Raw genomic sequence first — 573961 nt, 5'->3', positions numbered from 1 at the left:
CTAGTCTGCATGTCTTTGGACTATGGGGTGAAATCAGAGCACCCAGAGTAAGCCTGCACAGACATAGGGAAAAGGTGCAAACTCAGCACAGACCTGAAGCTGGAATTGAACTCAGGTCTCTGGAGTTGTGAGGTAGTGGTACTGCCTGTTGAGCCACCATCCTTATCACCCCTTCCATTATCTCTAATTGGTCAGGTTGTTTGTCTAACATCTAATACTGGATGAGGACAAATTTCCTCCAATTGAGTAAAACTGAAGTCTGACATCATTGCTTTTGGTGGCAACTCCCTAACCACTGGCTGAGGCTGATCCAAACTATTACCAACATTGCACTGTATCTGACTTATGAAGAACTTTCTGCCACAGTTAGCATACATAGTTCGATAAGACAAGATAAGAGATCTGATGCCAAGAGTTCAAAACTGCAGAGAAACCTAGACCAGCAAAGAGATATAAGTGGGAAAATGTTTTAAAAATAATTCATAGCAAAGACAGGCCTAAGAAATAACTGGCATATAAATTCAAAGAAAACCTGAACTTTTTTTATGAAGGAAGAACAAGAGGAAATAAGTCAAGAGAAGGAACAAGTTAAGTGAATGGGGAAAGAATTGGCAAACGGAATGTAATGAGGTAAAATGTGAAGTTTTCCACTTTGACAAGAGAACTAGGAAATCAGAATATTAGTTAAATTGAGAGAGACTGCAGAAAGCTGTCGTACGGAGGAAACTGGGTATATGCTATGTGGTGAGGGGAATAACCCAGGCCAGACACTAGAGGTTTCTTTTGCATGTCTCGTTGATCCAAGCATATGTGGAGGCACCAAGGACACAGCTATGGCTCTCCTGTACCTTGCAGAACAACAGTTACAGTGTAGTTTACTTGGATCAAAGTGCAATAGATTGCAGGGTTCACATGATCCATCAATTACATAATAGATTATATCCCAATTTGTACAACATTATTGATACAGCATTCTTTTCTGGTCGGCGTCCATCCACTTATTGATCTTGGCTGCATTCCTAACATCTCCGTCAAGGCTTGCCCCTACTCTATACTTGTCCAAACGTTATTCTGATACATGCATGAATCTCAAAAAAGTCAATACTTAGAGCATTAATAATTAGAAAGGCAAATGGATATTTTCTTTATTGCAAGGAGCTGAAATATAAATGTATGGAAGTATTGGTGCAGCTGTACAGTATATTGTGAGACTAAGTATAAGAGTTCTAGGTGCAGTTTTGGTATGCTTACTTAAGAAGGAGTATATTACCATTGGATAAAATTCTGAGCGGGTTTACTGGGGTTATACCTTGGGTTGTTTTAGAAGAATGAGAGGTGATCCTACTTGAAACAAGTAATATTCCTATTTTGAGGAAATCTAGAACTAGAGATCTCAAGTCACAAAATAAGATGGCTGTGAGGAAGAATTTCTTCCCTCAGAGGCTTGTTAGTGATTGGAATTCCTTTCTCCAATGAACAGTGGTATTAGTTGACAAGAGTATCAAGGGTTCTGGGGAGGAGGCAGGAAATTGGACGTAAGGTCACAGTCAACTCCACTGTCAGCATAGATTATCATTTAGAATGGTAAGGATTGACCAAGACCAGTGGTAAGGGATAGTTAATTGGGGATGATTGGGGCTCTCTGATGAAGGGTCTAGGCCCGAAACGTCAGCTTTTGTGCTCCTGAGATGCTGCTTGGCCTGCTGTGTTCATCCAGCCTCACATTTTATTATCTAGTAAGGGATAGTTATGCCTGATTAAAGTGTTTGAATCTTCAGAGGCGATAACAAGGAGGTTCAATGAGGGATGTACATGTGATGGCCATTTTTGTTGCTTTTAGCATTCCACGTCAGACTGTTTAGAAAATTAAAAGTTCAGGTAATCCAAGGGCAAGAGGCAAGCTGCCCCTAAAGCCTGCTTACTGGCAGGAAACAAAGTGTTCTGGTCTTGGGTAAGGGTGTTTCTGTGACCAGAAACCTATTTTCAATGAGATTCTGTACGTGTCAGCACCTGTTTCATTGCATTTTATATGTTCATGATTTGGGCTTAAATGTAGGAGATAGAATTAAAGAGATTGCTGATTTTATGAAACAGTGAGGAGTTTGTGTGGAGCAATGAGTGGCATCTCCACCTCCAGATCAGAAACTATGGGTTTGAATCCCAGTCAATGGCTTGAAGACCACAGAAGGTATATTCATACCAAGGCCATTCAGGTAGGTTATCAACCTGTAAAATTCTTCAGACGCACCAATGGCAGGTGATACTTGATCTGGAGCAGTGTCCTTAAGGGTGCAGTCAGTGGCAAAGAGAAACCAACCATAGAAACAGATGTAGTCATGTTATTTGTCTGTCTCACTTGCCACTTGTTGTTGGAGACAGAAGGAAGGAAAGTTGGTAGTAAGGGAACTGTAGACCATAGGAGGGTATCAAGGTCCTGTTCAGTTGGGCAGAAAAGTGGCAAATGGAACTTAATTATGAAGCAAGAGCACAAGTAAACTACTGTACACAGTTCCTAACATAATATTACAGGAATGATGTCTTCACATGAACAAAGGTTTAACAGTGATTCATGAGGATCTTGTCAAGAATGAAGAATTCTAGATATAAGCAAAGACTGGATAGACTGTGGTTCTGGCTTCTATACGATGGAGGAAATTTATTTGAGGGGTATAAAATTGTGAGGATAGAGTGGATGGTAGGTCAAAATTCCATTGGCAGTGTGGTCAGTAGCAAGGAAAGCGTATATTTAAAGTAACTGGTAAAAGGTTTAGTAGGGAGTTGATAAGTTATTTTTTATTGAGTTAAGGTGTAGGTTTGGAGCTAGTTGCACAATAGGATGGTAGAAGCAACAACCTTTATCTCATTAGAAAAAAATCTTTGACATGCGTTTGCAAAGCCATAACCTGTGAGGCTAGGAACCAAGAACTAAAAAGCAGAACTGGCTTTCCTGGTCAGCACAGACACAGTGGGATGAATGGCCTCCATCTGTGCTGGAAATATCCTGTTTCTATATTGGAGCCTTCACTAAGACGTCCTATCTAAGCTTCCACAGAACTGACTCACTTTGCATGACTTTAACTGTCTTGCTGCTGCAACCCTCATCCAGGCCCTTATTACCAATGGATTCCTATGTGGACTCCTGTTTAAGCAATCTTTTGAAAATTCTCATCCTTATTTCCGAATCTCTCCACGGCATCTCACTTGTTCCTATCTCTGCAATGTCCTCCAACCCCACAAATAGGCAAGATATTTCTGCCTTGAACTTTGCTACGTTTAGTCGGTCCATCATTGGTAACTATGCTTTTGGCTTCCAAAGCCGTAAGCCCTAGAAGTCAATCCATAAACATTTCTGATCACCACACCCCAGCCCCCCCATCTCTCTTCCCATGAAAAATCAACCTCTTTGGCCTCATCTGCTCTAGTATTTCCTTCCGCATTTTCATGTCAAATTGTGCATTTGTAACAAAAACAAAAGCCCAGCAGGTCTGGCAGCATCTGTGGAGAGAAATCAGAGTTAACATTTTGGTTTGAGTGACCCTAACGCAGCACTGTGTTGTTTTTGTTTCTACTGTGCATTTGTGAAGCTGCCTTGGATGTTTCTCGAGGCTAAAGGCGCTATATAAATGTACAAGTTGTTGTTTTTGTAATCTACTGATTGAAAATCTAACACATATTTACAGTCAGCGATCCTATTCTAAGCTGGCTGGTTGCTGGGCTGGGTTTTTGGATGGGCAGGTTGTGTGGACCAGGAATGGTCCCCAGGGTAGGCCTGGCTTCCTCAGAGTCCAGCACTGGTGGAAAGGATGGAAAACAAGGTCTAACCACACGGAAGTTAGTGACAGGATGTTCTGGATGATGGAGGGAAGGTCAAAACGTCATTCAATCATCTTCAGAGACTGCTCAAAGTTTCAAAATCACTTCTGCTTCCCTCACCCCATCCCACAATTAAATCTTCAGTTTTGAGGAACTAGGAGAGAGGAGGGGTCCACTCTGCAGTTTTGAGGAACTAGGAGACCGGAGGGGTCCACTCTGCACTACCATTGCTCTGGCCATTGAGTGTACAAGAAAATGGGATGGAAAAGCTTCCTACATTCCACTCACAGGTGCGTTCATGTTCCTGCACACCAGGAGAATCCTCAGTCAATATGAAAAGTTAAAGGCCCCCTACACCAGGCCTCTGTCACTTATTCCTGAACTTTTCACTCAGGAGGCAGAGTTCTTTTGCATGTGGGTCACTATGGTTCACCATAACCTAATCAATAGAATTAAACTATCTAAATTGCAAAATATCTAATCCGACAGCTCAAATGAATAACTCAAGTATGTTTTTGGTCTTTGGAATAGCTCAGAGCTTTCTGCAAGTTACAGAGAGTGGTTGACCTTTCAAGCCCTACACGTATAGTTAATAATTGGTACTATTATGTATTCTGTAAGGAACATCATAAATTAAGGTTAACCATTTCCAATGGGCACATCACTCAACAGCCCAATATCCAGCTTTAAGTCTGAAGTGACAAAGAAAATTGATGAGGGAAGCACTGTGGATATAGTTTCTATGGACTTTAGTAACGAATTTGATAAACTCCCACATGACTGATTGGCACAAAAACTGAGATCACATGGGATTCGGGGTGGGCTAGCCAGATGGATAGAAAATTGGCTCGGGCATAGAAGACAAAGGGCAGCAGTGGAAGGGTGTTTTTCAGCATGGAGACTGGTAACTAATGATGTTAGGCCCTCTGTTGTTTGTAGAATGTATAAGTGATTTGGAGGAAAATGAGGGTGGTCTGATTAGTAAGTCTATCGATGACACAAAGATTGGTGGAGTTGCTGATTGTGGTGATGCATTTTGGAGGATCCAATTTAGCTGTGAATTATACTATAAGTAGCAGAAACCTTAGAAACACTAACATTCAGACGGATCTGGGCGTGCAGGCCCACAGTTTCCTAAAAGTAGCAACACATGTGGTCAATGTGATTAAGAAGGCATATGGTATGCTTGCCTTCATTAGCCGGGGTGTCGAGTACAAGAGTTGGCAAAATGTTGCAGCTACATAAAACCATTGTTAGGCTGCATTTGGAGTATTGTGAGCTGTTTTGGCTACCACATTACCAGAAAGAAGTGGAAGGTTTGGAGACAGTGCAGAGAAGGTTCTCCAGGGTGTTGCCCAGTCTCGAGGACATTGACAATGAGGAAAGGTTAAAAAGACTAGGATTGTTTTCACTGGAAAGATGGCGGCTGAGAGGAGACCTGATAGATGTCTACAAAATGATGAGAGGCATAGACAGGGTGGATAGTCAGAGGCTTTTTGCCCAGGGTTGAAGTTTCAGTTACAAGGGGACACAAGTTCAAGTTCAGAGGGGGTAAGTTTAAGGAAAGTTTTTCATGCAGCAAGTGGTAGGAGCCTGGAATGCACTGCAAGAGGAGGTGATGAAAGCAGGCACGTTGGTGACATTTAAGAGGTGTCTGGATGGTTACATGAATAAGGAGAGAATAGAGGGATAAGGACCAAATAAGGGCAGTAGGTTTGTTTTTTTAGTGTAGCCAGGGCATGACGATGGGCACAGGCTTGGAGGGCCGAAGGGCCTGTTCCTGTGCTGTCCTTTTTTGTTCTGTTTGTTTGCTTTAATCTCTCCAACCGTCTCACCTACTCTAACCTTTCCCAAGCTAAATGGGCAGCCCTCCATTCCAACCCCAACCTCACTATTAAACCTGTTGGTAAAGAAGGAGTGCAGTGATAATATGGTGCACTGACCTCTACATCACTGAGGCCAGACACCAACTCTCTAACACCTCCTCCTACTGTCCCCTCAGTCATGACCCCACCTCTGATCACCAAATCATCATCTCCTAGACCATCACTAGTCTCATCATCTCAGAAGACCTCCTGTCCACAGCTTCCAACCTGATCATTCCACTATCCCACACTGCCCATTTCTATCTGCTACCCAAAACCCACAAATCTGACAGCCATTATCGATCCATTGTCTCTGCCTGTTCTTACCCGACTGAACTCGTCTCTGCCTACCTCAACTCTGTTTGTAGCCCTTGGTCAAGGAACTCCTGACCTACATTCAGGACACTACCCACACCCTTCACCTTCTCCAAGACTTTCAACCACCAACACCTCACCTTCACTATGGACATTCAGTCCCTGTACACCTGTATCCCCATGATAAAAACCCTCCATTTCTTCCTCTCCTATAGGCCCAACCAATCCCCCTCCACCGACACCCTCATCCGCTTGGCAGGACTAGTTCTCACCCTCAACAATTTTCCCTTTGACACCTCTCACTTCCTACAAAGTAAGGAGGTAGCTATGGGCACCTGCGTGGGTCTGAGTTACACCTGCCTCCTCATAGAATACTTGGAACAGTCCCTCTTCCACTGTTACACTGGCACCATCCCTCGTTATACCTTCCTCCAATACATTGATGACCGCATCGGCGCTGCCTCATGCTCCCATGAGGAGCTTGAACAGTTCATACTCCTCACCGACACCTTTCGCCCTGTTCTCAAATTCACCTGGACCATCTCTGTCACCTCCCTCCCATTCCTAGACCTATCTGTCTCCATCTCTGGCAACTGACTCAGCTCCGACATCTATTTCAAACACACTGGCTCGAACAGCTACCTCAGCTCCACCTTCTCTCAACCGCCTTCCTGCAAATTGCAATCCCTTACCCCCAATTCCACCTATGTCACATCTGCTTCCACACTGGAGTATTTCATTCCTGGGCATCCCAGATGTCCTCTTACTTCAAGTACCGTAACATTCCCTCTCCCGTGTTCAAAATGTCCTCAACTGCATTTCCTGCACTTCTGCCCTCAAACCACTTCTCCCACAACAACAGCAAGGATAGAGGTCCCCTAGACCTCACATACCACCCCACCAATCTCTGAATCCAACACATCATACTCTGCCACTTGAAATGTGACCCCACCACAAAAGAGATATTCCCCTAATCCCTCATCTGCTTTCCACAGGTACCTTCACAACTCCCTTGTCTGTTCCATATACCCCAACGCCACCACTTCCAGCACCTATCCCTGCAAACGCAAGAGGTGCTACACCTGCCCCTGCACCTCCCCCATCACCTCCATCCAAGACCCCAAACGATCGTTCCAAATCCAACAGGGGTTCACTTGTACGTCCTCCAACCTGGTCAACTGTATCCGTTGCTCCTGATGTGGTCTCCTCCACATCGAAGAGACAAAGCACAGACTCAGTGGCACATTTGCAGAACATCTGCACTTGGTATGCTCCAATCAACAACACATTCCAGTTGCCAGCCATTTCAACTCCCCCTCCCTCTCCCTGGGTGACATGTCCATCCTGGGCCTCCTCCAATGCCACAATGACACCGCACGTAAACTGGAGGAGCCGCACCTCATTTTCTACCTTGGGAGCTCACAGCCCAATGGCCTCAACTTAGAATCCACCAGTTTCAAAGTCTCCCCACCGCCAGCTTTATCACATGTCCAGCCCTCCCTCTCATCCCTGCCTCCTTGCCCTGACACAACCTGGCTATCTTCCTTCTCACCTATCTGCCCCATTCTCTGATCTCCAATCTCCACAATCCTCTACATGCGTCCACCTATCACCACCCCTCCTGCCTTCGCCCAGCACCTTCCTCAGCCCTGATGAAGGGTCCCGACCTGAAACGTCAACTTTCCTGCTCCTCTGATGCTGCCTGACCTGCTGTGTTCCTCCAGTTCCACACTGTCTCGACTTCCAGCATTTGCAGTTCTTACTATCTCCTAAATCACTATGACAATTTGGATCAGCATGGACTGAAGTCTCTGTCAATAGACTGATAAATTCCAACTAGTTCTGGATGAGTAACATGTAAACAACATACTTTACTTAACAAATTGCTCACGTGCAATGGTGCTTAAGGGCCAGTTGTGAGGAATGACAACACAGTCAAATAAATACATTGATAGAATCCCTACAATGTGGTAACAGACCCTTCAGCCCAACAAGTCTACACTGACCCCCAGACAGTCCCACCCAGACCCATGCTCTACAATCCACTTAATCTACCCTTCCTTTTACACTCTGAGCAAGTTATCATGGCCAATCCACTGAACCTGCATATCTTTGGACTGTGGGAGGAAGCCAGAGCACCCAGAAGAAACCCATGCAGACACAGGGAGAATGTGCAAACTCCACACAGTCACCTGAGGTTGGAATCAAGCCCATGTTCATGGTGCTCTGAGGAGGCAGTGCTAACCACTGAACCACTCTGCCACCCCGGTGCAGTAAGCTAAATTAGTGAGCAAGGTCTTTGACAGGCGGACCTTAAAGTGGAGGAGTATGAATTAAAACACTTGAAAGGAAAAGCAGAAATGCAGTGTCTTTTTTAAGTAGCAAAAGAGTGGGAAATATGAATGTAGAGAGGATGTTCTTGTATATGAATCACAAAAATTGAATATGTTAGAAAGCAGTTAGGAAAGTAAATAGAACGGTTCTGACTATTGCAAAGAGACTGAAGTACAAGAATAAAGGAACTTTACTCTAATTAGATGTGGACTTAGTGAGACCACACCCAGCGAAAAGTTTTTGTTTCCTTACCCGTGGTGCAATATGTTTATCCGAGAGGAAAGATATTGAATATTTATTAGATAGATTCTTGGAATATGGGAATTAACCAATGAGGATAGTGGGAATAAATTAGTCCTGTATTCACTAGAATTTAGAATAATGAGTGGTGGTCTCATTGAAACATATGCAATTCTTAAGTGTTTGCCACGGTTCATACTGGAAGAATATTTCCCTCACCCAAACGATTTAGAATAAGCAGTCACAATATCAGGTTGACCATTTAGGACAGAGATAAGGAGAGAATACATTAGACAAAGGATTATGAAGCTTTGGGAATTATCTATCCAGAATATTGTAAATGCTTCATTGCTGCAAACAGGAAACAATTTTTAGAACTCATGAGAAGGTCAGATAGTACAGGAGGGTCCAAATGAGGTGGAAAGTCAACCATCATCTTATTTAATGATGAAGCAAGCTCAAGGAGCTGAACGGCCCACTCCTAATTCTTTTTCTTAAGTTATTATGGAATACTTAGTCCCTGGTTTTCGTTAATGCGTTGTCACTCTGAGTTTTGAAAAAGGGCACCTGCACCTCTCATTTGCAGTTGGGGAGGCAGGGTTGGATTCAGAGTTTGGATTAGAAAAGCTGGGAGATGGCTGAAGTGGCTGATCAGGAAGCTGATGTCGGCTTGTCCCACTATCAGGTCATACCCTGCAGCAGCACAGTGGTCTACAGTCAGGAGAGAGTTCCCCTGGGAGTCCTCAACATTGATTCTGGACCCAGTGAAGTCTCATGACTTCAGGTTAAAGTTGGGCAAGAAAACCTCCTGCTGATTACCACATATTGTCTTCGCCCAGCTGATGAATAGTCCCCCTCCATATTGAACTTAGAGGAAACACTAAGAGTGGCAAGAGCAAAAAATGTATTCTGGGTAGGGGATTTCAATGTCCATCAACAGTGGCTTGGCAGCTAATCGAACTGATCCAGTCCAAAAGGACATAGCTGCAAGAATGAGATAACAAGGTGTAGAGCTGGATGAACACCGCAGGCCAAGCAGCAACATAGGAGCAGGAAAGCTGATGTTTCGGGCCTAGATCCTTTTCTGAAGAAGGGTCTAGGCCCGAAACATCAGTCTTCCTGCTCCTCTGATGCTGCTTGGCCTGCGGTGTTCATCCAGCTCTACACCTTGTTGTCTTGGATTCTCCAGCATCTGCAGTTCCTACTATAGCTGCTAGTCTGGGTCTGTGGCAGGTGGTGACAGAACCAATGACAAGAAAAAACATACCTGACCTCAACCTTATCAACCTGCCAGCTGCAGATGTACCTGTCCGTGACAGTATCAGTAAGAGTGACCACCACATAGTCCATCGCAGATGCCAGTCTTGAGCCAATTCAATTTACTCCATGTGATATCAAGAAACAGTTGGAGGCATTGGATACTATAAAGGCTATGGGCCCTGAAAATGTTCCAGCAATAGCACTGAAGATGTGTGCTCCAGAACAGGCTGCTCCCCTAGAAAAGCTGTTCTAGTGCAGTTACAACACTGGCATCTACCTGGCAATGTGGAAAATTGTCCAGGTATTTTCTGTATTCAAAAAAGCAGGGCAAATCCAATCCGGCCAATTACTGCCCCATCAGTCTACTCTGGATCATCAATAAAGTGATGGGAGGTGTCATCAACAGTGCTATCAAGCACCACCTGCTCAGCAGTAACCTGCTCAGAGACGCCCAATTGGGTTCTGCCAGAGCCGCTCAGTTTCCGACATCGTTACAGCCTTGATTCAAACATGGACAAAACAGCTGAATTCCAGAGGTGAGGTGAGAGGGACAGCCCTTGACATCAAGGCTGCACTTTACTGAGTGTGGCATCAATGAGCTCTAGCAAAACTGGAATCAATGTGTATCAGGAGCAAATTCTCCACTTGTTGGAGTCATATCTGACACATCAAATGATGGTTGTCGTTGCTGGAGATCAGTCACTTCAGTTCCAGGCCACCTCTGCAGGAGTTCCTCAGGGTGGTGTCCTATGCCCCACTATCTTCAGTTGGTTCATTAATAGTCTTTCCTCCATCATAAGGTCAGAAGTGGGCATATTCACCAAATATTGCACAATGTTTGACACCATTCACAGCTCCACAGATATTGTAGCAACCCATAGAACATAGAACATAGAACATAGAACAGTACAGCACAGAACAGGCCCTTCAGCCCACAATGTTGTGCCGACCATTGATCCTCATGTATGCACCCTCAAATTTCTGTGACCATATGCATGTCCAGCAGTCTCTTAAATGACCCCAATGACCTTGCTTCCACAACTGCTGCTGGCAACGCATTCCATGCTCTCACAACTCTCTGCGTAAAGAACCTGCCTCTGACATCCCCTCTATACTTTCCACCAACCAGCTTAAAACTATGACCCCTCGTGCTAGCCATTTCTGCCCTGGGAAATAGTCTCTGGCTATCAACTCTATCTATGCCTCTCATTATCTTGTATACCTCAATTAGGTCACCTCTCCTCCTCCTTTTCTCCAATGAAAAGAGACCGAGCTCAGTCAACCTCTCTTCATAAGATAAGCCCTCCAGTCCAGGCAGCATCCTGGTAAACCTCCTCTGAACCCTCTCTAAAGCATCCACATCTTTCCTATAATAGGGCGCCCAGAACTGGACGCAGTATTCCAAGTGCGGTCTAACCAAAGTTTTATAGAGCTGCAACAAGATCTCACGACTCTTAAACTCAATCCCCCTGTTAATGAAAGCCAAAACACCATATGCTTTCTTAACAACCCTGTCCACTTGGGTGGCCATTTTAAGGGATCTATGTATCTGCACACCAAGATCCCTCTGTTCCTCCACGCTGCCAAGAATCCTATCCTTAATCCTGTACTCAGCTTTCAAATTCGACCTTCCAAAATGCATCACCTCGCATTTATCCAGGTTGAACTCCATCTGCCACCTCTCAGCCCATCTCTGCATCCTGTCAATGTCCCGCTGCAGCCTACAACAGCCCTCTATACTGTCAACGACACCTCCGACCTTTGTGTCGTCTGCAAACTTGCTGACCCATCCTTCAATTCCCTCGTCCAAGTCATTAATAAAAATTACAAACAGTAGAGGCCCAAGGACAGAGCCCTGTGGAACCCCACTCACCACTGACTTCCAGGCAGAATATTTTCCTTCTACTACCACTCGCTGTCTTCTGTTGGCCAGCCAATTCTGTATCCAGGTAGCTAAGTTCCCCTGTATCCCATTCCTCCTGACCTTCTGAATGAGCCTTCCATGGGGAACCTTATCAAATGCCTTACTGAAGTCCATATACACCACATCCACAGCTCGACCCTCATCAACCTTTCTAGTCACATCCTCAAAGAACTCGATAAGGTTTGTAAGGCATGACCTACCCCTCACAAAGCCGTGTTGACTGTATTTGATCAAGCCATGCTCTTCCAGATGGTCATAAATCTTATCCCTCAGAATCCTTTCTAACACCTTGCAGACGACAGACGTGAGACTTACCGGTCTATAATTGCCGGGGATTTCCCTATTTCCTTTCTTGAAGAGAGGAATTACATTTGCCTCTCTCCAGTCCTCAGGTACGACTCCAGTGGAGAGCGAGGATGCAAAGATCTTCGCAAGTGGCGAAGCAATTGCATTTCTCGCTTCCCAAAGCAGCTGAGGACAAATCTGGTCCGGGCCTGGCGACTTGTCAATCTTAATGTTTGACAAAATTTTCAGCACATCAGCTTCCTCTATCTCTATCCATGCCAGCATGCACACCTGCTCTTCAAAGGTTCAAATACAACAAGATCTGGACAGTATCCAGGCTTGGGCTGACAATTGGCAAGTGACATTGGTGCTGCACAGATGTCAGGCTATGACCATCACCAATAAGAGACAATCCAACCACCGCCTATTGACATGCAATGACGTTACCATCACTGAATCCACCATTACTAACATGCTGGAGGTTATCATTGATCAGAAACTCAACTGGAGTTGCCATATAAACACGTTGACTACAAGAGCTGGTCAGAGGCTAGGAATACTACAGCAAGTAACTCACCTCCTAACTCTTCAAAGCCTGTCCACATCTACAAGGCACAAGTCAGGGGAATGGTGAAATATCCTCAATTGTCTGGATGGGTGCAGCTCCAACAACACTCAAGAAGCTTGACACCATCCAGGACAAAGTAGCACTACATCTGCAAAACATCCATTCTTTCCACCTCAGTAGCAGCAGTGTGTAGCTATCTATTAGATGCACTGCAGAAATTCACCAAAGATCCTTAGACAATGACTTCCAAACATGAAAACACTACCACCTGTAAGTTCCCCTCCAAGCCACTCACCATCCTTCTTTGGAAAATTATCACCGTTTCTTCACTGTCACTGTCACAAATCTTAGAATTCCCTCCCTAAGGGCATTGCAGGTAAAACTACAGTGTGGATTGTAGCAATTCAAGAAGGCAGCTCACCATCACCTTCTCTAAGGCAACCAGGTACGGGCAACAAATGCTGGCAAGCCAGCGACGACCCTGTCCAACAAGTGAACAAAGGAAAGGAATAATTTAAATGTCTAAAAAATAAAAATTAAACATAAAACATACATCATTCCTGTGTGCCTTCTCCCTCAGCCCCACACATGTGCTAGAGGCCAAGTCCTGGCAGGAGTGTGGTGGTAATGTCACTGCACTAGCAATCCAGCATCCCAGGTTAATGCCCTGGGGGCATGGCTTAGAATTCCAATGTGACAGGTGGTGGAGTTGGAATGCAATAAAATCTGGAATTAAAAGTTAGCCGAGTGTTAACCACGTATTGATTGTCATAAAAGCCCAAATGATTTGCTGGTGACGTTCGTAGAAGAAAATCTGCCATACTTATCTTGTCTGGTCTATATGTAATTCCAGACCTACAGCATTGTGGTCGACTCTGAGTTGCCTTCTGGTACAGTCTAAACAACCAATCACCTCAAGGGTAGCCAGAGATGGCCAATAAATGCTGACCTTTCAAGCAATGCCCACATCCCAAACAAGAATGTAAAAATTGTGCCATTGTGCCGAGATCCCATGTTCCCTTATACCCCCATGCCAGCCCCCCTCAACTCGTGGCCTCTAATAATCCAATGCCACCTTACTCACCTGCCGCGGTCCCTTAAACCCCATCTTGCTACCATCATCCCATGGCTCTTTATAGCCTCAACGCCAACATGCCCCCAGCCCATTACCCTTTAGCCTTCCTCTCTTTTCAACTCACCCATTATCCAGCATGGGCATAACTCAAGGGGCCTCCTGACAGGAAACAAATTTATCAGTCTACAGATGGCATCACCATTTTAAAAATGTAACATGATGAAATTGCTTCATGTTAACTTACTTCAGCTAACCCTTTATTTAAGTATTTAATGTTTAAATGCTTACTTCTTTATGAAACAAACATTTCAACTTAATAGCAAGTTGGAGTTGTCCATCAATAGGTATCTCATTGTGAAAGTGATATTTTGGAAAACATTCATGCAGTACAGTCTTACAATGCCTTTATATGAACAGGCACTCTAAAACAGCTAGCACTGTCTTCTTCCAGCTTCATATAATTTTTTTTGGACAGTTTCTTGGAGACTTTGTTAAATATGAAATATTCCTCACACCCAAACCACTCACTCCTGTCACTTCCACACACTCCCCATGTTCCACCCATTCAAACCCATACAAGCCAATGCCATTCAGCCATCCCCAAGCTCCTCACAACTTCTCTGCCACCCTATGACTCTCAATGATCCTGCATCTTCTGTCATACCTCAATGCAAACTTAGTGCCCATTTGTACCCATTAATGTTCCCCACCTACTATGCCAGCTCATTGTCTCTCCAGAGGTACCCATACACAGGAGGAAGAGTACATTTCCATTTTTAAAGTTCTATAATAGACAATAGACAATAGGTGCTGGAGTAGGCCATCCGGCCCTTCAAGCCAGCACCACCATTCATTATGATCATGGCTGATCATCCACAATCTGTATCCTGTTCCTGCCTTATCCCCATAACCCTTGATTCCAGTATCTTTAAGAGCTCTATTCATCTCTTTCTTGAAAGTATCCAGAGAGTTGGCCTCCACTGCCTTCTGGGGCAGAGCATTCCATATATCCACCACTCTCTGGGTGAAGAAGTTTTTCCTCAACTCTGTTCTAAATGGCCTACCCCTTATTTTTAAACTGTGTCCTCTGGTTCTGGACTCACCCAACAGAGGAAACATGCTTCCTGCCTCCAGAGTGTCCAATCCCTTAATAATCTTATACGCCTCAATCAGATCCCCTCTCATCCTTCTAAACTTAAGTGTATACAAGCCCAGACACTCCAATCTTTCAACATATGATAGTCCGGCCATTTTGGGAATTGACCTCGTGAACCTACGCTGCATTCCCCCAATAGCAAGAATGTCCTTCCTCAAATTTGGGCACCAAAACTGCACACAATACACTAGGTGTAGTCTCACCAGGGCCCTGTACAGCTGCAGAAGGACCTCTTTGCTCCTATACTCAATTCCTCTTATTATGAAGGCCAGCATGCTATTAGCTTTCTTCACTGCCTGGAGACTACATTCTATTGTAAAAAGCACTACCATTCATAAAGATAAATTTCAACACTTCTTGACATTTCTAGACACTTACCATAGACTAAACGTTATCATAGAATCCCTACAGTGTGAAAACAGGCCATTCAGCCCAACAAGTCCACACCACTTCTGTGAAATGCATCCACCCAAACCCATTCCCCTAATTTCCCGTGTCTAACCCACCTAATCTAAAGATCCCTGGGCACTATGGGTGATTTAGCACTATGGGTCAATCAACCTAGTCTGCACATCTTTGGACTGTGGGAGGAAACTGGAGCACCCAGAGGAAACCCACGCAGACAGAGAATGTGCAAACTCCACACAGACAGCTGCCCAAGGGTGGAATTGAACCCAGGTCCCTGGCGCTGTGAGGCAGCAGTGTTAAGCACTAAGCCACAATGCCAAATTAGACACTGTCCACTCAAGTTGTATTTTAATAACAACTTACATTTATATAGTACATTCATGTAGTAAAACATTCCAAGATACTGGACCACTGAACAAGACTATGAATGAATTACTTGGCCTTTGGGGGTTGTGTTTGGGAGAAACATTTAATTGACAGGTCAAATTTTGACTTAAACATAAATTGCTGGATAAGCTCAGCTGGTCTTGCAGCATCTGAGGTGAGAAATCAAAGTTAACACTTCAGGCTGAGTGACCCTTCCTCAGAAATGGACTTCCTCAGTTTAATTTTACATTGGGTTAGGGTACAAATTTGGGGACATGCTCATTTTACATCCTGCTCAATTTCCTGGTGGTATATAACAAACAGCTGTTTCAATACACAAAACAATTATCTCAGATTTGGCAGTCCACATGACCAATGATGGCTGATTTATTTTTATTTATTTGTCCATGAATACGCGCATTGCTAGCACAACAGCATTTATTGATATATCTATTGTCCTTGACAAAGTGCTGGTGAGCTGCATTCCTGAAGTCCATACACCCACAGCAAGTTCCAAATTTTTGGCCCAATCACAATGAAGAAATAGCGATATTGTTCCAAGCCAAGATTATTCAGAAAAATGGATGATTTTATTTTGAATTTATACTTTGTCTGTTAAGAAGCAAGAGACATAGAGACAAATAAGGACAGAAGCAAAGTAAAACACGGATGTTATAGGCAGAAGGAACACCTGGGAAGACTGTTCAATGGCCCCTGTCCACAGGATTCACTGATATGAGTTCTTTGGCTTGTCAGAATTTGCTGCTCTTTGATCATCCTCTATATTCTTTCACTTGTTTCCAGGGGCCACAGAACAATTGGTTCAGACTTATAAATGTCTCTGATTAATTCATTAATTCACAACTTACAGCAACTGTCAAGGAGAAATAAATCAGTTTTCTTCAGCTTTGAGGTGATTATTTTTACTGCAGAGAAAAGGACAGCTAGTTCCTCATCAGAAGTCCAAGGGCTTTTGACTAATCATGACACACACAAGCTTTTCAACTACCTGGGAACCAAACATATTGCTGTTGACAGGTAGAAGGCATTTGCTGCCAACAATTGTTCATCGCTCCACAGACCAATCAGCCACCTATTGCCAACTGAATCTCAGTCTGTACACTGCCCCGGCTTCAGTTTTATTCATAGCAACTGCTCTATTGCTCGAACACACATTACACATACCATAAGAACAAAGAAACAAAGAACAAAGAAACCTACAGCACAGGAACAGGCCCTTCGGCCCTCCAAGCCTGCGCCGATCAAGATCCTCTGTCTAACCTGTCATCTATTTTCTAACGGTCTGTGTCCATTTGCTCCCTGCCCATCCATGTACCTGTCCAAATATATCTTAAAAGATGCTAACATGTCTGCGTTTACCTTCTCCGCTGGCAACGCATTCTAGGCACCCACCACCCTCTGTGTGAAGAACTTTCCACGCATATCTCCCTTAAACTTTCCTCCTCTCACTTTGAACTCATGACCCCTAGTAATTGAATCCCCCACTCTGGGAAAAAGCTTTTTGCTATCCACCCTGTCTATACCCCTCAAGATTTTGTAGACCTCAATCAGGTGCCCCCTCAATCTCCGTCTTTCTAATGAAAATAATCCTAATCTACTCAACTTCTCTTCATAGCTAGCACCCTTCATACCAGGCAACATCCTGGTCAACCACCTCTGCACCCTCTCCAAAGCATCCACATCCTTTTGGTAATGTGGCGACCAGAACTGCACAAAGTACTCCAAATGTGGCCGAACCAAAGTCCTATACAACTGCAACATGACCTGCCAACTCTTGTACTCAATACCCCACCCAATGAAGGAAAACATGCCATATGCCTTTTTGACCGCCCTATTGACCTGCCTTGTCACCTTCAGGGAACAATGGACCTGAACACCCAGATCTCTCTGTTCATCAATTTTCCCTAGGACTTTTCCATTTACTGTATAGTTCGCCCTTGAATTTGATCTTCCAAAATGCATCACCTCGCATTTGCCCGGATTAAACTCCATCTGCCATTTATCTGCCCAACTCTCCAGTCTATCTATATTCTGCTGTAATCTCTGACAGTCCCCTTCACTATCAGCTACTCCACCAATCTTAGTATCATCAGCAAACTTGCTGATCAGACCACCTACACCTTCCTCCAGATCATTTACATATATCACAAACAACAGTGGTCCCAGCACAGATCCTTATGGAACACCACTGGTTACAGGTCTCCAATTTGATAAACTCCCTTCTACTACTACCTTCTGTCTCCTGTTGCCTAGCCAGTTTTTTATCCAACTAGCTAGCACACCCTGGACCCCATGTGACTTCACTTTCTCCTTCAGCCTGCCATGGGGAACCTTATCAAGGAACCTTATAAAAGTGCGAGATAACCTTGCTTTTTAAAAGTGCAGTAATACTTCAAACAATCCTTGGTTTTTAAGATCATTCTTTTCCCATTTCAGTCCACATTTAAAAATACATGTTATTAATATTATTAAACCTTAGCATTTCTCGACCTTTTAACTTATGCCAACGTTTTACACTCAGGACAATGAATCTAATCCTGACCACTATATTACAGTTTCCAGCAACGTCAATTACATATATTAAATGGTTGAAACAAAAGACTCTATTCAATTTGAAATTGTCATTGAAGGCCAGTGGATTGTGGTCAGTGTAAATAAGTGGTTTCTTGTTACTATGTCAGACATAAGACTTCAAAGTGTTGAAGAGCCAATAACAATCCCAAAATCACATTTTCCCACAGAGATGCCCTAGATTTGAGATGACTGACATCCAACAAACACAATCATCTGCCTTTGTGCTAGAAATGTCTCCAACCAGGAGAGGGTTTTCCCCTGGATTCCTATTGATTCTAGTTTTGCTAGGGCTCTTTGATGTCTCACTTGGTCAACTGCTGCCTTGATGTCAAGAGCTGTCACTCTTACCTCATTCTCTAGAATTCAGCTCTTTTGTCCACATTTGAACCAAGGCTATAATGATGTCAGAAGCTGGGTGACCCTGGCAGAACACAAACTCAACATCAGTGAACAGGTTGTTTCTAAGCAGGTCCTAATTGATAGCCTTAAATCAACTTAAATAGATGATAAACCTAGTAGATATATTTGGGAAATCTTAGGTAGCAAATAGTAAGGACGCAAATGTTTTGTCCCAATCTTGAGTTTATTCATGATAGTATGATTTAATCATGATTTGGAGAGTCCGTCGGTATCTCTCCAAACCTCCCTGTGTTTGTAGATGAAACGCAGTTGACTTCACCTGTGTTTTAGTGAAACGCTGAATGTTTCTTGACAAAGTTAGAACCCCGACAGATTGTGTCTCAATTGGCACTCTATATGAGTAAAAAAATTGATTGAACTTTACTATTACTACTCTAGCTGTGGTTTTCCTCAAAGGAATAGTTTCTGCGAACTGGGTTGCCATATCCATCATTGTAAGGACATATTGGTGAACTACTTTCATTTTCCATATTTGTTCTGTGGAACCTGCTAACATTCAACTGAATGGTTCTTCAAAGACTGGTATGATTATTAAAAGTGCTGGTTTGATTACATGTTAAGGTTTTCATAACATTTAACACATATGACATGGTTTACACAACAGCACTATGACTTTCTGAAGTCTTGACCAAATAGAGTACCTACTTATCAATGCTTGGATTTTCTGAATTCCTCTTCATGAGCTACTCACAATAACTCCTTAAGATATCTGAGCTGTGGCATTATTTGATGAATGGCCATCCATTCTTCATCCACAGGCCAGTGAGGGTATCTCTGCTACCTCATCAGAACTCAGTTTTAAATACAATAATAGTCGGGAACTCCTTCAGCCTCTGCTTCAGTTTATGCAGTGTATGCTAAATTACTTAATTGTGGAACTGGTTCCTGATGCTCAATTAATATTGACTTCTTTTAAACTGTGCTCATTCGTAAATAGAGTTTTAGCTACTCTAACAACTGCTTGAAGTGGTTCCTTGACTACCATTAGTCCCAATCACAAATCACACTCCAATTTGACTTTGTCCAATGGAACTACAATATACCCTCCATCTCTCTAATTCACCAGAATTTTGGCTTTGCAGAAGGTTTGTTTGCAACTGCAGCAGATAATTAAGAAGCAAATTGGGTATTGTCCTTCATTGCTAGAAGGATAGAGGTTAAAAATAGGGAGGTTATGCTGCAGCTGTACAGGGTGCTGTTGAGGTCATACCTCGAGTCCTATGTACAGTTTTAGTCTCCTTACTCAAGAAAGGATGCACTGGCACTGGAAGGAGGGCACAGGAGGTTCACTAGGTTGATTTTAGATTGAGAGGGTTGGCTTATGAAGAGAGATTCTGTAGATTGGGACTCTATTCATTGGAATTTAGAAGAATGAGGATGGATCTTATAGAAACACATAAAATTATGAAGGGAATTGATAAAATAGAAGCAGGGAGGTTGTTTCCACTAGCAGATGAAACCAGAGCAAGAGGGCATAGTCTCAAATTAAGGGGGAGCAGATTTAGGACTGAGTTGAGGAGGAACTTCTTCGCCCAAAGGGTTGCGAATCTATGATTTTGATTGACATTAAGATTGACAAGTCGCCAGGCCCGGACCAGATTTGTCCTCGGCTACTTTGGGAAGCGAGAAATGCAATTGCTTCACCACTTGCGAAGATCTTTGCATCCTCGCTCTCCACTGGAGTCGTACCTGAGGACTGGAGAGAGGCAAATGTAACTCCTCTCTTCAAGAAAGGAAATAGGGAAATCCCCAGCAATTACAGACCAGTAAGTCTCATCTCTGTCGTCTGCAAGGTGTTAGAAAGGATTCTGAGGGATAGGATTTATGACCATCTGGAAGAGCATGGCTTGATCAAATGCAGTCAACACGGCTTTGTGAGGGGCAGGTCATGCCTCACAAACCTTATCGAGTTCTTTGAGGATGTGACTAGAAAAGTTGATGAGGGTCGAGCTGTGGATGTGGTGTATATGAACTTCAGTAAGGCATTTGATAAGGTTCCCCATGGTAGGCTCATTCAGAAGGTCAGGAGGAATGGGATACAGGGGAACTTAGCTACCTGGATACAGAATTGGCTGGCCAACAGAAGACAGCGAGTGGTAGTAGAAGGAAAATATTCTGCCTGGAAGTCAGTGGTGAGTGGGGTTCCACAGGGCTCTGTCCTTGGGCCTCTACTGTTTGTAATTTTTATTAATGACTTGGATGAGGGGATTGAAGGATGGGTCAGCAAGTCTGCAGACGACACAAAGGTCGGAGGTGTCGTTGACAGTATAGAGGGCTGTTGTAGGCTGCAGCGGGACATTGACAGGATGCAGAGATGGGCTGAGAGATGGTAGATGGAGTTCAACCTGGATAAATGCGAGGTGATGCATTTTGGAAGGTCGAATTTGAAAGCTGAGTACGGGATTAAGGATAGGATTCTTGGCAGTGTGGAGGAACAGTGGGATCTTGGTGTGCAGATACATAGATCCTTAAAATGGCCACCCAAGTGGACAGGGTTGTTAAGAAAGCATATGGTGTTTTGGCTTTCATTAACAGGGGGATTGAGTTTAAGAGTCGTGAGATCTTGTTGCAGCTCTATAAAACTTTGGTTAGACCGCACTTGGAATACTGCGTCCAGTTCTGGTCGCCCTATTACAGGAAAGATGTGGATGCTTTGGAGAGGGTTCAGAGGAGGTTTACCAGGATGCTGCCTGGGCTGGAGGGCTTATCTTATGAAGAGAGGTTGACTGAGCTTGGACTTTTTTCATTGGAGAAAAGGAGGAGGAGAGGAGACCTAATTGAGGTATACAAGATAATGAGAGGCATAGATAGAGTTGATAGCCAGAGACTATTTCCCAGGGCAGAAATGGCTAGCACGAGGGGTCATAGTTTTAAGCTGGTTGGTGGAAAGTATAGAGGGGATGTCAGAGGCGGGTTCTTTACACAGAGAGTTGGGAGAGCATGGAATGCGTTGCCAGCAGCAGTTGTGGAAGCAAGGTCATTGGGGTCATTTAAGAGACTGCTGGACATGCATATGGTCACAGAAATTTGAGGGTGCATACATGAGGATCAATGGTCGGCACAACATTGTGGGCTGAAGGGCCTGTTCTGTGCTATACTGTTCTATGTTCTATGATATTCCGTGTCTAGTGAAGCAGCTGAGGCTTCCTTATTGAATTTTCTTTTTAAGGCAAAGATAGATTTTTGAAAAGTAAAGGAATTAAGAGTTATGGTGAGTAGGCAAATAAGTGGAGCTGAGTCCAAAACAAGATCAGCCACCATCTTATTGAATGATGGAGAAGTCTCAATGGTCAGGTGGCCTACTCCTGCTCTAATCTTCTTACATTCTTATGATGAATGAACTCTCTAGAGGGAAAATTACATCCTTCAACTGAGCAGTCGCTTAGTATAATTATGGGCTTGGATTCTTCCTTTGCAGAAAAAGAGGTTATCTTCTTTACAGACAAAAGTTCTTCATATCTCTCATCTACTCAATGTTCCTCTTCTGCAATCGTGTTTATTTCTGGTCTCAGCAATAGTTAATGCTGTAATCCTTATGAACTTCCTTTTTCAACTCATTCTCACAAGTTTCAATAAGTTCCATGGTCTCCCCTCAAAACCACCAGCGTTCGGAAAGAATGCGTCCCACTTTGTTACAATGGTCCATTTTGACTTCTACCCTCAGTACTTTCCCTACTCATCTGAGGAGGAGACCTTTAGACATTCCCAGCTATTCATTCCTAACCTTAACTACCTGCCTTCCTCTCATTCTCATATCTTCTATCCATTTCAAATTTGAGATTGACAGTAATAAAAGATTCAATTTTATGGATCAGCTCATAATCATCAGTGATCGCTGCTTCCTGTCCAGTAATTGCAAACCTTTGGTCCTCAACATGGTTTCTTATTACACACAATGGCCAAGTCCTGCAGCTGAGAAGTGTAATTTTCTTCATATTTCCAGGCCACTGAGATTGGCTGTCAGAAATGACCAATTTTTACAGGGTAAAGGAGAATATTCTTTCTCCACCAATTCGTATGTCAGCAACTTCAAGATGGTCAGGACTGAGATGAGGAGAAATGCCTATCCTCAGAGAGTTGTTAGGATTTGGAATGTGCTGCCTGGGAGAGTGTTGGAAGCAGATTCCATGGAAGGTTTCAAAAGAGAGCTGGATATATGTTTGAAATGGATGAAGTTAGAGGGCTATAGGGCTGAAGAGTGGGACTGGCTGGGTAGCTTTTTTGGAAGTCAGTGTACACAATGGATCAAATGGCCTGCTTCTGTACCGAAAATTCTATGATACTACAATATCTAACTATTGCTATTTAACTGAGTTCAGTCTTGGGCACTGCTCCTCCTGAGGACATATTGGTTTTTGAAGGACCGCAATGCAATATTTCCTCAATGATACCAGGGCTAAAAGGGTTATTTAATGCGGACAGTTTGCATTGGCTGGATTGTGGTCCCTTTAAGATGGGAGATTAAGGGATAATGCAAATGTAACTAATGTAATGCTTAATGTAATTAAAGGATTCAAATAATGACTTTTGGAGCAGAGACAAACCCACAAACTATTTGATCCTGCAAAACACACGAATCATTTACAATTCTCATCAATCTTTAAAATCCTTTCACCAGGTTCCCTGACTCCATTGCAATCTGAGATAGCTACATTTTTGTTTAGCAAAGGACTTGACCAAAGGCAGATGTAAGGTCATTTTCAAGTTCCTTCACTATAGACTCTGACATTGAAAAATAAACACAGACAGCTTTTCAAGTGTAGTAATTCCAGACTTGTTTGAATTGCATTTGTGTCAGGAATTTATTTAAACAGTTAACAACTTACTTTTCTACAGTTAAAAATTTAATTCCCAAAACTAAAAATTATTTTCTAAAACATATCATAAAACAGTTGATCTGTATTCTTCGTGACAAACAGTAACATATCTGTGCAATGAATCACAGTATAATAACAAGCATAGATATTGGAAAATAAGAAATTAAAATTAAGAACAGTCATAGATATACATATTGCTTAATGTGAGACATTAATTAAAGGTGTACTATAGGTCTGCTTGAGAAAGTAGTAAGGTTTCTGCAGTTGGGTCCGAGAGTGACAAAGAGAACTCATTGTCCACCTACTATCTGTTAACAGGACTGCAGTTGTTTTGGAGAAGGTCTCTTTCATCGCGCCAAAAAGCATGCACCACTTTAAAATGGCAAAGGAGGTTCTGAAATGAAAATTTAAAAGAAAAATCACTCCAATTATCATTAGGTTAACAGTCATTTAATTAAAATCAGCAGGACTAGTTGGTACATCAACATTCCACTTCTTACCCCAGGATGGAAATGAATTTATTTTATCTAGCCTGGCAGTGAGTCTGAGTTTCTCCCGCTGCACCAAAGCCAATTGGTCAGAGTATTACAGTATTCACATCATTATGTAGTTGGCATGGATAGACAAGCAAGAGTAAGAAATCTGTGTTTTTAAAAACATCAGGTCAAAAGGAAGGAAGGTGGTACTTCAGTTAAGAAACACCCTGTTTTAATCAGGGTGAGCCCCAAACAGCATACCCTCTTATTCATGCCATCTCATTTGGCATCCAAGCCCTTTTCTCCAGGCTCCCTAATCTCTTCCTGCTTTAACACCCAAGTCTCCCTGTACCTACTCTTACAGTCCCAGCAATGTTCACTACTCAGCACCGGTGCAACAGTGACTCCTTGAGAGTGGGTCTCTGTTGAGGGACAGAGCTCCAATTTCCCTCGTCACCGTCAGCACAGTACATTATTGGCTTTGTTGTAAGGTAGTTGGTTTGAAACTTAGTTCTGTAATTCAGAGTAGGGTGGTGAGCAATATGTCTCCCTAGCACCCCCAAACTCTGTAAGATTGAGCACTTTGCAGGGAGCTGCGCCAGAGCAGGAATTTCTTGGCCTCTTCCTTTGTTTGTCATGAATTGATCCTGAGTACTTTGCCCTTCAAATCAAACTTTTACTCGACGTGATTCTGCTTCTTCTGAAGATATTTGCACAGGGCAGTTAAGTGTTAACGCAGATTGGTGGAGCAGACCAGAAGGATCATCCAGTCATGATATTTGGTATAAGGATGTGCAATCATTTTGTGGGTGTAGTGAAGGTACTTTTTTTTTGCTTCATGTAACAGAGAGACCTGTCTTCTATCTCTCTGTCCATAGATGCTGACAGACCTGCTGCATTTCTACAGCACTTTCTGTTTTTATTTCAAATTTCCAGCCTCCACAGTACTTTGCTTTTACCTTGCATTTATTTATATGCAGCTCTCTTTGCTCCCCCTTTCCCCATGTTTGCTTATGTATTTAGTGTGAGAAGATTAGAGCTTCAGGGCATGGAGAAATTCTTTCCTGCTTCAATTCTTCATCTGGATCAGATGCTCAACCCTTGTTGCCCCTAGTCACCAAGTCCTCAAGGAAGTGTAATGGTCCACCCTCTATACATAAAGAGTTTCTCTTACCTCAGACATTCCTGCAGTATTGACAACAAAACAAGATGTTAATGTTTTGTTTTCTCCTTTCTTGCACTGTGTCCTTCCCAGTTCAGCTTCCAGAGTGTACAACAGTCCACCGATATCCTAGCAAAGGGCAAGTATAAACAACATTGACTCTGTGAAAATCACTCGACTAGAGTCTGTGAGCCAGAACTGTAACCCTCCAAATACTTCAGTATTAAATTACAGATATAGCTGTCAATCATGTGAGGAGTATATTGGCAGTTGGCAAAGCAGTAACTCCAAGTGACCGTAAGTGCTTTCATGCACAATTCTGATCCTGTTCGCATAGATTGAAAATTTCCTTTAGGAACAGGAGCACACTGAACAGGCAAGCTGCTTTTGAAAACTCTCTCAATGCAAAGTCAGCCTCAGCCTGGATCATGACAACTCACCTGTGCCAGGAGATAGCTTTGCAGGGCCGAGATGTTAACTTACTGTGAGAAGGTAAGCAGTGCCCTCTGTCACCTTCATTTACAGATGTCAATATCTGATGACGGCCTTAAATATCTCAGCCTCAAGAGGACACATGCAAACAGGTAACCTCCGCATTTTCCGAGCTTGCAACGGAGAGGCACCATGTGAATGTGGCTAAGAGTGAGTGCCACCACATCAGATGTTTCACTTAATTTCGTGGGTGACTGTGCAGTTTGTGACTTTATTAATAACATTTGAGCTGTTCGTTGGTGTGAGAGCTTCCGTTCATCAACTGGAAGAAGGAGAAAATATCGCGAAGGGAGGCTGTGACCTTTGACTGGGGTAGCTGAGACTGCTGGAGAGATGGGTTCCGTATACTGTGGGTGAGAATGGAACAATTCAGGTTCTACTGCTTCATGGACGTGTTCCCACAATCAGGGCAAAGTGAGGCCCAGAGTGTATCTGGGCGGTGAGTGGTGCTCAGGTGAAAGGTGCTCAGATTAGATGTGGCATGCACACCATTGTAAAAAGAACCTGGGATGTGGAACTGATCCTAGTCTCCTCGCTGTTCTGCTTGGACATTTCTTTCCACCGCATTTCCTTTGTCCTCCTCCAATGTATTCACACAATCCCCACACTGCAGAAAGAGGCCATTCGGCGTATCAAGTCTGTACCGTCCCTCCAAAGAGCACCCCACCCAAACCCACCCCATCCCATCCTCTATCTTATCCCTGCAACCCTGCATTTCCCATGGTCAATCCACCCACCCTGTGCATCTTTAGACTGTGGGAGGAAACCAGAGCACTCAGTAGAAACTCACACAGACACAGGGAGAATGTGTAAATTCCTCACCATCACCCAAGGCTTGAATCAAACCCAGGTCCCTGGCACTGCTGACCAACGTAGCCACCCTAAATTTAAATTTCACCATCTGCCATGGCGGGATTTGAACTACGGCCCCAAAGGATTACTAACCCAGTAATATTACCACAACACTATTGCTTCCCTTATTGCATCAGCCTCCCCTCTTCAAGCCCCTCTCCTCTCTGGGAGGCGATGTGATGGAGCGCAGGAGAGCACCACAATGCATGAGAACCCTGCACAGTGGTGTTACTAATCTGTAAGTAACCAGTTAGGGCACTTGAGCTACATTTTCAAAAGATGGAAGACCTGTACATTGTGGACAGGTGATTTCAATTGTGTTGACACTGCACTTCTTTCTTCAAGGAATATCTCATATCTCCCACTGTCCAAGCCCTTGCTGGGACCTGCCTCGGGATCCAATACATCACCGATACATCATCATCACCGCTCTGGGATCTGCAGCAGACCCAACGGCCTTAGAGACCCGAATTGCCCACCTTTTCAATATCTGCAAGATTTAAGCTCCATGCCCTGGACGATTTCTGTCAGTGTGTGTTGTCATTTGCCAGCACCACTGAGATTAGAACCACCTTGCATCATAAAGTCCACCTTCACTCTCAAGGACATCATTACATCATAGGCCTTGGTGTGTCATGGCAACCAAACTCTATGTGTAAACCACCTTTTTCCCGATCAACAATTTATATATACCACATTTTAGGAAATAAAATGTTCCAAGGTACTTCAGATTGATTAAAAAAAATTACAACACCGAATCACGAGGAGAGATTAGACCAGTTGATCAAAATCTTTGACAAAGGCAAAGATTTGAATGAACACTTTCAAAACCAAAATCAAAGTGTGAAGAGATACCGAGCTTCAGGGCACAAGTTTTAGAGGCTTAAGGCTTGGCAGTTGGAGGCATCAATGGAGCAGACAACTAAAATCAGGAATTAGGAAATGGCACAGATATCTTGAAGGGCTTTTGAGTTGTGGAGACGATTGTATAGAGTTAGGGAGGGGCAAGGAATCAAAGGGATTTGAAAACAGGGATGGGGACACATATGAAATATGTGGTAGAAAACGCTGCAAACATTTTGAACTCCTTCCTTACAAGATTCCCTTTGTGCAACAGAAGCCTACGCAGGCAGTGGGGGAGTGGGAACAATATGAAGCTCATCATCCCCATGCAGAAGGGGTGGCACCTTGTCGACACCATGAGTGATGTGACGGAATCATATGACCTTTTTGAGAAGTGATAAAGCCAGTGGGATTACCTTCATCATCTTCGCTGGCCCGATTGCAAACTGCTTTCAGCTAACTTTTAAAATAATCAGAATCCCTGTTGAATTACCTGCACTTGTGCTGACACAACCCGAGTGACTTTGAAGAGATGATCATCTTTTGAGAATGCATTGAACGATTCCACAGCAAAATCTAAGGCTCTCTGGGCATCCTCACCATTCGGATTAATGGGTTCAGATCCTAATTGTTCTTTTGAGGCAGAGACTAAAATGAGAAAAGTGTTGAAAAAGATGCAGTGACTCTGCCAGCTGAAACCCATGTTTCACGTATCAAAATGGAATGACTCAACAGAAACCAACAACTGCAACAGACCTTTATTTGATTATTTGCTCATTGGGCGGAGTGCATCAGACGACTTTGCATTAGTTTATGGCACACATGTTGTTGCTTGTATGTGATTAAATGACTTATTCTATATGTTGCAAGGGGCTGATAGTTTACCATGAAAAATAGTTAAAGTGCAGGTGTGCCGGAGCAACCATCCCCTTACACAATACAACGTTATCAGTTTCAGCAATCTATTTAATATTCAGCGACTGAATTGTTTCCCAAATGGGACAAATGTTTCATTGTTAAAGGAAAAGTTTAAGCATGGAGAATGTTAAAAGCGCAGATATGTGTTTCATGGCTGCCTCAAAGGCACTTACAGCAAGAGGTAGAGGTCTCGTAACTACAACATGCCAAGAAATGCCTTTGATTTGTTTGTTGAATAGAGTCAAACTCCAAGGTTTGCTTGTTTCTTCATATGCTATTGTGCAGAACCAAATTGCTGCAGTGAGTACATATATTTATAAAGATATTCTTTATGAATAAAAAATACTTTTGAAAAAAACTACAGCAAGCTAGCCAGTACACTAAATACAATTGCATTTCCCTAAACAGAGATTCTCTAAGAGTGGCTGTTTCTATAAATAGGCTGTGATGTTGCAAAATGATTGAATTGACGGAATATCATTGTATACGTTTTATTGGTTGCCTTTTATTTGTCCAGTCATTTTCCCTGCATATAGCATTAAGGCATTACAAACGCATCCATAACTATGTGATCAGAGATAATGGGAACTGCAGATGCTGAAGAATCCAAGATAACAAAGTGTGAAGCTGGATGAACACAGCAGGCCAAGCAGCATCTGCTCCTGAGATGCTGCTTGGCCTGCTGTGTTCATCCAGCTTCACACTTTGTTATCCATAAATACGTAATGTTTTTTGACCAATCTGCTACATCGGCAAAGGGTTGATTTACCACCCGGGGGGTGCCAATGCTGACTGAGTGCCTGAAGGCGTAGTGTACTGGAGGACATAGTGTCTGAGTGTGAGGAGATCAGAGAACACAAGCATCCTGTGCTCAAGGTCTTGTACTGAGAGGTGTAGCAGCTAACATCACAAGTGGAGAACAGCTCAAGCCCCAGTTTGCTTCGGCAGCCCAATAGGAGCAGAGAACAGAGCTCTAGGGACAACATTCACCACTCCACACTCTTTTGTAAAGCTAATGCTTGTTCTTTTTTTAATTTCAGAAATATACTTTATTCATTAAAAAATCTTTGTATATATGCATTGTCACAGATGCAGTTTGGTTCTATACAGTTTCATATCAAGTAAGCAAATAAACTTTTGAGTTTGATTCTATCCCAACAAACCAATGATATTTTTACATGTACAAGATTACATTTACATACATTGAGACACTAGGAGCATCCGATAACAGAACAGACTGCTATTTACCTTCAGCAGGAAGACCCCAGTCAGTAGTCTATCCCCACTGCACCTTGGCAGCTGCCCCAAGCATGACAGCATCTGTCAGCACATGGCCCCGGTCCTTGGAATGTGCCAGTCTGCAATATTCAGTCAGGGTTAAGACCGTATTCTGGAAGACCAACAAGTTTTGGGCAGACTAAAGAGCGTCTCCCACCAAGTTGATGGCCCTCTAGGTGCAGTCGATGTTTGCCTAGATGTGAATTCCAGGGAACAGCGCACAGTGTACAGAATCCTGTATCACAAAGCTGCTCAGGACGAATCTTAATAAAAACCACTGCATCTTTCTCCAGACTTCCTTTGCAATGATTGAATTGACGGAATATCATTGTATACGTTTTATTGGTTGCCTTTTATTTGTCCAGTCATTTTCCCTGCATATAGCATTAAGGCATTACAAACGCATCCATAACTATGTGATCAAAGGCACATTCCTAATGCGGGGCTACGGCAGGTATAGGCCACATGTGAAATCCTGTCATGCAAGGCATGCAGGCCTGAGGAGCAAAGGTCATTTCTCCTGCTTTCAACATGGTAAACCCTAGCGCAACAAAATGGAAAAGGGAACACATTCATGACAGATCACTAACAGAGGCAGGACCTGAATCAAATATTACTGAGTGTATTTATTGTGGTGCATGCATTCAAACCCCAGACTGCACATCCTTGAATGTCTGTGCACATCAGAAAAAAAATACTCTGGGCTGAATTTTCCAAAGATTTAACTGTGTTTATTTTGGGGATTTTCACTTAGTGTTTCCCCCCCGTGAGCCCAGGGGATTTTTTATGAACTTCACCTCATTAAGTGTGCATCACACCTCTATGGTACCACTCTCATGCCATCCTGGACTCAGCAGTGGTGAGATATTCGTGGGTGCTGGCACCTTTCTGCACTCACATTCAAATCTCAGCCACACACTTTGTCAAATTCTGGCAGCCTGGTGTGAAGTAGGCACCCAGGCTCAGTGCTGTGTCCACAGTCCGGAGGAACACACAGAGGTGTTGCAAAAGGGTATTGATCTACACACTGCAAGGGTAAGTGCCACACTCTGATAGCACATAGGCACTCGAACCCTGCCACTGCACCCACCTCGCACTCAAGGGTCATGGTCTACCGCCCTCAATATTACATGCAGAATGGTGGCTCAGCGGTTAACACTGCTGCCTCACAGCGCCATTGACCCATTTTTGATTCCACCCTCGGTGTCTGCGTGCAATATGCTTGTTCTCCCCGTGTCTGCATTGGTTTCCACCAGGTGGCCTGGTTTACTTCTACAGTCCAAAGATGTGCGGGATAGATGGATTGCCCATGCTAAATGGCCCATCGCGTTCAGGGGTGTGCAGGCTTACATGGATTAACAATGGGAAATACAGGGTTACAGGGATAGCATAAGGGAGTGCGTCTGGGTGGGATGTTCTTCCGAGGCTCAATGTGGACCTGATGGGCCAAATAGCCTGCTTCCACACTGTAGGGATTCTATGATGATGATGACTGCTTATTGCCAGCCAGCATGATAAGTGCTGTTCTATCTGCCTGTGAGGAGAAAGGAAGGCAAGGAGAAATACTGTGAGCATTGAAGCAAGCGCAAAGTGAATGAGCTGTAAGAAAGGATGCTAAGAGGCTGGAGATGAGGTGGACCTGGCAGTAGTATTGCAATGAAAGGTGCTAGTGAGCATTGAAATACTGAACCATATTATAATGGAGTCTCAAAAGTCCCATAATGATATGGTGAGGCTGGTGCTTTGCTGATACCAACCTCAATCAATGGAGTGTTGTAGGTGGATCGCTGCCCGTGGATTATTCCCTGAGATGTCAGAGAATGCTGGCCAAGACGGAAGCTGGGGAACACTTTGGAGAGCTGCACCTGCCAGGTACCCACTTGGAATCTCAACTCAAGGATTAGCGCCACCTAAATTTCTCTCATGAGAAAATAGCAAGCTGTGGATAAATGAGGCTAGATTCGGCAACATTGAGATGTTAATGCATGAAACTAAGCCCCCGCACCATTCACTAGCAAGATTCCCACCTAGCCATAAAAGCTTTGGCGGGAAAATTGGATGTCTTTTTCCTCTACGTCAAGAATCTAAGTTTTCTGATCTGGCGATAGCTTCCTGACTACATCATCATTGCCTGTGCTCTGATTTCGCAGCATCTTTCCGAAACTCACACTGTTCAAAGCACTTTACAGCAAATGAAAAAGTGCAGTGTCCCAGGCGTTGGCTGATATCTCAGTAGCCAGATAATGAAATAGTGCTGAATTAAACGAGCAGTTAATTCCTTTTAGGCGCTGTTTGAGGGATAAGCTTTGGCCAGGAGACCTCCTATCCTCCTATAACGTGATGGTGCATTTTACGTCTGCCTGAGAGAGAGAGAGAGAGAGAGAGAGAGAGAGAGAGAGAGAGAGTAAACATCTGGATTTAAGGAATAAACCCCTCCGACAATGCCGCTCTCCCTCAGCTTTGCATGGAGTCTTATTGCCTGGTCCCTATTCATCATGCCATGAATATTATAGATAGCACACCGGACAGGATCACACATGATGGGATCAGACATGAAGGGATCACACATGAGAGCATCGCATAGCTGAATCACATGTGAGAGGCATGAGGCGATCACGTGTGAAAAGATCTGATGTGACAGGTTCACATGTGAGAGGATCAGATGTGAAGATGAACGTTTGTCCTTAACAAAGGGATGGACTTTCAAAGCTATCCAACCTGGGAGCATGCATTGTGATAAGTGTGTGGGTCATTCATTTATTGCTTAGCTCAGTTGCCTAGTTGGCAGAAGTGTGGTATAGAATGATGCCAAGTGGTGTGGGTGCAATCTCAGTAATGGACATGGCAGCTCATGGGGGCATGCCTCTCCACCTTATCCCATGTTTGCAGTGCTAAGCCCCTAATGCCATAGATAAAACTTTCTTTCTATAATACAAAGAGATACCACTGGTCCTCTGTGGGCAATGGCTAACTTCCTTCCCTGTCTTACTGTCAGACGTTATCTGAAGGAAGACAAAACAACAGTCACACTGACAGCAGATGTGAGTCACGGTTAAACAAATCAGAGTCCACTTGGAACAGGAGAGTAGGTGAATATCCAAAAAACCGTGCTCTTAAAGCTGGCCACATAGGATGGATGAAGAGGCCTGGCAAGACAAGTCCAAAACTGTTCCTCACTTTCCAACAGAAGCAGGATTGCTTCCTTTAGTCCTCTTCCCCAAGCTGCATTCTTTCTCTCTCTATAGAGCCTTCCGAATCCCATACCCCATTGGCCCACTGGAGGCTGGTTTAATTGACACATTGGATCTTTGAACTTCTCCTGTCAATTCCAGAAAGCAAACCTGTAATATTTCATTAAGGCCAGAAAGTTAAAGTATAGGCATGAAAGACGGGTGGATGAGTGCGTTTTACACTTACCCCATTCTCTTGTCTGTCTGAAATTGCGGTAAAATCAACCTCAAGGACATGAATCCATCAAGCATTCCAATTGACCAAAACTGAATGAATCCTTAAGCTGTTAGTAAGTCATCGTCAATGGCAATCACTGGCAAATGAATATGATTGCCCACCTGGGAGATTCCATGTCATGAGTTCCACGGGCCCTTGTGAGCTGATACCCCAGTCTTAATGCCGCATCTCTGACAGTACATTTGGCAAGTGTTTTCAGGAAGTGGAAGTGGTCCTGGACGTTGAGGTCTTTCTTTCTCTGGTTGCTTTCTCATACTTCCTCTGGCCAATGGGTGTTCTCATATAATTGCATTCCTTCCCACATATCCTCTGAGCTAGTTCCTTCTGATAGAGGGTCACCCATGTGTTGATGTCTATATTGCATTTCTTGAGGAAAGACTTCAGGGAATCTTTCTAATGCTTCCTTTGTCCTACTCTTGTTTGAGGGCCTTCCTTGAGCTGGGTTTATTGCTTGGAATTGGGGTATCCTGTGGCCAGCTCAAAGTTGCTTTTGAGTGGTCATGGCCTCAATGCTGGTGCTTTTAGGAGCTTCAAGGATGCAAATGTTACTACCTCTGTCCTCCTGGCTGAGAATCCATCTCAAACAGTGTTGATCCTACTTCTCAAGGGTTTTGAGGTGACATCTATTTGTAATTAAAGTTTCAGAGCCATTTGGAGAGTCAGAACTCCTTTTACTGCCTTATCCTCCTTTACAGTGACTGCCTTAAACACAGAGTGTTGGTTCTAAGTAGCAATGCAGAACAAACAAGCAGCTGGAAACTGCAGAAGGCTTATCTATTTTTTGTTTATAAAACAAACTTTCAATCCCAAACTGCTGATCTGTCACCTTAAACTGTACCAAAATGTTTCTGAAGTTGGTTTGCGCTGTTGTCTTTAGCCTTGCCCCAACTGGACATTCACTGGTAAGACAATTGGTGATCATGAAATTGTATCAGTGATAATGGGAACTGCAGATGCTGGAGAATCCAAGATAACAAAGTGTGAAGCTGGATGAACACAGCAGGCCCAGCAGCATCTCAGGAGCACAAAAGCTGACGTTTCGGGCCTAGACCCTTCATCAGAGAGGGGGATGGGGTGAGGGTTCTGGAATAAATAGGGAGAGAGGGGGAGGCGGACCGAAGATGGAGAGAAAAGAAGATAGGTGGAGAGGAGAGTATAGGTGGTGAGGTAGGGAGGGGATAGGTCAGTCCAGGGAAGACGGACAGGTCAAGGAGGTGGGATGAGGTTAGTAGGTAGGAGATGGAGGTGCGGCTTGGGGTGGGAGGAAGGGATGTGTGAGAGGAAGAACAGGTTAGGGAGACAGAGACAGGTTGGACTGGTTTTGGGATGCGGTGGCAGATGGCCTCAAGGCCCTCCGCTTCTTCCTGTCCCGCAGGCCCGACCAGTCCCCCTCCACCGACACCCTCATTCGCCTAGCCGAACTCGTCCTCACCCTCAACAACATCTCTTTCGATTCCCCCCACTTCCTACAGACTAAGGGGGTGGCCATGGGTGCCCGCATGGGCCCCAGCTATGCCTGCCTCTTTGTAGGTTACATGGAACAGTCCCTCTTCCGCATCTACACAGGCCCCAAACCCCATCTCTTCCTCCGTTACATTAATGACTATATCGGCGCCGCCTCTTGCTCCCCAGAGGAGCTCGAACATTTCATCCACTTCACCAACACCTTCCACCCCAACCTTCAGTTCACCTGGGCCATCTCCAGCACATCCCTCATCTTCCTGGACCTCTCAGTCTCCATCTCAGGCAACCAGCTTGTAACCGATGTCCATTTCAAGCCCACCGACTCCCACAGCTACCTAGAATACACCTCCTCCCACCCACCCTCCTGCAAAAATTCCATCCCCTATTCCCAATTCCTCCGCCTCCACCGCATCTGTTCCCACGATGAGGCATTCCACTCCCGCACATCCCAGATGTCCAAGTTCTTCAAGGATCGCAACTTTCCCCCCACAGTGATCGAGAATGCCCTTGACCGCGTCTCCCGCATTTCCCGCAACACATCCCTCACACCCCGCCCCCGCCACAACCGCCCAAAGAGGATCCCCCTCGTTCTCACACACCACCCTACCAACCTCCGGACACAACGCATCATCCTCCGACACTTCCGCCATCTACAATCCAACCACCCAAGACATTTTTCCATCCCCACCCTTGTCTGCTTTCTGGAGAGACCACTCTCTCCGTGACTCCCTTGTTCGCTCCACACTGCCCTCCAACTCCACCACACCCAGCACCTTCCCCTGCAACCGCAGGAAATGCTACACTTGTCCCCACACCTCCTCCCTCACCCCTATCCCAGGCCCCAAGATGACATTCCACATTAAGCAGATGTTCACCTGCACATCTGCCAATGTGGCATACTGCATCCACTGTACCCAGTGTAGCTTCCTCTACATTGGGGAAACCAAGCGGAGGCTTGGGGACCGCTTTGCAGAACACCTCCGCTCGGTTCGCAACAAACAACTGCACCTCCCAGTCGCAAACCATTTCCACTCCCTCTCCCATTCTTTAGATGACATGTCCATCATGGGCTTCCTGCAGTGCCACAATGATGCCACCCGAAGGCTGCAGGAACAGCAACTCATATTCCGCTTGGGAACCCTGCAGCCCAATGGTATCAATGTGGACTTCTCAAGCTTCAAAATCTCCCCTTCCCCCACCGCATCCCTAAACCAGCCCAGTTCGTCCCCTTCCCCCACTGCACCACACAACCAGCCCAGCTCTTCCCCTCCACCCACTGCGTCCCAAAACCAGTCCAACCTGTCTCTGTCTCCCTAACCTGTTCTTCCTCTCACACATCCCTTCCTCCCACCCCAAGCCGCACCTCCATCTCCTACCTACTAACCTCATCCCACCTCCTTGACCTGTCCGTCTTCCCTGGACTGACCTATTCCCTCCCTAACTCACCACCTATACTCTCCTCTCCACCTATCTTCTTTTCTCTCCATCTTCGGTCCGCCTCCCCGTCTCTCCCTATTTATTCCAGAACCCTCACCCCATCCCCCGCTCTGATGAAGGGTCTAGGCCCGAAACATCAGCTTTTGTGCTCCTGAGATGCTGCTGGGCCTGCTGTGTTCATCCAGCCTCACATTTTATTATCTGGTGATCATGAAAGAAAGCCATCAAAACCAGTCATCAACAAAATGGCACTCTGCCTCACAGCGCCAGTGACCTGGGTTCGATTCCACCTTCAGGTGACTGTGTGGAGTTTGCACATTCTGCCCGTGTCTGCATGGATCCCCTCTGTGTGGTCCAGTTTCCTCCCACAGCCCAAAGGCGTGCAGGGTAGGTGGATCGATCAGTCTGTGACTCCAAGTGGCATTACCTTTGTCATTGTGCTGAGTCTGGCCTGGAATTCCATCGGCGCGGGTAGAGGATGTCGGGGTGTGTGGAGGCGTTTGGATCGTTGAGCCCAGAGCCGTGAAATGGACTAAGTGGACTTCGTCTTAAATTCTCTTCCTTTGAAATTTTTTTTTCCTCTATTATATCGTCGTGGAAGGACTGTCATTCCGAAAGTTTTATCTCTTTACTTTTCTAATGTATTACTATGAGTTTGTATTTTGGTAGGTCTGCAATGCTGGACTTTTTACTTCTTTAGTTTCTCATTTTTTTCCAAAGAATTTGTACTCAAGGATCTGTACCTAACCTTTGTACGTAAGATGGCGCCAACGTGTAAACTTTTCACTCACTCCTGTGAGTACAAATGACAATGAAGCTAATTCAATTCAAGCAGATGTGATAATGGGAACTGCAGATGCTGGAGAATCCAAGATAATAAAATGTGAGGCTGGATGAACACAGCAGACCCAGCAGCATCTCAGGAGCACAAAAGCTGACGTTTCGGGCCTAGACCCTTCATCAGAGAGGGGGATGGGGTGAGGGTTCTGGAATAAATAGGGAGAGAGGGGGAGGCGGACCGAAGACGGAGAGAAAAGAAGATAGGTGGAGAGTAGAATGTAGGTGGGGAAGTAGGGAGGGGATAGGTCAGTCCAGGGAAGACGGACAGGTCAAGGAGGTGGGATGAGGTTAGTAGGTAGGAAATGGAGGTGCAGCTTGGGGTGGGAGGAAGGGATGGGTGGGAGGAAGAACAGGTTAGGGAGGCAGAGACAGGTTGAACTGGTTTTGGGATGCAGTGGGTGGAGGGGAAGAGCTGGGCTGGTTGTGTGGTGCAGTGGGGGGAGGGGACGAACTGGGCTGGTTTAGGGATGCGGTGGGGGAAGGGGAGATTTTGAAGCTTGAGAAGTCCACATTGATACCATCAGGCTGCAGGGTTCCCAAGCGGAATATGAGTTGCTGTTCCTGCAACCTTCGGGTGGCATCATTGTGGCACTGCAGGAGGCCCATGATGGACATGTCATCTAAAGAATGGGAGGGGGAGTGGAAATGGTTTGCGACTGGGAGGTGCAGTTGTTTGTTGCGAACCGAGCGGAGGTGTTCTGCAAAGCGGTCCCCAAGCCTCCGCTTGGTTTCCCCAATGTAGAGGATGCCACACCGGGTACAGTGGATGCAGTATACCACATTGGCAGATGTGCAGGTGAACCTCTGCTTAATGTGGAATGTCATCTTGGGGCCTGGGATAGGGGTGAGGGAGGAGGTGTGGGGGCAAGTGTAGCATTTCCTGCAGTTGCAGGGGAAGGTGCCGGGTGTGGTGGGGTTGGAGGGCAGTGTGGAGCGAACAAGGGAGTCACAGAGAGAGTGGTCTCTCCGGAAAGCAGACAGGGGTGGGGATGGAAAAATGTCTTGTGTGGTGGGGTTGGATTGTAGATGGCGGAAGTGTCGGAGGATGATGCGTTGTATCCGGAGGTTGGTGGGGTGGTGTGTGAGAACGAGGGGGATCCTCTTTGGGCGGTTGTGGCGGGGGCGGGGTGTGCGGGATGTGTTGCGGGAAATGCGGAAGACGCGGTCAAGGGCGTTCTCGATCACTGTGGGGGGAAAGTTGCGGTCCTTGAAGAACTTGGACATCTGGGATGTGCGGGAGTGGAATGCCTCATCGTGGGAGCAGATGCGGTGGAGGCGGAGGAATTGGGAATAGGGGATGGAATTTTTGCAGGAGGGTGGGTGGGAGGAGGTGTATTCTAGGTAGCTGTGGGAGTCGGTGGGCTTGAAATGGACATCAGTTACAAGCTGGTTTCCTGAGATGGAGACTGAGAGATGTCCAAGTTCTTCAAGGACCGCAACTTTCCCCCCACAGTGATCGAGAATGCCCTTGACCGCGTCTCCCGCATTTTCCGCAACACATCCCTCACACCCCGCCCCCGCCACAACCGCCCAAAGAGGATCCCCCTCGTTCTCACACACCACCCCACCAACCTCCGGATACAACGCACCATCCTCCGACACTTCCGCCATCTACAATCCGACCCCACCAACCAAGACATTTTTCCATCCCCACCCTTGTCTGCTTTCCGGAGAGACCACTCTCTCCGTGACTCTCTTGTTCGCTCCACACCGCCCTCCAACCCCACCACACCCGGCACCTTCCCCTGCAACCGCAGGAAATGCTACACTTGTCCCCACACCTCCTCCCTCACCCCTATCCCAGGCCCCAAGATGACATTCCACATTAAGCAGAGGTTCACCTGCACATCTGCCAATGTGGTATACTGCATCCACTGTACCCGGTGTGGCATCCTCTACATTGGGGAAACCAAGCGGAGTCTTGGGGGCCGCTTTGCAGAACACCTCCACTCGGTTCGCAACAAACAACTGCACCTCCCAGTCGCAAACCATTTCCACTCCCCCTCCCATTCTTTTGATGACATGTCCATCATGGGCCTCCTGCAGTGCCACAATGATGCCACCCGAAGGTTGCAGGAACAGCAACTCATATTCCGCCTGGGAACCCTGCAGCCTAATGGTATCAATGTGGACTTCACCAGTTTCAAGATCTCCCCTTCCCCTACTGCATCCCTAAACCAGCCCAGTTCGTCCCCTCCCCCCACTGCACCACACAACCAGCCCAGCTCTTCCCCTCCACCCACTGCATCCCATAACCAGTCCAACCTGTCTCTGCCTCCCGAATCTGTTCTTCCTCTCACCCATCCCTTCCTCCCACCCCAAGCTGCACCTCCATCTCCTACCTACTAACCTCATCCCACCTCCTTGACCTGTCCGTCTTCCCTGGACTGACCTATCCCCTCCCTACCTCACCACCTATACTCTCCTCTCCACCTATCTTCTTTTCTCTCCATCTTCGGTCTGCCTCCCCCTCTCTCCCTATTTATTCCAGAACCCTCACCCCATCCCCCTCTCTGATGAAGGGTCTAGGCCCGAAACGTCAGCTTTTGTGCTCCTGAGATGCTGCTGGGCCTGCTGTGTTCATCCAGCCTCACATTTTATTATCTTCAATTCAAGCAGATTTTAGGTTTAATAAACAGAATGACTAACAGAGGTTTACAATGGCAGGCATTAAGTATGGGGCCTTTGCTGTGACACCCACTTGTCATGACAAATGGAAGAATGATGAGGTGAATGCAAATCTGCATTAACTGCTTGCTAATTATAAATTTGCAGTGGAGATTAGTGTCTGACATTGGTAAGGCTTATTTGGAATTAGTCATTTAGATGGCTGACCTGTTAACAGCTTTCAATGGCAAATCTACTATCTGCTGCGTGCAGGAATTTTCCGCCCTTATGACATTGCTGAACTGGTTACCTCACCTTCTTCGGGGTGAAGATATTATTCTGAAACACTAACATGATGAACCCAGTTTAACTGTTGAGTGAAATCCCATTCACGCTGACCGAAGTGTTGAATGAATTCCATTGTTTCCTTTCTGGACTGTTACTTAAGTTTTAGTGTTGTTTAAATTTATTTTGATGTTCTGTCGTTTGTAAGAGGAAAGTCCCCAGGTTTTACTTTAAACTCTCACCCATGAACATTTTTATTTGTGTACTATATAAATTCAACTTAATTACAGAGGGTGTGAGGAACCAGAGAGGGAGCAGGCAAGTTTGAGGTGTTGCCGGATTGGAGTTTATTTTTAAAAATCAGGAAAGTTTAGATAAATCTGGATTAGTGTCTTTGGAACAGAGGAGGTTGAGAGGACATTTTGAGGGGCGTAGATGAAAAAGATATAAAGGACATAATAGAATAGGTAGGAAGGACGTATTCCCATTAGCAAAGAAGGTCAGAAAGTAAAGAGCATACAATTACAGTAATTGGCAGAATTTTCTGGAAAATTCTTTACACCCAGGCTGATAGGAGACTGAAACTCAATGTGTGGAAGGATCTGAGATGGTGGACCAACAGGAGACTCCCCACTGATCGAACAACCTGTGGGCACCCCCTCCATGAGGAGGGTGTGACAGTTTGAACTACCAGTAGGCTGAGGCAGACTGATCAGATGGCCATTCAAAGGCTGGCAGCACCTCATGGACATTGGGAGAGGAGTGTCAACTGCTGGCAATGCACCCAGCAGAGGCCTGGCTTTGGTGAGGGATGCAGGCCACAGGTGAGTGAGGGTGGGAAGGGGGCAGTGAGGTAGAGATCACAGAGCAAGAGAAGAGGGGGGCAGAGGCAAGGGGGCGGCGGCAGATTTCAACAGTTGCCCTTCCTCCCAAGTTCAAGTACTGGTCTCCCCACCCAAGCAGGGCATTAGAAAACCCAACAGTGTTTACCTGGTGACCTTCAGGAAATGCAGAAAATCCATGTGCTTTCCATTTAATACCTGAGCTACCATGTGGACTGCACGTTTAGAGAGATTCTCGCAGTCCAGCTTGAGGGCCTGGAATGAAGGGAATGGGTAACCACCAGGCAGTCCATGAAAAACAGGCAGGTGACACAGGATTCCCCTGGGGTCCCAATCTCAAACTTGTTTTCTGTTGAGCAAGCTAATGAGGGCACTGACTCCTTGGGTGTGTGCAGTCAGAGCGTGGTTTGTGGCACCGTGGGCAGCCTGCCTTCACAGGAGGTGGGGAGGAGGGAGAAGGAAGGACAGAGGGTTCGTCAGTTAGGAGTTTCTCTGGCTGTCAACGTAACTCCAGGATGGCGTTAGGTCCCTGGTGTCAGGGTCCAGGTTGTTAAAATAGCAGTTCCAGGATTTTCTTCTGGAGGGAGGGTGAACAGTCAGAAGTCATGGTCTAAGTTGCTATTAATGATTTGAGTAGAAAAGGGGAATGTGGTTCTACAATCAGAATTTAGGGATCTTGGTAGAAAGTTAGCAAGCAGAGCCTCAAATGTAATAATCTCCAGATTATTGCCATGTGCAAGTCAGTACAGAAATAGGAAGAGAAAGTAGATGTGGCTGGAAACATGGTGCAGGAGGGAGGGTTTTGGATTCCTGGAACACTGGAAATAGCTCTGGAGAAGTTGAACAGAGCTAACACTGATTTCCTTGTGGGGTATTTTGCTTGTGCCATTGGGAGGGCTTTAAATTAACTTGGCAGAGTTGCGAGAACCAAAAGAGGATAGTAGAGAATACCAAAGTTTGCAAAATACTTTGATATATAAACTATTATAACGTAGGGAATCATGGTTTTAAAAAGAGAAGGTAGAGTTAGACAGAAAGAAATGAAGTCTAAAACAGAGTTACCTTGCACGCACGTAAGTGCATGGAGTGTAGCTAATAAAGCTGGGGAGCTACAGATGCATTTTGCCATACGATGCTACAACAATAACTGAGATCTGGGCATTAGTTGTTCAAAAAGATTTTAAAGTCAGGGAGGTCTTGTAGCCATGTGAAAACTATTATCCATTATTCATTAGGCTCAGCTGCCATGGTTCCTGCTGCGACACTATAATGAAGAAAACCAGCTAGTGAAGGATAGAACTGCGGCCATCATTTACATTTTCATATACACTGAGCTTACACCTCCTAACCAAACATACACAGCTTCAGGCTGTGTAAGTGAATCAGCAACTACTGGCTCCCATCAACATGAAACAGAGTAAATATACAATTAACTGTAGAAGTAGAATCCTTCATTGCATTTCAGAAATACTTGGTTATGCACTGAGAGTTAGCAACCTACAAGGCTACAGGCCAAGAGCAGAAAACTGGAATTCGTGTGGATAGTTCTTTCTCATCTGGAACAGTCAAATGGGACAAATAGATTTCTCTGAGTCATAGTGTTATATGTTTCAATTAAACTTTTAAGCTGCTTGTTGTAATGAAGCATACTCTTTTTTGAAATTAATTCATGGAATGTGAGCATTACTGGCTGGCCCAGCACTTATTGCCCTTCCCTAGTTGCCGTTGAGAAGCTGATGGTGAGCTGCGTTCTTGAACTGCTGCAGTCCATTTATGGTAAGTAGGTATTAGGGAGGAAGTTGCAGGATTTTGACCCAGAGACTCTGAAGGAATGGCAATATATTTCCAAGTCAGCTTGGTATCTGGCTTGTGGGGGATCATGGAGGTGGTAGTGTTGCCACATATCTGCTGCATTTGTCCTGGGTGGGAATGGTGTGGGTTTGGAAGGTGCTGTCTAAGGATCGTTGGTGAATTTCTGCAGTGTGTCTTGTAGACAGTACACACTGCTGCTACTGAGTGTCAGTGCTGGAAGGAGTTTGTGGATGTGATGCTAGTGAAATGTTTTGTTCAGGATGATATTGAATTGAGTTGAGTTGAGTTTTATTGACACACATACTCAAATGAGTACAGCGAAAGTTTGTAAGTTGCCATTTACAGCACGATCTAAGGTATAATGGTACCTAGGTACAATCCTTAGTTGCAGAATAGAGAAATGAAGAAAAGAAAGTTACATTACAGCTATACACAGTATAACTGTAGGTCAGAAAAATAAAAAAAAACAAACATCACAGTCTCTCTCTAAAGTCCCTCTGCAACAGGCCAGCACAGGGCATCTCCACGTGGTCTGACTGTTGGCTGCCCCACTCCGGCACAGAGCTGCTACCACCAACCTCTGCATTGGGCCTCTGTTTGCCGGCGTCCCTGCTCCAGCTGTTGGTCGCTGGGGTCCTCACTCTAGACACTGCTTACTGGCATCCTTGGTCCGGGTCACTGGTCGTTGGCATTCCCACTCCAGCTGTCGGTAACTGGCATTTCCACTCCAGCTGCCGGTCATTGGCTTTCCCACTCCAGCTGCCGGTCACTGGCATTCCCACTCCAGCTGCCGGTGACTGGCATTTCCACTCCAGCTGCCGGTCACTGGCATTTCTACTCCAGCTGCCGTTAACTGGCATTCCCACTCCAGCTGCCGGTCACTGGCATTCCCACTCCAGCTGCCGGTCACTGGCATTTCCACTCCAGCTGCCGGTCATTGGCTTTCCCACTCTAGCTGCCGGTCACTGGCATTCCCACTCCAGCTGCCGGTGACTGGCATTTCCACTCCAGCTGCCGGTCACTGGCATTTCCACTCCAGCTGCCGGTAATTGGCATTCCCACTCCAGCTGCCGGTCACTGGCATTTCCACTCCAGCTGCCGGTAACTGGCATTCCCACTCCAGCTGCTGGTCACTGGCATTTCCACTCCAGCTGCCGGTAACTGGCATTCCCACTCCAGCTGCCGGTCACTGGCATTTCCACTCCAGATGCCAGTAACTGGCATTCCCACTCCAGCTGCCAGTCACTGGCGTCCTCGCTCCAGCCACTGGCACCTCCAAAGACCACTGACCCTGTTTCAGAGGCTGAGGCTGAGCTTGTTGAGTGTCGTTGGAGCTGCACCCACCCAGGGAAGTAGAGGGTATATACCACCACACTCCTGAATGCTGCCTTGGTGACTTGCTTTAGGGAATGAAGAGGTGAGTTACTCATCACAGGGTTTAATGACAACTTTAGGTTTGGAAAGGTGAATGTAATTACACTGCCAGTTGGCAGCCATCACTAGCTGTCCTTGACACCCATCTGCTGGGATCTTCTGGCTGTCCCACCTCACAGTCCCTTTCTCTCCAGGGCACCAGCTGTAAATTACACGGCAGCCTTGGAAAAATGGAGACTGGGAAATGCAGACACAGTCAGCAGTTTGAGAGATCTTGAGATGTCACCAGATGATTGCTGGAAGTGAGATGGAAGCAAATGAATTCAGGGCTGTGATGACAGTGTCAGCCATGGGCCATCAGGTCTCCATGGGAATTGGACTGGTTCCAGGAGGCAGAGGATGTCAGAAACAACCAGCTGGAGATCCTGAGGCATTGGTTGCTGTGTCAGGTTCAGAAAGTTCGCACTCTGTGTTGGGTCTGTCAATCTCCTCTAAGCAAGTGGCTGAGGAGAAGCCAGATACTGTTGGTGTGGTTTCTCTTCAGGACTCCAGGCTACTGATGTGTAAGTTACTCCACTCACAGTAAGGAAGTGGAGGTGAAGTTTAATATTATTCTGACTCTCGTGAAAATAACTCCAAAAAGCTGCAATTGACACTCAAGGTAATAATAATAATTCTGCAAATACAAAGATTTCACTGAAAGCTGGTCACCAGCCTAGTGATAGTAATCTTTCAAGTTTTCCTGCTCATTAATTTCGTTGAACTATCATTCCTCACTATACTCTTATCATTTGACCCTGCCAGATGCAGAGAGCTTGAGGGCACAGAATGTTGGCTGTTAAAGCCAGAAAGTAGTGTCTGGTTCTCAATTAATAAATTATTTGAATACATTTAACTACAAGGATTTTCCCCATTTGCCTGCAAACCATCTGGTAGAGCAAATGAGCAGGTGTGATTGTGTCAAATTCCCTTGCTGAATCCCATGTTCAGGAATGTCCCCTTATCCTCAGAACTCATCTCCCTTGATTGTTCAGATTCTTCCAAATGAGTACAACAGGGAACTGCGGAACTGGACACAAAGCAGCGTGGGGTCTGGTGAGAAATTTGGGAGAATGTGGTAAAAATGGGAACTTTGATCTTGAGGAAAGATTGTCTGACCTTCACCTTAAAGTTCCTACAGCTGGACAAGAGTCTAATCATTAAGGAGACGGGACCTTGTTTTTTTCTATTTGTATCTTTTAATTTGCTAGTCTTGCTTCATTTAATTAAAGTGTGTTGTTCTCCCAGGTACCAGTGAGAAACTAGGCAACACCAATTCCCAACTCAAAGGTTTGAGTGCTTACATTTGGGGGTGTCTGGCAATCAACTCTTCAACCCCTACCAGGGTAGGAGCCAGACTGGGATTGCCCCCAGTGGCCAAATGATCATGTCCAAACCCCTGGACTGGTTTTGGAGGCTGTCCCTGAATTATTGTGCGAAGGCCCCCTTGACAACTGAGGACTACTCCCCTTCAGATATAGCCATTTGTTTGAAGTTCATGTCATGTGGTGAGTACATAGTGCAAACGTGAGATTGACAGGGTATTGCTGCAATGCAGTCTCAATACAAAGCTACCTACTACACAGAGTTGATCCTGCACACCTACAAAGCTATTATAAACATCCAGGCACTTTGTTAATCGTTCAATGAAAATATTTTGAGTTCATAGGGCAAGAAAAGCTTTGGTCTCCAAAGAGGAATCCAAATGCCATCCACCATATGTTCAGTGTAATTAATTATTAGGGCAGGGTTCTTGTATTTCACCAGACAATGGGTCAGTTGTGTAGCGGTCCAACAGAAGGATAACCCTGTCCTGGCTGAATAGGGTCAGAAATCACACGATACCAGGTTATGGTCCAATAGGCTCATTTGAAATCACAAGCTTCTGGACCCTCTCTAACACCTGAAGAAGGAGTAAAACTCTGAAAGCTTGTATTTTCAAATGAACCTGTGGGACTACAACCTGGTGCCATGTGATTTCTGGCCCTGTCCACCCCGGTCCAACAGCAGTTCCTCCACATCCTGGCTGAATGAACCAGGGAACAATGTAACACAGGAGGAGGTTATTTGGTACTCTGGATTTATAATGGCTTGCATTCAAAGAATTCCTACATTGCAGATACAGGCCATTCAGCCCATCAAGTCCACACTTTGTTCCAAAGAACATGCAGGCACCAAAAGAATGTGCAATCTCCAGACAGACAATTACCCAAGACTGGTATTGAACCCGGGTCCCTGGTGCTGTGAGGCAGCAGGGATAACCACTGAGCCACCGTAGTACCCTGATAGGTCATTATCTGGTGCAATGATTAGCTATAATGATGAATGTCAGGTTCTTAAACATTCACGACTCACTGTCACTGTCTCCTCTACACACTCACCTTCTGCCCCCTCTATATCTCCCTGATTATTCTTGCACCCATGAACCCTTCACAGCCACTTATTCAGAATCTACAACCCCATCAGATCGCAGGAAATGTCTTTGAAATGGGCATGAGAAAGGTGTCGAACTTCTAACATTCAATCTCAATCGCTGCATACTGCAGAGCACACAAAGATTCCATTCATTGTTTCTTTGTTCCACTGGTGCCAAATATATAAGTCCATTTATGAAAAACTGTATCCTAAAATATCCGAGATAACACGGTGTAGAGCTAGATGAACACAGCAGGCCAAGCAGCATCAGAGGAGCAGGAAAGCTGACGTTTCGGGTCTGGACCCTTCTTCAGAAAGACCCGAAACATCAACTTTCCTGCTCCTCTGATGCTGCTTGGCCTGCTGTGTTCATCCAGCTCTACAGCGTGTCTTCCAAAATGATAGGTCTAGAAGCTTCGGTTAATTGGAAGACAATCCCAGAATGTGGTCTATTCACCATATTCAAAGGGCTACCCAAGGTGATTCCTTTGGTCAAAATCCAAGCCCACGTTTCCTTTTAGCTTTCTCTGCTCTAGGTCTTGGTCCCAAACATTGCCTGGACTCATCAGTTTGAAGCCTGCTGTCCTGGGCAACAAAAGAAGTGAGTTTCAAAAGGCTTAAATTTCTTTAATGATCATTTACAAATCCTTTTCAATTCTTTCTGATGGAAGTAAATAATCTTGAGGTTTGTGATTCTGATCATTTACATACTGCTAATGCAGGCACTGGTATAAATTGAGCAAAAGTCTAATTGTCAGGGAACCTTTGAGCAGACTTTACAAAGCTGCTGTTTCAGACATAAAGGGAAAACAATAAAAAGGCACAAAACCTATTTTGGGACCAGATTAACTCAGCTCTCTTGATATCTTATTCTTTTGTTTATTTTTCCTTTCCTATAATGGGTTGCCAGAACAAATGCTGAAATCAAACATCATATGTCAACATTTAAATTTGGTGGATTTGGGAACAGAGCAACAATTGAGTTTAGCAATACTGCTGTACTGTGGGAATAAGTGCTGATATCTGCTGGGACTAAACAACTTGCTTCCTTACTGTCATTAATGTTATTCTATGAAATTGATGAAATCTCTTGAGGATACATCCACCACTGTGTTGAAATAGAAAGTATTCTGATGGCAGATCAACGCCATTAAGGGGCCTTACTTACAACCTTAGTTCAGTGCTGTCTCGCTCACTGGCTGTGGATGCCTTCTCAACATTGCCCCTTACCTGAGTTAATGTGACCCTCAGGTTAAACCACCACCACTCATCTCTCTCTAAAAACAGAGCAGCTCTATGGTCCTCTGGGATTGTGTTGACTTTATCTTTTACACCTGGCTATGGAGTTTATATCGGTAACACGTGTTTGTCACACCACTGTTCAGTTTTTGAATAAAATTAAAATATTGAATATCTTATTTTGGACTTTTTTATGTTCGTATGCAACCCAGGAGTAATGCTATTAACATTTACCACAAAATTATCGGCAAATAATTACATGTTGGAGCAGAATTTAAACATTGCTAAAGAAAGCTACACTGTTGAAGCTTTATTCTTGAACTCATCAGGAATGAGTTGCAAGAATCTAAACTTAGAAAGGGAACAATAATTTATACAGCATGAGAAGCAGCCGTTGAGTAGTTGGACCATGTTGCATTGGAGATGCAGCATAAACAATGAACTATCAATCTCGATTAGCTGATTAAGCACACACCAGGCAGAGATCATCTGATAAACCTACCGCCTCGAGGAGAAATATTTTCTCACAGACGTTGTGAATTTTGGAACTCCCTTTCTCAAAGAGCCGAAGGGTCTAGTTATGTTCCTAATTCATGCATGTCTTACATGTTTACTCACTTTTCATAGACAGAGAAGATGGTGAAGAAGTGAAGGAAATTGGGCAAGGATTTCTACAGTCGGAGTTCAATGAGGGCTGAAGTCATGGCAACCTATGAAGTAAGGGAGGGAATATTTCCATCTCATAAGCTTGACTCAGAGCAACTGAGGAGATATAAAGGTCACTATTACAGAATCACTGTCTCAGGGAAAAAGATGAAAATATTCTCAAAGAAAGGAAAGCCTTCATGATCTTAACCATTTAGTAATTTTCAGCAAACATTTTGAGATGCTCGATTGCATTGGTGAAGATTAGGCACAGATTTGTACATCCAGCCTCAATGGCATCCCCAATAACCCAATGTTGAACAACATTGTTACATCAGCTTTATTGATGGTCTCTTGGTCTACATTGAGAGGTTGGTGGCCCCCAAACTCTCCATCAGGATATCCTCAGAAAGATTCACCAGGGATTTCTTGGTGGAGTTTCAGGTGTCATGTCAGGGTAAAGCAATCCATCCTATGGTAACAGGTTATCCATCAGGTATCTCACGGTCCTTGAGGAAGTCCAGATACGACCTCCGCAAAGCCATCAGGAATGCCAAGAGGCAGTACCGGATCAAGTTAGAGGCCCAAATCTACCAAACAATTTCCCACAGCCTATGACAAGGCCTAAACAACATAACAGGATACAATATGAAGCAGTGCAAGATAACGGGAAAAGACACATCTGTCTTGACATGCTCAATGTTTTATTTGCTCGGTTTGAGCAGAATGCCAGTGGTCAGGTCACGCCTGCACCAACAGCACTGGACATACCTGTTCCCTCCATCACCACTTCAACCGTCAGATTGGTGTTCCTAGGAAAGTCAACCCAAGGAAAGCGACGGACCAGGACAGCATCTCTGGCTCAGCACTCAGATCCTGTGTAGACCAACTGGCAGAGGCATTCACCGACATCTTCAACCTCTCCCTCTTACATGCAGAAGTCCCCAGCTGCTTCAAGAAGACCACCATCATCTGAGTACCTAACAAAGCATATGCAATGCACCTTAATGGCTCTGGCCTCAATAATCATGAAGTGCTTTGAGAGACTGGTCAGGGCCCACATCAACTCTAGTCTCCCAGCCTGCCTTGATTCCCTACAATTTGCCTATCGATGAAACAGGTTCAAAGCAGCCATCATATCCCTAGCCTTGCATTCATCCCTGGAACATCTGGACCTCAAAGACACAAAATTATGGGCTCCTGCTCATTGTCTATGGCTCAGCCATCAACACCATTATCCCCTCCAGACTGATCTCACTCAATACCGAAGCCCTGCAAGGATGCGTCCTCAGCCCCTACTGTTCTCCTTGGGCACCTATGACTGTGTTGCCAAATTCTGAACAAACACCATCTACAAGTTTGCTGATGACGCCATCACGGTGGGGCGGATACCTAACAATGACAAGTCAAACTACAGAAGGGAGATATAGGGCTTGATAATGTGGTGTAATGATAACACCATCTTTTCAAAGTTGGCTTAACTTAGGAACTGACAATTGACTACAGAAAGAAATGAGGAAAACACATTCCATCTACATCACAGAACTGAGGTTGAGAGGGTGAAGACCATCACGTTTCTCGGAGTGACCATAACTGATGACCTGTCCTGCACGTAGTTGCAACAGTCAAGAAGCCACAACAATGTCACTTCATCCTCAGGTGGCTCAGGAAATTTGGCATGTCCATAAGGTCCGTCATCAACTTCCATAGATGCACCATGGAAAACATAACGGCCTAGTATGGCAACTGCTTTGCCCAAGACCATAAGAAACTACATAAGGTGGTGTGCACAGCTTAGACCATCAAGGAAGCCAACCTTCCATTCATAGACTCCATTTACACAGCCCGCTGCTGCAGAAGAGTGGTCAACACCATCAAAGACCCATCGCACTCCGGTCATGATCTCCTACAACCTCTTCCATCAGGCAGAAGATACAGTAGCCTGAAATGAACACACAAGCAGGTTCAGGAACAGCTTTTTCCCAGCCATTATCGTGCTGATGAATGGACTCTCTAATCTCAAATTATGCAGATCTTGCTAATGTCGATCTCGCCTAGTGCATGCCCTATTCAATGTGTATGCCTCTGTCTAAGTCTTTTTGATTTGTACATCCTTTGTTTACTATGATCTGCCTATACCACTCATAAACAAAGATTTTCATTGTCTTTCAATACACATGATGATAAATAAATAAATGCTAAATTAGGACATGGTGCCACATTTGTCATTCACAATCATGTAAGAACCTTTTCTATGTTCCCTCTTTTCAGCCAAGTTGGAAAAACTTAATATTGGCCTCTTGAAATACAACACAACAGTTTATCTCATACTGGTGGATTATTATTCATATTGGCTGACATCCAGAAATTAAATTGACTTATCTCAGAAACCATAATAACCTATCTGAAATAAATACTTTCCATACTTGCAATCCCAGACAATGTTGTCCCTGAAACTTGACCATAGTTTGCCAGTGGATGTTTCTAATCTTTCGTAGCCACATATCACAGAATCCCTACAGTGTGGAAGCAGGCCATTCAGCCCATTGAGCCCACAACAACCCTCCAAAGAGTGTCCCACCCAGATTCTTGCATTTCCCATGGCTAATCCACCTAGCTTGCACGTCCCTGGATATTTTGGGCAATTTAACACATCCATTCCACCTATCTTGCACATCTTTGCACTGCGGGAAGTAACCGGAGCGTCCGGGGGAAACTCACAGAGAGAACATGCAAAATCCACACAGTCGCCCAGGGCTGGAATCAAACCAAGGCCCCTGGTGCTGTCAGTCAGCAGTGCAAACCACTGCCCACAGTGCCACCCAGTATAGACATGTCAACATGGCATATTCACCAACAAACCCTCAAGCCAATGACAAAGATACACGATAAGTATGTATTGTATAAAAACCTTTTGAGAAAGAATGAAGATTTTTAATTAGCTTTACTCACCAATTTCTTTACACCATTAGAGAATGGCTTGTGCTATGGTCATTTTTGATTGGCCATAACTTGAAAACCCAAATTCCCCTCCTTTCTAAACACCAACACCAAGCATCATTACACAAGATGATGAACAAACACAGTGGAACGAAGAACACAATTGAGCAAGTCCAAGGCTACAACTTCTACCCAGACAAAGCAGGCCTTATGACTCACCCACATTGGGAAAGTGAGAGAAGGTGAGGCTCAGAACATGATTGTAAGGTTGAAACAGATAAGACCGTATTTTATCTGAAAAGAAATTGTCTTCATCCAAAGAAAACAAAATGCTTTGATTTCACTGAAAAAGAATCCATTAGCTGGATGGGCTACATGCCTGATCATCCAGAGGAAACTATGACAGTACAGCCATGACTGAAAGAGACCAAGAGTAAAGACTCTTAGAGAATTGGAAAGAACAAACCAACCCCAACATCGAAAGGAACTCATTTCACTTCATGGGGTTGGTGAAGAACAGAGACTGTGTGGAGATGTGTATGAGGATGACTAAATATTGGAAGTTGGATGTGGGATCAAGACTTGATTGGGAGAAGGAAGATACAGAGTAAATTGCTACCTGGAACAATACTCTAATAATAACTACAGACGATGTAAATAAGCACCTATATCATGATGGTGTCAAATCACAAGGGACAGAGATCTGATGGAAGAATCTAGCAGGCCCTAGCTCTACCATACTTCTCTATATAACTATAAGCAATAAATGTTAGCAGTTTGCACTCGGCTTCTGTTTGTACCTGATTGTTTCAAATACAACAATTGGATTTTCTCCAATGGCCTGTGACAACCCATGCGCTCGAAAACGCATACATGTTCATTTTGTACAATATTCCTTTCAGAAGACCAACGAGGGCCAGGAGTAAAACAACACAGTTTAAATTATGACAAATTGGAGCTCAAAAACTGCTAATGCAACCTGGTTTTACTTTCCGGAACAGTCAGGATAAAGGGTCAAATAGAAAGCTAACTACAGTAAAGTATTTTCTGTTTGACAACTCAGAACAAACTGAGAAATGTGCAAATGTGAAACAAGGCTCCAATTGGAACTGTTATATGTTTGGAATCTTCAAACAGACCCTGGTGTTGAAGAAGGTCCCTGAGAGGAGCATGGAGATTATGTTCTTTTGTGTTTACACATACAGAAGAAGCTAAGAGCTGTAGGCAGGAAATGGAAATGAATACAGATTGCACAATTCCCATCGTCCCTGTTTCAGTTTTTCCAGAGCCCACCAGATTGTCCGAAGTGGTGAAAATGAGGCTCTTTGGGGATCCTGTGCAATTGAGACCATTATGACCCAAGTGAGGGACGATTCAAAAACATACACCTTGTTGTTGATAACCATAGTCAAGGATGTTGGATGGAACACAGTTGCTCTTAGATGTGACACAAAGGTCAAAATGATTGAGTGTCCCAAGTTGTAAAGACTAAGATTGCTAAGGGTCCCACATGTGTGTGGGAAGTGAAGCAAGTGCTCGCAACTACTTGAGGCGTATCTTTATTAAATATTCACAGTTAAATTTACCTTTTTATTTTATCCATCGCCTGATAGTTGATGGTTGAACAATGTCTCTTTTTGTTGATTTGTTACAGGAAACTTATAATAAATGACATCGTGTCTATCACTTTTTGTTTTCTATTCATTTTATGGGGCTTTTATTTTCAGTGTTCACAGGTTGTAGGCAGTGGTGGCTGAAGCAGCTTTTTATTTCCCATCCCTAGCTGCCCTGGAGGGGATGACATTGAGTTGCCTTTTTAGAGTTTAGTGACACACACAGTGCTGTTGGGAAGAGATCTCCAGGACAGTCAAAGAATGGCAATATATTTCCAGGTCAGGATGTTTTGCGGCTTGAAGGGGGTGAGGGTCTTGCAGCCAATGATTTCTCCACATATTTGCCGCCCTTTTCCTTCTCAGTGGAATCATGGGGTGTCTAGTCTAGTAAAGGGAACCACAACATTAAGGCTGTTCAATCGTAAATCAGGAACATTCTTCACACAAAGGGTGCTACCAGCCAGGAAGTCTAATGGAAAACACATGTGCTTGCTGCATATTTAAATAAAAATTACCTCTTGTCTAATGGTATATGCTGTTGCCATGGATTTCCAGCTGATGTCAGAGCTTCCCAGTTGTGGCACAGTTTAGCCCATGGGATCACTAGATTTGGTGATTTCCATACCTGGCCAACTTTCCTTTATGCTCAAAGTCTCTCACGTGACAAAATGATTCCAATATGCTCTTCTCAGATTCAAAATGACGGCCCAATTTCTTCTGCTCATTGGATAAAATCTTGTAGAGGTTTCGGGGTTGCATCTACCAGCAAGAATGCAAAACATGCAGTGCTTCGATTGGTGAATCCTCTGATTCAGGCTACCTCAGGCAGTTGAAAGGCCACTAAAATGTGCTGCTTTCTATGATCAGGACCCCAGATGGCAAATGAACGACTACCGAGAGTCACCAACCAATCGGGGTAGACACTGGCTCTTGGTGTGTGACCTGTTTATAACAGCAGGCCCATAATCAAGGCATGAATGTGATTCAAGATGAAACCAGGCCATCAACATCCCTGCTGACCCCACGGTAAGGAAGGAGACAACAGGTACTCACAATGAGATATCAAAGTGTAGAGCTGTGAACACAGCAGGCCAAGCAGAATCAGAGGAGCAGAAAGGTTGACGTTTCGGGCCTAGACCCTTCTTCAGAAATGGGGGAGGGGAAGAGGGCTCTGAAATAAATAGCGAGAGGAGGGAAGGCGGATAAAAGATAGATAGTGGAGAAGATAGGTGGAGAGGAGACAGACAGGTCAAAGAGGTGGGAAAGGAGCCAGTAAAGGTGAGTGTGTGGTGAGGTAGGTACCCACAATGGTTTATTTTAGTGAATTCTTCATGCAACTACAGGCCCACCCTTAGTCCAGTAAAATTCTCTTGAATCAATCTGTTCAGATATGTTATGACACACTTCAGAGGCACAAGGATCATGAATACTGATCTCGTAGCTCAGATCTAGGGATGCTACCGCAGTATCACCACAATGATCTTTGAAAGCAAACTGCTGTGCTAATGTGGGATTTATACCCCATGTCCTAGGATATTATCCTGCGGGTTTTCATTGACAGATTCAATGACATTAGCCCTGTGCCACTGCCTCATATAGCAGGCATGTTAATACTAGCACTGGCAGGATAATGCCCTTTCTTGGGCATTAATTGTTCACTTAAGGGCTTCAGTTGGTAGTGTCCTGTCCCATATAAACTGTGGGTGAAGGCATGAAGAGGTTGGGGGTATTCATCTGCCACCTTCCTGCCCAAATAAATGCCACTCAAGAGGTTAAAAGATTTCACCTACAAATTTCCAACTTCCACACTTTTGCCAACTCACTAAGTCTGTCCACATCCCATTATAATTCCATGCTCATATCCACAAATTTAATTGTATCAGCTCTTTGACTTAAACTGTGATTGGGAAGCTAAAAGAATTTCATGCAAATATGAGAGATAATGGGAACTGCAGATGCTGGAGAATCCAAGATAATAAAATGTGAGGCTGGATGAACACAGCAGGCCAAGCAGCATCTCAGGAGCACAAAAGCTGACGTTTCGGGCCTAGACCCTTCATCAGAGAGGGGGATGGGGTGAGGGAACTGGAATAAATAGGGAGAGAGGGGGAGGCGGACCGAGATGGAGAGAAAAGAAGATAGGTGGAGAGAGTATAGGTGGGGAGGTAGGGAGGGGATAGGTCAGTCCAGGGAAGACGGACAGGTCAAGGAGGTGAGATGAGGTTAGTAGGTAGGAGATGGGGGTGCGGCTTGGGGTGGGAGGAAGGGATGCGTGAGAGGAAGAACAGGTTAGGGAGGCAGAGACAGGTTGGACTGGTTTTGGGATGCAGTGGGTGGAGGGGAAGAGCTGGGCTGGTTGTGTGGTGCAGTGGGGGGAGGGGACGAACTGGGCTGGTTTAGGGATGCAGTTGGGGAAGGGGAGATCTTGAAACTGGTGAAGTCCACATTGATACCATTAGGCTGCAGGGTTCCCAAGCAGAATATGAGTTGCTGTTCCTGCAACCTTCGGGTGGCATCATTGTGGCAGTGCAGGAGGCTCATGATGGACATGTCATCTAAAGAATGGGAGGGGGAGTGGAAATGGTTTGCAACTGGGAGGTGCAGTTGTTTGTTGCGAACCGAGTGGAGGTGTTCTGCAAAGCGGTCCCCAAGCCTCCGCTTGGTTTCCCCAATGTAGAGGAAGCCACACTGGGTACAGTGGATGCAGTATACCACATTGGCAGATGTGCAGGTGAACCTCTGCTTAATGTGGAATGTCATCTTGGGGCCTTGGGTAGGGTTGAGGGAGGAGGTGTGGGGGCAAGTGTAGCATTTCCTGCGGTTGCAGGGGAAGGTGCCGGGTGTGGTGGGGTTGGAGGGCAGTGTGGAGCGAACAAGGGAGTCACGGAGAGAGTGGTCTCTCCGGAAAGCAGACAAGGATGGGGATGGAAAAATGTCTTGGGTGGTGTGGTCGGATTGTAGATGGCGGAAGTGTCGGAGGATGATGCGTTGTATCCGGAGGTTGGTGGGGTGGTGTGTGAGAACGAGAGGGATCCTCTTGGGGCGGTTGTGGCAGGGGCGGGGTGCGAGGGATGTGTTGCGGGAAATGCGGGAGACGCAGTCAAGGGCATTCTCGATCATTGTGGGGGAAAGTTGCGGTCCTCGAAGAACTTGGACATCTGGGATGTGCCGGAGTGGAATGTCTTATCATGGGTGCAAATGCGGCGGAGGCGGTGGAATTGGGAATAGGGGATGGAATTTTTGCAGGAGGGTGTGTGGGAGGGGGTGTATTCTAAGTAGCTGTGGGAGTCGGTGGGCTTGAAATGGACATCGGTTACAAGCTGGTTACCTGAGATGGAGACTGAGAGATCCAGGAAGGTGAGGGATATGCTGGAGATGGCCCAGGTGTACTGAAGGTTGGGGTGGAAGGTGTTGGTGAAGTGGATGAACTGTTCGAACTCCTCTGGGGAGCAAGAGGCGGCACCGATACAGTCATCAATGTAACGGAGGAAGAGGTGGGGTTTGGGGCCTGTGTAGGTGCGGAAGAGGGACTGTTCCACGTAACCTGCAAAGAACTCATGTTATTATAGGTAAAGGTTCTTACAATTACTTGACAACATCTGTTTCTTTTCAGAATCTGGAGCTTGCCACACGATAAAGCGACACAGGAAGAACTAGAAAGAAAATAAGACATAACACATTTGAACTTCATTTATCTGATGCAGCTTTAAGAGAGCTGGAGAAAATACACTTGATGTCACACTGTGTCTCTGCCTGGCCTTTGGTCCGAATTATTTGGCAGTTTGCCTCTGGCTTCACACTTTTGACAACTGGGCAATCAGTTTTTTCCAAAACAATATCAAAAATGTATACAGTTCCTTGAACTGCCTGGCATAGGAGCAAAATATATTTATTTTGCGCTTTTCTATTTTAAATGCTGTTTCAACCTTTACAAATGGCAGAATATTCATTACAAATAAATACACAGCATGTTAGAAAACCTCAGCAGGTCTGGCAGCTTCTGCGGAGAGAGCAACAGAGAAAACATTTTGAGTCCACTGTGATTCTTTCTCAAATTGGTTTGTCCTGGGTTTTAATCCAGATATCAGACGGAATAAAGAGATATTTTAGGCCATTAGCCACTCTGTCAGCTTAAATTTTAAATAGGTCTTCAATTAAAATTTACATTTTTAAAAAGTAGTTATAATTAATATTGTATTGAGATCATTATGTTTGCATTTGCACTATCATGGTACTTTTCTAAGCCCCAAGCTTATTGAAGTGTCACTCTTTAGCAGCGATCAGTCTCCTTTAATGACTGAACAAACTGTATTTATTTGACATTGTCAATAAAAGTGTTTTATATGTTATCTGTACATCAGCTTTCATATTCTGCACAATTTTATAGATGAATGAAGACTTCTTGCTAAATTCTTCTATAGCGAGGGCTATGATGGATTGCAATTCTGTATTACTTGTATCAACTTTTCTTTCCAAAGACCTTTCTTCCGTGTTGTGAAAAATTTGCTGCTGATAGCGAGGAAACACTGCCAGCCAGCCATTATCTCTCTCTCAATTCTTCTGTCAATGTCAGTGAGCAGCAATTGGCTTGCTCTTATACCAGCAGTTAAAGGTGTGACATTGGGACCACTTCCTACTTTAATCCCCAGTAGTCACCGTCTAATTAAAACTGATAAGATATGAAATTTGTTTTGAAGTTATTACATTGTTACCTCTAAGTGATATGTTTCATGTGAATGAAGATTCAAATAAATCAAAGATTTCTTAAAGCAAATAGGAATGTACATATGTGATTTAATCTTGAATCAAATGTAAAAACAAAGCACTCATGACTCCTTTATCAGAAGCACTTTGCTTCTTATTCACTGCCAGGCTACAGGTGATAACCTATTGGTTACCATAGACAGCTAGCAACTTAGATCAACAGAGTCCCAGAACCTGCTCACTTATGAGATAGAGCAGAAAAACAAGCATGAAAATTTCCAGTTTGTAGTAATACTTGAATCTATTCACTGATATAACAAAGTGTGAAGCTGGATGAACACGGCAGGCCAAGCAGCATCTCAGGAGCACAAAAGCTGACGTTTCGGGCCTAGAGGGTCTATGCCCGAAACGTCAGCTTTTGTGCTCCTGAGGTGCTGCTGGGCCTGCTGTGTTCATCCAGCCTCACACTTTGTTATCTTGGATTCTCCAGCATCTGCAGTTCCCATTATCTCTGATACACTTATTCACTGATGTCAGGTCCCTGCCACTCTTTACCTGCATTTACCTTCAGGTACTTCCAAACCACACAAAATGGCTTTATAGTTATTTATTCTTGAAATACCCCAAGAAGATGCCAGTTGTCAAATCTATAAGGTTCGACATGTCTGTCATCAGCAACCCATACACAGCCGATTCATATTGAATCATACATTGAATGGTATTATGGCAGTATCTCAGTGCGCAAGGTTAGCTTTTAGATTGTTGACTCAAAGGCATGCAAAATGATAAATGGTGTTTTTATTTTGGGCGTTGCATTAGGTTTAAACACAGCATGCCTTGCTGTGGATATGGTGTGTGTGTGTGTGTGTGTGTGTCTGTGTGTCTGTGTGTGTGTCTGTGTGTCTGTCTCTGTCTGTCTGTCTGTGTCTGTGTCTGTGACTGTGTGTGTGCTCTTTCAATCATTAACAGTTTCCTGGGGTTGGAAGAAGTCACTTTGTGAGTTTTACAGAAAGGAAGCAAGACAAAGCTTTTGGAAATAGCAAACCAGCTGGAGTTGGGGTTGCCCCTGTATCTGTGAGCCATGATGTGGAGGAGCCGGTGTTGGATTAGGGTGGGCAAGGTCAGAAAGCACACGACACCAGGTTATGGTCCAACATGTTTCTTTGAAAACACTAGCTTTCAGAGTCTTATTCCTTCTTCAGGTGTTAGTGAGAGAGGTGGTATTGACATAGAATTTAAAAGTAAAAGACAAAAGGGTCACATCACTGATGAGGATGTACTAAACAAACCTCAGGCGCTGTTAAATAGAACGTTCCTGCAAATGTAAATTCATCCCACAGAGTCGTGTGTGTGTGTGTGTGTGTGTGTGTGTGTGTGTGTGTGTGTGTGTGTGTGTCTGTGCGTGTGTGTGTGTGTGTGTGTGTGTGTCTGTGTGTGTGTGTGTGTATGTGTGTGTGTGTGTGTGTGTGTGTGTGTGTGTGTGTCTGTGTGTGCATGTGCATGTGTGTGTGTGTGTGTGTGTGTGTGTGTGCGTGTGTGTGTGTGTGTGTGCGCGTGTACGTGTGCGTGTGTGTTTGTGTTTGTGTAAGTGAATGTGTGTGTGTCTGTGTGTGTGTGTTTGTGTAAGTGAATGTGTGTGTGTGTGTGTGTGTGCATGTGCATGTGTGTGAGTGTGTGTGTTTGTGTAAGTGAATGTGTGTGTGTTTGTGTAAGTGAATGCGTGTGTGTGTTTGTGTAAGTGAATGTGTGTGTGTGTGAGTGTGTGTGTTTGTGAGAGTGAATGTATGTATGTGTGTGTGTTTGTGTGTGTGTGTGTGTGAGAGTGTGTGTGAGTGTGTGTGTGCGCGCGCGCTTCAGAGACAGTGTGTGTATGAGAGAGGATTTGTGTGCGCATGCATGTGTGTGTGAGAGACTGTGTGTATGAGAAAGGGTCAAGTGTTACGCGGAGAAAGCGGGAGATTATGGTTGAGAAACTTATCAGCCATGGTTGAATGGCAGAACAGATTTGGTGGGCTGAATGGGCCAACTCTGCTCCTAAGTTTTGTGGCCATATAGTCTGAGTGGGTGGGCATGAATGTATGCTTCTGTTTGTGAGTGTGTATAATGTAGTGGGGTCTCCTGCAGTGCAACCAGAACCCAAGATCCTAGTTGAGGGCATCCTCATGTGTACTAAAGATGGCTATATATCCGTCACGAAATATCCTTCACCGCTGAAGTGTTCCCGCACTGAGAGGGAACATTCTTGTCTGGTGATTGTTGCACGGTGTCCATTCATCCATTGCCACAGTGTCTGCATGGTTTCGCCAACATACCATGCCTCTCTCACTAACACCTGAAGAAACAATAAGACTCCAAAAGCTTGTGTTTTCAAACAAACCTATTGGATTATAACCTGGTGTCATGTGATTTCTGACCTTGTATCTGTGAGGAAAGGGGAAAAAAATTGAGGCAATCACGCAGCATTTCCAATTGCCAGGAATGCCAGCGGAATCTTTGGAAATGGCAAAAATTAAATGGCAAATGAAGCAGCTTGATTTAGAGGCAAAAGAAAAAGAAGAGAAAAGGAAATGAACAATTTGAATTACAATTGAAAGCAGAAAAAAAAGGAAATGAAGGCCCTTGCAGAACAAAGGGAAAAAGAGGGAGGTTTTGAACTTTGGAGGTTAGAAGTGAAAAGTCAAAATTGACTTAAAATAGCAGAGGTAGAGGTGAAAAGTAAGAAGTAGTGATGAGGACAGTGATGGAGAACAATGTCCATGCTTTGCCTATGTTCAATGACAAAGATGTAGAGTCCTTTTTCATTTCATTTGAGAAAGTGGTTAAACAAATGAAATGGCTGGTGACCATGTGGGTATTGTCAATCCAAAGAAAGTTGGTAGGTCGAGCTAATGAAGTATTTGTATCACTATCAGAAGAGATATCTGAGGAGTATGATGAGATGAAAAATGCCATTGTAAGTGTACATTAGCTAGTGCCAGAAGCCTACAGTCAATGTTTTAGGACCCTACAGAAGATTACCTTGTGAAATGTACATTGATTTTGAAAGGATCAAACAAAGCGGAGGAAGTGACGAGGACCAGAGGGGCAGCCGGGAAGGAAAGCAGTGAGTATAAATACTCACCTTTCGACGCCAACGGCCATTTTGAGTGCGAGCAGCAGCGGAGGTAAGACGAACCCGGAAGACTGCAGCTAAGGTAAAGCAGTTTATTTTTAAAATTACTTACCGGTAGCGGGCAGCGGTGTTTTCTCTTTCACAGAAGGAGCGGGAGCAGCGGAGGAAGTGACAAGGACCAGAGGGGCAGCCGGGAAGGAAAGCAGTGAGTATATATATCAGCAAGGCGGCTAAACCCCAGACTCTACAACTGTAGTGTCTCCCACCCACCCTCCTCCTCTAACCTAGTTAATAAGGTAAGGTTCATTCTAAACTTTCTCTATTGAATATAAGTTTGTTATTAATTTTATAGCAACTTGAACTAAGCTTTTTACTTTAGTACTGAGTGGGGTATGGATGCTAGGGCAGTCGCTTGCTCCTCCTGCAGAATGTGGCAGGTGGGAGACATGGCACACGTCTCCGCTGGCTACATCTGCGGGAGGTGCACCCAACTCCAGCTCCTTGAAAACCGTGTTAGGGAAATGGAGCTGGAGCTGGATGATCTACGGATCATTCGGGAGGCAAAGGGGGTAATTGAGAGGAGTTACCGGGAGTTGGTCACTCCTAAGGCTCAGGACAAGGATAGATGGGTTACAGTTAGGGGGAGGAAACGGGACAGACAGACAGTGCAGAGATCCCCTGTGGGCATTCCCCTCAGCAATAAGTATACTGTTTTGGATACTGCTGGGGGGGGATGATCTACCAGAGGAAAGCCATAGCAGTCAGTTCTCTGGCACTGAGCCTGACACTATGGCAAAGAAGGGAAGGGGGCAGAATAGAAAAGTACTTGTGGTAGGGGACTCAATAGTTAGGGGAATCGACAGGAGATTTTGTGGTCAGGATCGGGATTCCCGGAAGGTATGTTGCCTCCCTGGTGCCAGGGTCCGGGACGTCTCCGATCGGGTGTATAACGTTCTAAAAGGGGAGGGTGAACAGCCAGAAATCGTGTTACATATTGGTACTAATGATATAGCCAGAAAAAGGATTGAGGATCTAAAAAGTGATTTCAGGGAGTTAGGATGGAAGCTGCAGAGCAGGACGAACAGAGTAGTGTTCTCTAGTTTACTACCGGTGCCACGAGATAGCGAGGCGAGGAACAGGGAGCGGGCGCAGCTTAACACGTGGTTGCGCAGCTGGTGTAGGAGGGAAGGCTTCAGATATGTAGATAATTGGGATGCCTTCTGGGGAAGGTGGGACCTGTACAAGGAGGACGGGTTGCATCTGAACTGGAAGGGGACCAATGTCCTGGGTGGAAGGTTTGCTCGAGTAGTTCGAGAGGGTTTAAACTAGTATGGCAGGGGGGTGGGAACCTGAGCTGTATACTGGAGGTGAGAGTTGATGCAGGTGAGGCAGTAGCAAGAGGTAGACCAGCTAGTGGGAAGGATTTTCCTGGGAAGGAACCAAGGGATCGGTTAAAGTGTGTTTGCTTTAATGCAAGGAGTATCAGGAATAAAAGTGAGGAACTTAGAGCATGGATCAGTACCTGGTGCTATGATGTTGTGGCCATAACAGAGACATGGGTTTCTCATGGGCAGGAATGGTTGCTGGATGTTCCAGGGTTTAGAACATTTAAAAAGAATAGGGAGGGGGGAAAAGAGGAGGGGGTGTAGCACTACTAATCAGAGAGGGTATCACAGCTACAGAAGCTTCCATTGTCGAGGAAGATCTGCCTACTGAGTCAGTATGGGTGGAAATTAGGAACAGCAAGGGAGCAGTCACCTCGTTAGGGGTTTACTACAGGCCCCCCAATAGCAGCAGGGAGATTGAAGAAAGCATAGGTCGGCAGATTTTGGAAAAGTGTGGACGCAGTAGGGTTGTTGTAACGGGTGACTTTAACTTTCCTAATATTGATTGGAACCTCCTTCGAGCAGAAGATTTGAATGGAGCTGTTTTTGTAAGGTGTGTTCAGGAGGGTTTCCTAACGCAGTACGTTGACAGGCCGACGAGGGGAGAGGCCATTCTAGGCTTGGTGCTCGGAAACGAGCCAGGGCAGGTATCAGATCTTGTGGTGGGAGAGCATTTTGGTGATAGTGACCATAACTGCCTCACATTCTACATAGCTATGGAGAAGGAGAGGATTAGGCAAAATGGGAGGATATTTAATTGGGGAAGAGGAAACTATGATGCGATTAGACATGAGCTAGGAAGCATGGACTGGGAGCAATTGTTCCATGGCAAGGGCACTATAGACATGTGGAGACTGTTTAAGGAACAATTGTTGCGAGTGATGAATAAATATGTCCCTCTGAGACAGGCAAGAAGGGGTAAGATAAAGGAACCTTGGATGACGAGAGCGATGGAACTTCTCGTCAAAAGGAAGAGGTAGCTTACATAAGGTGGAGGAAGCTAGGGTCAAGCTCAGCTCTAGAGGATTACAGGCAGACGAGGAAGGAGCTCAAAAGTGGTCTGAGGAGAGCCAGGAGGGGGCACGAGAAAGGCTTGGCAGAACGGATTAGGGAGAACACAAAGGCATTTTACACTTATGTGAGGAATAAGAGAATGGTCAAAGAAAGAGTAGGGCCGATCAGGGATAGCATAGGGAACTTGTGTGTGGAGTCTGAGGAGGTAGGGGAAGACCCAAATGAGTTTTTTGCTTCTGTCTTTACGAAAGAAACGAATTTTGTAGTGAATGAAACCTTTGAAGAGCAGGTGTGCATGCTGGAATGGATAGAGATAGAGGAAGCTGATGTGCTGAAAATTTTGTCAAACATTAAGATTGACAAGTCGCCAGGCCCGGACCAGATTTGTCCTCGGCTGCTTTGGGAAACGAGAAGTGCAATTGCTTCGCCACTTGCGAAGATCTTTGCATCCTCACTCTCCACTGGAGTCGTACCTGAGGACTGGAGAGAGACAAATGTAATTCCTCTCTTCAAGAAAGGAAATAGGGTTGTTAAGAAAGCATATGGTGTTTTGGCTTTCATTAGCAGGGGGATTGAGTTTAAGAGTCGTGAGATCTTGTTGCAGCTCTATAAAACTTTGGTTAGACCGCACTTGGAATACTGCGTCCAGTTCTGGTCGCCCTATTATAGGAAAGACGTGGATGCTTTGGAGAGGGTTCAGAGGATGTTTACCAGGATGCTGCCTGGACTGGAGGGCTTATCTTATGAAGAAAGGTTGACTGAGCTCGGACTCTTTTCATTGGAGAAAAGGAGGAGGAGAGGGGACCTAATTGAGGTATACAAGATAATGAGAGGCGTAGATAGAGTTGATAGCCAGAGACTATTTCCCAGGGCAGAAACGGCTAACACGAGGGGTCATAGTTTTAAGCTGATTGGAGGAAAGTATAGAGGGGATGTCAGAGGCGGGTTCTTTACACAGAGAGTTGTGAGAGCATGGAATGCATTGCCAGCAGCAGCTGTGGAAGCAAGGTCACTGGGGACATTTAAGAGACTGCTGAACATGCATATGGTCACAGAAATTTGAGGGTGCATACATGAGGATCAATGGTCGGCACAACGTCGTGGGCTGAAGGGCCTGTTCTGTGCTGTACTGTTCTATGTTCTGTGTTCTATGTTCTATAAAGTAAGTTTCATAGTTCAATAAGGGCATTGAAAATAGATCAAATATATGACACTCTTAGAAAGACAATTATTGTGGAGTTGTTCAAAAATTCATTTCCAGACCTAACGAGAGCTCACGTGGAAGAGCAGAGAGCTAAAACTTCAAGATTAGCAGCAGAAATGGCTGATGATTATGAGCTGATTCATAAATCAAAATGTGGCTCCTGACACCAATTTCAATCTATGAACGATGATTGAAATTGGGGAAAAGAGAAATGCTCAGGTGATAAAGAAAAAGAAGATCACATTGAAGATAGGAAAGATAGTTTCCCACAGGCTGAAAAGAAAACCCATGAAGGGGGAAGAGAAGTAATAAAGCTCAGGTGTTTTCACTGTAATCAAGTAGACCACATAAAGTCACAGAGTTAGTGATTTAGAAAAGCACTGGGAAGATGGATGTGGGAAAACAGCGAGTTTGTTGAAGCGGGAATGGAAAGCACAATGGAAGCTAAAGGCTGCAAAAGAATATACAACCTGATTAGGGATTGGTTGAGAAGAAAGGGCTGGATTGCTTTAAAGAATTTATTTGCATGGGTAAGGCTTGTTCATGTATGCCAGGAGAAGCAGGTAAAGAAATTACGATTTTAAGAGCTATGGGAACAAGTCAATCTTTGCTGGTGAGAGATGAGGAGATGTTCAAAATGAGTATTGCCAGAAAAGGTGATGATATGTGGAATTCATGGTTACAAGAGCAATGTTCCATTGTATAAAGTGAGGTTGAAGAGTCCATGAAAATGTCTGAAGTAGTGGTAGTAATAAAAGAGAAATTCTTGATTCCAGGAATACAATTTGTCCTTGGCAATGATATTTCTGGCTCACAGGTGGGCATGCTGTCTGCTATGGTTGAAATGCCTGTGGAAAATCAAGCAACTGAGGTGTTACAGGAAGCGTACCCTATGGGTTTTCCTTTCTGTGTGATAACAAATTCACAAAGCCACAGGTGGAAACCAGAGGTGATGTCAAGGAGTAAAGATAAGGAGGTTGAAATTCAATTATCAGAGACTATGTTTGATCAAATGGTTGAGAAGAAAAAACAAGAACTGTTGGAGGACAGCCTGCATATTTTTATTTCTGGGAAATTAGCTGAAATACAACAGAAAGATGAAAAACTAAACCAATTTTATCAAAAAGCACATACAGAGCATATCCCAGGATATTACTATCTTAAAAATGCCACCTTGATGAGGAAATGGAGACCATCAGATATTCAGGTGGATGAGAAATTGGCAGAAAGCTCTCCATCCTTCAGAACTTAACGTAAGAAGAATTTTTCACTTTTCTTCTGAGGCACTCTGACCGATGCTTTTGACATGATTCCACTAGAACCTGTACCATTCTGTTAAGTTAATTATTGAGCCACTTCTTAAAAAAATAAACTAGGAGGACAGTTTTCAGGTTTCTTTGAAAACTGTCTGATTCAGTTTAGTCATTCTGCAGCAACTCCAGGTAACATTTAAGCTGGTTGGTGGAAAGTATAGAGGGGATGTCAGAGGTGGGTTCTTTACACAGAGAGTTGTGAAACCATGGAATGCGTTGCCAGCAGCAGTTGTGGAAACAAGGTCATTGGGGTCATTTAAGAGACTGCTGGACATGCATATGGTCACAGAAATTTGAGGGTGCATACATGAGGATCAATGGTCGGCACAACATTGTGGGCTGAAGGGCCTGTTCTGTGCTGTACTGTTCTATGTTCTATGTTCTATGTTCTAAGTTGTATTACCAGTAGGTTATAGAAAGGAGGTGTTGTGGGTAGCACGTGGAATTACCAGTAGAAGGTCAACTTGGAATAAAGAAAACTCAAACCAAAATATAAAAACATTTTTATTGGCCTGGATATTTAAGTTTGTGTTTGAATTTTGCCAGGCATATTATACGTGTCGGGTAACTGGAAAACCTCAGGCAGTGATAAAGCCAGCACCTTTAATTCCCATTGCTGCATTTGAGGAACCCTTTACATGTGTCTGAATTGTTTCCATAGGACCCTTCACTAAAACAGGAAGTGGGAACCATGTTTGTTGACCACAATGGAGGTGTCTACTAAGGAAATAAAAGATTATTGGGGAGTTTTCTATACCATTGAAAAAGAGAGAAATACTAAGATTCCTGGTAATGAATTTTTTTTTATCCAAATTTCATACTGAATTTTAGTAGTGTGGCTGCTCCACTTACAGACTTGTTGCAGATGTGCAGAAAATTTCAGTGAATGGAGGAACGTCAGTTGGTATTTGACACTTGAAAGCTGTGTTAGTAACTGTCCCAAAGCTGGTAAAACCAAATTACTCAAAGTCATTCAAGGTGGCTATCGATACGAGTGATACGGATATCAGTGCTGAACTCTCGAGGAAGACAATGAGAAGCTAGAGAGACATATTGGGTATTCTTCCAGAAAATTGAATCATCAAAAAAAATGTTCCACAATTGAGAGGGTAACCATGAGGTGGGTGTTGGTGTTGTAACATTTCAACATTTTTTTTGTAATGTATCTGAGACAATCGTATAAGCTGATCATAAACTCTTCAACTTTTTGGAAGAATTTAGGGATAAAATTCCAGACTGTTTCAACGGGGTTTATTGTTGCAGCTGTTCAATTTGAAAATAATACACATCCAGGACTAGAGAACATGATTGCTGAGGCATTGTCGTGACTTTCCTGAAGGAAGATGAAGGCATTCAGTGGTGGAAAAACATGGACTGTAGTGTTGTATATTTGCATGCTTAGAGTCAATGGAAGAGATATGTATTGGAGTGGGCCAACAGGTTCAGGCTAAAGGTTTTTAGAAATGGAACTATCACTGTATATTGATAGTGCATTGTTTTTAAAAGGGGGAGGTGTGATGATACTGTGGCTTTAAGAGGTGTATTTTGTCCTGATTTTTTTTGAAGAGATGTTTTATGACAGAGGTAACAGGCTATTTGAATCTAATAAAGGAAACAGCTTGTGAGACCTTGGGATTTTTCAAGCTGGAACAATGGAAGCTGCCTAAAAGATGGTGTCAAGCTCCCGCAGAACCAGAATTTTTAGTTTTAGCCTTCTGTAGCAGTTGCTGGTGTCTTGATCCTGCATTTCAAAGCTACAGTACATGTCTCCCTGCTGGCCTCCCTCGCTCAGAGTTTACTCATCATGTTATTCCTCCTGGATTAGACAATTGCCTGTGAGACAATCTATTTAACTGAAATTGCCTTGACCAAAGTGTGTTTATGGGATGTTACCATATCAGAACAGTTACTGTTTAGTAGTTAAATAATCTATTATTCAATTACTTTTTTCCAATGGAGCCTAATTATTCCAACTTCTTTTTTCTTTTGTTGTATTTTAACTACAGTGTATGAATAAAGTATGTTTTGCTTCAAGAGTGGTAATTTGACCAATTGAATTGCATCCAGAATGCAAAGCCAGAAAATAAGAAAAAGTTAGGGTCAATGCTATCTCCTTCATATATTTTGAGGGGGTTTTGGTCTGGTTCCTAAGAGAGTGCACAGCAAACAAGGAGCCATTGCATTACCTTGGCCAGTGATTAGGGGCCAGCAGGTCCATGTGCTTCTCAGTACAATATTGTTTCTCGATGAAGATCCATACATCTGTGGCTCCTGCACACCTCACCCTTATGCGTAGAGTCACATACCATCTAAATCAAGTGTGCTCATTCTTTCCCATTGTATACATTTAGTTTCAAGTAGGATTGAAGGCAACAGAAATCGGTGTTCAGGTAGTGATTTCCAGCCTCCAACTCAATATGTTTTTGCAGTTCCTGAGATCCAGATCCCTGTTAACTCTTCCCATGAATCCACAGGCTTTGCACTTTTTCAGGTCCCCACCCAACTGGTCTCCATGAAGCTGCAGCTGCCCACCTCCTGCTCCAGCCCTTGGCTTATGAGATGACCATGCCAGATGTGGTTGCACACAGTTCCCTCACTTGAAGCCACAGTGCTCTTGACTCTGATTATCCTCTGTGTCCCCCTGCATGTCCTGATTTCCCACCCATGTTCCACCATACCCTCACTCTTCATGATTCTGTTGCTCTCTTAACAACTATCATCTCCTCACTCGCTCAATATTCAATTCCAAAGAATATGTTCCTGAGTCTCCTTCCTGTCTCAGTGGGCCCTTGTCATACCTTCCCAATCCCCTTTCCCCTTCTAGTTTCTGACAGATCCAATAAGTGACCTAACAGTAGAGCCACGGACAACAAGTGCCCAAACCTCTGACTGGTACATCAGCACATCCATGTTGACCCTGCCCCTAAACAACTGCTATAAAGATGATGTGGAGCAGCAGGACTGACAGGGATCCACTCTTCTGCCTGCAGAGGCACCATCCCTTCACCAAGGACTTCCTAACTGGATACCTGACCATGGTCAAACACCTGGAGTGATATCAGAGGCTGCCCTTGACTTGCTCTGCTGGGATCCCCTGACTGATGGTTGTTGGTGAGGACTATACGCTCCTCAGATGTTGATACATGGTGACCTGCTTGCTGCAAATGCTGTGTGGGTGCAGCTTCAGCTGCTGGGGCATGGTGCAAGTTTCAGTTTGATGTTAAATACTGCCATATAGAAAGATATCCACCTCCAACAGGAGGACTGCTGACCAGCATGACAGCATGCTTGTTTGTGTGTGACTGTGCTAATTGGGACAGCATGATAAGGAAAGATATGTATGCTATAGACATACCAGTATGCGTTAAATGAGTAAGTTCTCTGAAAGCACCGATACCATGATGATGTCAAGTCACATGGGGCAGAGTTCTGATGGAAGAATCTTGCAGACCTCTGCTCTACCATACTTCGCTTTACAATCAGGAACACGTCAGCAATAAGCAGCAAACTGTAAGTTAATTTCATAAGGTTGGGTCAGTTAGTATTTTCTGTTTGGCAATTCAGAACACACAGAGAAATGTGCAAAAAAACAAGGTTCCAAATGGAACTGTTATTTGTTTGGCAGGTTCAAACAGACCTGGTGTTGAAGCAGGTCCTTCAGAGGAGCATGGAGATTATGTTATTTTATATTTATATTTTGGAAAAAGCTGAGAACTGTAGACAGGAAATGGAACAGATTATGGATTGGAAAATACTAACTGTCCCTGTTTCAGTATTTCCAGAGCCCACCGGATTGTTCAAAGTGGTCAGAGCTATCATGACGCAAGTGAGAGAGGATTCAAACACATACGCCTTGCTGGCAATAACCATACCCAGGATTTTGGATGGAACACAGTTGCTGATAAATGATTGTGTGGAAGGTGGAAGATCCTACATGGCCAAGGCCAAGTACTAAACACTGAGAGATTGCACAGGGTCCTTCGTGAGGGTGGGAAGCGATGCAAGTGCTCACAATTACTTGACAAATATCTTCGCCGTATCAAGTATTCAAAGTGAAATCTACCTTTTAATTTTATCCTTCATCTGTTAGTGGATTTTTGATTTGTTTCTTCTAGTTGGTACATTATGGCAAAACTCATAATAAATGAAATTTTGTTTGTCACTTTTCCTTTACTATTCACTTTATGGGGCTTCTTTTTTCCATGCTCACAGGTTGCAAGCAATGGTGGCTAAACGAGCTTATATTTCCCATCCCTAAATGCCCCGGAGGAAACAACATTGAGCTGCCTCCTGGGCGTTTAGTCACACACACATTGCTGTCAGGAAGAGATCTCCTGGATTTTGACCCAGCGACAGTGAAAGAAAGGCAATATATTTCCAGGTCGGGATATTTTGTAGCTTGAATTATGTCTGGCAGGCAATGGTTTCCCCACACATTAGCTGCCCTTTTCGTTCTCAGTGGTATCATGGGCTACCCAGAAAAGGGAACCACAACCTTAACGCTTGGCCATTCAGGAAGGAAATCAGGAACATTCTTCATACAAACGGTACTATAAGCCAGCAGATCCAACTGAAAAGATTTGTACTTGCTGCTTGTTTGAAACACATTTCAACCAGATGAAAAGGTTTTGATTAGATAAGGGTGTCAAATTATAAAAAGCCAAGCAAGGTGAGTGGAGTTCATGTACAGATCAGCCAAGATCTAGTTGAATGGTGTCAAGAAGGTGTGCCAGATTATCTCTGTGAGAAAGTTCAGCATCAGGAATTTTTACAAATAACGGGTGTAAAACTGTTCCGCCTTCCTGCTCTAAAGAGGCAAGAGACGAATGTAAATAGTCAAAAACCATTCTACTCAACTGCAATTTACCAACTCCACACATCTCTCCCCCATTGTGTGGTGCCATTGTTGGTCACCTTCCAGCCATTGCCCTGGTGAGGGGTAGTTTCTTTTCGACAAAGAGGGTTACACAAACACAAAGGTGGTCCCCAGCAATTTCCTTCAGAGGAGGGGCTTTCTCTTTCAACAGCAGTGATTTAAAGAATTTTCAGTCTCCATGCTATAGATCACAGAGACTCTTCCTCTCTCAGTAGTGGCTACTGTTGTTGAAGACACCGCAGTGGCAGGTCTCGGTGGGCAGGTTACCATCCCGATGGGATGGCAACCCCAATGCCAGGTGCTGACCCAAAATGGTGACGGGGAGTTCCTCTTGACTAACTGTATATGCTGTTGCCATGGACTTCCAGCTGATGTCAGAGCTTCCCAGTTGTGGGAAAGTTTAGCCCATAGGATCACTTGTTGTGGTGATTTCCAAAACTTTCCTCTGTGGCTCAAAGTCTCTCACATGACAACAAGATTCTTATGCTCTTCTCAGATTGAAAATGAATGGCCCAATTTCTCGTCCTCAATGGATGAAATCTTGTGGAGGAAACCAGGACAAATTTCCATCTTTCATGCTTTTACCAACTCATTAAGTCTGTCTATATCCCATCAAAATTCCATGCTCACATTCACATATTTTAGCATCAGCAGTTCCCACAATCTCTCAGTCACAGTTTAAAGACAGATTATGTGATGAAAACAGCAAGGAAGTGGTCATATTTATCTGATATCACTGGACACAAACTGTTTTCAGGATGATCAAGACTTTATTACAAAGTACTGCTCTTATTAAAGCAATTATTTGACTTTGCATAGTTCCATATTTTGAGTGACCAGAGAATCAACTTGCTGATCATACACAGGCAACAACACATTAGATATTTTATCAAGTCATCAATGCTTTGATTTTTGAGTAACCAGATCATAGGCTATCTATACTAACTGTTAATTCAGGCACAAAAATCATTAAAGATTGATTCAGGTACATTTTCTTCATTGTAGAAGCCTGAACTACAGGCATTACAGATCAAGTTTCTTGCAATTACTTGACAACATCCGTTTCTCTTCAGAATCAGGAGCTTGCCACATGATAAAGTGACACAGGTTGAACTAGAAAGAAAATACAACAATATACATTTAAACTTCATTTATCTGATGCAGCTTTCAGAGAACTGGAGAAGATACACTTGACGTCACACTGTGTCTCACTTACCTCTGCCTGGCCTTTGGTCCAAATTATTTGGCAGTTTGCCTCTGGCTTCGCACTTTTGACAACTGGACAATCAGTTTTTCCCAAAACGATATCAAGAATGTATATAGTTCCATCAAATACCTGGCATAGGAACAAAATATATTTATTTTGTGTTTTCCTACTTTAAATGCTGCTTTATCCTTCACAAATGACAAAATATTCATTACAAATAAATACACAGCATTGGTCTGGCAGCTTCTGTGGAGAGAGCAACAGAGAAAACATTTTGAGTCCACTGTGACTCTTCCTCATGAATGTTCATCAACACTGGCTCATTCTGGGTTTTAATCCAGATATCAGAGTAATGAAATAATATGTTAGGCTCTGTCAGCTTAAATTGTAAATAAGTTTACAATTAAAATTAACATTTTTAAAAAGTAGTTACAATTAATGTTGTAATGAGATCATTATGTTTGCATTTGCACCATCATGGTACTTTTCTAAGTCAAAACTTTAGCAACAATCACTCTCCTTTAAAGACCGAACTCACTGTATTTATTTGACATTGTCAATATAAGTGTTATTAATGTTACCTTTACATCTGCCTTCAGACTCTGCACAAGTTCAAAGATGAATGAAGACTTCTTGTTAAATTCTTGTATAGCGAAGGCTACGATAGATTGCAATTTTGTATTACTTGAATCAACATTCATTTCCAAAGGTCTTTCTTCCATGTTTTGTGCAATTTGCTGTTGATCCTTCACATTCTGGGAAGGAAAAGCAGAGACTGAAACAATAACACTAAAGAAAATTGCGAGGAAACACTGCCAGCCAGCCATGATCTCTCTTTCAATTCTTCTGCCAATGTGAGTGAGCAGCAACTGGCTTGCTCTTATACCAGCAGTCAAAGGTGTGACATTGGGACCACTACATACTTTAATCTCCTGTAGCCACCGTCTGATTAAAACTGATAAGATATGAAATTTGTTCTGAAGTTATTACATTGTTATCTCTAAATGACATATTTCATGTGAATCAGGATTCAAATAAATCAAAGATTTCTTAAAACAAATAGGAGTGTTGATATGTGTTTAAATCTTGAATCAAAGATAAAAACAAATTATTCATGACTCCTTTATCAGATGCACTTTGCATCTAGTAGGCAGCTAGCAACCTGGGGCAACTGAATTCCAAAACCTGCTCACTATAGGCCGAAAATAAGCACAAAAACTTCCAGATTGTAGTAAAACTTGAACTTATTCACTGACGTCACGTATCTGCCACTCTTACCCGCTTTTACCATCATGAACATCCAGGCCTCACAATACGGCTTTATTGTTAAATATTCTTGAAATGCCCCAAGAAGATGCCAGCTGTCAAAGTGACAAAGTTCAATTGTGAGAAAATCAGACCTGTTTGCCGTCAGCAACCCATACACAGCCGAGTCATATTGAATCGTGTTAGAGCAATATTTCAGTGTGCAAGGTTGGCTTTTGGATTGTTCTCTCAAAGGCATGCAAAGTGGTATGTGTTTTTATTTTGGCTATTGCATTAGGTTTAAACACAGCGTGCCTTGCATAATCATTGCTCTCTGTCGTAAGAGTTTCCTGGGGTTGGAAGAAGTCACTTTGTGAGTTTTACAGAAAGTAAGCAAGACAAAGCTTTTGGAAATAGCAAACCAGCTGGAGTTGGGGTTGCCCCTGTATCTGTGAGCCATGATGTGGAGGAGCCGGTGTTGGATTAGGGTGGGCAAGGTCAAAAAGCACTCGACACCAGGTTATAGTCCAACATGTTTCTTTGAAAACACTAGCTTTCAGAGTCTTATTCCTTCTTCAGGTGTTAGTGAGAGAGGTGGTATTGACATAGAATTTAAAAGTAAAAGACAAAAGGGTCACATCACTGATGAGGATGTACTAAACAAACCTCAGGCGCTGTTAAATAGAACGTTCCTGCAAATGCAAATTCATCCCACAGAGTCGTGTGTGTGTGTGTGTGTGTGTGTGTGTGTGTGTGTGTGTGTGTGTGTGTGTGTGTGTGTGTGAGTCTGTATAGTGTGGTTCATGTTACCTGTAGTGTGACATGAACCCAAAGTCCTGGTTGAGGCCATTGTCATAGGTACCAAATTTTGGCATATATCCTTCATCGCTTAAATATTCCCGCACTGGGAGGGAGCATTCCTGTCTGGCGATTGTTGCATGGTGTCCATTCGTCCATTGCCACAGTGTCTGCATGGTTTTGCCAATACACCACGCCTCAGGGCATCCTTGCTGCAGCATATGAGATTGACAATGTTGGACAAGTCAGCAGAGTCAAAGCTATTCAGCTTCGGAGATTCAGATAAACGTCCTCCAAGGCAGACTTTGGGATACACACCAACACAGAATCTCCGAGCTGAGGCTGTTTGCCAAGTTCGGTCCCCATGAGGACAGCCTCAACCGGGATCGAGGTTCATGTCACTCTACAGGTGACCCCACCACACTATACATTCTCGCACACACACGCGTACATACACACATGCGTACACACACACACACACACACACACACACACACACACACACAGTGAAATTAATTTTGCGAATTCAAAAAACACACAACTTATACACAGTCAGTCTAAGTGGCATTTCAGAAATTCCTACTTTAGAAATTAAACCAGTCTGACTCCAAGTCAAAACGCAAACAGATTCTAAACAAGGACTCACACCTTAAATGCACGGTCTGACCTAAGATATCACCTTTTATTTACACTGATAAAACATTTCCTTCTCTCAGGACAGTGACTTCAAACAAATTCAGGGATTAACATACATATTAATCAATTTAAATCTTCTAACTGATTAAGGATTTAACAGCATCTTAGGTCTGTTTAATACATCCTCATCAGTGGTGTGACCCTTTGTGTGATCTTTTACTTGTAACTTCTGTGTCTGATGCTACCACTCACACTAACACCTGAAGAAGGAGTAAGACGCTGAAAGCTTGTGTTTTCACATAAACCTGTTGGACTATAACCTGGTGCTGCATGATTTCTGAGATAATGGGAACTGCAGATGCTGAAGAATCCAAGATAACAAAGTGTGGAGCTGGATGAACACAGCAGGCCAAGCAGCATCTCAGGATCACAGTGTGGAGGAACAGAGAGATCTTAGGGTCCATGTTCACAGATCCCTCAAAGTTGCTATCCAAGTTGACAGGGTTGTAAAGAAGGCATATGGTGTGTTGGCTTTCATTGGCAGGGATATTGAGTTTAGGAGCCGTGAGGTTATGCTGCCGGTCGATAAACGCTGGTTAGAACTCACTTGGAATATTGTGTTCAGTTCCGGTCACCTCATTATAGGAAGGATGTGGAAGTTTTAGAGAGGGTGCAGAGTAGATTTATCAGGATGCTGCTTGGACTGGAGGGCAGGTCTTATGAGGACAGGTTGAGGCAGCGAGAGCTTTTCTCTTTGGAGCGAAGAGGGATGAGATGTGTCTTGATAGAGGTGTAGAAGATGATGAGAGGCATAAATAGAATGGATAGCCAGAGACTGCTTCCCAGGGTGGGAGTGACTATTACGAGGGGGCATAATTTTAAGGTGATTGGAGGAAAATATAGGGGAGACGTCAGAGGTAGGCCTATGTAGGAAGTTGTGGGTTAAGTGGAATGTGTTGCTGGCAGTGGTAGTGGAGTCAGATATATTAGGGACTGTTTTGATGGAGATTACTATTGCAGCTATTCAATTTGAAAATTATACACATTTCAGAATGAAAGAACATAATAGCCGATGCGTTGCCATGACTTTCATGAAGGAACATAAAGGCATTTGGTGGTGGGAAAACATGGACTGTAGCATTGTATGCTTAGAGTCAATGGAATATATTTGCATTGGAATGTACTAACAAGATAGGACTAAAGGTCTTTAAGAATGAATCTATCATTGTTTATAAACAGTTCATTGTTTTTAAAAGGGGGAGGTGTGATGATACTATGGCTTAAAGAGGTGTATTTTGTTCTGATTTTGTTGAAGATAGGTTTCAAGACAGAGGTAACAAGCTGTCTATTTGAATCTAATAAAGTAAACAGCTTGTGAGCCCTAAGGTTTAATCAAGCTGGAACGATGAAAGCAGCCTAAATATGTGGGGTCAAGCTCACAAAGTAACAGGATTTTTAGTTTTAGCCTTTAGTAGCAGTTGCTGGGGTCTTGCTGCTGAGTTTCAAAGCTGCAGTGCATCTCTTCCTGCTGCTGTCTCTCTCACAGAGTTTAATCATGATGTTTTTCCTCCAGGCCAGGAGAATTGCCTGTGAGACAATCTATTTTACTGAAGATGCTTTTGTCAATGGTGTGTTTATGGGATGTTACTATAGCAGAACAGTTACTGTTTAGTAGTTAAATAATCTATTATTCAATTACTTTTTCCAATGAAGCTTAATTGTTCCAACTTCTCTTTTCTTTTGTTGTATTTTAACTACAGTGTATGAATAAAGTATGTTTTGCTTCAAAACTGGTAATTTGACCAATTGAATTGCATCCCGAATGCAATGCCATAAAATAAGAAAAGGTTAGGGTCAATGAGATCTCCTTAAAATATTTTGAGGGGGTTTTGTTCTGGTTCATAACAGAGTGCACAGCAAACAGGGAGCCATTATTAGCTTGGCCAGGGATTAGGAACCAGCAGGTCTATGTGCTGGTCAGTTTAGTATTGTTTCCCAATGAAGAAGCTGACATCTGTGGCTCCTGTACACCTCTCCCTGACACGTGGAGTCACTTACCCTACTAAATCTGACTATGCTCAGTCTTTCCCATTGTGTACATTTGGTTTCAAGCATGATTGAAGGCAACAGAAATCGGTGTTCAGGTAGTGATTTCCAGGCCCCACTTCCGTACGTTTTTTGCAGTTCCAAACATCCCAATCTATTTGCCTTTACCTCTTCCTGAGATGTTAATGTGATAACATCCCATTGATTTCGATACTTCTATAAATTAAAGTCTTTTATCTGCCTACGCATAGGTATGCAGGCACTGACCTGAAGCTTCCTGCCCAGCTAGGAATTCAGTGTAAAACTTTTGTAACTCCTAATCTTCCCACTCATTGGTATGCAGACACCGTCTGAAGCTGCCTGATTGAATAAAATTAGAATTAAACTTTTTCAAATCGGGTTAGGTGGGGGACATTTGTGAAGGTGTGAGACCTCCAAAGCATGTAACTTCTGTCGCTGACAAAGGGGCCAGGGCACTGACTTTGTTCTAGTCAGACACGCCGGCAACTTGAAATCGCCTCCTGCCATTAGCAGCCGCTTCACTAGCAATCGATACTATATCCTGGTCTTTTATGTTCTTGATGTAACAATTGTTTGGTATCCTGTCTTTGTCTGTTGTAGTAATTGTTTCATGTATCAAGTCATTGTAAATTGTGAAATCGTTTTATGCATCATGCCTTTTGCAAAGTATAAAAAGCAGGGACTGTCCGCTGCTCGGGGAGAATTGCTTGCGAGACTCTGCACTCTGTGCCGGGTTAAGTACAGTGATTCTCCACAGCTTGTACTTGCTTGGTAATAAAGGAATTTGTGTTTTTCTAAACAGGTCAGTGTCTTGTTATTGCATCAAGTCCGTGACGGTCTCTGAAAACGAACCTGACATTCCCATGAATCCACAAGCTTTGCACCTTTTCAGGTCACCACCCAGCCAGTCTCCATGAAGCTGCAGCTGCCCACTTTCCTGCTCCAGCCCTTGGCTTATGAGATGACCATGCCAGATGTGGTTGTACGCAGTTTCCTCACTAGAAGCCACAATTGTCTTGACTGTGGATTATCCTCTGTGTCCCCCTGTATGTTTCCCAACCATGTTTAACCACATCTTTGCCCTTAGTGATACTGTTGCTCTCTTAACAACAATCATAACGTCAATCCCTCAATATTCAATCCCAAAGACCATGTTCCTGATTCTCCTTCCTGTGGCAGTGGTCCCTTGTACCGCCCCTCCAATTCCCTTTCCTCTTCTAGTTTCTGACAGATCCAATAACTGACCTAGCAGGACAGCCCCGGACAAGAAGTGCCCAGACCTGTCACTGTTGCCTATACGTCAGCACCACCATTTTGAACCTGCCCCCTGAACTGCCATAAAGATGCTGTGGAGCAGCAGTACTGACTGTGATCCAATTTTCGGACTGCACAGGCACCACCCCCTGAGTAAGAACGTCCTAACTGGATACTGGACCATGGTCAAACACCTGGAGTGATATCAGAGGCTGCCCTTGACTTACTCTGCTGGGATCGTCTGACTGATGGATGTCAGTGAGGACTATACTCTCCTCAGATATTGATACATGGTGACCTGCTTGCTGCAAATGCTGTGTGGTTGCAGCTTCAGCTGCTGGGGCATGGTGTAAGTTTCAGTTTGGTGTAAAATTCTGCTGTACAGAAAGATGTCCACCTCCAGCAGGACTGCTGACCAGCAAGATAGCATGCTTGGTTGTGTGACCGTGTTAACTGGGACAGCAATGATAAGAAAAGATATGTATGCTACAGACATACCAGCATGCGTTAAATGAGTAAATTCTCAGGAAGTAAATGAATGGCCCTCAGTCCAACATCAACATCATGACATAAGATGATGAGCATACACAATGAAACAAATAACACAACTGAGCAAGCCCAGGACTATATCTTCTACCCAGACAAAACAGGCTTTATGACCCACCTACATTGGTAAAGTGAGAAAGTTCATGAGGCTCAGGGACCAGTAGCATGATTGTGAGGCTGAAACAGATAAGATCATATCTTAGCTTATCTGAACAGAAATGGATTTGAAGTTGGATCACAGTCAGTCCTGCTACTGAACATCCATAAAAACAATTTCACTAATAATGAATCCATTAGCTGATGGGCTACATGCCTGATCATCCAGAGAAAACTGTGACATTACAGTCACGATTGAAAGAGACCTAGAGTAAACAGTCTTTGAGAATTGGAAAGTACAAACTAACCCCAACATCTAAAGGAATTCATTTCACTTCATGGGGTTGATGAAGAGCAAACAGTGGAGAGACGTATGCAAGGATGACTAAATATTGGAAATTGGATGTAGGATCAAGACTTGGAGGGGGCAAATGTGGAGTAAAGTGCTGACTTGAACAATACTCTAATAATAACCACAGATGATCTTAATAATCACCCAAATCATGATGATGTCAAATCACATGGGACAGACATCTGATGGAAGAATCTAGCAGACCTCTGCTCTACCATACTTCTCAAGCAATGAGAAGCAATAAATACTATAAGCAATAAACGTCAGCAGTTTATACTAGACTTCTGTTTGTGCCTGATACATCTCAAGTTTCTGAAAGCTTCTACAACAACAGGGCCTTCTCTTATGGCCTCTGACGATCTATGTGCTAGAAAAAGCACACATTCATTTTGTACAATATTCCTTTAAGAAGACCAACAAGGGCTGGGAGTACGACAAACAGATGGTTAATTAAGTTGTGAACTATGACAAGTGGGAGTTCAAAAACTGCTCACGCAAACTGGCTTTACAATCAGGAACACTTCAGGAACAAGCACCAAACCAAAAGCTAATTTCACTAAGGTTGGGTCAGTTAGTATTTTCTGTTTGGCAATTCAGAACACACAGAGAAATGTGCAAACAAACAAGGTTCCAAATGGAACTGTTATTTGTTTGGCAGGTTCAAACAGACCTGGTGTTGAAGCAGGTCCTTCAGAGGAGCATGGAGATTATGTTATTTTATACTTATATCTTTAGAAAAAGCTGAGAGCAGAGGGTGAACCTCCTGCCATAAAGAGGCAAGACGCAAATGTAAATAGTCGAAAGCCATTCTACTCAACTGCTGCAATTTACCAACTCCACACATCCCTCCCCCACTGTGTGGTGCCATTGTTGATGACGACCTTCCAGCCATTGCCCTGGTGAGTAGGGTTACACAAACGCAAAGGTGGTCCCCAGCAATTTCCTTCGGAGGAGGGGCTTTCTCTTTCAACAGCAGTGATTTAAAGAATTTTCAGTCTCCATGCTATAGACCACAGAGCCTCTTCCTCTCTCAGTAGTGGCTACTGTTGTTGAAGACACTGCAGAGGCAGGTCTCGATGGGCACATTACCATCCTGATAGGATGACAACCCTAATGCCAGGTGCTGACACCCAAAATGGTGACGGGGAGCTCCTCTTGACTAACAGTATATGCTGCTGCCATGGACTTCCAGCTGATGTTGGATCTTCCCAGTTGTGGGAAGTTTAGCTCATAGGATCACTTGTTGTGGTGATTTCCAAACATAGTCACCTTTCCTCTGTGGCTCAAAGTCTTTCACATGACAACAAGATTCTGATGCTCTTCTCAGATTGAAAATGAATGGCCCAATTTCTCGTCCTCAATGGATGAAATCTTGTGGAGGAAACAGGGATCACACTCACCAGCTGGAAAGCACATAATGCTTCAACTGGTAAACCCCTACTCAGCCACAAGCTAATCAGGCAATTGAGAGACCACACAGTGGGCATTTTTCTTGGGTTAGGTCCCCAGGCAGCAGATGACCAATTTATTGAGAGTCACCAACCAATCAGAGGTCACCACTGGCTCATGTCAGGTGGCACCTTCCCTCATGGCAGGTCCCATGATCAAGGCACTGAATGTGATTTGCGAAGAAACCAGGCATTCAACAACAGGTAGCCCACAAATGGTTTATTCTAGTGGGTTCCCCATGTGACTATCAGGCCCACCCTTACTCCAAGAAAATTCTTCCGAATCACTCTTATCAAGCATGTTATAACACACCTCAGAAGCAGGTTGACTTGAACCAAGATTTTCTAGCCCAGATTTGGGAACACTACACTACACCACAAAACCTTCTCATTGAATCAAATGTCACCAACTGCCATGATGGGATTCATACCCATGTCCCAGAATATTAGCCTAGGGTTTTGAATGAAAGGTCCAATGACATTACCAAACCACGACAGATCTATGAAACCATCACACACAAGATTAGGCCCTTGATTGGTCATTAATCATTGACTTAAAGGCATCAGTTCATAGTGAGATAGGGTGGATGACCTTGATTCTTCCTGTCCCATATTTACTGTGAGTGAAGGCATGAAGACATTGGGGGTATTCATCTGCCATCCTCCTGCCCAAATTAATACCATTCAAGATGTTTGAAGATTCCACCTACAAATTTCCATCTTCCGTGCTTTTACCAACTCACTAAGTCTGTCCATATCCCATTATAATTCCATGCTCACGTTCACAAATTTAATTGTATCAGCTCTTTGACTTAAACTGTGATTGGGGAACTGGAAGAAATTTATGCAAAGATGGTCCGATTTATCCAGCCACTGCAGATTAGAAGAAATGTTTAGTGGAACAATATATATATATTATATATACGCTATCTTTCAAATCGAATTTAACCAAAATAAATCAATTAGTCACAGTGTAAGGACAGGTTACGATTTCTGTAAAGAGAATAGCACAGAAGAGATTGTATTTATCAGATACCACTGGACACTTGAACTGTTTTGGGCATGATCAAGACTTTATTATGAAGAGCTGCTCATATTAAAGCAATTAATTGACTTTTCACAGTCCCATTATTTCAGAGACCAGAGAGTCAACTGGCTGGTCTTACACACATTAGATATTTCATCAAGCCATCAATGCTTTGATATTTCAATAACCCGATAAAAGGATCTTAACGTTAACTGTTAATTCAGCACAGAAAATTGTAAAAGATTGACTCAGGTACATTTTCTTCATTGTAGAGTCTGAACTCCTAGCATTACAGATCAAGTTTCTTGCAATTACTTGACAATATCTGTTTCTTGTCAGAATCAGGAGTTTTCCAGCCAATAAAGTGACACAGGTAGAACTAGAAAGAAAATAAAACATAACACATTTAAATAAAAACCAAAAGAGCTGCGGATGCTGTAAATCAAGAACAATACCAAAGTTACTGGAAAAGCTCAGCAGGTCTTTCAGCATCTGTGTAGGAAAAGACAGAGTTAATATTTCGGGTCCAGTGACCCTTCCTCAGAACTGATGGTGGCTGGGAAAATGTCAGTTTATATGCAGAAAATAGGGAGGTGGATGGGGTGAGGATTAAACGATAGGATAGAGCCCAAAGAGAGAGAAAGACAATGGACAGACAAAGGAGTTGCTAATGTTCAGGCTGGGAGGTTGTTAATGGGGACTGTTAGTGACTAACACCCGGGGGTGTGTAATGGCAGGCTATGTGACAACAAGGCCTTGTGTGTGGGGTAGGGGGCTGGGACATGGGAGGGCATAAAATTATTGAACTCAATATTGAGTCCGGAGGGCTGTAGGGTCCAGAAAATGAGGTGTTGTTACTCCAGATTGTATTGGGCTTGGCTGGAACATTGCAGCAGGCCAGGGACAGGGATGCTGGTCAGTGAAGATGGTGGTGCATTAAAGTGGCAGGCAATGGGTGGTTAAGGGTCTTTCTTGCGGGCAGAACATAGATGTTCTGCGAAGTGGTCACCAAGTCACACACACATTTAAACGTCATTTATCTGATGCAGCTTTAAGAGAGCTGGAGAAAATACACTTGATGTCACACTGTGTCTCACTTACCTCTGCCTGGCCATCAGTCTGAATTATTTGGCAGTTTGACTCTGGCTTCGCATTTTTGACGACTGGGCAATCAGTTTTTCCCAAAATGATATCAAAAACGTATACACTTCCTTCAACTGCCTGGCATAGGAGCAAAATATATTTATTTTGTGTTTTCCTATTTTAAATGCTGTTTTATCCTTTACAAATGGCAGAATATTCATTACATGTAAATACATAGTGTGCTGGAAAAACTCAGCAATTTTAGCAGCTTCCATGGAGAGAGCAACAGAGAAAACATTTTGAGTCCACTGTGACTCTTCCATGAATGTTCATCAACACTGGCTCATTCTGGGTTTTAATCCAGATATCAGAAGTTATAAAGTAATATGTTAGGCCATTATCCACTCTGTTAGCTTAAATTTTAAATAGGTCTTCAAATAACATTTACATTTATATAAAGTAGTTATAATTAATGTTGTATTGAAATCAGTATGTTGGCATTTGCACCATCATGGTATTTTTCTAAGTCCAAGCTTACTGAAGTGTCACTCTTTAGAAGCAATCACTCTCCTTTAAAGGCCAAACGCACTATATTTCTATTTAACATTGTCAATGAAAGTGTTTTATATGTTACCTGTACATCAGCTTTCAGATACTGCACAATTTTATAGATGAATGAAGACTTCTTGTTAAATTCTTGTATAGCGAAGGCTATGATGGATTGCAATTCTGTGTTACTTGTATCAACTTTCCTTTCCAAAGGTCTGTCTTCCACATTTTGAGCAATTTGCTGCTGATCCTTCACATTCTGGGAAGGAAAAGCAGACACTGAAACAAGAACACTAAAGAAAATAGCGAGGAAACACTGCCAGCCAGCCATTATCTCTCTTTCAATTCTTCTGCCAATGTGAGTGAGCAGAAAATGGCTCGTTCTTATACCAGCAGTCAAAGGTGTGACATTGGGACCACTTCATACTTTAATTTCCTGTAGTTACCGTCTGATTAAAACTGATAAGATATGAAATTTGTTCTGAAGTTATTACATCGTTACCTCTAAATGACATGTTTCATGTGAATCATGATTCAAATAAATCAAAGATTTCTTAAAACAAATAGGAGTGTTCCTGTGTTTAAATCTTGAATCAAATGTAAAAATAAATTAGTCATGACCACTTTATCAGATGCACTCTGCATCTGGTAGGCAGCTAGCAACTTGGGGCAACTGAATTCCAAAACCTGCTCACTTATGAGATAGACCGAAAATAAGCATAAAAACTTCCAAAACAAACCTAAGGTGCTGTTAAATAGAATGTTTCTGCAAATACAAATTCATTCCCATAGATTCACATGTGAGCGTGTGATTGTGTGTGTGCATTTGTTTAGGAAGGGAAAGATAGAGTGTATGCGTGGAAGAGAGAGTGTGTGTATGTGTGTGGTAGAGAGCGAGAGAATGAGTGCATGTGTGTTAACAAAGTGTGAAGCTGGATGAACACAGCAGGCCAAGCAGCATCTCAAGAGCACAAAAGCTGACGTTTCGGGCCTAGACCCTTCATCAACTCTCTGATGAAGGGTCTAGGCCTGAAACGTCAGCTTTTGTGCTCCTGAGATGCTGCTTTGCCTGCTGTGTTCATCCAGCTTCACACTTTGTTACCTTGGATTCTCCAGCATTTGCAGTTCCCATTATCACCACTGCATGTGTGTGTTTGGGAAGACAAAGACAGGGTGTGGCTGTGGAGAGAGAATATGTGTATGTATGTGTGAGAATGAGAGTGTATGTGTGAGTGTGTTTCTGTCTTCTTCAGAGACAGGGTGTGTATGAGAGAGGATTTGTGTGAGTGTGTGTGTGCGCGCTTGTGTGTGTGAGAGACTGTGCATGTACAAGAGAGCATCAAGGAGAAAGCGGGAGAATGCGGTTGGGAAAGTCATCAGTCATGATTGAATGGTGGAGCAGACTCGCTGGGCTAAATGGTCAAATTTATGCTCCTGTGTCCTATAGTCTTAAGGATCCAGGCATCTGCATGTGTATGTTCACCGAATATCCTTCACTGCTGAAGTGCTCCCCACTGGGAGGAACATCCCTGTCTGCTGACTGTTGCATGGTGTCCATTCATCCATTGTCAGAGCTTCTGCATGGTTTTGCCAATACACCACTCTACGGAGCGTCTTTGCCTGCAACGTATGAGATTGACAACATTGGACAAGTCAGCAGAGTCAAGGACATTTAGCTTTGGAGATTCAGGTAAACGTCCTCCATAGCAGACTTCGGGATACACAACACAGAGTTGCTGAGCTGAGGCTGATTGACAAGTTCAGTACCCCGCGGGATCTAGGGTTTATGTTACACAACAAGTTAACCCCCCCCCCCCCCACACACACACACACACACACACACACACACACACACACACACACACACACACACACACAGACTCAGATGGGTCCTCTCTCATACAAACACTGTTTCTCAAGCACTCCCACACATACTCTCTCCCTCTCTCTCCACATACACATGCACACAGGAATCTGTGGGATGAATCTGTATTTGTAGATTCATTCGATTTTGTTCAAAAAGCACACAATTTATAGACAGTCAGTCTAAATAGCATTTCAGAAATTACTACTTTAGAAATAAAACCAGTCTGACTCCAAATCAAAACACAAACAGATTCTAAACAAGGCAACACACCTGACATGCATTGTCTGACCTAAAATGTCACCTTTTCTTTACACTGATAAAACATTTCATTCTCTCAGAACAGTGGCTTCAAAGAAATTTGGGGATTTACACATACATATTAATCAATTAAAATCTTCTAACTGATTAAAGATTTAACCTTAGGTCTGTTTACTAAATCTCGTCAGTGGTGTGTCCCTTTGATCTGTTACTTATAAATTCTGTGTCTGATGCTACCTCTCTCACTAACACCTGAAGAAAGATAAGATTCAAAAAGCTTGTGTTTTCAAATAAACCTATTGGACTATAACCTGGTGTCACATGATTTCTGACCTAGTATCTGTGAGGAAAGGGGAAAAAAATTGAGGCAATCACGCAGCATTTACAATTGCCAGGAATGCTAGCGGAATCTTTGGAAATGGCAAAAATTAAATGGCAAATGAAGCAGCTTGAGTTAGAGGCAAAAGAAAAAGAAGAGAAAAGGAAATGAACAATTTGAATTACAATTGAAAGCAGAAAAAAAAGGAAATGAAGGCCCTTGCAGAACAAAGGGAAAAAGAGGGAGGTTTTGAACTTTGGAGGTTAGAAGTGAAAAGTCAAAATTGGCTTAAAATAGCAGAGGTAGAGGTGAAAAGTAAGAAGTAGTGATGAGGACAGTGATGGAGAGCAATGTCCATGCTTTGCCTATGTTCAATGACAAAGATGTAGAATATTTTTTCATTTCATTTGAGAAAGTGGCTAAACAAATGAAATGGCTGGTGACCGTGTGAATATTGTTGATCCAAAGAAAGTTGGTAGGTCGAGCTAGTGAAGTATTTGTATCACTATCAGAAGAGGTATCTGAGGAGTATGATGAAGTGAAAAAAAGTTGTCTTAAGAAGCCTACAGCCAACATTTTAAGACCCTAAGAAGATTACCTTGTGTAATGTACATTGAGTTTGAAAGGATCAAACGAAGTAAGTTTGATAGTTCAATAAGGGCATTGAAAATCGATCAAATATATGACACTTTTAGAAAAACAATTATTGTGGGGTTGTTCAAAAATTCATTTCCAGACCTAACGAGAGCTCATGTGGAAGAGCAGAGAGCTAAAACTTCAAGATTAGCTGCAGAAATGGCTGACGATTATGAGCTGATTCATAAATCAAAATGTGGCTCTTGACACCAATTTCAATCTATGAACGATGATTGAAATTGGGGAAAAGAGAAATGCTCAGGTGATAAAGAAAAAGAAGATCACATTGAAGATAGGAAAGATAGTTTCCCACAGGCTGAAAAGAAAACCCATGAAGGGGGAAGAGAAGTAATAAAGCTCAGGTGTTTTCACTGTAATCAAGTAGACCACATAAAGTCACAGAGTTAGTGATTTAGAAAAGCACTGGGAAGATGGATGTGGGAAAACAGCGAGTTTGTTGAAGTGGGAATGGAAAGCACAATGGAAGGGAAAGGCTGCAAAAGAATATACAACCTGATTGGGGGTTGGTTGAGAAGAAAGGGCTGGATTTCATGAATTTACTAGCGTGGGTAAGGTTTATTCATGTATGCCGGGAGAAGCAATAAAGATGTTAAGAGATATGGGATCAAGTCAATCTTTGCTGGTGAGATAAGAAGAGGAGATATTCAAAAGGAGTGTTGCCAGAAAAGGTGAAAACACATGGAATTCACAGTGACAAGAGCAGTGGTCCATTGTATAAAGTGAGATTGTGTCAAGGGACTGGGTGGGCTCTGCTTTGAAGTGTCTGTGTGGACTTGATGGGCTGAATGGCCTGCTTCCATACTGCAGGGATTTTATGTACGGCACGGTGGCTCAGTGGTAAACACTGCTGCCTCACAGTGCCAGGGACCTGGGTTCCATTCACCCTTGGGTGGCTGTCTGAGTGGAATTTGCACATTCACCCCATGTCTGTGTGGATTTCCTCTGGGTCCTCTGGTTTCCTCCCACAGCCCAAAAACCTGCAGGTTAGGTGGATTGGCCATGGCAAATTGCCCATAGTATTGAGGGATGTTTAGATTAGGTGAATTATTGATGGATGGGTCTTGGTGGGATCCTCTGAGTGTCAGTGTGGGCTTGTTGGGCCCAAGAGTTGTTTCCATGCTGTAGGGATTCTATGATCTAAGTCAATCTTTGCTGGTGAGAGATGAGAATATATTCAAAAGGATTATTGCCAGAAAAGGTGACAATATATAGAATTCATGGTGACAATAGCAGTGTTTCATTGTATAAAGTGAGGTTGGAGAGTCTGTGAAAGTGCTGAAATGGTGGTCGGAATAATAAAGAAATTCTCAATTACAGGAATGCAATTTGTCCGTGTTAATGACATAGTTGGATCACAAGTGGGAATACTGTCCACTGTGGTTGAAAAGCCAGTGGAAAATCGGGCAACTGAGGTGCAACAGTAAGCACATCCTAGGAAATCCATCCCCTATTCCCAATTCCTCCGCCTCCGCCGCATCTGCTCCCATGATGAGGCATTCCACTCCCGCACATCCCAGATGTCCACGTTCTTCAAGGACCGCAACTCTCCCCCCACAATGGTCGAGAACGCCCTTGACCGCGTCTCCCGCATTTCCCGCAACACATCCCTCACACCCCGCCCCCGCCACAACCGCCCAAAGACGATCCCCCTCGTTCTCACACACCACCCCACCAACCTCCGGACACAACGCATCATCCTCCGACACTTCCGCCATCTACAATCCGACCCCACCACCCAAGACATTTTTCCATCCCCACTCCTGTCTGCTTTCCGGAGAGACCACTCTCTCCGTGACTCCCTTGTTCGCTCCACGCTGCCCTCCAACCCCACCACACCCGGCACCTTCCCCTGCAACCGCAGGAAATGCTACACTTGCCCCCACACCTCCTACCTCACCCCTGTCCCAGACCCCAAGATGACTTTCCACATTAAGCAGAGGTTCACCTGCACTTCTGCCAATGTGGTATACTGCATCCACTGTACCCGGTGTGGCTTCCTCTACATTGGGGAAACCAAGTGGAGGCTTGGGGACCGCTTTGCAGAACACCTCCGCTCGGTTTGCAATAAACAACTGCACCTCCCAGTTGCAAACCATTTCCACTCCCCCTCCCATTCTTTTGATGACATGTCCATCATGAGCCTCATGCAGTGCCACAATGATGCCACCCAAAGGCTGCAGGAACAGCAACTCATATTCCACTTGGGAACCCTGCAGCCCAATGGTATCAATGTGGACTTCACCAGCTTCAAAATCTCCCCTTCCCCCACTGCATCCCAAAACCAGCCCAGTTTGTCCCCTCCCCCCAATCTGCACCACACAACCAGCCCAGCTCTTCCCCTCCACCCACTGCATCCCAAAACCAGTCCAACCTGTCTCTGCCTCCCTAACATGTTCTTCCTCTCACCCATCCCTTCCTCCCACCCCAAGCCGCACCTCCATCTCCTACCTACCAACCTCATCCCACCTCCTTGACCTGTCCGTCTTCCCTGGACTGACCTATCCCCTCCCTACTTCCCCACCTATACTCTCCTCTCCACCTATCTTCTTTTCTCTCCATCTTCGGTCCGCCTCCCCCTCTCTCCCTATTTATTCCAGAACCCTCACCCATCCCCCTCTCTGATGAAGGGTCTAGGCCTGAAACGTCAGCTTTTATGCTCCTGAGATGCTGCTGGGCCTGCTGTGTTCATCCAGCCTCACATTTTATTATCTAGCACATCCTAGGAGTTTTTCTTACTTTGTGGTAACAAATTCAGAAATCCACAGGTAGAAACAGGAGGAGAAATCAAGGAGTAAAGATAAGGAATTTGACACTCAATTATCAAAGACAATGTTTGATCAAATGGTTGAGCGAAAAACACGAACAGGTGCAAGGCAACCTGGATATTTTAAGTTCAGAGAAATTAGCTAAATTACAAAAGAAAGATGAAAAACTAAATCAATTTTTTCAAAAGCCATAAAAGTGTATCCCAGAGAGTTACTATCTTAAAAATGCCACTTTGATGAGAAAATGGAGAGCATCACTTATTCAGGCAGATGAGAAATGGGCAGACGTTCATCAAGTTGTATTACCGGTAGATCATAGAAAGGAGGTGTTACAGATAGCACATGAATTACCAGTAGGAGGTCATTTTGGAGTAAGGAAAACTCAACCCAAAACATAAAAATATTTTTATTGGCCTGGACTGCATAAGCATGTGTTTGAATATTGCCAGACATATCATATGTGTGTATATCATATGTATCATCATAATTGGAAAACCTCAGGCAGTCATAAAACCAGCACCTTTAATTCCCATTGCTGCATTCAAGAAATCTTTTACAAGATTCTGAATTGATTGCGTAGGACTCCTACCTAAAACAGGAAGTGGGAATCAATATTTGTTGACCATAATGGAGGTGTCTACTTGAATACAAAGATTATTGCAGAGTTCTCTGTACCATTCACAAAGACAGAAGTACTAAGATTCCTAGTAATGAATATGTCTTTTATCCAAACTTCATACTGAATTTTAGCAGTGTGGCTGCTCCACTTACAGACTTGTTGTAAATGCGCAGAAAATTTCAGTGAATGGAGGAACGTCAGTCGGTATTTGACACATGAAAGCTGTGTTAGTCACTGACCCAAAGCTGGTAAAACCAAATTACTCAAAGTCATTCAATGTGGCTATCGAAACGAGTGATACAGGTGTCAGTGCTGAACTCTTGAGGAAGACAATGAGAAGATAGAGAGACATATTGGGTATTCTTCCAGAAAATTGAATCATCAAAAGAAATATTCCATGACTAAGACAGAAACCATGCACTGAGTGTTGGTATTGTAACATTTCAACATTTTTACTGCTAGTAACGTGTCCGAGGCAACTGATCATAACCTCATAAAGTTTTTGGAAGAATTTAAACATAAAAATTCCAGCCTGATTCTAAGGAGTTTATTATTGCAGCTATTCAATTTGAAAATTATATAAACGGCAGAACGAGAGAACATAATTGCCGATGCGTTGTCGCGACTTTGATGAAGGAAGATGAAGGCATTTGGTGGTGGGAAAGCATGACCTGTAGTATTGTATATTTGCATGCATGGAGTCAATGGAATATATACGTATTGGAGTGTACCAACAGGGTAGGACGAAAGATTTTTAAAAATGAAGCTATCATTGTATATTGACAATTCATTCAAGAGAGGGAGGTGTGATGATACAATGGCTTAAAGAGGTGTACTTTATCACGGTTTTGTTGAAAAGAGGTTTTAAGACAGAGGTAATAAGCTGTCTATTTGAAACTAATAAACAGCATGTGAGACCTTGGGATTTTTCATGTTTGAACAATGAAGTAGCCTTAATATGTGGGGTCAAGCTCATATAGTAACAGGAGTTTTAGTTTTAGCCTTTAGTAGCAGTTGCTGGGGTCTTGGTGCTATGTTTCAAAGCTGCATTGCATCTCTCCCTGCTGCTCTCCCTCTCACAGAGTTTAATCATGATTTTCCTCCTGGCCTGGAGAATTGCCTTTGAGGCAATCTATTTTACTGAATGTGCCTTTGTCGGTGGTGTTACAATATCAGAACAGTTACTGTTTAATCAGTAAATAATCTATTATTCTAAAAAGTTTTCCAATAGAGCTCAATTATTCCAACTTCTCTTTTCTTTTGTTGTTGTATTTTAACTACACTGTATAAATAAAGTGTGTTTTACTTCAAGGCTGGTAGTTTGACCAATTGAGTTGCATCCAGAACACAATGCCACAAAATCAGAAGAGTTAGGATCTATGCTATCTGCTTAATATATGTTGATTGGGATTTGGTCTGGTCCATAACAGAATGCACAGCAAAAAGGGTGCTATTGAATTAGCTTGGCCAGGGATTACTGTGTTCGTTAGTATAATGCTGTTTCCCTGCGAAGATCCTCACGTCTGCAGGTCCTGCATACCTCTCCCCTACACATCGACTCACTTACCCTACTAAATCTGAATGTGGTCATTCCTTCCCATTGTGTACATTTGGTTTCAAGCAGGATTGAAGACAATAGCAATCAGTGTTCAGGCAGTGATTTCCAGCCTCCACCTCTATGTTTTTGCAGCTCCAAACATCTAGATCTATTTGTTGTTAGCTCTTCCTATGAATCCACAGGCCTCGCACCTTTTCAGGTCCCCACCCAACCGGTCTCCATGAAGCTGCAGCTGCACATCTTTCTGCTCCAGCCCTTGGCTTATGAGACGACCATGCCAGATGTGGTTGTACACAGTTCCCTCACTAGAAGCCACAGTGCTCTTGACTGTGATTATGCTCTGCATCCCCCTGCATGTCCCAATTCCCAACTATGTTTCACCTTACCTTCGCCCTTAGTGATTCCGTTGCTCTCTTAACAACTATCATCCCCTTACTCCCTCAATATTCAATCCCAAAGAATATGTTCCTGAGTCTCCTTCCTGTGGCAGTGATCCCTGGTTACACCCCTCCAATTCCCTTTCCTCTTCTAGTTTCTGACAGATCCAATGAGTGACCTGACAGGACAGTAGCAGACAAGAATTGCCCAGACCTGTGACTGATTTGTATAGACTGAAACCTCCTAAGTGCAAATAGTTTGGATGGAGCAGATTTTGTCAGGTGTGTCCAGGAAGGATTTCTGACTCAATATGTAGATAGGGTGACAAGAGGGGAGGCCATATCGGGTTGGGTGCTTGGCAATGAACCAGGTCAGGTGTCAGATCTCTCGCTGGGAGATCATTTTGGTAATAGCGATCACAACTCCCTGACTTTTACTACAGTCATGAAGAGGGATAGGAGCAGGTAGTATAGAAAAGTATTTGACTGGAGGAAGGTGAATTACAATGCTATTAGGCAAGAACTACAGAGCACCAACTGGGATGAGATAATCTCAGGCAAATGTACGACAGAAATATGGAGATTGTTTAGGGAGCAGTTGCGACAAGTATTGGATATGTTTGTCCCACTGAGGCAAGGAAAGGATGGTAAGGTGAAGGCATCTTGGATGACAAGACATGTTGAACACCTAGTCAAGAGGAAGTAGGAAACTTAAGGTTGAGGAAGCAAGGATCGAACAGGGCTCTAGAGGTCTACAAGGTAGCCAGGAAGGAAGTGAAGAATGAACTTAGGAGAGCTAGAAGAGGGTATGAGAAAACCTTGGCAGGTAGGATCAAGGAAAACCCCAAGGCATTCTATGTTTATGTGAAGATCAAGCAGAAGGAAAGAGTGAGGGTAGGGCCAATCAGGGATAGTGGAGGAAACTTGAGCGCGGAGTCGGAGGAGGTAGGAGAGGTCTTAATGAAATTTTGTTCCAGTATTCACCAGTGAGATGGACCTTGATGTTTGTGAGGACACCATGGCACAGACAGATACGCTTGAAATGGCTGATGTTTGGAGGGAGGCTGTAATAGAAATTTTGAAAAACATGAGGACAGATAAGTCCCCTGGGCCTGATGGGATATACCCAAGGTTACTGGGGGACATAAGCGAAGAGATTGCTGCCCCTTTGACAAAGATCTTTGCATCCTCACTGACAACTGGAGTCGTACCAGAAGACTGGAGGGTAGCAAATGTCATTCCCTTGTTCAAGAAAGGGAATCGGGTTAATCCTGGTCAGTTTTATTTCTGTGGTGGGCAAATTGTTGGAGAGGATTCTGAGAGATAGTATTTATGATTATTTGGAAAAGCACAGTTTGATTAGAAATAGTCAGCATGGCTTTGTGAGGGGCAGGTCATGCCTCACATGCCTAATTGAAAATTTTGAGGATGTGTCAAACCACAACGATGAAGGTAGAGCAGTGCATGTGGTGGATATGGATTTTAGCAACGCATTTGATAAGGTTCCACATGACAGGCTCATTCAGAATGCAAGGAGGCATGGGATATGGGGAAATTTGGCTGTCTGGATACAAAACTGGCTGTCCAATAGAAAACAGAGGGTGGTAGTAGCTAGAAAGTATTCAGCCTGTAGCTTGGTGACCAGTGGTGTTCTACAGGGATCTGTTCTGGGACCTCTACTCTTTGTGATCTTTCTAAATGGCCTGGATAAGGAAGTGAAAGAGTGGGTTTGTAAGTTTGCTGATGACACAAAGATTGGCGGAGTTCTGTATAGCGTGGAGGTCTGCACTATGTTGCAAAGGGACATTGACAGGATGCTGGGCAAAGAAATGGCAGATGGAATTCAACTCAGAAAAGTGTGAAGTGATTTATTTTGTAAGGTTGAATTTGAATGCAGAATACGGGGTTAAAGGCAAGACTCTCGGCAGTGTGGAGGAACGGAGCGATCTTAGGGTCCATGTCCACAGATCCCGCAAAGTTGCTACCCAAGTTGATAGGATTGTAAAGAAGGCATATGGTGTGTTGGTGATAATGGGGACTGCAGATGCTGGAGAATCCAAGATAATAAAATATGAGGCTGTATGAACACAGCAGGCCCAGCAGCATCTCAGGAGCACAAAAGCTGATGTTTCAGGCCTAGACCCTTCATCAGAGGCTCTGATGAAGGGTCTAGGCCCGAAACGTCAGCTTTTGTGCTCCTGAGATGCTGCTGGGCCTGCTGTGTTCATCCAGCCTCACATTTTATTATATGGTGTGTTGGCTTTTATTAGCAGGGGAATTGAGTTTAAGAGCTGCAAGGTTATGCTGCAGTTTTATAAAACTCCGGTTAGACCACACTTGGAATATTGTGTTCAGTTCTGGTCGCCTTATTATAGGAAAGATGTGGAAGCTTTAGACAGGGTGCAGAGGAGATTTACCAGGATGCTGCCTGGACTGGAGGGCAGGTCTTATGATGAAAGGTTGACGGAACTAGGGCTGTTTTCACTGGAGCGAAGAAGGATGAGAGGTGACATGATAGAGGTGTACAAGATGATGAGAGGCATAGATAGAGTGGTTACCCAGAGATTATTTCCAAGGCCTGAAATGACTATTACGAGGCCATAATTTTAAGGCGATTGGAGGAAGATCTAGGAGAGATGTGAGAGGTAAGTTCTTCAAACAGAGTGTGATGGGTATGGGGAATGTGCTTCCGACAGTGGTGGTGAAGTCAGATATTTTAGAGACTTTTAGCGACTCTTGAATAGGCACATGGAGGACAGTAAAATGTAGGGCATGCAGGGTAGATTGATCTTAGTAGGATAATAGGTTGGCACAACATCATGGGCCAAAGGGCCTGTACTGTGCTGTAATGTTCTATATTCTATGCTCTATGTTCTATGATGCGTATATATCAGGGGGCAGGGTCAACGACCGTGTTGACCCTGAAATGCCATAAAGATGCTATGGCAGGACTGACAGTGATCCACTTTTCCTCTTACCCAGAACATCCTAACTGGATACCTGACCACAGCCAAACACGTGGAGTGATATCAGATGCTGCCATTGACTTACTCTTTGGGGATACCCTGACTGATGGATGTCAGTGAGGACTATACGCTCCTCAGATGTTGATACATGGTGACCTGCTTGCTGCAAATGCTGTGTGGTTGTAGCTTCAGCTGCTGGGGAATGGTGCAAGTTTCAATTTGGTGTAAATTTCTGCCATGCAGAAAGATGTCCACCTCCAGCAGGAGGACTGCTGACCAGAATGACAGCATGCTCGGTTGTGTGTGACTGTGCTAATTGAGACAGCATGATAAGGAAAGATATGTATCCTATAGACATTCCAGTGCTCTCTAAATGAGTAAGTTCTCTAAAAGCAAATGAAAGGCCCTGAGTCCAAAACAAGCATCATGATATAAGATGATGAACAAACACAATGGAACAAATAACACAATTGAGCAAGCCCAGGACTAAATCTTCTACCCAGACAAAACAGGCCTTATGACCCACCCACACTGGCAAAGTGAGAAAGCTCATGAGGCTCAGGGACCAGTAGCATGATTGTGAGGCTGAAACAGATGAGATCATATCTTAGCTTATCTGAACAGAAAAATGTTGTAATCCATAAAAACAATTCCACCGAATATGAATCCATTAGCTGATGGGCAACATGCCTGATCATCCAGAGGAAACTATGACAGTACAGCCATGAATGAAAGAGACCAAGAGGAAAGACTCTTAGAGAATTGGAAAGAACAAACCAACTCCAACATCTAAAGGAACTCATTTCACTTCATGGGGTGGATGAAGAACAGATTGTGGGGACAGGACAACTAAATATTGGAAGTTGAATGTGGGATCAATACTTGTGGGCGTGGGGGGAGATATAGAGTAAAGTGCTATATGGAAAAATACTCTAATAATAACTAAACACGATATAAATAAGCACCTATATTATGACGATGTCAAGTCACATGGGACATACATCTGATGGAAGAATCTAGCAGACCTCTGCTCTAAGATACTTCTCTATGTAACTATAAGCAATAAATGTTAGCAGTTTACACTAGACTTCTATTCGTGCTTGATACGTCTCAAGTTTCTAGAAGGTTCTACAACAACAGGACCTTCTCTTACAGCCTCTGACGACCCATGTGCTGGAAAATGCACACGTTCATTTTGTACAGTATTCCTTTAAGAGGACCAACGAGGGCTGGGAGTACGACAACAGAACGTTAATTAGGCTCCGAATTATGATAAATTGGAGTTCAAAAACTGCTCACGCAACCTGGCGTTACAATCAGGAACACTTCAGGAACAAGCACCAAACTGAAAGCTAATTTCATAAGGTTGGGTCAGTTAGTATTTTCTGTTTGGCAATTCAGAACACACAGAGAAATGTGCAAACAAACAAGGTTCCAAAAGGCTTGGGGACCGCTTTGCAGAACACCTCCGCTCAGTTCGCAACAAACAACTGTACCTCCCAGTTGCAAACCATTTCCACTCCCCCTCCCATTCTCTTGATGACATGTCCATCATGGGCCTCCTGCACTGCCACAATGATGCCACCCGAAGGTTGCAGGAACAGCAACTCATATTCCGCCTGGGAACCCTGCAGCCATATGGTATCAATGTGGACTTCACCAGTTTCAAAATCTCCCCTTCCCCTACTGCATCCCTAAACCAGCCCAGTTCATCCCCTCCCCCCACTGCACCACACAACCAGCCCAGCTCTTCCCCCCCACCCACTGCATCCCAAAACCAGTCCAACCTGTCTCTGCCTCCCTAACCGGTTCTTCCTCTCACCCATCCCTTCCTCCCACCCCAAGCCGCACCCCCAGCTACCTACTAACCTCATCCCACCTCCTTGACCTGTCCGTCTTCCCTGGACTGACCTATCCCCTCCCTACCTCCCCACTTACACCCTCTCCACCTATCTTCTTTACTCTCCATCTTCGGTCCGCCTCCCCCTCTCTCCCTATTTATTCCAGTTCCCTCCCCCCATCCCCCTTTCTGATGAAGGGTCTAGGCCTGAAACGTCAGCTTTTGTGCTCCTGAGATGCTGCTTGGCCTGCTGTGTTCATCCAGCCTCACATTTTATTATCAAGGTTCCAAATGGAACTTTTATTTGTTTGGCAGGTTCAAACAGACCTGGTGTTGAAGCAGGTCCTTCAGAGGAGCATGGAGATTATGTTATTTTATATTTATATTTTGGAAAAAGCTGAGAGCTGTAGACAGGAAATGGAACAGATTATGGATTGGAAAATACTAACTGTCCTGTTTCAGTATTTCCAGAGCCCACCGGATTGTTCAAAGTGGTCAGAACTATCATGACCCAAGTGAGAGAGGATTCAAACACATACGCCTTGCTGGCAATAACCATACCCAGGATTTTGAATGGAACAGTGTTCTGATACAGGGGTCAAAATGATTGAGTGGACGGTGGGAGATCCTACATGGCCAAGGACTGAGAGATTGCACAGGGTCCCACACGTGAGCAGGAAGCGCTGCAAGTGCTCACAATTACTTGACACATATCTTCACATTATCAAGTACTGGAAGTGAAATTTGCCTTTTAATTTTATCCTTCACTTGATAGTTGATTTTTGAATTGTTTCTTTTAGTTGGTTTATTACGGTAAATGTTTGTCATTTTTTCCTTTTCTATTCACTTTATGGGGCTTTTTTTCTATGCTCACAGGTTGCAAGCAATGGTGGCTAAACAAGCTTATATTTCCCATCCCTAAATGCCCCGGAGGAAACAACATTGATCTGCCTCCTTGGAGTTTAGTCGCACACACATTGCTGTCAGGAAGAGATCTTCTGGATTTTGACCCAGTGACGGTGAAAGAATGGCAATATATTTCCAGGTCGGGATATTTTGCGGTTTGAAGGGGCTGGTCTGGCAAGTGCTGGCTTCCCCACACATTGGCTGCCCTTTTCCTTCTCAGTGGTAGACATCATTTCATGGGATATCTAGAAAAGGGAACCACAGCCTTAAGGCCTGGCCATTCAGAAATGAAATCAGGAACATTCTTCATACAAACAGTAGTATAAGCCAGCAGATCCAACTGAAAAGATTTGTACTTGCTGCTTGTTTGAAACACATTTCAACCAGATGAAAAGGTTTTGATTAGATAAGGGTGTCAAATTATAAAAAGCCAAGCAAGGTGAGTGGAGTTCATGTACAGATCAACCAAGATCTAGTTGAATGGTGTCAAGAAGGTGTGCCAGATTATCTCTGTGAGAAAGTTCAGCATCAGGAATTTTTACAAATAACGGGTGTAAAACTGTTCCGCCTTCCTGCTCTAAAGAGGCAAGAGACGAATGTAAATAGTCAAAAACCATTCTACTCAACTGCAATTTACCAACTCCACACATCTCTCCCCCATTGTGTGGTGCCATTGTTGGTGACCTTCCAGCCATTGCCCTGGTGAGGGGTAGTTTCTTTTAGACATCGTTACCTCTAAATGACACGTTTCCTGTGAATCAGGATTCAAATAAATCAAAGATTTCTTAAAGCAAACAGGAGTGTTCCTATGTGTATTTATCTTGAATCAAATGTAAAAACAAATTACTCATGACTTCCTTATCAGATGCACTTTGCATCTCGTTCACTGCCAGGCTACAGGTGATTGCCTACCGGTTACAGCAGGTAGCAACTTGGAGCAACTGAATCCCAAAACCTGCTTGCTTATGGGATAGACCAGAAAAATTAGCATGAAAGCTTCCAGTTTGTGGTAAAACATGAACTTATTTACTGATATCAAGAGCCTGCCATTCTCACACAGCGCTTTCCTCTACGTATAGCCAGACCACACAATACGGCCTTATATTTAATTCTATATTAGATGTCCCAAAAAGATGCCAGCTGTGAAATCCTCCAAAGTTCAACCAGAAGAAAATCAGACTTGTCTATCATCAGCAAGCCATACACAGCCTATTCGTACTGCATTATATTGTGGCAATATCTCAACATGCATCATCAGCATTGTGGTTACATTTGCCCTTGTCTGATGTTGGCCTACCAGTGTTGGGGCTGCAGTGATATACAGTTCACAAAAAGTGTGTGGTAGCCTCAACATTGGCTACGGACTTTGTGAAGTCTCCTGGCTTCAGGTCAAACTAGGTCAAGGCAGCTTACAGCTGATCTGTAGCTTTCCCCTCTCTGGCCTCTCAGTAGTTGCTAAATCAGCATTATTCCATGTTATACAACATTTAGAGGAAGTTCTGAGGGAAACAAGAGCAGAGAACACACTTTGGACGGGAACTTCACTGTCTACCAAGTGATCTGATTGTACCACCACAGGTCAGATCCTCAAAAGTTCTTAAGAATATGGTCTCCAATCGGTGGTGGGCAAAACAACATAAGAAATGAACCAGTTGACCTCATTCTCATCAGCCTGTCTATCACAATTATTTATCCATAATGGGAGTAATGCAAGTGCCACCAGATAGTCCTTTTTCTCTGTACTGAGGACATCCTCCATTGTGTAAAGCAGCACAATCACTGTGTCAGGTGTGACAAAGGCAGAATGTACAGTTCATATCCAGGCACACTTGATTCATGCAATTGTAGCTAAATACTCAAATCAAGAGAAAGACTTATCGTTCTTGGCTTTTGAAATCACCATGTTGCTTAACTATGTATCTGGCTCCTTTTAGATTGTTACTGGAGGTATGAGCAGCATTTGGCAGATGCAATACACTGGAGTATAAAGGAGGTAACTGAATCTTTCTATTCACAGTACTGCAACTTCATCTCATCCCCTCTTGCCAGAGATAGCCAAGAGAATGCGCACAAGGACCAAACACAGAGAATGCTGGAGAAGTTCAGCAGATCTGGTAGGATCTGTGGAGAGAAAGAAAAATAGTGTTAACGTGTTAAGTCCAGTATGACTCCTCTTCAGAACTAGTTCCAAAGAAGAATCATACAGCCCTTGAAATGTTAACACTGTTTCTCTCTCAGATGCTGCTGAGGCCTGCTGAATTTCTCCAGCATTCTCCGTTTGTTCCAGATTTCCAGCATCCTCAGTATTTTGCTTTGATTCAAGGAGCACAAGGAGCTGCACATGAATTTTTTGCCTTTTTACACAGGATGCTATTTGCTGCATACATTTTAATTACATAGGATTCATGTGACTGCTATCATTATACTGAATGGAATTCCACCATTCTCCTGAATGAAATTCCTGTCTGTACAATAACAGTTATCACATTATACGGGTAAATGCCAATTATCCTATCATCAGTTACAATTCATTTTATTCTGTGATAAGCCTCTGTGCCACAATGTACCGGCCTGTTTAAAATTGCAGGTTGTCTTTGCCCTCATGATAACTGCAGTGGTGAGGAACCATTGCATATTTCTTCCTGGAACACACCTTTGCAAAAACATCTGGACAGAAAGAGAGAGAGATAGTGGTTCTTATTCCGTACTGTGGGAATCTATGTTCTACAGATTGCTTGCCAGGACACACAATAAGACAATCAACTCGGTGAAAGATGCCCAAAACTTGGTCTCCCAGTGCAAAGAGTTGACCTTGACTGAACGTTGCAGACTAGCACATTCCAAAGTCCAGGACTACATAATGATAGACACACTAAAGCTTGGGGAAAGGCCACCACCTAACATCTTTCTGCCAAAGTGCAACAAGGTTATATTAAGTGCAAATTTCAAGATTCCCTCATAGCTTCAATAGTAATATACATATATACTTGTTATGTTTAGGAGAGGTTACCTTTTTGGCAAATTGATTGATGCCTAAATGAGGAATATCGTAACTTTACATTATGTTCTGTGATATCTGTGCAGAACGATTTTGTATTGTACTTACAGATAATTTATGAAAAAAGGCAGGCTTTTGCAAAAAAATTTAGGATTGCCTCTAAATTGCTGGATTCTTCTTTATTGGGTTGTCATTGGACTCAAAATGTTGACTCTGTTTCTCTCTCATCGCGGATGTTCTCCAACATTTTAACTTTTTATTTCATTGCTCTAGCTTCAGAACTATCCTTCTCAACCTCTCCCCTCACCTGAGTGTCTCTAATAAGAAAGCAGCCCTATGGTCTGGTAAATCTATGGTGATTTTACCTTTAAACAGGACTAAGCAATTCCACAACCAACATATCAGATCTGAGCTCTGCAGTCCTTCCACATCCAGTAGTGAATGGTGCTGGACAATTAAAACAACATCACTGGAAGAGGAGGCACAACAAATACACCTTTCCTCAATAATGGGAGATTTTAATAAATCTTAGTACATCAGTGAAAAAAACAAGGTTGAAGCATCTAAATCCATCTTCAATCAGAATTCCAATTGGACAATCCAACTCAGCTTTCTCTTGAAGTCCCCAGCATCACAGATGTTAGTCTTTAGCCAATTTTATTCACTCCACAAAAATGAAAAAAAGCTGAAGGCATTGGACACTGACAGGGGCCCTGACAATATTCCGGTATATTTAACAGGCTTTTGACCCTGGCCAACCTGTTCTAGTACAGCTACAAAACTGACAGGGTAATATGGCAATTAACCCAGATATGACCTAACCATAAAAGGTAGGACTAATCCAACTCAATCATTTGCCAGCAATAACCTGCCCACTAATGCTCAAATTGTGTTCCACCACGACTGCTCAGATCCAGACCTCATTTCAGCCACGGTCTAAACACAGAAAGAAAAGTGCTGAACTCCAGAGGTGAGACCAGTTGGACTGCCCTCGACATCAAGAGCAATCACTTTAGTATGGCACCAAGAAGATCAAGTAAACAGACCTAGCCAGACTGAACACAATTAGAAACCCAGATTAGCATGCTGTCCAGCTTTAAAAGGGATCCCCAACAATGTCGTAACGTCAATAATCTCCTGCACCCTGCAAAGGTAAGTGGCACCATCTTCGCTCACCTTCCTCATACTCACCGGGCTAACATTCGTAGTAAATCTTCCAGTGCATAATCATCTCGCCAAGGCCTCCAGACCATTACTGTCATGACTGCACGTATCATGTCCTTTCAACAGTTCTCAACTACCTCATCCGCCCAAACTACAAACCTCTTTCTGGCCTTTGCTCTTCCCAACTACTTCCTGGTGACACCTTCACCTCTCTTGCTCATATACAACCACTAATTGCTTTTGCATCCACTTCCATCATACTCAATCTCCTCGTTTGTCTCATTGCAGGAAAATATTGGCCATAACCAAGCTAAAAGATGCAAAACTGGTTGCGGGTGGTGAGCACTAGGCCTCTCACTTTCTTTAAGAAGGAATTATTTCTTCTGGCCAGAGAACAGGAAGACCATTCATGTGCTGACAGAGTACATTAACTGGAAACCAATATTATAAACTTGAGTGTCCTGTGCTGTACTAATCTCCCATTACTGCCAACGCTAACTTGTTCTTAATCTGCTCAAGCTTCTATGCATCTTTTATTACTGAATCCCTCTCTTCTTATTCGAGCACTAGAGGCATGCAGAAAAGATCACACTAGAAACCTTCAGCTCTGCTTCCAGTGAAGAGACAAATACTCACAGAATACACTGGCAAGCCATTTCCATACTCCTTCCACCAGCTCAGAGACTTTTACCTCGTTGAGTAATTTTTATAGATTATATTCAGGAATACAACAGTGAATGTGTCACTGCCACACTCCTGTAGTTAGTTGAAGAAAAGTCCTAGGTTCTGGCACTGAGAGTACTGTTGGAGACCAAGCTCCTGCTTATCCTCAGGCAAAAGATATAGCTCTGCTTTTGGCCACGAATGGTTTGATCAAACCACAGGGACACGTAGTAGAATATGAAGCAGCTTTGCCAGAGAAATTCAGTAAACTGAAGCAAAGGATTAAAGTGTTGATCAATGTTATTAATATTGGGCCACCTCCAGCATGCCTGTGACTAACTCTCTCCATTCATAGGTTGGTGACTGTCAATGAGACCCACAGTGGCTTGATATGCATAAGGACCTACATGCTGTTATTTTAGCTGTAGTTGCTAAGCATAATTGGCACGGTGAGACTGTGGTGAGGGACTTTGACCTTATTTGAGGTGCCACTTCCTATCAGACAGACAGGTTGCTGCCATCGGGCACCTACATGAAGGAGGAGACAAACACAAGTTCCCTAGATGATTCTTCTCAGGATATTCCAGAGGAGCCTGGCCTCCTAACTTGCCTCCTCTGGCCGTTCTTACAAAACTTGCAGCAGTACGAGCCAAGAAGGACGAGCCTGTATTTGGCAGGAGGGTCACAGGGGCTTGGATCCTCTAGGCTCAAAAGCATCAATGAATGTCCACCCAAGTTTTCCAAGTCAACGGGATGAACCACATGAAGCAGGCTTTATCCACCATAGCTGCACTTAATGTAGAGGGAAGCAGCGGAAAAAGAACGCAAACAGATGTTGCTGGAGAAGCTCAGCAAGTCTGGCAGCATCTGTGAGCAGAAAATCAGAATTAACATTTCAGGTCCTGTGACCCTTCCTCAGAACAGAGAAAGAAAAGGAAAAAGACTCACTGAGAGCACATGGATAGCATGGGTCCAGATTCATGCTGAATAAACTTTCACTTTTGTAAGTATATTTTCACCTGCACTGCTTAATTAGGTGCTATGATATAATTTCACTACAGGACCAGGTGAAGTAACATCCATGTGACAGATGAGCAACCTCTTCAAACATACCAAGAATGGAAGTCACTGTAATGGCCAAGCACTGCTCATTCCCACAAGCAACTGACTCTTTGACTGCAAATAGCCTCACATACTTAAAGTTCAAACTGAAAAGGGTTCATTTGCCTTTGGCAAGAAGGTTCTTGGTATGTCAGGGCAATCCAGACATAAATGTCTCCAGGGCCATGTGACCAAACCTGTGTGGTCATCGAGCTCCACTACTGAGGAGGCTCTCCACACCCCAGCAGGCTGCTTTGGCCAGGATGGTGTCAAGCTTCCTGAGTGTTGTTGAGGCTGCAATCATCCAGGCAACTGGGTAGTACTCCATCACACTCCTGACTTGTGACTTGTAGATGGTGGACAGGCTCGGAGGAGACAGGAGGTGAGTTAGGTGACTAACTCTCTCCATTCATAGGTTGGTGACTGTCAATGAGACCCACAGTGGCTTGATATGCATAAGGACCTACATGCTGTTATTTTAGCTGTAGTTGCTGTAGTATTCCTACCCTCTGACCTGCTCTGGTAGCCAAAACGTTTATGTGGTGAGTCCAGTTGAGTTTCTGGTCAAGGATAACCCCCAGGATGTTGAAAGAGGGGGACTCAGTGATGTTAACACCATTGAATGTCAAGGGGCGGTGGTCATAGCCTGGTATTTGTGTGGCACGAATATCACTTGCCACTTGTCAACCCAAGTCTGGATGTTGTCCAGATCTTGTTGCACTTGAACATAGACTGTTTCAGTATCTCAGGAGTCACGAGTGGTGCTGAACATTCTGCAAATTTTTCCTTCCCTTACTCATATATGAGATGTGGGCATCACTGGCCTGGCCAACATTTTTTGCCCATCCCTAGTTGCCCTTGAGGAGGTGGTGGTGAGCTGCCTTCTTGAACCATTGCAGTCCTCCTGCTGTGGGTGAACATCCCCACTTCTGACTTTATGATGGAGAGAAGCTCATTGATGAAGCAACTGATGGACCTCGGACACTACCCTGTGGAACTCCTGCGGAGATGTCCTGGGGCTGAGATGATTAACCTCTGACAACCACAACCATCTTCCTACATGTCAAATATGACTCCAACAAGCAGAAAGTTTGTCACCTGATAACCTTTGATTTCAGTTTTGCTAGAGCTCCTTGCAGCCTTAATATCAAGGGCTGTCCCTCTCACTTTACCTCTGGAATTCAGCTCTTTTGTCCATGTTTGAATCAAGGCTGTAATGAGATCAGGAGATGGATGGCCCTAATGGAACCCAAACCGGGCGTCACTGAGTAGGTTATTGCTGAGCACATGCTGCTTGATAGCATTGCTGATGACACTTTCCATCACTTTACTCATGACTGAGAGTAGACTGATGGGGCAGTAACTGGCCAGATTGGATTTGTGAGGTTAGGTCTAGGCCCGAAACGTCAGCTTTTGTGCTCGTGAGATGCTGCTTGGCCTGCTGTGTTCATCCAGCTTCACACTTTGTTATCTCGGATTGGATTTGTCCTGCTTTTTGTGTACAGAACAAACTTGAGCAATTTTACACGTTGACAGGTAGATACGAGTGTTGTAACTGTGCTGGAACAGCTTGGATAGGGAAGCAGCAAGTTCTGGAGCACAAGTCTTCAGTACTATTGTCGGAATATTGTCAGAGCCTGCAGCCTTTGCAGTATCCAGTGTCTGCAACCATTTCTTGGTATCACTTTGAGTGAATCAAATTTGCTGTAATGCTGGCGACCATTGGAGGAGGCAGAGATGGATCATCCACTCGGCATTGCTGGCTGAAGATTGCTGCAAATGCCTCAGCCTTCTCTTTTGCATTTATGTGCTGGACTCTTCCATCACTGAGGATGGGGATATTTGTGTAGCCTCCTCCTCCTGTGAGTTGTTTAATTGTCCACCGACATTCACAACTGGGTGTGACAGGACTGCAGAATTTAGATTTGATCTGTTGGTTGTGGGATTGCTTAGCTCTGTCTATCACTTGCTACTTTCGCTATTTGGCGTCCATGTAGTCCTGTTTAGTGGTTTCACCAGGTTGACACCTCATATTCTGGTATGCCTGGTCTCCTGGCATGCCCTCTTGCACTCTCCATTGAATCAGGGTTGATTCTCTGGTTTGAAGGTAATGGCTGAGTGGGGGATACGCCAGGCCATGAGGTTGCAGATTGCGCTGGAGTACAATTCTGCTGCTGATGATGGCCCACAGCACCTCATGGATGGCCAGTCTTGAGTTGCTAGACCTATGTGAAGTCTGTCCTATTTAGCACGGTGATGGTGCCACACAACATGATGGAAGTTATTCTCAATGTGAAGGCTAACTTTGTCTCCACAAGGACTATAGATAGTCACTCTTAACGATACTGTCATGGACAGATGGAACTGCAGCTGGCAGATTGGTAAGGGTGAGGTCAAGTATGATTTTCCCTCTTGTCCGTTCCCTCACGGCCTGCTGCAGACTCCAGCTAGCAGCTATTTAGGAGCCGACCAGACTGATCTGTAGTACTGCTGCTGAGCCACTCTTGGTGGTGGATGTTGAAATCCCCTACCCAGAGTACATTCTGCACTCTTGCCATCCTCAGTGCTTCCTCCCAGTGTTGTTCACCATGGAGGAGTACCGATTCATCAGCTGAGGGAAGACAGTATGTGGTAATTAGCAGGAGGTTACCTTGCCCATGTTTAACCTGAACCCTTAAGATATCATGGGGTCCCGAGTCAATCTTGACGACTCTTACAGCAACACCCTTCCAACTGTATCCTACTGTGCCACCACCTCTACTGGGTGTGTTCCTGACAGTGGGGCAGTAATGGTGCTGTCTGGAACATAGTCACGCTAACAGAATCATACCTCACAATGTCTGGCTGTTGCTTAATTAGTCTGTGAGACAGCTCCCCCAATTTTGACACTAGTCCCCAGATGTTAGTGAGGAGGACTTTGCAGGGTCGACAGGGCTGTTCCTGCGGTTGTCTTTTCCAGTGCCTAGGTCAATGCCAGGTGATCAGTCCAGTTTCATTTCTTTGAGACTTTGTAGTGATTGGTACAACTGAGTGGCTTGCTAGGCCATTTCAGAGGGCAGTTGAGAGTTAACCACATTGCTGTAGGCCAGACCAGGTGTGGGTGTCAAATTTCCTTCTCTGAAGGGCATTACTGAACCAAATGGATTTTTCCAACAATCGGCAATACTTTCATGATGATCAGTAGATTCTCAATACCAGACCTCTTTTTAAAATTATTGAATTCAAATTCCACCATCTGCCATGGTAGGACTCGAACCCAAGTCCCCAGGATATTATCCGGGTTTCTGTATTAATAGTCTAGCAATAATACCACTAGGCCATCACCTACCCCATAGGATCCAGAGACTTCACTAAGATGTAGTGGGAGGGACAGAACAAAGAAAACTTATTGAAGGCACTTTGATGGCAGGGGTGACAATGCACTGTACATTATTAGTCATATTTATATATATTTCATTGGTTTGACCTTTCATTTGTGTGTTTGAGTTTCTCTGCAGCTCCAAATGTAACAGTACTGGTTAACAGAGAGTGGTGGGCTTGTGGAATTCATTGCCGCAGAGTACAGTGGAGGCCGGGACGTTGGATGTCTTCAAGGCAGAGATCGACAAATTCTTGATCTCAAAAGGAATCAAGGGCTATGGGGGGAGTGCAGTGAAGTGGTGTTGAAATGCCCATCAGCCATGATTTAAATGGTGGAGTGGACTTGATGAACCAAATGGCCTTACTTCCACTCCTATGTCTTATGGTCTTATAGTACCAGCATGAAGCCTAACTTCATGACTATAGAGGACATACATTGATTAGTGTCTGTATTGAGAGCATGTTGCAACATGTAAAAACAAGATGAATAAGCTATAAAGGCCAATGAGCCCTGCTGACGCTATTGTCTCTTATCTGACAAATATCCCTATTCTTTCCCTGGACTCTGTGTCCAAACGTGTTGGTGTCAATGAGTAGGTCAGTAATTTTTGGGACAGGGGGTGCTCAGCAAACAGGGGTCAATGCATTAGGATGGCCAAGGATTAGGGACCAGCAGGTCTGTGTGCTGTTCAGTATAGCACAATTAAAAACTGGTTCTTGCAGCTTTGTCCCTCAAAATGAGTGTGGTAACAGACATTTTCTTTCCCATCGGAAATGTTAGGTTTCTAGCAGGATGAAGGCAACCGAGCGTGCTCTTCGAGCAGTGACTTCCAGCCTCCACCTCTATATGTTGGTGTGGCTAGAGCTTCAAACTGTTTTTTGGTGGCCTTACTGACCACAGCACAAACTACAAAAGGCAATCCCATAGCCCTGCTAGATGCGTTCAATGGGTGTGGACAAGAATCAAACATCTACAGCAAAGGGTGGAGATTGCCCACACCTGGTTCACTAAACACTGAACAATACAAGCCCCACAGAGAACACCTGTTTACTGAAACCATTCAAATCTCACCTTTTTGATTCTTATCAGATATCATAACTTCACAAGTCTCATAAACTAGATGCAAATACCAACTTCTGAAATTTATTGTTGCTCATGATAAATATATTTCATTAGTAATGATTTGATTTTATATCTTGAAGTTATTTTGATATGTACTGAGGCACCGTACAATTTGCAGTCTTTTGGTACTTGCATATCAAGAAACAAATGCTTGATTTTCATAGAAATAATTCATAGGGTGGATAGCAAACATTATTTTAACCCAGCCTGACATGTTCCAAATATCATTATTTATCAAATGGCTTGTTCAAGCATTGGCAAATGTGATAGTTCACATTCACATTACCCTCTCTTACGTATCCTTGAGAAGTTGAGTGACAGGTTATGTGATTGTTTTAAAAAGGCAGCAATAATAGTGAAATAACGATAAGAAGGAAGCTGAATTCCAGGCTCCAAGTGAAGTGATAATTTAGTCTTATTATCACATTAGTGGGAAAGAAGAAGAATCCCCATTGCTCCGTAACTGTGATTTCATCCTCAATGTAATCAATTGTGCTGATCTGGCAAATGAAGAAGGAGAAACAGGCAAGTAAGCCTTATGTCTGCTTCTCACTGGAACAGAGAGCTACATATTGTCTTCAGGCACTGCTTTTTGCACAGACAACCTAAACCATTTTATGCAATATCCTCGATAAACCTCCATCTACTTATTTCTGCCATTTCCCTACTTTTAATCCGGCAATTTTCTCAGGTTGTTAAGAATTCTTTTGTGACATGTTTTATAACATGCTATAATTGCTGTGAAAAATGAAATCTTACAGCTGAGAGCTATTACAAATGTCAGACATTTGCTTTGCTTCTGGTTTGAGCTATTTTGTTTTTGTAATTTTGAAGTCCCTTTGCAACTGTGACCAATGGTGGAATGATTAAAATTGCTGATATGCAAGAGGCAGGGTTTAGAGGAGTGCTAGATCCCAGAAGGTATACAACTATAGGTGGTTACAGAGAAAGGAAGGGGAGACACCATGGAATGATATGAAAACAAGGATATGAATGTTAAAGTTAAGGCATTGCTGATTGAGCGTCAATATAGGTCAACAAGCACAGAAGTAAATGGACTAATGGATTTTACCATGAGTTTAGGATCTAGCCATCAGAGCTTGAGATGAGCTCAAGTGGTTGAAAGGCATAAGATGGGAGTCCATCCAGTCTACAGATGACAAAGGTATGAATGAGATTTCAGCAGCAGATGAGCTGGGTCAGAAGCTGGGAAAATTGATGCTATAGAGTTGAAAACAGGTGGTTTTGGTGATTAAAAAAAAAGATGCCAATTCAACAGACTTGGGATCAGAATTTCTAGCAGAGAGCTGAGGCTTGAGTCCTTCTAATACGTAATTGGAAGAAATTTCCAGGCATCCAGGACGGATGCCAGACCAACAGTGTGATCATTTAGAGAGACCGAAGAGGTAGAGAGGTGATAGTAAGGTAAAGCTGAATAGATCCATCTTCAGGTACACCCTGATTGTGTGTTTTTGGATGATGCCACCAAGGGGCATTATGTCAACTTGAAAAGACAGGAGCCAAGTTTAGATCCTTGGAGAACACCAGATAAAATGGTGCTGGAGTAAGAAGAGAAGCCTTTTCTACTGATTCTTTGGCTATGGCTGCATAGATAGATGTGCAACGTGAGTGAAATTCTAGATGATGTGGGGCCTTGGAGATGACGAAGAAAATTGTGGCTCTAAGAGCTGCTCCTTTTTGAGGTATTTTCAGGATTGGAACGGATTTCCTTGACTTCATAATTACTATTTTATAAGCTGTTGTATTGTTTTGTAACTTCGGGCGGGGGTAAAAAATGAACAAAACAGAACTTTAAAATAGGACAAAAGGATAGAAGATACTATGTGAGAGGTGGAAAAAAAATGAGCAGTTAACATGCACAGCTGACTGATCAGGCAGAGGAGAACTTCAACAGTGGACTACCTATGCTGTGTAGTTACAGGTATCTCTGGCCATCATGGTTTGGTCTAAGAAAAATAAACATGTAGTGAATTTCACAGCTGACCTTGGAAAACCTCAGCTGCTCACACCAGGGAACCCGCTACGTGTTTTTTTTTAAGTCTAACCTTACTTTTTTTTTGCAAATCTACGGTAATGACTAGGGTGGGTTTTTTTGTTTATATGTTTTATTGAGATCTGCCTTCATATTAAACCTTTCTAAAATATAAAACATAGGCACCAAGTTAGTGAAACTGTGCTATTTTCTGGGTTTGTAGATTGTTAAGGTGCAAAGATAATCTTTAATAGAGTGATGCACTCTTCCTGTCAGATATGGGAGATTATGAGAATTTCAATGTTACCAATATGATTATGGATGCAGGCAGTGCATTTGATTGCAAATCCTAGTGGATCAATTGAATGGGTTGGAGCAGCAGTTGGAGGCATTGAGGAATTTACAGGAGCGAGGGATGAGATGGATGGCAGCTTCAGGAAGATAGAAAAACCACAGTTATAGTGAGGTAGATGAGTTACCTCCAGGAAAGGTAGGAGAGGTAGGCAGATACTGCAGGAGTCTTTTGTGCCTATCCCCATCTCAAACAAGTATGCTGCTTTGGGAAATGTAGAGGGTGGTGAACTCTCAGGGGAATGTGGCATCAACAGCCAAGTGTCTAGTAATGAGACTGGCTGTAATGTAATGAGGGGTACGTCAGGTTCCAAGTGATTGGTTGTGTTAGGGACACTCTAGTCAGAGGCACAGACAGATGTTTCTGTGGCCAGCAACAAGATATCAGAATGGTTTGTTGCCTTCTGGGTAGAAGGATCGGAGAGGGTGCAGAATATTCTCAAAGATGAGAGTAACCAGCAGGAGTGTGCTGTACTCATTGGAACTACCAACATAGGTTCTTAGGAGAGAATATAGGAAATTTTGCAGCAAGTTAAAAAGTAGATCCTCGAGGGTAGTAATATCTGGATTACTCCCGGTGCCAAGTGCTTGTGAGGGTAGGAATAAGAGGGTAAAGCAGATGAATGTGTGAATGAGGAGCTGGTGCAGGGGAAAAGGATAAACATTTTTGGATCATTGGAATTTCTTCTAGGATTAGGTGACCTGTATAAGAAGGATGGGTTGCACCTGAATTGAAAGGGGACTAAAGTACTGGCGGGGAGATTTGCTACAGCCACTCGGGAGGATTTAAACTAATTTTTTTTGGTGGGGTGGTGCATGAGAAATAGTGATCAGTTTGTGGCCGGTGCAATTGGGAAAAGGAACAAGTCAAACGGTCAAAGCAGGCAGTAGCAAAGCAGAGAATGAGGTAGGACTGATAATTTAAGTTGCATTTATTTCATTGCAAGAGACCTGACAGGTAAGGCAGATGAACTCTGGGAACATGGGCCGGGGATGCCATAGCTATTACAGAGACATGGCTGAGGGATGGACAGGACTGGCAGCTTAATGTTCCAGGTTATGGATGCTATAGGAAGGATAAAAAGGCGAGAGGGGGATTAAAAGAGGAGGGGGAGTGACATTTTTAATTAGGGATAATATTATAGTTGTACTTGGGGAGGATATTCCAGGCAGTTCATACAATGAAGTTAATTGGATGGAAGTGCGAAATAAGAAAGGGCTCATCACCTTATTGGAATTTTACTACAGACGTGCCAATAATCAGCCGAAAATTGAGAAGCAAATTTGTAAGGAGAGCTCAGTTATTTGTAGGAACAATAAAGTGGTTATGGTAGGGGATGTTAATTTTCCAAACATAGACTGGGATTGCCATATTGTTAAAGGCTTAGAAGAGAGAGGATTTTGTTAAGTGTGTACAAGAAAATTTTCTTATTCAGTATGTGGATGTAGCTACTAGAGAAGGAGCAAAACCTGATCTGCTCCTTGAAGAAAAGGCAGGGAAAGTGACTGAGGTGTCAGTGGGAGAGCAATTTGGGGTCAGTGATTATAATTCTATTAATTTTAAAATAGTTATGGAAAACAATAGGCATGATCTAAAAGTTAAGTTCTAACTTGGAAGAAGGCCAATATTTATATATTAGGTAAGAACTTGCAAAAGTTGATTGGGGTCAGAAATTCATGGGGAAAGGGGAGTCTGGAAAATGGGAAGTCTTCAAAATTAACCCTTGTTATTGGGAATCAAGATAGCGCCGATACTGGGCGACTCTTTGCAAGCTCCCCACGGTAGATCTCACTAACTTTTCTTTTAACTGTTCCTCACCTTTAAACCTAAATTCTAAGTCTGTAAAATTTACTAATAATGTTCTTTTAAATCAACTTACAGGTCTGAGGATCCTACGAAAGTCCAGACCTGAAGACTACTAATGCTGGATTCCCAGGCCCAGAGCAAACCTACCAGCTTCCCGCAGGACCCACAAGGACACCCAGAACCAAGGTTCAAATCCTGACCCCACAGCAAACCAATCCCACGGTGACCTCACATGACCCAACAACTCGGACTGCTTGGAATCAGACAACTGGACCATATTCAAGTACTCAGCAGACAACCTCGACAAGTATGCCACCACCAACATGGACTGCATTAGCAAATGTGTGGAGGACTGTTTGCCAAAGAAGTCAATCCAGGTGTTCCCTAACCAGAAACTTTGGAAGAATGAGGAAATCCACTGCCTACTGAAGACCAGGCGTGCAGCATTCAATTCAGAATACCTATACCTATACAGAAAATCCAGATTTGACCTCCACAAAGTCAGAGATGCCAAGAGGTAGTATCAGACCAGGTTAGAGGCTCAAACCAACCATACAGACACACGTCACCTGTGGCAAGGCCTACACAACATAACAGGATACAAAATGAAGCAGAGCAAGATAGCAAACAAAATCACATCCCTTCATGATGCGCATAATGCTTTCTGCTCAGTTCAAGCAGAAAGCCAGTGGAGTGACATTATGTCATGAGCCCTGAGAGTCTCAGATGTACCTGCTTCCTCCGTCACAGCTGCAAACGTCAAATCAGTCTTCCTGAGAGTCATCCAAGGAAAGTGATGGACACGGATGAAGCCCTGGCCATGCACTTAGATCCTGTGCAGACCAGCTGGCTGAAGTATTCACTCGGGCACCTTCAAACTCTCCTCCTACAACCCCACTGTCAAACAGGAATAATCTTATGAATACACTGAGATAACAAGCTGTATAGCTGGATGAACAGAGCAAGCCAAGCAGCATCATAGGAGAAGGAAAACTGACGTTTCTGGCCTAGACCCTTGACGAAGGGCCTAGGCCCGAAATGTCAGCTTTCCTGCTCCTATGATGTTGCTTGGCCTGCTATGTTCATCCGGCTCTACAACTTGTTATCTCAGATTCTCCAGCATCTGCAGTTCCTACTATCTTATGAATACACTAAAATGGACCACAAAATCTTCAGTTAATTGTCAATGCTTATATGCACAAAACGTGAGCCACTGTAGGGCCAAATGTCCTCTTTGTACATCATAACAATTTTTTGATTCTTGAGATTCAGTAACTTGACAATTTTCCTACTTTTATTCCTTACTGAGCAGTGATACCAATGCATTTCTATATGCAAAGCCAGAGATGACTACTGCTGCAATCTGCTAACTACATGCCTAATGACCCTGCTGCACAAATTTTGCACGTCTGCCTAAAATGAAAGCAAACCTAGCACTAAATAATTGAGCTTACCATCAGTGTTTTGAACAGTGCTTCCAGTGTCTGGGCTGCATGAGCAGAACCTTACAATAGCTAGCAACGTTTCACTCAAGGGTTGGACTGGACTGCTGCATTCTGCACAACCATTGGCATTATGAGGAGACAGCCCTTACCACCAAATGTACATTGAGAAGCTGAAGAATGAGAGTATGAAAAGGAGGAAGAGGAGGAGGAGGAGAGAGAGCAAGACAAGGGGTAATCTTGACTCTGGGTTAGTTAGCCAAGCAGAACTCATTTGAGAGCAATTTTTGTAATTACAATCCCAATGCCCTTTCTGTTGACAGTCCCATGCCTCATTTGTCCTCTTTCACTGATACATGCTGAGCCCTAATGGAAAAATAAAAGTCACTGCAAGATAAAAACTCCATACCAAACTTTTATTTTAAGTACTATCATACAATATTGCATATAAAAGTCATTACATGCATTTTTCCTAAGTTCTGCATGCCTTTGCCTATCCTACGATTCCAATGTTGTGCATAGTTGATGAACGTCTGTTGATTTTCAGTGAGAAGTGGCCTTACAGGATGACCCCAGCAGCTCAGGTCTGATAAGGCCTGTTTGCAGCCTTGGGCAGTAGCTGTCTCAATGCTATCTGACAAACAACCACAAGGGCACTGGCAGCGTGGCTATAGTGGAAAGTTGAAACTGTCTTCCTGAGAGAAAACAACATCTTTATGATCCATGGAACCACTGCCACTTGCATCAGAGCAGTGTCTTAGAAATTCTAATAATCTGTTGGAGGATAGGTTACTGCACTGCCATGATCCCTTGCAACCATTTTTGCATACTGTAATCCAGAACCATGATGGCAGCCAGCTGATCTTGCATGAACTCAGTCCAAATTTTTACAGCAGAACTCAGACATTCTCGCACTGCAATGAAGGCTAAGACACAAGCATCAGACCCAGCATTGTGGTTGAGTCCACACGTGTGAACAGAGTTTGCTATCACTTCCAGATTGGAAAGGATAGATTCCAAACTCTGTTCAAAACCTGTGTTATGTAAGAGCCAGACTGTTCCATGCTCCTTGACATTGACAGCAGGCTTCTCAATAAACCAAGCATTTTATCCCTGAGGAAAAATACAAAGATCAGTTTGACAAGGGAATCAGAGGGCTGATGTAGGGAAGTAGGAGGTGTATATGTTCACATCTGCAGCTTAAAAATCGGAAAGGATTCTGAGAGGATGCGGATGGTTCCATCGGGGTTGAGTAGAAAGATACCTGAGGTCATCATTGATGGCTTTCAGCAGCACACTGGCCACAGCCTCAGTAATGGACATCCTAACAATGGCTAATACCATCTACAAAATAGAAGTTCAGACATGTAGGTTCGTCTATCTCCCTCTGGTGGTCTCCTGCTGCCACCAGTCGCCTTATCTTGAGAAAGATAATAAAGTATATCAGTGAGTATTATACAATCTGTTGGATGAATTGACTGTCATCATGGATCCAGGTGTGAGGCCTGCAGCTATGCCAAATGGTAGGTGAAGCATATGAATGGCAAGTGTAAGTGCTGGTTGGTAGAAACTGTTAGTATGCAAGTGATAGCAGTGTGGTCAAATTAATTATATTTGAGCCTCGGAATGCAATTGGTACAATATGGTACAATCTTGACTACCTGGGTATGATCATCTAACTTCATGCAACTTCTTGGATTCTCAGGGTTTCATTCCTGACAGCTGTCTGCTCCCACCACTTTTTGAAGAATAACATCTACCACCGTCCCCATCCCCCGAGCAGGCACAGAACTGCTCTGCTTCTTTTCACTTCCTTGACCAAGGTCTTTAGTACAATCTCAAACACCTTGGAACCCACACTCTGCCATGTGACTCCATTTTTCAATGTTCCCCTGCACTGTTGCCAGCACCTTCTCAAGACACAATGAAACTCCCCTTTAAGAGGTTCAGGTTAGCCGTAAGCATGTTGTGCTGCTGGTGGAGGATGTTTATGTTTAAGGCTATAGATGGAAAGCCAGTCAAGCAGACCATTTTGTCCTGATTGAAGTTGCACTCATCAAGGCAGTGGAGACTATTGCATCACATTATTTATGCTACAGGAGAAAAGGGCACATTAATTGTTGTGACCATTTGAAATTTGGTATTCTTGCATTAGTGCTGAGTACAAGCTTCAGCAACATACCCTCTTCCAGCTGTACTCAAGTACCAAATGGTTGTTGTATAACTGAGACAGAAGTACAATGAAATACATTCAAAAAAAATTTTTTTTCTTGTTTTACTATGTTGGTAAAAACATCATAAATTGTAAGTAAGACAAAGTTGAGATCTTTTTTGCCAGTTACAGAACCAACTTCAGGAAGAATACAGATTTCCCAGAGGGACAAACACACTTTTTTTTAAAAAGTCATACTTGACACTGGTGAGACTGGAGCTCCAGTGTGAGGTATTCAACATAAGATGAACCAGAACAGGTCATTCACTGGTTTTCTGTCTTTCCTGTTGGAGATTGTTCCAAGACTAATTTCTTCTTCTGTATTTTAAACGAACTTCTTACTTCACTGCTAACTTGTATTTGGAATTCAACAGCACTCTTATTTCACACATTGTACCATATTTATTTCTCATTTTACCTTTTAAATATTAAATCCTATTCATTTACCCTGACAAACAGGAAGTCACTAATTCACTAACAACATTGCACATTTGTGGAAGTGCTCTTCCTAGTGTTCTAGAGATAAAGGCTTAGTTTTATGGTTGATTCACAATCATAACTTGCAAAAACTGACTCCCTGTTTCACACAGTTTGATAATATATACCATCTTGATACAAAAGTTCCCTACTCTTTGGTGACTGTAGAATTTCCAAGAAGCGAAGTGAATGATAAAATCTATGCCAATTAAGAGAGAAAAGACCAAAAATTCTCCAATCAATCGGTTTAGGTGATCGGAACTAGGTTTTTATTCAATGGTAGAAACAGGCAAGAAAATGGAGACCCGACTCCGTCACACAGATGGAGACAAACAAATACAAATTCCCCCAACAACACCACCACATCATATAAGCTGTATGGGCCAAATATTGGACAATGAGATTTGAGCAGTTCAGTGGTTATTTTAGACCACACAGATTTGATGGACTGAAGAGCTTTTTTCTGTGCTGCAGACCTCTATGAATCTGGTAGCCCAAGCCATAAGCATAGATTACTACTTTTAAAAGGCAGCATGAATAAAACCAGTTCCGCACACAGAACTATGCAGAGATAACCTCGGTTTAACAGATATAAAATATTCATCAATGACAAACAAGGGTCTGTACTGAGAGGGTGCAAACTCATGAAAAGATTGCATAATGCTGAAAACCAATGGATTGGACATTTCCAAAAGTCTGCCATAAATTCAGTGGAACACTGCACAAGCAATGCAGGAACATAATAATTGGCTGACAGAAGTTTGTAAGAACACTCATTGTTGCTGTTGACCATCTTTTCTGATGTTGGATTGCTTCACTATGTTTGATGCTGAAGCAATCAACAATAGTATCACTCCGTAACCAGGTTCAGTACAGTAAATGTATTTTCTGCTGATTAGGGTCTTGTGGCAAAGTGGCTGCGAGGCAGAAAGTCAAGTTCTCACTGCTGAAATATATGCAACATCCAAAACATGTGACAAGACTGCCAGCTCTTGGAAGAATTAAGAATGTTTTGTAGAATGACAAAAAGTAGGGTTGTGCTGGCTCACAGCATGAGTCCCTTGCAATCACATTGAATTGATAACTGGAGGCTATCCCCTTACTTCACATGATGAGACTGCCGAAAGAACTGCAATTCACCAGTATTAGCATAATTTTGACATTAGCAGAGAAGAGCAGCAACTCACCAATTTGGGAGACACTGCCTTTTGATGTATTTGGTTAAAGGTTTGCAGGAGGTACAAAGGAATAACATATTTCCTTCAATGTTTTAAAATGTCAAAAGAGCACTTCACAGGGCCATTTTAACTAAAATATGATATTAAGATGCATTAGGTATATTAGGTCAAGCTTAGTCAAAGAAATAAGTTTTGGAAGCTATTTAATGGAGGAAAATGAAAGAGAGAATCAGAGATGTGTAAGGAGGAAATTCCAAAGCTTTGGACCTCAGTAGCTGAAGGCATAACTGTTGACAGTGGAGCAAATAAATCAGGGAAGTAGAAGTTGCCAAAATTCAATGAGCTTATAGTATATGTCTTGACTGCCACTGCTGAGACCTTGTGGTCTCTGCCACTTCTGCCAACAGGATGGTTAAGGTAATTCATTGCCACTAATCCTCCTCAGGCTATACAGTGCATTGGGGTCTATCTAATTATCAGTGGTACAGGATAGACCACTGGTGAGTCTAAATAGAAGTGATCTTTGCTTTGGTTAACAAGATAATTTATTAAATGACAGTAATAAGTACAGCTATATTACTAGTCAGACACAATTAATAGGCTTCAGAGATAATGGGAATTGCAGATGCTGGAGAATCCAAGATAACAAAGTGTGGGGCTGGATGAACACAGCAGGCCAAGCAGCATCTTAGGAGCACAAAAGCTGACGTTTCGGGCCTAGACCCTTCATCAGAAAAGGGGGATGGGGAGAGGATTCTGAAATAAATAAGGAGAGAGTGGGAGGCGGACTAAAGATAGATAGAGGAGAAGATAGGTGCAGAGAAGAGTGTGGGTGGGGAGGTAGGGAGGGGATAGGGCAGTCCGGGGAGGACGGACAGGTCAAGGGGCGGGATGAGTTTAGTAGGTGGGAAATGGAGGTGCGACTTGAGGTGGGAGGAGGAGATAGATGAGAGGAAGTACAGGTTAGGCAGGCGGGGACGAGCTGGGCTGGTTTTGGGATGCAGTGGGGGGAGGGGAGATTTGGAAGCTCGTGAAATCCACATTGATACCATTGGGCTGCAGGGTTCCCAAGTGGAATTTGAGTTGCTGTTCCTGCAACCTATGATGCCACCCGTACGTTGCAGGAACAGCAACTCATATTCCACTTGGGAACCCTGCAGCCCAATGGTATCAATGTGGATTTCACCAGCTTCAAAATCTCCCCTCCCCCCACTGCATCCCAAAACCAGCCCAGCTTATCCCCGCCTGCCTAGCCTGTTCTTCCTCTCACCTATCCTCTCCTTCCACCTCAAGCCGCACCTCCATTTCCCACCTACTAAACTTATCCCACCCCCTTGACCTGTCCGTCCTCCCTGGACTGACCTATCCCCTCCCCACCCATAGTCTCCTCGCACCTATCTTCTCCTCTATCTATCTTCAGTCCGCCTCCCCCTCTCTCCCTATTTATTTCAGACTCCTCCCCCCATCCCCCTTTTCTGATGAAGGGTCTAGGCCCGAAAAATGTCAGCTTTTGTGCTCCTAAGACGCTGCTTGGCCTGCTGTGTTCGTCCAGCCCCACACTTTGTTATCTACAATTAATAGGCTTCTCAGGAGCTCGCTGTAAAGGCCAGTCCTGAACTCAATTGCCTCCAATGTGGGTCAAGTTTGCGGAACTCCCTTCCTAATGACAGTGTGAGTCTACCTAACGCAAATGGGCTACAGCTACTCAACAAAGTTCACTACCAACTCCCAAGAGCAATTCAGAATGGGCAATAAATGCTCATCCAGCTAGCAACTCACATCCTGTGAATAAAAAAAAGACTGTGTGCATCATCAGATTATGTAGAGCTAATTTAACCGCCGCTACAACTCTTTCAGAACATTACCAGGAAAACATCTTCCCCAAGCTCTTTTCCCCGTTAATAACCATCATTCATATGTATTTAACCATATTACCTCTACAACTCCTTATCTCCTCCTAAGACTCTGGCTTCACACATGTAATGATCTGGACACCTCAAAATTTTCCAGAAACACATCCTCTTCAGACCAGGACGAATGTTTGATCTTTCATTTCGGCCATAGGATGATTAGATTTAGGAGCAGAATTAGGCTGTTCAGCCCATAAAGTCTGCTCTAGCACTCAATCATGACTCAAATGTTTCTCAACCCCATTCTCCTGCTTTCTCCCCATTACCCTTGATACCCTTACTAATCAAGAACCAATCTCTGTCTTAAGATACTCAATGACTTGGCCTCCACAGCCTTCTGTAGCAATAAGTTCCACATATTCTCCATGCACTGGCAGAAGAAATTCTTCCTCATCTCAGTTCACTTGAAGACTGTTGGCCTTAATTCTGATCTGTGGATAATTTCCCTGTTGGAGGGTTTTTGACTTTTGGATATTTTTTGCAGAGGATTTTGTTTCTGGTAGGCCTTATCATTGGTCCATTGCTTTATCTGGATGATCTTCAATTTCTTTAAGTCCATTTGTACAGCAGCATCTTCCTACTCGCTCAGGTAGTTACGGTGTCCCATAACATCATCTGGAGAACATTTAATCTGATAAATGGCCATCATGGACGACAACCAATCTGTTGAAAGAAGTACCATCTTACTTGTAGTATTCTGGATTTCTGGATCAGGCAATACTTCTCTGATCGGAACAGGTTCTCTCTTTTTTCCAGTATCCTCGATGCTCAGACAGGTAATCATTGCATCTTGACCACATTCTGACAACATCCCACGGACACAGATTTGGATCACATGGAGTCATCAGCAGCTCATCTCCTTTAATTTGTTGTTCAAGTTGGAGTCATTCCCAGAGAAATATCATTCCCATCTCAGATTTTTAAGCATTACATAACCGAATCTTCCAGCTTTATTTTCATGGACTGTGACTGCAATTTTGTGTTTTCTATCCAAGGCCATGAAATTCTAACAATTCTGATGGCTCAAATATTGTTGGTTCTAAGGACTTAAAAGCTTCTATTAAAATTCTCAGTTTGGAAGCTCCACAGTCTAGAAAAATCCTTAGTAAAAGAAAGTAATCCCCCCGAACCAAACCCGGTTTTTCAGTTTTCTTGCTATGGGCCTGAAACTGTTTTTGTCTGAATTGATATACAGATTCTTCTCAACCTTTAGTTCTGAAGTCAAAACTAAGTTAATTTCCTTAATATATTTCCCTATCATAAACTCAACAGTACAAACATTTTGTCTAGTAACACTACGGTCTCTGAAGAAGGGTCAAGGCCCGAAACATCAGCTTTCCTGCTCCTCTGATGCTGCTTGGCCTGTTGTGTTCATCCAGCTCTACACCTTGTTATCTCAGTCTCTGAGGAATAATGTGTTGAATTCTTCCACTTGTGGTTGAAGTGTGGTATTGAATAAGTTTCATGGGCTTTGGCTTGACATTGGATGGGGCAAAATTTTTCATGAAATCTGTTTTTTCAATTCATTAATTTTGAAATCAAGATGTTATAGAGTCATAAAGTCATAGAATCCCTCCAGTGTGGAAGCAGGTTATTTGTCCGATCAGGTCCACACCACTCCTCTAAGGAACCCCCACCTAGACCTACCCTCCCACCCCCCCGCCCACCCTTTCCCTACAACACTGCATTTCCCATGGCCAATCACCTAGCCCACACAATGCTGGACACTGCGGGGCGATTTAGCACAACCTAACTAAAAGGGGTTGGACAGATTTCTTGGGGCATTTTGTGGTAACGTAGGCAAAAATTCTTGCCACTGCCAGGTTTTCTGGCTTGCACATTTCTAGCAATATATTCAAAGGCCAGCTGCACAACACTTCAAATGTTGCAAGCTAAGAACTACCCCCCCATACTGCAAAGCTCAACATAGAAAATGTCACAGAATATCATTATCATCTCCTCTCTGCCAACTTAAACTCAAGCTCTGAACCTTCCACTGCACATGCCTCTCACCAAGGTCTACTAAACTCAGCACTGCATGCTCGGACACGACAGGAGCAGCAAAGGTGGTGGATGAGGTGCCCAGATCCCAGCAGACACAGTGCAGGCCTCAGCTCAGATATAGCTGCAGGAGTTGTGGTGATGGTGGAGCCTCGAACCAGGCCCCTACCAGCACTGCACGGGCCCAGGCCCATTGCTGGCCTCGAGAGCAGAAGCAGTGGTGGCAGAGGAGCTCAGTCCAGGACCTGGCAAATTCCAGCATCAAAAGGGACAGCCAAAGATGTCACAGCTGAGTAGGCAAGCATCTTTGTAGGGGGTGGGGCCTCCAGTGTTGAGTATTATTGTGGAGGAGGTGCAGTTACCTACCCTCACTGATTGTGGCCTGTGGGTCAGAAAGCTGAGGATCCAGTTGCAGAGGGCAAAGCTGGGACCAAGGTCACAGAGTTTTGAGATCAGTCTGGAGGGGATAACAGTGTTGAAGGTCGAGCCGTAGTCAACAAGCAGGAGTCTGGCGTAGGTGTCTTTGATGTCCAGATGTTCAAGGGATGAGTGCAGGGCTAGGGATATGGCATCCTTTGTGGGTCTGCTACGCCAATAGGCAAATTATAGGGGATCAAAGCAGGCTAGGAGACTGGAGTTGATGTGGGCCATGACCAGCCTCTTGAAAAACAGCATTGGGTCAAAATACTGAAACTCCCTCCAGTATGGGAATTTTTGGTCTACCTATGGCACATGGACTGCAGTGAATCATTAAGGCAGTTTGATTCATTTATTCAAGACAACTAGGGATGGGCAGTAAACATTGGCAGAGCCAGTGACACCCACGGCCCATGAGTAATTAAAAAATGCGGGAGAGATTGCCACACCAGAGTCAGGCTCCTGACTCATACGGGCCCAACTCAGAGAGGACCCACCCAAGGTCCAATTCATCATCTTACAAGACAGAAAGGCTGCCAAAATCAAGAAATGGGGTATTCAGTGTAGGGAATATGAAACATATAAATGTAATGGAACATATATGGAATAAGCTACCAGAGGAAGTGGTAGAGGTGGATGCAATTACAACATTAAAAAGACATTTGCGCGGGTACATGGATAGGAAAGGTTTAGAGGGATATGGGCCAAATGCAGGTAAACAGGGCTATTCAGTTTAGGAAACCTGTTTGGCATGGACAAGTTAGGCCAAAGGGCCTGTTTCTGTGATGTATGACTCTATGACGTTATGAAAGACAGCAACCTGAGAAATCTACCAAGACCTGCATCCAGAGTACACTCCTTTTCAGTGGTGAGAACTGGGCTACATTTGTTAGACAGCAAAAAAGCTGTTACCATCAACAATCCAGACATATCCTCAGCATCCCATGGTGGGGCGTGGTCACCATCTCAGATTTATTAGAACTTGTAATTCTATAAACTCCTTTCTAAGGCAACAATGTCTGTGCTAGTTTACTATTTTTACTGAATGAACAACTGCTGCACAAAGACCTCAGTGAATTGGCCACTGGATTCTCAATCTCATGGGCATCCATACCTTCGCTGCAAGGAACCTGCATGTACGGTACAAAGTTAGTGGATATTGACATGGATAATTCACAGTCACTTATGCCTGTGACCTCTGAAGGCTGACTGTTTGGAAGACCATTGGAAGAGGCAAGTGGAAATTAGAAACTCAGCTGGCCAAGCAAAGCGTCCTGAGAATTGTGCACCTTCTCAGCCTATTATCTTCCACTGTAGCGTTGAGTCAAACTACTGAAACTCCCTCCAGTATTGCACTATGAGTCTACCTATGGCACACAGACTACAGTTGTTCAAGAAGGTAGTTCACCATCACTTATTCAAAGATAACGAGGGATGGGCAATAGATGCTGACAGTGCCAGTGACATCTACATCCCATGAGTGAATAAAAACAGTGGAAGGGATTGCTGTACCAGAGTCAAGCGCCTGAGTCATACCAGCTAAACACAGAGTGGACCCACCCAAGGTGCAATTCATCATCTCACAAGACAGGAAGGCTGCCAAAATCAAAAGAAGGGATATTCAAATATAGAGAATATGGAACATGTAAATGTCAACATTCTGGAGTAATTGTGTGATTCAATTAATGGGTGTGTTATGTTATGAATCTAATTGAGTTGATAACATCAAAAGAATCACTTCAAAATGTCAAAAGTTAATTGTAACTTCAGCCTTGTTTATGGAATTACTTTCCTTTAAAGGCTAATTCAATTAGGTCAACAGTTCAATTGTTTAATTTAGCATGAAAATACAAGGCACTTAATATTTCCTTTTACAGCTATCATGTATAACTTCGCAGAAGCAAAATGTTTAATTATGGATATAACCCAATAGATACTGCTGTGTTCACGAAGTTAAGATGGAGATAGCTGAGTCAGTGGTCTGAAACAACATTGCAATTTTCCTATTTGATTTGGTATGAAAAACAACTGTTGGTACTTTGACTCTGGCAGGAATTGACTTTGAGCAATCAACCAATTGGAGGAGAAAACAAAAAATAAATGCAGACTGTTTATTTTTAGGGGGCAGTAAAACACCGTAGGCAGTATTTTGGGGAAGATTGCATTATGTAAATTGGTGATGTCTTATTTTCCAGAATAGAAGCACAAGAACAAATCGTTGCTATTTAATTGATCTAAACACTCATTTTCATGTTGTTTTGTAATACATACGGGCAGCTCAACATTGAACAGCAGGAACGAATCTTGGAAAATATCAGGTCTTGAGAAATAACATAAAACCTAATGATACAACTGACAAGCAAATGAAAGATTCACCATAACAAAAAGAACAGCAGGCGGCCATTCAGCCCAGAGTCTATTTCACCAGTTTAATCTTGACTGATTGGTATTTTAAATTCATCTACTCACTTTTATTCTATAATCTTTAATGCCTTTCTCACAAAATGTATCCATCTCAGCTTTGAATTTTTCAGTCAATCCCTAAATCTCTGCTCCTGCACAGTTATTATTAAATACTGATTTATCTCTTTTAGGTGAAAATAAATTACCTCATCCTTCCTTGCATGAAAAACCTTATGCCCAGTCATTTAAACTATCATGGGCCTTTGTGACATTCAGTTCTCAGCTACATTATTTGCTGTGCCATACAATCAGACACTTTGGCAAACTCAGACACCTTCTATTCCTTCATTTAAGTGGAATGTACTACTGTCATTTTTGGAGAAATGCACTTGTATGTTGTACAATCATCTGAGTTTGGAAATAGTAGCCATGAAACACATTCATTGAAAAACAGTCACAGCCTGACAAATGGAGAACCTATTCAGTACCCCTACATTCTACAGGAACAGGAAACAGAAGTAATGATCATGGACAAGCAGAGGCCCATAAGCACTGGAGGTCACCTGATCCTAATGCTTGTGAAGGTTTTGCTGTAGCCCTTAATGTCTTTGTACTGAACTTTTATGCTCATTATTGGCTAAGTTTGAGTTGTAGTCCAGTTTCTGAAAGCCTTTCTACCATGAGACCAGTAAGTGTTCTCACTGCATCTTATTAAACGCACTATTTACCCTGTCCCTACGGAGTCCATCACGACTAATTCTGACCCCATCTTACCATGTGCCATTCCTGCCACACGATCTGCCACTCAGTAGATAGCCTGGAATTTGCAGGCATGCTTTGCACCTGAATTATCCTTAAAAATCAGTTGGGCACCGGGTACGGTCAGTACGGAACTGCCCTGCACAATTTGTGACATTCACCCTAGACATGGCAGTCAAGGAGAAATTGGCACCTCACCTTGTCGAAAGGGGAACTGGAGATCCTGTGAGATGAGGTGACACTCAGGCAGGACTTTTCCCTCCACAAGACCAGCAGTGGACACCACAACGCCAGAGCATACCAGCCTGGTCCAAGGATGCCATAAGGTTAAAGCAGTCTCAGATGATTGGAGGAATGGCTAAGAAGAAGGTTAACGCTGTTCTCCACTCTGCAACTGTAAATTCCACCAGTCTGTGACTGTATCCATCTCCCACCAAGGCTAATGCTCTACCATTCTATGGCACTGAACTTTTTCCTTCACTTACTCTCATTGCCTCCACGCCCTAGTGTATAGCCTTTGGCTCAACCAAGACATGCCGAGTACCAGCACTACCGTATGCCTCTGATTAATTCCAGGGGCCCACTGGAGAGATATGTAACATTTCTTAATTGATAGCATATCATTGCATCAAATTTGTAACCAATGCCCTCTCCAGGAGAACCAGTCAAATCTCTACATTATCATGCTGAATTGGACAACCTGAGGATTTAGGACCATCACTGGATTCCCCTTGGTGCAAGATGTGATAGACTGCCACATGTGGCCACCAAGGTTTTGCAGTTCAACAAATGCCTTTCATCAATGGGAAAAGATTCCACATGCAACTAGCACTATTGCCAATGTGCCTTGCATATGGCACCTTTTCAGCAACCACTATGCTACATTACAATGCACTCCCAGATGCCTGGGCTATTTACTACCTGCTGTGCGCATGCCCTCATGGTGAGATTGTGGGTGCCAAGTGCTACCCATTAAAGAGGTGAACGTTAATACTGATGAGGAATCTTAGGTCAGGTGTAGAGAAGAAATACTACACCAGCCTCACAGCAACTGCCGAAACCACTGAGCAGACTATCAGTCTTCTGAAAATTACATCTGAGGACCTAGATAGCTTTGCTGGGAACATTCAAAATGCATCAGTGACAATATGCTTAGATTGTGTTGGTTTGCTGTGCTCTGCAAAATATGGCAATGCAGTTGCAGGAGGCTATAGTCTGGAGGAATTAGTGCTGTTATTCTCAGAGGAGAAAGATGATGAGGAAAATAATGGCCAGCCACAGCATCCAGAAAAATATAAGGGGCTACACAGATGGTAAATTATTGGTCTCAACAGAGAAGTGGAATACATCCATACATAATGATATGTTTAGATTATCATTCCAACTAAATAAAACAAACTTTCAACTCTATTGATGTTGTTCATCTCGGTTGCCGGCCCAGGCTGCCTTGACTAGTGTAGGATGGTGGTTCTGGATGATCCAAAAGATGTCCACAGACATTATGGTCCGGCTCAAACAATCCTTGGTGTAATCCGTTGTACTGTGACTCCAACATTAGATGAAAATTTCTAGAGAAGACACTACTTAATCATTAACATATTCAGACACAAGCAGTAATACTAATGCTAAGTAAACTGCCATGGATGCTGGAAATCAGAAATGAAAACAAGATGCTGAAAAAGCTTAGCAGGTCAGGCAATATCTCTGGAGACAGATTGAGTATGTGTTTCAAGTCGAGACAAACTTTCCACAGATGCTGCCCCTTAGGGTCCACAGATGTGCGGGTTAGATGGATTAGCCACGGTTAAATGGCAAGTGCTGGAAGACAGGATGGGCAGAGCTGGACATGGATGGGATGCACGTGAGGGTCAGTGCTGACTTGGTGGGCCAAACAGCCTCTTTCTGTACTGTAGAGATTCTATGAAAATCTAGATACATAGCATGCTCTATTCATTTTTCACAAATACTCCTATGTGGTGTGCCCTCAGCACTAAGTATAAGCTGATGCCCTGTAACTTGGGTTGACCTTGCCACTTATGCCATGCCCTATGAAATCTGGACGGCCTCAGTATGTTGAGTAGACTTGCATGGGTGACAAAGTCTCCTCCATCCTCACTGCAACTTGAATACCTGGTAAGACTGGTTGAGCAACTATCTTACCATTGTCCAAAACAAGCCCCAGAGGTAGAAGTCAGCCACCATGAGCCTTCTTACCAAGACACACTTGAACCTCCCCACTCACCTGAGATGGACAAGGTGTTGGTAGAAACACCAGGTTCTTCATCCCACTCTGGCATTGTCACTGTGGTATACAGCCCATGGACATGCATTTGCGACATGGTCTGCCAAATCAGGATCTCTACGAGAATCACCAGACACAAGGAAGACTGCTGCACATGGCCTAAATAGCCTCTTCCACAATCTGAGCCGGGGCACTTGCCCATTGAAAGTACCATTAGGTCTTCACACTCCTCATGCTCTATAATGGCCTCAACTATCAGAGTCTTTGGGAGTTGGTAAACACACAGCATGTGTGATGCTCATATCATGTTTTGATCTTCCATCTATTCTCAGGCATATACCCAGCAACACACAAGTATTAGCACTGGTGTAGATTGAGAAAGAATATGATACTGAACCCTCTGACTCCTGCTTATCCTCCTGAGCGGTAAACAGCTCCTTACCCTCTTGTAAGGCACTGGTTATGATAGAGCAATTTAGCAACTGCTCCTCCTACGCAGCTGCTCCCCTTCATCAGTATCACATGGCTAGAAATGGGACCACTCCACTGGCCTGGGATATTTTCTTAGTATTGCAATCAGTTTTCTGTTTTGGGAACACGGAAGATTAATGGTAGTTTCCCCAAGAACAGATACAATACCTAGATTGATCAGATCCTAGCAGGTGATTTCAGACCCACTGGCAGTCATGTGGTATTGGTTCTCTGTAACGCAACCTTGCAAGGACCAACACTGCCAAACTCCTGCCCCTTAGCAAAGTTGCATAAGTTTCTTTAAATGAAGTTGCTGCAGCTTTATCCTCTTCCAACTGCAATGATGGACTCTCTCTCTCTCTCTGCTCCTTTGCACATAATTGTTTACTGACCCTAAGGAAAAGGATGTGATTATTTATCTTTACGGATTGGAGGGCATTAATATGCTTCTACAACTGCAGACAGGTTTTCCGGATTACCCCATGGCTGCTGATCACTTCCAAAAACTCCCTTCAGGCTTTCCTGGTTAGAGCTCCTCCTCCTGTCCCCACTATTCACGAGCAGTTGGAAGAGAACATACAATCCTTACAGTGGAAAGCAGGGCATTCGGCCTAGCGAGTTCACACCAACCCTCTGAAGAGCATCCCATCGTGGCCCACCCTCCCATCCTTTCCCTGTAACACTTCATTTATCATGACTAGCTCACCTAGCCTGCACATCCCTGGAAACTATGGGCAATTTAGCATGGCCAATCCACCTAACCTGTACATCTTTGGATTGTGGAAAGAAACAGGAGCACCCAGAGGAAACCCACACAGACACAAGGATAGTCTGTCACCCAAGATTGAAATTGAACCTGGGTCCCTAGCACTGAAGGCAGTAGTGCTAACCAGTGAGCCACCATGCCACCCACATGCAGAGGCATATCACTGAACTATAGGATACTCCATATGGGGTCTTCTTTCTGCCATAATTACAGTGCCTGCCCCGGTTTGTCTTCAAATTGCCTTCCTTCCTGGCATTATGACCTTCATCCATTGGCAAGGTTGCATTGCTGGCTAAAGTTCTTGAATGGATGACTCAAACCAGACTGAAAAGGATGACTACAAGTGGTTTAGAAGGAATGAATGAAGTCTGGAAAGGGTGTTGATCATGAGGGAAGCCTGAAGAAGCATTGCAGTGCTAGCAAACTTTTAAAAAATAATGTCAGGCCACTTGCCAGTGTCAAAAATGTAAAGGCTTCAGCCTCTGCCTCTCACCAGCAAATGGTCAAGCTGATATCCTGCCTTGTCTACTAAGAGGCTGACCAATGCCAGATTTCAGTGAGATCATGGATTAGACTAGAAGCATCAGCACACAGCCTTCTAATCCCACATCTTGTCTTTGCTGGTTCACACAAAATCCTGGCTATAGAATTAAGTCACACATGACAAAATACTCAATTATTTCGTAGCAGTAACCAAAGCAGTGGATAAGTCAAAATCTTTGTAAAGTATTCAATAACAATATAAGAGACAATCTTTTAAAAAAAAAGGACATGGAGAATTGGGGGCAACCTAACATGGGTAGGTAATCCGGTAGGAGATAGCAGGCAGAGCGTACGGATCATCGGTATGTGTTAGAATTAGCAGAATCTTGCTATCGGCATTTTCCAAAGTTTTATTTTAAGGCTTCACCTACACTACATTTGCAAAACTGTAGCATGTGGAATTCAATTGGAATGTGTGTGAGGTCATCCATTTTGAATCTATATAAGACAGAGCATACCAAGGTACCAGTAAGAAGGAAGAATCGAGGAAAATAATGTATCTGTGTGCAGAAATCGCTGAAAGCTGGAAGATCGATAAAACAAGTGAAGCAGGCACTAATTACAGCACATACCTTCACCATGCTGTGTTAGATTACTATAGATTACTATAATGCAATTCTTACAGAGAGCTTCCACCTTGCTAAGCAGATTGAGGCCAATCCATATCCAACAAGCTGCTCTGAAAACCCTCCTCACATTTTGACGAATTCAACCACCAGCAGTTAAGAAAATCCAAAACACGCTAAATAATGTTATTAATGTACTGTCTGAAATATTAATTTAGAATAACATTGATCAAACATATATCCATAATCTTATATATATTTTTGGAAGAGTCTTCGCAAAGCAAAAGAGACTAGCTGCAGCAGATGAACAAATATTTACAAAGAACACAACCTGCTTGGCTGGAGTCACTGAGTGAACATTCAAAGAGAGTCTGCATGACCCAGTTTGTCTCTATAATAAAGATACTGGATTTGAGCATGTCAGAGAAATAGCTTATCTCAAGCAATAGCTTTTGCCCTATTTCTCCTTCTCTGAAACCCCTGTCACCAAAGTTTGAGTTATAAGTCCACTGGGGGCCTCATCAACACAAACAGAAAACGTGAAATCCACATCACTATCTTCAAGAAAGTGAATCCAATCAACCTTAACAGACCCAGGAAGAGACACCAATCTCAATAGCATGCATGCAAGCAAAGTCATTTTAGTTATTGTCCAACATGTGGAAACTTGTGAATAATTTATTTTTAATTCAACAGTTATTTGGCCAAAATAGGCTTAAGATAGGTCTCTGCAAAATGTTATATTTTTTCCTAGGTTTTGAGTTTTATGCGTCTTAGTTTTTGAAAGACTGGATGTATACATCTATACAGTTAAGCCTTTTAATTAATAATCTTTACATTTTTGCTTGAGTAACTTTTGTTAATGTATTTAAGAAGCAACTAGATATAGCACTAGGGGCAAACGGGAACAAGGGTTATGGGGTGAGAGCAGGATTACGCCTTTGAGTTGGACAATCAGCTATGGTTGTGAAGAATAGCGAAGCAGGCTCATAAAGGGCCAAATGGCCTTCTCCTGCTCCTATCTTCTATGTTTCTGCATTTCAGCAATAAGCTTGTTCTTTTTTGGTTACTTAAGGAACCTGGCTGACTACTTCTGATAGTGAGCTATGTACAGTCTGAAAAGTATTGACAATATAACCTCCTTATATAAATACAAATTTTGTTTCGGCCAATGAATGAGTGGAATAAGGAATCAGTTCACCCCCCCAACTCAGTAATTTCAAAACCCACACTTTAAAGTAATTCAATTCACCTTATCTCCCAGCGTTACAAATCATTTTTTAAAATTCCGAATCCAGGTCTGTATCTTAGCTAAAACCTCAACAGTTCTCATTAGAACTTCAGGACATTTTCTGTGTACCAGATTTTGTAGAAACCCTTCTGTTAGGAAACAGGGACAAGCATTTCAGAAGCAAGAGGGAGGGAGATGGATTATAGATATGGTTCAGCATGCTTTATTAATTAAATTGTAGAATAAGCTCAGAAACAAAATATCCTACTTGTGTTCCAATGCTACCATGTTGGAGCTTTCATTTGCTAGTCAGTTACCTTCTTCAGGTTTTATTTTGTTTCACAACATTTTTGATTTCCTATCATTCATAACCACGGTGATGAAGCGCCATGTATTACAAAACATAAAATGAGCCCATAAATTAACTGAACAATACCCAATTCTGTTGGCATAATGTAAATGGAAGTGACCAGGCAAGCCACAAACAAAGTCCTCCATTAAATTAATGTTGATATTTCATTTTCACCAGCAAGTGTCTTGCTGGCCCAAAATTGCAAAACAACACCACACGGTAGTACACATGGACAGAGAGAGCTTGGTTACGTTAGTCAGCTGGACAGCTGGTTTATGCAACACATGGTCTAATGAGAGCAGCCTTTTGATCTGGTAGAATGATGGTGACCTTACCCTTACTTATCTGATACTCATTTATGACTTCCATCTCATTCAAAAATCTTTCCTGGAACCACACCTCACCTAAAGTACAGATTGTTACATAGTCTGAGATTTGGGTTTAATTTTTTTAAATTCTGGTGACTATCTTTGTGATCCAATTATACAAAACACAAGGAAGCTGGATGACCATGTGGGCCATGACACATAAATCATAGGCTGGCCTCTCAGTCTGGTGGGCTTTGTATAGTTAATTAAATAAGGAAAAAATAATGTTTTCAAAACAGAATTGTTGTTTGAATAATTTGCAACTAAGTAAATACAGCAAACTTTTTATTAAAAATCGCTACTTTTGGGACCAGGAATGTGCCGGTTGATCAAATAGTCCAAACAATCAAGAAGTCCACATAATCAATATAAAAACACAAACTAAGGAATAGTAATGTAATGGAGGAAGAATAAAAATTTTTAAAAGTTATACTTTATTTATAATATAAATCACTTAAGTAATAGTAAGGTAATTTATTATTACTTAAATAAAACTTACTCGCAGTGAACCCTCTCACTGGCACTCTACGCTGATTGCTTCGACGTCGTAGAAGATAACAGCATTTGAGGAGAAATTTACTGGAATCAATTTGTGATTTTTCATATGGCTATTTGATTGAACAATTATATTAACACTGAGGAAAATAAGTTTAGAAACTATAATAATTAGACCCATTTAAGACAGGGATGAGAGGTAAATCTTTGAGGGTTATGAGTCTTTGGAATTTTTCCCCAGAAAGCAGTGGAGGCAGCGTTATTGAATATTTTTAAGCTGGATTTAGATAAATAATCAGCTAACAGGGGAGTCAAAGTGTCTAAGCAGGTAGGAATTTGAAGTTGATACAACTGATCAACCATGCTATTACTGAATGTCTTAGCAGGCACAAGAGGCCCATCTCAGTAATGGTGATCATGAGACTATCACCACTGATGTAAAAAAAATCTGCCTTATGAATACTTTCAGGGAGAGATATCCAGCAGCCTTTCCTGGCCCCAAACAAGGGTCCAAGCCAAAAATGACAACTTTCCTACTCCTCTCATGCTGCCTGAGCTGCTGTGTTTCTACTGCTCCACATTGTCTCGACAGACTCCAGTATCTGTAGTTCTTGCTATCTCCGATAGGAAGTCACAAGAGGAAATATCACAGAAGCCTGCTAAAAAAAACTTCATAAAAGATGTCAGATTTAGAGGATCATCTTTCAGCAGGAGAAGATCAGAAAGGAAATTCCAGAGTGCAAGGCTACAAGCTGAAGACATGGCCATCTAAAGTGAGAGGCTTAAAATTGAGAATGCTCAAGACTGGAAGAGCTCAGATATCTCTGATGAATTTGATGGGCTGCAGATGATTACAGACAATTGAAAGAGGTAAGCTATGGAGGACCTCAAAAGCCAGCCTTATTATTTTAAGTGGAGGTGTTTTATCCCCCAAGAGTCAAGCAAGAGCCCCAAACACATGCATGATGGGTATAAGCCAAGATATCAGCAGCAGGATTTTAGATAAACACAAGTTTTTATACAGGATAGGTAACGGAAAGCTGGTAAGGAGACCATTGGAGTAGCCAAATCTAGAAACACTAAAAGGCACCAATCATCTTTTAGAGGTGGAAGTGAGTGCTTTAGTAATAGAGCTAATAGTAACTCTCCAGTTTAAGTTGGTCTGCTTTAATGTTGGCCATGTAATGGGGTCCATACACTAGTTTTAAGTTGTGAGTTTTGCTTTAAGATTTTTTGCACCAAATCTGATGTGGAGTTGTAGGAGTCAGACATAATTCTGAAGCCATTCTTTCTGTCTCCTACTGACCCTCCAGCTTGCAGCGTACGTCCTAAGGTCAAAACAGCTCTTCCTTTTATTACTGCATTTAGAGTTGATTGTGGCAATGAGGCCAGGACCATGACTGGTCCATGTGACCGGCAGTCAAAGAATTCAAGCAGCAACTAGACTAAGAATGTATACTTAAGTTGCCATCCAACCAACTGATTTTTTTAATTTCTAAAATATAGTTTATTCATAAAAATCTTTATATGCACATATAATTACTAAAGCAGGTTGGTTTTGTACAACCTCAGCATATGGAGAACAAAGATTGGAGTTTGATACTACAGACAGTTCCAAAAAGTTCAAGGCATTTTTTATTTGTGCAAGGATCTATTTACATACATTTGTAGGCACTGGGAGGGCTCAATAACTGAACAGACTCCCATTGTACTTTGGACAAAAGACCTTTGACGGTGGTCTTTCCTCACTGAATCCGGGCAGCAACACCACTGATTATGCGAGTCAGGTCTTGAAGGGCATACCTGCTTGACTGGGTCTGCAGCAGTGCTGAGGGTAGCAACGAGAGGGAAAACCATACTTGACCTCACCCTTACTAATCTGCCAGCTGCAGATGCATCTGTCCATGACAGTATCAATAAGAGTGATCATCACACAGTTCTCTTGGAAACGATGTCCCACACTTGCTTTGGAAATACCTTCCATCATGTGTGTGGCACTATCATTGTGCTATCTAGCAGTTTATCCATGAGGCGCTATGGACCATCAACAACAGCACAATCACAACCTAATTACCCAGCATATCTCCCATTCAACCACACGATAAAGCAAAACAGTTAACTCCTGTGTTCAATAAAAAGTGCAGGAGGGCACGCCAGGAGCAGCACCAGACATGCTTAATAATGAGGTGTCATCCTGATGCAGCAACCAAAACAGGATTACTTGCATGCCAAACAGAATAAGCAAGTGACACTCAGAGCTAAGTAACCACTCAACAAATGGATCATATCTAAGCTCTGTGGTCCTGCCATATCCAGTTGTGAACCATGGCAGACAGTTAAGCAACTCACTGGAGGAGGACGCTCCACAAATATCCCCATCCTCAAATGATCAATGAGTTCAACACATCAGTGCAAAAGAATGGGCTGAAGCATTCACAACAATCTTCAGCCAGAAGTGCCAAATGAATTATCCATCTTGGCTTCCTCCAGTCATCCCCAGCATTGTAGATGTTGGTATGAGATAATTTGATTCACTCCACAAGATATCAAGAAATAGTCGTACACACTGGATACTGAAATGGCTGTGGACCTGACAACATTCCAGCAATAGTACTGGAGACCTGTGCTCCAGAACTTGCCACTCCCCTAGCCATGCTTTTCCATTATAGTTACATCATTGGCATCTATCTGACAATGTAGAAAATTGCCCGGGCATGTCCTATGCACAAAAAGCAGGGAAATTCAACACAGAAAATTACCACCCCCTCAGTCTACTTTCGATCATCAGTAAATGATGGAAGGTGTCATCAATGATGCTATCAGGAAGTACCTGCTCAGCAGCGACCTGCTCCATGGCACCCAGTTTGGATTCCACCAGGGTCACTCAGCACCTGACCTCAATGCAACCTTCATTCAAACATGGATAAAAATGTGCTAAATTCCAGAGAGTGAGATGAGAGCCTTTGAAATCAAGACCACATTTGACTGAGTTTAACATCAAGGAGCCCAAACAAAACCTGAATTAATGGGAATGAGGGGGCATAGACTCCACTGGTTGGAGTCATACTTCACACATAGGAACATGGTTATTGAAGATCAGTCATCTCAGCTCCAGGACATCTCAGCAAGAGTTCCTTAGGGTAGTATCCTTTGCCCAACCATCTTCAGCTGCTTCATCAATGACCATCCCCCCGCCATCATGAGGTCAGAAGTAGGGATGTTCATCAATGATTGCATGATATTCAATACCATTCAACTCCTCAAATATTGAAGCAGTCCATATTCAACTCCAACAAGATCTGGACAACAACAATGCTTGAGCTGACGACTGGCAAGTAACATAGGTGCCATACAAATTTCAGGCAATGACCATCTCCAATATCCATCCACCACTCCTTCACATTCAATGGTGTTATCATCACTGAATGCCCCACTATCAATATTCTGGGGGTACATTGACCAGAAACTCAACTGGGCTCATTATGTAAACACAGTAGCTACAAGAGAAGATCACAGGCTTGGAATACTGCAGTGAGTAATTAACCTCCTGACTCCCCAGAGCCTGTCCACCATCTACAAAGCACAAGTCAAAAGTGCATTGAAATACTGCCTACTTGCCTGGATGAGTCCAGCTCCAACAACACTCAAAAAGCTTAACACCACCCAATATAAAAGTAGCCCATTTGATTGGCAGCACATCCACAAGCATCCACCCTCTCCACTATCAACATTCAAGTAGCAACAGTGGGTACTGTCTACAAGATGTATTGTAGAGATTTACCAAATATCCTTAGACAGTAACTTCAAATCTTATGACCACTTTCATCTAGAAAAGACAAGGTCAGCAGATACTTGGGAACACAACCACCTACAATTTCCCTCCAAAACACTCTCATTTGAATTATTTTTATTTATTATTGTTGCATGCATCAACATAGTGAAAATTATTACTTTACATGCTAACAAGACAAATCATACCTTACACAAGTACATCAGAGTAATAGAACATAATGCAGAATAAAGTGTTCCACCTTCAGGGAAGGTGCAGAGAAAGATCAATTCTAAATGCAAGAGATCCAATCACAAGCCTGATGATAGCAGGGAAGAAGCTGTTCTTAAATCTGTTAATAGATGTTGCCAAATTTTCATATCTTCTGCCTAATGGAAGAGGTTGGAACAGAGTATAACCGGGATGGGAGGTGTGTTTGATTACACTGGCTGCTTTCCCAAAGCAGCCAGAAGTGTAGATGAGTAAATGGAAAAAAGGCTGGTTTTCGAGCTGGACTGGGCTATGATCACAACCATCTGTAATTTTTTATGGTCTTTGGCAGAGCAATTTCCATAACAAGTTGTGATGCATCTAGACAGAATACTTTCTACGGTGCATCGATAAAAATTGGTAAGAGTCATTTGCGGGCATGCCAAAAATCCTTCGCCTTCTGAGGAAGTAAAGATATTGGTATGCTTTCTTGACTGTAGCATCAATCTTTGGTGATATTTACTCCTAGGAGCTTGAAACTATCGACCAGTTCTACATCAGTACCATTGATACAGAAAGGGTGTTTACTTCAATCTGCTTCTTGAAGGTGATGACCATCTCCTTCATTTTGCTGACATCGTGGGTGAGATTGCTGTCTTTAAATCACACCTCTAAGCTCTCTCTTTCTTGTACGCTGTCTGATCCTTGCTTGGGATCTGACCCACCACGGTGGGGTCATCTGCAAATTTTTAAATGGAGTTGAGTTGAATTTGGCAGAACAGTCGTGAGTTTGAGTATAGTAAGGGGAATGGAGTATGCAGACTTTTGGGGCACTGGTGTTAAGGATTACTGTGGAGCAGGTGTTGTTACCTATCTTTATTGAAGGCAGTCTGCAAGTCAGGAAGTTGAGGATCCAGTCAGAGGGGGAAGCAGAGTCCTGGATCTCTGAGTTTGGAGATGAGTTTTGTTGGAATTATGCCATCGCAGGTGGGGCTAAAATCAATAAATTGGAGTCTGATGGAGGTTTCCTTGTTATCCAGATGTTCCAGGAATGAGTGTAGGGCCAGGGAGATGATGTCTGCTATGGACCTATTGTGACAATAGGCAAATGGTAGTGGATCAAGGCAATCTTGGAAGCTGGATCTGATGTGTGCCATTACTAACCTCTCAAAGCACTCCATAAGGGTGAATGTTAGAGCCACCAGGCAGTAAAAATTAAGCACATTACTTGACTTTTCTTTGACACTGAGATGATGGTGATCTTATTGAACGGGTGGGAATCTCACATCGTAATAAGGAGAGAGGTTAAAGATATCTGTATAACCCCACCAGCTGGTCCATGCAGGATCTGAGCACACAGCCAGGGACACCAATCTAGGGGCCAGTTGCTTTCCCTGGGTTCAACCTCAAGAAGACCAATCTGATTTTTGCAGCAGTGACTGTGGGTATAGGTGCAGCCAAGGCTGTCAGGGTAGGTGACATTATTTCACTGTCCAAAATGAGTACACAATGCGTTGAGCCCATTGGGGAGGGACACTTTGTTGTCATCAATTCCACGTCACTTTGTAGCCGATTTATTTTGGGTAAGCCTTGCCACAATCAACATTGTATGGACCAGATTAGACCTCCTCACGAATATTTTAAGAAGGCAGACTAGACCCTAATTTTTTCTTATTTTAAAAGGCAATTATAGATTGTCTCAGATGCAACACAACTGGCCAAACTACTCAACATTAAGCAAAACACAATTTATTTAAACACTGTGGTTAAAATACTACCAAAGAAAGAGAAATTTTGAATAACCTGATTGGAAATTTAACAACAATATGCAGTAATTATTACGCATTAACTGCTCCCATATCATGATATCCCATAACATACCCCTTGGCAAAAAGGACAATTCAGACAAATTCTCAAATGCAGGTCTCCAATCCAGGAGGTAAAAAAAAAAAAGAGAAGATACAGACAGAGTAGCAGCCAAGAGACATACACTGAAGCTTCCAACTCTTTCAAGACTCCAATATTTTCTGTTGTTATAAAAAAAACCAAAACCCAGAAATCTGGATTTGTAAGAACTGACCAACGCATTCAGACTGTTATTAGAAAAAACCCAAGGCCACAAAAGCTGTTTACTCAAGTCATCTCCAATAGCCAGTTGAATACCTCTACCTTACAATCTCTCTTCAAAACTAAGGACAAAATAACCTCTTAAAGTGACAGCATAGTCAGACCTCCCGTCCCAAAAAGAAATCAATATACAAAGATGGCTTCACTTTTAAAACCCTTAGTCTTACTCTGTTAGTATGCTACAATGCATATATATTACATTAACTCTAAGCACGCAGACATTCACCACTACAATCTATTTCAGTCCATTTACCGCTGCCATCGAAGGCCTCCATCTTTCTTCATCAAAGTCAAGACAATGCATTGGCAATTATGGTTTCCCATCCTGCCACGTGTATGATTTTCAAAATGAATTGCTGCAAATAGTAAGCTCCATCTAAACAGCCTGGAAGTTTTGTCCTTAAGTTGCACCAAAATCTTTAATGAGTTATGATCAGAATGTACAGTTGTCTCAGGCATATTACTGGCAATATAAATGTTGAAATATTGTAACAGCAACATCAAGCTCAAGGCTTCCTTTTCAATCGTGGACTATTTCTGTCGACAACTATTCATTTTGCTGGAAAAAGACCCATAGGTCTTTCTATCTTCTCGTCATCTTCTTGTAAGAGTACAGCATTCACATCTGCATCAATAACCACCTTGAATAGCTTTGCATAATTAGGTGTGGCTATCATTGGGACACTGCTTAACACAGCTTTCCGGCTGTCAAATGTCTTCTTACGGTCCACTGTCCACTGAAATCTTCTGTATTTCTTCAGTAAGTGGAGCAACCATTCTGCTAAAATTCAGTACCAACTTCCAATAAAACCCACTCAATCACATGAATCATAAATAGTGCTCTCTTCATCGATGGTATAGGGAACTCCCCAATAACCTTTAAATAAAAAATGTAAGAACTGCAGAAGCTGTTAATCAGGAATAAAAACAAAGTTACTGAAAAAGCTCAGCAGGTCTGGCAACATCTGTGAAGGGAAAAAAAAAGTTAATGTTTCGGGTCTGGTGACCCTTCCTCAGAACTGATGGTGGCTGGAAAAACGTCAGTTTACATTTAGAAAAAAAGGGGAGAGAGTAAATGATAGGATAGACCCTAAAGAGAGAGAAGATCAGTTGGACTGTCAAAAATTTGATAATGATCACGCTGGGGGGTGTGAATAGTTGTTAATGGGGACTATTAGTGACTAATAACAGGTAGTGTGTAATGGCAGGCTATGTGGTAACAAGGCCTGGTGTGTGAGGCAGGAAGCTGGACCTTGGGAGAGTTTTGGCCCTAAAATTACTGAACTTGATAGAGTCCAGAGGGCTGTAGAGGCCCCAGGCGGAAAATGAGGAGTTGTTCTTCCAGCTTGCGTTCAGCTTCGCTAGAACACTACAGCAAGCCAGAGAGACATGCTAGTCAGGGAACAGGGTGGGACATTAAAGTAGCAGCCAACAGATAGTTCAGGGTCTCTTTGGCTGAAGCAGTCACTTGGTCTTTGCTTCGTTTCCCCAAGGTAGAGGAGACCACCTTGTGAGCAGCGAATGCAGTAGACTAGATCCTGGGAAGTGCAAGTGAAGTATTGCTTCACCTAGAAGGTATGTTTGGGCCCTTGGATACTGGGGAGGGAGAAAGTAAATGGGCCGGTGTCGCACCTTCACCAGTTACAGGGGAAGGTACCGTAGGGTTGTGGGGGAATGTTGGGGGTGAAGGAAGTATGGATCAGAGTGTCCCGGAGGTAAGGAAACAACAAAGGAACCTTAACTTCTTCCTCAACTGAGGATTCCCCAGCTCTGTAGTTGACAGGGCCCGACTCATCTCTTCTCTTCCCTCCCGCAACAGCGATAGGATACCCCATGTGTTTACCTATCATCCACCAGCATCCACATCCAGAAGATCATCAGGAGCCATTTCTACCTCCTCAAGCAAGATACCACCACACATTCCCCTCCCCTCCCTCGTCCAGCCTTCCGCAGGGACCATTCCCTCTGGGACACCCTGGTCTGCACTTCCTTCAAACCCAACACCCTCCACGGCCCTACAGCACCTACCCCTGTAACTGGCAAAGGTGCAATACCTGCCCATTTACCTCCTCCCTCCCCAGTATCCAAGGACTCAAACATAACTTCCAGGTGAAGCAACACTTCACCTGCACTTCCCAGAATCTAGTCTACTGCATTCGCTGTTCACAACATGGGGTCCTCTACACTGGGGGAAACGAATCGTAGACTAAGTGATCGCTTCGCGGAACATCTATGTTCTGCTCGCAAAAAAGTCCCTTAACTACCCGTTGCCTGCCACCTTAACACTCCACCCTGTTCCCTGACTAACAAATCTGTCTCTGGCTTGGTGTAGTGTTCCAGCAAAGCTCAACGCGAGCTGAAAGAACAACACCTTTTTCCTCTTGGGGACACTGCAGTCCTCCAGACTCAGTATTAAATTCAGTACTTTTAGGGTCAAAACTGTCCCAAGTCCCAGCCCCCTGCATCACACACCAGGCCTTGTTACCACATGCACTGCACACCATCTGTTATTAGTCACTAACAGTACCCATTAACAACTCTTCAGCCTCCCAGCCTGATCATTATCAACTCTGTCAGTCCAACTGCTCTTCTCTCTCTTCAGGGTCTATCCTATCATTTACTCCATCCCATCCCCCTCCTTTTTTCTGCATAGAGGAAGGGTCACTGGACTCAAAACATTAACTATTTTTTTCCTATTACAAATGCTGCCAGACCTGCTGAGCTTTTCCAGCACCTTCGTTCTCACATTCCTTGGGACCATCTGTCCATGTCCATAAAATGGCCCAGGAATGTGACTTGGGCTTTTGTGAAGTCACTCTTAGCCAGGCTTACCACCAAGCCTACCTCCCAAAGTCAACCAAACAATTCCAATAGATGCTGCACATGTTCCTTCCATGTGTGACGTAAAAAAAATCACCAGGTAGTCAACATACACCTGGCAATTGGGTAATCTGGAAATGACTTTATTGGTTCATCTTTGAAATTTTTCAAACCAAATAGCATGACTTTTAATTGGTACAGTCCACTCAGTATTACAAAAGCAGAAATTGCAGTGAATTCTGAGCAAGTCCAATTTAGAAATACAAGGTAGTTGTTCCACATTCTTAATATAGTCTTCAAAATTTTGAATAGGCTATGTATCAGACTTTGTAACTGCACTGACTTTATAATAGTCCACACATAATCATTGGGCACCATTACAATGGGTTAGCTCCAGTCACTGTAATTCACTTCAATTATGTTTTCTTTGAGCATGCGTTCAATTTTTTTTTAAGCTTTTGCCAACTGTACGGGACTAGGTCTATAAGGATGTTGCCTAATTGGAACAGCATTTCCATTATCTATAGCATGTGTAATTAGCATAGACCTTCCCAGCTTATTTTCACAAATCTCCCCATGTGATTGTAATAACTCTTAGATCATTTTGATTTTCCTCGAGAAGTTCAAAATTTTTGAGAATCTCATTGCTCAAACTAAATTGGACAATGTCCAATTCAGAACCCTCCGAACTTGGTTCTTCACTGTGTTGTAACCAGTAACATCCTATTGCTTTCCTTCCAGATCAATACCTTAACAGCATATCCACACAACACATTCAGATTTCCTTCTTTCTGCTGTTCTTATGAAATAATTCACCTGACAATCTCTTTTCACTATGATAAGCTCCACTAAAACTTGCTCTTAAAGGTTCACCTATCACTGGAAGTAACACTAACACTATCTCCACCAATAAAACTTGCAATATTTTGATTTCTTGTCTCCTTTCTATTTCATCACATGTTGTGCTACTTTTGAATGTTGTCTAGCCAACTCAACCAGGCAAATTTGAGGGAAAGATTAAATATAGTCTAAATAAGTGACCTTGGAACTCTGACTCACCAATTTCTCCTTTGTTAATTTCAGTGGCCCTCTCACTTGATCTGATTGTATCTCTATGGATAGCTCGTACCATGTGAGAAATTAGAGTAACTCCTTTACGACTCTTTTAGCTGTAATAGTATAATGGAATAACATCCGGAAATTTAGTGGACACGTCTATTATTGTCAACAAATACCGATTCCCACTTTTTGTTTTATGTAGGGGCCCTACACAAATCAGTCGTAAAAGGTTCCTCAAATGCAGGAATGAGTATTAAAGGTGCTAGTTTTATCACTGCCAGAGGTTTTCCAATTACCTGACATGTACAACATGTCTGGCAAAATTCAAACATGCTTATGCAGTCCAGACCAGTAAAAATGATTTTTATATTAGCTTGAGTTTTCTTTACACTCAAATGATCTCCTACTGGTAATTCATATGCTACCTGCAACACGTCCTTTCTATGATCCACCAGTAAAAGAATTTGCTGAATTTCTGCCCATTTCTCATCCACCTAAACGTGTGATGGTCTCTATTTCCTCAACAAGATGTCATTAGAATATGAAGATTCTGGGATACGCAGGCTGTTCTCCCATCTATGCTTTTTGATACAATTGCTTTAGTTTTTAATTTTTCTATTGCAATTCAGTTAATTTCCCTGAACTAAAAATATCCAGGATGTCCTCCATCTGTTCTTTCAACCTCTCCACTTGGGGAAAAATGGTCTGAGACCTGAACTTCAAGTTCCTTATCTTTATTCTTTGATTTCTCCTCCAACCAGTGATTTAAAACTTTGTTATCTCACAGACAAAAAAAGTCCCAGGATATTCTGAGATAAGAGTTGCCGGATTTTCCACTAGCTTTTCAACAACAGTAGACAGCATTTCCCGCCTCGTAATCCAGCTACATCATTACCAAAGACAAGTTGTATTCCGGGAGCTGAGAGTTCCTCCAGCACTACTACCACTTCTCCATTTAACTCCAACTTTACTTTACAAAATGGAGCACTTCTCATCTTACCATGAATTCCCCATATTGCCACTTCATCTGGCACTAGTCCTTCTGAATTAGGCATCTCCTAATTGCTCAATAATCAAAGCCAGACACACTCATGTCTCAAAACTGTAATTTCTATACCTGTTCCTCCTGGCAAAGGCAAGCAAACTTTACCCTCAAGTAAATATTTGAGATGATCTGGCATTTCTCAACCAACCCCTGACCAGGTATAAAGTCTAGGACAGCTTTTTAGCTTCCACCGTGTATTCCTTTACCACTTCAAAAAGAAATTCACTGGGTTATCCTGTTCTCACATCCCAGCGCTTTTTCTAAACTACCAACACTGCAACTTCATGCGGCCTATACTTTGTGATGAAACACCTGAGCCTTAACTTTTATTTGCACCCTTCCTGGGTTTCCTTTTTACCTTGTAGCAAAGGATCTTTATCATCAAGAAAATCTCCTTTCCCCTCACCACTTGAGGATTTATCTTTCCCAATTTCTATCCCTTAGATAGAAACTGAGGTCAGAAGCCAAACTTTGATTTATGAACCATTTCAGCTGATCTTGCAGTTTTAACTATCTGCTCTTCCATGAGTTCTCACATCAGGAAATGAACGTTTGAACAACTCCACAATAATTGTCAAAGAATGTCATGTTTGATCTATTTTCAGTATCCTTTTAAGTCATCTTTCCATTCTAATTGGCAAGCTCAGTTCAAACTGTCTTTCTTCTGTGAGGGCCTTCCTCTCCTCTTAATTGTAATTCAAACCGTTTCATTTCCTTTTTGTTCTGTCAGGGTTATTTCCTTTTGTCTCTAACTCCAGCTGCTTCATTTGCTAATGAATTTTCGCCATTTCTCATGATTCCAATGGCATTGCCAGCAATTCTAAATGATGTGCATTTGCCACAAGTATCTTCCCTTTACTTGAAGACCCAGGCAACATAGACTGGCTGACCACTTTGCAGAATATCTACACTGTGCTCGCAAAAGACCCTGAACTACCCGTTGCCTGCTACTTTAGTGCACCACACTGTTCCCTATGGCTTGCTCACATGTTCTGTCCAAGCTCAATGCAAGCTGGAAGAACAATTCGCTTTCCTCTTGGGGACTTTGCAGCCCTCCAGACTCCATATCAAGTTCAGTAACTTTAGGGCCTAAACTCAAGTCCCAGACCCCAACCACACACACACACACCAGGGCTTGTTACCACATAGCCTGCCATTATGCACTACCTATTATTAGTCACCAATAGTCCCCATTAACAACTATTCACCCTCCCAGCCTTATCATTATCAAATCTGCCAGTCCAACTGCTCTTCTTTTTAGGCTCTATCCTATCATTTACTCCCTACCCCATCCATCTCCCTTTTCGGCATATAAGCTGGCATTTCCCAGCCACCACCAGTTCTGAGGAAGGGTCAGCTTCTGTTTTTGTTCCAAGTCCAGCTTATTTGCCAATTCTGAAAGCTTTACCTTGCTCATTTTCTGTAAAACTCCAAAAGTGACTTCATCCAACCCCAGAAAAAACCTTAGTGACTGAAACAGCCATTGTGCAATGCAGTGTTTAAACCAAATGCAATACTCAATAAAATCTCCCATTACCACTCACCGCCTTTGGAGCCCAACAATTTTAAACCCAACTTGGAATTATAGATTTTGATCCTGACAAGAGCCCCCCCCCCCCCCCCGTTTGTTATGGACTAGATCAGACCACCCCCCAAAATATTTTAAAAGGTAAACCAGACCCTAACATTTTAGTGTAATTGCCTTTAAAAATAAGAAAGTCTCCAACGCAAAGCCTACTGGTTAGAAGTGAACACAGTTAGTCCAGAAAGAAATACCACTTTTATTTAACCAAGTAATATTCTTCAAATTCAGAGTTTAACAGTTTCATTAGTTTTAATGGAAGCTACAGTGATTTTGCTGTATAGGTGAAGCATTTAACATTTACATTCATGATTTAAATAATGAAGACAAGAGCTGCTACTAGAATACTGGAAGCACAGTAGGCACTGTTAAATAAATGCAATTTAATTTACTGCAATGGAAAAATTCAATTGTTGGATGGTCTGCACGTCTTGCTCAGAGAAGTTTCTTCAGTCCAAGCAACTGAAATAACCTCAAATTTGCAAAGTGTTTTCTGAAAAGTTAGATTAATAGTTGAAAGTTAGATTCATTCCATTGTTAATTATACTAGACCATGCTATATTCTATTCAACAAGGTCGATTTAAGTTTAGAAGATACTCAGTCTGATGTCATAGGGATTAAAATCTCAATATTTATTGCTTTGAGGTAACAAGGTTTAGAGGTGGATGAACACAGCAGACCAAGCAGGATCAGAGGAGCAGGAAAGTTTCAGGTCTCGACCCTTCAGAAAGGTTTCTGAAGATGGGTCTAGGCCCGAAATGTCAGCTTTCTTGCTCCTCTGATGCTGCCTGGCCTGCTGTGTTCATCCAGCTCTAAACCTTGTTATCTCAGATTCTCCAGCACCTGCAGTTCTACTATCTCTGAAATATGGTTTGCTTTATGTGTGTTTTAAGATGACATGGTGCATTTCCAAGACAAAGATCACTACAAATTACCCAACAATCCATGCTTAAATTCAACCCTAGCTTCAGATCACTAACTGCCATCCTGCGTGAATAAATGACCTGAATATTCCCCAGTAATGAAGCAGTAGGTGGGAAGGAAGAGAGAGACTGGCAAGGCCAGGAGCCATGGAACAAGGTGCCTGGGTGGTGTGTAAAGCTCCAAAAAAAGGGAAAAATAGTGGGTAAGGAGACTGCAAAAGGGGTGTGAGCAGTTTAAACATTTCAATGTTATACTCAGCTAATGGAAACCAAGAAAACTTGAAGTCAGAGGGAATGAATTCCTTGCAAATGAATGTAGAGACTCTAGAGCTTCAAGAGCTACAACATGAAGGGGAAGAAACATAGTGGATGCTGCTGTAATGAACAGTCAATTAGATAATTGAAATACTGCAAAGTTTTATTTCAAAAAATTACATTTGTGTTACTACATCAAGTATACCACAGACTGAATTACTTGAAGTGCAACGACTGTAGTTTTGGAGACTAACAGGCAACCACTTAGTTGTGATGTCACCAGTATGCAAAAACAGTGCTTTAGGGCAATGGCATTTTAAAGTTTCTCAATTTTTTTAAAAAAGACCATTTAATGCTAATTTATGCCCATTGTCTTGTACCAATTTAAACAAAGTCGTAAAAAAATTAATCATATTGTGGCTTTAAGGTTAGCAGTTTTTATTTCTGTTCCCAGAAGCAGAATTATGCTACATGTCAACAAATACACAAAATAATGCTACACTGTAAAATTCAGTACAAAAGAGGAGCTCCTGAAAACCGAGAATTATCTGGAGAAGTAACTTTAAGATAAGTCCTTGAAGTTAAGACTGCAACTTATACTGCCTACCTACCATTTAACACTGAATCCTTTGCATCTTACAATCCTGGCTCCATTTTGAATCCAGTGATGAACAGAACCAAGAGACCTATGGCAAGCATAATCCCAGTGAAGCATGCCCCATTTGTCACTGAGATTGGAAGACTCTTAAAGACTGTATTCAATTCAATATGCGCCATTTGTAATTGAATCTGTCAACCTCCAACAATGCATAGCCTCACCTCTTCAATAAATTCATTTCTCACACCCACCCCCAACCCAGAAATGCACACCCCTCTCCACCCTTAAATTCTCATCCCCTTCCTATCATATGACTTTCCCCCTTCAACATCAGCTGGGCAGAACCCAAGGATTATGGAAGGCTAGTTGGTAGGAGCAGGGTTTAAGCACTGCTTAGGTGTAGAGAGGCGTGGATGAACATAATCATGACTGTGGTATGGTGAACGTTGCCAGGATGAGGAATGAACATGATCAGGAGTAGAAAGTGGAATAAGCCGTGGTCCTGAAGCACTTTGACATTGGCTTGTGAGCTGGCTGTAGGTTTGCCAAGAAGATTTAGTAAACTTGTGCAAGGCCAGGTAAGCTTAGGACACTGCATAAATCTATATAGTTGCGCTGTTTTATAGCATTGTGCAGCAATCAAGTGTTAATATCCCACACAAGTGCTGTGTACATGTCAGAACTTCTCTCGGGTCCTAAAGACTAGCAACTTTAGTCATTTGCAACTTTCCACATCAGGAGATTCAGGGTAATGATTTTTCATACACATTAACGCAATGTTTTAATAGAAGAAGGTGGGTCAATAAGTAATTCCTTTATCTCGATGACCACATTACATCTCCAAATTAAATAGAAAGTTTCCACATGAAGAAGGAAACTTTGCAATTGTACCTTCTCGTTAGCTCACATCATTTGAAGAGAGCGAATAAGCTACATTTATAATCTTCTCCTGCCCTACACTTACTAATAATCATCTTCACAAGTCATGAACATACCAGACATGTTTAAGCCAGAGCTGGCTTCTAGAAAAGTTTGAGAATATATTATTTACTTGACCTTGATTTGTCCTCCAGTAATGTTCATGGCTACCTTTTAATTGTTGACGGCACAAGTTTTCCTTTATTTCCTTCCACATCTCTCCCAAGGATAATTTATACCTTTAAAAGGTATAAGTCTTACCTTGTACATGAAAAGGAAAGGAAGGTCAAGGCTGCTTCTGACTGAAGGCTTGAAATATGCAGGATTCTGGTACAAATAGCTATGTTGTTTCTAGCTGTACTCTAAATCAAGCCCACAAGATACTGCTAAGACAGACCAATTTAAAGAATCCAAATAGAATAAGCGTTTGGCTTAAGGCATTGGAAATGGCACAATTGTTGGAAATGGAAGCAATTCATTCTTCCCTAGTTATGTCAGAGACTAAGCTAGATCCAAAATCCACAAGTGTGCTCCGTTATCATACAAACAAAAGTAAAGCCTTACATGTGGTGGTGCACTGAAATCACAAGTTTCCAAATCATGAAACTCTCCTTGTTTGCATTGGGTTCTCCCCAGTTCAACTTCAAGAATGTATTTTACCCCAGAAACAATCTGGAAAGAAAGCAAATGTTTAAGAAAATAATCAAGCCTAGTTTAATAAAATTCATTAGGCATCAACAAAAGTGATTCATTTTATGCAAGTATTAAATTAGTACACTCAACAATTCATTTCTGCTCAAATGAATGATTACCAACAATCAAAAGTGAGCAAGGGACAGATAGAATCATGAAATTAAGTTTCAAAATTTGAATTAAACAACTAACTTTTCAGCTTTCACAAGTTAAAATTTGGGTTGGCATTGCTTCAGTTACCACTTAATTCTGATTTCAGGCAATCTAGTCATTGCAACAGGTGAAACCAAAGGCTGCCTAGTATCATTTGCCAACAATGATCTAAATGAAAATTAGTGGTGCAACTTTCATTGGAAACCAAAAATTCAGTTGTGATTGCAGTGTTATCATTCTACATGAAGTTTAAACCACCATAGCCTCTTGTGTTCCCAGTGCTTCATTGGAAACACTGTTCCATAGTCAGACAGTGGGCTCCATTCTAGAAACTTAACATAAATGAGGCTAACCTTCAGGGCAGCACTGAGGTGCTGCATCTCAAATAAGACATTAAATCCAAATGCTGTCTCAGTTGGCCATAAACTCTTTCTGGAAAAGAATTATCCAAATAGCCCATGCCCTGGCCAGTCATAAAATAGGCAATATACTTTGCATGATCCTTTTGTGTGCTGTATTTCAATAATGCTTAAACCTCAAGAGTGCTTGGGTGGTCATAAAGCTCTTTGGGTCATTAAACACAAGTTAGTTATTTCTTATCACTAAATTGGCACTTGTCTTAGGACAAGCAAGCACACGAGGGTCATGGACGAAAGTATGACAACAGAACAGCCTATATAGAAGTAGGGGCAGCACAGTGGCTAGCACTGCAGCCTCACGGCGCCAGGGACCCAAGTTTGATACCAGCCTCGGGCGACTGTTTATGTGGAGTTTGCACATTCTCCCCCCGTCTGCGTGGGTTTCCTCCGGGTGCTCCGGTTTCCTCCCACAATCCAAAGGTGTGCAGGCTACGTGGATCGGCCATGCTAAAATTGCCCATAGTGTTCAGGGGTGTGTGGGTTATAGGGGGATGGGTCTGAGTGGGATGCTTCAAGGGGGCAGTGTGGAATTGTTGGGCTGAAGGGCCTGTTTCCATACTGTAGGTAATCTAATCTAAAAAGTTACCCATGAGAAGAGGCAAAATTATGACCAGATAATGTGTTTTCATGATTAAAATATTAAATAAATAGGCTAAGACCAGAGAGCATGCTTCTTCAAAATTAATATTAGAGAACCTCTACCCATCAAGCAGCTAAGCCTTGGGTTAAATGCCTCAGCAGCAATTTAGCATCTCCAGAAATGCAGCACCTCAGAACTGAACAAGTGTCAGTACAGAGTTGCATCCAGAGCCTCTGAAGTGACGCTTGAGCTCAACCTCTTGGGGACACAGATTTGAGATAACTGGCAAGAAAGTAGAGGGGTGGGGTTCAAAATGTTGTCAAAAGATAAAGTTATGATGATTTTGAAGGCACAGTCAGACTTTGGCAAGTGGAACTAATTAGAAACAACAGACAGTGGGCTGCAAGGCCTCTTCCAATGCAGGCTACTTTCATGTTCTTCAGAACTGAAAATAGAAGGAACAAGTATTAATATAAACAGAACGGGAGAGGAGAAAAACACAAGCTTGGTAAATGGAACCATTACATTTGGGTGTTGCAACAGATCTCAAGTGATCAGCAAGAGCACCAAGGACATTAAAGAATATTAGAGGCAAAAGACTTGCCAATCACTAATTAAAAGTTCCCATTGACAGGGTATAGGGTATCCAGTTTGAAGTTTAAAAACTAAGTAATAAGTCTATCAGCACAGGAGAAAAAATAGACCAGAGATGTACAATATTATCTCACTGTACTGAAAGTACCACCTCCACACCATTGACCCCTTTAAGTTGCTATTCCATCTGCGTCCTCAGATGGATGGCACACTTCTAGACTACTATTCAAAAAAGGACTACAGTGAACAAAACAGAGCATTCCACTTGATTTATATTAATCTCAGTCTTATAGTCAGCTATCCAAATGAAACTTGAATGTTTTATTCCCATCTAAATCTGACCTTGGAAATGAATTCCACATTTCAACTAGAGTTCCTCAGTTCTCTATATAACTGAGCAGAAGAATGCTTTACTGTATCTATTTCCCCTTATTGCTTATTAAGCAACCAGCAGAAAGGGCTGCTTCCAGTTACCTTATTCCATCTTCTTTAAAGATGGAGCAATTACATCATGTCAGTGGCCAATTTTTAAAATGCCAGAAACAAAAAACAGAAGTTACTATAAAAGTTCAGCAGCTCTGGCAGCAACTGTACTGCCAAATCAGGTAGCATTTCAGGTCCAGTGACCCTTCTTCAGAACTTAAATGCCAACTTTTTTGCATTTGCTTAAATTGGGCAACAAGGAAAATAATTTAATGTGATAGCAACAAAACATGCAAATTTGATAGCACTTTTACAGTTTGGCTTTGCAAACAGCCACTCTTGGCACAAGTATTCCTGTCATAACATCCTCACATCTCCCCTGCTCAAGCTCAACCCATCCCCAAGTCACAAGTCCTACCCTAAACTGTCACTTGTGATCTTTACCCCACCCTGCCCCAATGCAAGTTAATCAGAACCCTTCTCATTGACAGTCACCAGTTTATTGCTGCAGCTTAAAAAGTTCCATCTTCCAATGGTTAATAATTCTATCAAGGTGCTGCAGAGGACTATTCAATAATTAATCTTTCCAATATAGTTATCTTCCTGGATGATCTCAGAATTAAAATTTAAAATCACAGCAACAAGTGACCAGAGAGAATTATAAAGAATCCATAGAGTGTGGAAACAGGCCCTTCGGCCCAATAAGTTCATACCAACACTCCCTTCTAGAACCATCACCCCTACCCTTTCCCTGCAACCCTACATTCGCCATGGCTAATGCATCTAGCCCACACATCCCTGGACAATATGGGCAATTTAGTATAATCTAATCCACCTAACAAGCATATCTTGACAGAGGAAAATTGTGTAAATTCCACAATTATTAGATTTTGCCATGTTCACTATGACTTTGCTACAGAGCACAGACTACTTCAAAAGTATTTTGTTGCCAGTGATTTGGTCCTATCTGTACACAGACCAGCATTTCAAACATGGGTAGCTATCTGAAATTGCCAGATCAAGTCAGCCTTCATTCCACACACAGATGAACTTCAAACAAACTACACAAAACTATCCATTTTGACCTGGCTATCCACAACATACCTGGCTCATTTCTTTCCTCAGCTCGGTCATGCATTTTTGTTATCTTTAAATTCAACTCTTCTCAGTTTATGATACAGGCTCACTTTTCTTGTGCTCATTCAAAATCTTCATTGATATGTATCTTAACTTATAAAGATCTTCCTTGCATTTGTGAATGTTCATTGGCTCCTGGTCCAACAATATCCCAATTTCAAATTCATAGTCCTTGTTCACAAGTTCCTCTACAGCTATCCCTTCCTTTCTGTAATCTAAAACTAGTCCATAATTCTGAGATACCAAAAACCCAAATTGTGTCCTCTGGAGCACTCCCAATTTTATTTGTTTCATTAGTGAAAGCCAAGACTTCAATTCTTTGGTTTATAAGCACTGGAATTCCATCCAAAACCTTTTCTCCCACAGGATCCTCCACAAAATCCTTCAGCTTCAACCAAGGTTTTAGCCATCTGTCCTAACATTTCCTTCTTTGGCACCCTAACGCTTTTTATGGTTAAAAAAAGTTACCCATTTACAGCTCTAATAGGCCTCTACAAAAACTGTGGAAAATATTTTAGGTACGCGTAAGGTGTTGTCAAACTTCTTCACAGTCTGAGCCAAGTTTCAGAGATAATGGGAACTGCAGATGCTGGAGAATCCGAGATAACAAAGCGTGGAGCTGGATGAACAGCAGGCCAAGCAGCATCTTAGGATCACAAAACGCTGATGTTTCCGGCCTAGACCCTTCATCAGAAGGGAGGGAGGGGAAAGAGAGTTCTGAAATAAATAGGGAGAGGCAGATCAAAGTGGATAATGGAGAAGATAGGTGGGGAGGGGAAAGGTCAGTCCAGGGAAGACGGACAGGTCAAGGAGGCGGGATGAGGTTAGAATGTGGGAAATGGAGGTCCCACTTGAGGTGGGAGGAGGGGATAGGTGAGGGGGAAGAACAGGTTGGGGAGGCAGGGACTGGTTTTGGGATGGGGGGGTGGGCAAGAGGACAGGGGAAGAGATTTTGAAGCTTGTGAAATCCACATTGATACCATTGGGCTGCAGGGTTCCCAAGCAGAATATGAGTTGCAGTCCTGTAACCTTCAGGTGGCACCATCGTAGCACTGCAGGAGGCCCAGGATGGACATGTCATCTGAGGAATGGGTGGGTGAGTTGAAATGGATCATGACTGGGAGGTGCAGTTGTTTAGTGCAAACCGAGCATAGGTGTTCAGCAAAGCAGTCCCCAATCCTTTGCTTGGTTTCCCTAATGTAGGAGTAGCCACAACAGGTACAGCGGATACAACTATTCACCTGTACATCTGCTGTACCCATTGTGGCTTCCTCTACATTGGGGAAACCAAGCAGAGGACTGGAGTAACAAAGTGTGAAGCTGGATGAACACAGCAGGCCAAGCAGCATCTTAGGAGCACAAAAGCCAACATTTCAGGCCTAGACCCTGACTGGGGACCGCTTTGCAGAACACCTACACTCAGTTCACAATAAACTGCACCTCCCAGTCACAAACCATTCTAACTCCCCCTTCCCATTCCTTAGACAACATGTCCATCCCAGGCCTCCTGCAGTGCCACAATGATGCCACCTGAAGGGTGCAGGAACAGCAACTCATATTCCACTTGGGAACTCTGCAGCCCAATGGTATTAATGCGGTCATCACAAGCTTCAAAGTCTCCCCTCCCCCCACTGCATCCCAAAACCAACCCAGCTCATCCCCACCTGCCTAACCTGTTCTTCCTCTCACCTACCCCTCCACCCCCCTCAAGCCACACCTCCATTTCCTACCTACCAACCTCATTCCACCCCCTTGACCTGTCCATCCTCCCCAGACTAACCTATCCCCTCTCTACCTACACTCAGCTTTACTGGCTCCATCCCTGCCTCTTTGACCTGTGTGTCTCCTCGCCACCTGTCTTCTCTATCCATCTTCAGTACACCTCTCCTTCTCTCCCTGATAATAGTGTGGAGCTGGATGAACGCAGCAGGCCAAGCAGCATCTCAGGAGCACAAAAGTTGACGTTTCGGGCCTAGACCCGGCTGTCTGATGAAGGATATGGGCCCGAAACGTCAGCTTCTGTGCTCTTAAGATGCTGCTTGGCCTGCTGTGTTTATCCAGCTCCACACTTTGTTATCTCTATGCCAAGTTTCATCTCCCAACGAAGCCTCCTCACCCCCTAACCCCCAAATGTCTTTCTCCATGGAGAAGTCGAACACTCCCCTTCTCCCAGGATTCGGTGAGCAGCATAACGCCGCCCATTACCTGCCGCTCGGCGGACAGGATCCTCATCACTTTACTGGCGAACATGTCGTCGGATGCCTTGTTGTACTCGGTCAGGGCGAAGTGCACGGCTTTCTGCACCTCGGGGTCATCCGAGGAGACGCGTACAGGCGCGCCGAGAAGGTGTTTCGCGCGCGAGCTACACGCCTGCACGCAGGCGGCTAGTAACAGCGCGAGCGCGGCGGCCAAAACTCGCCACGCACCCATGGTCCAACCACCCCCCTTTCGAATCCCAACCGTCCACCGAACAGGTCCTCTCACTGGTTGTGATAAGGAAGAGAGATCCGCCCCGCCTCTCCTTCCAGCAACCAATCTGAATGCTTGAAAAGGGGTGGTGCGTGACAGTTTGGGGTGGGACTTGCGTGCCTTAGGGACGGGTTGAATTTGAGCAGCGGAGACCTCTGAGGGCTTCATCCAGGGAGCGTTTGTGCCAAGAAAAGGGGCTGTTTGCAACTTCAACCACGAAAATAGCGTTGCCACATTCTAGAAAACACAACAGCCAAGGCGGGTCTAAGCCCGAAACGTCTCTGATTGCTGCTTGATAACAAAATGTGAGGCTGGATGAACACAGCAGGCCCAGCAGCATCTCAGGAGCACAAAAGCTGACGTTTCGGGCCTAGACCCTTCATCAGAGAGGGGGATGGGGTGAGGGTTCTGGAATAAATAGGGAGAGAGGGGGAGGCGGACCGAAGATGGAGAGAAAAGAAGATAGGTGGGGAGGTAGGGAGGGGATAGGTCAGTCCAGGGAAGACGGATAGGTCAAGGAGGTGGGATGAGGTTGGTAGGTAGGAAATGGAGGTGTGGCTTGGGGTGGGAGGAAGGGATGCGTGAGAGGAAGAACAGGTTAGGGAGGCAGAGACAGGTTGGACTGGTTTTGGGATGCAGTGGGTGGAGGGGAAGAGCTGGGCTGGTTGTGTGGTGCAGTGGGGGGAAGGGACGAACTGGGCTGGTTTAGGGATGCGGTGGGGGAAGGGGAGATTTTGAAGCTGGTGAAGTCCACATTGATACCATTGGGCTGCAGGGTTCCCAAGCGGAATATGAGTTGCTGTTCCTGCAACCTTCGGGTGGCATCATTGTGGCACTGCAGGAGGCCCATGATGGACATGTCATCTAAAGAATGGGAGGGGGAGTGGAAATGGTTTGCGACTGGGAGGTGCAGTTGTTTGTTGCGAACCGAGCGGAGGTGTTCTGCAAAGCGGTCCCCAAGCCTCCGCTTAGTTTTCCCAATATAGAGGAAGCCACGTCGGGTACAGTGGATGCAGTATACCACATTGGCAGATGTGCAGGTGAACCTCTGCTTAATGTGGAATGTCATCTTGGGGCCTGGGATAGGGGTGAGGGAGGAGGTGTGGGGGTAGGTGTAGCATTTCCTGCGGTTGCAGGGGAAGGTGCCGGGTGTGGTGGGGTTGGAGGGCTGTGTGGAGCGAACAAGGGAGTCACGGAGAGAGTGGTTTCTCCAGAAAGCAGACAGGGGTGGGGATGGAAAAATGTCTTGGGTGGTGGGGTCGGATTGTAGATGGCGGAAGTGTCGGAGGATGATGCGTTGTATCCGGAGGTTGGTGGGGTGGTGTGTGAGAACGAAGGGGATCGTCTTTGGGCGGTTGTGGCGGGGGCGGGATGTGTTGCGGGAGACGCGGTCAAGGGCATTCTCGATCACTGCGGTGGGAAAGTTGCGGTCCTTGAAGAACTTGGACATCTGGGATGTGCGAGAGTGGAATGCCTCATCGTGGGAGCAGATGCGGCGGAGGAATTGGGAATAGGGAATGGAATTTTTGCAGGAGGGTGGGTGGGAGGGGGTGTATTCTAGGTAGCTGTGGGAGCCGGTGGGCTTGAAATGGACATCAGTTACAAGCTGGTTGCCTGAGATTGAGACTGAGAGATCCAGGAAGGTGAGGGATGTGCTGGAGATGGCCCAGGTGAACTGAATGTTGGGGTAGAAGGTGTTGGTGAAGTGGATGAACTGTTCGAGCTCCTCTGGGAGGCAAGAGGCAGTGCCGATATCACTGATTGCTGCTTGGCCTGCTGTGTTCATCCAGCTCTACACCGTGTTATTTCGAATTCTCCAGCATCTGCAGTCAAGAACATCCCCACTTTGCAAAGGGAGTGCAGGAACCAATGGACTTGGCTGTAAGCTTATGTGCACAAATCAATGGAGGTAGTTGGACAAGTTGAGAAAACTATTAACGAAATACTGTTGTTTTGTAAAAGTAAGATATTCTAGGCCCGAAAAGTAAGATATTCTCTCCCTGCTCCTCTGATGCTGCTTGGCCTGCTATGTTCATCCAGCTGTACACCTTGTTAGCTCAGATTCTCCAGCATCCGCAGTTCCTACTATCTCTATACCTTTGGTTTGATAGAGTCAAACTCCAATGTTTACTTGTTTCCTCATATGCTACTATACAGAACCAAACTGCATTTGTGTCTTGTTTGCATACATATGTATAAAAATTTCTGAATAAAGTATACTTTTGCAATTAAAAATAGTTAACAAAATCCTGTCCAGGCAGCAGAGGCTTACAGGTCAAAGCCTTCCTGGACATGGACGACATTGCTGTTGTCTGTCTGGATCTCAACCAGTTCAAACTGATCTCCAGGGGAGATGGTGAATCTTGTTAGGTTGTTCTCTGAGCAGATTGCTGAAGTCATTTGGCTGAATGCCTATCACCAGAACTTTTCAGTAATCACCAAGACATCACTTGGCGGTTGGTGAGAAGAGCACTAACTATAAGATCCTTCTCGTAAACCCTGACTGTCTGCGCCACTGCATGCTGCCCTCAAAGTGGCTACAGGGGGTAGAAACTGTCACACACCTCTGCCTGGCATGAGCCTTTGCAAAGGAAGTCTGGAGAAAGATGCAATCAGAGATAATGGAAACTGCAGATGCTGGAGAATCCAAGATAACAAAGTGTGGAGCTGGACGAACACAACAGGCCAAGCAGCAGTTTTTGTCAAGGTTTGTCCAGAGCAGCTTCATGACTGAGGACTTTGTGCTCTATGGGCTGTTCCCCAGGATGCACACCGAGACAAACATTAACTGACCCAGGAGAACTATCAACTTATTGAAAGACACTCTTTGGTCTGCCTGAAATTTGTTGGTGTTCCAGAGCAAGGAATTGACCCCAGCCAAGTGTTGCAGACTGGCATATTCCAAGGTCCAGGACTGCTTGCTGCAGACATAGTAAAGATTGGAGCAGCTGCTGCCAAGGCGCACTGGGGAAATGCCGTTCAGCCAAAGTTCAATGGGGGTCTGTTCAATTATCAGAACACCCCCAGTGTCTCAAATATATTTATGTATAGTCTTGTACAAGTAAGAAGTGCCTTTTGTTAGATTGTTAGACAGAATTGAACTCCACCGTTTGTTTTCTCATATGATACGACACTGACCTGATTCAGTGACTTTGTATTTCTATAAAGACATTTTTTACGAATAAAGTATATTTTTGAAATAAAAAAAGTTAAAAAAGCATGTAGAATCCCAGGCTCTATAAATAGAGAAATAAAAAAGGAAGTTAAGGTGAACTTGTGTAAATCCCTGGTTCATCCTCAAATCTAATTATGGGCACCACACTTTGTGAAGACATTAGAAAGGGTGCAGAAAAGACTCATGAGAATTATTGTATGGATGACAAACTTCAGCTATGTGTAGTGTTTGGAGACTGTGGGGCTCTTCTCCTTGGTGTAGAAAGTATTCAGAAGATTTGTTCAAAGGTATTCAAAATTATAAGAGGTGTGAACAGAGCAGAAAGGGAGAAATTGTTCCCATGGGTGGAAGAGTCAAGAATCGGATGACACCAATTTAAGGCTATTGGCAAAAGAAGCCATGGTGACATGAGTAAAAACTTGCTTATGCACATTGTGGTTAAGGTCTGGAATGCTCTACCCAAGAGATGGAGATAAATTCAATCAAGGTGTTTGAAAGGCATTTGGATAATCATCTGTAACCATTCCATGACTCCACAAATATCAGTTAGTCATGACACTCTTAAAGATACATTTGGATATATAGTATAACTTTTTAAGTATCAGCACGGTGGCACAGTGGTTAGCACTGCTGCCTCACAGCACCCGGACCCAGGTTTGAATCCAGCCTTGGGCAACTGTCTGTGTGGAGTTTGCACATTCTGCATGGGTTTCCTCCCACAGTCCAAAGATGTGCACGTTAGGTTGATTGGCCGTGCTAAATTGCCCGTGGTGTTCAGGGAGGTGTAGATTAAGTGGGTTATAGATGGATGGGTGTGGGTGGGATGCCCTGAGGTTCGGTGTGGACTTCTTGGGCCAAAGGCCCTGTTTCCACACTCTAGGGATTCTATGTATGAATGCCATTTTGATCCCAAAACATGTACTACAAGTGTGTAGAATAGGCAAATCATGAGACATTTTGCATAATATTAATTTAATACCAAAATGGAGCTCAACATTCCAGTTAATGCCCAGTTTACCTTGACAATTTGAAGAAAAATTTCAACAACAGAGACGATTCCCCATCAGCACCATTAAAAAGAATAATCAACCACTTTCAGATTAGTTGGTGATGGATTGAGATTGACTGCAATTGAGTTTAGTACTGTTAGTTCAAATTGCTAACAGACTTGGTCCTCATTTTAAGGATTTTGTGCAAGTTACCTTCTCCCATACATGGCAGTGGTAGCTGACACCATTTTTGGACTACTGTGTGACAGGGAGAGTAGAGAGATTTAAGTCAGGAGGGACAAACTGGAGGGAGGGATGTGAGAGTGTTGGAAGAGCTCTCAAAAGGAGGCCAAATATGCTGAGTGTTGAAGGAAGAATTTTCCTCACTTAGTCTTGGTGAAGAACAGTACATCAAATATCTCCACATCACTAAGGAGGTTTTTAGTGAAGTCTATCACATGCTACAGCAACATTTGCAGTCCCACAGCAGATTGAGGACGACACTGCCTTTGGCTGTGAATGTGACTGCACCCAGAGCCTTAATGCACCTGGAACCTTCCAAGGTGCAAACAGGTGATTTTTGTAACATTTCAAAATTTGCCGCCCTCTGTCACTGGTCGGGTAGAAGATTTTATGTATGGCTAGAGAGATGGTGCACGAGAAAGAGGTTTAAATGCCTGTGGCACTGGAACCAATTCTGGGAGGTTGAACATAAACAGGTTAGATATGCAGGTTTCTCCTTAGCAAAGCCAGGACCAAAGAAGTTTCTTTGTGCAATTGGGGGGGATTTAAACTAACTTTGCAGGGGATAGCAACCAGGACGTAGTGTCAGAAATAGACATACAAAGAATTGGGAGAGTCAGCACTAAGGTTAAAAATATTAAGGTATTCGGTATGGTCAGACCAAGAAGGTCTACATTAGGTTTATATTGCATGTATGTAAATGTGCTGAGTGTGGTTAATAAGGTTGGTGACCTAGATTCAGATAGGCACATGGAAATACGTTGATGTTGCTCCAAAAAGGACAGGTTTTTTTTTCTTGTTATTTTGTTCCACAATGCAATTTTCATACTGTAGTGTCAATCAACAAAGAAAGCTTCAGTGAACTGATGGACACCATTTTCTCATGTTCTTTGTTCACCTGATTCATGACAAAACTCAAAGCATCGGAAAGCAGTCAGAGAGACTACCCTAGCTTTCCTGCTCATGCAAGACTTGTATGTGGAGCTCATACTCCAGGAGCAGATCACAAAAGAGCTCCTCATACCAGCTCACCCTGCACGTTGGATGAATAGAGATGCCCACATAAGACATAGGAGCAGAAATTAGACTACTCAGCCCATCATGTCTGCTCCACCATTCAATCATGGCTGAAATGTTTCTCAGCTCCATTCTCCTGCCTTCTCCCCACAACCCTTGATCCTATTAACAACGACGAACCTATCTATCCTGATATTAAATATGCTCAATGACGTGGCATCCTCAGCCTTCTGTGGCAATGAATTCCATAGATTCACCACTGTCTAGATGAAGAAGTTTCTCCTCATCTCCATTCTAAAGGGTCTTCCCTTTACTCTAAGTCTGTACCATCAGGGTCAGTCTCTCCTGCTAATGGGAACAGCTTCCAACATCCACTCTATCCAAGCTTTTCAGCATTCAATATTAATTTTCCATTAGATTCCCCTCATCCTTCTAAATTCCATCAAATATAGACCCAGAGTTTTCGAACGTTCCTCATATGTTAAGCCTTTCATTCTGGAATCATTCTTGTGAACCTCCTCCGGACCTGCTGCAGAGTCAGTACATCCGTCCTGTGATATGGGGCCCAAAATTGCTCATAATATTCTAAATGTGATCTGACCAGAGCCTTATAGAACCTCAGTAGTACATCCCTGCTTTTATATTCTAGTCCTCTTGAAATAAATGTCAACATTGCATTTGCCTCCTAACTATTGACTCAAGTTAATCTTAGGAGAATCCTGGACTGGGATTCCCAAGTCTCTTTGAACTTCAGATTTTGGAATTTTCTCCCCATTTAAAAAATAACCTATGCCTCTATTCTTCCTACAAAAGCGTATGACCTGACACTTTCCCATATTGTATTCCATCTGCCATATCTTTGCCCACTCTCCTAACCTATCTAAATCCATCTGCAACATCCCCACCTTCTCAATACCATCAATCCCTCCACCTATCTCTGTATCATCTGCAGACTTAGCCAGAATGCCCTCAGTTCCTTCATCTAAATCACTAATGTATGAAGTGAAAAATTGTGGTCCCAACACTGATACTTGCGGAGCTTCATCAGTCACCAGCTGCCATCCCAAGAAGGACCCTTTTATACCCCCTCTGCTGTCGGCAGAGAGCCAATCTTCTATCCACACTTGTGCCTTGCCTCTAACACTATGGGGTCTTATCCTACTCAGCAGTTTCCTGTGCAGCATTTTGTCATTGACTCTCCTTTGTTTAACCTGCTCATTACCTCCTCAAAGAATTCTAACAGATTTGTCTGGCATCATCTCCCCTTAATGAAACAATGCTTACTTTGCCCTCTTTTAGCATGCACTTCCCAGGTATTCAGAAATCTCATCCATCACAATGGACTCTAAAATCTTACCAACGACCAAGGTCAAGTTAATCGGCCTGTAATTTCCCATCCATTGTCTCACTCCCTTCCTAAACAGGTGAGTTACATTAATGATTTTCCAGTCCTCTGGGACCCTCCCTGATTTCAGTGATTCTGAAGGATCACCACTAACACTTCCACTATATCCTTGATGATGGGACCATACTCACCTCAGTTCCCCCCAACCCCCCAGACCCCACCCCAATCTCTTGAATTTTTAGAATGTTACTTGTGTCTTCCACCGTGAAGACTAACGCAAAGTACTCATTCAGTTCCTCCACCATTTCTTTGTTCCCCATTATTACTTCTCTGGCGTCATTTTCCAGCAGCCTAGTGTCCACTTCTGTCTTTCTCTTACACTCTATATGCCTAAAGAAACTCTTGCAATCTTCTTTTATACTACTGCCGATCTTACCCTCCTATTTAATCATCTCCCTCTTTATTTCTTTTCTAGTTGTCCTCTGTTGGTCCTTGAAGGCTTCCCAATCCCCTGGCTTCCCACTGCCCTTTGCCACATTTTGTACTTTCTTTTTTGCTTTTATGTTGTCCCTGACATCCCTTGTCAGCTATAGTTGCCTCATCCTCCCTTCAGTATGTTTCTTTTTCCTAGGGATGAATTTTTGGTGTGTCTTTGGAATTAATCCCAGAAACTGCTGCCATTGCTGTTCCACTGTCTTTCCTGCTAGGCTCCTGTCCCAGTCACTTCTGGTCAGCTCCTCCCTAGTGCCTATGTAGTTGCCTTTATTCAACTGTAACACTTACGTCTAATTCTGCCTTCTCCACCTCAAATTGCAGGCTAAGTACTATCATATTATAGTCACTGTGTCCCAAGGGTTCCTTCACCGTAAGCCCCTTTAGCAAGTCTGCTTCATCATACATCACTAATTCCAGAATTACCTGTTCCGTAGTGGGCTCCACCACAAGCTGCTCCAAAAACCCATCTTTGTTGACATTCCACAAATTCCTTTTCTAGGGATCCACTTTCAACCTGATTTTCCCAGTCCACCTGCATATTGAAATTCCCAATGATCACTGTAACCTTGCCTTCCTTACACACCTTTTCTGTCTCCTGGTGTATCTTGTGTCCCACATCCTGACTGCAGTTTGGAGGCCTGTACATAATTCCCATTATGGTTTTTTTACCTTTGTGGCTCCTCAACTCTACCCACAGAGGTTCTATATCATCTGACCGTACGTCTCTTCTTACTATTGATTTAATTTCATTTGTTACCAGTAAGGCACCCCCACCCCCTCTGCCCATCTGCCTGGTGTTTCATTAGGATGTATATCCTTGGATATATAGCTTCTAGTTCTGATCTCCTTGCAGCCATCATTCCTGACAATTTCTATCTGCACCACAAGCTCATTTTACCTTATTTCATATACTGCATGCATTCAGATACAACACCTTCATTCCTGTATTTACTGTCCCTCTTCTCATTGTCATCCCTTTATTCAACATGCTTGAAGTTAGATTTCTAACCCTTTCCAAACACTGTCGTATTTTGTGTCCTGTAGACCGTAATAACACCTCCTGAGGTCTCCTTTCTTTTCACTTTTTCATCCTTTTGCATGCAGTTGAATTCATCCCTCCACATGCTAACCTGCTACTTGGTTTCCCACTAACCATTATACTTCTTGGAGTTTAACCCTTCCCCCCAAGCCCCACCCACCACCCCCCCACCCACCCAACCAAACCCCCCTCCCCCAATTTCAAGTTTAAAGCCCTGTTTGACCAATCTTTTAACCCTTTTCACTAGAACATTGGTACCAGCTTGGTTCAAGTGACGACCATCCGAATGGTAAAGATCTCTCCTGTCCCAATACCTTGGAGGAAACTTACAATAAAGCCGGGGTTCAGCCTTTCCAAACATAAAAAAAGAGTTCAACCTGCGATGCAGCATGCAAATGTGGAAGACACGGTGAGACACTCAAAGTTTGATAGCATGATTGTATGTTCAAATCCTTGAGTCGGCCTTTAAGTGACAGTCTTTGGCTCAAGTGTGAGAGCACTCAGCTAAACCAAGCTTATCCAGACTATCTGTGCACGTGTGTAAATTATTCACCAGTGACACTATCCAAAGCAATAACAAGGTATGAATTTAACAAGAAACAATGGTTAAGGTGTGGAACGTTTTGCCTGAGAATGTGGAGGAAGCAGTTTCAATCAACCCTTCAAAACAGAATTGGTAATTATCTGAAGAGGTACAAAATGCAGGAAGACAAAAGGAACAGCACAGCATAAGAAGAGACCCTTCAGACGGCCAACAGATGATGCCTTTCTAAACTGAAAACTTTTGCCTCTAAGCAGTCCTTACACTTCTATGCCTGCCTAGGATTATGGAAAAATGGTAGAGGAGCCAGTCTAGGTGAGTTTCTGTTTCAGAGAAACAATGCACACACATACACACACAACAGGTTGAATTTCTTCTGTGCTGTAATCATGCTAGGATTCTTTAATTCTATGTAAGCATGAGAGAAAAGAAGTGAAGGATATGCTGATAAGATGAGATGAAGTGAATAGAGTGGGAGGGAGCTCATGTCAACATCAGGTACTGTTTCAGTTCTGTAAATTCTGTCTAATATTGTGTGACTTTGGTCATAAAGGACAGATAACCAGGGCATTAGTGAATTGATTTTGATATCACTGTTATGGAATATTCTCTACCTTTCTACCCTAGTGATGTCAGGGAAAGTATTTAAAAAGAGTGTCCTCTTTCCATTGGTCAGTGAGGATGATATCCACATATCAAATGCCACAGAATGTTGTTTTGTTCCATCGCCATTGTTGGAGGATGTCATCAATGAAATAGTTAGCTGCAGCTTTGATGCAATAATAACCATGATAACTCCCTTGCTCTTTTCCAGGAGCCCTGCAAAGCTTCTTCCCTCCTTGAAATGTGTATGTGCAGAAGTTCCTTTTCAAAGTTACTATTAAATTTTCTTTTATTGGAATTTCAAGCAATGTATTTCAGAACATATTATTTACTAAGTAAAATAAATTTTGTTCATTACAGCATCTCTGCATTTTTGCTAATCGCCTTAAATTTTTGTGCTTAGAATGTTGTAGATTCAGGTACTGTTGCAGAAATCTAAGTGCATGAATAGGGCTAACATTTCAGTGCAGTGCTGAGTACTACTCTTGGAAATGCTGTTTTCCCAATGAGACAGTAAAGATCTCAGATAGATATTATGATCCCATGGCACTAATTCTCACAAGTTTACTGGATAACCATTTATCCTACGACCAAAATGATTAAAACAGAACATCTGGTCACCAATCACATTCCTTTTTGTGGGATTTTGCTCTGTGAAAATTAGCAACATCTGTACTTCAAAATCAGGTACTTTTGAGAAGTTCTGAATTTAAGGACAAGTCGTCAAACTTCAATGCATAAATGCAGGTCTGCCATTGTTTTCTACTACACAGCCTATTTAAGCTAACACATTAATTTCAGTAGTACATCAGTTTCCACAAAGTTGTCTGTTTTGCCCTTTTTAGCATGTGGCAGCAGTCACCCAAGGTTTGAAGCAAAGTGTGAAACATTGATAGTTTGCATTTATATATAAATATTGATCAAGACCCACCAGTCTGAGAGACCATCCTGGTGTATTCTGATGAATTGTATTGTATCAATATAACCAAATATAACCAAAAATTGCAGCATGTAACAATCTATATTTTATATAAGCTGTGGTTCCAGAAAAAAAATGCTGAATGAGATGTAAGTCACAAATGGATCCTTCCTTATATCATGAGTATCAGTGTATAGTTCTCCTTCTTTAAGTAGCACCCTTCGCTATTGTGGATTATCCAAATCACAACTTTTGATTTCATTAAGGGGCAGGGTTAAGAGGCAGGCCCTAAGTCTAATCATTCAGTATGGGGATTGAACCCCGTGCCATTAGCAAGTTCTGAACTATTTATTTGCCAAATGAGCTAATAAGTCCCCACCAGGATTTTACAATCCTGGCCTTGTGTGTTTTCAGTTGAGGGCAACTAAAAATGATGACTGACCCACCACCTCCCCACTCAAACCTGACTCGGTACCATAAAATGGTGCCAAAATCAAGAGCCTGCCTACCATTTTGAGAAAATGATTACAGTCAATTGAGTTTGATAACAAGTCAATTGATGCAGATATAATGCTGCCCATGCAATAATATGGTTGGCATGGGTAGGCATTTGGGAATGAAAAGGGTGTTTTTAAAACAAAGTTTGTGGAAAGAGTAGGAAAGATGAGGGGCACATCATTTGGGTGTTGCTCTCTGCCTATCAAAGTCTTTTGTTCCCCTCCACCTGGTCTCCAAAACCTGGCCCACTACCCCTGTTGCTCACGTCCCTGGGCTTCATATTACTGCCAGGATCTGGACACAATGGCTGTCTTTATGCTGGGGCCTTCTTGAAGTCCCACTAGCGCCTAATACTCAGCTCTAGTAGTGCTGGGATTGCCAGAGTGGCAGGCATTGGCTTCCTCCCACTAAAGGACAGATGCCCACTCTCTGCTCACTTTGCCCGTAAACAGTACATTATAGCTGCATTATTGCCTATTTTCAAACCACTTCACTGATGGAGAAATGTACAGTGGGGTCACCCCATCTATTCTTTCAGTCTTGCATCAGCCATCCTTTCAAGACCTCCCGGCAGCAATGCAGCCCTGTCATTGAGTCAATAAGGAAGATATTGTGAAAATCACCCGGAAAAGCACTTGTCTTCACAGAAGGAAGACACCAAGTGGGGTTGCCCAATGATTCAGTAATAATTTGACATATGCTCTCCTTCATACAACTCACACCTCATCCTGGAGCAGGAGAAATAGACCTCCTTAGTTAACCAAGAGAGCCTGGTTGCAGTTTGCAGAGGAAGTCAACATCCAGAAAACTTGCCTGCAGTGCTATAGCACATTAATGGCCTTCTCTACTCTACAAATGTGCATATCACATCTCAGTTCCTTTGGCAAAGAGTAAATGAATAAGTGTAAGGGTATGGTTGCTGGGGAAAGAGAGAACACTATGGTAGTTGTAATTAGACAAAGCTGCAACAAAATTTATAAAAGGAATAGATTAACTTTGCTGAAGGGGAGCTAGCCTAGCAGTGCTGATCCTTGCAAAGTCACTCCAGAATGGCTCAATGCCATATTTCTACCAATGAGCCCAAATTCAGTAGCTAAGGGCTAAAATGACAGCAAGAAGTCCCAAACCAATGATATGGTCTTCTTTCTAGCCATGTAATGCCCATTATGGAAGACTGCTGAGCTGGAAAAGGAGAATGGGTAGCACTGTCAGAAACAATGAGGAAGGAGTGCAGTTGCAAGAGAATGAGGGCCTCATGAGTGGACACAAAAGAGCCTTAGCCAAGCCTGAAAAACAATGTTTCTATATCTTCCATTAATCTGAACACAGGTCATTTCTGGTCGCTCCTGTTTGGAGGGCAAAACCTTTGAATCCTTCTAGTGTCTCCTGCTCAAATAGAGAGCTGTCATTTGTGTGAAAAAGTCATCCATTATGTTTGTAATAAAAGTTGAATTTCTTTTCTCATCTATTCTTTAAAGTGCAGAAGCACCACTGCTTAGGACAGTCCATGGTAATAGAATCTCTAGTGTGGAAGCAGGTCATTTGGCCCAACAAGTCCACACCACCCCTCGGAAGAGCATCTCAATATTACTCATTTCACTACTCCTGCATTTCCCTATGTCTAACCCAAATATCCCTGGACACTATGGGCAATTTAGCATGGCCAATCCTTCTAGCCTACACATCTTTGGACTGTTGGAGGAAACCAGAGCACCAGAGGAAACCCACACAGACACAGGAGAATGTGCAAACCACAAACAGTCACCTGAGGGTGGAATTGAACCAGGCTCCCTGGCACTATGAGGCAGCTGTGCTAACTACTGAGCCACCATTCTGTTCATGCCACCCCATGGTGTGTATGGTCATAATTTGGATCGCCCAGAAACACCAGTTGGCATCAGGAAAAGACAACCTGCGCTGGCGAATGATGTGAATGTCAACAATGGAAGTGGACGAAGACCCTTTTTTGGAAGAATGATGTGGGAAAGGTCATTTGAAATATATATTTTTTGAGTGTGTCTCTTGTCTCCTTTAAATCTATGTCATAGCACTTTCTGTGTGGCCCCATGTGGCTTTCTGAAAGTTGCTGGTGGCCATCAGCTTCCTCATTATCCTTTTTCCCCTGACAATGTCCCATGCTCCATTAATACCACTCAGGCCAGAGCCTCCCCATTCTGTAGCACCAGCTTGTGCAGAACACAACACCACCACAATGCAAGAAGCACTCACTGGAACATATAAATACGTGTCCCACCAGAACAATCTAGGCATCTAACCTCCTCTTTAGTGGACCACTGCTCCATTCAATGATGGCTTAGGTTGCCACAAGCTTGGTGTTGTTACTACATTGTTTCCATCTGAAGATTTCTCACTGTCAGCAGCTACCCTCCATAGTGGGAGGCCTTTGTTGTCACTATTCCAACAATAAAAGCATGGTTTTGAAAAGCCCAGGTAACTGGAAGTGCCTGGATATGTAGGCATTCTGAATGCTTCCAAGCACACATCATCAAGATAGTTTAGCGGTAGTCACAGTTAAATGGATGAATCCTTTCCTTTTAATCCAGGCCAGTGGTTCTGTTATGGAGCCTTGGCAATGTGTGCAATCTATCACTGCCTGCATCTGAGAAACACAGCAATAACTTTGAATCCTCTGACTCCCTGGGAGTGAGTCTCAAGATCCTAAGACCATAAGACATAGGAGCAAAAATAGGCCATTCAGTCCATCAAACTGCACTATTCATTGTGATCATATCTGATGTGATAATTCTCCACTCCACTTTCCTGCTTTTACCCCTTAACCCTTGATTCCTTTACTGGTTAAAAATCAGTCTAACGCAGCCTTGAATATATTTAATTATCAAGCCTCTACATTAAGAAATTGGCAACATCACCTGGAATAGGCATTATCTTTTCAGGAGGTAGATCCTCCAGCAAGGACGAACACCTGAGATAAAGGGAGGTGTGGAAACTCAGAAATCTGGATAGCAGCAACTCCAAGATCATCTGCAGGGACAATTTCAAGACAGCCAATCAGCAGACCATGAGTAGGCTCCCAGCCCACACTACAGGTACACTACCCTTTGAGTTAAAAAAAATCCTCCTCATCTCTGTCTTATGTGGACAACCACTTACTCTGAATTTATGTACTGTCAGTGTGATCAGATTAGTCAGATAATGTAGGCATTGGTCGGTCCTCCTGAAGAGAGCATTGGATCCCACCTTGGTGCACTGATCTGCTACTGATTCGGGGGCGCCACTTATCTCTCCATCAGCCCTCTGGAATGAACTTAGAAAATAAGGGCTTTAGTAATTTTCTCTGGCTCTGGTATCTGATGACCATCAATACCAATGGGACCATCATCATTGCACAAAGATCTGTGACAACATTTTGAAAGAAACAGTGTCTTCTATAATAATCTCAGCTTGACATCTGAAAGTGGCTCGGCCTCTGTCTATCCTTGCTATAGGCTACATTCTTCTCAGCGCTGGAGCCAGCTCACTGCTGCATTCCCATCTTGAGATTGCCCCTGCTGACGATCATGACTATCCATTTCTGAGTTCCCACACATACGTTTATCTCAGGTGTTCCTCCTTGCTGGAGGAACCTCTGAAAAGATAACGCCTATTGCATGCGACACTGCCAATTGACAAGATCATTCTCCCAGATGGTTCTACCAACTACCCCCTCCTGAGGTGCCTACATACCAGCAACCAAGGGGAACTTCCCCAAAGCCTCAGCACCTGACTCCCCTCCTCACTGCAATACACTCTGGCCTCAATATCCAAGACTACTTATAAATGTACACCACTGTATGAACTGCTGCTGAATGCAACTATAACCTAATGCTGACGACTGGAGCATAGTGTAGAGAACCCATAATAGAGGGACATAACCTGTCTCAAGCTTGACTTAGCTGGTGAAGTTTGAAAGCTGTTATTAAGAAGGGAAATCTTAAAGGTACATGAGCTACTTTGTGAGGTATTGAAATATGAGCCACATACACACTCCACAATAGTAGAAAGGATAGAAGAGTCCTAACGAAAAACATTACATTGGTAGCGCAGGTACTTTTGAATGACTCTGGAAAGGAGAGCATGGCTACTTTCGTGCAGCCTTAAGCACGGTTCTCAGATGAGTCTGTATAGGTCATGAAGTCACAAAGGTATACAGCACAGAAAGAGACCCTTTGGTCCAACTCATCCAAGCCAACCAAGATATCCTAAATTAATCTAGTCCCACTTGTCAGCATTTGGCTCATATCCCTCCAAGCCTTTTCTTTTCTTGTAGCCATCCAGGTGCCTTTTAAATGTTGTAATTGTACTAGCCTCCACCACTTCCTTTGCCAGGTCATTCCATACACGTACCACCCTTTACGTGAAAAAGTTGACCCTTATATCCCTCTTAAAAATTTCACCTCTCATCTTAAATCAATGTCCTGCAGTTTCAGACTCCACTAACCTGGTTAAAGACCTTGGCTATTCACCCAATCTATGCCTCTCATGATTTTATAAACTTCTATAATGTCACCCCTCAGCTTCTGACACTTCAAGGAAATTAGCCCTAGCTGATTCAACTCTCACTATAGTTCAAACCCTGCAACCCTGGCAACATGCTTGAAAATCTTTTCTGAACCCTTTCAAGTTTCACAACATCATTCCTGTAGTAGGGAAACCAGAACTGAACATAGTATTCCAAAAGTGGCCTAACTAATGTCTTGTTCAGCTGCAACATGACCTCTCAACTCACATACTCAATGAACTGACAAATGACAGCAAGCATACCAAACATTTCTTCAATATCCTACCTGTGACCCTACTTTCAAAGAACTATGAACCTGCACTCAAAGATCTATTTGTTTGGCAACACTCCCCAGGACCCCTTACTATTACATCAAGAAATCCTGACCTGTTTGCCTTCCCAAAATGCAGCACCTCACATTTATCTAAATTAAACTCTGGTTGGTTGGCTTGCCAAGCTGGTTCGTTGTTCCTCAGTTGTTTCATCATCCTGCTCGGTAACATCATCAGTGCAGCCTCCAATGAAGCACTTGTTGTGTTTTCCCCCTGTTATTTAAATTCTGGTGCCCGTTGAGCTGAATTACCTCACTCTCGATTTTCCTTCACAATGGCGTATATGTGGGGTCTAGCTCAATGTGTTTATTGATGGCTTTCTTAGTGGAGAATCAGGCTTCTTGAAATGACTGTGCTTGTCTCTGCTTTGCCTGCCTCAGGATCCTGGTGTTGTGCTCAATTGAATTGGTGGTTCTCCTTATCCATGTGGACGGAGATGAGTGAGTATTGGTGGTGACTTTTTGCTGCCAATTGATGTTCATGCGCCCTTGTGGTTAATTCCCTTGCAGTTTGTCCAATGCAGTGCTTGTCGCAGTCATACCAGGGAATATTGCATATGACATTGGTCCTGTCCATAGTGGGTAGTGGCCTTTGGTCCGGGTGAGAAGTTGACATAGGGTTGATGTGGGTTTGTGTGCTACTGGGATGCCCAGTGGTCATAGGAGTCTTGTAGTCAGTTCAGATGTGTTCCAAATGTAAGGTAGTGTGCTGAGTGTGTTGGGGCATGTAGTATCTTCCTGTTGTCGTGCATGTGATAGGCATCTTCTGATTCAGCTTCTCTGGTATCCACTGTCTCTGAATACTTGGAAGAGGTGCTCTTCTTCTTCTTGGTGTAGATCTGTGCTGTTGCAGTGTTTTGTTGCCCGTTTAAGTAATGTTCTTATGCAACTTTGTTTGTGTATTAGGGTGGTTGCTGTTGAAATTCAGTGCTTGGTCAGTGTGTGTGGTTGATGTGGGTTTGCATACAACTTGGATGCCCTGTGGTTGTAGGAGTATTGTGGACAGTTCAGATGTGTTCCTGATGTAAGGTAGCGTGGTGAGTGTGTTAGGCAAATAGTATCTTCCTGTTGTCATGCATGTGAGAGGCATCTTCTGACTCAGCACATTCCTGTGTACCTTTGTTAGGAATTCACCATTTGTCCTGCATTCTACCTTGACGTTCGGGAACGGGAGCTGTTTGTTCTTCTCTCTTCTCTGATGAATCTGATCTCAGTGAGGGTATTGTTTATTAGTTTGTGTGTCTCCTCTAGTTTGGTCCGTTTAATAATGGCGAAGGGGTTATCCACATTGCGTATCCATAGTTTTGTTGGATTCGTGGAAGAGCCATACTATGAAGTCACTGCATCACCACTTCAGCTATTAGTCCGGAGATAGGTGATCCCATGGGTGTCCCGTTGATCTGTTCATATATTTGGTTGTTAAAGGTGAAGTGGGTGGTAAGGCATAGGTCCAGTAGCTTCAATGTGTTGTCTGTGGAGATGGTATCACTAAGGTCTTGATCTTGTTTTAATACACTACTAAAACAAGCAGAATCTCTTTGGATTCTCCTTAACCCTATTTGCCAAAACTGTTTCATGTTCCATTTTTGGCCTCCTGATTTCCTTCTTAAGTCTACCCCTCCTGCCTTTATACTTTTTTAGAGATTCACTCAATCTCTGCTGGTTATACCTGACATATGCTTCCTTTTTATTCTTGGCCAAAACCTCAATTTCCCTAGTTAATCCAGCATTCCCTATAACTACCAGCCTTGCCCATCACCCTAACAGAACATACTGTCTCTGGACTCTCGTTATCTCATTTTTGAAGGCTTCCCACTTTCTAGCTGTCCTTTTACCTGGGGTTTACTACCCTTTTGAAAAAACTTTTGAAAGATCTCGCCAAATACCATCAAAATTGGCTTTCCTCCAATTTAGAGCTATAACTTTTAGATCCATTCCATCCTTTCCCATCACGAATTTTGAACCTAATAGAATTATAAATCACTGACCCCAAAGTATTCCCTCACTAACATCTCAATCACCTGCCCTGTGTTATTTCTTAAGACTAGATCAAGTTTTGCTCTTTCTCTAGTAGGTACATCCATGGACTGAGTCAAAAAATTTCCTTGTACACACTCAATAGATTCCTTCTCCATCCAAGCTCTTAATACTATCGCAGTCCTAGTTTACATTTAGAAAATTAAAATCCCCTACCATTGCAATCCTATTATTCTCAGCGATAACTGAGATCTCCTTACAAATTTGCTTCTCAATTTCCTGCTAACCATTGGAGTGTCTTGAGTATGATCCCAATCAGGTGATCAACCCTTTCTTACTTCTCCATTCCACCCAAATAACTTCCCTAGACATATTCCCAGGAATATCCTTCCTAAGTACAGCTGTAATGTTATCACTAGTCAAAAACATCACTCCCATTCCCTCCTGGACTCCTTTCTATCCTTTCTACAGCATCTATGACCTGGAACATTAAACTGGCAGCCCTGTCCATTCCTGAGCAATGTTATACCTGAAGTGTCTGGTGAGGCATAGATCCAGTAGTCTACACAAAGTACACAAACCAGACATCCCCCTCAGACTCATTGCCTCCCTACCAAGCACACATATGCACAAACTGGCCAAGGACCTACTACAGAGACTGAAACACCTCGTCGACAGATCACCCCACTCCATCCACTCAACCCAGGAATTCCTTAACAACCTCAAGAACATTAAAATCAATGACAATGAGATTACAGTATCCTTTGATATCACAGCACTATTCACGTCCATTAACATACCACAGGCCAAAGAAACACTTGCCACATTAATGGATCCAGCAGGAATGCCAATGACAAACAACTCCCATCAGCAAGGACAGCATACTCAGACTACTGGACTAATGCCTCACTGCACATTTCATCTTTAACAGCCAAATATTCAAACAAATCAATGGATTATCAGTGGGGTTACCCATCTGAGGACTTATTGCAGAGGCAGTCATGCAAAGATTGTAATGCATTACCCCCTGCCCACCCAATACAGCCAAAATTGTGCATTTGATACGTGGATGACATGTTTTCCATCATTAAATGTACCAAGTTAGAAGACACACGCCATCTCATCAATAACATTTTCACCAGGATCAAATATATGAGAGAAGTGGGAGACAACAATCAACTTCCGTTTCTAGATGTCAGGATAAAATGCATGACCAATGGGGAGTTCCAAACCACAGAATCTAGGAAGGCAACTCCAATGACCAAATCATCAATTTCCACAGCAATCACCCCACCATCCACAGACAAAGCTGTGTTAACCCGCTATTCAAATGGTCCACAACTCACTGCAACACACCAGAACTATGCAAGATGGAGGAAGAGCACCCATACAAGGTCTTTGCTAACAATGGATATCCCAACAACTTCATCCGCAGGTGACTACTAGATAGACCATGCCAAGAGGACACAGTATGCCACACTACCCCATATCAAGAACATGTCAGAACTGACAATGAGACTCCTACGACCACTAGGAATCATGGTAGCACACAAACACACAGCCACAATACAACAAACACTCACAAGGACCAAAGACCCCATACCCATGACATAAAGTACCAACATAGTTTACAAAGTGCTTTCCATTACTGCAATAAATATTACCAGAAGGAAACTAGCCAGCGGGATACATGAACACCAGCTAGCAGCAAAACAACTTGACGAACTTTCCTTCATCTCAGTGCACTCGGACAATGAAGGCCATCGATTTAACTGGGGCACGTGAATATCCTAGATCATGCCAACCACAGACATGCACAGGTTGCAAGGTTAGATCAAATGAAATAGAGGGAGAACTAGTTATTTGGATAAAGAACTGGCTGGAAGGTACAAGGCAGAGGGTGGTGGTGGAGGGATGTTTTTCAGACTGCAGGCCTGTGACCAGCGGTGTGCCACAAGGATAGGTACTGGGCCCATTGCTCCTTGTCACTTATATAAGTGATTTGGATACGAGCATAGGAGGTATGGTTAGTCAGTTTGCAGATGACACCAGAATTGGAGGTGTAGTAGACAGCAAAGAAGATTACCTCAGAGTATAACAGGATCTTGATCAGATGGGCCAATGAACTGAGGAGTAGCAGATGGAGTTTAATTTAGATAAATATGGGGTGCTGCATTTTGGAAAGGCAAATCAGGACAGGACTTATATACCTAATGGTAAGGTCCAGGAGAATGTTTCTGATCAAAGGGACCTTAGCGTGCAGTTCCATAGTTCCTTGAAAGTGGAGTCGCAGGTAGATACGATAATGAAGAAGGTGTTTAATATGCTTGTCCTTACTAGTCAGTGCATTGAGCATAAGAGTTGGGAGGTCATGTTGCAGCTGTACAGGACAGTGGTCGGACCACTTTTAGAATACTGCCCGCAATTCTGGTCTCCCTGCTATGGGAATGATGTTGTGAAATGCGAAAGAGTTCAGAAAACATGTACAAGCATGTTGCCAGGGTTGGAGGGTTTGAGGTATAGGGAGGGGCTGAAATGGCTGGGGCTATTTTCCCTGGAGCATTGGAGGAGAGGGGTGGCCTTATAAAAATTTATAAAATCTTGAAGGACACGGACAGGGCGAATAGACAAAGTATTTAGCCAGTGTAGTGGAGTTCTAAAACTAGAGGGCGTAGGTTTAAGGTGAGAGGAGAAAGATTTGAAAGGGTCCTAAGTGGCAACATTTTCACACAGAAAGTGGTGCGGGTATGGCGTGAGCTGCCAGAGGGAGTGGTGAAGGCTGGTATAATTACAACATTTAAAAGGCAACTCGATGGTTAAATAAATAGGGATGGTTTAGAGCGACATGGGTCAAATGCTAGCAAATGGGACTAGATTAGTCTGGCCAGCATGGACATGGTGGACCAAAGGGTCTGTTTCTGTTCTGTGTATTTTTATGTCTCTATAACCCTCTCCTGCCCATTGCAGGCTGAGTAAGATCCTCAATTTTCATTCACACATAGACTGGGAGGAACAGAACAAAGTGCATTCAAGACAAATTTCAGGAACAACGTGTCCTTGAACCAACAATATAACTAAACATGCAAGATTTAATGATGAACAATGAGCCCAAATTAATCAATGATCAAACTGTGAGGGAACACCAAGTTAACAGTAGCCATAAATATGATAGAGAATTCAATTATGTCAAAACAGCAGAAGATGAATAACAAACCAAGTTTTTAACTGAGGGAAGGTAGACTTGAGGTAATAAAACCCTGTTATGCTACTGTACAGAACCAAACTATGTTTGTGACTATGTGTAATAATATATATATTATGAATAAAGTATATTTTTGAAATTTAAAAAAAGAGGCAGAAATTGATCATAATTAACTAGCAGAGCAGTCAATGAGCAAAAATATAAATGAACAACAGGAGATGTTCTGAGACATATTTGGTTCAATACATACACAAGAGTTCTAGTTCTGTAATTAAACATTTTTGGTTAAAAAAGATGCCAATGCAAATACCAATTTTAAAACAAAAGGGAGACAAAGAAAGTAGCTGCAAACTGGAACATGAGCTTAGAGATGACTTTTTTTGGACTGTGGAGTAAAACATGCCAAAAGATAGTGCTTCAAACAGGAAACTGTGGAAGATGTAGCCATTTTAAAAACAATTCCAGTAGTGAAAGAAGAGTAAGAGTGCATGTGCTCATAGCAATAGTTCACACTCAGTGTCCTTTGATTGGTTTTCCAATTGACCAATTATGTGGGTACCAGAGAGCTTAGCATAGTAGTAACTTCTGGATTGGTTCCTGGGCAAGTGGCCAATAAAGCAGCAAAATCTAGCCTGTGAAGGACAGAGCACCAAAATATCCCTCCCCCTCCAGAGTGGAGAATTAACAAAAGTTTCCTGGTATCTGTTCTCTCTCACTATTTCCTGTAAATTGCTACCTGTGAATTCGCTTGTTGGAAGCAAGAGCAGAAAACCACCTTCCATGGCACCTCTTGTCTTTATCCAAGAATCAAAGGAAACTGACAGAAAATGACCATCAACATCTATGATCTGAACTGGTGCCAGAACTGTGCTACTCTGATGTTATCCCATTTCCAAAACTGGAATACTTGCAACATGTCTTTCTTTGTATTTATTTGTGTGTGTAGGGGAATTTTGGAAAGGAATAGACTTTAAGTTATAAGCTACCAAATCACGTTCCTTTCTTGCTGTTTGTTAAAAACTGTTTGTTTACAGTATGGAGTTATTTTCTTGTTAAAAAAAACTAGTGTTCACATTCTCTTAATCTGAATTAGACAGGTAGCTAAAGTTGGGCAGATCAATGGTTTAATCAAACTTTCATATTTGTGATGACTCCAGGAATAGTAGAGATTGCTTTCCAGCGTACTGTTCCAGGGATGCACTAGAACCTGGGATTGCAGAGGTACATTGAGGAAAGTTTGCTGTTTGAGGAGTTTCAGCCCCAGTACACAGAGAGGTGGTAAACTGCAGAACCCCTCGGGATGTTTGTTGGAAAATGAGGGTATTAGATTGCTTTAAGGAGCATCAGCATGGTCTATAAAGAAAAATTTACATCATTTGCACTTCCGGTAATTTCCAATTTGAATTGTTCGAACACTTAGACTGTATATCTGACATGGAATGCATTTTGTAAACATTTTGTCAACGTCAATCCAGTGTTTGCTCGGTAGATTAGCCATGGGAAGTGCAGGATTACAGGGAGAGTTTAGGGGGTGGGTCTGGGTGGGAAGCTCTTTGGAGGGTGAGTGGACTCAACGGGCTGAATGACCTGCTTACACACTACAAGGATTCTATGATACTATACTGAGTGGAACAGGCTAAATAGAAACGAGCTGAATATTATCGCAAATTTTGTAAGGTCGAATTTGAAATTTTTTTTTAGATATAGATGTTATAAATGAAGTGTGGAGCTGGATGAACACAGCAGGCCAAGCAGCATCTCAGGAGCACAAAAGCTGACGTTTCGGGCCTAGACCCTTCATCAGAGAGGGGGATGGGGAGAGGGTTCTGGAATAAATAGGCAGAGAGGGGGAGGCGGACCGAAGATGGAGAGAAAAGAAGATAGGTGGAGAGGACTGTATAGGTAGGGAGGTAGGGAGGGGATAGGTCAGTCCAGGGAGGACAGACAGGTCAAGGAGGTGGGATGAGGTTAGTAGGTAGGAAATGGAGAAGCGGCTTGAGGTGGTAGGAAAGGATGGGTGAGAGGAAGAACAGGTTAGGGAGGCAGAGACAGGCTGGCTGGTTTTCGGAAGCAGTGGGTGGAGGGGAAGAGCTGGGCTGGTTTTCGGAAGCAGTGGGTGGAGGGGAAGAGCTGGGCTGGTTTTGGGATGCAGTGGGGGAAGGGGAGATTTTGAAGCTGGTGAAGTCCACATTGATACCATTAGGCTGCAGGGTTCCCAGGCGGAATATGAGTTGCTGTTCCTGCAACCTTCGGGTGGCATCATTGTGGCACTGCAGGAGGCCCATGCTGGACATGTCATCTGAAGAATGGGAGGGGGAGTTAGAATGGTTCACGACTGGGAGATACAGTTGTTTATTGCGAACCGAGCGGAGGTGTTCTGCAAAGCGGTCACCAAGCCTCCGCTTGGTTTCCCCATTGCAGAGGAAGCCACACCGGGTACAATGGATACAGTATACCACATTGGCAGATGTGCAGGTGAACCTCTGCTTGATATGGAAAGTCATCTTGGGGCCTGGGATGGGGGTGAGGGAGGAGGTGTGGGGGCAAGTGTAGTACTTCCTGTGGTTGCAGGGGAAGGTGCCGGGTGTGGTGGGGTTGGAGGGCAGTGTGGAGCGAACAAGGGAGCCACGGAGAGAGTGGTCTCTCCGGAAGGCAGACAAGTGTGGGGATGGAAAAATGTCTTGGGTGGTGGGGTCGGATTGTAGATGGCGGAAGTGTCGGAGGATGATGCGTTGTATCCGGAGGTTGGTGGGGTGGTGTGTGAGAACGAGGGGGATCCTCTTTGGGCGGTTGTGGCGGGGGCGGGGTGTGAGGGATGTGTTGCGGGAAATGCGGGAGACGCGGTCAAGGGCGTTCTTGACCACTGTGGGGGGAAAGTTGCGGTCCTTGAAGAACGTGGACATCTGGGATGTGCGGGAGTGGAATGCCTCATCCTGGGAACAGATGCGGCCGAAGCGGAGAAATTGGGAATAGAGGATGGAATTTTCGCAGGAGGGTGGGTGGGAGGAGGTGTATTCTAGGTAGCTGTGGGAGTCGGTGGGCTTGAAATGGACATCAGTTACAAGCTGGTTACCTGAGATGGAGACTGAGAGGTCCAGGAAGGTGAGGGATGTGTTGGAGATGGCCCAGGTGAACTTGAGGTTGGGGTGGAAGGTGTTGGTGAAGTGGATGAACTGTTCGAGCTCCTCTGGGGCGCAAGAGGCGGCGCTGATACAGTCATCAATGTAACAGAGGAAGACGTGGGGTTTGGGCCTGTGTAGGTGCGGAAGAGGGACTGTTCCACATAGCCTACAAAGAGGCAGGCATAGCTGGGGCCCATGCGGGTGCCCATGGCCACCCCCTTTGTCTGTAGGAAGTGGGAGGAATTGAAAGAGAAGTTGTTGAGGGTGAGGACGAGTTCGGCTAAGCGGATGAGGGTGTCTGTGGAGGGGGACTGGTTGGGCCTGCGGGACAGGAAGAAGCGGGGGGCCTTGAGGCCATCTGCATGCGGAATACAGGTGTATAGGGACTGGACGTCCATGGTGAAAATGAGGTGTTGGGGGCCAGGGAATTGGAAGTTCTGGAGGAGGTGGTGGGCGTGGGTGGTGTCACGGACGTAGGTAGGGAGTCTCTGGACCAAAGGGGAGAAAATGGAGTCCAGATAGGTGGAGATGAGTTCGGTCGGGCAGGAACAGGCTGAGACACTGGGTCGACCAGGGCTGGCAGGTTTGTGGATTTTGGGAAGGAGATAGAAACGGGTCATGCAGGCTTGGGGAATAATAAGGCTGGAGGCTGTGGTTGGGAGGTCCCCTGAGGTGATGAGGTCATGACTGGTATTGGAGATGATGGTTTGGTGCTCGGAGGTAGGGTCATGATCAAGGGGGCGGTAGTAGGAGGTGTCGGAGAGCTGGTGTTTGGCCTCGATGATGTAGAGGTCAGTGCGCCATACTACCACTGCACCACCCTTGTTTGGGGGTTTGATGGTGAGGTTGGGGTTGGAGCAGAGGGAGCGGAGGGCTGCCCATTCTGCGGTGGAGAGGTTGGAGTGGGTGAGCGGGGTGGAGAGGTTGAGACGGTTAATGTCTCGACAGCAGTTGGAGATGAAGAGGTTGAGGGAGGGTAGGAGGCCTGGGGGTGTGTCCAGGAGGAGGACTTGTGTTGGAGGTGGGTGAAGGGGTCAGTGGAGGGAGGGTTAGGCTCCCGGTTAAAGAAGTAAGCGCGGGGGCAAAGGCGGTGGAAAAACTGCTCCACGTCCAAACGTGACTGGTATTTGTTGATGTGTAGTTGTAGGGGGACAAAGGTGAGCCCCTTGCTCAGGACTGACCGTTCGTCCTCAGTCAGTGGGAGGTCTGGGGGGATGGTGAAGATTCGGCAGGTTCAGTGTGGCTGTCTGCTGTGGAGGTTGTGGGTGGGGTTCCGTCAGCGTCGGCCGTGGGTGGGGTTCCGTCAGCATCGGCCGTGGGCGGGGTTCCGTTGGCGGTGGGAGGAGCGGGGTGGGCGGCAGCAGCAGCAGTGAGGGTGGTGTGTGTGGTGGTATAACTGGAAGTGGCGGCGGTGACCGCTGCAGCGGTTGCATCCACGGTCCCGGAAGTGGTTTGCCCGGCAGTGGCCACCCCACCAACCTCCGGATACAACTCATCATCCTCCGACACTTCCGCCTTCTACAATCCGACCCCACCACCCAAGCTATTTTTCCATCCCCACCCTTGTCTGCCTTCCAGAGAGACCACTCTCTCCATTACTCCCTTGTTCGCTCCACACTGCCCTCCAACCCCACCACACCCGGCACCTTCCCCTGCAACCGCAGAAAGTGCTACACTTGCCCCCACACCTCCTCCCTCACCCCTATCCCAGGCCCTAAGATGACTTTCCATATTAAGCAGAGGTTCACCTGCACATCTGCCAATGTGGTATACTCGATCCATTGTACCTGGTGTAGCTTCCTCTACATTGGGGATACCAAGTAGAGGCTTGGGCCCACTTTGCAGAACACCTCCACTCGGTTTGCAATAAACAACTGCACCTCCCAGTCGTGAACCATTTCCACTCCCCCCCCATTCTTTAGATGACATGTCCATCCTGGGCCTCCTGCAGTGCCACAATGATGCCACCTGAAGGTTGCAGGAACAGCAACTCATATTCCGCTTGGGAACCCTGCAGCCCAATGGTATCAATGTGGACTTCACCAGTTTCAAAATCTCCCCTTCCCCCACTGCATCCCAAAACCAGCCCAGCTTGCCCCCTCCCCCCACTGCATCACACAACCAGCCCAGCTCATCCCCTCCCCCCACTGCATCCCAAAATCAGCCCAGCCTGTCTCTGCCTCCCTAACCTGTTCTTCCTCTCACCCATCCCTTCCTCCAACCCCAAGCCACACCCCCATCTACCTACTGACCTCATCCCACCTCCTTGACCTGTCCGCCTTCCCTGGACTGACCTATCCCCTCCCTACCTCCCCACCTATACTCTCTCCACCTATCTTCTTTTCTCTCCATCTTCGGTCTGCCTCCCCCTCTCTCCCTATTTATTCCACTTCCATCTCCCCATCCCCCTCTCTGACGAAGGGTCTAGGCCTGAAATGTCAGCTTTTGTGCTCCTGAGATGCTGCTTGGCCTGCTGTGTTCATCCAGCTCCACACTTTGTTATCTTGGATTCTCCAGCATCTGCAGTTCCCAATATCTCTTATAAATGAAGTATTTGTTTTGGAAAGAAGATAGGGTTTGAGTTACATGGAGACATTAGATAGACATGGACTTTTTTCACTGGAGCCTGAGAGGGTGAGAGGAAACCTTATAGAAACTTATAAAACAATAATAATGGGTATAGTTGGGGTTAGTGGTAATTGTCTTTTCCACAGGATGGGGAATTTCAAGATTAGGGAGCACATTTTTAAGGTGAGAGGAGAGGGATTTAAAAAAGGGATGAGGGGCATTTTTTTTTTACACAGAGGGTGGTTTGCACGCGGAATAAACTTCCTGAGGAAGATATTTGTATAAGAAAGGTTAGGAGGGATATGGGCCAAACACAGGCAGGTGGTACTAGTTTAGTTTGGGATTATGTTCAGCATGGACTAGATGGACTGAAGGGTTTGTTTCCATGCTGAGTGGCTCTATGACTCTATGACAACAACTTCAGTCATGTTTGTTGTCCAAGCCAAGGTAAATTAAGGCAAAAATGAAGCCCTATCTTTTTGGAGTTGGGCTAACACATCCTTTTTCCACTTGACTGTCAGGAAAGATTACCCAAAAGTGCTGGGGATTTAGTTTGCTAGGGCCTTAGCTAAAAACTGAAAAGAGTGAATAGCCATGATCAAGCCAAGCTTGAGCATTTGAGAAAGACTTTACCTCGCCGTTATGAGTAACAGCCTTTCATCAGGTGTGAGGTGCTCACTGTCATTCTACATGGTGTAGGTCTGGCCCAACCATCAGTCCTACACTGCCACAATCATCTGGGCTACCAATAGTTCTACTTGCAGGTCAAAAATGTCCAATGTTCACAGGAACACAGTGTGCAAACCTCTATGTGGGGGGTAGAAAAAGCACCTAACAACATTGTCATTTTGATGGCCACCTTTGTGGGCAGCTCCATTAGCTACATTTACTTATTATACCAACACAAAGTGTCACTATATGCTTCAACTATTTGGAGCATTTTGTAGCAATGTAGCCAGACCTACCTTTTATAACACAAGATACAGGTAGAACCTCAGTTCATACTTCTATGTGTACCTTATGTTTTGAAAGTTGGTTTGGGCTACATTGTCACAAAATGCTCCAAATTGTTGAACCATACCATACTAACTGTTCCTCTTGGAGGAGTTTTTATAGAAAAACCCTTTGATGACCAGCCAATCGGGCCGTGGGCAGCCTGTACCATCCTGGAGGCCCAGTAGAAGAAGGAGATGATAGATCTTGTGAGATCATTCCTTGAGCAAGCTATTAGAGTTGTTTGGCAGAATACCTCATATCACAAGAACGTACAAACAAGCACCAAAATATAGTTAGCTTGAACTCTGAGAGATAGGCTGTACATGCATTTGGAGGGGCAAGGACTGATTAGGGATAGTCAGCATCAGCTTGTGCGTGGGAAATCATGTCTCTCAAATTTGATTAGATTATATTAGATTCCCTACAGTGTGGAAACAGGCCCTTCGGCCCAACAAGTCCACACTGCCCCCTTGAAGCATCCCACCCAGACCCATCCCCATCCCCCTATAACCCACTCACCCCTGAACACTATGGGCAGTTTAGCATGGCCAATCCACCGAGCCTGCACATCTTTGGACTGTGGGAGGAAACCAGAGCACCCAGAGGAAACCCACGCAAACACAGGGAGAATGTGCAAACTCCACACAGACAGTCGCCTGAAGCTGGAATTGAACCCGGGCCCCTGGCGCTGTGAGTCTGCAGTGCTAACCACTGAGCCACCGTGCCACCCCAAAGTTTTTTAGAGGTTACCAAGAAAACAGATGAAGGCAAAGAAGTAGACATTGACTTTGACAAGGCCTTTAACAATGTTCCGCATTGTAGACTGGTTAGTAAATTTAGATCACATGGAATCCAGGCAGAGATAGTCAAATGGATACAAAATTGGCTTGCTGGTAGGAGACAGAGGGTGGTGATGGAGGGTTGTTATTCGGACTGCAGGCCTGTCACCAGCAGTGTGCTGCGAGGATCAGTTCTGGGTCCACTGTTGTTCGCTATCTATACCAACAATTTGGATGAGAATATAGGAGGTATGGTTGGTAATTATACAGATGACACCAAATTAGGTGATATGGTGGACTGTGAAGCAAGTTTTCTAACAGTACAGATGGACCAATGGGCCAAGAGGTGAAAAATGGATTTTTAATTCAGATAAAGGCGAGGTGCTACATTTTGGGAAGGCAAACCAGTTTAGGACTTGTACAGCTAACAGTTGAGCCCTGGAGGGTGTGGCTGAACAGAGGGTGTAGGTTCATTGTTCCTTGAAAATGACATCACAGGTAGACAGGGTGGTGAAGAAGCCATTTGGTACAGTGACCTTCATTGGTCAGAGCATTGAGTAAAGGAATTGAGATGTCATGTTGTAGACATTGATAAGGCCACTTTTAGAATATGCATACAATTCTGGCCACCCTGCTACAGGGAGAATGTTGTTAAACTAGAAAGAGTACAGAAAAAGATGTACAAAGATGCGGCTGGGACTGGAGCATTTGACTTCAAAGTAAAGGCTTTGTATGCTGGAATGTTTTCCCTGGAGCATCGGAAGTTGAGGGGTGACTTTTTAGAGGTTTATAAGATCATGAAGGGCATAGATAAGATGAATAGTAAATGTCTTTTTCTAAGGGTAGGGAAGTCCAAAACTAGAGGGCATATTTTTAAGCTGAGCGAGGAAAAATTTAAAAGGAATCTGCGAGACAACTTTTTCACGCAGAGGTTGGTGCGTATATGGAATGAGCTGCCAGGAGACGTGATAGAGGCAGGTACAATTACAACATTTAAAAGACATTTAGACAGGTACATGAATAGGAAAGGTTTGGAAGGATGTGGGCCAAACGCAGGCAAATGGGACTACAAAGTGTGGAGCTGGATGAACACAGCAGGCCAAGCAGCATCTCAGGAGCACAATGGGACTAGTTCAGTTTAGGATACCCGGTCAGCATGGATAAATTGGAATGGAGAGTATGTTTCCATGCTGTATGACTCATTGGTAGTGGGAAAGTCATCCCTGTCAAATCTTTCCTACACTGATGGAATCTCATCACCTTTGCAGTTTACCTTCAAAATGACTATGATGAGCAAGAGACTGTTGTCCATCTCTTTGTGAAATGCACTTTGCAAAGAAGATGTGGAGTTCATTCCAGGTAACTGCGCCACACAACTGCAGGAATGTGTTTTAGTGACTGTTTTTACAGATCCTATGAATAAATTATTTTGGGGAAAAACATTATCTCCCAGGAAGAGGTTATCTCATGACACTTCAGGTATACTGAAGCCCACCATGTCCTCAATTGCTGGATACTAAACTGCAAAATTTGTGGTAGTGTGAGGCTACTTTCGTACTCACCCTTCACAAAACTAAAAAGCCTTAAATAAAATTCCAACAAAGAGAACTTTTCTCTCAAAGAATATAACTCAGAAAATTACCCAAACTTTGAATTCTGCACTGGCTGATGCTCATGTGCGTATACAGGGGCTAGTGTACGACGGTACTTAAGTTCCCTCACTCAATCCTCATGCCTTGTCCACTGCAGTTCCAAGATTTCCAAAGATGCATCCCAACTCTCCAGTCTGCAACGTACTGAGACACAAACACTCTCATTCAGGAGGAAGGATAATAAGAGTCCTCACAAACACTGGAAGTGAAATTAAAACAGAAAATGCAACAAATACTCAGCTACTCTGGGAATGTCTATGTGAGGGAAGAAACAACAAAGAAGCACAGAGAGTTTTTCTGAAGAAGAGCCCTGACCCGAAACATTAACTCTCCTGCTACTCTGATGCTGCCTGGCCTGCAGGGCTCCTCCTGCTCCACACCGTGTTACGTATAAATTAGCACAGAGAACTCTGTTTCATTGCAGTGAATGTGGGGTTTTGGGAGTGGAGAAAGCCTGTTTTCGGAAAAGTACTATCTCCCCAGTGGGTAATTGAACCCCAGTCTGCTGCATGACAGGCAGGGATACTAACCACTATAGTGCCAAGAATTTCCTATTAACAAAGAAGGGTCTAGGCCCGACACATCAGGTTTCCTGCTCCTATGATGCTGCTTGGCCTGCTGTGTTCATCCAGCTTGTTATCTCTGTTTCATTGCAGCCTTTTCTCTCAAGGATCTACAGCAATTGCTGAAGAAAACTGACTTATTGGAATGGCAGTAGATTTTGAACAGAGCAAACTATAACTTTTAAAACTAAATGTATTTTTTCCTTTTCATTTTTCATTGATTGATATTGCGTAATGTTGCCTCTTCTAGAAAGCCAGGTGAGTTTTCATTCACTTCTGTAGTGGCGTCCATCTGCCGGCAAAGTGGGATGTAACATCTTTTTGATCATAATACAGAGAAACCAGTTTGAGAAGGAGATGCTTTGACTTATTTTCTAACAATGCACCCAGAAACAAATTATCTTTCATAGCAGTAAACAACTGGTCACAAATGACTTTGGGCTTTTCACTCCCAAAGCCAAATCATTTTCTGAAATACTCTTTTCCTTTTGTTCTCTCTGCAATTATCCTTCCCTTTTATGTATCAATCCAATTTCCTCTGTAAAGTTAATATTGACAGCTGTGGTGAGTCCTTACAGTAAGGAGGAGTGAAGGAGACTGTACTTGGACAGGTAAGGCTGACTATGACGCTGCTTGGCTTTACTCAATAGTTCATCAATCTCTGTTACACATTTAACGGAGTTGACCAGACTGTTCCCATAGCCTGTCATGAGAGTAACAATTTGCAACCACCATGGAGATTTATGCAAAGACCTAAGGACAGTAAATGTAAAAAACAAAGCTCTTTAAATTGTTTTGAAATGACTTCCATTAACATGAGTAGTGTTAAATTTACAAATCAATATGTGTGATTACTTGGCCACGTTTAAAACTGATCTGCTGCTTCAGCAGGATAATGCACTTTTTTTCCAACAGGCGTGCTGGAGGCCATTGGCCATTGATCTGGTCTGGAGGAAATGACTCACATACCTCTGCTGCAGGGATGGAACTTCACCATCTCCAACATTAAGGAAGTGTGGACAGATGCCTCCTAGTAGCAGATTTAAAGCACAGAAATGCACTTCTTGGTTAATTGATGGGTACACCCTGGCTCAAAACAGAAAGCAGAGTGCTATAGACTGCACACACGTTGCATTGAGAATGCCCTATAACAATGTGGCTGACTTTATCAACAGGAAAAGATTCTATTCCAATAAGTTGCCTGTGATCAAAAGTACTGCATCTTAGAACTGTGCACCAGGTACCTTAGAAGATGCCATGATACCTATCTCTTTGAGAACTTTCATGTTCCTGCTTCATTTCAAGAGCTGAATGCCTCACAAGGATAGTTACCAGGAGACAAGCTACAGTCTATAACCATGACTGATGACTCTGATACATAGCCCACTGACTGAGGTCAAGTGTAGATACAGTGCAGTCCATTCTTCCACAACAGCCATTGTGAATCAGGTGATAGACGTTTTAAAATTGAGCTTCGAATATTGGTTCAATATGGGGGGGGGGGGGGGCGCGAGGGGGGAGGATCCTTACAGACCAGCCCAGTCTTAGTGTGCCACATAATCCTGGTATGCTGTGCTCTGCACCACTGGAGCCAGCAAAAAAGTGAGGTGGAGGATGTGGTGGACTCTGAAGAGAGTCTAGGAGAGTGGCAGTAGTCTTCCAAGGAGGAAAGTAAGGACATTGAGCAGCAGGAACATCACCTTCTGGACAATAGAGTGATGTAACGTAAGGTGCTTTGAGCCAGATAGGAGTTAATTGAGATCCTGTTCCAGTAGCTTTGAGTTGTGTGTAGTGATCATTCATCGCTGGTAAATTTGTTGTTGCTTGCAAGGTGCCTGTTCCCAGAAGCTATTACACCTTTTTACTTGATTTTCTTCACTTTTCCCATTGTTTCATAAAAATTAATGCTTTTAACTGTTTGATGGCATTCCAACATACAATACTCACACAGTGAACCATCGAATATTATGCTGGACAGGGTTCTAACACAATGTGACAATAAGACAGGCTGTCTATGTAGCTTGATTCTTATAGCAGCAATTACAATGACAGTCGATCAACCAGATGATGATAGAACGTAGCAATACACTTACAAATGTAAATTTCTTTTTTCAGTGAAGAATCACCAATGCCACTTGTGTGGCCTCAGAAGTTTTTCTTTTACATTCCTCCCACACACCACCTACGACTTGTACTGTCGCCTCAACCCTCTCCGTCAACTCTGTTTGCCAACTACTTGTTTACAAGAGTTATACTGAGACTCAGGCCCACCCCCACCCTCGATTTAACATGAAGGACATTCTAAGCCTTGTCTTTTAATTGTAGAACATCAAACCTTCGTAACGTAAATGCCAATTGTCATTATATGCTCAGGTTCTACCCATCCTAGTATTGTGAAGGATGGACCTGGCCACTTTGTCATAGAGCACACCATTCAGTTGGATTGTGCCAACCATATCAAGAGAAAAGCCTTTGACCACAGGACCAGAAGGCAGTGGTCCATCCATAACACCCTAGAGGTAGAGAAAAGGAGATGGTATTTTCTCTCAGATGTTTCCCTAAGTATATTGTCAATTGTGTTTGGCAAAATGCCTTCAAACAAGCATTACCGTGTAATTGAACTAGTCATAAGAAGATCCCTCCACTGCACACCTTTCCTATGCCCCAGTATTTCAACCCATTTGCACTTTGCGGATCCTGCTATGCTTTCCTGTGTGTTTTTCACACAAAGACTAGGTTCTTGTTGTGTTGGATATCTTTAAGTTTATCTACAACACTATTTACTTTGCAATAATTCCATAGACTTACACACATAATCTGGGTTCTGTGCTTATGTAACAATACATTATATATACATAGCTGACTGACTGAAAACATTACACCGGCTCCAGTTCACAGACAGCATGACTGAAGATGAACCAGTACTTTCTACGAGAACTCCATCTATTGTGATGCCACGTAACAGTATTAAAGATACAGGTCTATTTGATCTGGAATCTTTCCAGCAGAGTCTGTCAACCACTTCCTGTGTCTTTGCAAACCAGTTTGAAAAGAAAAAGATGCAATAGCTTCAAGATTCATTCCAATTATCTCCAAAAGGCCATCAAGGTTCATGCTGTATGGACTGTTTGCAGCCATGCACATAGAGATAAACATCAACTGATGCTGGATATCACGTTTTTAGTCTGACTAAAAACTACTGGTCTAACAGTGCAAACAACAGTTGACAGCCATGTATTAGAAACTAGACACTCCAAGGTCCAGTATATGAACAGAGATGTCTTAAAGCTTGGGCAGCTATCACAAAGACTCAGTGTGGAAAGGCCACCGTCTTTAGCTCTCCTACCATATACACCAAATGGCCGAAACACTTGGTAAAGTCTTCAGGTTGTTTACACCAGAAAATGCTTGCCATGAAATGTGAATGCACGTCACAAATGTGTGTTGTAATGGCAAGCAAGAGGAGGCAACTCATATGCAGTGCTGAAAGAATTATATTGGATCATGGAATACTGTATTCGAATTGTGATGGAATGTATTTTTACAAGCTTTATAAATGAAGTTTGGGAGAAGGCATCATCAATAATCGGGGGAGAGGACATTACATAGTGACATATTTGGCTATAAAATTACCCTTTTTAATAAATTTGCTATTGGTTCCCACCAATCCAGCTGAGAATAAATTAAAAAGGAGTTGTCAATTCTTGTTTGATACAGCCTGGGAAATTTCATAACATGAGTTTCCATCCTACTCTTCCACTCCTGCATGAAAGGGAGGTAGAGGCAGAAACTGTTATGATATTGAATAAATATTTAGATGTGCACTTGCATGCCAAGACATACAAGACTATGGGCAATATGTTGGGAAACGCGGGTTTGTTTTTAACTAGCAGAGATTTGATGGGCTGAAGGACCTTTTACTATACTGTAGACCTCTATCACTCTTAGCCAACTGATACATCTACTTGTAAGTGTAATGGAAAGCTAACAGACTCTCCATTACTTAATTAGATTGTTCTTGGCTGTCTTTTATCCAATTTCTAACATTTAAAGAAACTTAATATAACATGGTTTTTAATGATATTCTTCCCATGTTTCTCACACCAGTTTCCTGGTGAGTAATCATTAATTTGTGGACTCTCTAAAACCATCTGGGAAGATTAGGAACTCTAAAAATACAGCACATTAGCTTCTTCCTTAAAGAAAATGATCTCAATTTTCTAGTTCTTTCGATGTGTTTAACCTTGAAGTGTGCCCTCTAGTTGTTAAATTTTGAGCTCAAACAGAAAACATTTTTGAAATCAGAGTTTTCCATGTCCATGAAAATTTGTACATTCATTATTGAATGTCTCTTCATTATTTCACAAGGTCTCAGAGAAAGCATGGTTTTCTCATATCAGCATTTTGGGTTCTTATAGTTGTCTATGGAATCCAAAGAATAATTGTGCATTTTTCTCATAATATGTAAATAATAACTGAACATAAGACAGCATTACTGGACATCAGTGAACATGTGTGCTTCTACCTATAGGATAAGTCATTCATTACAGACTTTGTACAGACTTGCAGTTCTTTATTTCCCAACAGATGGCGCCATTAACAAAATTGCTTCAGTATTCACAGATCTTGTTAATTAATTTTCTTTTGGTAATATTTTGGCATTTGCACTGAGTTATACAAAGATTGAATATTAACTAATTGATCAAAAAAATACTAAAGGGCTGCAGATGCTGGGAATCTGAAACAAAAACAGAAATTTCTGGAGAAACTCAGCAAGTTTGGTTGCATCTGTGGAAAGACAGCAGAGTTAACATTTCCTGTCCTGTGACTCCTCTTCAGACTCCCTAACTGATTCTTTTTTGTCTTCTTCTTCATAGACAGTTCTTCAGGATCGAGGATGACTTGCTGCCTCTCTGGTTTGACAGGTCTGTGCACTCTCTCTGACAACTTGTCTTCACTCACCTCTACATGTTTCCAAGTCAGTCATTCGATGTATTCAGTGCCTTCCCAAATAAATTTCCATTTTGCGTGGTCACAGGTCAGGGACTCTCATTGGTTGATGGGGTGTTTGATCTCTCAGGGATTTTCTGAGGCCATCCCTTCCCACTAAACTCCTGAGTATCCCTTTCCGGAACCAAGTTCCAAGCAGCGCGATTGCTTTGGAGCCTAGTATCAGGTATACAAATGAGGTGTTCTTAGGTTGTAGACTTGCTCGCCAAGCCGGTGGGTTCGGTTACAAACATTTCTTCACCCTGCTAGGTAGCATCATCAGTGTGCCTCTGGTGAAGTGTCGGTTTTCTGTCCTATTTGTTATTTGTATGTTTCAGTTTGTTGGTGTGGTTAGTCTTACTTCCAGTTCTGTTTCTCAGTGGTTGGTACACAGAGTCTAATTCAATGTGTTTGTTGATGGAGTTCCGGTTGGTTGGCTCGCCAAGCTGGCTTGTTGTTCCGCAGATGTTTTGCTACCGTGCTTGGTAACTTCCTCAGTGCAGCCTCTGATGAAGTGTCGGTGTGTTTTCCTGCCTGGTTTGTAAACTCTAGGGTCTGTGGCAATGGATTGCCTCACTTCCGGGTTTCCTCTGCAGCAGAATGTATATGAGGTTGAGTTCAATGTGTTGATTAATAGCATGCTTCGTGGAGTGCCATGCTTCCAGGAATTCTCGCGCTTATCTCTGCCTAGCCTATCCCAGGATCTTGGTGTTATCTCAGTCGAAATCGTGGTTCTCCTTGTCCATGTGGATTGAGATGAGTGAGTATTAGTCGTGTCTTTTGTAACCAGTTTGTGTTCATGTACTCTTGTTGTTAGTTTCCTTCCTGTATGTCCAGTGTAGTGTTTCTCGCAGTCTGTGCTGGGGATCTTGTAGATGACGTTGGTCCTGTCCTTGGCGGAGTGTGGGTCTTTAGTTCAGGTGAGCAGTTGTCATAGGGTTAATATGGGTTTGTGTGCCAGTCTGATGACCAGCGGCCGTAGGAGTCTTGTGGTGAGTTCTGATGTGTTCCTGATGTAGGGCAGTGTGACGCATGTGTCGGGGTGTGTAGAATCTTTCTGATGCTGTTCCTGTAGGCATCTCCTGACCCAGTTCTTTGGATATCCATTATCTTTGAACACTTGGAAGAAGTATTCCTCCTCCTCTTGGCATAGTTCCATGTTGCTGCAGTGTGTTATTGCCCTTTTAAATAGTGTTCGCACGCAGCTTCGTTTGTGTGTGCTGGAATGGTTACTATTGAAGTTCAGTACCTAGTTTGTGTGTGTGGCTTTTCAGTGTACTTTCATTTGCAGTTCCCCATTTGTCTTGCACTGTACCATGACGTCCAGGAATGGAAGTGGTTTGTTCTTCTCCTCCACTCTGGTGAATTATATTCTGGTGAGGGTGTTGTATAGAAGTTTGTGTGTCTCCTATAATTTGGTTCATTTATTGATGACAAAGATGTCGTCTGCGTAGTGTATCCATAGTTTAGGTTGGATTTGCGGAAGTGAACCCACAAGTGAGGCAATCCATTGCAACCGTCCCCAGAGTTTAAAAGCCAGGCGGGAAAACACACCGACGCTTCAATAGAGGCTGCACCGAGGATGTTACCAAGCACGGTAATGAAACATCTGCAGAACAACAAACCAGCTCGGTGAGCCAACCATCCTCAACACCCACAACCCGAACTAGAGATCTACTCCAAAACCTTCGAGTTCTGCTTGGAATACCTGACCTCCAGGAATTCCCTGGCAAGCCTCTCTTTGGTTTGTACGATTATGACTGCTTCACCGGAGGTGCAACTTCAGTGACAACCTGAGTTACAAATCTTCTTGAAAACTTTAAATGAGGTGATCTGCTCAGCAAAGCTGGTGTTCAGAAATTGGCACTTTGATGCTGAGCACATTGGCTTAAGATAGAATGCTACTATTGGCCTACCTTTCTTGCCATTGACTTTGAAGGATCTTGCACCGTTGGTTGGCGTGTGGTTAAGTAGGCATTTAACACACTTGCTTTCATTGCTCAAACCTTTGATCATAGGAGTTGGGATGTTATGTTAAGATTGTCCAAGATGTTGGTGAGGCTTCTTCTGGAGTATTGTGTCGAATTCTGGTCTCCCTGTAATAGGAAGGGTATTATTAAAATGGAACGGGTTGAGAAGAAATTTACTAGAGTGTTGCTGGCAGCGGAGCATTTGAGTTATAAGGAGAGGCTGAATTGGCTGGGACTCTATTCATTGGACTGTAGAAGGTTGAGTTGTGACTTATTGTGGTTTTATAAAACCATGAGGGACATAGATAAGGTGTCTTTTCTCTAGGGTGGGGGATTTCAAGACAAGGGGACATATTTCTAAGATAAGAGGAGAAAAATTTAAAAATTACATGAGGAGCAAACTTTTTCAGTGTGGTTCATGTGTAAAATGAACTGCCAGAGGAAGTGGTTGATGCAGATACAGTTACAATATTTAAAAGACATTTAGATAAGTACATATATCAGAAACATTTGGATGGGCCAAACACAGGCAGGTGGGACTGGTTTAGTTTGGGATTATTGTCAGTATTGACTGGTCGGACTGAAGGGTCTGTTTCTGTACTGTATGACTGTATGTCTCCAGTGCTTTGAACTGCCTGCTGTAAGTTGTGCAAGTTATCAAAGTGCATAGGAACATGTAGATCACTGTTGTGTGGTAGATCTTAGTAGGCGTCAGTTTTGGGTACGAGATGTTGGTCCTCAAATGCTTAAATTGACATTGGAAGTAGTGATGAATTTGTCATCTACGTCTGTCTTTGTCAAGAAGAAAATAATCCACATTTTCCAGGATCATGTCATTGTCTTAATCAATGAAGGGAGCTTATTGTTAAATGTTTGACTATCACCTGGAACTCCATTTCTGTGTGAATGTACAAACAAGCATCATCCCCTTATTATAATTCAATAACTGAAGTTGGATTGGTTTCAGTACTAGATTGAAGATGGAGTACATTGAACAATTTTCTGTCTGCTTTATAGATTACCTCCATATTTTATGGTAATATATAGGAGGTGAGGCGTAGTATTGCAACAAAGATGCAGAAGGGAGCTGGTGCAATGACATAGGATGTTTGACGGCAGGAGGGAGGCGAAGCTTGCTTTCGCAATTATACAAACCTCACTGTTTTCTGCTTGCATCCAACGTTGGGGCATAGACTAGACTAAATGTGACCAATTCAAACTGGCCTCGGGATCCCAGGTAAATTGAGGCAAGAGGAAGGCCACCTCCTCTACAATAACACTCAACACTGGAGCCACCCAAGGATGTGTTCTCAGACCCCTACTGTACTCCCTGTACACCCATGACTGTGTCGCCAAATTCCAAATGAATGCCAAGTTAGCTGATGACACCACTGTGGTAGGACAGATGTCTAACAATGACAAGTCAGAGTACAGAAAGGAGATAGACGATTTGGTGACATAGAGCAATGAGAACAACCTCTCTCCCAACATCAGCAAAACTAGAGAACTGATTATGGATTTCAGAAAGTAAGAAGGACAACATGCCCCCATCCACATCAGCAGAGCTGACATTGAAATGGTGGAGAGTTATGTTGCTAGGAATGACGATAACCGACAACCTGTCCTCATCTTCCCATGCAGATGCAACAGTCAAGAACGCCTCTTCCTCAGGTGGCTCAGGGAATTTTGCATGTCCACAAAGTCCTTCAGCAACTTTTAGAGCTGCACCATTGAAAGCATACTTTCTGGATGCATAATGGCCTGATATGGCAACTGCTCTGCCCAGGACTGTAAGAAACTATAGAAGGTTCTATGTACAGCCCAGACCATCACATAAGCCAACCATCCATTCATGGACTCCATTTATATGGCTCACTGGTACAGGTTGCAAATGTGGACGTGGCATTGACAGAGATTTGGCAAATCGCTGCTATACATCTTGAAGAGAGAAAAGCATATCATTCCAATGGGCACCAGTAGTAGATGAATGAATGCTTAAAGTAGTGAATGGCATGTCAACTGTGCTTTGTGCTGGATGGTGTTGAGCTTCTTGAGTGTTGTTGGAGCTGAACTCCTCCAGGCAAGTGAAGCATATTCCATTATCATTGTAGAATCCTTACAGTGTGGAAACAAGCTCTTTCGCCCAATAAGTCCACACCAGCCCTCACCGCATCCCACCCAGACCCATTTCCCTGTAACCTATCTAATCTATGCATCTCTGAACACTATGGGCAAACTTAGCACGGCCAATCCACCTAGCCTGCACACCTTTGTACTGTGGAAGGAAACCAGAGCACCCAGAGAAAACCTATGCAAAACAGGAAGAATGTACAAACTCAACACAGACAGTCATCCAAAGGTGGAATCGAGCCTGCGTTGCTGGTGCGGTGAGACAGCAGTGCTAACCACTGAATCATTGTATCGCCCAAAAAGCAAAAAACAAATTTTATATGTACCTTGTTCTTGGTGGACTTGTTTTGCTGGAGTTATTAAAATTCTTTTCCTGTAACCTGTTGTTGCAGCCAAGTCACTTTCTGGGTAATGGTAACACCCAGGATATTGATAGTAGCGGATTAACCAATCACATTCTGTTCATTGTCAAAGGAGGGGATTAGACTCTTTCTTGTTGGAGATAATTATTGGCTTGCACTTGTGTGGCATGTATGTTACTTGCAACTTATTCGTTCAAATCTGAAAGTTGTCCAGCTCTTCCTACATGTAAGCAAGGTCTGCTTCACGAACTGAAGAATTACAAATGAGTTGAACATGTGAGATCAGGAGCAAACATCCCCTATCTCTGAGTAATGATGGAAGGGAATGATTAAGTAGTTAAGAAGGCACGTGAATTACTTGCCTTTATTAGCCGAGACCCAGAGTTTAAGAGCAGGGAGGTTTTACTGGATCTGTATAAAATATTGATTAGGCCACAGCCAGAGTATTGTGCGCAGTTCTGGAATCCACAAGAGAGACGTGATTGTTCTAGAATGGATCCAAAGGAGAGTTACCAGGCCTGGGCTGCAGAGTTTCAGCTATGAAGAAAGATTGTAAAGACTGGAGTTGTTTTCTTTAGAGCAGAGGAGACTGAGGGAAGACATGTTTAAAATATATAAAACTGAGGGAAGTAGGTGGGATAGGTAGGAAGAAACATTTCCCCTTGGTAGAGGGATCAATGACTAGGGGCCATAGATTTAAGGTAAGGGTCCAGAGGTTTAAAGGGGATTTTTCACACAGTGGATAGTGGGAATCTGGAACTTACTGACGAACTAAAGACAGAATCCCTCATAGCATTTAAGAAGTTTATGCGATGCTAAGGCATAAAAAGCTGTGAACCAAGTGCTGAAAAATGGAATTAGAAATGTTTTTGACCATAGCAGACTCAATGGGCCAAGGGGCCTTTTTCTGTGCTGTAGACCTCTATAACTCCACAAAAGATCATTATTAAAGCACTCAAAGATTGCTGCTTCTAAGACAGCAGCCTGAGGAACTCCTGCCGCAGTGTCTTATGGCTGAAATGATTGTCCTCCAGCAACCAATTTAATCTTCACTTGTTCTACTGATCACTGCAACCAATTATACCAGGACTCCAAGGGTATCGTTGGATACATTATTGTTCAGGAAGTACAACATGACTGCACTCTTGCCAATGCTTGACGTTACTTTAATGCTGGTTGAAAGCAGGCTGACTGAGTGGTAATTGGCTAAGTCAGACTTTTCCTAATTTTTGTGGATTATATGACTGGGCAACATAAATATGAACATAGGAACAGGAGTAGGCCGTTCATCACCTCCCCATCCCAACCGTGTCCCCCCCCCCACCCCGAAGCCTGCCCTGTCATTCAATGAGATTATGGGTGATCTGTGGCCTAACTCCATATCTGCCTTCAGCACATATCTTTTCTCCCCCGCTGAACATGCAGCCCTCCGCTCCTTCCGCTCCAATCCCAACCTCACGATAAATCCAGCAGAGAAGGGAGGCGCAGTTATAGTATGGCGCACTGACCTCTACGTTGCTGAGGCCAGGCGCCAACTCTCTGACACCTCCTCCTACTGCCCCCCGATCATGACCCCACCCCCGACCACCAAACCGTCATTTCCCAAACCATCCACAACCTCATCACCTCAGGGGACCTCCCACCCACAGCCTCCAACCTCATCGTTCCCCAACCCCGCACTGCCCGCTTCTTTCTCCTTCCCAAAATCCACAAACCTGACTGCCTTTGTCAAACCATTGTCTCCACCTGCTCCTGCCCCACCGAACTCAGCTCCAACTCTCTGGACTCCATTTTCTCCCCCTTGGTCCAGGAATTCCCTACCTATGTCCGTGTCACCCTCCACCTCGTCAGAACTTCCAATTCCCCGGTCCCCAACGTCTCATCTTTACCATGGACATCCAGTCCCTATACACCTGCATTCGCCATGCAGATGGCCTAAAGGCCCTCCGCTTCTTCCTGTCCCGCAGGCCCGAACAGTCCCCCTCCACTGACACCCTCAACCTCTTAGCCAAACTCGTCCTCACACTCAACAACTTCTCTTTCAATTCCTCCCACTTCCTACATACAAAAGGGGTGGCCATGGGCATCCGCATGGGCCCAGGTTATGCCTGCCTCTTTGTAGGATGGATGGAACAATCCCTCTTCCGTACCTACACTAGCCCTAAACCCCACCTCTTCCTCAGTTACATTGATGACTGTATCGTTGCAGCCTTGTGCTCCCACAAGGAGCTTGAACAGCTCATCCACTTCACCAACACCTTCCACCCCAACCTTAAGTTCACCTGGGCTAACTCTAACACCTCCCTCACCTTCCTCGACCTCTCTGTCTCTATCTCGGACAATCACCTCGAAACCAATAGCTATCTCAAGCCCACTGACTCCCACAGCTACCTTAGAATACACTCCTCCCATGCACCTTCCTGCAAAAATGCCATCCCCTATTCCCAATTCCTTCCCCTCCGCCACATCTGCTCCCAGGATGAGGCATTCCGCTCCTGTACATCTCAGATGTCCTCGTTTTTCAAGGACTGCAACTTCCCCACTGTAGTGGTTGAGAACGCCCTCGGCCATGTCTCCCACATTTCCTACAACTCATCCCTCACACCCCGTGCCCACAATAACTACCAAAAGAGAATTCCCCTCGTCCTCACATACCACCCCACCAACCTCCGGATCCAATGCATCATCCTCCGACACTTCCGCCATCTGCAATCCAACCCCACCACCATCGACATTTTCCCCTCCCCACCCTCATCTGCTTTCCGGAGGGACCACTCTCTCCGTGACTCCCTTGTCTGCTCCACACTCCCCTCCAACCCCACCACACCCGGCACTTTTCCCTGCAACCGCAGGAAGTGCTACACCTACCCCCAAACCTCCTCTGTCACCCCCATCCCAGGCCCCAAGATGACTTCCCCATCAAGCAGATGTTCACCTGCACATCTGCCAATGTGGTATACTGCATCTGCTGTTCCTGTTGTGGCCTCCTCTACATCGGGGAAACCAAGCGGATAGTTGGGGACTGCTTTACAGAACACCTATGTTTGGTTTGCAATAAACAACTGCACCTCCCAGTCACAAATCATTTCAACTTCCCCTCCCATTCCTCAGATGACATGCCCATCCTGGGCCTCCTACAGTGCCACAACGATGCCACCAAAGGTTGCAGGAACAGCAACTCATATTCCGCTTGGGAAACCTGCAGCCCAATGGTATCAGAATGGATTTCACCAGCTTCAAAATCTCTCCTTCCCCCATCACATCCCAAAACCAGCCCAGCTCATCCCCATCTTCCTAACCTGTTCTTCCTCTCACAGATACCCTCCTCCCACCTCAAGCCGCACCTCCATTTCCTACTCACTAACCTCTTCCCGCCCCCTTGACCTGTCCGTCCTCCCCAGCCTGATCTATCTCCTCCCTACTGCCCCTCCTACACTCACCTTTACTGGCTCCATCCCCGCCTGTTTGACCTGTCTGTCTCCTCTCTACCTATCTTCTCCTCTATCCATCTTCAATCCTCCTCCCCCTCTCTCCCTATCTGTTTCAGAACCCTCTTCCCCTTCCCCATTTCTGATGAAGGGTCTCGGCCTGAAATTTCAGCTTTCCTGCTCCTAAGATGCTGCTTGGTCTGCTATGTTCATCCAGGTCCACACCTTGTTATTTCAAAATGAACAATTGTCTAGCATTAGCTGCAGTTTGTAGAAGAGAGTTTCAAACCTCTACCACCCTCTGTATGTAGAAATGCTTTTTTACATTGCTCCTGAATGCTCTAGCCCTACCTTTTAGACTTTGACCCCTTGTTCTAGAATCCAAACCTGTGGACATAGTTTATCTTTATCTACTGTGTCTTTTCCTGTTAATATCTTGAAGATTTTGCCAAATGCAAAGCTGCACTGGAACAGGTTGGCTGGGATGCGGCTAATTCTGAAGTATATTTCCCCAGCATTACAGATGAAATACAGCCCATAATCTTTGCATTCAATTCAGTATTCCCATTCTTTAATAATAACTTTTGAAGGACTGTAACATTTTGTATGCAACCTTTAGGACAATAATTTAATTGCAAATGTGACATTGAGCTGCAATTTCACCAGTCATCAACAGACAGAGATTTATCATGTGTGCACGAGTATAATAGTATTTTTCTAAACATCCCGCTATTTGTTGACAGTCATATGCTCAACCCACCACATGCTTTACCATTTCTCTTTTTAGCAACTACATGATTCTGTTTGAGAAAAAAATTCTGAACTCTGGTTTAAAAATAAATTGTGAATCCTATATTCCAATCTTCGTCTTATTGACTCTTCAATTCTCTTTGGGATAATTTTAAATTGATACATGCTTATTATTATTTTGATGAACAGTGGGCATAATCATCCCTCACTGTTTTCTTAATATAAGCCTTAATTATTTTCAATGATTTGATCCTCCTCAGTCCAAAAAAATTGTAACTTGTCAAATTTCTTAAGACATAAGAAACAGAAGGAGGAGTGAGCCATCTGATCTCTTAAATCTACTCTGCCACCCGATAAGACAATGGATGAACTGATTATTGTCTTGATTCTGAGGTCTAGGACTACATGCTGAGGGATGCATAATAGCTTGGGACAGCTGCCACCAAGGTGCATTTGGGAAAGACCACCATCTAAGGTCTTCCAGCCAAAGTACAATGGGGAACTGTTCAGCTATCAGACCCACCCAGGGCCTCAAATATATGTAAATAGTATCTTGCACAGTGATGCTATGGGTTTGTTTATTAGAACTGTCAGAAAAGTAAAACTCCAATGTTTGTTTGTTCTATTTATGCAAAATCTGTATTTTGCTCTCGTGACTATATATGTATGCACAGACCTTATATGAGTAAAGTGTATTTTTGAAATTTAAAAATTGAGATAATCCTCAACTCCCTTGTCAAAGGAATATCTAATTCAACCTGGAATATAGAGTCATAAAACACAAAACAAACCCTTCAGTTCCACTCATCCATACTGACCAGGTTTCCTAAACTGAGCTAGTACCATTTGCCTGCATTTTGGCCCATATCCCTCCAAACCTTCCTATCCATGTACCTGTCCAAATGTCTTTTAATTGTCGTAATTGTATTTGCTTCTACCACTTCCTCTGGCAGCTCATTCCACCTTCGGGGTTACCTTGGCCTGCTGCTTGCTGACCAGATTTTGAAGGGGCCCAGTGCATCGGTGCTGTCTTTTTCAAGGTCTATGTACCTTCTTGGGAGGGTCAGGAGATCAGGGTTGTACATATGGATTGTAACAACCTGACTCCTCTGTATGGGGAGAATGAATAAATGGTGTGGCAGACAGGATGAAGAGCAGACCCTCATCTCCTTTCTCCTTGACTACCTCCAGGAAACACTCACATTTCTTAATGCTCCTGAAGTCATGTTGAAGTAGCCCCCAGAGGAACTCCTACTGACAGAAAACATCTGCTTAGAAATTGCAGCAACCTAGGAAGACTCTCTTCACAAAGAACATCCAATTGACTGGCAATCTTTCCTCTACCTTCTTCACAGTTACCTGACTGAATTGCAAACCCCTTGGCCTGGGGTACAGGCACTATCAGAGGCCATGGCTTTGGTTGGCTGGTCACTGAATTGATGTTAGGCCAAAAACAGCATAAAGATCCATCGATTTCAGCTCAGTTCAGCCGACAATCCTCAAGGATATGCTCACATGACCATCCAATGATCTCAAGATCTTCTGATCTTGAGGGTTCTCAGCCCATGCTTTAGATCAAGGTATCTCCTATGGACTGACTGATTGTTTATCTCCTTCACTGTCAGGACAGATTACCTGACGGTGCTGGGAATATGGCTTGGAAGGGACAGGTCATAGGCAAAATCTTGGGAGGAGCATATCGCTAAGGTGAGGCAGAAACTGAGCATTGGGGAGTACCACTTTCTCTGGATTACAGATAAAAATCTGGTCATCAGGTGCAAGGCACTCTCTCTTGTTGTTGTCCGTGGCATAGGTCTGGCCCATACCATGAACCAGTAGCGTTGCAGTCAGCCAAACCATCTTCCACTTCATCTGGAGGTCTGAGGTGGACCGTGTCCGCAGGAATACCCATGTATAAAACTCTAGATATGGGGGGGTGCGGTAGGAACATACCCAATTCCTCCCTCATCCTGATGGCTACCTTTGTGTGTGGCTGCATCAAGTTTTGCTTAGATCTTTGGTATGCAAAGACCAAGTGGGTCATTATGTACTGAGGTTCTACCTGTCCCTGATGTTGTGAAGGATGGCACTGGCCTCGTTGTAGTGGAATGCTCCAAATAGTTGGATTGTTCCATATCACCAGTCCTTCTTGGGTAAATTTGCAGACAGAAGCACCTTTGACCACAAATCCATTAGTATGTGATCAGTACATAGCATCCTTGAGACCCTACAGGAAAAGGAAAAGGTAGATCCTATCACATGGATCCTTGAGCAGACTGTCAAAGTCATTTGGCAGAGTGCCTCATTCCAGAAGTTTCCAACAAGCACCAAGGCATCACTTGGTTGGTGGTAAGAAGGGCACTACCCTTGAGGTCCTTCATGTACATCCAGTCTGTACCGAAGTATGTTACCCTCAAATCTGCTGCAGGGGTATAGAGACTGTTGCATTTCTTCTGGAATGCCTTTGCAAAGTAAGTCAGGCAAAAAATGCAGTGGTTTTTGTTGAGGTTCATCCTGACTCCCTCTGTGAGAAAGCACTCTGTGCTTTGCGGTCTGTTCCTCAGGATGCACACTGCGACAAACATCGAATGCAACTGGAGGACCATCAACTCGATGGAAAACACTCTTTGGTCTTCCCAAAACGTGTTGGTTTTCCTGAACAAGGAGCTGACCTCAATCAAGTGTTGCAGACTGGCACATTCCAAAGTTCAGGACTACGTGCTGAGGAACTTGACTAAAGCTTGGGACAGCTGCTATCAAGGAACAGTGGGGAAAGAAGACCATCTGAGGCCTTCCTCCTGAAGTAAAATGGGTCTCTGTTATTGGACCCTCCTAGTGCCTCAAATATATGTAAATATAATTCTGCACAAGAAAGAAATGCATTGGGTTTGTTTTATTGGATTGAATCAAACTCCAATGTTTCTTTGTTCCTTCATATGCTACTACACAGAACCAAACTGCGTTTGTGACTGTGTATGTATGTGTGTGATATATAAGAAGATATTTTCATGAATAAAGTATATTTTTTAAATAAAGAAAAGTTGTCCATAAGGCTGACCATCCCTGATCATGCAGTCACACGATTAACCTGATTCTTTGTAATAGACAAAGGCCGGCTGAAAACAAATGTATAAAAGTTTATGTTTTTCCTTTGTTCATTGAAAAACTTCTGACCCCCAGAGGTTCCTTCCCACTCTGTAATCTCAATAAATTCTTTGGTGCTGGAAGTGGACTTCGGATACAGACTGATTTATTTAGTCACTCCACCCCAACAAATCTGAACCCTGGAACATTGAGCTACCAGTCCTATCTTTCCCTCAGCCATATTTCTGTAATATCTATGATATCTCAATCCCATATTCCCATCCATTCTGCATTCATCTGCCTTACCTATAAGGCCTCTTGCATTGAAATAAATGAATCAGTCTTCCCTCATTCCCTCTATGTTCTTGCCTGCCTTGTCTATTTAACTTACTGTCTTTAACTTGTGTACCAGCCTCAGCGTTCACTCTGGTCTCACTACTGCTTAGGGGCCCATCCCCTGCCAGGCTAGTTTAAACCCTCCCAGGTAGATTTAGCAAATCTCCCGCCAGGATACTGGACCCCCTGCAGTTCAGATGCAATTCATCCCTTTGCATGGGTCACTTTTGCCCCAGAAGAGATCCTAATGATCCAAAAATCTGTATCCCTGCCTCCTGCACCACATGCATCTGGCCTATCCTCCCATTCCTACTCTCACTAGCAGGGGATGGTTCTGATCCATTGATCTCTGGGTTAGAGGTCACGCATACTCTTGCTACACCACTGTGCCGGCATATATTGAATATATTCAATGGCTCCGTCTTTATTGTCAAATTTCTCCCAAAGACTAATGATCCTCTGTGAAAAATTTCTTCTCATCTTGCTCATTATATTAAGGAAAAGGCCACAATTGAATAACCTGAGAACACTTATTCTGTGTAGACAATCACACACATTAACCTTTGTCTATTATGCACCTCTACCACAGAATTTAAATTGTATTTTTATGCCCCATTTAACCTCCCAACCTAACTAAGAAAAATGAACATGAAAATTTTTATATGAAATATGGTTTATTGTTTTTAATTATTGTATATATGAATCATATTTACAGAAAGTAAAACAAAGCAAAATAGTATCCATATCACCACTTCAGTCATATATAGAATCTTTCTTGTGTACATAACATCTAGATGTTTCTGTTTCACTTCAGAACCACACTGAGGCTTGATAGAGATTGTCAGATGGTAGGAAGGTGATCAAACCGTTGCTGACGAACCTGCTTTCTGGGATCTGGTGCTGGTGACCCATTATTACCAGGGAGCTGAGGCAAAAGCTGATGTTAAGAATGAAAAAAACTAATAAATATACAACAAAAGTGTGCCCAGACTAGGTTTTTAAACCAATTTCTTCCCACCACCCTTCCACCAGAAGGCAGAAAAAGGTGGTGAAAATGGAAATACCACTGAATTCACATCGAGCATAACATTAATATCTGCAATTCAGGCAACAAGGCCTCAATGAAATCAGACAGGGATTTACCTATAATACAATAGTCAGAGCTCAACAGTATAATTACTATTGTTAAATACAAATACTTAAATAATTATTGTTCAATATTCTTAACGTTCATATTAAATCAAATGGATTGCTTCTTTTCTTTAACCTAATGTGCTGAGTCAAGAGATCTGAGGAAGGTCACTGGATCCGAGACATTAATTCTGATTTCTCTCCACAGATGCTGCCAGGCCTGCTGAGTTTTTCCAGCAATTTCTGTTTTCGTTTGAGGTTGAATATGGCATGGATGTGAACAACATACAGCTGTATCTCACCGCCACCCAATCCTAACCCTTTAATCTATATTGTTAGCCTATTTGTATGACTTCCAGCCCTGTGCATATTAAATTTCTTTCTCTGGAATAACCAAAGTGATGACTTTGGTTTCCACTACAAAATTTGTGCCCCTGTTGTTGACTCTATTCCTGTCTGATAAAATCTGCTAGCAAGCTCAGCATCCTTTTTGGCATTGAACTAAGCTTCTGAGATCACATCACCTCCATCATAACAGTTATTTTGAAACTGTCTGCCTCCATCTTTATCTTGATCTATCTACTAATGAAAGAATGTTATCTGTCACCTCCAGATTCGGATCTCCCATCTGTCAGAGATGGGTCTGAAGGGGTTAATATGAAGGAATGCCACAAGCTCCACTCATTATGAAGATTTCATATGGACTTGTGGGCAGAGCAGCTTATATTTTCAAAGGAGTGAGATCTAACATTCAGTTCTCTCCAAAATCCCTGTTGCAATGTTTATCATATCAATGCAACCTGTGGTTAGATCCTAACAAACAATAAATTATATCTTGCTAACTGCAACAAGCTGGACAAGGAAATAGTTTGCCTTGCCTACTTTAAAGCAAGCAGGCCATGTATTTCCTGTGTTTATATAGAATGGTAGCAGCAACCTTCATTATGAGCAGCAGATCAAACAGTATCTTAAACTGGCATTGACATACAAATGTTAAGCAGCAGAACTGATTTGATTTAACTGACCCACATTACAATACGAGGAGTATCATGAAATCTTCAGACTCAGCCTTAAATTGCCTGCCTATATGGCAGTCAGCAGCAAAGTAGACTGAAGTTTCCAAAACTCCACAGAATAAACCCCATAGCAATCTTCCACAAGGAAGAATACTTGAGTGAACGATAAAAGCATTTCAGAACTGGTGGGGGACTCACATCAATAGTAGAATTAACAAAGCCCTGGAGAAGAACTAGTAACTTCAAAGTAGCTAAGGTTGCTGTGGAAACCGTTCTGAATCAGAGATCAATAGTAAGCAGAAACAATCAGAGGCTCCATGAGCAAAACTTAAAATTTCAGACAGGCCAGGGAAATTATACAAAAGCACAGTAATCTCAGCTAAAAAGCAAAAAAATTTTAAAAATGACTTACAGCTCAAATCAAGAGCTGCCACCTTAGCAAGCAGCCATCGTAACACAGCTATAGAATCTGAAGTATACAGCCACAAAGGAAATATTAATCCAAGTTTGCAGACCCAGAGAAATTATGAAGTAAATTAAAAGCCTAAACTGACCTGGTCTAAGGAAGAAAAGGAATTTGGAGGATTTTATTCAGGTCACAGAAGAGGTTGGAGAACACAAGAGTCATGAAAAAGGAGGGAATCGTTTACTTAAACCACTAGAATTGGGAAACATTCAGTGGGTAAAGTGAGAATTGTTTATAACAGCCAGAGGCAGCAGATTCTCTCAGCAGCAAAGCTGAGAGAAAGGTAGTAATTCTTCATTTCACCTGTAAACAGTAGGGCATACAAATGAAGAACAAGAATAGGCCACTAGGCCGTTTGAACCAGCTCCGCTATTCATGATCACAGCTGATCTGATTTTAATCTCAATTCTACATTCCTGCATGACCCTAATAACTTTTCAATCACTTGGTAATCAAGAATCTATCTACATCTGCCATAAATCTATTTAAAGATTCTGCATCCACTTTCTTTTGAGGGAGGATATTCCAAAGTCTCACAATCCTCAAAGATTTTTCCCCTACAATCCGCAAAGATTTTTTTCCCTAACCTCGGCCTTAAATGGGCCACATTCCAGGCACTCATTCCAGGTACTAGTCTAGTAAACCTTCTCTGCACTGCTTACAACACATTAATATTCTTTTATAAGTATGGTGATCAATACCATACACAGTACACCAGATACAATCTCACCAATGTCATGTATAACTGAAGCATAGTCTTTCTAATCCTGCACTTAATTTCCCTTGCAATAAATGATGACATTCTGTTAGCCTTCTTGATTATTTGCTGCATCTGTATATTAACCTTCTGTGATCCATACATTAAGGCACCCAGATCTCTACTGATCTCGAGAGTTCTGTGACCTCTCACTATTGAGATAAATAAGCCTTTTCTTCTATTCTTTCTTTCAAAACGGACAATCCAATTCCAACAGCAAAATCCATTTGACAGAGCCTTGTCTGCTCACCGAACCCTTTATAGGCTTCTAATGGCCTCTTTACAACTTACTTTCCTCCTACTTTTTGGCCATCAGCAAATTTAGCTACCATACTTTAGGTCCTTTTATCCAAATCATTTACATAAATTGTAAAGAGTTGAGGACCCAGCACTGACTGCTGTGACATATCACTCATGTTGTCAGTCTAGAAAAGACCCATTTATTCCTAATCTCTGCTTCCTGTAAGCCAGCCAATCTTCTATCCATGCCAGAGTTAGCAACATGTAAGTGGGGAGTTCCTGAACTAAGGGAGAAAAGACAGAGTCAAGATAAGCAGAGATGAGTTCAGTGGGGCAGGAACAGGCAGAGACAATGGATTGACCAGAGCAGTCAGGTTTGTTGATTTTGGGAAGGAGATAGAACAAGGCAGTGCAGAGTTGGGCGACAACGAGGCTGGAGGCTGTGGAAGGGAGGTTATGTAGGTTGGGAGTTCCTGGACCGTGGGAGAAAGACAGTCAAGACAAGCGGAGATGAGTTCAGTGGGGTAGGAGCAGGCAGAGACAATGGGCAAACCTTATGTAGGTGGAGTATTCACCATCACCCCAGACCTCCCTCTCACTGAGGACAATGGTCAGTCCTCAGCAATGGGCTGATCTTCATTCCCCGTGCCCACACATCAATGAATTCTGTACAGGTTTGTGTGCTGAACTCTTTTTCTGCCACCTCTGCCTCTGCACCTATTTCTTTGACTGGGAGTCTAACCCACCTTCTGCCAACCCCTTCTCTCACCTCCAACAAACCTCATCCTCCTGGACAGCACCCCACAGCCTCCTACCCTCCCTCGACCTCTTCATCTCCAACTGCCATCGCGACATCAATCGCCTTAATCTTTTTATCCTCTCACTTATTCCAAATTCTCCCCAGTGGAATGTGCAGTCCTCCGCTCCAACCCCAATCTCACTAAGAAACCTGTGGATAACAGGGGCACAGTAGTGGTATGGCATACTGAGCTCTACGTTATGGAGGCCAGGCACCAACTCTCTGACACCTCCTCCTATCACCCCCTCAATTATGACCCCACCCCGATCACCAAACCATCATCTCTCAGACTATTCATAGCCAAATCACCTCAGGTGACCTCCCAACCACAGCCTTCAACCTCATTTGTTTCCCACCCCTGCACTGGTTCTACCTCCTTCCCAAAATCAATGAAACTGACTGCCCCAATGACTCTGCAGATGCTGGAGAATCCAAGATAATAAAATGTGAAGCTGGATGAACACAGCAGGCCAAGCAGCATCTCAGGAGCACAAAAGCTGACATTTCGGGCCTAGACCCTTCATCAGAGAGGGGGATGGGGTGAGGGTTCTGGAATAAATAGGGAGAGAGGGGGAGGCGGACCGAAGATGGAGAGAAAAGAAGATAGGTGGAGAGGAGAGTATAGGTGAGGAGGTAGGGAGGGGATAGGTCAGTCCAGGGAAGACGGACAGGTCAAGGAGGTGGGATGAGGTTAGTAGGTAGGAAATGGAGGTGCGGCTTAGGGTGGGAGGAAGGGATGGGTGAGAGGAAGAACAGGTTAGGGAGGCAGAGATAGGCTGGGCTGGTTTTGGGATGCAGTGGGTGGAGGGGAAGAGCTGGGCTGGTTGTGTGGTGCAGTGGGGGGAGGGGACAAGCTGGGCTGGTTTTGGGATGCGGTGGGGGAAGGGGAGATTTTGAAGCTGGTGAAGTCCACATTGATACCATTGGGCTGCAGGGTTCCCAGGCGGAATATGAGTTGCTGTTCCTGCAATCTTCGGGTGGCATCATTGTGCCCCATTGACGCTGCCTGTTCCTGGCACTCCGAACTCATCACTACTTACCTTGACTTTGACTTTTCCCCCAGATCTAGGAAATCCCCACCTAAGTATCTCTCTATTTATTTCCCAGCTCCCTTCCCCCTCCCCAGTCAATAGACAATAGACAATAGGTGCTGGAGTAGGCCATTCAGCCCTTTGAACCAGCACCACCATTCATTATGATCATGGCTGATCATCCACAATCAGTATCCTGTTCCTGCCTTATCCCCATAACCCTTGATTCCTCTATCTTTAAGAGCTCTATCTATCTCTTTCTTAAAAGCATCCAGAGAGTTGGCCTCCACTGCCTTCTGGGGCAGAGCAAGTTAAAGGGTTTCAACCCAAAACATTGACTCGCCTGCTCCTCTGATGCTGCCTGAGTTCCTGTGCTCCTCTAGCTCCACACTGTATTGATTTCTATCCATGCTAATATATTACCTCCAACATTATGAACTTGTAATTTTTGCAATACATTTTGACATGGCACCTGGAAATATCAATACAACACACCACGGATTCCTCTTTATCTACAACACAAGTTACTTCTTCAAAGAACTCCAATATATTAGTTAAACATGATTACCCTTTAACAAAACTTTGTGACTGTCAGATTATCTTGAACTTATTCAGTGCCCTGTTATAACATCTTTATTAATAGCTTCTAACATTTACCCAATGACAGATGTTAAGTTGTTTGGCTTGTAGTTTTACACTTTCTACCTCCCTTACTTTTTAAATAAATGAGTTAAATTAACTATTTTCCAATCTAAAGGAGCTTTCCCTAAATCTAATGAGTTTTAAGTTACAAAATGCATCAACTATCTCACAAGCTACTTTGTAAAATCCTAGGATGAATCCATTAGAACCCAGGGACTTTTCAACTCACCACCCCAACAGGTCAGTCAGTATTAGTTCCCTGGTACAGGTAGTTCTGCTATAGCGTGCGTTCCATTAACGTAAATTGGCCACAACACAATTGATGAATAGTGGATGCTGTTTGGGTAAAGCAAACCTTCTGCTGAACAGGTATAACAATTTTCTATAGCTATTTCCCTACAATGCAATTTTCTACAACGGTTTTCAATAGTGTGACATCACGAAAGAATGCAACTATCACATTATAGGAGAACTACCTGTAATTGTAATTACCTTGAATTCCTCCATTCCTTTCCATTTCTAATTTACAGCAATTTGCAGGATTTTACTTGTAACCTGTCTAGTGATGGCCAATGCAAAATATCGGTTTAATTCATCTGCCCTCACTTAATCCTCCATTACTAACTCCCCAGTCTCATTTTTTAACCAATACTCACTGTGTTAACTCTTTTCTTTTTTAAACATCTGAAAAAACTTTTCCTAAATGTTTTTACATTTTCAGTTAATTTTTTTTATACTCTCTCCTTATTAATCTTTTTGTAATTTTTTTATGTTCTGTTCAATCTTCTAACCTGTCACCTCTCTTTACTCAATTATATGTCTTTTTGAATTTGATGCTATCTTTGAGTTTTGTAATTTAGCCATGCGTGGAAGCTCCATCCCTTAGAATTTTTCTTGTTTGTTGGAATGTAATCCTGAAATATCCCCTTAAATATGTGCCACTGAAACTCCGGTGACCTATTCTTAACCAAAACACTTTTGTTAGTTCTGCTTTAATGTCTTCATAATTGTCCTTGTTTAAATCTAAGATAATAGTCTTAGACCCACATTGGTCTCCCCTTAATTGTATGCAAAATTCAGTCATATTATGGTTACTGCTACCCAGAGGCACTTTCAAAATGAGGTCAGTAATTAATCCTATCTTGTTGGTCAAAACCAGATCTAGTTTTGTCTGCCCTATGGCTGGAGCCATAGCATGCTGGTCTAAAAAATTATCCCAAAAATACCAACTAAACCACTCATGATTTTGACTATTTCTATCAAATCTCCTCTCAACTTTCCCCTGGAAGGAAAATTATCCTGACTTCTCCAATCTGTCTACTTAACTGAGGTTCCTCATCCCTGAGATTTTTAACATGATCTCTTTCCACTTGTATTCTCTGCACTCTATTAAAAACGCCAAGTATACTGCGATTAATAATCTCTCGATTTTTCCTGCCAACTTCAATGATTTATGCACGGAGATACCCAGGTCCCCCTGTGCCTGCACCTCCTTTAGAATTATACCCTTTATTTCATAATGTCTATATTCTTTCCACCAAAACAAATCACTTCACATTTCCCTTAATGAATTTCATGTGCAAATTGACAGCCCACTTCACCAACTTGTCAACGTGATTTTGAAATTTTACACTATCCTCCTAAGTTCAAAATACTTCCAAATTCTATATCATCTGTAACTGTTGACTTTATGCCCTGACTCCAAGCTCTGGGTCATTATACAGATCAGGAAAAACAAGTGTCCCAACCGTGCGCCTTGGGGAACTCCACTAGAAATCTACCTCCAGTCTGAAACACTGAAAATTACTCTCATGTCTCCCATTTAGCTAATTTCATATTCATGTTGCTTCTATCCCTTTTATTCCACATGCCACATGTGCAGTGCTGTTGTACAGTATCAAATGGTTTTTGGTTGACTATGCATACCATGTCAACAGCATTACTTCTAGCAATCTTCTTTTGTTACTTCTTCAGAAACTACAAGTTGGTTCAAAACTATTTGCTCTTAACAAATGCATGCTGGCTTTCCTTAATCAACACACTTGCTCAAGTGCCTACTAATTTTGTATCCTGAATGATTTTTTTCTTCAAGCTCCCTAACAATTGAAGTTAAAGTGATTAGAATGTAGTTTCTGGATTTATCTTTACACCATTTTTTGAGCAATGGTGCAATATTTGTAGTACTCCAGTTCTCTAGTATCTACCTGCCATCCCCAACCCCAAAATCTTAGGAATACTGAACAATCATATCCAGTGCCTCCACAATTTTCCACACTCATTTCTTACAGTATTAATACATCTCATTTGGTTCTAGTGTCAAATCCAAAATCTTCTACTAATTGATTTTAAACCCTGAATTACCTCCTGTTTCACCACGGCCTTTGCGGTATCTGCTTCCTACATTCAGGACAGATGCAAAACATTTATTTAATACCTTGGCTACAGCCTGCCTCCAGGCTTTTTTGGTCCCAAAACAGCCTCACTCATCCTTTCGCCACCCTTTTACCAATTATGTAGCTAAAGAAAACTTTGGGATTCGCTTTTATGTTACCCTCCAGTCTCTTTTCACACTCTCTCTTATCATCTCTGGTTTGCTTTTTTCAATTCCCCCTAGCCAGACAGGTTCTGCCCTTGATCCCACTAGAACAACCTCACTCCAGCACTGCAAATCTTGATGATCAGTATCACCATCCAACCCCTTTCTTCCTTTAATTCTTTGTTTCCTGAACAACTGGTATGCAGAAATATTTAATCTGTTATAGCTGCAAAGTGCGATAACTTTATGGATGAACCTTATAAGGACATTTTTTTTTAAATCAGGAGAAACTATTCATCCCTGAAGGCTGCCCCACCATTCTATAAGATCATAAATGATCTGCCCAGGTTTCAACTGCTCTTTCATGCAAGCTCGTCATAGCACTCAACTCTTCAATACCACAAAAAAATCTATCTGCTTCTTTTCATTCTTTCAGCAATCAAGCCTCTACAACTACTTGCAGTAGGGAATTCCCATCACTCACTACCCTCTAAGAGAAGAAATTCCTTTGTATCTCAGTTTTAAATGAGTGCATCTTTCTCTATAACTATGTTCCTTATGTCAAAATTCCCCTGCTAGTGGAGAGATTGTCTCACCATCTACCCGGTCAAGATCCCTCAGAATCTTGTATACTTCAATAAGATCACTTTTCATTGCTCTAAACACTAATGAACAAAGATCTAATCTGTTTAGCCAGTCTTAACAAGCCAACCCTTTCTTCCCAGGAAACAGTCTGGTGAATCTCTTTTGAACTTCCTTTGATATCCTTTCCTAAATATGGGATCAAAATTGTACAACACTCCAGACGCAGCCTTACCAACAAGACTTGCAAAAAGACATTCTATTTTTAAACTTCAACCCTCTTACAATAAAGGCTTAAAATACCATTTGCAATTACTTGCTATATTTGAATACTAACTTTTTGTGTTTCATGCATAATAACACCAAGATCCTTCTGGATTGCACATTTTTGGAGTCTCTTTTCATTTAAATAATAGTTTACTTTTTGATTCTTTCTATCAAAGTGCAAGACTTCATATTTTCCTATCTTAAATTCCATTTTCCAAATTTTTGCCCACTCACGCAACCCATCTAAATCCCCTTCGACATTTATTATGTCCTCATCACATAATGCCCTCCCAGCTACTTTTATATCATCAGAAAATTTGGATACATTACACTCTGCTCTTTTCTCTACAATTTAATATAAATAGTAAATAACTGAGGAACTGATCCTTGTGGCATCCATTAGTTACTTCTTTCCAACCACAAAAAGACCTGTAATCCCATCCATCTGTCTTCTGTGTTTAAACTACTCCTGAATCATGCTAATACATTAACCCAACATGCTGAGCTCCTATCTTTGTGCAATAACTTTTTATGTGGCATCTTATCGAATGCTTTCTGGTATCCAAATACATAACATCTGCAAACATAATTCCCCTTTACAAAACCATGTTGACTCTTTTGTATTAAGCTTTTCTAAATGCCATGCTATTTCTTCCTTAATAATAAATTCTAGCATTTTCTAACAACCGATGTTTGTCTGTCAGGCCTTGCTGACTATGTTCCCACATTAATTATAGCCCGTTGGATGAGGAGGTAAAAGGTTACTGATACCATGTGAAATCATGTGCAACATGTCAAGGCATTCAAGGGGTAGAAGAGAAAAAAAAATTTAAAAACCAAACATATGAATTAGCAGCCTTTCCTTTGATAGCCTTTTAACCCTTCAAGCCTGCTCCGTCATTCAGTAAGATCATGGCTAGTCTGTGTTCTGAATTTCCACTCTCAATGTTTATTTTTATTCTTCCTGCCAAAGGGAACAACTTTACAGTTTCCATTACAGTACTCTATTTGCTTGATTTGGCCCACTCACTTAACCTATATGTATGCATCTTTTTAACATCTTCACAACACACTTTCCAAATTGTGTTTGTTTTGTCTGCACATTTGGCTACCATGCCTACAATTCCCACATCTAAGTCATTTATATAAATTGTAAAAAGTTAATGGCCAAGCACAGATGCTGCGGGTACCTACTTGTTACATGTTACCAATGTGAACCAGACCCATTTTGCATAATCCTGTTTTCTGTCAGCGTATCAATCTTCCTCCTTGCTAGTATATTACCCTGTATCATGAGATCCTACTTTGCACAATAATGTTTTATGTGGAATTTTGTTAAATGCCTTCTAGAAGGCCAAATACAATACATCAGCAAGCTATCCACTATTCACAGAGCACGCTACTCCTTCAAAGAACAGGTCCTCTCCTTTACCAAGTCATGCTGACTCATCACAATCAGTTTTTCCCAAGTGGTGACCTCCTTAATGATCGATTCTAAGAGCTTACCCACAACAGATGTAAAGTTTAACTATCCTATTGTTTCCTGCTGACTGTGTTACTCCCTTCCTGAATAGAGTGGTTATATTTTTTTTTCATTCCACTGGAATTCTTCCAGAATCTGATGAATTTTGGAAATGAACACATACCATAACTAAATGAATAATGTTTTAAGATATATGTAGAGCTTCAATGCATTGGTAAAAAGCTTTTAATATGTATATTTGTGGAAACTAAATTGACAAGGCAGGAGTTTGGGGGATTAAATCTCTGAGACAGCAAGATCTCTTTTGCAAGTTTGAAAATGTGCAAGTTTCAAAAGACAGTGAATACACAAAAGTGTTTGTCTGCATCATATATTAATCTGCAGAGATGTTTTGGTTCTTTTTAACTTCAATATTTGATAATAAGGTGCATGCACTCTCAGCCCTCTCTGCAATTGCCTGTTCATGTAATTTCTTCCACCATGGTGGCTGCAAGCCAACTTAATGCCAGCATAGATTAATACTGCAACATTAACCAAATAGCCAATTGTCACTCTTTAAAGTATATTTTTCTTCTTGTCATTTGGAATTTAACATGTGGAAGGCCACAGATCATGAAGCAAGCTTTCTTTACTCCATTGGCATCAGGCCATTGCAAACAGGGAAGCAACTTAGGGATAAACAATAAGCTATTTACAATATGCACATGGAATAAGTCTATGTGTTACACTGGGCTAGGCCTTTGTCTCTCTGCTCCCCCTTTCCATCAGCCTTCCATCCATCAACAACACTCTTTTTCCTAAAGGGAGTCTATTCAACTGCTCCTGTGCCTTTCTCACTGACTCCATTGGCTTGTTGAGGTCCCAGCACACAGCACAGCTCCCTTGACCATCACTTGCTGTTCAAGGTCTAGTTGCAATCTGATTTATTGGGTATTTGTTAGAAAATCAGTTCCTGCTACTTTAACAACATAATTACATGAACATGATATCTCTGAAAGTCTGGGTTCGATAATAAGAATGAATTAATACCTATGTTTTAACCATTCTCCAAGCACTGGGCTTGCATATAAAGATATTTCATGACCAATAGTTAATGTGGCTGATCACGGTGTGATAAGCTTTATAAAATCAGTAACAAGTTGAGAAGGTGATGTGCAGTGATTCATGAAATGCTTAACTTAGTTGATAGATAACAGGGCTCTTACTCTTAACATCATGGTTTTAAGCCCTACATTGCAACACTGATTTTTTTTAAAGATATTTTGTTCAAAATGTTAATATTGACTTTTATTAATTCAATAAAAGATTAAAAGTTGAAAGTCTGAGACAGAGCTGAGATCCAGCAACCATTTGTTATTGATTTTTAAATAAGTTTCTTACTTCTACTGCATTCTTATATTGCCTGATGGTACCAAATCAATAAAAGCCACTTTCTTTTTATTGCAGTTTACCACTGTTGTGATCAGTTTACCTTGAGCATTCTTCCTTTTCATAAATCTGATTATGCATTAACAAATCAAGGTGATGAGTTAGCTTGATCTTCATTGTGTCATCATGGTGTATAAATTTAATGCCATTTCTCCACTTCCTATTTCTTTTCATTCCATATTTGTTTTGCATTTTAAATTGGGTTAAAGCAGCTCATCAGTACCTGCTGTCTTTTTCGATTCCGGCCATCAAGCCATTGTCTGGATTTTTCATTTTCATCTCGATATAAATCAAAGTATGCATTTTCAAGCAAGTCTTCACAGCTGCATCTGTCCTCTGGATCCATTTTCAAACAACTCTGAATTAAAATGGACTCAAAGAATCATTTATTATAAGAATACATACTTTGAGAAAAATAAAACTTTCAAAGGAAGCAAAATATTGATAAGTACTATATATTCTACTGAAGAAAACAGATAATTCTCACCTTCATGAATGTCAAAGCATGAGGGTTTAGGTTTGGAAACTTATCTTCTAGGGGTTCCTAAAAACAGATTTTTTTTGTAATGTGTAAGAATTGATCAGAAATAAGAAAAACATTTTTCAGCAAACTCTTAATATTTATATGTGTACTTTAAAAGTATCCAAATAATGATGATTACCAAAATAAAATGTTGATTAAAATCTGTTGCAATTTCCATTAACTCAATGTCAAATTCTAGATTAAAGCACCTCAGGTGCAATACCTCAAATAAAAGCTAATGTTCTTCCCTTTCTTTCTCAAGAATGCTGAATCAAGCTGCAATGTTGTTCCACATAAATTGAAACTAATTGTAACAACTTAGTGATTGCAACCAGCCAGGTCTGACCCAAAAATGCTGGCACTCATAGTTACCAGCACTCTTGCTTCTCAGTGACAAAACTGAGAGTTTAAATTCCTCTCCAAAATCTTAGCACTAAAGTTAGGCTTCTACTCATGTATAATACCAAAGGAATTTTCATTGTCAGAAAAACAGTCTTTTGGATAGGACTTTGTACGAAATAAAGACCCTTAATAAATAATTTCTTCAATGATAGAATAAAACTGTCACTGAATTAACTGGCACAGAATTAATTATTTCTCTCTTATAAAGCATAAACAATTCTAAGGAGTCAAGAACCAAGTCACAAAAGAGGTCACAAAGATTGTGGCCCCTGTATCGAGGTCACTGGGCTACACTGCATTCTTGAGCTGATATCAGAGTCTTCTGGTGGCCTGGCCACTTTTATGTAGGCAAATGTTTGGAAAGAGCTAGGATGGGACTCTCAACGTGAAGTAAACTAAAAATCTGACCTTGAGGTAGATCATTGACGAGGGGGTGGGATAGTGTTGAGCTTAAAACGGTATCTCCAAATTAGTTAAGGGTTAATTGGACATCATAACAAGCAATTGAAGCAAAGTGGAAAAATACAAAAAAATAGGCTGAGTATAAAAAGTAGCCTGTTTTGGCTGAGAGGTAACTGCATAACCTTGATCGTCTGTGGGAACCATTCTTTTAGTAGTCAAACTGGAATCATACTGAGATGTTTTCAACTTGTTTTCTACACAATGGAATATCTGGAAAGGTACTGAAAGTACTACAAAATGAGGATGCAGCACATTACAGGAATAGTATTAACATCAAGGATTTTGTCCCACTTATGAGACTTCTCCATCGAACCAGGGTCATGAGACCAGGGCCATGGATCTTCACCATTGGACAGGGGTTCATGAGACCAGTGCCATGAAATCTGTGATGGAGCTCTAAATGCCAGCTGTCCAAAGTCCCCAGCATGAAGACAAGGCAGTGAGTCTCACTAATTTTTTCTTGCATAAAATAGTTTAAGCTAATAGATTCACTTATTAGTTTGCATCCATCCATACATATTCAAAGTGGTTTAATCTAACAGATTTGCTCATTAGTTTGTATATATAGAATCATAGAATCCCTATAGGGTGGAAAGAGGCCATTCAGTTCATCAGTTCTACACCAACCTTCTGAAGAGCATTCCACCGAGGCCCAGACCCCACCCCTCTCCCCATAACGATACATCTACCATGGCTGATTCACCAAACCTGAACATTTCTGGACATTATGAGCAATTTAGCATGGCCAATCCACCTAAACAGCATACCTTTGGACTGTGCGAGGAAATCAGAGCACCCAGCAGAAACCCATGCAGACAAGCAAGAATGTGAAACTCCACATTGAGAGTCACCCCAGGCTGGAATCAAGCCTAGTTCACTGGGGCTGTGAGGTACTGTGCCATCGTGTCACCTTCATGCTTCTGAACCAGAGGGAAAAGACCTCTTTGAGGCTCAACACAACCTGAGAGCTAATTCTGTCAGCCATTATTGACCCTGGTTTATCTAATCCACAAGTTTGTAGCTTCCAATCACATTATGGGATACCTCTTGTTTTACAAAAACAAACAAGTTTAAAGTTTGTTTTGTCTGAACCTAGGAGAACTCAAAAAGGTGCACAGGGAGAAACAAAAGACCAGTCAGCTTTAGATGATTACTTCTTCCACATAGTCATTGATTCCAACTCAGCCATTCAAATGCCTTCCACTGAGCATGTACAATTCCACCCCATCATTCCTAATGGCGAATCTGGCTGAAAAGAGAGACCTGCTGCTAAAGCTTTTTATCTTACGCTCATCACAACAAATGCAAGAATGCCAAATTTCAAACATCCACAACAATCTGTACCACAGCAGAAATTGCTTAGCAAGTAAACTTCAACTGGCCAAGACATTGCCATGGAGAAAACAATGGAGGTAACTGTAGGTGCCCTGTGCAATTCAAGAAAAGGACAATGCTTGAACCTATTTGTAGACAAGGGGTTCCTGGGAATGAATGCATGTTGTTGCTAACAATCCTGTTTCAGCCACAATAGGAGAGCACTTGATTTCATAACTTCCCAATATCACAAGCAGCTACTTCACTTTGAAATATACTTTGCTGACAGTGAAATGCTTTGGAGCTTCACAAGGTTGTGCAAGTTGCGATGTAAACCCAAGTTCTTTCTAGCATTGCCCTTATCTCATCCAACTGATGTCTCAATCCCCATGTTCAGCTAATTCTGACTATTTGCGCATCCCTGATTTTAATCACTCCATCAGCAGAAGCTGTCAAACGTCTAAGCTCTTTACCGCAACCCCCACCCAAAATAAAACATCTGTGCCTTTCTCTACTTCTTCATTTCCCTTTAACATACTTCTTAAAAATGTCCATCTTTGGCCAAGCATTTGGTAATCCAACTCTATATCTCATCTGTGTTTCAGTATTAAATTTTCATTTTTAATACTTTTGAAGTGCTTTGGCAAGCTTTGTGGCATTAAAAGCATCAAATAAATCAAGTTGTTGTCAGGACCATGAATGCACTGACAAATGATTACAGATACGTTTACATCACAGATGATATTAAATAGATTACGGTAATATATTAACTATATATTGAAAGACACATGTCTTTTTTAATCATTTTGATCGGACCTTAAAGACTTCAGATACTTTCCCATTAGATATGTTCAGGCTAAAAATACAGGTGGTCATCCTGTTATCTTGGGTACCTGTCTTCTGTTAATTGATTTGAAGGTTTTGAACAAGAGATTTATGTATATAAACTGAAATAGGAATCCATTGTAAAGAATGAGATTTCTAAGTATTTGGAAGTATATGGTAAAACAGGGCAAAGTCAACATGGTTTCATCAAGGGAAGGTCATGCCTGACAAATCTGCTAGAATTCTTTGAGGAAGTAACAAGCAGCATAGCCCAAGGACAGCCAATGGATGTTATCTACATGGACTTCAAGAAGGTCTTTGACAAGGTGCCACACAGGAGGCTGCTGAGTAAGATAAGAGCCCATAGTGTTAGAGGTAAGGTGCTAGCATGGATAGAAGATTGGCTGTCTGGCAGAAAGCAGAGAGTGGGGATAAAAGGGTCTTTCTCATGATGGCAGCCAGTGACAAGTGGTGTTCTGCAAGGGTCAGTGTTGGGACTACAACTTGTCACTCCATATATTAATGATCTAGATGAAGGAACTGTGGGCATTCTGGCTACGTTTGCAGATTATACAAAGATAGGTAGAGGGATAGGTAATATTGAGGAGGTGGGGAGGCTGCAGAAGGATTTGGACAGGTTAGGAGAGTGGGCAAAGAAGTGGCAGATGGAGTACAACATGGGAAAGTGTGAGGTCATGCACTTGGTAAGAAGAATAAAAGCATGGACTATTTTCTAAATGGGGAGAAAATTCAGAAGTCTGAAGTGCAAAGAGACTTGGGAGTTCGAGTCGAGGATTCTCTCAAGGTAAACTTGCAGGTTGAGTCAGTAGTCATAAAGGCATTTATTTTGAGAGGACTTGAATATAAAAGCAGGGATATACTACTGAGGCTTTATAAGGCTCTGATCAGGCCACATTTGAAGTATTGTGTACAGTTTTGGGCCCCATATCTCAGGAAGGATATACTGGCCCTGGAGCGGGATCAGAGGAGATTCACGAGAATGGTCCCAAGAATGGAAAGCTTAACATATGACGAACATTTGAGGATTCTGAGACAATACTCATTGAAGTTAAGAAGGATGAGGAGGGATCTAATTGAAACTTACTGAATACTGAAAGGCCTGGATAGAGTGGATGTGGGGAAGATGCTTCCATTGGTAGGAGCGACTGGCATCTGAGGGTACAGCCCTAAAGTAAAGGGAAGACCTTTTAGAATGGAATTAAGGAGAAAATTCTTCAGCCAGAGAGTAGTGGATCTATGGAATTCACTGCCACAGAAAGCTGTAGAGGTCAGGTCATTAAGTACATTTAAGACTGAGATAGATATGTTCTTGATTATCAAGGGGATCAAGGGTTATGGGGAGAAAGAAGGAGAATGGGGTTGAGGAACTTTTCAGCCATGGTTGAATGATGGAGCAGGCTTGAAGGGCCAAATGACCTAATTTCTGCCCCTATGGTTATGGTCTTAAACTAGATTTTTAAAAAGCACCAAGAGATAGTTTGGCTGGTGGTCAGAAAAACCCTCCATGTCAGATCCTGCTCATATGTGAAGTAGTGGGGTTAGACCACCATTCACCTCCTTGTGGAATGCGCCTTTGCAAAGAAGGTCTTAACAGAGATACAATGGTTTTTACCACAGTTTATCCTGAGCAATTCTGTGACATAGGACTCTATGTTATATGAACTGTTCCAGGGACACACACTGAGGCAGATGTCAATGGCACCTGGAGGACCATTAATTTGGTGAAAGATGGTCTTTTGTCTGTCTGAAACATACTGGCCTTCCAGTGTAAGTAATTGCCTTTGAGTGAGTGTTGCAGGCTGGCAGATTTCAAGGTCCAGCACTAAAGTTTGCAGAAACCTTTGCATTGGCATAATGGGAAAAGGTCACTGCTTAGGACCAATCTACATACTACGCCATGGGGCTAGGAACTGTAATACACCTCATGCTGGGGCCTCACAAAGAATGTATATTGTAAGTTGACAACATTGAAAATGTTTGAGGCACATCATAGTGAAACATGCATATCTATTGTACTTACTGAAAACTGCAATTTGAAAGTTTTGCCCTCAGGCTGCATCCCTGATGTGGTTTACGTTTCTAAATATGAAAATTTGGGAGGAGAATATCGCAAAAGTGAGGCGGAAACAGGGCTTATGAGAGCATCATTCCATCTCCATTGCAGGTAAAAACCTGGTCATCAGGTCTTGCCTATTTCTCCAACCCGTGCCTTTGCAGTCACCCAAGCTATCTTGCATTGCATCTGGAGGTCAAAGATAGGACTTGTTTGCAGTGACACAATCTACAAAGCTTTAGATAAATAGAGTAACATATCCAATATAACGTTCATCCTGATGACATGTGTGTGGCTGCATAAAGCACACATCAAGTGTCTCTACATTCTGAGGTTCTACCAGTCCGCAGTGTTGCGAAGAATGGAACTAGCCTTGGTGCCCCAGAATGCTCCAAGTAGTTGAACCATTCCATATTATCTGTCCTTCGTAGAAAGGTTTGTAAAGGAAACACCTTTGACCACATGTGTGTCAAGAAGTGATCAGTACAAAACATCATTAAGACCCTGCAGAAAAATGAGAGCATGAATCCAAGATAATAAAATGTGAGGCTGGATGAACACAGCAGGCCCAGCAGCATCTCGGGAGCACAAAAGCTGACATTTCGGGCCTAGACCCTTCATCAGAGAGGGGGATGGGGTGAGGGTTCTGGAATAAATAGGGAGAGAGGGGGAGTCGGACCGAAGATGGAGAGAAAAGAAAATAGGTGGAGAGGAGAGTATAGGTGAGGAGGTAGGGAGGGGATAGGTCAGTCCAGGGAAGACGGACAGGTCAAGGAGGTGAGATGAGGTTGGTAGGTAGGAGATGGAGGTGCGGCTTGGGGTGGGAGGAAGGGATGGGTGAGAGGAAGAACAGGTTAGGGAGGCAGAGACAGGCTGGGCTGGTTTTGGGAAGCAGTGGGTGGAGGGGAAGAGCTGGGCTGGTTGTGTGGTGCAGTGGGGGGAGGGGATGCACTGGGCTGGCTTTGGGATGCGGTGGGGGAAGGCGAGATTTTGAAGGTGGTGAAGTCCAAATTGATACCATTGGGCTGCAGGGTTCCCAAGCGGAATATGAGTTGCTGTTCCTGCAACCTTCGGGTGGCATCATTGTAGCACTGCAGGAGGCCCATGGAGGACACGTCATCTAAAGAATGGGAGGGGGAGTGGAAATGGTTTGCGACTGGGAGGTGCAGTTGTTTATTGCGAACCGAGCGGAGGTGTTCTGCAAAGCGGTCCCCAAGCCTCCGCTTGGTTTCCCCAATGTAGAGGAAGCCACACCGGGTACAATGGATACAGTATACCACATTGGCAGATGTGCAGGTGAACCTCTGCTTAATGTGGAAAGTCATCTTGGGGCCTGAGATGGGGTAAGGGAGGAGGTATGGGGGCAAGTGTAGCATTTCCTGCGTTTGCAGGGGAAGGTGCTGGGTGTGGTGGGGTTGGAGGGCAGTGTGGAGCGAACAAGGGAGTCACGGAGAGAGTGGTCTCTCTGGAAAGCAGACAAGGGTGGGGATGGAAAAATGTCTTGGGTGGTGGGGTCGGATTGTAGATGGCAGAAGTGTCGGAGGATGATGCGTTGTATCCGGAGGTTGGTGGGGTGGTGTGTGAGAACGAGGGGGATCGTCTTTGGGCGGTTGTGGTGGGGGGGGGGGGCGGTGTGAGGGGTGTGTTGCGGGAAATGTGGGAGACGCGGTCAAGGGCGTTCTCGACCACTGCGGGGGGAAAGTTGCGGTCCTTGAAGAACTTGGACATCTGGGATGTGCGGGAGTGGAATGCCTCATCCTGGGAGCAGATGCAGCAGAGGCGAAGGAATTGGGAATAGGGGATGGAATTTTTGCAGGAGGGTGGGTGGGAGGAGGTGTATTCTAGGTAGCTGTGGGAGTCGGTGGGCTTGAAATGGACATCAGTTACAAGCTGTTTGCCTGAGATGGAGACTGAGAGGTCCAGGAAGGTGAGGGATATGCTGGAGATGGCCCAGGTGAACTGAAGGTTGGGGTGGAAGGTGTTGGTGAAGTGGATGAACTGTTCGAGCTCCTCTGTGGAGCAAGAGGCGGCGCCGATACAGTCATCAATGTAACGGAGGAAGACGTGGGGTTTGCGTCCTGTGTAGGTGCGGAAGAGGGACTGTTCCACGTAACCTACAAAGAAGCAGGCATAGCTGGGGCCCATGCGGGTGCCCATGGCCACCCCCTTTGTCTGTAGGAAGTGGGAGGAATCGAAAGAGAAGTTGTTGAGGGTGAGGACGAGTTCGGCTAGGCGGATGAGGGTGTCGGTGGAGGGGGACTGGTCGGGCCTGCGGGACAGGAAGAAGCGGAGGGCCTTGAGGCCATCTGCATGCGGAATACAGGTGTGTAGGGACTGGACTTCCATGATGAAAATGAGGTGTTGGGGGCCAGGGAATCGGAAGTCCTGGAGGAGGTGGAGGGCGTGGGTGGTGCCACGGACGTAGGTAGGGAGTTCCTGGACCAAAGGGGAGAAAATGGAGTCCAGATAGGTGGAGATGAGTTCGGTGGGGCAGGAACAGGCTGAGACAATGGGTCGACCAGGGCAGGCAGGTTTGTGGATTTTGGGAAGGAGATAGAAACGGGCCGTGCAGGGTTGGGGAACAATGAGGTTGGATCCTGTTGTGTGGTTCCCTGAGCAGACTGTCAAAATCATTTGGCAGAACACCTCATCACCAGAACTTTCCAACAAGCACCAAAATATAGCTTGGCTAGTGGTGAGAAGGGTACTGCCTGTCCGATTCTTCATGTTAGCCCGGTTTTTGTGCTTCACCGTCACTGTCCTTGAGCAGCTGCACTGGTGAAGAGACTGTCATACATCTCCTTCTGGAAACTGCCAATGCAAGGGAAGTCTGAAGGCAGAGGCAGTGGTTCTTGCTGAGGGGGATCCCAAGCAACTCCATGATGCAGGACTCTGTGATCTACAAGCTGTTCCCTGGGACACACACTGAGACAAACATCAACTACGCCTCCAAAATCATCAACACAATGAAAAATGCTCCTTGGTCTGACCGAAATGTGTTGGTCTTCCAGTGCAAAGAATTGACCTCTGCTGAGTGTTGCAGACTGGCCCATTCCAAGGGTCAGGACTATGTGTTAAGGAGATACATGAATGCCCGGAAGCAGCTGCTGTCAAGGAGCAGTGGGAAAAGCCCACCATCTGCCAAAGTACAAAAGGGCTCTGATAAGTTGCAGTATCAGACTCTTCTGATGCTTCAAATACATGTAAAAAGTATTATGCATAGCTAAGAAATGCCTTTGGGCTTATTGTAACTGTTGAGAAAGTCAAACTCCACTGTTTGTTTGTTCCTCATGTACAAAGGCTATGCAGAACCAAACTGTAGTAACTATGGATGTACACAAAGCTTTTTTTTGTGAGCAAAGCATATTTTTGCAATTAAAAAATTTTGTGGTTTGAGGGTTGCTTTTCAGCCTGTTGAATAAGATCAAGCCTAAGTTCCAAGTTGCATTCATCAAGTGATTTCAAGATTGTCACCAGATCATGATTAGACTTTGGAGAATTGCTAATTGAACTAAACTGCTATTGGTGAATTTTTATCCTGGCTTCAGCCTAATGCCAATCCAATGTACAGCCAACCAGAGCTAAGACCACTACAAGTGCACAAGCCCCAGTCCAGTGTGTCCAGACACAGTCAGGGTGACTGCAAAGAAGGTGGAGGGAGAAGGGCCAGTTGATAGGACATTCTTCATGAAGAGGAACCTCTTGGATTGCAAAAATATATTTTATTCATATAAGAGCACACAGAAGAGGCTAGACTAGCCATTATCTCTGGATAAGTTGACCAAAGCCCTTGAGTCCTTTGAAAAAAAAACTCCTGGACGTGACAGCTTAGCAGCCAATTTGTATTCAACTCTATGGGCCTTGATTGGCCAGGGTCTGTTGGAGGTGAATAACACTGTGCTTCTGGCAAGTAGAATGTGCAAATCAATGAGGAACAGTATCATCACCCTCATCTACAAGCAGAAGAGGGACAGGGAAGAACTTAGAAATTGATGACTGTTGCCAAGTTGGGTAGCGTTCTTGTGGGTTGGAAGGCAGGATGTTAGAATTTGGTGTTTGTAAAATATTTGGTGTCAGTAAAATGCTAGTGGGGGGAAGGCAGTGCTTGGTCCCTTTAAAAAATAATGTGCTTTTCCTATGCTTAGAGATTCAAATAGGATGTCTGTGGACAGCAGCTTGTAGGTTTGCAAATGCACAGAGCACCTGAATTGAAACATTTGTATTTATTGGAACAACATACTATTAGAATCTTTCCTATTTGGGAATAATTAGTAGTTAGAAGGGGTTTATTCAGTTAGTTAATAATTTAGTTAGTGTGTTCACTGTTTAGAGTTAGATGAATAAATGTTACACGTTGATTGTAAAGTGAGTGCCACGGTTTATTTTACTTAATCACTAGAAGTTGTGGAAAAGCAGGTGAAATCACTTTTCAGACTCCTTTTAGCAGATTATAGGGTGAAGCGCTCCTCTCTGGGTGTTTTAGTTTTAGTTATCAGAGAGGGGTCAACCTCTATTTCATAACAGATTGGGGGCTCAGGTTTGGGATTTGGATAGGTTGGGACAGATCAGGTCTGGGATCTGTACAGGTTTGGACGGATTTGAACAGATCTGGGGTACAAAAGGTCCCAGCAGACTTAAAAAGATTTGGGGATTAGTGTTCCAGATCTTTAAATAAAACTTAAGTCAGAAGTGGATAATCTGTTTAATTTAGGTTGCTTCTTGTTAGTTAAATCAAAAGTGAGGAAATGGCTCTTAACATTGCTAAAGAGGCTTTGGAGGGGTCAAAGACACTTCCCAAATTTGCCAAAAAAGACAGAAAAAGGGGACACTTTTAGAATTAGCAGACAGGCTAGAATTGGGTTTAACTAGGGATAAGAAGAAAGCTGAAATTGTAACAAAGTTAGCCTAGCATTTAGGTTCATCAAAGAAACAGTTAAGTGCAGTGGAGTTAGAAGCAATGAAATGAAATCTTACTATGACAGGGAAGAGAACTGGAGAAACGGGTATTAGTTAATGCTGCTCTCAGTGAGGAATCAAATTTGGATTTTGGTGTGCCTCAAATTGAATAGTGAGGAAGCCCTTAAAGAATGAAATAAGGAAGTGAGCTAACAGTCTCAGGAACACAGAACTGAATTGAAAAACTTGTTGCAGTGCTATGAGGACATCTGTAGAAATAGAATGCAGAGGACTAACACAATAGTATATGAGGTTGACATAGGGAATGCTGTTCTGATAAAACAACACTTAATCGTCTCAGAGCAGCATAGATTCAGAAGGAAGTGGAAGCAATTCTCCAAGAAGACATCATAGAGCCAAGTCAAAGCCAATGGAGTTCACCAATCAGAGATAATGGGAACTGCAGATGCTGGAGATTCCAAGATAATAAAATGTGAGGCTGGATGAACACAGCAGGCCAAGCAGCATCTCAGGAGCACAAAAGCTGACGTTTCGGGCCTAGACCCTTCATCAGAGAGGGGGATGGGGGGAGGGAACTCTTGTAATCTTCTTTGCTCTCCATCTTCGGTCCGCCTCCCCCTCTCTCCCTATTTATTCCAGTTCCCTCCCCCCATCCCCCTCTCTGATGAAGGGTCTAGGCCCGAAACGTCAGCTTTTGTGCTCCTGAGATGCTGCTTGGCCTGCTGTGTTCATCCAGCCTCACATTTTATTATCTTGGAATCTCCAGCATCTGCAGTTCCCATTATCTCTGATACTATTTTAACCTCACTGCGAAGCCTCTGCCAGGGATGCCTAACCTGAAGAAGTTACCCTCCTCCCTCCGGACCAACCTCAGGGAATCTCTCTCCCATTGCAACTCTCTTGTAATCTTCTTTGCTCTCCATCTTCGGTCCGCCTCCCCCTCTCTCCCTATTTATTCCAGTTCCCTCCCCCCATCCCCCTCTCTGATGAAGGGTCTAGGCCCGAAACGTCAGCTTTTGTGCTCCTGAGATGCTGCTTGGCCTGCTGTGTTCATCCAGCCTCACATTTTATTATCTTGGAATCTCCAGCATCTGCAGTTCCCATTATCTCTGATACTATTTTAACCTCACTGCGAAGCCTCTGCCAGGGATGCCTAACCTGAAGAAGTTACCCTCCTCCCTCCGGACCAACCTCAGGGAATCTCTCTCCCATTGCAACTCTCTTGTAATCTTCTTTGCTCTCCATCTTCGGTCCGCCTCCCCCTCTCTCCCTATTTATTCCAGTTCCCTCCCCCCATCCCCCTCTCTGATGAAGGGTCTAGGCCCGAAACGTCAGCTTTTGTGCTCCTGAGATGCTGCTTGGCCTGCTGTGTTCATCCAGCCTCACATTTTATTATCTTGGAATCTCCAGCATCTGCAGTTCCCATTATCTCTGATACTATTTTAACCTCACTGCGAAGCCTCTGCCAGGGATGCCTAACCTGAAGAAGTTACCCTCCTCCCTCCGGACCAACCTCAGGGAATCTCTCTCCCATTGCAACTCTCTTGTAATCTTCTTTGCTCTCCATCTTCGGTCCGCCTCCCCCTCTCTCCCTATTTATTCCAGTTCCCTCCCCCCATCCCCCTCTCTGATGAAGGGTCTAGGCCCGAAACGTCAGCTTTTGTGCTCCTGAGATGCTGCTTGGCCTGCTGTGTTCATCCAGCCTCACATTTTATTATCTTGGAATCTCCAGCATCTGCAGTTCCCATTATCTCTGATACTATTTTAACCTCACTGCGAAGCCTCTGCCAGGGATGCCTAACCTGAAGAAGTTACCCTCCTCCCTCCGGACCAACCTCAGGGAATCTCTCTCCCATTGCAACTCTCTTGTAATCTTCTTTGCTCTCCATCTTCGGTCCGCCTCCCCCTCTCTCCCTATTTATTCCAGTTCCCTCCCCCCATCCCCCTCTCTGATGAAGGGTCTAGGCCCGAAACGTCAGCTTTTGTGCTCCTGAGATGCTGCTTGGCCTGCTGTGTTCATCCAGCCTCACATTTTATTATCTTGAGTTCACCAATCATGTTGGTTCTCAAATCTGATCGTACTCAACGATTCTGCATACGTTACGGGAAGATCAAAACTGTGACCAAATCTGACTCATATCCAGTTCCAAGACTGGAGGACTGTGTGTAAAAAGTAGATCAAGCCACTTGCATCACAAAGTTGGACTTACTTCATGATTACTTGTAAGTCCCTTTGTCGGAGAGAGCAAAAGAAGTTTCTGCTTTTGTATTTTTTCAATTTAAAGTCATGCTCTTTGGAATGAAAAAGGCACCAGCCACTTTTCAAAGACTTATGAACAAACTTCTGGCAGGATTGATTAATTGTGCCATCTATATAGATGACTCAGTGATGTTTAGCCATTCATGGAAAGATCACATGGAGCATTTGACAGAGCTGTTCGAGAGCCTATGGTAGGCAAAGCTGGTCATAAACCTGGCAAAAACAGAATTCGCGAAGGCAAAAGTGACGTTCTTAGGGCACAACATTGGACACAGACAGATGGCACTGAGAAACATGAAGACAAAGGCCATCAAGGAATTTCCAAGACCATCCTCAAAGAAGAAAGTGCTAAGATTTTTTAGGATTAAGCGAATTCTACAGGAAATTTGTGCCAATCTTTAGTAGCGTGGTGGCTCTGTTGCCAGACTTGTTAAAAAAGAACATGGAATTTCAGTAGTCAGAACAATGCCAGGAGGCAGTTGACAATTTAAAAGCTGTGCTAATCACCACATCAGGTTTAGCCACACCAAATTTCTTGAAACCCTTCAAAGTGACCATCAACACAAGTGATGAAGGTGTTGGAGGTGTGTTGTTTCAGGAGAATGACTGCAAAATTGAAAGGCCAATCAGTCATTTTTCTAAAAAACTCGACATCCACCAGGAAAAATATACTCAACAATTGAAAAAGTGTTCATAGAATCCCTACAGTGTGGAAACAGGACCCTTGGCCCAACAAGCCCACACCAGCCCTCACAGCATCCCACGCAGACCCATCCCCTTATAACCCACCTAATCTATACATCCCTGAACACAATGGGCAATTTAGCGTGTTCAATCCACCTAACCTGCACATCTTTGGACTGTGGGAGGAAACCCGTGCAGACACAGGTAGAATGTGCAAACTCCACACAGATAGTCACCCAAGGATGGAATTGAACCCAGGTCCCGGCGCTGTGAGGCAGCAGTGTTAGCCATTGAGCCACCATGCACTGAATTTGATAATGGCCTTATGACATTTTAATGTTTACGTTGCAAACAATATGTCAGAGACGATTGTGTATACCAATCACAATCTTTTGACATTTCTGGAAAGATTTAAGGACAAGAACATCAGATTATTTTATTGGAGTATAATATTATAAACATTTAATTCATAGATTATACGTGTTGCAAGTCGTGAAAATGATATCACGGATGCTTTACCACAGGTTTAAAAGAAAAATGTTTGTATAAAATATACAATTAGTATGAGATGTGTAACTCGAGATTAATGAGATATGGATCTAGTAATATAATGGAGTTGAGGTTTTAGTAAAGCAAATGAAGCCATCATTTCATAACAGTGGTTCACTTTTTCTTAAGGGGGAGGGGTTCTGAAGTTGGGTAGACACTTGTGGATTGAAAGGTAAGATATTAGAATTTGGTATTTGTAAAATATTGGTATCTGTAAAATGCTGGGGGGAGAGTAGTGCATGGTCCCTTTAAAAGATTATGTGCTTTTTCTATGCTTAGAGATTCAAAAAGGTTGACTATGGGCAGCAGCTTGTGGGTTTGCAGGTGCATAGAACACCTGAGTTGAAACATTTGTATCAAAAAGCCATACAGTTAGTAGGCCAAGCAGCAGTTGTTTTCCTAAATTTGCTGTAGTTATGAGAGATTGAAACAGATTTTGTAATGATGATAAAACTAGGGAGACAGAGGTTGGTACCATGCCTTCCCTTTAATAGGTTGCTGCATATTTTCATTACACTAAGATAAAGAATACTTTTTACAGGTAGTTAAAAAAGAACTTGGCTTTTAAAGTGATAATATTTGCAATGGCGTACTGTGATTTGCAAGTTTATGTGTACTGTCAAAAATGCAATAGTTGTTACATTATCTTCAGTACTGCACAACTTACCATATCCTCAGGGTCTGGTTCAGGTAAACTAACACCCAGAAAAAATTGGTTATTCCTGAATATATGCTCATGCCTTGGGATGAGTTTACCTAAAAGAAAATAAATGAAATTATGCAATAATTCTTACATATGCATCACAGTCATATCAAAGAGTGTAAATAATTACATGATGATAAATAGTTTACCCAGAGTCCTTATTATCAAGTAGATTTGGTCCACATCTGATTTCCCAGGCCATAATGCTTGTCCAGACACCAGCTCTGCAAAGACAGTACCTACAGCCCAGATATCTACTGTAGCCCCATACTGTGTATCTCCCACAAGGAGCTCTGGTGCTCGGTACCAGCGGGTTGCTACATAGTCAGTGTAATCATCTCCTGGACCTACTGTTCAGGAAAAATAAAATTGATATAATTTCACATGAAATATAGCCTAAAGATGGAGTCTAAAAATTGACTTGCTGCCACAGGAAGGTTCATAGAAGTTGGAAATTAATAACTTGTTGTAAGATCACATAAACCAAAACTAAACAAAGTATATGAACATATTTTAAATCATTTTACCATAGTCATAATATTATAAATCAAAAGCTATTCCAATACAAGGAAATAGTTTACAATTTCAACAAATAGCAGTTGCACTTATTGTAGGTATCTTGCCATTACATTTTTCACTTTAGGGTCCAAAGGTAGCCTTTTATAAAGACTATGGTAACTCCAATTTTCTCTAACATTTTTTTAGTTTACTGCTCATTGAAATTGTACAAGGTTCCTAGTACTATTCAGAAACTGAATGCTCAGAATCTCCAACAATGAGCCAGATTTTATTTGGTTGCTTTTGGTGATGATATGTGCCTTTAAGAGATCTTCTGTCCCTTTTCTCTTTAAGAGGCGTGTTGACCCCATGGTGAAGACATGTCTGCTTCAGCAACAACGAGTAAACTCCCTGAGTAGCTTTTTTCAATTGAACAAAAGAAGCATGAATGGATGGAGTCAGCCTCATATAGTCCCTGGGTTTTAGTTTTGCTTTCTGTTGCTGTTTATGGAATTGAAACTGATAGATACAGCTCCGTCTCTGCTGCAGCAAAAAGCTTGAGTTTTCTGTATCTGCTAGTAGAATGTATCTTTCAGTATTCCGTTCTCCTGGACTGGAGGTAGTACATGAGGAAAATCTGTTTTGCTGAATTTGCCTTTGCCAAGGGTGTGTTTATGAGATGATGCTATATCAGAACTGTTTGTGATAATGAGTTAAATATATATATATGTATATACATATATACATAGTATTTTGTTAAGTATTTTGATAGAATTAAAATTATGCCAATGCTGTTTTTCATTTATATTTTAACTGTGTTGTAAGAATAAAATGTGTTTTTCTTAAAGCCTTGTAGAGGACCAACCAAATCACATCTCGAACACAGCACCTTTACATAAGATAACAGTTAGGGTCTAGGCAATCTCATTGATATATTTTGAGGGGCTTTAGACTAGTCCATAACAAATGATATTTGCTAGAGTCTATGTCAAGAAATTCAGTAAGAATACCATGGAGCTGGGCTGAGACATTGATAATTGTTGTCCAATAGACATTTGAGCTTTGTCTCACAATAAGTGCCATTTTCAGGGGTGTAGGAAGGGTCATGTTTTACATTTAGTTTTCGTTAGCCATGATCAAGTAAACAAAGTATATTAATGAATAAATCTGACATAATAATTATCTCCTTAATTGTAATCAATTTAGGGCATTTATACATTGCTTAACAGACTCTGTATCCTTATTTGCCAAATAAGGCCCACTGCTTTAAAGGCAAAGGTAAAGATGTCCTTTTGGACCATATAGCTACTCTCTCATCAGAGAGAGATGACTGGTGTTGGTTTAACATGAGGGTCATCACACCTCAGGTGAGTTGAGAGGTCGAGAAAGAGAGCCCTTCATGGTAACATCTGCAGTGTGGAAATTGAACCATGCTTTTAGCATCACGTTGCATTGCAAAACCAGCTGTCCAGTCAACTAAGCCAACTGAAACCTCTTCCTCTGCTGTACTTTATGCTTTAATTACAGATTAAATGCTGCAAGCCCTGCCAAATTTGAATTAACAGAGGTACGCCCTTTTGACTTTGAGACAGGGCAATTTGGTTGATGCACATGCGGTGTGTTCGCCAATGTAAACTGCTGGTGCTGTTGTAGGTGTGACTTTGAGATAGGACAGTACCATACAAAAAACTGCTCACTCCTTCAACTGATGACTGCTGACAACCATGACAAGCTTCCTGGCTTTTTGTTTGCACTGGAGAGTAAGGCATGACAGAAATATTGTGAGTATTTAAGATCTGATTGAGGGGGCAAAGCACAAAATAGTAAGGTGGGCAGGGATGCTGTAAGCATCCAAAACTGCACAAAGTGAGTTAGATAGTGAGCAAGGAGTTCTGAGATGCTCCCTGGTCCTGCCCATTAGTTGGGTGCACGTCCCTGCACACAAAGTAGTTTTCTAGCAGCATCACAATAAAAGATTGTAAACAACACTCCAAAGAGCAGCATTAAGGTACAGAAGTGTACTATAAGAGGATCAGAGATGTACCATGATGAGGCAATGAGGTTAGTACATGTCAGATGCCAACATCCATGGGCATAGGGGTGTATATGGCCTCAGCCTATGGAGTTTGTCATGTGATATTGATGTCTGCTGTCCAAGATGGAGATCAGGAGAAGCAAGGGAAGAGCCAGAATTGCTAGGTACATGCTCAGATCTTCATGCTCTCAATTCTCAGCATCTAGTTTCTACCTTATGAGTGGGAGGTTGGAAACCTGCATATTAATGAGGTTAGATTAGGCAATAATGAGGTTGCTAATGAACAATAATCTCTATTAATTGGCTTCTCATTGATCACTAGTGAGAATTTCAAGTCGACAACTGGGGCGTGGTTGAAAAAAATGTGATTTTTTCTGGTCTCAACATTGAGAAAGGCCTTAATCAACTTCTGACCCAATTTTCCAAAATTTCCCATGACAGCCCACATATTTCGTGGCCTGGTATGAGTCCATCTTAGCTTTCAAAGGTCAAAGCTCATGTTGTGCTTGAAACTAAAGACAAGAGATTCATTTTCAGTTGGGAGAAGAAAACCATGAAAGGGACAGGAGGGAAAAGACCCATGTGTTGCCCTGTGCCCTAATTTGGCAGGGCTTGCAGCATTTAATCTGTAATTAAAGCATAAAGTACAGCAGAGGAAGAGGTTTCAATTAGCTTAGTTGACTGGACATGAGAAGTAAGACCTGCATTGAGCCAGTAAAGTTGCTACTAGCTTTAAGTATTATCTCTGTTAATTATTAAACATTATCTGACACATTATCACATCATTAGACCCTCTTGTATTGTCCGAATGATTAAAGTCTCAAATGAAGAAATATATATTCTATGACTGCAAGCTCGTGAGGTGAAATTTTCCCCTTGCTGGTGTGATGTGAGTAATGTCAAGAAAGGTGGGGAAAATATGACGAGAATGAAAAAAATCAGATTTTCAAAATTCAGGAAATTTTTTCTGATCTATCCCACAAGCCATAATTGCTGACTTCTGAATCTCGCTATTAAGCAGCAATGACCTTTTTTTCCATGCATTCACATCTCATTAAAACCAAACTTACTTTATTTAAATGCCACTTCCAGTTCTCTCTGCCACTGAGAAACTAGACAGACTAGCAAATTCCCTCCAGGCACATCAAAGTAGGTAAACAGGCAGCTGCAGTTCAACGAATGTTTGTCCTGATCATCATGAAAATTCTTCCTCACAACAATGTGCCTGCATGCTCCATTAGCCATCATTCTCCTAGACCCTTCTTTCATGCAAGTAAGCTTCTGCAAACCACCAGCCTCTACACATCATCGTGTCTGCTCCCAGACCAACTCTCGTAACATTTCAGTGCTTCAACACTTTAATTTGGAGCTCAAGAGTTACCAACGACTTTAAAGCTCCTAAAGTTTTGATTGTTAAAGTTTATTTTAGTAATGTGTCAAGCAGCTATGCTTTGTACAAAGGGTATGTGGATTTTCTTATATTTTTGCAGCCCTTGATATTTTGGGTTGCTCAACAAATGTGTCATTATCCATCTGATTGTACACTTGATATTATTGGGTGATTCCCACTTTCAAGTACATAAAAATTACATGTCCTACTGACTGTTAGGCAAAAGCAGTAGTCAGTAAGATAGTGCACATGAATTTAGAATTTATTGTCATGTGTACCTGTACAAGAAAAATACAACGAAAAGTATTATAAGTCATTTTACCATGGGACCTGTATTAATGACAAAAGTCATCAGTAAATTCATTAGTAACAATAAAAAGTAAATTTAAGACGAAAGTTCATCACAATCCATTTAGCAGCTCCTGGTTTCAAAGGATGCCAATCAAAAACCAAAACACACAGGAGACAATCACTCCATGATGAGAAAGCCACACTGGGCCGAAACCGACATGCCGGGTCATGGGAAAAACTGGGCCGAAAGCCTCCGCTGAAGAAAACCGCAGCCGGGACACGACTGCCACCCTGAACGAAAGACACTATGTTAGGCCATCCGAACACTGGGCCAAAAGCATCTGCTGAAGAAAATGCGATGGGCAAAGACCGCCAACCTGGACGAAGACGCCATGCCAAAGCATTCACTGGAGTTTAAACCGGACTGCCAACGAGACCTCAACAGCAGGACAAAAACACCACACCAGGAGACCGCTCCACAGGGCCGAGACCACCACACTGGGAAAAGGCCGTCAATCTGGACCACCAGAAGCCACCCCCATCAGTCAAAAGAAGCTAAGGTGAATTTTAAATAGGAACTACACTAATTGGAAACATTAAAAACAGAGAAAGAAAAATTTAAAAATTGTAGAAGCGAACGGAGTAGATTAACTACGGGCTCCTGGGCTGAGGAGCCCACACACTGTGCTACTACTCCGCCAGTGCTATCTCGTGTCCCTAACATGACATTGTGCTAAGGTTAGGTAGCTCTTAAAATTTCCATCAAAATATTGTATCAGAGCAATGAAATTTCTCGTGATAATGACTGGGGACTCTCTCGTCAGAGGAACAGGCAGGAGTTTCTGAGGCTGACAGGGAGATGTCAGAATGGTGCTTTGTCTCCCTGGTGCCAGGGTCAAGGCTGTCTCAGACCAACATAGTGTCTTTCGTTCAGGGTGGCAGTCTTGTCCCGGCTGCGATTTTCTTCAGCGGAGGCTTTCGGCCCAGTTTTTCCCATGACCCGGCATGTCGGTTTCGCCCCAGAGTGGCTTTCTCATCATGGAGTGATTGTCTCCTTACAGCAGGGTGCAGAATATTCCCAAAGGAGAGAATGGCCAGTCGGAGGTCATTATAAATGTTGGTACCAACAACATAGGAAGAGAAAAGGACAAGGTTCTGAGGAAAGAATATAGGAAACTGGCAGGAGGTTAAAAAGTAGATCCTTGAGGATAGTAATATCTGGATTGCTCCTGGTCCCTTGCGCTGGTGACAGTAGAATTGGGAGGATAGAGCAGATGAATGCTTGGCTGAAGAGCTGGTGGAGGGAGAAAAATTCACAACTTTAGACCATTAGAATCTCTTCTGCAGTAGAAGTGAGCTGTATGAGAACGACGGGCTGCACCATCTAAATTGGAAGGGGACTAATGTAATGGCAGGGAAAGTTGCTAGTGCTATGCAGGAGGCTTTAAACCAGTAATTCCTACCGATCACCGTAAGATTTAACCCTTCGTCTGTCCCCATATTTTACTCTCCATCATAATGTGGGGGGGACCTAAAGAGATAGCGAGAAAAGAAAGAAGTCTGAGGCTGCTCCAGTTGAGAAAAGGAGCAAGTCAAACAGTCAAGGCAGGCAGGAACAAGACCAGAAACCAAGGTAGGACTGATAAACTAAACTGTGTTTATTTGAATGCAAGAGGCTTGACAGGTAAGGCAGATGAATTCCATGCATGGTTGGGAACATGGAACTGGGATATCATAGCAGTTACAGAAATGTGGCTTAGGGATGGACAGGACAGGCAGCTTAATGTTCTGGGGTATAAATGCCAAAGGAAGGCTTAAAAGGGGGTGCAGGAGAGGAGGGAGAGTGGCTTTTTTAGTTCAGGATATCATTATGGCTGTATTTAGGGACCATATTCAGCGAACTCATCCAATGAAGTTATTTAGGTGAACTGAGAAATAAGAAAGGGACGATCAATTCATCAGGATTGTACTGTCAATCCCCCATAATCAGTGGGAGAGGCACATTTGTAAAGCAATCTCAGTTATTTGTAAGAATATAGGGTTATAATGGTAGGGGATTTTAATTCTCCAAACATAGACTGGGGACTGCCATAGTGCTAATAGCTTGGATGGAGAGGAATTTGTTCAGCCTGTAGAAGAAACTTTTCTTACCAGTATGTGGATGTTCCTACTAGAGAAGATGAAACACCTGACCTTCTCTTTGGAAATAAGACAGGACAAGTGACAGAGATGTCAGTGAGGGAGCACTTTTGGGTCGGTGATCATAATTCTATCAGTTTTAAAATAGTTATGAGAAAGGATAGACCTGAACAAAAAGTTTAAGTTCTAAATTGGAGGAAGGCTAATTTGGATGGCATTAGGTAAGAACTTTCAAAAGTTGATTTGGGGCAGATATTCACAGGTAAAGGTATGGGTAGAAAGTGGAGGCCTTCAAAAGTGAGATAATGAGAGTCCAGAGACAGTAAGTTCCTGTTAATGCGAAGGGTAAGGTTGGTGGGTGTGGGAATGATGGATGGATAGTGAAATTGAGGATCTGTCAAGGAGAAGAAGGAGGCAGATGTTAAGAATGGACAGCTGGGATTGAGTGAATCCCAATGAGTATAAGGGCAGTAGGAGGATACTCAAGAGGGAAATCAGGAGGACAAAAAAGGCACATAAGTTAGCTTTGGCAAATAGAGTTTGGAGAATCCAAAGAAATTCCACAATACATAAAGGACAAAAGAGTAACTAGGGAGAGAATAGCGCCCTTAAAGATCAACAAAGCTACCCAGGTGTGGAACTGCAGGAGATGGGTGAGATACTAAACAATTATTTCACATCAGTGTTTACTGTGGAGAAGGATGTGGTAGCTATAGAACTTGGAGAAATAAATAGTGGTATCTTGAAAAGTGCCCATTTTACAGAGGCAGGGGTGCTGGATGTCTTAAAACACGTGAAGGTGGATAAATTCTTGGGACCTGATCAGATGTACCCAAGAACTTTATGGGAAGCAATGGTCATTTGCTGAGATATTTGTATCAATGATACCACAGATGAAATTCCGGAAAACTGGAGGTTGGCTAATGTGGTGCCATTATTTAAGAAAGGTAGTAAGGAAAATCCAGGCAACTATTGACCAGTGAGGCCGAGGCTAGTGGTGGGCAAGTTGTTGGAGGTGATTCTGAGGAACAGCAGTTACATGTACTTAGAAAGGTAAGGGTTAACTACAGATATTCAACATGGCTGTGTGTTCAGGGAACCATGCCTCACTAACTTCAGTGAGATTTTTGAAGAAGTGACAAAGAAGATTGATGACAGCAGAGTGGTGGACACTGTCTACATCGACTTCAGCAAGGAGTTCAACAAGGTTCCACATGGTAGACAGGTTAGCAAGGTGGGATTACAGGGATACAGGGAGAACTAACCATTTGGATATAAAATTAGCTCGAAGGTAGGAGACAGACGGTGGTGGTGGAGAGTTGCTTTTCTATCTGGCGGCCTGTGACCAATGGTGTGCCACAAGGATTAATGCTGGGCCCATTGCTTTTTGTCACTTATATAAATGATTTGGACATGAATATAGGAGATATGGTTAGTAAGTTTTCAGGTCACAGCAAAATTGGTAATGTGTTGGACAATGAAGAAGGTAACCTCAGAATAGAACAGGACCTTGAACAGATGGGCAAATAGGCTGGCGAATGGCAGATGGAGTTTAATTTTGATAAATGTGATGTGTTGCATTTTGGTAAGGCAAACCTGGGTTGGACTTATACACTTAACGGTAGGGTCCTGGGGAGTGTTGCCGAACAAAGAAACCTGAGGTGCAGGTTTATAGTTCCTTGAAAGTGGAATCACAGTTAGACAGAGTAATGAAGAAGGCATTTGGTATGCTTGCCATTATTGATCAGTGCACTGAATACAGGAGTTGGGAGGTCATGTTGTGGCTGTACAGGATATTAGTTATGCCAATTTTGGAAACTGTATTCAATTCTAGTCTCTCTGCCAAAGAAACAATGTTTTTATACTTGAAAAGGTTTAGAAAAGATTTACAAGGATGTTGCAAGGGTTGGAGGGTTTGTCCTATTGGGAGAGGATGCATAGTTGGGGCCATTTTCCCTGGACCATCAGAGGCTGAGGGGTAACCTTACAGAGATTTATAAAATCATGAGAGGCTTGGATAGGGTGAATAGTCAAGGTCTTTTTCCAAGGGTAGGGGAGTCTAAAATTAGAGGACCTAGATTTAAGGTGGGAGGGGTAAGATTTAAAAGGGACCTAAAGAGCTACTTTTTCACACAAAGGATGGTGTTTATGGAATGTGCTGGCAGAGAAGATGGTGGAGGCTGGTACAATCATGACATTTAAGAGGCATCTGAATGGGTACATGAATAGGAAGGGTTTAGAGGGATATGGGGCAAATGCTGGCAAATGGGACTAGATTGATTAAGGAAGTCCAGCTGACATGGACAAGTTGGGTCAAAAGGTCTGTTTCCATGCTCTATCCCTCCATGACTTTATGACCAGCATGCTGAGAGAAATCCTGAAGAATCTCCTTTTGACCCTTCCACCACCTTTCTCTGTTTCAGAGTGTATGTCAACGGTTAGGTTGCCCTGAAATTCATGAGCACTTCCAGGACAGCGCTGAACCCATGAGTAATTTTTCTCATCAAATCAAGACACAATAAAGCGGAGTAGACATTTGGATTGTCCATTTTACATCTGCCAAAATGGAATGGTTATTCATTCACTTGCAAATGTGAAATGTGGAATAAACTTTCCCCTGTAGCAATGTGTGAAATCATCAGTGATTCTATGTACTCATTCATAACATAGGGTTAAGCATAAAATTATGTGTGCAGGCCAGAACCTAGTAAACTTCTTGCATATTGTGCTTTGCCTCAGTGTTGTCCACATTAAGGTGCAATGTTCATGATTGCAGGCATCAATGTCATGTTTTCAAGGCTCCCTAATGTTTGAGGCTCTCTGCAATCATGGTGTTAGTTGTTCTTTAAGAGATGAGCAATGCTTGGAGATTGTAACTTCTTTCATTTTTGAGATGTCTGACAAGTTACTCCACTTTCACTTGGATATGGCTTATCCAGGTCCAAGAGTGAAAATCATACAACAGCAAACATCTTAACAATGCAAGTGAACATATATTTACAAAAGTGAAAGGTTATTTACAAATGTTTCATGTCTGCCAACTTTGTTCCCTCATGGGTTTTTGTTCTTCCTAAGACCATAAGACATAGGAGTGGAAGTAAGGCCATTCAGCCCATCAAGTCCACTCCGCCATTTAAATCACGGCTGATGGGCATTTCAACTCCACTTCCCTGCACGGTAGCCCTTGATTCCTTATGAATCAAGAATTTGTCGATCTCTGCCTTGAAGGCATCTAACGTCCCGGCCTCCACTGCACTCAGTGGCAATGAATTCCACAAGCCCACCACTCTCTGGCTGAAGAAATGTTCCTCTACCTGTGTTGGACAGTCTCAACCCAGGGTGGAGGAAGCCTGTTCTGTGGTTAGCCCTATTAGCTTGAAAGACTTGGGAAGTTGTCCCCTAATGTCTTTGGATCTAGAGGATTCAGGCCTACTGAGAGTCTCCTACACAGATGCAGGTTCACCCTCCTCTGCTTCAACTGCAACAGGCCTTGATATCAGAGCCAAGGGGAGGTGTTAGAGCTCGGCACCTCTGGAATATCATGAGAAGAAGCTTCTGGGTCTAGCATGTTGCTCCTCCTCCTTCTGGCTAGATGGTGGAATGTATACCAGGGCTGAGAAAGAAGTCCCTTACACCCCTCTTGCTTTGGCATTGATACTGTAACTAGGATGAATCAGTTCAAGTCCATGTACATATCTGGCAAACATACTGAGTCTGCTGGACCTGGCTGCCCTCCAGACTGATCTTGGAGACACCCAGATATATATATGCCAGAGACCTAGAACAATACTGATAAAATCAGTGGTGGACTCCTTCCTTAGATCCAGCTTACCAAGTGCGTCTGATAAATTTGCTTGATGTTCCTGTGCCTGTCGGCGCATTGACAAAATCATTAATGGATGTGAATGTGGGCTTGTTTTGTCCCTGGGGTTGAACAGGCGCTTAATTTCCGGCAGTCTTCTGAGTGCCACAGACCTGAGGTATTTCTTCTTTGACCAGCTGCAGAGACATATTAGTGAAGTAATCACCAGAATAAGCTCCTTTCTGCACTGCTGACATCCTGCTTCCCCAGAACACAGCAGTAGCCCGGGCTCCTGTGCCAGTCAACTGGGAAAAGGACTGCCTCTTTCCATCACTGCATCCACCAAGATATTCAGCTTCCTATTCACAAAGTGGGGAGCAAACTTTCCTTTTCGCTGGATCACGTACAGAATGTAGACATTCAAGTACAACAGCATTCCTGACTTGCATTACACGACGCCAGGTTATAGTCAAAGTGTGAGTGGAGTGTTGGTTAAAAAGTTTCTGCAGGTGACCGAGAGTGTTAGATGGTGAATAAAGTGTCAACAGCTGAACAACCAGCAAAGTGATGACCTATAATCTGGTTAAATGAAGCAGAGAGCTGAGGGCTCAATTTCTGCCCTGCTACCAAAATGGACCCCATTGGTCTCGTGACAGACACAGAGGAATTCATCGGGCGAATGGGGGTCCGACAATTCTTCCATGAACCCCAAGATGTCAGCAACAAGCCTAATGAGACAACCAACGAGCCGGAACAATCAACAGAGAGATCCGTGATGCAGCAACCAAAGAGGAAGGAGTCAAGTAGTAGCTCTCCAGAAGGCCACTGCCCTAAGCTCGATATGTATGCTCAAGACATCAAGAGATGCATTAATGCCAGATTCATCAGCCGCACTCACAAGATAGCGCAGAACGTCACCAAAGCACAATGCAATGCCATCCATGCTCTCAAGACCAATCACAATGTTGTCATCAAAACAACAGACAAAGGAGGAGCCATTGTCATACAGAATAGAATGGGCTTCTGTAAATAAGCATATTGACAATTGAACAACCAGGAACATGACAGACAAATACCTGCTGATCCGACCAAAGAACACAGTCATCAACTCAACAGACTGATCAAGGTTTTTGATCCAGACCTTCAGAATATCCTATGCACTCTCATCCCACATACTTCTCATGTAGGAGACTTCTACTGCCTTCCGAAGATACACAAAGCCAACACACTTGAGCATTCCATCATATCAGGCAATTGGACCCTCTGTAAGAATCCCTCTGACTATATCAAGGGCATCTTGAAATCCATTGTGCAAGTAACGCCCAGCTTCTGTCATGACATTACACATTTCTTACAGAAACTCAGCACCCACAGACCAGTCGAACCAGGAACATTCCTTGTCACAGTGGACCTTTCAGCACTCTACACCAGCATCTTCCATGACAACAGCATCGTTGCAAGCGCCTCAGTACTCAATACAAACAACTGCCAATTTCCAGATGCCATTCTACAACTCATCAGCTTCATCCTTGACAACAGCATCTTCACCTTCAATGACCAGTTCTTCATCCAGACACATGAGACAAACATGGGGACCAAACCAGATATTCCAACATTTTCACGCACAAGTTCAAGCAAGATTTCCTTGCTGCACAAGACCTCTGACCAACACTATACATCAGATTTTCTTCCTTTGAACTCAAGGCAAGGAGTCGCTAAAACAACTACATCGCAATATCAACAAGCTTCATCCTACCATCAGACTTACCATGGACTACTCTTTAGAAACGGTCTCATTCTCGGGTATACGCATCTCCATCAAAGACGGACATTTCAGTCCCTCACTCTACGCAAGACCATGTATAACCTCACGATGCTGCACTTCTCTAGCTTCCACACTAAACATATTGAAGAAACCATTCCCTACGGATAAGCCTTGCACATGCACAGGATCTGCTTAGATGTGGAAGAATGCAACGGACACCTAAAAATTTTGAAGAACGCCCTCATAAGGATGGTTTAAGATGCTCAACTCATTGATCAGTTCCAACATGCCACTGCAAAATACCACAATAACCTCCTCAAAAAACAGACACAGGATAAAACTAATAGAGTACCCTTCATCACCCTGTACTTCCCCGGAGGAGAGAAACTACGCCATGGTCTTCACAGCCTTCTTCAGCATGTCATCAATGATGATGAGCATCTCGCCTAGATCTTCCCCACGCCTTCACTTCTCACTTTCAAACAACCACCAAACCTTAAACAGATAACTGTTCATAGCATTACCCAACCTTCAGGACAACCCTGTCATAGCAACTCTACAAGACATGGCAGATCATTGACATGAATATTACCATCACACATGGGAACACCACCCACCACATACACGTCAAATATTCATGTGACTCGGCCAGTGTTGTCTATCTTACACGCTACGGGCAAGGATGCCCCGAGGCATGGTATATTGGCAAGACCATGCAGCTACTATGACAGTGGATGAATGGACACCGCATAACAATCGCCAAACAAGAATGGTCCCTCCCAGTCATGAAACACTTCAGCAGTCAAGGGCATTTAGCCTCTGATCTTCAGGTAAGCGACCTCCAAAGTGGACTTCAAGATACACAATAATGCACAATCGCCAAGCAGAGACTGATAGCCAAGTTCTGTACCAATCAAGATGGCCTCAGCCATGATCTTGGGTTCATGTTGTGCTTTACATGTGACTCCACCACACTGTTCTGTATCTGTAAAATCTTCCTTATTGTCCTTTCTTTGATACCATCACCTTGATAAATTGTTATGATCTCTCTACCTTAATTAGTTTGTACAGTTTTGAATTACTTATTATTTTGGACGTGACTCTTATACCTATCATTTTTTTCCAGTCATTTAGTATGTCTCCAGCACCGCCTTATTTTTAATTTTTTTGTGATTATCTCTCTGCCTCATTTAATCGGACTCTGGGTCACGCCTTCACTGGTTATTCAACTGTTGACACTTTACTCACCATCTAACACTCTCGGTCACCTGCAGACACTTTTTGTCTGACACTCCACTCACACTAGTTGCATGGTCTTTTGATCTCTCAGTCCTTAATCTCTCTGCCTATAAACTCTGTGTCGGTGTGCTCTTCCCTCTTACTGCACCTGACAAAGGGGCTGTGCTCCAAAAACTTGTGATTTCAAATAAGCCTGCTGGACTATAATCTGATAATGTGTGACTTCTGACTTTATCCATGCCAGTCTAACACCAGCACCTCCACATCAGTCCTGGCTTACAGCATCTGAAATGGTGCAACTGGGCATTTAATACAGCATCAACAGCAAGTATGCCTGAAGGTCCTGGCAGTGGTGAGTATTTTCAGAATTTCACAGAAGCACAATTCCCTGAGTACTTGCAGAAGAGCATGGTTTAATAATTAATAAGGCAAAGAGCAGGAGATAAGCCATGGCAGACCAGTCACCATGAATCTTACGAGACAAAATACTTTAACAAAAAGGGGAAATTTCACAGAATTCAAATTTACATCATACCAGGTGGGAAAGAAGGTTACATGATTGAAAACTTCAAAAAAATTAAGAATTATGAATAAACCCACAATATTTTAATGTATTTTATACTTTGACAATATAAAAATGTCTTATTGATAGATGACATCCAAAGTAAAAAATGGTATACTTAGTATTCTGGCAAATCCAAAGTCGCAGAGTTTAATGACTCCCTGTCTAGTAATTAGAATGTTTTCAGGCTTGACATCTCTGTGAATACACTGGAAGAGAAATATCAAATTAAAAATAAAAATCTAGTTAGCTTTCATTACACAAAACCTTAGTTCAAGGATGTAAATACCCATGTTATCACACTTCTTACCTTGAGTAGATTCCTCTTGATATTAATGTGATTTTAAAACTAGGCACAATTCCAATCTTTAAAGATAGTGGGAAATGCCAATGCTGGAGAACCTGAGATAACAAGGTGTAGAGCTGGATGAACACAGCAGGCCAAGCAGCACCAGAGGAGCAGGAAAGCTGGCGATTTGGGTCTGGACCCTTCTTCTGAGACCCGAAAACTTTCTTCTGAAGAAGTGTCCAGACCCAAAACATCAGCTTTCCTGATCCTCTGATGCTGGTTGGCCTGCTGTGTTCATCCACCTTGTTATCTCCAATCTTTAAATATGTTATTAATGCTTAATCTGCCACACACAGTATTTGGTACATCACCTTGCATAGTTCTTAGTTTTCGCTTGTTAACTGCTCAGTTGAAAATGTTAATTTTTTAGAAAAAGCGACATATCTCTTCATAAGATTTATGTTGTCAAATCAATCTAATACTGAAAAACAACAATTTGTTCGTCAGAGTAATGGTACCAATATAATAATTACTCACGTTGTGCTTGTGACAAAAATTAATCGCTTGAAGCATCTGCCACATTATGTTTTTAACCATTGCTTCTGGTAACCTAAGCGAGAAAGACATTAATCATCTTCAGGATGAGTGACAATTTTTTTCAAAATTTTAAACATTTTATATTGCTGAGTAAATTGTTTTAGTTTTTGCATACTGCAAATATTCCAGACATTTCAATTTTTGAATTTTATTCTTCAACTCATTAGAAACCCCAATTCGTATAACAGCTTTAAGTGACTCTAAAAGCAAATTCAAAGTCTAAAAAGGAATTCAAGTAACTTGAAACCACAGTTTATATTTAGATCGTGCCTTGAACATAATAGAAGTGTTCAAGGTGCTTCAGAGGAGAATTATAAAATAAAATTCAACACTGAGCCATAGGGAAAATATTTAGTCAGACGACTCAAAGCTTCATCACAGTTTGATTTTAAGGAGATTAATTGGAGGGTAATTGCGACAGATGAGAATGAGATGAGGTGCAGTTGACACTGAATTGAAACAGGTAGTGTTAGTATATCATAGGTATGTAGTCAAAAACTCACAAAATTTCTGTTCAACTAGTACTGAATGTGGTTAAGTAACCGGATAACTTAAAGACAGTAGAGAAATTGGGAGTGTTGGTGATAAGAAAGGTAATGAAGAGAGTGTGGATGGGAAGCCATTGCATTTGATCACTTTCCTACAATTATATAGATAAGAATGGAACAAGATCCAGTTTAAAACTATTGCAAATGTAGATCTATTTCAAATTCTGGAATTATAAGTAATCACAAATGGGGATATCTTCAAAAGTATTGTAAATTTGACAGAGAGAGACAAATGATAAATATGCACAGAATGTCTAAGATTTTGCATGGACTAAGGTTAGTGTGGATGGAAAGACGGAATGGCATACCATATGTTTAAGGTAACGCAATTGGTTTCTAGAAAACCTTTTTCAAATGATTAAAAAGAGATGGATTTGTATTTAGGATTTTGCAGACAATTAATTTCTAAACTCATTACTCCATTAGGGAATAGATCAAGATGGGGTTGGTGAAGGGTGCAGTCGAAGAAGGTACTAACTAAATGTTAGGCTTCAAAAGGAGGAGGGAATATGGCAGGTGGGACAAATGCATGGATTATTCACACCAACTTGCAGTTATGCCGTGCCATTAACAATGCAAGATGTCGTAAAGCACTGGTTACTGATAAAATTTGATGCCAAGCCATATAAAGAGATGTTAGGAAGGGTTTTAAAGAGTCAAAGCAAATTATCATGGAAAATTGGATATCGTGTTTTGCAGTTTGCTCAGCAAAGACAGCTAAATACAAAAGGATCCACAACTTTAGCAAAAGAAGTGAAGAGAAGAAAGGTGTTCTAATTTACCACTATCCTCTTAAACTATATCCCTTCAAAACTGTAAATTATAGCAGACAAAATGCAGTTTAACAGAGACACCTTGGGTGGAAAAAAAATAAACAAGACCAACAAAATTCCACAGGTCAAAAGTCCAGTTCAGAAAGATAGGTTAAATTGTCTCACTTTTTTTGGTGATTTCTCGTACTGACGACACGCTATTGACTCTAGACTTACAGACGTTCTTTGTTTTGAAGGTTGAACAGGTGGACCTGGATTTTCTCACATTAGAATTCCTTTGTTTATACTTTCTTGACTTTTCTGCCATTTTCCCAACACATGGAGAGAAGTAGAGATGAATGTTTTTTTGTTTACAGACTCCGGAAGTTTCTTTCCTCTGCTGCCCTGGCACTTACACATGTTTAACATTTTACAGTTAAACAAATCAGAGAGCTCTTGTCAGGCAAAGTTTCCTTAACTCAAAGACTCTCCGTGCAATTCAATTTCAAATTCTTTCATTTTCAACTTCAAAAAGCAACAGCGTATTGCACAGCTTAAAAAAACATGCAGCACTCGATATTTTTAAGTTGCAAGCCTGTCCTGGTATTTCAGTTTTAGCAGTCCAATCTTTATTTCAGTTCATTGTCTCAAAAACAAATGTGATCCCTTACAAACAATGTACGCATCCTTAACTGCTTATTGCATTTGTATTCTAAACTAAATCCAAGACATGAGATAGAATCTGGCTATTTCTACTGGATGTTGAATATAACTACATGGCCTTTGACTCAAGGAGAAGTGGGAAGAAATTGACTTCTGAATGGGTCAAGTTACTGGGTGTTTTCACAAACCTACATTGTGATTCTGAAATAGCTTGCAGTGGAAAGCAGCTCTCTTTCAGTAAGGGATAAATCTCTAATCAAAGCCAACCACAAGCTCTCATTCTGTCAGTGAAATAGTTTAAAACCTGATACAGAATTCCCAAATGTTTCCCATCTGACACTGAAATTTGGTCTGAAGATTTTTCATCATTCTGCAACTGACAGCAATTTGTTCTTGTCAACAGGGTATCAGAGGGGTTAATAGGTTAATCCATTCTATCTTCTGAATTTGTACTCGTGACACACAAATATGTTGTTCCATTTTTGTCCCTTTTTTTCAAATCCATGATGTCGGTACAGAGCCACGTATGAATGTGTATGTTTGGGATTAGGGGATTATAGTTTAATTTTGAATAGGAACTTACTTTTTAACCATTTTTCCCACTTGTATAAAGAATAAATCTTGTTTATAATAAGTTAATTTTAATTCCTTAAAGAAGCCAATGAACACATTTTACTTTGAATAGCAGTACAAAAGAGAGACAAAGTGAATATAATGATGATTCAATAAAACATTTACAATTTTAGTATGAGCCATGTAATAGTGATGCTTGATTGCCTTTGCTCCCTACAGAATCATAACAATTAAAATATATTTGCCACTTAGCTGTACATTCTGCTAAAACTCAAGGAACTTGCATAATCTGTATTGTTGAAAATATATTGTTTATTTAAGGACTACCTGAAAAACTGGAAGGTATCAAGATGTTTGGAATCTTTCTGGATTAATTAGTTTGTTCTATGAAGGGTTTGAATGGAACCTGTATGGTTTGGAGGAAATTTAGGGATTAGCACATTTAGGGTTAAAACCATTTGGATCACCTAATACTGACAATTAGGCACTTGCTTAGCAAATAACCTGCTTACTGATGATCAGTTTGGGGTCTGCTCAGCTTCTGACTTCATTACAGTTTTGGTTCAACCATGGACAAAACAGCTGAATTCTGGAGGGCACATGAGGGTGACTGCCTTATTTAGCATCAAGACTACACTGGACTGAGCATGGCATTAAGGACCCTGAGCAGAACTGAAGTCAATGGAAAACAGGAGGAAAATGATTCTCTGTTTGGAGCAATACCTGGTACAAAGGAAAATCTTTGTGTTTGTTGGAGGGTTCATCTCAGCTCCAGGACATCTCTACAAGAGTTCCTCAGGGTAGTGTCCTAAATTCAATGATTTTTAGCTGGTTCATCAATGACTTTACCTCTATCAAAAAGTCAGAGTTAGAGATGTTTGCCTATGATTGCACACTGTTCAGTACCATTCATGACTTCTCAGATTCTGAACCAGTCCCGGTACAAATGCAGCAAGACTTGAACAAAATTCAGGTTTGGACTGACAAATAGAAGGTAAAATTTGTGCCTCACACCTGCCAGGCAATGGCCATCCCTAACAAGAGATAATCTAACCATCACCTCTTGACATTCAATGGCATTACCTTCACTGAATTCCCTTTTAGCAACATCCTGGGTGTTACCGTTGATCAGAAACTGAACTGGCACATATACTCTGGCTACAAGAGGAAATCAGAGGCTAGGAATCCTGCAGCAAGTTACGTACCTCCTAACTCCCCAAAGTCTAATGTCAATTTCGGGGAGTTTAATACAGAATATTTCTCCAAGGGGTCTAGTGAGTTATCTCACAGAATCCTCAGCTGTTTACCTCATTTTGTATGTACCATGTTTGTAGGGGACCCTGCTCATGATATTATATGCACTCAGCAATGGCAGAAGTAGATCTTCCAGCAATCCAAATACCAGTGCCATATTTAAAACCAGACCAGGTCATGTGCTGCTAGACAGGAACTGCCCTTTGCAGTATGCATAGTGAGAAGAAAAAATAAAAGAAAAGTTTCTAGATGACACATAGGTGTCATGAATGGCACTTCATTGCAAATACAAACTCATAATTGCAAAATGTATTGCTATTACATATCATTACCTGTATGATTGACAGTCACTGGAAGGTTAGCCACAAGAATCAAGTTACACAACCAACACATTTGAAGAGCCATGCCATCTTAGAACCCTCTCTAAGTGAGTACTTCTCTTTCCCTATACCCAAAGTAGCATAATATCTTCTCATTGCTCAATATGGAAACATCAAATGCTGGAAAGCCTTGAAATGGTTAAAAGATATTAACTTCTGTCGAACAACAGCAAAAGCAAAGGAAATAAAACAAACAAAAAGGGCACATTTGCTTCTGGGAACAAATTTGTGTTTTCAATAACAACAAACTTATGGTCATATGGTCAATGAATGAACACTCCACCAAGCATGCTTCCAACAGAAGCAAGTCACAGTTGAGCCCTGACTAGCTTGTTCCAACCAATGCTACATTACTGTATCATGCTGAAGATGTAATTCCTCCTACTTACTGTCCTCTCCTTCCTTCACAAAAGACTGCTGCTGCTCTCCCAGCTTTTAAGCACCCATCACATCCCATCTTTGCCTGTTCTAGGTGTGCAGAATACAGCATGCAAGAAATACACAGCACAATCTGGTTTCAAGGGTCGGCGCAACATCGAGGGCCGAAGGTCCTGTACTATACTGTAATGTTCTAAGTTCTATGTTCACTCTATCTGGACTAGATTGCAAAACTTCTTCACAAAGCCTCACCCCCTTGCCATCCCTGACCAAACCAATCCTCTAAACAGCACAATTTCAATTTCAGGATGCCTGCCGTGAACTCCATGATAGCCCTGTTGAAAGAATGGGCTGCATTGTACCCATATTTCTTGCCATTACTCAGGGGGTTGTGTAAAAAAGTCATCAGCCCTGATTACAAGCAGTATCTCTTGTCTCCCAGTGACTATCCAAAGAAGGTAACCTCCCCTTGAGGAAAAAAGTAGAAACATGAGAGTTCTCAAGGATATAGGCATCATGGCACCTTCCAGGACATCTGGTGCAGAGTTCTAAGATGTAGTACTTATGATTGCAGATTACTTGCATATTGATGGAATGGAAGTCTTTACCATTAATAATTAAACTAAAATGTGGTGAAACTCTGCAGGTCTGGCAGAATATGTGGGAAGAAAACAGAGGTAATGTTTCAAGTCCAGTGACTCTTCATCAGAACTGATAGCAGCTAGGAATAACTTGTACTTATGCTGAAGTTGAGATGGGTGGACCAGCGGGGCCAAGGGGTTTGGGAAGGTGAGCAGATAGGTTGAGATGGAGCCCAGAGATAGAGAGTTATGAAAGATGTTGGAAAATGATGGAGTTGTGGATGATATGTCAGAACAGAAGAGAAACTGAATAAATGACAATGAGAACTGAGGGTAACACAGAATAGGCAGTCTATGTTAAAAGCAAAACAGGGGGCAGAACGGTGGCTCAGTGGTTAGTACTGCTGCCTCACAGCCCAAGAAACCTGGTTTCAATTTCAACCTCAGGCGACTATCTGTGTAGAGTTTGCATGTTCTCCCTGAGTCTGTGTGGGTTTCCGTCGGGTGCTCTGTTTTCCGCCCATAGTCCAAAGATGTGCAAGTTAGGTGGACTGGCCATGCGAAATTGCCCATAGTGTTCATGGTTAAGTGCATTAGCCACAGGAAATGCAGGGTTAAGGGATAGGGTAGGGTGATGGGTCAGGGTGGGATACTCTTCAAAAGGTCATTGTGGACTTGTTGGGCAGAATGGCCTGTTTTCACACTATAGGGGATTCTAGGGTTCTACATCATGTGATAAAAGCAGGCGACTGCTTTGCTGAACGCCTAAATTCTGCCCATAAAAATTAACCCAGAGCTTCCAGTCACCCACCCATTGAATATACCACCATGTTCCCATGCCAACATTTCTGTCACAGGCCTGCTGAAGTGCTGTTGTTAGCCTCAGTGCAAACTCAAAGGACAGTAGCTCATTTTCCCCTTGAGGATCCTGCAGCCTCTAGTGCTCATCTCTCATGAGTTCAATAACTTGATAGTCTGATTCCATTCTTACATGTTTTTTACAAAACCATACACCCAATTGATTTTAACACAGCAAACCCATTTTCACTCACTCTCAGACCTATTATCAAGTTCTATGGTTTGTTGGTATATAGTTCTCTCAATGCAATACAGTACCATCTACTGCATCTGGGGAAGCTTGCACAGTGCCAAAGCCTACTGGCTGGGCTGCAGTACACAACATCACAGGAAACTGAAATCATGCAATGTGACATGGCAGAAATTGCAAAAGAAACAGATTTGATACATCCAGCTCCACACTTTGTTATCTTGGATTCTCCAGCATCTGCAGTTCCCATTATCTCTGATACAGATTTGGTACATCTTTGAGTTAAGGATGGAAAGCTCCCACACAGATCATCAATGGATCCTTTGAAGCAGCCTATTTTACAAAAATTTAGCAAGTCACCAGAGTTCTGTGACCATATCCTGGGACATGTGCAGATTGCCGCAGCAATGCACCTTAGTTATCAGAGTAAATGGCATTGAACATGAAAAGTTTCTCTCTAGTGCATGGGAGGATAGGAAACTGCATATAAATGGGCCAACATGAGGTGCTAATGACATGTTAATAAACCAAATAGGCCTCTTGCTGCTCACTAATGAGATTCACATTTTGCTGCTCAAAACCTATTTGCAAAATTGGATGTCTTTCTTATAGTTGAGATTCTAGATTGCAGTTTCATTGTTCCCTAAAAGTAGAGTTGCAGGTAGACAGGATAGTGAAGAAGGTGTTTGGTATGCTTGCCTTTATTGGTCAGTCCGTTGAGTTTGGGAGTTGGGAGGTCATGTTGCAGCTGTACAGGACATTGGTTAGGCTACTTTTGGACTACTGTGTTCAATTCTGGACTCCCTGCTAAAGGAAGGATGTTGTGAAACTTGAAAGTGTTCTGAAAAGATTTACAGGATGTTGCCAGGTTTGGAGCGTTTGTGTTATAGGGAGGGGCTGAATATGCTGGGGCTATATTCCCTGGAGCATCAGAGGCTAAGGGAGTAGGGGTTTATGAAATCATGGGGATTATAGACTGGATAAATAGCCAAGGTCTTTTCCCCAGGGTAGTGAAGTCCAAAACTAGAGGGCATGGGTTTAAAGTGAGAGCCAAAGATTGGAAAGGGAATTAAGGAACAAGGTTTTCGCACAGAGAGTGGTGCATGTATGGAATGATCTGCCAGAGGAAGTGGTGGAGGCTGGTACAATTACAACATTTAAAAGGCACCTGGATGGGTATATGAAGAGGAAGTATTTACAAGGATACGGCCCAAATGCTGGCAAATGAGACTAGATTACTTTAGGATATCTGGTCAGCATGGATAAGTTAGATTGACTCTAACCATCTTTCACTGATGAAGAAGTGATTACATTCAAAGAGGTTGAAGATTTAGAGTAATAGGCAAGATTGACTGTAATGGCAAAATTCTATGGGTTTATATTTCTTCAATTTTACATGCAAAATCTGTTTGAAAACTGGATGGATTTCTGATATGAGATAATGGGAACTGCAGACGCTGGAGAATCCAAGGTAACAAAGTGTGAAGCTGGATGAACACAGCAGGCCAAGCAGCATCTCAGGAGAACAAAAACTGACGTTTTGGGCCGAGACCCTTCATCAGAGAGGGGGATGGGGAGAGGGTTCTGGAATAAATAGGGAGAGAGGGGGAGGCGGACTGAAGATGGAGAGAAAAGAAGATAGGTGGAGAGGAGAGTATAGGTGGGGAAGTAGGGAGGGGATAGGTCAGTCCAGGGAGAACGGACAGATCAAGGAGGCGGGATGAGGTTAGTAGGCAGGAAATGGAGGTGGGAGGAGGGGATAGGTAAGAGGAAGAACGGTTAGGGAGGCGGGGACAAGCTGGGCTGGTTTTGGGATGCAGTGGGGGGAGAGGACGAGCTGGACTGGTTTTGGGACACAGTGGGGGAAGGGGAGATTTTGAAGCTTGTGAAGTCCTCCCACTTCCTACAGACAAAGAGGGTGGCCATGGGCACCCACAAAGGCCCAAGCTATGCCTTTGTTGATTAGGTGGAACAGTCCCTCTTCCGCACCTACACAAGCCCCAAACCCCACCTCTTCCTCCATTACATTGATGACTGTATCGGCACCGCCTCTTGCTCCCCAGAGGAGCTCGAACAGTTCATCCACTTCACCAACACCATCCATCCCAACCACAAGTTCACCTGGGCCATCTCCAACACATCCCTCACCTTCCTGGACCTCTCAGTCTCCATCTCAGGTAACCAGCTAGAAACTGATGTCCAGCCCTCCGCTTCCTCCGCTCCAACCCCAACCTCACCATCAAACCCGCAGAACATTAACCGCCTCAACCTCTCCACCCCTCTCACCCACTCCAACCTCTCCCCCGCAGAACGGGCAGCCCTCCGCTCCCTCCGCTCCAACCCCAACCTCACCATCAAACCCTCAGACAAGGGTGGCGCAGTGGTAGTATGGCTCACTGACCTCTACATCGCCGAGGCCAGACGCCAACTCTCCGACGCCACCTCCTACCGCCCCCTCGATCATGACCCCACACCTGAGCACCAAACCATCATCTCCAACACCATTCATGACCTCATCACCTCAGGGGACCTCCCACCTACAGCCTCCAACCTCATTGTTCCCCAACCCCGCACGGCCCGTTTCTATCTCCGTCCCAAAATCCACAAACCTGCCTGCCCTGGTCGACCCATCGTCTCAGCCTGCTCCTGCCCCACCGAACTCATCTCCACCTGTCTGGACTCCATTTTCTCCCCTTTGGTCCAGGAACTCCCCACCTACGTCCGTGACACCACCCACGCCCTCCACCTCCTCCAGGACTTCCGATTCCCTGGCCCCCAACACCTCATATTCACCATGGACATCCAGTCCCTATACACCTCAAGGCCCTCCGCTTCTTCCTGTCCCGCAGGCCCGACCAGTTCCCCTCCACCGACACTCTCATCCGCCTTGCTGAACTCGTCCTCACCCTCAACAATTTCTCTTTTGACTCCTCCCACTTCCTACAGACTAAGGGGGTGGCCATGGGCACCCGCATGGGCCCCAGCTATGCCTGCCTCTTTGTAGTTTACGTGGTACAGTCCCTCTTCCGCACCTACACAGGCCCCAAACCCCACCTCTTCCTCCGGTACATTGATGACTGTATCGGCGCCGCCTCTTGCTCCACAGAGGAGCTCGAACAGTTCATCCACTTCACCAACACCTTCCACCCCAACCTTCAGTTCACCTGGGCCATCTCCAGGACATCCCTCACCTTCCTGGACCTCTCAGTCTCCATCTCAGGCAACCAGCTTGTAACTAATGTCCATTTCAAGCCCACCGACTCCCACAGCGACCTAGAATACACCTCCTCCCACCCACCCTCCTGCAAAAATTCCATCCCCTATTCCCAATTCTTCCGCCTCCGCAGCATCTGCTCCCACGATAAGACATTACACTCCCGCACATCCCAGATGTCCAAGTTCTTTAAGGACCGCAACTTTCCCCCCACAGTGATCGAGAACGCCCTTGACCGCGTCTCCCATATTTCCCGCAACACATCCTTCACACCCCGCCCCCGCCACAACCGCCCTAAGAGGATCCCCCTCGTTCTCACACACCACCCAACCAACCTCCGGATACAACGCATCATCCTCCGACACTTCCGCCATTTACAATCCGACCCCACCACCCAAGACATTTTTCCATCCCCACCCCTGTCTGCTTTCCGGAGAGACCACTCTCTCCGTGACTCCCTTGTTCGCTCCACACTGCCCTCCAACCCCACCACACCCAGCACCTTCCCCTGCAACCGCAGGAAATGCTACACTTATCCCCACACCTCCTCCCTCACCCCTATCCTAGGCCCCACGATGACATTCCACATTAAGCAGAGGTTCACCTACACATCTGCCAATGTGGTATACTGCATCCATTGTACCCGGTGCGGCTTCCTCTACATTGGGGAAACCAAGCGGAGGCTTGGAGACCACTTTGCAGATCACCTCCGCTCAGTTCGCAACAAACAACTGCACCTCCCAGTCGCAAACCATTTCCACTCCCCCTCCCATTCACTGGATGACATGTCCATCATGGGCCTCCTGCACAGCCACAATGATGCCACCCGAAGGTTGCAGGAACAGCAACTCATATTCCGCCTGGGAACCCTGCAGCCATATGGTATCACTGTGGGCTTCACCAGTTTCAAAATCTCCCCTTCCCCAACTGCATCCCTAAACCAGCCCAGTTCGTCCCCTCCCCCCACTGCACCACACAACCAGCCCAGCTCTTCCCCCCACTCACTGCATCCCAAAACCAGTCCAACCTGTCTCTGCCTCCCTAACGGGTTCTTCCTCTCATCCATCCCTTCCTCCCACCCCAAGCCGCACCCCCATCTACCTACTAACCTCATCCCACCTCCTTGACCTGTCCGTCTTCCCTGGACTGACCTATCCCCTCCCTACCTCCCCACCTATACTCTCTCCACCTATCTTCTTTACTCTCCATCTTCGGTCCGCCTCCCCCTCTCTCCCTATTTATTCCAGTTCCCTCTCCCCATCCCCCTCTCTGATGAAGGGTCTAGGCCCGAAACATCAGCTTTTGTGCTCCTGAGATGCTGCTTGGCCTGCTGTGTTCATCCAGCCTCACATTTTATTATCTTGGAATTCTCCAGCATCTGCAGTTCCCATTATCTCTCTCTCTCCATTTCAAGCCCACTGACTCCCACAGCTACCTAAAATACACCTCCTCCCACCCACCCACCCTCCTGCAAAAATTCCATCCCCTATTCCCAATTCCTCCGCCTCCACCGCATCTGCTCCCAGGATGAGGCATTCCACTCCCACACGTCCCAGATGTCCACGTTCTTCAAGGACTGCAACTTTCCCCCCACAGTGGTCAAAAATGCCCTTGACCGCGTCTCCCGCATTTCCCGCAACACATCCCTCACACCCCACCCACCGCCAAAATCGCCCTAAGAGGATCCCCCTCGTTCTCACATACCACCCCACCAACCTCCGGATACAACGTATCATCCTCCGACATTTCCACCATCTACAATCCGGCCCCACCACCCAAGACATTTTTCCATCCCCACCCTTGTCTTCCTTCCGGAGAGACCACTCTCTCCGTGACTCCCTTGTCCGTTCCACACTCCCCTCCAACCCCACCACACCCGGCACCTTCCCCTGCAACCGCAGGAAGTGCTACACTTTCCTCCACACCTCCTCCCTCACCCCCAACCCAGGCCCAAAGATGACTTTCCATATTCAGCAGAGGTTCACCTGCACATCTGCCAATGCGGTATACTGTATTCACTGTACCCAGTGTGGCTTCCTGTACATTGGGGAAACCAAGCGGAGGCTTGGGGACCGCTTTGCAGAACACCTCCGCTCGGTTCGCAATAAACAACTGCACCTCCCAGTCGCGAATCATTTTAACTCCCCCTCCCATTCCTTAGACATGTCCATCATGGGCCTCCTGCAGTGCCACAATGATGCCACCCGAAGGTTGCAGGAACAGCAACTCATATTCCGCTTGGGAACCCTGCAGCCCAATGGTATCAATGTAGATTTCACAAGCTTCAAAATCTCCCCTTCCTCCACTGCATCCCAAAACCAGCCCAGTTCATCCCTCCCCCCGCCGCATCCCAAAACCGGCCCAGCTTGTCCCCGCCTCCCTAACCTGTTCTTCCTCTCACCTATCCCCTCCTCCCACCTCAAGCCGCACCTCCATTTCCTACCTACTGACCTCATCCTGCCTCCTTGACCTGTCCGACCTCCCTGGACTGACCTGTCCCCTCCCTACCTCCCCATCTATACTCTCCTCTCCACCTATCTTCTTTTCTCTCCATCTTCGGTCCGCTTCCCCCTCTTTCCCTATTTATTCCAGAACCCTCACCCCATCCCCCTCTCTAATGAAGGGTCTTGGCCCAAAATGTCAGTTTTTGTGCTCCTGAGATGCTGCTTGGCCTGTTGTGTTCATCCAGCTTCACACTTTGTTATCTTGGATTTCTGATATGACATACTTTCAAAATTTGTATGAAGTGGGACTGTAATTATTCTGCGAATCTGGACTATGCAAAGGTAAACCGGAGTTTCTTTCAGTTCCCAGGAGAGGGAGGGCAAGTGATTGACAGAAATCAAATATATTCGGCAAAATTTCTTTGGAGGAGCAAAGCACAATTACAAATTTGCATCATTATTACATAATAGTTAAAGTCTGTATGCAGTTTTGTCTGGAAGAAGTTAACACCCTGTCATTTGATGCTTAATTTAAATCGTTCAGAGCAAACAATCTATTCTCACTCACAATACAGCAAACACTGAAAAATGTCCTAAAATTACTGAAATTTGGATTAACAGCAGAAAAATGTATTTTAATTTGTATTCTTAGCACTAGCGGAACTTTGCAACTGGATTTCATCTATATCAAAATGACAGCAGACATTAACAAGCCATTACAATTTGTTTTAAACATGAAAAACTGAACAATTTTAAAATTCTTTCTTAATGGTTAGTTTTGCTCATTTTTACATTTTTATTGCATTTTCATTAAGTAGATATCTAAATTTAAGTACTCTCACCCTCTAGGATATCTCTCCAGCTCATTTAGTACAGTGTGATCACAATACTCAAGCACAAGGTGCAATTTACGTTTTCTTCTAAAAACTTCGATAAGGTTCACCAGGTTATTGTGCTTTAATTGCTGTAACAAAGATATATAAAATGTTGTTTCAGTTTCTTACATTCAATATTCTCTTCCAGAAACAACACAAAAAAATTTAACCACTTTGTATATTCCATCCTCTGATTTAGACATGTGAGACCACCAAAAAGAAACAGAACCTAAGGAAAATAATTCCATAATCGCTAAGCTCAAAAAGGGGCACTGTGGCCTAAGTGGTCTGTTCTAGTGTTATGACTTCATGTGTATTTTTTCCCTTCCTTTGTCTGAACTATCAATGTAACCCTTTTTAAAAACAGAAACAGAAACCTGCTGACAAAATTCAGCAGGTCTGGCAGCATCTGTGGGAGAAAGCAGAGTTAATTTTTCAAGTTCAGTGATTCTTCATTAAAACTGATAGTGATAGGAAAAGGTAGTATTATGCTGAAATTGAGGTGGGAGGGTGGGAGAGAAGTGAATGGATTCCTGGAAATGGAAAAGGACATAAATACAAAAAGTGATAAACAAAAGAGAAACTGAATAAGTGATAATTCTGAGGAAGGGTCACCGGACCTGAAACATTAACTCTATTTTTCCCTTCACAGATGCTAAGCTTTTCCAGCAACTTTGTTTTTGTTCCTGATTTACAGCATCTGCAGTACTTTTGGTTTTTGTTAAGTGATAATGAGAGTTGAGAGTAGGAGAGAATGGGTAGACTTTGCTGAAAGCAACCCACATAATGTGATAATAGGCCTAAAAAAGGGTGAAAATGTGTCAGCCGTGCTAAACGCAACCTATGTCATGACAGGGATAGTAATAACTGCCGAATCTGAAGTTAGAGATAACAGTCTGGAGGAACACAGGCTCATTTCTGAAGAAAGGTTCCAACCCAAAATGTCAACTTTCCTGCTCCTCTGATGCTGCCTGACCTGTTGCATTCCTCCAGATCCACACTGTGTTATCTCTATGTCATGACACACCAGGGTGTGCTGTGAGTAAAAACATAGAAGGAAGGAATCAAGTGATCAAGTTATGGAAATTGATGTTAAGTGCCAATCCTTACAGGTCCACTAATTGGAAAATGGAAGATGAGAAACAGAGGGGCTGAAACAGAGAAAATGAGATGTTGTTCTTCAAACTTGTGCTGGATGCACAAAAGCTTGGAAGTCACCACGAAGATTCAATGGGGAGGGGAGACAGTCTAAAGCCTTCCTACCATAGTTTTCCCTGGCGTGCCTAAGTTTGTGTTTACTTTTGTGGGTTTTATTTACTTTGATAGGGTGCTCATCAAAGGCTTTGGCCTTTTGCACTTTGGTGTTGGAAGCCTTTCTGTGGGTGAGTTTTCCTTTGGCAAAACTTCAATGCTTGACATAGGCAACATAAAGAAGTGACGGCTGCAACCAATTCTGAACAAAACCAGGGGCATGTAACATTATTAGGGTGACAGTGGCTTTCAATAAGATAGACTTTTTGGATCTCTGTGGTTCAGAGTTGTAGAGACATTAATATGGCCATAAAGAGTATCATGACATGCAGGAAATTTCTCACCATGTTCATGGAGAAGATAAACTTGCCACAGCTGAGAAACCTTACAGTGAAACCATTGTTTTGTCTGCATTCATAAAGTTAGGAGGTATGGGATACAGGGCGATTTGGCTGTCTGGATTCAGAATTGGTTGGCTGACAGGAGGCAGAGAGTGGTTGTAGATGGTAAGTATTCTGCCTGGATGTCAGTGCTGAGTGGTGTCCCGCAGGGCTCTCTTCTTGGGCCTCTGCTCTTTGTAGTTGTTATAAATGACTTAGATGAGGAGGTTGAGGGGTGGGTTAATATGTTTGCTGATGACACAAAGGTTGGAGGTGCCATTGATAGTATCAAGGGCTATTGCAGGCTTCAGCGAGACATTGACAGAATGCAGAGCTGGGCTGAGAAATGGCAGATGGAGTTCAACCTGGATAAATGCGAAGTGATGAATTTTGGAAGGTCGAACTTAAATGCTGAATATAGGATTAAAGGCAGGATTCTCGGCAGTGTGGAGGAACAGCAGGATCTTGGTGTTCAAGTGCATAGCTCCCTCAAAGTTGCCACCCAAGTGGATAAGGTTGTTAAGAAAGCATATGGTGTTTTGGCTTTCATTAACAGGGGGTTCGAGTTTAAGAGCTGCGAGGTCATGCTGCAGCTCTACAAAACCCTGGTGAGACCACACTTGGAATATTGTGTCCAGTTCTGGTTGGCCTTTTATTAGAAAGATGTGGAGGCTTTGGAGAGGGTGCAAAGGAGGTTTACCAGGATGCTGCCTGGACTGGAGGGCTTGTCTTACGAGGAGAGGTTGACTGAGCTCGGACTTTTCTCTCTGGAGAGAAGGAGGAAGAGAGGTGACCTGATCGAGGTGTACAAGGTAATGAGAGGAATGGATAGAGTCAATAGCCAGAGACTTTTCCCCAGGGCAGGATTGACTGCCATGAGCGGTCATAGTTTTTAAAGTGTTAGGAAGAAGGTATAGAGGAGACGTCAGAGGGAGGTTCTTCACCCAGAGAGTTGTGAGCGCATGGAATAGTTTGCCAGTGGTAGTCGTGGAAGCAGAGTCATTAGTGACATTCAAGCGACTGCTGGACATGCACATGGACAGCAGTGAATTGAGGGGAATGTAGGTTAGGTTATTTTATTTTTGGATTAGGAATATTCCACGGCACATCATCGTGGGCCGAAGGGCCTGTACTGTGCTGCACTTTTCTATGTTCTAAAACTGTTGGTGACCTTGCATCTCTATGACTTCCAATTTCCTATTGTTGCTGTGCTCAACTTCCTCACCAAGTATGTCAACAAGTTTTGGAATGTCACTGAGATCATGGATGCCTTCAGGATTTGAACCAGCAAGCAACATATTAAAGTAACTCTGAAAGTGGATGATAAGACAGGAATGCTTCACCCTTCCTTTAGCTGCAACATGGAGGCAACCCAGAGCTACCTAACCTGTACAGAACAGCATAAGATTTTTCATTCCCATGTGGATAATTCACTTAGAGTCATTCCCAGGTGTTCTCTTTGTAAACCTGCATATTATTCCTATTCAGATAACAAGCTAATTCCCTTCTGAATGTTTTGACTGAAACTGCCTTCACCACATTTTCCAACAGTGTGATTCACTGCATAAACAATTTTTTAAGGTTTTAGCAAAGATTTGTAGCTCGGGTTATGGGTGAAGTTGTTGACTTGCTTGCTGAGTTGGTTTATTTTTGTTCTGATGATCACATACTAGCTAGTATCATCAGTGAGGCCTCCGATAAAGTGATGTTGTTCTACTCCATTTGGATTGTATACTGTCTGATCTGTTATGGTGAGTTGCACCATTTTTGGTTTTGTTCTGTATGGGTTTGTATATGGGGTCCAATTCTATATGTTTGTTGATTGCATTCTCAGTTGGGAACCATGCCTCTCGGAATTCCTGTGTGTGTCTATGCTTGGCTTGGGCTACTATGGTTACATTGTCTCAATTAAACTAATAGCCTTCATTATCGAACGTCCTGATATTAAGGAAAGTTCATCATGTCATTTTGCTGCTAGCTGATGTTCGTGCATTCTAATGGCTAGTTTTCTTCCTGTCTGTCTGATGTAATGTTTGTGGCAGTCGTTTCATGGTATTTTGTAAAGTATGTTGGTTCTGCATGTTGTGGAAATGGGTATTTAATCCTTGTGAGTGTTTGTCATAGAGTGGCTGTGGGTTTGTGTGCTACCATGTTTCCGAAGTGGTCATAGGGATCTCATTGTCATGTTCTGATATGTTCTTGATGTAGGGCAGTGTGGCAGGGCATACTGTGTCCATTTACTATTGTCTATTTAGTAGGCACCTATGGATGAAGTTGTGGGGATATCCGTTCAAAACGAAGATTTTGTATAGGTGCTGTTCCTCTTTCCTGCATAGTTCTGGCTTGTTGCAGTGAACGGTGGACCATTTAAATAGTGTCCTAATACAGCTTTGTTTGTGGACAGCTGTGTAGTTGCTGTGGAAGTTGAGGATTTGATCAGTATGGGTTGCTTTCCTATATACTGAGTTTTGGAACACCCCGTTGGTCATACATTCAACCGTGACATCCTGAAACAGAAGGTGCTTGTTGTTTTCTTCTTCTCTCTTGAATTTAATCCCAGCGAATACATTGTTAATGAGGTGGTGCGCCTCTTCAATTTGTTGCGATTAATAATGAAAAATGTGTCATCCACGTACCAGATCCACAGTTTAGGTTGAATATGGGGGAGTGTGCCCTAGTCTTTGTATGACTGCCTTTCCGATGCATCTTGAGATGGGTGACCCCATGGATCTGTTTGTATCCTTGGCTATTAAAGACAATGTGTGTGATGAGGCACAAGTCTATTGCTGAAGGAGCTGCTGGTCTGCGTTCCTGCTTCCTCCAGTAATGCGGCCAGTGTTTCTTCGGCCATTGGGATGTATACTGATGCGAATAAAGCTGTGACATCAAAGGATACCATAACGTCATTGTCACTGATTATTATGTTCTTGAGGGTAATGAGGAATTCTTAGGTTGAGTGGATTGAATGGGATGATCTGTCAACTAGACGTTTCAGTCCCTGTTGTAGGTCCTTGGCCAGTTTGTGTGAAGGTGTGCCAAATAGAGAAACAGTGGGTCTGAGGGGGATAGCAAGATGTAGAGCTGGATGAACACAGCAGGCCAAGCAGCATCAGAGGAACAGGAAGGCTGACATTTCGGGCCCAGGCCGCAAGAAGGGTCTAGGCCCGAAACATCAGCCTTCCTGCTCCTCTGATGCTGCTTGGCTTGCTCTATTCATCCAGCTCTACACCTTGTTATCTCAGATTCTCCAGCATCTGCAGTTCCTACTAGGTCTGAGGGGGATGTCTGGTTTGTGTACTTTATCCATAGAAGTGGGGGGGTGTTTGCTCCTTCTAGTTTCATTCTCCGAGTCTATTTTGATATCTGTCCTGCATCCTTTCATCTCTTCAGTATCTGGGTAATCCAATTACCTAGCTGCAGTGTTGGGTCTATTGCCACCTGTGGGTAAGTGATTTTATCTGCGAAAAGTGCCTGTGCTTTCTCAACATAGTCCGGTTTGTTCACAATGACAGTTGTGCGTGCTTTGTCAGCTGATAGGATTTCAATGCTCTTGTCTTTCTTGAGTCTCTCTAGTGCTTTCCTCTCTGGTGTGTTCAGAGCGTCCCATTCGTTCCTTCAGCTTAGTGTGGGAATTATAGTTTGTTGGGTGGCTTGTTGTGTTTCATCCACGACTCTGTTGTCTTTTAATGTTGTTTCCAGGGCAACCATGAAGTCTGCTCTGTTTGCATCTTTGTGGTCCGTGTAATAGGACAGCTTTCTAAGTTTCCATGAGTCATCTCCTGAATAGGTTTCTTATCCATGTATCTGAATTGTTGCTGTCCTTGTCTTTGTGGTGGATCAGTTTAGTAAGTTTCTCCTGTAGCTAATGTCTCTTCTTAGTTTCGATAGGTGGTGATGGCCTGTTCTAGGGATGTAGTCCATTGCCGGTCCGTAATGTATAGGTACTGTGATTTTTGGCGCCAAATTTCCTGTTCGTACTTGTAGAGTCAGTTATGGGCATTATTAATCAACACTGAGATAACAAGGTGTGGAGCTGGATGAACACAACAGGCCAAGCAGCATCTTAGGAGCAGGAAGGCTGATGTTTCAGGCCTAGACATTTCTGATGAAGGGCCTAAGCCTGAAACGTCAGCTTTCCTGCTCCTAAAATGCTGCTTGGCCTGCTGTGTTCATCCAGCTCCACACCTTGTTATCTCAGATTCTCCAGCATCTGGAGTTCCTACTATCTCTGATTAATCATCACCTGTAGCATTCTACATATGTTGTGTTCAGCAATTTTGTGTGCCTGGGTTGTTGAGTGGAGGTTTGTACTTCATGCTGCGGGGCAGTACCTGGTTCCTGAGAAAGTGAAGTTGTTCACGTGTAGAGTTCAATTAGTTGGCAAAAGTTTCCCGTTGTCAGGCAACTTTTAGCGTGTTGTGCCCAGAGGTATTTAAGGTTTTAGCAAAGATTTGTAGCTCGGGTTGTGGGTGAGGTTTTTGACTTGTTCGCCATGTTGGTTTGCTTATGTTCAGACATTTCATCACCACACTAGGTAACTTCATCAGTGAGGCTTCCGATGAAGTGATGTTGTTCTACTCTGCTTGGAATTTGTACTGTCTGATCTGTTATGGTGAGTAGTGTCATTTCTGGTTTTGTTCTGTATAGGTTTGTACATGGGCTCCAATTCTATATGTTTGTTGATTGCATTATGAATTGAGAACCATGCCTCTAGGAATTTCCGTGTGTATCTATGTTTGGCTTGGGCTACTATGGTTACATTGTTCCGGTTAAGCTGATGGCTTTCATTGTCCATGTGTACTGATAGTAAGAAAAGTTTGTTGTATTGTTCTGCTGCTAGCTGATGTTCGTGTATTCAGATGGCTCATTTTTTACCTGTCTGTCCAATGTAATGTATATGACAGAATAAATTCCAAGCTGAGTGAAACAACACTGCTTTATTGGAAGCTTCACTGATGATGTTACCTAGCATGGTGATGAAACGTCTGAACAGAAACAAGTCAACTTGGCGAGCAAGTCAACAACCTAACAAGTTTTTATCTCAGGCTGATATGCTATTTGTGTATTCTTATGTTGTCAAGACCCTTCAGGACTTTTATTACCTCTATCAAATTTCCTCTCAGCATTCTATTCTCCTCAGAAAACAGTCCTAACATCACCAATCCATCTTCATAAATGAAGTTCCTCATTCCTGGAATAATCTTCCTATCTTTCTGAAACACCTTTGTTGTGTGTCCAGTGTAAACCCTGACTGTACTTTTGAAGAGCATCTAGAAAACTGTGTTTCCTGAAAGACTATGTGCCAACACGACAGAGACAACAATACAGATCCAGTGGCCTGACTATGCGTGCCAGAATGTCAAGTTAATATCCATCTGAATGTCCAGTACCATATCCTTTTTCCTTTAATAGCTACCAATAATTGCAAGAAATGTTTATTTTTACTTACAAAGTGAATTTGTGAAGAGAAATCTGTTCTTTATTCCTTTACAGTGTTTTTATGTATTTTGGATCATTAAGTGGGGCAAACATTTACATTTTCATTTCATGAATTGTATATGTTAACTAATTTTACTTCTTCATTCAATGTGTTTTGTTTTATATTAAAACAATTGTTTTTGTTTATGAAAGAAACCCAGTTGATTATTTCATTCCAAGTCAGGAACAGAGAAAGCCTATAATAGGCCATATCAGGAACTGAGTAAAGATAATAAAATGTGAGGCTGGATGAACACAGCAGGCCAAGCAGCATCTCAGGAGCACAAAAGCTGACGTTTCGGGCCTAGACCCTTCATCAGAGAGCCCTCTGAAGAAGGGCCTAGGCCCAAAACGTCAGCTTTTGTGCTCCTGAGATGCTGCTTGGCCTGCTGTGTTCATCCAGCCTCACATTTTATTATCTTGGAATTCTCCAGCATCTGCAGTTCCCATTATCCCAGGAACTGAGTAAACCATTTAAAGCAATCTTGTGATCCATGAAGTAGCGGGACTAGAGAGATTCAGTGCGCTGTTCTTATCTAGTTCATAACATGTCATAAATCTAAGATGTGAAAAAAAATTACATATTATAAAGTAGTTCTATTATTCCTGTTAAGTTGAAACAGCATTGAGAAATAAATATCTGACCAATATAGGGAAAGAGTAAATTTTGCAACTATTAAAAAAAGGGCAAATAGGAATCTGCAGTATGTACAACTACACAAGAACATTTTCTTGACTATGTGGATGTTATAGGGTTTTGTAAATACCAAAGCCATACTCAACACTAAAGCATGGATGCTGGCAATCTGAAAGACAAGTGGAAAATTCTGGAAATGCTACACAGGTCAAGCTAAACATTCCCAATAGATCCTGTTCTTTAAACCATACCCTAGTCCACTAAAGTGGTGAAGTCTCAGTAGAGTGGCATCTTCAGGTATTCTAGGCAACTATGAATATAGAAGTGAACATGGACACGCTTAACACTGAAAAATCAATAGGTACTGCTTACATAGCAGTAGACTGGAGATGTTATATTAATAATTTTTTCATAGTTTTAGGTTTTATAGCTATTTGCATGTAGAATTACAAAATATTTAGCAGCAAAAGATGTCATTTGACCCTTCGTGTCTCTTCTAGCTCCATGAAAGATCTACCTAAGTATATCCATTCCCAATCTTTCCCCAAAGTGCTGCGAGATCTTTTTCTTTTTAAAGCATATACATTCAATTCCATTTTGTGAGGTATTTTTGAGCCACAAGTTCCATTCCATACATACAAACAACGTCCCTTCCCTGATAAGTGAGGCCAGAATCTCACCATTTTATGGTTAACTGCAAGTCACATCAGGTTTTGTGGAGTTATTCTCTCCACAAAGCTGAGCAAGTTTTCTTTTTATCTTACATTCATGGATTCAATGCCACAGAACAGCTGCCAACATCATCAAAGATACATCCCACCTGGGTAATGCTCTCCTAAACCTCGTCCATCAGGCAGAAGATACAGAAGCTTGAACACATGCACCAGTAGGTTCAAGAACAGCTTTTTCACTGCTATTATTAGACTGATGAATGGACTCTCTAACTTCAAATAATGCTGATCATGCTAATGTTGATCTTGCCAAGCGCACAACTTGTGTGGTGTAACTTATATGCCTCTGTCCTGGTTTCTTTTTCACATATGATCTGTATGTCCCTGCTTAAAGATCTGCCTATACTGCTCATAAAGAAAGCTTTTCACATTACTTAGGTACATGTGACAATAAATAAATCAAATATCACACTCGTCACTTTTGGTATGCCCTCATGATGATAGTCAGACCCATTTCCACCCCACTTTTCATGCACAATTCCCACAGCAGCTCACCACGCACCGAAGATCGCAGAACTAATGTCCTTTAGGGAAGGAAACTGCCATCCTTACCTGGTCTGACCTACATTGGACTCCAGACCGACAGAATTGTGGTTGACACTTAAACTGCTCCCTGGGCAATTAGGGATGGCCATTAAATGCTGCCTGGCCAGCAACGCCCTCAACCCATGAATGAATAAAAAAAAATCTGGCATCCATGGCACCAGTGCCACAATTAAAGGTACCTGGACAACCATTGTTAATCTTGAGTTGCCCTTTGAATATGGCAGACTAGGGGAGATTTAGGATAAGCATCACATCTCTGCACTGGATTTCTCCTGATGCAGAACTCAATACATGCACAGGAAAACAGCTACCATTGTTGGCTCTCTCACAGACAGGAATTAGACAACATTAAATTTATTTTTAGTTCTGAAGAAATCATGTTAGTTCTATGATTCTGACTTGAAACGTTGGCCGTTTTTTGGTGCACAGATACTACCAAATCTGTGGACCTCGTTCAAAAGTGTGCTTGCTTTGAGCATCTACAACAACAGGCTCAGAACAAAGCGCACTGTCATTTAAAAAGTTAAGACAGGCTGATCAGTTGGTGTAAACTAGTGACACAAATCCTCTCTTTGCAAAACAGACAGCCCTACAAAAGCAGGGCCACAAAAAATTAATCAAAACTCTGGGTGTTCCTCTCCACGGAAATCTTTAGTAAAAGGCGAAAGATTTATACGATCTGAAGAGAAACCAGAGTGCACTGAATAATTTGATTGCCTTAACCTCGACCCACTATGCTCGTAGCACTTCTGCATTATGGTGATTGAACTTACAGACAATTATTATCGATGCTACAGAGCAAATAAAGTCAGTAGGATCCGCAGCAATAGCGGAAAATAGCTACTACCCCGCAGAAAGACCGAAATCTATTTTCATTTTGTACTGTTATATTCTAGTTATGTAGATGAGAGGGCGGGGCCTCACTGCCTTGCCCCGCACGAAATAATATTGCATCAGAGATAATGGTGGGTCTCGGCCCGAAACGTCAGCTTTTGCGCTCGTAAGACGCTGCTTGGCTTGCTGCATTCATCCAGCTCCACATTTAGCTATTTCGAAATAATGTTGCAGGTCGTCGGTCTTGTGCCGCTTAGTGTTTGGACGAGAAGACTGCCTTTCACATTCTTTGTACTCAAGTGTTTTTTTTAAAATGCGTGACCCTGTGAAAACTGAGGGTAAAGAAACTTAAAGGAGAGTGTGGTGATGTCTTTCACGAAGCTCATATTTTCATGGAGTACAGATTACGATTTTTGAAATAAACTCACAGCATGAACAAAGACCGTTTAGATGAAACCAGAAGTGGGTTTTAAACATAAAACATTCAAAGTGCGAGGGAATTGCCTGCTTACCTCTATTGACTCGTATCATGTGAGAAAGAGAGCGATTTCAGGTACTCATAGCCCACCTCACTCAGACTGAGTGGTAAGTCATGCTTTACTTCCAGACTTTGAATGGCCGGTTTGAGACAATTAACGAACTGTAAAAGCGTTAGTGATCGTTTTAAATTGAGTGGAATGAGTCTGAACGAACCCCTTCCTTCAGAGTTGCCTGAAGGCAACAGCTTCTCTCTTGGATGATAAAATGTGAGGCTGGATGAACACAACAGGCCAAGCAGCATCTCAGGAGCACAAAAGCTGACGTTTCGGGCCTAGACCCTTCATAGAGGGTCTGATGAAGGGTCTAGGCCCGAAACGTCAGCTTTTGTGCTCCTGAGATGCTGCTTGGCCTGCTGTGTTCATCCAGCCTCATTTTATTATCTTGGAATTCTCCAGCATCTGCAGTTCCCATTATCTCTTGTCTCTTGGATGGTTGTGATGAACAGTCGCTGGATTCAAACATTAACTCCGTTTCTTCCTGTACATGTACTGTCAGACATGCTGAGTTTCTCCAGCACTCTCTTTTTTCTCATCTGTAAGTCCCTTGTGTCAGCTTTAGCTGAAATGTCTGTGCAATGCAGGTGGTACAGAAGTGTCTGGCAATATAATCACGAGATCAGTTTCATCCATTTTATGCCTCCAGCAATGTTGTGAACCATTTTTCCAGCAGGACTGAAATATGAAAACTAAAGAAGGTAATACATTTATTTACAATTTCTCCTTTTGCTCTCTGGGCAAGGTTCATTTCTTCGAGTGCAACAGCAAAGGGGGTAGAGCGGGTTAATGCTCAGATCAGCCATAAGTTAACTCAATGTTGAAACAAGCTGCAGATACTGCCTGGCCTCCACCTGGCGCAGTACTGCTCTGTGTTGTGCCAGAAGGAAGATCTCTGAGAGCCATTGTCATTGATTTGGTTTGATTTCATTTGATTGATCATTGTCACATGAACCAAAGTACAGTGAAAAGTTTTAGAGATAATGGGAAGTGCAGATGCTGGAGAATCCAAGATTACAAAGTGTGAAGCTGGATGAACACAGCAGGCCAAGCAGCATCTCAGGAGCACAAAGCCAGCCTGTCTCTGCCTCCCTAACCTGTTCTTCCTCTCACCCATGCCTTCCTCCCACCTCAAGCCGCACCTCCATTTCCTACCTACTAACCTCATCCCACCTCCTTGACCTGTCCGTCGTCCCTGGACTGACCTATCCCCTCCCTACCTCCCCACCTATACTCTCCTCTCCACCCATCTTCTTTTCTCTCCATCTTCGGTCCGCCTCCACCTCTCCTTATTTATTCCAGAACCCTCACCCCATCCCCCTTCCTGATGAAGGGTCCAGGCCCAAAACGTCAGCTTTTGTGCTCCTGAGATGCTGCTTGGCCTGCTGTGTTCATCCAGCTTCACACTTTGTTACAGTGAAAAGTTTTGTTTGCCTGCAGTACAGGAAGATCATAACATCCAAAGACATAAAAATCATCTGGTGGTTCAACAGAGCACGGGATACATGGTTATGACTGCAGAGAAGGTGCACAAAAAGCAGCATTTGATTTGAAATTTGGGAGGTCCAGTCTGAATTCGAAGAACAGTGAGGATGAAGTTATTCTTCAACCTGTTGGTACATGTGTTTGAACATTTATATCTTCTGCCTGATGGAGGGGGTTGGAAGTGATTATAACTGGGATGGGAATCAACTTTGATTTTGGCTGCCTTTCCATGGCAATGAGAAGTGTGTGTAGTGTCAATGGACGAACGATTGGCTTGTGTGATGGTCTGGGCTGTGTTCACAACTTTCTGTAGTTTTTAATGGTCTTCGGCAGAATCATTGCTGTGCCAAGGCATCCAGACAGAATGCTTTCTATGGGGCATCTGCAAAGGTTAATGAAAGTTCTTATGGATATGTCAATTTTCCCCAGCCTACTGAGGAAGAAGAGGCATTGTTGGGTCTTTTTGACTGTCACACTAATGTGGGTGGCCCACGATAAAATGTCGATGATCATTACTCCTAGGAACTTGATGTATATAGGGGTGTGTCACCCTCCTTGCTTTGAAGATCCAGTTGCAGAGGGTGGAGCAGAGACCCAGGTTGCAGAGTTTGCAGAGTGGTTTTGTTTGGATGATAGTGTTGAATGCGGAGCTGTATTCAGTAAATAGAAGCCCGATGTAGGTATCCTTATTATACAGATGACCCAGGGGTGAGTGTAGGGGGAGGGAAATTGTGTCTGACCTGGATCTGTTCCGCCCGTACACAAGTGGCAAAGGATCGAGGTGGTGAAGCTACAGCTGATGTGAGACATGACTAACTTCTCAAAGCATTCATAATTATGGAGATCAGAGCCACTGTGCAGTAGCCATTGAGGCATTTTGCATGTGTTTTCGTTGGCACCAAGCAGGTGAGGACTTTGAATTGCAGCAAGGAGAGGTTAAAGATATCAGCAAAAATCCCACTGTTGGTCCACACAGGGTTTGATTGCAGGTCTGGGGACTCCCATCCAGCCAGTTGCTTTCCATGGGTTCACTGTCAAGAAGGCTGATTTGACGTTTGCAGTGGTGACTAAGGGACCAGGTGTATGCAGGTCTTTCATGGACAGTGACACAACCAGCAGCCGAGTGAGCAAGTGGGAATAGCAGCCCAGTGAGGGAGTAGGGATAGCAGTGTGCTGACCTAGAGGGGAAAGCAGCCTGGTGAGGGATTGGGGATGTGGTCCAGTGAGGGAGTGGGGATAGCAGTCTGATGACCGAGAGGGGAAAGCGGCTCGGTGAGAGACTGGGGTTAGTGGCCCTCTGAGTGAGTGGGGCTAGCGGGCTGGTGAGGGAGTGGGGCTAGCGGGCTGGTGAGGGAGTGGTGATAGTGGCCTGGTGAGGGTGTAGGGATAGCAGCCTGGTGAGGGAGTGGGGGAAATGGCCTGGTGAGGGAATAGGGAAAGCAGCCCAGTAAGGGAGTGGAGATAGCGGCCTGGTGAGGGAGTGAGAATACTGGCCTGGTGAGGGAGTGGGGAAAGTGGCCTGGTGAGAGCATGGGGAAAGTGATCTGGTGAGGGAATGGGGATAGCGTCCTGGTGAGGGAGCAGGGATACCAACCTGGTGACAGAGTGCGGATAGCGGCCCAGTGAGGGAGTGGGGATAGTGGTCTGATGACCGAGAGGGGATAGCGTCTCAGTGAGGGAATGGGGATAGCGTCCCAGTGAGGGGGTGGGGATAGTGGCCTGCTGAGGGAATGGGGATAGCGGCCCAGTGTGAGTGTGGAGATAGGGGCCTGGTGAGAGAACAAGGATAGTGACCCAGTGAAGTAATGGGGATAGCGGCCCGCTGAAGGACCCTGTGCAGCGCAGGGATAGCATCCTAGTGCGGAGTGTGGCGGCAGCCAGTGGTCGGACCACATTGACAGTCCCTGTGCTGGTCTGCTGCAGAGAGCTTTTAGAAAGAGACCGTCTTATTGTGTCTTTTTAACTTTGCTTCTTGCTTTTTCTGACCTATTGTTGTGTGCTGTATATAGCTGTACTGTATCTTTTCTTTCTTTGTTTCTCTATTCTGTAACTAAGGATTGTATCTTGGGTACATTTATATCTTAGATAATGCAGCAAGTGGCAACTTATAAACTTTTGACTGTATTGGAGTCTGTGGGATAATAAAGCTCATTCAATTCAATTCAGTGAAGGCAAAGCATTTCAAATTAGAAGTTATGGAAGGTGCAATAGATTTAACGTTCTCCTTTATACATCACGTTCCAACCTGAGTTGCCTCAATGCATTTCCAATACTCCTGATTTACAATGTACATTCTTTACAAAGCACATAGCCAGTTTCAAGCCCCTTAGTGTAAGGTATACTATTCCCCACTGTAACTCTGCAGGAGCTGGCTCAGGAGTATGTACTTTGTAAGTCAGGTAACAAGAATTATAAAAACATTTCAATGTGAATCCTGCAGAAATTACAATAATATCAACGTTTCCCAAACATGTTCAACTCATTATGATTACAAAAGATTTCATGCTGACAAATTGTATTCCATGTTGGGCCTATAGCCCGAAGGCAAAAGCTATTTAAATTGGCAGTTACAGAAAGTATAAAAGACCTACATTATTTTTCTTTTTACCGTGTTCTGCCCAGAAGTTCCTCAACATTTCAAAACTGCTGATTAACAAGGTACACTTTGTAAGTCAACACAACCTGAGGGCTTCTGAAGTTTCCAGCCTCGCAGTACACTTTGACTAAAAGAACTTGATGTGGAGGTGCCCATGTTAGACAGGGGTGGACAAAGTCAGAAATCACAGAACACCAGGTTATGGTCCAACTGGTTGGACTATAACATGGTGTCATGTGATAAAAGGCCTTAGATTGTGGTCTTTCTCCATTCTCCCCCTGTAGGGACTGCCCCAGGCTTTATTGTGTCCCACATTATGTACATTGGAATGTGCAAAATGCCTATCACCAGAACTTTTCAACAAGTACCAAGACATCGCTTGGCTGGTAGTGAGAAGGGCACTAACCATGAGATCCTTTATGTATACCTGGTCAGTCTACACAACTGCGCACCGCCCTTGAAAGCAGCTGTGGGGGGTGGGGGCTAGGGGTGTGGGGTGGGGCTGGTTTGAGACTGTCACACATCTCCTTCTGGACTGTGCCTTTGCAAAGGAAGTATGGAAAAAGATGCAATGGCTTGTATTGAGGTACATCCCTAGCAGCTCCATGATATGGGACTCTGTGTTCTTTGGTCTGTTTCCTGGGACAAACACCAATTCAACCAACAACTGCGTCTGGAGGACCATCAGCTCAGTGAAGGACACTCTTTGGTCTGCCTGAACCTTGTCGGTCTTCTTAACCCAGTTTTTCAGACTGGAACTTTCCAAGGTCCAAGACTATGTGCTGAGGGACGCATTTAAATTTGGGGCAGTTGCTGCGAAGGTGCAGTGGGGGAAGACCACTATCTGAGGTCTATCTGTCAAAGTTAAATGAGGGCCTATTTACTTGTCGGACCCTACTAGTGCCTCAAATGCATGTCAGTGTAGTCTTGTATGGGTAAGAGATGTCTTTGGTTTGTTTGAACAGAGTCAAACTCCACTGTTTCAGAGAGAATAGGAACTGCAGATGCTGGAGAATCTGAGATAACAAGGTGTAGAGCTGGATGAACACAGCAGGCCAAGCAGCATCAGAGGAGCAGGAAAGCTGATGTTTTGGGCGTAGACCCTTCATAGAAAAAAATTGTTTGTTTGTTTTATTGATAAGCTACTGTACATAGAATATAAAATAGTACAGCAGAGTACAGGCCCTTCGGCCCACGATGTTGTGCCAACCTATTATCCTACTAAGATCAATCTACCCTGCATGCCCTACATTATACCATCCTCCATGTGCCTATCCCAAGAGTCACTTAAAAGTCTCTAAAGTATCTGACTCCACTACTACTGCTGGCAGCGCATTCCACAGGCCCATCACCCTCTGTCTAGAGAACCTACCTCTGATATCTTCCCATACCTTCCTCCAATCACCTTAAAATAATGCCCTCTTGTAACTTCCACCCTGGAGAAAAGTCTCTGACTTCTATCAAGTCACCTCACATCCTTCTTCCCCCCCAAAGAGAAAAGCTCTCGCTCCCTCAACCTTTCCTCATAAGACCTGCCCTCCAGTCCAGGCACCATCCTGGTAAATCTCCTCTGCACCCTCTCTAAAGCTCCATGTCTTTCCTACAATTAGGTGACCAGAACCGAACACAACATTCCAAGTGAGGTCTAACCAGAGTTTTATGGAGTTGTGGCATAACTTCACGGCTCTTAAACTCAATATCCCTGCCAATGAAAGTCAAAACACCATATGCCTTCTTTGCAACCCTATCAACTTGGGTAGCAACTTTGAGGGATCTGTGGATGTGGACCCGAAGATCCCTCTGTTCCTCCACACTGCCGAGAATCCTGCCATTAACCTATATTCTGCATTCAAATTCAATCTTCCAAAATGAATCACTTCACACTTTTCTGGGTTGAATTCCAACTGCCACTTCTTTGCCCAGCTCTGCATCCTGTCAACGTCTCGTTGCAACCTACAACAGCCCTCCACACTGTCCACAATTCCACCAACCTTCGTGTCATCGGCAAACTTACTAACCCACCCTTTCACTTCCTCATCCAAGACATTTAGAAAGATCACAAAGAGCAGAGGTCTTTGAACAGATCCATGCGGAACACCACTGGTCACCGAACTACAGGCTGACTACTTTCCATCTACTACAACCCTCTGTCTTCTATTGGACAGCCAGTTTTGTAACCAGACAGCCAGATTTCCCTGAATCCCATGTATCCTTACTTTCTGAATGAGTCTAACATAGGGAACCTGATTAAATGCCTTGCTAAAATCCATATACACCACATCCACTGTTTTGCCTTCTTCAATGTGTTTTTTCACATCCTCAAAGAATTCAGTAAGGCTTGTGAGGCATGACCATGCCGACCTTTTCTAATCAGACTATGCTTTTCCAAATAATCATAAATACTACATCTCAGAATCCTCTCCAATAATGTGCCCACCACAGAAGTAACATAGACCAGTCTGTAATTCCCAGGATTATCTCTATTCCCTTTCTTGAACAAAGGAATGGAATTTGCCACCCTCCAATCATCTGGTACTACTCCAGTGGACAGTGACAATGCAAAGATCATTGCCAAAGGGCCACAATCTCTTCCCTCTCTTCCAAACACAACCAAACCGACAGCTCCACTGCAATATGGCCCGAGCCACCCCACATCTCTCGGGACAGCTCCCACAGCTACCTGGAATACACCTCCTCCCACTCACCTTCCTGCAAAAATTCCATCCCCTATTCCCAATTCCTTTGCCTCTGCTGCATCTGCTCCCAGGATGAGGCATTCCACTCCCACATATCCCAGATGTCCTCGTTGTTCAAGGACCGCAACATGCACCCGCATCGAGAACGCCCTCGACTGTGTCTCCCACATTTCCCGCACCTCATCCCTTACACGCCACCCCCGCAATAACCGCCAAAAGAGAATCACCCGAGTCCTCACATACCACACCACCAACCTCCGGATACAACACATCATCCTCCGACACTTCCACCATCTACAATCCGACCCCACCACCAAAGACATCTTTCTAACCCCACCCTTGTCTGCATTCCGGAGAGACCACTCTCCCCACAACTCCCTTGTCCACTCCACACTCCCCTAAAACCCCACCACACCCAGCGCTTTTCCCTGCAACTGCAGAAAGTGCGACACTTGCCCCCACACCTCCTCTCTCACACCCATCCCAGGCCCCAAGATGACTTTCCACATCAAGCAGATGTTCACCTGCACATCCACCAATGTGGTATACTGCAACTGCTGTATCCGGTGTGGCTTCCTCTACATTGGGAAAACCGAGCGGAGGCTTGGGGACCGCTTTGCAGAACACCTACGCTCGGTTCGCAATAAACAACTGCACCTCCCAGTCGCAAACCATTTCAACTCCCCCTCCCATTCCTTAGACGACATGTCCATCCTGGGCCTCCCGCAGTGCCATAATGACGCCACCCGTAGGTTGCAGGAACAGCAACTCATATTCTGCTCGGGAACCCTGCAGCCCGATGGTATTAGTGTGGATTTCACCAGCTTCAAAATTGCCCCTCCCCCCACTGCATCCCAAAACCAGCCCAGCTCGTTCCCGGATAACAAAGTGTGGAGCTGGATGAACTCAGCAGGCCAAGCAGCATCTCAGGAGCACAAAAGCTGACATTTCGGGCCTAGACCCTTCACCAGAGAGGGGGATGGGGAGAGGGAACTGGAATAAATAGGGAGGGGGGGGAGGCGGACCGAAGATGGAGAGAAAACAAGCTAGGTAGAGAGGAGGGTATAGGTGAGGAGGTAGGGAGGGGATAGGTCAGTCCAGGGAAGATGGACAGGTCAAGGAGGCCGGATGAGGTGGTAGGTAGGAAATGGAGGTGCGGCTTGAGGTAGGAGGAAGGCATGGGTGAGAGGAAGAACTGGTTAGGGAGGCAGAGACAGGCTGGGCTGGTTTTGGGATGCAGTGGGTGGAGGGGAAGAGCTGGGCTGGTTGTGTGATGCAGTGGGGGGAGTGGAAGAACTGGGCTGGTTTTGGGAGGCAGTGGGGGAAGGGGAGATTTTGAAACTTGTGAAGTCCACATTGATACCATTGGGCTGCAGGGTTCCCAAGCGGAATATGAGTTGCTGTTCCTGCAACCTTCGGGTGGCATCATTGTGGCACTGCAGGAGGCCCATGATGGACATGTCGTCGGAGGAATGGGAGGGAGAGTTAAAACGGTTCGTGACTTGGAGTTGCAGTTGTTTGTTGCGAACCGAGCAAAGGTGTTCTGCAAAGCGGTCGCCAAGCCTCCGCTTGGTTTCCACAATGTACAGGAAGTCACACTGGGTATAGTGGATACAGTATACCACATTGGCAGATGTGCAGGTGAACATATGGAAAGTCATCTTGGGGCCTGGGATGGGGGTGAGGGAGGAGGTGTGGGGGCAAGTGTAGCACTTCCTGTGGTTGCAGGGGAAGGTGCCGGGTTTGATGGGGTTGGAGGGGAGTGTGCAGCGGACAAGGGAGTCGTGGAGAGAGTGGTCTCTCCGGAAGGCAGACAAGGGTGGGGATGGAAAAATAGCTTGGGTGGTAGGGTCAGATTGTAGATGGCGGAAGTGTCGGAGGATGATACGTTGTATCCGGAGGTTGGTGGGGTGGTATGTGAAAACAAGGGGGATCCTCTGGGGGCGGTTGTGGCGGGGGTGGGGTGTGAGGGATGTGTTGCGGGAAATGCAGGAGACACGGTCAAAGGCGTTCTTGACCACTGCGGGGGGAAAGTTGCGATCCTTGAAGAATGTGGACATCTGGGATGTGCGGGAGTGGAATGCCTCATCCTGGGAGCAGATGCGGTGGAGGCGGAGGAATTGGGAATAGGGGATGGAATTTTTGCAGGAGGGTGGGTGGGAGGAGGTGTATTCTAGGTAGCTGTGGGAGTCAGTGGGCTTGAAATGGACATCAGTTTCTAGCTGGTTATCTGAGATGGAGACTGAGAGGTCCAGGAAGGTGAGGGATGTGTTGGAGATAGCCCAGGTGAACTTGAGGTTGGGGTGGAAGATATTGGTGAAGTGGATGAACTGTTCGAGCTGCTCTGGGGAGCAAGAGGCGGCGCCGATACAGTCATCAATGTAACGGAGGAAGAGGTGAGGTTTGGGGCCTGTGTAGGTGCGGAAGAGGGACTGTTCCACGTAACCTACAAAGAAGCAGGCATAGCTTGGGCCCATGTGGGCACCCATGGCCAGCCCCTTTGTCTGTAGGAAGTGGGAGGAATCGAAAGAGAAGTTGTTGAGGGTGAGGACAAGTTCAGCTAGGCGGATGAGGGTGTCGGTGGAGGGGGATTGATCGGGCCTGCGGGACAGGAAGAAGCGGAGGGCCTTGAGGCCATCTGCATGAGGAATACGGGTGGAGAGGGACTGGACGTCCATGGTGAAAATGAGGTGTTGCAGGCCAGGGAATTGGAAGTTGCCGCCTGCCTAATCTGTTCTTCCTCTCACCTATCTCCTCCTCCCACCTCAAGCCGCACCTCCATTTCCTACCTACTAATCTCATCCCGCCCCCTTGACCTGTCCGTCCTCCCTGGACTGGCCTATCACCTCCCTATCTCCCCCTCCATACTCTCCACCTATCTTCTCCTCTATCCATCTTGGGTAGGCCTGCCTACCCCTCTCACCCTATTTATTTCAGAATCGTCTCCCCATCCCCCTTTTTTGATGAAGGGTCTAGGCATGAAACGTCAGCTTTTGTGCTCCTGAGATGCTGCTTGGCCTGCTGTGTTCATCCAGTTCCACACTTTGTTATCTCTCATTGTCTGACACTTGGTGTTTATATACTGAGGGTGTACATACAGCTTGATGAAAATACACACAGCGTGAGGGTGATGTTGCACGTTACTTTTTTCTCCTTTACCGATAGCTTCTTACAAAATGCCCCCAAAAGCACAGTTAATTTCCAGCCACAATATAAAGCAGAAAATGGCTTCAGTGATCACTGTAGCACAGGAATGAGGAATGGGCCAGACTTTTACATACAACACACAGCAGTATCAAGACACCGTCACACCAGATGAACAGGTTTTTATCTGCAATTAAGAGGGATGACACTCTCACATGTTTAGCTTTTGTTTAGCAATGGCTATTCAATGCATACAGATTTTAATGCTTTTCCTGGCTCCTTCAAATCACATTGCTAGCAGCATTACATAATCGAACCTAAAAATGAATGGGATAAAAAAAACTGGTCCAGCCAGTCCTCCAACAGTAAAAAAAAACTAATTTGGCTTCTGAAGCCACTTTTATTGTTGCAGATACTAACCAGTCTATGTACTGGGTGTGAGTTTGCTCGCTGAGCTGGAAGGTTTGTTTTCAGACGTTTCATCACCTTTTTTTATTTGAAAAAATATACTTTATTCGTAAGATGTGCAAAAAATAAAACATATTTACACACCTACCCAGTCATGCAAGCCGCTCCGGGTTACCCAGGGGGTACATAAACCAACTAAAGGAAAAAAACAAACAAAGAAGAAAAAAAAAGCAAAGAAAATACCCTGGCAGTCGTCACCCCGCACAGTCCCCGTTGGCCCGCTGACCAGTTGGGGAAGGCGCCAGCTGGGCCCAGTTACCAGATAGGGCCCTTTTTTCTAATCTGGACGTGGGGTTTCATACCGTGGTCTTTCCCCACCGCGCCTTGGCAGCGGCTGCCCCAAGCTTTAGCGCGTCCCTCAGCATGTAGTCCTGGACCTTGGAGTGCGCCAGTCTGCAACACTCGGTCGGGGTCAGTTCTTTCAGCTGGCAGACCAGCAAGTTGCGGCAAACCAAAGAGCGTCTTTCACCGCATTGATGGTCCTCCAGGCGCAGTTGATGTTGGTCTCGGTGTGCGTCCCGGGAAACAGCCCGTAGATCATGAAGTCCCGCGTCACGGAGCTGCTCGGGCGAACCTCGACAAATACCACTGCATCCCCCTCCAGACCTCCTGCGCATATGCACACTCCAGAAGGAGGTGATCGACAGTCTCGTCCCCCCCGCAGCCACCTTGAGGGCAGCGTGCGGTGGCGCAGAGATTCCGGGCATGCATAAAGGATCTCACTGGCAGATCCCCTCTCACCGCCAGCCAAGCAATGTCCTTGTGCTTGTTTGAAAGTTCTGGCGATGAGGCATTCTGCCAAACGACTTTGGCAGTCTGCGTGGGGAACCACACGACGGGATCCACCCTTTCCTTTTCCCGAAGGGTCTCGAGGATACTACGTGCTGACCACTGCCTGACGGTCTTGTGGTCAAAGGTGTTTCCTTTCAAAAATTTCTCCACAAAGGACAGGTGGTACGGAACGGTCCAACTACTCGGAGCGTTCTGCGGCAACGAGGCCAGGCCCATCCTTCGCTACACCGGGGACAGGTAGAACCTCAGTAAGTAGTGAGGCTTGGTGTTTGCGTACTGAGGATCTACGCACAGCTTTTTGCAGCCGCACACAAAGGTAGCCGTCAGGGCGAGGGTGGCGTTCGGTACGCCCTTTCCCCCATTTTCCAGATCTTTGTACATGGTGTCCCTGCGGACCCGGCCCATCCTCGACCCCCAAATGAAGTGGAAGACGGCCCGGGTAACCGCAGCGGCGCAGGTCCAGGGAATAGGCCAGGCCTGCGCCACATACAACAGTACCGAAAGCCCCTCGCACCTGACAACCAGGTTCTTACACACGATGGAGAGGGACCGGAGCGTCCACCTGCCCAGCTTCTGCTTCAATTTGGTGATACGCTCCTCCCAAGTCTTAGTGCACACCCCAGCTCCACCAAACCAAACACTCAGCACCTTCAGGTAGTCTGTCCTGACGGTGAAGGGGATGAAGGAGCGGTCGTCCCAGTTCCCGAAGAACATGACCTCGCTCTTACCCCTATTGACTTTGGCACCGGAGGCCAGTTCAAACTGGCCGCAGATGTCCAATAGTCTACTCACCGACTGACGATCGGTGCAGAAGACGGCGACATCGTCCACGTACAGGGAGGTCTTGACCTGAAGGCCTCCGCTGCCTGGGATAGTCATGCCCTTCAGGCTCACGTCCTTCCTGATGGATGTGGCGAAGGGCTCCATACAGCAGACAAACAAGGCAGGAGAGAGCGGGCAGCCCTGCCTGACTCCAGATCTGACAGGAAAACTGTCTGATTCCCACCCTTTGATCGAGACTGCGCTAACGATGTTGGTGTAGAGCAGCCGGATCCAATTGCAGATGCCCTCCCCGAACCCCAATTTCGAGAGGACGTCCCTCATGTAAGCATGAGAGACCCTGTCGAAGGCCTTCTCCTGGTCCAGGCTGACGAGGCAGGTGTCCACCCGCCTGTCCTGCACGTAGGCGATCGTATCCCTGATGAGCGCGAGGCTCTCAGCGATCTTCCTGCCCGGCACAGCACAGGTTTGGTCAGAGTGAATCACCGACTCCAGGACAGACCTGACCCGGTTGGCTATGACCTTGGCCAGGATTTTGTAGTCCACGTTCAATAGTGAAATGGGACGCCAATTCTTAATTTCTTCCCTCTCCGCCTTCCTCTTGTAAACGAGGGTGATGATGCCCTTCCTCATGGACTTGCACATTTCCCCTGCCCGAAGCGCACTATCGTACACCTCCAGCAGGTCCTGGCCAACCAGGTCCCACAGAGCGGAATACAGTTCGACCGGTAAGCCGTCGCTCCCAGGAGTCCTATTCCTCTCCAAGGACCTGAGGGCTCTGGTCAGCTCGTCCAGGGATATCGGCCGGTCCAGCCAATACCTCGTGCTGTCGTCTAAGACCTCTGTGATAGACGGCAGGAACGACTCGGAGGCCGTGCTGTCCGTGGGTTTGGTGTCGTACAGTCCGGCATAGAAGGATCTGCTGATCCTCAAAATGTCAGGCCGAGACGACGTCACCGAGCCGTCGTCCTCCTTCAGCCGGCTAAGCACAGAGCTCTCTTTGTGCACCTTCTGAAAGAAGAAACGCGAGCACGTCTTGTCCTGCTCCACGGAGCGGACCCTGGACCAGAAGATTATCCTGGAGGCCTCCGCGGCGAAGAGCGAGGCTTGCTGGCCCCTCACCTCGCGGAGATCCTCCGTGACATCGACCCCCATCAACTGCAGAAGGAGCAGGTTCTGCACCCTTTTCTGGAGTCGCGACAGCTTTCCCCGCCTCTCTCTCGACTTCTGAACACCCTGAGGACAAAGAACCTCTTGATGTTCTCCTTCACCGTCTCCCACCAGTCGCCCGGAGACTCAAAGAGGGGTTTCACGGTTCTCCAACCGGCGTACTCTCTCTTAAGCTCCTAGACGTTCTCTGGGGTCAACAGAGTCGTGTTGAGCTTCCACGTCCCCTTGCCGGCCGGCTGGTCGTCCTGTAAGTGACAGTTGGCCAGCAGGAGGCAGTGGTCAGAGAAGACCACCGGCTCGACACCGGTGGACCTGACCGAGAACGCCCGTGACACAAACAGGAAGTCTATCCTTGAGCGAATAGACCCATCTGACCACGACCAGGTGTACCTCTGCTGCGCTCCGTCTGCAGGGGTGCTGAAGACGTCGAGCAGCTTGGCGTCCTTCACCGTGCCCATCAGGAATCTGGACGTGACGTCCAGTTGACTCCCCCCACCCGCTATCCCCACGCCGGATCTTCCATCTGCATTGATGATGCAGTTGAAGTCTCCGCCCAGGATGACCGGCCTGGACATAGCCAGCAGGGGTGGAAGCGGCTGCAGGACGGCCAACCGCTCACTCCGTACCGCTGGGGCGTACACGTTGATCAGCCTCAGGGGAGCGTTCCTGTAGGTGGCGTCAGCCACTAGGAGGTGACCCCCACTACCTCCTGAACTTAAGAGATGGTAAAGTCGCGCCCCTGTAGCAGAATAGCCAGGCCCGAGGAGCGACAGTCGTTACCCCCCGACCAGATCGAAGGCCCACAGGTGCAGGCGCCGGACCATTTCCCGTACCTGCCGAGGTGCAGTATCCCGCACTCCTGCGGAAACAGGAGGTCCACCTTGATGGTGGTCAGGTATGCCAACGTGGATACACATCTTGCGGTGGACTTGACACTGCGCACATTAATCCTCGCAACTCGTACCCCCATTGTGGGCAGTGACCGCAGTACCCCAAGTCCAAGGTCCAGCCCCTCCATCTGTCCCTTCATGCCCATTGCCCGGGCTAACTGCTGGACGCTCTCCGGGCTAAGGAATCCGTCCGTGCTGCCTTCTGGGTGGCATCCCCCCGTCGGGGGTACAGAGGCAGGAGAGTCCGGCTCTGGGTCAGGCTGGGGACGCGCTGTTTCCTCCTTCCCACCTGGAAGTTCCGGGGGGCCCTCCAGTGCCCCAGCGGCACGTGACTGGGTGTCGGAGGGAGCCTCAGGACACCTCCCGTCACCTGGAAGTGTGGTGCTGCTTTCCTTCTCCCTTGAGATCTTTAACTTCTGCTTCGGCGGGCCCTCTCCGAATCCCCCTCGTCAGAGGAGCTCTTATTGCCCCCCTGTAGCTGCCTCTTCCCGCCTGATGGTTGCGGTTCCTGGGCCCGCCGACGCCCCTTCCTCCTCGCTTTCCGGACCATCGTCCACTCCCCTGGGTCACCTGTCGCCGCTTCCATCAACTCCGGGTTGTCGGTGGGGAGCGGAGCCTGCAGGGGCGGTTTGCTGGCCTTGGGTCCATCCTGCGGGGCCTGGCCCTCCTGCACATTAGTGGGGTCCTTGCTGGGCCCTGGTGCCTTCCTCTCCTCCAGGGGGGCTGGCCCTGCATTGCCCCTGCCAACGACCTGGGCGTAGGTGGTCCCCCGCTGCGGGCATGCCCTACAGAGGTGTCCCGCTTCCCCGCAAAGGTTGCAGCTTTTCTCTTGTGGGCAATCCTTTGCAAGGTGTCCCTCCTCCCTGCAGTTCCTGCAGATGGTGGCTTTGCAGTCGGCCACCACGTGACCTGACCTACCACAGGCATGGCAGACTTTAGGTTGCCCTGCATAGGTCAGGTAGCCCTTGCTCCCACCGATCGCGAAGCTGGACGGTGGGTGTACGACGTTCCCGTCCGCGCCCATCCTCTGTGTCACCTTGACCTGCCTCTTACTGGTCCAGATGCCAAAGGGGTCCATGATGTCAGTTAGGTCCCCTTCCACCTTCACATACCTTCCAAGGAAGGTCAGGACATCAACTGCTGGCACATGCGGGTTGTACATGTGTACGGTCACCATACGGCTCCTCTGCGCTGGCATCACAAACAGCGGGACAGCGGCCAATACAGAGAGGGGGCCCTCACCTCCTTTCTCCTTGAAAACCTCCAGGAAGCGCTCGCAAAGCTTGGCACTCCTGAAGGTCACATCGTAAAAACCTCCTCCGGGGAAATCCTGCAGGCAGTAAATGTCCACAGCAGCAAACCCACAACAGTCCAACAGGACCCTCTTCACGAAGAAGGTGCGGTCCACAGTTGCACCTTCATCCACCTTCTTTACGGAAACACGGATGGTGTTCTGGACCCCCTGACCTGGGGCACGAGCACTTGCCGCAGCCATCGTTGCAGGTTGGCTGCTCCCCTTATTGCTGAGGAATCGGCGGACTGTGTTGATAGGGTACCCATTCTTTTTGAATACGCTGTATAGGTGATTTTCCTCTGCTCTGCATAGTTCCTCTGTGCTGCAGTGTGTGGTGGCTCATTGGAATAATGTTCTAATGCAGCTTCGTTTGTGGGTGTTGGGATGGTTGCTCCTGTAGTTCAGTATTTGGTCCGTATGTGTTGTTTTCCTGTAGACGCTGGTTTGAAGTTCCCCATTGACTGTTCGCTCTCCTGTGACATCTAGGAATGGCAGTTTGTTGTTGTTTTCCTCCTCCTTTGTGAATGTTATGCCAGTTAAGGGTATTATTCAAGACCATCAATAATACCCTTACTGCAGCAGCAGCTAATGAACTTAAAAGACCCTATACAGACAACAAATAAAACGAACGTCATCTACAAAATACCTTGTAAGAACTGTGACAAACACTACATTGGACAAACTGGCAGAAAGCTAGCCACCAGGATACATGAACATCAACTAGCCACAAAAAGACATGATCCACTATCACCAGTATCCTTACATACAGATGAGGAAGGACACCACCTTGACTGGGAAAACACATCCATCCTAGGACAAGCCAAACAGAGACACGCACGAGAATTCCTAGAAGCATGGCATTCCAACCAGAACTCCATCAACAAACACATTGATTTGGAGCCCATCTAGCACCCCCTGAGAAAAAGAACAGGAAATGACATCACCGACGCAGGAAATGACATCACCAACCCAAGGAAACCTAATCAGATAAATAGAAAGCGGGACATAACACCAGCGCTGCGTCGGAGGCTCACTGATGATGTTACCTAGTACGGTGACAAAACATCTGGGGACAAACCTTACAGCTCAGTGAACCAGCTCACATCTCGAACACAATAAAGACCCACTCTCTTGTGGACTGAGAGGACGAGAGTGCAGTCTTGGAGGTGAAAGGAGGACGTCGGGTTGGCTGTGCACCCTTGCGACCAGTGGATCTTAATGCTGGCTTCGGCCTAACGCTGGTTCAGGGGAGCAGCCAACCTGCAACGATGGCTGCGGCAAGTGCTCGTGCCCCAGGTCAGGGGGTCCGGAACACCATCCGTGTTTCCGTAAAGAAGGTGGATGAAGGTGCACCTGTGGACCGCACCTTCTTCGTGAAGAGGGTCCTGTTGGACTGTTGTGGGTTTGCTGCTGCGGACATTTACTGCCTGCAGGATTTCCCCGGAGGGGGTTTTTACGATGTGACCTTCCGGAGTGCCAAGCTTTGCGAGCGCTTCCTGGAGGTTTTCAAGGAGAAAGGAGGTGAGGGCCCCCTCTCTGTATTGACCGCTGTCCCACTGTTTGTGATGCCAGCACAGAGGAGCCGTATGGTGACTGTACACATGTACAACCCGCATGTGCCAGCAGTTGATGTCCTGACCTTCCTCGGAAGGTATGTGAAGGTGGAAGGGGACCTAACTGACATGGTGGACCCCTTTGGCATCTGGACGAGTAAGAGGCAGGTCAAGGTGACGCTGAGGATGGGCGCAGACGGGAATGTCGCACACCTACCGTCCAGCTTCGCGATCGGCGGGAGCAGGGGCTACCTGACCTATGCAGGGCAACCTAAAGTCTGCCATGCCTGTGGTAGGTCAGGTCACATGGCGGCCGACTGCAAAGTCACCATCTGCAGGAACTGCAGGGAGGAGGGACACCTTGCAAAGGATTGCCCACGAGAGAGAAGCTGCAACCTTTGCGGGGAAGCGGGCCACTTCTATAGGGCATGCCCGCGGCGGGGTACCACCTACGCCCAGGTCGCCGGCAGGGGAAATGCGGGGCCAGCCCCCCCGGAGGAGAGGAAGGCACCAGGGCCCAGCAAGGACCCCACTAATGTGCAGGAGGGCCAGGCCGTGCAGGAGGGCCCAGCCCTGCAGGATGGGCCCGAGGCCAGCAAAGCACCCCTGCAGGCTCCAATCCCCACCGACAACCTGGAGCCAATGGAGGCGGCGACAGCCGACCCAGGGGAGTGGACTACAGTCCGGAAAGCGAGGAGGAAGGTGCGTCGACGGGCCCAGGAACCGCAACAATCAGGAGGGAAGAGACAGCTACAGGGGGGCTATAAGAGCTCCTCTGACGAGGAGGATTCGGAGAGGGCCCACCCGAAGCAGAAGTTAAAGGTCTCGAGGGGGAAGGAAAGCAGCACCCCGCTTCCAGGTGACGGGAGGCGTCCTGAGGCTCACTCCGACACCCAGTCAAGTGCCGCTGGAGCACTGGAGGGCCCCCCGGAACTTCCAGGCGGGAAGGAGGAAACAGCACGTCCCCAGCCTGATCCGGAGCCGGACCCTCCTGCCTCCGCACCCCTGACGGGGGGATGCCACCCGGAAGGCAGCACAGACGGTTTCCTGAGCCCAGAGAGCGTCCAGCAGTTAGCCCGGGCAATGGGCATGAAGGGACAGATGGAGGGGCTGGACCTTGGACTTGGGGAGGGTACTGCGGTCACTGCCCACAATGGGGGTACGAATTGCGAGCATTAATGTGCGCAGCGTCAAGTCAACCGCGAGATGTGTGTCCACGTTGGCCTACCTGACCACCATCAAGGCGGACCTCCTGTTTCTGCAGGAGTGCGGGATACCGCACCTCGGCAGGTACGGGAAATGGTCCGGCGCCTGGACCTGTGGGCCTTCGATCTGGTCGGGGGGTAACGACTGTCGCTCCTCGGGCCTGGCTATTCTGCTGCGGGGGCACAACTTCACCATCTCTCAAGTTCAGGAGGTGGTGGGGGGGGCGCCTCCTAGTGGCTGACATCACCTACAGGAATGCTCCCCTGAGGCTGATCAACGTGTACGCCCCAGTGGTACGGAGTGAGCGGTTGGACGTCCTGCAGCGGCTTCCACCCCTGCTGGCTACGTCCAGGCCGGTCATCCTAGGCGGAGACTTCAACTGCATCATTGATGCAGATGGAAGATCCGGCGTGGGGACAGCGGGTGGGGGGATTCAACTGGACGTCACGTCCAGATTCCTGATGGGCACGGTGAAGGACGCCAAGCTGCTCGACGTCTTCAGCACCCCTGCAGACGGAGCGCAGCAGAGGTACACCTGGTCGCAGCCAGACGGGTCTATCCGCTCAAGGATAGACTTCCTGTTTGTGTCACGGACGTTCTCGGTCAGATCCACTGGTGTCGAGCCGGTGTTCTTCTCTGACCACTGCCTCCTGTTGGCCGACTGTCACTTACAGGACGACCAGCCGGCCGGCAAGGGGACGTGGAAGCTCAACACGACTCTGTTGACCCCAGAGAACGTCGAGGAGCTTAAGAGGGAGTACACCGGTTGGAGAACCGTGAAACCCCTCTTTGAGTCTCCAGGCGACTGGTGGGAGACGGTGAAGGAGAACATCAAGAGGTTCTTTGTCCTCAAGGGTGTTCAGAAGGCAAGAGAGAGGCGGGGAAAGCTGTCGCGACTCCAGAAAAGGGTGCAGAACCTGCTCCTTCTGCAGTTGATGGGGGTCGATGTCACGGAGGACCTCCGCGAGGTGAGGGGCCAGCAAGCCTCGCTCTTCGCCGCGGAGGCCTCCAGGATAATCTTCCGGTCCAGGGTCCGCTCTGTGGAGCAGGACGAGACGTGCTCGCGTTTCTTCTTTCAGAAGGTGCACAAAGAGAGCTCTGTGCTTAGCCGGCTGAAGGAGGACGACGGCTTGGTGACGTCGTCTCGGCCCGACGTTTTGAGGATCAGCAGATCCTTCTATGCCGGACTGTACGACACGAAGCCCACGGACAGCACGGCCTCCGAGTCGTTCCTGTCGTCTATCACGGAGGTCTTAGACGACGGCACGAGGGAGTGGCTGGACCGGCCGATATCCCTGGACGAGCTGGCCAGAGCCCTCATGTCCTTGCAGAGGAATAGGACTCCCGGAAGCGATGGCTTACCGGTCGAGCTGTATTCTGCTCTGTGGGGCCTGGTCGGCCAGGACCTGCTGGAGGTGTACGATAGTGCGCTTCGGGCAGGGGAAATGTGCAAGTCCATGAGGAAGGGCATCATCACCCTCATTTACAAGAGGAAGGGGGAGAGGGAAGAAATTAAGAATTGGCGTCCCATTTCACTTTTGAACGTGGACTACAAAATCCTGGCCAAGGTCATTGCCAACCGGGTCAGGTCTGTCCTGGAGTCGGTGGTTCACCCTGACCAAATCTGTGCTGTGCCGGGCAGGAAGATCGCTGAGAGCCTCGCGCTCATCAGGGATACGATCGCCTACGTACAGGACAGGCGGGTGGACACCTGCCTCGTCAGCCTGGACCAGGAGAAGGCCTTCGACAGGGTCTCTCATGCTTACATGAGGGACGTCCTCTCCAAATTGAGGTTCGGGGAGGGCATCTGCAATTGGATCCGGCTGCTCTACGCCAACATCGTTAGCGCAGTCTCGATCAACGGGTGGGAATCAGACAGTTTTCCTGTTAGATCTGGAGTCAGGCAGGGCTGCCCGCTCTCTCCTGCCTTGTTCGTGTGCTGTGTGGAGCCCTTCGCCGCCTCCATCAGGAAGGACGTGAGCCTGAAGGGCGTGACTATCCCAGGCAGCGGAGGCCTTCAGGTCAAGACCTCCCTGTACATGGATGATGTCGCCGTCTTCTGCACCGATCGTCGGTCGGTGAGTAGGCTGTTGGACATCTGCGGCCAGTTTGAACTGGCCTCGGGTGCCAAAGTCAATAGGGGTAAGAGCGAGGTCATGTTCTTCGGGAACTGGGATGACCGCTCCTTCATCCCCTTCACCGTCAGGACAGACTACCTGAAGGTGCTGGGTGTTTGGTTTGGTGGAGCTGGGGCATGCACTAAGACTTGGGAGGAGCGTATCTCCAAATTTAAGCAGAAGCTGGGCAGGTGGACGCTCCGGTCCCCCTCCATCGCGGGTAAGAACCTGGTTGTCAGGTGCGAGGGGCTTTCGGTACTGTTGTATGTGGCGCAGGCCTGGCCTATTACCTGGACCTGTGCCACTGCGGTCACCCGGGCCATCTTCCACTTCATTTGGGGGTCGAGGATGGACCGGGTCCGCAGAGATACCATGTACAAAGACCTGGGAAATGGGGGAAAGGGCGTACCGAACGCCACCCTCACCCTGACGGCTACCTTTGTGTGTGGCTGCATCAAGCTGTGCGTAGATCCTCAGTACGCAAACACCAAGTGTCACTACTTACTGAGGTTCTACCTGTCCCCGGTGTTGCGAAGGATGGGCCTGGCCTCGTTGCCGCGGAACGCTCCGAGTAGTTGGACCGTTCCGTACCACCTGTCCTTCATGGAGAAATTTTTGAAAGGAAACACCTTTGACCACAAGGCCGTCAGGCAGTGGTCAGCACGTAGTATCCTCAGGACCCTTCGGGAAAAGGAGAGGGTGGATCCCGTCGTGTGGTTCCCCACGCAGACTGCCAAAGTCGTTTGGCAGAATGCCTCATCGCCAGAACTTTCAAACAAGCACAAGGACATTGCTTGGCTGGCGGTGAGAGGGGCTCTGCCAGTGAGATCCTTTATGCATGCCCGGAATCTCTGCACCACCGCACGCTGCCCTCGAGGTGGCTGCGGGGGGGACGAGACTGTCGATCACCTCCTTCTGGGGTGTGCCTATGCGCAGGAGGTCTGGAGGGGGATGCAGTGGTATTTGTCGAGGTTCGTCCCGAGCAGCTCCGTGACGCGGGACTCCGTGCTCTACGGGCTGTTTCCGGGGACGCACACCGAGACCAACATCAACTGCGCCTGGAGGACCATCAATGCGGTGAAAGACGCTCTTTGGTCTGCCCGCAACTTGCTGGTCTGCCAGCTGAAAGAACTGACCCCGACCGAGTGTTGCAGACTGGCGCACTCCAAGGTCCAAGGCTACGTGCTGAGGGACGCGCTAAAGCTTGGGGCAGCCGCCGCCAAGGCGCGGTGGGGAAAGACCACCGTATGAGCCCCCTCGTCCAGAAAAGGGAAAAGAATCCTATCTGGTAAATGGGCCCAGCTGGCGCCTTCCCCAACTGGTCAGGGGGCAAACTGGGACTGTGCGGGGCGACGACTGCCGGGGCGGTTTCTTTGCTTGGTTTCTTTTTTCTCTGTTTTGTTTTTTTTTCCCTTTAGTTGGTGTACGTTCCCCCAGGTAACCCGGAGTGGCTTGCATGACTGGGTAGGTGTATAAATGTTTTATTTTTTGTACATTCTATGAATAAAGTATATTTTTTCAAATAAAAAAAAAGTGACAAAACATCTGGGAACAAACCGGCGAGCTCAGTGAACTAGCTTACATCTGGAACACAATAAAGGCCCACTCTCTTGTGGACCGAGAGGAGGAGAGTGCTATCTTGGAGGTGAAAGGAGGACGTCGGGTTGGCTGTGCACCCTTGCGACCAGTGGATATTAATGCTGGCTTCGGCCTAACGCTGGTTCAGGGGGAGCAGCCAACCTGCAGCGATGGCTGCGGCAAGTGCTCGTGCCCCAGGTCAGGGGGTCCGGAACACCACCCGTGTTTCTGTAAAGAAGGTGGATGAAGGTGCAACTGTGGACCGCACCTTCTTCGTGAAGAGGGTCCTGTTGGACTGTTGTGGGTTCGCTGCTGCGGACGTTTACTGCCTGCAGGATTTCCCCGGAGGAGGTTTTTACGACGTGACCTTCAGGAGTGCCAAGCTTTGCGAGCGCTTCCTGGAGGTTTTCAAGGAGAAAGGAGGTGAGGGCCCCCTCTCTGTATTGACCGCTGTCCCACTGTTTGTGATGCCAGCACAGAGGAGCCGTATGGTGACTGTACACATGTACAACCCGCATGTGCCAGCAGTTGATGTCCTGACCTTCCTCGGAAGGCATGTGAAGGTGGAAGGGGACCTAACTGACATCATGGACCCCTTTGGCATCTGGACCAGTAAGAGGCAGGTCAAGGTGACGCTGAGGATGGGCGCAGACGGGAATGTCGCACATCCACCGTCCAGCTTCGTGATCGGCGGGAGCGGGGCTACCTGACCTATGCAGGGCAACCTAAAGTCTGCCATGCCAGTGGTAGGTCAGGTCACGTGGCGGCCGACTGCAAAGCCACCATCTGCAGGAACTGCAGGGAGGAGGGACACCTTGCAAAGGATTGCCCACGAGAGAGAAGCTGCAACCTTTGCGGGGAAGCGGGCCACTTCTATAGGGCATGCCCGCGGCGGGGTACCACCTACGCCCAGGTCGCCGGCAGGGGAAATGCGGGGCCAGCCCCCCTGGAGGAGAGGAAGGCACCAGGGCCCAGCAAGGACCCCACTAATGTGCAGGAGGGCCAGGCCGTGCAGGAGGGCCCAGCCCTGCAGGATGGGCCCGAGGCCAGCAAAGCACCCCTGCAGGCTCCGATTCCCCCCCCGACAACCCGGAGCCAATGGAGGCGGCGACAGGCGACCCAGGGGAGTGGACAACAGTCCGGAAAGCGAGGAGGAAGGTGCGTCGACGGGCCCAGGAACCGCAACCATCAGGCGGGAAGAGGCAGCTACAGGGGGGCTATGAGAGCTCCTCTGATGAGGAGGATTCGGAGAGGGCCCACCCAAAGCAGAAGTTAAAGGTCTCGAGGGGGAAGGAAAGCAGCCCCCCGCTTCCAGGTGACGGGAGGCGTCCTGAGGCTCCCTCCAACACCCAGTCAAGTGCCGCTGGAGCACTGGAGGGCTCCCCGGAACTTCCAGGCGGGAAGGAGGAAACAGCGCATCCCCAGCCTGACCCAGAGCCGGACCCTCCTGCCTCCGCACCCCTGATGGGGGGTTGCCACCCGGAAGGCAGCACGGACGGTTTCCTGAGCCCAGAGAGCGTCCAGCAGTTAGCTCGGGCAATGGGCATGAAGGGACAGATGGAGGGGCTGGACCTTGGACTTGGGGATGGTACTGCGGTCACAGCCCACAATGGGGGTACGAGTTGCGAGCATTAATGTGCGCAGCGTCAAGTCAACCGCGAGATGTGTGTCCACGTTGGCCTACCTGACCACCATCAAGGCGGACCTCCTGTTTCTGCAGGAGTGCGGGATACCGCACCTCGGCAGGTACGGGAAATGGTCCGGCGCCTGGACCTGTGGGCCTTCGATCTGGTCGGGGGGTAACGACTGTCGCTCCTCGGGCCTGGCTATTCTGCTGCGGGGGCACAACTTCACCATCTCTCAAGTTCAGGAGGTGGTGGGGGGGGGCGCCTCCTAGTGGCTGACATCACCTACAGGAATGCTCCCCTGAGGCTGATCAACGTGTACGCCCCAGCGGTACGGAGTGAGCGGTTGGCCGTCCTGCAGCCGCTTCCACCCCTGCTGGCTACGTCCAGGCCGGTCATCCTGGGCGGAGACTTCAACTGCATCATTGATGCAGATGGAAGATCCGGCGTGGGGACAGCGGGTGGGGGGAGTCAACTGGACGTCACGTCCAGATTCCTGATGGGCACGGTGAAGGACGCCAAGCTGCTCGACGTCTTCAGCACCCCTGCAGATGGAGCGCAGCAGAGGTACACCTGGTCGCGGCCAGACGGGTCTATCCGCTCAAGGATAGACTTCCTGTTTGTGTCACGGACGTTCTCGGTCAGCTCCACCGGCGTCGAGCCGGTGTTCTTCTCTGACCACTGCCTCCTGCTGGCCAACTGTCACTTACAGGACGACCAGTCGGCCGGCAAGGGGACGTGGAAGCTCAACACGACTCTGTTGACCCCAGAGAACGTCGAGGAGCTTAAGAGAGAGTACGCCGGTTGGAGAACCGTGAAACCCCTCTTCGAGTCTCCAGGCGACTGGTGGGAGACGGTGAAGGAGAACATCAAGAGGTTCTTTGTCCTCAAGGGTGTTCAGAAGGCAAGAGAGAGGCGGGAAAGCTGTCGCGACTCCAGGAAAGGGTGCAGAACCTGCTCCTTCTGCAGTTGATGGAGGTCCATGTCACGGAGGACCTCCGCGAGGTGAGGGGCCAGCAAGCCTCGCTCTTCGCCGCGGAGGCCTCCAGGATAATCTTCCGGTCCAGGGTCCGCTCCGTGGAGCAGGACAAGACGTGCTCGCGTTTCTTCTTTCAGAAGGTGCACAAAGAGAGCTCTGTGCTTAGCCGGCTGAAGGAGGACGACGGCTCAGTGACGTCGTCTCGGCCCAACATTTTGAGGATCAGCAGATCCTTCTATGCCGGACTGTACGACACCAAGCCCACGGACAGCACGGCCTCCGAGTCGTTCCTGTCGTCTATCACGGAGGTCTTAGACGACGGCACGAGGGAGTGGCTGGACCGGCCAATATCCCTGGACGAGCTGGCCAGAGCCCTCAAGTCCTTGCAGAGGAATAGGACTCCCGGAAGCGACGGCTTACCGGTTGAGCTGTATTCCGCTCTGTGGGGCATGGTCGGCCAGGACCTGCTGGAGGTGTACGATAGTGCGTTTCGGGCAGGGGAAATGTGCAAGTCCATGAGGAAGGGCGTCATCAACCTCATTTACAAGAGGAAGGGGGAGAGGGAAGAAATTGAGAATTGGCATCCCATTTCACTTTTGAACGTGGACTACAAAATCCTGGCCAAGGTCATTGCCAACCGGGTCAGGTCTGTCCTGGAGTCAGTGATTCACCCTGACCAAACCTGTGCTGTGCCGGGCAGGAAGATCGCTGAGAGCCTCACGCTCATCAGGGATACGATCGCCTACGTACAGGACAGGCAGGTGGACACCTGCCTCGTCAGCCTGGACCAGGAGAAGGCCTTCGACAGGGTCTCTCGTGCTTACATGAGGGACGTCCTCTCCAAATTGGGGTTCGGGGAGGGCATCCGCAATTGGATCCGGCTGCTCTACACCAACATCGTTAGCGCAGTCTCGATCAACGGGTGGGAATCGGACAGTTTTCCTGTTAGATCTGGAGTCAGGCAGGGCTGCCCATTCTCTCCTGCCTTGTTCGTGTGCTGTGTGGAGCCCTTCGCTGCCTCCATCAGGAAGGACGTGAGCCTGAAGGGCGTGACTATCCCAGGCAGCGGAGGCCTTCAGGTCAAGACCTCCCTGTACGTGGACGATGTCGCCGTCTTCTGCACCGACCGTCGGTCGGTGAGTAGACTATTGGACATCTGCGGCCAGTTTGAACTGGCCTCGGGTGCCAAAGTCAATAGGGGTAAGAGCGAGGTCATGTTCTTCGGGAACTGGGACGACCGCTCCTTCATCCCCTTCACCGTCAGGACAGACTACCTGAAGGTGCTGGGTGTTTGGTTTGGTGGAGCTGGGGCATGCACTAAGACTTGGGAGGAACGTATCACCAAATTGAAGCAGAAGCTGGGCAGGTGGACGCTCCGGTCCCTCTCCATTGCGGGTAAGAACCTGGTTGTCAGGTGCGAGGGGCTTTCGGTACTGTTGTATGTGGCGCAGGCCTGGCCTATTCCCTGGACCTGCGCCGCTGCGGTCACCCGGGCCATCTTCCACTTCATTTGGGGGTCAAGGATGGACCGGGTCCGCAGAGACACCATGTACAAAGACCTGGGAAATGGGGGAAAGGGCGTACCGAACGCCACCCTCGCCCTGACGGCTGCCTTTGTGTGCGGCTGCAAAAAGCTGTGCGTAGATCCTCAGTATGCAAACACCAAGCCACACTACTTACTGAGGTTCTACCTGTCCCCGGTGTTGCGAAGGATGGGCCTGGCCTCGTTGCCGCGGAACTCTCCGAGTAGTTGGACCGTTCCGTACCACCTCTCCTTCGTGGAGAAATTTTTGAAAGGAAACGCCTTTGACCACAAGGCCGTCAGGCAGTGGTCAGCACGTAGTATCCTCGAGACCCTTCAGGAAAAGGAGAGGGTGGATCCCGTCGTGTGGTTCCCCACGCAGACTGCCAAAGTCATTTGGCAGAATGTCTCATCGCCAGAACTTTCAAACAAGCACAAGTACATTGCTTGGCTGGCGGTGAGAGGGGCTCTGCCAGTGAGATCCTTTATGCATGCCCGGAATCTCTGCACCACCGCACGCTGCCCTCGAGGTGGCTACGGGGGGGACGAGACTGTCAATCACCTCCTTCTGGAGTGTGCCTATGCGCAGGAGGTCTGGAGGGGGTGCAGTGGTATTTGTCGAGCTTCGTCCCGAGCAGCTCCGTGACGCGGGACTCCGTGCTCTACGGGCTGTTTCCGGGGACGCACACCGAGACCAACATCAACTGCGCCTGGAGGACCATCAATGCGGTGAAAGACGCTGTTTGGTCTGCCCGCAACTTGCTGGTCTGCCAGCTGAAAGAACTGACCCCGACCGAGTGTTGCAGAGTGGCGCACTCCAAGGTCCAGGACTACGTGCTGAGGGACGCGCTAAAGCTTGGGGCAGCCGCCGCCAAGGCGCGGTGGGGAAAGACCATCGTATGAGTCCCCCTCATCCAGAAAAGAGAAAAGAACCCTATCTGGTAACTGGGCCCAGCTGGCGCCTTCCCCAACTGGTCAGGGGGCCAACTGGGACTGTGCGGGGTGACGACTGCCAGGGTGGTTTCTTTGCTTTTTTTTGTTTTTTTTTCCTTTAGTTGGTGTACGTACCCCCTGAGTAATCCAGAGTGGCTTGCATGACTGGGTAGGTGTATAAATGTTTTATTTTTTGTACATTCTATGAATAAAGTATATTTTTTCAAATAAAAAAAAGTGACGAAACGTCTGAAAACGAACCTTCCAGCTCAGCGAGCAAATTCACACCCAGAACCTTAACCTGAGCTACAAATCTTCTCAAAACTCGCTAGTCTATGTACTGATAGCATGTCCAAGCAGAAAATGGTGCCATTTTCAATGTACAGAGAAGTTTTAACCTAGGTGCTTCCCCTAACTCGGATAGCCATTTCTCCAATGCCACGATGTTTTCTGATGGACTTGGCAGAAGGTCATCCCTTTAATACAATATTATACAGTTCAATACAGCACAGGAGCAGGCCGTTCAGTCCACTAACCCTACACCAATTCCCAGACCTTATTTAGACCCACTACTTATCGCCCATGTCCGGTATCTATCCCTTTGTTCACATCCCGTTCATGTGTCAGTCATAAGATAGATTTTAAACGTTGCCAACATGCCTGTTTCCACCATCATCCACTGGCAATGAATTTCAGGCATCACCACCCTCAATGTGAAAGATTTTCCCCGAGCATCTCCCCTAAATATTGCCCCCTCACCTTGAGCCTGTGCCCTCTTGTAGTTGACCTTTCCACCAGGGAAAAAGCCTCTGGCTATCCATCCTATTTATGCCTCTCAGGATTTTGTAGGCCTCTACCAGGCCGCTCCTCAGCATCTGTCTTTCCAGTGAAAACAAGCAAGTTTATCCAACCTCTCCTCATAACTAAAATCTTCTAGACCAGGTAACATTCTGGTAAGCCTTCTCTGTACCGTCTCTAAAGCATTCAGGTCTTTCTGTTAGAATAGTGACCAGAACTGCACACAATATTCCAAATATGGCCTAACTAAAGTTTTTTACAGCTGTAACATAACTTGTCAACTTTTATATTCGATGCCCTGGCTGATGGAGGCAAGCATCTTGTATTCTTTCCTGACCACCTTATTCACCTGGATGTGCATGCACAGAACTCTTTGTGTGTCATTGCTCCTGAGAGTTCTGCAGTTTGCTGTATAATTTGCACCTGAATTTGATCTTCCAAAATGCATCACCTTATATTTGTCTGGATTAAATTCCATCTGCCATTTCTTACCCCAAATCTGAAATCTATCTATATACCACTGTATCCTTTGACAATCCTCCTGACTATTTGCAACTCCACCAATTTTGGAGTCCTCCACAAACCTATTAATCAGATCACATGCATTTCCCTCCTGATCACTTGTATATATTACAAGCAACAAAGGTTGCAGCATTGATCCCCAGGGAACACCACTAGTGGTTGATCTCCATTCTTCAAAGTACCATTCCACCGCTACTCTCAGTCTTCAATGACCAGGATGTTTTCTGATCAACTTGGCAAATGGTTCCATAAGACACAGGAAACAGGGAATGAAGGTTAGCCCCATCTGACATTTGATACGATAGGAAAGATTTCTGTTTTCCACGCCGTGATTGAAACTGTTTTGAAATGTCTAATTGACCATAGTGCCGTTGCTTTTTAGAGAAGAGTCCCCAGGTTTCATTACCTGTTGTATGAATAAAGGTTTTGGGTGTTGTATAGAGCCTTTTGCCAAATCCATCAGGAAGGATACAAGACTGAGAGGGGTAACTATTCCAGGCAGCAGCGGCCTACAGGTTAAAGCCTCCCTATGCATGGATAACGTTGCTGTTTTCTACTCCGATCTGCTGTCAGTGTGCAGACTCATGAGCATCTGTGACCAGCTTAAACTTGCCTCGGGTGCCAAGTTAAATTGAGGCAAGAGCGAGGCCATGCTCTTTGGGGGCTTAACGAACCAATCCTTTATCTCCTTCACCATCTGGTCAGATTACCTGAAGGTGCAGGGTATTTGGTTCAGAGGGGCTGGGGCATGCACCAAAACTTGGGAGGAATGGGTCTCCAAAGTACAGCAGAAACTAAGCAGGTGGGAGCACCAGTCCATCTCCATTGTGGGTAAAAACCTGGTCATCAGATTTGAGGTATTCTCGGTGTTGTTGTATGTTGCGCAGGTCTGGCCTATTCCCCGAACCCACTGCAGTCACCTGGGCCATCTTTTACTTCAGTTTGAAGTGGATCGAATCCGAAGGGACATTATGCATAAAGAATTGGAAAAGGCTGGGTAAAACATACCCAAATCTACCCTCACCCTGATGGCCACCTTTGTGTGTGGGTGCATCAAGCAGCACATAGACCCTCAGTACGCAAACACCAACTGTCATTACTTACTTGGGTTCTACCTGTTCCCTGTGTTGAGAACGATAGGCTTAGCCTTGTCACTGTAGAACGCTCAAAGTGGTTGGACCGCCCCTATCACATGTCTCTCGTGGAGAAATTTGTGAAAGAAAACAAGTGCATCAGGACGTGGTCAAAACATTCAGGAAAAGGAGAGAGTGGATCTTGTTGACTGGTTCCCTGAGCAAACTGTGAAAGTCATTTGGCAGAATGCCTCATCACCAGAACATTCCAGCAAGCACCTAGACATCACTTGGTTGGTTCTAAGAGTGGCTTTGCCTGTGAGATCCTTCATGTGTGCCCAGACTCTCTGCACCAACACATGCTGCCCTTGAAGCAACTGTGGAGGGGACGGTCACTCATCTCCTCTGGAATGTGCCTTTGCAAAAGAAATCTGGAGTGGGATGCAATGGTTTTTCTCAAGGTTTGTCCAAAGCAACTCTGTGGCACGGGACTCTGTGCTCCATGATTTGTTCCCTGGGACGCACACTGAAACAGACATCAATTGCGCTTGGAGGACCATCGACTCAGTGAAAGACGCTGTTTGTTCTGCCCAAAACTTGCTGGTCTTGCAGTTGAAGAAGTTGACCTTGACTGAGCTTTGAAGACTGGCACATTCCAAATTCCGGAATTATGTGTCAAGGGACACACAAAAACTTGGGGCAGCTGCCACCAAGGCGCACTGGGGAAAGACTGCTGTCTGATGTCTTTCTGCCAAAGCACAGTGGAGGTCCATTCATTAATCAGACCCTTCTGATGACTGAGCTAAATGCCAAAAGTTTAATAGTAAGTGTAAGAGAAAGGCAAACCACAAAGCTTGTTTTCTTCTCAGTAAGTAAAGAGACTGATCTGAATGGCTTCATTAACTGTGTAAGTACAGAAAGATTGCCTTCTGTGAATAAAATATATTTTTTGAATTTAAAATAAAGAATGGAGGTTTTATTGCATATCCATGAAAGAATGAGTTTAATTTTAAGACTTTATCTGTATTTTCCTACCACAGAAAAAAATTTCCCTTAGCCATTCCATCGACTCCTTTTATCAACAACACAGCTTAATGTCATCATCCTTTGACCTTCTATATTCAATGGAGTATATTTTATGAGATTGATTGAAGTTTTTCGGTAACAGATACCAGTGATATAAAACTTAGAAAAGAAGACGGAGTTAAGACATGGATCACATATGAGTTAAATGCGTTACAACTGGTGAAAGAGGCTGAATGTTCTATTCCTGTGCAGATGTTCCCATCGGCACAATTTACTCTGCCACGTAATGTTCTTAAGCAATTTTGGAAAGACAGTCCTTTATAACTTTCCCACAGTTGTTAATAAATATCGTAAAAATATGAGATTCGTGACAGACATCATCACACTCTCCTTTAAGTTTGTTTTCCCTCACATTTCACAGGATCGCGCATTTAAAAAAACGTGTTGAGTATAAAGAATGAGAGGCAGTGCTCATCTCGTCGTCCAAACACTAAGCGGCACAGGACCGACAACCCGCAATATATTTTCGTACGGGGAAAGGCCGCCCTCTCATCTACATATGTGGAATACAACACTGCGAAATGGAAATAGATGTTCGTCTTTCTGTGGGATATTAACTATTTTACGCTATTACAGCGGATCATATTGACATTGGTTGTTCTGTAGTATCGATAGTAATTGCCCATGTAGTCAATCACCATGATGCAGAGGTGCTTAATGGGTAGTGGATGGAGGGCAAATGGCGGATTCTTGCTTGCTGCTCTGGTTTTTTTTTCAAATCGTATAAACCTTTTGCTTTTTGTTAAAGATTTCTGTGGAGGGGAGCGCTCTTAGTTTTCATCAATTTTTTTGTGGCTCTGCGTCAGTGGGACTGTTTATTTTGTGATGACAGAGTAAGTGTGTGGTTTGGTTCTGAAGCGTGAAATCAGCGGGCCGTTTTTACTGTTTGCCATGTTGCCTAGCTCTTAATTTTGTAGGTGTCCCCCGCATTGCTATTTTTTTTTGGGTGCAAACACAGATTTGGTGTATTGATTAATTCTTCTATAAATCCTGTGTAATGCTATCATTCTTGACCAGGAAAGTTTCTCTCAATCTATCCTTCAGTATCAAAATCAAAGTTGCTGGAAAAGCTCAGCAGGTCTGGTAGGATCTGTGAAGGAGAAAACAGAGTTAATGTTTTGGGTCCGTGACCCTTCCTCAGAACTGATGGTGGCTGGGAAAACGTCAGTTTATAATCAGAAAATAGGGAGGTGGGTGGGGTAGGGAGTAAATGATTGGATAGAGCCCAAAGAGAAAGACAGTTGGACAGACAAAGGTGTAGCTAACGATCAGGCTCGGCGGGTGAATAGTTGTTAATGGGGACTGTTAGTGATGAACAATGGAGTGTATGTCATGGCAGGCTATGCGGTAACAAGGCCTGGTGTGTGGGGCGGGGTCTGGGACTTGGGAGAGTTTATTGAACCCAATATCGAGTCTGGAGGGCTGTCGGATCCCCAAGTGGAAAATGAGTTGTTGTTCCTCCAGCTTGTGTTGGGCTTCACTGGAACGCTGCAGCAAGCCAGAGATGGAGCTGTCGGCCACGGAGCAGGGTGGTGCATTGAAGTGGCAGGCAACAGGTAGTTCGGTATCATTTTTGCGAGCAGAACGTAGATCTTCTGCAAAGCAGTTGCCAAGTCTAAGCTTTGTTTCCCCAATATAGAGGAGACCACATTGTGGGCAGCGAATGCAGTAGACTAGATTCTGGGAAGTACAGAAGACATGTTGCTTGACCTAGAAGATATGTTTTGACCCTTGGATACTGGAGATGGAGGAGGTAGGTGTTGCACCTTCGTTGGTTACTGGGAAAGGTGCCGTGGGTCTGTGGGGAGGTGTTGGGGGTGAAGGAAATGTGGACCAGGGTGTCCCGGAGGGAACAGTCCCTGTGGAAGGCAGACAAGAGAACAGAATAATATGTATGTGGTGGTGGCATCTTGCTGTAGGTGGCAGAAATGACATCTGATGATCTTCTAGATGTAGATGCTGGTGGGATGGTAGGTGAGGATAAGGGGAACTCTATCACTGTTGCGGGATGAAGGAGAAGGGGTGAGGGCAGAAGTGCAGAATATAGGTCAGATCTGGTTAAGGGCCCTGTCAACAATAGAGCTGGGGAATCCTTGGAGGAGGAAGAAGGTGGACATTTTGGAGGCTGTCTTGTTGAAGTTGGCCTCATCTGAACATATGCGACAGAGACAGAGGAACTGAGAGCCGGCTGTCTCATCACTGAAACGATGAGTGAAAGAAGGAATATTGCCATTGGAAAAGTGATTGAGGAAGGTGTTTGGTTTTTTTGCTCCCCAATTCCGAGGTTCCTTGAGGGTCACTCTGAGAAACTACTGGCAAACTCAAATTTGTGAGAATGTTGCAAGGGAAAGCCAAGTTGTATTCTGTGGGACCTGATTGCTCAGGATCTGCTGGAGGTACCGCCTGCCAGTCCATGAGGAAAGGTATAATCACCCTCACGTACAAGTCGAAGGGATAGGAGGGAGGAAATTAGAAATTGGCAACCAATTTCACTGCTGAATGCAGATTGCAAGATCCTGTCAAAGGTCATCATCAACCAGGTCAGGTCTGCTCTGGGATTGGTGATTCATGTTGACCAAACATGACCTGTTCTGGGTGGGGCGATCTCTAAGAACCTCATGCTCCACAGGGATATGATCACCCACGTGCAGAACAGGGTGTGGATGCCTGCTACATCAGCTTGGACCAGGCGAAGGTACTTGATAGGATATTGCACATGTACGTGTGGGTCATGCTTTTCAAAATGGACCTTGGGGGGAGAGAGAGAGAGAGAGAGAGAGAATGCACAACTGGAGCCGACTGGTCTTTCATGCAGTTTCCATCAAACGAGAATTGAAAAGTTTCCCAATCAGATCCAGTCTGATGCCGCAAAGTCATTACCCTCTGAGTGAGGAAATTCATCCTCATCTGTTTTAAACATGCAACCACTTATTCTGGGATTAGAAACTGTAGTATTGGTCTCTCCCACAATGGGAAGCAATCCCTTTGTTCAAATTTCCTGAGAATCTTGAATGTTTTAATAAGGTTGCTTCTCATTCTTCGGAATTCCGATGAGTACAGGCTACAGCTACTCAATATCTCCACATTAGGCAGTCCTTCCAAACCAGGTATTAACCTAGTGATCCTTCAGTGGGCTGCTTCAAATATGAATATTCCAAAAGGGAGAATTGCAAATAAATGTATCATCTTCTACAGTTTCCATGTTTCAATTCTGCTTCTTTAAATAAAATTCACAAGTTGCTGGGCACATAAAATCACTGAAATTGATCATGTGATTATTATCTTCAGAAGCATCTGTACAATCTGCATTGCACAGACATTTCAGCTAAAGCTGTGAAAAAAGAGTGCTGGAGAAACTCAGCATGTCTGGCAGTACATATTGAGGAAGAAACAGAGTTAATGTTTCAAATCCAATGACTCTATATCACAACCATCTTAGAGACAAGATAATAAAATGTGAGGCTGGATGAACACAACAGGCCAAGCAGCATCTCAGGAGCACAAAAGCTGACGTTTCGGGCCTAGACCCTTCATCAGAGAGGGGGATGGGGTGAGGGTTCTGGAATAAATAGGGAGAGAGGGGGAGGTGGACCGAAGATGGAGAGAAAAGAAGATAGGTGGAGAGAGTATTGGTGGGGAGGTAGGGAGGGGATAGGTCAGTCCAGGGAAGACGGACAGGTCAAGGGGGTGGGATGAGGTTAGTAGGTAGATGGGGGTGCGGCTTGGTGTGGGAGGAAGGGATGGGTGAAAGGAAGAACAGGTTAGGGAGGCAGAGACAGGTTGGACTGGTTTTGGGGTGCAGTGGGTGGAGGGGAAGAGCTGGGCTGGTTGTGTGGTGCAGTGGGGGGAGGGGACGAACTGGGCTGGTTTAGGGATGCAGTGGGGGAAGGGGAGATTTTGAAACTGGTGAAGTCCACATTGATACCATTAGGCTGCAGGGTTCCCAGGCGGAATATGAGTTGCTGTTCCTGCAACCTTCGGGTGGCATCATTGTGGCACTGCAGGAGGCCCATGATGGACATGTCATCTAAAGAATGGGAGTGGGAGTTAGAATGGTTCGCGACTGGGAGGTGCAGTTGTTTGTTGCGAACTGAGCGGAGGTGTTCTGCAAAGCGGTCCCCAAGACTCCGCTTGGTTTCCCCAATGTAGAAGAAGCCACACCGGGTACAGTGGATGCAGTGCATGTGGTGTACTGCAGGATCGACAACCTGCAATATAATTTCGTGCGGGGAAAGGCAGGGAGACCCCGCCCTCTCATCTACATACCGGGACTATTACAGTGCAAAATGAAAATAGATATCTGTTTTTCTATGGGATATTAACTATTTTACGCTGTTGCAGCAAATCATGTTGACATTTGTTGTTCTGTAGTATCAATAATAATTGCCCGTGTAGTCAACCAGCCTGATGCAAAAGAGCTTCGTGGATAGTTGGTTGAGGGTAAGGGGGTAAGTGTGAGAGTATGTTCTAGTTTCTTTTCAAATTGTATAAATCTTTTGCCTTTTACTAAAGATTTCTGTGGAGAGGAACACTCAGAGTTCTCACTAATTTTTTTGTGGGGCTATGCTCTAAATGACAATGTCAGGTTGACTGTATGGGCTTTCTGTTTGGTATGACAACAACGGGAGTAGTTAAGCTTGACGTTTTGTGTCAGTGTGTTCGGGGGCCTAAGTTTTGAATAATTCTGTTTATGTTGTTTTGGAGGGCATGCTCATTTTTGCTTCTTTGCCTTTTACTGAAGATTTCCATGGAGATGAATACTCTTGTCTATTCATTGTTTTTTTTTGTGGCCCTGCCTTTGTTCATACGATTGTAAAAGCAGTATAATCGCGAAGTTAGGCGAGGGTGTTTGTGTTTATCAGAAAGATCTTTTCCCGCTGATTAAACAGTCTAGGCCCAAAAAGTCAGCATTTGTGCTCCTCTGATGCTGCCAAGCCTTCTGTGTTCCTCCAGCTCCACACCGTGATATAAGTAGCAATCACAAAAAGCTTCCAGCCCCTGTCACCCAAGTAATAGCGTCCCTCTTTAACATTATATTGAACTGCAACAACTGTTATTTCCAGCAAAATAGATTATCATAGATTAACACTGTATGAGGAGAACTAACTGAAATATTAAATCCTGTGCGAGAGCCACTATCAAATATGAAGTTTTATTTCTAATTTTTTGTAAAGTTCTGTGTTGAATATTATGGATATGTAAGTTAGTTGAGTTTTGTGTGGGCTAGGTTCAGTGACGTGGAAAATTCTGATCTAATCGGCGACGTGTTGCTTATTTATCCTCTACATATATTTGAACATTCGATTAAAATTTTGAATTAATACAGTAAGGTACTGCTTCATATGGAACAGAAAATATGGAAATCACTTTCAATTTGGTTGACGCTGCACTGAAAAATATATTTTTTTCCACAGAATTCCTACAGTGTGGGCCTTCAGCCCAAAAAGTACACACCGACCCTCAAAGCACCCCGACAAGGCCCATCCCCCTGATCTACACAACCCAAAACATTACAGGCAATTTAGCATGACCAATTCACCTACCCTGCAAATCTAAGAAGCTTCACAGATTGTGGAGATTTTAAACACACGTGCCTAACGTGTATGGACAGTGGTTGAAACTTTAAGGAATACACCGTCAGGGGTAAAGTGTTTCCTCAGGCCCTGGGTGTTGACGCTTTCATTTACTGAACTGAGTAGGAAAATGCCAAATGTACTAAGGAGGCACAGCACTATCAAAAATATTTTAAATATTTCTAAAGCAGAAGGTATTCACAACATTCCATACATGCATCAGCTTGTTGAAACTCATTAAAGTAGCTTAGCTTTAAATTTGAAATTAATGCCATTTTAATTTTAATGCTCAGATGAAGTGGCTTGGAAATTTTGTAAGGTTAAAAGCACTCTACAACTGTAAGTGAGATTACAAGGTATAGAGCTGGATGAACACAGCAGGCCAAGAAGCATCAGAGGAGCAGGAAGGCTGATGTTTTGGGCCTAGACCCTTCTTTTCTAGACCCAAAACGTCAGCCTTCCTGCTCCTTTGATGTTGCTTGGCTTAGTGTGCTCTTCCAGCTCCACACCTTGTTATCCCAGGTTCTCCAGCATTTGCAGTTTGTACTATCTCTACAACTGTAAGTGGTTGTTTTCATAACTTTTAAAATGATCTAACAGGCAAATCTTTAATGTTATGAAGATTTTTGATAAGTAGAATTAGAAATATGTCCTCATACGGGTGACCAAACCAAGTATACAGTTGCATGAAGCTCTGAACAGACATTCAGTACAAAACTCCCAAGTGCCAAGGACTTAACTGTCCCCACTGTTAGGAAGGATGGGTCTAGCCACATTGCCCTGGAACATTCCCATTAGTTGGAATGCACAACTAGTTACATCTGTCCCTCTTGGAGACATTTATGCGGAAAAACGCTTTGACCACAAATATATCAGACAGTAGTCAGCATGTAAGCTTTGATGAAAAAAAATAGATACTGTTAGATCGTTCCAACAGGAGCAGACTGTCAAAGCTATTTGGTGGAATGCCTCATCACGATGACTTGCAAATAAGCACTAATATGTAGCCTGGTGGTATGAATGGCTCTTTCAATCGGATCCTTCTCATACACCTGATGTCTGGACAGAGATGCAGTGGCTTTTGTCAAGGCTCATCCTCAGCAACTGTGACACAGGACTTGCCCTATGGAATGTTCCCAACGTTACACAGATGTCACGAATTGTCACAAAAACACACACACACACACACAAGATACTGAAGTGTATGCAGTTGTTCTCCCCAACAGAAAGCGCCTGTTCTCTGCAGTAAAAAAAACTCAATTTAAACCTGAAAAATTGCATCATTTCATGACGCATTTCATGCAGCAGTTTCTGTGAGCTGTGACTTTTGAATTGATAAACCAGAGACATTTTCCAAGTGAATCAGTCTTTCTATGCTTCATACAAACCAGTGAAAGCTTCTAGAGATAGACAACTGAACACCAAAGGCCTGGAAAACTGAAAAATGACCATCTCGACATTGGAACTGGGAAGCAATATCAATTGATGCAACCTTCCAGTTCTTTCCTACCACAACCAGTAATCTATTTTCCCTGATATAATAAGATGTACGGCTGGATGAACACAGCAGGCCAAGCAGCATCAGGGGAGCAGGAAGGCTGATGTTTCAGGCCAAGAATTTTCTGAAGAAGGGCTGAGGCCCGAAATGTCAGCCTTCCTGCTCCTCTGATGCTGCTTGGCCTGCTCTACACTTCGTTATCTCAGATTCTCCAGTGTCTGCAGTTCCTACTATCTCTGAATTACTATTTGTTTGTCTCTGTGTGTATTTATATAAGGAGAAGTTTATAAGGGATGAGAGCTTTCATCTTAGCATATGGACGTACTTGGAATAGTGTAGGTTAGATGGGCTTCAGATCGGTATGACAGTTCGGCACAACAACGAGGGCCGAAGGGCCTGTACTGTGCTGTAATGTTCTATCTGTAGTGTTATTTGCCAATGATTTATATCTGTTTATATTTGGCTATGGTCTAATTGCTTGTAATAAATGATAATTCGTATTTGGTACTGAAGCTTAGTCCATGTTTTCCATCAACCTTCATCTGAAAGTCAGGTAAAATGGGGTACTGTGCATAGCTTAACAAACCTTTAATGTTTGGTTTGACTCCGGAACAGTAGGGCTCAATTTACGGTGTGCTACCCAGCAGGCTGAAACAACACCAGCTTAGTGAAAGGTGCTCTTTGGTCTGCCCAAAAACATTCAGAACTACATGCTGAAGGATGCACTAAAACGTGAGGCAGCTACATCAAATGCAGTATGGAGAAAAGCCTTTGTTTAAGACCTTTTGTCAGGGCAGGAAATTATAATATTCCTTGAGATGTGTGCCTCAAAGTATGTAACGTTGAAATCAAGAGGATCAAAAATGTACTGAGAAATCTCAGGGAGAAAAATAGTGAATAAAAAACTTCATATTGATTGCATTATTTGAAATGTTTTACCCTTGGGTTCCGTCCCTAAATGATGTTTTTGCTAAATATGGAGACTATTATCACATAAGTTCAATTTTCTTGCAAGTTGTGAAATGTTCAAATCAAATTTTCTTTGTAAAGCTTGTGTTTATATATTTTATGAGAGAAGTATTTTATTGAAAATAAACAGAAGGGAGGTAGCTGTTTAGGGAGTCTCTGGTAAGTGGGTGACATCTTTATTATGCTCATGTTTTAAAATAGTACACAAATTTATGGTAAAGTGAAAATATACAAAAAACAATATGAATAAGTGAATAATACAAATAAACAACTTAGTAAAACTCAATGATAACAAAGCGTGAAGCTGGATGAACACAGCAGGCCAAGCAGCATCTCAGGAGCACAAAAGCTGACGTTTCTGGCCTAGACCCTTCATCAGAGAAGGGGATGGGGAGAGGGTTCTGGAATAAACAGGGAGAGAGGGGGAGGCGGACCGAGGATGGAGAGAAAAGAAGATAGGTGGGGAGGTAGGGAGGGGATAGGTCAGTCCAGGGAAGACGGACAGGTCAAGGAGGTGGGCTGAGGTTAGCAGGTAGGAAATAGAGGTGCGGCTTGAGGTGGTAGGAAGGGATGGGTGAGAGGAAGAACAGGTTAGGGAGGCGGAGACAGGCTGGGCTGGTTTTGGGATGCAGTGGGGGGAGGGGACGAGCTGGGCTGGTTGTGTGATGCAGTGGGGGGGAGGGGACGAACTGGGCTGGTTTTGGGATGCGGTGGGGGAAGGGGAGATTTTGAAGCTTGTGAAGTCCACATTGATACCATTGGGCTGCAGGGTTCCCAAGCGGAATATGAGTTGCTGTTCCTGCAACCTTTGGGTGGCATCATTGTGGCACTGCAGGAGGCCCATGATGGACATGTCATCTAAAGAATGGGAGTGGGAGTTAGAATGGTTCGCGACTGGGAGGTGCAGTTGTTTATTGCAAACCAAGCAGAGGTGTTCTGAAAAGCGATCCCCCAGCCTCCACTTGGTTTCCCCAATGTAGTGGAAGCCGCAAGGGAGGCGCAGTCATAGTATGGCGCACTACATCGTCGAGGTTAAATGCCAACTCTCCGACACCACCTCCTACCGCCCCCTTGATCATGACCCCACCCCCGAGCACCAAACCATCATCTCCAATACCATCCATGACCTCATCACCTCAGGGGACTTCCCACCCACAGCCTCCAACCTTATTCTTCCCCAACCCCGCAAGGCCCGTTTCTAACTCCTTCCCAAAATCCACAAACCTGTCTGCTCTGGTCGACCCACTGTCTCAGCCTGTTCCTACCCCACCGAACTCATCTCCACCTATCTGGACTCCATTTTCTCCCATTTGGTCCAGGAACTCCCTACCTATGTCCGTGACACCATACACGCCCTCCACCTCCTCCAGAACTTACAATTCCCTGGCCCGCAACACCTCATTTTCACCATGGACTTCCAGTCCCTCTCCACCCGTATTCCTCATGCAGATGGCCTCAAGGCCCTCCGCTTCTTCCTGTCCTGCAGGCCCGACCAGTCCCCCTCCACCAACACCCTCATCCGCCTAGCCAAACTTGTCCTCACCCTCAACAACTTCTCTTTCGATTCCTCCCACTTCCTACAGACAAAGGGGGTGGCCATGGGTGCCGGCATGGGCCCAAGCTATGCCTGCTTCTTTGTACGTTACGTGGAACAGTCCCTCTTCCGCACCTACACAGGCCCCAAACCTCACCTCTTCCTCCGTTACATTGATGACTGTATCGGCACCACATCTTGCTCCCCAGAGGAGCTCAAACAGTTCATCCACTTCACCAACACCTTCCACCCCAACCTCAAGTTCACCTGGGCCAACTCCAACACATCCCTCACCTTCCTGGACCTCTCAGTCTCCATCTCAGGTAACCAGCTAGAAACCGATGTCCATTTCAAGCCCACTGACTCCCACAGCTACCTAGAATACACCTCCTCCCACCCACCCTCCTGCAAAAATTCCATCCCCTTTTCCCAATTCCTCCGCCTCTGCCGCATCTGTTCCCAGGATGAGGCATTCCACTCCCACACATCCCAGATGTCCAAGTTCTTCAAGGACTTCAACATTCCCCCCGCAGTGGTCGAGAACGCCCTTGACCGCATCTCCCGCATTTCCCACAACACATACCTCACACCCCGCCCCCGCCACAAGAGGATCCCCCTCGTTCTCACACACCATCCCACCAACCTCCGGCTACAACGCATCATCCTCCAACACTTCCACTATCTACAATCCGACCCCACCACCCAAGACACTTTTCCATCCCCACCCCTGTCTGCCTTCCGGAGAGACCACTCTCTCCGTGACTCCCTTGTCCGCTCCACACTCCAACCCCACCACACCCGGCACTTTCCCCTGCAACTGCAGGAAGTGCTACACTTGCCCCCACACCTCCTCCCTCACCCCCATCCCAGGCACCAATATGACTTTCCATATTAACCTGCACATCTGCCAATGTGGTATAGCGTATCCATTGTACCCGGTGTGGCTTCCTCTACACTGGGGAAACCAAGCGGAGGCTTGGGGACCGCTTTGCAGAACACTTCCGCTCAGTTCACAATAAACAACTGCACCTCCCAGTCGCAAACCATTTTAACTCCCCCTCCCATTCTTTAGATGACATGTCCAGCATGGGCCTCCTGCAGTGCCACAATGATGCCACCCGAAGGTTGCAGGAACAGCAACTCATATTACGCTTGGGAACCCTGCAGCCCAATGGTATCAATGTGGACTTCACAAGCTTCAAAATCTCCCCTTCCCCCACCGCATCCCATGCGGTCCTATTCCCAATTCCTCCGCCTCCGCCGCATCTGCTCCCACGATAAGACATTCCACTCCCGCACATCCCAGATGTCCAAGTTCTTTAAGGACCGCAACTTTCCCCCCACGGTGATTGAGAACGCCCTTGACCGCGTCTCCCGCATTTCCCGCGACACATCCCTCACACCCCGCCCCCGCCACAACCGCCCCAAGAGGATCCCCCTCGTTCTCACACACCACCCTACCAACCTCCGGATACAACACATTATCCTCCGACACTTCCGCCATTTACAATCCGACCCCACCACCCAAGACATTTTTCCATCCCCTCCCCTGTCTGCTTTCCGGAGAGACCACTCTCTCCGTGACTCCCTTGTTCGCTCCACACTGCCCTCCAACCCCACCACACCCGGCACCTTCCCCTGCAACCGCAGGAAATGCTACACTTGTCCCCACACCTCCTCCCTCACCCCCATCCCAGGCCCCAAGATGACATTCCACATTAAGCAGAGGTTCACCTGCACATCTGCCAATGTGGTATACTGCATCCACTGTACCCGGTGCGGCTTCCTCTACATTGGGGAAACCAAGCGGAGGCTTGGGGACCGCTTTGCAGAACACCTCCGCTCAGTTCGCAACAAACAACTGCACCTCCCAGTCGCAAACCATTTCCACTCCCCCTCCCATTCTCTTGATGACATGTCCATCATGGGCCTCCTGCACTGCCACAATGATGCCACCCGAAGGTTGCAGGAACAGCAACTCATATTCCACCTGGGAACCCTGCAGCCATATGGTATCAATGTGGACTTCACCAGTTTCAAAATCTCCCCTTCCCCTACTGCATCCCTAAACCAGCCCAGTGCATCCCCTCCCCCCACTGCACCACACAACCAGCCCAGCTCTTCCCCCCCACCCACTGCATCCCAAAACCAGTCCAACCTGTCTCTGCCTCCCTAACCGGTTCTTCCTCTCACCCATCCCTTCCTCCCACCCCAAGCCGCACCCCCAGCTACCTACTAACCTCATCCCACCTCCTTGACCTGTCCGTCTTCCCTGGACTGACCTATCCCCTCCCTACCTCCCCACCTACACCCTCTCCACCTATCTTCTTTACTCTCCATCTTCGGTCCGCCTCCCCCTCTCTCCCTATTTATTCCAGTTCCCTCCCCCCATCCCCCTCTCTGATGAAGGGTCTAGGCCCGAAACGTCAGCTTTTGTGCTCCTGAGATGCTGCTTGGCCTGCTGTGTTCATCCAGCCTCACATTTTATTCTCTGTATCTGTATCTTCTTCCTTCAAAGGGTAATGAATCTGTAAAATTCTTTACTGCTGAGGGCTTGTCGAGGCTGGGTTGTTAAGTATTTTCAAGGCTGAGACAGACAGATTTTTAATCAGCCAGGGAATCAAGGGATATTGGGAAAAGGCAGGAATGTGGATCTGAGGATTACTAGATCAACCATGATCTCACTGAATAGTGGGGACAAATGATGGGCTGAATGGCCTACTTCTGCTCTACATCTTTTGGTCTTATAGCAAAGCAAACAAATTGGTAACTTACATTAAAATAAACAAATAAATTGATCTTATGGCCTTTGTGGAGAGGCGGCTACAGGATGACAAGTCATGCATTAACCATCCTAGATAGTAAATTGACTTGTGATGACCTGTTGAATAGGGAACTTGATTTCCAGGACACTATTCTCACCAAAGTAGCAACAACAGTATTTGTGGTCCATTTGTTTACTCTGACTTTTGCTGCCATTCTTTGACCCGCATTTCCCATATTACTGCATACTTTTTTTTACTTTGCCTCTACTCTTATATACCAAATCATTCCACATTTGATCCCTTACCCCAGTATTTAGTTTAAAACTCTCCCTATTTCCTACTGAGGGGTAAATGTCTTTCAATAAGACTAAGAAGCTATATAAAGATAGGGAAGTAACATTGTTAATCAAGGATGGCATTTGTTCAATGGTTGGAGATGACCTTGTTCAGGAAATCAGAGTGTAGATTTGGTTTAGATGGAGATGAAGAGTAGTAGGGGAAAGAAGTCATCAGTGTGAGTGGTCGTCAGGTCCCCTAGCAGTAGCAACAACGTGGAACATAGGTTACAAGAAGAAATAATGAGTGTTTGTAGCAAAAGGAATGGCAAATAGCCATGTATGACCTCCATCTACGTATAAACTGGAAAAATCAGATTAGCAGTAGTAGCCTAATGACGAATTTATAGCATACTTTGAGATAGTTTCTTAGAGCAGAACATTCTAGAATCAACCAGGAATCAGGTTATATTTGATTCATGGTGTGACTGAATTAATTGCAGATCCAAGTACAGAATCAATTCGTGACATCAAATGACTGAATTCAATGGCAAAAGACAGAGAGTGATGGTGGAGCGTTGTGTTTTGGACTGGAGGCCTGTCACCAGTGGTGTTCCACACAGATTGGATCTGGGACCTCTTTTTGTTTGTCATTTATATAAATGATTTGGATGAGAATATACAAGGCATGGTTAGTAAGTTTGCAGACGACACCAAAATTGGTGGCATAGTAGTCCACGAAGAAGGTTTCTAAGATTACAAAGGAGTCTCGATCAAATGAGTCAATGTGCTGAAAAACGGCAAATGAAGTTCAATCTGGATAAATTTGAAGTATTGCATTTTGGTATAACAAACAAGGGTAGGGTAGGGCTTTTACAGTTAATGGTAGGGCCTCGGGTAGTGTTGTAGAACAGAGGGACTTAGAGTGCAGGTACATAATTCTTTGAAGTGTGCATCGCACAAAGACAGGGTGATTAAAAACCCCATTTGGCATGCTTAACTTCATTGCTTAGTCCTTTAAGTATGGGTGTTGGGAAGTCATGTCAATGTTGTAGAGAACATTAGCGAGGCCTCTTCAGAAATACAGTGTCCAGTCCTGATAGCCCAGTTATAGAAAGAATATTATAAAACTGGAGACCATTCAGAAGAGATTTACCAAGACATTGCTGGGTATGGAATGTTCAAGTTATAAAGAAAGGCTAGATAGGCTGGGACTTTTTTCACTGGAGGGAGGAGGTTGAGTGGCAATCTGATAGAGATTAATGGTAGTTGTCTTTTACCTAGTTTGGGGGATTTCAAGACTAAGGGATACATTTTTAAGGGAGAAGAGATTGATTTAAAAAAGACATGACAGGCAAATTTTTTACACAAAGGGTGGTTCACATGCGGAATGGACTTTCTGCTGAAGTAGTGGATGTGGGTACAATTACAACATTTAAAAGACATTTGGATAGGTACATGAATAGGAAAGATTTGGAGGGATATGGGCTAGGAGCAGGCAGGTGGAACTAGTTTAGTTTAGGATTATGTTTAGCACAGACTGGTTGGACTAAAGGGTCTGTTTCCATGCTGTATGACTTTATGACTCTATTTGATCGAAGACTAATATTTTAAACCTAAATAAGGGCAGAATGGGCATTAAAGCTGAACTAGCCGAAGTGAGCTGGCATAATAGACGAGGAGATAGATTAGTTGGCACATGGTGACCAACATTTAAGGGAATGTTTCAAAATAAGTACATACCTCTGAAAAAAAATCTCTAAAGAGAGAACCCACCATCCATAAAGAAGTCAGAGAAAGCATCAAACTTAAGGAAAAAGGCTTTTTTGACTCATTCATGGGATGGAAGCATTACTGACTGGACCAGCATTTAATGTCTATCCCCACTTTTCCTTGAGAAGGTGGTATTGAGCTGCTTTCTTGAACTGCTGTAGACTATTTTGTGTAGGCAGATTCTCAATGCTCTTAGGAAGAGACTCCCAGGATTACCAGCCAATGACAGTGAAAAAACAGCAATATATTTCCAAAGATTGAGAGTGGCTTGGGGAAGAACTTGCAGGTGTTTGCATGTATTTGCCGTCCTTGTCCTTCGAGATGGCAGTGATCGAGAGTTTGGAAGATGTGGTCTAATGAGCATTCGTAAATTTCTGCAGTGCATCTTGAGGATTAAGACAGCCCAACAGGGCAATTATCACTGGCTGAAGATATGACTGCGTAAGGACACCTTGATTGGTCAAAATATAAGACACATTGCTATTATGGAGAATCACTGGTAGAAGTGAATGTTATTAGATGTGGTGCCAATCAAGCAGGCTGCTTAGTCTTGGTTGATATCAAGCCCTTGAGTGTTTTTGGAACCACACTTATCTAGGCAAGTGAGGAGTATTCAACCACACTCTTGACTTGTGCTTTGTAAGTACTAAACAGGTTTTGAGGATCAGGTGAGGTACTGGCTAAGATAATAAAGCGTGAAGCTGGATGAACACAGCAGGCCAAGCAGCATCTCAGGAGCACAAAAGCTGACGTTTCAGGCCGAGACCCTTCATCAGAGAGGGGGATGGGGTGAGGGTTCTGGAATAAATAGGGAGAGAGGGGGAGGCGGACCGAAGATGGAGCGAAAAGAAGATAGGTGGAGAGGAGAGTATAGGTGGGGAGGTAGGGAGGGGATAGGTCAGTCCAGGGAAGACGGACAGGTCAAGGAGGTGAGATGAAGTTGGTAGGTAGGAAATGGAGGTGCGGCTTGGGGTGGGAGGAAGGGATGGGTGAGAGGAAGAACAGGTTAGGGAGGCAGAGACAGGCTGGGCTGGTTGTGTGATGCAGTGGGGGGAGGGGAAGAACTGGGCTGGTTTTGGGATGCGGTGACGTCCACATTGATTCCATTAGGCCGCAGGGTTCCCAAGCAGAATATGAGTTGCTGTTCCTGCAACCTTCGGGTGGCATCATTGTGGCACTGCAGGAGGCCCATGATGGACATGTCATCTAAAGAATGGGAGGGGGAGTTGAAATGGTTCGCGACTGGGAGGTGCAGTTGTTTATTGCGAACCGAGCGGAGGTGTTCTGCAAAGCGGTCACCAAGCCTCCACTTGGTTTCCCCAATGTAGAGGATGCCACACCGGGTACAATGGATACAGTATACCACATTGGCAGATGTGCAGGTGAACCTCTGCTTAATATGGAAAGTCATCTTGGGGCCTGGGATAGGGGTGCGGGAGGAGGTGTGGGGGCAAGTGTAGCATTTCCTGCGGTTGCAGGGGAAGGTGCCGGGTAAGGTGGGGTTGGAGGGCAGTGTGGAGCGAACAAGGGAGTCATGGAGAGAGTGGTCTCTCCAGAAAGCAGACAAGGGTGAGGATGGAAAAATGTCTTGGGTGGTGGGGTCGGATTGAGGTACTGACTGCAGGCTCCTAGTCTGTAATCTGCTCTTGTAGACATTTTTTTAGGTGTCTTGTCCAAATCAGTTTCTGGTCAATGGCAACACCACCACCACCACCCCCCCCCCCCCCCCCCCCCCCCCGCCACCCCAGGATGTTGATAATTGAAGATTTAGTGATGGTAGTGCCATTAAATATCAAGGGACAATAGTTAGATGCTTTCTTGTTAAAGATGGTCATTGCCTGACATAGGTATGACACAAATGTTACTTGTGACTTTTCAGCCCAAGCCTGGATAATGGTCAGATCATGTTGTATTTGGATGTATACTGCTTCAGTGTCTAAGGAGGCACAAATGGTGTTAAACATAAATGGTGCAAATATCAGCAAATATCCCCGATTTTTGATCATGTTATGGAGGGAAGGTCATTGATGAAGCAGTTGAATATGGTTAGCTAAGGACGCTACCTTAGGGAACTTCTGCAGAGATATCCAACAATTGAAATGATTGACCCTCAACAACAATCATTTGGCCAGGTATGACTCCAGCCTGTGGAAAATTTCCCCAGGATTCCCACTGACTCCAATGTTGCTAGGGCACCTTGATGCCATACACAGTTAAACAGTCTATCCTCCCGCAGCGGTCGAGAACGCCCTTGACCGCGTCTCCCGCATTTCCCACAACACATCCCTCACAGCCCGCCCTCACCACAACCGCCCCAAGAGGATCCCCCTCGTTCTCACATAGCACCCCACTAACCTCCAGATACAACGCATCATCCTCCGACACTTCCACCATCTACAATCTGACCCCACCACCCAAGACATTTTTCCATCCCCACCCTTGTCTGCCTTCCGGAGAGACCACTCTCTCCGTGACTCCCTTGTCCGCTCACACTGCCCTCCAACCCCACCACACCTGGCACCTTCCCCTGCAACCACAGTAAGCGCTAAACTTGCCCCCACACCTCCTCCCTCACCCCCATCCCAGGCCCCAAGATGACTTTCCATATTAAGCAGATGTTCACCTGCACATCTGCCAATGTGGTATAGTGTATCCATTGTACCCGGTGTGGCTTCCTCTACATTGGGGAAACCAAGCGGAGGCTTGGGGACCGCTTTGCAGAACACCTCCGCTCGGTTCGCAATAAACAACTGCACCTCCCAGTCGCAAACCATTTTAACTCCCCCTCCCATTCTTTAGACGATATGTCCATCATGGGCCTCCTGCAGCGCCACAATGATGCCACCCGAAGGTTGCAGGAACACCAACTCATATTCCGCCTGGGAACCCTGCAGCCCAATGGAATCAATGTGGACTTCACAACTTTCAAAATCTCCCCTTCCCCCACCGCATCCCAAAACCAGCCCAGTTCTTCCCCTCCCCCCACTGCATCACACAACCAGCCCAGCTCGTCCCCTCCCCCCACTGCATCCCAAAACCAGCCCAGCCTGTCTCCGCCTCCCTAACCTGTTCTCCCTCTCACCCATCCCTTCCTCCCACCTCAAGCCGCACCTCCATTTCCTACCTACTAACCTCATCCCACCTCCTTGACCTGTCCGTCTTCCCTGGACTGACCTATCCCCTCCCTACCTCCCCACCTATACTCTCCTCTCCACCTATCTTCTTTTCTCTCCATCTTCGGTCTGCCTCCCCCTCTCTCCGTTTATTCCAGAACCCTCTCCCCATCCCCCTCTCTGATGAATGGTCTAGGCCCGAAACATCAGCTTTTGTGCTCCTGAGATGCTGCTTGGCCTGCTGTGTTCATCCAGCTTCACACTTCGTTACCTTGGATTCTCCAGCATCTGCAGTTCCCATTATCACAGTTAAACAGAGCTTTGTTTCAAAGGCCAGTTACTCTCATCTCACCTCTAGAATTCGGCTCTTTTGCCCATGTTTGGACCAACGCTGCAATGGGGTCAGGAATTGAGTAGTCCTGGCGGAACCCAAACTGGGTGCCAGTGTGAAGGTTATTGCTAAGCAAGTTTTGTTTGATGGCATGGTTTCTGACACTTTTCATCAATGTACTGATGGTTGATAGTAGATTGATGGAGCCGTAACTGGCTGGGTTGAATTTGTCCTGCCACCCAGGATTACTTGCATGCCAAACAGCACAAGCAGCAAATGATTGACAGAGCTAAGCAATCTCACAACCAACACATCAGACCTAGGCTCAGAGATAGTAGGAACTGCAGATTCTGGAGAATCTCAGATAACAAGGTGTAGAGCTGGATGAACACTGCAGGTCAAGCAGCATCAGAGGAGCAGGAAAGCTGGTGTTTCGGGTCTGGACCCTTCTTCAGAAATGGGGGAGGGGAAGGGGATGCTGAAATAAATAAACAAGAGGGTTGCAGTGGGTGAGAGATCCACTGAGGTCTTTCCAGAGGGAGAAGGGTAACTTCTTCAAGATGTGCATCCTTAGAAGAGTGGGGTTAAAATTGATTCAGAGATAGTAGGATAGTAGGACCAAGGTTCTGCAGTTCATCAGGACAATTATTGCTGGCTGAATATATAACTGCATAAGGATGCCTTGATTGGTCAAAATATTAAGAACAGCAGAGAATGACTAATGAAGTAATTGGGTAGATTAAATTAAACTATGAGAGGAAGCTAGCTTGGAATATAAAAATGGTTAGCAAGAGTTTATTTAGATGCTTATAAAAGAATAAAGTATGTAAAGTGAATGTTGGTCCTTCCAGAGAGTGAGTAATAATATATAAGGAAATGACAGTTTACATGAACAAATACTTTGCTCCTGTCTTAACTATTGAGGATAAAAAAAAGACATTCCAGTGATAGCTTAACATCAGGAGGTGGAAGAGAGAGAGGAACTTAGTGATTTTTAAAAATATTTCAAAAATATACTTTGTTCATAAAAATTCCTTTGTAGACATTTATAATCACTAAAGCAGTCTGGTTCTGTAGCATAAGGAGGAACAAACATTGGAGTTTGACTCTATCCAGCAAACAAACCAAAGGCATTTCTTACTTGTGCAAGACTGTATTTGTATATTTAAAGAAATGGCAGTTAACATGAACAAATATTTTGCTTCTGTCTTCACTACTGAGAATAAAAATACCAGTGACAGCTGTAAATCAGGAGATCAAAGACAGAGAGTAACTTAGTGAAAATACAACCCTGCCGAAATGCAAATTGGGGAGCTGTGGATTGACAAATCTCCTACTCCAGATTAACTTCATACATATTACTAAAGCAAACCAGGGTAGGATTTATACAGTCAATGGTAGGTCCCTGGGGAGTACTGCCTAACAGAGAGTCCGAGGGGTACAGGTGCATAATTCCTTGAAAGTAGAGTCACAGGTAGGTAGGTTGGTGAAGAAAGCATATGGCACATTTGTTTTCATTGGGCAGTGCATTGAGTATAAGAGTTGGGGTGTCATGTTGTACACAACATTGGTGAGACTGCTTTTAGAGTACCATGTTCAATTCCGGTCTCTCTGCTATAGGAAAGATGTTGTTAAACTTGAAAGGGTTCAGAAAAGATCTACAAGGATGTTGCCAGGATTGGGCGATATGAGCTACAGGAGAGGCTGAATAGGCTGGGGCTATTTTGCCCCAGTGTTGTAGGCTGAGGGGTGACCTTATAGAGGTTTATAAAATCATGAGGAGCGTGAATAGGGTGAATAGCCAAGGTCTTTATCCCAGGTAGGGGAGAAACAAACTAAAGGGCATAGGTTTAAGCTAAGAGGAAAACATGTAAAAGAGATATTTAAAGGTTCTCAAGGGGCAACATTTTCCACACAGAGGGTGGCACATGTATGGAACGAGCTGCCTGAGGAGTTGGTGGAGCTGGGTACAATTAAACCACTTAAAAGATATCTGGATGGATTACATGTATAGGGAGGGTTTAGAGGGATAGGGGCCAAGTGCTGGCAAATGGGACTAGATCAATTTACGTTCTCCGGTCAGTGGACGCAAGTTGGACCAAAGGGTTGTGAGGATTCTGAGGAAGGGACCCGAAACGTTAACTATGTTTTCTCCTTCACAGATGCTGCCATACCTGCTGTGCTTTTCCAGCAACTTTGTTTTTGTTCTTGGACCAAAGGGTTGGTTTCTGTGCTGTATAACTCTATGACTCAATAAATGTCTTAGTTAGGGTGGCTAATAAGCTTGTAGATATGTTACTACTAGTTTTCCTCAATTTGGGTAAGGTTTCATCCGACTCAAAAGTAGCAAATACAACATCTCTTTCAAGAGGGAAGGGAGTCAGAAAACAGAAAACTATGGGTCAGTTACCTTGACATTTGTGATAACAAGGTGTAGAGCTGGATGAACACAGCAGGCCAAGCAGCATCAGAGGAGCAGGAAGGCTGACATTTCGGGCCTTGACCCTTCTTCAGAAAATGGATCAGATTCTCCAGCATCTGCAGTTCCTACTACCTCTGAAATAGCTTGACATTGGTGTTCAGATTAGATCAGTAAAAAGATTACAGCTATGCACTTTAAAAAACTCAGGGTAATCTGGAAGGGTCAGCATAGTTTTTTCAAAGGGAAATCATGCTTAACCAATTCATTGGAGTTTTTTGAAGGAGTAACTTAAATTGTAACATGAGGATAAAAGGGAATCTATTGATATCCTGCATTTGGATTTCCAGGTTTTTGATAAAGTGCCCATCAAATGTTACTGTGGAAAATTAAAGTACATGGTAATTGTTATGTAGGTGGTTGGAGGTGGGGCTTCTTTAAGAAAGCTTGTCAGGTGACCTGGAGGGGCTTATTTTGGGTCCAGCCTAGAACTGGCTGTGGAAGTGTGAGGATTATTAATAAAGTGTTCCAGTTCAGATTTACCATTTGTCTACCTGGTATATAATTCTTGGTTCCAAAGGAAGCACCAATATAACAGTATGGGATAACATATTAGTGTGGAAAGAAGATTAGTTGGCTAGCAATAAATAGAGACTATGCATAAATAAGTCTTTGTCTATTTGGCAGGATGTGATGAGATGTGTCCCACAGTGGTCTGTGCTGGAACCAGAACATGTTACAAGTTACACCAATGGCTTATGACAGGATAACTACATGGTAACTGAATTCACAGATGACACAAAGGTAAGTAGGAAAATGTGTCATGGGGTTGCAGACAGATATAGAAAAGTTGAGTGAGTGGGCAAAATTCATGAAGTAAATATCTAAGTTATTCGCTTTGACAAGAAGAATGAAAAATGCAAGGGCATTACTTAAGTGGAGAATGAATGTGGAATTCTGAGGTACAGAGGGATTAGGTATTCTAGCTTTTGAGTCACAATAAGTTCATATGGAAGTACAGCACATAAGGCAGCTAATGGTCTGCTATTCTTTCTAAGAAAGGAATAGAGCATAAAAGTAAGGATGTTATGCTTCACTTGTACAGGGCATCGGTGAGGACAATACTGAGTGCAGTTTTGGTCTCCATATTTGAGGAAGGACGTCAATATATTGGGGGAAGTTCAGAGATGTTTAGTAGATTGATAACTGGAAGGATTGGGTCTTATGAGGATAGAGGTGTTGCAGGTTGCCACAGGAGTCCAGAAAAGTAAAGATGATTAAATTGAAATGTATAAGATCCTGAATGGTCTTGATAAGGTAAATGTGGAAAGGATGTTTACCGTTGTGGCACAATCCAAATGTAGGATTGCATTGCTTTAGAATTAAGGGTATGGTACAGTTGAAGAGAGCGTTTTTTTCTTTCAGAGGGTTGGGTGGCTTTGTAAATCTGCCTCACAAGACAGTGGAAGCACACTCATACATTTTTAAGGCAGAGGTAGATAAACTTTCATTAGGCAAGGGAATCAAAGGTTATTAGAAGTAGATGGGAATGTAGAATTTGAAAAACAAACAGATCAGCCATGATCTTATTGAATAGCGGAGCAGACTTGAGACTGATTTGTCAGCTTCTTCCCATATTTCATGTATCTAAATACTATTACTTCAAATCGACTGATAGTACTAATCAGCTTGCATGTCAGCAGTAAACACAGCAATATAAAGTTTGAAAAAAAAACCTGACCATTGGGGAGGCAAATCTGTATTCCTTCACAAAAATTGAACTCATTGAAAACGTATATGTGCTCTCAATTGCCTTGTGATTTTTTTCACTTGTAGGAGAAGGGAAACAGAGAAAGGCAGAACATAAGAAAATGAAATAGACAAATGGGTGAGTAAAACTGCGATAAAACAGCGATAAAACAGTCTAACAGGCTGATAAATAATGTGAAGTGGGCCATGGTTGTGGTAAAGTTAGGGAAGCAATAAAGAGAGCGAAAGAAGTGGTGAGTCGTATTTAATTTTTTCCCAGATGGAAGACAGTGTATATTGGAGTCGCCTGGGGTTGGTTTTAGAACCACACCTTTTTCAGATGTATATTAAGGAGTGTACTGAACACAATTTAAAAATTTACCAATGACACAAAGGTATTGGAAACTGTGAGGAGGATAAAAATAGACTTCAGGAGATCATACGGATGGATGTGAAATAGGCAGACATTTTGGTACCAGAAATAAGGACAGGCAATACAAAATAAAGAATATAATTCTAAATGGAGTGCAAGAGCAGAGAGACCCTGGTATTTTGTGCAAATTCCCCAGTATTCCTTCCTTAATGATATTGTGGGTTAATTTATGGCACATGGATTACAGTGGTTTAAGAATGTAGCTCACTATCATCTTATTAAGTGTAACTGGGGATGGATAATAAATGCTGGCCAGCCAGTGACACCTAAATCCCATGAATTAATTAAAACATATTTCTGAAGTGGCAACAAATTGGAAAGACATTATTGAGGCATACACAATCCTGAACTTTACAAATAATCATATAGAGTGCAAAAGGAAGGAAGTGATGATGATCCTTTATACATAATTGGCACAGCTGGAGTGCTGTGTCCAATTCTGAATACCGCATTTGAAAGGGTGCAGAAATATATGAATGAGTTTGGTTTCAAAGATGAGTGACTTATATTGTGTGAATAGACAGAAAAACTGATTCTGACTTCCCACACACAGTAGATAAGGAGAAACTGTTCCTAGTTGCAGAAGGGCTGTAAATCTGAGGACACTGATTGAATATGATCGGCAAAAGAACCAGTGGTGAACATGAGGAAAATCATTTTTAAGTAATGAGTGGTAGGGAACTGGAATACACTCCCTGCGTGTGTGGTACAGGCAAATGCAATTGTGTCTTACAAAAGGAATTAGATAATTAAGTAGTGAAAATATTTACAGGGCTATGGATAAATAACAGGGAAAGAGCTTACACAGATACAGACAGTTGTTCTCTTTTTGTGCTATAACTATTCTATGTTTTTATGAAAAGGTTATGATCAAGGAACAGTTTGGGAGAGGTAGCAAACTGAAGCAGAAGTAAGAGAGATAATGGGAACTGCAGATGCTGGAGATTCCAAGATAATAAAATGTGAGGCTGGATGAACACAGCAGGCCAAGCAGCATCTCAGGAGAAGTAAGACTTGCATTTATGAAGTGCCTTTTATTTCTAACACACATCCAAATGCATGTTATACTATTAGGGGGAAGACAATGGCATAGTGCTAACGTCACTGGAATAGTCATCCAGAATCCCAGGCTACTGCTCTGGAGACATGGTGAAATGTCTGATGGTGAAATCTGAATTCAATAAGAATCCATAAGTTTTTAAACACTAGCCGAATGGTGACCATGTGACAACTGCTGATTGTGTAAAAACCCACCTGATTTACTAATGTCCTTTATGAAAGGAAATTGGTTGCTTTACCTGTTCTGGCCAACATGTGACTCCAGACCAGTAGCAATGTAGTTGACTCTTAACTGCTCTCTGAATTGGCCTTAGCAAGCCATTCAGATTAAGCAGCAATTAGGGATGCACAATATTCTTTGGGAACTGAGCCAACTGGTCAGATTACCTGAAGATGATGAGAATATGGTTCAAAGTGGCCTGGGTATGTGCAAACAAGATGCAGCAGAAACTGTGAAGACGTGAGCACTGGTTCCACTCCATTGTAGATTAAAAACCTGGTCTTCAGATTAAAGGTACTCTAGATGTCAGTGTATGTGGCGCATGTCTGGCCCATTCCCTGAGCCTGAACTAATGCAGTCATCCAAGTTATCTCCCACTTGATCTGGAGGACAAAGATAGTCCATGTCCACAGGAACACCATGTATAATGTTCTAGATCGGTGATGGGGAGGAAAGACATACCCAATGCTGCCTTCAGTCTGATGGCCACCATTATGCATGGCTGCCTCAAGCTATGTGTAGACTCTCAGCATGCAAACACCAAGTGTCACCATGTACTGAGGTTCTACCTGTCCCTGGTGTTGCAAAGCATGAATCTAGCCTCGTTGCCATGAAACACTCCAAGTAGTTGGACCATTCCATATCCCTCATGGAAAAATTTACAGAGCACAAAACCTTTAACCGTAAGTTCATCTGGAAGTGGTCAGCACACAATGTCCTTGAGATATTACATGCAGCACAGTGGCTCAGTGGTTAGCTCTATTGTCTCATAGTGCTAGGTATCGGGTCAATTCCACCTTCAGGCGACTGTCTGTGCAGACTTTGCACATCTTCCCTGTGTTTGCATGCATTTCGTCCAGGTGCTCTGCTTTCCTCCCACAGTCCAAAGATGTGCAGGTTAGGTGGATTGGCCAGGCTAAATTGCCCCGTACTGTCCAGGGATGTGTAGATTAGGTGTGTTAGCCATGGAAAATAAGGTAAGGGGATGGGTCTGGGTGGGATGCTCTTTGGGAGGTTGGTGTGGACTTATTGGGCCAAATGGCCATTTTCCACACTGTAGCAACTCTATGACAACCCTACTGGGAAAAGAGAGGGCTGATCTTGTTGGGTGGTTCCCTAATCAGACTCTCAAGGTCATTTGGCAGAATACTTCATTGTCAGAATTTTCCAACAAGCACCAAGACATAGCTTGGCTGATGGTGAGAAGGGCATTACCCATCAGATCCTTCATGTATGCCTGCACTCTGCCACCTCACACTATCCTCAAAGCAACTGCAAGGAGGGAAGAGACTGTCTGACATCTTCTTCTGAAATGTGCCTTTGGAAAGAAAGTCTGGACAGCGATGCTGTGGCTTTTGTCAAGTGTCTTTCCAAGCAGCTCCATGATGTAAAACTCTACGCTTTACAGGCTGTTTCCTGGGACACAGAGACAACTGTGCCTGGAGGACCATGCAGTGAAATACAGTCCTTGGTCTGCCCAAAACTTGTTGGTCTTCCAACTCAACCAAGTGTTGCACGCTGGCACTTTCCAAGGTCCAGGGCTTAATGCCGAGGGACTCACTAAGGCTCAGGGCAGCTGCTGCCAGGGCGGAATGGGGAAAGACCATCTAAGGTCTTTCTACCAAAGTATAAAGAGGGTCCAATCAATTCTCAGACCCCGTTGTTGCCTCAAAATTAATAAAAATAGTTTTCTGCATGAGTACAAAATGCTTTTGTTTTGCAACTGCAGGGAAGCTCTAAAGAATATCAAATTCCAACGTTTACGTTTTCTCTGCAAATACCATACAGAACTTTGTACTTATAGACAGTTTTTGTACAAAAAACGTATATTTTTACAATATAAAAAAAAATTAGGGAAGTGCAATAAATGCTGACCCAGCCAGGAAGATCCACATCCCATGACTGAATTTTAAAACGTTCCATTAAGTACTTATGAAGCAAAGTCTCTGTTTTATTGTAGGAAATTATAGACTAATGTTAGAATGTAGTACAGAGGGCGTGTGCTTCATCACTTTGTACTGCTTGGGGTACAAAAAATGCTTAAGGAATGGTGAGAAGAATATTATGACAGAGAGGCTAACAGCATTCTAGGGATTTTCACAGAAAAAGCGAATCAAGTTGTGAGGAAACTGGGACACAGAAACTGTCCTGCCAATTCAGGCATTGACAAAGATCAATACTTTTCAAATGTATTGGAGTGGGAGATAGATTAGGGCTATCGTGTTTCTGCTTGATTTAAATGTTTTACAGAATGCTTGAGAAGAAGTAAGTTAAATTGTTAGAGAAAATATGTTTAGTGAAAATATCACATTATTATTTAAATTATACAAATTATTACAAAGCTAGTCTATAAAATATTTCGCCACAATTGTTTAACTGTACTGGCGTTAAAGCTGCAGCAGTAATAAAGGAACTTTGAATACTTAACTTGATTATAGTCCATTAATCAATTAAGATGTTTATATGAACATGAAATTTCAGCTAATCTTAAGTTTGTTTCTTTTTTAGTTATTTTATAATATAAGTAAATCTGTAATCTGTGATTCACTTTGTTACAATATTTAGCTATTGATTAGTATTTGATATTTGAGGCTAATCTCAACTAGAGTTCTGACAAAGGGTCACTAGTACTGAAATGCTGTGTCTGCTTTCTCTCCAGCAACTTCTGTATTTGTGTAGAAAATTATTTTTGCCTGTCATAGCCTAAACTTTGGATTGATTTATAAGAATGGAATATGAATAGAATCTGCTAATAGGGTGAAATGATGCATGGTGCTAAGAACCTTATATAGAGGATGCAAACCGGCATAGATATGATGAGCAAATAATCTGTTTATATGCTTTAATTTCCAAGTAATATAATTTTAGTGTAAAAATATTATTTAAAATGGCATAAAACGATTTCTTTCTTCCACACTCATATTCTTTGCAATCTTGACTCATGGACAGAGATTAGGCACAGATGATGATTGTGACACATAATGACACATACATACACGCACACACACGCACATACATATATTAAATATATGTACAAAGTTAAGAGGGAAATATTGTCCAAAACAAAAGGAAGATAAAAGAATGTGGCTTAGAGTCATCTTTGAAGTGTAAGGTGTTAACTTGGAGCTTTTGTTGTTTAGTTCTTAGACGCAGTTAGTCACAGTGGATGTTCCAGTTACTAAAAAGTTTGTAGTCAGTTTTCTTTCAGTTTTTGAAGAACAAGGTACCACTTCCAAAGGGAGAGAGAGAGAGTCATTATTCTTAAGGGCATTGCAAATCTGAATGTTCCTGCAGTTTCTGGAAATCTCTACTTGTAGCAAAAACCAAAGGCTTATAATCATGGTGTCTCACAGGAAGAGAATTTCAATATGTCAAAACTGGCTGTTGTCCCAAAATGATGACAATACATTTTTCCAAACAGTTTTGATGGTCCATAGTCAGAGATCTACTGTGATCATTTGACATAAATAGTTGGGTTTCAATCCTCCTTTCTGAATAAAGATTTCAGATTTAAGTATTTATTCCAGCAATACTGAATAGTTGAAAAGAGTCATCCCCAAAATAATTTGAAGGTCATACTGTGACCTGTACATTCAAGATGATGAATTTCAATGTCCAGGTAATTACCTCTTGTTTTCCAGGAGTGAATCTCAGTTATCAGATATTCATTTGTATATTCTAATGAGTTTGGCTACTTCAGATCAGGTGACTTCCATATTTTAAATTTCTCTGTTCATTTTTAACTTTTTCTTTTTCTTAATCCCAAAGTCCAAGACTCACAAATTAGTCAATGAGATTTCAAAAATTAATAGGCTGTATTTTATAATCATGATAAGATCCATTACTGAAATAGCTAAAATAGATCAGCTTTTCTTCTCAATTAACAATTTAAATCTTTTTTTTTTTAAACTGAACATTTCAATGAATCTAATAGGGATAGCCAGGGAAGCAAAGATCACTCCTAAACCAATGCTTAGTCAGCAAACACAAAATAAAACCTACTTTCAAAAGGATGAAAAAGTCATCCTCTATTTGGAAAATTTTATGAACCTTCTCCAGCTTCTATGCATGGTTGCACTGAGTCATTGGGATCACTTTCACATTGGACAGCTTGCATTTGACTCATTTTCTTTGCACATTAATGGAAAATGAAATTATGAGGCAAATACAACTTTGCAAAGTCATTCACTGCAAGCTGGCTGCTTCATCTTACTGCAGAGTGCTCTATGTTCTATGTTTAAACACAAAACTACTGCAATTGAGAAACTCTAGGCAAGCTATGACCAAATGCTAAAGAACTTGCAACTACCAAAAATATAACCTTTAGCTCTAGCTAGGTATTTAAATACATGAAACGGATGGAGTGCGAGCAACAATCAATCATAAATCCTAATCTCCAGTCATTGCTTTGTATTTCCACAATGCAACATTATATTTCTCACAGCTGTAGATATTTACACTTTAGTTGCAGGGGATGGAGCCAGGCATATGAAAGTATACGTTACGCACTTGAGTAGTGACTGGGATATGCTGTTATGAAGCTCAATGAAAAAAAAATCAATGAATTCTTCCACATTGCATTATTTTTCTGAGACAGCCAACCTTTCTTAGTAAATTGCGTAGTGAACTAATTAAAAGATTGTCCTTTCATCAAAGCATCCCTACAGTGTGAAAACAGGCCCTTCAGCCCAACAAGTCCATACCGACCCTTGGAGCATCCCACACAGATCCATCCCCCTATAACTCACCTAATCTACAAATCCATGAACACTGTGGGCAATTTAGCATGGCCAATTCACCTACCCTGCACATTTTTTGGATTGTGGAAGGAAACTGGAGCAAATCCACGCAGACACGGGGAGAATGTGCAAACTCCACAGACAATCGTCCGAGGATGGAATCGAGCCTGGATTCCTGGCACTGTGAGGCTGCAGTATGAACCACTGAGCCACTGCGCCATCTAAACTGCACCATGTCCTACCTCATCAAGTCAAGGTCAATGTTAAATGACACTAACAGACAACTGAATTGCAAATAGCCTCAATTATGCTTTTCTGGTGAGTTAATTTCGTTCTACATAACTTGTTCAATAAAGCTGAAAATGTGTTCTTCAGGATTCATTTCAACATAGTAATAAAGTCAGATTTAAATGAACACAATTGCATTGGGGAAATTCTACTGAGTAAAAACATGTTTTAAAAGAAAGAATATTTCACGATTACAGGAAGTGCAACTGTGTAGACGTGTTTTTAACTGCTCTGGTTGTGTGTGTGAAGACAAATATTTTTTGCCATTGCTGTTTTCCTAATGACAGCAACATCAGCAAATTGAACACAATGTGAAAAGAATGCGACAATGAAAAACTATTCACTGACAATATCAAAGAATACTTGAGAAGAGATATACTAGCATTAGAGGGTGTGCGGAGGAGATTCACTCGGTTAATTCCAGAGTTGAGAGGGTTGGATGATGAGGAGAGACTGAGTAGGCTGGGATTATACTCATTGGAATTCAGAAGAATGAGGGGAGATCGAAGAAACATATAAGATTATGAAGGGAATAGATAAGGTGGAGGCAGGGAAGTTGTTTCCATTAGCAGATGAAACTAGGACTAGGAGGCATAGCCTCAAAATAAAGGGAAGCAGATGTAGGACTGAGGTCAGGAAGAACTTCTTCACCCAAAGGTTTGTGAAATTCCCTGCCCAATGAAGCAGTTGAAGCTACCTCGCTGAATGTGTTTAAGGCAAAGCTAGATAAATTTTTGAACAGTAAAGGAATTAAGGGTTATGGTGTACAGGCAGGTAAGTAGAGCTGAGTCACAAAAAAGATCAGCCATGATCTTATTGAATGGCAGGGCAGGTTCAAGGGGCTGGATGGCCTACTCCTGCTGCTAGTTCTTTTGTTCTTACGTAATACAAACAGGCTTCAAAGTCATACCTTTAATATGCGGATCTCTCTCACAGCTATCTTCTTTATGAATGAATCGTCCTCTGATTCCACAAACTTCTTAATGGCAACAATTTGTCCAGTATCCTTGTTTCTGCTCTTGAACACTACACTGTAAGAGCCTTCACCAATTTTTGCAAGTTTTTCGTATTTTTCCATTTGTTCCCAAAATGTATTTAGGATAATTGTCTTGAGTGTGGCAGCAATTGTAAGTTTAAGCAGTGCAGATTAAATCTATATCTTACAAATTAAAACGAGCACAGAAGAAAATATGATACCAGTGATACTGTATGATACCATGGTGGACGATCGTTATATCAAACAGGAGTTGGTTACCTGAAAATGGAGAAAAAAATGCATATAAAGCCATTGTAGGTACAATTATTGACTGTAGAACATTACCCATGCATGTTATATTCATAGAACATTAAAGTGCTTCAACAATTACCCACAAACTGAAAAAAAAACAGAAGGTGTCCATCCAATTTTGAAGGCTAGAAGTGAATTTCCCCACAACTTTCAGGCATGTATTCCAGACCCTAACCACTCACTGCTTGAAATGTCACTTCTGGTTCTTTAACCATTTTCCTGAAATCAGTGTCCTTTGGTTCTTGATTTTTCTGCCAATGATGGAAATGCCAAATAACAGAGAATGGAGATTTAGGATAAATGGGTTATTTTCAGGTTGGCCAGTTGTAACTAATGAAGAGTCACAGGAAACAGTGCTGAGGCCTCAACCATTTATGACCTATATTAATAGACACTGATTTTACCGTAGTCACATTTATTGCTGATACGAAGAATTTATGGCAAATGGATAGATAGGAAAATAACCTGCATTGAAGATACAAAGAATCCACAAAGGGATATAAATAAGTTGTGAGTGTGCAAAAACTTGGCACATCGAGTATAATGTGGGAAAATGTGAGGATGTCCACTTAGGCAGGAGAAAAAGGAAAGTAGAATATTATTTAAATAGAGAAAGACTGAAGAATGTAAGGCTATACAGCAATCGGGATGTCTTTGTAAATGAATCACAGAAATTAGTATGTACGCCCAGCAAGTAATTATGAAGGCAAATGGAATGTTGGCTGTTATTGCTTGGGGATTCAAATGGAAAAGTATTATTGAAACTGCACAAGACAAGAGTACAGTTTACATTTTTGGTGTCCTTGGCACAGGTGGGATATACTTGTGTTGGAAATAGTTCAGAGAAGGCTTACTAGGCTAATTCTTGGATGTAAAAATTGTCTTATGGAGGTTGAGTCGATTTTTCCTGTATGCATTGTATTTTAGAATAATGATTTTATTGAAATATTTTAAGTTTGAATGCTGGGTTTTGGAGCTTGAGTGATCCACGAGGCTGACAGTTATGTAATCAGCACATTTTTCGATGTTGTTACCCCAAAGCTTACAGAAGTGCAGTCAGAAAGGGAATGATTGACCATCAGTCAGGAAAGTTCCTGAATGCATCTCATTTTTAGGCTGGAAATTGGCAAGAAACACTTTTCCTCTGAGGAGTTCAGCCAGAGCCTAGCTGAAGAAGAAGACGGCAATCATAAAGAGACGGAGAACAATAGCGGTAGAAGATTCAATAGTAAGGGGTCAGACAGGCATTTCTGAAGCCATTGATGTGACTCCAGAATGGTGTGCTGCCTTCCTAATGTCAGTGTTAATTTTGTCACTGAACAGCAAGAGGACATTCTGAAGGGGAGGGCAAACAGTCAGAGATTGTGTTTCACATTGGGACAAATGACACAGGTAGATAGAGGGATCAGATCCTGTGACAATAATTTAGGGATCCAGGCAGTTGATTAAAAAGCAAGACCTCAAAGATTGTAAACTCTACATTAATCACTAGCATGTGGCACTGGGAGTACAGGAATAGGCAGATAAAAGGCATGAATATATGGCTGTAGGGTTGGAGGAGGAGGATGGGCTTTAGATTTGTTGATCATCAGATTCATTTCTAAAGGGTTGCACCTGAAAGGAAATTGGAGCAACATCCTTACTTTTTTTCTAGTGGAGTTTGTGGGGGTCTAAACTAATTTGGCAGGTGTAAGGGATGTGGAGTAGAGGTACAGTAGGCGATGAAGAAGAATAAGTCAGTCTGGAAGTGCAAGTATAATTAAGGCACAAAAGAGCATAGCAAAGCTGGAAACATGGGGTATAGTTGAAGGGTGCTTTTGCAATTGAAAGCCTGTGTGCAGTAACATACCGTAGGCTTCAGTGGTGTGTCCCTTGCTGTTTATTATGTACATTAATGATCTAGATATGAATGTTGGATGATTGATTAATAAATTAACAGATGACACGTAAACTGGTGGAATGGTAAACAGTGAGGAGAACGATATAGATAGGCTGTACAGTGGCAATTGCAATTTAACCATGAAAAATGTGAGGTGATTCATTTTGGGAGAACTAACAAGGCAAGGGAGTACATATTGAATGGTGGAACCCTGGGAGTACCAGAGAATCAAAATGACCTTGAGGTACGCATGTTCATAAATTTAAGAAGGGAGCTGGACAAATAGATAAGTTGATTAGGAAGACACGTGGGATACCTGCACTTATTAGTTAAGACACTGAATACAAAAGCAAGGATATCACGATACAGCAGTATATAACATCTGTTAGGCTGCAGCTGGAATACTGTGTGCAGTTCTGGTTGAAACACTATAGGAGGTATGTGGTTGCACAAGACAGGGTGCAAAAGAGATTCACCAGAACGTTGCCAGAGCTGGAGCGATTTATCAATGAATAAAGACTAGACAGACTGGGATTGTTTTCCTTAAAGCAGAGAAGGCTGATGGAGATAATGGGAACTGCAGATGCTGGAGAATCCAAGATAATAAAGTGTGAAGCTGGATGAACACAGCAGGCCAAGCAGCATCTCAGGAGCACAAAAGCTGATGTTTCGGGCCTAGACCCTTCATCAGAGAGGGGGATGGGGAGAGGGAACTGGAATAAATAGGGAGAGAGGGGGAGGCGGACCGAAGATGGAGAGAAAAGAAGATAGGTGGAGAGAGTATAGGTGGGGAGGTAGGGAGGGGATAGGTCAGTCCAGGGAAGACGGACAGGTCAAGGAGGTGGGATGAGGTTAGTAGGTAGATGGGGGTGCGGCTTGGGGTGGGAGGAAGGGATGGGTGAGAGGAAGAACCGGTTAGGGAGGCAGAGACAGGTTGGAGTCCCTTGGGGATGATCTGGTTCCGTAGGCAGGTGCTGAGGAAGGTGCTGTGGCTGTGGTACCTGGTTTGCTTCAGGACATGGTCGAGCAGTTTCAAGGCCGAAGAGATTACAAGAGAGTTGCAATGGGAGAGAGATTCCCTGAGGTTGGTCCGGAGGGAGGAGGGTAACTTCTTCAGGTTAGGCATCCCTGGAAGAGGCTTCGCAGTGAGGTTAAAATAGTATCAGAGATAATGGGAACTGCAGATGCTGGAGAAACCTGGTTCAGGGATTACACTGTTCTGAGGTGAATAAACAGGGAAAACCTTTACCCCTTAGTAGAAAGGTCAATAGCCAGGGGGCAGAGTTTTAAGATAAGGAACAGGAGCTTTAGAGGAATTTCAGGGGAAAAAAAGTTGCTCAGAAGGTAATGGGTATCTGGACCTCACTGCATAAAAGGGTGGTGAAGGTATGAACTCTCAAGGTATTTAAGAACTATTCACATGAGAACTTGAAACACAATAATATGGAAGGCTATGGGCCAAATGCTGGAAAATAGGATTAGAATAAATAGATGTTTGATGACCAGGTGGACATAATGGCAGAAGACCTTTTACAATGCTGTTAAAACTCTGTGATTCTATTCTGAGCGTATTGACAGGGCAGATCATGAGGGAAATCTGGATCAAGAGTTCAGTTTCAAAGTAAGGATTCTCAATTATGATTGAGATTATGAGGAATTTTTTTCTCACAGAAGTTCATTTACCTTTGGAACTCTTTTCAGTGGAATCTGTGTCAATCAAAGCTAAGTTAGACAAACTTCCGATCTACAAGAGAGTCAAAGCTTACGGTGGCCCAGACAGCAGAGTGAAATTAAACCCACAGTCAGCCATGATCTCATGCTAAAGCAAGCTCAAGCAACAGAATGACTCCCCCACAATTCCACTTGTTTTGATCTTTTGAACAATTTTCTGTCCTGCAGATTGATGCCAGACCTACTAAGTTTCTCCAAAACTTTCTATTTTAATTTGACATCTCCAGCATCTGCAATACTTTGGTTTTATACTTTCTATTCTACTTTCGTATGACCTCTCATGAACTTTGAGCAATTCTATGAAATCGTCTCTGAAACTTCTTTTCACTAAGGATAACAACTCAACACCACAAAGACGAGTTTTGATTACCAATCACGTTGAGAGAAGGCTATGGGCGGGGGGGTGGCGCAGCGGCTGAAGCCGAAAACTGCTAAAGCTTTGGCATGTTCTATGAATACTAAAAGATGTAATTGTTCAACGTTATTAGGATAATAGGTTGGCACAACATCATGGGCCAAAGGGCTTGTACTGTTCTCTGTTCTATGTTCTTTATTGAAATCAAAGAATGCATCAGACTGTGATATTTTCAAAGTATCACGAAACATTGATTTAGAAAGCATTTATAATAAGTTGCTGCTCAGTTAGAAAACTACAGGAACTGAAATAGACTTCATTACAGGTTGCAACTGAGAAACATGCAACATTTTACCATTATTTTATATTTGGGAACAAAGTAATACTTCTGCAGAATGGATTGTGTAGATCTAAGAATTCCATACTGTTTTACAGATACGAAGGTTCAAAAGATAGCAAAATTATTTCAAACAAAGTTGTAGTTGAGACTTGAAAGACTATCCAACCCGTGAACATTAATAGACTACAAGTAGTACGCAGTGCTGTTTACTTTATTGGTATGCACACAGAAACTGACTGAACCTTACTAGCGAAGGCCAAAAGAATTTTCAAACTAAAGTAACATATTCAAAGGATGAAGCCTTTATTTTGAACAAGTAAGTGACATCACTGATCCGTGATGGAAAGTAACACTTTCAAACTATGGAATGAATGTTTGGCTGAAAGCTTAGGCCCAAGAGTTATCAAATTGCATTGAAGCGATTAAACAGCCACATTTTAAAGCTGTTTTGCCTTGATGCCCAGTTTGATCATTAGTAAAACTTCGCTTTTTAATAAGCTTCATAGAAATTAAACCAGGTATGAGAAGCATGGAGATTTGATGTTTATTTTCATGGGGTTGTCCAGATTGGCAGAAATAAAAGACAGGCATAAACATATTTAAAAATCAACTGGTTTAACCAAGCCTGAAAAATGCATGAAAGTGGCCCAAACTAACATTGATCGATGACGTCAGAGATCTTCCTCTTTCAAATTGCAGAGAAATTCACTCCAAAAGATGTTTTTAATATATGCTTTATCAAATAAAGTCTAGTTGTAAGAAGTCTTTAATTTGATGAAGTCTGATTGTTTGATTATCTTGGTTAAACTAAAATATGAGACCAGGAAAATGTACTGTTGAGTGCTGTAATAATCTAAAAGATATCTGCAGAATGTAAGAGTGATGGAAAACCTTTTAAAACAGATGTACATCGGAGCAGACCCCAATGTCATGGTTTTATACACAGAAGTGGCCATCCCGAAGAACAATCCTAAGTTAAGGTGGATTTCAATAGATTAATATGATCCAATAACAAAATATCCATGCCAATCTTGGAAAGGTGCATTAAGATTATTGTAAAGATGATGTGGAACTGCAGCCAAGCAACTTTAGTTGTTGAACAGCATGGTCAACAAAAGTGATAATCACTGAGAGATCACGTATATAACCTCTTGTAATGGATTTATGACTCATGATACAATGTATTGGCAGCAGATATATTGTTTTATTAAATTATGTTCCCACCAAACTACGTAAAGATGTTAGTGTTTAAATTTGAGCCTTGATTTCTGCCCCCCTATTTCCTGTAATTGTCCTGTTTGGATTTTGTGGAATTGGAATCCCGTCTAACAGGGCTTTATGAAATATGATGGAAAAACCCCAAATTCCATAGATATGTGTAAATAAAACTCAATATAAAACACAGAGAGGCAGACTACATTGTGTGCATAGGGTGTTGATGGTCGTGAAGGGCACAGTTAACATCAGACATTCCAACATCACAAAGGAATCAATACTACTAAAACAGCTGACATTTGGGATATCATTATAGCTATGACACAGGGTAATTGCCATATCATCTAAGTAACAAGTAGAGGAGGCATTGTTGCAAATAAATAGCCCCAGACAACAGCTATTTATTCTTGCCATGTATAGAAGGAATCCTTTTACAGAGAGATCAATTTGGAACCCAGGATGTCTTACCTTAATGAGATTCATTGTTTTCAGTTGTGGAAATAACATTAGCATTGAGGATCTCTGTCTGAAACAGACTGGAAAGATCAAAGAGGGAGCTAAGCACAGATCCTCCAGTAGGATATTCTCAGGAAATTTGATTATGCTATTTTGATAAGAATCATCGTAAAAAGAACAAGGGAAAAGTGTTTGGCACTGCAGTCAGAAGGGTCAGGACAGGTCAGCCTGACTCGGGCATACAGTCAACACCAGAGGAACTGGTGAAGTTCACTAGAATGAACTCCAGTATGGAGCGATTATTTTGTGAGCAAAGGCTAAACAAGTTTGGACGTTACTCATTGGAGTTAAGGGGCTTAACTGGGTAAATTCTGTGAGGATGCTTTCCCTTGTGGGAAAGTCCAGAATTAGACAACATAGTCTTAGAATACAGGAACGCCAATTTTAGAGTGAGATGAGAGAAATTTCTTTACAGTTTGAGAATCTTGGAATGCCTTGCTGCAGTGAGCTGTTAGGACAGAGTCTTTGTGTACATTTAAGTCAGAGATAGATTCTTGATCAGTAGGGGAAATAAAGGGTTTTGGGTAAAAGACAGGAAAGTGGACATCATGATGTCAGATCAGCCATGATCCTACTCAATGACAGAGCAAGCTTGAGGAGCTGAATGGCCTACTCCTTTTCCAATTTCTTATTCTTTTAGAGGGTAAGCATGTTGTTAGGATCTGAAATGCACTGCCTGAAAATGTTGTGGTGCAAATTCAACAGTAATTTTCAAAAAGAAATAGAAGAATACTTGAAGTTGGGAAAATCTGCAATGCTGCAAGGAAAGACATGGGAGTGGATCTAATTGGATAACAAACATCGTTCATTGACTTTATCATTCTATATGATTAAAAATGCATTGATCCCCCAGGCCCTAAGCTGCCAGAATCCTCAAAGCAGTTCACAGTGAGGCACTGCATCTAAATTCCCTCCCATTCCCAGTCCACCAATAATCTTGGTATCTTTACTTTCACGCACTGGTTTTCCTTCTGTCCGGCCCAACAGATCTGAACCTCATTTCATAGATCACTGAACATCGAAACATCCTAGCTGCCTGCACATGCTCAGTCTCCCTCTATTCACTTAAATAAAAATATCAACTTCAAAACATGTTTATTATACCTAAGAGTGTGAGGAGTCACATAGTTCAGTGGTGTTAGACATTGTGTTGAAGATTCATAGAAAAAAGTTTAGATTCCTGAAATTTCACAACATTAATGCAGAAGATTTATATCACTGGCAGGCAGTCCTGGCAGAAAGCAAAACTAGTGGTATGAAATTAAAATGTTTAAAGTGGTGAATGGGCTACTAATCAGGTTAACTGCTTTGTCATGATGATGTCAAGTTTTTTGAATATTTCTTGCATTGGCACCCATTCAGGTAAGTGGAAAATACCACACCATGTTTCCGACTTGTGCCTTAGGTGGTGGATGTACATTAAGGTGCTGAGCCACTTACCACAGAAAGCCTCACCTCTGGCCTTCACTAGTAAGTATGGGATTTGATTGGCTGAAGCTATTTAGTTCCTAGTCAATGTAACACCCTGAATATCGATGTTGGAGGATTTAGCAAAGTTATAGCAATGAATCATTGACAGTTGCTTTTACCCTTGTTGGAGGGTGTCCCAACTACCTTCATGGAAGTGGATACAAGGTTCAAGTCCTACGGGTAAAATGCTGTATGAAAGATTTCAGATCATGTTCAGGTGCACAAACCCTAGGACACTGCACTCAATCTATAATTTCACCAAGACTGACTTCTTTACGCACCTCTGGATAGAGTACAACTAAGATATTGTGCCCAGTTCCACTCATCTTCCGAAAGATGCGGGGATCCTCGAGGTTGCAGAAGGGATTCACAGAATAGTTTCAGATGATGGATTTTAACAAGGCCAGGTTGGAAAAGCTTTTGTTCTTCTTGATGCAAGACAATTCAGGAGAGATGTGATGGGGTTAACAAAACTGTGACAAGTTTAGTTGATCAGAGATTTAAGGCTTTTGAAGAGAAATGGAGGGGATGGGGATGTTAGGAGTAACTTATTTAAGCACACAAACAGTAGTCACCTGGGACTCTCTTTTATGAGGGTGGTGAAGCAGAGACCATCAATATTTTCAAAAGAAGAACGAATATGCACTTAACGGATCAAACATTTTGCAGAGTTACAGGAGAATGGACTGACTTACTACACAGAGAGCCAACATAGTCTTGAAGGGCCTAACAGCTCAGAATTGAGTCTAGGTCGCTTTGACGAACCAAATTTGGGTTGGAAGAACTCCGTGTCTTTCCCTTTATCCCAAGAAGTAGGATCTGAGGAAGCGTCACCGGACCCAAAACGTTAACTCTTGATTTTTTTTAACCGATACTGCTGGGCCAACTGCGCTTTTCAAGCAACTTCTGTTTTTGTTCGTGCAGTATCCGGTAATATCACTAAAAGACACATTGATGAGGGGAACAAGTAATATTACCTAAATATCTGGATAAATCCACCAACAGCAGTATTGCGATGGTAAGTGACAAGTCTGAACACAGTAGTGTTTTTCTGTCATCCACACAAAGACAGCTCAGGTTTAAAATGCATGCAGTGATTAACCGGCGTGGGCCAGCGGCGCTCTGATGGAGGGAGCCCAGAGCTGGGCGCTAATTCCCCCCCAACATGGAGCCAGCCGGCGGTTCAAACAAAAACAAACCACCGACTTTAGATCAACCGACTCTCCAGGTAACCGCTTCAGACATCCACAGCGCCCACAATTAATCAAAGAACTTCACTTTTGTTTTCTCCTCACATTTTTTCCAAATATCAAAATAAACCAAGATTTCATCTCGTGAGGCGGTCAACCGCCGTTTCCACGGAAACGATGACCGTTAGTGGGCGCAGCTGATGCGAGGGGAAGGTGAAGTGTTGGGGGGGGGGGGTGATGGGGAGTAGGGGGTGGGGGGAGGGGAGGGGGGGGAGGGGAGGGGGGGGAAGGGAAGAGAGGGGGAGGAGACGGGGAGGGGAGGAGTGGGAAGAGGTGGAGGGGGAAGGGAGAGAGGGGTGAGAGGAGAGGTGGAGGGGGCGGAGAGCGGTGAGAGAGAGATGGAGGGGACCCCAAATGCACAAAACCCATTGATAATTTGTTTATAGAGGATGGTGCTTTCTCCCTTTCCCATCTTCTCGCTCTGATTCCTTCCTGCCTCCTCTCCCATCCACATCTATCGTCATACTTAATTGTGGGTTTTGATTTAAAACAATTCCGCAATACATTCACCACATTTGCTGCTTTCTACAAAATAATTAGCCCACCAATCCCATAGCCTCACTTTATTTTCCCTTCAAGTATTTAGCCGACTCACTCATAGAATCTGCTTCTACCAACCGTTTACATAAAGCACTCCAAACCACTGTAACTTACTGCACCTTTTTCCTAATATTGGGCAAAAGAACCAGACGCAATCATTTTCTTGAATTACTTATTTTGGTGACTTCATATTTAATCATTTTGCTAGCAGGAGTTTAGAAGAACTGTAGAAAAATGATTTATTTCAACTTCTGAGGAAACCTTGTTAAAGAGGTCAATAAAGGAAGTGAAACTTTTAAACAAGGCATTTCTTGAAAATCACATCTTAATGTTGTTAACTTAAGAATGTCAGTTCGACGTCATCTGAGCATCCCAAACATTAACTTTTTTTTCCTTCAAGCGCAAAAATTTTTTTAAGTAGTTTTGTTTTAAAAGTGTGTCTCTAGTGCAAAACCAATTTATTTTCTTTATCCACTTCATATTTGCTTGGTCTAGATTATTTAGAAAGGCAAACACATTGTTATTGTACATCTTAACCAGTCTTGCATCTCATGTAAAACTCTGTTTCGTAATAATCAAGGACAAGTGTTCAAAGTGGCAGCGGGTGATCTTTCTGGTAACCATACCACCATAAATTGAGTTTGTTACAAAAAGGGAAAAAAAGATGGTTTGCAAGAAAGGGGTTGGATGGATGGGTGGGGGTGGGAGAGACAGATTTTATTAAAATATACCAGAATTTAGCCCAAGTAAACAGGAACAGCAACTTCTGGGTAGATCTGTAGCAGATTGGATGGGTGTTAAATGGAATTGACTAGAGTACAGGTCCAGCATGTTCCATTTAGGGTGAAGTTAGGAGTAACAAACCCAGAGAGCCCTGGGATTTTGAATTTGTCTCTGGCCACAGACAGCTGCCAGAGGTTCAGAAAACAGCTAATGTGGTTGCACTTTTCAAGAAGGGTGGTAGAGATTACCTAGGGAAATACAGACCAGTAAGTCTCACATCACTGGCAGGGAAACTGTTGGAGAAAATTCTAAATTAACAAATTAATCTCCTCTTGGATGGGCAAGTTTTCATCAAGGATAGTCAGCATGTCCTTGTCAGAGGAAGGTCATTATGCCTAACAAATTCAATTGAATTATGAGGTGGTAATCAGGTGTATAGATGAGGGTAGCACAGCAGATGGATACTCTATGGATTTCAGCAAAGTCTTTGGTTAGGTCCACATGGAAGGCTGATAAAAGGTAAAAGTGCACATGGTCCAGGGTAACTTGGCAAGTGGATCCAAAATTGGTTTAGTGTTAAGAGACTGAGTGGTGGCAGAAGGCTGTTTGTGGGACTGGAGGCTTGTATCCAGTGGCATACCAAGGGGATCAGTGCTGGGTTCTTATTGTTTATCACAAACAATAAAATGTGGGGGGAACAAGCAAGTAAATCTGTGAATGCCACAAAGATTGGCCTGGTAGTTGACAGTGAAGAAAAAGATCGCAGGTTACAGCAAGATAAAAACAGATTGGTCACTGGCAGATGGAATTTAATTTTGCTGTAAGGTGATGCACTTTGGAAGAATGAACAACACGAGAATGTTCAATGAATGGCAGGACACTAGAAAGCTCAGAGGAACAAGGGGATCTTGGAGTGTTTATCCACAGATCCTTGATGACAGCAGGATAGGTTAATTAAAGGTAGTTAAAGGTAAGTGTCCTATATGCCTCCTTATCAGTCATGGCATAGATTATAAGAACAAAGAGTTATGTTGAAGTTGTATAAAACTTAGGTTAGGCCATAGCTAGAGTACTTTGTACAGTTCTGGTCAACCAACTGTATAGGAAGAATGAGGTGCACGAGAGGTTGGGCAGCGGAGATTCACCAGAATGGAGCTGTTCAGCTATGCTGAAAGGCTGGTTAAGCTTGGGTTGTTTTCTTTAGAGAAGGATGAGAAGTGAGTACATAGCAGCTGTTCTTCTTAGTTAATGGATCAATAACAAAGGAACATAATTTTAAGGTGAAAGGCAGGAGGTTTAGAGGAAAAACATTTTTCAACCAGAGGGTAGTGTGAATCTGGAATGCCCTACCAAAAAAGGTTAGTTGCATTGGGAAATTTCAACCTTTAAAATGTACCTAGATGAGTATTTGAAATGTCATTACCATTTATGGCTGGGCTAAGAGCTAAACTCGGTTGTTTCTTCTAGCTTGACAGACACACCGCTAGTGTGACCCCTAACTTGTTAAGTTGAAAGAAATTAAAGATAGCAGGGTATGTGGCACTTATGGATATTACAGCATACAACAGCACCAACAGCTACAGTGCAAAGAACTTAGGCCCCGAGTTAATTATCTGGAATCGAAGCGAGAGGAGCAGAAAGGAATTCAATTTTAATAATGGACAGAATAATGATTGTTCTTGGCAGGTGAGAGTATGGATTCTGAACGTTGGCTTGCCTGCCCGGTGCCAGGGATATCTCCTCCAGACTGAATAGGAACTTACATTAGGAGTCACGTGCTGCGGAAACAGACTCTTCGATCCAACTAGTCCATATCTACCACGTTTCCAAACCAAACTCGTCCCACTTGCCTGCATATTGTCTGAACCTATCCTATTCTTGTACTTTTTGAGACATTTGGAAACATTGAACTGTACCTGCATCGACCACTTCCTCTGCTACTTCATTCCATACACGAGCCACTGTGTTATTGTTAAACACAACATCTGAGGCTTCTATTTCAGTGAGCTGCCACCTCACTAAAACCAAAGAAAAATACAATATGACCTAACAAGCCTTGTCCAGTAGAACTGTCAGCTGGGATCATAAATGATTCACCATTCCAGGATTTTTACATCCATTTATCATAGATCACACTTGTGGAGACAATAGATAGGACTAGGAAAAAAGAAACATGACCAGGTTGGGATTTAACAAGCTGATGCCCAAAAAGTAATATCTAGACGAGTACTGAGTTAATTAGCATTGGATAATTAGGATGAGAGAGAGTTAAATGTCTCAAAGATTGGTATGGGAGAAAATTCATGGGACGGTGGCACCAGGACTGGGAAAGAGGGAGCTCTGATGGGCAGATTGTGTAATGTCATTCAAATTAAGTCAATATACTAGAAAAAAAACAAGCTTATGATATCATCACTGCACTATAGCACAAGTAGAATGTAGTACTGCAACAATCAGTGTTAGGTGAGTAGCTGTTTACCATCAATACAAACAATTTTGATGCTGACCAACTGTGTAATATTTCTAAGTTTATTGATCACACCAAAGTGTGATAAAGTATTCATTGTGGCACAGTGGTTAGCACTGCTGCCTCAGCACCAGAGACCTAGGTTCAATTCCATCCTCTGGTGACTGCATGTGTGGAGTATGTGTGCTCTCCTCGTGTTGGCATAGGTTTCCTCCCACAGTCCAAAGATATTCAGGGATGTGTAGATTAGTTTGTTATAGGGGGATGCCCAGTGGTTTGGTGTGGATTTGTTGGGCCGAAGGGCCTATTTCCACACTATAGGGATTCTATGAAAGAAAAGAGGTTGAACATTCCTGAAGTGGAGAAGGGGTCAGGAAGTGTGGGTGTCCGAAGGGACCTGATTGCCCTTATTCATGAGTCATTTAGTTGTCTGCAGAATTAATTAGGAAGGCAAATGTTAAATTAGCCTTCATCACAAGGTGATTTCCAACACAAGAGTAAAATTCTTCCTGTAGTTATATACAGCATTGGTAAGATCTTGCCTTGAGAATTGGATAGTTTTGGTCTCCTTATCTAAGGATATATTTGCCACACACAGTGTAATAGAAGTTCACTAAATAAATCACTGAGCTGGCAGGATTGTCTAATGAGGGAAAACTTCAGTGACTAGGTCTGTTTACCCTAGAGTTTCAAAGAATGAGAACTGAACTCTGAAACTTACAAAAAATTCTTAAAGGACATCAGCATGTCTGTTTCCCCAGCAGATAAGTCAAACTGGGGCATAATAAGAGATAGGTCATTTTAGCTGAGATGAGGAAGAATCTTTGGAAGTCTTCAATCCAGAGGGCTGTGGCAGCAAAATCATTGGGCAGGGTCATCAGAAATTTGAATTTCTGAAAATCTTGATGTTAAGGGATAGTATGGGAAAGTGACATTAAGATAGATGATCAGACATGATCAAGAACATAGAACAGTACAGCACAGTACAGGTCCTTCGGCCCACAATGTTGTGCTGACCTATTATCTGCATACCCTACATTTTACTATCATCCATGTGCCTATTCAAGAGTTGCTTCAATGTCTCTAATGTATCCGACTCCAATATTACTGCCGGCAGCGCATTCCACACACCCACCACTGTGTAAAGAACCTGCCTCTGACATCTCTCCTAAACCTTCTCCAATCACCTTAAAATTATGCCCCCTTGTAATAGTCATTTCACGCCTGAGAAAAAGTCTCTGGGTATCAACTCTATCTATGCCTCTCATCATCTTGTACACCTCAATCAAGTCACCTCTCATTTTTTTTTGCTCCAATGAAAAAAATCCCTAGCTCCCTCAACCTTTCCTCATAAGACCTGCCCTCCAGTCCAGGCAGTGTCCTGGTAAATCTCCTCTGCACCCTCTCTAAAGTTTCCACATCCTTCCGATAATGAAGCAACCAGAACTGACAGGAAAGTGAAATTGTGCCTAAGGTCAGATCAGACACTATTGTATTTTGTGACAGACCAGGCTCCCTTTGTTCAAATGGCCTATTCCTGCTCCTTTTTTAAAAAATTACTTCACATGAAATTAAGTTGAATTGACATCAGTCTTGCCAGATAATGATACTCTGATCATAAGTAAAACTAAAATTGTGCATGGTTAAGCCCAATGGTCTCATCAGCCAGAGAACACTTGAGTAGGCAAACTGAATTACCATCTTTTTAAAAATGAGAAGCGATTTCTGTACTAGGACCTGAAGTCTTTTTACAACTAAGGAAATAAAGCTCCATTGTCATTGCAAAGATAGCACCTTCAGCAACTTTCTTGATCACACAGGCTTTATGCCAAATTCCATACCGACTTCCTCAGTTATTATGAGGAATCAATGACATTGACAGATTATGAAACTTGATGCTAGCTAGTAATACCAAAAACATGAAGTAAGGGTGCCACGAGGGAGGCTAACTAATGTTACAGTCTTTTTCAATTAGTATGAATGACTGGGAAATTGAGAGAGAACTCTTTTTTATTCTAAGTTTTTTTTAAAGCAATATGACTCTAATGTAGGAAGTTGCAGCAAAATCAGTGATGTTATCACTGAAAACATTGACTTTTTTTTATTTGTCCATTGGATGTAGGCATCGTTGCCTGCTCTAGCATTTGGTGTTGATCTCTTATTACCCTGCAACTGAGTTGCATACTCTATTTCAGAGGACAGTTAAGAGTCAAGCACATTGCTGTCAATCTGAAGTAATATGTCAACCAGACCAGGTAACAATGAGAATTATTTATCTGAAGGATATTAATGAACCAGATGGCCATTCTAAACAATCACTAACAGAGGCCACAAGACCAACTTAAGTCCAGACTGGTAGCGAATTCAAGTTTCACCATCTGCCACAGTGGGATTCAAACCCAAGTCCCCATTATCATTCATGTGGGATCTAGTGTTATTATTACCCCACCACTGACTTTCCCCAGGATTCCTCCTGTTCCAATGGCCTTATTCGTCCATTCCTCTTGTAGTAACTGTTAGTAGCAGCTACGCTTTCTTCTACAAGTGCCTAACATTTATCCTTATGTGAAGTCTGCAATTTATTTCCAATGGGAGTTTCATCATGTAACTGGTCTTTCCACTTTTATAGTTCAGTGTTAGCTACGGCTCAGTGGACAGCATTCTTGTTCGAGTCAGACGTTTCAAGTGCCACTTCAGGAAATTTCTAGTAAAAGCAAAATGCTGCAGATGTTGCAGATTTAAAACTAACACCATAAATGCTGGAGAAACTCAGGTGGCAGCATCTGTGGAGAGAGAGAAAGAGAAATAAATGTTTTCAGTTGGATACACCTTGTTCTGAACTCAAAATGTTTACTTTTTCTCCTCAGATGCTACCAGACCTGCTGACATTTTCCAGTGTGTTCTGTTTGTTTCAGAAAGTTTCTCGGCTGACAACCTAATACCAAGGGAGTGCTGCAATGTCAAAGGTGTTGTCTTTAAAATGAAATGTTAAATTCAAAATTGTGCATGCTTCCTTACACACAAGTACTAAAGCATGACATCATTTGTGCATGACATCACACTTAAAAGTGCACGTGGATATGTCAGTGTTTGGAGCATTGCAATACTGAATGAGTACACATGCATAGTTGCCACATTTGTGGGTGTTAGCAAACACTGCTAAATTAAAATGCAATCTGCTTTCAAGGGACTTTGGGTGATATATTTTTCTCAACCAATATCATCATAGATTTTCTAATCATTATCACATTCTGTGTGTAAACTGTTTCCTTTAGTATCACAGCAGCCACACTTCAAAAAAAGAGTTTTACAGAAAATGTGACGGTTGTGAAATGCACTCTTTTCTAACACAAGTAAATAGACTATCCGCAGCACTCTTATCACTGTCCACCAGCAGAAAAGGAGAAATGAGGTCTTGATCTTATTCCCTGCTATAACTACCCATCAAAGCAATATTCAATTGACCTTTCCCAATGTAGTAGAAAATTATATGTTAATGGTGAGAGGAAGTATTCAGCACTTGTGCACCATATTAGTATCAGTACAAATCACACAGTAGAAAATTATTAAATAATCTGCATTTCTTGATGATTACCCATCTCCAATCATGACAACAATTTTCTGTTTATATTGTAGAGTTTCAACTGCATCAGGAAAAAATATATCCGGGCAAATTTATAAAGCATTCCTATTTTACAGATACTTCTAAGTTTTTGAAAGTATCAAAGACATTTATGCTCGACTTCATCAAGACTGAAATCAGTAACAAAAACAAAGTTGCTGGAAAAGCTCAGCAGATCTGGCAGCATCTGTGAAGGAGAAAACAGAGTTAACATTTCGGGTTCGGTGACTCTTCCTCAGAACCGAAATCAGTAAGGTTGATGATGATTAATCAAGTATGAATGGCTTGATAGATTTTGAAAGGGTGTGTTGAAGAGAATGCAAGAATTCCAAACCGTTGTTATGGTTGGAAATAGTGTTTTGCATCTGAAAGGATTTTGAAAAGGACCTGAGAGTAACTTTTTCACAAAAAAAAATGAGGGGGACATATGGAACAAGCTACCAGAGGAAATGATAGAGGCAGGAATAATTACAACATTTAAAAGGCATCTGGACGGATATGAATAGGAAATGTTTAGAGCAATATGGGCCAAATTTTAGCAAATGGGACTAGAGCAGATTGTAATGTCTGGTCAGCACAGATAAGTTGGGCCTTAGGGTGTGTTTCTGTGCTGTATAACCGAGTCTAAACCAAGGTAGGACTTACACAGTAAAAGTTTGAGGAGTGTTTTGGTTTTGAGGAGTGTAGTGGAACAAAGGGACCTAGGAGTACAAGTAGACAGTCTGTTGAAAGCAACGTCACAGGTGGACAGGGTAGTGAAGAAGGCATTTAGCATGCTGGCCTTCATCGGTCAAGGCATTGCGCATGGAGTTATGATGTTATAAGAAAGCTGTACAAGTCATTGGTGAGGCCACTCTTGGAGTATTATGTACAGTTTTGGTCACTCTGTTATAGGAAAGACATTGTTAAGCTGGTAAGTGTGCAAAGACGATTTGAGGATGTTGCCAGGACTAGTTGGCTTGAGTTATAAGGAGAGGTTGACCAGGATTTATTGGCACGTAGGAGAATGAAAGATGACCTTATCGAAGTGTATAAAATCAGCAAGTACATAGTTAGGACGAATACATATAATCTTTGATGGGAAAGCTTTAGAGGGATATGGACCAAATGCAGGCAATTGGAACCAACTGAGCAGGCACTACGGTCAGCATGGACTAGTTTGGACCGAAGGGTCTGTTTCCATGCTATATTACTCTCTGACTATAACATACCTGTGTGGATTTTCATCAGGGCTTCTTCAAACATATAAATGTTGTCTAAAATGTTATGAAAACCTGAATATTTTTAATATGAAATATCATTTTAAACCTCAAACTAATGTTCCAAAGTGCATTGTAACCACAAAGCTTTTAAACTGAAAATGAAGAAAATACCAAGGGCAATCATTACTTAAATGTTGGTGTTGCATTTTTTAAATTTAACTGAATATCAAGCAATAATTATGAAAGTAGTGTTTACTGGACATTCGATTTTGTAGGACAATAAGCATTCCTAATGTCTCGGGGCTGACAGTAAAACTCAATCACAAATATGCAACGGTCCAAATCCAACTTTTGTATTGTGTATATATAATAATAACCAAATAATAAAAATAACACTGTCACCCAGAGTCTCTCAGCAAATGGGCTTTCCCAGGTATTTCTTTTTCCTGTTGCGGTCAGACGTCAAGCTAGCTCACTCAAGCTCCTTCCCAGTTAATTCAAAAATGATAAGGACCACTTCCATTAAGTAATGCTATACAAGCAAAGTATTTGGCCTAAACATCAATCCTTGTTCTAATCACTTGCTTCAAAAGAAACACTACATATTTCTCAAAAGCATTCTTAAAGGTTATGCAAAACACTATTAATTTGCTGTATTCTAAGCAACGAAATAATTTTCTACAACCTTAAATATTTAATCTCATTATTAGAGTTAAACCCCAAGAAAAAGCTGTTAACCTGTATTATTAGCAATACTAAGAACTGCCAATGCTGGAGTCAGAGATAACAGTGTGCAGCTGGAGGAACACAGCAGGTCAGGCAGCATCTGAAGAGCAGGAAAGCTCATGTTTCGGGTCAGGACCCTTTTTCAGAAAAAGTTCTGAGGACGGGTCACTGGGCCAGAAACATTAACTCTGTTTGGTCCTTCACAGATGCTGTCAGATCTGCTGAGCTTTTCCAGAAACTTTGTTTTTGTTCCAGACTTACAGCATCCACAGTTCTTTTGGTTTTTACTCTACGTAGTAGTTAGTAAACAGTATCAAACAATGTGTGCGCTCAGGTCAGAGTCCAGCCAGTAACTGGGGCACAGTTTCCAAGTATTGTTGGAGTAGCAAAGTTAATGTGAAAAATATTTCAGATCCACATAGTTAAAAAGAACCTTAAATGCAAACCCTTTGAATTTATTTTACAATGTATATACACAACAGGAAACATCTGAACGGATCATGTCAGTAACTTGGCTAATCGACACAAATCAAAACATTTTGTTCCCGATGACCATAACCAAATGAAAACATGGAAAAATATATAAAAAAGTAACAAGCCCATATATGCAATTATGTTGATACTTTGTACAAATATTAGGTACTGCAATTTGACTGAATCAGAATACCTATAATACCAATAATGCTCTTGTGCCGAGTGTTTCCCACAAAAATTGTATCTACATGAGGTAGAAACACTTAACTAACTTTTGCAGTGTATAAAGGAACATACAACAGTTCAGGGAGAAATTCTGATGTATGTTTATGGATTTGGCAGAATAACGCTTACACAAAGAAAATTCAAATTGAAAAACTAAAATGGGATATTTCAAACCCTGTCATTTAGAAAAATCATGTTTCAGTTACAAAAGTTATTGGCAGCTGAAAATGTATTACTGAGTGATAATAATGCAATGATATAGTGTTATATCAAAAATTGTGTATACTTATGTACCAAGACCTTTTGAACATTGTGTGTTGGTATCTTAGTTAGTTTAAACTTTTTACAGTGTTTTCATTTATCCAAATACAAAATAGTACAATCTTATTTGCTTTTGGAGCCTTGCCAGTATGGGTTAACATGATGAGAGCGGAGAAAGGCTACTATCATACCTACTTCTTACCAAGTAAAATTCAGATGTCATCAGTATAGTAAATGTTTGCCAACCCAATTTTTCATTTTTAAAACATGATATATAACAGACATCAACAGCTATTAAACTGCAGCATCCTTCTACTACTCTTAAAATAGGACAATTAAATCCAAATGGATGCCCCAGAGTTCACCACATGAGTAAAATACATCACATTTTATCAGCATTATTGTGCAAACTTAATACCAGTGTACTTGCAAGGAAACCATTAAAAACAACAAGCGTACAAATAGAAGGTTTAGATTATAATCCTTCAAGGTTACTCCAACTGATATCCAAGTTACTAAATTACACTTAAAAATACAAGTGTTAGATGATTAGATGGGTATACTGCTCATTTCATGTTGCAAAATATATACTAATCTCAATTGAATAATGTAAAATCCAAATAATTTCTTAAAAGCAGTACCCAAATTAAATTTTGCATCATGCAAACCTATACAAATCTGTACAGTGAAGATACTTAACTGTACACAATATGCACTACTATCTACATTAAGAGTTAGAGCGTGTGACTTCAACAATATGAAGTACGTACTGAAAAACTAAACATTTATATACATAGATTACAAGCACTTGTGTAGCATTTTGAATTTAAGGTGTCGTGGCACTTAAATGTCCTCCACATAGATTTCATGCCACAATAAATAAAATATTGATTAGTTTTGTCTATGATAAATAGACACTGTGGCTTCTGAGCAATCTCAAACACCCTTCAATGCTGAAGAAAGCAATTGTATTTTCTTTGTTTATGTACATTCCCATGCAAAAATCTAATGGTGATTAGTAGCTGTTTTCATGGCCAGCCAAGATGTACAAGTTGCTATTAGCAGTTGGGTTGTCTGTTGGTCTGCTTTCTAGTACCACAACTCTACAAAGAAATAAAAAGCATATTTAATAATTTATTTGTTATCTACGTTTATGCAAACAACAGCCAAGTCAAAATCACAATTCAAAAAGCTTGGGTGACAGAAGACCATATCTTATGTTCCATTCTACAGATTGCTAAGACTGTAAATTAAATTACACATTATAGTGAGTTACCTATCTCAGAGAGAGCAACTAGTGAAAGCATGGCAATTGATCACAGTGTCTCTAAGCCCAACGGTTGAAAAGAACAGAAGGGATTAAGAAAAATTTGGTGATTTGCTCTTGTAGTGAATGGCTTAAGTGTAGAATGTAGGATGAACAGAGGATGATCTCAGATGCTTTCTGGATTGATCCAGCTGTGACTTTTGTAGGTTCATATGTAATGAACTGCACTTAGAGTATGCTGTGCCCATGTTGCTATACCAATAAGGCCTATACTAAAGTAAATTGGGGAAAAGAGGTCCTGGTCAATTGGGGCAGCACGGTGGCTCAGTGGTTAGCACTGCAGCCTTACAGTGCTAGGGACCAGGGTTCGATTCCAGTCTTCGGCAACTGTCTGTGCGGAGTTTGCACATTCTTCCTGTGTCTGCGTGGGTTTCCTCCAGTTTCCTCCCACAGTCCAAAGATGTGCAGGCTAGGTGGATTGGCCATGCTAAACTGCCCGTAGTCTTCAGGGGTGTGGGGGTTATAGGGGGATGGGTCTGGGTGGGATGTTCCAAGGGGAGGTGTGGGCTTGTTGGGCCGAAGGGCCTGTTTCCACATTGTAGGGAATCTGGTCTAATCTAATCAATTTGAGCACTGTTAGAACAGTGCACACAGGAACAGTTAAAATTGCAATCCCATTAGAATTTGATAACCAGTCTTGATTGATGATTGAGTCCACTGATCAAGGCCAGTTCATTTGATTGTGGTAAATCCTAAATGAAAAAGTACGCTTTTAATGGATGACTAAGAAACATTATATTTATGGAGAACTTAATTGCACAAACTAGTAATTATGGTTATTACTATTCTAATTTACTTTTAAATAAATTCCAATAATTGTAACCACTTTAAATACAGTCTTCAAAAATAATCCACTTCTCATAATTGTAAGCACTAAACTTTAAAATTAAATTTAATTCATCCACCCATCCAAATGCAGATTGTCTGTTCCAGCAAATTTACTTTTTAAGTATCAAAAGCTACAATGTTTTAATATAATTCAGTCCCAACTGGTTTCTTTATGCATTTTCACTATCTGATAGATAGAAAAGCTAGTTTTTTAAAAAATATAAAATGAAGATTTTTCCTTGCAACTTCCCTCCAATGCAAAAGTAAAATGAAAACCTGTTTTGAAGAAGGTATTTCGCAATACAGAATGAGTAAATTGTAACTGCAGCATCATCACACATTTACCAACCTGTCAGAGCCTAAAAGTTTGAAGATTCTTGAATTATCACATATTTCTTGTGTAATCTGTGGGGGGGGAAAAGTTTCCAGGATTAACCAGCAATACATTTACAATATACTAACAGAGATGGTCCTCAATTATGTTAGGACAGATCAAATTTGACAGCTTAGTATTTACAGTTACACAATCCTCATAATGGAAAGTCAAGTTTTGTTTTAGAATGAAACAAGACACATTACACTGTACCACAATCCAAAAGGGGGATGATCAATATGAAAGTAAAGTGGAATACTCCAAACATGCATCATCATACTGGGGACAGTAAGAACTGAGAAGGGTCCTGACCCTAAACATCAACTTTCCTGCTCCGCTCCTCGACCTCCACACTGTTATTTATCCAGCATATTGTTCTTTTGGTAAATGTTTATGTGAAGTAAATATATCCAATGAAAGTATATTCCATTGATAAATACTGTGCTTACTGGGAAGATGCTGGAAACTACGGAGCGCACTCTAAACATTAACTCAATACTATTTTAAGTGGCTTGAGCTTCCATTTGTATTCAGTTTGTAATGTCAAATTATTTTCAATCAAATTCGTTACAATACCAATAATGTTCCTTGTAAAATCTTTGCCACTGGCTTTTTGAAGCGGAAGCCAATGCCAATCTGCATGCATAAAAACTTCAGCCATACAGCCTTGAAAGAACATTAGATGAAAATATTTATTACTTTTACCTCATTTGACTTAAAACTTCTCCCCTGCATTCCATGTTTCCAGAAAGCAAGAACACTGTCCTGTAAACAAACTAAAAAAGGAGAAATATAAATTATCTGCTGACTGCCAACTGGCAAGATCAATCAATAAACAGATCCAAAATGGCATTAATTATTAGGTTTCAACAATGTTTGAGATCTTGACTAGGAACACAAACAAGAAATACATTTTAAAACACAATGAAGCTACTCAATGAGATGACATACAATGAACTAATCAACTTTTTAGCACATAACACAAACTCTCTCAGCAATGTGTTTATGTCATATTAGTGGACAACTCAAAGAAACCAATCTCAATTCATTGTTTTTTTTAAACCAACCAGGCTGCCAAATGGAACATGTTTTGATTTCAGGAGCAATATCTGGTCATCACAAGAGAAGAAACTCTCCTGTGAAAAAGTACAGTCCTTCTAACCACCAATACACCGGAAAGTCAGTGATAACGGAGAAAAATCAGAGGATAAGCATTAGGATTATAATTTGTGCTTCGATCATACATTTTACATATGGGAGTGGACAAATTGCAAAAACATTACACAGAACCTTGTTTCTACACTTCACAACTTATATCCATAAAACATACCTGGCGCAATGATATGCCCCAAGGCACTTTGCAAGAGCATTGTAAAATAAAATATGACCCTTTGCCACATAAGAAGAGATCTGACCAAGATTTTGGTGATTTGACCCAAAACGTTTTAGGAAAGGTGCTAAAGGAGGCAGACTACAGCTATAAGGAATGAACAAACCATGGACAGATCTGAAACTGAAGCTGAACATTTTGAAGTCGATTTATTGCTTAATGCAAAGTGAACATAGGTCTGAGAGCAGAAGGGTTACATGTAGCAAGTTAAGAAGCTGACAGCCGAACTTTGGATAATCTTACATGTGAGAGTGGAATGCAAGACAATAGCCAGAGGTGCACTGAAATGATCAAGTCCAGAAGCAACAAAAGCATAAATTAGGGTTTCGGTAGCAGAACAACTGAGACAGAGGCAGTTATGAGGTAGAAACAGGTAGGCTTAGAAATGATACATAAGGTTGCAGCTCTTCTTGACTATCAGATGTGACAACGAACTTATGACAAAGTGACTTAATCTTAGATCATTATCAGGAAAAAAGAGATGGAGTCAGTAGAAAGGGAACAGAGTCTGGAATGGAAACTATAAATTATCACAAAGCCTCTGTTCACCCAATACTGGATGCTGGATCAGAATTCAACAGTCCAGCAACAATGGGTAAATTGAGGAGAGTGCTGACAAGGTACAGTTGGGTGCCATCAACATAAATATCAAAACTTATGCTGCTTTTTGGAACATGTCACTGAGGGACAGCATATTGTGATATTGTAAACTTCAAAAATTTAATCACTGTTCAGGGATCAAAAGAATCAGCAATGCTACTTTCTGGGATAAATTTTATAAAGGAATTAAAAGTAATATGCCAATTAACCATCACTGGGAAGGAGTCAAAGCAACTTAAACAAGCTGTTTCCTGAGAGACAGGTGGCAAGAACTGCTTGATAACTTGCTGCCTTCTGACAAATGGGCAAACAAGATTTCCTGCAGAAGGAATTTCCTCAGATGAAGGGATTAATTGCAAGAAAGTTGTGTTTCAAACAAACAGTTAATAACGAATGTTACAAGGAAGAGGGAAGCTACTCTTGATAAGAAGGCAAGCCACAGACTTGATGACTCCAGAGGTGTAATCGATGTTATGGATGAAGGATCATCAATAATGTCACATTAGAAACTTCACAAGACAAAATGATCCTGTAAGAATTTAACCTCAAGATTCTTCAGTGGCTAAACTCCAGACAACAGCATGCCACAAGGATCGAACACTAGACATCTAGAGACACATGCTGTTGATTAGAATCATAGCAAATTTCCACCATTAATTGGGTAATAGCTAAATTGAGTTGTGAGGATTAACTTGCTTACTTAAGTGGACTTACTTTGGCTGCCACATGCCATAAAATTTAAGTAACTGTTTCAGTATTTGATTGTCTGTGAGATTTCTTAGTAAGTAGCCAAATTAAAGGTAGCTTGTGGTAATTTAAATACAACAATATAGTTAAGAAATAGGAGGGGACCAAGAATTAATCTTTGGGAATACCATAGATAACAGGAACAGAATAAGAAGCCATTGAAAATGATTCCCTGGTTCCAATTACATTAGAATGGAACTAGATGAGTGCAGTTAGAAGATAGATATACTGCACGAGAATTTTGTAGTCAACTCTGGCAAAAGATGCTGACAGGCTGAAAAGTACAAGGATAGCAAGTTTACCTTTGTTACAATCATAGTGAATGTCATTTGAGACTTTGATGGGAGTTGGTTACAAGGGCGGAAAGCTCAATGAAGGCCTTCAAAAGTGAAGTTGTGTCAAATATGAGAATGGATTTGGAAGGCAGCAACACATCTCAGTATCTAGGGGAGGAGGAAGCAACTGGAAATTTTGTAACATCTGGGATTTGCATCAAATTTACTTGTTAGAATTTGATCAATTACTATTACAGACCAAGGTGGAATGTGATGCAATGGTAGTTTAAAAGGGTAGTTGGAGGAGCCAAGGGCTGGTTTCTTGAGGATGTGATATCAGCATGTTTAGACAGAGGCTTGAACATGGAAAAGCATTAACAAAATTGACTAACGTGGAGACAAGGACAGAATATTGGGTGGTCAGCAAGTTTGGATGCATTGTAGACTTCTTTGTAATAGTCAAAGATCACTTTTTTGATATGACTCAGGACTCGGAACTACTTTAATATAATGAGGGATTTTTTTTCTCACCACTGCTGCCATTTTATCCCTCGATTGCCCCCTGCCCAGAGGCAGAGTGCCAGATATATCAGCCTCCCTCATGGGCACTGGATACCCCTCTTAATCAGGCACTACCCTCCCATGAAGATGCCACCTCTCACTGACCCTGGCAAGCCTCAGCCCCATTCAAGTTGTAGCCTAAATGGCCAACGCAACATTGAACCAGACTTCCAGCCCCTTGTTGGGGGCACCGCAACCTTAATTAATTTCAGCCCAGCAGTTCAACCAGTGACAGAACTGACCGAACTGTTCTTGCATGCGGACCCGATTTGCATGCTTTCAATTAGTACATTTCAATGGGTAGCAGGTGGAAAAGAGAAGATATAGTGAGTGGGACTGAATAAATCTACCACAGTGTCTAAATCTTAGATGCATATTTATGCTAAAAATGAAAACTGGATTTCAAGTTTATCTAGTTTGAATAAGAGTCATGTTGAAAATTTGTTGTATGGAATTACAGAATCAAATTGTTCTTGAGAGTCAACTTGTAGGTTGAAAAATGCACAAGTAGAAAATACAAATTTATTTAATTTTTCATATGACGTTTTAAAATATGACAATTCCCACATTTATCAACACATTTTTCAATGCAACAGATCCTTTAGATTGAAAAGAAACCCTCACCTATTGATTCAATTTGAAAAGTGAACGTTAGTTCTGAAGACAGCTTTCTGCTTGATTTCAATCTACCTCGGAGATTTACAATCTTTAAACATCCTGCATGTTAAAGCACAAAAGAGAAACAAATAAGTAATTGAATGGTGCCATTTTGGTACATTTCTAAAGGTGGAGTATCAAAACAGTTCCTTGAAGTATTCCAAATATATGTGAAAAAATATTATTCTTGCCAATTAACTAATCATGAACTGTTTACTGAAATAGGCATATCACCTATCAATTAGTATACATTTTACTTAAAATATGCATTGTCAAAATATTATTTAAGTAGGTCTAGTAGAATTTGTTAGGCAAGTGTGAATATTTTTCACCTTAAGTCATCTTTGTGACAAAAATTACGTGTAAAATTAGTTTTAATCCATGTTTCAATAAGCATGGTGTATAGATGAAGCTATACTCTCATATTCTAACTGAACCAATTGTATCAAAGTGATTACCTATTAAAAATACATCTCAGGTAAATCAGCTGAGCTAACCTACCTTAAAATGACTTAGATAATTCTTGCTCCATTTTACCAGGTCTTCTATAAATCCATGTGGATTAAATTAAACAGGGTCCAAATTAGCACTGGAAATTCTATCTACTTTTAATGATGCCTCAAGTGAAGAGGAGGTGAATCTTCTTTTGGTATGGGGAAATTTTGATTGTTTTGTTTTTAAAATGAACAGTCATCTATGGCCTTAGATCACACAAACAAGCTTTTTCAGTAGATAATAGCTTGAGCAGAAAACCCCGGATTGAGAGTGCTTCTATCATGTATTGTAATTGGTGTTTGGGGCAGTGACCCTTTAAGACATCAGTCACATGACACTGGCAGGTCATCAGACAAGTTTGCAAGTTTGTTTGAGCCTGTGCAGAATACACAGCTTCAGAATAAAATCTCCCTGATGGGTTGCAGACAACGATGGGTTCACATTATTTAATTACAACTGGAGGCTTGTAATTGCCCAGTACAGAATACCTTCTAATAAACAGTATCTTTAATAAATTCATAATAATCAAAAGATTTTTTTACTAGCCATTATTTTTTTGTGACACAGATGCAGTTAAATGAATGCTGCTTGACCACATAAATAACTAGAAGGTTAAATCCATGTTGCACATTTTCCAAAACTATTGGATCAAGGGAATAAGTGATGCACATATTAATTTAAGGTTAACTAAATTAAATAAAATTACTAAATAGAATAAAATGTAAACAAATTAATTTGGTGTGAATTGATGGAATACATGTGGGGAGTAAGTAATCCATGGGGTCAGAGTTTATGGAATGTGGTTAACTGAAATAAAGCTCTCACTAGAAGTGCGGACTTGGAATCTTCAAGAGTATAACACTTAACTATTTGAAAAAAATCCCCTTTTACTATATCACTCAGGAAAGGAACCCGAAAGTATGATATTGCATTTTTTTTTCCAAAAATCAAAATCTACAATGCGAAAGGGAGAAAAAAAATTCAGATGCTGTACACTAGTTTTGAGCTCTGCCCTTTCATTTCTAAGGCATGGGTTGGATGCTAACTTGGGCTAACTGAATCAAAACCTCACTAAGGTGAACTGTCCTGGATGAAATGACATGAGGTAATCCCAAATCATTTTCTAATAGGTTGGATCAGCAGCGCAATCACAATGCTGGCTACAACTCAGAACAAACTGGTACTAAAATTATTAATTTTGCTTAGAAGGGCCATTAAAAACAAAAAAACAATAATTGAAAACACAAAAATAAACACACTGATATGAAGGTTAATTTGAAGGCATATCATGTGAAGGAGAAAAAAAGCTTTATTTTTTCCAGAAATGCTTGATTGATGCTCGCACTGGGTACTAATAGTTTATCACTTAACCACAGAAGGAATCTATTCTGTTATTTATATCTGTGCCAGCTCCTGAAAGAACTACAGCACCAATTCACTCAAATATCTACATGTAATAAAAAGCTAATTATAGAATATATTTTTCGATATGGTACTGTTTTAAAAAATGATTTTTTTAAAAAACTTACGATCCATGCAGACTATTATTGTATCTCTTTCTAGCTGGGTGACATGGATTACATTTGCCTGTGGCATATCTGTAACAAGTGAGAAAACAGCATTACTCATCTGCCGCATATTTACAGCTTTTGTCTAAACATTTACTTTTTCTGTGAAACAGACCAGAGACAATGACCCAGTGGAAATTGCTCAGGCTTTGCAAGGACTTTTTAAATTCATATTTTTCTCATGAGTGAGCAGTGGTGATTAAAGGCAGCTCTATTCTGACAAGGTGAACAGATATCTCTATGTTTCCTTTCAACTTGAACACAAAGAAATTGTAACGTTAATTTTCTAAATGCCAGACTAAATAATTGATGTGAACTAATACATGCAGTACAAATAAACTTAAAATTAAAAACCTGAACCTTTTAAACAGGTTTCAGTAATACTCACATTTGCCTCTCAACTGATCTGGAGGAAGACAAGAAATGAAGCAAAGTTGCAGAATACGCATCTAATCCCACAAATCACAAACTAATCTATCCTCAATTTCCTTCCACAATTGAGTTGTGGGGGTCCATACAGTACAGGAAGCATCATATTCAAGAAATTTCCAATTGCTTATGGATGGTAAAAGCAACATGGTGTTACATAGTGCATTTGCTTGGATGATAATGCAAAATAAACGTGCATCTTCAAAAAGTGAAAGTAACTACTTAAATATCATATTACAGCATCCTCGAGCTAAATGTTGATAATAACTGCGCCACATGTGGGCTGTTGCAAAGCAAACTACCTCTTTTCACTGCATCATGAGGAAGTAACGACAAACTTTGTGCACCAATCCATTTTTAAAATCGTGGAACAAGACTAAGTCAGAAGTGCAGTTATACAAGACTGTAGAGAAAGAAGATGCTGTCTTGTTCAAATCTGATCTTTATCAGTTTCTCCTGACCACACCAAACGTACTGTGTGGAAAATGTCTCCTTAGTCACCTTTACTTAGCTAATAAAGGCTACATAGACTGTGCTGTAAATATAAACGAAGAAATAGGAAAAATATTGCAAACAACAAAACATCAGAGAGATTTTTATCCTAATTTTCATTGCTGCTCCCTTCTTTCTCCTCCTCACACATCCAGAAAAGAAAAAAGCTATACATATCTCTCCTATCAAGAGCAATAGTGGACAAATTGGAACCAGGTCACTGCTAATCTAATGTTACTTTGTTCAAAAAAACTTAAAACAAATCTGTTTTACCATGGTTGTTTGACTTACATTTTCTTCACATAATATGCAAAATGTTATGGTAACTGACAATATATTTGCAAACCATTCCAAATAAACTCCAGTAAATAAAAATCATTTGCCATTATGTTTATCTGTATTAAATGAGAACTGACATACCTGTTTCAGTAAACCAACATGAAGTAGAATTTGGATTAACAGTTTCAAATCGTACTACTTGGTTAAGTTCTGTTCCTTTACTAACAGCAACACATAACAGGGGATATTCTTGCTCTGGAACCACGAGCAGTTCAAAGACTTTCAATGGATTTGGCAGAGGAAAGTCAACATGCTAGGACAAAAACAGAAGATACATGCTTTATATTACATTGCCTGGGTGTGCCAAATATAAATCCCTCATTTCAGATAATTAATTTAAACTATTATTTAAAATAATGTCCTATTTATACTTATAAACTAAACAAACTAGGTCTCTGGTAAATAAATCTGAATTTCCTAAAATAAAGACAAGAAAAAACAAACCAAGTTTGGGGATTTTGGGGAGAACGGTTCAAGGCAAGATCTATAAAGAAACAGATTTTCATACCCTCAATTTAAATTACAAATGTTGATTGTGCAGATATGAATTATAGATGAGGAAGTGTGCATATCTCACACCAGTAAAAACATCCATCCAACTCTTTCCCACTACCCCTCAGCCTTACATCATGTTTTCCCTGGACAAAATTTTCTAAAAATTTAGATCAATAATAAATCATTAGACATTTCCCAACTATCGTTAGGTTGACTAGGCCACGATGCATAAGACAATTGGGTAAATGTAAACAAATAATAGAATGAATTTTACAAACAATCGTGTAAACTAGCATAGTAATTTAATGCCAAAGGTTAAAGCCAGAGGATTGCTGAACTGCGAATGTTGCAGCTAAATTCAAACATGCTGAATAAGCTCTGCTACTACCCTTTCATTTTACAAGAAAAAGTAAAGCCACATTTCAGGCTTTGGACTGAACATCATTCGCAAATGTTTCACTTACTTTGATTAACATAAACTTTTGCATTTGCTCAACCCATTCCAACAGGACGATGCTGGATTGTAATGCACCGCAAAGGTATTTGTGTCCTGTGTAAGGATTTCTTACTGTAACAAACAATAAGCAACTTAGTATGTTTTCCAGTCAGTACTGAAGAGGAATGCAATTAATTACGGGATACCTAGCAGGAAAATAAAGTTAAATCCAGATAGATTTGAGATAGAAAATGACTGTTCCAACTTTATTTTCTCTCCAAAGTACTGGAACATCCAGTAATCATCTCTAGATCTGATCCTATTTTTTCCCCTTGAAACTCCTCATTTGAATCTCTCCAATCAGGTTTTCACCTGTGCCAAAGTGCCAAAACAGCTCTTATCAAAATCAAAAATGACAACCTATATGATTGTGACAAAGGTAACTTTCCTTTCTCTCCATCTCAGCTTATCTGCAGCCTCAAAGAGTCAATCACTCCAGCTTCCTCTGCATTGTTGTCTTGCTAAACAGGACTGCCTAGAATATTTTACCTACCCAATCACTGCTGAAGAACTACTTGCATTTGTGCTGTGGGGTCCGGCACTGCTACCACTGGTGTCTTCCAAGGATTGATGCTGGGCCCCTCCTAATTATCAACTACATGCTTATCATCCAAAAGATGAGTTTACAGATGTATGATGATAACAGTCAACTTGACTACTGTTGCTCTCGACTCTACTGTTGCTCAATAACCAAGTTGCTTTTCCAACATTCAGTACCGAATGAGCATAAATTTTCACCAATTAAACATCTGAAAGATTGAAGTGATTAATTTTATTCTTGTTCCAAAATTTGTTCCCTCATTCCCAGCAACTGACTCGTGGCTAGTTTCCTGTGGTGGAATAAGAGGTAAACTGATGATCGTCCAAAGCTCTGGTCCCTATGACTTAAACTGAACTAAATGCCATTCATCGATCACCCCATGCTCACTGAGTTCTCGTCAAACAATATCTTGATTTTTAAATTCTTAAAAGCTTTCAAACCCTCCCATGGTCTGGCCTGTCCCAACTTCAACTCTTCAAAATACCTGCATTCCTCCAAATTTTCTTCTTGAGCAACCCCAATTTTAATCTCTTCAGGTTTGCCTCCAGTTGCCTTAGCCCTTTAAAAGCTACCCTTGACGAAGCTTTTGGTTGTCTGACATTATGTGGCTTGGCATCATTCACTCTGGAAAACCCGCAGATGTTTTATTACATCGCAAGTGCTATTAAAAATAGTTATTTTTGTTGGGTAATTGTGATTTTTTGGAATTCTCTACCTCAAATGGTACTGAGATCACAAGATGGAAAGAAATAATAGGGATTGGGCTGCAAAGCGGAGTTCACGGACAAGATCACTGAATGGTGGTACAGCCCTGAAGGACTGTACGGTCTACCTCAGCTCTTAACTTTCACATTCTTGTTCTCAACTTGACTAAGACCAAAACTATATGGAGATAATCAAAATATTTCCTTACCTACACAACATTTTTGGCAGCCTTTTGTATCTGGAATTTTTGTAGATACAGCAAATTTCCTAGAAAATAAATTTAACAATCAGTTGCCATTTAATTCAATCTTTATGGTGTACATTCATAATTAATAATAGTTCCAAGCTGTTAGCAGATCATCAAGTCAGAGATCAACTTAGATTGATAACAAGTACAAGGTGCAATAATTGGTCATGCAGTACTGATTGTAGGATAAGCTATCCGATAATTTGGAAAGAGTGAAGGTGTTGGGGGCCATAGTAGTGAGGCCAACTTGGCCAGTGAAAACAAACGCAGTGCTTGTAGATGATGCTCCGAGGCACAACATGTGGATGAGAAGCAGGAAGGGCCAATGACAGATTCTCAGAATGGGAACTAGAGAGCTAGTGCTGCAGAAGTTGGAAGAGACCAATTACAAGTGACACTCTGGCCAGAATTAGACAGACAAGAATGTCATGAAAACAGATCACAATTCTGAATTACATTTGGCTATTTTAAACTTTTACAATATTTTAACAATGAGTACTTTTAAAAGAAAGACAAAATCTGAGAGCTGGCCAAGGTGTAAACTCAATGGCTGTGTAAAATCCCTTAGTATTGAGGGAGCTTCAGACAGTAACGCTTCAAAGAAAGGAATGAACTGAACGGTGATCTCCTGAGGGTTGTGTCCCAGACAGCAGACATGATACGAGTTGGAACAAAACCTAATTCTAAGCAAAAGACAAGAGTACACAACAAAAGGAGATTAAAAATCTCCAATCCCTTGTCTCCGTGACCTAGTGAGCTGGCATGCTAGTATGTGGTTCAAATTCCATTGCTCTAAAAAGTGGTCTAGAGGGGCACAATTGAAAAATTTCACCAAGAACACTGCTGCCTGTGCAGCTAACAGGAAATAAAGTATCTGCTGTAAAAAAGAGTCATCAGCATAGCCACTGTTGAAGCTGGACAAACACTTTTCAGCTAATCTGCATGAATGTGTCCTTATTTTATTATCTTTTCTCACATTTTAGTAACTAACAAACTCTCTCTTTTTTGACTCAGGAAAGCCTGGTTAAATTGGCTCATTTAAAAAAACACAAATTTATTTGGCTGGGAAAATGTAGCCATAAGGGAAAGGATTCTTTTGAAAAAAACTTTGTTGTTGCCAACCAAGGGAGGGAGAGTAAAGAAGGGGAAACAGCCTATTCCTCCCAACCAAGGAGCATAACCATCTGGGAATATCCCATTGGAATTGAATTAGTTGCAGACTCTCGTCCACAGACCAGTTATAATGAGAACAGAGCCAGGAAAGTGCAATTCTAGCAGTAAGAGAGGTTGGAGAGGTTGATATGTTCAGCTGTGTCAAAAACTCTTAGACAGGTTCAGAATGACATGGGGAGATGGTTTATTTTTGTCAAAGTTATACAGGATGTCATTTGTGGCACTGATGAGATATTTTGTTATTATGACAGAGGCAGAAACCTCAGGGCTTCAAACACTGAAGGTCTGAAAAATACAGGCAGTTATTTTACAGACTGGAGAAAGGTATACCATGTTGTTCCCCAGGGAAACCGACAAGGATCAGGTTGCAGACATGCTCACTGATCCAGTAGGTTTGGTTGCAAATGTTTCGTCACCCTGCTAGGTAAAATCATCAGTGCACCTCCAGTGAAGTGTCAGTTTTTAGTCCCACTTGTTATTTATGTGCCTTGGTTTGCTGGGGTGGTCGGTATTACTTCCGATTCCGTTTCTCAGTGGTTTGTACATAGGGTCTAATTCAATGTGTTTGTTGATGGAGTTCCGGTTGGAACACCAGGCCTCCAGGAATTCCCTGGCATGTCTCTGTTTGGCTTGTGCAATTACGGACGTGTTGTCCCAGTCAAATTCGTGTCCCTCAGTGTCAGTGTGTAGTGAGTCAAGTGGGAATTGGTCATGTCTCTCGGAGGCTAGTTGGTGTCCACATACTTTGCATAGTTCTAGGTTGCTGGTAACGTGTTCTGGCTTGTTTAAATCCTCTCCTGATACAGCTCCATCTGTGGACATTGAGGTGGTTACTTGAGTATCGAGTTTGTATGTGTGGTCTTTCCATATATGCTAGTCTGAGTTCCCTGTTGTTTTTGCGTTCTACCATTACGTCCAGGAATCAATACTAAAGAACAACAGACACACAGAAGTAGTACAACAGACCCTCAGACATACGACAGTCCCAATTCTGAGCAAAAAAGGAAAGTCAAACACATTCAACACAGAAGACAGGAAAGCCCTAGAAAGACTCAAGAAAGACAGAAACACTGTAATCTTACCAGCGGACAAAGGATGACAGTAATCCTCAGTAGAGCCCGAGACACTGAGAAAGCTAACGCACCACTAGCAAATACCGATACCTACCAACAGAAGGCGAAAGACCTGACACCACAGTTAAGGGACCGGACTAAAATGACTCTGAAGAAATTACACAACTCCGGAGACATTGGGGTCCTCAGACCTGCTGTCTCACTGCCAGGCACACCAATATACAGACCTGCCAAAGAACTAAAACAGACATTGAAATACTTAGCGGATAACACTACCCACTCCATCCATGCATCCCAAGAATTCTTGATCATCATCAAGGTCATGAGGAAAGAAGAGGATGAGATAATGATATATACTTCGACGTAACAGCACTATTTACATTCATAAACATCAACCTACCCAAAGAAACAATTACCACACTACTGGATGAATCAAGTAGGACACCACCATCTTCAATAAGGACACCATCATGAAACTACTAGATCTACACCTCACAACCCACTTCACTTTCAATGACAGCATACACAAACAAATCAACGGAACACAAGTGGGATCCCCAAATCAGGGCTGATTGCAGAAGCAGTAACACAAAGGTTAGAACAAACAGTGCTCCCCAGTATACAACCCAAACTTTGGATCCAATATGTAGATGATACCTCTGTGATTATTAAACGCACAAAACTAGAAGAAACCCAGTGACACGCAAATGTCATCCTTACCAGGATAAAATTCACGAAAGAGAACGACAACCGACCCACTCTTCCTGGGCATATGGTAGAACGCCAAAACAATGGGTACATGAACGCCAACTAACCAATTCTCACTTGACTCACTATACATGGATAATGAAGCACATGAATTCAACGGGGGGGGGGGGGGGGCGCAGGGCAACACATCCATAATCGCACAAGCCAAACAGAGACATGCCAGGGAATTCCTGGAGGCCTGGTATTCCAACTGGAACTGCATCAAACATATTGAATTAGACCCTGGTGTACAAACCACTGAGAAAGAGAACTGAGAGTAATTGCAACACCCCTGGCAAACTGAGGACAGAACACCAATGCTTCAGCCGAGGCACACTGACAATGTTACCTAGCAGGGTGATGTAACGTTTGCAACCAAACTCACCGACTTGGGGAGCATGTCTAAAACCTCATCCACAACCCAAGCTACAAATTTTCTTAAAAACCCATAGGGACCACTGTTACAAGCCAGTTAGGAAGGGTGAACGGATTCATTCCTTGTCCGACTCCTTCACTGGTCATAACAAAGTTCAAATTTAGAGAGAGAAAGACATGATACTGCCAATTATATTTATGTCAGACTATAAGTGGCTCATTATCAGACATAAGTCAGTCAAGTTTCTATATAACAAATGATAAACCAGTTAATTGCAAAAACACTGCAAAGAGATAAAAATTGGTAACAAAGATTTAAACATACAATTACCCTTCTTGAAAAATAACAAACACAGTCTTCAAGCTTGGAGAAAAAGTAAAAGTAAACCCAGCAAATGTTATTTTAACAGTATTTTACTCTCAGGAAAATAAAAACTATTTGTGTAGTATTCAAACTTTTGTCTATAGCCAAAGCCATTTTACACATGAACTAGACAGCGGAGCCTTTCTGGTTTACTTGTAGCTGACTTTCCTGGAGACAGTGATGTAGATACTAAATTAGTTTTTAGGAGAACTTTATTATTTTAGGGAGACTTGACATGCAACGATGAGAACTTCTTGTGAATTCTCATCTCTCATAGCTTGGAGATGGACTGTATTTTAGAGAGGGGGCAAAGGCTGAATTTCCAGGCAAGTTCTTTCTGAGTCACTGAACCCAAATCTCTGATTTTTCTCCACAGATGCTGCCAGACCTGCCGAGTTTTCTGATTTGATGTGATTTCCAGCACCTGCAGTTCTTCAGTTTTTGTTATAAGTTCTCCCTCTGGCTGTGTTAAAATCCAATAGCTTTAATATATTCAAACTGGGTCATATGACCTCTTCTTGAATACACTGTAGACTTAGTGGCTGCAGTTGAGAAGCATATACTGTTTGCAAATCCATCAATTTATCCTTCTGTAGCCAGTCTATTTTGCTTCACAAAGTACGCTGTCCAAGATATGGATATATTTCTAGTCAATTATATTCTAAAATATTTCAGGTAAGGGAAACACAAACAATAGGAAGAGCAGACCATTTGGCCTTTTGAGCCTACCCCTCTACTCAATACGATCACATCTGATCATCTAATCCATTACCCAGTTCCAATTTTTTCTTCATATCCTTTGATCCCTTTTGCTCTAAGAACTATCTCTAAATGCTTCTTGGAATTATAAAATTATTCAATGTTTAGATCTCAACTGCTTTCTGTGGCAAAGAATCTCACACATTCCCATTGTCTGGGTGAAGAAATTTCTCATCTCAGTCCTAAACGGCTTACTCCATATCCTTAAACTGTGACCTCGTTGTGGACTCCCTAGTCACTGGGAACATTGTTCTGGCGTTTATCCTGTCTAGATTTGTTATAATTTTATACAAAGAACACAACTCATTCTTCTAAACTCCAGTGATTATAGTCTCTCCTCATACATCAGTCCTGCTACCCCAGGAATCAGTCTGGAGAACTTTCATTGCACTCCCTCCAATGCCAGAACACTCCTCCTCAGATAAGGAGGTCAAAACTCCACACAATACTCCACTGTGGCCTCACTAAGGACGTGCATAATTGCAGTAAGACATCCCTGCTCCTGGACTTGAATTCTCTCTCTATAAAGGCTGACAAACTATTTGTCTTTTTTATCATCTGCATGTTTACTTTCAGTGACTAGTGTACAAACACTGCACGTTCCCCCTTTGATGATCTATTTCCTTTGAGACAATAATTTGCTTTCCTCTTTTTGCTACTGAAGTGGATAACCACTCGTTTATCCACATTATACTTCATCTGCCATGCATGTGCCCAAGCAGATACTTTTTAAAATGTTGTAATTGTACCCACCTCCATCACCTCCTTTGGTAGTTTGTTCCATATGCGCATCACCTTCTGCATGAAAGTGTTGCCCTCATCTGCAAACTTCCTCACCATACCTCCTATAATCACATCCAAATCATTTACATAAAATGACAAAAAGTAGTGGACCCACACTGATCCTCACAGCACATCACTGGTCACAGGCCTCCTGTTCAAAAAACAACCCCCTACCACCATTCTTTGTCTCCTATCTTCAAGCCAATTTTGTCTCCAATTGGATAGCTCTCCTTGGATTGCACATGATCTAACCATGCTAACCAGTCTACTATGCAGAACCTTGTCGAATGCCTTGCTGAAGTCCATATAGACAACGTCAGTCAAAAGGTTCCAGGCCAGAAGATAAAACTGCAAAAGGGCTAGTTAAAGCTGAGAAAGTTTAAGCTCAGTTACATGAAGGCTCCAAAAAGATTGTCAGATTCTTGAGACCAGATATTTAAACTATTGTAAAATGAAGCCCTAAATGTATTAACAGGAAGAGATTTCTCTCTGGTGTGAGGACTTTAAAGGTTTTTTTTGGGATAACTGAGACTATGTTTTGTTGGGGTTACAAAATCTTTAAACAATGTAAATAGTTTGGTATATTCTATCTTCATTTTTTTCTTTGCTATAAATTGCTAAATCTGGAGCTACAATTTTGCGACTTTACATTTGTGAAAGGCTACCTGCTTCAAACTAAGGAACAACAAAATACGAATTATCAAACCAGCTTTCAGTCTGGGGTCTGAATTGTCCAGTAATAACATCAGCTGGGGTCGCAACACATTCCATTCATCACTGACACACACAATGGCAATGGTCTACAGTGTACAATATGCACTGCAAAACCCTGTCAAAGTTCCTCAGACTGCACTTTATAAACCTATGACCACTTCCATCTAGAAGGACAAGGGCATCAAATATGTGGGAACACCACCCTTGCAAGTTCTTCTCTAAGTCACTCACCACCTTGATTTGGAAATATATTACCATTCCTTCAGTGTCACTGAGTCAAAATCCTGGAATTCCCTTTCTAACAGCATTATATATTACCTACAATGCAAAGACTGCAGCAGTTCAAGGCAGCAACTCACCACAATCTTCTCAAGGGACAACTAGGGATGAGAAATAAATGCTTAGTTTTCTTTCAGTCTGTACATCAAGTGAATGAAGACAACCCCTTGAGGTTTAAGTGGTGTCTGGTGAATCCACCCACTATAAACTTAGGAGGTATGGTTAATAAATTTGCAAATGACACTAAAATTGGAGGTGCAACAGACAGGGAAGAAGGTTATCTCAGAGTTACAAAGGGACCTTGATCAGATGGGCCAATGGGCTGAGAAGTGGCAGATGGAGTTTAATTTAGATAAGTGAGAGGTGCTGCATTTTTGAAAGGCAGATCAGGGCAAGATTTATTCACTAAATGGTAAGGTCCTGGGGAGTGGTGCTGAACAAAGGGACCTTGGACCCCAGGTTCACAGCTCCTTGAAAATGGAGTTGCAGGTAGATAGGATTGCAAAGGCGGTGTTTTGTATGCTTGCCTTTATTGGTCAGTGCATTGAGTATAGGAGTTCGGAGGTCATGTTGCTGCTCTGCAGGACATTGGTTAGGCCACTTTTGGAGTACTATGTTCAATTCTGGTCTCCCTGCTGAAGGAGGGATGTTGTGAAACTTGAAAGGGTTCAGAAAAGACTTGCAAGGATGTTGCCAGGGTTGGAGGGTTTCAGCTACAGGCAAAGGATGAAAAGCCTATTTTCCCTGGAGCAGAGGGTGAGGGGTGACCTTGTAGAGGTTTATAAAATCACGAGGGACACGGATAGGGTAAATAACCCAAGGTCTTTTCCCCAGGGTGGGGGAGTCCAAATCTAGAGGGTTTAAAAGTAAGAGGGGTAAGATTTTTCAAAGGGACTTAAGGGGCAACTTTTTCAAGCAGAGGGTGGTGCATGTATGGACTGAACTGCCAGAGGAAGTGGTGGATGCTGGTACAATTGAAATATTTAAAAGACATCTGGATGGGTGTACAAATAGGAAGGGTTGAGAGGGATATGGGCCAAATGCTGGCAAATGGGACTTGATTAATTTAGGATATCTTGGTCAACATGGAAAAATTAGACCAAAGGGTCTGTTTTTGTGCCGTACATCACTATGCTTCCAACAGCCTCTGAGCCAACCACTCCTCATGCCATTCCACTGATTTTCATCTGTATCTTCTCCTGAGCACGAGGTCAGCTTGTCACTGTCTGGGAACTATTCCACCAGAAACTAATCCTCAAATCAAATGTGGGGAGCTCGTCCCAGCAACAGAAACACCAGCACCAACGGCCACCAATAAGGAGAGAGTGTTGTGTGGTGGTAATGTCACCTAACTGGCCATCCAGAACTCTAGGGCTTTGGGTTTGAATCTGGGATAAAGAGTGACCTTGTAACCACTATGTTAACTGTCTTAAAACAAAAACACCTGGTTCAGCAATGACCCTAAGGATGGAAATCTGACATCCTGACTCAGTTTGACTCCAGATGCACAGCAATGCAGTTGAACCCCAGCTGTCCTTAAGGCAATAAATGTTTGCCCAGACAGTGAAACCACACCCACTGAATGAATAATAATAACCCATTCAGAAAAGTGGGAAATGTCTTTCAGTGGTGCAAGTTGTGTCCCTTGAACCTTGGAAGAAAGTGAAGCCAAGTCTTGGTTACCAATTCAACGAAGTTATCCTCATAACGACACGACATCCACAATGATTGGTTTAAATAGTTACTTGATAGACATGCTCCTGATTGGGCTGTTTTTGGTTGGAGGTTGCTCAGCTTTGAGTTATGAGATCTGTTCTGAATCTAGTCCATTTGGCACAGTGATTGTGCAAGGCAATGCAATGGAGAGTATACCTCAGTGTGAAGATGAGTTCATTCATTCACAAGATCATTCCTATCAATACATTGGCAAATGCGTATACAACAGGTAGACTGATAGACGTTCCTAGTCAGTTCTTTCATCACCTGGCACAGGGCCGCACAGCAGTACATGGGTCCCTCGCAGTGAGGTCAGCCCGGTCACTAATGATAATGATACAAAGTTTTGCTAAATCTTAAATGTTTTGAGGGTTCCCATCTCTGCCAACCTTCCAGACTCCCTCATTATCCAAGGGTCCCGTACCTTGCCACTCTTGTCTTTCTTCCTTGCTGGAAACGCCGGTCCTGAACTCTGATCAGCAGATCTTTAAGTAATTCCCATGTGTCAAATGTGGACTTGTCTCATAACAGCTCCTTCCACTTAATATTCCCTTGCTCCTGCATAGCACTGACAGCTTGCCCTTTCTCATTTAGTACTTTCCCACAAGGTCCTGACTTATCCTAATTTATAGCTAGCTTAAAACTTAAGGAGCTGCAATCTCAGTTTTCAGAGCGCTTTCCCACTGAAAGGTCAGTCACCTGGCTAGGCTCATTAACCAATTAGTTTAAAATGGCACCTCCTCTAGTCGGACTGTCCACATACTGTTTCAAGAAATCCTCTTGGGTGCACTTTACAAATTCTGCCCTGTCTAAGCCTCTCTGCTCAAAGTGAGTCCCAGTCATTATTGGGGAAGTTAAAGATATCCACGACAACAACTCGGTTATACCTGGCTTCCATCTAGTGATTGTGGACATTTTACTAGGGATGGACAATAAATGCAAGCCAGCCGGTAACACTGATGTCCGATGAGTAAATTAAAACAACGTAACTGGCGACTCTGGATTGAAATCCATATTCTACCAGTCCGCGAGCGCATACAATGATGCAAACACATCTGTTATATGCAGCTTTAACCATGCCTCTTCTATTTTATTGTTATGATTTAAACTTTCCTCTCATTTCCCTTAAAACTGCAAATGCATTCAAGTAAACATTTCCTCTGACCTACATCATTGTGAAAGAAAACATCTCAAAATTGTGAAACTCATTGGCACTCCCACAGTTTGTCCTTCCTCTTATGATGTGCAAACTCCAATTCTGACCTCACTCCGTCACTACTTCTTTACCTGTAAGACTTCTTTTCCTTTTTATTTAACCTTGGTGATGCACTTTTGTACGGATTAGAATGTAACACAGGAATTCACATAGCTTTGCTGGTTGGGTAGGATAATGAAGTGACCTCACGATCTAAACAAGTTGGTTTTGGCAAAGGTGGGATCCAGGTGGAGTGATAAATCTTAAACTCTGTATGGGTGTACTCATACTTTTTTCTGGAAAAGTGAGAAACTGGAGCGTGTGTTTCTATAATCTTGCTTCAGGCACAGGCAGTTACCCAGAGCTCCCACAAGTAAATGTCTTATTTTTATTATTCATGTGTGTCTACTTGACTGCTTAGAAAAGATCCAATTTAACCAATTGTAATTCCCAAAATATCCTGCACCATTATTCCAACAACTTTGATTTCACAATTTAAAAAAACATATAACACTGAAGCTATTGAATAGCTCAACTACATACATAGATTTGTATTTTATTTCAGTTGCATTTTATATCACTGCAGTTTATTTCAGTATTTCAATTTCTGACTGTACCCATAACTCTGGGTATGAAAGAATTTTCTCTTACCTTGGAAGTATTCTGTCAGGAAGCCTATATGCAGGAATAGATACAGGCAATTTTTGCATTTGTCTGGCATACTCAAAAAGACCCAGCAAATTGTGAGAGTACAATTGGGAAGCTTTTCCTAAAAAAAAGTAAAAGAAAACACTGTTCAGGCATACTATATGACGTGAAAATCAAATATCATCCACTCATTTCATCTGATAACTAGACATTGCTTTCTAAGGAATTCTTGGTTTGTATATTTATTTTTGAATTAATTCCATTTACTCATTGACCCTTGTGATGGTCAATTGTTATGTGGCGGTGTAGGTGGGTTTTTCATCTTAATCATTTGGAGGTGGGCTTCTTCTTGAAGAGGTGCATCCAAAAGTGCTTCCAAAAATAGTTTAAAGACAGGGATGTCAGATCTTTGATGCAGTACAATGAAAATGCAATAGTACATGTTCAAATCAGCAAGATGTGCAACTTTGAGGGGGGTTTGGAAAGGAACTTGGAGATGATGGATTCCGATGCACCCACTGCTCCTGGAGATTCTTGTTAGTACAAGTGCACAGAACATGCTACCAAGAAAGGTGGGTGTGATCTTAAAATGATCTCACGTAAATATAAACATTATCATAAGATGCATCACTGTATGCAAAGTGACCTGGTAGAGGCAATGCAAGTCAGAAGTGTCCCTGAGCTCCAAACAAAATTCTTTAACAGCTGAAGTGGCATAACAGTTGGTCCCATTCTGCTCAAAGGAGCAGAAACTTCCATGCAATGTCATTATTTTACGTAACTTCTACAACTGGTACACAAAGAAAACTGCCCTTGAAATATCCAGCCTGGAATCGACAACAATGTTCCTAAAATGAAAAACCAGGAATAAATCCTATGCCCTTTACAGTGTCCTAATTATGAACATTTTAAAAATCTATTCCAGCCTATCTGCCAAGATGTTTGCATTTCTCCAATTCTGGCCAATCGTTCTTTCAGATTTTAACTGCTTCATCATCAAGGGGAGGTAATGGCCTAGTGGTATTATCACTGGACTGTTAATCCAGAGCTCCAGGTAACATTTTGGGAACCCAGGTTTGAATCCCACCACTGCAGATGGTGGAATTGAAATTCAATAAAATATACGGAATTAAGAATCTACGACCATGGAGCCATTGCTGATTGTTGGAAAAACCCATCTGGTTCGCTAATGTCCTTTAGGAAAGGAAACTGCCATCTTTGCCTGGTCTGGCCTACATGTGACAAGAGACCCACAGCAATGTGGGTGACTCTAAACTGCCCTGAGCAATTAGGAATGGACAATAAATGCTGCCTGGTCAGCAATGCCTTCATCCTGCGACTGAATAAAGAATAAAAATAAAGAAACCATTTGTAGCAGTGCAGTCAATGGTTGAGGGCTGACGCTCAAGGCAATCATCCACTCTCTTTCATTCCACTTACTTTAGAGTATTTAGTGAAGAAAAACTTTCATCCTCACTTGATTTGGCTGACATGTGACTCCAGCAACGTAGTTGATTCTTACCTGCCGGCTGAAACTGTTAGCAAGCGACTCAGTTGTATCACCCATCAGAAAGTTTCCAAACACCAGTGAAACCTGATAGACTACATGGCATCAACCAAAACAATGGAAATGACATCAGCGAACACAGCCCTAGTGATCGTGCAAAGTCCTTACTAACTGGGAGCTAGCAACTACATTGGGAGAATAGTCTAACAAACTTGTCAAGCAACAGCCTGACTCAACCAGACTCATGGAATCATACAATATACAAATGTCCCACACAACACGATCACAAATCCTGACATTTCATGTTCTACCAGCATGATAAACCCAGCAGAGATGGTGGCACAGTGGTATACAGTTTATAGAGAGTTACCCTGGAAGTCCTCAACACTGATTCCAAACACCATGAAGTCTCATGACGTCAGGTACAACAGGAGGAAGAAAACCTCCTGCTGATTACCACTGACTGTTCAATTTCAGTTGACACATCTGTACTCCTGTGTTAAATGTTACTTGGAGGAAACATGGACAATGCACTCTGGCTGAGGGCTTCAATGTCCACCACCAGCAAGAGTGGTTCAGTAGCACCACTACCAACCATGACTCGCCTAGTTTAGTTGGCTGGTTTACAATGCAGAATGATGCCAACTATATGGACTCAACTCCCACACTGGCTGAGGTCACCACGAAGATCCCACTTCTCAACATTTCCCCTCGCCTGGTTAAACCATCATCAGTAGTCTCTCTCATGAAGCACTGAGTGGATGATCCATCTCAACCTCTTCAGAGGTCCACAACATCATAGATGGCAGGCTTCAGCCAATTTGATTCACTCCATATGATATCAATAAACTGTTGGGAGACACTGCAAAAGCCTGACACCATTCTGGCAACAATATCGAAGCCCAAGATGTTCTAGTATAGCTCAAGTAGTGGTATCTACCCAGCAATGTGAAAAATTGTTCGGATATATGCTATACACAGGAAACAGGACAAATTTAACTTAGCCAATTACTGTCGGATTAGTCTAATCTCGATTGTTAGTGTGGAAAGTGTCATTAACACAGCTATCTGGCATCATCTGTTCAGCAATAATCTGCTCACTATGGGTTCCAGTTTGGTTTCCATCAAGGCCACTCAGTTCTTGACCTCTTTGGAGCCTTGCTTCAAATGTGGACAAAAAAGCCAAATTCCAGACATGAAGCCAGTAATGCAGCTCTTGACATCAAGACTGCATTTGACAGAGTGTGGCATCAAGAAGCCCTAGCAAATCTGTAGTCAATGGGAATCAGGGTTCAGTGGCTGTCAAAGGTCAGTAACCTCAGACCTAGGACATCACTACGGAAGTTGCTCAGGGTAGTGCCCCAGGTCCCAACAATTTCATCAATGAGCTTCCCTCCATCATAAAATAGGTGGTGTAGTGGAGTGTAGTAGAGTACAATGGGACCTTGATCAGATGGGCCAATGAGTGGCAGGTGGAGTTTAATTTAGATAAATGTGAGGTATTGCATTTGGTTAAGGCAAACCAGGGGAGGACTTGTGCAGTTAATGGCAGGGCGCTGGGGAGTGCTGCCAAACAAAGAGACCTAGAGGTGCAAGTGCACAGCTCCTTGAAAGTAGGGTCGCAGGAAGGTAGGGTGGTGAAAAAGGTCGTGAAGATGGTGACTGGCACGCTTGCTTTCATTGGCCAGAACACTGAGTATACGAGCTGGGATGTCATGTTGTGGTTGTACAGGACATTAGCAAGGCCATTTATAGAATACTAAAAACAATTCTGGTCCCCCTTCTATAAGAAAGATGTTAAAGTTGACAGGATGCAGAAAAGATGTACAAGCATGTTACCAGGACTGGAGGCTTTGAGTTACAGGGATACGCTAAGACATTTTTCACTGGAGGCTGAAGGGTGACCTTATAGAGGTCTATAAAATCACGAGGGGCATAGATAAGGTGAATAGTCAAGATCTTTTTCTAGGGTGGGGGGGACCAAAATTAGAGTGCGTAGGTTTAAGGTAGGAGGGGGAAGATTTGAAACGACGTGAGGGGTAACTTTTTCATGCAGAGTGTAGAGTGTGTATGGAACAAACTGCCAGACGAAGTGGTGGAGGATGGTACAGTTACAACATTTCAAAGGCATCTGGATGAGTATATGAATAGGAAGGATTGAGAGAGACATGGGCCAAATGCTGGCAAATGGGACTACGTCAGATTGGGATGTCTGATCAGCGCAAACATGCTGTTAACTCTTTGATGCTATGACTTTGAAGTCAGGAGTGGGGAAGTTCACTGACAATTGCACAATGTTCAGCACCATTTGTGAATGCTCACATTTCTCAGCAGTTCATGTCCAAACACAGCAAGATCTGGACAATAACCAACATTGGACTGATAAGTGGCAAGTAGTATTCACACCACACAAATATCAGGCAATGACCATCTCCAACAAGAGATAGTCTAATCATCTGCAGAAGTTTAAGGAGGCAGTTCACAACCACTTTCTCAAAGGCAACAAAGGATGGGCAAGAATTACTGGTCCAGCCAGTGATGTCCCACAAGTGAATAAAAATAATTTAACTACACAGCCATCTCTCCTGCTCCCAGGTGTAAATCTCTTTCTGGTCTCTAACTGGTCCTGCTACTCCTTTCACTGCCTCCTACTATTTATATGCCCACAGAATACTTTGGGACACCCTTTTATGTAAGCTACTAGACTTTCCTCATCATTCCTTTTTGTTTCTCATTTCTTTTTTCACCTCCCCCAAGCCTTCAGTATATTTTCTGCATTACAACTGTCATAAGCACACCTTTTCTTTCAAATATTAATTTCTACCCGTTTGTCATTCAGGAAATTCTGGACTTGTTTGTCCTCCTATCCTATTTTATGAAAATATTCAAAGAACAAAGAATAGAGGACAAGAAACAATGGAGCACAGGCCCTTTGGCACACCATGACTGTGTCAACACATGATGCCTTTCTAAACTAAAAACCTTTTGTCTCTATGCATTCTGTATTCCTTTAGTCCCTGCCCATTCATACGTCTGTCTCTTAAACACTTTTCTACCTGCTTCCTCACCATCTCTGGCAATGCATTCCTGGCACTTACCATTCACTATGTACAAACTTGTCTCTTTCATCTCCTTCACACCTACCTTCTTTCACTTTAAACCTATGTCCCCTAGTAACTGACATATCTACATTGGGAAAATGACTCTGACTATCATTCTATCCATGCCTTATGATTTTGTAAACTTCTATCAGGTTGCCCCTCATCCTATTAAGGATGTTAATGTGGTTGTTTTCCAGGCCAGTTGATACATAGCTAGATAGTACTCCTCAAAAGGTCAGTGCTAGAACCATTACTACTTTCAATAATGTGTATATATAAAATATCTAGATCTATATGTTACAATTAACAAATGTAGATAATATCACCTATAGAGATGCAACCAGTGAGGATGAGATCAATTGCAACAGTACATAGATGGGCTAGCAGAATGGGAAGTGCAGATGGAATTTAATACATAGAAAAGTGATTCTGATTTTAGAATGAAACGAAGAGAGGTTATATATAATTAATTATGCAGTCCTGAGCTGTGTGCAAGGACAGAGACACTTGGGGATTCATGTGCATAGTTCTCCCAAAAGGTGGAGAGAACAGATAGCAAAGCTTATGGGATCTTGGATTTTATAGATATCAAGTATCAAGCAAATATGCTGAACATTCATAAATCTCTGGATAGGTTTGAAATATCACATTACATCATGTTCTGATCAACACACTTGAAGAATGTGGAGGTGCTTGAGATGCTGCAAGGGAAATTTAACAGAACAATTCCAGGGATGTTATCCACAAGTTTAGGCTGGAGTAGCTGGCATTGGAATTCTTTGAGAAAGGTAGATGAGAGACAATTTGATAGAGGTGTACAAAATTATAATCGGTTGGATAGGTTAGTCAAAACAAAGGTTGTTCCCATTAACTATTGGTATAAGGATTAGGGACACAGATTTAAGATTCTCGAGAAGAGATACAGTGAAGATGAGCAAGATATCAACTTTCTAAGCATGAATCATGATGACTCCAAACTAATGACTATAAAGGCAGCGTAAACCAAAATGGTCAAACTATTTCAAAAGAAAATTGCAAAGGCATTTCGAGAATTTAACTTGTAGGGCTATACGGAATACAACAGAGGAACAAGACTGAAAGTGTTACCCCACCCAGAGCCAGCATGGACTCAGTAGACCAAATGACCTCGTTCTGGCCCATAACAACTCTCACTAGCTCTTAAAGCAAGAGTATATCTTGTAAAATACTACATACAACTTGTATAAAACTCTATGTTGCAAAGATTTTTTTTGTCTCTCATACAAAATAACTGTTGAAGTGGTTTATATGGTTTCAGATATCAAAAAGTTGTATGGGACTTACCAGATATAGAAAGCAAAGCATTGTTCATTACATAGAGCCATGTACACCTTCTTTGGACAAGCTAAAATAAAAACAAACTTACTGATGAAATACATTGAACAGTTTAAAGATTAAGCTGTAAAGGATGTACTTCTCCCCTCAGAAAAGCAAGCTAATTTGTTTGCGATCTATTTGAATACACAGTTTAATTTTCAAGTAGGACTCTGCAAAGTACATCAGCAGGATATTTTAATTGATATACGCAAGGAATTAAATATTAAGATAGCAAGAACTGCGGATGCTGGAGTCAAAAACAACACAGCATGAAGCTGGAGGAACACAGCAGACCAGGCAGCATTAGAGGTACAGGAAAGTTGACGTTTTTGGGTCAGAAACATTCTTCAGAAATGGGGAGGAGGAAGGGAGCTGGAAAAGAGAGAGAAGAGGGTGAGGCTGGGAAAGATAGGTGGCACAGTGATAGGTGAATGCCATGGAGTAATGGGAACTGGTTAGTGGGATGGGTGGGGTGGATAGGTGGGACAGAAGATGAATAGATTGTGTCAGGTCAAGGAGGCAGGGATGAGGCCAGGAATGGGGAGATTTGAAACTGCTGAAATTCATGCTTAGGCCATTGGGCTGTAAGCTCCCGATGCAGAGTATGAGATGTTGCTCCTCCAGTTTGCGGGTGGCGTCACTGTGACACTGGAGGCCACCCAGGATGGACATGTCACCCAGGGAGTGGGAGGGGTGAGTTTTAAATATTAAGCATTGTTTGGAATAATTAAAGAAAAAGAATGAACTTTACCTGCTCCATTGATGTTTCATGTAATTCATTAAGGTTTAAAGTGTAAATGCCTTCTTCAGCACCAAATATGAGGTACTGATCTAAAGGGAGAAAACATTAAATAACTAAATTAAAAAGCAAAAGGACAAAAACTTCTAATTTTTGTTCCAGAAACAACAATTACCTCTCGTGTCTGGATTAATCCATGATGTTGCACAGTGAATTTTCAAAGGGCAACCATTGAAAACCTTAGAGAAACAAGCACCCATCTGAACAACAAAAAAAATTGAAATTACTTAAAATAGCACTACATTGGTTACTTTACATAATAAGATTGCAAAATAAAAAAATCCACCAGCAGACATTCTCTTTTCAATGGGAGCAGGGGTGTTTAATCCCTATAGAAGGGTATTTTGCCGAATTTGTTCCCTTATTTTAACTTACTAAAATCAAACATTTCACAAAGAAATGCCACAATAAATAATGCACAATTTTTAAAAATGGTAATCACGCTGTTTAATTTTACAATTATCACGGCAATGATAAGAAATGTGAAATTGAAATTTTTTAAAACCACAGCCACGGCAAAAGTCTTTTGCAATTAGTGTTGTTTAATTCTCATCCACCATGCTACGACTATGCATTACAGCAAGTTACTGGTTAAATGGTCACTTCTGTATTTGGATTCCTACAACACCTACTTCCAGCTTTTACCTTTTCTGGCTGCAAATTTATTTGATAGTGTGGTATTACCACCTAAAAAAATCAGAACAAAATAACATGAACTATATTCCCAGTTAAAACTTGCTGCTTATTTCACATCAAATCTTGTAATTTCTTTTGAAATGATATACATTTTGATGATTTTTTATTACTGTCAAAATCTGCAGATTCTGGACTAATACCTTGTGTTTTGTAATTTGCTATTATATGAACTTTTATTAAAACTGCGTTCAAGGGTTTCTGATTTATAGTCATCCTTCAAGTATTTTTACATTTACTCTGGTTTCCAAGAATTGTCCTGTTCCTCCTACTCATACAAAACATAAGAACTAGGAGCAGGAATAGGCCATCCAGCCCCTCAAGCCTGCCCCACCATTCAATAAGATCATGGCTGACCTTCTGGAGACTCAGCTCCACTTACCCACCCGCCCACCATAACCCTTAATTCCTTTACTGTTCAAAACTTTATTTAGCCTTGTCTTAAACACATTCAGTGAGGTAGCTTCAACCGCTTCATTGGGCAGGGAAATTCACAGATTCACAACCCTTTGGGTGAAGAAGTTCCTCCTGACCTCAGTCCAACATCTGCTTCCTTTTATTTTGAGGCTATGCCCCCTAGTTCTAGTTTCACCTGCTAGCAGAAACAACCTCCCCGCCTCCAGCTTATCGATTCCCTTCATAACCTTATATATTTCTATAAGATCTCCCCAACCTAAACTGCCTTCTTCAACCATAATCCAATCTTTTTGCAGTCAATTAAATTCTATGTTCCATCGAATCACAACCCTTGGTCCAAACAACTTCCAGTCCGCTCAAAACAAGGCAATGGATCACATCTTGCTCTCCCTCAGGAAGGAAATCTAACTCATATTAATCAAAATCTTCAAGGACAGATTTCTTCATGCCTATCAAATCTAATCAACAATTATCAGCTCCTTAATGGGCACACACGTTTATTTCTATCTCAATGTTCTTTATGTTCACAAACCTCCAACTGAAATCTACACCCTTTCCATTTCCATTGCTGATTTTCAAAATCTTGACCTGTTCTCTCATTCCTGAACTACTTTCAAGTCCCTTTGAAGACCAAGGCCACTCGACTTGAAAATTACTCTACACTTTAACATTCTGCTTGCAGTCCCAGTCCCAGTATACAAGATAAAGACTAATACTCCATTGAAACCTCTCAAATCTAGCTTGCTGTACCTTGCAATGCAATTGAGTTTTTTTAAAAAATATTCATGTGCACTGTTTAAATCAACAAACTAACATTCCTGGGGACAGGGTGTTCCATTATTTGTAAAATTCACCTGTTCAAAAGGCTGCATTTAATCCTACCAAGGAATAAGTGCAGAACTTGTCACAAGGTTTCCAACAATGTTCCCTCTAAACTGCACCGTTATAGGGTCTCTTAAGGTTTTAAATTAGATTTGTAGCTCGGATTTTGGATGTTGTAGTTGGTTGGCTCACCGAGCTGGTTTGTTGTTTCGCAGATATTTCGTTTACTATGCTTGGTAACATCAGTGCAGCCTCTGATGAAGCACTGTTGTGTTTTCCTGCCTGTTACTTAAACTCTGGCATCTGTTGAGCTGGATTACCTCACTTGCGGTTTTCCTTTGTATCCATGACAATGTATCCATTGTCTCGGAACACCTGGATGTCATGGTAGAGTGCAGGACTAATGAAGAATTCCTAACAAAGGTACACAGGAAAGCCACACATACTGATCAAGTACTGAATTTCAACAGCAACCACCCTAACACACACAAACGAAGTTGCATGAGAACATTATGTAAACTGGCAACGACACACTGCAGCAACACGGAGCTATGCTGAGAAGAGGAGCACCTCTTCCAGGTATTCAGAGACAATGGATACCCAAAAAACTGGGTTAAAAGATGCCTATTACACAAACAACACCAGGAAGATACTACACACCCTGACACATTCATCATGCTACCTTACATTAGGAGCACATCTGAACCAAACACAATACTTCTACCACCACTAGGCATCAGAGTAGCACACAAATCCACATCAACCCTATGACAACTGCTCACCTGAACCAAAGACCCACTACGAACAGGGCCAATGTCATAAACAAGATTCCCTACAGAGACTGTGACAAACATTACGTCGGACAAACAGGAAGGAAATTAACAAGGGTGCATGTACATCAATTGGCCACAAAAAGACATGGCCAATACTCACTCATCTCTATCCACATGGATAAGCAAAACCACTAATTTGAGTGGGACAACAGAAAGCATAGACAAGCACAGGAATTCCTAGAAGCCTGGTACTCCACGAAGAAGGCCATCAACAATCACAGAGAGCTCCCATTTACTGCGAAGGAAAACTGGAAGTGAGGTAGTTCAGCTCAACAGACTAGAGTTTAAATAACAGGCGGGAAAACACAACGGCACTGCATCAGAGGCTGCACCGATGATGTTACCCAGCACAGTAACGAAACATCTACAGAACAATGAAGCAGCTCAGAGGGCCAACCAACTACAACAGGGTCTCCACAGCCAACCGGATTGTGAATGCACTGACCACGCCTCTTCAGGCCTGTACAATGGCAGATTAAAAAAAGGGAACACAGGCTTTTAGAAGGTCACTCAGAACAGTTCAAGAGTTCTTGAATAGTGAAATGGACAGAGGCAGTTGCAGGATTGGGTTGCTACCTTGGGCAACTGGTTAATGAGGTATTTAGGAACAGCAAGAAGAGATTCCATCCCAAAATATTACTGCTGTGGAAGGATCCATGCATTTAGGAATCTGGAGATGTTTTGGGAGTCAGTGGGCTCATTTAAGTGTTCAGTTCAGGGCTCAGGAAAATTCCAGGGAGCTATCAGAGCATGAATATTAAACAAACAATTCAGTAATGCAGAGAACTGGGAGGAAGTAGCCCAAAGCAATATTTGCTTGGTGGAAGTGAGCAAGATTAGAGCTCAAAAAACGCAGGGCAGCACTGGCTTTTTAACAAAAAAAAAACTGGAGTTGAGCCTGGAGTAGGTGTTGGAATGCAGTTTTCAAAAATCTACAGGATTGTACTTCCTAGAAGAGGATGAAGTACTAAAACATAAGCAGTCATTAAGGTAGTCTCCGATGGAGTTGTATTTGAGTGTGTTCCAACATGGATCTTGTTAAGAATTAGAATTCCTTGTAAAATTTTAAGTGATTTGATGACTCAATGTCAGAAACATCTGAAAGGATGCTGAGAAATCCATGGGATCTATCCTGACCTTATTCGTTATGTGAGTCACTCCGTGCGGTGTTGAACAACTTGTCTGTATTTGCCTCAGGTTAGTTCTGGATGTTAGAACAGTAATGCAATCCATAATTCTAAATTTGCAATGTTTAGTACTGTTTGTTCAAAACTGTGGAATCCTGGGGCTTTATTTCCTAGGTAAATGGAGAAAAACTGCTGAAAGCTGCAACAAACAGGACTTAAGGGTATATGCATACAAAATACAAAGACAGCACACAAGTACAGGAGGTAATCAGGAAAGTTAGTGGAACGTTGGCCCTTATCTGAATGGGGTTTGAGTACAACAGTAGGCAAGTATTACTGCAAACGTGCAAGGTGCTCGTGCAACCACATCTGGAGTACTGTGCTCAGTTTTGATCTCCTTATTTAAGGAAAAGTATCATTTGCATTGGAGACCGTTCAGAGAATTTCAATAGAATGACCGCCAGCATGGGGCAACTATCCAATGTGCAAAAGTTAAACAGGCTCCACTCACTGGGGTTTGGGACAATGAGAGGTAATCGGGGTAAATGCTGAGAGATGTCTCCCCTCATGGGAAAGTCTAGGACCAGAGAGTGAAAGGAGGAGCAAATTCTTCTTTCAGAGGATCAAGTGTCTCTGGGACTCTACCAAAAAGAGCTGTGGGGGCAGAGTCCTTGTAAACATTTAAGGCTGAGATAGATGGATTCTTGATCAGTGCGGGAATCAAGGGTTACAGGGAAAAATGCAGGAAAAGTATACTTGAGGAATGTTGGATCAGCCATGATCTTATTGAATGATGGACCAAGTTCAATTGGCCAAACAACCTACATCTCTTCCTATTTATTATGCCCTTGCTAAATACCGGAGTTCTCAAGTTGTGTCTACGTTAACAAGTTAGTGGCCCATAAAATAAATTTGATAGTCTAACCCTGAATCAGAACAAGCTGCACTCTAAATTTTTGTGACTCATTTAGCAGGACTCTCAGATTACTGTGCACCACAAAGTTCTGCAATCTCTCTCTATTTAAATACAAAAGTCTTTCTAATTTTTCTGCCAAAGTAGACAGGTTCACACATTCCCTCATTAAACTGCAGAGCCAGATTGTTATGAAAAAAAAGGCAAAATACTGCAGATGCTGAAAATCTGAAATAAAAAAGGTGGATGAATTAAGTACTTGTGGAGAGAAACAGTTATTTTTAAGAGGCTAGTACGTCTCTACTTCAGAACTTGAAAGGGGCTGGAAAATAGCATTTTGTGCACGTTGGAGGAACAGATGGTGATGGTGCCCAGAGCAAAGGATCAAGGGAATGCTGGAAGAGGAGGGGGCAACTGCATGGCACAGTGCAATGAGGACTGAGGAAGAATTAGAAAGAGATAGAGAAATAGACCAGGATGTTATGTGGGTGGGGGGTGGAGGAGGACGACAGGGAGGGCAGGACCTGTGGAATGACGACTGGTAGAAAGGAAATGTATTTGGTCGTAGTGGTATCCTGCCGCAGGTGGTGGAAATACATGGTGATCCTTTGAATGCAGAGACTGGCAGTGTAGAAAGGAAGGAGGAGGAGCACCCCACTATTGTTCAGGTAAGGAGGGGAAAGACATGAGGACAGAGTGCAGGAAGTGGTAGGACATAGCTGAGGGTCCTGTCAATCTTATGGGGGAAAGAGATGGAAACCCTTCGTTGAGGAAAATGGAGAACCTGTTGGAAGCACCCTGATGAAAAGTGGAATCACTGGAACAGATGCAACAGAGACAGAAAGAAATGGAATACTTGTAGGAATCAGGACATCAAGAAATGTAGCCAAACTTAACCTATCACTTTGCAGATTTAAGATAACAAGGTGTCGAGCTGGATGAACACAACAGGAAAGCTGACATTTCTGGCCTAGACCCTTCTTCAGAAAAGGTCCTTCCTCTGACAATATACTTTCCTATTTATCTTGGTGGCATCAGCAGATTTTGCTACCATACAATCTAAGTAATTGAAATGGATTCTAAACCAGTTGAGGATCCTGCAATCCGATCCTTGTGGCACTAAACCAGTTAACAGGTTGCCAACCAAAAAGATCAATTTTACTTGTGCTTCCTGTTAACTAACCAATCCTTTGTGCATATTAACAGGTGTCCACTATGCCGAGGGCTCTTATCTAGTGCAGCAACCTTTAAGGGGTTTCTTATCAAATGTTTTTTGGAAATCCCTGAATGCCCCATCTGGAAGTTCTCAGTTATCACCTTGTTTATTCTTTCTTCAAAATAACTGATAGATTGGCTAAAACAATGTTCCTTTCACAAAACCATGCTGACTCTACCTGAGTCCAATGTGATTTTCTACATATTCTGCCACCACCTCCTTAAGAATGGATTCTAGTAATTCCCCAAAGATAGATTTTAGACTGTGATAATGGGAACTGCAGATGCTGGAGAATCCAAGATAATAAAACGTGAGGCTGGATGAACACAGCAGGCCCAGCAGCATCTCAGGAGCACAAATGCTGACGTTTCGGGCCTAGGCCCTTCATCAGAGAGGGGGATGGGGTGAGGGTTCTGGAATAAATAGGGAGAGAGGGGGAGGCGGACCGAAGATGGAGAGAAAAGAAGATAGGTGGAGAGGAGAGTATAGGTGGGGAGGTAGGGAGGGGATAGGTCAGTCCAGGGAAGACGGACAGGTCAAGGAGGTGGGATGAGGTTGGTAGATAGGAGATGGAGGTGCGGCTTGGGGTGGGAGGAAGGGATGGGTGAGAGGAAAAACAGGTTAGGGAGGCAGAGACAGGTTGGACTGGTTTTGGGATGCAGTGGGTGGAGGGGAAGAGCTGGGCTGGTTGTGTGGTGCTGTGGGGGGAGGGGACGAACTGGGCTGGTTTTGGGATGCGGTGGGGGAAGGGGAGATTTTGAAGCTGGTGAAGTCCACATTGATACCATTGGGCTGCAGGGTTCCCAAGCGGAATATGAGTTGCTGTTCCTGCAACCTTCGGGTGGCATCATTGTGGCACTGAAGGAGGCCCGTAATGGACATGTCATCTAAAGAATGGGAGGGGGAGTGGAAATGGTTTGCGACTGGGAGGTGCAGTTGTTTATTGCGAACCGAGCGGAGGTGTTCTGCAAAGCGGTCCCCAAGACTCCGCTTGGTTTCCCCAATGTAGAGGATGCCACACCGGGTACAGCGGATGCAGTATACCACATTGGCAGATGTGCAGGTTAATATGGAAAGTCATCTTGGGGCCTGGGATAGGGGTGAGGGAGGTGGTGTGAGGGCAAGTGTAGCATTTCCTGCGGTTGCAGGGGAAGGTGCCGGGTGTGGTGGGGTTGGAGGGCAGTGTGGAGCGAACAAGGGAGTCACGGAGAGAGTGGTCTCTCCGGAAAGCAGACAGGGGTGGGGATAGAAAAGTGTCTTGGGTGGTGGGGTCGGATTGTAGATGGCGGAAGTGTCGGAGGATGATGCGTTGTATCCGGAGGTTGGTGGGGTGGTGTGTGAGAACGAGGGGGATCCTCTTTGGGCAGTTGTGGTGGAGGCGGGGTGTGAGGGATGTGTTGCGGGAAATGCGGGAGACTCGGTCAAGGGCGTTCTCGACCACTGTGGGGGGAAAGATGCAGTCCTTGAAGGACTTGGACATCTGGGATGTGCGGGAGTGGAATGCCTCATCCTGGGAGCAGATGCGGCGGAGGCGGAGGAATTGGGAATAGGGGACGGAATTTTTGCAGGAGGGTGGGTGGGAAGAGGTGTATTCTAGGTAGTTGTGGGAGTCGGTGGGCTTGAAATGGACATCAGTTACAAGCTGGTTGCCTGAGATGGAGACTGAGAGATCCAGGAAGGTGAGGGATGTGCTGGAGATGGTCCAGGTGAACTGAAGGTTGGGGTGGAGGGTGTTGGTGAAGTCGATGAACTGTTCGAGCTCCTCTGGGGAGCAAGAGGCGGCGCCGATACAGTCATCAATGTAGCGGAGGAAGAGGTGGGGTTTGGGGCCTGTGTAGGTGCGGAAGAGGGACTGTTCCACGTAACCTACAAAGAGGCAGGCATAGCTGGGGCCCATGGCCACCCCCTTAGTCTGTAGGAAGTGGGAGGAATCGAAAGAGAAGTCGTTGAGGGCGAGGACGAGTTCGGCTAGGCGGATGAGGGTGTCGGTGGAGGGGGACTGGTCGGGCCTGCGGGACAGGAAGAAGCGGAGGGCCTTGAGGCCATCTGCATGCGGAATACAGGTGTATAGGGACTGGACGTCCATGGTGAAAATGAGGTGTTGGAGGCCAGGGAATTGGAAGTCCTGAAGGAGGTGGAGGGCGTGGGTGGTGTCACAGACGTAGGTAGGGAGTTCCTGGGCCAAAGGGGAGAAAACGGTGTCCAGATAGGTGGAGATGAGTTCGGTGGGGCAGGAGCAGGCTGAGACGATGGGTCGACCAGGGCAGGCAGGTTTGTGGATTTTGGGAAGGAGATAGAAACGGACCATGCGGGGTTGGGGAACAATGAGGTTGGAGGCTGTGGTTGGGAGGTCCCCTGAGGTGATGAGGTCATGAATGGTGTTGGAGACGATGGTTTGGTGCTCAGGTGTGGGGTCATGATTGAGGGGGCGGTAGGAGGTGGTGTCGGAGAGTTAGTGTCTGGCCTCGGCGTTGTAGAGATCAGTGCGCCATACTACCACTGCGCCACCCTTGTCTGCGGGTTTGATGGTGAGGTTGGGGTTGGAGCGGAGGGAGCGGAAGGCTGCCCGTTCTGCGGGGGAGAGGTTGGAGTGGGTGAGAGGGGTGGAGAGGTTGAGGCAGTTAATGTCTCGACGGCAGTTAGAGATGAAGAGGTCAAGGGAAGGTAGGAGGCCTGGGGGTGGTGTCCAGGAGGAGGACTTGTGTTGGAAGCAGGTGAAGGGGTCAGTGGAGGGAGGGTTAGGTTCCCGGTTGAAGAAGTAGGCGTGACTGGTATTCATTGATGTGTGGTTGTAGGGGGGACAAAGGTGAGCCCCTTACTGAGGACTGACCGTTCATCCTCAGTTAGTGGGAGGTCTGGGAGGATGGTGAAGATGCGGCAGGGTTCAGTGTGGCTGTCTTCTCTGGGGTTGCTGGCGGTGGAGGTTGTGGGCGGGGCGATGAGGTCGTCGGCCGTGTGCGGGGTTCCGTCGGCGGTTGGAGGATCGGGGTGGGCGGCAGTAGCTGCAGTGAGGGTGGTGTGTGAGGTGTTGTAACTGGAAGTGGAAGTGGTGACTGCAGCAGCGGTCCCGAAAGTGGTGTGGCCGGCGGAGGCGGATATGACGTCATCGGTGAGGTCTCCGGCCGTGTCCTCATGGTCAATGGCGGCGCGTGCATGGTGGGGGAGGGGCAGGGACAGACTCAGGATTTGGGAGGCGCAGGAATCCTCTTGTGGGTGGCAGGGGCCAGTGAGTTTGTGGTACTTTAGACTAACTAGATTTTAGACTAACTGGTTTAGTTTCCTTCTTTCTACAATAAAAGATTACATGTGCAGTTTTCTGACCTGCTGGGAGCCTTTCAGAATCAAAGGAATTTTGAAAGATTATGGCCAATACCACGACCATCTCCACAGCCACTTCTTTTTAAGCACCTAGTACTTAGGTTACCTGGTCCTGGGTTTTGTGAGCCTTTAGATCTAATAGTTTTCTCCAGTATCTTTCCTTTGGTGGTGACAATGTTTTCAAAAGTCCTCCCTCCTATTTATCTATGCTGAATCTCTTTTCAGATTCTATGTTGTTTTTACCCATTTGAACAATGACAAATGAATCATCTGCCTCCAAATACAAGTTTCTTTCCAGTCTTGAGCAGATGTCCCAAATTCCAAGACAAAGCAAGCAATGCAACTTTCAGGACCTTGCTTTCAACAGCAGAGAAGAATCAATCCCGCAACTAAACTAACACTGCACTTCTACTTACATTCCCACTTGAATGGCTTCTTGTACCACGGAGTTCATTCTTCAACTTCTATTGTCATCCATACACAGCAAGAACCTTGAATATGTTGGACAACTGCAAGGACTGAGACTCCATCACTTACTTTCTCAGTCCCTTTATCTGCCTCACTCACAGCAATACTCAGTCTCTGATCATGTATCAAATCAGATTATTTAATGCCAAGGAAAGTATTACCTTCTGGAATCTCCCTGATGCATCAGTGTTTGTAGCTCTACTTCAGTTTAATGACTCAGTTCCTCAAACAGCAGATATAACCTGGAGATATGGCTGCCTTGAATTACACTGATGATCATTCATCACCTTGTGTTGCAAATTATCGTCTGTTCTGCTATATTTATTATGTGTTAATTATTATATAATCAATCAATTCTATTATTGTTTTACTGATAGTAAACCATACTAATTACCTGAGTTTTTAAAGATTAAAAGAACTCACCAATTATATACTTGTTCCCATTATGTCACTGATTTTTCTTGAAATGCTGTTTGCCCACAGGTTAAGCCCCCATGTTGTTTTGTGCTCTAAAGTCACCACTGCTCTTGCATTAACACTACAAATCTCTGCTGCTCTTGCTTAAATTTTTTTTTCCCCCTTTATAACACCTGTATCTTTATAAAGCATCACTGGTGAGCACTGCTGCCTCACAGCACAAGGGATCCGGGTTCGATTCCAACCTTGGGTAACTGTCTGTGAAAAGTTTTATTTATTCTCCCCGTGTCTGCGTGACTTTCCACCTGGCGCTCTGGTTTCCACCCACAGTCCAAGGATGTGCAGGTTAGGTAGGATAGCCATGTCAAATTACTCTGCAGTATCCAGTGATGTGCAGGTTAGACGGATTTAGCAATGGTAAATGTGGGGTTACAAGGATAGGGTGGGTCTGGGTGGGATGCTCTTTTGAAGGGTCAGTGCGGACTCAATAGGCCAACTGGCCTCTTTACCCACTGTACGGATTTTGTGATTTTTTAAAAAATAATCATACATAGAACTATACTGTTAGAAACAATTGTGAGAAAAAGCAAGATATTTTTCTTTTGCGGTTATGGCCCTTAATGTCAAAGCAACTAAACAGATGCTCTTCTTGTGACACCGGGCTATCTAAACTAAGTAAGCCATTGCATCAATGCCTTAAATTAACTGATCTCAGCTTTTGCTATGGTAGGACACTAAAGTTAACCTCAATATTTGAAGTGATGGAAACAGAAGTGAACTAGTCAGCAATCCTCTCTCTATTCTTACCTTCCATGATTTTTACTCATAAGTCCACATATAACCACAAACCAAAAGACATTACACAACACAAGCTAACAATCTCCTCCAAAATCTACTGTTAATTGGAATTATTCAACAGAAGGCAACAAATGAATGCCTTTGAAACCATTCAACAGCATGACTTACCACCTTTATAAGGACAAGCATCGAGAGGGATAAGGACAAGGGACAAGGACAATCAATTGGAATGCAATTAGCAGCCATGTTCAAGAAAATGAAAACAATACAGCATGGCTGTTTATTATAGAATCTGAGACACAATCAAGTTCCACATCAGTTCTGATATTATACCAAAGCTAAAAACTACATCTGGGCCAGGTTAGAAAAAAATTAAATCCTTGAATCCAATGTGCCAGTGCAGTTCCACTTTCGGTTATGACAGCTGTCACAAAATTGAAATTTACTGTAAAATTAACAATGTTAGCTTAATTTTCTGCCATCTTATTTTAGCTATCCTAAATACACATTATTATTGCCCAAGAAAATAGGTATTTTGTCTGCTCTTAAATTCTGTCATCAATCAGAAAAGCTTCTGAAATGCTTACAAACTGTAGACTTTGACTCCTCAGAATCAAAATGACCACAAATGAATTAGTCATTGCATTCGAGATTCAGAAAATAACTCATACGAGTAGATCTGTTACCTTTACAAGATTAAAACATTTAACATTTTTCAATCATTTAATAAATCAGTACATTCATCAGTTTAGCTAAAAATCAAAGGAAACAACTGTAAAGATTCCAATTAGGATTCCTTCAGCTAACATTCTTGGCTGGCTAATGATTGCTTTTATATTTGATTAATCCCTTTCCATTGAAGCTCCAAATATTTATATGTACATTTTCTTGTTATTTTACAAACATAATTCTACTGCACAAGTGACATGATCCAGCATTCATCACCAGTGGAATTGTAAATGATCTAATTCAGGGGTTCTTAACTTTTTAAACTTCTGAGCAAAGCTCCCTCTAAACCACACAATCAAGTAGCTCCTGGGACATACCAGTATATGCACACAGACCCTGAGGTGGACTCAGGAAAAAAAAGCAATTAGTTGGAACATGCTTTGAAGAATCCCTCCTCCCAAGGAAAAAAATAAAAAATCCACAGAACCAGTGTGGCACAAAGCAACTTTCTATCCCGGTATAAAAATTAGTTATGCAATTATACATTCATTATTTTTGTTTACTTAAATTATGAGACCTGTTCGTCAGCACTAGAAATACTTCTGTCCAGACATGGCAATATCAAACATTTAGCCATTTCTAGTAAATACTGTTTGTGTTGAACAATGTTTTTTCTATTTTTTTCCAATTATCTCACTCCCACTGATTTGCCTTGTTTTGGTCTGCAAATTACAATATTACTGACATTATTAACTGCTTTGTGACAGCTTGCTAAACTACAACCAAAGCTGGTAGAGTTCTGAAGATAGCACGGTATTAAGTTGGTAGATTGATACAGATTACTAGAACTATCATGAAGATGAGATACTAATGTAGTTTTAGTAAAGTCTGTTTGAGTTAATTGAGTATCATGATGATTGGTAGACTTATACTTAAATTATTGGGCTAATATTAAAAGAGTCAAACTGCTGGGAGTACTAACAAGAACAGAGCAATTCTGCTGAGGTTGGACATCATCCTCTTGACAAAATGGTAAGACTAGTAGCAATGTGCCTCTATATTTATAAAGGTAGTTTCTACAGTAAGCCCAGGAGTTATTAAGAAATATTCCTGTGGCAGCCAATGTAATTTATTAATTTTAGGAGACCCTTTAAAACCTCTCTGCCACTTTCTTGAGGACAGTGGAATCCCAGTTAAGAATTCCCTGCTCTAATTAATACAAATGATATATACAGTCACAAGCCACAGGGGCTCAACTTACCTCCCTCGTAAATTCAGTCTAAAATTAATAATTAGGTATGAATGACACCCTTACAAAAAATGGAATGCTTCACCAATTAAACTCCACATACTCTTTTTATCACCATTACCAAAACAGGAACACCTGTTCCTTTGAAGCATACGTGATGATGCCCGTGCTTAACAAAGTATTAACAAGCATATACAGAAAGAGGCAGCTCATTAAAGTTTTTGAGAAGATTTCTAGTTTGGATCGTGGATGAGCGTGTAGACATACTCGCCGAGCCGGTGTGTTTGACTGTAGATGTTTTGTCACTCTTCTAGGTAACATAGTCAGTGCACCTCCGGTGAAGCATCTGTGTTCTGCCCTCATTGTTATTTACATACCTCTGTTCTCTGGGGTGGTTGGCATCACTTCAGGTTCTGTTTTGCAGTGGTTTGTATATCAGGTCCAGTTCAACGTTCGTTTGATGGAGTTCTGGCTGGAATACCAGGCCTCCAGGAAGTCACCGGCATATCTCTGTTTGGCTTGTGCTATTATGGATGTTGTTGTTGCAGTCGAATTTGTGTCTTTCTTTGTCCATGTGTATTGAGGCCAGTGAAAACCGGTCATGTCTTTTGGTGGCTTTTGGTTGGTATTCGTGTATTCTTATTGTCATTTTGTTCTCCCCGTTTGGCCTATGTAATGTTTCTCTCAGTCCATGGATGGAATTTTGTATATTATGTCAGTTTTATTGATAATGGGCATACCAGAATTGATACCAACCACCCCAGTAAATTGAGGCATATAAATAACAAGTGGGGCAGAACACCAACGCTTCACTAGAGGCACACTGATGACGTTACCCATCAGGGTGATGAGACGTCTGCAATCAAACTTATTGTCTCAGTGAGCAAGTCTACAACCTCAGGAAGCTCTCCACTTCTATCATAAGCTCTAGTTGTATTGTATCAATTGTAGTACAATCAGCACATCTCTCAAAAATGAACTTGCTCAAGGAAAAGGACATGAAAGGGTAGGAATACCCTTGGGACACAACGTTAGAACTATTATTTTGTGGAAAATTAACACAAACAGAATTGTTCAGCTGTGTGTCCTGTTGCAGTATTATAAATTATATGCAGCACCAAGCACGATAGAAAATACACACTGGAACCAAGCAGAATAAAAAGGCGGCTGCTCGACTCACGAGCAATCTCATTAAGATTGATTTTTTTTCCTGTCGTCTGCAACCTGTTTCAGCTTCAAGTATACGCCCAAATCCTTTTCCGGCATGGTATATTCCAGGTGAAGGCCCTCTTCCCTTTGAAATCTCCAGCTGAAGACCATGACATCAGTCTTTAGCAAGTTTTCTTATATATATGGTTTTTAATATTTTCAAGTGCTTCTGAAAATGGCTTACCTACTCCCAATCCAGAAACAGAACCCAGATGGGAGAAGGAGACAGGGAATAGAGGGAGACAGGGGGCATCTTAATCTAAATCTACAGCTGTCTGTTCATTTTGTGGTTGAGGCAAAAGTGACGTAATGGTAACGTCTCTGGTGTTGTAAGCCAGTACCCCAGGCTAAGCTTCTGAAGACATGGATTTAAATCTTGAAATGGCAGATAGAATTCAATAAACTTCCGTAATAAAATGCTAGTGTTTAATGCTCTTTACAGGAGCAGATCTGCCATTCTTAACTGATCTAGCCTACATGCAACTCCAAATCCACTGCAGTGCTCTTAAGTCTAATGGGGCAATTATAGGTGGTCAATAAATACTGGCCCTGTCAGTAACCCACATATCCCTTGAAAAAATGACAGGGGGGAGAGATTTGCAGTGCAGACTCCTTGATTTACACTTGTGATTATGAGCACAAATATTTTGCATGGAAGAGTCTATGCAGATGGAGGACAAGTACACAATGTTTGTTCCTGCCTCTTTAGTAAAAGATCAGGCCATCAGTGTCAGGTGCACCACAAGTGTAAGTCAGCTCATTGGATCTCGTGGTGCTGTTGTGTGTCTCAATAGCAGCAAACTGCTCAGCATACCCCTCTACTGAGGAAGAAAAATCTCATACACGGCATTCCTGATAAAGGTGAAAATTGCACATAAATGGACTATTCTTGTATACTAGAGTAAACGTATAGCAAGAAAGAGAAAATCCTGCATTTATGTGGGCATCTCAAAGCACTTTACAATCAATTATGTATTTTTGATAGTGCACAGTGCTGTGATTGCAGGCAATGAGACAATTTACGTTCAGTAAATTCTCTAAGTTAGCAACGTAATAATGATCAGATAATCTGATATTTGATGTTGACCAAGGAACATTATAAAATTTTTAAAAACTCCTCCATTCTTCTCTGAAACAGTGCTCTGATATTTTCTATCTCCAGATCACAGAAGGGACAGGACAGGACCTTGGTTTAAGATCTGAGCCACAAGACAAAACCTCTGACAATGAAGTACTGCCTCAATCAACCGATGTCCAAAACCTGGGCCTGGGTCCATGGGTTTTGTGCCATTACCACAATGCCACTGTGTCCCAATCTTTCTTCGGCCGAATGGCTGCAGCATGTTATGGCCAATTAAGTATCAACAATCAAAACCAAAACATTTGAGATGTTTTCTGATGATCAGAGAAATCTTTTGGAAGTCAAAATATAAACACTACTAACAAAGCTCACGCACTCTCAGAATTTGACTCTGAGGAGATTTTCCAAATTTCACCCGTCTAGTAAAATAAAGAAATTGATGGAATCTAATTTGACATAATATAAACTAATCTTGGGTCAGATCACAAAAGTTTTTAAATACTTACATGCACCTTTGGGGTTGGAGGAAGACCATTGCTAATAGGTTTCTGTAAGGGGAGATAAGGGAAAGAAAAATATGTAAATAGAGGTCAGGAATTAGAAAATGAAATTATTCTCTGACAAAGCGATCAAAGTAATCAGTATTCAAAGAGTAAAAGTTCATGAAACTTCTCAGATTTTTGAACTAATTTTACAATAAAGTCTGCAACTACAACTGGCATTCAATAAATCTGGTCATTCCTTATCATTAATAAGTTTTCTTATGATCTATTACATAGCTTGCTTTTCTTTACCTCACAATGTCCCAAGGTCATGAAATACATGCCATGTGACTGTCAGAATGGTAAACTCGCCTCCTCATCCTTCACAAACCTTTGACACAGTTGATTATATTACTTTCTTCCAATGCTTCTTTATCCCAGCTCAACCAGATAGATTTGCTTTCACCAGAGCTCCATTCGTAGCTACCTAGCCAAGACCATAGAATCACCCACAAATTATTGCACACCCACCTGCGTTGTTCCTTCTGCTGTTCACAGAGATCTAGGTTTAGACCCCTCCCTATACCCCATCCACAAGTCCACAGCAACACCATCCCGAAAAAACTGCCCATTTCTAATAATAAGCAGATGTAAAACAGTCTACCTCATCATCTCTCCTGACCCACTGTTTCTAAATTGCAACTTGATTAACTTTTGCAGATTGACACATCACAAGGATCAGGGCATGCTGATGGATGTACTAAAGTTTGGGGCCGATGCTACAGAGCCACAATGGGGAAAGGTTATTGTCCAAGGCAGTTCAGCCATATTAAAGCAAGGAACTGGAAACTGTGGCAGTCCCTCAGGTTGCGTACCTTAAACACAGAAAAGGTGGCGGACCAGTGGTATTATTGAATGGTCGGTAATAGCCTCGTGGTATTATCGCTAAACTAAAATTTAGAGATCTAGGTAACATTCTGGGTTCCTGGCTTTATATCCTGCAATGGCAGATAGTGGAATTTGAATTCAATAATAATTTGGAAATAACAGTCTAATGACAACTATGAAACCATTGCCATTGTCAGGGAAAACCCAACTGGTTCACGTTTTGTCTTTAGGGAAGGAAATCTGCCATCCTTACCTGATCTAACCTAGTGACTCCAGACCCACAGTAATGTGGTTGACTGAACTGCCCTCTGGGAAATTAGGGATGAGCAATTAATGCTGGCACAGCTAGTGATGCCCACATCCCATGAATGAACAAGATTATTGCTGGCCTATTAATCCAGAAGCTCAGGTAATGTTCTGGGGGACCTGTGTTCAAATGATACAATGGCAGATGCTGGAATTTGAATTCAATTAAAACAAAAAATGAAATCTGGAATTAAGAGCTCACTAATGACCATGAAACCATCATTGATTATCAGAAGAAAAACACATCTGGTTCATGTCTTTAGGGAGATAGTGAAGTGCAGGGAAAACCTAGAAAGGCCAGGGACACTGAAATCATATAGGAGGATATTACGTAATTCTGTTATTTCAGCAATGAATAAACTTGACATGTTGTCCAATTGTCAGGTGGGAAAACAGATGGCAAGAAACCAGTCCTTGAGCATCCCTGAACAAGTAGGAGTTACAGACTGAAAGTTGACAAGTAGTGGTTTTGGGACAGATGGACAAGTGGGCTGTGCACATGTGCAAAGAGGAGATCACTGCAGTGGGCTGGAATTTCCAAACTCATCAGCGTGCATATTTGACAATCTAGTCAAAGTTTAAACCATATGGTACAATACTTCAAGTCCAGCTCAGAATTACAACCTTAACTGAAAAGGCAAAATTTACCCATCTATACTGGGCCAGTTGACAGGCTGTTATGTATTTCACATGGGATGGGAATTGCAATAATTATACATGCTACCATATTAGTATGGGAAACAGCAAAAGCTTTATGCCAAAGGGGAAAAAAAAACAGCATTCTTGAACCAACCAATTACAGAATAGGGATAACTAGTGAAAGAAGTCAACCACACAGCCCAGATAGAAAATGAAACTTGAATGAAATGAATGCAGGGGGGGACAATTTCAAACAATTACATTCGCCTTTCACAGAAATAACACCAAACTGGTGTACATCTAAGGGTTACCCTTCCATTCGCCCTTAATGGGAAAGGCGAGAAATGATATGCTGCAACAATATAAGAATTATATTTACAAAGACTGGAAGCGCAAATCCATTAGCTATAGCATATAACAGAAACATTAAAAAGTAAATTGAATCCTCACTGGGAGATCTTTTTTGTCTTTCCGTGGAGGAAGCCCTGGTGGATAACTGCTTCTGTTTTCATACAGTTGCTGAGCACTGCTGTCTTTCTCCCCATTCACTTGAATTGAGTTCACTCCATTTCCTGAACAGAAAAGTACACAAAGTATTAAAATGTTAATAGAATTGGTCCTGAAAACACAAACAGATAAAACTACATCGTACAAGTAGCTTGAACCCTCTAGTCACAAACTTTAAAAAGGTGTCTGACAACAAGCAATGCCACTTACTGTTTACCTGCCTATGTACCTTATCACTGACAGGGCCTTCAAAAAGAAAAACCTGTCAAGGGAATCTTCCACTTGCCAGATTATAGCACAGCTTCATTTCTGTTCCAGAAAAATGGAGTAGCTGAGACTCGTGTTAGTGGTTAAGATGAACAGAACTTTCCAGCTTTAATGCGTCTGCTCTCATCTCACTGGATGTTTTTTTGCTCTATTTTATCCCTGATTATTTATTCATGACCCAATGCTGCTGCAAAATGCGACAGCAGTCATTCAGAAAAGCAAAAATTCCAAAAATAGCTCAGCAATTTCCAGAACATATTCACCATCAACCAAGTGTCTTGACATCAAGTAGGGTAAAGCGCAAGGACTGGAAGCAGAAGTGGCAATGCTATGTTCCCAACGTCAAATGGATCAACATACCAATGTTCAATTCAGAATGAAGACAAACCAGTAGCTTCTGCACCTGTGAGCAGATGTATGACTATGACTACAGAATATAACATGGCAATATTTTATGGAACAAGATTTAAACACGTCTCTTTAAAGGCACAAGTATTTTTAAAAGGATAACTCTTCTGTCCCAGAAGTATATACTAATAAAAGTAGGAGAATGGGAACCAACACTTTTGGTTTTAAATCTTTCAGTATTTAAGTTAAAAAGAAATATGCACATTTGGATTACTTCTTATGACATATACATTTTGTAGATTAATGAGCTAAGTAGAATTTATAAAATCCACTTGTTGTGCCTTATAAATTTTTCTTTTCTTTTAAAAAGTTCATTATTTTCGGACTTTTTTGTTCAAGCCTTAAAAGCATGTACATCCCGCTCAGCCACATTCCATTATGTCTTTAAAACACTCTGAAGCTCCTGGTCTCACAGTGAAGCCTCGTGCGGACTTCCAGAGAAGCCCGGGGCAGACCCACCTGCTTTAAATTTTTTCCACTCTTTATCCGTTTTAGAAGGGCTGTAGTGCTGAACTATTAACTTCATTTCTTTATCTTTCTAACTTATACACAAGATGTTGTACCTCGGCACCTTTGTACCTCAGACTATGCTAGAAATGGCAACTTTGTACACTTTTCACTGTACTCATGTATCCCTGTACTTGAGTACATGACAATAAAACTTAATTCTAATTCTCTTCACAATTTAAAAATAAGGGGTTCCCAATTATGATGGTGGAGGAGGACTCTTTCTGAGGGTTGTATGTCTTTGGAATCCTCTTCCACTGAAAACAGTGGAAGTGGGGTTATTTAATTCTTTTAAGACAGAAGTACATTGGCTCCTTTTTTGGTCAAAAGGACAAGGTTATTGTGCATTGGCAGAATTGTGGAATTGAGGTCAGGAGCAGACCAGTGACACCAAATGGTCTACTCCTGTTCGTATTTTATATGTTTGCATTCCTAAGTTTTCTAGCCCCGACCCAAAACATCAGCTTTCCTGCTCCTCTCATACTGCCTGGCCTGCTGTCTTCCTCCAGCTCCATACTGTGTATTCTCTTATCTCATTGTCATTACCCAAGATGCTGGTCCTGACGTAACTACTGTTGGGAGGTAACCGAGGAGGGGGAGGTCTTGGTGGCACTTGTGTGCTTGGTCGTACAGGGCTGTCAGATGGACATCTCTTGATTGTGCCTTGATTCTCTTCCTCAGGATAACTGTTTTCTTGTGGTATGTAGATTGACTTTGGCTAAATATAATAAAAGAATAATAATTTTTTAAAAACACAGGAATTTCTGAATGTTTTAAAATCTATCAAATTTCTATAAGGCTGGTGCTATCTTGTTGGTGTGATATTTTTACATTTACTGTTATTATTCTCTTAACTTAAGCAAAGAATGAATGCAGGTTTCAAAATGACTCAGTTAATCAGTTTCTGTTAACGCTAAAAGATTTTTAAGATAAGTAATCAGTGGGATGGTTAGAACTATGAACTACATTTACCAGCTATTATCATACAAAGGACAACCACCACAGATTGCTCATGGGCCTGTGTTGAAGGCAAAAGGTATCTGAAAATCGCTGCTTACGCTAACAGATTTTTAAAATTCTTTCAATAGATGGGAGTGTAATTGGTGACCTGCTCTTGTACCAATTGTTGAAAACGACTGTTCCAGTTCAGTTTCTGGTCCGCAGCAAGCACCCAGGATGGCAATACCATTAACTGTCATGAAGAAATGGTTACACTTTCTGTTGTTGGAGATAGTCATTGCATGCCACTTGTATAGTAAAAATATTACTTACCACTGATCAACCCAAGCCACAATGTTACTGAAGTCTCAAAGATGAGAACTGTTTTTAGCATGTCCGGAGTTACAAAATGGCATTCAACATTACATTTTCGTCAGTGCATACCTCCGCTTCTGACCTTATGTTGAAAGAAAGCTCACTGATGAAATAAGTGGTGGTGACTGGGCTCAGGACACTACCTTAAGAGACTCTCCCAGCAACATCCTTCCAATTGAGATAACTGGTCTCAGTCAGTCAATCACAACCATCTTCCTCTGTGCTACTTAATTCTCAAACCAGTTCAGAGATTCCTTTAATTCTAGTTTTGTTAAGGCTCCTTGATATCACGCTCCATGAAATGCTGCTTGAGCATCAAAGACTTTCACTCTCATGTCACCTTTTGAGTTCAGTTTTTGTGTCCACTCTTCAACCAAGGCTGTAACAATGTCAGGAGCCATGAGGCCTGGTGGAATCCAACCAATCATAGAATCCGTCCAGTGAGGAAACAGGCCAATCAGCCCAACAAATCCACACCAACTCTGAAGTGTATGCCACCCTGACTCAACCCCCTTTTTTAAGGTATGCCTGTTGCTGCTCCAGCATGCTCTCCTGCAGTCTTCATTGAAAGAGGATCATTGGCCAGGAGGTCAACATTGAGTTTGAATACAATTCAGCTGCCAGACCTATAGCACCGAACAATGTCCAGTTGAGTTAGTAGATCTGATCTGAATAGATTCCTTGGGACGTCATACAACACAAAATTACCACTTTGTTCATGTACTTTTCAAGCTTAACTGTCAACTAATAGCTAACATGCACTACAATGATTCAAATACTCCAAATGAATGATCATTCTTGAGGTTCAGCCATACATATCAAATGATTTCAAGTTTGGTCTATGCTTAATCAGCTACCTCCAATTAAGCCTGACCTCAATATCCCAAACAATGAGTAACCAAAACAACCAGTACTCAACTCCTGATTTCTTCCTAACATTCTGGCGTAATTCCAGATATTGTGGCATTGCAGTAACTGATTTTATGCATTAAGTATACTTGAGCAAAATAAAATATGGCTGTCATTCCAATGTACTAACTGAAGGGGTGCTAGACAACTTTCAGATGAGATACCCTGTCACAGAGGCCCACTAACACCCAAGGCATGTCTATACTCAGATAGATGTAAAATATCAAATGACACTGTTTCAAAGAACAAAAGAGGAATTCTTCCGAATATCCTGGCCAATAGTTACCCTTTGATCAACAACATAAAAAGATTTTTAATTAGTCAATATAACATTGCAGTTTTTGGAAGTACGTTGCATTCAAACTGGGTGCTTTGTTCTGACGTGACAATGAGCATACTTCAGAAGATATTACATAGGCTATAAAGTGCTCTGGATATCCTGAGGTTGGGAAAGGACATGCATGTCGTCTTCTTAAAAGAACTGTGAACATTTTGCCACTATTTAATAAAATCATCTACATTTACGACACTTTAAATATTGCGTTGTAAAGTAATTGAACAAGCAACTAAGACAAGAGTCTCATTAAAGACTAGTTATGTGAATTGACAAAGAATGTCAGTAACTAAGGCAGAAAGAGAAAATGAGTGTGAAAGCATACACAATCACAAAAATGAAAGTGTGCAAGAAAAGGGGATAAGACCTATGGGTGGCACAGTGGCTCAGTGGTTACCACTGCTGCCTCAACATCAAGAACCTAAGATCAATTCCATCCTCTGAAAGCTGTCTGTGTTGAGTTTGCCCTTTCTCCCCGTGTCTGCGTGGCTATCCCCCGAGTACTCCGATTTCCTCCCATAGATCAAAAATGTGCAGGTTAGGCGAACTGGCCATGCTAAATTGCCCATCGTGTTCAGAAATATGTAGATTAGGTGGGATGCTCTAAGGGTCAGTGTGGACTTGTTGGGCTGAAAAGCCTGTTTCCATTACTGCAGGGATTCTATGATCTGTATGCTAGAATGAAGGTGTGGAGTGTAAATGAACATATGCAAGGCAGCATACGGAGGCAGACACTGAGTGCAATTATAAAGTGTTCACACAAATTTCAGAAATAAGTGTGTAGACAGAACAGGTGCAATAGAGTACAGAAATAAAAACACGTGAGAATAAATTTGCATATGCAGAAAATGCAAGTCCAAATGCACAAAAGATTACATGTGCATAAACAACATTGAGTGAATGTATGTATATGGAAGGACACGAGGACAGAATAGAATTGTCCCAATTGCCAGAAACTAGGCCCAAAGGCATAAGATATTAAATAAGGCCAAGATACCAAAGCACAGTAATGTAGTCATGCAATTATACCAATCATAATTCATATCCTCAGGAGAACAAGGCAACAGAGACAATTTTAAAAAGCGGAAATGATTCAAAAACTTAATTTACATACTTTGCATTAAACAAGGAATGAATATTTTTCAATTTAGTGCTATCTTCATGGAAAATGATTTTTTATAAGCCCTGATTTTAGTGCTGAGAAATCTACAGTGACAGCATTACCTTTTCTCTGGTTGAACCATTCAATAATTGTAGAACATTTTCATAAAGGGTGCAATCCTGGCAATTAGGGGAGGCGATGGCCTAGTAGTTTTATTGCTGGACTGTTAATCCAGAAACCCAGATAATGTTCTGGGGAACCAGAATCGAACCCCGCCACAGCAGATGGTGGAATTTGAATTCAATACATATCTGGAATTAAGAGTCCAATGATGGCCATGAATCCATTGCCGATTGTAGGGAAAAACCCACCTGGTTCACTAATGTCTTTTAGGGAAGGAAACTGCCATCCTTACCTGGTTTGGTCTAAATGTGACTCCAGAACCACAGCAATGTGGCTGACTCTTAATTGCCCTCTGGGCAATTAGGGATGGGCAATAAATACTGCCGAGCCAGCGATGTCCTCATCCCGTGAATGAATAAAGGGAAAAAAATTCACAGTATTGGCATATACAATACATGCCACACTGCATAATTAATTATGATGGTGTAGCAACCATGCCTCCCTTCCATTTTTAATTAATGCCTTTGCCCAACCCTTCTCATTCACTTTTGCAATCTTACTTCATATTCCAATTACTTTGGAACTTTGATGTAATTCACTCTCATTTTATCTTACAATTTTGATATACTAATATGATAAGCAAATTCTCAGTCATCACATTTAATTTTTCTTTGGTTTAATACTGGTAAAATAAAAGTGTTTTTTTATTTCTGCCAACAATCATATAGCTCTAACTTCAAACCTATTAACTCCCTGTTTCACAAGACATCAGCATCCTACTTGACTGGAAGGTCACCTTTTTAATAACTGTGATCTGGTAATCTAACTGCATCCTTCTGTTCCATAAACTTCTAAAATTTATAGATCCAATACTCATCAATATTTATTCCTTTGGAGATCATAATGCTCAATTGAGTGTTGGTGCAATTATTAGCACAATCAGGATTGGTTCGTAAGTGCTATCCAAGCACAGAAACACATTTAATCTTGGACAACACGTTCTGAGCTTTGCAAATGCAGGCTGGTGGAATACAGCCAATATACAGTCTTTTTGTGATTGGCAAAAACAATATGCTGTTTGTTACAATCCACCAGTTGTTGGGGCATTAGGCTGACAAATCCAGTACCATACTGGCACACATTTGTATTCTACACATTCAAATGACAGGCAGAAAGTTTTTAGGTTAATGGCAGCATCCTATGAATGATGAGTCCCATTCAGGTTTACTGCTGAGTAATAGCGTGAAATACCTATCTTCAAGTGTTACTCAAACATTTGAGACCGCCAGATAATCTGAAGTAGACTGAACATTTTTCAGGACTGAAACTGGCAACCTTTGACCTACTCAAGGGCTCTGCATCATAAACAGCAAGGAATGGCTTATTCATGGTGGCCATTATCCTGCAGAATAGCTCTGATAAGCCATATTCTGGCATCAGACTTGCATAGTAGGCACCTAGCTTGGGCTCAATTATGAGGTTGTAGCTCAGGCCAATTCAGTACTGTGTGAAATTCTAAGAATCCCAAAATGTATACTGACCAGCAACAGTAGGCCTGTAGACAGTAGAAGAGAACCCATTAACAGATTTCTCAATGAGCATATTGGGAGATTGTTAAACTGCTCTATTTCGGAGATGAATTGAGTCATCGATGGAGTCCATTAAGATGTGTAAGAACATTCTCACACACATTTGCAAAGACACAAATAGCAAACATATCATCCTCAAATTGGAAATGTGCAAAGGGTAAGAGGTGAAAAATAATTCCAAAAAAGTGTTTCTCTTGGAAACCAAAAGAATTAGCATCAACAAGGTCTAAAAGGGATCCCACAGCAAAATATGAGAGGGTTTATGACTAGGAAGGCTTTAGAGGGATATAGGCCAAATGCTGGCACATAGGACTAGATTTACTTAGGCTATCTGGTCGGCATGGATGAGTTGGACTGAAGGGTCTGTTTCCATGATGTACATCTGTGACTCTATACACAAACATAGTCACTAAAGCAACTCAGTTCTGCACAGTCTTTGCATATGGAGAACAAATAAAAAACCAAAGGCATTTCTTACTTATACAAGATGCTATTTACATATATTTGAGGCACCAGAGACATCGGAAAATGAGAGGAAGGCAGTCAATGGGACTGGAACAGTTATTGTCAACAAGGATGATTATATTAACAATATTGCACTTATTGTCAAGTCTGAATTTACATCCACTGGTTCACTTACATTGGCTACACCTCTGGGAAGTTATGGAAGAAATTGTGGGGCCCCCAGCAGAAATATTCATATCATTTTTAACTGGAGGTGGGGGTAGGTTGTTGAATGTGATTCTGAAAGATTGAATTTACACGCATGTGAAGAGGCAAGGACTGATTAGGGATAGTCAACATGGTTTTGTGCGAGGGAAATCGTGTCTCACAAACTTGATTGAGTTTTTTTGGGAAGAAGTAACCAAAAAACAACTGATAAAGGCAGAGCAGTAAACGTTGCTCATATGAGCTTCAGTGAAGCCTTTGACAAGGTTCTGCATGGTAGACTCATTTAAGTTAGATCACATGGGATTCAAGGTGAACTTGTAAATTGAACACAAAATTGACTTGATGGGAGAAGACAGAGGGTGGTGGTGGAGGAGTGTTGTTTTTCGGACCGGAAGCCTGTGAACAGTGTTGTTCTACAGGAATCAGTATTGGCTCCACTTTTGCTTGTCATTTATACAAATGATTTGATGAGAATACAAGAGGTGTAGTTTGTAAGTTTACAGATACCTGAAAATTAGTGGTATAGCTGACAGGGAAGAAGGCTAAGATTATGAAGAGATCTTGATCAATTAGGTCAATGGGCTGAGGAGTGATAGATGGAGTTTAATTTAGATAAATGCAAGGTATCAGCACTGCTGCCTCACAGCGCCAGGAACCCGGGTTCAATTCTTGACCCTCGGGCAACTGTCTGTGTAGAGTTTGCATATTCTCCCCATGTCTATAACAGAGACATCTAGGAGTTCAGGTACATAATTCTGTGAAATTTTTGTTACAGGTAGACAGGGTGGTTAAGAAGGCATTTAGTATGCTTGCCTCCATTGCTCTGACTATTATGTACAGGAGTTGGGATGTCATGTTGAGGTAGGACTGGACACTGGTGAGGCCTCGTCTGCAGTACTGTGTACAGTTCTGGTCACACTGTTATAAAAAGGGTATCATTAAACTGGAAAAGGTCCAGAAAGGATTTGGCAGGATGTTGCTGGGAATGGAGGGTTTGAGTTATAAAAATAGGCCGGATAGGCTGGGACATTTTTCACTGGAGCTTAGGAGGTTGAAGGCTGACATTATAGAGGTTTATAAAATCATAAGGGACATAGAGAAATAGAATTTTCCTGGGGGATGGTGAATTCAAAACTAGAGGGTATATTCTTAAGGTGAAAGGAGAAAGTTTTAAAAAGGACATGAGGGGCATTTTTTTTTAAAATATAGTGGTTCGTGTGTGGATGAACATCCAGAGGAAGTGGTGGAGGCAGCTACAGGTGCAACATTTAAAAGATATTTGGATGAGCACATGAAAAGGTTTGGAGGGATATGAGCCAAATGTGGGCTTAGCTCAAAGTTCAGGTTGTTGTTCCCTATGCAATTTAGTACTATCGTAATTCTGTCCTCAGAGTGCAAAACAAATACGTTCAACAGCAGCATAGTGGTTCAGTGCTTAGCACTTGCAGCATCACGGACCCAGGTTCCATTTCCGCCTTGGGTGATTGTGTATGTGGAATTTACACATTCTCCATGTCTGCGTGGTTTTCACTGGAAGCGCCGGTCTCCTCCCACAGTCCAGAGATGTGCAGGCTAGGTGCATTGGCCATTCTAAACCGGCCATAGTGTCCAAGATGGGTAGAATTGATGGGTTAGAGAAAAGGGGGAAGGGGGATGAGTCTGGGTGGGATGCTCTTCAGAGGGTCAGTGTGGACTTGTTGGACTAAAGGATCTGTTTCCACAATGTTGGGATTCTATGAATTTACATTTTTCTTTGACAACGTACAACCAACTAATTGTGATCCTTATTTTGTTTACAGCATCACATCAAACATTATCGCAAGAGGGGTTCTATTCCGCTTCTGTCACCTTTCCTACTGTGCCTCTATGGTAACTACACCAAGCTTTCGTGCATTTCTTATAGCACTGGCCCATACCATAGAATGTCCCTAACAGTAACAATCAAGACCCATATCTTCAAACCACTCTCAGGCTGATACCACTTTATATAAGCAACTTTCTCCAGTCATACAAACCAGGCCATACATCTTTCACTCTCAGATCACAGTTAAGTCTTTCAGACTTCTTTCCCAAAACTTCTTTTGTCCTGCTGCAATCCTCAATTACTTCAAAATGTCTCTCAAAACATCCTACTTTTACCATTCTTTCCAACTCATCTTCAATCCAAAATCCACTTCTGTTTCCATGTAGAATCTAAAGGGCTGCTATATAAATGTATCCATTACTTGTGAAGAGACATGTACTAACTTTGTTACGAAACACAGCAGTACACAAAATGGTGTCTTGAGTTGATTACACAAGTTCAATTACACCATGGCACAGGATGAAACATTTTCATTCACATCAAATTCAGACAAAGAATAACCACTTAAACCAATGTACAGATTTAGGTAAATTATATTACAAGAACATATGAGTATCATTGATGCAATATTCATTATTTTGCTTTCAAACCTGCTCACTAAACATGTCTACGAAGCTGCAATGACAGCATGACGATTCTAGCAACTTTTTCCCATTTTGGAATCCCATAAATTGTAAACTAAGACAGTCATCTTAAACAGGTGGTGTACACAAATTTTGCCAATTTACCTTGGGTGGAAGAGGTGGTGGCATCCTGGGTTTCATTGTTGAGCTACAGATACAAAATAAAATGATTAGGTAAAAATATGACCCTATGCATTGTACACAATAGATTACACATCTTAAGTCCCAAATATTTACCACCGTTTGAGGACTCTATGCGTGAGAATAAACTTCAAAATTTCCTGCGCTAAGTGCAATTCCTAAAAGAGCTATTTGGTAAAATTCCACTCCAAAGAATAAACAACTAACTCCAGTTACACCAGCACAGACACTATTGGCAATGCTAAATTCTGTTCTGCACTTGGTAAAAATACTTGCCCCTCCGCTTCACCTGCTTTATCTATAAAATTCTTGTCTTCATTGACTATCTGTCCTTTCTTTGCAGTACAAAAATCAAAGTTGAATTTTTATACAATGCAAAATTTTGTTATAAGCACACAACAAATTGCCAATTTTACCTAAATAAATTCCACAAAGCAGCTTTCCTTATTTGTGCATGTATCAGCCATTAAGAAAATGCAATTTGTGGATACCTGATTTTGTAAAAAGTATTTTCAATGTTTTTTATATTTCTTTCTGACAGCAGAAGTACTTTATTAAATGAGTTCCTCAATGATTCTATATTGCAGTGGCACAATTTTGAGTGTTATTAAGTGAAGCAAATTGCAACGTCCTAGTGCTTCTTGAAAAGCATTAAAAAAACCAAACATCTCTTCTTTTTAAAAACCATACACAAGACTTGACGCAAGTTCAGACATCACCCAAGCTCCTGTGCTACAAAACAGTCTCATCCCCTGCTGCATTCCAAGAGGAGACTATTAATAGCTAAATTCAGAACAAGTCCCACAACAACCGAGTAGAAGATTTCGGTTGTTATAAATCACTTAGAAACGAGAACAGATAGAAAAAGCCTACATCCACAATGTTGAACCTAAAATCAATCCGAATCAGTCACGCTGAAGGGCAGTTTTGGATTAAATTTTCCTCAAAGTTCACAAAAATTGCAGTATTCAGGTCAATTTTTACTTCACCTCATTCCAGATACAAGAAAGCTTGTCAGAGCAGTTAATCGGGTCTTGCCCTGTTGCCTACCACAGGACTATTGTATATCTGTTGCAGGTTAAGCATTTTTATCTTAAAGCTTGTTCATCATATTATCACAACGAGAATGATTACATGATGCAAAACAATTACTAAATACTTGTGGGTACTTCAGATAATGGGACAATTTGCGTTAGATGTCAATATTGTTTCATTTTTTAAAAAAATCAACAGTGTCACTATCCAGTCATTATGAGATGGGTTCTGAACCCTTACATTCCAAAGTATCCACAGGAATCTAAAAAAAACATCGAACACTTGTTAAATGATGCAATGATACTGGCAACCCAAGATACACTTCATGATGTTTTGGGTCAAGTGTTTTCAACTACGTAACACATGCATTCTATAAGTTTTGAAAAACGAACTTGAAGAGGCATTTTATACATGAAAAGCAGTCAAGCTAATTCAGCTATCAAGAGGTTATGGCAAAGAAAACCTTAAAAATAAAAATAATGAGTGCTCTCAATGGCAGTACAGTTAATGTATCTCAAGGCTACAAGAACAAAAAAAGTCACCAAGCAGGATGACAATGAATCATAAAAGGATGCTTTCGTTTAGCTGGTCTGAATTTAGATAGATTGCAGAACGTCATGCAGATTTTATTCTGACTTATATTTTCAATAGTACTCAAAGTAAAACCAAATTCAGCTAAACTAGAAGAAGAAAAGACTTACTGTTCAGATTCATCATCATCACCATCATCATCATCATCTAAATGTGCCACGTGTCCCCTATGGAGATGAATAAGGTACTTATGGCTCAGTGGATTTCAGTGGAATAATTTCAGCTAAAGAACAGAACTCTGGCATGCACTACTTTTGGGGCTTGCTCTATATGGAGCTCAACTCTACGTATTCTATTTTTTTTATTATTAATAAAAAGATAGCTACAATCTTGGAAAATTAGAGTTGTAAAAAATCTATATGACAAGTAAATGTTACCTTTAGGCCACTACGTTCTTTTTGAAAATGCTAAGGGAGGGTTTTTACTTTACGAAAGGTAACAAGAGAAAAATTACCGCTGATGCAGTTCCTCTTCTACTGATTTTAGAAGACTCCTTGGAATTTTAAAACAGGAAACAAGGGCTTATTTTAAACTTCACAGAAAGTAGCACATAATTATACACTTTTCGAATACATATGAACCAAACTTAAGAGGAAAAACAGCACAATTATGTTGTTGCTACACAGTACTGGAAAACTTTATATGGATAATATAGATATCAAAAAACGTGCAGAAATTCAAATGAACACCCAAGAGTGGTGTGAATATCAGAAGTGTTATTATATTTCAGTAATATATAATACACCATGCAACTATTTACTATGTTTTTCAGACTAATGTGAGTATTCATCTTTACTGGAGAAAATACTGACCGTAAACAATTAATTTACCTAGCTGATCATGTAAATATAATTTGCCTGCACACACTAGATTTTGATTTTCAACAATACTAAGTCAACTGGGCAGTTCTTTTTCTTAAAACAAACTGAACATATCCAAGGACAGATAATGGATTTTTTCTCAATTTATCATTTCATAATGTCCTTTACCATAGTACAGTGACTTAAGACAAGAGTCCACTTTTTCAAACAAAATGTCTAAACTGGAATTTAAAATGCTGACTTCTTAAAAGAGAATCAAAGTGGCAAAGTATGCTTATCAATTAAATCATTTGGAATAGTATGATTTTGAAAAGGAAATAAAAATCTGGCAATTGAGGCAGATGAAGGATCCTCTCCGTTTTGAGAAAATCAAGTGCTTTGTTTAAATAAAGATGTGACAGCACACAAATAAGTGGGAGTCACGTGATTTTCTTTTATCATATAAAGCCAAAGTTTTGTACCAATTTCACTTGATTTGAATTAAAGCATCACCCAAAAATAATTATATCCCTGCAAGTCACACAAATACAGTATAAAGAATAGCATGTGGGGAGGTGACATATTACTTAAAGATGAAAACCTAGCTGGTACGGTCCTTCTATCTCCTTCATTGTGCATTCTCAAGTTTGTACAAGTGCAGATGAAGACAGTCAACTTTCAGAAGGGATAGTGATGACCTACTGTTACAACCAATCTGCAATTAGCATTGCTGAGTGCTGCAATAAAATCTGGATAATTATTTTTAGTATTTGAGAATTACGCCATGTTGCAACTTTGTATGCAAAATTAATTAATTAATAAAATGCCAGTGACCAGCTATTTAACAGGTAGAATGATCCATAATTTGTTCTTTGGACAGCAGTCATGTGGCTACATAGACTTTTAGTTACTGGTTTGCCTTACACCTGAGAGTCAAAGGAAATATAAATAACTACAAACGTCCTAAAATGATTCCATGCAAAATACACCGTCTTGCAAAATGGAAGTAGAGTTTCAATTCTGGCTTTACTGAGAAAATAGTGATGGAATCACTCTTTAGATTCAAAAGGAAACTGACAAGTGATCTACAATTAAAAACTTTGGACGAGTGCTAAACATCACTCTAATGCCTCATCAAGGCAAGATAATCAACAAACAGGACTCCCATTTCTCTCAATCTGTAATGTCACAGATGCCATTTCTCCTATCGGAACTTTGGGCTCAAATCAATCAGATGTGAACACTGTATTTTAATGTGTTGAACTAAATTAATAAGGAATCATCTTGTTTTTAAAGTGGTGAGTTAATAGTACAATCATAAGTGGGCCAGAGAGTGAAATCAGCTACTGATGCAAAAAGAACTAGATGCATGGAATCACAAATGTACACATTTTTGCTTTCACTTATACCAACATCTGAATGTTAGATAAGAATCCTAATTGATTATGGATGAATGAAAAGGCTGTGATGTATTAAGCAGTGCAGGATATTGCTGATGCAGTGAATAGATGATGGTATTTGAAGGCACAGTGATTTGGCCGGTTGTATGATGTCACTGAACATTTTCCTGGATTACAACCAGACCTTCAGGTCACCCCCAATCCAAGTGCTCAGATTTCCTTGTCAAGCTGTGCCACAGAGGCTCTCTGTGGAAACATGAACTTTTTCTTTCTTTCCACTTCTTAAGTTAAGTTCTCCCAGTGTATAGAGAATTCAAGACTTCAAGAGTGTTCCAACAAATTTGCAACCTCAATGCACTTCCTTTTTAAGTGTGGCAAGGTGCTGTAAGATGATGACTAGCTGTATGGCGCACTAGCAATGTAAACGCTTGGGTCCCCTGCTAAATGTGCAGGCAATCAACAGCATGCTTCACACTAGGCTGCATGATACAATGAGGCTGAGCAGATCACATGACTGGTGTGTTTGCTGCTTTCCTCAACTGAACAAGGCAAAAAGCAAATGCATTTTATGACTCCTGTGCCAGCTAACGTACTTAATCAAATTTTCTCCCCACTGTTGTAGACACTCTGTAATCTCTCCAGCTTCTGTGGAGCATAGAATTAAGAAAATTTAATGCTAAAGTGTACAGCCAATACAGTAAAATAGTCAGAGAAAGCAATTCTCAAAGCTGTGCACTCAGGCTTTGGCCAGACTATATAGTTTTAGGTTTCTTCCTATGGTTGTCAAAACAGAAATATTCATTCACTACAAGCAGTTCAGTGATGAGTTTGTTAGTTGATATTAGCTTAATTTGAAAAGGGAGAACTTTGTTTTTTTTTCCAGTCTTGAAAGGAAATGACCAAGAAGTGAACTGCAAAGGGAGTAGAGCAACTGTAGATACAGAATCAGATTGGGACACTTCAAATGAGTGAAATACTTTCACTGAAGCAGCGAGTTCCATGTTTGTCAATGTGCATGTTCAGATGACTTTCAGGATGGCACTATAGACTAGTGTTCAAGGGGAATTTAAGGTCCTCACAACAATTCACCCTGCTGTGCTCCAACAGATTACCAGGACTGCCTCAGGTCCACCAGCAATAGTACTAAGTAAATAACCTCATTGATACTGTCAGGCTGGTGCCTTCTAACCAGTTTATAAAGGGTACAGCCCAGTCGGAGGTTGTCCTCCCGTGATCAACAACTCAGGTCTTGAGTCAAGACGTAGCCCTTTCTTTCTGATTGGGATTCTTTCATATTCTGATTTCTGAAGGATCACCATTGATAATCAAAACCACAAGATAATTTACCTTACAATGAGACCAAAAACTGGGCTTACAAAATGTAAAAATTTACATTGTGACAACTCATTAGGTATCTCAACCTTTACATATATTGAGCATGTGCCCCTTACAGACTTCAAGAATCGGACTCCAGATGCAAAAATATATTCAAAGTGAATTTCACAACCTTCACTGCTATCTAAGCACATTATAGCAACAAAGTACTTATAGTGTGCAGTCATGGTTGTCATCATGGCATTGTGGCAACCATCTTGCATGCACAAAGTTCAACAAACGACAAAGCAGAGATAACCATATTATTTGTTTTGGGTATCCCTTGGCTGACGGATAAATGTTAGCTATGGAAATAAAGGGCTTTGCTCAACAGCTCACATTAGTGATAATAACATGCAAGGAGGCACACAGAATGAAAGATTACAGACTTGAGGGTATTGAGCTAGGTGATCTTAACCACAGTGGTGAGGATTTATGCTCCAGATCATGATCCAACAGAGCTTGGAAAACACTCAGTGGAATGTGCTGCATAAGGTTGAGATCAAATACAACTGTGATGTGCCTACAGGAGACTGATGAGCCTGCCAACCCTCATTAATGGAGAATAATAATTTAAAGGGTGCACTGAAGACTAGAGGTCATACACAATCAAATGTCAATTCCTTTAAGGAGAAAAAATAGCAAGAACTTATCCCTAAATCATGAAGATTTCGCATTAGAAATAACATTAGCATGAAAGAGCGAGGACATACATATTTTTACATAATACTAATAAAACCAGTAATCAAATGACTGCTTTTAACACCCATATGCAGAAACAGAAACAATGATAATCTCCATAAATGCTGTAACAATCAGCCGCGCTGGGCAAATGCTTCCAGAGCAAGTTCAGTTTCAAAATGGTAATTAGAATAGATTCACTAATGAAAGTGAAATAGAAAATATGTACACTAACAAGAGATGATTAGATTACATAAACTGGCCATGTACACAGGTAATTAAAATACTGTGGACAAGTACAGGAAATGATCAAAAGGTTTAACTGTTATAATTTGACAACTAGAATACAAGCGTGCAGAAGCCATCCTACAGTAATACATCGTGCTGGTTAGACCACATTTAGAACAGACAGCAATTCTGGCCACTACACCTTTCAGAAGACATACTAGCCTTAAAGGAAATGCAGCACAGATTTATCAGAATAACAACCATTCCTGGAGTTCAGGTATAAGGAGAGATTACATCAACTAGCACTGTGTTCCCTGGAACTTACGGTCAATGGGTGTTATGATCAAAGTTTATAAAATACAGCAAACTTTGTTTTAAGTGGCATCTTATGAACCAGGACTCTTGATAAACTGGCAAAAATTATATACCTGAAATACAGGAAGTTTACTGCAATATCATGATCTCCACAACGTCCAAGTAATCACTTGAGGGTGTGAGTTAGAAGGCTGTCTGTCGTAAGTTTTATTTAAAGCAAAGTTGCACAAATCAGTTAAATAATAAAGTAAAACAGTGATGTGCATATCCCCTGCATCATATTTCCATTACTTAGTGTATGTTTTTACATTGATTACGTGAATCTCTTGATCAACTGAAAGATGTAGTCAAGTGGTACACTCCTGGTCCCATAGGTGCTGGTCAATAAGAAGTTTGCTGTATTAAGGGAAATTGACATGGCCGCTGGCTAAAAATAGTAACTATTTCTGTTGACTGAGCAGAAAGGAATAGGAGACAGAGCCTAAAAATTACAGCCAGCTTTTGTTAGGAGTGAAGTTAGGAATTATTTCAAATGCAACTGGTGGTAGAAATTTGAAACACACTTGCACAAACTACAGCTGGTGATAAGTAGAATATTAACTTTATATCTGAGATTGATAGTATTTTGTTAATCAAAGGCATTAGGGATATATGCCAAAGAGGTATACAGATACACTAAGGTCAAAGATTAGCCCTGAATTCACAGATGGCAAAATGGGCCCAAGGGGTAAATGACAGACTCCAATGCCCCCTATTTTACTACTTAAGCTTTTTAACATTGACAGAATAAAGATAAAACAGAGAGACTAAGAATTGCTACTTCAAATTCAGAGGCAATTAATTTGCATTTCAATTCAATAGGAATGCTGGTAGTAGGAGAACATGTAGAATGACACACTTGGGAGTTTAAGAGAAATAGACAAATTCATTCATAATCACAGATGTTAAAATTGGAAAACAAATTGACAGTAACATATATGGGAACAGTCAGTGGCTAGAATTGAACATAGTCAGTATGTCAGACAATTTATTGCTTGTACCCTATTCGTAAGCAAGTGTGCTACAAGAGTCTCCCCAGATGTAGAAATAACATTCAAAATCTGGGCCAACTTAGTGTTTAACAGTTATCAAAGAGACATCAAAATTGAAAAGGAATACTTAAAAGAAAACCCATCTTCCAGGGCTAGCTTTGAACACCAGAATGGATCTGGAGGAACGACTTCTGATTAGGACATACAGTCAATGGAGAAATTACAACAAAGGAAGCAAGTTCAGGACAATTGTCTTCAAAAGTAATTGTCGTTTGGATTCAAGACACAACATATTATAAGTTGGGATTCAACCACTCTGAGCACAATAAAGTCAGAGGGCACAAAATCTTTCCAATTGCAAGCTTCCAATGCAGTGGAACCAAAATAGTAATAGCATTGGTTATTGAAGGCACAGAGTGACAGACAAGGCTACATTGATGAAAGAATATCTGATGATGAACTACCAACTAAAGTATAGATAAAACGAATTGATAGATTAAGTAATTGCTCATGAATTGTTCAGTCCAAAAACAAGATAATAGAACCATGTCAACAGCCTTGAAGTTATTAAATTGGGAAATCTATACTTGTTTATTGCTAAAGATTAAGAATACATTTATATGGGCAGACAAGATTCAATGCTTTTACTGGTTTCTAGTCTAATCCTTACAAATGGGTTACTTTTTATTAATTCTAAATTAAAAAGTACTGACTTGCTTGAAGCTGTAACATTTTGCAGCCAGTTATGCCAGAAATAAATTCTCAAAAAATGTTTGTGTATTGGCATCTAGACACAATTGCTTGACATGAGTGTTTGATTGGTGTGTGTGAAATCAGTTTAAACACTAGATTAGATTATCTATACACTGTGTTTACCATCCTACTGGACAATCTTCAAAATACTATGATGAAAATGGTTTTCAGCATGGGACAACAGCAATCAGGAACCCATTTTGTATCTTGAGGATTTGCATTTTCTTTGATTTTTGTAACTAGGACAGTGGATTTGTACCAGCTCACCATGAACACAATACCGAAGCTAGAACACTTTCAAAATTAAAATCCAAGAAACTACACCATGATTTTGGTACAAGGTCCAAGGTTCAATAATTAGAATATAATGCAACATTTTTTTTCCCATTCCTAATTATAGGCAAGCTAAAAGTAATTGTAAAAATCTGGCTTTCTTGCTTCATTCTCAAGAAGAACAGATGGCTACATTTTCCCAAAGGTCACTCTTTCCCAAGTTCAATATATGCAATACTTTTTCTTCAAATTATAGATTAATACAGCACAGAAGGCCACTTGACACACTGTGCCTATACCAACTTTCTGATAAAAGCAATTCAGTCAGTTCCACTCTGCTATAGATATTGCAGCTATACGTCATTTTAAATGCAAGTGTTATGAATCAAAATTAATGATTGTGTAAAACATGGAACAAAGGAATCATGTAAGCTCTCACAGAAAAGGTTTACAAAGATGTTGCTGGGATTGGAGGGTTTGAGAGGCTGAATAGGCTGGGACTTTTTACTCTGGAGCATCAGAGACTGAGAAGTAACCTTCGAGGTTTGTAAAAATCATGAGCGGCATGGATAGGGTGAATAGTCACTGTCTTTCCCAGGGTAGGGGAGTCTAAAACCCGAGCACATAGGTTTAAGGTGAGAGAGGAAAGATTTGAAAAGGGAACTGAGGAAAACTTTTCCATGCCGAGGGTAGTGTATGTCTGGAATGAGCCACTGGAGGAGGTGGTAAAGGTGGTAAAAGGCATCTGGATGGATACGAATTGGGACCGTTTAGAGGGATCTGGGCCAAATGCTGGCAAATATCACATGGGATTCAGGGTGAGCTTGCCAATTGGATGCATAACTGGTGTAAAGGCAGGAGACAGAGTGTGGTGGTGGAGAATTGATTTTTGGACTGGAAGCCTGTCACCAGCAGTGTTCCACAGGGATCGGTTCTGGGTTGTCTTTTGTTTGTCATTTATATAAATGATTTGGATGAGAATATGGAAGGCATGGCTAGTAAGTTTGCAGACGACACCAAAATTGGTGGCATAGTAGACAGTGAAGGTTTTCTAAGATTACAAAGGGATCTGGATCAATGGGTCAATGGGTTGAAAAATGGCAGATGGATAAATGTGAGGTATTATATTTAGGTATAACAAACAAAGATAGGGCTTTTACAATTAATGGCAGGGCCTTAGGTAGTGTTGTAGAACATAGGGACCTAAGCGTGCAGGTACATAATTCTTCGAAGTTTGCATCACATATAGACTGGTGATTAAAAAGGCATTTTGCAGGTTTGCCTTCATTATTCAGACCATTGAGTATAAGAGCGGCAAAGTCATGTTGAAGATGTACAGGAAATTGGTGAGGTCTCTTCTGGAGTACCGTGTCCAGGTCTGGTCACCCAGTTACAAGAGGGATATTTTTAAAGATGCAGAGGCTTAAGAAATTTACCAGGATGTTGCAGGGTATAGAAGGTTTGAGTTATAAAGAAAGGATAGATCGGCTGGGACATCTTCCACTGGAGCACAGCAGGTTTAGAAGTAATCTAATAGCTGTCTTTCCCCAGGATGGGAGATTTCAAGACGAGGGAACACATTTTTAAGGTGAGAGGAAAGAGAATTAAGAGATACATGAGGGGCAATTTTTTTTTTAAACAGAGAGGGTAGTTCACACATGGAATGAAATTCCTGAAGATATGGTGGATGTGGGGACAATTACAATATTTAAAAAGATGTTTGGATAAGTACATGAATAGGAAAGGTTTGGAGTGATATGGGCCAGCAGGAGGCTGGCGGAACGAGTTTAGTTTGAGATTATGTTCAGCATGGACTGGTTGGACTGAAGGGTCTGTTTCCATGTTGCATGACTGCAACTCTAACTAATTGGGACTAGATCAGTTTAGGATATCTGGTCAGTGCAGATGAAATGGATTGAAGGGTCCGTTTCCGTACTATGTAACTCTGCAAAACTGAAGTCTGATACCCAGAATAAATAACTTAAAATTTGTCTCAACAAGTTCACTTGGTTTTACCTGGACAAAGTCAATGCCGTGGGTAAATTCGTAAAATTCAGTGTGGGGTTTGTTTCACAAAGTCTTTGCATTTAAATTAGACCCAAATTTGGTTGTAGCTTGATTTCCTCCAGTTTCTCCAAAAATCCCCGCCTGCATTATTCCTTGTAAAAATTTAGGAATTTGCCAGGCACCAAATGTGGAGCCACTAGGAAAAAGAGCTTTCTTTAAAAAAAAATTAACACGCTCCTTTAACACAAGATTTACATGCACAGGTGTGTTGTTGCAAATTCTTTTTAGTGGGAATTGAGCATATTTCTAGATATACAATGTCAGGTGTAGAGGTAATGGAAAAACTGGTCTTTCAATGCATGACAATAAAATCAGCTGAGATGATAGAGGCACAAGTCAAATTTTAAATAATATTTAATACAAAAAAAAACTTTAACTATTAAAATATTCCATGGTTTGAGAGAGTCAGGTTCCCACAGTTGCCAACAGGCTACAATTCCATGTCAGCCAAATCAGAAACTTGTAAGTTTAAGCCCTACTTCAGCAGATAAACTATGTATACAGCAAGTCAAAAACTTTTGTCACAGTACCATTTTTTGAATGCACCATCAAATGAATCCCACCTGCCTTTTCAAATGGTTTCAGAAAATCCCAATGGTACAATTTAAACAATAGAGAAGTTGATTTCATTTCCTGACCAATGTCACTTCAAACAGACCTTTCAAAATACATAAAACTGTCCATTTAATTATGGGCTGCTATTGGACCATATCCACTGCTGAAATTGATCAGCATTGGATACAAGTGATTTTACTTCAAAACTAACCTATTGTCGGTCAGGCACTCTGGGTACCATAAATGCAAGTTTGTTTCAGTGTCCTAAACACAGGCAACACAATGCCGGCTTAATTATTTCACATTTTTCTGCTGATTTAATGAAAATACACGCTTTACAAGTGACTTAATCCTTGATATTCACAGAACTAACATCTAAAGAATAAAGGGGATACTCTCATACTGCTTCATATTTTAACATTTGAGTGACTTTTGACATCAATTAAAATTAAACTAGCAAAATGCATGCATTTCAGCAAAATCAAAAACAAACTGTAAAATGCTTACTTATTTCCACCCAATAAATAATTGCTCTGGGGTCCTTGGCCATATTCTAGTTGTAGATCCTGCAGTTCAAAGAAAACAAATACATGTTGCAAATCTATATATTCATATCAATTATAATGACGGCAAATATTAAAAACCTTCAGCACAATAAAATGGAAGTGTGTTAGGACAGATTTGAGAGATGTTTGAAGCAAAGAATCTGCGATTCCCAAATTTACTATTAGAATTTTTCAAACAATCCCTTAGTAAATAAAGTAAATTTGACTTTCTGCAATTTATGTAAAACAGTTAATATTTGGCCAGTTGTTTTAATAAGTTTCAAGAAAAAAATCAACCACATATAATAGTAGTTTAGTTACAGGACTGAATCACAACATCCTGCAACAAAAGACAGCTTTCATCCAAATGCACTTGCCTCATCATGATTATTTAGTTGGTAGCAATTCAATCTTAACTAACAATGTGCTTTCATGTGCCAGTATTCCGTCCATTCTTTTCAGTTCTCTTACAAATGAAGGAATTCTCCTCCTGATTACTGTAGCAGAGGTAGAGGCAATTGGTACATTCTCTGCCTTGTGAACTGGTATTAGTCATGACTAAAGGGTAAGCACACTCACCCAAGACTGAAGATCAAATCATATTCTGGAATTCAGCATAAATGTTTGACTGACACTGCCAGTGCAGTACCAAGGGAGGGCTGCAGTATCAAAAATACAGTCTTTTGGTTGAGATATTAGACCAAGGTGTGTCTCCCCTTTTGAAGAGCAAGAAAATGTAAAAGCCAATAATAAGAGAAAACAGCGAGGGAAATGCAAATAAAAACACAACTGTCACATTATTTTAATCCACAACAAATCAAGTGCCTCAGCTACGCCAGGCTCCGTGTCTCGGAGGAGGAAGTGGTGCAGGAGCCAGGCTCCGTGTCTTGAAGGAAAGGCAGACGGTAAAGATGCCAGTGCTGTGCATCCCAACAGCTCTCAATTGAAATCACACTGATGCACTTAATGAGAAGTAAACAAGCAAACTTGCAACTTAAGCAACACTTCATTTTTAAAATTATTTTGAAAAGGGAATCAACAAGCACATAATTGGAAAATCCAGAAGGTCCAATTTCAAGTCTCAGAGCATGTCCTAACAGATTGAATGAAAACAATTTAAGGAGAGTCTTGTAACAGTGTCCCCATCTCTGGACAAGAAATTCTATATGCAAATCCCACCTGCCGCAGAGAATTCTATGATCACATTGATTAAAAAATAATTACACTGTCTGCAAGTGACCATGAACATTCAATCATGTTTTTTTTAAACCTGCCTTTGCTGTTATAAATGATCCAATGAAACTTAAGTTTGAGGAACAGTACCTCACTTTATGATCTATCCAATCCAATGCAAAGCTCTGTAATCCCTGCCCAACTTTATTTCCTTTACTTTGCATATCACATTATTACTTCAGTTTTGTTTTTACTTTCAGACAGCAGCTGTCCATTTTTTTGGCATTTATGCCCTCCATGACTTTTTTTTAAACTTGTACCTGTGCTCTCTATTCTGCACAGCTGTTTTGTCACTTGTTCTCTCCTGTATTCCATTCTATCACAGATCTTCCCTTTCGTTCTTTTCCCACCCTCACCCATTTTGAAACCCAATCCATTAGTTTCTAATCTTTCAGAGCTAAGAAGGTTATCATTTTGAAATGTTCACTGTCTGCATAGATGGAGCCAGATCTGAACAGTCTCCTGTATTGCTACCTTTATTTCATTCTTTTCAAAACTTCATCCATGCTCAAATGAGCAGACGTAAAAGACTGAAAATTTAACAGCAATGAAAACTTTGAGACTTGATCTTTGTACTGCATTGTGTCACTGTAGCTCAGAATTTACAAGCTGTCTTCACCTTCTGTGTAATGCACTGGAGTAATTTTCCTCAATAAAAATTGGGGGAAAAGGTGTTTGGAAGTTTATGGCCTTATTCTGTCCTTTCAGGGAGAGTTTGGAATTTACTGGAGTGAATGACTGACTACCTTGATTCTGAAAACAAGTTTGAGTGTTTGTAATTAGTTTCATGGTCCTGTGTCTTCCTATTTCCTAAAACTGTACTGAACACAACTGGAAATGTTGGCTAGTTCATAATAAACTGCTAACTTGGTACTGATGACAAATGAAGGATATTGAGAAGACCGCAAATAACCATTTGCGAAGAACACTCAAACTATTTGCATTTGCGGAACTAAATTAATGTATAAATTTGAATTAATACTTGTCCACTTGTTTTGAGGCACCTTTTCAGAATACAAGTCTTCTGATGTGAACTCTTCATCATAGTTTTATAAAAGTGAAAGCAGCTGTGATTTTACCAATGTTAGAGGTACACTTAAATGGAGGCTGTCCAATAGCACATCATGAAAAATATTGATCAAAATATCTCTAAAATGATGAACTATCGAACATGAAAATTTACGTACTCAACAAAAGAAAGTCAACTTCAAAGAGTTCATGCACCCAAGTGCTAACTATCTCAACACTAAATAAGCATGGTTCAAAACAAAAAAAAAGGTTCCAGCTGTGCTAAATGGTATTAAAGAAGTTTGCTATCCCACCTCTATTTCAGAGCCTCATTTGGCGCATCGCTTTTAGTACAGCTTCAGACACAATTTTTACATTTGGAAATGCTGTATTCAAAGCAAACATCCAATGGTAATTTTGTATTTCTAGAATTACTGTTACTTCTCAAATATATTGCAGATAATCTTGAATGTTGCTAAGTCCAGAGAAATATTTCTCTCTTTTGGCTGACTGACATTGACGATGAAACAAACACTAATATATGAGGCCAATATTTTTATCATAATCTTTTACCATATTTTTCTACTTTTTACTTGGCTTGCTTTTTAGATAAACATATACTCAACAATTTACATTGCTTTCATCTTGATGGTTTTAAGATGGAAACCACTTCAAAGAAGGTGGGCTTTTGCCAATTGAAAACAGACTCAAATGGCAGCTCTATTTCTCCAGCAGAAACACTGAAGCCTTGTATAAATACTGTAGTATTTTCAGATCAGTCTCTACATTAAAACCTGAAGAACTACTGACTGTTTCATAAACTAACCAGTGGCTCTTGGAAACTTATTTCAAAAGTAAATTTATCTATTGGACATCAAACTGATAACACTTCAATGAGCCTTCCCCCAAAATATTTAACAACTTGGTAAGTATTCTCACGCTGAAAGAATAGGATTAGTTTTAAATGTAATGACTCATGCAGTTAACAATGCAGAACGGCCGAAGTAAAGATTAAAAGGAAACAGAATGAGAGTAAAACTAGTTAGAAACATACATACATATTGTAAAAAGGAAAAGAATAGCAAAAATAAATGTGGGTCCATTGCAAGTGCATTCAGGAGAATTTTTAAATGGAGAATAGCGAAGTGGCAGAGAAACTAAACAAAGGGCAGGCAATGGCCTAGCAGTATTATCACTAAACTGTTAATCCAGAGACCCAGGTAATGTTCTGGGGATCCGGATTCAAATCCCACCATGGTAGATGATGGAATTTCAATTCAATAAATATCTGGAATTAAGAGTCTAATGACGACTATATATCCATTGTTAATTGTCAGTTAAAAACGCATCTGGTTCACTAGAGTCCTTTAGGGAAGAAAACTGCCATCCTTACCTGGTCTAGCCTACATGTGACTCCAGACCCAGAGCAATGTAGTTGACTCATAACTGCCCTCTGGGCAACTAGGGATGGTCAATAAATGCTGACCAAGCCAGCAACGCCCTTATCCGGTGAATGAATAAAGAGAAAAAAAATTTAAATGAAAGTAAGGTGGCACAGTGAATATGTTTGGTGCAAATGGGGAAATGTCTCAAGTGAATGAGTAGGCAGTGGGGAAGGCATGCAAAGTTAAGCCATAAAGCCAAAAGACATAGGGATGGAATAAACCATTTTGGCCCCTTGAGCCTGTTCTGCCATTCAATAGAATTGTGGTTGATCCAACATTCCTCAAGCCCATTTCTGTCATCACTATTAATCTCAGCCTTAAATATACACAAGGACTCTGCCTCCACGGCTTTGCAAAAAGGAGTTCCAAAACTTCTCAACCATCAGATGAAATTCCTCCTCAACTGAGTCTTAAATTTGAACCTTTTTATTCTGAGGCAATGCGCCTTGCATCAGATTCTCCTATGAGGGGAAACTTTCTCTCAGTATTTATCTTATCAAGCTCCTTAAGAATTATATATGTTTCAATGAGATCACTTCTCATCCCTCTAAATTCCACCAAGTCTCAACCTGTTTAGCTTTCGTTCACTAGACAAGCCCTCTATACTGAAAATCATCTAAGTGAACCTTTTCTAAATTGCCTCTAATACAATGTATCTTTCCTTAAATACAGACCAAAATTGTTCAGTACTTTAGATGTGATCTCACATGCACCAAATACAAACGCAGTAAGACTACTACACTCTTATACTCCAACCCCTTTGAAATAAGGGTTGGCGCTGCTGGGGATTCAGGTGAGCGACAGCAAATGTGGGAAGGTGTCGCAGGCAATAGTAAGAGTGATACAGCATAAACCTTGGTAGGAACAGGGTTCCAAAACAGAGATATAGTGAGTATGAGACATTAGGAAGAAGGCGGTGACACTTAGGCTAGCAGAGTTCGGAAAGCCATTTAACTTTTCACGTGCTGTTGGACATTTCTCAGACAACCGAGACTCTACTGATCTGGAAACAATCTCAGATCAGGTTCCCATTCAGTCTCCATTGCCAGTCCTGGGAGAAAATATGTCCTACTTCTCCACTACACCGTCAAGTAGGAGCTTCAGGTCCGAGCACACAATATAGAGAGACAATTTTCCTTCCTCTGTAATGTCTGGGGCAAATGATAGTAACCTTTCAGAGCAGCTATGGACTGACAATGTTTGTCAAGGCCCATAACCACCTTTTAAAGATTACGGTGGTGTCAGAGATGCTGGTCAATTACTGGATATCACCACAGTGGTGAGTTGTTCTGTGTACAGTACTTAGTATAATGGAGCTAGAAATAAAAAAACATCAGCACCATACAGGTGGCGTAAGTAGTTAATGAGGTTGATTGAAAAGACGCAATAAGAAAACCCTCTAGGCCTTAAGGAAAGAGACCCTCCATGATTCAGTCCCAAGTCTTGACCAAATACATAACATACTCCAAGATGTTGAGGTAACCTTAAACAGGTGTGGATGTTATACAACCAGCTGATATTCTGCTCAGTAGTTACAGCAATATCAAAACACTTGTGAAATTCAAAAACTTAAATGTAAATAAACCAATATTAAATTACAGTTAGCTAGAGTTAATGCTGATTTAGATATGCCAGTATTCAGATTTAACCTCCAAACATCGATAATAATTCTCATGTCAATTTTCTATATCAACATAACAATTACACTAACATGACTTTAAAGTCTAGTTTACATTATTGTTTATTTTAAGACTTCTTAGTCAAAACACACCACCAGAAAAGAAAATTAGCTCCCTATTTTACCATCACAAATTCTGTCCCTTGGAAGCACCTGAGGCTGAACCAGGCCATTTGCAAACTTAGTGTTGTATCTGGGCCTGAAAAAAAATCTTCCTGCCACACATCTACTCAATTATCAAGTAAATCTATTTGCATCTACCCCGGTTTTAGCTTACTTGCTCTTGAAACTACGACCCATGATCATTTCAACAATGTTCTGGTCAGCCTCTCATTTTATGCACCATGCAAACCTGAGCTGCACACACCAAGTCTCATTCACCCTTGTACTCTCAGACCTTGATTTCCTCCACTTTCAAGAGCAAATGAATATTTAACTTCTCATTTTCAAATTCCTCTATCACCTCACTTCCAACCCTCAAGATCTTTGTGGTCCTCTCACTCCAACCATTTGCACGTCCCAAATTATATCTGTTCCACCATTCTTAGCTGTGCATTCAATAGCCCTGGTTCTACGGCTCCGAATGTCACCCTCCTTAAAATGCACCTCTTTCCAAGTTTTTGATCATCTTTCCTAACATATCCACATTGCTCGGTGTCAAATTTTATTTTGTCCCATGAAGCATTTTCAGACATTCTAGGATGTCAAAGGCAGTATATGAATGCAGCGTTTTTGTTTACTTGGTTAGTAAATATGATACATTCTAATAGTCATTTGGTAGCAAGAACAAGAGTAGTGCTTAAAAATTAAAGACATTTTTGTATCTTATTTTTGAGTTCATCAGGACAAGTTGCAAGCAATGCCTAAGCAAACTGGAAAACAACAGTGATGCTGTATGGGAGGTAAGTGCTGATTGATTAGCAAGTAGACACTGATAGCAGAAGAATGAAAAAGACTAACATTTATGCAATGCACCTTATTGCAGGCTCAGCTGACAACTGTAATTTGGTTCAGTTTAATTCTTCTCAATCTGGATTATTTAGGAATTGTCATCTAGGTAAAGAATCTCAACTGATACTGTACGCTGTGGAGTGCTTTGTAGGGCCAGGCTTATAGTACTTTGCTTGCTGTGAACAACCAAGTGGATAAGCTGTTTGATTTAATTCATCAGTCTTACGTACAACCTAGCATCACACCAGTACTGAAATTCATATACCACATCTGTGTGACAGGCAGGTCATTGCTTTCACTTAAAAGCAGTTACTGATCAGGAGCAAAAACCATTCATTTTGCTACTTCACAGTAACAGCATGAAATAGCTTGCTGCTTCTTTTATTCCATTATGGAATATGGGTGTCACTATTGCCCATTCCTAATTTCCTGAGAAAGTAACAGTGAGCTGCGTTCCTGAAACATTAACCTTTGAGTTGTTGTGAAACCCATGATGCTATTAGAAAGGAAGGTCCAGAGGTTTTGCCCTATAATAGTGAAAAGGCACAGCATTCCAAGCAAGAATGCAATGCGATTTGGAGGAGAACTTGCAGTTGGCAGTCACCAGTCCTTCTATGTGGTAGGTCTGTGGATTTGGAAAATGCTCTCACACGAGCCTGGCAAATTACCGCAGTTAATCTTATAGATAGTACATACTACTGTCGCTGAGCACTGATAATGAAGGGATTGAATGATTAAAGTGGCCATTGGGGTGTCAAACAAGCTGTTTTGTTATGGATGATGTCAGAAGTTGGAAGTTGTTGAAGCTGCAGGTGTTCCATCACACTCTTGACTCGTGCCTTGTACATTGTGAACATGCACAAGGGATACAGAAGATGAGTTACTTGCTGCAGAATTCCTTTCTTTTGACCTGGTCTTGTAGCTACAGGATTTACATGGACAGACCAGTTCAGTTTCGGATCCATGGTAACATGAAGGATATTGAAAGAGATTCAGTAATGATAATACCATTAAATGTCACGGTGCATTAGAGAGATTCTTTCTTGTTGGAAACGGTAATTGTCCGGCACTTGTGTGGAATGATTGTTACTTGCCATTTATCAGCTCAAACCATAACGTTGTCCAGTCTTGCTGCACATGGACACCGATGGGCTTGAACACTACGCAATTATCGGCAAACATCCCCATTGATGAAGCAGCTGAATATGGATGGATCTAGGACACTAACACTGAGGAACTCCAGTAGTAATGGCCTTGAATGGAGATGTTTGGCCTCCAACAATCACAGTCATCATCTTCTGTGATAAATACAAATCCAAACATTGGAGAATTTTCCTTCCAATTCCAACTGGCTCCAAGATAACAAGGTGTCGAGCTGGATGAACACAGCAGGCCAAGCAGCATCAGATCTACACCTTGTTATCTCAGATTCGCCAGCATCTGCAGTTCCTACTATCTCTCTCCAACTGGCTCCAGTTTTGCTAGGATTCCTTGATACTATACTCAATCTAATGCTGCCTTGATGTTATGGATAGTCAATCTTACCTCACTTATTGCTCAAACTTTTGCAATATCTTAAATCTGAAGTAGACTAGGCATTTTCAGGACTAAATGGGCCTAAGGGCCACAACTTCCATCAGTTTGCACATTTACACCAAGAAATGATATGATCAAGATTGCCATTACCCATGAAAACGGCTTTGATGTAACCCATTACAGCATCGAGCTTGCACAGTCAGCAAATGGTTCAGACTCTTACTTATAAGGTTGACGATAAGGGCAGTCTTGCAGTGTACAGAACTGTAAGAATCCCAACACATACTGAGCAGTGAAGGAAGGTCTACATTAGCAGAGAAAACCTCCCAACTTATTTCCCAATTGGGACATCAAGGGAAGAGAGCTCATCTGACTGCTCCATTTTAAAGGTAAATTTGAGGATAGGAGTGAGTTTAAGACATGCAAGGAAATTTGTACTTACAGACGCGAATTCAAATATAGCAAACGTATCATTTACATATCAGAGATACGCTAAGTTAGGCATCATTCCATCAAAGACATCTTTCTAACAGAACCCAACAAAAGATAGTTGAGACACCTGGGCCTAGCAAGTAGCCCACTGCAACATCATCTACAAAGACATACAAGGTGTATGTCAACCATACAATTTCACGAGTTCATAAGTTCAACGAATACTGATTCACACTATGCTGGCAGATCTAGATACAGTGCTGCAATGTCTGTTGCTTCCTCAACTGTACATTAGTGAGTAGGCTAGAAATGTCAAGTGAGCATCCGGACACTGCAACTGCAAAAGGAATCTTTCACCACATACATGAAAATCTAGAATTTCGGAACTGGTGAGATGTTTGGCAAGTGTCACCTACATACCCATGATTCAATGATTGTACCATATAAAACATTCCTTAGGTGGTCACAACTAGCAAGGCACTGAACATATGCAAATAGCTCACTCTAGCGAAATTCAAACAGTGCCCAACACAGGATGTGATTCCAAGATTAGACAATATTTACTAAATAATCAGTGTACAAAGAATTAAGTTAACAACCAACTTAAGATTCAGTCCAGTTTGCAGTATATGATATGTGAAATGTAAGCTACATACATTAAACACTTAAGAGTCCTGTTTGCTGCTGACAGGAAGAACACAAAAAAAAACTGCGCCCATTTTGTCTCAACAAAATAGGTGACATTCATTCTATGGCTCATTCATCAGGACCATACCTTTACCAGAATCAACTGTTTTGGTTTAAAATTTAAATAAAACTTAGCAGTTAATCATTAGTCACCATTAACTGATGTTTTCTCAATCACAAAACCTTTACCAGTGTTCAATTGTCAACCAAACAACACATTCTTTTCATGTACTATAAATGTTGCTTTCCCATTACTTCGGTATGTCTCCTCAATTGTCCTGACGTTAGTAAGACAAAAGGCTTTGACAAAAATGTCTTTTTTCGGCAATAATGCAGTCTTGTAAAAACAAAAAAGATAGAAACCACAAGCCAGTGAAGGATGCTTTCAACAAATATTATTTGTTCACTGCTGGCAAAATTGCTGTATACAAGTAGATTGGTTGCGGCTCTAAAAGAAAACAGAAAAACAATACCCTGAAGCAGAGATCATCAATTATGGTATTAAAATTATACAATAAATAAGGATGATAATGCAAGAATTTGGACATTCCCAAACACAAATTCCAATTATCTAGTTTATAAAGATTTCAGCAATTTGTGCAATTGAGCCCAAGGATTGCACAATACTAAATCAGTTTTTCATTTGCTTGCATATCCTATGAAAGAATCACGAAAGACAGGGTCAAGGTTTAAGAGATAATGATTGACAGAAAAGAAAGACACCTGAAAACGACAGACTGAAATGTAAAAAAAAAAATACCAGATTAGGTCTTGCTGTGTAGTAAATCTCTTCTGAAATGTCCAAAAAATCATCACAGTAGGGCTGTTCAGCAGATAAAGACCAGAAAACCTGTTACTTATAATAAACCCAAGAACAAAGCAAGGGCAAGCATTTTCTATCTGGTTGGTCTCAAACATAATTATTCTAAGACAAATAATATTGAGAACTAAACACTTGCATTATTTACATTTGCAGAGAAAAGGCCAGATATTTCTTGTACAACGCTCATTTACTCCTAATTTTGTAGGAATCGCAATGAATAATATTTTGAACATGATTATCATTTAGAAAGTAGAAATATCACTTCAAGTTGTAAGTAAACATCAAGGGATGTCCCAGTAAGCAGGACTAGACAGTAAACACTTCCTTTAACTGGACTGTATCTTTCAAATAAACTAGAGAACAAAATTTAGCATATATTTTTATTGTTTGACACATATGGGGAGCACACAGCTTAACTAGTATTTTTAAATCACCATTCTGAACTGCAACTGAAAGCAACCTTCAACGGGTTTCAGAAAAGTTAGAATTACTCCCAATCAAGATCTCTTTTTAAAATTAGTTGCAAATCTGGTAACTTGCCATTTTCTGACTGTTTTAAGCATAGACCTTTCTTAAAAACTAAATGACACAAGAATCTTACTTACAAGTTCATGATGAGGCTCTGTTTCTTTCCGCATTGGTGGATCAAATTTTATTTGTCCAACTGCAGAAAATTACAAGTTAAGACTGTTATTCAAAAAGAAGCAGCTCACAGTACATGTTATTTCAAAACAAAAAGGACTATGCCTCATGCACAGAATAATCTGATTTGAACTCTGCATGCCATTTGCAACAGGCTGACATCCTAATACCTATTTTTGATAACCTCATAAATCGACAAGTCATCTGCAAAATATTCCCTTTCAGAAGACTGTTTAATGTATAGCCTCAATACAGTCCTACATTTACGAATCAAATATCTTCTTTTCTCAAAGTACAACAGAGTTACATCATCTAGTAGCTGACCCTCCACTATAGTATTGAGGGACAGCTTCACTGCCAGAGTTTCTGTACTTCAGATGTGATGTTCAACCAATCAACCAGGATGCAACAGAACTAAGACAGTATTCCAGAACATGAGGGTTCTTGTGTTGCATTGAAGTGTCCCTACCTCTGAACAAGAAGACCAGAGTTCAAGTTCCTTCTAGTCCAGAGCTATGTAATAATAGGTTGATTAGAAAATATCTATTCCAGACAGCAGGGGCCGTCTTGTGGCACAATCTCTACCCTTTGACTGGGAAGTCCGAGTTCAAATCCCATCTGCTCCAGAGGTGTGTAATAATGTGAACAAGTTGATTAGAAAAATGGGTTTCCCAGAGAGCAGGGACTCAACCTCTGAGCCAAGATGTCTGGGGTCAAGCCCCATTTGTCCCAGAGATGTACATTATCATCTCTGAACACACTGATTAAAAATACAAACATTTAAAAGAAGAGGGGTCTTGTGGTGCAGTAACATTGTTCCCAACCCCGAGCCAGGAGACCCAGGTTCAAGTCTCACCAGCTCTAGAGGCATGTAATAACATCTCAAGTTAATTTTTTAAAAATTCTAAAAAGCAGAATTATCCCAAGTGTCCTTGCTAAAATTTATCCTTCAACTAATATCACAGAAGATAATTATCATAAGCCTGCTTGGCACATGTTGGTTGTCATATTTCCAAAATTTTTGCAACTGTGACAATGTCGCAGCAGCACTTTACAGGTTGTAAAGCACTTTGAGATATCCAGGTGCTGTGAAAAGCACTGCACAAATGCAAATATTTTAGTGCTAGGAAAGTCTTCACACTCAATACAGCCCAAGTAGCACCTACAATATTCAGATAGCACATTGAACAAACTCTCTTTAGTAATCAGGTATGGACACTGCCACTGCATCACAAGAACCCTCGTGCTCTGAATACTGCCTTACTTCCACTACATCCAGGCTGATTGAGTTAGGAGTCTTCTCAAACCTCAATGCATTCAAAGTTATCAAAGACTCAAACCAAATTTTAGCTTTTCCATGAAAAATAACAGAAACCAAACTAAAACAAAAATTTCAGCAAGGAGAATGACACCAGGTGAATAAAGTCAAGAAATGGAACTGAGGGGATGCCTAAATATGTAGCAGTTGAACAAAACTTAAATAGCCATATCTGTGGCTAATTTAATTTTCTGGTACATGCTTCACATAGAAGTGAACAGAACTAAAGAACAAGACAGAATATTCTGACTACTGAATACAAGTTAAACTGTCGAGTTAAGACAAAAAGAATGCTAGTTGCTCCCTGTCAATACCTTATATTCAACTTTGTAAACTAGCCCAGGATTCTATTACATAAAAGAAATGGAATCTAATTTGTCTTTCTGAATTCTACAAATAATGGGATCAGGGATTTAATCTACATCCTAGTTTGCTCACAACCCAATACTGAACTTTCCGATAATTTTGATACCAAAAACAAACTGACCGGGGGGAAAAGACTATTTTTTTGTTAGACCTTAAGACCATAAGGCATAGGAGCAGAAATTAGGCAATTCAATCATGGCTGATAAGTTCCTCAACCCCATTCTCCCACTTTCTCCCCATAACCCTTGATCACCAAGAACCTATCTATCTCAGTCTTAAATGTACTTAATGGCCTGGCCTCTGCAGCCTTCTGTGGCAGTGAATTCCATAGATTCATCGCTCTCTGGCTGAAGAAGTTTCTTCTTATCTCCGTTCTAAAAGGTCTCCCCTTTAAGGCTGTATACTCGGGGTCCTAGACTCTCCTACCAATGGAAGCACCTTCTCAACATTCACTTTGTCCAGGCCATTCAGTATTCTATAAGTTTCAATTAGATCCCCCCCCCCCCCCCCCCCCCCCCACTCATCTTTCTAAACTCCGATGATTATAGTCCCAGGGCCCTCAAACATTCCTCGTGTTAAGCCTTCCATTCCTGGAACCATTCTCGTGAACATCCTCTGAATCCGCTCCAGGGCCAGTACGTCCTTCCTGAGATCTGGGGCCGAAAACTGCACGCAATACTCCAAATGTGGCCTGATCAGAGCCTAAGCAAGCCTCAGGAGCACATCCCTGCTTTTATATTCAAGTCCCCTCAAAATAAATGCCAAGTCACATTTGCCTTCCTGGCTACTGATTCAACCTACAAGTTTACCTTGAGAGAATCCTGGACTAGAACTCCCAAGTCTCTTTGCACTTCAGACTTCTGAATTTTCTCCCCATTTAGAAAATAGTCCATGCTTTTATTCCGCTTACCAAAGTGACCTCTCACTTCCCCACGTTGTACTCCATCTGCCACTTCTTTGCCCACTCCCCGAACCTGTCCAGATCCTTCTGCAGCCTCCCCACCTCTTCAATTACTACCTCACCCCCCACCTAACTTTGTATCGTCTGGAAACATAGCAGCAAACATAGCCAGAATGCCCACAGTTCCTTCACCTAGATCATTAACATATAAAATGAAAAGTTGTGGTCCCAGCTCGGACCCTAGCGGAACACCACTTGTCACCGGCTGCCATCCTGAGAAAGACCCTTTTATGCCCAAACTCTGCTTTCTGTCAGACAGCCAATCTTCTATTCATGCTAGCACCTTGCCTCTAATACTAACTCTAATGATATCCATTGGTAAAGTACGCGAAGATTGGAGGGTGGCTAATGTTGTGCCTTTATTTCAGAAAAGCTGCAGGGAAATACCTGGAAATTACAGACCAATGAGTCTAATGCCAGTGGTGGGTAAGTTGTTCGAGAGGATTTTGAGAGGCAGACATTTGGAGATGCAAAGACTCATGTGGCAGAGTCAGCATGTCTGTGTGCCTGGGAAATCAAGTCTCATGAATTTGAAGGTTTGAGTTATAAGGAAGCCGATAGGGCGGGACTTTTCCCTCTGGAGTGTAAGAGGCTGAGAGTTATAGAGATGGTGGATAGCCAACACCTTTTCCCCATGTTAGGGGAGTCTAAAACCAGGGGGCAAAGGTTTAAGGTGAGAAAGGAGAAATACAAAAGGGTCTAGAGGGGCCCGTTTTTCAGAGCAGGATGAGTATCAGGAATGGGCTGCCAGAAGTAGTGGTGAAGGCAAGTACAATTTTGTCATTTAAGGAACATTTAGATAAGCACATGGATGAGATAGATATGGAGGGAAATGCACCATATGCAGGAAAATAAGACTGGATTAATTGTGAAAACTGGGTGTCATTGACAAGTTGGGCCAAAATACCTGTAAACCTCTATGGCTCTATCCAGTAGAGGCAATCTATGTTTTTTATTATCCATGGAGGCATTGATGTAAGTAAAATTAGTATGTATTACCCCTGACTTCATTGTTTGTAATCACTGACAATATTCCTTGTAAAATTTTGTTCCCATCTATTTTTTTCAGTGAAAGATACCTTAATTTCTTTTGCATTTTCATCTAACTGTTGTTTAACCCAGAACAAAAATTATCTGAAGCCAGAGATAGTAGGAACTGCAGATGCTGGAGAATCTGAGATAACAAGATGTAGAGCTGGAGGAACACAACAGGCCAAGCAGCATCAGAGGTGCAGGAATGCTGATGTTTCGGGCCTAGACCCTTCTGCATTTTCTGGAGTGGGGTCTGGGCCGAAACGTCAGCTTTCCTGCACCTCTGATGCTGCTTGGCCTGCTGTGTTCCTCCAGCTCTACATCTTGTTATCTCTTACCCCAATTGAAGCCATACATCTTGCTGCACTGTTTAGTTGCAATTTGCCACTGTACTTTTTAACTGTCTTATGACTCTGTTTTAACTAAGCGTTTTCAATACAATTATTTGAAATGAGAATAGTGCAGAAAGGATGCATCTGCCATGTAATCTGTTTTGTCCGAGTTTAATATTGATGTTTTGTCAGTCTTTATTCATTACCATTCCATTATTCATACAATGATTAATACAGATGTGTTATTTACCAGGTGAATATTACTTAACTGAAAAGTGTTCCAAATTTGACAAAGGGCAAATAACACTAATAATCTCCAGTCCTTTTTAGGATCAATGTTATTGGTGGCTCATGAAAACACAATTAGGATGTGAGATGCACGTGAACTAAACTGAGGCCAGTAATCATGTGTTTCATATACATGCAAGTCAGAAGCTTGTGTACCATATTTCTCCTGCTTTTACATGCCCAGTATTTCGTGCCCAAACAGGAGACATCTTCCTAACAGCATAAGCAACACTTCAGGATATTGACGTACTTTAAATTTTCCTTGAATACCAATGTATCAAATATCAAAAACTGACAAAAACAAAATTCTGTCATACTTCAAAGAAGAATAATTTAAATGAACAGATGTGCTCCCTAAATACATAGCAGACTTCTCCTGAGAAACACAGTACTGATTGTATGCAACTTCTGTTCACTTGCTACAAACAAAATCTCCTCTGCCATCTTCGGGATACAGGAATGGTTTTCAAATCTTAGATGTACTTGTGCCTTAGTGAACTAGAGATTTGTTGTGATGTACAGAATCATTTAGTTGAAAGGGAGAAAACAATATTATGAAGACAGCACAATTTTTTTGATGCAGGACTCTGTTGCAAGGCTTGATGTACCTTTGCACTCTTTTTTTAAAAAATGACATTTATATTGAAAAAAATGGAGAGAAAATTGACTGTGGAATAAATCAGTAGAATGGGTAAGGCTAAGCGAAGAGGGAACCAAGTCTTGAATGCCTAGAATTGTATGTGAGATTTAAACAAAGGGGCCAACACCTATTATTAATTTCAAGAAGAAATCTAGTTCTCAGGATTACTTTCCGAATCTCAATTGCTTATGATTTGGATTTGAAGTATGCTCACCTTATTTGGTTTTTAACTAACGCGGTCAGAAGACTAAATCTGAGAGTTTATCTTAAGGTATTTCAAGTATTGTTTTGTTCATCCACATTGCGGCAGCAGGATTGAGAGTCCCGCATGCTGTGTTGCCTGCCCGGTGCCAGGGTAAGGGATATCTCTGACCGGCTTGAAAGGATATTGGAGCAGCAAGGGGAGGATCCAGTTGTTGTGGTCCATGCCGGAACAAACAACATAGGCAAGACTGGGAAAGGGGGCCTGTTCAGAGATTATCAGGAGCCAAGAGCAAAATTAAAGAGCAGGTCCTCAAGGGTTATAATCTCTGGATTACTGCCCGAGCCACGTGCTAACTGGCAATAGGGCCAGGAGAATAAGGGAAGTAAACACATGGCTAAGAGAGTGTTGTGGGAAAGAGGGCTTCCTTTCCATGGGGCACTGGCATTAGTATTGGGATAGGAGGGATAGCTGGGGTAGTCTCCACCTGAATCAAGCTGGGACCAAATGTTCTAGTGAAAAAGGGTAAATAGGCTGGTCAATCGACCTTAAACTAGAAAGTGGGGGGGGGGGGGGGGGGGGGGGGAGAGAGAGAGAGAGAGAGAGAGAGAGAGAGAGAGAGAGAGAGAGAGAGAGAGAGAGGAGAGAGAAAGGAGGAGGAGGAGGAGGAGAGGAAATGGCGAAACTTGCTCCAGTGGGAAACAAAGTAGCAGGTTAAGGTCTGTAGTGGTGGACTCAACTACGTGGAAAAATATGAAAGAAATGACAGGGAAGTAGAACTCAGGAGGGTTATTAAAGTCTCCAGCACAGACACAAATAGAATAGTGTGTTTGGAAAGGGCTAGCAATCAAACACTGGAAAATGAACAAAAATGAGAAGAGGGAGGGTTAATACGGAACTGAAGGTGTTATATCTGAATGCACGCAATATAAGGAATAAGGTAAATGAGCTTGTGGCATAGATCTAAACTGGCAGGTATGACATGGTAGGCATCGCTGAGACAAGGCTGCAAGGGGATCAGGATTGGGAACTCAATATCCAAGGATATACATCCTGTCAAAAAGATAGGCAGGTGGGCCAAGGGGTGGGGTTGTCTTATTTAGTGAGAAATGCAATTAAATGAATAGGAAGAAACAAAGCAGGGTCAGATGGTGTAGAATCTGTGTGGGTAGAATTGAGGAACCGCATAAGGTAAAAAAAACCATAGTTGAAGTTATGTAGATTAGCTTAGATTATCTGGAAACAAGCCCTTAGGCCCAACAAGTCCACACCGCCTCTTGAAGAATCCCACCCAGACCCATCCCCCTATAACCCACACACCCCTGAACATTACGGACAATTTAGCATGGCCGATCAAGCTAGCCTGCACATCTTTACACTGTGGGAGGAAACCGGAGCACCCGGAGGAAACCCACGCAGACACGGGGAGAATGTGCAAACTCCACACAGACAGTCACCCGAGGCTGGAATCGAACCCGGGTTCCAGGCGCTGTGGGGCTGCAGTGCTAACCACTGAGCCACTGTGCCACCCATACAAACAAGCACAAGCCTATGTACAGGCCTCTAAGCAGTGGTCAGGAGCTGGCACGTAAGATACACCAGGAGACAGAAAAGGTGTGTAAGAAAGGCAAAGTCACAGTGATCGTGGGAGATTTCAGTATCCAGGTGGACTGGGAAAATCACGTTGGTAACGGGTTGCAAGAAAAAGGAGTTTGCCGAATGTCTGCAAGATGGCTTTTTGGAGCAGATTGTGGTGGAGCCCACAAGGGAACAGGCAATACTGGATTTAGTGTTGTGCAGTGAGGCAGACTTGATAAGGGAGCTTAAAATAAAAGAACTCTTAAGAGGCAGTGATCATAAGATGATAGAATTTACATTGAAATTTGACAGGAGGAAGACAGAATCAGAGATAACAGTATTAAAGCTGAATAAAGATGACTACAGTGCTATGAGGGAGGAGGTGGGCAGAAGTGATTGGAAGAGAAGCCTAGCAGGAAAGACAGTAGAATAGCAATGGCAGGAGTTTCTGGGAGTAATTCAGGAGATGCAGCAAAAATTCATCCCTAGGAAAAAGAAGCATGGTACAGGGAGGATGAGGCAACCATGGCTGACTAAGTAAGTAAGTCAGGGACAGTATACAAGCAAAGAGAAAGCACATAATGTGGCGGCGGGCAGTGAGAAACCAGAGGACTGGGAAGCTTACAAAGACCAACAGAGGGCAACATAAAAAGAAATAAGGAGGAGAAGATTAAATGAGGGTAAGCTATCCAGTCAAACAAATGAAGACTGTAAGAGTTTCTTTAGATATCTAAAGGGCAAAAGAGAGGCAAGAGAGGCAAAAGTGGACACTGGACCACTGGAAAATGATGGCGGAGAGATAGTAGTGAGGAACAAAGAAACAGCTGAGGAACTGAATAATTACTTCATGTCAGTCTTCACAGTGGAAGATACGAGTAATCTCCCAAAAATTCAAGAGTCGGGGGCAGAGCTGCGTATGGTGTCCATCACCAAAGAAAAGGTGGTAGTAAAACTGATTGGCCTGAAGGTGGATAAATCACCTGGACCAGATGGACTACACCCCAGAGTTCTAAAGGAAATAGTGGAAGCGTTAGTGGTGATCTTCCAGGAATCTTTTGAGTCAGGGAGGGTCCCAGAGGTCTGGAAAATTTCTACCGTGACACCCCTCTTTTAAAATGGGAAGGCGGGAAGAAATGGAAAATTATAGGCCGATTAACTTCAGTCGTGGGCAAGATTTGAGAGTCTACTATAAAGGATGAGATTTGTGAATATTTGGAAGTGTATGGTAAAACAGGGCAAAGCCAGCATGGTTTCATCAAAGAGAGGTCATGCCTGACAAATCTGCTAAATTCTTTGAGGAACTAACGAGCAGGGTTGACCAAGGAGAGCCAATGGATGTTAGCTACCTGGACTTCAAGGCGGCCTTTGACAGGGTGCTGCACAGAAGGCTGTTGAGCAAGATAAGGGCCCATCTCAACAGTATTTACGTTCAAGAAAGGCATGGATGGCAGGGAACTTGTGGAAATAAATAGTGATGTCTTGAAGCAAGACTACATTACGAAGAGGTGGTGCTGAAAGTCTTAAAATGTATTAAGGCAGTTAATTCCTTGGGACTTGATGAAATGTCTCCTAAGACTTTGTGGGAGCCTCAGGAGGAATTTGCAGGGCCCTGGCAAAGATATTTGTATCACAGAAAACTGTCTTCACTGTCTACTAAGATTACAAAGAGATCTGAATCAAATGGGTCAATGGGTTGAAAAATGGCAGATGGAGTTCTTCCTGGATAAATGCGACGTAGTGCATTTTGGTACAACAAACAAGAATAGGGCTTTTACTATTAGTGGTAGGGCCTTGGGTAGTGTTGTAGACCAGAGTGACCTGCAGGAGCAGGTACATAATTCTTTGAAGTTTGCATCACATATACACAGGGTGGTTAGAAAGGCTTTTGGCACGCTTGCCTTCACTGATCAGTTCTTTAAGCATGGGAGTTGGGAAGTCATGTTGAGGTTGTACTGAACATCAGTGAGACCTCTTCTGGAATACAGTGTCCAGTTTTGGCCGCCCAGTTATAGGAACAATATCATTACATTGGAGAGGACTCAGAAGAAATTTACCAGGATGTTGCCATGTATGGAAGGTTTGAGCTATAAAGAAAGGATAAATAGGCTGGGACTGGGAGGGGGCTGACAGGTGATCTGATAGAAGTTCACAAAATAGTGAGAGGTATAGACAGAGTTAATGTTCATCGTCTTTTAACTAGGATAGGAGATTTCAAGACCAGTGGCATATTTTTATGGTGAGAGGCGAGAGATTTAAAAAAAGACACAAGGGACAATTTTTGCTTTTTTTTAAAAACGCAGGGGGTGCGGTTCGCCTGTGAATGAATTTCCTGAGGAAGTGGCATACGTGGGTACAATTTCAACATTTAAAAGACATTTGGAATAAGTACATGAATAGGAAAAGTCTGGACGGTTATGGGCCAGGAGCAGACAGGTGAGACTAGTGTAGTTGGGGATTATGTTTGGCATGGACTTGTTGGACCGAAGGGTGTGTTTCCGTGCTGTATGACTCAATGACAAAGTAGCAATTTTATTTTAAAATCTTGTTTAGACATCTCCTATAAATTGTACCTCAAGAAATCAGACTCCACACAGAAAAGAAGATCATTTTTTGCAGCAGTGAAGTTAATTTCTAGTAAGGAAAACTTCTACAGTATAGTTTTCTTGCTTGGGAATGGACAAGCTCTAGTTTACCTGGGGAATTAGTAGCTATACATCTGGCAAGTACAGCGAGTTGAAATCATTCCAGAATAGCTGCATAGCATTGTTCTGAAGAGACAAGGCAATGCAGACAACAATTGCTGACTTGCACTTCCAATTGCATAAATGTAGCTATCAAAAATGACAGTCCAATTTACACATCAACAGTGAAGTTATTTTTACAGCAAAAATTACATCCAATATTATTCAGTCTTTTATGTAATCAGGACGAACAGAACGACGACAGTTAGGGACAGGCAACAAACACTGACAAGCCAGTGATGTCCACATCTTATGAATGAATAAAAAAAAAGAACAAACAAAAGGAAGGAAAAGGACAAATCAAGTAGTTTCAAAGCTTGAGATTAATAAACTAATAGCAAATCTGAAACACTTTCCAAAAGGTGTTGAGTTATTGATCATTTCCATTTATTATTACAATATTCCAATTGCATATTTGAAACTTACAGTTAATCTCAGATCGTGTTCTTTCTTCTCTCACATTCCGGCTAGTGGACTGAATTCGATGAGGAACTGATATTGGTGGCTGAAGTGAAGAAAACAGTTAAAACTATTACCAGTGAGAATGGGAACTGCAGATGCTGGAGAATCCAAGATAACAAAGTGTGGAGCTGGATGAACACAGCAGGCCAAGCAGCATCTCAGCAGCACAAATGCTGACGTTTCGGGCCACCTCTGATGAAGGGTCTAGGCCCGAAACATCAGCTTTTGTGCTCCTGAAATGCTGCTTGGCCTGCTATGTTCATCCAGCTCCACATTTTGTTATCTAAAACTATTACCACATGGCTAAAGATTGGTTGCCTAGGATAATTTACACTTTTCTGCTTATTACACAAAAGGTTCAAAGAGATAATGATTTAAGTCTGGTTAGTATGTCTTTTTATTGAGCTGTTTTCCTGTAAAACACATGTTATTGAAGAAAAACAAGCATGCAAGGAATATCTCTTCCAATCTCTTGGTCATGCTATTTACATGATACACTTACTATTATGCAAAATAATTGCACATGTAAAGAAATAATTAACATACAGCTTATTTTACCACATTCCTTAACCTTTTTGAATACAATATACAGTAACCACTTGAGACTCTCTCTCACTCACACACACAAAGGAACAGGTGGTTTAAACTAGCATTTCTCACAGATTAACACTAACCCCTATTGATACTTGGTGCCTTTAATCAACTTTCACATTTAAAAATTCCTAGTTGATGGATGCCATGAGTTAATTTAGTCATAAAAACAGGTTGAAATATGACGCTATCTAGCAATACACTATAACTAGGTTAACAATCAGCTGAAACACATAGAAAAGGCAGAAAAATCTAACATCTAGCTTGATTTCATCATGCTGAAGCAAGTCCCAAATTCACTTTCTATAAACAACACCATAAGGTTACGAACAATTTGCCAAAAGTATCCAAGGACGCTTTCTAATTTAAGAAAAGGCCAAGATGAAAAGAATAAAAAGAATCAAGTTCTCCCATAGTTCAAATAGTTAAGGCAGAGAGGACCAGTTAGGTTCACATCCAGCATGTGCAGAGTTGACAAATTTTGGCCACTGATGGGAAGATCTGCAATTGGCTTCAATAGACCATGGCTCATCACCTTTGTCATCCAGTGATAAAAGTTAGAGGATATGCTGAGAAAGTACACAAGATACTGGATGACAAGACTGGGCTTGGCTGTCTCACCTTCCAGAGTCAAGTAATCTTTGTGATCCTCATTTACGTTGCTTACAGAAAATCAATGGGGACTTGACTAAGGTGTGACAACTAGCGCAACAGAGCCACATGTCAACAATGAATAAGTGTCACTGGAATAAGTAGGATGACGACTGATGAGAAAATAAGTCATCAAGACAAAAAGAATGGCAGCTGACAAATCTGATTGCGCCCTTACCCTTTTATTACAGTCCAGCTGTCAAAATATAATAGTTATTTACTGGCAAGGACTTAAAACTGGAAGTTAGCCTTTTAGCTATTTCTGTGCTCTAATCATAACATATAATTACAATTCAAACTGGATTGAAGTGATTCAGGGATTACACCATACACAACAACAGATTTCATTTAGATAACAATTAGTAGCTCCGATACATTATTGTGATTATGCTTAGTGATGTCAGTCACACTCAAATCAGTAATTGGAAATAACTAAGTTATTTGTGTTAACCAGGTTTTCAAAGGGTCAGCAATGTCTCACGCAATAAAAACGTTGAAAAACTGCCGAGTCATAGAACGGGTCTCTCAAAATGCAAGTTGAAAACTTTGCCAGTATATATTCAAAATCAAGTCACAGTAAAACAAACATTAATTTTTATCAGCACATTAAAATTAATAAATATTCTATACATTTTTCAAGGAGATTAAGACTGAATTTGTCCATATGCATTAATCCTGAACAATCTAGTGCTTCCATATTTGAAGAGTATCAGAAAGCTCTGAAAGCTTGTGATTTCAAATAAACCTGTTTGACGATAACCTGGAGTCATGGGTCTTCAGACTTTGCCGATATTGGGAGAAGGAAGCTTCAAACTAAAAACCTCACACTGAGACAGAAACTTGAATTTTGACATGTGGAGCAATCATAGATCCTAAACTACATCGTGAAAGAAAAAAATTCCAGGTCTCCAAGATAAAAGCAACTATTTACTCAGCAGTGCCATCAAATGCTAAGGTACAAAAAAAAAGCATCAGCTCTGAGCTGCCAACAAGGTGCAAGTTTGTTGTTGTTTGAGCTTAATAATACTGTATATGTGCAAATCGACAGAGTCAAAAAATGACTGACACTTTCAAGGATCTAAATTATGAATTACTTCATTACACAAATGTTTGAACTTTGCCCTCTTTGACATTCACCAATTACGAACTGATACATACAAAGCTCTCGATACCAGTTACCAAATTACGTTACGCATTCAATTCATTCCTAGCTGACCGTAACATTACTGAGGATAAAACTATTCCAGAAATGGCAATGTTCATGATATACCACAACAATTTGCTCAAAGCTTTTACAGAAGGGTAATTGTTTTGATGGAAAACTTGAGAACTCATTTTTAAAATCTATGTGGCACAATTTTTAAAAACAAGCAAATTTAGAATGTTCCATTTCACAAAGACTCTTGAGCAGGGTGCCAGACAACCCAACTTTATCACTTTTAGTAAGAAATTTCGCAGGGATTTTAGTCCAAATGCTTGAGCTTGCAGCAATCTTGTACAACTTACTCTGACATTATTAAATGAGTGTTAAGTTATCTGAATGATTAAATGTTGCATGGCTTTTTCACAAACTTAATTGTACCATATGTTGATGGTACAGCCCGGGGAAGGGCGGGGGGGACCAGACCTTGGCTTTTAATTGCATTTGGACTAAGCCTAACCCACCCCCCCAGCAGCCAAGGGCCCACATAGGCAGAATTAGGCCATTCAGCCCATTGAGTTTGCTCTGCCATTCAATCTTAGTTGATTTACTTCTCCCCCATATCCCTTGTACTCCTCACTAATCAAGAGCCTACTGATGTCTTAAATACAACCAATGTTTTAGCCTCTACAGGCTTCTGCACCAATGAGTTCCACAGATGAACCATCCTTTGGCTGAAGAAATTTCTCTCATCGCAGCTCTAAAGGGGCAGCCTTTCACTGAGGCTGCGTCCTCGTACATTTTCTCCTACTAGCAGAAACATCTTCTCCACGTCCATTCTATCCAGGACTGTCAATATTCTGTAAACTTCAAAGGAGATCCCCAGTTATCCTTCTAAATTTGGACAGAGGAGGGACAGTGTACATGATCTGTTTTGATTTCCACGTGCCACATAGGAGGCTGCGAAATAAGATAAGAGCCCATGGTATTAGGGGCAAGGTGCTGGCATGAATAGAGGATTGGCTGACTGACAGAAGGCAGAGGATGGGGAAAAAGATGTCTTCTTTTTAAGGATGGTAGCCAATAAATAGTGGAGTTCTGCAGGGGTCAGTATAGGGACCACACCTATTCACGTTATACATAAATAATCTGGATGAAGAAACCAAGGGCATTGTTGCTAAGTTTTCAGATTTTCAAAGCCTTTCACAATTCAGAAAATAGTCCACACCTCCATTCTTCCCACGAAAATGTATAACCTCACACCACAACACTGTATTCCACCTGTCTTTTCTTTGCCCAGTCGCCTAGGCTGTCTAAGTTCTTCTGCAGAATATAGTTCAGAATGCTGAAGGTTTGCGTGCAGATTCATTTGACAGTTAGGAACGCAAATGCAATGTTAACATTCATTTCAAGAGGGTGAAAATGTGAATCTGATCAGAGCGCATTTGGAATATTAAGCATTAAAACAGATCATTTACACTGTCTCTCCTTTGTCCAAATTTAGAAGGATAACTGGGGATCTGCTTTGAAGCTTACAGAATACTGACAGACCTGGAAAGAACTGACATGGAGAAGATGTTTCTATTAGTAGGAGAGACCTAGAATACAAGAGGACACAGCCTCAGTGAAAGATTGGCCCTTTAGAGCTGAGATGAGAGAAATTTCTTCAGCCAAAGGGTGGTAACATTCTTTGTTACCTCCTCAAAGAACGCTAATAGATTTGTAAAGCATGACCTTCATCCCTTGATGAAGCCATACTGACTTCGCCCCATTTCACCATGTACTTCCAAGTAGTCCACAATCTCATCCTTAGTAATGGGCTCTAAAATCTTGATAAAGAATTCTCAACCTGTAATCCCTTTTAAAAAAAAAAGAACTGGGAAGTGATGGCGGCCCAGTAATAGTATCACTGAGCTAGTAATCCAGGCGCAGGCTACTGATGTGACGCCAGCTGATGGAATTTAACTTCAATAGGTTAAAACTGGTCTCTCAATGGATTGAAACCATATTTATATGCTCCCAACACCACCAAAAGCATGCAAGTGCTGTTACTGGAAAAATTATTCTCTTCTGCACCGTCCATCTTGATCAGCTTCTTGTTCTCATAAATCCATCCATTTGGAATAAATATCTAAAACTGGTCCCAATAATGTAGAATTTAGACCAGTAAACAATGGTAAAGACTTAGAAATGAAAAGAACAGTGCCAGAAGTTTATTCTGCAGCCAGATGAAGAAATAGAAAGCTACCACAATTGAATCCTTTAGTTTTAGTTGACTCATGCAAATGGATAAATAGTGCAACTACAAGGAGTTTTGAACAAAGAAATGCCGTTGACATCAATATTAAATGGTATTTGTTGCCTTTTGGAGTATTCCTTGAGGAAATACAGCCTGGCACTACAAGCAATACTAAAATCCAAGTATGTCAACTGATGATGTGCAGGTTCATGTCTTGATGTCACAATTCACTGACCACTGCTTGCAGAGATATGTCAACTTCATCAAGTCCCAGTTGCAACACGGCTATACCTTTAGCTGCAGCACTGTAGTGATTTGTATTTTCAGGAAAGAGAAAAGAGGTAGGTCCAAACAAAACCAATACGTTGTACACCAATACTTGGCAACGTATCAAGTGCACCAAATTCCAGCTGGTCATGATCATAAAATGATGTCATCCTGCTAAATCCCATGGCGTTTACGTGGAATTAGTTGAGATTGATGAACAACATATTGTGTGGTGATTTTGAAACAGCTGATAAATATTTAGTATTTCTAAAACAGCATTTTTTAAAAATTTTATTCAAATGTTTACAGTGGGTCTCATTTATGATCAACTTTTAAGAAAATCAAATACCATAAGTGCCAATGACACTCATATCGCAACTCATTCATTGCAAACTTAAAATCATTATAGTTAAACCAACAAAATTATGAACATTTTTTCCTGTCTGACTATAACAATAAGCAGATTCCTGAATACGCATTTCTTTAAGTTACAAAAGACGGCTATTACTTTGTTCAGAACAATTACAGCCTTCCCAAAGAATATTAATTATGATTTAAAGAAACTATAAATCTACTCTCCTACTTTGCTCCACACCTTTAATGAGTTTGATAAATAGTTGTTCAAGGCTACGTATTTTTAGGTAGATGACACCATATTCGAATTAAACATTTGCTCCCACCCCTAAAATTAAGTGTTTGTTTTGAGACGGACCCACTATTTATCCAGTATTGACTTTGGAGTCTAAACACAAGTGTTTAGACTCCAAAGTCAATACTGGATAAATATCTACCTAATTAATAATGCTGATCATTGCTTAAATACATCAGTATGTCAAACTCATTACACATACATTCTAATCTAAGCACAGTAATAAAATCTTAGCAATATTTGAAAGCCGACATACCGATCACATTTCATCTGTATGCAATGGATTATTATGGTTACAAACTTTAATATAAACATACTATGTAGTCCTAGTGAGACTTTAAGCTTTAGATAATGATTTTGCTGATTAGGATTATTTTAAGTTTTAATTAGTTGAGATTGTGCGTGTACTTTTTCACCTTTTTCTAAATGAAGCAAATGGATGGTAGTGCGGTGAGTACCAAGCTTTTGCAGGTGATAAAAAAAATTTTTTGCTGCAACAGAGCTAGTTAAAAGCATGGTCATAACTATTTGTCCATTGTAAGCGACAGAAAGAACTCCTGAATGAATGGATTAGAAGGATGATTTTGCGTTTTAAAACAACTGTATATCTGCATTAAGAGGCCAGCTACAGTATTAGCCAAATAAGCAAATGTACAGCCAAGGTTAATGGGATGCTTTGCTGGATATCAAAGTACCTTCGAATGAGCAGCAAAACGTGAGACTCGGCGTGCAAGAGGAGGAGAAGCAGGAGAAAAGATCCCTAAAAACTTAAGCTGAGTTGGGGAACAGAAAAAAAAAAGAAAACCACAATAAGAGGATGTGAATTCATCTATGGATAAAATGGAGTACGTCAAAAACAAATGAGTGGATGCTATCTAAATTCACAATTTAAATAGTAGATTTCACATTCATGATTTCTAAAACATTAACTACATATATAACATAACTGAACACCAACATCATGCATGAATCAGACAAATATACGGCATTTTGTGACAAGACTTGTATTTCCATAGATGTATAAACAGTTAAATAAATGGCCTAAAACACAGACAAATTTTAGATACATCTCCGTACACAAGAAATATACCACATAAAATTTCATCTTAGAAACTTACAATGCAATTTTTGGTGAAATGTGATTTGGTAGAAGGGCCCTGTAAAACACCTAATTATGAAGTACAAAAATTTAAAATCAAGACAGTCAAATCTGCCTTATTCTCAAAGACATATTAGGTTAAAACTGGGCTTTAAGGTTTTTTTAAACGGAAATCTGCAGAGGAGGCTGCCAGATTTTCCCTTTTCCAGTCCAAAAGAGGTTGCAGTTAAAAACCTCAATTTATGAATTTTGAACCTTGTCATCACATGATTAGCTCAAACTAGATTGAAGCAGCAAATTCTAGGTGTAACCTTTTATCCTAGTTCCAAAAAAATTAGATGTTACTAGATCAGCAAGGTTTTCCATGAACCCAATGGATCAAATAATGAGCACAAGACAAAAGCCGAAAACAAAATTTAACTTTTAAGAAAGAAGTCTCCCAACTATTTCAGACACATTGAAGCCTGCTCTGAAATATTAGTTGTAGAGGACTTTTCCATAAACAAAGCACAATGAATTCCAAATTTACTGGAATATACAGGATTAGATTTGCTGTGCATTTACTAGGGCAAAAATAAGGAAACAACAAGCTGATCTATCTTAATTTTAAGATCATCACTTAATATAAAGATGCAAGGCGCTCAATGTATAATCAAAATAGTCTTGATTCTTTGGAAGTATTGGCCAATTTATGAATCATTTACTTGTGAAAAATCAATCTTGTTGCTGCCTGATTTTGATGATAAATGTATAAGGTTCTAGGCAAACCCCAGGCAAAAGAATCAGAAGGGAGGGGAGTTTCTTTTTTTTGTGAAGCAATTCACGTTAAGGATTTGGGGGTGTTCCAGCTTTAAGGAAATCTGTCAATATCACCAGTTTCAACCTGAGCAAGGAAATGATGCTGATATTAGCAGAATCATCTTGCATAATTAAATCATATTCTGAGTCCAAATATTAGCATTCTATGTTGGCGTTAGTGGCTTCATCATGCACTACCACAAATCCACAGGAGGAAAGTTTATCTATACAGTTGAAATTTAAAGAATACAAATCGCAAATAAAACGTCTGAGCAGCAAGACTGGAAAAATGGAAAAAGCTAAAGGGATTTTGCATGGTTTTATTCCGCAAAGAATAATGGCTACAGTAAACTGCATTGATAATTTTTGTAAAATTATTAAGCTCCTGCACTACAGTCCATTTAGATTCTCTTTCCCCAACTCATTCACACCGGTCATGTTGGCATGCTTCCCACTTCAGTGCCTTTAGTCTTAAATTGACTTACTAAAATACATCAAGCATCTACTTTTGTTCTAATTGTTCTGAAGGAATCAAGTTATGCAGCACATTGTAAACAAGAGTTCCTGAGATATGCAAGGCTACCCATCATGCAAAACAGCTAGCATAATGGGGGTCTAACTTGACAAAACCACACTGAACTCCTTTTGAAGTATTTCATTGTTTTGTCACTAAACCTCGTAACCAATTAGCTCACGTGCCCCATATATAAAAAAGATAGATTACAAGTTATGGAAGCAGTGGTTACGGAAGGAATATAGGTAAGGACACCAAAATTCTCCGTGTTATTAGGTCTTTTAAATCCACTTTGGGTATGTACATGTGCATTTTTTTGGGGAGGGGGGTGGCAATCATAATTCCTTCAAAAGAACTCACCATTCCTTCAGTATATTACAGATGCAGCAGCCAATGTTATATGCTCAATCCTTTCTGATTCAAAGGCATGTATTAATAATTGAATGAAACTTGATGTGAAGGCAAGAGTTAATGTCAACTTGATATAGAACTTAATGTATAGATTATAGAACTTAATGTATAGATCACGCAACAAAGGCGGGAATTAAAGAAACTCAAAATGGCAAATGCAAGTTGACAAACACAACAGGACCACAAGGGAACATTTTATTAAATACGTTTTCATACATTTTGACTGTAAATTTCAACATCCTAGATGCCACTCAGAACATCAAGTTTCTACTCATGCCAATTTAATTTTGACAAAATATTAAACATTCAGAATGTGTGTCACTAGGCTTCAAATGTGTTACAAATCAACACATTCTCATGTTAGCAATTTAGAGTTCTTCCTGTATTAGATCAGAATTTTTTTGACAGTAACAGAAAAAAAAGAGGGGGTGTAACTGGATTCTTCCAACATTCATCTGTGGGTTGAATTACAAAAACGAACGCAGTTTCGATCAAGCAATTGTTTTCCTAACTTCTACTGTTTTGACTGAATTTACTTATATGAAGAAGGTGGCAATGGAACTTGTTCCAATTCAGCAAGAGGAGGTTTGTGTACTGCAGCATCAGAATACTCATTATATTTAAACTGCTTAGTAAAATCAAAGGTTTTTGGTTAATTATCCAAAATAGATGAATACAATTAGCAGTGAGACACCAGCAGGAAGTATAAAAGAGGATGCAGCAGGAACACCCAAAAATAAGCAAAATCAATGGGAACTATAAGACCACGATGGTAGCAGCAACAGCCAAGACAGAGATACTGGTAGGGAGCATTAGAGTGGTGGCAAAGCAGTGTGTGAGAGTACAGAATGAAACTAACAAGAAGCTTAAGAGGCAGCAGCAATGAGAGCAAGAACAGAACCAAGACCAATGGGAAGCATGAGAGAGTGTGCCAGCAACACAGCATGAGCATAAAACAGTGGATGAGAATGCAGAATCCGCGAAGCGATCTGTTAAGTGAGTAGACAAAAATTTTGTCGATGGCATATAAAGTGGGAAAGTTGAAGCTGACCATCTTGTGAGGTAAACACTTTGGCAGATTTTCAGAAATGAGACACTACAGAATGATTTAGGCGTCCTCAAAAATGAATCAAAGTTAATACACAGCTACAGCAAATAATTAAGGTGGCAAATAAAATGTTGTCCACTATTGCAAGTGAGATGGATCCTAAAAGTAGTGGAGCATTATTACAACTGTACAGGGCATTAGTGAGACAATACCAAAAGTATTAAATGCCATTTTCGCCCCCTTACTTAAAGGGAGATAAAACTTGCATATCAGAAGTAGTTCAAGACCATAAGACATAGGAGTGGAAGGAAGGCCATTCGGCCCATCAAGTCCACACCGCAATTTAATCATGGCTGGTGGGCATTTCAACTCCACTTACCCACACTCTCCCCATAGCCCTTAATTCCTTGCGAGATCCAGCAGAGATTAACACGGATGATCCCTGGAATGGTAGGTTTAATGTACAATGAACTGCTGAGGATCCTGGGATTGTATTCATTAGAGTTTAGAAGGTTGAGGGGAGATCTAATAGAAACTTACAAGATAGTGCATGGCTTAGAAAGGGTGCATGCTGGGAAGCTGTTTCCGTTAGGTGGGGAGACTAGGAACCGTGGGCACAGCCTTGGAATTTGAGCGGGTAAATTTAAAACGGAAATGAGGAGACACTTCTTCAGCCAGAGTGTGGTGGGCCTGTGGAATTCGTTGCCACGGAGCGCAGTGGAGGCCGGGACATTAAATGTCTTCAATGCAGAAATTGAGAAATTCTTGATCTCACAAGGAATTATGGGCTACGGGGAGAGTGCAGGGAAGTGGAGTTGAAATGCCCACCAGCCATGATTAAATGGTAGAGTGGACTCAAAGGGCCGAATGGTCCTACTTCCACTCCTATGTCTTATGGTGTTATGGGCTTATCAAGAAATTATTCAAAGAAGAATCAGAAAGCTGATTCCTAAGGTGAAGTCGTTGGTTTGAGGGAAGGTTAAGCAGGTTGGGCCTATAGTCACTGGAGTTCAGAAGAATGAAGGGTCATCTTATTTAAACAAATCAGATTTGAGGAGGCTTGAAGAGTAGATGCTCAAAGAATGTTTCCTCTCATTTGGAAAAGTATAGACCTAGGTAACAGTTCAAAAATAAGAGGTTACGTAGTTTTAACTGAGGTAAGGAGATATTTCTTCTTTCAGGACGACTGGAATTCTCCTCCACATAGAATGGAGGTGGTGGACGACTGAATATATTCAAAGCTCAGTTAGATAATTTTGCTTAATAAGAGAATTGAGTTATGGTGGCAGGCATGAAAGGAGGCAAGACTAGAATCAGATCAGCTCTGATTTTACTGAATGGTGTCACAGGCTTGAGGTGCCAAATGGTCTATCATAGAACATAGAGCTGCACACCAGAGTAAGGGGCCCTTCAGCCCATGATGTTGTGTCAAACATGACGCTAAATTAAACTAATCCCTTCTATCTGCCCTTGGTCCATATCCCTCCATTCCTTGCACGTTCACGTGCTTATCTAAAAATCTCTTAAACATCCCAATCGTATTTGCCTCCAGCACCACCCCAGCAGCGTGTTCCAGACTCCTACCACTCTTTGTATACAAACAAACTGCCCCTCACATTTCCTTTGAACCTCTCCCCTCTCAACTTAAATGCATGCCTCCTAGTTTTAGACTTTTCAACTCTGGGAAAAAGATTCCAACCATCAACCCTATCTATGTATCTCATAATTTTATAGACTTCTATCAAGTCTCCCCTCAGCTTCCAACACTTCAGAGAAAACAATCCAAGTTTTTCTAGCTTCTCTTTATAGCTCATACCCTCATCTAGGCAGCAGCCTGATAAATCTCTTCTGCACCCTCTCCAAAGCCTCTGACATCCTTTCCGTTATGTGGTGACCAGAACTGAATGTAATACTTGGCCTAACCAAAGTTTTATAAAGCTGCCACATGACATCCTGACTCTTGTACTCAATTTTCTGACCAATAATGGCAAGCATGTCATGCATCTACCACCTTATTTACTGGAGTGGTCACTTTCAGGAGCTATGGACTTAAACCTCAAGATCCCTCTGGGCATCAACACTGTTCAGGGACCTGCCAACATTTCATCGCCCAAAGTGCAGCACCTCACACTTACCTGGAATAAACTCCATCTGCCATTTCTCTGCCCATATCTGCAACTGATTTATGTTCTGCTGCATCCTTTGAAAACCTTCTACACTATCCACAACTCCACCGATCTTTGTACCATCTGCAAACTCACTAACCCACCGACCTACATTTTCATCCAAGTCATTTCTATATATCACAAACAGCACACGTTCTAGTACAGATCCACTAGTCACAGACCTCCATCCAGAAAAAGCACCTTTCCACCACTGCCCTCTACATTCTATGGGCAAGCTAATTCTGAATCCAAACACCAAGTCACCATGGATCCTATGCATCTTAACCTTCTGGATGAATCTACCCTCAGGGACCTTGTGATAAACCTTACTAAAATCCATGTAGATAACATCCACTACTCGTAATCATCTCTGAATTTTTTGAGGAGGTGACAATCAAGTTAGTGAGACATGACCTGCCCTGTACAAAGCCATGTTTACGGTCTCTAATTGGCCATGATTTTCAAAACGTGTATAAATCCTATCCCTAAGAATTCTCTCCAATGGCTTCCCAACCACCAATGTGAGACTCACCAGTTTCCTGGATTATCCCTATTATCCATGTTGAACAGAGGAACAACATTACCTATTCGCCAGTCCTCCAGGACCTGTTCAGTAGCTAATGAAGATACAAAGATCTTGGTCAAGGCACCAGCAATCTCCTCTCTTGCCCCTCTCAATAATGTGAGATGGACATCATTAGGCCCTGGGGCCTTATCCGCCTCAATGCTCTTCAAGAGACCCAACACCACTTCTTTTTCAAAATGCCCTAGCATATTACCAGCTCCACACAAACCTCATTATCCCTATATCCTTCTGCTGGTGAATACTGATGCAAAGCACTTATTTAGGATCTCACCCACATCATCTGCCTCCGAGCAAAAGTCCCCTCCTTAATCCATGTGTGGTCCTAGTTATCCTCTTATTTATAACGTATAGAATGCCTTGGGATTCTCTTAAACCCCATTTGCTAAGATCATTTCATGGCTCCTGCTTGCTCTCCTAATTTCCTGCTCGAGTTCTTTCTTGCTTTCTTTACATTCATGGGGCCGGTCTGATTTTAGCTCCCCAAACCTTGTGTATGCTTTCTTTTCCCTTCTGACTAAATTTATAACCTCCCCGATTGTCCAGGGATCCCTTACCTTGCCATCCTTGCCCTTCCTCCTTACTGGAACATGCAAGTCCTGAACTCCCATCAGCAGGTCTTTAAATAATTCTTCAGTTCAAATATGGACTTGCCTGATAACAGCTCCTCCTAATTAACACACTGTAGTCCTGCCTAATACTGATGCAATTTGCCCTCCCCCAACATAGTACCTTGCCACAAGGACTTGACTTATTCTTTTTCATTGCTATCTTATAACTTAGGAGCTGTGTTCACTGTTTCCAAAATGCTCTCCCACTCAAATGTCAGTCACCTGGCCAGACTCATTACCCAGTACAAGGTCCAACATGGCCTCTCCTCGAGGGGGAGTTAAAACGGTTGGCAACTGGAAGGTTTTGTTGACTATAGCGTATAGAGGGAAATGCTTCACGAATCGGTCATCAAGTCTGCGTTTGGTCTCACCGATGTAGAGGAGAGCACAGCGGGAGCAACAAAAACAGGTTGGAGGGTGTACAGGTGAATCCCTGTCATATTTGGAAAGATTATCTGCGGCCTTGAACGGAGGTGAAAGGGGAGGTGTAGCATCTCCCAGGTGTGGTGGGGTTAGTGGGGAATGTGGAGCGGATGAGGGAGTTGCAGAGTGAGCATTCCCTACGAAAGGCAGATAGGGGCGGGGAGGGAAATATCTCTTTGGTTGGATTGCAGGCGCCAGGAGCGGCAGACGCTGATGTTGCCGAAGGGTGATGAAGGGCGTAAACCCAACACATCGACTTTCATTCTCCTCTGATTCTGCCTGAACTGTTGTTTTCCTCCAGCTCCACACTGTATTGACTTCGACTTCAAGAATGACTGATCATCACTGGAAACTCTTTCCTTCGCTAACTAGGGCAGAAGGAAGCCACATTCTTCAGGAAATTCTAAACTTAGTAGATGCAACCTACAAATGGGCAACCAAATCATCTTATTAAAATCACAAATATAGATAATAAACTTTAATGGAGTCAAGCCCTCAATCTTGGCAACTTAAGCTAAAGCAAGGATCTACAGAACACTCAATACCAATAAGAGAAATAATGGAAATTCTACTGAAGAGGGGGGGAAAAAAGGCAGGAAAGCATAAGAGTCGTACAGCATGGAAACAGACCTTCAATCCAACTCATCCATGCTCACCAGGTTTCCCAAATTAAACTGTAAAAACTACAATGAATAATTAACATGAGTTTCAAAAGGAAAAATCTTGCTTGGCCAACCTCACTGAGGAAATGGCAAAGAGCAGACAAGGACAATACCTTCAATCGGGTACAGTGTGATAGGATCAAGTCCACAGCATACAATCAGGGAACAAAAAGCAAAACAGATAGCTGACTATCTGCAACTGGTATGTGTAGGCCACCTTTAGGAGCATTATAAAACAATATATGGCATCTAGGCATTAAAGGCAACATTAGGTCAGGAAACCAAAGCACAAGTTTCAAGCAGTATCTTAACAGGAGGAAACAGAGGTAGAGGTAAAAAGAGGTGTAGGGTGGAAAGGCATGGCTACAAATTGCAGAACGTTAACAATTGGGAACGCACAAGAGGGCAGAGGCAACGCAGTTATCTTAAGAGAACTGCAGTGTAGGAGGGGATTTGAAATTGACGGGGGCAAGACCACACAGAAATTTGGAAAAGGTTGAGTGTTTTAAGATCAACATGTTGCTTAATTAGAAGCTAATTAGATCATCGAACACAGAGGTGATGGGGAACAGAACTTGCTACAAGTTAAGATGTGGGCAACACGGTTTTGGATAACTAAGTTCATGGAGGGTAGAATGCAAGAAATTAGCCAAGAGAGCTTTAGAAAATTTGAGTACACAAATAAAAAAGGGACAATTCAGCAGCAGGACAGCCCGGAGTGCGTGAAGTCAAACAACGTTGCTGAGATGCTTTTTGTGACAGTATGAATAAAGTTAAAATTTCATCTCTGGTTTAATTACAACACCAAATAGACTGACTAAACTTCAGACAGTTGGCAACAAAAGGGGTGGTGTGGGTTGCTGGTCAACAGAGTTTGAAGTGGGATCCAAATATAATGGCTTTATAGAATCATAAAGTCCCTACAGTGTAGATAGAGGCCATTTGGCCTATCAAGTCTGCACTAATCCTCTGAAAAGCATCTACGCTATCCCCGTAACTCCACAACCTTCAAATCTTTGTCCGTGGGAGGAAACCACAGCACTTGGCGGAAACCCATCCAGACACAGAGAGAACGTGCAAATTCCATACAGACAGCCCAAGGCTCAAACCTGGTCCCTGCAGCTGAGGGGCAGCAATGTTAACCACTTAACCACCACTTCAGTCTTCCCATTTCAGGGATGTGTCGATTAGGTGAGTTATAGGGGAAATGGATCTGGGTAGGATGCTGAGTGTTGGTGTGGACTTGCTGGGCCCAAGGGCCCATTTCCACACAGTACGGATTCAATGAAAAAAAAATTGAATCAGAAGAAATTTCTGCTCATCCAGAATCGGATGATAGCTATGCCTGGTAAACTATCAACAGTAAAGGGAGTTGAGAGAGGTGGTGGCGAGGTAGACATGAGTGCTGTCAGTGTACATATCAGATTTATGCTGCCATTCAGACTGTAAAGGAACAACGTATTTTTCCTGGATAACACACTGTGAAGCTGGACGAACACAGCGTGCCAAGCAGCATCGGCAGTTCCTACTAGCTCCGTGACAACATATTTTTCCTTTCTGGACTGTAAACTGCAATGAAGGCCAGACATTGGTACATAACTGAAATATCAGGAGAGTTTTGCAAGTTTGAAAAATCAAGTGGAGCACATTAAAGCTGTTCAAGACAACACCACAATTGGAACAGTGAGATTGTTACAGTGTTGAGTCAGAGCAGGACCAGGTGTTTGGGTTAAGGAAAAGATGCCAGATAACAATCCTGACTGATGCAGTGACAGTTTGTTAGAGACTGCTGGGAGCAACACAACTGGAACCATCCAGAGCCAACAAGCAGAAATTACTGCTCTCCCTTCTGTGTGACTGAAAAGACAGACAAACCAAAAGTCTTCAGAAAGAATTTTAAACACAAGACAACGACCAAACTGAAGAACGTCCGTCATTCTACAATCAACAATGTCATCATTTCTAAATCAAAAGAATTGAGACATACAACTTAACCCGTCTGCGAGACCTGGAACTTTCATCTTAAGAATTTTACTTTCCTCGTGCATATCACATCTACCTTCCACCAGGCACATCCCTGTCGCCTCTATTTATTTCTCAGTTTCCTTCCCCGTCGCCAGTCTTGTTGAAGTGTCTAGGCCCAAAACGTCAACTCTCCTACTCCTCTGATGCTGCCTGACCTGTGTTCCTCCAGCTGCACTCTGTATTGACAGTGGACCAAAGGCTTCTTTATGCATGACAACAATTCTGTGATTCATCACAGTCTCCTTTTCAGTCGCTCCTCTTACCTTAGGAATGTTAATTCTCAGGTTAAAGCACCACATTTCAGCTCGCTCTGGTGAGAAAGCTCTATGACCCTTTGGGACCATGGGAACTTTACCCTCGCCACCAGTGAAGTAATCAGTGTTCAAACAAAACAATAAGTCTTTGCTGTCTTTTGCCTTTGAACAGATTGCCAATGGAGATCCTGTTTCAAGCTTTACATGTTCCACCTATCCTTGATGGTGGTTTTAAACACCCAGTCTCAGTTAGCAAGTGAATACAAAACACTAGTTTCAATTTCTGATACTAGTTTGTGTGCTTTAATCAATCACCTTTCATAATGTGTAGATTTATGCATTCTCATATTTGTACAGACAACATCATACACTTATTCCAAATAAACATAAGGCAATTTTTTTCCCCAAAGACAGTAATAAATTGTCATATTTTAAATTATTTATTTCCTCGCTCTTTTATTTCTTTGTACCAATTGCCAGCACACCACCTTAGCAACAACAGTCTAGTTGAGCATTCCAATAATACTTCAGTCATATATGTTTCATAATCATTGCCAATTTATAAATATAATCCTCATTGCACCCACATAAATTTGAAGAAATGCTTAAAATATTAAAGCACATGTAGTTCAATTTTTGTGCTGTACGTCAAAAGGTGTTCAGCATGGTTAAATGACCTAAATGATCAAAAGAACAAAGGCTAAGTATTGGAAGAAAAAAGGCACTATCGCACCATTAACTTAGCTGTTTCAAATGGACTGTGCACAAGTTATTTTAGAACACTCATTCTAAGTTATGTAATCGCAACACAGGAAGCCGACAGCGGGGGAGAAAAAACTTCAAAACTTAATATGACTACGCATCCTCTAATATCATTGCTGTGATGGTTTCCCACTTTCAAAAGAAATCACACAGATTAGAAACTCGCAAATACATGGTGGGTTGAAAGAACTTGTCTTCCGCTGTATTGTTCTATGTTCTAGTTTGATTTTAGATTGAACTCTAGATTAACAATTGACACTTGACAACTGACAGCATACAAGTTGGAATATTTTCATTTGCGATACCCATGCTTTTAAATTGGGATATTCCTTTTCTTTATAAAAGTGGATGCACGTTCTTACATGGAATCTAAACACACATTTCAGGCATTCATGAAAAACAGCATTTACCATTAAACAAACATTCCAAATTAGAGCAACTGCACTGTATTTAAACTGATGGTTTTTTGTTTTCCCATTGTTTTATTCTAGGTTAATAGTTCTATTAAATTAATCCCAAAGCTACTTAGATACAAAGACAACTTCGATAAAGAGAACACAAAGCAGAAACTCAAATATGGAAACAAAATATATTTTACCTCAGGATCATCATCATCAACATCATGATAACTGGAATGATCTGGGTTGTTCAACTTATCAAGCAATTCTATAGCGAGTGTACGATTCAAAGACTGTGCCACAAATGGGTGCTAAAAGAAAATTAAAAGTATAAGAGAATTATTTAAATGTTAGCGCTCACAAAAAAATAAAATCATAAAATGTACTATACTTGCCTGCAATAACTTTTCAGCAGTAGGTCTTTTTTTAGGATTTTTAGTGAGCGCCAATTTTACAAACTGATGAAAATTAGTTGACCTGAAAGAGTAACAATCTATAATGAATCAACTGAGAAGCTGGACAGATCTAAAATAGTCAAATAAATGTCTAAATAATTGATACCATTTTATCTTGTCCTTCAACTTCGGAGGCTGGAAGTTGCTCTTTGTCATCAAAAACAAAGCCCTATAAAGGAAAAAGAAATCAGTCAGCCATGTAAATTATTTTTTGTACATATTATATATTCATTCACAAGATGAGGGTGTCACAGGGTAGGGCCAGCATTCATTGCCCATCCTTAATTGCCCAGAGGGCAGTTAAGAGACAACCACATTTACTGTTGGTCTGCAAGCCAGATCAGGCAAGGATGGTAGCTTCCTTCCCTAAAGGACATTAATGAACCAGGTTTTTCTGACAATTGACAATGTACTCATGGTCATTAGACAGTTAATTCCAGATTTTTATTGAATTCAGTCTCCAACATCTGCCATTGCGGAATTCAAAATGTTATAAAATAAAAACTGAAAGAACTGCAGATGCTGTAAATCAGGAGCAAAAACAGAAGTTGCTGGAAAAGCTCAGCAGGTCTGGCAGAATCTGTAAAGTAAAAAACAGAGTTAACATTTCAGTTCCAATGACCCTTCCTCAGAACTGGGATGTGAACGCATCAAGTTCTGAGGAAGGGTCACCGGACCCAAAACGTTAACACTGTTTTTTTCCCTTCACAGATGTTTGCAGACCTGCTGAGCTATTTTTAGCAACTTATGTTTTGGCGCCCAAAACATTATTTGGGTCTCTGGATTAACAGTCTAGCAATAATACTGCCAAGTCCATTGTCTCCTGGAATTATATAAATAAATGATAAGACATAACTAATAAATGCCTGTAAATCACAACCGTCAGGCAGCATCCATGGAGAGAGCGCAAGCTAACTTTTCAAGTCTAAATGATTCTCCTTGCTCTCTCTCCATGGATGCTGCCTGACCTGCTGCGATTTCTAGCATTTTTTGTTTTCAGTACAGATTCCAGCATCTACAGTAATTTGTTCCTAATAAATGGAATAATAAGTATGCTTAAGTATAGAAGTGTGAAATTTGACTGTTCACAACCTGATTTGACCAAATTGAAGTGAATGAAGTGAGGAACTATTAAAAACCAAAAGAACTGCAGATGCTTTAAATCAGGAACAAAAACAAATTTTCCAGTTATCATGATGTTGATGATGATGATCCTGAGGTTAAATCTGCTGGAAAGGCTCAGCAGGTCTGGCACCATCTGTAAAGTAAAAAAAGGAGTTAACATTTCAGGTCCCGTGATCTTTCCTCAGTGTATGCGAGGAACAATTACCCTGATTAGACATCTCCCATAGATCATTTTTCTTACCATCTTTATCATTCCTTTTCCCCTTTAGGTTAATTCATCAACAGCATCCATCAATAATATAATTGTTAATGATTTTTCTTTAGGTTTCTTCACTCATGCAAAACTTTTACATATTCATTCACCCCTCCAGATTGCTTTCCCCTGCCCAGAATTTTGCTTCTGCTTGTTTTCCTTCATCTATTATTCTCGTGTTTCATATCTTGTCCTTAACTACTAATTTTTTTTTCAATTATCCTTATTCATTCTAGCTTTACTATTGTTCTTTGTCACTCAAAGATAAAATAAGTATACACCTGCTAGCAGTTCATGTCATGCTTCTCATCTCTCCCAAATATGTTCTCCTGTACTCTGCTTACTCCATTTTATTCCTATCTAGTTGTTTTTGCTGAATTCACATGCAAGGGCTCCCAACAGGAAAAGTATGTAAAGATATTCTAAAATAACAAAAACAGCAAGGGCTTCAGAATGATTTTTGGAGATGCAGTCACCCAGTTTTCATGCAGATCTGAAAGCAGTTTTCCATCGTAACACACAAACCTTTTGTTCTGTCTCATCATTTTTCCCCTGTTAAAGAACAAAGAACTGTACAGCACGGGAAATGACTCTGGTCCGCCAAGACTGTGCTGACACATGATGCCTTTCTAATCTAAAAACCTTTTGCCTCTACACAGTCTATGTCCTTCTCGTCTGAGAGCTTAGATGACACTGCTACCCTGACAAATTGCAAGTTTTGCTCCTGACTAATTTTAAGTCTACTCTCCCCTGCAATCGTTGGGAGTAGTACACAAAAGGTAAACTGACATTAGGGAAATAGTCATGTTATAAATGTAGAATACTTCTTTATTTGGCACAACATTAATGTAGGTGAATAACAGATGGCATGGATCACTATTTCATCAGGATGATGACTGGAATGTCAGAGGGTCCACCATACTGTGGCAATAACAAAGTTGCTATGTAGGCCTCTAAATTTTAATTGTAAACAATGAATGGAATATTGAAAATAGGACTAATTTGTAAAACTTGCATGATTTAACATCAATGTCACCGTATTTTAGAACATTTGAGTTTACCTTGCTAGGAAATAAAATAAATAGGGCTAGGGATTTCTGCGGCTTTAATATGTCACTTTCTACATCTGTGGTGGGCTCAGTAGAAGGTAAAGCTCAAATGGTCAGCAAAATTGTTCGGCAAAATGATATGTGCTCCAAATTCAGAAATTTAAACTTATGCTCTATATTCGGAGATTGTGCTGGAACATTTTCATCCAAATCAAACTAACCAACCAGAGGATTCTTGGGCAACAAAAACAAAGTTGATGGGTGATGGAAAAGCTCGGCAGGTCTGGCAGCATCCATGAAGGAAAAAACAGAGTTAACATTTTGGGTCCGGTTAGCCTTCCTCAGTTCTGACTTTGTTTTTGTTCCGGATTTACAGCATCCGCAGTTCTTTCGGTTCGTACAGAGGATTCTTGTGGGTCGTTGACTATGGAGATACTTTTATTAGGCAGCATTACTAATGAAAAGGGCTAAACAAATCTTTAACGATTAATAAATATGATTAAAGTCACTGGAAACTGCTGTGCTAAAAACTACATGCTGTGTTATGGTGCAAGAAATCTGTAACAGCAGCAACATTAATGCAAGAATTATTCATTAGATAATCCATAAATATGAGGAATCAGATATAGTGGGCCAAGAAAAGTTCAAACATCAAAGCAGAATAAATGCTTAGTGACCAATGTATGAAGGAGGCGAATGTATGAACCTGCACCATTAACACTAACTACTCTGCATGACATCCAGTTTCAACAAGAAATAACAAGTAAGTGTACAACAGCTATGAACACAATTTAACACATCATAGAGCCTGTGTCTGCATGTCCTGAGTAAATGAAGTATAATCCAAAATCACAAAAAGGCTGACATTATCCTCCTCAGGCCATTCAAGAGAATTATATACTACTTCAACTAAGTCAAAGCTCTTTGGTTTTAGATTGATTCTAATTATGCATTTTATTTTTCAAATGAGAAAAATCAATGGTATCCAACAATTTCTAGAGGGAACCACATATGTTGATCCAAAACGTATTCAGCTAAATATTTATACTCTATGTTATAAAGGAGACCCATAATGATTAAAAAGCTGCCATTTTTAGTATCAAACAACAGAGAAAGAAAACAAGTGTACTAGGTCCGTTCTTAAATTGCCAGCTTCAAATATTAAGAAAGATCATTTTAAGGTGAGAGAATTGTATTAGCATGCTGCTTTTTACATATAGTTTACACATACGTTCGCATTTTTCATGGTGTGTATGCTGAAACTTACTATATCATAAAATCCCTTCAGTGTAAAAGCAGGCCATTCGGCTCCGAGTCCACACTGACCCTTCAAAGAGCTACCCACCCAGAACCCCTGCATTTCTCACGTTTACACAGCCAGCTCACTCTCATACTTTTGTAGTTTCCTTTGTTTAAACTTAGGACTCTGGTTTCTGATTGGGATAGAAAGTGAAATATTCCAAAGAAGAATTCTGTCACGTTATGACATTTTTCTTCAAGGTCCTCTCACAACAAGATTAGCTTATTAACCACTTCTCATTGCACAAAAACCTATTTGCAATAACCTGTTGTCCAGTTGGTTCCTCAACATACCAGTCATCAAAATAAACCTTGTACACATTCCAGGAAGCCACCTGCTTCAGTTTTATTGCTAATGTGGTTTATCCACTCTCCACGTATGTTAAAGTCACCCAGGCAACATACCATCAAGTGGATTCAATATTTTACATTTTAGAAATTATTTTTAGACACTATTAAAATCAAGTTAATTCCACATGGAAATGACATATTGCAGTATATTTCTAGGGAGGATGTTCACATATTTTCATCTTTAGAGAATGTTTTAACTTCCAACCAATTATGTGAAACATTCTGTTACTGCCATTGAAAGATTTATTCATACTCATATACAAGTGATAAGTACCACTCGGAAAGACCACAGGGAATAACTATCCTGGTGTCAGTTGTTCCCATGTCACAAATTGCATTGTCAACAACAAGAATTTGAATATAGAACATAGAACATAGAACATAGAACAGTACAGCACAGAACAGGCCCTTCAACCCACAATGTTGTGCCGACCATTGATCCTCATGTATGCACCCTCAAATTTCTGTGACCATATGCATGTCCAGCAGTCTCTTAAATGACCCCAATGACCTTGCTTCCACAACTGCTGCTGGCAACGCATTCCATGCTCTCACAACTCTCTGCATAAAGAACCTGCCTCTGACATCCCCTCTATACTTTCCACCAACCAGCTTAAAACTATGACCCCTCGTGCTAGCCATTTCTGCCCTGGGAAATAGTCTCTGGCTATCAACTCTATCTATGCCTCTCATTATCTTGTATACCTCAATTAGGTCCCCTCTCCTCCTCCTTTTCTCCAATGAAAAGAGACCGAGCTCAGTCAACCTCTCTTCATAAGATAAGCCCTCCAGTCCAGGCAGCATCCTGGTAAACCTCCTCTGAACCCTCTCCAAAGCATCCACATCTTTCCTATAATAGGGCACCCAGAACTGGACGCAGTATTCCAAGTGCGGTCTAACCAAAGTTTTATAGAGCTGCAACAAGATCTCACGACTCTTAAACTCAATCCCCCTGTTAATGAAAGCCAAAACACCATATGCTTTCTTAACAACCCTGTCCACTTGGGTGGCCATTTTAAGGGATCTATGCAGCTGGCTGCAAGAACAAGTTATCTGTTTCACCAGACGGCACATCTATCATTTGATTGACAGCCTCACGTCAAACAGAAAACTCTGCCACAAATGGGAATTTCATTCCAACATCATTTATAAAAGCAGGATGTCCACAAAGAAAGAGATAACAAAGTGCGAATATGTCCCAGACAATCAAAGTTTGGCAAGGTGGAACCACTTGAGACCACCTATCTTGAAACACAAGTAGAAATTCCTGGAAAGCCACAGCAGACCTGGCAGCATCTGTGGTGAGAAAGCAAAATGCATGTTTTTGGGTTCAGTGACCTTTCTTCTGAAGAACTGGCTTTGTTTCTGATTAACAGCATTTGCAGTTCTTTGGGTTTTTTTTCAGCAATTCATTGTTTGCTGTGCACAGGTTAATGATGTACTACTGTTATTTTTCAGTAACTTGGGTTGTAAAGTGGACAGAATCATGTAAAGCTTTAAGTTTACTTACTATTTCTATACGGTGTTTAAAAAGTGCATCATTTTTGTTTCATTACTGACTTCTGAGAGTGGCACCAGGTTTTCTGTAGTTCTGTTAATGTGTATCTCGAAGTAGGTTTTCAAAATCATTGAAGTAGATAGTTCAGTGCATCATAAACAAGGGAACAAGACAGTTCTTTAAAAAAGTGCTGACTAACAACAGGAGTCCAACAGCACAAAGACAGAACCTTCCAGAGAGTCAGGCTAACTGCAGCTCAGTCAGATAGCAAAGTTGCTGCTAGTGCTAGTAATTCCCAAAAACAAGGTCACAGAAAAAAAATTCCAAGTGACATGAGTGAAACTAACCAGAAAACAGGAAGCTGAGTACATAGAAACATGTACTCATGTACATGGTCAGAAAGTGTTCTCTTCTTTTATTGTGTCAGAAACATTGGTACTCTTTTGTTAGAAGTATATCGGCAGCCGAGAGGAAACAGGCCATTTTTCCCATCAAATCCACACTGACACTCTGAAGATTAGCCAACCCAGACACATTCCACCCCACCCTATCCCTGTAATCCCACAGCTAACCCACCTAGCCTTCACAACCCTGAACATGATGGAGAATTTAGTATGGCCAATCCAGCTAACTCGCTCATCTTTGGACTGTGGGAGGAAACCAGAACACCCAGAGGAAACCCATGCAGACAGAGAATGTGCAAACTCCGAGGATGGAACTGAACCAGGGTCCCTGATGCTATGAGGCAGCAGCGTAACACTGAGCCACCATGCCTAGCACTATTTCATGACTGACAAATATGGTAAACAAATAGTACAAATAAAAAAAATTCTTGTTTTCTCATTCCAGATTGCACTTTCCGATGTGACTTATCCAGTACTACCAAAGGCATCCTAACAGCTGGCATATTAAAATCATCCACTCAATACTCATTCTTCTCTCCATGTCAGATGAACAGTGAAACATCAAAATTTTGATCACCAAGTTTAAAAGGCAGACTTTGACATTTGAGTTTGCAGACAGAGTACTACAGCACTCTTATTCACAAATCTTGCGCACTCTGATACTGGCCTTGAATTCTTCTCAGAGGATATAGTCTGACATCTTAGCAGGAAACATAACCATTGTGCCAATAATGCTGTGTCACCTTTTCTTTCAACATAAATTTGGAAATGTAATTGTTGTTCTTTCACAATAGATTCATTATAAACTATGATGCGCTGATCAGCATTATGAGCTGGCAGTGACAGTGCCGCTAGAATAGGTAAAATAGGCATTCACCTGAATGCCTCCCTAAATATGGACAATGTCACCATCTTCTGCTTGATTCCACTGTCTGTGTATAGACAAACGGCACCTGAGACCAATTCAATTTGGCCTCAGACCCAAGACACATCAAAGGAAGAGCCATGCTCGAGAACTGGGCCAAATGATCCTTTGTCCACTTCAATGACAGGTCTGATCATCTGAGGTGGTGACTGTAAAGGTTGTTGGCGTTTTTTTTTTAAGGTGAGCACTGCGCATGAAAAAAAGAACTGAAAGGAGCACCTTGTCCATAGTCAAACAAAAACTGTCCTTGTCAGAGCAACACTCCTCTTCCACTGTGGGTACAGCACAGATCATCAGTTGCAACGCATAAAGTGCTGCTGTAAGTGGTCCAAGTCTGGCCTATTCTCACCTGAACTACCTTTTGTTGTATCTGGAAGTCAAAGTGTACCATTTTCACAGCCACATGATGCTTGAAACTCCATTTAGAACACTAAAGAATCACAGCCAAAATGCGGCCATCCGAATCTGGGCATTTTGTGCCAGTTGCATAGCTATGCATAGAAACTCCCTATACAAGTGGCACTATGAGGCTGAGGTTCTGGAAGTGAGTTTGCTCGCTGAGATGGAAGGTTCGTTTTCAGACATTTCGTCACCATTCTAGGTAACATCAGTGAGCCTCTGGTGAAGCGCTGGTGTTACGTCCCACTTTCTATTTATCGGTTTAGGTTTCCTTGGGTTGGTGATGCCATCACCAAATGCAGGAAACGACATCACCAACCTTACCTAGAATGGTGATGAAACGTCTGAAAATGAACCTTCCAGCTCAGCGAGCAAACTCACATCCAGAACCTCAACCTGAGCTACAAATCTTCTCAAAACTTACTAGGCTGAGGTCTTACCAATTAAACAAGTTGCAAAGAATGAGTTTGGCCATGTTGTCACAGAACCCTCCAAGTGTGAGAGTCATGCTATACGATCTGTCCTTTGTGAAGAAGGTTCCATAGAAAAATACCTTTAACCGCAAGTCTATCAGGCAGTGATCAGCACATAACATACAAGCCCTTGTAGGAAAAGGAGATGGTAGATCCTGTCATTTGGTTCCCCATACAGACTATTAGTCACTTGGCTTTATGCCACAATGCCAGAAGTTACAGCCAAACAATAAGACAGTTTGGCTGACGGTGAAAAAGGCTCTCAGATCCTTCCTATGTGACTGGAGCCTACCCCTGTTTGCACATTACTCTTGAGGTGGCTAGGATGGGGAAAAGACTTGTGGACAAAAAGTGTAAAAGGAAATCTCAAAAGAGATGCAAGAGAATAAAACCCGAAAGAACTGCAGATGATGTAACCAGAAACAAAAACAGAAGTTGCTGGAAAAGTTCAGCAGGTCTGGCAGCAGCTGTGAAGAGAAATCAAAGTTAATGTTTCGGGTTGGTGACCCTTCCAGAGTTCTGAGGAAAAGTCACTGGGCTGAAATGATAACGCCTCTTTTTTTTTTGCAGATGCTGCCAGAACAAGGGATACAACAATGTTTGTTCAGCTTTACCCCAAGCAACTTGATCGCACAGGACTCTGTACTCAATGGGTTGCTAACAGAAATGCGCATCACAATCAATCCTTCCAGTGTAGTTGGTGCCATCAACTCAGTGCAACCTGTTCTTTGGTCTGCCCAATCAGTCCATGGTCCAGGATTGCATGCTGAAGAATGCACTAAAGCTCCAAGCAGATGCCAAAGTGGTGAAACGTCACTGACGACGACCTTTCAGCCAGGTACACTGAATTCCTTTGCTACTGCCGCTTCTGCTCCCAGGATGAGGCATTCCACTCCCAAACATCCCAGATGTCCTTGTTTTTCAAGGACTGCAGCTTCCCACCACCCCCCCACAACGTTTATTTTACAAATGTTAAGCATAGTTTTAGAAAATAATAGCAAAATTTTAAAAAAATTTTGGGTCATGATGCTCTAAGCTTAAATAATTCATTTCACTCAAAAATGCAATTTAAAGTGTCAACGATTTTGCCAATAGCTCATTAATTAACACTGAAATTATCAGCACCACATACAACCGCTTTATTTACCACAATAAATGTTCTGGAAAAAAATACATCTTAAAATTTATTAAATTACAAGTACTGAAGACATCAAAACTAGCTCCACCTAGCTGTAACTCTAAGGAACAGTGCAGCTGACAGGGTGATGTAACATAATTTGATATATACTAACATATAAAAAAATACAAATTAACTCAGTTGTTTTGACATTGTCAAAATCCAATTTTCCTAATCGTCATATAAATGACAAGTACTGCATAGAACCCAATCACCTATGATCACTAGACTTGCAGTTTAACCTGCATAAAGTAGCTACTGTTTAAATTGGGTTACTGTATTTATTCTTTCAAGGGATGGCATCTGTTTTCCACTTCTAATTGCAATTAAACTGACTGGTTCAATCTGTCACTTCAGAGAACAGTTAAAGGTCAATGGATCTGAAGTCAACTGTAAACAGAACAGGTAGATGACAGATTTCGCTTCCTGAAGCACATCATTTTGCAGCAATGATAACTTTATGGTCACCATTACTGTACTAACTTTTGATTCCATTTTAAAATAAGCTATTGAATTTAAATTCCATTAGCTGCCATGGTGAGATTTGAAACCATCTTGAACCCACTGCCCCACAGCACCAGCCTAAGCCAATGGATTTCCAAAATCAGCGACATCTCCATTTCTCTACTATCACCCCCATTCTCTAAACAGTGTTAATCATATATTGGCAAGCCACAAAACACAAGTCTGCATTGCTGCAGGTTATATCATTATTTCAGTGATATTTTCAAATTTTACAACCTCAATCAGGGTGTTCACCAACTTTATTTCCTAGTGGTATAACTCCCTTGTGTCTTGCAAAAAAATCAACATTTAAGTTGTAAAATATATTTTGTCAGCGCAAAACAGAGACCAGTCTTTAGGTGGTAAAGGACTTGTTTTGGTTCTTACCTCATTGGATGCAAGTCAAACATTGGTGGTTGAAGTTCAGCTAGCTCAATACCCGTTATGCCAACTGCCCAGATGTCACACAGTTGGTTATAACCTCCTTTCCTCTCCACAGCTGCGACCTCTGGGGCCATCCTGGAGAACAAATAAAGTTCACAATTTACACAGCCCTGCTGTTTTCAAATTTTCATGCAAGATGAATAAAAGCAAAATATTTTCCTAATTATTTTTAATCTCGCATTTATTAAATACTTGTAAATGCCTTGGAAACTTAATTTCTGCTATAAGCTCTATAGCGATTGTTAACAAAATCACAACCAATTATATACTTCACAATGAAAATCATCTCCATTAAGGTTGCTCAATGAAGTGAAGGTATTTGAAATGAAACATGTCATTCATCCAAGTAAGTGCTAATGGAGTAGTCAATGAATCACCTCCTCAGAGACAACTAACTCTCACCAGAACTGATCACAGAACTTTAGGCAAGGGAACAGGAGCAGAAGTTTTTGTACAATCATGCTAAGACTTATGATGCACACAGCCTATGAAACAGGATTCAAACATTTGTGGCTTTGCTCGATGTATGGCAGGAAGATCCACCACAAATCAAGGTGAAAGGTAGAGGAAATAACAACGGTGTTCCATGATGAACATAAAAAATACAGCGCATTTAGATACTAAATATCCTAAAGGATATTGTTCAGCAGGACAAATAAATCAATAGTTGAGTACAAGAAAATTACACAGATAGCATCTTAAAAAGAACTTCAAGAATTGTTTCTATGATAGATATGGTGATGTAACGGAAGGTTCATGCATATGTGCATTTTGGTTTTGCTTGCTGAACACAAGTTGACAACTGGAAGAAGGGGAAAGCAACAATACCCACAATTCCAAGCAAAATGAAGTTATTCAGAGTTCCTGGGGAACTACCTAGAGGATTTAGGGTGAGAAAATTCCAGATTGATTCAATTAGAGCTCCAAAGTCATTTGACAGGAGGCATGTATCAAGTTCCAAACTGCTGAGAAGCCTTTGGATTAGTAATGTGTTAAGGTTCCAGTTGGGAATCTGACTTGCCCAGTTCTGATACAAATTGGGCATTTCCTCTATAACAATCGAAGCCATGAAATCTAACAACATCCATGTTCGACATATTCCTGAACTCTGAAGCTCACAAAACATTAAATAACAAGTACTTCAAGGTAGAGAACTTAGCAATCTGTGAATCATAACATTCTCAAACAACATGGCAATTTGCTTACTACTTTGAAATAATGAAATCTTTTTGCCTCACATGACCTAAAACTCCAAGGACCAGGAGCTGACGAGATCTGCTGTGGTGATCAACATAAACTGGCTCCTACCTATAAAACAAATTAACTCTCAACACCTCAAAGGCTGACGAAGTGTTTGATATTATCACACAATGAAAAATGAATATCTTACAAGGTACGTATTTTTTATTGTTATTCAGGTATTTTGCTAACATATGACTCTGAAAGGATCCAGTACCAGCTGCATCTCTGCTCTTAACACTATGTGCTTAAAAAGTTACCAATATTGGCCCACTGTAAACAGCAATGAAGGGTTTCACATGTATAATACTTAAGCAAGCAACTAATGACTCCACTAATTCCATCACCAAGTTGGCCACATCACAAAATTATTCAACACAATTGTTTTATGACAATTAACCACCAGGACAAGCTCCAAGTATCATAAACAAAGAAATCATCAAATCATTAAAACCTTCGATCTTATCTGAATGATGAGTTAGCACATTGGGACAGTTCAATTTTCTTATCAAATAAAACAAAATTGTCTTGTGGCAAAATCCTGAGTTTGTTTTTAGAATTAATCTGTCCTCATGGCCCATGGACAAGAAAGAATGATAGTTAAATGTGCACTAACAGCTGGTTTTCAGATTTAGCTATATCTCAGTGCAGATATTCTAGAATAGGAACTGATTGCAGAATACAAATGCAAATTACACTTTCTAAGAGGCGATCCAGTCACACAAACTTTTAACACGACACTACAAAGCCAGTTAAAGAACTTTTCTGTAAATTGCTCATGATTTCTGAAACCAAAATAAGAACTGACCCAGACATCAACAGCATCTGACCATCACAGTCAGCTGAAAACATTCGGCCCAAAAGCAATCCCTTTCCTCTTTCCCTTGCTGTCACTGCTGCAGCCAGATTAAGGCCTGCAGAGGTCTGTTTGTTTCATTAAGGTCTGTTTGTTCTTATTCTTAACTAGAAGTCTGGCAATCTCTAGTAACTGCTGAAATTCACTAAGTTCATATGCACCTTCTACAACACCTTTGGAATTGAAGAAAAGATATGAAAAGAAATACATATGGAAAAATGCAGCTCAAGGAAAGAGAAAATCCATGACACTTCCATAGAGATCCGCGACCTAACGTTGTCTCCATTCTCCCCATCGATTTAGATTTTCCTCTTCAAGTACCAAAGATAATCTTGTTACCTCTGGGAAAAAGGCTAAATTCTAGCAAATGCAACTAATCACTAGCCACCATCATTTTGATTCCATGCCCCTCAAAGATTTTGCACAGATCGCTTCTAAAAATCTGAACAATATCTTGACAAAGACAAATTTAGGTTTTATGGAGGACATCATACAACAAGGTGACCCAAAGAAGGGTTCTGAGGAAGGGTCCCTGGACTTGAAATGTTAACTCTGATATCTCTCCACAGATGCTGCCAGACCTGCTGAGCTTTTCCAGCAATTTCTTGGTTTCATACAATATAAATGAAATTCCTTTTACATATGAGTTTATTCTGTTGTCTTATGAGTACAGAAAGCTGGCTGGTTCCCTTGGATGAGCAGGTAACCAGGTAGAATGTGGGCAATTACTTTCTGAATATGGAAGAAACATGTTAATTACTTTGTGAATGACTTTGACACCACAGTTTAAATTACTGCATGCCCGAAGTGTGCAAAAAGATTAAGGAACTAAAACGGATTCATCAATTTAAAAAATGTATTCACAATTTATAAAGTATGCAGTCTTCAAATTACCCTTGTAGATATATTTAAGTCTATTTCAGCATTCATTGTTGTGTACTGCAATAACACATTATTTGATACTATAGCTATTGAGACAAACAATGTTACCTTCACAAATAAAGATGCAAAGAGTATTATGGAATAAAAGAACAAACCTTACCAATATGGAGTCCCAATAAATGATTTCCTTTTTGCTATAGTTGCAGTAATCTGTGCAGATACTCCAAAATCAGCTGAAATGTGAATAATAGGCTATTACTGATATTAACAAAATGTAGTAATTTTATGAAAAGCAAATGATCTCAGAGGTACTTTTATGGTACTGATCCTTCACTCTTCCTTTCTGGGTCATGCTCTGGGCCTGTACCTCTATCATAACACTAGATTCATCACAGCAATCAATGTGACTTCAGATTACTGATTGCTGTGCTTAATAATGCCATTTGGGGTCCAGTTGTTGGTATTCTTGGCTTGAATCAGGCGGTTTCAGATTTGCATTCGACTCCAGGGCTTATACGAAAAGATCAAGGTCAATAGTCCAGGCATTTCTGAAGGAGTGCTGCACTGTGGGCAGAGCTATTTCTTTTGAATAAAATATTAAACTAAGACCCTTTCTGGTATCTGTGAAAGATCCCACAGCACTACACCAAAGAGGAGCAAGGAAGTAATCACCAGTATCCTGGCCAATATGTATTTGATCCTCAACCAAATCTCAAAAAAGGATCTTCCCCTCCACGGTGGTCAAAAACGCCCTCAACCATTACATTTCTTACATTTCTCGCAACTCATCCCTCACACCCCCTCCCCGCAATAACAACCAAAACAGAATCTCCCTCGTCTTCACGTACTACCCCAACAACCTCCAGATCCAACGCATTATCCTCCGGCACTTCCAACATCTGCAATCTGACCCCAATACCAAAGACACTCTTCCCTCCCCATGCTTAACTGCTTTCCAGAGAGGCCACTCTCTCTGTGACATCCTTGTCCGCTCCACACTCCCCTCCCGCCCCACCACACCCGGCACTTTTCCCTGCAGCCACAGGAAGTGCTACACCTGCCCCTACACCTCCCCCCTCACCCCCATCCCAGGCCCCAAGAAGACCTTCCACATCAAACAGATGTTCACCTGCACATTTGCTAATGTGGTATACTGTTCCCAATGTGGCTTCCTCTACACCTGGTAAACCAAGCGGAGGCTTAGGGACCACTTTGCGGAACACCTACACTCAGTTCATGACAAATAACTGCAGTCATGAACCATTTGAATTCCCCCTCCCACTCCTTGGACAACATGTCCATCCTGGGCCTCCTGCAGTGCCACAACGATGCCACCCAAAGGTTGCAGGAACAGCACCTCATATTCCGCTTGGGAACCCTGCGGCCTAATGGTATCAATGGGCTTCACAAGCTTCGAAATCTCCCCTCCCCAACCGCTTCCAAAACCAGCCCAGCTCACCCCGCCTCCCTAACTTGTCCTTCCTCCCACCTCAAGCCCCACCCCCATCTCCTACACACTAACCTCATCCCGCCCCCTTGACCACCTACACTCACCTTCACAGGTTCCATCCCCGCCTCTTTGACCAGTCTGTCTGCTCTCCACTTATCTTCTCCTTCATCCAACTTCTATCCGCCTCCCCCTCACTCATTTATTTCAGAATCCCCTTCCCCTCCTCCATTTCTAAAGAAGGGTCTAGACTGCCAATGTGGTATACTGTATCCACTGTACCTGTTGTGGCTTCCTCTACATTGGGGAAACCAAGCGGAGGCTTGGGGACTGCTTTGCAGAACACCTCCGCTCAGTTCGCAATAAACAACTGCATCTCACAGTTGCAAGCCATTTTAACGCCCCCTCCCATTCTTTAGACGACACGTCCATCCTGGGCCTCCTGCAGTGCCACAATGATGCCACCCGAAGGTTTCAGGAACAGCAACTTATATTCTGCTTGGGAACTCTGCAGCCCAAGGGTATCAATGTGGACTTCACAAGCTTCAAAATCTCCCCTCCCCCCATTGCTTCCCAAAGCCAGCCCAGCTCGTCCCCACCTCCCTAACCTGTTCTTGCTCTTACCTATCCCCTCCTCCCACCTCAAGCCGCACCTCCATTTCCTACCTACTAACCTCATCCCGCCTCCTTGACCTGTCTGTCCTCCCCTGACTGACCCATCCCCTCCCCACCTATACTTTCCTCTCCACCTATCTTCTCCCCCATCCATCTTCGGTCCGCCTCCCCATCTCTCCCTATTTATTCCAGTTCCATCTCCCCATCCCCCTCTCTGAAGAAGGGTCTAGGCCCGAAACATCAGCTTTTGTGCTCCTGAGATGCTGCTTGGCCTGCTGCGTTCATCCAGCTTCACACTTTGTTATCTTGGGAACTGCAGATGCTGGAGAATCCATTATCTCTAGACCCGAAATGTCAGCTTTCCTGCTCGGCCTGATCTGTTCATCCAGCTCTACGCCTTGTTACCTTATTACTATCACATTTCCTACGTTACAACAGTGACTTCACTTCACACAAAATTCACTGGCTGTAAGCATCTTGAAATATTTGGCGGGTGATGAATGGTGCTATGTAAATGCAAATTCTTTTCCTTTTTATCATGCCAATTATTGTGGATTGAAAATGGTTAATATTATACCAGACAAGCCATGCAGTTTAACTCTTAATTGCCTTCTCAAAAGGTCAAACAAACCATTCCATCCAATAGCAATTAGGGATGAACAAAAAAATGTCGGTCTTGCTCATGCCACTACATCCCACTAAAAGAATTTTAGAAATTATTATATCATCCCCACATCAATGACTAAGAAGTTTCAGGTCACTTAGAACTATACATAGAAATTATGATTCATGACTGTCAGAATAATCCTCGAACCTAAATATGTGGAGTACAATAAAACTAAACAACTTAAGAAACCTTATTTCTAAATTAATAAGTAGCAGTGTGTTTTACTCAACAACTCCAATTGGAAGTCTCCACATGAATCTTATGAAAATCAACAGGTGAAGGATTTAAAATCAGAAATGGATTTGTGTCATGAGTAGCTCATGTTTAAAAATAACAAATATCACTATTCACAAAATAATCCGATAATCCAATTTTATTTACGCAGGAATTCTTGAAATTCACATTCAGCACTGTCATTTAAAAAAAAGCTTAACACCTTTAGTTTTTTACGGATTAATATTTATATTTATAGGAGTGAAGGCAGAATTCCACCTTGCATAGTAACAGACAATGAGCCATCTTTCATTACATTCCTTTTGTTATTTTTGGAACAAATAGCTTCTTTTCTTTCCTAATCAGAATTAATCGAATCGTTTTTCAAACCATGACACTGATTTTTATTCCAACACCCCTGCTGTAATCTGCTCCACAATAAAACAAAAATTTATTGAATTGTTTGATATAGACACCATGCATCAAATCATCTCCTTCTGGATGATCAATTTCTATGACTCTATGATTAATATTTGCCAATTCCTTTCAACACCCTCAATTTCAATTTCTATGAGCTGATTTTCAAGTCTTTGCCTAATAGAACCAACTTCGCTACATCTTTTTTAAAAAAAATGAAGAGCCCAATTTGATTTGTACCAAAAGAAGTGCAGCCATCCAATAAGCAAAACGTATAAGCAAGTTATCAGTTCTAAAAGAAAAGTAAAATATATTCTTACCTAATTTCACATGGCCATTATCTGTCAGAAGGATATTTGCTCCCTTTAAGTAATGAAAAAGTCCATATTATAGTTCAACAGATTCAAATATTTTTCTTATAGATCTAACCAACTTTATTTATTTTTGCTGTAATCTAATCTGAATACACTTCAAAACAGTAGGAGGACACTGTTAAGGTTCACAAAGCACTGTTTCAGAAACATCAAATGTTTTCTTGATTGCCACCATCTCTCCAATCTCTTGGTCGAATGCTTTCCTCAAAAACATTTCAGCTCAGGAAAGCAAAACAGTTTTAATTAAGCAAAAGATCTGCAAATGACGGAATTCTGAAACCATCAGAAATATCTATGACAGCAATTGATAAAAAAAAATTAAGGTAACGGTAGACTGTGGATGATTTTGGAAGATGCTGAAGTACCTAACTTCAACATCTTGAAGTGGTAATAAACAAATTCTTCTTCAAAGCAGAAACCTTACTTTTTTTCAAAAAGTTGGATGGCATGGTATGACTGGACAGGGTGCAGAGGAGATTCAACAGGATGTTGTCTGGGATAGAAAGTCTCAGGTATGAGGAGAAACTAGATAGGCTGGATTTGTTTCCCTGAAGCAGAGGAAGCTGAGGGAGGAATCTGACTGAGGTATACAAAATTATGAGAGGCATAGATAAGATTCATGATTTATCCTTTCCCCATAGTAGATATGTCTAAGCCAAGATGGCATACGTATAAGGAAAGCGTTTAGAAGAGATCTCAGGAAATAGCTTTTCACCCAGAAGTTGGCAGAAATAGGGAACACACTGCCCAGACAGGGTAGTGGAGGAACGTACTCTCACAACCTTTAAGAAGCATCCGGATGAACATGTAAACAGTCAGGCATTGCAGTCTACGAACCAATTGCAGGTAAACTGGATTAGTACAGATTGATGCTGTTGAACTGCATAGATATGGTGGGCCAAAGGACATGGTTCTACAATCTATGACTGACATTTTTGCAGTCAATTGCACATGGTCTACATGAAATTTTGGCTCATAAGGAATGGATGTCGATTGATTAATGACTGACTTCCTCAACAAAGACCATCAGCCCAGTTCATCCTTCTAACTAGTGCATCATTTAAAACTGCAATGGTGGCAGTTTGGCAGTCATCACGAATCTCATCCTGTTTCCACTAAATCATTTGGCATCATCATCTTCTTGGTGCATCTCAACTCATTCAATTCTTCTCTCTTAATATACCTATTAAGTTTCTCAGCTTGATACAGTTCAGTCTTTTCAAAAAAAAAGTCCATCAAAAGTCACCTTATCCTCACTTCACTCCATCACTATTCTCCTTTAATCACTCCTCTAGAAAAGACTGCTATCCACTCTAAGGGCCACCTCTCCACCTTTATGAATCCCACGGTCTCCCTTTGCTCTCATCATTTGATCTATAGACAAGGCCTTCCCTGGTCAATTGTTGTCATTCCTTCTCGGTTCACAGTTTCCTGTCCCACTTTTTCTACGTTCATCCCTAGAAAAAAGAATTCCAAATCATATACAATACCACTTTCAAACTTCCAACTGTTTAATTTTTAAACTTCTGATCACCATAAAGTTGCACAGTTTAATTACACATCTTACCTCCACCCACAGCTGCTGCGCTTCCAATAGAACCCATAACACTTTGTCACCTCGTTTAGCCCACATCCTCACTCCATCAAGTACAAGATACATAAAGGTGAATATATACATAACGCCATGCAGCACTGGATCACAAAGCATTACCAGATCCCGCTGTACTTAAACCATTCATTTCATCACAGTAATCTTGTGAAGGTAACCCAAGCTCCCTTCTCCATGTCCAACAATTTTCTAAAAAAGTTCTTCCATTTATCCCTTCTTCTCCCACCTCCAGCTGGCAAAGCTAAAGAACCTTTGTCCCTAAGATTGAGGCTACCTGTTTAGCCATCTCTACTGATTTGTAACTTCATCTCCAAATCAGCCCAAAACCTCCACATTCTCTCAGAACTCCCATTTTCCCTCCAAGCTCACTCTTCCCAAACATTCAAACAGCTCCATATAAAGTCACCTGGCACACTATTCCATCTCATGTGTTGGACATTTCTGCAGCATTTGCGTCAGTTGACTACACCATTCCCCAACACCTCTCCTTCAATGTTCAGCTGCAAGGAATAGCCATATTAAAAAGTTCTACTATTACCTGCAGAGAATCTCTTTCAATGGCTTATTTTCCCACACTATAACATGTAGGGGCAGCAACAGGCCATTAAGTTCAGAGTGTGCTTCACTATTCAATGACCTAATAACCTCCAACTCCACTTTCCTGTCTTTGCCCCATAGCCCTTACTGATGAAAAATCTATCACAGCCTTGAATATACTTAAGGACTCAGCCTCTACAACCCTCTGTGGTAGAGAATTCCACAGATTCTCCACCCTCAAAAGAAATGCCACCAGATCTCTGTCTTAAATGGGCAACTCCTTGTTCTCAGATTATGCTCCTGGTATAGATTCTCCCACAAGGATGAAACAACCTTTTAATTTCTTCGCTGTCAACTACCCTATGAATCTCTCATTCTTCTATATTCCAACAAATACAAAACCAAACCACTCAGCATTTCCTCAAATTATTCCCTCCATACCTGGTATTTGCCTAGTGAACTTTCAGTTGAATATCTCCAGTGCTGGTGTCTCTTTCCTTAGATACGGCCAAAACTGTTCACAGAAATCAAACCGTGGTCTGACTCGTGCCTTGTACAGTTTTAGCAAAACCTCCCTCCTTTTACACTCCATTCCCTTTGAAATTAAGGCCAACATTCCACTTACCTTCCCTATTATCAACTCAACTTGGATGCTAGTTTTTAGTCATTTATGCACGAGGACTCCGCAATCCTTTGTTCTGAAGATTTCTTAAGGCTTTCTTCAATTAAATAAAATTCCACTCCTCTCTTCTGCCCAACAAAATGCATAATCTCACCATTTTCCCATATTATATCCCATTTGCAAACTTATTGTCAATGCGTTTAACCTGTCTGTATCCCTCCGTGTGATCCTCACCACTCACCTTACCATCTATTTTTGTGTCATCAATAAACTTTGCTTTTGCATATGCACTTTCCTCATCCAAGTCTCTAATATATATTGTAAATGATTGTGGCTCCTGCAATGATCCCTGTGACACACAGTTATAGACTGCCATCCTGAAAATGACCCCCATTTTTTCCCCAACTTTATGCCTTTTATTAATTAGCTGATCCTCTATCTATGCTAATATACTTCCTCCAACATTCTGGGCTCTTGTCAAGTAGCCTAATCTGTCATATCTTACCAATGCCTTCTGAAAATCGAAACAGCTGACATCTACGCTGCTTCCCCCTTTGGGGGGAGGTAACAAGCAGGATAGGCAAAAAACTCCTAATAAATCTGTCACCTGAAACATGACCTCTGGAATACATTAAACATCTATTCTTAGGCCCCTCCTATTTCCAGCACACAACTGTCCCTCAGCAGCAACATGTTTAGATCCATACTCAATATCAGCATTTCCTCCCTCCCTTGACCCCTCTACTACCTCTTTGTTGTTAGGCTATTGTCTGACTCCCAGTACAATTAGCCCATTTTACTGGAATTAAACAAAGAATACTGCAACTGCCTTTTGCTTTGACACAAATTACTGTCTTTCAGGCCATTTTCTCAGATCAAACTGAACTGTTACAACTTTATTAATTCATCACAAATACCTGCACAATCTGTTGCAGTTTAAACCCTAAACATTTCTAGATCTGCACACAAATGTGCATACGATGTCTATTCTCAACAGTGCTTAATAAGATTCAGGAGTTTAAAGGTTAATTTATGTGCTTAGGGTGGGAAAGCACTTTGTTGAAATAACAAAACAGAATTGCCCAACCAGAAACAAAGTTTGTGTGTGCTGCAAGAAAGGAAATTGCTTGCAAACCTTCAATTCATACGCACAAAGCCTGAAATGCATTCAAAAAGCATTGAGACTATTAAGACCTAACTCAATGTGTTATCAGCATGTCCTTTTGGTAACTTGCTCCCTTACTTGCTTACAAAGATTACCCCTTCAATGCATCTATGCTGATCACTGCCGCTATTACCTGTAACAATAAGTTCACATTCTTAGTGCTCTTTGGGAAGACTTTTGTCCTGAATTTATCAGATTTATTCATGACTATCTCACATTTATGGTTCCTAATAATGAAGATCCCATATGAAAAGTTTTTCTACATACAGACAACAAATTCCTACACATTTGTAAATACCTCAGTTCTGTCATGCCACCACAAACTCTTCTTTTCTAGATGAACAGGAAAGCCTGAAAACCTGGTCACGTTCACTCCTGTTCATTATACATTCCCAGTTTCAATACCACTGCATTTTATTTTCAAATTTATCCAGTTCCTCTCTAACTTTTTCATATTCGAAATCATGACTTTGCACAGTAATCCAAGTATGGACAAACCAAGAATTAACGTATGTTCAAAACTTTTCTGATTTTCCATTCTATTCTTCTCAAAATGAAGTCCCAAACAAATGTAAGGTCTGTTTATTTAAATGGCGTTAAGACTCTACTTTTATGATTTATGTTGTGCTCCACAATTTGGTCCATCTCCCAAATTGGACTATGCAAGCAGCATGTGGCTTTTTTATTCTATCCAAGTAAAAATGTTATTTGTTGAAATTTAAATCCAGCAATAATTACACAATTACACACCTGTCATGCAGGTTAATGTCTTCTTGTACATGGTTGCAGAAAAAAAGTAATTTCTTCAGCAGTGCTCAAAATACATGGGGGGGGGGGGGGCCTCGTAGGGATGACCAAAAAAAACACATCCCCGTCAACACAATGGAAAGAAGGGACGAGCCACTCTTCCATTTACGCACTGGCTCTCTCCTATGCATCCTCCCAATAGATGCATTCGTGAACCCAGTGCTTGAGGGAACAGGGCGGGTGTGTGCATGTGCGGGAGGGGGGCAGCTATCAACAACGGAGGTGTTTGGCAGGTGGACAACAGCAAGGAGTAGTTTGCGCAATGTGTGCCTGAGAGCCAAGGAGGAACAAGCACACACCCAAAAGCAAGACAGAGAAAGAGAAGAGCCAGCAGAGCATTGTCTGGGGAGACAGAGATTCAGCAAGATGGATGGTGACAGGAGAAAGAAGCTATTAGATGGATATGGTTGGAGGAAAATCTAAAAGTTTGGTTTAAGGGGAGTAGAAGGAACCTATAAAATGGGTCATGGGAAAGATGAAGGGTGCAATGAAGACAGAACAGCTTTAAACCGGTCAACAAATTAATATTCAGCTAACTACAATCCAGTCTGTGGAAGAGGTAGTAGGAACTGCAGATGCTGGATAATCTGAGATAACAAGGTGTAGAGCTGGATGAACACAGCAGGTCAAGCAGCATCAGAGGAGCAGGAAAGCTGACATTTTGGGCTTAGCCCCTTCTTCAGAAATCACAGGCCCAAAAGGTCAGTGTTCCTGCTCCTTTGATGCTGCTTGGCCTGCTGTGTTCATCCAACTCTACACCTTGTTATCTCCAGTCTGTGGAATGTGTGTTTAGGGTGATGGCTTTTCATGTGTTAAAATATCAGCTAATCCGAAACAATTTTCGATGCTAACATGTGTTTTTGAATAGGCACAAGATAATAATGTAGTTTTGAGGGAATTAATGCTTTCCTAATGTGTTGTGGCTTCACATTTAATGGAAAGTTTACTACTGAAGATATTGATGAATTATAGAGTCATATAGTATGGCACCAGACCATGCCAAACATAATCCCAATCTAAACTAGTCCCACCTGCTGCACCTGGCTCTCTCCAAATATTTCCTATTCATGTATCTATCCAAATGTCTTTTGGATGTTGTAATTGCATCTGCATCTACCACTTCCTCAGGAATTTCATTCCACACCCGAACCACCCACTAAAAAAAATTGGCCCCTCACGTCTTTAAATCTCTCTCCTCTCACTTTAAACATGCACCCCCAAGTCTTGAAATCCCCCATCCTAGGGGAAAGACAACTAACATTAATTATATCTATATCTCTCATTATTTTACAAACTTTTGTCAGGTCGCTTGTCAATCTCCTATGCTCCACTGAAAATAGTCCCAGCCTATCTAGCCTCCCACTATAACTAAACCTTCAACACCCAGCAACATCCTGGTAAATCTCCTCTGAACTCTCTCCAGTTTGATAATATCTTTCCCATAACTGGGCAACCAAAACCGGACACAGTATTCCAGAAGAGACCTCAAAATTCTGTACAACCTCTACATGATTCCCAACTCCTATACTCAATGGACTGAGCAATGAAGGTAAGCACGCAAAAAACCTTTTAACGACCCCTATCTATGGGTTCTTCTAATTCAGTTTCTGAGAGCCCATATGTTAACACAAATACAGAAGCTACTTTTGCCACGTGATTGCATCACTTATTAAATGAGGTAATAGGAATGAAAAAGTAGTCCCCAACAGTCCAAAAAGAAATAAAACCATATTCGTCAGTACTAACTATTCCCTCCAAAGTTGAAGCTGTCTGCTAAGTTGACGTTGTACTTAAGCTTTTGAGACCTCAAATCATTTGTACAAATTATGAATGGTAGCCCTGGCACTGAAATTGTCAAACACTACTTTGTACCTTTTGCCTGACTGAACTACTATTCATAACTGCTACCACAGCTACTAGTTCACCACTCATAGTGGAAAAACGTAAAGATGGCCAAAACATTGCTTCCAAGAACCAAAATGAGCAAATGAAGCTGGTACAAGGCTGAATTAATTTATCTAATACTGCAGGCAAACTTTTTGGGATTCAATCTACAGTATGACTCGTCTCCAATAGCAGGCATACGGTAAACTCTCAATTAGGATTGAAAGCACAAGTACAGAGAGCATACATGAAGCTTTCAGAAGACAAAGAGAAAAAAGCAAACACCTCAAAAGTATAAATAACCTCTTGTATCATGAATAAATGTTTTAATTCGGCAGAATGGAGGGGTTAGTGAAGCAAAGATAGTTGATAGTTGGGGGCAACTTTATACAACATGATCCATGCTGAATCACAAGTAATATTTTGACACTGAAGACATCATAAATTGATATCACTTCAAATGTTTTCGTTCATTGCTGTTTTGAAGTTCGCCACAATGGTGTTCAACAGATTTCCAAAAGACAAGTGAAAAAAAGTAGGCAGCAGTTCAACTTTATTTACCTTTATATCTCTGTGCATTTTTCCTTTGCTGTGAAGATAATATAAACCCTACGGCAAAAGAAAGAACGAACATGTATTGCATTAATTATAAAGCCACTGATTTCAGCTAATCAAACAGACTTTAAAAGTTACACGTATGCACAAATAGTCAAACACGAATTTCCAAATGCAAATATTAACCAAAAGATTTGTTTTACCTCATATTCCAAGAAACATTAATCACATTTATTTTTGGAAAGAAGTGACAAGATGGAATGGTTTTACAAACTAAAGCAGAGGAGCTTTAAAATGATACTCAGAAACACTTCTGCAAAGAAATAGAAAGCATAAATCTATAATGCAAGAATCTAAAAAGCTGAAGCAAGGTGGATTGGAGAGATAATGGCAATATCACTAGATAAATCAGTGGCCCACGTTAATATTCATGGATATCTTTTAATTGACCTGTTTAGGGATGTTTTCCACACCTTTGGAGCAGCTGGGACTTGAACCCAGGCCACCTGGCCCAGAAGTAGGAACGCTACGACTGCCCTATAAGGCAGTAATGTTCTGGGCACAATTCAAATCCCACAATAACCAACGAACTTAATTCAATTAACTAATTGAAGTCTGGATTTAAAAGCTAATCTCCATGATACTGCAATGGAATGATCAACTGCAATTCAAAATCTGTTGTGTTTGCATGATCTGGCCTACATGCAGCTCCAGGGTGACAAGGGTGTGACTGGCTCTTAAGGGCTTTCTTAAATGAATAAGCAGCCATATTAACTCAAGGGAAATAGAGATGGACAATAAGGACGGTTTTGCCAATAACACCCACATTCCCCCCAAAATGAAGAAACTGAAAATTGTAAAACACTGGCCGAGAGACTTATGCAAGTTAAGGAACTTAAGCATCACAGAACCAAGACAGGTAAAATGGCATCGCTACAGAATAGTCAATATCTAACAAAATGGGAGAACATCTTCAACGAACTGTACCTGTTCCTACATTCCAAGTGGAATTAATTTGGGTATTGTTTTGGCAGTTGCGCAGCATTCAGATGTGCCCAGCGGCAGTTGCTAGACATCCAAAAATAACAAACGTCGTCCGATTCTCCTTACCTAAATGAAACTATTGTAGCAATCACTATCACCTCAAATCAATTAGTTACAAGAGCACAAACCAGGAATCAGACCTTGAGATGTCCAGGTCTATATGCCTTAACGATTCACAGGAAAATGTCATGGAGTGTTTTTGGCACCAAGCAAGTGATTTCATCAGAACTTCAGAAAATATATTTAGGGTTTTATCTCCCTTATGAATTTACTGCAGCAGCCATTCCCAGAGCTTTGATACATTTACCAAAGTTGAACATCTGCTGATCTTCCTAAGGGCTACTTTCCTACAATGCCAAGGTGTCCATATATCAAAAGTACTTCATTGCCTGTAAACAGCTTTGAAAAGCACTAAATAATAAAAGCCATTCTTTTCTTTTTCCAACTCATCGGTCTAAAGCAGGTCCAAAACCAGTTCCCAAAGATGAAAGGAAATGCCATAATCCACTGAGTTATACCCACAATAAAATGCCTCAAAATTCAGAGTAAAATTGGAATGGACTGTTAATCTGCAATAGCTATTGACTTAGAGTGTAATTGCTTACCTGTAGCGTTTCTCTACACACATAAGCAATCTGTAGTTCTGATAAAGGTCCTGTCACTGTTAGAATGTTAAGAAAATAATGAAATAAGTATAACTCGAATAAATTAACAACTTAGGATATTTCCAGTAATTGAACTAAATCGCAACTTCAGTAGAAGTATTAAACAATGCATGAACAGCTTTTTCCTGGTGATGCAAGCCCTCGCTTTAAACTTCCCAAATTCTCATGTTGTTTGAGGTGCGTTTTTCTAATTGATGTCGCGATTTTTATTTAAAAGTCAGTCTGTGCATCCTTGCCAAGTTACATTTTAATATCAGAGTTGTGAGTCATCACCGCAGATCAGCATACTGCCAACCTCCCCGTCACTTTACCACCACCACCAACCCCACCCCCCACCATTTGTTCTGACTACGGGCAAGGAAACTGCACAACATCTGTACACTTAGGTCATTCTGGGACCAGTACATTTGCTCTAATTCCAGAGTGGAGAGTGAACTGGAATCAATTGCGGGAAATTCTGGCCACTTGGCAATGGGATCAAAAGCAGGAAGAGGCAAAACATAATCAGCAAAGAAGAGAAAAACAGTCAAACAGGTAAGGCCAAAGGTGAGTTGCAAGTGCTGTCAGCTTTGCAGCTACTGTGGTCATTACCAAGTTTCCCTGGTTTGGGGTTTTTTAATTTTATTTGTTTTAATTTAGTTTGTTGCTGGGAGAACCCAGAGTCACCCAGGTTTCTAGTAACCGTCGTGGAGGAGAACATAAAAGAGCACTGCCAGGAAGAAAGAGTCATAAGGAGCACAATACCTCCACTTCATGCAAGAAATACAAATTCCTTCACACTTAGCTCTTCCTTCTCACTTTTACTGCTGAAGAGGACATCATTTAGAATACTATAGTAGGGCTGGGATTTACAATTGATATGCTATCCACTTCAGATATATTGCCTTGATAGAAAAGTTGCCCAGAGTTGCTAGAAATGCTCATTTTTAAATCCACCGTGTGAACTGCAAAGTTTATCCTTTAAATAATATCATGTGTCTTCATTCTCGCACATTGGATATCTCTGCCACGAAAAAACACGAATCTAGCTCTTGCTTTAATCTTGATTCCAATGATAACTTATAAATCACATATCATCATTGCACTATAAGTCATCCTTTCAGAAAACATACTTAGTTTCATCCCAGTTCAGGATCCAATCTGTCAATGTGGGGCAGCATGGTGGCTCAGTGGTTAGCACTGCTGCCTCACAGCACCGGAGACCCAGGTTCGATTCCACCCTTGGGAAACTGTCTGTGCGGAGTTTGTACATTCTCCCCATTTCTGCATGGGTTTCCCCTGGGTGCTCCAGTTTCTTCCCACAGTCCAAAGACATGCAGCTAGGTGGACTGGCCATGTTAAAATACCCCGTAGTGTTCAGGGGTGTGTAGATTAGGTGGGTTGCAGGGGAATGGGTCTGGGAGAGTTCATCTGAGGTTCAGTGTGGACATGTTGGGCCAAAGGGCCTGTTTCCATACTGTAGGGATTCTATGATCTATGATCTTCTACGATCTATAATATTTTCTTTTGGCCCTAAAATAATTTTTTTTTGGAATATTTCCGTTTATGTTTTTCTCAGAGCCACGCATCCACCAAGATTGACTAAATGCCACTGAACCTTCATTGCTGCTTATTGTGAATTTCTTCTCATATCCAAAACAATACCCTATCTGATTGCCTGCCACCTTGCATGATCACACCATCCTCTTTCAAAACCTGTCATCCAACAGAGTGAGAATGCTTTCACATGTCCACTTATCTAACAATAGTCAAGGGATCATTCGGTTATATCTTGTTTGAAAATAATAATTTCTCTTCCTCCTCTCTAACATTTAAAAGCACAGAGTTAATATTCACATATACAGTAACAACACAGCTTCAACTCAGCACTAGTTCTCTCAATTTCTCCACTGCTTCCAAGTTATCAGGTTGTCTATTCAACATCCAGTACCAGAAGACAGACAATGCCGCCAATTAAATATCAGGAAGACTGGAGCCATTGTTCACAATTCACTTTCCAAACCTCTGTTCCTCAGCTACACACAGCATCCCTCACCATGACAGCCAAGAGATTCAGCTATTTGTAATCTTGGTGTCACATTTTATCCAAAAGATAAGCCTCCAATCATTTGAACCAACACAAAGAGCATCCATTTCTAACTCAATATTGTTCCACTTCTCTCCCTGTCGCAACTCATCTGCTGAATTCTCATTCACATTTTTCTTAACTCTACACTTGACAATTCCAACAACGTGGCTGGTTTTGCATATTCCACCATCCATAAACTTTCAATCTCCCAAATTTCTGCCACCTTTGCCTTCCATCAAAGTCAATTTCCTTCCCATCCGTGCTCTGATCTATATTAGTCCTGATCAAGCAATGTCTTGATTTTAACAATCCCAAGACTGCTTTCAAATTCCTCCATGACTTCACTCACTATCTCCCTAATCTTAGCCTACTTCATCACCCTCCAAGATATCTAGGTTATTCAGGCCAGTTCACCACGTTGAATTTAAAATGGTCCTCCACAGGTAGCCACACTTTCAGTTGTGGAGGCTCAAAACACTGGAATCCCCTCCTTATACCTGCCTATTTTACTTTCCACCATTAAAGGCACACCCTAAAAATCAAACCTTTTGACCAAGTTTTAGTTATCTCACCTAGTATCTCCTTTTTTGGCTCATTTGTCAATTCTTCCAAAAAGCAACCCAAAATGCTTTATTGTCAGCTTTATGATATTAAAAGCAAGCTGCTGTTGTCATTCTGAAGCATGTATCACTCACCAGAAAGCACAGGGAATACCACCTGTTCTTTGGCCTGTTAATTGAACCCAGCTGGCTGCAAGAACAAGTTATCTGTTTCACCAGACGGCACATCTATCATTTGATTGACAGCCTCACGTCAAACAGAAAACTCTGCCACAAATGGGAATTTCATTCCAACATCATTTATAAAAGCAGGATGTCCACAAAGAAAGAGATAACAAAGTGCGAAGCTGGATGAACACAGCAGGCCAAAAGCTGACGTTTCGAGCCTAGACCCTTCATCATCCTGTGATGAAGGGTCTAGGCCCGAAACGTCAGCTTAGGTGCTGCTTGGCCTGCTGTGTTCATCCAGCTTCGCACTTTGTTATCTTGGATTCTCCAGCGTCTGCAGTTCCCATTATCTCTGTCCACGAAGAAATTATATTTTAAAAAGCAGTTACTGTATGGAAGGTACAGCCTAAAGGGTTTGTGGAAACAGATTCAATGGCAATATTCCAAAGAGAACTGGGTAAATAATTCCAAGGTAAAAATTTTCAGAGTTATAGGGAAAGAGCAGAGGAGTTAAGACTATGTGGACAGCTATACCAGAGAGCTTGCACAAGCATGACACACTAAATGGCCTGCTTCTACGCTGTATTATTCCAGGATTTTCTGCTGCAGAGTGCTGCTGAATCTTCACGTTGTGGTGTAAGACTATCAACTCCGTAGGTTTTCGAACTGGCTTCACACAACGAGGTTTCAACAAGGACTATAGTTTAAGCAAATCTGACAAAGTTTCTCATTAATTTGTTAACAATATTATGCAGTTTTACAACAGAGTTAGTTACACGAGCAACTAATAGTCGGTTAAATGAACATAACAAAAAGGTAAATCACAGTGTATTCTATAGTCCAGAATGATTAAAATTATGGAACAGTGCAACTGGTATCAGACAATTAACAATATTTGAAAAGCTAAGTGCAAAGTCAGTAAATAGGAGTCAGCATAGAATAAATTTCAACTTATGATTTAAACATGTCAATCTAAGTATGTTACAGGTTTTGAAGAAACCGTAATACTATTTTAACATCAAGATTATTTACATAGAACTGGATAGAATGAGTGAAACTACAATAGTTATGAAACAGGGTACAATATGAAGTATGCATATATTCCTAAGCATTCTTAGAAGTAGTATTTTATGCTTACCATGATAAATATCTTGTAATGATCCACCTCCACAAAACTCCATACAAATCCATAGCTTGTCACGTCTATATTATAAAAAAATCTGCATTTTAATGATTCTTTACAACCAGACCTCCATGCTATCATTTCAAGTGGTGAGAACAAAGGATATCAATTTATTAGCATTAAGGGCTAGATCTGGTAAAAAGTCTCAGGATCTCCCATAATTCTGACAAAAGATCACTGGGCTTGAAATGTTAACTCTGCTGTTCTCTCTACAGATGCTACCAGACCTGCTGAGTTTCTCCAACATTTTGTTTTTGTTTCAGATTTCCAGTCTCCACAGTTTTTTGTTTTATAATTTTGGAGGGTTCTTGTGGTGCAATGGTAATACTGCTACCTGTGAGCCAAGAGACCGGCGTTCAAATCCCATTTGCTCCAGAGCTGTGTAATAACATCTCTGAACAGGTTGTTGAGAAAGTCTCTACCATAATTTTCAAGTCACCTTCAAGACCTGACAGGGCAGAAAGGAGTGTCATAGATTTAAATGTTGTGGAAATACAAGTCCAGATATCAGAGAGATCTGGATGAAATGAAGATCAAATTCTTTTTGCGTGCTAACATTAGAACCAGCCATGAAGCTATTAGGGAATTCTACTCAGTGGAGTCAGGATCTTTGACACACAGGATCCAGGAATTTTGATTAGTGGAGGAAGTCTGTAAGAGACCTAAAATCAAAAATGATTTTCAGGCCACTAGGAGCCAGAGAGATCTGGATTCATTGGAGAACAGGGTCTTGCATTTTTTTTTTAAAAAAGAGATTGAAGTGCCAAAATGCTGTTGGATTCTTTCAAAACCAGCTCCTGCACATTCCATGAACATCAAATATGCCCAAACACCACTGTCCAAATTGTCAGCCAATTCCTTTCATTTTCAAGGATGAGAGTCAAAAGATCTTGCTCTGCTTTTTTTAAATCACGATTGAAAAAATCAGTCTGAGGTGTGCATGACTTTAAGGTTGACTATTTCTATAGACAATTTCCATAAGCAACCAGAAATTCCCTTTTAAAACATTGAATGCTCATCAGTACATTTCCAAGCTGTTCATGTAAAAGTGATACCTGAAAAATTGAATTCTAAAGAGACACTGCGCTCAAAACATTAAACTTTTCTCTCTCATAAATGCTGCTGAATCTGCTGAGTTTCTCCAGCAATTTTTTTTTACTTCAAAAATTGGTTAGGTTAAATTTGATGTAAAACTTGACAAATGAACAATGAACCAATGCCCCGTATGATAAGTTTCTTCAGTCACACACACAGTTTCTCTTATTCCTATTAAAACTTTCAGGTTTGCACAGGTTAAGATCACAGACATGACAGCAGAAGGCCATCAAGTCTAGTCCACCATTCTATGAGATCATTACTGGCCTATTAGTTCTCAACTCCACATTCCTGTCTCTCAGACCTTCACTGCTTAACAATCTGCTCCAGCCGTGAACGTATTTAATGATCGAGCTTTAATAGTCCTCTGTGGCAAAGCATTCCACAAATTCACTACCCTAGGAAGAAATTCCTCATTTTTTTCATAATTGGGTGACCCTTTATTCTGAGACTATACACTCCAGTCATAGGCCCTCCCACAAAGGAAATCACCTCTCTGCATCTATCCTGTCAAATCCCCTAAAAATCTTGTATGTTTCTTAGAAGGATGAGAAACATCCTTATCATTACACTAAGTACACGCCAAAACTATTTAACCTCTCCTTACGGCAGAATACTTTCAATCCCGGGATCATTCTAGTAAACGTGCTCCAAACTACCTTCAAGTGGTGGTGTATCTTTCTGTAATAAGCAAACTGATAATATTCACAGTATCCTAGGTGTTTATTTATTTTAGAGGTAGACAGGTCAAGTGAGAGGGCAAATCTTTGCAGTAGAATATACTGTGAACAAAATGAGGTTACGCACTTTGGCAGGAAGAAGAGCACAGCTGAACATTATTTAAATACACCAAATCACAAGAAGCTGTAACACAGAGGGATATGGAAGACTTTACACAAATCACAAATGTTAGCATACAAGCTCAGCAGATAAGAGGGAAGGTGAACAGAATGTAGTATTAAAATAGACAAGTTGTGCTAAGCCTATGAAAGGTTCAAATTAGGCTGATGTGTATTTTCAGCTTGGAATTCATTACCTGCCTTTTAGCACATGGAACAATATGAAATAAGTATAATTTTCTAACCAATAGAATTAAACAGCATTATACTGCACTTCCATCACAAAGGTAGCCAGTAATAAATAAAACTGGTCATTTTTACACTTGTACCTGCAATTACACCTGAGGTGAACGCTACCAAACATCAGTAAATATCAGTGCTCCTGAGAAGGATACATAATGAACTAGATTACCCTTAGAATGAAGAGCTAGTACCAACTCCAGACTAGAAGTGCTAGACTAAAGCACTAAAGAGATTATTTAAAGCTGTGTACATTTAAACTCCGGTGTAGGAGTGTTCCTAAAGTAACTCCAAGAAGGCCAGTATCCCATCACCAAGTCACCCTTTATTTACACATGCATAAATACAAGACACTGACCCAGCTAACTCAATGCCAGCTCCTTAGGTGAACAGAACCCCTGACACTCCTGTTTATCTGTGTCAGCCAGGACTCCCTGATTGGAGCTGTTAACCTGGTCCAATCAGGGGTCTACCTGGCTGGCCTTGTTCCAAGCACTACAATTTGAAGAGGAAGCTGTTTACAATTCCAACCAAAAAGGTGAAGTCATAAGTGACTTAGATGTGAATATTGTATGTGTGCTGTTTTGGACACTGTATCAGTCATGTATTTTGGGTATTCTGGAAACAGTTTATAAAGGTGTGTTTTAGGATTAACATGTCTATGCTTGTACTAAATATTTGGAAGTCTCTGAATTTGCATTAATAATAGATTGTTTGACTTATTTTATGTTACATCGTTCTTTTGCTTAAACAATTCCGTTTCTTGCCAAAGCAAAATCTACATGATTATAATTCAACCAGAGACCACCTTGTTAAAATCAAAACAATATGATCCATCAATCCGGGTTACACTCTGGGTTCTGACTTGTCCAGTAATATCATCTGCTGGGATCATAACACAAATTAAAATGTTAATCTGCTTTTCAAAATAATTTAAAGCAAAACAATGGTTTAGGCTACATGCAAGTTTAGATCAGAGATATCTTCAAGAACATTAAATGGTGCCATTACCTTAGAATGAGAACTAATCAGAATTTTAATTAAATTTGCATCAATTTACTATTCCCTACTTTTACATTTATGTAAGTTTTAACCAAACTACTACAGAATTTTTAAAACTCTATACTCTGAATTTCATACAAAATTTAAAACACAGATTGATATAGTTGGCCAGATTACAGACATTCACTCACTGACAAGATAAGTCAATAAGGATCTTTAGCATTTATTGGAAACCTTGAAGGTGCAGTTCCAACAGGAACTACGAGCACAGGTCAACTGCAGTCACCCAGGTTATCCAAATTGCAATATGTAATTTGGCAACTAAATGAACAATAGGAATCCTCATCAGATTTATGAACAATGTAAAACTGGATTCTGAGATAACACAGTGTGAAGCTGGATGAACACAGCAGGCCAAGCAGCATCAGAGGAATAGGAATGCTTGACGTTTCGGGTTTGGACCCTTCTTCAGAAATGGGGGAGGTGAAGGGGATTCTGAAATAAATAGGGAGACGGGGAGGCAGATAGAAGACAGATAAAGGAAAAGATAGGGTGAGAGGAGACAGAAAGGTCAAAAGAGGTGGGGTTAGAGAGACAGTGAAAGTGAATGAGAGTGCAGAGTTAGAGAGGGGATAGGTCAGTCCAGGGGTGACAGACAGGTCAAGGGGGTGGGATGAGTTTAGTGGGTATGTCATGGGGGTGGGGCTTGAGGTAGGAGGAATGGTTAGGGAGGCGGGGACAAACTGGACTGGTATTGGCATGTGTACGGGGGAGGGGAGATTTTGAAGCTTGTGAAGTCCACATTGATACCCCTGGGCTGCAGGGTTCCCAAGCAAAATATGAGATGTTGTATCTGCATCTTTCAGGTGGCGTCATTGTGGCATTGCAGGAGGCCCATGATGGGCATGTCATCCGAGGAGTTGGGGGCAGGGGGCTGAAATGGTTCGCGACTGGGAGGTGTAGTTGTTTGTTGTGAACTGAGCACAGGTGTTCCACAAAACGGTCCCCAAGCCTCTGTTTGGTTTCCCCGATGTAGAGGAGGCCACAACGGGAACAGCGGATACGGTACATCACATTAATGATGTGCAGGTGAACATCTGTTTGATGTGAAAAGTCTTCTTAGGGCCTGGGATGGCAGTGAGGGGTGAGGTATGGGGCAGGTGTAACACCTGCTTCGGTTGCAGGGAAAAGTGCTGGAGGTGGTGGGGTTGGAGGGGAGTGTGGGGCAGTCAAGGGAGTCACTGAGAGAGTGGTCCCTCTGGAAAGCACGTAAGGGTGGGGAGGGAAAAATGTCTTTGGTAGTGGGGTCAGATTGCAGATGGCGGAAATGTCGGAGGATGATGCGTTGGGTTTGGTGGGGCGGTACGCGAGGATGAAAGATTCTGTTTTGGTTATTATTGCGTATATGGGGTGTGAGGGATGAGTTGTGGGAAATGCAGGAGACACGGTCAAGGACATTTTCGATCACTGTGGAGCGGAAGTTGTGGTTTTTGAAAGAGAGGACATCTGGGATGTTTGGGAGTGAAATGCCTCATCTCGGGAGCAGATGCAGCAGAGGTAAAGGAATTGGGAAAAGGGGATGGTCTTTTTACAGGAAAATGGATGAGAGGGGGAATATTCTAGGTACTTGTGAGAGTCAGTAAGCTTAAAACGGATATCGGTTTCCAGGTGGATGCCAGAGATGGAGTCAGAGGTGTCAGAAATGGTCCAGCTCCTCATGGGAATACTAAGTGGTGCCAAAACAGTCATCAGTGTAACGGAGGAAGAGATGGGGGATAGGGCCAGCGTAGCTTTGGAAGAGGGATTGTTCCACGTACCCTACAAAAGAGACAGGCGTAGTTTGGGCCCATGCGGGTACCCATGGCCACCCCCTTTGTCTGTAGGAATTCCTCTGACTTCCTTTGACATGTCCATCCCTGGGCCTCCTGCATTGTCACAATGACACCACCCAAAAGATGCAGGAACAGCATCTCATATTTCGCTTGGGAACCTTGCAGCCCAAGGGTATCAATGTGGACTTCACAGGCTTCAAAATCTCCCCTCCCCCAACCACATGCCAAAACCAGCCCAGCTTGCCCCTGCCTCCCTAACAATTCCTCCTCCTTCAAGCTCCACCCCCATCACCTACCCACTGGACCTGTCCATCCTCCCTGGACTGACCTATCCCCTCCCTCACTCCCCACCTATATTCACCTTCACCGGCTCTAACCCCGCCTCTTTGACCTGTCTGTCTCCTGTCACCCTATCTTCTCCTTTATCCATCTTCTATCCGCCTCCCCCCGTCTCCCTATTTATTTCAGAATCCCCTTCCCCTCCTCCATTTCTGAAGAAAGGTCCTGACCTGAAACATCAAGCTTTCCTGCTCCTCTGATGCTGTTTGGCCTGCTGCGTTCATCCAGCTTCACACCGTGTTATCTCAGATTCTCCAGCATTGGTAGTTCCTACTATGTCTAAAACTGGATTCTGTTTCCATCAACTCTCATAGATGGGATGGGAGGTCTAATATCTAACTTCATATGTAGCTGCAGAGGCATCAGTAATTTCAAAAAATAATCACTGCCTGAAACTACAGAAGAGGACAACCTTTAGTTTTCCCAGCCTGATCAGCTAAGTGTTTGATTATAAGACTTATAAAACTTCTAATTTTTTTTTGTAAATCTTACAATAGTGAGCAAGGGAAAGGCTTTTTTTTTAAATTATGTTTCTTCTGAGATCAGTTTCTTGACTGACTTTTAATATTACAGATTGGTATTAGGTTATTTTAATTATTTTTATTTATTTAATTATTAATTAACTAATTAATTTTCATCCAAAGGGCGGTACCTCAATGTTGACCTCAACAACAACTGACATGAACTGAAGTGTGTAAGACTGCAGCCCAATAGTATCAATGTGGATTTCACAAGCTTCAAAATCTCCCCTCCCCTCACTGCATCCCAAAACCAGCCCAGCTTGTCACCGCCTCCCTAACCTGTTCTTCCTCTCACCTATCCCTTCCTCCCACCTCAAGCCGCACCTCCATTTCCTACCTACCAACCTCATCCCGCCTCCTTGACCTGTCCGTACTCCCTGGACTGACCTACCCCCTCCCTACCTATCTTCTTTTCTCTCCATCTTCGGTCCGCCTCCCCCTCTCTCCCTGTTTATTCCAGAACCTTCTCCCCATCCCCCTCTCTGATGAAGGGTCTAGGCCCGAAACGTCAACCTTTGTGCTCCTGAGATGCTGCTTGGCCTGTTGTGTTCATCCAGCTCCACACTTTGTTATCTGTCTAAGACTGACAACCTCTTTTACATGTTTAAGCCTGACATATGACGTGAATTCTCAAACTGTTGAGGTGAGATGGCACTAACCTGATGTTCAGTAACACAGCATCACTAAGATTTACTCTTTAACCAAGAAGTGTAGAAAATTAATTTATTTAGGATTCTATTTAAGTGCTTTACTGCAATGCTACCCTTCTACCTCTTCCCAAAAGTAGTGACTTGTACTGAGATAAAGAAAAGGTTGGCCTATTCAAGGACAAAGGAGAGAAGTTATGTGAGGAGTCAGAGAAAATAAGAGAGATTCGTAATGAGTACTTTGTGTTGGTATTCACTGAGGATTGGTTCATGATGGATGTTGAGGTTAGGGATAGATGTTTGATTACTCTAGGTCAAGTCAGCATAAGCATAAGGACAAGTCCCCAGGTCCAGATGAGATCTATCCCAGGTTATTGAGGGAAGCGAGAGGGGAAATAGATAGGGCCTTAACAGATATCTTTGCAGCATCCTTGAGTACGGATGAGGTCCTGGAGAACTGGAGAATTGCTAATGTTGTCCCCTTGTTTAAGAAGGATAATCCAGGTAATTATAGACCGGTGAGCCTGATGTCAGTGGTGGGGAAGCTGCTGGAGAAGATACTGAGGGATAGGGTCTATTTACATTCAGTAGAAAACAGGCTCATTAGTAATAGGTTTTGTGCAGGGAAGGTCATGTCTTACCAACTTTATAGAATTCTTTGAGGGAGCAACAAAGTTGGTAGATGAGGAAGGGCTGTGGATGTCAGATACATCAACATGAGCAAGGCATTTGATAAAGTTCCCCATGGTAGGCCGATGGAGAAAGTGAAGTCACCTGGGGTCCAGGGTGTACTAGCTAGAATGGATAGAGAACTGTCTGGGCAATAGGAAACAGAGTTGTAGTGGAAGGGGGTTTCTCAAAATGGAGAATCGTGACCTGTGGTGTTCCACAGAGATCCGTGTTGGGGCCACTGTTGTTTGTGATATACATAAATTTTCCGGAGGAAAGTATAGATGGTCTAATTAGCAAGTTTGTAGATGACACAGATTGGTGGAGAAGTAGATAGTGAAGGGGACTGTCAGATAATGCAGCAGAATATAGATAGATTGGAGAGTTGGGCGGAGAAATTACAGATGAAGTTCAATCCAGGCAAATGCATGGTGATGCGTTTTAGAAGATGCAATTCAAGAGCTAACTATATGGTAAATGGAAAAGCCCTGGGGAAAATTGATGCATAGAGAGATCTGGGTGTTCGGGTCCCTTGTACCCTGAAGGTGGCAACGCAGGTGGATAGAGTGGTCAAGAAGGTATACGGAATGCTTTCATTCATCGGACAGGGTATTGAGTACAAGAGTTGGCAGGTCATGTTATGGTTGTATAGGACTATGGTTCGACCACATTTGAAAAACTGCGTACAGTTGTGGTCAACACATTACCAGAAGGATGTGGATGCTTTGGAGAGGGTGCAAAGGAAATTCATGAGTATGTTGCCTGGTATAGAGGACACTAGCTATGAAGAGAGGTTGAGTAGATTAGGATTTTTACATTAGAAAGACAGAGGTTGAGGGGGACTTGATTGAGGTTTACAAAATCATGACAGGTATAGACAAGGTGGATAGCAAGAAGCTTTTTCCCAGCCTGGGGGACTCAATTACTAGCGGGTCAAAATTTCAAGGTGAAGGGGGAAAAGTTTAAGGGAGATGTGCGTGAAAAGTTCTTTTCGCAGAGGGTGGTGAGCGTCTGAAACGAGTTGCCGGTAGAGGCGGGCACAATAGCAAGGATTGGAATCCTTCTGCTCTCTGCCCATTCAAGTATCTGAATGCTATCTGAAATAGCATTCAGATACTTGAATGGGCAGAGAGCAGAAGGATTCCAATCCTTGGAAAATAGGCGACAGGTTTAGATAGAGGATCTGGATTGGTGCAGGCTTGGAGGGCCAAAGGGCCTGTTCCTGTGCTGTAATTTTCTTTGTTCTTTGTTCTTCTGTGTTATCCCGGAGCAGTGTTTTTGAGCAAAGTGTGCTGCTTTTGTTTTTAAAAATTCCTGGGTCTACAGATTGTTAAAGAGACAGAAATGGCTTTTAGTAGGGTGACGTGCTCTTCCTGTTAGCTGGAGAAGATCAGGGGGAATTTGAACATTTCTGGACACTATGTCTGTTCAAAGTGTGTTTGGTTACATATCCTACTGGACTGTATGGATCAGCAGTTAGAAACAATGAGAAGTTTGCAAGAGCAAAGGGATGTGATACATAGCAGTTTCAGGAAGATGGAGATAAAGTCAGGTAGATGGCTGACCACTAGGAATGGTAGGAGAGCTAGCCATATAGTGCAGGAGTCTCCCGTGGCTATCCCCACCTCAAACTGGTACGCTGTTTTGGATCCTGTCGGAGAGGGTAGCTTCTCACAGGGAGTAGAGCACTGACAGCCAGGTTTCTAGTACTGTAACTGGCTGTACTGTAATAAGGACAGGTCAGGTTCCAAGTGATTGATTGTAATAAGGGACTTTCTAATTTGGGGCACAGACAGATGCATCTGTGGCCATCAACAAAGCATCAGGACGCTGTTAACATTTTTAATCCGGATGGTGTGTCGTCTCCCTGATGCCAGGATCAAGGATGTCTCAGAGAGGGTGTAGAATGTTCTGAAAAGGGACAGTGACCAGCAAGAGATGGTTTTGCACATTGGTACTTATGACATAGTTAGAGAAAGGGATGAGGCTCTGTACAGAAAATACAGGAAGCTCGAGAGGAGGTTTAAAAAGTAGGTCCACAAGGGTAGTAATATCTGGACTATTACTGGTGCGACATGCCAGTGACAGTAGATATAGGAGGATAGAGCAGATGAACATATGACTGACGAGCTGGTGTAGGGGGCAAAGACTATTTTTGGACTATTGGGATATCTTCAGGGTAGAAATGATCTGAAAGGAGGACACAGTTTCCACCTGAATTGGAAGGGGACCAATATCCTTATGGATGAACTTGCTAGTGCTCCTCAGGAGACTTTAAACTTTTTTTTTTGAGGGGTGATGCTACCAGACAAGGTGGTAGAAGCAGGTTCAATTGCAATATTTAGAAGGCATTTGGATAGGTGTATGAATCGGAAGGGTTTAGAGGGATATGGGAAAAATGCAAGAAAATGGGATTAGGTCAGATTGGGATATCCGATCGGCACATACAAGTTGGACTGAAGGGCCTATTTCTGCGCTGTATGACTCTATAACTTTCCTTGAAACCATATTGCATACTTTAAACAAGCAAAATTATGCATATTTGAGTTGCAAATTTGTCAATTTTTATTTATGTAAAACTGAATTGAATATCTGGGGTGAGCTGGGTTGTTAAAAGCATATATAGAAAGACAAACACAATACTAAAGCAGATGATGGTTATAATTACCAAAATTTCTTAATCCAAGGTAGCACCAATTACTTTAGTTTATGATGGAATCCTCATAACAAATGGAGTCATAGCTGACCCAATCATGACCTTCTAGGCACATATTTACACCATCTTGAAGATTCCCTATTTCCAGTTCCATAACATTGCTCAATTTCTCCTGTTTCAATCAACAGCTGCAGAAATTCTCATCAATGTCTTTGTTACCTATCCTTGGCTATACAAACACGCTTCTGGTTTCCCACATTCTACATTCTGTAAACGTTAGGTCATCCAAAATTTAGGTATTTTGGACACAAATCCACCTACCACGTCTTCGGTCAGAGTTCCTGGAACCGAGCAATAAAGCCATTTGAAAATTCTCATTCTCATTTTCAAAGTCACCTATGTATCTATAATCACTGCCAGAGCCACAACATTCATCACCACCAACACTTCACAGAAGCCTGTAAAACTACAAAATACCCCTGACCTCTCTCCAATGTATTCTTCCTTTAATACACTCTTAAAGCGAACTCTCCAACCAAGCTTTTAGTTATCTGACACAATATCTCATGTATTCAGTGCCATATGCTTTGTGTTCCTATATTCTAGGGAATTTCATCTTACTACATTAAAAAGTACTAATTGCTGCTGTGATCTCTGATAAATTTGCTTCAAGTATACCAGTTATTACTGATGGCATTTATGGCTGTCCTACTTCTAAATATGTTCCTGGTACATGCAAATACATATAAATTGAAATCAAACAGCCTTAAAGTCCACCCATCTCCCTTACAACACAAGATAATAAAATGTGAGGCTGGATGAACACAGCAGGCCCAGCAGCATCTCAGGAGCACAAAAGCTGACGTTTCAGGCCTAGACCCTTCATCAGAGGCTCCTGAGATGCTGCTGGGCCTGCTGTGTTCATCCAGCCTCACATTTTATTATCCTGGATTCTCCAGCATCTGCAGTTCCCATTATCCCTTACAACACAGCCTGCTTGTGCTATTGTCAAATTTACACTTACACACAATTATCTCTGATTTGCAATTTTTTTGATCAAATTAACTGTTTTAAATGCTTTTGGTTTTAATGAATGCTTTTAAATCAATTTAGCTCCAACAAAACCATAGAATCAAAGCGAAACCATAGAATCATAGAATCCCTCCAGTGTGGAAACAGGCCAGTCAGCTCAACAAGTCCACACTGCCCCTCCAAAGAGCGTCCCACCCAGACCCAATTCCCTATTCCTGCATTTCCCATGTCTAATCCACCTAAGCTAAACATCCCTGAACACTATGGGCAATTTAACAGCTATCCTGCACATCTTTGGACTGTGGGAGAAAACTGGAGCACCCAGAGAAAACCCACTCAGACACAGGGAGAATGTGCAAACTCCACACAGACAGTCGCCCAAGGTTGGAATCGAACGCCTGTCCCTGGTGCTATGAGACAGCAGTGCTATCCACTGAGCCACTGTGCCGGTGAAAAATATTTCAATTGAACACCTTACAGCAAGCATAGCAAACTTTCTGTTGCCAGATCTCCAGCTAAGAAAGACCTGCTATTTCATATTCTTGCCTTTTTGCTGCTGACTCTGAAGTCAACGTGATCCTAACCATTAACGATAATGGACTTCAAGGTTGCTTTAATTGCATTTATTCAAATTTCCACATCTAAATTTAAATTTCTAAAACTAACTGTTATATAATAGAATGCATGAATGTGATATTCACAACACTGTCCTTAAATATGCAGGGCAAACCGTTCTCTCGGTATGGTTTTACCAATGCCCACACAATTGTGCTATGGCTTCTATATTCTTACACTTCAATGCCCTTGCAATAAAGGCTAACGTGCAATTTGCCTTCCTAATTGATGACTGCACTTGTATGCTAACTTTCTGCATTCCTCATAGGAATGCATCTAAAATTCATTGAACATCACCAGTTAGAAATTTTATGCTTATTAAAAATGGAAAAGCAGAATATTTTCTGCAACCAAAGCAAATAACTGTGCATTTTTGCATATTTCCACACAGTTTACTCCATCCGCTAACTTGTCACTTAATTATATCTGTTTGCAGTATATTCTATCTAGCTTTGTATCACCTGAAAGCTTAGATACATTACACTCTGACCCCTGGAAGTTATTAATGCAGATTGTAAACAGCCAAGGCTCCAACACTATTCTTTGCAGCGTTCCACTAGTTACAGCTGACCAACTTGAAAAATGCCTTGTTTATATCTACTTTCTGCTTCCTGTTCATTAATCAAATCTCTATCTTTTTTCCTGATTCTATTTAGGTAGGTTGATTTTGATCGGTACTCTGGGGTATTTATTACATTAAAATATTTTACATAAAGGTAAAGGACATGCACACAAAAGGGAAACAACAACTGCAATAGAACTGTCTGCAAGCTCAACTGTATACAACTAGTCATCAAAATGTGCCTGACACATTGAAAAGGCAAAGATTTCTGTTCTATTTAATCATTAAAAACGTTAGTAAATGCAGGTACGAGCATATGCATAATACAGCGTAATCCCTCAAAGGCAGCCATTACAAAAACAATAGCAAGAAACAAAGTGAAATAAGTATGCCATTATACTTACTATACATACCTGAGATAACTGCCAAAATATGCAACTATGTTTGAGTGTTTACAGTCTTTCATCATAATGATCTCCTGCTGTACAATGGCAAAGTCTTCACCTATACAGAGGGAACATTTTAGATAAATAACATATAGACAAATCGACTTGGACAAATCAACATTCACAGCAGCAAGAGTTACCAAAAAGGTAAAACACATTTTAGACAGAAAACAGAAATATGGAATAGTTACAGCATAGAGGGTGGCTATTTCGCCAGTCGTGTTCGGGATGGCTCAATAAAGGAGCAATTCATTTGAGACATTCCTTAACAGCGCACTGTAGCCTTGTGCATTCCATCCTCTCAGATAACAACGGCATGGTGGCTCAGTGGTTAGCACTGTTGCCTCACAGTGCCAGGGACCTGGGTTCAATTCCATCTTCGGGTGACTGTGTGGAGTTGGCACATTCACCCCATGTCTGTGTGGGTTTCCTCCGGGTGCGCCAGTTTCCTCCTGGAGTCCAAAGATATGCAGGCTAGGTGGACTGGCTGTGCTAAATTGCCCATAGTGTTCAGGGAAGTGTAGATTAGGTGGGATGCTCCAAGTGTCGGTGTGGACTTGTTGGGCTAAAGGGCCTGTTTCCACACTGTAGGGATTCTATTCTAGGATCCCTTTCAAATCCGCCTCCACCACAATCTCACAGTATGTTCCAGATCCTAACCACTTGCTACGTGAAAAAGTTTTTACCTTGTATCACCATTGCTTCAACGTCAGTTATCTTAGATCTGCGATCTTTGGTTCTTCATCCATCTGCTGCTGGTGACAGTTTTTCCAACACATATTCTGTCCAGACCCTTCATGATTTTGAACACTTCCCTCCAATCACTTCTTAAATCTTCACATTTCAAAAGAGAATAGTCTTAACTTAGCCAATCAAACTAACCAACTGAATTGCCTCATCCCTTGAACCATTCGCCAATATCTTTCCTGCACCCTTTAATGCCTTCACATCAGTCCTAAGGTGCAATGGATGCTTTAGTAGCTACTCAAAAACAAAACAAAAAACACTGATAAACAGCCACACGTGAAACATGAATTTGTCTATCTCTCCAGAAATGATACTTGACCTGGCTGCTGCAATAAATGAATTAACATTTAACATCTACTTTTGTTTACTCCGTTTTTAAATGATTTAAAATGTTTGTTGCTAGCTTACATCTGTTGTCATGTTCTAATTTAAATACTGTGGTGTCCAAGAAATGAGTGTTTTCCTTGTGTGGTGTGGCTTTAAGTTTAATGGAGTGATGGTAACTGAAATGGGGGATAACTTGTTGAATTCCAATTCCACTTTTACATAGGTCCAAAATACCCCATATATTAATGCAAACACTGAAAACACTGCTGATAAACGACTGTATCACCCAATAAATTAGTTAACAAGAATGAAAGAAAGCTCCTGAAAATCAACATAAAGCTTTCAAGAAAAACTCAAAAGAGCCCTTGGAAAAGAATATTTAATGCTTGAACAAAGTATCCTGAAAGTATTTATTCATTCTCAATTTCTTCCGAACAAAAATAAAGGCTGACAATCTAAAACTCTCATTTCAGGATTCTACATAATTTTAAACATGGATTAGTTTCCATTTGATAGCATCTTTGGACATAGTAAATCAAGGGAAAAAAATGAAATGGCAAATCTTTCGATTACCTACTATTTCAAAAGCAATATTATTTGTTGGGATTACTGACCGTATAATTCGTTATCACATTCACCCCTCATTTCCCCATAATCCTGTGTCATATTTGGAATTCTAGAATCCCAGCTAACCTTTTATAGGCATCAAGTAGCTAATTTCATTTCATTTTCCCTCTCAAATATTATACACTTCATAAGTGGAATGAAAAGGCTTCATTTCTATTGTTACTTTCACACAAACGAACTGACAAACATTGCTGACATTTATATTTTCATCCGCATATCCACGGGGAGAGGAAAGAGAATTAAGTCTGAATTGTGTTTGAGATACTCAGTTGTTATGTGTTTGCTTCATTTCTTGAAGGTATTCAGACAGTCTGACAGATTTAAATGTTTATCATACCTCAGGGATAAGTAGTTGATCACTCAACATTCCCAACAAATTTTTGGTCAGTGAATGGTTTGCATCATTGCACAATTCAATGTTGTTGCTACTTTGTTTTTGGTCCACTGAAGCAGGATCTATAAACAGATCTAGCTCTCTCAGCTTGTCTGGTTTATACATCGAAGCAATCATAGTCAATCTAATGCGGCATTTTGCAATGTCACAGAACATTTGGCCAAGCCCCTCAAAAAAACAGTACTAAGAATAGACCTTTCCAAACTGCCAAGAAAACCAAATCAAGCAGGTAAATTCTGCATGAGAAATGGATTTCAATTAAGAGCTGACTAAAGAAAACAAAATAGAAGCAAAGTAGACCACTCAGCCCCACGAGATTGTTCCACCATTCAACACCATTAATTCATTTGTACTTTGATTTCCACATTTCCATTTACCCTAAAATCCCCTGTCCAACAAGAATCTACCCACTTCAGTCTTATAAATATTCAATGACCCACTTCCACTACCATCTGAGGCAAAAACTGTTCAAGGGGCACATAATCCTCAGAAAACCATTCTCATCTCTATTCTGAAAGGGAAGGTCTAATTTTAAAACCGTTACCTGTGGTTCTGAACTGACCTATAAGAGTTTGCATTCTTCGCACATCAAAATTGTCAAGGCCATTCAGGATCTTATTCATTTCAAGTCACCTCTCTCTTCAAAGCTCCAGTGAAAGCAAGTCTTAAGACAACCCACTCATTCCAGGTATCAATCCAATAACTCTGATAAACAGAAGACCCTTCCACAACTTTTCAAACCTGCCTGGACACGGAGGAATGATACACCCTTGTTCGAAAATGCAGAGAATGATAAAGCTAAGACCAACTTTTCCCTATAACTACATTAACTTTCAGCTACTTTAGTCTTGTCCAATTAATACTTCATCTAACTGCAACTTCTGACATAATTACATATGATAGTGTTGGAGTAAGTACGTCGAAGTGCAACATTCTTGAAAGTTAGGAAACAGACCTGGTTCCAACCCCCAAACCAGTGGGCACAGTACCATCTCCCACCACAATATAACTCCTCAATCAGCACCCTTTACTTTCTAAACTAGAAGTTTCTTACATGCACCCAGAATTTACCCAAATTGCCACAGCTCTCATCGTGGCTAACTGTCTGAATGTAAGTTAAAGGGGTCGAAAGAGATATTGAAAAGATGAGCCACAGCACACAAATAGGAGTTATCCCTTATCCAACCTCTACATTTGTAGATGCTGCAGTGAGGAGTCTTTTAACTGTAGAAGTTCTATCACTTAAGCACTGAATCAGTTACAAGACAGTGTGCAGTTGCACAGAACTACCACTGGGTGACAGCAAAGGAATCATTCCTTGGAATATGATATCAACAGTTAGCGCTGTTATGGTGCAGCAGCAGAGATCCTACCTATGGAACAGGAAACCTCAGCTCAAGTCTCACTTTATCCAGAGGTGAGTGATAACATCTGAGCAGGCTATTTAGAAAATAACTACTTATATCAACAGAATAACTACAAAAAGTATTTGGCCCTGATAAGATGAGGATGGGCAACAAAAGTGATGGCCAAAAGAAAAACTGACAAAGCATTAATAGAGATGAAAGAACAACCCACCCTGCGACAATAGAGGCAGCAACACAATAAGTGCACACTAACCCAGGAAAGTCATATCCAGTAAAATACTTGGCTCGGCGTACAATGCAACAAAAGCACCATTCAGGAAGAAGCCAACATGAGCAACAAGAAATCTGCTGGAAAAAGTAAGATTGGAATCTCACCTTAAAAGAATTCAACAGTTCATAAACACAGGAACACACCCAAGAATCGGAACTCGGTGAGATGTTTAGATGATATTACGTAATTTGAATAGCTTTAAAAAGGTGCCTCAATATGCACAGTGCAAAGGTCATTAAATGATTTGTTTTGACCTTGGGTCATCCCGCTGAAAGTCAAAGCAAACTGGTGATTCTGCCAGGGCACAAAATATCTGGCCAGGAGGAAACAATTGCCATTTATCTGCCCTGGACATTCTGTTGCAGTAAGGTAACGTCACCATCTCTGAAGGTGAGGTGGTGATTAACAGCCAGCTCCCTTAGCAGATGCAAGCTAAGAAAATATTCTCTGGTTCCTCAACATATACATTCTGACACTAAAGGACAGCTGCTGTTTTCTCACCGCTCTCACTGCTGGTATGGACCTGGCCAATCATTCAACTGCATCACTGATGCAACTAGGTGATCTGGCAGCATTAACAACTATTTGGAAGTTACGTCCAGATTACTGATAGAAACAGTAAAAGACATCAAGCTGCACAGCGTCTTCAGCAGATCTAAAGATGGTGCACACAACTGGTCAAGTTCAAACAGTTCTATCCACTCCAGGATAAATGACCTATATCTGTTTTGGGCAGAATGACCAACACTAAGCCAGAGGCCAGTGCCTTCTACTGACCAAGTGTCACTTACACGAGGACCAGAAGGATATCAGGGGAGCATGGAAGCTTTGATATTAAAATACTAGCCTCAAAATGAGGAATTTAAGAGGGATTATCAAAATGTTGGAGAATTATGCCCATTCCACTGTATTAAAAAGCAATCTAGGTGAATATCAACAAGTTCTGCAATCTTAAACTGCTCACCAGACACGAGAGAGACAAGTACAAAAACGTCCAGATTCCAGAAAAGCATGCAGAATTCATTGGTGTTACAGTTAATAGGATCAAAGTTAAACAGCGTCTGAAAGGGATGAAGAATTAGAAAACCACATTTTTTTGCCTTGGAAGCAAAAGGTCCAAGGTTACCCTCCAGTCCAGAGACCATTAAGTGGAGTGGGAGGAGATGTGACTGTTTTTCTTCAACCAAAAATACATGCAGTCTGCTGGGTGATCAGCAGCCTGAAGGGAGTAGACAGTCTGATAACACTGTTACAGTAGAACATGAAGTCCACAAACATCACGGACTGTCAGTCCTTTCTGTCCTCTACTACAAAGATCTTAAATGACAGTACACAAAAGAATGTAGACAAACTGCTAACTCTGGACAAGCTGATACAGCATCAAATTCTTCAGGATGAGTAAAACTCAGAAGTGATTCTCTGATGAAGGGTCCAGGCCCGAAACATCAGCTTTTGTGCTCCCGAGATGCTGCTTGGCCTGCTGTGTTCATCCAGCTTCACACTTTGTTATCAGCGATTGTCTTCCTGCCTGTTTGTATTTGAAGTCAGTGGAATGGGATTAGCCCATTGTTGCTAAAAGGATTATGCTTTTGGCCAGCAGCATATCAGAACAATGAGCAAAGGCATCATCATCCTCTTCTAGGGAGGGAGAGAGCGGGACAGTGGTTCATTAACCAAGAAAACAAGAAGTGCAGCATCCTATCTGAGCCACCAACTCAGAGGCTCAACTACTCCCCACACACTGCCTCCACCCAACCAGTGCATCACAGAGAAAGCCAGCATGAGGAACATTAGTCTTTAAAATACTGTGAAATGTTCATTCTACTTTTAAACTAATATTGCCAATGCCCAGACAACTTGAGACTACAAACACAAATTAAGACACAAGACTGTGAAGTAACACAGAAATGATCAGAGTACTGAATCACACCTGCAATCAAATGTCAAAAACTTGCATAACTAAGTTTTGTTTGTCTCTTTTGATAAAGACAAGTGTGAACTAGTTTGTACCATTGAAGGTTGAAGGAGAAAAAGCTTAATGCTGAGACACTAAAAGATTAAATGATTCAAGTAACCTAGAACAACTATTAATTAGAAGTCTATGAAACCAGTGCAGAAAAGGTCAGCCATCAAGATGGGCACCAGCAATGTTAGAATCCATAAACAGTTTACAAAGACTTTGAGCAATTGCTCACAGCTTTCTCAATCCTGACATTATGCTGCATCATTCATGGAAACACATGCTGTAAATTTACAATTCAAAGCGAGTCTTCAAAATTCTTCTGAACTGCAAAGTGCTTGTTCACAAGCAATTGATTTTTTTAAGATATGTTCTGTAGTCGTCTTTGGATTAAGTGCTAACTCTACATCTAACATTACAACCCTCCTCTAATCCTCCTACCAATCAATTTAAATCTATGCCTCCGCCTACTGGCACCTCTCTCTGATAAAAGAAACGGGTTCTTCCTGTTTACACTGCCGAGGCTTCTTCTAATTTTAAACACCTCAACTACATCTACCCTCAACTTCCTCTGTTCAAAAGGAAGCTCAGCAATTCCAACCATTCCTCTCATCCAAAAATCTCCCTTCCCAGCAATATCCTTATGAATCTTCTGTGCAATTTCTCCAGTTGAAATACATTATTCCTTAAAAGTGCTGACCAGACTCTGTACTACTGTTGCTGTGCCCTAATTAAAATTTCTTTTCAAAAAGGTCAATGTGCTTATTTAAAATAAATTTCTTTGTCATGACAAAATTGGAATTATGGTAAATTTTGCAATCAATCAGTTTTCCAAGCAAAGTACAAAACCGATGGAAAATGCAAAATATCTCACGGATCATCAGTCTTTACATCAAAATTCAAAGTTTACCAATCATTAGAGTTGATGTGTCATGCAGATGTGATATGCACTGGATTACTCCTAAATCTTCAATCAATCAGTTAGTTCCTTAGAAGTTCCCGAGCTGGTACCTGCCGAGTTCTGTCTACAAGTGGTAAAGTGTAAACACTGTTCTTTTGCAAGATTCCACTGAGTTGATAAAGTCTGTTTGAGTGATCCTATTATCATTTTTACAACTACGGCAACCAGGGTTAAGAATGACACTGGAAATCATTTTCTGAATAATTCCAATGGCTTTACATTGCTGTTTGATCACCCTAACATGAGGCAAACAAAAGATGCACTTAGAAGGTTACAATCCCCATGAAGAACATTAACATGTAAAATGTCTCTAAGTGAAGAATGGAAATAACCGTCACAAAATTTCATACTTTTAAATGAAAACAAAATCTTTTATATGATAAAATAAACAAAGCAAACACTATTGCCTTTTAACTATCGTTTGTCAAGTCTACCATAAATCCAGTCCTCCTCTGACTTCTGCCCAATTGAGAGTTTATTTACTCCACTTTCTGGGATCAAACCTTGTATGCCACAGTTCTCTGGAATTAATTTTGATTCCTTTCACTGTTCAAACTATTCTCCAAGGTACAAATTTTTCTGGGATCCTTCCACTAGCATTTGGCTGACGAGCCCTCCAAGATCCCAAAATATTAGCAGGTTACAGCTACTGGACAGACTTTGGTGGCCATTAATATAGCTTTTCTAAGATTATGGAATCTAGGATGAGGGATTTAATTCTGATTTCTGCACTATTATGAAGTTTAAGTCCACAGGAACTACACAGTAAAATTAATTTCAACTGTGTAACACACAAATTGTCACAGTCTTTGTAAGAATCGCAGAAGAAATCGCTGCTAAGGGTTGGTAGTGAGGCAGAATGAGAAAATGCTGACATCAGCACAGACACTTTTTCAAGTTAAAACTCAAATTCAAAGAACTACATAAACAGGTGTTTAAAAAAAAACACTTCATTGACATTACCTTATTCATGCAACAAATTGTACTTATACACAGGGCATTCAAAAAAGCAAAGTACCCACTTATTGAGTCACAGTACAGATTCAGACCCTTCGGTCCAACTCATCCAAGCCAACCAGATATCCCAAACTGATTAGTCCCATTTGCCAGCATTTGGCCCATATGCCTCTAAACCCTTCCTATTCAGATGCTTTTTAAATGTTGTAATTGTACCTGCCTTCACCACCTTCTCTGGCAGCTCATTCCATACACACATCGTCCTCTACATGTCAGGTCCCTTTTAAATCTTTCTCCTCTCAACTTAAGCCTATGCCCTCTAGTTTAGAGTTCCACTGCCCTGGGAAAAAGACCTTCACTATATTCACTCTATCCATGCCTCTCGATTTTATAAGCCTCTGAGGTCATCCCTCAGCATCAGACTCTCTGGGAACAAAGCAACAGCCTAGTCAGTCTCTCCCTGTAGCTCTCACACTCCAATCCTGGCAACAGTAAATCTTTCCTGAATCCTTTCAAGTTTAACATCTTCCTTATAAGCAAGGTGACCAGAATTGAACAGTATTCCAAAAGTGGCCTCACCAATGTCCTTTATAGCCACAGGTGACATCCCAACTTCTATACTCAGTGCAATGATGAACAGAGGCAAATGTGCCAAATGCCGCCTTCACCACCCTGTTTACCCATGACTTCATTTTCAAGGAAATAACCCTATGGCACCTACACCTCTAAGTCTGTTTGTACAGCAACAGTCCCTAGAGACCTACCATTAATCGTACAAATCCAACACGGTTTGCCTTATCAAAATGCAACATGTCACATTTATCCAAATTAAACTTGACCAGCAACTCCTTGGCCCATTGGCCCAAAAGATGAAGGTTTGTTGTACTCTGAGGTAACCTTCTTCACTGTCCACCACGCCAGCTATTTTGGGGTCATCTACAAACTTACTAATCACGTCTCCTATATTAATATGCAAATCATTTTATACAAATGACAAAAAACAGTAGACCCAGCACCGAGCATTGCAACACACCACAGGTCACAGGCCCCAAGTGCGAAAAACAACCCTCTACCACCACCCTCTGTCACCTGACTTCAAGCCAATTTTGTATCCAATTGGCTAACTCCCCCAGATTCCATGTGGTTAATCTTACTAACCAGTCTGCCATGCAGAACCCTGTCACACACTTTGATGAAGTCCACACAGATAATGTCTACCGTTCTGCCTTCATCAACCTTCTTTGAAACCTCTTCAAAACACAATCGAGTTGGTAAGAAATGACTTCCCATAAATAAAGTTAGTTGACTATCCTTAACCAGTCTGTCCTTTCCAAATACATGTAAATCCCGTCCCAGAGAATCTCCTCCAACAGCTTACCCACCACGGACGTCTGGTTCCCTGGCTTTTCCTTACAGTCTTTCTTAAACAATGGCACCACATTAGCCAACCTCCAGTCTCCCGACACCTCACCCATGGCTGTTGATACAAATATCTCAGCAAGGGGCCCAGTGATCTCTTTCCTAGCTTTGCACAAACTTCTGGGATGCACATGATCAGGTCCCAGGGATTTATCTAGTTTTTTGTGTTTTAAGCGCTCCAGCACCTCCTCTTCTGTGATATGAGCTCTCTTCAAGACATCACTATTTATTCCCCCAAGTTCCCTGGGTATCATGTCCTTCTCCACAGTAAATACTGACACAAAATATTCACTTAGTATTTTACCCAAGTCCCGTGGTTCCAGACAGACAGCCACATTGACCTTTAAGGGACCCTATTTTCTCCCTAGTTACTCTTTTGCCCTTCATGTTTATTTAGAATCTCTTTGTATTCTCCTTAACCCTATTTGACAAAGCTGTGTCTCCTTTTTGCCCTCCTGATTTCCGTTGAGTATACTTCTACTGCCCTTTCTACTCCTCTAGGGATTCACTTGATCCCAGCAGTCTATAACTGAAAAATGCCTCCTCCTTTTGCTTGACCATAGTCTCAATTTCTCTCGTTATTCAGCATTTCATACACCCAATAGCCTTGTCCTTAACACTGATAAGGACATACAATCTCTGAAACCTTGTTAACTCATTTTTAAAAGCCTCTCATTTCCCAACCATCCACTTGCCTGCCAACATCTTCCCTAAAACAATTTTTCAAAGTCCCTGTTTAATACCATCAAAATTGGCTTTAATCCAATTTAGAACTTTACCTTTTATATCAGGATTATCCTTTTCCATAACTAATAGACTTGTAGAGATGAATAGTCATTGCCATGTAGGGCACCCTTTGATCGAACTCAACCATGCCAACCAGGTATCCTAAATAAATCTAGTCCCATCTGCCAGCATCTGGCCCATATCCCTCTAAACTCCTCCTATTCATATGCCAATCCAAATGCTTTTTAAATGTTGTAACTGTACCAGTCTCTACCACTTTCTTTGGCAGCTCATTCCATACAAGCATCACCCTGAGAGGAAAGAAGTCGCCCCTTAGGCGCCTTATAAATCTTTCCCCTCTCACCTTAAACCTATGCCCTTTGTTTTGGACACCCCTACCATGACGAAAAGACCTTATTTGTTTACCCTATCCATTCCCCTCATTATTTTATAAACCTCTAAGGTCAGCCCTCAGCTTCCGACGCTCCAGGGAAAATAGCCCCAGCTTATTCAGCCTCTCCTTATACCTCAAACCTCCAACTCTGGGAACATCCTTGTATATCTTTGCTGAACCCTTCCAAGTTTCACATCATCCTTTCTATAACAGGGAGGCCAGAGTTGCACACAGATTCCAACTGTGACCAAACCAACATCATATACAACCGCAACATGGCCACCCAACTCCTATACTCAATGGACTGACTAATAAAGGTAAGCATACCAAATGCCGCCTTTACTATCCTATCTACCTGCGACTACACTTTCAAGGAAGTATGAACCCGCACTCCAAGGTCTCTTTGCTCAGCAACACTCCCTAGGACCTTACGATTAAGTGTATACATCCTGCCCTGATCTGCCTTTCCAAAATGCAGCACCTCACATTTATCCGAATTAAAATTCATCTACATCTCTTTGGCCCACTGGCCCATCAGCCATCTGATCATGAACACACTGTACTCCAAGGAACCTTCTTCACTATCCACCACACCTTCAATTTTGGTGTCATCTGCAAACTTACTGACCATACCTTCTATGTTCACATCCACTTGCCCCAAGGTGGTCCCCCAACTGACACCTCAGTCATAATGGGAACTGCAGATGCTGGAGAATCCAAGATAACAAAGTGTGGAGCTGGGTGAACACAGCAGGCCAAGCAGCATCTCTCAGTCACTAATCCCACCTTTTTTCCTCCAAGAGAAGTTCAAGATTTGCTCCTTCTCTAGAAAGGTACATCTACATAATGAATAAGAAAGTTTTCTTGTACACATTTAGATTCTAGAGAGACCAATACAGTACTAGCGAGTCTAGACGTGGTCTCACAAACACTCTGGATTGCTTAAGCATAACCTCCCTATTTTTATGCACTTAATTCTCTTTGGAATAAAGAATAACAGTTTATTGGTCTTCCTGATTACTTGCTGTACCTGCATACTCGCCTTTTGTGAATCATGCACGAGGATATGCAGATTCCACACCTCAGAGCTCTGCAATCAGTTAGATGCGCATTTTCAAAATTCTTCTTGGTAGAATGGAAAATTCCACATTTTCTCACATGATACCCCAATTGCTCAACTTTTGCCCACTTAATCAATTTCTCTTTGCGGTCTCATGTCCTTTTCTCAACTTATCTTTCTACCTCTGTCAGCAAACTTAGCAAACATAATTTTTGTTTCCTTCATCCAAGTCATCTACAGTAAATGCTCTACCCGCAAAATCATGAATAGCAAATTCCCTGTCTGCACCAAATTAAGTAACAATAAACAACATCTGCAGGCAAAACTCACATAGCTGCGACTTTTAAATAATTTTTAACAAGCTCCACCTCGTGATTTTCATCATTTGCAGGAGTTCTCAGAAACAGAGCCCTCATGGATACAGAGGAATGACTACGCAAGTTTTAAAAGGTTGAGGCCCCAACACAAATCCCTGTGACAGACCACTTGTTACACGTTGCCAACCAGAAACGATCCACTTATACCTGTTTTCTGTTAGCTGGTCAATCTTATTACCAGAGGTAGCCAATCCCTGCCACTGGACTAGGAGGCCAGGGTTCAAGGCCCACCAATTCCACTGGTGCGTGAACAGGTTGGTACTAAAATATCGCTGATCATGCCAATGTGAAATGCATCACCGTGAGCTCTTGTCTTCTGCAATAAACTTTGACATGGTACCTTATTAATTACTTACTAGATGTCCAAGTTGTACATATCCACAGGTTCACATTTGCCAATCCCACTTGGGAGTACTTCCATAAAGAACTCCAATAAGTTGGCTGCATAAGATTTTCCTTTTACAAAACAATGGTGACTCTTGCCGATTAGCTTGATCTGATCCAAGTGCCTAACTATGACTTCCTTAATAACAGCTTTTAATATGTTCCATCTCACAGATGTTAAGCTAACAGATCTGTAGTTTCTTTGAATAAATAATGGACATTTTCTATTTTCCAAACTGAAATTCTGAAATATCCCTTTAAATGCCTGCCACTGCATCACCAATGACCTATCTTTTAATCTAATTTGCAAGTTAACTTTAGTTAGACCTGCTTTCCCACCCTCATAACTGCCGCTATTTCAGTTTAAAATACTAGACGTTAGTATTTTAAATAGCTAGCTTCTTCCCCTGTAATAAGAACAAAATCCTAGGTGTAAAAGCAGAAGAAGGACAAAAGGAATACTTTGTTCCCTAACTCCCTTATTCAAGTTGCTAGCACTCAAAGTTGGGCTGACTAGGTTGGGGGGCTTAGGTTCAAGTCCCAACTGCTCCAAAAGGTGCATAAGAGCATACCTGAATAGGTTGATTAGAAAATATCTGAACCTAGACAAAATTTAGAATTTAAACAGAAAATTACAGTTAAATACTAAACATAAAACTACAAAAGTTCTAAAAACCTGAGTTAAGAACTCCCTAATTTAGCAAACTGCAAGACCCGTCCCAAGTCACACTGGCTAGCTTACAAATAGATTTTAGTGAAAACGTGGAAGTCTACAATCATAAATGTAAAATATTCACTAAACTAGTGTAATCTCACAGAGTGATGGGAAATAAAGTTTTTCTCTCCATTAAGTAGTGAGAGACTGGCAACCTAATGAAGGTTTTCAATACAGATGAAAGTGACTGAAAAACAAACATCTAACACAGAGTAATCTATTCATGAGTGACTTGGGTAAAAAAAATTTTGAATAACTAATAGAATAATTAATAATATGCTCCTAAAAGGCTGCATGGCCTGCTGTGTTCATCCAGCTCCACATTGTGTTATCTCGGATTCTCCAGCATCTGCAGTTGCCATTATCTCTTGGATAATTAATAGTTTTATTTGTGTACACTACTCAGTTTCTTAGTAAAGTAAGTTTTTTTTGATATGGACCAGATTTTTTTTTAAAATGCCTGTGCAAGACTGCAATTTCAAACACCTTCCAAGATAGTACAATCTCAATTTTGACCTAGAGCTCTGATTCAAATGAATTGAATATTTAATAATCCTGAGAACTGGCTTGTATTTAAAATTTATTGATCTTTTGTGTTGGTGATTTTGCTCAGATTATGCAATTATAACTTGCAGAAATGCAGGGTTTTTTTTAAAATAAGTACCTTGACAGTTTCATATTAATTATCCTGGTGTCTGACATCCACTGCATTTTGATTCCAGATGACACTTTCCCAATCTCGGTTCGTGTTCAATTTATTTACATCTTATTTGTGTCTCTGCTAAACAGTTTTATTTTCCAGGCTCTATTCAAGGAGTTAGTAAGAGCTTTCAAGGAGTTTTTTTTTAAATCGAGACAAACAAAGAATAATAGAAAATATCATGGAAGAACTACTGACCACATGGTCCATTATGCGCATTTTTCCAACAGGCATTGTACAATGATCACCATCCAAATCAGCAGCCATATGAACCACAATCTAAATGAAAAGTCAACTTGATGATGCATGCTTACGATAAGACTTAAATACTTCAATCCCAAGTCTTGACCACTGTTATGGATATGCTGCTTGATACAGTAATGAAGTTTATACATCAAATAAGACCAGTTATGACTAGGATTCTTGAAGAATTGGGCCACTAGGAAGAGTTGAAAAATTGGGGATGAATATTTAAGATTTGCATTTGCCAACTGTTTTGGTGCATTATATTGTTTCAAGTTTCTTGGGTTTAAATAAACTGTATAAAAAACGTTTGCAATCTTATTAAGAATGCATTATCCAGTAAAAGTTCAAAGAAAATATAACTTATTCAGAATCTGAAAGAAGCAATTTAAAGGGATAGTTTCATTATCTAAATGGAGCTTGCTTACTTACCAGGCTCCAGCTTAATAACTTTAATCGCTGCCAGCTCTCCAGTATTGACATTCCGAGCCTAAAGAGAAAATAGAAAAAAAAATTAAGTATTAATCTTCATAAATGCCCAGAAAATTCTCAACAGCCACAATATAGTTCTGCACTTCACACTTTCTTGTCCAGACTAAAATAACTGCAAAATAAAAGTGTCAACAGAGAGTGCAAGAGAAAGCCATCTCGGCATTACGTTCACCTCAAAATTTACAGACTATTATTGCACAAGCTATGACATTCTATTTCAAAGGAAAAAATTGTTTTGACGTTTTACTTTTTCATTAACCAGCATATGCAACCATTAGCACCAACTAGTTCACAAGCCAAACTAAACGGATCATGTGTCAAGATGGCTTATGTTTCTCATCTGAAGATTCTCCTGCCATATGAATCTATACCCTGTTGCACAAGTAGACTTCAGATTCAATAAAATGATGGGATAACCTCTGTCAGAATCAAGAACTTCCACTCAACATAAGCTCCAACAATTTTCCAGTCTACAGCTAGCTCTCTATTTCTCCCCAAAAACTATACCTCCACTGTGAAGTCAAACAAACACCCTTGGCTATACTAGCCACCCTGCAAGATGACCGATTTAATATCAATTTGTGACCAGCTGAAGAACAGTTCGTGTGCAGTTCAATGGCTGGCAGAACATGGATTTAGGCTACCTACATTAGTGCCAATACGTGACTCCCTATCTCTTCTGATACTATTTCACTGCGCAAAACCAAAAAAAGTTAAGAAAATTCAGACAACATTTAAACTGTAAGATAAAGCCATTGAGTCATCTTCAAATAAACAAGAACAATGCTCATGTGAACATTCTGACTCAGTCTTTGTTAATGACTATATTGCTCATGATTCAGTATTTAAATTGATCTGCCAGTTAAAAAGAACTTGCTACTTCTTGATGACAGAATTTGTAATACAATAGTTGGATAATAAATGCTACTGGTAATTAAAATTAATTTTAACTTTCAAAACAGAAACTGCCTTCACTAGCCATCAAAAGCACAAAACAGTTGAGGTACCAACTGTTAAAACCAAAAACACCCAAGTGAATTACAGAACAGCCAATTCAAAGTCCTCCCCACCTATTCAACAATATTTTAGTCATCAACAGCAGGCAGCTAGTGTTTTATCTTTTCAATTTCCACACCAGTTACCCAACATCCTCTCAGTGAATTCTGAAGAAGGGTCATTGGACCCGGAATGTTAACTTTGACTTCTCTCCACAGATGCTGCAGGACCTGCTTAGTTTTTCCAACAATTTCTGTTTTTGATTGATTTCCAACATCAGCTGTTGCTTTGGTTTTTATTCTCTCAGTGAGATTGCCAATTAGTGCTGAATTGGGTAGTTTTGTCCATGTTCAATTAGGAGTAGATCAAGATTGCTCAAGCTCATTTTGAATATGCCCTTACAACTAGCAAAAGAAACTTTTACCTCAGCTGTTTATGCTGTATTAGAATACGATCTAGAAGGCACAAAAAAACCCAGTTCAATAAAGCAATGGTTACGAAGCCCAAAGGAATAACAGAGGTCATGCTCTGACCTGTTCTAAGATAAAAGTAAATTCCTACATTTACCTACTAATTCTCTGGATATTTGCCCAATTTTGTCAAAGTACTTCCTGAATTTTCATTTTTTGTAAAATTTAAACTATTTTCTAATCAACTGTTCAAACATGTAACCACACCCCTCTGGAGCAGGTGTGACTTGAACCTGTGCTTCCCAGGGCTAGAGACACTACCACTGTGCCGCAGGCAGTCCTAATTGATAGCACAGAACAAGTGAATTATACTTTTTGAATCAACCTGTTCAGAGTGTATCATACACCTCTGGAGCAGGTGGGTTTTGTACCCAGGTCTTCTAGACGAGAAGTAGGGACACCTCCACTGATGTCCCACCACGTGAGATGTTAATGGGCAAACATCTCATGGATTTTTATGCTCCTTCTCTCCTCATACAGGGGTATGTGAACACTGTCTCAACTTCCTGCCCGAATAGGATTGGGCATGAAACATCTGTAAACATAAAAAGCATTAAGCTCTGTAATCTTTATGGCTCCACCCACACTGCCACCTACCCCTGTTTCTGCTGAAATGGCCAGGTCAGTGATCTTTGATCAAGCCGGCAATTGTCACCACATGAAATCGCATCCTATCATTACCATACACTTCATGACGATCAAAGCTGTATCCTATTCTCAGAGATGTAGCAATTGTTTTATGTATCTGCCAATTCCAAGAGTATAAAAGCGGGGACTGTCCCCAGTTCGAGGAGAATCGCTCACGACATTCAGCACTCCGTGCTGGGTCGTGTACAGCGATCCTCCGCAGCTTGTACTTGCTTAATAATAAAGGATTGTGTTTTTGTAACCAGGTCAGGGGTCTTGCTCTTGCATCAAGTCCATGAGGGTCTCTGAAAAACAAACCTAACATTTGGCACAGCGAGCAGAGTTCCAACATGTACACAGGTCTTATGTGGAGGACTGAATAAGTGATCGCTCTAGTGTCGGTCACGAGAGACGGACAGGCCCACAAGGTATGATTCACCTCGGTCTCTCTCACTAACCTACCACTCGTGAGGCCCCTCGTTCCTATGTGGCTCTGCACTGATGGAGCCCTGAGACAACTCACAATCTTGTACACTGATTGATCCTATGCCTGGAGGTTAGAGCCCCCAGGGCTCTAATAAACTAATTCCGGGAGGTTAGAGTCCCTCGGTGACTGGGGTTCGAGTCCCCAGGTCAGTACAGATTGACAAACTAATTCAGCAGGGAGGTTACAGTACCCCTGGAATTCAGAGGTTAGAGTCCTCCAATACCAAGGTTCAAGTCCCTGGAATGTAATACCAAAGGTAAGGAATAACTACAGTGTCTGTCTCAACGACCCTGCCTTAGACTGATTGTTAAGAGGGGAAATCCCCCACACGAAGGTCAGGACCCTGAAGTGGGTGTGGAGACCATGAACACTGGACTAGTATATAGAGATAAGTAAGAAGTTGAAGTGTTAAAATGGGACAGACGTTCAATAAGTCGGGTGCCGGAACCCCTTTGCATCGGTTATGTCGGGATGACCCCGAAAATGAAGAACAGTTCAGACATCTGTCGGCATGCCTAAATAAGAAATTGGGAAATGAAATTTGGTCAGTAGTGGGAACTTGGGATATAGATCAATGCACAAAAGTGGAACAGGCAATTTGGAAATGTAATACGGGAACAAAATGGAAAACTTTAATATCCACGTGGAGAAAGAGCTGAGGAAATAACGAATAAATCTAAACAGGCCAGCTGGGAGAATAATGCACGGAGACAGATTAGCGTATGCGATAATGAGGTGAAATCAAAAACCTGCAGTGTGAGATTCATGAAGTGGATGAAAAGGAAAGGGTTAAACAAGAAGGGCTGAAAAGGGAAAGACGAAACAGAGAACAGGGATCTGCAATTTGAGAGGGAGAAGGGAGAATCGGAAGTGTCAGTATCGCAGTTGAACAAAGGGAACTATGGAGCTATAAGGGAGGAGCTGGCCAAAGTTCAAAGGTGCAATACCCTAGCAGGGATGGCAGTGTAACAAAAATGGCAGGTGTTTCTAGATATAATGCAGTGGGTGCAGGATCAGTTCATTCCAAAGAGGAAGAAAGATCCTAAGGGGAGGCCAGGGCAGCCATGGCTGACGAGGGAAGTTAAGGATCATATAAAGATAAAAGTGAAGGCGTATAACATAGCAAAGATGAACAGGAAGCCGGAGTACTGGGAAACTTAAAGAGCAACAGACAATAACTAAAGAGGCAATACGCGGAGGAAAAAAAATGAGGTACAAAGGCAAACTGGCCAAAAATATAAAGCAGGATAGTAAAAGCTTTTTTAGGTATGTGAAAAGAAAAAAAAATGGTTAAGACTAAAATTGGGCCCTTGAAGAGAGAAATGGGTGAATTTATTACGGGGAACAAGGAAATGGAAGAATTGAATAGGTACTTTGGATCTGTCTTCACTAGGGAAGATGTAAACAATCTCCCAGATGTAATAGTGGCTGAAGGACCTAGAGTAATGGATGAACTGAAGGGAATTTATAGTAGGCAGGAAATGGTGCTGGATAGACCGTTAGGACTGAAGGCTGGTAAGTTCCCGGGACCTGACGGTCTGCATCCCAGGGTACTTAAGGAGGTGGCTCTAGAAATTGTGGACGCATTGGTAATCATTTTCCAATATTCTACAGATTTAGGATCAGTTCCTGCAGATTGGAGGGTGGCTAATGTTGTCCCACTTTTCAAGAAAGGAAGGAGAGAGAAAACAGAGAATTATAGACCGGTTAGCCCGACGTCAGTGGTAGGAAAGATGCTGGAGTCAATTATAAAAGATGAAATTATAGCTCATCTGGATAGCAGTAACAGGATAGATCAGAGTCAGCATGAATTTATGAAGGGGAAATAGTGCTTGACTAATCTTCTGTAATTTTTTGAGGATGTTACTATGAAGATGGACAAGGGAGAGCCAGTGGATGTAGTGTACCTGGACTTTCAGAAAGCCTTTGATAAAGTCCCACATAGGAGATTAGTGAGCAAAATTAGGGCACATGGTATTGGGGGCAAAATACTGACTTGAATTGAAAATTGGTTGGCTGACAGGAAGCAAACAGTAGTGATAAACGGGTCCCTTTCGGAATGGCAGGCGGTGACCAGTGGGGTACCACAAGGTTCGATGCTGGGATTGCAGCTGTTTACAATAAACATTAATGATATAGATGAAGGCATTGAAAGTAATATTAGCAAATTTGCTGATGACACAAAGCTGGGTAGCAGTGTGAAATGTGAGGAGGATGTTATGAGAATACAAGGTGACTTGGACAGGCTGGGTGAGTGGACGGATGCATGGCAGATGCAGTTTAATGTGGAGAAATATGAGGTTATCCACTTTGGTGGCAAGAACAGGAAGGCAGAATACTATCTAAATGGAGTAAAGTTAGGTAAAGGGCAAGTACAACGAGATCTAGGTGTTCTTGTAAATCAGTCAATGAAAGCAAGCATGCAGGCAGTGAAGAAAGCTAATGGCATGCTGGCCTTCATAACAAGAGGAATTGAGTATAGGAGCAAAGAGGTCCTTCTGCAGCTGTACAGGGCCCTGGTGAGACGACACCTGGAGTATTATGTGCAGTTTTGGTCTCCAAATTTGAGGAAGGACATTCTTGTTATTGAGGGAATGCAGCGTACGTTTACAAGGTTACTTCCTGGAATGGCAGGACTATCATATGTTGAAAGATTGGAGCGACTGGGCTTGTATACACGAGTTTAGAAGGATGAGAGGGGATCTGATTGAGACGTACAAGGTTAAGGGATTGGACATTCTGGAGGCAGGAAACATGTTTCCGCTGATGGGTGAGTCCAGAACCAGAGGACACAGCTTAAAAATAAGGGGTAGGCCACTTAGAACAGAGTTGAGGAAAAACGTCTTCACCCAGAGAGTGGTGGATATATGGAATGCTCTGCCCAGAAGGCAATGGAGGCCAAGTTTCTGGATACTTTCGAGGAAGAGATAGATAGAGCTCGTAAAGATAGTGGAATCAAGGGATATGGGGATAAGGCAGGAACAGGGTACTGATTGTGGATGATTAGCCATGATCATAATGAACGGTGGTGCTGGCTCGAAGGGTCAAATGGCCTACTCCTGCGTCTATTGTCTATTGAGCGGCAGGCCGAATTGATCAAAAAGAAAAATCGGACGTGCCTCCTGACAAATCTGGCTTGCTGATGTTATTCCAAAGTCATGACACAGACGAGTAAAATGAGAAGAACTGGAGAAGGCACCTCTCTGCCCAACCAGGCACGCCCATCCAGAATTCTTTGTATGTCCAAAACTTTCTCCAGGGAATCTCTCTCCCTAAACAATTGGCTATTATCAAATGCACTGCCCATGCCTCCAATGACTCTGTAGTTACTCAGGGCAACAGTCGGGCTGCCAAACAGGCTGCTGCAGATCACACTTTTATTGTACCATCTATGAGCAAGCAGGCAATAAGTCGCTTGCCTGCTTAGAACACGACAGGCATGCCAGATATTGTCACTGTTCAGCGCTGGCAGGCGGATACCCCTGCCTCTGAAAAGGACATTTAGAAGGCGCACGGATGTTTGCATTCTGTGTCGTCAGACCTTTCGGTTACGCCAAGTGTGTATACCTGATGCTTTATTGCCTTTGCTTATTAATTGTCTTCATTCTGATACCCACCCTGGCAGAGAGGGAATGAGTGGTATCATACTCTGTACCTGGTGGCACCCCCAACTGGCTGAGGCAGCCCAGTCTCGTATCGCATCATGTTTGACATGCCAGCAAACAATGTTGGTCAGGGGATGAGATGCTCACCAGGAAGAACACCCTTGCCAGGTGGACCATTTGAATGTATTCAGCTAGATTTTATTGAATTACTGCACGTACATTGCTGTAAAAGTATTGTCTTGCGATTGTTGACATATTCAGTAGATGGACTGAAGCCTTTCCAACCACTAATATTAATGCCTCAACGGTGATAAAATTACTAACAGAAATCATACTGAGGTTTGGAGTGCCTTGACAGATTAGTTCAGACAATGGCCCCCAGTTTGTAGAAAATATCAACAAAGAACTATGTGAGGTGCTGCATATCCAGCAGCAATTCCACTGTTAATGAGGTAGCAGGAACTGCCGATGCTGGCGAATCTGAGATAACATGGTATGAAGCTGGATGAACACAGCAGGCCAAGCAGCATCAGAGGAGCAGGAAAGCTATCTGAAGGGTCCCAACCCGAAACATCATGCTTTCCTGCTTCTCTGATGCTGCTTGGCCTGCTGTGTTCATACAGCTTCACACCATGTTATCTCAGCAATTCCATCGTGCTTACCACCTTCAGGCGGCAGGAATAGTGGAAAGGGCGAATGGGATTCCTAAAACCAGAATAGCTAAGTTAACCTAACACATGACTAAGTTGAAAATTTCATTTATTTATTTCACTATTTTTCTAAACAACCTCTTCAGAGATGTTACTACACATCTCTGGAGCAGGTGGGACTTCAACCCAAGCATTTTGGTCCAGGGATAAGAATAGGACCAATATGCTACAAAAGGACCCCCAAAACACAGGTGCAGAATTCAAAACAGTGACCACAATGGTCTAGATGTAAGATTGTTATCCAACTGACCTACAGTTGGGTTATTTTTTAAACAGTTAATAAGTGAATTTAATTAACAAAACTAAGGCAAACATTAAGGTGACAAAATTTGTTAATAGCATAAATTGAGGGATAGTATATAAATCAAACAACACCACACCATTATAATAAAATGTGAGGCTGGATGAACACAGCAGGCCAAGCAGCATCTCAGGAGCACAAAAGCTGACGTTTCGGGCCTAGGCCCTTCATCAGACAGGGGGATGGGGTGAGGGTTCTGGAATAAATAGGGAGAGGGGGGGAGGCGGACCGAAGATGGAGGGAAAAGAAGATAGGTGGAGAGAGTATAGGTGGGGAGGTAGGGAGGGGATAGGTCAGTCCAGGGAAGACGGACAGGTCAAGGAGGTGGGATGAGGTTAGTAGGTAGATGGAGGTGCGGCTTGGGGTGGGAGGAAGGGATGGGTGAGAGGAAGAACAGGTTAGTGAGGCTCTGCCCCTCTCTGATGAAGAGTCTAGGCCCGAAACGTCAGCTTTTGTGCTCGAGATGCTGCTGGGCCTGCTGTGTTCATCCAGCCTCACATTTTATTTTCTTGGATTCTCCAGCATCTGCAGTTCCCATTATCTCTAACACCACACCATTATCCAAGATTACAAAAAGAGATGTTGATCAATTGGCTCAATGGGCTGAGGGGTAGCAGATGCAGTTTAATTTGGATAAACATGAGGTATTGCATTTTGATAGAACAAACAAGGGCAGGACTTAGACAATTAATGTTCAGGCCCTGGGTAGTGTTATAAAACAGACAGACCTACAGGTTCAAGGTACATAATTCTTTGAAATTTGCATCACTGGTAGCCAAGGTGGTTAAGATGGCATTTACAATGCTTGCTTTCATTGCTCAGACCTTTCAGTACAGGAGTTGGGATGTCAGATTGAGTGTACACAGGACATTGGTGAGGCCTCTTCTGGAGCACTGTGTGCAGTCCTGGTTACCCTGATATAGGAAGGATATTATTAAATTGGAGAGGGTTCCAAAAAAGATTCACCAGAATGCTGCCAGGAATGGAGGGTTTGAGTCGTAAAAATAGCCTGGAACATTTTTCACTGGTGTGTAGGAGATTGAGGAGTGACCTTATAGAGCTTAACAAGGTCATAAGGGACATAGTTACGGTAAATAGCAAAGGTCCTTTCCCGAAGGTGGAGGAGCTCAAAATAGGAGCATATTTTTAAGTTGGGAGGAGAAGGATTTAAAAAAGAACATGAGGGGCAACTTTTATTTTTAAAAAAACATAATGGTTCTTGTGCGGAATGAATGGTCAGAGGAAGGTGATGGATGCAGGTACAGTTACAATGTTTAGAAGATATTTAGTTAAGTACATAAAAAAACAAAGGTTTGGAGGAACATGGGCCAAACACAGGCAGATGGGACTAGTTTGAGTTTGGGAATATGGTCTGCATGGACGAGTTGAGCCAAAGGATCTGTTTCTATACTACATGACTCTATGACTTTATAATATATTTCACGTTTAGTGATTGTGCCTGTAGAATATAATGTTTGCTGTTTTGTCCATGTGTTAGCAAAGCTGTCACCAATGAGATGGTGGTAAACCTATGGATCACAGAGATGAAATTTATTGACATGAATCTAAAATGTTTAGTCATCATAACTACCACATTAAGAAACTGGCTGCATATTTTAATTGAATAATCTTCAAAAAAGGCAATAATTCAGTCTGGTGAGATTTCAAAACAAATTTCTTCCAACAAACAAATAACCAGGCACAGGCCTACAAAATGTTCTTTAATCAAAAGCTAGAGATTCCATCCTAACTCACCCGAGCATACCAGAGGCTGTCATACACGACCATGATCGCGCTGAGTCTTCTTCACATGTCCTTCAACACTCCCACTGGTCTCCCAGTCATTTTCTAAGACTGCTGATATTTTTGTCAATTGTAAGTTTATTTTCCGTAAACATGTAGAATAATTTAGAATCTGATTCTGAGTTGATATGTTGATGGAAATGCAGAACTTTTGTTGCAGAAGACCAACACAAAGTCAATTCAGATGCCTAATGTGATGCAGAGCTAAGCAAAGCAAAGGCACGGTGACTTTAAGTCCAGCTAATTATTGTTCCAGAACTGTCTTCTCTCACTGTTTGGCAGGCATTTCAAAACATTCTCAGGGCTCATACGTATTGGTAATTGTCTGCTACTATTGAATGCATCAGAATTATAAAGCTCTGAAGGAAGCCATTTCCTAAGTGTCTAGTATTTTGAATGGTCTTAACAAGGTTAGACATGGAAAGGATGTTTTTTCTTGTGACTAGTCCAAAAGTAGGGGGTACTGTTTTAAAATTAATGGTCACTATTTTGAGACTGAAATTAGGAGAATTTGATGGAAATGAAACAATATAGATTAGCAGTGATTCTACTAAATAGCAGAGAAGGCTTAAAGGGTCAAAATGGTCTACAGCTTCTATTTCAGATTTCACATGATCATCAGGCCTGTGTGCCAGCTCTTTGGCAATCTATTCAATTAGCCCTACTCACTCCTGCTCTCTTCACTCCTCTTTCTCCACATGTCCATCACCCATGTAAAATATCTGCCTGTAGAAACACATCAAATAGTCATACATGACTTTCAAAAAACAGACCCAAATCCAAATCTTCGGAGTTGGAAATAACTAAAATAATCTTTTAAAAGATATTTATTTGACACACTGAGCCAGATAAAAAAATAATTTTGAAGTGGAAGTGATCTGGACTTCTTATAACCAGGTCATTGGACAAGGTCTGCTGTGTAAGGTTAATAAATCATTGTAGGGAAAAAACAGGAGTCAGGCAATATTAACTACAAAACTAGTGGGTGTGGTGATGAAGTAGATGTAGGATCAAAAGCTCACCTCAAGGTCAAATAAGGCACCATGGATGCAAACAGTCTAATTTGCTCACAGACAGTGGCCAGCAAAAGAGTAAGAGAATGGAGGTTTTGCTGGACACTGAAGGAATGGGTTCAAGTCCCAATCCAGGGCTGGAGTGTAAAAAACGAGGGCGACACTCCAGTGAAGTGCTGAGAAAGGTTTTGTATTGCCAGGAAATCCAGTCTTTCCATTTTAGATATCAAACCAAGGCTCAGTCAGCTCTCTCAGGTGGATCTAAATTATCCCATGGCACTGTTTCAAACAACTGTAAAGGGAATAATCACTGATTTCCTAGTCAATGTTTATCCCTCATCCATTTCAACAAGAAGAGATTATCCAGTCATCACTTGGCTATTTGCACAAATTTTTATGTAGAAAATGGCTGCCAGATTTTCTACAATAGAGTAGAGTACTGATGAGCTGAAAAGGTACTTCATTAACTACAAAGCGCTGCAAAATTCTGTAACTATTCAAGACACTGCAGGCATGCAAGCTTTTTCTCCCCTCAGTCCCCCAATATGTAATTAAAGTAAATTTCTGCTCATGAAGCAGTGGAGACCAGAGAAGCAGAGCCCACAAAAGAGAAACTGCAAAGAAATTGAGGAAACCAGTTGTTAAATAAACTAAAAGTCAGCAATAATTAAATTTTATCTACAATACATAGAGTGTGGTGTTATCTCACATTAGTATCTTATTTATAAAACTGTGCAATTAATTATTCAAAATAACATACCCCAATAATTACTTTATTAAATTTATCTGTGGCTAATTTTCTTTTATCCACCTTCTCCCTGTGCATTCATGTATCTTGAACAGAAAATTATCACAATTTCATCCTCTTACACAGCTCATACAATTTTATTAAATATGGGACATTATTATTTAATCAATTAACTACCAAAGTTCTATAATTACTTAAGTGCCTCAGCAGTAATCAAATCAAGTTTGATTGAAGGTTCAGCTACTTAAAGCTGCATCAGTATTATTTGGAATCAGACTGTACCTTATTTGATAGTATCCAACATCAAGATAAAACTTTCAACACCAAAATTCTCATACCAAGTCTGCAAATTCTAAGCTTCAACTCTCAGCTCAAAAGGAATCGAAGCATGACATGTTACTAATTGTAATTCCTCTTGTAAATTTTTTAAGTATAAATTAGTATTTGCAACCGAATTAAACATGACAATAATTTAGAGCAACTACAAACTAAAAGCAACTTAACACAGGATCCTGTATTAAAAACAAATCACCTGAGAAACTCAGCCTATCTGGCAACATTTATAGAGAGAAAAACAGTTAACTCAATTCTGAATAGGAATCATATTGGACTTGAAATGTTAACTGTTTCTCTCTCCACAGGTGCTGTCAGTCCTGCTGCCTTTCTCCAGTGCTTTGCTTATATTTGAGATCTCCAGTATCAGCAATACTTTGCTTTTGTTAGTGTCCTTATGATCTCGGCAATCTATCACAGACATTAAGTCATACATTTGCATCACAGTTTCCAACTGAAAAACTGTATCAATGTGGAGGCAAATTGGATTGGGGAGCCAGATAAATGAAGAGGGAGAATAGAGAAATATGAAGGTAAGGTCAGATGATTCAAGACGAGCGGAGGCAGCTATGAAATTGTGCCAAATGGCCAGTTGTTTTGGTGCTTTCAATCTTATGCAAGGCAATAAGTTTTAAAAAAAGGCTAGAACAGAGTCAGAGTTTACAGCACAGAAAAAGGTTCTCCGACTCATTCTGTCCATACTGGTCATCAAGCACCTACCTGCTCAAGTCCTATTTTTCAGCACTTCAACCACAGGCACATATGCTATGTAATGTCAAGTGAACATTTAAATACTTCTTAAATATATTCCTTACATCCTTTCCGCCTCTTTCCTTAAATCTATGTCCCTAGTTATTGACCACTTTACTCAGGGAAAAATGTTCTTAACTACCATAACTATGCCCCTCATAGGTCTTAATGGTGCAATACTCAAATGAAAGGGCTGAGAAATGAGACAAACTCATGTGTATAGTAATTAATTTACTTCCTTTTAATTATTTCATCCCTGCCATAAAATAGGAATATGTACTTATACTAGCCAAATTATTTAGGCCTGCTGTAACTGTTTCTAGATGCATGTGCAAACATATATTAAAAATTAAAAGAATAAAACTCAAATGAAAAATAATCTTTGAAACTCTAAATTATACATACTGTTTTTGCCTGTTCCTATTATTTAATTTTTCAATGAGAATCTCAGCCACATTATCTCAATGCTTCACCAATGAATTTGCTGCTTAAATGCTTTATTTAAATTAGGAACAGAATGTTATTTAAATACTGAATACCTGGGATCAGCGGATAACGGAAAGGAGCTGAGACCCTTTAGCATTGGGTTTAATCTGACCTTCAGATAAAAGGCAGTTTGCGCAATCACAAGCAAGCTTAGCAGTAAAAAAAATCTGCTTCCACGTGCATACTATTTATGCGCCTCCACAAAAAAGGCAGAAAAATGGCACATCTAGGTGAATATCCATAGCAGAACTAAAATATTTATTCTTAGACTGAGAACACAAAAGCAAGACAAACAAGTAAATGGCACAATAGCTTTAAAAAATCTGATTCAAGCAACTGTTAATATATCAGAGTATGTTTCTTAGATCTTGAGAAGTAACAAGAGATCTTCAAAGAAATGGGCATGTCTTGTTGATGGGTCTTCAAGAAGCTCTGCTGTATTTGACCAAGAATTCTGAAGTCTTGATACAAAGAATACTATGCAATCAAGTTTGTAATAATGCCAAAGGATATATTTTTGACTTCACAATCATTTCTTTGCATTAAAATGCATTGAACTGTATCAAAACTCAATCCACTGCAATACAGCCAACACAAACAAATAGGTCTGATAGTATGCAGCCAATCATAATCAGGTTTTGCCTTATTACAATCATCCAGGTACAGCTGGCTGGAGCGATTTAATTTATCTAGCAACACGAACATGCAAACCATGCAAAAGTTTTCCTACTTATACTAGTTTGTTTTTTGTTCCTCCTAGTAACTCCACTTCCAACTGATGAGCCAGCTGAGATTAACCAACTGTTCAGGTTCTTTTTCAAATACAGTCATAGGGCAGCCTGGGATGGTTTCAGCATTTACAGAATGCCAATCTTTACACATGATAGCACTTAGCAAAACAGCAAACTTCAATTAATTAGAAAACTGGAAAACTATAACAGAGATAATGGGAACTGCAGATGCTGGAGATTCCAAGATAATAAAATGTGAGGCTGGATGAACACAGCAGGCCAAGCAGCATCTCAGGAGCACAAAAGCTGACGTTTCGGGCCTAGACCCTTCATCAGAGAGGGGGATGGGGGGAGGGAACTGGAATAAATAGGGAGAGAGGGGGAGGCGGACCGAAGATGGAGAGCAAAGAAGATAGGTGGAGAGGGTGTAGGTGGGGAGGTAGGGAGGGGATAGGTCAGTCCAGGGAAGACGGACAGGTCAAGGAGGTGGGATGAGGTTAGTAGGTAGCTGGGGGTGCGGCTGGGGGTGGGAGGAAGGGATGGGTGAGAGGAAGAACCGGTTAGGGAGGCAGAGACAGGTTGGACTGGTTTTGGGATGCAGTGGGTGGGGGGGAAGAGCTGGGCTGGTTGTGTGGTGCAGTGGGGGGAGGGGATGAACTGGGCTGGTTTAGGGATGCAGTGGGGGAAGGGGAGATTTTGAAACTGGTGAAGTCCACATTGATACCATATGGCTGCAGGGTTCCCAGGCGGAATATGAGTTGCTGTTCCTGCAACCTTCGGGTGGCATCATTGTGGCAGTGCAGGAGGCCCATGATGGACATGTCATCAAGAGAATGGGAGGGGGAGTGGAAATGGTTTGCGACTGGGAGGTGCAGTTGTTTGTTGCGAACTGAGCGGAGGTGTTCCGCAAAGCGGTCCCCAAGCCTCCGCTTGGTTTCCCCAATGTAGAGAAAGCCGCACCGGGTACAGTGGATGCAGTATACCACATTGGCAGATGTGCAGGTGAACCTCTGCTTAATGTGGAATGTCATCTTGGGGCCTGGGATGGGGGTGAGGGAGGAGGTGTGGGGACAAGTGTAGCATTTCCTGCGGTTGCAGGGGAAGGTGCCGGGTGTGGTGGGGTTGGAGGGCAGTGTGGAGCGAACAAGGGAGTCACGGAGAGAGTGGTCTCTCCGGAAAGCAGACAGGGGTGGGGAAGGAAAATTGTCTTGGGTGGTGGGGTCGGATTGTAAATGGCGGAAGTGTCGGAGGATAATGCGTTGTATCCGGAGGTTGGTAGGGTGGTGTGTGAGAACGAGGGGGATCCTCTTGGGGCGGTTGTGGCGGGGGCGGGGTGTGAGGGATGTGTCGCGGGAAATGCGGGAGACGCGGTCAAGGGCGTTCTCAATCACCGTGGGGGGGAAGTTGCGGTCCTTAAAGAACTTGGACATCTGGGATGTGCGGGAGTGGAATGTCTTATCGTGGGAGCAGATGCGGCGGAGGCGGAGGAATTGGGAATAGGGGATGGAGTTTTTGCAGGAGGGTGGGTGGGAGGAGGTGTATTCTAGGTAGCTGTGGGAGTCGGTGGGCTTGAAATGGACATCAGTTACAAGCTGGTTGCCTGAGATGGAGACTGAGAGGTCCAGGAAGGTGAGGGATGTGCTGGAGATGGCCCAGGTGAACTGAAGGTTGGGGTGGAAGGTGTTGGTGAAGTGGATGAACTGTTCGAGCTCCTCTGGGGAGCAAGAGGCGGGCACCCGCATGGGCCCCAGCTATGCCTGCCTCTTTGTAGGTTACGTGGAACAGTCCATCTTCCGCACCTACACAGGCCCCAAACCCCACCTCTTCCTCCGGTACATTGATGACTGTATCGGCGCCGCCTCTTGCTCCCCAGAGGAGCTCGAACAGTTCATCCACTTCACCAACACCTTCCACCCCAACCTTCAGTTCACCTGGGCCATCTCCAGCACATCCCTCACCTTCCTGGACCTCTCAGTCTCCATCTCAGGCAACCAGCTTGTAACTGATGTCCATTTCAAGCCCACCGACTCCCACAGCTACCTAGAATACACCTCCTCCCACCCACCCTCCTGCAAAAACTCCATCCCCTATTCCCAATTCCTCCGCCTCCGCCGCATCTGCTCCCACGATAAGACATTCCACTCCCGCACATCCCAGATGTCCAAGTTCTTTAAGGACCGCAACTTCCCCCCCACGGTGATTGAGAACGCCCTTGACCGCGTCTCCCGCATTTCCCGCGACACATCCCTCACACCCCGCCCCCGCCACAACCGCCCCAAGAGGATCCCCCTCGTTCTCACACACCACCCTACCAACCTCCGGATACAACGCATTATCCTCCGACACTTCCGCCATTTACAATCCGACCCCACCACCCAAGACATTTTTCCATCCCCACCCCTGTCTGCTTTCCGGAGAGACCACTCTCTCCGTGACTCCCTTGTTCGCTCCACACTGCCCTCCAACCCCACCACACCCGGCACCTTCCCCTGCAACCGCAGGAAATGCTACACTTGTCCCCACACCTCCTCCCTCACCCCCATCCCAGGCCCCAAGATGACATTCCACATTAAGCAGAGGTTCACCTGCACATCTGCCAATGTGGTATACTGCATCCACTGTACCCGGTGCGGCTTTCTCTACATTGGGGAAACCAAGCGGAGGCTTGGGGACCGCTTTGCGGAACACCTCCGCTCAGTTCGCAACAAACAACTGCACCTCCCAGTCGCAAACCATTTCCACTCCCCCTCCCATTCTCTTGATGACATGTCCATCATGGGCCTCCTGCACTGCCACAATGATGCCACCCGAAGGTTGCAGGAACAGCAACTCATATTCCGCCTGGGAACCCTGCAGCCATATGGTATCAATGTGGACTTCACCAGTTTCAAAATCTCCCCTTCCCCCACTGCATCCCTAAACCAGCCCAGTTCATCCCCTCCCCCCACTGCACCACACAACCAGCCCAGCTCTTCCCCCCCACCCACTGCATCCCAAAACCAGTCCAACCTGTCTCTGCCTCCCTAACCGGTTCTTCCTCTCACCCATCCCTTCCTCCCACCCCCAGCCGCACCCCCAGCTACCTACTAACCTCATCCCACCTCCTTGACCTGTCCGTCTTCCCTGGACTGACCTATCCCCTCCCTACCTCCCCACCTACACCCTCTCCACCTATCTTCTTTGCTCTCCATCTTCGGTCCGCCTCCCCCTCTCTCCCTATTTATTCCAGTTCCCTCCCCCCATCCCCCTCTCTGATGAAGGGTCTAGGCCCGAAACGTCAGCAAACTATAACAGAGATTAAGTTGTACTGATTGAATACAACAACTAGAGAGTGTAAGACAAATCGTTTGAAGTCAGTCATACACCCATAGATCAACAACTAGTCTTCACAGGCAATATTTTGTAAATTTTCAGATTTCATTATGACGCAGACCAGCTTTACAAGCTTTTGTTAGTAAACGATTTCAAACAAGTAGAGGGGTTCTAATGGTGCAGTGGTAATGTTCCTACCCCTTGGCCAGAAGACCCAGGCTTAAGACCAATCTGCTCCAGAACAATTTAACAACAACTCTGAACAGAATGATTAGAAAATTTTCAAACAACCACTGAACTCACTAGACAGATTTCAAATGATCAGATTTACAGATGTTAATTAAACATTATTAGCCAAAAGAATTTCAGCAGTTACAGTAGAGTAGGTTTAGACAATTTCTTACAAGTTTAGGTCACATGGTTAACAGCAACATGAGAACCCTAGATGGAAAGAATGATTTTAGACTGGGATAACAAAGTGTGAAGCTGGATGAACACAGCAGGCGAAGCAGCATCTTAGGAGCACAAAAGCTGACGTTTCAGGCCTAGACCCTTCAACAGAAAAGGGGGTTGGGGAGGGTATTCAGGGGAGGGGAGGGGGTAGACCAGTCCGGGGAGGACGGACACATCAAGGGGTCGGGATGAGGTTAGTAAGTAGGAAATGGAGGTGCGGCTTGAGGTGGGAGGAGGGGATAGGTGAGAGGAATAACAGGTTAGGGAGGTGGGCACGAGCTGGGCTGGTTTTGGGATGCATTGGGGGTTGGAGAGATTTTGAAGCTGGTGAAATCCACATTGATACCATGGGGCTGCAGGGTTCCCAAGCGGAATATGAGTTGCTGTTCCTGCAACTTTCAGGTGGCATCATTGTGGCACTGCAGGAGGCCCATGATGGACATGTCATCTGAGGAATGGGAGGGGTAGTTAAAATGGTTCATGACTGGGAGGTGCAGTTGTTTATTGCGAACAGAGGGTAGGTGTTCTGCAAAGCAGCCCCCAAGCCTCCGCTTGGTTTCTCCAACATAGAGGAAGCCACAATGGGTACAGCGGATGCAGAATACCACATTGGCGGATGTGCAGGTGAATATCTGCTTGATGTGGAAAGTCATCTTGGGGCCTGGGATGGGAGTGAGGGAGGTGGTGTGGGGGCAAGTGTAGCACTTCCTGCGGTTGCAGGGGACAGTGCCGGGTGTGGTGGGGTTGGAGGGGAGTGTGGAGCGGACAAGGGAGTCGCGGAGACAGTGGTCTCTCCGGAAGGCAGACAAGGGTGGGGATGAAAAAATGTCTTTGGTGGTGGGTTCGGATTATAGATGGCGGTAGTGTCGGAGGATGATGCGTTGTATCCGGAGGTTGGTGGGGTGCTATGTGAGGTCTAGGGGGATTCTCTTTTGGCAGTTATTGCTGGGGTGGGGTGTGAGGTATGTGTTGCGGGAAATGCGGGAGGCACGGTCGAGGGCGTTCTCGACCACTGCGGGGGCGGAGGGGATGTTGCGGTCCTTGAAGGACGAGGACATCTAGGGTGTTTGGGCGTGGAATGCCTCATCCTGGGAGCAGATGCGGCGGAGGCGAAGGAATTGGGAATAGGGGATGGAATTTTTGCAGGAAGGTGGGTGAGAGGAGGTGTATTCTAGGTAGCTGTGGGAGTCGGTGGGCTTGAAATGGACATCGGTTTCTAGGTGGTTACCTGAGATGGAGACAGAGAGGTCCAGGAAGGTGATGGATGTGTTGGAGGTGGTCCAGGTGAACTTGAGGTTGGGGTGCAAGGTGTTGGTGAAGTGGATGAACTGTTCAAGCTCCTCTCGGGAGCACAAGGCAGCGCCGATACAATCATCAATGTAGCAGTGGAACAGGTGGGATTTAGGGCCAGTCTAGGTGCGGAAGAGGGACTGTTCCAGTAACCTACAAAGAGGCAGGCATAGCTTGGGCCCATGAGCGCACCCATGGCCACCCCCTTTAGTCTGTAGGAAGTGGGAGGAATCGCAAGAGAAGTTGTTGAGGGTGAGGACGAGTTCGGCTAAGTGGATGAGGGTGTCGGTGGAGGGGGACTGGTCGGGTTTGCAGGATAGAAAGAAGCGGAGGGCCTTTAGGCCATCTGCATGGGGAATGCAAGGGTATAGGGATTGGATGGCCATGGTGAAAATGAGGTGTTGGGGACCGGGGAATTGGAAGTTCTGGAGGAGGTGTAGGGCGTGGGTGGCGTCGCAGACATAGGTAGGGCGATCCTGGACCAAGGGGAAGAAAACAGAGTCCAGATAGGTGGAGATGAGTTTGGTGGGGCAGGAGCAGGCGGAAACAATGGGTCAACCAGGGCAGGCAGGTTTGTGGATTTTGGGAAGGAGACAGAAGCAGGCGGTGTGGGGTTGGGAAACAATGAGGTTTAAGGCTGTGGGTGGGAGGTCACCTGAGGTGATGAGGTTGTGAATGGTTTGGGAGATGATGGCACTCCACCCACCAACGCAAGCCCACCCACAGCCGCCAACATTGTTCTGCCCACAGCCAGCAACCTCAGAGGAGACAGCCTCACTGAAACCTGCCGAATTTTCACCATCCCCCCCAGACTTCCCCCTGACGGAAGACGAACGGTCAGTCCTCAGCAAGGGGCTCACCTCGTGTCCCCCTCCACCCACACATCAAATACCAGTCAGTTCCGGGCAGTTCTTCCGCTGCCTCCGCCTCCACGCTTACTTGTCTAACCGTGAGCCCAACCCTCCCTCCACTGACCCCTTCACCCGCCTCCAACACAAGTCCTCCTCCTGGACACTACCCCCAGGCCTCCTATCCTCCCTTACCTCTTCATCTCCAACTGCTGTCGAGATATCAATCACCTCAACATCTCCACCCCTCTCAACCACTCCGAGAACGTGCAGCCCTCTGCTCCAATTCCAACCTCACCATCAAACCCGCAGACAAGGGTGGTGCAATTGTAGTATGGTGCACTAACTTCTACATCGCTGAGGCCAGACACCAACTCTCCGACACCACCACCTACCGCCCCCTGGATCATGGCCCCACCCCCGAGCACCAAACCATCTTCTCCTCTATCCATCTTCGGTCTGCCCCCACCTCACTCCCTATTTATTTCAGAATCCTCTCCCCATCCCCCTTTTCTGAAGGCTCGAAACGTCAGCTTTTGTGCTCCTATGATGCTGCTTGGCCTGCTGTGTTCATCCAGCTCCACACTTTATTATCTTGGATTCTCCAGCATCTGCAGTTCCCATTATCTCTGATCATGATTTTAGACTGGGAATTGTTTTCAACCCGAGAGAAAACACTGTTTCTGACTTGTACTTGACAAAGCTAATGTAGTTTACCATTTAGAGATAGCAAGAACTGCAGATACTGGAGTCAGTGACAACAGTGTGGAGCTGGAGGAACACAGCAGACTAGGCAGCATCATTTCTGAACTTTCCTGCTCTGACATTTCCTTGCCTGCTGTGTTGTGTCTAGTTTAACACTGGTTCATCACCAAAGGGAGGAAACTAAAAGTGCTAAGTCAACAACATAATTCCAAGTTCTTTGAAACAGAATTACTCACTTTCTTCTTTCAACACATAGTGCATCACGCTTACACAAGCGTGGAGTTCCATCTGTCAGCGTTCTGCCCACTTATTCCTTTTGCAAGTCCTTTACCAGATCAGTCATTTCCACCAAGCCCTGAATTTGGCACAATCTCAACCAGATACTGTGGAACTCTTGTACAAAAATTTTCAAATGAATTTTTTAAAAAAAGACAATGTCCCAATTGCAGACCATCAGGTGTTCCATTAAAAAGTCTCAAAAATGGCCTTTAACTTTTCATCATGACACAATAAATGTTTAACCAAATGTACAAAAAGAATTAATTACCTCAAAGTCTTTCCTAATTAAATAATTCAAGCAGCAGAAATCACACTGTTCCTGCCACATCTGTGGCTAATCAATGATGTCTACTGGATAACGTTGCATCAAACCTCAATCATTTTAAGGCAAGGAATGAAATACAAAATATAAAGACATTTTAACAGACATTTTATTCAACAATCTGTCTAAACTACATAAGGAAACATTCACAAAACCATCTCAAAAGTAAACAAAAACATCAACTTCTTTTACAGCAGGCAATTGTAGATCAGGAAACCTCCTATGATGCATTTCCTTCAGCTTTCAAAACATTTTTGGAGAGAACACTTACTGATTAAGCCAAAAAGCAATAAGAATTCAGAATACAACATGGTATTTGACCAAGACCTCGATTCAAACCCAGCCAGTATTAGAATTAAAGTATCTTGTGTGTATCTTGGTTAGCACTTGCATGAGTGGGTTTATGTAGTTTCAATTTTAAGACGACATGGGTCAGAAATGCAAAAGTGCCCACTAATTGAAAATTGAATTACAAGGTCACCAAGGATGTGTGATCTGAAAATAAACAGATATGTCATACAAGTATATTACAAGAAGAAATGAGAAACTTACTTTAAAGAAATGCTTGCAATTCAATTCATCCACTTGTTATGGGCATCGCTGGCTAGCCCATCATTTGTTGCCCCATCTCCAATTGTGCTCAAAAAGCCTTTTGAGCCACTCAAGTTCACGTACAGGAAATACATCTACAGTGCTGTTAGGAAGGGAGTTTCAGGATTTTAACCCGCCAAAGGATAGTTCAGAGTCAGGTAAGGTTGAAACTTGGGAGGAAAACTAGCAAATGGTGTGTGAGGCTGGATGAACACAGCAGGCCAAGCAGCATCTCAGGAGCACAAAAGCTGAAGTTTCGGGCCTAGACCCTTCATCAGAGAGGGGGATGGGGAGAGGGAACTGGAATAAATAGGGAGAGAAGGGGAGGCGGACCGAAGGTGGAGAGTAAAGAAGATAGGTGGAGAGAGTATAGGTGGGAAGGTAGGGAGGGGATAGGTCAGTCCAGGGAAGACGGACAGGTCAAGGAGGTGGGATGAGGTTAGTAGGTAGATGGGGGTGCGGCTTGGGGTGGGAGGAAGGGATGGGTGAGAGGAAGAACCGGTTAGGGAGGCAGAGACAGGTTGGACTGGTTTTGGGATGCAGTGGGTGGGGGGGGGGGGGGGGGGGGGCGAAGAGCTGGGCTGGTTGTGTGGTGCAGTGGGGGGAGGGGACGAACTGGGCTGGTTTTGGGATGCAGTAGGGGAAGGGGAGATTTTGAAACTGGTGAAGTCCACATTGATACCATTAGGCTGCAGGGTTCCCTCGTAATGGTATCAATGTGGACTTCACCATTTATTATCTTGGAATTCTCCAGCATCTGCAGTTCCCATTATCTCTAGCAAATGCTGTGTTCCAGGTAACTACTAGCCTCATCATTCTAGCTGGTAGAGGTCATTGGTTGGGAAGGTGCAGTCAAAGGAGCTTTCCTGAGTTACTGCAATGTATTCTGTATGCGGAAAATTACTGCTACCACTGTACAGTGGTGGTAGGAGTTAACTTCCAAGTGGTTGGTGGGGGCAGCACAGTGACTAGCACCACTGCCTCACAGTGCCAGGGTCCGATTCTAGCCTCGGGTGACTGTGTTTGGAGCTTGTACATTCTCCCATGTCTGTGTGGGTTTTCACCAGGTGCTCAGTCCAAAGACGTACAGGTTAGGTGGATTGGCCGCACTAAACTGCCCAGAGTGTCCAGGAAAACCTAAGTCAAGTGGATTAGCCGTTAAAAACACAGAGTATGGGAGTGAGACTGGATATGATGCTCTCTGCAGAGTTGGTTTGGGCTTGTTGGGCCAAATGAGTTGTTCCCACACAGTAGGGACTCTATGGTTTCAATCAAGTGGACTGTTTTATCCTAGATGGCCAAACTTTAAGCGCTGTTGAAAAGCATTCACGCAAACAAGTGGAGAATACCACATGCGTTCCTGAATTGTGCCTTGTTGATCATGAACAGACTTTGTGGAGTGAGTAGATGATTTCTAACCACAGAATGCCCATTTTCTAGCCAGCTCTGGTAGCCACAATATTTATGTAACTGGTTCATTTCAGTTTCTGGTCAATGGTAACATCCATAGCAAGAAGTCAGCTATGGTAATGCCAATGAACTTTAATGGGAGATTGTTGGTTGTCTCCTGCTGGAAACTGTCATTGCCTGGCATTTGTGTGGCATGAATATTCCCAGTCACTTATCAGCACAAGCCTGGATGCTGTCCAACCTTGTTCCACAAAGACACAGGCTGCTTCAGTGTCCAAGTCATTGAAAATGGTACTGAACATTGTGCAATCAAATATCCCCAGATGGTGACAACATTTCTCCCCACTCAAATGTGAATTCTAGCCCAAAAAGCAGCAGATGCTCAATTGCTGCGTTTATTTAAAGCAGAGATCAACACATTTTGGATACTAAGTGAACCAAAGAATAAAGATGTTGTTGGAGAGAGACTTGAGACAGACAGACAATCAGCCACAACCTTAATAAAATGGCAGACCAGGTGGAAGGATCAAGTGGCCTGCTCCTGCGCCAATTTCTTCAGGAAGTATACAGTTGAGAACAAGACTTATCCCAATTGTAAAAGAAATTAAGCTTTGAAAAGATTTAAGAACCTCGAGCTCCACTCCGAGTACAAAAATATAGTGGTTAAAAAAAGGAGACCTTACTGGTGTACAAAAGAAGTTAAATCTAGAATACTGAAGAGTAACCCAATAGAATAAGCACCGAGAGAAAATGGATTAAAATAGCAAGTTATCTGTTTAAAACACGAGACAACTTCTTTGCTGAAATAGTAACAAAATATTTATAATTATGTACTCAAGAGCAGGATAAACACAAAATTATTACCGTTATTCAAATTGCAACTGGATCCAGAGATGCACAAAAGCATATTGCCAAAGAAATAACCCAAGATTAACCAAATAGCTGTTATTACATATAACTTTAACATTTCAGACATGCAACAGGGGAAATTACAGTTGACATTTTTCCCTACTAAATTATGTTTCAAGCTTTGTATTCTGCTGTCCAGGTATATGCACACAGGATTTGTTAAACCCACCATTATACCATAATTTCCTAGACTGAATTACTAGCATAAAAAGTCAAAAGCAATTACATATGAAATAATACGTCTTTTAAGTCTAACATATTGGCTAAATTGCTGTGTATAAACAACGTGTGTATTTAACAGTTCTTAGGATTTCACATTAAAGTTAATCAGGAGACAGTGCCATACAAAATGAAAAATACCAACAGTCTTCTCTACATTCAATTACTTTATTAAATCACGCACCTTAGGAGTCTCTGGGACTTAAAAATCATATCAACTATGTCAATTCCCAACACGGTTCCCCATGGCTTTCTTCCAGCTCTCAGCTTCACTGCAAAATTGATTCCAGATTCTCCCAGATATAAGACAGGATCACTGAGTGTTTACTGCAAAGAAGTCACTCCCGAGCCATTGCTCCATATCAATGTAATTTTCTATCTCATCTTGTGCTTACTCAATGTCCTTCTCAAAGTCACGATTAACTCCACCTCTGCTACCCTTTCAGGCAGTGCATTCCAGATTATAACTAGGTCACAGCACAAAACATCTTCCTCAGGTTGTTTTTGGTTCTTCTGCCATTAATTCACATTAAACCTGTGTCATGTGGCTCTCAATCCTTTTGCTGGTGAGCAATTTTTGTTTAATCTGTTGTTGCCGGCAGAGACCAATGAAATTTCAATGCTTGCCAAATCTGTACAATCAAATCACCATGTTCATCATGAACAAAAATATATGAAATATTAATATTAAATGAACTTACATGCATTTTGATAAAGGGACTGAAGTTTTAAATGGTCAGCAAAATGATATAATTATCGCCACCATCAGGAGAACATCTAGCAGAGTCTTGCAATCCAACTATTTCACAAATGAAGAAGTGTCATTCGACCTGAAACATTAACTCTGATTTCACTCCACAGATGCTGCCAGGCCTGCTGAACTTATCCAGCAATTTCTATTTTTGTCTCTGATTAACAGTATCTGCAGTTCTTTCAGTTTTTACTTAGTATTTCACAAATGAAGCCTGCTGTAAACCCTCAAAAGGGCAATGACAATATGCTAATCAGTGATCTCTTTCTGACAGCATGCTCCAGTAACTAGTGTTAACTGTCTCTATCACCTCTGACGAAATATATTAGAAAACCAAAGAATGGAAGGGAACCAACTAATCTCTACTTCACGGTTTCTGCACTCTACCTCTCACTTTGCTTACACTCCATCGCATGTCACTTTCAGTAACAGCATCCTGATGCTTAAATTGACCTTTAGCTCACAGCAAATCTCCTGTCAACTCTTCTTTAACAGCAATTATACCTTCTCACCCCATGTTTCAATAGGCTCATTAAGATAAGACTGAACTCATTTTAAACTGGTTGCAACACATCAACCAGCCAATATTGCACATTTCAACTCCTGCAGACAAGTCATACAGTACTATCCACTCACACCTGAGTGGTTTTACAAAAACTGCCATATACTACCCAAGCCATGTAAGCCAATAACAAATTCAGAAAGAATTTAGAGAATGTGGAACTTGTTATCACAAGTAGCTGAAGTGAATAGTATAAATGTGTTTCAAAGAATGTCAGACAAGCTTGAGGGAAGAGCAAAGAAGGGGGATATAATGGTGGATTTAGGAACTGAAAGATTGGAGGAGGGTCAAATGGACCACAAAAGTCCATCACAAACTGGTCACAGCTAAATGGCTTATTTCTGTGCCCTAAATCCTATGTAAACAAATTCAAATTCTTCTGTTAGCATTCCTTACACCAATAGATTTCCAAGAAAACTGAACAATTGGACCACAGTCCTCCCACAAGGTCAATTTTGCTTGCACAGTATTTCCCAAACACCTCCTGCAGAACAGCATTTAAAATATATAGGGACAACAGACAAATTCACCCAAAAAATTCAATCATAAGAATAAATGGAGAAAGAACACACTCCCTTAAATAGAAACAGCAGAATCAGCAACAAGTAGCTCTTCCAAATAACAGTGATTCTCTTATCCGGTACCAAGATCATTAGATTGTAGGAGCAGCAAGCAGTTAAAAAAGCAAGTGGTGCAGTGAGTATCATTCTGGGTGCTGTCTGCAGGGGCAGGCTCTTGCTAAGAATGCACAGCAAGGAGCTGAAGAGCTTCCAGTACAGGTACCTATTTTTCTTTAAAAATCACATCAGTAATAACCAATTATCAATCAACTATTTCTTGCCAGAAAAATCTGAATCATTACACCCCCGTCAACTTCAAATTATCTGCATCTCTACAGTTACTGCTTGCTCAAGTGTGCCCGCACAGCGGGGGGCAACAGAAAATAAAACGACACAGTCCTTGTATAACAACTGCATGGTTGGTTCTCGGGTAAATGAATAGCCTTCTGGCTGGGAACAAGATGTGCACAAGTGACCAGATTTCCACCTGCTCTCTCCTGTCAAAACCTACCTTAAACCCAAAAGGAGAGAGATAATAAGGTGTAGAGCTGGTGGAACACAGCAAGCCAAGCAGCATCAATGGAGCAGGAAAGCTGATGTTTCGGGCCTCGACCCACTTACTCTTAAACCCAAAGAAAACCAGTTTGTCATACGTTCAGCATTTCCTGTAAACTATGACCTTTAATTGATAAGTCAGAGACCATTTACAAGTGAACCAGCAACTTAGTCCACTTGCAAACTAGTGGAAGCATTCAGACAAGCAAAGCCAAAAAGAAATCCTCTCAACAGTGAGAACCAACTCAATTGATCTTGTGTACAAAGACATTGAACTGTTTTCCCTCCACCCACATCATTCCTACTCTCCCATCTGCATCTGAATGAGTAAGGGGAAGTTTATAAAGGGAATTAGTTTTAATTAGTATTATTTTCCAACATTTTATAACTGTTTACCTGTAGAGTCTAATTACTTGTAATAAACAGCAATTCTTGCTAAGTACAGAAACCTAGTCCATGCCTTTTAAATTAACCCGAGTTCATTTTCAGATAAATTAGGGAATCTTTACCAAATGAGAAGATTCTAGAAATAGCTGAATTTTATTTCCAACAGTGTTATTATGACACTTTACAACCCACAACAATATAATTCCAAACACAAACCAGCATCCATTATTTGCTACCAACAGTCTCAAACCTGTAAAAGCTTCAATAAAATATTTTAAATACAACACAAAGAATTCATCTTAGGAAAGGGAATTGCCAATATTTCTTGAAAAACCATTAAAGACTGCTCACCAAGAGTCTGCCAAATCATAACACAGTAGAAGGGACAAACAAAACAATGAATTTCTACGGCAGATAGTATATCCAAAAGAGACTTTGTGGAGGAAATGAAACATACTTATGAGTAAATCTCACTACATGCCTTTGATTTCAGTGTCACAAAAAGCTTTCGAGTTGTGCTTTATGCTGTTAAGTTGACAATTTGATGAAATGGAACCAAGTTCTACAGAAATCTGTGCTGCTTTTACACTCATTGTTAAATGCATTTGGGATTTCAAAGTCTGACAGCTATTTTTCCTTGGGCAGGAACTTTCTAGGAGTTCATACAGCCACATCACCCACAAAGAATATGATTTGTCAAAGCTAAAGGCAAATCTCAAATAATCAAATCCATTTCATAAAGTACTGAGCAAGAAAAGTTACAATTGTCAATATTAACGTTCAGCAGTATACAAGGTGTATTCAAGTCAACTTTTATCAGCCACAACAGACATGTGCAGTAAGCCTCAATTTCTCATCCCACAAATACATTTTACTTACCAGTACCTTATCATAAAACAGGTGAAATAGGCTGCATTGCCAAAATGCATAGGAGTTTAAGACAGTTACTCTTCGCATAAAATGCCAATGACATTTCAAATTGGCAATCACCCATGTCACTGGTACACATATACAATGGGCATACCAGTCAACTCTGCTTTTAGAAGGGAATTTTTGGCTTCAAAAGACAACTTCAGTGCTGTGATCCAAGCTATGCAGTCATGTTTCCATTAAAGGTGAAGACAACACAAAACAGATACAAGATAACAAAGTGTGAGGCTGGATGAACACAGCAGGCCCAGCAGCATCTCAGGAGCACAAAAGCTGACGTTTCGGGCCTAGACCCTTCATCAGAGAGGGAGATGGGGAGAGGGTTCTGGAATAAATAGGGAGAGAGGGGGAGGCAGACCGAAGATGGAGAGAAAAGAAGATAGGTGGAGAGGAGAGTATAGGTGGGGAGGTAGGGAGGGGATAGGTCAGTCCAGGGAAGACGGACAGGTCAAGGAGGTGGGATGAGGTTGGTAGGTAGGAGATGGAAGTGCGGCTTGGGGTGGGACCAAGGGATGGGTGAGAGGAAGAACAGGTTAGGGAGGCAGAGACAGGTTGGACCGGTTTTGGAATGCAGTGGGTGGAGGGGAAGAGCTGGGCTGGTTGTGTGGTGCAGCGGGGGAGGGGACGAACTGGGCTGGTTTTGGGATGCGGTGGTGGAAGGGGAGATTTTGAAGCTGGTGAAGTCCACATTGATACCATTGGGCTGCAGTGTTCCCAAGCGGAATAGGAGCATGTCAGGCTTAAACATGTAAAAGAGGTTGTCAGTCTTAGACAGATAAAGTGTGGAGCTGGATGAACACAACAGGCCAAGCAGCATCTCGGGAGCACAAAAGTTGACATTTCGGGCCTAGACCCTTCATCAGAGAGGGGGATGGGGTGAAGGTTCTGGAATAAATAAGGAGAGAGGTGGAGGCGGACCGAAGATGGAGTGAAGAGAAGATAGGTGGAGAGGAGAGTATAGGTGGGGAGGTAGGGAGGGGATAGGTCAGTCCAGGGAAGACGGACAGGTCAAGGAGATGGGATGAGGTTAGTAGGTAGGAAATGGAGGTGCGGCTTGAGGTGGGAGGAAGGGATGGGTGAGAGGAAGAACAGGTTAGGGAGGCGGATTCCTCCCACCTCAAGCTCCCAAAACCAGCCCAGCCTTCTCCGATACAAAACAGATGCAAGTTCTGTTTGAAATTACATCTTAATTGTCTGATGTCTCATTCAAGATTATGTGAATTCTCAAGCAACAAGTCCTGAATTTTGGCCATCCTGTCACGGAGAATGCCAAACAAGGACTGGCACCATTACAGGCACAGACAGAAAAACAGGGTTGCTCAAAGTCATTCTCTCTCAAGTCTCCAAGCAGCTGTAAAGAGTGATTAAATGGCAGAAGTGAAATTGGGCCATGGCAAATGGACTTGGAGGCTGTCAACATTCCATTACCTAGTCTCCTTCTCCCATGACCATCTTCATCCGTGCTGTCATTTAAAATCACTTCCTTCTTCCACTCTGCAGTCAAATCCCAAATTCAGGCCTCATTTAATAAGCTCCAGACCTTCAATTTTGCACAACTCCAACAGTCATTGACCTAAAACATTAACACTGCTCACCACTGATCATGCCTGAATTTTACAAATTTTTCAGTATTTTTTCTATTTTTAATCCAACAACTAAATGTATATAAACTTGTTCTTATTCCCCCTTGAAAAGTGATTTTGTAAAAAACAAATATGCAACCACTCAAATTTCATTTGACAAGATTTCTTTTTCATATCTTTAGCGTGGCAACAAGCTCTTGCATTTAATTTTAAAGTTGATAGTTCATTGCTGGAAACAGGTCAAACCTAGCTCTGAAGAAGATTCATAATGGACATGAAACATTAGCTGTGTTTCTTTCTCTACAGACACTGCCAGGCTTGCTACGTTTCCCCAGCATTCTTGGTATTTGTTTCAGATTTCCAACATCCGCAGGTTAGCTGGTTAAGTCAACTGGCCAGAGGGCTAGCACGTGGTTCAAAATAAAATTAACAGTGTAGGTCTGATACCCATTCCAGTTTTCTCCTTGCCCTGACCCTCAAGACGGGTAAACAATGGGACTAACCAATGATTGTCAAGAAGTCAGCTCAGGGTGAAACATCAGGACAATAAGCAAATGATCTGACTTCAGACAGAGTGAATTAAACTTATTGTCATGGCATCTGGTGTACACTTATCCTTTGTCAAAATAAAACACCTGTAGAGAAAATTACTGCTAGTTAACAGAAAAACTTTGTCTCCCAAAACTTGCATTTTTGGTACAAAATCTGAAAAGCAGGGATAAAGCAGCCACCTTTCAGTTAAAGAAATCTAAACTTGTTTGCTTAAAAGAGAGGAAGATTTTAACCTTAAAATGAAGGCAAAAGCAAGCAATCTCATTTAAAATGACAATGACTAACTTATTAGCAGGCATGAAGTCTCCAAGCGACAACATTGTTTTTGCAACACAGTTAAAGGTTACAATTCTGCATCCGGATATTCACTACGAAGTTTGTCCCTAAGGCAAACCATTGTAAACCATCTGTAGGGTGACTCACAAAGAACTTAGCCCTCATCTTATATTCATGACTTTACACTCTCTTTAGCATAATTAACATGGAATGATAGATACTGCTCAAACTTGCATAATGGAATCATCTCTGACCCTCAATTAATAGTTCATGTCCGACTTTTAGAAGGGCAGAGAAGATGGAAGAAAAATAACATTAATAAATTATTATGGATCACAACTTCACTAGTACTGTGAAGTAACCCAATTACACTCCGTCTCCCAGGTACATCAGGGACTGCATTTCAATGAGGCGATGGAAAAATGATGCCATATTCTTTAGAATTTTCATCATCAAATTTGATAAGTTGAATTATCTTTTAGATGACACATTAAACCAAAGTTTTGTTGTTTGGCTGTTCAAGTGGACAAAAAGTTCTGTGTTACTCTTTGCAGATAATCAAGGAATTCTTCCAGTGGCCTGTTCAACATTTCACCCCTATCAACACCTCAGACATAATGTGGCTTTACCTGTGCCACTGGAAGGTAATTTTTCACTCTTGGTCTGTCTGGCTGGCTGTACACAATATCCCTCAAAAATGAATGAAGCGATTTCAACAAAACTGGATACACACACGGTACGACCCCAGGGAAAATAAGTTGGTTTTTGAAAAAGTTGCAGATCTTGATCCAGGCATTTTGTTTAAAGCATTGATTAACACTGGGAGAAACTGCTAGAAAAACTCAGTAGGTCTGGCAGAATCTGTGGTGAAAAATCAGAGTTAACATTTTGCTGAAGTTCTGAGGAAGGGTCACTAGACCTGAAATACTTGTTCTGATTTCTCTCCACAGGTACTGCCAATCAGCTCAGCTTTTCCAGCAATTTCTACTTTTGTCTCTGATTTACACTATCCAGAGTTCTTTCAATTTTCATTCCCTAAGTATTTGGTGTCACTGGCTGATCTGAAATGTTGATAGGTGTCATTTTCAAAATGTGGCAGGCCTTCTATTAGTAGTAATGGGTATGATTTGGCATTTGATATTCAAAGATATTGATCCAGCAAGGGTTCTGGAATACCAACATTTAGTTGATCAGGGAAATGGTACATGATTTCAGAAGAGCTTGTTGTTCCCAAATTGATACAGCGAGAATCATGGTTCTGGATGGCAAATGATATGCGAAGCTGCCTCAAGAATTGGAGAATTGTGTGTGCAGTTTTTCTTTACAATAAGCCAAGATCATTTAATATAAAACTCAACCCAATGCTTAGGAATAAGGAGACAGAAATCCTGTGAAATTCTGTTGTGGGGTGTACACAAAAGGGTCATTTGTACAACATTAGACAACTGGTTAGGGAGCAGAGCACAGTGGAGAACCACAGCCCATTTCCTGTACAGCAGGAAGAAGAGTTTAACTTAAATCACCAGTATCTCAGTTAATACAGCTATCCAGGCCCGTGTACATGAAAACCTGGATAACACTGTCATTAACTGGGATTCATCACCCATGCCCACCAAGACAGACAGTAACCACCTACCCTTGACATGCAACTTGATGATGAATGCAGTTCTCTTTCTTTTTCTGTCCTCCCCTAGGATAATGGCAAGTTATCTTGTTTGACTGGCAAGCTAAACTGCTACATTGCTTTAAGGCCTAACAGCATGTTCCAAATAAGTGAATGTTATGATCAATGCAAAGGCAACAGGCACATGGAAGTACCTCAAAGTTATGTAAAAATCCTGATTTCGAACTACATCTTTCCTGCATCGTTGCTAGATCAGGATTTAGGAACTCCCCATTCAAAAACCATTCTGACAAGTTCTTGGAGCACAGGAACTGCAACAGTTAAAGTAAACAGCTCACCACTATATTCGAGGGCAACTAGGGATGAGTTACAAATGAAGTTTTGATAGCAATACCTACGTTCAGAGATTATAGAAGTAATTCCTGCTGGCATCTCCAGAAGTGCATGAATGGGAGGCACAAAGGTTTTTTTTGGCTTTTATCCTTTCTACCAACAGGCTATTAACTAAAACTGACAGTCTCTTGGCACTATAATAGTGGTTCTAACTTTGAGCCCAAAAACCCAGGTTCAAGTCACACCAACTTCAGAGCTGTATCATAATATATACACACAGGCTAATTGGTTTTTTAAAAAAAAGCACTCTTTTGGAACAGAAGCAATGTCCCTAACTCTGGACCAAGAAGACTGAGTTCAAGCCTCACCTGCCTCAGGTGTGCAATAACGTCTGATCAGGTTGAATAAAAAATAACTAACAGTCTCCTGTTTAATGATGTTTGTGCATGGCCCATCCTCCTTAAAACAACAAAATTAGCCTAAGCAAAAGAGAGACTCATGCAAACGTGTCAGAGATACACCAAATAAAGTCTGAGAATGATCAGTCGCCACTCCTCCATACCAAAGGTCAGCAACAGCAGAATCTTTCAGCACAGAAGGCTATTTATGCTTGAGCCAGCTCCAGATCTTTAAAATGCAGTTTAATTTAGTCCAACAAGCAACTGTTTTCCTCATTATACTCAAAATTAGCTCTGATGAACACGTGCAATTCCCTTTTTTAATGTATCCACAAAATGACTCTCCACTATCCTTTCAGGTACTGTCCAAGTCTTAGATTTTTCATGTCCTCTTTTGATTTCTGACAATTTTACATCGCTGGTCTTTGATTAACAACTCTCCAGCTGGAGGAAACAGTTTCTCCTCAGTTGGTCTGTTAAACCTCTCAAGTCCATCAGGAAGTAGTCAGCACATAGCACCCTTGAGACCCTGCTGTAAAAAGAAAGGGCGATTCCTGTCAGGTTGTTCCTTGGGCGGATTGTCTAAGTCATTTGGCAAACTAAGTATTCTTACACTTTGAAGCCATCTTTGTTTTGAGACCAAGGCCACAACACTTCTAGCTCAAATCACTAAAAATTTGTATGACATAAACTATGGGATCTTTAGGTATAAATTTTAATATTTGTTGCGAGAGTATGGGTTTCTGGTCTTTGAATTAGTAACTGATCAATTTTCTGCCAGTCTTCTGCCTATTGACTTGCAGGCATTTCTGTGACCATGCTAATATTTTTTTTAAAATAATTTTTGAGGCCTAGTTTTAAAATAAATGGATGTTGTGCACCCTTTTGTTTGATAATGTTTTGCCAACCAGCATGATAAACGAGAATACAACGGCTGTGTAGAGAAAGTGCTATTGAGAAGGAAAGGGTTTCTAGTGAACTAGATTACTTTACAGTGAAGAATTAGTGTTAGTCCCAGTCCTGATGCACTGGGAGAAAACCTTGGAGGTTAAACCTGAGTCAATTTAAGCAGATGTGTAATAGCTTCTTCCAGGGTTATATGCAGTCCAGTTCAAAAGTCACAAGCGACTTAAACCTCAAGGTGTTAAGTTACAAAGACACTGGTGTTAAGTGTTATCATGAGTGGTATTTTGAGTACTGTGCAGTAGTGTGTTTTAGGTACTATACCAAAATAGTTTTGATTCTTTTTAAAAGAGCATTTTGGAATTAATGGGATCACACTTTCATTGTGCTTATAAAATATTTGAATATGTTGTCAATAGATTGTTATAAGATACAGAAATCCAAACTAACAGGAACAAAAAAAAGGCTACAGACTCAGCAGATCTGGCAGCATCTGTAGATAGAAACAGAAAGCTTGTATTTTGAATCTGATGAAGGGTGACAGGATGTGAAACACTAACTCCATTCTTCTCTCCACAGATGCCTAAGTTTCTCCAGCACTTTGTTTTCGTTTGTTTGATCTCCGGCATCCATAGTTCTTGGTGTTATTTGGTTTTTCTATCTTTATTTATTTTGCAATAAACTTTTGTCTTAACATTAAAGCAACATATGTAGCATTATGTGCTATGCTTCAGTGAGAAATCACTGTTAAAACCAAGTCATGCAGGAATATGGTCCATCACACCAGATTCATGTCAGAGGTCTTACTTGTCCAGTAATAACATCAGACAGGATAACAACACTGGTCAATCATGAGTAGAACTGGTGTAGTTCTGACAGCAGATTCAAATATCAGCAAATAACTACAGAAGAGAAGCATATAATTACTGGCTAACTTGAACTACATTTCAATTTATTATTGGGTCATCTCTTCCTAAACAATTAGCCAGAGCCTTTTGAATTTAATATGAAATTTTATACAGTATGATGCACTCTTAAACTAATCTCAAAAGGTGAACAAATTAAACTTTCATATTTATCTACTGGATTTTTAAGAAAATGTCAGTCACTCCAATGACAGACTTTTTCTCTTAAATGTGGGTTCAGAAAAGAAAATTGTATTATAAAACGTTAGGCTGGAACATCAACAACCGTTACAGATAGTGATGGAGGGAATAGTAAGTAATTAACGAAAGCTCTCTCCGGCAACACAGAAAATTAGAGACTTAGTTGCATCTTCTCTGTAGCATAATGGTAGCACTGTTACATTATACTATTTGAAAAGGAAATAATGCACTGCCAGTCTAACTGGCAACAGTGGACGATGGGCTCAACAAAGTAATGATGGCAAGGACCATAGATTTTGACAGATTTTACAAGAGATCAAGTAATACCTTGCCACAATACGTTTTTTAAAAACCTTGCACACAATATAAAAGGCAAGTCCTTGTGATGTCCTCTAATGGCACAATGAATAATGCCTTGATTAACATTCTTTAAGCTGAACACTGCAATCAAGAACTTAGCATACAGGTGACAAACATTCCATACAAAAGCCTCCCTTTAAAATATGATGTGCAATACTTCTGTGTTCTGAAAGAGACCTTGCATTGCAAATGAGTTGTTCACAAAAAGAGAAATTAGATGGAATGTAACCAGAATCAACAATAAAATATCTCGGATTCCCTGATCTGTGATAAATTCAGTCACATGGCAGTCACAACATTAGTGAGTCTCAGCACGCTCCAAAATTACCTTTGAAGTTGCCACAATTTCATCCTCTAAGTCACACCTCCTGCAGCTGTAATATAGTGGGATGCATGTCCAATGATTGAGGTTTTATTAGCTGAAGGTGGCACCTGAACATGTACCGTAAACTAAAATGGAGTCACAAATTTCACCATTCAGCCAGTAGGGGAACATTTTTGTGAATAGAAAAAAAGTTACTAATTTACAAGTACTCTGTTGTGTAGGTGCAGAGCAAAAATCAAAACCTTTATAAAAAAAAAAATTTGGACAGAAATTAAAGGCAAATCCTGCTAGTCGGTACATCTGTGCAGTCTTCAAGCATGTAGGTTTAAATGAGATATGGGAAGTTGCAGCTCAGTAATAAAGAAAAACTGTTCGAGCTATTTGTAACAGAGTAAGAATCAATGCAAGTTTTGTCAAATGTTTATTCACATAGGTAGAAGAGTAGAAACTGCCTGCTCATCAGCCAGTACAAAAAAAGCACTGTTCTGAAACAGACTGTATGGGGTGTAAAATCATTGAACATATGCCAAATCAGTCAAAGTCACATGGTCACTGAAGTGCAAAGGAGCTCTTGGGTCCAAAAGGTTTTCAGAGAATCTACTGATTCCTCCTGGAGGACATCTAAGACAACCTGGAGGGGACAAGATCTAAATCTATTGCTGATGGCTTCCCAGGGTTCTATAACTTACTGTGAAGAACTGTAAATGACAGTGAAGCACTGCTGCCACTAATACAAACCTATCCCAAAGGTCACTGCATTTTAAGTTATTAACTGGTATGAGTCTGTCCAAACACCGAAAAAAAAACATTCACTGTGCATTTTAAAACTTTCAGGACTAAATGACAAATGAAAAATGCTGGGATTCCAATACTGGGAGTTTGAGCTACTGACTCAGCTTTTACCAGCAGAAAAACTGAAGCAGGTTCAAGGACCTGAATAACCTACTCTTACTCAGATTGCCTTTTACCATCTTTTAAAATAGAACTTGATCAAGTTGCAATGATTTCTACTCCTAAAACCAGGACTCAACTTGACAAATGCCAAGAACTAAAAGCTTGAACAAACTGGTCAATGTCATTTCTGATTCAGTAGATTGACCACAAAGCACTGAACATACAACAGTACAATGCAGGCCCTTCAACCCACCACGTCTGTAATAAACTATGCTACTAAGCTAAACTAATCCCATCTGCCTGCACATCATCAGTCTCTCTATTACCAGCCTGCTCATCTCTGTCTAAATGCCTCTTAAACATTACTATCATTTGTCTCTACTGCCTCCATTCACAGTACATTCCTGGCAACCACCTTGCTGTACTAAAAAAACTTGCCTCACAAACCTCCTTTAAATATTTCCCTTCTCCCCTTAAATCTACACCCCATAGTATTTGACATTTCCGCCCTGGGAAAAAGGCTCTAGACTATTAACACCTCTCAATTGTACATATTTCTAGCAACTCGCACACTCAACATCTGACACGCCAACAAAAACAATCCAAGTTTGTCCAACCTTTCCTTATAGCGAATAGACTCCAATCCAGGTAATGTCCTGGACTGCACCCTCTCCAAAGCCTCCACATCCTTACTATTGTGCAGTGAGCAGAACTGCACACAGTATTCCAAATGTGGCTTTATTATAGTCTTATAGCGTTGTAACACGTTCCTGAAAGGATGAAAGCGAAGGGTGAAAGATATTAAACAAGGCATTTGAGTTTCAAAGAAGCAGAAAAGCTAAAAAGGGGTCACACAATATCCTTGGCAAGAAAGACTAATGAAAATGCAAAGGCATTTTGTATATTTATTAGGAGTAAGAGGGTAACTAGGGAAAGGATAGGTCCACTCAAGAACATGTGGGGGGATCTGTGTGGAACCAGAGGGAGTGGGTGAGAGTACTTAATATGAGTACTTTGCTTGGCATTCAACAAGGATAACGGCATGAATGACAGTCAGTTTAAAGTTTGTTGATACTGCAAGGCAAACTTTAGTCTCCATGTCTCAACTGATGAAGGCGAGCATGCTGTATGTCTTTATCACCTTATCCACTTGTAATGCCACTTTCAGCAATCTAGAGGCTCGGATCCCAAGACTGCTCTGTCTATCAAAGCTCCGAAGGGTCCAGGAATTTACAGTATTCTTTCTTCTCACATTTGATCTCCCAAAATACATCACCTCACACTTGTCTGTATTTAATTAACCTTAATCCATCTGCCATTTCTCTGCCTACTTTTCAGCTGATCTATATCCTGCTGTATCCTTTGATATCCTTCCTCATTATCCACAACTCCATCAATTTTCAGTGATAATGGGAACTGCAGATGCTGGAGAATCCAAGATAATGAAATGTGAGGCTGGATGAACACAGCAGACCCTCCTCCTGGACACCACCCCTAGGCCTCCTACCTTCCCTCGACCTCTTCATCTCTAACTGCCGTCGAGACATTAACCGCCTCAAACTCTCCACCCCTCTCACCCACTCCAACCTCTCCCCCGCAGAACGGGCAGACCTCCGCTCCAACCCCAACCTCACCATCAAACCCGCAGACAAGGGTGGCGCAGTGGTAGTATGGCGGACTGAACTCTACATCGCCGAGGCCAAACGCCAACTCTCCGACACCACCTACTACTGCCCCCTCGATCATGACCCCACACCCAAGCACCAAACCATCATCTCCAACACCATTCATTACCTCATCACCTCAGGGGACGTCCCACCCACAGCCTCCTACCTCATTGTTCCCCAACCCCGCAAGCCCGTTTCTATCTCCTTCCCAAAATCCACAAACCTGCCTACCCTGGTCGACCCACCGTCTCAGCCTGCTCCTGCCCCACCGAACTCATCACCACCTATCTGGACTCCATTTTCTCCCCTTTGGTCCAGGAACTCCCCACCTACGTCCGTGACACCACCCACACCCTCCACCTCCTCCAGGACTTCCAATTCCCTGGCCCCCAATACCTCATTTTCACCATGGACGTCCAGTCCCTATACACCTGTATTCCGCATGCAGATGGCCTCAAGGCCCTCTGCTTCTTCCTGTCCCGCAGGCCCGACCAGTCCCCCTCCACCGACACCCTCATCCGCCTAGCTGAACTCGTCCTCACCCTCAACAACATCTCTTTCGATTCCTCCCACTTCCTACAGGCGAAGGGGGTGGCCATGGGCACCCGCATGGGCCCCAGCTATGCCTGCCTCTTTGTAGGTTACGTGGAACAGTCCCTCTTCCGCACCTACACAGGCTCCAAACCCCACCTCTTCCTCCGTTACATTGATGACTGTATCGGTGCCGCCTCTTACTCCCCAGCAGAGTTCGAACAGTTCATCCACTTCAACAGCTTCCACCCTAACCTTCAGTTCACCTGGGCCATCTCCAGCACATCCCTCACCTTGCTGGACCTCTCAGTCTCCATCTCAGGCAACCAGCTTGTAACTGATGTCCATTTCAAGCCCACCGACTCCCACAGCTACCTAGAATACACCTCCCACCCAGCCTCCTGCAAAAATTCCATCCCCTATTCCCAATTCCTCCGCTGCATCTGCTCCCACGATGAGGCATTCCAGTCCTGCACATCCCAGATGTCCAAGTTCTTCAAGGACCGCAACTTTCCCCCCGACAGTGGTCGAGAACGCCCTTGACCGCATCTTCCGCATTTTCCGCAACACATCCCTCACACCCCGCCCCCGCCACAACCGCCCAAAGAGGATCCCCCTTCGTTCTCACACACCACCCCACCAACCTCCGGATACAACGCATCATCCTCCAACACTTTCGCCATCTACAATCCGACCCCACCACCCAAGACATTTTTCCATCCCCACCCCTGTCTGCTTTCCGTGGAGACCACTCTCTCTGTGACTCCCTTGTTCGCTCCACACCGCCCTCCAACCCCACCACACCCAGCACCTTCCTCTGCAACCGCAGGAAATGCTACACTTGCCCCCACATCTCCTCCCTCACCCCTATCCCAGGCCCCAAGATGACTTTCCACATTAAGCAGAGGTTCACCTGCACATCTGCCAATGTGGTACACTGCATCCACTGTACCCAGTGTGGCTTCCTCTACATTGGGGAAACCAAGCGGAGGCTTGGGGACCGCTTTGCAGAACACCTCCGCTCGGTTCGCAACAAACAACTGCACCTCCCAGTCGCAAACCATTTCCACTCCCCCTCCCATTCTTTAGGTGACATGTCCATCATGGGCCTCCTGCAGTGCCACAATGATGCCACCCGAAAGTTGCAGGAACAGCAACTCATATTCCGCTTGGGAACCCTGCAGCCCAATGGTATCAATGTGGACTTCACCAGCTTCAAAATCTCCCCTTCCCCCACCGCATCCCAAAACCAGCCCAGTTCGTCCCCTCCCCCCACTGCACCACACAACCAGCCCAGCTCTTCCCCTCCACCCACTGCATCCCAAAACCAGTCCAACCTGTCTCTGCCTCCCTAACCGGTTCTTCCTCTCACCCATCCCTTCCTCCCATCCCAAGCCACACCTCCATCTCCTACCTACTAACCTCATCCCACCTCCTTGACCTGTCCGTCTTCCCTGGACTGACCTATCTCTTCCCCCCCTCCCCCCTTCCCCCTCACCCCCCCACCTATACTCTCCTCTCCACCTATCTTCTTTTGTCTCCATCTTCGGTCCGCCTTCCCCTCTCTCCCTATTTATTCCAGAACCCTCACCCCATCCCCCTCTCTGATGAAGGGTCTAGGCCCGAAATGTCAGCTTTTGTGCTCCTGAGATGCTGCTGGGCCTGCTGTGTTCATCCAGCCTCACATTCCATCAATTTTCATGTCATCTGAAAATTTGCTAATCACACTACCAACATTTCACCCAAAACATTTATGTGGATTACAAACATCCATCCCAGCACTGATCTTTGTGGAACACGACAGGTCACAGACCTCCAGTCAGATAAACATCCATCCACAGCTACCCTCTGTCTGCAATGGACTTGCAAATCTTTTATCCAACTTTCCAAATCACCATGAATTCAATGTGATTTGATCTTCTGGACCAACCTACCATGAACCATGTCTACATGGAGATTACTAAAACATTTGACAACATTCACTGCCACATCCTCAATCATCTTCATCACTTTCTCATTGCATAAAGTCACGACCCTAATAAGTCTATTCTTTTCCAAATGCAAGTTAGCCCTGTCCACACAGATGGAAGGCTCACAAGCCTATAATTACCTAGATTAGGCCCATTACCCATCTCGAACAAAGGGACAATGTTGGTATTCTCCAGTCTTCTGACACCTTGTCTGTAGCTAAACAGAACATAAAGATCTCTATAAACTCAACAAACTCCTCCTTCAGTATCCTGGGACAGATCCCATCAGGCCCTGGGGACTTAGCTACCTTCATGTTTTTTAAGACACTCAACACCCCCTCCTTCTTAATATTGATATGCCTTGGAGTATCAACAAACTTTAAAACTTACCATCATTTATGCCTTTCTCCTTGGTGAATATCAATACCAAGTACTCATTAAGGACCTCACCCATTTCCTCTGGCTCCACACAAATTCCCCCCCTTTGATCTTGAGTGGTCCTACCCTTTCTCTAGTTACCCTCTTGATCCTAATATACATATAAAATTCCTTTGCATTCTCATTAATCTTACTTGCCAAGGACATTGTGTGACCCCTTTATAGTTTTTCTGCTTCCTTTATACGCAAAGGCCTTGTTTGATTTCTGCCACCCTTATCTTTCATCCTCACGGGAACATGCTGGTCCTGAACTCTGGTCAACTGACTTTTAAAAGACTCCCACATGTCAGATGTGGATGTGCCTTCAAACAGCTGACCCCTCAATTTATTCAGTTCTTTCAGTTACTGCTGTAATTAGCCTTTCCGGAATTGAGCACCTTCATCTAAGAACCAATCTTATCCTTTTCCATAACTATCTTAAAATTCACAAAATTTAAGACATTGTTCCCAAAATGGTCACTCACAAACTTCAAAATCACCAGACCACATTCATTCCCCAATACAAGGTCCAAAATGGCCACTTCACTAGTTGGGCTATCTACAAATTGTTTCAAGAATCCCTCCTGGACACTGACTCCAAACCTCCTGAAGTATCTGGTGTCATGGACCAGACCAGACCTCTTCAAAATATTTGAAGAAGTTAGCCTACACCCCAACATTTTCTTATTTAAAAGCAGATATAACATGCTGTGTTCCAAATGCAATTCGATCTATCTATCTATACTCGATGTTCAGCAAAGCAAATTATTTAAACACTGTAGTTAAAACACAAACAAAAGAATGAAAGAGGAATTTAGAATAATAACTCTATTGGAAAACTTGAAATATTACATACAATAACTATTATTAATTGACTGTTCCAATATCCCTTAAACACACTACTTGGCAAAAAGATAAACTCGGACACAGATTCTCACATATAGTTCTCCATTTCAGGAGGGAAAAAAAATCAAAAGAAAATTCAAACAGAGTAGCATTTCCTTAAGTCTCCAACTTTGTTGAGGCTCCAACTGCTTCTGATGCTATTGAGAAACCAAAGCCTAGAAATCCTGATGAGCCTACCACACCCATTCAAGCTGTTTTTAAAAAGGCCTCCCAAGCTATTTTGTCACGCATGGCCCCAGGTTAAACATGGGCAAGGAAACCTCCTGACGATACTACTTACCATCCTCCCTGAGCGACTGAGCAACACTTGCAGGAAGCACTGAAGGTGCCAAGGGCACAGAATGTACTCTGGGTGGAATTTCAATTCCCACCAAGAATGGCTCAGAAGCAACAATACTTCAAAGCTTGTCAAGTGCTGAAGGACGCTGCCGCAAGAATGGGTCTGCAACAGGTGGTGAGGGAACCAAGATGCATCTGGCCATGACAATATCAGTAAAAGTAGCCACTACACTGTTCTTATTGAAACAAAGTACCACCCTGGCACTGAGAATACGCTCAATGTTGGGTGGCACTGTCAGCATGTGAAGTGGGGCAGACATTGAACAGATCTAGCTATGTAAGCCCAGGCATCTGTTCTCCAACACAATCTCATGGCCCAGTATAAAACCCACACAACCACTACTACCAAGCTAAGGGATATGTCAGGCGTACTTAAAAATAAGCAATCAAACTGGTGAAACTACCAAACAGAACTACCTGCATATCAAACAGCATAAACCGGAAGTGACATGGCCGAAAGCTAAGCCAACATATGACCAACAGATCAATCTAAACTCTGCAGTCCTGACACAACCCATTACTGATGCTGGTGGACAACTAAATGACTGACTGAATGAGGCAGCTCCAGAAATGTTCCCTCAACAATGGAACAGCCCAGCACAGTGCAAAAGAGAAGGCTGAGGCATTCACAACATTCTGCAGCCACAAATATTGAATTAATGACCCACATCCGACTCCTCCAGAGGTCTTTAATTTGCCAGTCTTTAGCCAATCTGATTCACTCCAAGTGATATCAAGAAACAGCCAGAGGTATGGATACCACAAAGAGCTGTTGGCCCTGATAACATTCCAGCAATTGTACAGAAGAGTTGTGCTCCAGAACTTGCCCCATCCCAAGCCAGCTCTTCCAGCACAACTGTAAGGACTGGCATAAACACAACTATGTGGAAAATTGCCCAGGTACATCCTGTACACAAAAAGTAGGACAAATCCAACCCACCAAGATACTGCCCCATCAATTAGTGAAGGCCACTTGTGCCAGGCCTTCAGCATTCCAATTATAACTGGCAGACTGGGAGCAAATAAACAGAAAACATATTTCTCTAAACTGCCTGATGTGAAAATCAGTTTAGTTTCTCATTTATTTGAAATGTGCAAAGTGCTTTGTAAGCTTACTGTTCTTTTGTAAGAATTTATCATCACTCCTTTCCTTACTTGTATTTGGTAGTTTCCACATCCTCCTTTTCTGAAGGAAGTGACTCATTGTCTGATACACATCCAACAACAAAGTCTACCGCCACTAACTTGTTTAACTTATCGGTGCTAAACTTTCATTGATTGACATATTTCAACTCAGTTTCTTCCACAGAAATTTTAAAAGTAATTATCAGAATTATTGCTGTGCTAAAAGCAACCAAAGTTAAACAACATGATGTTTCATGTGGCTTCTACAAGCTCACATTCTGCGTAGTTTCCATTATCATTTTGAAAAATTCAGCCAACACTTTCCGGTATACAGTTTGAATAGCCTTGATTAAATGATCAATTCCTGGTGCACTTTATACAGAGACAAACCACAAATGTTAAAACTTTCAGATCAGCACCAAGAATACTAAATACTCCTATAATACACAAATTCAGATTGATTTCAAGGACTGCAGCTTAATTGCAATCATTTTTAAAAGTCTGAATGGGTCATACATAAATGTGTCATGTTGTATGATACAAAAGCATCAGGTGTCAGAGATCCCAACATGACAGCCATGTCAATGCTCTCTCCCAGACAAAGCAGGGCTGACAGTTCACACCAATATTGACCACAATGTTCTCAGACAATCGTGAGAGAAAAATTAACCAGATTTATCAGCCCTTTTGCAGCTACCAAAATTACTCAGTTTAATAAATGAGAGCACTTTTTAACAAGTGTACTAGATCTATGTAATACTCCATTTGTAGAAGTATATTTCTGCATGTTACTTACAGTCAGAGAGGCACAAAGCACAGAAGCAGACCCTTTGGTCCAATTTATCCAAGCCAACCAGATATCCTAAATCAATCTAGTCCCATGTGCCAAAATTGAGCCCATATCGCCCCAAACCATTCATATTCACATACCCATCCAGATACTTCTTAAAATGTTGTAATTGTACCAGCCTCCACCACTTCCTCTGGCAGCTCATTCCATACACACACCACCCTCTGCATGAAAAAATTGCCCCTCAGGTCCCTTTTAAATCTTTCTCCTCTCACCTTAAATCGATACCCTCTAGTTTTGACTCCCCCGCCCTAAGGGAAAACCTTGACTATTTATCCATGCCCCTCATGATTTTATAAATCTCTCTAAGGTCACCCCTCAGCCTCTGATGCTCCAGAGAAAATAGCCCCAGCCTATCAACCTCTTCCTATAGCTCAAGCGCGCCAACCCTGGCAAGATCCTTGGAAATCTTTTCTGAACCCTTTCAAGTTTCACAACATCCTTCCTACAGCAGGGAGACAAGAAGCGAATGCAGTATTCCGAAGTCCCTTCGTTCAGCAACATGCCCCATCTTACCATTAAGTGTAGAAGTCCTGCCCTACCAAATGTAGCACCTCAACTTAATCTAGATTAAACTCCACCTGCTACTCCTCAGCCCACCCAATCAAGGTCCCACTGTATTTTAAGGTAATCTTTTTTGCTATCCACTATACCACCTATTTTGGACTCATCGGCAAATTTACTATCTATACCTCCTACACTCATGTCATTTTATATAAATGACAAAAACATAAGCGAGGAATTTTGCACAGTTGGCTATTCTTTTCTTTGATACACTGAATTCTGATAGATTCTCATCAAGATAGCCACTCTGACTGATTCGTTATTTTTGCACCCCCACCTTTTTTTGTTTTCACTGCATCTGTTTTATGGTCCAAGATTGTGTTTGTGGGGCACAGCAACAAAATAATCCGCTCAACCACTGTTTTCATTTTACAAGATTGGTCTTATTCAAAACCACACAAATAGGGCTCCAAGCCATCTGTACACCATACAAACCCCGAAAGGGCTCAAGCCATTCTGCAGAACAGTGACTGTCTTGATCAGAACATTTCTCACTATACTTTATGCAAACTCAAAAGACCCTAAGGCAGTCATTCTTGGTCCTGTGAAGTGCCCAACCTACATCAGATTTGAAGGGTAATAGAAGGTATCTCAAAACTCCAAGAAACTGGTAAAACTAGCCTTTTCATGCCCCTACTAGGCAGCAGCAACATGGGAGGCATATATCACTAACAAGACATTATCTTTTTGGCTTAATGACATTCTATCACACAAATGAATTCTACGATTCACAAATCTCAGTGCTGGTATAATATTAGGTTTATAGGCCCCAAAGACTGACGTGTTCCATCAAACTGCATATCACTTCTGTTTGCAACAAGCAAGGTATTGACCATGCTCAACCAGTTCAGTCCACAAGAGATGTTAATGGATAACATCACATTAATATTTATGGTCCTTATCTTCCTACACAGGGGTATGTGGAAACTGTCTTAAACTTCCTGCCTGAATAGGATTGGGTGGGAAACATAAGTAAAGGTGAGATACATCTGTAATTCTGTAACGGGATGAAACTTCTGTAAGAGGGTGAAACTTCTGTAAAGGAATGAAACCTCTGTTTATACTGAAGTGGCCAGGTCAGCGAACTTTTGTTCAAGCCAGACACTTCGAAGGTTTGAAATCTCATTCTGTCACTTTGGCAACTTGAAAGCGCATCCTGCCATTATCAGTCACTTCGCGAACGATCAAAGCTGTATCCTGCTCTCTTGATGTTCTGAATGTAGTAACTGTTATTTTGTATTAGCCAATTCACACATAGAGTATAAAAAGCAGGGACTGTCCGCTGTTCAGGGAGATCGCTTATGAAACTCAGCACTCTGTGCCACGTTGAGTACAGCGATCCTCCACAGCTTGTACTTGCTAAACAATAAAGGCTTGTGTTTTTACAGCCAGGTCAGTGTTTTGCTATTACACCAAGTCTGTGAAAGTCTCTGAAAATGAACCTGACACACACATTTTTAAAACTCATAGCTGTGTCCAATTAGATGTGATTCTGCAACTGGACAGCATTTGCTAAATAACTCCAAGTGTGCGAAGAACTAACTAACAAATAATTTAGGGCTGTAAGTAATGCTCGCAGTTTAGTTCACACGCTTGCACAGGAATCCTGAAATATTAATGCACATGGTTTTGTTCCGTGCAGACAAAGAATATGAGCATAAACTGAGCTGGATACAACTTAAAAAAAAACTGCTTAACAGTCTGTGGCTCATTTCGCAGAGCAATACACTGACCTTTCAATCTGCCTGGTTTGAAATCTAAACAAAGCCGAGCACTTAACAGTCAGTCATTAAGTGATGCATTCCTCATGACAATGCCTCAACCAGAGACCATCTGCCAACAAACCAGCATTCTCCTTACATTATAATTGCTGGTTTTCTCTTCTACCGCTGAGAATTGTCCTGATTAGGGCAAGACAAAAAGCTTAGACAAAATGTGTCTTTTTTCAGCAATACTCAAGCTCTGCATAAGCAATGCCCATCTTTTGGTTAACCACAAATGGAGTGTCCTCTCTTTGGAATTTTTCCCTCTTACAGGGGGTGCATCTATTCTGTGTAATCAGAAATTTCCCCTTAAACGTATGACTCATTTCTATTGATCTATCCCTTTATCTAATTTGCCGGACTATCTTCGTTAACACTGTTTTCATACTCTCTTATTTCCTTTAAGTTTAAAACAGTAGTGAAGAACCAAGCCTTCTGTCCCTCAGACTGAATGTAAAATTTAATTGTGATCACTACATCACAATGATGTCACTAATTAATTTTACCTTGTTGCACAATTTCTCTGGTTGGTTCCAGAATGCGCTGTTCTGAGAAACTATGTCAAAAATATTCAGGAAACACCTCTTTTATCTTTGCCTTTGATTTCTCCATTCATAAGTGGCTTGAAACCCTCCATGATTATGATCTTTCTGACAAGCTCCCACCATTTCTCTTTTCTCTTTTTCCACTTACTGTGGTTATTGTCAGTCAGCCTATATACCACTCCCACAAGTTGACTTCTATAAGTTTTATTTCAACCCTCCATCCAAATCACTTCTACATTATGGTTTCACGAACTTAGTATTAGTGAACTGATTACCTATCATAAATTAACTTCACTTTTTCCTAGCTTCTGATCATTCAGAAGTATACCCTACTTTTCAATATTCGTATCCTAAGCTAGATCATTTTGCAGCCATAGCAATCAGAAGGCTAGCAGATTTTAACCTAAAGAACTACGGATGCTGTAGATGAGGAATAAAAACTGTGGGTTCTGAGGAAGGGTCACTTCCTCAGGAAGAGACCCGAAACATCAACTCTGACTTTTCTTCACTGATGCTGCCAGACCTGCTAGAATTTCTCAGCAACTTCTGTTCTTGTAACTATCAGGGTTTATTTACTGATTTCTAATGTACCAGCCATTTTCACCTTATCAATGACCTTCTGAAAATCCACATATATTACAATATTATTTCATTTTTACCTTTTAAAAAGTAGACAACAAAACAACACTGTGGAAGAAATGGCTTGGTATAACCAAGTCAAAAGGGTATGTGGAATTGAACAAGGTTGCATTTATATGGTGCCTCTAATCTAAAAGAAAATCCCAAACACTGGACAAGTAAACATAAATGAAAACAGATGCCAAGCTAATAAAGAAAGAATGTGTACCCTCCAGTGGGGAATAGGGAAGGGGAAGACAAAAGAAACATATCTTTTCAGGGAGGAAAAGATCCAAGAGTAGGACTTGAGGGAGCTTCTCCAATTAGAATGACCAGGATGGTAATATGACGTTGGAATTGGTCATTATCAACACACACTGCTACACAAAACAGCCTCCTTAACTTGGCAGATTACTTATTCAAGTAGAATGTTTTGTTTCAAGCACAATATTGTTCGCCTCCATCAGATAGGGAGGATGCATAAACAGTCTAAAACAGGTCTAACTTTCTGCAAATTATGACCATTTGAAGAGCAGATACAGAAAAGCAACTGAGAATAGCTATTATTCATTGCTCTTTTCATAGATAACTGGATTAAAAAAGTTCGAGAACTGTTGGAAGCAAAAAAAATGCTTGAGCTGAAACAAAGTTTTAAAAAATAACTTGGAAACAACAGTGCCATATCTCGGTTCACTCCACACAATAAAGCAGCTCCATTCTGGAGCATTTCAATTTCAAACCATTGAAACTGTCTGAACATCGCTCTCTTCAACCCTTACATAGCCATGCCCTAAAACCAGTCACTTTTCATTATTATTCTAAATTATTTGGATGGTTCAATAATCAATTGACAAAAATTTTAAAAACGTTAACTCTAAACCTAACACACACTTATCTTTGTCCATTTCAGTTGCACATAGGAATCATTTCATTCGGTGAAACCTAGTATTCAGACATTACCAGAAACATAATGGGTTTGTGTCTTGCACAGTGTGACATCTGATGTCATGTATCAAGTCAGAAATCAGGAGTGAAGAAAGTGAAAGCTACCAAAAGCAGCTGAGTGCAAGCAAGTTAGCATTGTTGCCTTCATGACTTTTTTTTAAATTCAGCTTTAAATACATTTGCCTGGAACCAAGTTATTTCCTAAAAGAAAACTGAAAATTTCTTATTACATAACTATACCAAAATAAAACAGACTATCCGATGAAATTCCCAACCTCAGCATGGACTTGAACTCCCAGTCTCGAGGCAATGCCCGACACAGTATGGGTAGGAAGGATTATTATTCTGAACCTTTATTTCCCTATTTTTCAACTTTATTGCTAAATTGTTTACTTCTTTATTTTTCTAATTGTTTCTCCCTGAAGAATTTATACTGAAGAATCTGTACCTGGTTACCTAAGATGGCATCTAAGTGGCAACTTGTAAACATCACTGTACTCGTGAGTACATGGCAATAAAGCTAATTCAATTCAAAACACAAAATACAATTTCCTACATGAAAGTCAGATACCAATCTCCAAAACAGCTTCACAAAAACTAGCTAAAGCAATACTAAAGAACAAAGAAAAGAAACTGGACCAGAGATGTACGCAGAATCAGTCTTGCAAATATACGAATTAGGAGAAGGTAGCGGCCATTCAGCCCACAAAAATGCTCTGCCATTTAATAAGATCATGGCTGCTCATCTGGCTTCACATTCTCCTACATTCATAGGTAACTTTGATTCCCTTGCCTATACAAACATATGTACATATCAGGACCAAGAGCAGTAACAAAGTCTTACATTCCAACTATCTGAAAATTATGTTTTGGCTTTAAATTAAATATCAAAATCTTCAGTAGCGCGGGAGAAGTAATGTTTGGAGTTTATGGGGTTCTCTGCAACATGCTTAAGAGCCGCAAGACAAAATAGAAGCTACAGCATCATCTCCTACAGTGTGGAAAGGGGCCCAATACCATCACAAAGTAAGAACTTGCTTTCTCTGTTCCTGCCTCCACAATCCTGAAGACATTGATGCACACAAAGGTAACTCACTTGCGCAAATTACAACTGTGGCCCTCAATGGGCTTTTAAATGCAAGGATTATTGTACAGAATCTTGTAGAGAGCTGGTGACAACACACCCACCCCCTTCGCACGTCTAGCTTCTTCAACCAACCTTACAGCTTGTTTTAACATAGTGCTTCCAAAATTTTCCCATTTTGACATCAATTTAGTGTTCAAAAGTTGCAGAGGTCCACAGTGTTGGGGGGAGGGGTGGGGAGAAGGGGGCTTTAGTCAGAAGTACCTACCTTCTCATTTAGGGCAGGATTGAGGCACAGAGAGTGCAACCACCATTTTTTGATCTTGCAGAGAGCTCCATGGCAATCGTTGCTGCATTAGATGCCATGATCCCAATTTCTGGTTGGCAATATGGCAAGACTTGATTTTCTGTTATATTATGTACACAGACATGATCTTTTGTACTGAAGTTAGACTTCTTTAATTCAGTCCAGCTATCAAATTTGTGGCCACATGAATGCGTTGTTCAGTGGAAATTCTCTCTGCAAGTTCAATTTCATCATTTTCATTGCCATTTGTTCCTTCATTTCCTGCTTTCACCCTTCGTTACCATTTCTACAATCTCTTCAGCAGTTGATTCACAAGTGGAACATCTTTGTCAATACCCTTCCAGTCCTGCAAATTTTTCTCAGATTTTCAGTCACCTCAAACACTGCAGGGCTGAATATATTGTTGGCATGCTCCAGCAACTTGAGAATAAGTTTATTTGTTTCAGACAATCTGAATTCAAAGTCAGTCTCCTGAGCCACACCAGGACTATCTTCAAACATCTCCTAACCCTATCGCAGGCCACAAATTGTACCATCTATTATTCACAGTGCGCAGTTACATTTTTCCAGGCATATCCAGAGGGTTAAATTCTTTCCGAAATACTACAACAGACCTCCCCATATTACATTGACACAGCAACTGGTGCATAAATTTGGACTTGGACTTAAGTTACTTAAGCAATCAGGAGATTCCCTGATCACAAAGCTAAGTAAGAGGCATACAGTTAGAGAAAGAAATACATTCCTGCCACATTGCTCTTTAAACAGCTGTTCAGCTTCAGGATGGACAAAAGAATAATCATGAATCAGCACAATTTTTCCAAGTCAGATGCTGCCCAACATTTATTCCATGGGTTCTAGCCTCCAGTACAAAATATTTCTTGAACCACTTGAGACATAATTTTGTGGTTATGCAATCTTTCTCCTTGCCACACAGTGCATAAGTAGGAATATTTTTGCCCCTTTGAATACCTTTGGGTCACACTTTTGCTAATGATGATCAAGAGCTTGCACTTGTGCATACCCGTAGCATTACAACAAATGAAAAAATTCATCTTGTCCTTCGGTCCCTCACTCCAGCAGGCAAAGCCTTAGCCTGTTGCTAAGTTTTGCAAGGCATACAAAGCCAGAGAGCAATTTCACTGGCACTGCACACCTTCCCCTGAGATACCTCATTGACAATCAACTTACAAATTTAACAAATTGGCAACGACTTATGTATTAGCATTTTTTCCCCACTAGACTAACATCATGTCCATTCTTAAATTTCTGCAGCCATCCTTGAACTATTTACACATGCTGCAGGTTACGTTTTTGGTAGAATATTTTGCTTGGGTACTTACCATCATGCTAGAAATCTTCATTCCACAGAGCATAAATTAATGCATGAGTGCACTATCCAAATCAGTCTTCCATTCTTTTAACGTCTTACAAACTATCATAACTAATTTAGATTTACTGTCACTTTAATAAAATCTCAAATAAGTGAAAGAATAAGGCCCTCAAGTTACGTACTGTGGACAACCCAACACTGTAAGCAAACATGGCCTATACCATAGAACATAGAACAATACAGCACAGAACAGGCCCTTCAGCCCTCGATGTTGTACCGACCTGTGAACTAATCTAAGCCCATCGCCTTACACTATCCCATCATCATTCATTTGCTTATCCAAGGACTGTTTAAAATACCCTAACGTGGCTGAGTTAACTACATTGGCAGGCAGCTTGTCTATTTTATGTTTTCCAACTATTTATCATTTTATATGTTCGCAAAACAAAAGAAGAGCAAAAGTAAGCCATTCACTCCATCAACGCTGTCTGCTACTCAATAGGATCGTAGCTGATCTGTTTGAGTTTCAAAGTCCACATTTCATCTACCTTCAATAATCCAAATCCCCCTGCTTAATGAAAAACTTATCCACTTCAATATCAATTTCAATGAACCCACCTCTATCACCTTTTTGGGTAGACCTCCAAAGTCACACAACTGTCAGAGAAAAGAAATTTACATCTTCATCCTGAAAGAACAACCCAAAATTTTAAAACAGCACCCCCTACTTTTCAGCTGATGAACAGAGTACACATTGTTTCCTACATTCATCTTGTCAAGATCATTCAACATATAATATCCACTTCAAATCAAGTCAACACTCCAAACTCCAGTGAAAACAAATCCAGTCTGCTCAACCACAAGATATCCCATTCATTCTTGATATGAATCTAATAAACCTCCTTTTATCACCTACAATGTATCTACATCCTTCAAAACTCCAGTGTTTGAGATTAGTCTCATCAGTGGTCTGGGCAACTAAGGCATAATATCCTTCAGGTTCAACTCCATTTCTCTCTGCTGCTCTTTTGAGATGCCATTTCAAAATCTTAAATTAAACTCGATCTTAAATTGTTAAATACCAGGAACTGTGTCAGGTGACCAATACTGGGAAATTTAGCTTATAACTTGCTGTTTCTTTTCAGCTCCTAAACACCGAGAACTGTTGGCAGTTAGGCATTCTGCTTGTTGAGCTTAAACTTTCAACTGCTTCTTTACAGCTGACTAGTGCCTGGAAATCTTCCTTGCTACACTGTAAAATACATTTCCTTCAGAAAACCTGAGGCACTGCAGGTGTCAGACAACAGAACACCAGATTAGAGGGGTACAATGTGGATCAATTTTGACTTAATTCCAGCTGAACATTTTAATTCAAATCATAAATAGTCCTTAAAGTAAATTTCATTTTAAGATCAGTGAAATTAGTTAATAACACAAAGTTGGTTCCGAAATTAAATTATGCTAAAGTTAACTGCTCTGTAAACTAAGAACTTTTAGTAACACTACTCCAAAATATTCAAAGAATTGAACTTCAAAACCCTGCACAAATATGTAAAGTCAAAAACTAAGTTTGCCTTGATACAAGGTGTCCATGATGTATGTAATTCATTATGGAGGGAGGAGAAGGAGAGAGCAGGGTGAAGGGTGTACAATACAAATTCTCATTTATACAGCATCTTTAATCATAATAAATGCTCACAGGTTATCTATAGGGAAAAAAGAGCTACTAAGCAATTGGAGAGCCACCCAGAGGTATATCCTAAAAGATATCATGTGAAGTGAATCGAATTGGATGAAAACTGGTATCGGAGATGCTGAGGACTACAGAGGTGGCCAAGATGGATCAACCACCTGGCATTTGTGGTTGAAGACTGCTGCAAATGCTTCAGCCTTATCTTTAACACTGATGTGCTGGGCTCTTCCATCATTGAGGGTGAGAATATTTGTAGAGCCTCCTCTTCCAGAGTTGTTTAATTGTCCACCACCATTCATAACCGGATGTGACAGGACTGAAGAGCTTAGATCTGAACCATTGGTGGTGGGATAGCTTAGCTCTGTCTATCACTTGCTGCTTTCACTGTTTGGCATGCAAGTAGTCCTGTTTGGTATCTTCACCAGGTTGACACCTAAATTTTCAAGTACGCCTGGCTCTGTTCCTGGCATGCCCTTCTGCACTCTCCATTAAGCCAAAGCTGATCGCTTGGCTTGATGGCAATGGTTGAGTAGGAAATGCCGGGCCATGAGGTTACAGATTACATTGGAGTATAATTCTTCTTCTGTTGATGACCAACACCACCTCGTGAGGTCAAGTACATTTTTCCTTCTTGTTGGCTCTCTCACCACCTGTTCCAGACCCAGTCTAGCAGCTATGTCATACTAGGGGTTCTTTGGGGACAGGCCATTCAGCCCAACAAGTCCACACTGACTCTCCAAAGAGCATCCCACCCAGACTCACCCCTTCCCACACGATCCCTGTAACCCTGCATTTCCCATGGCTAATCCACCTAACTTAAACATGCCTGGACACAATGGGCAGTTTAGCATGGCCAATCCACGTAACCTGCACATCTTTCAATTGTGGGAGGAAACCAGAGCACCCAGAAGAAACCCATGTAGACATGGGGAGAATGTGCAAAATCCACCCAAAATCACCCAAGGTTGGAATTATACCCAGGTTCCTGGCGCTGCAAGGCAGCAGTGCTAACCACTGAGCTACCCCACCCTTTAGGGTTCAACCAGCTCGATCAGTAGTGCTGCTGCCAAGTACTGGTGGTGGTCATTGAAATCCACTACCCAGAGTATGGTTTTGGGACCCTGCCATCCTCAGTTCTTTCTCCAAGTGTTGCTCAATGTTGGAGTACCACCAATTCATCAGCCAAGGGAGGATGGTACATGGTAATTAGCAAGAGGTTTTCTCATCCGTCTTTAACCTGACGCTTTGAGAGTTCATGGGGTCCGCAGTTCACGTTGAGGACTCCCAGGACAACTCCCTCCCAACTGTATACCACTGTGCCACCACCTCTGCTGGGTCTGTCCTGCCAGTGGAACAGGCCTCATCCAAGAACAGTGATGGTGATGTCTGGGACACTGTCTGAAAGATATGATTCAGTGAGTATGATTATGTCCAGCTGTTGCTTGACAGCTCTCCCAATTTTGGCACTAGCCCACAAATAAGAGCAAGGACAGGGCTTTTTCTGCAGTTGTCTTTTCTGGCACCCAGGTCAATGCTACGTGATCTGTTCAGTTTCACTTCTTTGAGACACTGTAACAACTGGTACAACAGAATGGCTTGCCAGAACATATCAGACAGCAACTGAGAATCAACCACATTGCTGACAGACTGGAGTCATATGTAGGCCAAACTAGGTGAGGATGGCAGATTTCCTTCCTTGAAGGGCATTAGCAACAAGATGGGTTTTTCTGACAATCGACAATCATTTTGTGGTCATCTGCAAATACTTAACTCCAGACTTTTTTTTAAATTGAATTCAAATTCCATGATCTTCCATTGCAAGATTTGGACCCAGGTTCCCAAGGTATTAGCTGAGCTTCTAGATTAACAGTCTAGTGATAATACCACAAAAGCCATCACTTGCCTATTTCAGATAAATAAAATATAACAGACTATTCTAAACTCATTAGTCTACTTGTACTAGGTTTGCCTGCGAGATTCACATGAAAATTGTCCAAATCAGTTTAAAAGATAGAGGAATTTTGTGCAAGTTATGTAACAAATAACATGATGTGCTTAAAGAAACATGAAGCTGCTAGCCAGCCTTGCGTACAGATCAAAATAATGAGTATAACACAGTAGAGAATGGGAGGGGGAGTGGAAATGGAGTGGAAATCCCTTGTTCGCTCCACACTGCCCTCCAACCCCACCACACCCGGCACCTTCCCCTGCAACCGCAGGAAATGCTACACTTGCCCCCACACCTCCTCCCTCACCCATATCCCAGGCCACAAGATGACATTCCACATTAAGCAGAGGTTCACCTGCACATCTGCCAATGTGGCATACTGCATCCACTGTACCCGGTGCGGCTTCCTCTACATTGGGGAAACCAAACAGAGGCTTGGAGACCGCTTTGCAGAACACCTCCGCTCAGTTCGCAACAAACAACTGCACCTCCCAGTCGCAAACCATTTCCACTCCCCCTCCCATTCTCTAGATGACATGTCCATCATGGGCCTCCTGCACTGCCACAATGATGCCACCCGAAGGTTGCAGGAACAGCAACTCATATTCCGCCTGGGAACCCTGCAGCCTAATGGTATCAATGTGGACTTCACCAGTTTCAAAATCTCCCCTTCCCCTACTGCATCCCTAAACCAGCCCAGTTCGTCCCCTCCCCCCGCTGCACCACACAACCAGCCCAGCTCTTCCCCCCCACCCACTGCATCCCAAAACCAGTCCAACCTGTCTCTGCCTCCCTAACCTGTTCTTCCTCTCACCCATCCCTTCCTCCCACCCCAAGCCGCACCCCCACCTACTAACCTCATCCCACCTCCTTGACCTGTCCGTCTTCCCCGGACTGACCTATCCCCTCCCTACCTCCCCACCTATACTCTCTCCACCTATCTTCTTTACTCTCCATCTTCGGTCCGCCTCCCCCTCTCTCCCTATTTATTCCAGTTCCCTCTCTCCATCCCCCTCTCTGATGAAGGGTCTAGGCCCGAAACGTCAGCTTCTGTGCTCCTGAGATGCTGCTTGGCCTGCTGTGTTCATCCAGCCTCACATTTTATTATCTTGGAATTCTCCAGCATCTGCAGTTCCCATTATCTCTCCACCATTCTTCAGCTTGGATAAGGATCAAAAGCAGTTAAATACAGTTGGATTAAAAATCAACTATAATCTAAGTGAATGGCAAACCAGGTTCAACAAAATGTATTGTGTAATCTTGCTCCTCCATTCAAACTCTACCACTCTTGCAACCAGTCAAGACTCATATCCCTGCTTGAGAAGATGACTCTCATTCCATCAACTTCATACACAGCATACCCTGTCATGTCTACGACAGCAAACAAGACAGTCTCTCCCAAAACAGCAACCACAACTGCTAAAAGCAGAGTATCACTTAAACTAAGAATGACTGCAGATTTCCAAGCAGCAGAAGAATTTAAGTATTCTGTTACGTGAACCAAAAAGGTTGTATGCAGGTACAATAAATTAAGAAAGCTAATGGGATGTTTTGTTCAATTCCTTTTGTACTAAAGAGCAAAAGTAAGGATGTTATGTTTCAGTTACAGAAGGCATTGATGAATCCACATTGTTAACCATGTATGCGGCTTTAGTCACTTTATTTAAAAGATGTAAATGCACTGGAGGTGATTTACTAGACTGTTACCTGGAAATAAGGGGATTATCTTAAGGATAGATTGGACAGGCTGGGTTTGTTTCCACTGGAGTTTAAGAGTGAGAAGTGACTTGATTGAATTAAAATCCGAAATGGTCTTGACATGGTGGAAATGGATAGAATGGGTTCTCTTGTATGTCAGGTCAGAGACTGAGGGCACCGTTCTAAAACCAGGGGTCACTGTTTCAGGATGAAAGCGAGAACGTTTGGAACCCTCTGCCTCAAAAAAAATGACAGAGGTAACAGATTACTTTTAAGATGTGAAGATGCCAGTGTTGGACTGGGGTGGACAAAGTCAGAAGTCACACAAAATCAGATTATATTTCAATAGATTTATTTGAAATCACAAGCTTTCGGACTACTGACCAAATATTTTTAACACAGAGGTGGATAGGTTCTTGTTAGGCAGAGGAAATTCAGGGGTTAATTGGGGCAGACTGGAATGTGGAATTCAAAACAAAGATCAACCGTGATCATACTGAATGGTGGAGCAGGCACAAAGGGCTGAATGGTCTACTTCTGCTCCTATTTCATGTATGCGTATATTCATTAGATGCTCTCAAAGAAAGCTTAGCACACTTCTGCAAAATATCTTGTGTATGGTGTATACTGCTGCCGCTGTGTACCAGTGGTGGATGACCTGAATTTTTAAAATGCTATTTGGGATGCCAGTCAAGTGACTGCTTTCTGGCAGCATAACTTACTTGATTGGGGCCCTGACTCCAGGCCTCAACTGCCACACTTACCCCATCAACACACTAACAGCAGCATGCATAATCAAACAACGTACAACAGTAGTATATCAACAGAATCACGCTGACACCTACCATTGACAAAACAATAGCAGTTAAGATCACGAAAATTCCACTACCTCAATGCACTATTCCAATTTGCACACCATCCTGACTCATATCTTTTGCTGTTTCTTCAACACAACTGGGTTCACATACTTGAAAATCTTCTGCCATCAATGGAAACCCCATTAGCATAAGGATCGCAGCATTTCAAAATACATTATTGACTTCTCAGAGATAACAAACATAAGCTAAGACACAAATCTATTAAAACCAGAGGAAAACAATGTTTAAAAATGGAAGCTCAGGTAAGACACAGGAGGGTAGCAATTTTGCTCCAAGTGTGCAAATGTTATTGTCAATGCTACTGACAGTTACTTCACTAGCTGTGGTTAATCTTAAGATTTCAGGTGTTATATTAAATTTGACTGAAGTGAACTTAAAAAAAACTGTCCCACTACTCTATATAACTGTTTTCTTTTTAAGAAAATTCAAGACTGCACTTTGGAAGATGTGTGGACTGATACATCAAGGAGCAGATCAAGAAGTTTTACTTTTTAGATAGAGATTTAGTACACAGACCTCATGGCGATCAGAACTGGTCTTCACTTACGACGCTTAAGTTAGTACGACCTGTCAACATTCACCAATAGGCCCATACTTAATTGACTGTTAGGATTTTATCCACAAAGCAGTTTTGCCTCTTTCCTCAACTAGTACTCAAAGTATCTTCTTGACTGGTGGCCTATGCTAATCTCTTCCATTATCCAAATTGTTCAATGCAAGTTAAGAATATTTACCTATACTCTCAAATTGAAATACCTGTCCTAGCTTTTTATTTCCTCTTAGTTATATGCCAAAAGTGAATAAATTAGATTCTCCAGTATCATCTAGAAATCCACACCCTTCGAAAACAACATGACCAAGCAGGCTCAATGAGTCACTGCCATGTGCAAAACTAAGCTTTTATACCAGAATGACACAGCTTCGTCATATTAACTAAATTTAGCTGGAACTATGGTTTCCCCCAAATCCCTAGAATAACAAAGCAAATAAGCAAATATAGAAGTAACTAAAATAAATCAAGCAAAGATCAGGTTCCTGATTCTTATCCAAACTCCTGTAGATCAATACAGATTTATGAAACTCAGATAAAAACTAGGGTTGGTTTTCATAACTCAAATAGCTTTCCAGCACACAGTGCTCAATCTTAGGCATCAGGAATTGCCACTTGGATGAGGTACTGAATGTTGTAGCCACCCTGTGAAACAATACTTCTCTAAGTCTGCATGTTTCATGAAGATCAACATTGTGTTGCCCTATAAATTTTTTAAAGATTTGTATCTGTTTTGAATCTGAAGGCAAGGAGGGTAAGTGGTCTGTGGATGTACATTTCTGAAGAAGGGTTCATAACTAAGCCGTCAGCTTTCCTGCTCCTCTGATGCCGCCTGGCCTGCTGTGTTCCTCCAGCTCCATACCTTGTTACCTCAGACTCCAGCATCGGCAGTTACTACGATCTCAGTGGATGTACATATATTTTGTCAACCTGTTCAGAAATGTTGTGGTTCACCTCTCAAGCAGGTGGGACTGGAATCTGTGCCTTCCAGATCACAGACAGGGATAACAACCCCTTCACAAAATGCATAGTTACACTATGCTAAAATATGCATTATTCTTTTAAACAAGGATTTTCTCGACTACATTTCATTTCTTCATCTAACTGCACAAAATACCAAAGATTAATGATGAGTTAATTTGAGTTTTGCTCTTTTCTTCAATGGAGTTTCCGTCTGTCTCCTTCATGCCATCTAAGAGATTGATTCCATTTTATGCACACTCATTTCTATTAACTATCTCTTACACACAAGCTTTATCAAATGCTTTCTACAGATCTGCATGAACAACGTTTACAAACATTCCCTTATCTACCATCTCATTCATCTCCTTAAAAATATTCAATTAGATACGCAACTTGCATTTACAAAGCCTTGCTGGATCTCTGATCAACCAACGTTTGCCAAATGCTTAGTCACTCTATCCAGAAGAATCAATTCTAAGTTCGTACCATTGATGTTAAATTACAGGCCTATAAACACCCTAGTTTATCTCTCCTGTCATCTTTAATTGTGACTAGCAAAAAAGTAAATGTAATTTGCAGAGAGACAATTACTCAAAAAAGCTACTCGATGCCACTGTCTGAATCTGTTACTTAAAATAGGAAGAAATAATGAACAACCAGTTGCATATTTAAACTCATTTTAAGATTACGCCAAGTCTCTGTACTACCTAATAAATTTTTACTCAAAGCAAAACAGAAGAAAACCACAAGAATCTTTGAAAGACCATTATGGTATCTAGCTTAGGTCCTAATTAAAGTGGATGCCTCTACAAAAGCTTAAACACCTATGAACATTTTCCAAATTAACTGCAATTAAAGCAGCAAAAAAATTCACAAAATGGTCAAGTTTTTTTTAAACAAAGGGCAGACTAATCCAAAGTCAGAATAGCAGCTAAAGAGTGACAGCAAAATCTAACACCCCAAAATGTCAAAGCCGAATCAAAAGGGAAAAGATTTTGCCAAACAATCTTACACCATATGTCTAAATTCCTGCATTAATGATATATTCTTCAGCACCAAGAATAAGAATTTGAAATCTGCTGCAATAACAAAATTGTCGTCCTGCCAACCTTCCAGTGGCAAATTCACTCAGTAACATCAGAATGTAATGTAGCAAGCACGGAGATGGATAGAAAGCAAGATAGTACCAATATCTGATAAAAATTCTCCGTACCTTCCCAACACTGTGCATAACTAATTTTTTAATAGAAACCCATTGGGAGCATGATCTGTTGCATTACCAACAAAATTTTCAAGCCATTTTAAATAAATTGGTGAACTTGTATTGAAACCATAGTATTGCATAAAGTACATAAAATTAATATTAATAGGCTCATACATTTACTGTTGTTTCATGAACTAAAATATCAACAAGGAACCTGTCTGGCTGTCAGATCATTTGATTACTTAACTGAAGTTAAAGACTCCAATGAAATTCACAGAGCTAATTGGGTAGCCTAAAAACTTGACTACTTTTGAGCCCTCTAGCACTGTTGTGTATTGTTTATAGAACATTACAGCACAGTACAGGCCCTTCGGCCCTCGATGTTGTGCTGACCTGTCATACCGATCTCTCGCCCATCTAACCTACACTATTCCATGTGCATCCATATGCTTGTCCAATGACGAATTAAAATGTAACTAAAGTTGGCGAATCTACTACCGTTGCAGGCAAAGCGTTCCATTCCCTTACTACCGAGTAAAGAAACTACCTCTGACATCTGTCCTATGTCTTTCACCCCTCAATTTAAAGCTATGCCCCCTCGTGCTCACTGTCACCATCCTAGGAAAAAGGCTCTCCCTATCCACCCTATCTAACCCTCTGATTATTTTATATGTTTCAATTAAGTCACCTCTCAACCTTCTTCTCTCTAACGAAAACAGCCTCAAGTCCGTCAGCCTTTCCTCGTAAGACCTTCCCTCCATACCAGGCAACATCCTAGTAAATCTCCTCTGCACCCCTTCCAAGGCTTCCACATCCTTCTTATAAATGCGGTACCAGAACTGTACGCAATACTCCAAGTGCGGCCGCACCAGAGTTTTGTACAGCTTCACCATAACTTCTTGGTTCCGGAACTCAATCCCTCTATTAATAAAAGCTAAAACACTGTATGCCTTCTTAACAGCCCTGTCAACCTGGGTGGCAACTTTCAAGGATCTGTGTTCATGGACACCGAGATCTCTCTGCTCATCTACACTGCTAAGAATCTTACCATTAGCCCTGTACTTTGCCTTCTGGTTACTCCTACCAAAGTGCATCACCCCACACTTGTCTGCATTAAACTCTATTTGCCACCTCTCAGCCCAGCTCTGCAGCTTATCTATGTCTCTCTGCAACCTACAGCATCCTTTGTCACTATCCACAACTCCACCGACCTTAATGTCGTCTGCAAATTTACTAACCCATCCTTCTATGCCCTCATCCAGGTCATTTATAAAAAATGACAAACAGCAGTGGACCCAATACCGACCCTTGCGGTACACCACTAGTAACTGCTCTCCAGGATGAACATTTCCCATCAACTACCACCCTCTGTCTTCTTTCAGCAAGCCAATTTCCGATCCAAACTGCTATATCTCCCACAATTCCATTCCTCCGCATTTTGTACAATAGCCTATTGTGGGGAACCTTATCGAACGCCTTGCTGAAATCCATATACACCACATCAACCAGTTTACTCTCATCTAACTGTATGGTCACCTTCTCAAAGAACTCAATAAGGTTTATGAGGCACGACCTTCCCTTCACAAAACCGTGCTGACTATCCCTAATCAATTTATTCTTTTCTAGAAGATTATAAATCCTATCCCTTATAACCTTTTCCAACACTTTACCAACAACCGAGGTAAGGCTCACTGGTCTATAATTACCAGGGTTGTCTCTACTCCCCTTCTTGAACAGGGGAACCACATTTGCTATCCTACAGTCATCTGGCACTATTCCTGTAGAGTTAAAGATCAATGCCAAAGGCTCGGCAATCTCCTCCCTGGCTTCCCAGAGGATCCGAGGATAAATCCCATCCGGCCCAGGGGACTTATCTATCTTCACCCTCTGAAGGATTTCTAATAGCTCTTCCGTGTGAACCTCAATCCCACCTAGTCGAGTAGCCTGTATCTCAGTATTCTCCTCGACAACATTATCGTTTTCTAGAGTGAATACTGTTGAAAAATATTCATTTAGCACTTCCCCTATCTCATCTGACTCCACACACAACTTACCACTACTATCCTTGATTGGGCCTAATCTTACTTTCGTCATTCTTTTATTCCTTAAATACCTATAGAAAGCCTTAGGGTTTACCCTGATCCTATCCGCCAACAACTTCTCATGTCTCCTCCTGGCTCTTCTGAGCTCTCTCTTTAGGTCTTTCCTGGCTACCTCGTAGCCCTCAAGTGCCCTAACTGAGCCTTCACATCTCATCCTAACATAAGCCTTCTTCTTCCTCTTGACCAGAGATTCCACCTCCTTTGTAAACCACGGCTCCCGCAATCTACAGCTTCCTCCCTGCCCGACAGGTACGTACTTATCTAGGACACACAGGAGCTTTTCCTTGAATAAGTTCCACATTTCTACTGTGCTCATCCCCTGCAGTTTCCTTCCCCATCCTATGCTCCCTAAATCTTGCCTAATCTCATCGTAATTGCCTTTCCTCCAGCTATAACTCTTGCCTAGTGGTATGCACCTATCCCTTTCCATAACTAAAGTAAACATAACAGAATTGTGATCACTATCACCAAAGTGCTCACCTACTTCCAAATCTAACACCTGGCCGGGCTCATTACCCAGTAGCAAATCTAATGTGGCTTCGCCCCTTGTTGGCCTATCTACATACTGTGTCAGGAAGCCCTCCTGCATACTCGGTACAAAAACTGACCCATCTATAGTACTCGAACTATCGTGTTCCCAGTCAATACTTGGAAAGTTGAAGTCCCCCATGACAACTACCCCATCTCTCTCACTCCTATCGAGAATCATCTTTGCTATCCTTTCCTCTACATCTCTGGAACTATTCGGAGGCCTATAGAAAACTCCCAACAGGGTGACCTCTCCTTTCCTGTTTCTAACCTCAGCCCATACTACCTCAGTTGACGAGTCCCCAAACATCCTTTCTGCAACTGTAATACTGTCCTTGACCAACAACGCCACACCTCCGCCACTTTTACCATCTTCTCTGTTCTTACTGAAACATCTAAATCCCGGAACCTGCAACAACCATTCCTGTCCCTGCTCTATCCATGTCTCTGAAATGGCCACAACATCAAAGTCCCAGGTACCAACCTATGCTGCAAGTTCACCCACCTTATTCCAGACGCTCCTGGCATTGAAGTAGACACACTTCAAACCAACTTCTTGCTTGCCGGAGCCATCTTGCTTCCCTGAAACTTTATTTCAGACCACCCTACTCTCAACCTTTTCTATAGTCGAACTACAATTTTGGTCCCCATCCCCCTGCTGAATTAGTTTAAACCCACCAGAATAGCCTTAGCGAATTTCCCCCCCAGGATATCGGTATCCCTCTGGTTCAGGTGAAGACCATCTTGCTTGTAGAGGTCCCACCTACCCCATAAAGAGCCCCAATTATCCAAGAATCCAAAACCCTCCGTCCTGCACCATCCCTGTAGCCGCGCATTCAACTCCTCTCTCTCCCTATTCCTCGCCTCACTAGCACGTGGCATGGGCAACAAACCAGAGACAACTCTGTTCATCCTAGCTCTCAGCTTCCATCCTAGCTCCCTGAATTTCTGCCTTAAATCCCCATCTCTCTTCCTACCTATGTGGTTGGTGCCAATGTGGACCACGACTTGGGGCTGCTCCCCCTCCCCCTTAAGGATCCCAAAAACACGATCAGAGACATCACGCACCCTGGCACCTGGGAGGCAACACACCAACTGTGAGTCTCTCTTGTCCCCAAAGAACCTCCTATCTGTCCCCCTAACTATGGAGTCCCCAATGACTAATGCTCTGCTCCTCTTCCCCCTTCCCTTCTGAGCAGCAGGGACAGACTCTGTGCCAGAGCCCTGTGCCCCACTGCTTTCCCCTGGTAAGTCCCCTCCACAACAGTATCCAAAACGGTATACTTATTGTTGAGGGAAATGGCCACAGGGGATCCCTGCAGTGCCTGCCGGTTCCCTTTCCGTCCCCTGACCGTAACCCATCTGCCTTTTTCCTGTACTTGAGGAGCGACTACCTCCCTGTAACTCCTCTCAATAACCCTTAGTTTTATGGTTTATGTAGGTTTATGTAGCTATCAATCAAAAAACACAGCAAATTTAACACTGTTATTGATTTTAAGGGTCAGTAATGGAGAAAAGATATTTAAACATTTCCAACATGATTATCTTTGGAATAACTTGAGTTCCAGCAAATGACACAATAGCACAACTCACACATCAACGTTTCGTGGAATTTTTCATACATTTATTCACAGAGTGAGAGCATCTCAGCACAGCCAGCATGTACTGCATCCACTGTGCCCGGTGTGGCTTCCTCTACATTGGGGAAACCAAGCAGAGGCTTGGGGACCACTTTGCAGAACACCTCCGCTCAGTTCGCAACAAACAACTGCACCTCCCAGTCGCAAACCATTTCCACTCCCCCTCCCATTCTTTAGATGACATGTCCATCATGGGCCTCCTGCACTGCCACAATGATGCCACCCGAAGGTTGCAGGAACAGCAACTCATATTCCACCTGGGAACCCTGCAGCCTAATGGTATCAATGTGGACTTCACCAGTTTCAAAATCTCCCCTTCCCCCACCGCATCCCTAAACCAGCCCAGTTCATCCCCTCCCCCCACAGCACCACACAACCAGCCCAGCTCTTCCCCTCCACCCAATGCATCCCAAAACCAGTCCAACCTGTCTCTGCCTCCCTAACCTGTTCTTCCTCTCACCCATCCCTTCCTCCCACCCCAAGCCGCACCCCCATCTACCTACTAACCTCATCCCACCTCCTTGACCTGTCCGTCTTCCCTGGACTGACCTATCCCCTCCCTACCTATGAGAGATAATGGGAACTGCAGATGCTGGAGATTCCAAGATAATAAAATGTGAGGCTGGATGAACACAGCAGGCCAAGCAGCATCTCAGGAGCACAAAAGCTCCCTACCTATACTTGCTCCACCTATCTTCTTTTCTCTCCATCTTCGGTCCGCCTCCCCCTCTCTCCCTATTTATTCCAGAACCCTCACCCCATCCCCCTCTCTGATGAAGGGTCTAGGCCCGAAATGTCAGCTTTTGTGCTCCTGAGATGCTGCTTGGTCTGCTGTGTTCATCCAGCCTCACATTTTACTATCTTGGATTCTCCAGCATCTGCAGTTCCCATTATCTCATGTACTGCCCACTCCTAGTTGCCTCACCAACAATGGCCAGTTAGATCACTACTGTAATTAACAGCTGACAAATTGGTGAAGGATTGGAGTGCCATACCATAGTATACATTCAGAGGTTGGTCACAACAGGCCAAAAGACCATTTACCTCAGTGTGCTCATGCCAGCTGTATGGAAGAACAATTTACAGTCCCTTTCCCACACTTTTTCTTCATTGTGCTTCACTTCCCACCACCTCCCACCAATTTAGTTGACTATCCAAGTCTCTTCTGAAGGTCCTGAATGATTCTGCCTCCACCACGTGTTCAGTTGGGAGTATACGGACCAGATCCTAAACATTCTTGCATGAAAAGTTTCTCCTTATATCACCCTCGCTTCTTTCCAGTCACCGTAAATCAGTGTCCGGTGGATATTAACGCACCGTCAACAATAACAGTTTTGGCCCTACCCTTTCTATCCAGACCCATGTTTTGCAAACGTCTCATCAAATTTCTTGTTAAAAATTTCTCTTACACAAGCCAGACCGGGGTGGGAACAAAAGATTTTCTTCCCCAAGGGCGTCACTCGTATTTTGACAATAAATTTATCGATTTTCATATTTGCTGTACACTGACTTCACTATTTCCAGGTTTTTAAAACAAAGCGGAATAACATTTCAGTGTATCTTTTGTGGGATTTTAACTCGCACATTGTTACTAGCCCAGTAGCCATGATATTAACCGGATCCGGCCTGAAATTCCCTCACAACAAACAGTGGCGGAGGCCACAAAGGAGGGAGTTTTAAGCAATTTGAGGCCTTGTGTATATAAATACTTTAAATTATTAAACAGAGACACCAACGCAGTCGCGCTAAGACGCACATCGCTCCTTGCGGCTGCAAGCCACCGCCAGATAAACAAATCTGCTCGCCCCCACCTCACAGCAAAAAGATGGGCCATCCCGTCAGTTCACACACCGTGATGGCCTCTGCCCTGACGGGTTTAAGAGTCTAAAACCCTGCCCTGCCACCCCACTCCCACAAGAGGCCATTCTACCCGCTCGGGCCTAGTATGTCCTGGGGCTCGAACGTAGTGCACAAACCTTGTAAACATCGCCGTAGGTGCCGCTCCCGATCCTCTGGATCAACTCGAAGTCCTCCTGCGGGTTCCTCCGAGATAGGTCGAAGCTTCCCTGAGAGTGGGAAGACATGGTGGCTCCGGACAGAAACAACTAGAATAAGTGCGGGGGGTCGGCGGGACCTTCCTGCGGGAGGTGGAAGCGCCTCTCAATCATCCCCACCCCTCTTACATGCAGCACACATAGCCAAAACAGCAGGGAGTAAGGAGAAAGCCTCCAACGAACGGGCCGACAAACAGCAAATCCTGTCCTTCCCCACAACAACAGCTTCTTCCCGGAACCCTAAAAAAAATCACAACCCAACACTGGAGCCAAACATGGCCTCCGAGCGGCTGCAACTGCGCGTGCGCGCTCCACTCGGCAAGGGCTGGGAATCGGACAGTTGTACCAGGTTACCCAAGACAAATGCACATATCCATATAGATTACAAATAATGCACACATCCATATAAACTATAAATGTTTTTACTGTGATCAAGGCAAATGCACAGACCTAAAGAGATTATAAACATTTGTATGCATATAATTGTCATATGGATAAAAATAAATGTGTTTAAATATGTAACTATCCACCCGAATATCACAAATCAAACAGGCTCCAACATAGGGCACTACTCTATCCTTTGCATCTTTGAAAGAACTAACCATTTAGACCCATTCCCTTTCTCTTTACACGTAATTTAGTGTATACTTTGTTATATTAAATCTCAACCCTGTATATGTTTTACAATATATGATCAAAATACATGAAAAGTTAATTTTTTAGAAGTCCAAGATGTTAGCGGGAGAGGAGAAACTATATTCTGCAGAAAAAAATGAAAATTCAGAAAGCATTGGAAATGGCCAAGAAACGATACATTCAGTAAACTTATAGGTAATGTAAGTAAAATGACAGATATATTCAATTATTCCTTTGCTTCATATTTATCAAACGGC

The 573961-nt window shown here is 42.6% G+C and overlaps 5 protein-coding genes, 1 long non-coding RNA gene and 3 other non-coding genes across 21 annotated transcripts; 3 read left to right on the top strand and 6 right to left on the bottom strand.

Annotated features, from left to right (window-relative positions):
• Positions 1 to 23374: 23374 nt before the first annotated feature.
• On the bottom strand, positions 23375 to 28014 carry si:busm1-57f23.1 (uncharacterized protein LOC368621 homolog). Its single transcript, XM_048536835.2, has 3 exons — positions 27760 to 28014; positions 25092 to 25208; positions 23375 to 23835 (listed from the first exon to the last, which is right to left on the bottom strand). The coding sequence occupies exons 1-3, from the start codon at positions 27967 to 27969 to the stop codon at positions 23746 to 23748; spliced, it is 417 nt and encodes a 138-aa protein (XP_048392792.1). The 5' UTR covers positions 27970 to 28014; the 3' UTR covers positions 23375 to 23745.
• A 52777-nt stretch (positions 28015 to 80791) lies between these two features.
• LOC125455083 (cystatin-S-like) lies at positions 80792 to 82801 on the bottom strand. The gene is made up of 3 exons (XM_048536629.2): positions 82484 to 82801; positions 81868 to 81987; positions 80792 to 81145 (listed from the first exon to the last, which is right to left on the bottom strand). The coding sequence occupies exons 1-3, from the start codon at positions 82727 to 82729 to the stop codon at positions 81056 to 81058; spliced, it is 456 nt and encodes a 151-aa protein (XP_048392586.1). The 5' UTR covers positions 82730 to 82801; the 3' UTR covers positions 80792 to 81055.
• Positions 82802 to 143714: 60913 nt separating this feature from the next.
• Positions 143715 to 152742, bottom strand: LOC125454598 (cystatin-like). Its single transcript, XM_048535530.1, has 3 exons — positions 152435 to 152742; positions 146795 to 146902; positions 143715 to 144028 (listed from the first exon to the last, which is right to left on the bottom strand). Exons 1-3 carry the CDS (start codon positions 152657 to 152659, stop codon positions 143942 to 143944), a joined length of 420 nt encoding a protein of 139 aa, XP_048391487.1. The 5' UTR covers positions 152660 to 152742; the 3' UTR covers positions 143715 to 143941.
• A 48405-nt stretch (positions 152743 to 201147) lies between these two features.
• On the bottom strand, positions 201148 to 333783 carry LOC125454850 (cyclin-dependent kinase-like 4). The gene is made up of 10 exons (XM_059648407.1): positions 333653 to 333783; positions 325074 to 325418; positions 254696 to 254817; positions 241959 to 242031; positions 241251 to 241341; positions 227561 to 227761; positions 227376 to 227464; positions 213186 to 213242; positions 212922 to 213056; positions 201148 to 201257 (listed from the first exon to the last, which is right to left on the bottom strand). The coding sequence occupies exons 2-10, from the start codon at positions 325239 to 325241 to the stop codon at positions 201162 to 201164; spliced, it is 1032 nt and encodes a 343-aa protein (XP_059504390.1). The 5' UTR covers positions 325242 to 325418; positions 333653 to 333783; the 3' UTR covers positions 201148 to 201161.
• Positions 264338 to 264450, bottom strand: LOC125455240 (U5 spliceosomal RNA). The gene has a single exon (XR_007248187.1). It is a non-coding gene; the product is annotated as a U5 spliceosomal RNA (small nuclear RNA).
• Positions 264718 to 362825, top strand: LOC125454851 (uncharacterized). 2 transcript variants are annotated; one of them, XR_009446128.1, is made up of 5 exons: positions 264718 to 265170; positions 316363 to 316479; positions 317512 to 317563; positions 318721 to 318864; positions 361121 to 362825. It is a non-coding gene; the product is annotated as an uncharacterized LOC125454851 (long non-coding RNA). The 2 variants fall into 2 exon arrangements; XR_007248110.2 differs by lacking the exon at positions 361121 to 362825 and having other exon boundaries at positions 318721 to 320102.
• On the top strand, positions 296125 to 296238 carry LOC125455242 (U5 spliceosomal RNA). The gene has a single exon (XR_007248189.1). It is a non-coding gene; the product is annotated as a U5 spliceosomal RNA (small nuclear RNA).
• On the top strand, positions 299888 to 300004 carry LOC125455241 (U5 spliceosomal RNA). Its single transcript, XR_007248188.1, has one exon. It is a non-coding gene; the product is annotated as a U5 spliceosomal RNA (small nuclear RNA).
• Positions 343910 to 573363, bottom strand: map4k3a (mitogen-activated protein kinase kinase kinase kinase 3a). Of its 12 annotated transcripts, XM_048536080.2 has the most exons (36): positions 572991 to 573363; positions 507290 to 507347; positions 493196 to 493286; positions 480689 to 480753; positions 476695 to 476750; positions 475052 to 475099; positions 467813 to 467855; positions 464294 to 464366; positions 461100 to 461231; positions 451362 to 451424; positions 451196 to 451277; positions 451001 to 451111; positions 439743 to 439820; positions 433474 to 433552; positions 423553 to 423611; positions 422885 to 422947; positions 413117 to 413175; positions 403587 to 403625; positions 403243 to 403299; positions 401471 to 401513; positions 393382 to 393553; positions 391597 to 391718; positions 389338 to 389379; positions 373717 to 373801; positions 373554 to 373633; positions 372770 to 372830; positions 366842 to 366959; positions 356974 to 357032; positions 355488 to 355591; positions 354610 to 354781; positions 353657 to 353674; positions 353230 to 353298; positions 351173 to 351265; positions 347681 to 347751; positions 346952 to 347007; positions 343910 to 345550 (listed from the first exon to the last, which is right to left on the bottom strand). In XM_048536080.2, exons 1-36 carry the CDS (start codon positions 573096 to 573098, stop codon positions 345463 to 345465), a joined length of 2817 nt encoding a protein of 938 aa, XP_048392037.1. In that variant the 5' UTR covers positions 573099 to 573363; the 3' UTR covers positions 343910 to 345462. The 12 variants fall into 12 exon arrangements, with proteins under 12 accessions (XP_048392037.1, XP_048392038.1, XP_059504388.1 ...); XM_048536081.2 differs by lacking the exon at positions 353657 to 353674; XM_059648405.1 differs by lacking the exon at positions 403243 to 403299.
• Positions 573364 to 573961: the final 598 nt, after the last annotated feature.

This window comes from Stegostoma tigrinum, chromosome 9 (genome assembly GCF_030684315.1).
Source record: "Stegostoma tigrinum isolate sSteTig4 chromosome 9, sSteTig4.hap1, whole genome shotgun sequence".
NCBI classification, from domain to species: Eukaryota; Metazoa; Chordata; class Chondrichthyes; order Orectolobiformes; family Stegostomatidae; genus Stegostoma; species Stegostoma tigrinum.
Note: the sequence above shows the minus strand (reverse complement) of the source record. Positions and strands in the feature narration are given on the sequence as shown.

Coding starts and splice junctions, on each gene's coding strand:
- si:busm1-57f23.1 (XM_048536835.2), bottom strand. CDS start 27,969: ATGGGTTTCAGCTGGCAGAGTCACTGCATCTTTTTCAACACTTTTCTC. Junction 25,209..27,759: donor TTGTGTCAGCACAAGTGCAG/GTAATTCAACAG, acceptor GCCCTTTGCTAG/GATATCGGTGGACTGTTGTA. Junction 23,836..25,091: donor ATACTGCAGGAATGTCTGAG/GTAAGAGAAACT, acceptor TTTTCATTTCAG/AACCTCCTTTGCCATTTTAA.
- LOC125455083 (XM_048536629.2), bottom strand. CDS start 82,729: ATGGCTGGCTGGCAGTGTTTCCTCGCTATTTTCTTTAGTGTTCTTGTT. Junction 81,988..82,483: donor ATCTGAAAGCTGATGTACAG/GTAACATATAAA, acceptor CTCCTATGCCAG/GCAGTTGAAGGAAGTGTATA. Junction 81,146..81,867: donor AGACTGATGGCCAGGCAGAG/GTAAGTGAGACA, acceptor TTTTCTTTCTAG/TTCTACCTGTGTCACTTTAT.
- LOC125454598 (XM_048535530.1), bottom strand. CDS start 152,659: ATGGGTGCGTGGCGAGTTTTGGCCGCCGCGCTCGCGCTGTTACTAGCC. Junction 146,903..152,434: donor TCCTGTCCGCCGAGCGGCAG/GTAATGGGCGGC, acceptor CTTTCTTTCCAG/ATTGTTTCTGGGGTAAAATA. Junction 144,029..146,794: donor ATTTCAGTGCACCACCACAT/GTAAGGCTTTAC, acceptor CTAACTTTTCAG/AAAACACTTTGCAAATTTGA.
- LOC125454850 (XM_059648407.1), bottom strand. CDS start 325,241: ATGGAAAAATACGAAAAACTTGCAAAAATTGGTGAAGGCTCTTACAGT. Junction 227,762..241,250: donor TGGATTTGCCAGAATACTAA/GTATACCATTTT, acceptor TTTCCTGAACAG/TAGGTCCAGGAGATGATTAC. Junction 213,243..227,375: donor AACCAGACCCTGAGGATATG/GTAAGTTGTGCA, acceptor ATCTGTTTTTAG/GAACCCCTAGAAGATAAGTT.
- map4k3a (XM_048536080.2), bottom strand. CDS start 573,098: ATGTCTTCCCACTCTCAGGGAAGCTTCGACCTATCTCGGAGGAACCCG. Junction 372,831..373,553: donor ATGAAACATCAATGGAGCAG/GTAAAGTTCATT, acceptor TTTTTATTTTAG/CTTGTCCAAAGAAGGTGTAC. Junction 366,960..372,769: donor TGCTTTGCTTTCTATATCTG/GTAAGTCCCATA, acceptor ACTTTTTTTTAG/GAAAAGCTTCCCAATTGTAC.